Source organism: Hippopotamus amphibius, chromosome 9 (genome assembly GCF_030028045.1).
Source record: "Hippopotamus amphibius kiboko isolate mHipAmp2 chromosome 9, mHipAmp2.hap2, whole genome shotgun sequence".
In the NCBI taxonomy this organism is placed as follows: domain Eukaryota; kingdom Metazoa; phylum Chordata; class Mammalia; order Artiodactyla; family Hippopotamidae; genus Hippopotamus; species Hippopotamus amphibius.
The window spans coordinates 51023528-51600243 of NC_080194.1; the positions used below are offsets into that span (position 1 = coordinate 51023528).

Consider the following 576716-nt stretch of genomic DNA (forward strand, 5'->3'; position numbering starts at 1 on the left):
GACCAAAATCCATTGAAAATAACTATCTAGGAGACTAGAGTTCTTGCCTTGAATCCAGGAACCAGACTGAGAAGCAGCACAGAGAAAGGGAAAGTAATAGAAAAGAGAGGGAGGTAGCATTCCCCACAGCAATAAAATGTAAATGACCATCCTAGCCTGAGATCCTTTCTTCTTTTCTATTTCTGCTTACCAGAGATGGTATACGTAGGTTACTATTTATGATGAGGAATACTACTGTGTTTTCTATATTTTTTATAGTTGCACCTGATCTTGCACTTTATGTTTTATTTACTGTATATTTTGCAAGTTATATGGATTACATGGATTTACTTTTGGGGGTGGGGTAGAGGGATTCCCTCCAACGTCCTTCTCAATGTTAATAATACATGTAGTAGACCTGCAAAATTAATACAGAAAACCTTCTTTTTATGTTTCATATACTACAGCTTTAAACTTAAAATTATCATAGTTCCCTATTTTAACTTTAACTACACAATTATTATTAATCTTCTCATCAACCTCATAAGGAAAGTATTATTTGTGGTGTTTAATGTAGGAAGGACAGCTATTTTATACAGCATTTGTTTTCATTTATTTTATCAAAATTACCCAGAGTAGTACTGTATTCATTTCCCCTTTTTTGATAACTTTGATGTTTATATAATTAATAAAAATTTTAATGAATGACATATTAAACATTATCAAGCATAGGTTAACTATGATAGATCTTTAGTACTTGTATCTGCCAATCATTCCTCATCCTATATCATTCTATATAAATATAGATTTTTAATGGTAATTTAGAAAAATTCCTTAAAATCATTACATTAAGGAGAGAAAACGAGACTACAAAACTAAAATTTAAATATTTCAGAACCGTAGTACAAGCCATGTATGTAAGTGTATACAGTTCCAAGGACAGAAAAATGTAACAAATACACCTACGTGTAAACTCTGGACAACTATAGGCTAAACTGTAGAATGAAAAAACTGAGTGTCAGAGGCAGTATTTAGTGTGTAAAGTTGAAGAATAATTCAAGGTACATAAAAGGATATATTGAGTTGATAGTCATTTTGAAATATTATGTTAGAGAGAATCACAAGTATGTACAAATATATGCATGAAAAATAATTATTGATAAATTGTGAAGATTATATTTACAAAAATAAGTAGGCTATTAAATTCATTCATACATGAGTGTGAATTTCTTTCTCAGCTTAGATTAAGTACCATTTAGGATTCCGAGCAAAGTGAGACTTTGCATAATGTCAGATACTATTTGTTGAATTCCCATCTCAACTTTGTTCCTTTCTAACATCACCCCAGTTTTGGTAGCAAAGTACACAGAGCAGTGGACTCAGCTGCAGGAGATGAATCACAATTAATCTAATCAAATTTCCCTTTGAGTAATTGGTTTAGCGGTGGGCAGATGACCCAGTTCTAGCCAACAAGTCTTGATAGAACATGTATGGGGTCAGCTTCTGGATAAGGTTTTCTTCCTTGATTTAAAGAAAAAACATGCCAGGAGAAACTTTCCTTATTCCTAATTTTGGATGCAGTTATGTGAGACTCTGATGCCATCTCTGGGCGCTAGGAGACAAGAAAGAGATAAAACCCAAGTCTCTGATGCCAGCTGACTGGAAAGATGGAAAGTTTGGAAGCCTGAGGACATTACTGAGCCATGATTAACCAACCCTAGAACTACTTTCCTCTAGACTTCCTGTCACGTGAGATAATAAGTATCTGTTATATAAGGCACTTTTTATTGAGTACCTTGATACTTGGAACCAAAATATATCCTACCTGACACGGGTATAAAAAGCAGGTATTATCTGGTGGATGGTCAGTACATCTGTGGAGGGGCCTGAATAACCCAACAGCTGTATGGAGCACTGGATTTAGAACCCAGGGGAATGTGTCAAGCAGGTAACAGAAGTGACCTCTGAATACTCACTTCAAGGACCAACATTCACCTATAATCATCCCTTTGTAGATACAGAAGAATTCTAGCTCTCAAAGTTGTATAAACAATAAAAATTTCCGAATCACAGGTCTAAGTGGCCTGTCATGCCTTTCTGAATGTGTTGATATTTCTGAGGCCTCTGATCAAGCAGACATTTCTACACTATTCCATGAACCTTGTCAACTACCAATACTATAAACTGTAAAAAAATAGAAAAACACAATATGTAAAGTGAAAAGAGCACTACATCTGAAATTAAAAGCCACAGTAGTGAGTTCTGACTCTACTAATAATTAGGTCTAAGACTCCAGCCTTCAATTTTTTCATCTGCAAAATTGAGATAATAATACTTATATCATGACGTTTTCTAAGAATTACATGGGATAGTGTAGAAAATAACATACAAGAAAACTGTTTAGTGATATTCTGAAGGCAGATGTTTGTAAAACAAATGAATGATTCCTTTGTTCACTATAAAAACTGGATCAAACTTGTCAAAAGTCACTCATCTTTTCAAGTTTAATAAAGCTTCATGGCTTTCTTTGCTTGCCATATCCACTGCCACAGTGAAGAGACAACGCAAAATAGCCGGTGCCAAAATATATGTATTTGTAGAGACAATAAATTTTATTGTACTTTTAATTTAATTCTATAAAGATGAAAATATGCCATTTATTTCTTGGAATTCATGATACAAAAACCAAAGTCATTACAAGAAAACAGAGCAGATCAATATTCCTCATGAACGAAGACATAAATTCTACCAAGCTTTTAATAAATCAAATGTAATATATATAAATTACATCATGGCTAAGTAAGGTTTATCCCAGGAATACAAGGTTGGCTTAAGATTCAAAACTCAATTAATGTAATTCACCATATTAACAAACTAATAAAACAGAAAGATCATTTGACAAAAAAGCACATCTACTCCTAATAAACCTCTCAGCAAAGAGAAATACTTAGGAATAGAGGAGTACTTCCTCAATCTGATAAGGGGAAATCTATGAAAACATTTGCAGCTAACATCATACTTAATGATGAAAGGCTGAATGCTTTCCCCCATAAAATCAGAAAACCACCAAGGACATCCACCATCCATCACTCCAATTAAAAAATCAATTGTATTTCTAAATACTAGACATGTACAATATAAAACAAAAATTAAGCATAATTATAAAATGGTCTCCAAAATTCTCTCCCCATAGTGTACATGATTTGCATAATTTCTTCCCCCTGAATGTGAATGAGATGGTCAAAATGATGGATTTTACTCCCATGATTATGTTACATTTCTGGCAAAAGGAAACTTGCTGAAGTATTGTAATTAAGATACCAAGTCAGTTTATTTTGTGTTAATCCAAATGGAGATTATCTGGTGGGTTTGACTTAATCAGGCAGAAGCCCTTAAATAGCATGAATAAATATCTCCTGCCGACCTCACAGAAGATTGAAGCTACCGTAAGTTTAAAAGCTGCAAGGAACTGAACTCTGCGGTTACCTTAAATAACCTGGAAGAGCAAGCTGAGCCTCAAGTGATAACGCAATCTTGGCTGATCCGCTATACAGCCATGTGAGCCTTGAGCAGTGGATCCAACTCACCCATGCCCAAATTCCTGACCCATGGAAACTGTGAGATAATGACTGAGTGATGTTTAAACCATTAAGTTTGTGGTAATTTATTTCTCAGCATTAGAAAACATATAGATACCATTCATAATAACACCTAAAATTCGAAATAACTGGAAAAAAATCTGACAAAAAATATGAAAGATCTGTACAGTAAAAACTTCAAAACATTGCTGAGAGAAATTAGGCCTAAAGAAATGGAGCTATATACCATCTTCATGGGAAGATGGAAGATTTAACATTGATGAGACATTAGTTCCTCTCCAAAACGATCTATTTCAATTCAATCCCAGTCAATATTGCAGCAGACTTGTTTGTAGAAATTGATAAACTGATTCTAAAGTTTATATGAAAATGCAAAGGGAATAATCAACATAATTTTGAAAAAGAATAAAGTTGGAGCAGTACTGACACTTCAAGTATCCAAGATCTATCACACAGCGACAGCAATCAAGACAGTGTGTTATTGACAAAAAGACTGTCAATAGATAGAACAACAAAACAAAACCGAGAATCTGGAAACAGACCCCCACATTTACAAATAACTGACTTACAATGGTGTAAAGGCAATTAAGTGGGGAAAGAATATTCTTTTAAGCAAATGATGATGGAACAACTGAATATTCATATGCAAAAAAACAAAACAAAACTTTGATGTATACCTCACAACACACTGAAAAGTAACTTAAAAGGATTCAGAGATGTAAATGTAAAACCAAAAACTATAGAAACAGAAGAAAACACAGGAGTAAACTTTTGTGACCTTGAGTTTGGCAAAGATTTTTAATTATGACACTGACACCGAAAGCAAAATTCACAAAAATGTAAATTGATAAGCTAGACTTTTATCAATATTAAAAACATCTGCTCTTTAAAGGATACTCTTAAGAGAACTTAAAGATAAGGCACAGGTTAGGAGAAAATATTTTCAAATCACATATATAACAAGGGACTTTCATCATAATTCATGAAGAACTCTCAAAATTCAATAATAAGGAAATAACTCAACTTTTAAAAAGCAAACAAAATATTTTAAAAGACATACCAAAGAAGATACACAGATGGCAAATAAGCACATTAAAAGATGATAAACATCATTAGTCATTAGGGAAAGGCAATTACAATCACAATGAGATACCACTACATTATCTACTGGAATTGTTAAAATTAAAACTACTGACCATACCAGTTGTGGTCTGGGATATGCGAGAATTAGAACTGTAATATACTGCTGGTGGGAATGTAAAATGGTACAATTACTTTGGAAATTGTCTGGTAGCTAAATGTATACCCACTAATTTATCTAGCCATTTCATTTCTGGGTATCTATCCATGAGAAAGTAAAACATGTGTCCATACAAAGACATACACACATTTTCATAATAGCTTTACTTGTGATATTAAAAAACTGGAAAAAATCCAAATCTTTATCAACAGGTAAACTGATAAACTATGGTATATCCATACAATGGATTACTACTCAGCAATAAAAAATGAGCTAATGAGACATACTACAATATAATTATGCTGAGTGAAAAAAGATAGATGAAAAAAGCATCCACTATATTGTATAAAATTCTAAGAAATAAAAAGAAATGTAGAATACATTTATCACTCAGATATTCATTTCTAATATCATTTTCCAATACATGGTTGATTCTAGGACTGGGGCAGTAAATAGATGAGATGAGTCCACGGCATCTTGAATGCCAGAAAGTAAGAAAGTGGTCAAACACACACAAGAACACACACACACAAGTTCCCAATGCCCAAAGCTGGAACAACTTGAGCAAAAAAAAAATAAAGTAGATTATAACTCAAAGTATAAAATAAATATCCATGAGTCCACACACGTAAATAGACTGAATAAATCAGTAAATGGTAGAGAAGAGGTAAATCATCATCCCTCCTTTAGGGTGAAGTATCTACATAATTTATTTGGAATTCTCCTGCATGGCTTCACAGGTATATGTGATGGCTTCACAAATATATGTGAAAACTTAAAGTGTACATTTTAAATATAAGCAGCTTATATGACAATTATATTTTAATAAGGCTTTTTCTAGTATAAACAAACAAACAAAAGCCTTCCAAATTTGAACTATCTTCTTAAAAATAGTCTGCAGGAATATTTGGAGTTAGCCCCATCACACCTGAATTTAACCACTGAGTTGTTTTCTTCCAGTTTTATTGAGCTATAATTGACATACAGCGCTGTATTAAGTTTAAAGTGTACTGCATAAGGCTTTGACTTACATACATCACGAAATGATGATCACAATAAGTTTAGTGACCATACCATCACCTTATACAGATACAACATTAAAGAAATGGAAAAATATTTTTCTTTGTGATGAGAACTCTTATTCTTTGTGATGAGAACTCATTCTCTTAACAACGTTCATATATAACATAAGCAGTGTTAATTATATTTACCATGTTGTACATTATTTAGTACTTACTAATCTCATAACTGGGAGTTTGTACCTATTGACTGGCTTCATATAATTCCACCTCCCTCTGCCTTTGGTACCCAAAAATCTGATCTCTTTTTATATGAGTTTGTTTGTTTTTGAAGTACAATTGACCAACAACACTGAGTTCCTGTTACACAACATAGTGATTCAATATTTCTATACATTTCAAAATGCTCACCATGATAAGTCTAGTTACAATGTCACCATACAAAAAATATTACATAGTTACTATATTCCCCACACTATGCATTTCATATCCCTGACTCATTTATTTTGCAACTGGAAGTCTGTACCACTTAATCTCCCTCACATATTTCTTTCATACGCCATTCCTGTCATTCCCCCTCCCTCTGGCAACCACCTGTTTGTTCTCTGTATCTATAAGTCTGTTTCTGTCATGTTATGTTTGCTCATTTGTTTTCTTTTTTAGATTCCACATATAAGTGAAATTATACAGTATCTGTCTTTCTCTATCTGATTTATTTCACTTAACATAATGCCCTCACAGTTCATCCATGTTGTTGCAAATGGCAAGATTCCATTTTTTTCTATGGCTGAGTAGTATTCCATTATATATATCTCACATTATCTATGTGAGATATATTTATATTAAGATGTGAGATATATTAAAATATCTCACATCTTCTTTATCCATTCATCTATTAATGGGCACTTAAGTTGCTTCCATATCTTAGCTATTGTAAGTAGTGTTGCAATGAACATAGGGGTACATATATCTTTTCTAATTAGTGTTTGTGTTTTCTTTGGATAAATACTCAGGAGTGGAATTGCTGGATCATACAGTAGTTCTATTTTTAACCAGTATATTTAACTAGTGAGTTTGTTTTGCTCAAAGATTCATTTTTTAGGAATTCTTGTGCCAACAGTGCTACTCACTCAGCATCAAATTTCATGGCATAATGGTGATTAGGATATGCTGAGCATCTTTATTATTGTTTCTTACTTCAAGATTTTCAATCTTATAAAAATATCCTAGTCAGACTTGTCTGGTTTGAGGGAATTTTAATAGTCAATCAAAATTAAGACAAATATAGTGTGTCATTTAAAATGGGAATTAGTGCCAACTGTATGGATACAGCAACCTGGAATCCACATTCTGAGCCATGTGCTATTTAAAAATCACACTCCTAAGGAAGACTGGCATTTGATCCCCTGGAGTCAAATATGGCTGTGCTACTTATTAACAGTACCTACTTCATGGGAGTGCTGAAGCACTAAATAAGTTAACATACGGAGAGGTTGTAGAAGACTACCTGGCAGTGCTATCCAGATTCTACAAAATCTACAGATTCTACGGGCATTAACCATCAGGGAAGTGTAAATCAAAACCAGAGTGAGATACTGCTTCACTCACACACACTATGAGGGCTATGATAAAAAGGCAGTAACAAGCATTTCTGAGGATGTGGAAAAATTGGAATCTTCATACACTGCAGGTGGAAATGTAATATGTCCAATCACTTTGGAAAACAGCCTGCAGTTCCTCAAAACGTTAAACCTAGAGTTCCCATACAACCCAGCAATTCTAATCCTAGGTATATATATCCCAGAGAAATGAAAATATGTGTTTACACGAAAACTTGTACATGAATGTTAATAGCAGCATCATTCATAATAGTCCACAAGTAGAAACTGCCCAAATGTCCAACAACTGCTAAATGGATAATCAAAACATAGTATATCCATACAATACAATATTATTTGGCAATAAAAAGGAGTGAAGTACTGAAACATGCTACCATGTGGCTGAACCTTGAAAACATTATGCTAAGTAAAAGAAGCCAGCAAAAAAGACTACATATGATATGATTCTATTTATATAAAATGTCAAGAATAGGCAAATGCAGAGAGAAGGAAAGTAGAGTCAATGGCTATTGAAAGGTTTTAAGGGAAAATGAGGAGTGACTGTTAATGGGTGTGGGTTTTCTTTTTGGGGTGATGTAAATGTTCCAAAATGAATAGTGGTGACAGTTACACAACTGTGCACATGCGAAAAACCATTGAATTTTAACTTTAAAACTGGTGAACTGTATGCTATGTGAATTATATCCAATAAAGCATGTTAAGTGGTTTAAAACAGACTGGAAAAAGGAAAGCCCGAAAGCAACAGTAACAGTAAATAATAAATTAGTTCACCTCTCTAGCCTTATCCTCTTCCATTCCCACATTTACTCTATGCTCTATCCATAATGGCCTCCTTGCAGTCCCCATATTATGTCTTCCCATTTGATGTCCTATGAACATACTATATCTGCTTCCTGGAGTTCTTCTCACTCCTCCTGCCTAACTCCTTTATATTTAAAATTAGTCAGTCAGAGTAAGCTAATGGCTGGAAAAACAGATTCCAAAATCCAGTGGCCACCATGATAAAATTTATTTTTCACTCATGTATACCCTCCTCAGGTGATTCAGGGATCCTGGCTCCTCACCTCTAGTGGCTCTGCCCACCCCGGAGGCTTCCACTGTATTCTCTACACTGGGCTGAAAGAACCTGTGGGGTATCAGCACAGATAGAACCTCGAGGAATTAATCCAAATGATTAATTCACTTTTGAACATGGTATATTTAAGATGACGTCAGGATACCCAATGGTCTTGAGTTCAGCACAGAGATTGTTAGCTTCTAACTCTGTACCTCAAATATATTGCACTACTCCCCCTGTATCTACCATATCTTCAGGAAGTAAGAGGTGCTCTACTGAAAAAACTCAAAGATTATTTTTAAGAATAAGAATGCCAAGAGGAGAAAAATACAATTTCAACACCTCTATTGAGGAATTTAAGATGCAGCACAGGCAATAAGCTGGAGCTAAAGGAAACTTTCCTTATTTGTTAAAATTGGAATGCATTCCTTAGGACAAATCAAAGTGTGACACACAACATCCAAATTTCCTATACAGGTAGATAAGTGTTATCAACTACCTCCCACGCCCAAATTTCTCTGCCACATTGAGGACTGTTCAAGAGGAGCAGGACATGTGGTTGTAGCAACAGAGATGTGAAAGGACTCACTTTTATGTAAGTCATAAGAGAGAAAATCTCTTTCATGTTATTTAGGATCATCCTTGATAGATTTATTCTGAAAAATAATACACATAGCCAAATATCTTCCTCTATATAAAATCTTCACAAAACTGAAACCCTGAGAATTCGCTTTTCCAGTTTGGGCATAATTCTTAATTGGTAATACAAAATCTAATATGCCTAGGAAGTTCCATCCCACAGTACCTGTTATTCAGTCTAGCGGTTGGAAATACCAACTCCACAATTTCAGACCTGGTCCATAATTGGGGCAGGGAGGGGATCTGGGCGGGGCCTCCAGATACTGAGGAGGCGTTGTTAGAAAGCTGTGGGGCTAGCCTACTGGCTGTCACTACTCCAGTTAAGCCTTGCAGTATTTGAGTGAGCAAGGGTCTGGTGTGAGAGCAGCAATCTCAGTGACAACTAGTTTCACTTGGCATTTGAGTGGAACTGCAACTACAGGCGTTTCGTCCCCCCGGACTTCCGAGAAATGTAAGAGCTGCAGAGATGACTGTCGCCAGCTATAGGGAGCCGGCAGAAACAAGACAGTTCCTGAGGATGGGCTGTGCCGAGAGACCAAAGTAGCCCCAGGGTTATAGTGAGAAGGGAAGTGGAACACAGTCAGGGATTGGGAGCAACACGGAGAAAAAGTCGAGAGAGCCGCTTGTAACTGCTTTCGAAGCCGCCGCCACTCTAGTGCTGACTTGTGAGTACTCTGCGTCTCCTGTCCGCAGACTGAAGTCGGGGAACTCTCTCGGAGAACTCTCCCGGTTAGGAAACGAGATCCCTGCAACTGCCTTCGCCTGGTCTCCCCACCTCTACTTCAAGGACTGAGCAACTGCCACCCCTCCCCTGCCTACCCCACAGAGGGCAAGGGCAGTAGCTGATCGGTGCCGCCCCCTTCCGACCCAGGAGGTGGAGATTTCACCCTCCTCTCCTCCGTGCGGTCCAGCCAAATTCAACACCTATTTTCTCCTCCCGCTGCTCCTATATTCCTGACACCCCCTCGTCCTTCCCCTATCCCTCCTCCCCAAAGACAGGGGAGGAGAAAAGGGGAGTCCAGGTCGTCATGACTGAGCTGAAGGCAAAGGATCCCCGGGCTCCCCACGTGGCGGGCAGAGCGCCCTCCCCCACCCAGGTCGGATCCCCTCTGCTGGGACGCCCGGACACAGGACCCTTTCAGACGAGCGAGACCTCTGACACGTCGCCCGCAGCCTCGGTCATACCCCTCTCCCTGGACGGGCTGCTCTTCCCGCGGCCCTGCCAGGGTCAGGACCCAGACGGGAAGACTCAGGACCAGCAGTCGCTGTCAGACGTGGAGGGGGCGTATTCCAGAGTTGAAGCCACAGAGCGGGCTGGAGGTGGCAGCTCTAGACCCCCAGAAAAGGACAGCGGGCTCCTGGACAGTGTCTTGGACACGCTACTGGCGCCCTCGGGTCCCGGGCAGAGCCACGGCAGCCCGCCCGTCTGCGACGCCACCAGCCCTTGGTGCCTGTTTGGTCCCGAGCTTCCCCAAGACGCCCGGACTGCCCCTGCCACCCAGGGGGTATTGCCCCCGCTCATGAGCCGGCCAGAGGGCAAGGCTGGCGACAGCTCCGGGACGGCAGCTGCCCAGAAAGTGCTGGCCAGGGGCCTGGCACCGTCCCGGCAGCTGCTGCCCCCGACGGCCGGAAGCCATCACTGGCCCGGGGCCGCAGTGAAGCCCTCTCCGCTGCCCGCTGTGGTGGAGGTGGAGGAGGAGGATGGCTCCGAGTCCGAGGGCTCCGTCAGTCCGCCTCTGAAGGGTAAACCCCGGCCTGCGGGAGGCCCGGCGGCCGGAGGGGGAGCCGCGACCGCTGCTCCTGGGACGGCCGCAGGAGGCGTCGTCGTGGTCCCCAAGGAAGATTCCCGCTTCTCGGCGCCCAGGGTGGCCCTGGCGGAGCACGACGTGCCAGCGGCGCCCGGGCGCTCCCAGCTGGCCACTACGGTGATGGATTTTATCCACGTGCCCATCCTGCCGCTCAACTCGGCCTTCCTGGCCGCCCGCACCCGGCAGCTGCTAGAGGGGGATAACTACGACGGCGGGGCCGCGGCTGTCAGCGCCTTTGCCCCGCCGCGGGGCTCGCCCTCGGCCTCGGCCGCCCAGGTCGCGGCCGGCGACTTCCCCGACTGCGCGTACCCGCCCGACGCCGAGCCCAAGGACGACGCGTTCCCGCTCTACGGCGACTTCCAGCCGCCGGCCCTGAAGATCAAGGAGGAAGAGGAGGGCGCCGAGGCCGCCGCGCGCTCCCCGCGGCCGTACCTGGTGGCGGGGGCCAACCCCGCCGTCTTCCCGGATTTCCCGCTGGCTCCGCCGACGCTGCCTCCGCGAGCGCCGTCGTCCAGACCCGGGGATGCGGCGGCGGCCACCGCACCCGCCGGTGCCTCTGCCTCGTCCGCGTCCTCGTCGGGGTCGACCCTGGAGTGTATCCTGTACAAGGCGGAGGGCGCGCCACCCCAGCAGGGCCCGTTCGCGCCGCCGCCCTGCAAGGCGCCGGGCGCGGGAGCCTGCCTGCTGCCGCGGGACGGCCTGCCGTCCACCTCGGCCTCGGCCGCCGGCGCTGCCGGGGCGGCCCCTGCGCTCTACCCGCCGCTCGGCCTCAACGGGCTCCCGCAGCTCGGCTACCAGGCGGCGGTGCTCAAGGAGGGCCTGCCGCAGGTCTACCAGCCCTATCTCAACTACCTGAGGTGAGGGCCCGGGGCGGGGCGCGCCCGGCGCGTCGCGAGGGCTGCGGTCCGGCCGTTCGCAGCCGCTAGCTCCCGGCCCTGCGCGCCCGGCTCCGGCTCCCCCGAGTGGCCGCGAGGGGGGTGGGTGGCCGAGGCGGGGCGCAGCACAGGTTGGCTTTCTTTTCCTTATCTCCGCTCCTCATTTTTTGGGGGGACCCCAGAGGGGCGCAGAATATGCCGTTTCTGGAGCGTGCCTCCCCGAAAATGTGTTTCCAAACTTTCCAGAATCTGCGCGACCCCGAGGCGAAACCAGCCGTGATTTCTAAAGTGCAGCGTCACTGTAGGTCCGCTGTAGCCGCGCGGAGCGGAAAGGGTGCGGCGAGTCGGGGGCTTTATAAAATGCTTTTCTTCGTACAACAGTTACTGGGAATCTGTCTTGGAGAGGAGACATTAACGGACGGTTCTCCCGGGAGGGGTGGCGCTGGATGTCGGGGAGCGGGCCAGAACAAAAAGCAGAACCATCTTAGGGGTCTGGACACTTAATCGCTTCATTTTCATACGAATCTCAAGATTAAAATTAATATGCGTGTAATATGTTTACATTATGGATTTAAGCATCAATCACTGCAGTACATTGTATTCTAATATCGTTTCGAGTTCGCTACAACTTTTTTTCATTAAAAAACATTTTCATTTACATACGGGAGTAATGGAATTTTAAAGGGGAAAAAAAAGAGTGCTCTCGGTTTGGAATCTTGTGTTTTGAATAGTCAAAACAGTGTCAGTATATTGAACAATACTTTAAAATGACAAACACATATACTTGTTTAATTCAAGAGTGGTTTTAAAAACCAAAAAGCATTGCTAAGTATGATTGTACCACGTTTGTTACCCAGCGTACAACAAGGTCATAACATTTAGTTTGTCAAAGACTACATTGATTCTCTATAAGGAGTTTTGTAGAAAGATTTTTTTTCCTGAACATAAAATTATATATTATTTTATTCTTCCTTCGTGTTGCTCCTGATGAATGGCTAATAAGTTGCAAATCTGATTAATCCAGTAACAGGTAGTACATCAAGTTTACTTTGCATGTCTTTCAAGTGTGTGTGTGTGTGTATATATATACATATATATACGGTTTTATTTTTAAAAACCCTTTCACTCTGTCAATTCTGGATTAAGAAAACTTTAGTATTAGATAGTGGTGCACCTAAAAATAAATGGAGTACTTTGTTTTGCATTTCAAGGCCGGATTCAGAAGCCAGCCAGAGCCCACAGTACAGCTTCGAGTCATTACCTCAGAAGATTTGTTTAATCTGTGGGGATGAAGCATCAGGCTGTCATTATGGTGTCCTTACCTGTGGGAGCTGTAAGGTCTTCTTTAAAAGGGCAATGGAAGGTAGGCTCCTTTCCCCGTTCCTTTCTTGTTGGTTTAATTGTAAACGGAGACCATCTAATATTTTATAGATTTTAATTAGCTCTTGTTTCTTCTAAGAAATGGAGATATTTCCATATAACTTAAAATATATGATGATGCTTTAATAATATATTTTTATTTATAATACTCCATATTGGTTGGATATTATAATTGCTACTATTTGACTAACACTTTTAATATTAGACACAAGTCATGCTAATCTTGGGAACAATGCTAATATTGTTCATTAACTATTTAACTTTAAAGAAACAGCTTTGTTCTGATTGTGTTTTTACATTTCTATCATATATTTATATATAATATATACTAAATTAAAAATTTCTTTCAAAAGAAAAATGGTGAAACTCAAAATTATACATGTACATATATATGATGCATTTACAAATTTTCTACATGATTTCGTCTTTTCTCTACATATATGTTTGTGTAATAATTATATAATGGATATTCTGAAAATTTTAAAAGTTTCCTTTTTGTTTAGTATATTTTTGTAAGCGTATAAGGAAATAGGCATAAACAGTTTAAGGCAAAAGAAAAAGTCGGACATCACAGAATGTAATTTCTGAAAAAGTATTTTTCTTTAAGTATGGCTTTTATGTTTTTAAAATCATCAAATTACATATTTACCTAATGATTTTGGATCGACTTGCATAGTGTATTTCAGGCTTGAACTTTCATAGAATATATGTTAATTTCTCTTTCTATCTACACTAAACTCTAAGCAGCCAAACACTTTTATATTTGAAGATAGAAATCCATTTAAACATCATTTCACATTTGAATTCTAGCAATGTGTATTTTGTAACAAGCTGACATGAGTTTAGGATTCTCTCTGGAGTTCTGAGATCACACCTAGACAAGGAACCAAAGATCCAAATGTCTGCTTTTTTTGCTTCCTGTTTGTGAGTTTTCTAATTCCAAGAGCCCTCTACTTGTATAAGTAGTAAAGGAGAGAATGGGGAGTTTTTAGCTTAAGGGAGCATTCAGAGGAGTTGACATGCATATTTAATACACATTTACACCAAAAGAATATTAACCCAAAAGATTTTTAACCAAAAAATTCACTATCCCTATAGATAGCTAACATATAATTCTTTACAACTATTATGCCCTTTTGATGAAAATGATTCCCAGCTATTTGTTAATGATATGTGTATCCCTCCTACTGCAATTAATTCTTCATAAAAAATAATTACTTTGTGTATTTCTAGAACATATTTGTTTTCCACAAAGGATGAATGTATTTAACTGATGTTGAACATGTGTATTCAGCTTCAGGGGAGTTTAAATTAGTTGAGGTACTGTGACAAGTGGGTTTGTTAGAAAATGGGACAACTGAGAGTAGCCTTAACTTTCCCACTGATGTCATTTAGTCATAGTTACAGTTCAGAGTCCTTTGTGTGGAAGAGTTGATTCTCCAGTGCGTAATTGGAGTTACTATTCCCATTTGACTTCTTGAACATTCCCCTCTGTGTTAATATGATTTTTTAAAATGTTTACAGCCTCCTTAGTCTAATTTTTAAGCAAATAACCCCCTTGGAATCCCCTAGAAGCCAGTTTATTCTAGCCCAGCTCCCTCTTCTTATAGATAACACATCTCAAAGACTTGTTTCTAAAGAGCATACAACTAGTTGGTAGCTGATTGTCAGGCAGGATAGATTAGATTTTCTTTAATTGCAGTGCTTATAAATCAGAGATGGTATGCAAAAGTAAGTATACGATAGATGCTACTTAATTCTTGCAAAAGTGCACATAGGACCAGGAATACTGTAATTAAAATATAAATGCTTTCACATCTTTATTATCAGAATAGCATCCTAAACATGTCTTCCCAAATTTACTCTTAGAAAGCATTTGTCGGACCACTACTGTTGGCGTGGTTCTGTTTTAGTTTTGAGTAGTAGAAATGAAATACCTTTATTCAGCAATATTTACAGAGGAGCTCAAGATAAATGTTGATAAGTCATTCATTTGGCTATTAAAGGACCAGTAAGATTATTGATCTCTGGACATTGAGGAGAGCTTGAAGGTGTATATATTCAAGGAAGAATGAAGAGATTAAGATTAGACTGACTAAAACTTGAATATTCACATTAGAAAATTTTCAGAGTTAAAGGTTAGGAAGTTTGATTGCCGTTGTTTGGTTGAATCAGTGATTTAAGGCAAGAATATAGAAGGTTCTAGGAGTTTTCAAGAGTGAGAAAAATGAGTAGAAGAATCTTTGTAATTGGAGAGAAATACTAGGTTTAGTGTGTGATGGAGTTAAAGTAGGGCTGTGTGATGAGCTGCTCCAAGCTGCAACTATATGTGGATGCCAATATGTCCAGAAATTGGAAGTCAGTAGTCAACAATATGGATATTAATGTTACCAAGGATAATGATAATAATGGCCTTCAAGAGTGCCAGTGCCACTTTCTACATGCCAGTGACTATTTAAGTGTTTCATGGATCTTAATTCATTTAAGCTTAATAATGCAGACATTATTATTACTTTTAATTTACAAATGAGTAAACTGAAGTCCAGAGATGTTAAATTGCCTTAGGCAGTGGTAGAGTAGGATTTAAATCCAAAGGGTGTGATTCCAGAATCTGTGCCCTCCACCACTATACTTTCTTTTTCATAATAGGAAATTGAGTTTAAATTCCAAAAAGAAAGCGTAGAGGGTTGGAAGAAAAAATGTGAGCCAAGTTATAAAACATCTAGGAAGGTAAAAGCAAATCCTAATGGAGACTGCAAGATCAAGGGTGATTAGAAGTGTGTGACGTAAATGGATGGGTGACACTAACTCCACATTTAGGGCAGCAATGAGAAGACACTGTCAAGGGCCAAGAGCCAGTTTCCCCACGTCTCCTCCAAGTTAGAAGTGGGAGACAATAATGCCTATAAAGAAGTCATCCAGGAAAACTGGGTTTCTCTTGGTATGAGACAGAAAAGAGAAGAGGCAGAGAAAAAAAGACACCACTCAGGAAGTAGAGGTAGGGGGTGGGGAGAAATGACCTCTCCTAAGCATTTAAAAAAAAAAAAAAAAAAAAAAAAGCGCAGAAAAGTAATTGGTTGAGTAGCCCATTGCATTCCTTTACTAATACTAGGAGTGAACCAGGAAGTGGTCAGAAATTGCCATAATACCTTTCAAGGAGAAGTCCTAATGACCTGCCAGTCCTATAAATGCAGGCTACTGGCCTCGTATTATGAAGGAAAAAATCATTTCTCACTGGTTTACCTCTGCATGCACTGTGATTAGCTCAGTGCTAGGAATATACTAAACATTCAGTATATAACTGTTTGCTAAATGAACAGATGATGGCAAGCTCTTTGCATGTTTTACACTATGACAGGATTTGTAGTGAATACATTTGATGGAATATGGTTGGGAAATATTGTAATATAGTTGAAACATACTATTTAGAAGATACTAGGCTAAGTAGGTATTGATGAATTTTTAATTATATTACATTGTCTCATTTTTTCTATCTTTATTGAGGTGTAACTGACAAAATTGTAAGATATTTAAAGTGTACAATGTGATGATTTGATATATATGTGCATGGTAAAATAATCCCCGCCCATCAAGTTAATTAACATATCTAGCACCTCAGTTATTTGCCTTTCTTTTTGGCAAAAACATTTAAATTCTACTCTCTTAGCAAATTTCAATTATACAGTACTGTGCAATATTATCATAGTCTTGATGTTATACATTAGATCATCAGACCTTATTCACCTTATACCTGAAAGTTTGTATCCTTTTACCAACCTCTTCCTATTTACTCCATCCTCCAGCCCCTGGTAACCACTTCTCTGCTCTCTGTTTCTATGAATTCAACTTACTTTTTTGATTCCACATGTACATGAGACCATGTGGTATTTGTCTTTCTCTGTCTGGCTTATTTCACTTAGCATAAGGTACTTCATGTTTATCTAATTTTTTGTTCATGTATTAATTAACCAAATATTTATTGAATGTATGTCAGACACTATGCTAGGTGCTAGTTGAAAAGCAGTAAAACAGGACAGACCTAACTAGCTGCAGCGCTATTGGAATTTTTAGTGTAGTGGAGGAAAGGGACATTGTATCAATTAGCATGCATGTAACAACTTACAGATTTGCTAAGTGAATGGGTTATGCCTGGACAGCTAGAGAATTGACCCATCCTACAGAAGCTGGGGATGGGGGGAAAAGCCTTTTAGAATTAGAAAGACACCATCATAAGCAGACCACAGAGGAAACTGAACAGAAGTGAAGTATTTTTAAGAATAACATATATCTTTCTGGATTTGAGTAGAGTTGATGTCATAGTCTAAAAATGAAAACTAATTTGGTAGCATCGTTCTCCCTTGGTATGACTTCCAAAACAGAAACAATGAACATTCAAATTTTTTAAAGATTTTATTATTTTTTAGAGCAATTTTAGATTTACAGCAAACTTGAGAGGAAGGTACAGAGATTTCCCATGTACCTCCTACCATGACACGTGCATACCTTGACCTGTTATCAAAATCCTGCACCATCTGTTGCATGGTACATTTGTTGCAACTGATGAACCTACATTGACACATCATAATCACCAAAAGTCCATACTTTACGTTAGGGTTCACTCTTGGTTTTGTAACATTCAGTGGGTTTGGACAAGTGGATAATGACATGTATCTGTGGTTAGTGTATCATATGGAGTATTTTCATTACCTCCCCAAATCCTCTGTGCTCTGCCTGTTTACCCCTTCCTCCTCCCCAGCTCTTGTCAACCACTAATATTTATATTGTCTCCATAGTTTTGCCTTTTCCAGAATGTCATATAGTTGGAATCATACAGTAGACCTTTTCAGATTTGCTTTTTCCCTTAGCAGTATGCATTTACGTTTCCTCCATGTGAAAAGTTCATCTCTTTTTAGTGCTGTGTAACATTCCATTGTCTGGATATTCCACAGTTTAATTATCCATTCACCTACTGAAGGTGCTGGGTTGCTTCCAGGTTTTGGCAATTATGAATACAGCTACTATAAAGATCTGTCTGCAGGTATTTGTGTGAACATCAGTTTTCAATTCCTCAGGGCAAATACCAAGAAGTGTAATTGCTTGGTTGTGTGGTAAGAGTATGTTTAGTTTTGTAAGAAACCACCAAATTATCTTCCCAAGTGGCTGTACCATTTCCGTTCCCACTGGCAATAAACAAGTGTTCCTCTTGTTCCACATCTTGCCAGCATTTATGGTTCTCAGTGCTTCAGATTTTGACCACTCTAACAGCTGTATAGTAGTCACTTATTATTGTTTTCAATTAAATTTCCATGATGACATATGTGAAGTATGTTTTCATATGCTTATTTGACATCTGTATATCTTCTTTGCTGAGGTCTTTGGCCCATTTTTTAATTGGGTTGTTTTCTTTCTGTTGAGTTTTAAGAGGGTTTTTATTTTGTTTTGTTTTGTATATTTTGGATAACAGACTATCAGATATGTATTTTGCAAATATTTTCTCCCACTCTGTCTTTTTATTCTCTTGGCAGTGTCTTTCACAGAAAATTTTACTTTTAATGAAATCTGGTTTCTCAATTCTTTCTTTGATGGATTATGACTTTGGTATAATATCTAAAAATTTATCACCAAACTCAAGGTCTTCTGGATTTGCTCCTATGTTATCTTCCAGGAGTTTTATAGTTTTGCATTTTATATTTAGTTCTGTAGATTTTATGAAGGATGTAATGTCTGTGTCTAGATTGGCTTTTTTGCGTAAAGATGTCCAATTGTTCTAACAGTGTTGAAGAGACTGTCTTTTCTCCATTATATTGCCTGTACTTTGTTAAAGATAAGTTGACTATATTTATATGGTTCTATTTTTAGGCTGTCTCTTCTGTTCCATTGATCTATTTGTCTATTCTTTCACCACTACCACAATGTCTTGATTATTGTAGCTTTATCGTAAGTCTTAAAGTCAGGTACTCTCAGTCCTCCAGCTTCAATAGTGTGTTGCCTGTCTTGGGTCTTTTGTCTCTCCATGTAAGCTTTAGAATCTTTTGTTAATATCCATAAAACAGCCTTCTGGGACTTTGATTGGGCTTATATCTGTAGATTGTTCTGGGAAGAACTGAAATCTTAATATTGAATCTTCCTATCCATGAACATGGAATATCTCCCCATTTATTTAGTTCATTTATTTCATTTATTAGTTTTATGGTTTTCCTCATATAAACCTTGTACATATTTTGTTACATTTATACCTAAGTACTCATTTTTGGGGGTGCTAATGTAAATGGTATTCTGTTTTTAATTTAAATTTCCACTTGTTCATTTCTGGTACATAGGAAAGCAACTGCCTTTTGTATATTAGTCTAGTTCCAGGAGCTGTTCTGTCAGGTTTTTTTTTTATTTTCTGCAGAGAAGAACATATCATTTGCAAACAAAGACAGTTTTATCTCTTTCTTCCCGATGAGTATATCTCTTATTTTCTCTTTTTTGTTCTATTGCATTTGTAGGACTTCCACTACAGTGTTGAAAATGAGTGATGAGAGGAGATATCATTGTCTTGTTCCTAATCTAATGGAAAGTCTTCTAGTTTCTCACCATTAAGTATGACATTAGTTGCCGGTTTTTTGTAGATATTTTTTATTGAGTTGGGAAAGTTCCTCTCTATTCCTAGTTCACTAAGAAATTTTTTATGCATGTGTTGGATTTTGTCAAATGACTTTTCTGCATCTGTTGATATGATCAAATGATTTTTCTTTTTTAGCTTGTTAATGTGATGGAACACGTTAATATTTAAATGTTGAACCAGTGTTGCATACTTTGGTTAAATCCCATATGGTCATGATGTAGAATTACTTTTTTTTTTTTAATAAATTTATTTATTTATTTTATTTATATATTGGTTGTGTTGGGTCTTTGTTACTGCACATGGGCTTTCTCTAGTTGTGGTGAACGGGGGCTACTCTTCATTGTGGTTTGTGGACTCCTCATTGCAGTGGCTTCTCTTGTTGCGGAGTACAGCTTCAGTAGTTGCAGCACTTGGGCTCAGTAGTTACGGTTCATGGACTCCAGAGCACAATCTCAATAGTTGTGGCACACAGGCTTTATTGCTCCATGGCATGTGGGATCTTCCTGGAGCAGGAATCAGACTTGTGTCCCCTGCATTGGCAGGCAGATTCTTAACCACTGCACCACCTAGGAAGTCCCTAGAATTACTTTTATACTTTTTTGGATTTGATTTGCTAAGATTTTGTTGAGATTTTTTGCATCTGTATTCATGAAAGATATTAGTCTGTAGTTTCCTTATAATGTTTTTGTCTACTTTTGTATTAGGATAATGCTGGTCTCATAGAATGAGTTAAGAAGCATTCTTTCTGTTTTCATCTCTGAAAGAGAATGTAGAGAATTGGTATAATTTCTTCCTTAAATGTTTGGTAGAAATCACCATTGAACCCATCTGGATATGGTGCTTTCTGCTTTGGAAAGTTATTAATTATTGATTCAAATTCCTTAATAAATAAAGGCCTATTCAGATTGCCTATTTCTTCTTCTGTGAGTTTTAGCAGATTGTGACTCTCAAAGCATTGGTCCGTTTCATATAGGTTATCAAATTTGTAAGCATAGAGTTATTCATAGTATCTTTATTATTCATTTAATGTCCATAGAATCTATAGTGATGTGTCCTCTTTCATTTCTGATATTAGGAATTTGTGTCCTCTCTTTTTGTGTTGTTATCCTGTCTAGAGGCTTATTGATTTTATTGATCTTTTCAAAGAACCAGCTTTTGGTTTTGTTTATTTTCTTTATCCATTTCCTCTCTTCAATTTCATCAATTTCTGCTCTAATTTATTATTTCTTTTCTTCTACTTATTTGGCTTAATTTACTCTTTTTTTCTAGTTTCCTAAGGTTAAAATTTAGAAGATAGACTTTAGATCTTTTTTCTTTCCTAATATAATATTTAATGCTAAATATTTCCTTTTCTGATATATTTAATGCTAAAAACTTCTAAGCACTGCTTTTGATGTATACCACAGATTTTGGTATTTGTGTTTTCATTTTCATTTAGTTCAACATATTTTTAAATTTATCTTGAGATTTCTTCTTTGAATCATCTGTTATTTAAATCTCCTGTGCTTTGAAATTTTCCAGTTGTCTTTCTGTTATTAATTTCTAGTTTAGTTTCTTTGTGATGTAAGAACAAACATTGAATGATTTCTGTTCTCTAAATTTGTTAAGGTGTGTTTTATGGCCTGGTGTTAAGGTGTGTTTTATGTGGTTTATCTTGATGAATATTTCATGTGAGCTTGAGAAGAAGGCGTATTCTGCTGCTGTTGGATGAAGTAGTCTATAGATGTCAATTGTGTCTTGTTAATTGATGATGTTGTTGAATTCAACTATGTCCTTACTGATTTTCTGCTTGCTGTATCTATTTCTGATAGAGAGGTTTGAAGTGGCTGACAATAATAGTAGACTCATCTATTTCTCTTTGCAGTTACATCATTTTTACCACACAAAATTTTGATGATCTATTGTTAGATGCATACACATTAAGAATTGTTATGTCTTCTTGGAAAATTGGCCCCTTTATCATTATGTAATGACCCTCTTTATTTGTAATAATTATCCTTGCTTTGAAGTCTGCTCTGTTTGTTAAATTTTTTTTTTTGACAAACTCATGAATTATTTTTCCTGTCTTTGGAGCTCTATAGTGTTTTCTCCATCGTTTTTAGTCCACAAAATTATGCAACAATCCCTTCCACCATAATTTCTTTGTTTTATATTTGGGTTCTTGATAAGACAATTTACCAGTAATCTTATTTAATTTAATTTTCTTTCCATAGAATCAGCCCTATGGCAGTTTTCCTGTTACTCTAAAAATAAACATGTAGTAATTCACTGGACTTCACTTCTAAACTCTGTAAATAATGATAAACACTATTATTAATAGATAATAAGTTGGATAATTTATTCTCAAGCTGCAGGTCTCTCAGTTTAATAGTTAGCCTGAGTAGTAAGGTGGTTTTAAGTACAGTTTTGCATTATGACCCACTGACATAAGCCTCCACTTTACTGAAAAAGAAATGATGAGAAAGATGGTATTTGGTGTCTTCAGCTCAATATTTGGTTATGTAGGGTTCCCAAATTATCATTGCTTCCTCAGAACCTGCATCTTAATCCTACTGCAAGAACATGAAGGGGAAGTATTGGTATGAAGACATCTGTGCTAATGCTAACAAATAGTGCTCCGTTTCCAGCTTTTGAGTTGTTGTACTTTAAGTACTCAAGTAATGCAACAGTACATTCTCCTTAAAAAAAATCAAAACATTGCTAATGAGACATAATTCTCTTTATCAATATCTCTAATCTGTTCCATTCCCTACATTCTTCTATACCTCTATCTCAGTTTTTTATAATTTTGTGTGTGTGTGTGTAATATGTTGTTTTAGATGTTGATACATAAATGGTATCATATATCATAATTTATATATAACTCCTCATCTTATTTTTTTCATGAAACAATGACTTGAAGCCTTGTATGTTTATATATAGTTCTAGCTTGTTCTTTTAACTATTACATAATAGTTTATAAAATGAAAATCCTCTTATAAGGCGTTGCCATTACTTGAGTAAGCATTTTTTGCACTTGCCTGCTGGGTACATGCCTTGCTTCTCTTTCTAGAATATAATTAAGTATTTTGATGCTCTAAAATAAATCTAAATGAATTAAATGATTAGCTTGATTTATGATGCTAAAATGATTTATTTCATTAATTTATTCATTTCAGATACATGTATTGATACTTAATGCGTTTAAAGTTACTTGTGCTGGGAATACAATGATGAATGGGTATGCAGTCCATGTCTTTGACAGGTACAAAACCAAGAAGAAGAAAACAAAAACAAAACAAATGTCCTGGTGATCAATTAATGAACATGAGAATACACTGATATGAGTTATGCCAAAGCCAGGGATGCCCCAACCTAGGGTTCAATTAGAGAAATCTAGATGGATTGCAGATTTTTCCACTAATATATCCTAATGTAGTGTAAGAAGCTTATTCATTTAACACTGTACTGTACTTGACTATGACCAGGCACTGTTCTGAGTGCTTTATTGTATTAAGTCATTTAATTCCTCTAAGAGTCCCATGAGGTGGAGGTACTCTCACTATTTGTACTTCACCAGTGAGTGTACAGAAAGGTCACTACACAGTGTAGGGACCAAGATTCAAACACAGGGCATCTGACTCCAACTTCTGTGTTTTGTGTGCTTCTGTATTGTCTCTCCAGATTGTTTTGTACTTGAACAAATATTAATTACTTTATAATTTTTTAGACAAAAACATGATATTTTATGGGGAACTGGTTTTCAAGTTGTGCTCCTTAACTCGGTCCCATTCCTTCTTAGCCGAGAAGAGCTCCACTTTTGTCTGTTTATTTGGTTGACTTTTCCACTTAAGATTTTGTTTGAACGAAGAATTCTCTGCCAACGTTTTCGTTAAATACCACTGCATTGTGACAGGAAGGCCACAGTCAAGTGTTTACTCAGGTACTTGAGCCAATCCTACACAGTTTCTTGACTCAATTTGCTGAAAACTGTGTGACATCTGTGCAAAGACAGAACATTTGGTTAAGATTTCAAATCTAACTCTTCAGTATTCTAACAGAATATCAACATTGTCACCTGAAAATCACATCTAAGTTATAGAGCTCTATCTTTTGTCAGCAAAACAAACTGCAGGAAATCTTTCATCAGTAACTTCTTTAAAAGACTGATTGAAATGTTGATACCTAAGACAGAGACTTCAAAACAGAAACACAAATTTTTTAATTCTCTGGATTTTTAAACTTTATCCTCATTTAGAACATTGGAAAGTCACCTCTGTAATCTTCCATCTCTACCTAATTTGTAGAAGGGTAGATGAGCACAATCTCATTCTTGTTGCTGGATGACCCTCATGTAAGAAACTACATAATGCATACTTCACATAATTTATCAGCCTATTGTGTTTTTCTTTTTATTTTGACTTCTACAAAGCAAAGAAGTAAATTTTCATGCTGAATTTTTTGAAATGTGATTAACTTAAGGTTTCCGGTTTCATTCACAACTGCTACTACAGCCTCTGGTGTTATGTACTTTATACAACATTTTAAGAAATCGTATAATCTTTTTTTGAAGCATAGTACTCAATAATAATCATTATTTCTTAAGGGAAAATACTTCCTATGTTATTTTCTCTTCTGTGACATAGTGAGTTACTTATGAAATTGAATAAACAAGTAGTGAGTATGGACAATGAGCTCAATATTGTGGTGTAACCTTCGTAGGGAGATATAAAAATTAAAGTGTGAAAATAATGGTTATTATTTATTAAGTATTTACTAAATTTAGGCACTCTCCTAGTTTTTTACAGGTACTAACTTATTTAACCCACAGAACAATCCTGTCAGGCAGGTCCTGTTTTCCTCATGTTACAGATAAGGTTCATCGAGTTAGTGAGAAGTAGGGCAGAACTAAGTTCCTGGAGCTCATGCTCTTACTCTTTCTTGGATCCTTGTGACCTATACAGTAGAGGGGACAGTTCTTGATTTTAAGGAGCTTGTGGGCAGCCTACAGTTTAGTGCCTGATTAAATTCTTTGATGCAGACTTGAAGTGCCAAAGTGCATCAGGGAAGTAGTTACCAATATCTGTCATTACTGACTACCTGTGTAATAGAAACCATACTAAATGCTGTATATTCATCCTCTCTCTTCTTATCTCCAGATGTCTGAGCAGAGACTCACAAGTTAAGTAACTTACCAAAACTAGTAGATAATGCTGGAAGAGCTTATTTATTTCGTCCTGTAATAGTTCAAAAAGGTGATTTACTGGAAATAGTAGGATTTATTCACAACCTTTAAAAAATAAAGGTTAGGAATTAAGAAGCTTTCATTTTCAGATGGGTTATTCAATAAATGGTCTTGGAACTAAAAACTGGCTTATTATACAAAAGAAAAATTTCAGATGGGTCAACAATTTAAGTGTTAATTTTTAAGGATAAAGATTCAAAAGCATGGAAAGAAAAGGTGAAGGTATGTATAATATTGGAATGGCAAAACTGTTTAATATTGATGTGAAGTCCAGAATTCAAAATCAAATTTGGTCAAATTTGCTACATAAATAATTTTCTGTGTTTTCTATAAGGCAAAAAAAAAGAGAAAGTCTAATTGGAAAACTATTTGTAACACTTGTATAAATCAGAAGAATGTTATTGCTAAAATACAGAATGTTCTTACAAACCTTGTTCTTACAAAGAAAGAAAAGGTGAACAGCCAAAAAGAAAAATGAACAAAAGAGATGAAGACAACTCACAAAAGTCTACAGAAGTTAAAAAATGCTCAATGCAGAAGTAGTTATTACTGAGTAAAATAATAATGAGCACGCCAACAGCCAGATTGATAAAACAGTGAATAATGACCCCTTGAAAGCTGGAGGGCAATTTGATATTACCAAGTTGGTCCAACAATTCTACTTTTAGAAACTAGTCCTTAAGGAACTCTACAAATGTGTAGAAATGCTTATAGGTAGATGTTGAATACTACTTTATTTGCAATACTGAGACAATGAAAACAGTTTAAATGTTTGTTAATAGGCTAAGAAATTATGATACACCCTTGCAATAAATGTGGCATTTAGAAAGAGTAAGCTAGCTGTCTATATTTCAGATGTGAAAAGCCATCTTAAATATATGATTTTGTGAAAAAGCAAGTAACAGTATCATTTGAGGTAAAAATAATTACACCCATTTGATATTACTACGTATACAAAACTATCTGAAAAAAAATATACCAAACTGCTTACTGTTGGGATATGATATGATGATATGTTTTGTTCTTTAAACAAGAATTTCCTGAAGAGGCCACTATTGCACATCAACCCAGTGCCTGACTTCCCTCCACACTAGCTCTACCTAGTGTGAGCTGGGCTCTGCTCCCTTAGTGCTATCTAGTGGCAGTAGTGCACCACTTTTCACCTTCAGGCACCCAGGGAAGTTGAAAGAGACCAGAAAAGTGTGACACTTATGGCAGGAGAAAAGCCTGAGGTCACCTTGTGTCACAAATTAAGGGATGCAACCTGACTATATGGAGCCAAGAACTGACACAGGCCTGCAATTCTTTATCACAACCTCAGTATCCAAAAAGACCTCCAAACAAAAGTTTTGTTGTAGTCCCTTGACCGTAATGCCTGATCTGTCCTTGCCTGAATTCATTTGGCAGCAAAACCTGACCCAAACTTGTATTTTATAGACTGTGTGAATAGTCATACATTTTGCTGCATAAATATTAACGTGTTTATTATGAAGCTTTGCTCAACTATCTAAAATCTAAACACTTCTGAATTCTGAAACATATTCTCAAAAAGTTTTAGCAAAGAGATTTGGACAGGTACTAAGAAATAAATTCATAGATGTTTTGAACACAGTGCCCGCTGGAGTTTTGCAGTGTAGCAGCCCTGAAAATTACAATATTTACTAAACAATTATTGATATTTATTCTTCCTATACTTTTACTACTATGCTGGGTTCTGCAGAAGGCTACAACTGATAAATAAGGCATAACACCTAATCTCCTAGTTTTTAATTCCAGTAGGGAGATAAGACATAAACTGAATGTGGTTTGGATTTCTAGAGGAAAAAATATCATATTTAATTAGGCGGACCAAAATGTGTTTTTGTGGGGAAGATAGCATATTAGATGGACTGCTGAGAATGCATAGATTTGATAGCAAGAGTTATAATAATGGCTATTACAAACAAAAAGTATGAGCAGAAGCATAATTTGGCTAAAGCATAGAACATGGTCAGGGATCCAAGAATCTTTTGTCATTGTGATGGTTTTTTTCCTGGGGTGATTGCTCTCGTGAGATTTTCAAAGGGAGATTTTCAGAGGGATCACTGACACTCCCCAAAAAAGTTAGGTACCACCGCGATAGAGGAATGGTTAGAATAATTATTAAACAGAAGGTTAAAAAAATGTGGAATGACAAAATGTGATGTTTGGCAGTTAACTGAGTAGAGAATGAGATGCCCCTAAAATTTTTTGAGCACTGTAGTGGCATATTCCAATATGTAGCTTAGGAAATTTAATATGTCAGCAGTGTATGCGAAGGTTTGAGGTGTGGAAGTTATAAGCCCATGAGAGCAGTCTGGAGATGATGCATTATGGAACTGAGCCAGGATGGTGGCCCAGAAAAATGGGTTCAGTGGGTGGATGGGAGCCAAGATCAGTAGGATAACTCAAAGCTTCACAGAATGGGTGTCGGGGGCAGGGGAGGGGGGCGGGAGGGGAATGTAGGTAGAGAAACTCTGACCTAAAGAAAGAGGAAGTACATGATTATTTTATTAAATAAAAGAGTAATGTTGAAAATAGTGTTTAGGGAGGATTATCCTCAGAGCACCATGCAAAATGGATTTGAACAGAGGTTAGATGCCTTTGATTCAGAGAGATCACCTGTGGAGCTGACAAATAGATTATGAGATGTAGTTTAATTTCAAACTGTATATATTATATGCTACATGATATACTCGCCAGGATCTTGAAATAATATAATCTTCTGTGCACAGTATAACTTCTGAGAATTGAGACATTCTGGTCTATAAATTCACTTGTTTGTTCATTTATTCATTTATAAACAAAAACATGTATTCAGTGACTTCTTTGCACCAGGATTTGTAGTAGATATTGAAACTCAGAAATGAATGTCAAGTTTGTAATCTAGGGAGAAAGGAATAGAAATACATTATTAAATACAGTCTAGTAATATTTAGGGGAGGTATGAACTATGAATTGTGGAAGCATAGGATAGTGGGTAGCTAACTCTGGTGTCTAGTGACTGGGGGTGAAGGGGAGCAGTGTGAATCTTGCATAAGCATTAGATGAAAATATTCAATTTTTTACATGTTTATAATTTCAAAGCTGGTGGCAGTCTATAACAGTAGAGATCACGATGGTTGATCTTTCATTAAGCAGAGCACTTTAGGGAATGTTTCTTTATGCAAACGTCAGTCCAGAACAAACTTGGGGCTGGGGGAGATGACCATGTGAAGAACCGAACCTCTCTTTGTACAAATATAATATTAGAGGGTTGTCAGCTGGCAGCTGGTGCAAGAGGTAGGAAATAGAGAGAGGGCCTAATGACAGAGTAAAAGGCTAGGGTACAAAGAGAAATAAATGCCTGTGAGAAGTTCCCTATTACAGGGAATTGGATAAATCCCTAGGAGTGGTGAAGTCTGGCAGCAAATTTGGCATTATTTACTGCCTTGTGTTTTCATTACCCCCAGCTACCCTGAAACCTTAAGTGAACTTTCACTTTACGTTATCACTCTGTCTTCCTATTGCTTTGGGGAAGTGAAATAAGGTGGTAATGTCCAGTATGTGTGGCAAGGAGCCCAGAAAGAAAGGACTGCAGAATGAGCCATGAGCATTTATTAGGGTTGGAGTGAGCCATTTCTCCCCAAATATACTAGACCACCAGTTTTCTAATATGATGTACCCACCCCGGGGATGGTGCACTGAGATGTGTGAAGGAAATGTTATAACTTATATTTATTATTACTCAAAAATAAGAAATGAATCATTGATATCACTGCTATCTGTCCTAGCACACTCTTTCAAAGCATACATCAGAGGCTTTTGGAGCACAAGGCCTCCTAATGGAAATGCCCAAGTTCCGTGGTGCAAAGGTGTTGATGAATGCAAACTACCCCCCGTAATTCATGCTTAGGGTATGGCAGAGTACTTCAGCTTACCTGGATCTGCACAGAAGCCACAGATTAAAGATAATACCAATTAATTAAGCACAGTGAACAAGAACAATGGCAGGGCTGGAATTCCCCCTACCTCCAGTAATGTTCCTCAGATGTGATGCTCTAGACAATGTAGTCAGGCCCGTCATGAAATCGAAAAAATTAGAATTTATCCAGACAATTTGAAATATGGATTTATATACATTATCATAAAAATTGAACCTTGCTCTAAGAATATGTTTTGCTAGAGATCTTGGCTAATAACTATATGAATCCATTATTGTAAACCAGGCATTTAAAATTCAGTACTTAGAACCTGAAGACAAACCTGTGCAATTTTTTAGCAGTGTTTAAGGTCATGCGATACTCAATCTAGTCATTCACAAATTGCGTTTAACCTAATGAAAAATGTTTAGAAGCCTCCTTTGAAGGTTTCTAAGGAAAAACACACATACATAGGTTTTTGCTGCTTTTCCTACGATAGAATAAATAGCTGAAATAATACATCTAAAACAAAACAAAAAATACATGTAAAATAACAGGGTGGCAACTAAAATGCATTCAGCAGATACTTTTGGAAGATATATCAAAAACATTGCTGAAGATTTAAAGAAATAAATATTAGAAAAATTATAGTGTGGGAGGTTTATTAGACAAATGAAAGAACACAGAGTTTCACATGTCTTGGTTGGTATTACAATAAGTTACTGCCAAAAGGTAATCACCAAAAAATTTAATTCAGTAAAATTTGCAGTTGTGTTACTCGAGGGTAATGAAATGATTGGGGCAGGCTTACACACCCTGGTGGCTTGGATCTCAAGCAGTCCACTGTGCAGTCCAAATCCATGTAGTCTCAATTGTCATTTTTACACCATGCTTAAACCAGTGGTTTAAAACCAGTGGCTTTACACCAATGAAAAAGATTCTGGATCTCATAACAGAGAGTCCAAGAAGTCTGCTGGTTGGTTAGTACCCATTTTGTTGGTCTACCTAGAGGGATTAGCACATTTGAAGGTTGATGAGGTTGCCTGCCTTTTCTCTGCCAATCTCATTCTCCTCTTGATTTTTGAGAACAGGAGATGGCTGGAGGACAGGAGTTGTTTGAGAGTTAGAGTTTAGCTGAGTTAACATGATCTCATTATCAGTAGCTGCTTTATGATGAGGTTTAACTGGTTGCTAGGTTTTATTTCAGTGATGAAATATACAGAAAAAAGTGTTTTTGATGAGTCAGTAAACCAAAGATGTAGTCCAATAGTAATTGCCTTCTTTACTAAATGAATGTTTTATGGAAAGACTGCATAAACCACTGATAGGATTTTTGATGTGATATTTAAAAAAAGATTCAAATTAAGGTTACTGGTAGCATCATATATGAAATTCATTTACTGCTTCCTTCATAGGTAAGCTATATGTTGCAGCAAGTAAGTGGAAATTTTAAGTGAACAAAGCTCTGCAAGATGTCATTACTGTGGTCTGATTTTTAACACAAGACCCTTAAGATACAATAGAAGCATAATGATACTTTGCAACATAGTGAGGGATGAAAATGAAAATCTTTTTACCACAAGGTGGTTGCACAGTACTTTGAAGGAGTCATCAGATTTAAAGATAAGCTACATATATTCCTTTATAAAAGTATATGGGTTACAAATTGCAAACCTTTCCTGTGATGACAAGTGTGTCAATAGCATGCTACTTAGCAGAAGGGACACTTCATCTGCCCCTTCAAGTTAGAGACAGTGTTTATGATAGAAAAACAAAAGTGACTCCCTTTTGCAAGACATCTTTGTGATGTGGAGAGCATTTTGAAAAACAGGTGTCTGTAGATGATTCTGTTATTTATTTTGTTGTGAAGGCATCATGACTACATTATAGATAAACAGTTTCATAACTACCTACACTTGGAAATAGAATTTTCTAACTTCATAAATCTTTCAGAGTGTCAATGGTTATTATATTTTGTAGTAATTGTGGCATTTATGTAACACTTATTACATACCAGGAACTTTGCTACGTATAGTACATGAAGCACAAAGTGGTTAAATCACTTGCACAGGCAAATAATGAATAAATGGCAAAGCTGAGATTGAAACCCAGAGAACCTTCTCTCTTATCCATTACATTTCTTCTTATCCATTATTTACTGTCTCTTTGTCCTAATTATTTGTAATGAAAACTAATTTACGTTAGGGAGAGTAAAAAATTGCTAGTTGGATTTCAGGGGGAAAGAAACTTTGTACAATTGGTAGGTGGAATTGAAAAATGAATATAAATAATCTGTCCTGCAAACAGTCCATCCATGGTTTGTGGATGACTATCTTCTACCTTCTCCTTCTGAGCCCTCCAGCACTCTCCCATCCTCACTTTCAGCTGATGACCTTGCTTCCTAATTTTTCTGAGAAAACTTCCAGAAACTGCTACCATCCCATGTACTCCTGGTGGCATCTAACCTATAATTGACTTATCTCCCTGTTACTAGGGATCTGTACTCCTCCTCAAGGCCGGCTTTCTGCCCTTGTGCACTAGGTCCAGTCTTCTCCTATTGACTTAAGGGTAGGCTCCAGCAATTTTTCTCCTCCCCAAATCATTTTTTCCCTCTCTCATTGATCATTCTCATCAGCATGTAAACATGCTATTATTTCTCCCACCATCAAATCAAATCAAATCAAAATACTTCTGTTGATTTTTTCATCTTTCAGCTATCAATCATTTCTCTAACTCCTTTTTCAGCCAGACTCCTCCAAAAATTTTTTTTCTCCCATTCTCGCTTAAGGCTAATCCAATCAGTCTTTCATCTCTTGCACTCACTTCCCCAAAACTTCCCATGTCAAGATTACCTTATTGTGGAATCTGGTGAGCAGTTCTTAGTCCCATCCTACTTGGTGATCTGTTGGTGGCATTTGACAGTTGATCACTCCACCTTCCAGGAGATGCTTTCTTCACTTGGCTTTCAGGACATGACACTCTTGATTTTCCTCACTTGCTGCTTTTGAGTCTCCTCTTCTCCTTTAGCTTTTAGCATTGGAGGGCCCAGCATTTGGACCTGTTCCTTTCCGTTTTTATGCTTACTTCCTTAGAGAGCTAATCTAGTCTCAGGACTTTAGATAAATCATCCATATCCTGATCACGCCCAAATTTTTATCTCTAGCCCAGACTTTTCTGCTGAACTCTAGACTCATATATCCAGTTTCAACCTGATATCTTCATAGATGACTACTGAACATCTTGAACTATTGCATCCAAAAGTTAGCTCCTAATTTACTTTGGATTTTGTTTGGTAAGCCAGTGTTCCTCCCATATTGGTCTTCAAACCTTTCTGCCTGGGAATCACCTGGTTTAAAATGCAGATTTCTGAGCCTTAGCTCAGATATGCTGCATCAAAATATTTAGGAAAAGGACTCAGAAATCTGCATTTCAATGACTTGCTTAGCTTTTTCTTCTGCCTAGTAAAGTACTGCTTTACTCAGAGGGGAGCCAGAGTCTTTAATCTGGGAGGTAGCAAGATTAGCTTTGTTTTTGAGACGGTAACTGTAGAAGCAATGGTGAAGATGGGCAAAAAGTTATGCCAGGAGGGTGCAGTTCTAGGATGATTTAAAATACTATTTGATCTAGATCAGGGGCCTTTAGCTTTGCTGAGAAGCTACTTTTCATTCCCTAAGGCAGTGAAGTTAAAGTGTAGAAGGCAGATGGGCAGTTGCCCCTACCAAAAATACTCCCTTCTCCAGGAATAATTCTAAAAAATGTGAGAGGAAAGGGAGGAAGTGTTACGGAGTCCAAGTTCGCTCTGCTCGCCGCATGACAGGCCAATAAATCAGGAGATGAGGTGTTGAGGGAAGGAATAGTGACTTTATTCGGAAAGCCAGGCATCTGAGAAGACGGTGGACTAGCGTCCTAGAGTACCCTCTTATTGGGGTCAGGATGCTAGAGAGGGGGAGGAGGTGAGGAAGTAAAGTAATAAGGCCACAAGTCTCGCAAAATAGCTCCTGGTTTTGGCCAGCCTTAGGGAGGGGATGTGTTAATTTCTTATTTTCTGCAGCCATTCACAGGTGGGCAGTGTCAAGGTGTTTCCCTGTGAGCTGAACAAAGACCCTTCAGTCAGAGGGGCAGGGTTCCCTGAGGCAGGCCATTATATATGCCTATAGCTATAAACAGTACAAAAGCAGTGGAAAACAAAGGTCAGGTAAAAGAAACAGATCCGACAGGGAATCAGATTTTGTTCTTCCCTGTTATGGAAGGGTGGAGACTCTTTTTGTGTCTTTATTCTATACCAGTCACAACAGTAGAAACATGGTACTGTTTTCATTATCTCCTTTAATTCTCAGGAGTTGTTTGAGGAGTTACTGTTACCATCCCCTCTCTGCAGATGTAAGAATGGACATAGGAAGGGAAGGTAACTTGCTAAGGTCACCCGGCCAGTTAGTGGTAGAGCTGGTTCTGCCAGACCCAAAACTAACCACACCTTTCAGCACTATTTGAAGACACAATTAAGAGATTTATCATAAAACTCTTAAAAATCTGCTAGTGGTACAGTTATGTATTGGGGGGCCTAGACCTAAATAACGAGTAGGAAAATGCTAATTTATTGTCCATATGATTCTAGTTTTTTACAAAGCCAGTTTCAGGTGAGACTGGGGGTGACTCCAGAGAATTATAACAGAATCTTAAGCCACTTCATAGGCCTGAACAGAAATTTGAACAAAATAATGAAGTTGAACAACAATAAATTCAGAATTACTATACTCAAGAGAAAAAATAAACTACATAAACATGAGGAAAAGAAGCATTTACATGTGTGTAAAGTCATAATCTTGCCTCAGAGTGGTACAGTGATTTAAACAACCTGTTGATAGTTTTGTGATTTTTTTCATATTTTTTTTATCGATATATAGATGTCTTAAACCCCTCCTTTCTCAGTAGCATGCGAAATTTTTTTAAGGGCAAATAATTGTGTGGGTTTTTAAATTTTCGTATGTAATTCCTTACCTTCCCTAGATGCCTGCAGGTTATCTAAATAGTTAATTAGAAGCACTAGGTGTAACTAATTGGATGCTGCATACAATTTAGTGTTTTACAACTTAAAATACATGTGGATAATTAGGAGAGAGTTCAGAACAGATCCAGAGACATCATTTTGTTTATAAAGAGAGCAGTAGGACTTCTAGCCTCAGGAAGAATGGATGATAAGCTGATACATAGTCAGAAAGAGTTTAAATTTAAAAGTGATGAAGAGAAGAAAGAAGAGGAAACAATTTTGAATAGTAGCATCAAGGCCTTTAAAAAATTAAATATTGGAATGTCACTTGGTAAGATACCATAAACTACTTAGTTCCTTTTTCTGATTATATCCAGAATCTGATCTCTTATCACCACCTCCACTGACCACTTGGTTTCAAGCCACAATTATTCTCCTTTGGATTTATTGCAGCACCCTCTTAACTGGTCTCATTTCTACTTTGTCCTCGTAGAGTCTATATTCAACCTAGAAGCCAAAGTGATACCGTTAAAATTTAAGCCAGATCATGTCAGTCCTCTGCTCAAAACTCTGCAACGGCACTATATTTCTTTCAGAGAAAAATCAAAGTTCTTACAGTGATCTGCAAAGCTCTACAGGATCTGAGCCCCGTTACACTCTGACCTCCCTCTCAACTATTACTCTTACTGGCTAGGACAGCTCTAACCTTATGAATTTCCTCCGGCAATCCAAGCCAACTCTCAGGGTGTTGGCAAATGGCTCTTTCCACTCTAATTTCATTTCTTGACTCTCTGTACTCATCCAACTCATTCTAACTTCCAGCTTCCAGTCTCTCATTTAACAGTCACATTCCTCCACTAGAGTGTTATAAGTTGTTTGATTTATCACCTCTATCAGTAATATGTAGATTTAATTTTAGGAAAAAGCATACTTAAAATTGATTTGCTAAAAGAAACAGAAGAAAAATTTGGGTAATATTCTGCTTTGAGTTTTTAAAAGGTGACAGTGTCTGCAAAACAAGAATGAGTTTCATAGGAAAGAATTAGATGAGATGAAAATGTAGCTGGATGAGATAAGAAAATGCCACAGTAAGATGCAAAAATGTAATAGCAGAGTTAAACTCTATATTGGAATCCATAAAGAGCAGAAGATAAAATCAGTTATGTAGAGTTCATATTTAAAGAGTTATTTCACAATGAAGGAAAAACAGCAAATTGGTGAAAATTTCAACCTGTGATTTATTGTTTTTACTATGTATTAGTCTGTGTGCTATTTTATCTAATTTAGCTCATTTGATCCATATAACAACCTTTTATAGTGTTTATCTTTATTTCCGTTTTATAGGTGGGAAAACAGATAATTTTCTTTCAAGGTGTAGCTAGTGATGGAACTAGAATTTGAGTGGAACTCTGTTTAACTGTAAGGCATATGGTCTTTTCACAGTGTTGTTGAATAACAACATATATCCAACATATATCTGTGTTTCATTTTACATAGAAAAAAAATACATGTTCCATGAGTTTAAACAAGAAAAAAAAAATAACTGGTTAACTACCAGGAAATAAAAACTGGACTGACGTTAGACTTCCTATTTGAAGCACTAAATTCTGGGATATTGCCATCAAGTTGAGTTGCTGTTCTTGGGCAAAGGCAACATACATTCTCACATATGTGAAATTGTATTCCTGGGGTGCCCTCTGGTTCAGGATGAAGCTTAGCAACACTCTTAAGAGATGGGAGGTGCCATTCTCTGGACCTTGCTACATGCCAGGGTGATGTAACTCCCCAGAGCAGCCCTTGCAAGTGCCATGCTTATGCCTGGTGCCCAGTACAGGCATTTCTGTTCTCAAAAGAAATATTCTGTGCCCTCTTTGTTCCCAGCCTGAGACTCTTATGTCTATTCTATCTTTAGGTATTTCCGTGTATCTTACTAGACATTTCCCTTGGTAAAATTAAATACATATGTCATGTCTATTTTGTTTATAAGGATTACATGAAATACACCAGTTAAGTTCCTAGAATACTTACCCATAGTGTGGGTCAGTAAAATTTTGTCTCCTTCCTTCTCCCTGTCCCCCCACACCTTTTTTCTTCACTTTAATCAAAAACCCTTGAATCTTACGTTAAGATACTTTAAAATTTACTGGTTCATCATTGTCAAGCACTTCTTCTACTCTGCCAGCTATTAATTCTTTCCCCCTCTCTTCACTCTGGTTTTATATGACCCGCCCCAGTTCGGCTAATATGAAAAATCAGTTTAAACCTTTATCTCATTCTGTATGTGTCTTCGGGATACTTTGCTTCCAGAAAATTTGAAAGAGTACTGGTAAATGAATATCTGTACTCAACTATTTGAAAGTAAGTTGCAGACATAGTATTTCACCTCACAAGATTTCAAAATGTATTCCTAAGGGCAAGAACAATATAACCACAATTTAACCACAATATTATTATCACATCGCAAAGTTTAACATTGGTATAATAATTTTGTCTAATATATAGCCAGTATTCAAATTTTCCCAATTGTTGCTCAGATGTCCCACATAGATTGTTTTTTCATGCAGGATCCAGTCAAGAACTGTGCATTTCATTTGGCTAACAAGTCTCCGTAGTTTTTAATCTAAAAAGATCTTCTACCTTTTATTTTTCTGTCTTTCAGGACATTGACATTTTTAAGGAGTCCAGGCCAGCTGTTATAGCAATTCTCACAGTCTGGATTTGTCTGATTTTTTTTTTCCACGTGATTAGAATCATACATAGGCCAATGGTCTCATAATCTTTTTACATGCTTAAAAATTATGGCAAACCCAGAGTTTTTGTTATGTGAATTATATCTATCAATATGTATCATTTTAGAATTAAAACTGATAATTTTAAAAACATTTTTTATTTAACTCACTTAAAAAATAGCAAGTCCATGAGATGCTAATTTTCCAAACCAAAAAAATTTAATGACAACAGTGACATTGTTTTACATTTTTGAAAGTCATTTTAATGTCTGCCTTAATGGAATGCAGCTGTGTCTCATACCTTTGTCTACATTTAATCTGTTGCAATATGTTGTTTTGGTTGAAGCATATGAAGAAAATATGGCACCACACAAATATGTAATTAGAAAATGGAGTAATTTTTTAATGGGCTTTTTGTACTTCACAGATGGTGGTCATTTCCTTAGAGATTGTGAAAGAGTTATGTTCTACTTCTATTATCCCTTCTAATTTTATCAGCTATAAAATCTTTTCTATAGTTCTTTCTCTCTTCCAAAAGGCAATTTAGTAATCTTAAAATTTATGCTGGAAGACCTATTAGTTGCTTAATTATTTATTTTTAATTATGAATTTTCAAAGTAATGAGTTGATGCCCTAGCAACCTCCAGTAGTTTCCAGTGAGTTCATTTTGTACTCATGGCTTTTCATACAGTCAGTGTGTTTTAATCACTTAAACTAAATTCTTTTTGATATAGAAATTGTCTTATCTTTGCTCAATGTGGCTTTGACACATTTCATTAACTCTCGATAACATGAAACTCTGTCACAACGAAGTATCCCAGTCCTGCATCATCCATTTCTCCAAGGAGTCCTGGTTGCTTACAGATGAAAATGATATTAGATTTGATGATCAACCTAGATCCTAGTGTTTATTGCTGCTACAGTTGTCTTTGCTTCTGGGCATTTTTGATGGACAGACCTAGAAAATATGTCTTTTTGAAGAAGCAGGGCAATCATGAGTTAACATCCAGATTTCTCAAGCTTGGCACTATTACCATTTTGGGCCAGTTAATTCTTTTTTTTTTTTTTTAATTTATTTATGTATGTATGTATTTATTTATTGGCTGCATTGGGTCTTCGTTGCTGCACACGGGCTTTCTCTAGTTGCTGTGTGGTGGGGCTACTCTTCATTGTGGTGCACGGGCTTCTCATTGTGGTGGCTCCTCTTATTGCATAGCATGGGCTCTAGGAGCGTGGGCTTCAGTAGTTGTGGCAAATGGGCTTAATAGTTGTGGCTCATGGGCTCTAGAGCACAGGCTCAGTAGTTGTGGCACAAAGGCTTAGTTGCTCAGCGGCATGTGGGATCTTCCTGGAGCAGGGCTCAAACCTGTGTCCCCTGCACTGGCAGGCAGATTCTTAACCACTGCGCCACCTAGGAAGTCCTGGGCCAGTTAATTCTTTATTGTGGGGATTGTCCTGTGCATTGTAGGATGTTTAGCAACATCCCTGACCTCTCCTCAGTAGCACCTAACCCCTCAGTAGTGTAAAACAAAAGTGTCCCCAGGCATTGTAAAATGTCCCAGAGTGGAGGTGGGAAACGGAGGCAAAATTGCTTCTAGTTGAGAACCACCAGTTTACACTTATATTTGGAGCAACATTAAAATAATCTCCTGATTGTTTTATATACACACACACACACTTTTTTTTCAAAATATCAATATCAGCATGACCTTTATTCTCCCATCCTCTGCATGAAATCTTAGTCCAATCCTACAGTTTTTAATCAGAACACTCTAATTTCAGAATCAAAATGCACAGCCCAGCAATATAGTAAAAATTACAAACTCTCATCTAATTTAGGATTTCTCTTTTGCCCCAGCTCACCACTGCTTGGGGCCTGAAGCCTGTAGGGAAGAAAGAACAAGATCACCTCCTTCTCACCCTGTTCACACTTCTTAAGATCCATTAGCAGGTGATGTTGACATTTTCAGGGCTACAGCACGGGGAGAGGTGTTGAAGGGAGAGGCACAGTTGTATACCTCAGGTACATACATGACTGTCACTGGAGTTCTCTGTGTTTGGTGGATGATTATAGTTGACTCTCTAGCAAGGTACTTTGGTGGGATTCTTGGGGATATTTCACTGGGAAGCCCCAACTGTAATCCTGTAATGCAGGTGATGCCTCTCCTCTTTTTTGGACTCCTCAGCCTCTGGACTTCCAGTGGTCAGCCCAACACAGACTCCCTCTGTTGGATCACACAGTGCCTTCTAGGCTGTCCTCATAGATGGAACCATTTTGAAAAAGAAAGAAGGAAAATTTTTATTGACATATATATATATCTTCAGGAAAGTACTGAAATTAAAGGTGTAGCTCTTAATGAATTGTCACTAAGCAAACCATGGAAACCTTGTAATCATCAGCCAGGTCAAAAATTTTTAAAAATCATTAGCTTTCCAGAAGTCCCCTTGCACCCCTTCCAGTCACTCCCTAAAAGTAACTACCATCCCAGCTTCTAACCTCATAGATAGTTTTAACTGTTTTGGAACTTTATATTAATGGAATCATACAGTATTTTCCTGTGTCTCCTTTTTTCACATAACATTATATTTATGGAGTCCATTCACAGTTTTCCATGGGCTAGACATTCATTCTCATTGCCATACAATGCATTGAATGAATAAAATAGAGTTTGTTTGTACATTATGCTATAGATGATCATTTGGGTTGTTTTCAGTTTGGGGCTGTTTATGAACACTCTTTCTATATATATTCTTGTACAATTTTTTTTTATTTTGCATATGTGCATACCTATCCTTACAAGAGAATTTTGCATGTGCTTCTCTCAGGATACCGGGAATTTCACTGGTTCTAGACCAGTATTTTTTCCGTGGTGCAGATTTATACACCATGTGGTAGTGAAAATCACCTCCTGTTAAGGCCAAGATTTTTGTTTGTTTGTTTGTTTTGTCTTTAGTCGTGGATAACTCCTCTCCCAACTCAAAGTTTTGGACAGATTCCTGGCTTCGGTTAAATATTCTTGGTAGTGTTTTCTAGCACTATTTTCATGAATAAGACAGCTTTTTAAGAGTCTCCATTTTGTGCAAACTTCAGTTCCTGCCCCTTTCTCCTATTAAGCCTGATGTCACATATCCCAGACCCAATCAACTTCAAACCCCAGCTCTTGGCTCCTAGGTTCTACATCTGAAATGTCTTTGCATTACTGCAAAGTTCACGCAACTTTACCCCTCTGACTTTCATGTTTCTTTTTTCTGACATGAAAATTTCTTTCTTCCTTCTTCCCTCCCTCTCTCCCTCCTTCCCTCCCCTCTTCCTTGACTGTAATTTAACAACATGCTGCTACCGTAGTTTATCCACTATTTGTGTTTGTGGTGAAAAGAGTGTTCCCATTTGTACTAGCTCATATTACCTCAAGCCTAAATTTTGGTGGGATACATCATCCTTTTTCTTCTTTGCTCCTTTATCTGTTGAAGATATACTCATTTCTCCTGTCATTTTGCTACATATTTCCCCCTGGTTTTCATAAGAAGGCATGAAAAATTGTGACTTCTCTCAAATCAAAGTGAAATGTGTTCACTTGTGTTTGAAGAGGCAACACAAATATTATAATTTCTTATTTTAAAGGTAAATCTCTTTATAGTTTATAATAAAGAGATTCATTTCAGTTAAAATGGAATTTTATTTGTCCTGTATCTGAAATTTTTGTACATCACTAAACAAGTAAAATGATCATATATTAATAGTGGTAATCATTAATAATGCTTTTATTTTCACAGAATATGATTTTTTAATAATAGTAACACTTTGAGTTATATTAAAATGTTAAATTTGGAGACCAATTAGAAACAATATATAAGGATAACCATTCAATAATCCCTTTTTTACATCATTAAACGTACAGTTTTTCAGGGATAGTTAAAAACATTTCTGTTTTTACAAAGGTAGGTATTAAAAATAAGCTTGTTAAAGGCTCTACATGTAACTTATGGTTTACTGGTATAAAAAGGCAAGGAATTTACTGAAATTAAAGGCATTCTGTAATAAAAATAAATGTCAAAAGGTGGTAAATAAAAATTTGGAGGAAGTGATTTATATATGACAGTAAGTGAAATACTATTATAGATCTTATATTTTTTATTATAAATATACTTATGACTATCAGTAAACTAATGCATAGAATTAGGTACACATGTATTCAACAAATATTTACCAAACTCTTGTTAGACACAAGGATCTAAAGACCTAGCTTCTACTCTCACAGAGTATAGGGGAAACAGGCACACAGCATTTACAAGGGGAAGATATGGAAAGTGCAGATGCACACAGAAGAAATGTCCAGACCTTTCTAGGATCAGTCAGGTAAGACCAGACTTGAAAGATGAATATGAGTTTGCCAAGCAGATAAATTTGGAAAAGGGAGGAGAGTATTAGAGACATTCGAGAGTTTGGGGAAATACAATGATGTTGTACAATGTAGTACAACTGGAGCATAAAGAAAATAAAAGTAATTAAAAAGAAAAGACATAGTAGTTAGTACTCACCTTTCGCTTTTCCCACCATAAAGGAGGTAAGAGGTTTTCCAAGGAGAAAGAAAACGTGGTGCTCTATTACAGACTTCAGGTAATAGTTCCCCAGGTTTCAACAGGGGCAAATGCTGTATATCTTAAGAGGGAGTTGTAGATAGTACCTCTTTTTTGGGTAAACTCTCCTATTGTTGATCATTATGCCACTCTTCCTGTTTGTGGTGACCCATAGCTTATAAATACTCCTGAATGTCTTGTAACTCCTGGAGGTGAAGGTGTGGGTAGACAGCAAGGACATTAGAAAGTAGAATGCATAGAGCGATTTAATAGAGTGACTTTTTATAGATTTGTTGTATCGCGACAACGTTATGTTGGACCATGGCGCAGCAGCAGTGTGCAATTTGAACCATCAATCTGTGATTTATGAGAAATAAGCAAGTGGATCTGGACATGGATGTGTTTTTCAAAGCCAGGATATAGATTTGGGACTATCGTCTGAAGAAAAGTGGTAGCAGCAGACATTGTGCTGGATTTGCAGCCACCACAGTTTAATATTTTGCAGACTTCCCAAATAGTGTTGTAACAGAGCCCATGCTTTTTCAGGTGTGAACTTTCTTCATCTGCATATATAGCCAGGTACTTGGTGGATAGACACATGTAATGGAGTGGACCTTTCTGCCTCCCTTGCCTTCTTGGTGGCTCTAAGTCCTGCCCGAGTGTTGTGGTATGGAGGCAGGCCTGGGCCCCAAGCCAAATTATCTTTGTCACCTCTAGTTGGGATGGGCTGACTGCAACATTTCTAAAGCCAAAAGATCTCTTAGAGAAAATAAACTTCTAACTATACCGCCTATATTTTGCTTGCATGATGCTGTATCCGTTTTGTAGTTTTGACAGCCCAATATTAGTGTTGGTTTTCTTTTAAGATTTTTTTAATGTGGACCATTTTTAAAGTCTTTAATGAATTTGTTACAGTATTGCTTCTGTTTTATGTTTTGTTTTTTTGGCGGAAAGGCATATGGGATCTTAACTTCCTGACCAGGGGTTGAACCCACACCCCCTGCGTTGGAAGCCGAAGTTTTAACCTGGACTGCCAGGGAAGTCCCCCAATATTAATGTTAAAGATAACCATACCTTAGAGTGGACTGAGCTTCCAGATTTCTTTAAGCCATTCCATTCCTTATAGGAATCTGTGTTGATATGATGCATGCCACTTCCTCAAGGTAGTGACTTCATGCCAGTAGCCTTAATTACCAGAGATTTTCCTTCCCATCAAACATCAAATCTTGAAATACTCAGCATTCCCCCCCCCAAGAGTTATAAGGATTGCATTCTGTTTGATAAGTATAATTTCTTTATTTATACTTAAATATGTATTTCAGTTTATTTAGTACTTGTTATCAATCCTTTCACACCAGACTTCTTCCCTCATGCATTCTCTATTGTAACTCATTTGTTGTTGGCTAGGTTACATCTTTAGGAATCTTTTTAAGAAGAGTAGTATATTGGGGCCTTATTTCCTGATTTTATGCATATTTGAGAATGTCTTTCAGTTGTCTTTAAAAGTCAATAATTTGGCTAGGTGTAAAATTCTTAGATCACATCTAGAGCAGATCATCCTGTATCTGGCATTTAGGGATGTGATAATAATCATAATTGTAGTAGACAGTTATTAAGTGCTTGCTATATGTCAGACTATGCTAAGCTCTTATGTAAGCTCATTTAGGCCTTAAATGTGACCCAAGGTACTAACATTATCTTCCTTTTACTTGCCATAGGTCATCCAGCTAATAAGTAGTGAGGTTGAAATTCTAACTTAAGCAGTATTGCTCAGAATGTCTGCTTGTGTGACCTTAAGCATGTTACTTAACTTCTGTGCCTCAGTTAACTTTATAAGATGGGAGTGATAATACCTTCCAAGGTTGCTGTGATGATTAAATGAGTTAATACAATGCAAATACCTTGTAATAGTGAGTAGCACATAGTAAGTACTTAGTAATTGTCTTTTGTTGTTATTATTATTGCCTTACAGATTGTAAATTTCAGATATGAGCTCTGAACAAGCAATCTGACTTCAGTAACTGCTCTTCAGCACTACAGTATCAGCAGTTAAGATGGCATTTCAATTAAGTGGGGAAAAGTGATTATTCAAAAAATAGTGTTGGGACATACTCAATAAACATTCAATAAATATTTGAATTAATGAGAATTTTACAGACTGGAAGAAAACACAAAAATGAAAATAAGTGCGTGGTGATGAGGTTGTAGATGATTTTCTGTTTCGAATTTCCTTAATTTGTTACAAGATTTCTCTGATACAATTTATGAAATAAACAATTTGACCAAATAATCACTGCATTCTTTTTCGTATATTTTGAGTTTGAGGCACCGACAGAGAGGTAGTTGGAAGGTCAGAGCTCAGGGTGAGATTTTGGAGCCATGCAGAGATGATGAGACTGCCCACCTAGTGTGTACAGTGGACTACAACATACAAGGAATAGGCAGAGGAAGAGGGGTCAGCAGCCGGGACTTAAAAGGAACTGTTGCAAAGAAGATGAGGAGTCAGAAGAGACGTGCCTCAAATAAAGCAAGGGGCCAGGGGCAGGTGGGGAGAGAAGTCACCCATGGCAAATTGTACAGAAAGTCTGTACTTAAGAATGAAGAAATCTTTGATGACGTTACTCCACTTTATAAGAACAGTGAACGTGTAAGCCAAATTACAGTATGCTGAGGAGTAACGGAAAACGGAATAAAGACTGCAAATGTAGATGACTTTTTTGTAAAATTGGGGTATAATTGTTTGACGATGTTGTGTTCGTTTCTGCTGTACAGCGAAGTGGAGTTCCCTGTGCTATACAACAGATTCTCATTAGTTATCAATTTTATACATATTAGTGTATATATGTCAATCCCAATCTCCCAATTCATCCAATCCTCCCTTTCCCCTCCTTGGTGTCCATACATTTGTTCTCTACATCTGTGTCTGCTTCTGCCTTAGCAAACTGGTTCATCTGTTAACATCCGATATTTGTTTTTCTCTTTCTGACTTACTTCACTCTGTATGACAGTCTCTAGGTCCATCCATGTCTCTACAAATGACCCAATTCAGATGACTTTTTCAACAATTTAGATGACAAAGAAAGGGTTGAAGTCAGGGAAAATTTAGAGTGAGACAGAGTTTTTTGTTTTTGTTTTTCCCTTGATGTTGAAATTTTCAAAATGGAAAAACTTGAAGAGAAAGGAAGATGTCATTGGAGGGGGAGAAACTGAAGATTTTGGGAGAGAAAGGGGGAAATGGATGGGGAAGATTTGAAAGCAGGTAGGAAGGGTTGGTTTCAGGAACATATACTGAGCGTCCTCTAATGGGGACTCTTTCTCTGAAATGCAAAGAGGTGCTGTTGTAAATCATTTAAGAAATAGAAATGAGACAAGTCAGCAGCATTCCAGCTGCTGATGGTTCAGGATTTTTTCTGGATATTCATGACAGAGGAGTAGAAAGTAGAACAGCCTCCCTTCAAACAACAGTTACATCTCTGAACACTTTAACTTTGTTTTCTGGATAGAATGGAAAATCTTGCTTTCTTTTGTGTGTTCTCTTGTGAGAAATCAGTATAGAGTCTAGATTAATGATAGATAGATAGATAGATAGATAGATAGATAGATAGATAGATAAACTTACACACACTTTTACTCCCACAGTCACTCCTGTAGCCTGCAGATATAACTTGTGGGAAAAAAAAATTAAACCATAATTAGATCAGGAAGTAGCTGCAGTACAGTCTGCTAATCTAGTGGGCATAGATGTGATGCTTCAGAACTGCCCTTTATTAGGAGGAAAGCTCAATGCCCAGGACCCCTAAGCAAGTGAATGAGCACTAACTAGTACGTGAGAGTACACAAATATAAGTTTGTGGAGGAATACATTTTTAAGAAAAGACTGTGCTTTTCCAAAAATGCCTCAGGTCAAGAACCTTTTTTTTATTAGCTCTCCCACAGACATGGGCTTTTTGCCATTTGCCATTGGAGCATAGCCTTTTCCCTGCTCAGTTAAGCACACATGTAAGGTATCTCTTAGTTCCTTTACTGCAAACTTTGGCCAGAAGAGTCGATCTGATTTTAATGTCAACTAATATAAAATACTATTGGAAAATTCCATAACTTTTAAAGGTATTTTTTATGCTTAAATATAAGTAAGCTGATGATGTTAAAAGTCTCACAGTCTGTTTCATAGGAGTTTATTGGAAAATAAGAAGTGCCAAAGCAGTAAATTTTCTAGTTAATAAATATTTACAAATTTAAGCTGAAAATTTTTTTTCATTTTTGTTTAAATAAGTTAGATGGCCCCATGCCTTATTAAATATAACATTTTTGGTTTAAATAATCATTGTTGAATATTAAATGCTTATTCCAGACTTTTTGAAGGGTATAAGTGGTTTCCCCTACACGAAATGACCTCAGGGTCACATACTTTACCCTTATTTCTTCTGTAATTCTTCTGTCTCTCCTTCATTGGATTCTTCTCATTGTTTTAAATTGTTCTGCATTTATCATTATTTCTATTATCCTGTTTTCTAATTTGTAGCCAAAGTAAACCAGGCAACAAAGTCAGTACAATCGGTGACATTTTTTTACATTGCTATTCAAATTTATGAGATCCTTTAAGACTGAGCTAGCTCCAGAATTTTAAGAATTAAACACATAGGTTTTATAAAAAGTCTGTTACAGACTTGTTTAATTGTCTGTATCTGTTTTCTTGAAGGTTTATATATCAAAAAGAAAAGGTTTTGCTAGAACTTGACTATCTTAACACACTAATGCTTATCAGTAACGTGTAGCTAATCTTTAAATAACAGTGATCGAAGGGCATTCTGATGCTGATGCCATTAGTAAGATGCACAGAAATTTTTTACGGAAGATTTTTAAAGGAGTCCTGGAATTGGTTTCTAAGCCGTGTTCCCCTCATGTAGGCTTCTGAAAGCACAGGTAAAGTATTGAGCAAGTTTGGAGATTGACCAGCATTCAGCTATGCTAAGCAAGAGGCTGGCTGAGACAGTCATGCACTTGCTAATGTGCACCTCTCCTCTTTTTCAGTTGTCATTGCATAAACTTTGCAGCGGTCTTTAGATATTATAAATAATTTTTACTCTTTTGTTTTTTAGGGCAGCATAACTACTTATGTGCTGGAAGAAATGACTGCATTGTTGATAAAATCCGCAGAAAAAACTGCCCAGCATGTCGCCTTAGAAAGTGCTGTCAGGCTGGCATGGTCCTTGGAGGTAATGCTGATGTTTTCACCAATAATATACTGTCTGATATTTACATTCTCAAACTGTGGGTCAGAAAATCCTACTTTCCTTGTTTCTGTCTTGAGTATTGGTGTCTGAATTGAAGCAATCAACATCATCTCATTAACACTATGGATTTCCAACAATGTTGAGGTATATTATAGAGAAGTAGTAAACCTCCATTTGTCTATATTGCCTATAAGTAGATGTTACAGGAAGTTCACCAAACTCTCATTCACTGACATGGGTTGAAGTTTAGGCTCTGCTACTCACTGCTGTATGGCCTTGAGTAAGTTACCTTTCTGGGCATCAGTCTCTTTGTCTACATAATGAGAGCAATGAAGTCCCTTCCAGCTCAAAAACTGATTCTGTGAATTGGTTAAGTGCATTCATCTCCATCCCTTCCTCTCTCTCTCAGTCTCTCCCTTTCTACTTCCCACCCCCTCATTCTCTTTAAATAGCTAGGTAGTGAGCCCTTACACTTACCAGGCACTGGGACTGTAGCAGCAAACAAAATGGACTAAATCCCTGCCCTCATGGAGCTTACACACTGTGGGTGGAGGGGAGAGCAATAAATATACATGTCAAGTGATGGTAAGTGCTGTGGAATGTATTAAGCGGGCTCATTTAACGGGCAGAGGTATCACTCCTGAACCCTTTCCTCGGATTAATATGTTCATTTTATTTCGTCATTTCCTAAAGCAATAATGTCTCTGAAATCCCGAGTTTGATGTAGCAGTTATAATTTTTCTGAAACAGGTTTAAAAATTCATAACTATTTAAATATATATTCAACGTATCACCTAACACAGCTCAGGTACCATAGATGGTATGTGTTACCTTCTGAGAAGGAGTGTATGAGACCAATATGTTTTGAATGCCCACTGTATTACGCACCCTACTTAGTTCTGTCTCTGCTGCCCATGAGCATGATGCAGTCTACTCTCTAATAAAAAAATTATCAAGCAAAAGAGCAAGCACTTTAAGAGAGATGCCAAACATTGCTATGCAAGTAAAGCAAAGGAATGAATTAATTCTGTCTGAGGGAGTTAGCAAAAGCTTCAGAGGGGAAGCTTTCAAAGAGTGAATAGAAACTTTATAAGTGGAAAAGGAGAAAGGTATTTACATAAAAAGCATGATGAATTCCAGTGATGATTCTTCTGGAAAGTCATTTGTTTACTGGGAATAGCAAGAAATGAGGCTTTAAAGTTACCTTGGACCATCTGGGATCTGGAGTTTGAACTCTGTTCTGTATGCAGTGGAACCAATGATCTTTATCAGATACCATCTATGGACCATCCATGAGATAAAGCCCAAATTTCTAAATGCAGCGCATGAGCCCTTTCGTCACCTAGCAACTGCTCTCTTTTTCTAAGCTCTTCTGCCACCAATCCTTGGGTAACCCGATGCTCCAGTGACCAACTTTCCCCTGTCTTTGCACGCATTTGACTTTTGCCTGCCCCATTCTCCTTTTACTCCTTGTGAACTGTTACATTCCCTTCATATTAAGTTCAAGTGTCACAGTTTTCATGAAATCTTCCCATCTCCCCAGTCACTGCATGGGCAGGAGTTTTGTGGGAACAGAGTCTAATGCAGTGCTTTTCATATCTGGGGCGGTTGAGCCAGCCTGGACTGGACCTTGCCCTGACTGTACTTACTTCAGCATTCCTACGCTTAGAATGGAAGATCGACCTAAACAGAGTCGTGAGACTCACCCACCCTACCCCTATTCCGGCCCACAAGAGGCACTCGAAATTCACTTTCTCTCTCTCTTCCCATAGCTTTTGTAGTACTTACCTCATTGTTTTATAACTGTTTACTGGTATCCCCTTCAAGGATTTTCTCCTAATCCAAGACTGAGTTGTTTGCAAGCAGGAATTTCATTTTAGTGTTTCAGCACCAAAGTACTTGTGTAAGAAGTGCTCACTAAATATTTGTGACTATTATTTTGAAGTCATTTGAAGTACTGGTCTCTATACATTCTTGAACATAAAGTCCAACTGTAGTCATTTCCAGGACACAGGAAAGAGTGTTTGGAGGAGGCAAAGGGGATGTGGTCTAATGTAGTGTTTTTCATTTTGAGGAAGGATGTTAGCCCTTGAAGTAGCCTTCCATTCCATGATTGCATTTATTTTACTGGTCTTACTGTTATAATGGAAAAGTGATTTAAGATGGACCAAAGTGAAAATGCTGAGATACCCAGCCACTGAGAAACTTGGGTTTGTTCAGAAGAAAGATTTGGGTTGCAGTCAGCAACAAGACAGAGCATAGCAATAATTAAACTGGTATAACAGATGTAAACCAACACTGTCCCAGGCTATCTGAACTACAGGGCAAGTCCCCCATTTTTCCAATTAGAAGTTGCAAATGTGTCCTGGCCAAAATGAGTATGTAAACTTCTGGGAATGTAGCTGAAATAGTCAAGTGTTTCCTTATATAATATTTATTTTATTATTTTAGTTAAACACATATATTTAAATTACATACAAAAAAATCTATTGATGTAGAGGTATTGCTTTTCTACTCTCACATTTTATAAACAATTTTCTTCAAACTAATTCCACAAAACTTTGGCATCTGTTGTTTACTCCAATGCAGCCATTTTTAAAGTCAGCTAATTGTTTACCAGAGTTCATCATCATTTTATCTAAAATGTTTGATATGTGGCACTTTTTAAAAAATAAATTTATTTATTTGTTGGCTGTGTTGGGCCTTCGTTACTGTGTGCAGGCTTTCTCTAGTTGTGGTGAGTGGGGGCTACTCTTCTTTGCAGTGGTAGGCTTCTCATTGTGGTGGCTTCTTTTGTTGAGGAGCATGGGCTCTAGGCGAGTGGGCTTCAGTATTTGTGGCACTTGGGCTCGATAGTTGTGGCTGCAGGCCTTAGAGTGCAGGCTCGGTAATTGTGGCGCATGGGCTTAATTACTCCATGGCATGTGGTATCTTCCCGGACCAGAGATCTAACCCGTGTCCCCTGCATTGGCAGGTGGATTCTTAACCACTGTGCCACCAGGGAAGTCCTAGACTGTAGCACTTTTTGAATCCATGTATGGTAATAATAATATAATTGGAAATCTGTCCTAATCCGAAAATACCTATTCATGTAACATACCAGTTTTAATGTTGGTCTTGTAAGAGGTTTTCCGCATAAAAAAAACACTTGCTGTATTATTTAATTGTGGAATAATGAAGCCTACCAAAATATTAAATGAATTAACACCAGTGTGTCCATTACTTGATTTTTAATATCAGATAATTTTCATATTGTATTCATTTTTGTTGTATTTTATAAGGAATAAGACATTACATATATTTTGAAACTTCTGATTTGTCCTTCCCTAAACCCATTAAATTCATTTCTTATTCACAGAAAATCAATATGCTTATTCACAGATAATCAAATATATGTGAATACTCATACTCATAGTTCTTGTATTTAAATTCTTAAGTAATACAGTACTATACTGAATATTTCTAAACTCTATATATACTGTACATGTACTTCTTCAATTTGCTTTTTCACTGCATGTTGTGTTTTTGAGATTTGTTCATATTTATACATGTAGCTAGGGTTACATTTTAATTTCTCTATGATACTTCATTTTACAAACATTCCATGGTGCTTTTCACTTTCTTCTGTTAATGGATATTTCTAACTTTTCATTATTAGAAAATACGCAGCAATAAGCATTCTTGTATCTTTATGTATATATTTGAGAAGTTCTCTAGGCTGTATTTCTAGAAAGGGAATTAAGTACTGAAATTAAGATATCGTGTAACTTCAAATTTACTAAATGTTACCTAATCCCTAAATTACCCTCCAGAGTCTTTGCTTCCACCAGTGTTTGAGAGTTCTTGTTATTATATATCCTAATATATATATTATATACCTGTACTTGGTATTTTCAGACTTCTAAATTTTTCTAATTTGATGGTCATAAAATTGGTATCTAATTTTGGTTTAATTTCCATGTCCTGGATTAGTGGTAAGGGCAGATATTGCTGTCTTTATTAGCCATTTATATTAGCGTTCATATTTATTGGCTATTTTTCAACTGAATTGTCTTTTTTCTTATTAATCCATACAACTTACCTCTATTCTCTCTGCTAATCCTTTGTTAGTTACATGCAATGTATGTCAACTTTTTACCTTGCCTATGATCTTTTTTCTAATTTTTTGTATAATCACATGTCAGTATTCTTCCTTTATATCTCTTAACCCTGAAATTGTACAGATAATCTACTAAAAATCATCAAAAATCTTAAAAGTCTGTTTTTCACACTCATATACTTAACCTACCTACAATTATTTTTTTAAGTAGGAAGGTAGGAATACAAACATTTTCTGTATGGATAGCCAGTTGCCAGAGCACATGTATGGACACATGGTCTTCAGTATTTTTTTAAATTAATTAATTAATTAATTAATTTATTTATTTATTTATTTATTTTATTGGCTGTGTTGGGTCTTTTTTTTTTGCTGTGTGTGGGCTTTCTTTTTAGTTGAGGTGAGTGGGGGCTACTCTTCATTGTGGTGCACGGGCTCTTCATTGCCGTGGCTTCTCTTGTTGCGGAGCACGGGCTCTAGGTGCATGGGCTTCAGTAGTTGCGGCACATGGGCTCAATAGTTGTGGCTCACGGGCTTAGTTGCTCCGCGGCATGTGGGATCTTCCTGGAGTAGGGATCGAACCCCTGTCCCCTGCATTGGCAGGTGGATTCTCAACCACTGCACCACCTAGGAAGCCCCGGTCTTCGGTATTTTTGATAGTACACTCCCACAGAAGTAAAAATATTCTCAGCCTTCACCCCCAATTCAGGTCTACTTACAAATAAATTATACAGATGTACTGCTATCAAATTATATTATGTTAGTGATGCTTAATTTCTTTTTATTTCCTTACTAAAAATATAAAAAGTAATTGTAATATTTTTCTGACAGTACTCCAATTACAAATTCCACTGGAATTTGTAGTTCATTTCCTGTTCCATTGTATTTGTATTCCCGTATGTGTTTGTTTCTCTTCCTGGTTTCTCTTTTCTGTTCCATTGTATATACCTGCACCACTACAACACACTCTGAAATATTATAGCTGTCAAGCTACATATTGATACCTGGTAGAATAAGTCTCCTTGAGTTACACTTCTTCCAAATTGTTGGCTTTTGTTGGCCCTCTGAATTGTTCTTTTAAAGTGATGTTTAAAATGTTTATTCATAATGGTATCTAACACTTAAAACCATGAGTTCTTACCCCTGGGAACTAGCTATATATCAAAATTCTTTGCCTCTTTTTTATACATCAGATAATCTTTACAGTCCTGTGGTCAGCATCACAAACTGAGAAATAGCATACTGGTGCATTTAATTATTTCATAAATGGGTTTGCACAGAGGTTTATTATTATATATTTATTAGCAAGAAGCTGGCAGCACTCTCTGATATGTTGCAGTCCTGATGTTGTTCTCCCTGGGAGAGTCAGTGGTAAGAGTCTGGGAGTCAGTAACCCAATTCATGGAAACCAGGAAGAAGGTAGTCAGTTTATTGGATTATATTCTAATTGCTAGTCCTGTAATAAATTTCTGGAGTAGGGGGGAGTGTACTTGTGGTCTACTGAGAATTAGAACTTATTTTGGAAGATGATGTGTTGCTCAAGGTTCAATTCTTCAATAATTAGAAGAGTTTCACTGAAATAATAATTGCTCCCACACTACTGAAAATGGAGACCATGTTCTGTTCCTCCCTTGTTTCCTTCCATCTTTCCTTCTTTTTTCTTTCCTTCTTCACATTTGTCACTTTTCTTAAGTTTCTCATTTCTAATATAGAGTCCTCTTGATAACATTGACTATTGTAAATAATGCTGCAATGAACATAGGAGTACATATATCTTCGAGTAAGTGTTTTTATTTTCTTCAGACAAATATCCAGAAGTGGCATTGCTGGATTATATGGTAGTTCTATTTTTAGTTTATTTGAAAACCTCCATACTGTTTTCCACATTGGCTGTACCAATTTAAATTCCCACCAACAGTGCATGAGGGTTCCCTTTTCTTCACATCCTCACCTATACTTGTTATTTCTTGTCTTTTTAATGATAGGCATCCTGACACATGTGAGGTCATATCTCATTGTGGTTTTGATTTGCCTTTCCCTGATATTAGTGACGTTGAGCACCTTTTCATGGCCATCTGTGTCTTCTTTGGGAAAATGCCTATTCAGATCCTCTGCCTATTTTTTAATTAGATATATGATTTGCAAATATTTTCTCCCATTCAGGAAGTTGTCTTTTCATTGGAACATTATTTACAATAGCTAACACATGGAAACAACCTAAGTGTCCATTGGTGGGTGAATGGATAAAGAATATGTGGTGTATATTATGTATATACAGTGGAATATTATTCAACAATAAAAAACGGAATCTTGGACTTCCCTGGTGGCGCAGTGGTTAAGAATCCACCTGCTAATACAGGAGACACAGGTTCAATCCCTGGGCCAGGAAGATCCCACATGCCGTGGAGCAACTAAGCCCGTGCACCACAACTACTAAGCCTGTGCTCTAGAGCCTGTGAGCCACAACTACTGAGCCCATGTGCTGAAACTACTGAAGCCCCGCACCTAGAGCCCGTGCTCCACAACAAGAGAAGCCACTGCATTGAGAAGCCCACACATCACAATGAAGAGTTGCTCACTGCAACTAGAGAAAGCCTCCAGGCAGCAACCAAGACCCAACGCAGCCAAAAATAAACAAATAAATAAGTATATAAATAAATAATAAAATACATCTAAAAAAACCAAAAAATGGAATCTTACCATTTTTGGCAACATGAATGGGATGGGCCTTGAGGATATTAAGTGAAATAAGTCAGACAGAGAAAAACAAATATTATATGATCTCACTCATATGTGGACCCTGAAAAAAATGAGCTCAAAGATACAGAGACAGCGGATAGGGGGAGGGTGAAATGAATGAAGATGGCCTGAAGGTACAAACTTCCAGTTATGAAATAAATAAATCATGGATATTAATATACAGCTTGGTGACTCTAGCTAATAATACTGTATTGTATACTTGAAAGATGCTAAGAGAGTAGGTCTTAAAAGTTCTCATCTTTTAAGAGTAGATCTTAAAAGAAAAAAATAGTTACACAAATAATGAATCATCATGTGGTACATCTAAAACTAATATAATGTTATATGTCTATTTTATCTCATTAAAAAAGAAAGAGAAGACTGAAAACTTTTAAAAGAGTTAATAAAATCTTATGGTAGACTAGCAGAGATCAAAAATATTAATGTTTTTGACACATAACACAGATTTGCTGATTGTTCATATTTGCTTCAGCAGCGATGTTCTGATTATGAGAATTATGTTTGAGTTATTTGGTCTCTTAGGTGCATATGTTTCTTGTTTTTAATGACTCAGTTCCCTTACCTTCACCAGGTCACAGTGAACTTTTGAATTTTGTTCATCGCTATACAGTACTGAGTAGAAAAGACAGTTACACTCTGAAGGATGGTAATATATCTTCTAATATAGGTGTTCTGCTTCTAACTTATTTCCTTTAGAAAACAGCTCTGTATTTTGCATTTGTGGTAAAAATGCTAAACTACTATTAAAGTAATTAGCTCTTTCAAAAATAAGTAGCTTTCTACATAAAGGAATGATTAAGTGCATAGTTATATTTGCTGATTTTTTTTTTTAAAGCTGGGGACTATTTTTATAGATTTCTTTTTGTTTTGTTTTCTTTTGTTCTGGTTTGTTGATAGAGAGCCTTATCCTCAAATTTTAAAAGGTATGTTAGAAAGCAGTTTCTCTCTTACCTCCTCCTACAGCTAGGGGGGGCTGCAGAGTACCGGTTGTGTGGTAAAGTTGGGTTTCTTTTCTTTTCTTTTTTTTTTTTTTTTTCTCCTCCTACACTTGAAGCCAACAAAGCCTCAATTTCTTTTCTGAAAAATTCCAAAATTCTTGAATTTGGGGCACTTAACAGTACCTTTTCTGGAAGTATAGATGCCTACTCTCTTCCTTTAATTACTATAAAAAAATGAAATCTGCCCTCTTTAATGAAGGAATTGCTGTGGGTGACACCTGCCACCCACCTCTTTAGAACTCTCATGGTCTTCCTCTTATGAGCATCTCCTTTTCCACCCAACCTCTGGTGTTTGCATCAGCACCCTCCAGAGACAGTACCTCTCATACTGCTCCCCCACTTTGCTGCATTGAAACCTGCAGCCAAATAATGTATTTTGGTCACGGCCTGATTGTTCACCCTAAATGTCATCCCATACACACTTAATAAGGATATTCCTTAGAATTTTTATTCTCATTTCTTTGCTTAAAGTTTTATGGGAGTTTATAGGGACTGCTTTTATGGCTGCTAGCCTGAACTGTTCAATTGTATCTATCAGTATCTGCTATTCTCTAGACACAGTAAAAAGACAGGATTGAGGGGTACAAAGATTCCCTTCCATTTGCAGTCTGATTTGTTTGAAAGTTAGAGGCATTTACTCTTTTAAAAACTCAACTCTAATATACTTACTGGCAAGTACCTATTTTAATTTTATATCTCCTATTCTGTAGTATTTTTTGAAGTATTTTGATATGGGAAGTAGAATTAGATCCTGAAAAAGGAAAAGCAAGCTAAGTCAGTGGTCTAAGGAGTTGTGAGAACATAGTCCTAGTGGACTGGTCCCAGCAACACCACCCTTTTGTTAATCCAAAGTAACAATATGTATCTAGACATAACTTAATATTGGGAGAGCTGCCTGTAAATTCACCCAAACTACAGTGGTGCTTATTTTGATCCTCATAATGTCGAAGGATCTGTACCATTGCTTAATTGTCTGCTGAGCTTTACCTTCTATTTCCCCACTTGATTCTCAGAAAGCTTTCTGGCTGCCGTAAAACTTACATTTCAGTATCCAGCATAATATTCTTCCTTTACTTCTCTGCAACAGGTCCAGCATTATCTCATGAGCACTTTATGTCTCCATTCAATATAAAATATTTTTGCCAAAAATAAAACAAGTAGCAGAAAGAGCGGCCACAGCAGACAGCACTCATTCCAGAACATGATCTAGAAATATAACTCATTATTTTACTCAGTCTAATCGATTTACCTCCATGTTTAACTCTTTGCTTGGATTTTTTTTTTCCAATTCAATTCTTCATTCAGTTCCTTTGTTTTTGAAATAAACTTTGTATTTCTTCTGTGTAAATTTGTTAAGCTCATTTTTTTCCCCAAATGTCTTTATTTCAATTTTATTTTTGAGTGATAATTTTGCTGGTTATAAAATTTGGGGTTGACTTTTTTTTTTCCCCTCTACACCTTAACAGTGTTATAGTCTACTGTATTCTGGCTTGTATCATTTTTCTGAGAACTCTCCTGTATATCTAATAGTTGTTTTTTTGAGGCAATATTTTCTCTATATTTGTAGAAAGTGTCTTTTATCCTTGGTTTTCCAATTTCACTGTAACATAATTAGTTATAAATTTAGTTTTATTTGTTCTACTTGGAAATCATTGTGATTTCTAAATCTGAGGATTTATGCCTTTTATAAATTTCAGGAGCACTGAAACCATCCCAGTATTCTTCAAATATTGCTTCCCTCCTCATTGCCTCTTTGTCCCTCCAGACCACCTGTTAGACATATATTAGGCTAGTGCATTTATCTTCCATATCTCTTTATCATGTCTAACATTTCCCATATCATTATCTTTATGTACTGTATTCTGTGTAATTTCATCAGTTTTGTTTTCCAGTTCACCATTTTTCGTTTTAGTGATGGTATTTTTTTTAAACATTCTACTTGGTTCTTTTATAAATTTGTGTCTTTTTAATAGCTTTCCCATTTCTTGTGTTTTTATCCCTTATCATATATCTTTAATAATTATAAAATACCTATTGCAAATATTTGTATTCAATAATTTCAAGCTCCCACAACTCATGACCTAGTTATGTCATTCTTGCTTGGTGGTTAAAAAAAAAAATCCATGATTATTTATAGGGTTTCCCAATGATTCTGGTGTAAATACGCACCTATAGTAAATTTCAGGCTACCAAATTGTTTGAACAACTGGCTCTCAAAACTCCTAAATACTTAACAATAAGTTTTCAGAAGCCAGTATGAGCCAAATCCAGAACACTATTCATTCTTTCTGCTACTTCTCACTCATTGGGGCATTTGTGATTTTAATGTGATTATAAACTCATGTTTGGCAAGTTTAATTTCTTGTAAAAACCTGTGTGGCCTTAATTGAGGGAGTTTCTCTCCAGCAAGAATTTTCATTTTATTCTTCCAGTTACTATAGGGATTCCATCAGTGAAGGACCACTTTTTATATTTACTTTTTGCCTCTAGGTTTCCCATAACTTACAGGTAGAATCATTTCAAGCTGCACATCTGGTTGAGGAAGGCCTGTGATTAAAAATGATCAGAGAATTTTTTCACATACTGAGCCAAGGATGAAACAGACATGCTTGCCTTTCATGTCCCTTTGTCAGTGGATAAAGATATTCTTCATTTTGGACTCAATATTTTGCTGACTTTTTGAGGAGCTTAGATATGCATTTAAAAGAATATTGGTTATGTTTTATCCATCATTTTTAGGTGTTCTGGGGAATATTTATGTTATTTAATTTTCTACATTTCCAATAAGAGAAGTTTATATAAAATTTTATGTCAATTCTAATCAAATACATTAACTCCACCTTAAAATTTTTAATTTTATCAGTGGTTAGAAAAAGATTTTCAAAACACCTCTAAGAGACAGTATAGCATTGTAACAAAGGGTAAATAAGAGTATAGAGTCAGAGCAAGAGGGGTTTGATTTCAGCTTTCCCACTAATACCTACAGGACCTCAGGCACAGGCATCTCTTTATATATCTCTATTTTCTTTTCTATTATGACCACATAATGAGAGTTATTATGAGGGTAAATGATATGATACATCTAAAGCATATAGCACAGTGGCTGGGATATAAAGATTTCTTAGTAGTAGCTTAAAATATCCTTTATTCTTAACATCATTTAATGCAAACTCTGTCATTGGCAGACAAAGAGGTAACTTTAATGCAAAACATGTTGTTGTATCTTCTAAAAATGTTTCATTATTTATTTGCAGGAACCATTAAAAATCAATGCAGGTATCTTGGAATTGAAATTAATTTATACAGTCATAGCTAGTAGAGGTATTTACTTACTATAATAATTATTAAATAGTTATTGTATATACTTATGTTCTCAAACCATGTTTCCCGTGGGAACGTAATCTAAAAGAAATGGTATATATTTTCAACGGGAGAAAAGTTTTCTAAACTATTGAAAATATTCCTTAGTTGAAGATTCTTTGTTTTTGTTTTTTTCCTTTAGAGGAGAATATCCTATATATTTTGAGTTTTAGGAGTGCTTTGATAAGCTGCTTGGGCTAGAGCCTGTGACCCCAGGAGCATGCTGGGTTACAAAAGATGTTTGCTAATTTCACCATCAAAGGCAAAAAAGAGAATTTGAGTGGCTTAGGATGAAGAGAAGGAGGTAGAAGTGAGGTGAAAAAGGGAGGTGAAAGTGAGATGCTTACTATGTGTACTACTTCCCCTGGCCTCCCAAATCTTCACTAAAATCCTATTAAAGCATAGGAAAGGTATATATGGCCATTCCCCCTCAAATCTGTGTTTAATGCCATTGTCTTTTTTTACTGAAGTGTAGTTGATTTATAATATTGTGTTAGTTTCAGGTGATATAGCAAAATGATTCAGTTATATGTATTTTTTCAGATTATTTTCCATTACAGGTTATTACAAGATATTGAATATAGTTCCCTGTGCTACGCAGTAAATCTTTGTTGTTTATTTTATGTACAGTAGTTTGTGTCTGTTAATCTCATATTCCTCATTTATCCCTCTCTTCCTCCTTTTCCCCTTTGGTAACCATAAGTTTGTTTTCTGTGTCTGCAAGTCTGTTTCTGTTTTGCATTTAGATTCATTCGTATTATTTTTTAGATTCCACATTTAAGTGATATCATATAATATTTGTCTTTCTCTGACAATTCACTTAGTATAATATTCTCTAGGTCCATCCACATTGCTGCAAATGGCAATATTTCATTCTTTTTATTGCTGAGTAGTGTTTCACTGTGAGTGTGTGTGTGTGTGTGTGTATACACTACATCTTCTTTATCTATTCATCTCTTGATAGACATTTAGGTTGTTTCTGTGTCTTGGCTATTGTAAATAGTGCTGCTGTGAACATTGGGGTGCATGTATTTTTTTCAAATTAGAGTTTTCATCTTCTGACAAGGTCTTAATAGTCCAAAATATAGAAAGCGCTCATGTAACTCAATATCAAAAAAAAACCAAAAACCAAAAAATAAAAAACAATCTAATAAAAAAAATAGATCTAAATTGACATTTCTCCACAGATGTCCAACAGGCACATAAAAAGATGCTCAACATCACTAATTATTAGAGAAATGCAAATCAAAGCCACAAAGATCTCACCTCACACAGATCAGAAGACTATCATCCAAAAGTCTACAAATAATAAATGCTGGGGAGGGTGTGGAGGAAGGGGAACCCTCGTACACTGTTGATGGGAATGTAAATTGGTGCAGTCACTACGGAAAACAGTATGGAGGTTTGTTAAAACATTAAAAGTAAAGCTACGGGCTTCCTATGTGGTGCAGTGGATAAGAATCCACCTGCCAATGCAGGGAACGTGAGTTCGATCCCTGCTCCAGGAAGATCCCACATGCCGCGGAGCAACTTAGCCCGTGCGCCACAACTATTGAGCCTGAGGTTTAGAGCCCGTGAGCCACAACTATTGAGCCCATGTGCCACAACTACTGAAGCCCATGCGCCTAGAGCCCGTGCTCCGCAACAAGGGAAGCCATGGCAATGAGGAGCCAGCGCAACACAATGAAGAGTAGCCCCCACTCACCGCAACTAAAGAAAGCCCGCGCACAGCAAAAAAGACCCAATGCAGCCAATAAAATAAATAAATAAATAAATTTATTTAAAAAAAAAAAAGTAAAGCTACTGTGTGAACCAGCAGTCCCATTCCTGGGCATATATATGATGCCATTGTCTGTAGACTTCTAATTTAACTGAAAATAAATCTGACATTCTAATTTATTTTCCTTTGTTGGTGACCTGCTTCTTTTGCCTGAATATGTGTTTCTTAATCCCTGATTTTCAGTAACTTCATCAAGATTTAACTCTAGCTTAATCTATTAGTTTTCTTTAAAAAAAATAAGTTCTTTTTGATCTGAAAATTCCTCTCCTTATATGTTAGCAAAGTATTCTCTTAATATTACCTTCAAATCTTTTTTTCTGTTTAATGTTTTCTTTCTCTTTTTCACGGTCCCCCTAACGATCTGTATATTGGCTCTCTATTTATCTGTCTTCCACACCTATCTTCTTTTCTCTACTCACATTTTAATCCTTTTAAACTTCATTTGACAATTATTCTCAAAATCTCAGTCCAAACTTCATGTCCATGGTTTAAGTTTTACACTGGCAGTTCTCCTTTCTTATTCTTCTGATAAGGTTTTAAAATTTACAGTGGCTTTATTTCTTTTTCCTATAAGTATAGTCAGTGTACAATACTATGTAAGTTACAGTCATACAGTATAATTATTCACAAGTTTTAAAGGTTATACTCCACTTATAGTTATTATAAAAATTGGCTGTATTCCTTGTGTTGTGCAATATATCCTTATAGTTTATTTTATACATACTAGTTTGAACCTCTTAATCTCCTAACCCTATGTTGCTCCTCCCCTCTTTTCTCTCCCTACTGATAACCACCAGTTTGTTCTCCATATCTGTAAGTCAGCTTCTTTTTTGCTATATTCACTAGTTTGTTATATTTTTTAGATTCCACATATTAGTGATATCATCCAGAATTTGTCTTTGTCTGATTTATTTCACTTAGCATAATACCCTCCAAGTCCTTCCATATGGCAACAAAAAGCAACATTTCATTCTTTTTTATGGCTGAGTAGTACTCCATTGTATATACCACATCATCTTTATTCATTCGTTTGTTGATGGACACTTAAATTGCTTCCACAATTTGGCAATTGTAAATAATGCTTCTGTGAACATTGGTGTGCATGTATCTTTTCGAATTAGTGTTTTCAGTTTTTTTCAGCAGTGGAATTGCTGGGTCATATGGTAGTTCTATTTTTAGTTTTTTGGGAGAACTTCATACTGTTTTCCACAGTGGCCCCACCAATTTACATCCCCACTGGTAGTGTACGAGGGTTCCCTTTTCTCCACATCCTTGTCAGCGTTTGTTACTTGTGTTCTTTTTGACAGGTTTGAGATGATACCTCATAATGGTTTTGATTTGCATTTCCACAGTGATTAGAGATGTTGAGCATGTTTTCATATGCCTATTGGATATCTCATTTCCTCTTTGGAAAAAATGTCTATCTGGTTCTTCTGCCCATTTTTTTATGGGGTTGTTTGCTTGTTTTGTTTGTTTGGTTTGGTTTTTTTTTTTTTTTTTTTGTTATTGAGTTGTATGAGCTCTTTTATATGTGTTGGATATTAACTCCCTATCAGTCATATTATTTGCAAATATTTTCTCCATTTAGTTGCTTATATTTTCATTTTGTTTATGGTTTCCTTTGCTGTGCAAAAGCTTTTAAGTTTAATTAGGTCCCATTTGTTTATTTTTACTTTTATTTCCTTTGCTTTGGGAGACAGATCCAAAAATGTGGCTATGATTTATATCCAAGAGTGTTCTGCCTATGTTTTCCTCTATGAGTTTTATGGTTTCTGGTCTTACATTTAGGTCTTTAATCCATTTTGAGTTTATTTTTGTATATGGTGTTAAAGAATATTCTAATGTAATTCTTTTTGATGTAGGTGTCCAGTTTTCCCAGAACCACTTATTGAAGACAGTGTCTTGTCTCCATTGTATATTCTTGCCTCTTTTATCATAGATTAATTGACCAAAGTGCATGGGTTTATATCTGGGCTCTGTATTCTATTTCATTGATCTGTGGGTCTGTTTTTGTGCCAGTACCATGCTATTTTGATTACTGTAGATTTCTAGTATAGTCTAAGGTTAGGGAGCATGATTCTTCCAGCTCTGTTCTTCTTTCTTAAGATTGTTTTGGCTATTTATGGTTTTTTGTGTTTCCATAGAAATTTTTAAATTTTTTGTCCCAGTTCTGTGAAAAATGCCATTGGTATTTTGATAGGGATTACCTTGAATCTGTAGATTGCTTTGGGTAGTATGGTCCTTTTAACAGTATTAATGCTTCTAACCCAAGAACATGGTACCTCTTTCCATCTGTGTTGTCATCAATTTCTTTCATCAGTATTTTATAGTTTTCTGAATGCAGGTCTTTTACTTCCTTAGGTAGGTTTATTCCTAGGTATTTTATTCTTTTTGATGTAAATGGGACTGTTTCCTTAATTTCTATTTATGGTAGTTTGTTGTTAATGTGAGAAATGCAACGTATTTTTGTATATTAATTTTCTTTATTTTTAAAATTTTTTCTCTGCAGTCTCCCATTTTATCTTATTCCTTTTTGTAACTTATTTCATATTTTATTTAATGTTGTGTTTCTCTTCTTTGATTTCTTGAAATTTAGATGCCACTTTTTCTTTGAAATACAGTGAAAGGATTGCTTAAGACCATTTCCTACAACAATTCTTACTCATATTCATCTGATTTTTGATTTTACATTCCCTTTTTAGCATTTCTAAAAATATTCTTGCTTAAATTCCATACAATATGCCTGCTACTTACTACACCTTGAAGTCTATGTAATTCTATCTTGGCTTGCTATTGGACTTAATAATTGTTAGCTGGTTCCCTAGGCTTCCTTACTTTTTTGATTATCCCTTTATAATTTGAGCTAGAAGGCATGAAATCTCAGCTGTTTGGTTTGGTATGGAAACAGTGGTTGGGGACATAAATATAGCTATTGTAGAAAGGTGTTAACAGCTGGTTTGCCGGCATTTGTGAACCCAAACATTCTACTAAGAAATACACTACACCTTCTGCCCTAGATTGTGTGTTTTACTGAAAGGAGATTCCACTTAGATTTCTTCTTACTATTCAAGAAGTGGAAGTAATATGGCAGGAAGCCAAATTATTGTTCAAGCCCTTGTGGCAAACAAGTTTTTTTTGTTGCTGTGCAATTATTAATTTATTCAACAAAATGATTATTACTATATACAAGGTACCATGCTATCATCAAAGAGCTTGCGTTTTAGTTGAGGACAGAGATAATTATCAAAATAATTACATAACATAAAATATTGTAGCTTGATAGAAGATGATAAATGTTAAGGAGAAGTATAAAACAGGAAAGAAAATTTGAATGCGTTAGGATTAGTGTACATATGTCTCTGCTCAATCAAATATGATCAATAACTCCAAAGTAATTCCCAGTTTTCAATTGCTTCTCTCTCCTCTAACTCTTGTCTGGTTTACCCCTCAAATTTAGAAGACCAGGTCATGGGGTAGAAGTATATGGTGTGACCACCTGGTCCTCATTCAGTTGTCTTCTACTATTCTATTATGAAAATGGACTTACGGACTTATCTTCTCTGTTCTCCCAGTAGCCTTCACATGTGCCAACTGAAGGCACTTTCACCCACCATTTTTAACATACATTAGGGTGTACTACATGGATTTCATAAATGTTCTTGTGTTCTGCGATCTATTATATATACCCATTCCATGAAACTATTAATAATTTAATAGTTTGGGTTAACATCATGTTTGGACTATGGTGTATTATTATAGATTTTAAGACATAGCATGGCGTATTTTAAAATCACAGTTGCTCTTTTAATAGCTCTCTTGGCTACTCTCACACACATTTTTTTCTTCCATCATTTCTAATTTCAAAAACTATTGGATTCTGATTGAAACTGTAAAATTTATGTATTAATTTGAGGATTGACACTTTAATGTTTCCAGCTTTCTGGTAGCTTATTTAGAATTTTAGCTATATAATTATAGTTCAGTTTAATATTTATTTCTAATATGATGTCTTTAAGGTTAAGGTTGCTTCATAAAATCTATAGGAAAGGTTTTGAGTTTTTCCTCTACTTTAAAATGATGTAAGAAATTTTTTGTCGCTAAAGGAGATAAGACTTAGGCTGTGAAACTGGTATCAGAGCCAATTTTGGTAATTTATGTTCTACTATAAAATTATCCATTACCTGAATTATCAAATATATTTTAGGTGAGGTGCACTTAATATTTTTTTCTTATTCTTCTAATTATTTTAGTATATGTAATCATATCTCCTTTATGATACATCATATGATACATTTTTCTCCTTTTAGTTATGATTTATTTGACCTTTTATTTATTACTAACATCCTAATTGAATGTTTATTTAGCTCATTTGTTTTCTGTCTTTTTCCACAACAAAATTATATACATCTATAAACATATGTTTTACATTTGACTGCACTCCATGGGTTTTGATTTGAAGTGTTGTCTTTTTGTAAATGTCTAGATGATTAATAACTTTTACATTAATTTCCTCTTTGATCAAGGACTTAATTAGAAAAGTGTGAAATGCCAAATTAATTTTGATTTTTAATAATATATTATTATCAAAGAATATAGTGTTTTCATTTCTTTAAAGAATTTATTAATGATTCCTGTATACATTTTATTTTTTAAATTCTCTGTATCTATGCTTATTAATTATCCAAAATGACGTAAAATTTGGAAGAAATATGAGTGTTCCTACTTTGTGTTTTTATTAAGTTTTTCTTTTTTGAGGATTTTTCTGTTTGAATTATTTGGCTATTATGTTGTTTGCTATTAAAGGCATATTCTTACATCATCTTTGAGGGGGGCATACCTCTTATCCTTTCTTAATATCCCTACTTTGTCTCATTTTAATGTCTTTGGGCTTGAATTCTGTTTAATCTGTTATTGTATTGTTACTTCTGCTTGCCAATTTTGTATTTTCCTTGTTCACCTTTCTCATCTTTTAACCTTCAGCTTACTTTCCTATGTTTTTATTGTGTTTCTTGTAACAATTACAGATAGAATTTTGTAACCCAAGCTGACCTTCTTTGATGTTGACAGGGAAATTTAGTCCATTAAAATTTGTTGATATAATAAATATATAAAACTTTTATTTCTTCCAACACATTTTGTGTTCACTGTGTGTTATACTTCCTTATTATTACCTCTTTTCCCTTTTCTTACTTTGCTGGCTTGGTCACATTTCTCTTCATTGTATTTTCCCCTTGCAGTCCTCCTTGTCAAGTTGAAAGTTTTACTCTGCTTTACCATTTTGCTTGTGTGTACATTCCCATCCTGATGTCATAATTAAATCTATGTTCCCCTTTTATTATATCAGAATTAAACAGTAACTATGACTGATCATTTCACCAATTATTTTATTAACACATACTAAAGATGTTCAGAATCTTTTTTACCTCTCCTCTCCAGTTTTCTGCTAAAATAGTTCAGAATTTTTACTATCAGGCTATATTTAGGCTGTCATTTCTAATATGTTTCTTCTACCTCAAGAAACTTTCTTAACACTTGTCCTATAAATTCCCACTCATAGGAACATCATCCATTCAGATTCAGTTATACATACTTCAAGAATAATTATGCAATACTTCATCCTTTCTTTGCATGCTGTTTGAATCTCATGCCTTTTCAGTTTTTGCAGGAAACTTCTAGCCTGAATTTGGGGTGTCCATTCCCTTGTATAATTCTGTAGGTTTTCTGATTATCTATGTATCTCTTAACAATATATTCTTGTTTGTTTCAACTTTGAAGGCTATTACATACAGTGCAGCACATGTCTCCTGGTGCTCATGTGCAAGAGTTTCTGTAGGTAAGGTACCCACTTATTTATAATATATCTAGTAAAAGATATTTTAAAAGTCAAATTGTTTTCAAAGTAGTTGTACCAGTTCACACCCCATATCAGCTCTGTATGAAATTTCCTATTTATGTGTCTTTGCCATTCTGGATAGGTCCTATTTCATCATGGTCTTAATTTGCATTTCTCTGATTACTAATGAGATCAATTGTATTTTTGTATTTTCCTTGCCTATTTATATTTTTCTTCCTCTGCGAAATGTCTGTCCATGTCTTTCCTCCTGATTTATAGGAATTCTTTGTATATTCTGGATATATATGTTACAAATATCTAATTATAGGATGAAAAAGAACAGCCTATCTGATAAAGTGGTATTTGGGCATAAATCTAAATGAAATGAGGAACAAATCTTGCAGATATTTAGGGAAAGATCATTTCAGGCAAGGGAAACGGGGTAAAGGCCTGAGGCAGGAACATATTTAAGTTCCAAGAACCAGGCATCAGTATGGATGGAAATGGGGAGATTATAAGAGAGACTGCCTATGCAAGATTATGTTGGGCCTTGTAGAGTTTCATAAAGAATTTGAACTTCATTATGAGTAGGAGGAGTAGTCACTGAGAGTACTGAGCAAGGAGTAAAATAATCTGAAGTTTTTAAAGGCTCATTCAGCTGGGTAGAGAGTAGACTGTGTAGATACAAGGATGAAAGCCAGGAAACCAGCCAGCACATGTTGTGATAGTACAACTCTGATGATGGTACCTTAAATTATGGTGGAAGCAGAGGAAATGGGGAGAAATTGTTGGATTTGAGGTTTAATTTCATGGTAATCTACCAGGAATTGCTGATGAATTAGATATGAAGTGAGAGAATAAGTGAGTTATCAGGGATGACACAGGAGTTTTTGTCCAGAGTAAGTATGTAAATGGAATTGAAAAACGGAAGCTGCAGTTTCAGAGCAAGTGTATCAAAGTTTTACTTTAAACATATTAAGTTTGGAGGGTTGATTATTAGACATACAAGTGGAGATACTGAATTGGCAGTTAGATAGTTGAGTCTAGAGTTCCAAGAAAATGTTGGGGCAGGAGTTATAAATTTGTAATCATTCTACATTCTCATCACATTAAAGATGTAAGAGTAGATGCAAGCACCTGTAAAGAGAGTGTAGCTAAGAGAGGTCTGAGGACTGAGCTCTGGAACTCCAAGATTTAGAAGTCAAGAAGATATAAAGAACAAGCCAGAGAGACCAAAGGAGTGGCCACAACAGTAAGGTATGTGGAAGCGAAGAGAATAGAGTGTTACAAGAAGAAGGAAATGATCAACTGTGTGAAGTACCACTGATGGTTTGATTAAGATAAGTACTGAGTATTGACCATTGTGTTTTGACTAGTGGAAATCATTGTTGTCCTTGCCAAGAACAATTCTATTGGGGTAGGGAAAAAAACCTGACTGGAATAGGTTCAAGGGAGAATGGGAGGAGAGGAAGTAGAGAGTAATTACTCTTCATGGGATGGATTGTGCATGAAAGGGACTATTAGAGGATGCAGACAAGAGGGCAGACGATTTCAGAGACAAGCCCTTGAGCAGGTGAGAGGGAATAAGATTTAGTGCTGAAATGATAGGAGCACAGTCAGTTCATGCATTGTAACAGGAGAGAAACAGTATAGGGATACCAATGCTGTACATTGATTACAAAGTAAATGTTCTCCAGATGGATCTTATCTTTCCCTAAGCCTCAAAAAATCATTTCCTCTGCTTCTGAGTCCATCAGGTTGAGTGAAAGACAACTATTGTCATTCTCTCCATCTTCTTTCTTATACCCACATGCCCACCCCCTAGCATCTGAGCCCATCTTCCCTCTTTCCAGCAAAACAATGAAAGCTCCTGAAGATAGATGCGGGGTGGGGGGGGGAGGTAAGAGAATAGTGGGTAGGAGGTGGTTACTGGGTCCATACACCTAGTCTCTGCTTAGGTTACCAAACCACCAGATGCTGTTATTTTTTAGAAATGCATAAGTAGGACTTCCTAGGTAGCACAGTAGATAAGAATCCGCCTGCCAATGCAGGGGACATGGGTTCAAGCCCTGCTCCAGGAAGATACCACATGCCATGGAGCAACTAGGCCCGTGCGCCACAACTATTGAGCCTGCGGTTTAGAGCCCGTGAGCCACAACTATTGAGCCCATGTGCCACAGCTACTGAAGCCCACGCACCTAGAGCCGATGCTCTGCAGCAAGAGAGGCCACCACAATGAGAAGCCCACGCACCACAATGAAGAGTAGCCCCCACTCGCTGCAACTAGAGAAAGCCCGTGTGCAGCAACAAAGACCCAACATAGCCAATAAAATAAAAAATTAAATAAAAATAAATAAATAAATAAATTTATTAAAAAAAAAGAAATGCATAAGTAGTATTGCAATTAATAGAGTCATTCTACATTGCTCCTGAATTCTGAGTACTTTTTGCCATTACCTATTTTCTCAATCAACAGTTATATGAAATCTATAGATTTTTTATAGATTTGTTTGTTATATTATTTAATAGTGATTTTTATACATGAAGACTAGGAATCACTTCTTTGAAAGACTACCTTATATAAAATCCAGCAAATCAAGAAAAAAATCACATTGCTGTTCACCTTCTCTTTTCAGTATTCTTCCTGTGATATTCCTTTTTCAAACTCTATGTTAAGTCAAAATAATAACTTCAGTAGCTCCACAAATATTTACTGGTAGTCCACTGTATGGTAGATGGTTTGGAAAGCTTCAGATCTACATTGGTAAATAAAAGAGAGCTGGCCCCTATCCTCATGGGGCAATTAGCCTAGCGGAGGAGGAGGCTGTGTGCTCTAAGGGAAGCAAGTGCAGCAATAGAGAATAACTACAGAAAGACATAATAACGTATTCTTTCATTCATTTAGCAGAGATTTGTTAAGGCACCTCCAGACACTGAAGAGAATATACAAAACTGACAAAGAGGTGGTACCTTTTTTGAAAATCACTGTCAAGGACAGGGGAACTTTTTCTTTTAACCCTCTTCTCTTAACATTATCTTCCTTTGAGGACTCTGATTTGTCTCTACAACTGTGTATGTGGTTACAAAAATTATATATCTAAATTTAAATATCTATCTAATTTTTAATCCTCTTTTGGGCTCTGCACCTTAAATTAAAATTGCCAGTTGTGGTAGAAATAAAGGAAAACAATCCTTTCTATATTTTACTCTATGATGAAACGAAGGCAATTTAAAAGTAAGATCAGTGCAGATGTAGATGTGTCTTTACAGTTCATATTTTATATAATGTTGAGAGAAGTTAAGGTTAACTGTATTTTTAATAACAGCTAGTTGTTTTATTTAACTTGCTAAGAGAAAAATCAGCAACTGGATACTTGACTATAGAACTAATGAGGTCCAAATCATAGGCTTGATCTCAAATGCAAACCTCATAGAAAAAAATATTCTAAAGTAGTGTTTTCCAAACTGTTAATTCCATGAGATTATAGCAGGTTTTCATCAAGCAAAAAGGCCAGATATACTTGGGAAACACTTTATATTAATATTATTCTGTTAGAGATCCATAATCCATACCATGTATTGAAGGTTCTGAGATGCAGTACTAAGCAAGGTATGGATTTTACTTTAACTTTACTAATACAGCATTGCTTAAACATATGACCATAGAAGCCTTTGTTGTTTGTTTGTTTGCTTGGGTTTTGGAGGGAGGGGAAAATAGTTGATTAGGAACACTTTTTAACATCAGAAAATGCAAACTAAACAAAGTTATAGTTTTCCCCTCCTCAGTTCTTTGTAATCAAGTTCCAAAAGTCACAGCTAACATTAGTGAGTGTTTGCTATATGCCAAGCACTCAACCACATACTTTACACATTATCTTACATAGGCTAATTGCAGTATTGAGTGATAAATGCCCTATATAAAGGTGAGTAAACTGATACTTGTATAAATAAAATAATCCACCCCAGATATAATACTTTGAAATGATAGGATTCATACCCAGATGTGGCCAACCCAAAGTTCATTTTTCCTGTGTGCTTCATGTTCATAAAGCTGTGGATAGATGGAAGGGTCATTACATCTCTTAAGATGTATTTTGGGAAGACCAAACATATTCATTGTAGGGGGTAGAGTGTAGAGGTGGCAAGATTATAACAAGCTAGCACTTTAGGAAAACATCTCTTAACAATACTTTACATTTGTTCAGTTCTTTAAGTTAATTCTCCCAGTGTGCAAAGTTCTTTGACATACACTGCTTCATTAGCTTCAAAAGAGTCATTTATTATGTCTATAAACTTGGCCAATTACTTAGCCTCTATAAACCCATTCCTCATCTTTAAAATGGAAATGCTAGTGTTTATTTCAAATGGTTAAGCTGCAAGTTAAATTACATGAGATATGTAAACGGTCTAGGTCAATGTTGATTCATCTCTCAACTTTGATTTTATCACGTCCCCCCTTTTCTTCACTGGGACTCTTGAAAAGACTGGCTCACAAGCAGAAATGTAAACATATCTATATTAATTCAAACTGTGCTTTATATAATCAGCGTGTTAGGAAATTGTCTTGTAATTTATTTTGAGCATAAGGCTTTTTACACTGAACAAAGTGTAAAACATTTGCTTTGGTTTTCAGTAAGTTTCCATGATTTCACAGTGTAATCAAATCCTGGTAAAACCAGAACTGAAAGAGCATAAGAATAGAAAAGGGGTTATTTTAAAAAGAAAACCATTCTGGAGTTATCACTGGGGAGGGAAGAGGCTGATAAGATATATGTCTTATTTTCTGTTAACCACAGTATTTTAGCATTCGAAGGTATCAATCTTTGTGCTCATTCCCACAACTCTTTTTTTTTTTAATAAATTTGTTTATTTATTTATTGGCTGCATTGGGTCTTCGTTGCTGCACACAGGCGTTCCCTAGTTGTGGCGAGCGGGGGCTGCTCTTCATTATAGTGTGCGGGCTCCTCACTGCAGTGGCTTCTCTTGTGGAGCACGGGCTTTAGGCGTACGGGCTTCAGTAGTTGCAGCACACAGGCTCAAAAGTTGTGGTGCACACACTTAGTTGCTTCACAGTATGTGGGATTTTCCTGGAGCAGTGATCAAACCTGTGTCCCCTGCATTGGCAGGTGGATTCTTAACCACTGCGCCACCTAGGAAGTGCCTACAATCTCTTGACTAAACCTCTTTTCAGGAACCCCACCAAACAAATGATCATGAAGTCCCTGCTTGAAACTCAGGGAGACTGTGTGAGAAAGAGTTTGGACTTCAGAGCCCACATGATCCAAGCTCTGTCACTCTAACACTGGGCATGCCATCTCCTCGGCTCTTCATCTTCCCAATTTACAAATGGAACTAATGATACCTACTTGTTGTGAGGCAAAAATGATACATATATAAAACTCCTGGTATATCATAGATACTCCATAAACATTACTTCCCTCTCCTCTAGTAACTCATTTCTTCCCCAGGAAACTTGTTTGACTCTCCTTAAACATTTTTGGATCCTTTCTGTATATTGACTGTGGCATTTGTTTCTCTGTACCTACAGGTTCTAGCACAACTACTGGGAGCGGGGAAGTGCTTTACAGAACAAATGTAATCCTTTTCCTTCATGACAGTACTTGAGCTCAGAAATCACAAAGACAAATGCTCACAGAGGCGAGGCAGGGAACTTAATTGGGCAGAGTGACCTGATGTAAGAAAACTGACCAATGGCCTAATACCAGTTTGTGGTAGGAACTGGGACATACGTGCTGGAGTGTCTGTGCCCCATTCGAAAGCAGCAGCTGCAGCTCAGCTTTAACAGATTGTTGCCACCCAGCTAATTCAGAGATGTTTTCATAACTCTGGAAAGAATTGTGTGAGCCAAACAAAACATGTCTATGAGCCAGAACAGGCATTAGAGCCAGCAGATTGCAGCCTCTGCTTAGATGATTGCAAACCGTTATCAAGTCTCCCTTAGCTTTTTTTTCCTGGCTAAACAGCACAGACACTTGATACTGTTAAGCAGCCCATGCCTGGCATAGAGCAGGTGGGGGCTGGAGTCCAGCCTGCCCTGTGATCACCCCAAGGCACCTGGGAACTAGCAGTGGCCCAGTTGTACACCTTGATCTCCTTCAGCCACTCCTCATGATGCAAATTTCTACTCATCTCCCTGTTAGACTGTCTTTCTTCCTAACACCACAATTCAGCAAAGTAGAAATTCTAGAAATTGTCTAGAAATACAAATATGGCCTGATGTAGACTCTCTCCTTCCTTAATTTAGAAATTAGATTCTTAATTTTTGGTCCTTAGATCTCATAACAGTCCATGTATTGATTTCAAGGAATTTCAAATGATCATGAGCCCACTGAAGATTGTGTACAAGATTTTGTGGGATTTGTATATGTATATGCATATCTTCTAATAGATTCTTAAAAGAATGTAACTCAAAAGAAGATTCAACATCTACTAAGGACTTATGTTTTAATTAATGTAGTCTGTAGAATTAACTTTGGGAAGGTAGTCCTGTCAGAATATTGACCAACACTGAGCTTGGTTTCTACTAAAAGCCATTTGTCTTTTCTACATGTTACTGCAGAGCTCTGTAACCTTGCATGGGATACTGGAGTAATTACCCACACCCACCAGCCCAGTGAATGCTGGTGTAGCTAATTCTTTAAGTCTGAGACCTAACATTTTTACTTATTGTATCTCATTTTATGAGATGGATGCCAAAACCTATAATGCTTTAATTTTAAGACTTAAGGAAAACCATTCTTTGCTGGAATATTTAGTTTCTATGTATTTACATGAGCTTCCTTTTTTTTTCTTTTCTGTAGGTCGAAAGTTTAAAAAGTTCAATAAAGTTAGAGTTATGAGAGCACTAGATGCCGTTGCTCTCCCACAGCCGGTGGGCATTCCAAATGAAAGCCAAGCCCTAAGCCAGAGAATCACTTTTTCACCAAATCAAGACTTACAGTTGGTCCCCCCACTGATCAGCTTGCTCATGAGCATTGAACCAGATGTGGTCTATGCAGGACACGACAACACCAAACCTGATACCTCCAGTTCTTTGCTGACAAGTCTGAATCAGCTAGGCGAAAGACAACTTCTTTCAGTAGTCAAGTGGTCTAAGTCACTGCCAGGTAATAATAATTTGTATATAATAGCATATAATAAAAACTTTGCTATGGTTTTATACTAGTGGGTGGTTAAATAAAACAGTCTGCGCAATAAATTAAATATAGTATAAACAGGATGTTATAGTATGTGTTTCAGCAGTTCAAAATATTTATCTAGGACCCTGTATTACATGCCACTTGTCTAGGACTCTACCGTGTGCTTTTGTATGGAAATACAAAAGACGTAGATAACATTTTGAGTCTTGTTGATGAATCAAGAATTGCACTGATGAAACCATAAGGAATAGCATAAATCTGTGTGTTCAACCGCAGATAATATAGTAATTCAGAAAAAGACAAATTGACCATCTTCTTAGAAATGTCTAGTTCATTCCAAATCCTAATTTAACCAACGTCAAATGGTTGAAAATAAAACTAAGTGTATCTATTCATATAACAAATCCAGATAGTATTCAGAGTATAGCAGAGTATCTAATGTCAATTAAGAAATAAATTCCTAAACATAAACAAACAAATAATTTAGATATAGAGAAACCTCCAGTCACCATTTTCTCGAGTTTATACCCAGACAGTGAGAATTTGAATTATATCGTCATGAAAGGATTTCAGTCACTTTATTTATAAGCTATTTTTTACTCTCTCAGCACAGCTTTGTGGAGCCAAGAGGTTGAAAGAATTACAGGGATGCAGTTCTCACCTGGCTAAGCCTTAGACTACAATGCCAGGAGAATACATGTGTAGTAATTATTTGTGGAGGCATTAATCCCATAATTATTGATCGAATAGAACATGTTTAAAAATTACTTTCTCTTCACACCAATAATATCCTTATACTCCTTTAGACCAGTTTATTTTTCCAATGTCTGATCAAGAATTAAACATATTATGTCATTTTATTCTCCAAGTAAATTTTTAAAAGAATTCATTTCCCAATTTGCCATAATATTATTTCTCAGTTATTATTCTACCTGAAAGGTTTGAAATATAATAGATGAATTGTTATTGAAAATTCAAGGTTACATGAGACAGAAAGAAAAATACATTCCTGTTTGTTGAATCTTTTGAAAACTGCATATGGAGAAAAGTTAATAAAGTTCACTATTCTAGTGGAGATAAAGTAAAATCAAAAATCAAAATGCCTGGGTTCTTAAATTACCTTCACTCTTGCTGGAAGGCCTTGGAAAGGTAATATTTTTTTCCATTAGAAAAGTTCTGAATTTTTTTTTTAAGTTACTGCAAAGTGGTTATCAAATTTGATAGATCTTTATTAAATTAAAATATTACAATAACATTGGTGAACATTTTCTGTTTAAAAACATGAGAGTTTGTGTTTAACTTTTCTGTTTTTCTCTTATTTGGAAAGGTTATTTCTTTGATTTTTGTTGATATGGTTCGTGTTTATTTTGTTTGCATTTTGTAGATTCTCTATTATTTGAAAGGATTCTACTGTCAGTTGGCAAAGTTAGAAAATAACCAGTTATAATTCCAAAGATAATTTATTCACTTTGGTAAAAAAAGCTAAGTGGGCTTCTTGAATTGAAACACTGTTATCTGTCTAGATTTTTGACCCCCACACAACCTGAAAAAAGAATGAGAAAAAATTTTTACGTTTGGTGGCAATATCTTTAATATTGCAAAATTTAATCTGTGTGTAAGTAAACAAGAATGATGGCATCACCAGTATTATAGGTACTGTTTTCATTAACTGTATAATAAGGAAAGCATTAAGATTATAAAGGTATTTTGTGGCCCATGGTCTTTCTTTTTTTTTTTTTTTTTTAGGGTAAGACAAAGAGATTTTATTTATAATTCAATTTGTACTTTTTTCAGCAATACACACATAAAACAACAAATACAAGCTATTACTATGTGATAGTCAGACTTGTAACTTAAAGTGGGGGTACAGTTTGCAAAAAAAAAAAGATTACCGTTTGGGCCATGGTCTTTCAAACCGTATTTTCATGGTCTGAATTCTGGAAGTAACTCAAATGACCGATGAAAATAGTCAATGAACTGGAGTGACTATATTGACCTCTGCTAAAGGACTCAGAGGGGCACATGTATATTAAGTTATCTGGTTATCATTAGCTACTCAAAAACTTTCAGTTGACTTTAAACCAGAGTACAGTTTTTATTCACTTGATTCATTCAATAAATGTCTGTTGCATACTTCCTGTTTGTAAGACTTAATAATTAAACAGTGGTGTTAGAAAGAGAAGCCCGAATGCTGGGCTTATGGTGTGAATGTATTTTGGTGCAGCACATCCTAGCATCTGGTCATCAGTGTTGTACATAAGAGAAACTTATATTATCCATTCACTCACATATTATTGGATGGGAAAGATGGACTTGCTTAAATGAAGCTTACTAATAGTTTACTTATTTACAGTGAAGAAAAAAAAGTTACTACTAGGAGAACATGTAGGTAGATCAGGTAATTCTTTCACAAGAGGAAAGTATGGTTGGGAAGTCAACTTAAGATCAGATTTCAGGCCCTCTGAGGCATAGGAGGAGAGAAATCTGCCTCAAAGATCTGGGGGAGAAGAATCATGGTCCTAAACTAGACAGGACAGTACTTACTCACAATATCATATGTTGTCTGGTTAAGTTCATTTGAATAGCCAATCTGTAAGGATTTGAAGTTAAAACACCATATGTGGTAAGTATTTGCTCAAGACCTAAAACTCGTAGATTATATATGTTTATACAAATAAACCAATGCCTTTTAACTTTGCCAAGAAAAAAAAGACAATTTAAAAAGTTTCTCAGGGGAAAAAAAGATCAGATGCAGAATGATAATCATTACCAAGGTGACAGCATGCATGAGAGCCACAAGGAGTGTATATGCGGGTCCCTGAGAGGATTTTTGTTGCCTGGTCAGGGATTCTCATTTAACCTTCTCTATGCTCTTCTTTTATCTTGGACCTGTTACAATAATTGCAGTGTATCTGACTTCTTTCCCATAGTATTTCAGAGATATCTTTGTTTCTATTTAGTGGAGACTTGCAAGATACTTTAGCCTCAGGACAGTACATTTACAAGTGATCTCTTAGGATACATTGCCTCTGACATATTGTAGCTGTATATGAAGGATTTCACATTGGCATTTAGTTATAACTTCAGTGGGTAATGTTTTCTTATTTGAAACTTTAAGCAACACAACATTTGTAAAATTTAAAAAACAAACAAGAACTCTTCTCTCTGTTAAAGAACATTCAATCCAACTGAATAGAAGATACACAAACAACTATACAGTTGACCCTAGTACAACACGGGAGTTAGGCGCACTGACCCTCCGAGCAGTCAAAAATCCACAAATAGCTTTACAGATAGCCCAGTTCTGCATCCGCAGATACAACAAAACATGGATCATGTAGTACTGTAGTATGGAAAAAAATCCTGGGTGAGTGGACCCATGCATTTCCAACTCATGTTGTTCAGAGGCCAACTGTAGAGATATGTGAATGTGATGTAAGATACAGATGTAAAAATATGGGAACAGAAGAACATTTTTGGATTCAGGGACAATGGAAGGATTCAGAGACAAAGTGTCAGTCAAAGTACACCATGAAGGAGAAATGAGACTTTGATAAATCGTGGTAAGAAAAGAAAGCATTATGGATAGAAGGAATAGTGTTGGCTGATGGTGTAAAATAAGGAAGTCATGAGGTATGTTTGGTGAATAATGAATTAGACCAGAATAAGAATGGTTCTTAATCTTTTCAAGTGTGAAGGTCCCTTAGTAACATAAAAAATGTTATCATATCTTCCCCTCATGGCATAGTAATTAAAACTTTTAATAGGTGCTGATTGAAAAAATACATTTGTGTGTATGGTTTCTCAGACACTACCGGCCTTCTGTGGGTTTCATCATCCAAGTATTAAGAACCACTGACAATAAAGTTATATTGGGGAGAGTGGCAGAATGTAAATTTAGAGGCATACAAATGGGCTGAGTCAGGGTACACTTTGGAAATTAAATGATTAAGTACTCATTCCCAATCCAGTTTCATTTTTAAGTGTCCTTCATCCTGTATATTAATGAGCTATGGCAGAATCAATGTGACAGAGAGGTTCGGGAAAAAATATTTCCATTTTTATATATTTTGTCTTGATTCTTTGATTTATTTGGTGAAAAAATCTATTCAGGTCAATGCTTTGACATTTTTAAATATACCTTACTTCTTGGTCTCAGCCAGACTACTTGCTATCATCAATATCAGAAGACTGGAACAGTCCTTTGCCTGGTTGTCTGCCTTTAAAGCGTGCCAAAATATATTTTGAGTCAGCGACAGTCATTGCATGTATGACAAAGAATTTTCTTCTCTCTTCCCAAATCAAGTGAATAAATCAAATTACTTTCTCCCAAAAAAACTGATGGAAAAGAAATGAGATTAGCCTTCTAGGAGTATAGTCAGGCTTTGATAATACTTTTATGAAGACTTTAAAAAATGATTTTTTCTGAGATCCTTTCCCACTGAAATTACTGTTGCAAATGTCACCAAATTTTTTTACTTATCAAATTAAATGAATACTTTCAGCCCTTAATATGTCTCACATGCCTCTGGGGCCAATGACGAAGTAACCATGTCTTGCCCAAACTCTTCCTTTGATGTTCATCACTTCCCTTCTAGGCAGATATGTTTCTCTCAATTTACATATCTTCTGTTTCTTTTGTGGATTTGTTCTCCCACTCACACCATGAATTTAGCATTTCCTGGTTCCATTTTCTATTCTAGTAGTTTCTCACTCTGCACGGCTAGATGTACTCACTCATGGCCTTGTCTTCAGCTACCACTGTGTTTTGATGACTTCTAATTACATGGTATCAACCCAGACCCTCTATGAGACTATTGGACCATATATTGCTACTGTTTATTCCACCTGAATGAACTTACAAGCCAACATGACCTTCTGTTCCATAAGCCTAAGAACTTTTTCTGTATCTTGAAATGGCATCACAGACAGAATCTTGGGTATCACCTCTGCTCACTTTTCTCCTTCATCTCCTGTTCAATTAGTTATCAAATTCTGTCAACTCTGCTTATTATATATATGATTCATTGTACATACTGTTTACACTGCTACTGCCTTGAGCTATTTTTGTCCTCGTCATTTGTTCCTAGATTTTGGTTGTAGCCCCTGACACTATTACCGCAGTTTCACACTGCCTCCAGACAATTCTCAATTCTGCCACCAGAATCGTCTTTTTCAAGAGCAATTATAGTCAATTATATTAATCCCTTCCCTTTCCAGAACAAAGTCACACTTCTTAGCCTTAACATCCCCTTCTGTGATCTGGCTCCTGAATTTGCAACATTATCTCTCACTCTCCCACTTCAAGCACCTCTAAGTCTAGTCCCCACAAAGCTCTTGGATAGATTTCCTGCCTTTTTTCATCCATATTGTTTTCCCTACCTGGAAGCCCTTCTCTTCTCCTGCATCTTCCCCTGGCTAATCCCTAACTAGCCTTTAGAATGCTAATCACCTCCCCCTAGGAAGAATTCCTCAGGCCCTCCTAGACTGAGTCAAAGGCCCCTTTGCTCCCTGAGAACCATGCTACTTTAAATCATTACCATCAAGTCCTTATTCATTCATAATGTCATCAAACATATGTTGGTGATTACACTTATTGTGCTGAAGCTCTTTGTGTTCCTCAAAGTTTGTACTTTGTGTCAGAAGAAGCTGAGGTAGTTAATGCTCTGCCCTTGTGGTAGATTAACTGTTTCAATAAATGGCAGTTTTTGCAGGAGCACAACCTGTATATATTATCAAAACTCTGGAATTAAGCCAGGAGAACCTGGAAGGTCATATAGGCCATGTGTTACTGTATGCTTTCTTTTCAGTTTTTTTTAGGCATTCAGGATTGGACAGCTTGTGACAGAAATTATCAGGTCAAGTCACTTTAAAGGAAAGGGCATTTTTCTTCACTACTTGTTGAACACAATTACGAGCCATCCATCACTTCTCTGTGTGCAGGTTTTCAGTTTGATCCTCATCTCAAATGCACTGAGTTTACCTGATCATTATCATCAGTGGGAATTTGACCTCAGTGTTCCCGTCTTTGTTTCAGTATAAAGTAATGAATGATATTATAGTTAATGGTAAAAAAAAAAAATGCACTTCTGTACCAAGCATGTTCAAGTCAATTTAACATTGTACATTATCTCAGATAAGCCCTCTAAAAGGGGGAGTAAATAAAACTACTTTCTTAGTTGTTTTCTATTCTGTTAAATAGAAAGGATATACTTTCTGCTATAAATATTGGTAATTTCATAAGTTTTAAGTTATTTCAGCAAGATTTGCCCTTTATATTACAATATACTAAAAAAAGACCAAGTCCATATGTGCCTCCCTTGAGGGTGTCTTGCTTTGCAAAAATTGAGAAAGTTTATCTCTTATCAAATGATCCTAAACTTTATGAAAGAACTAATTATCCACTTTTTAAAGCCTGAAAAATTTTCAGTTTACAAGTGGCATTTCTTTACTAGATTTATTGTATTGAGTGACTCATAATTTAAAAAAAAAAGAGAGAGAGAGGTAATGTATAAACATGAACTTCAAGATGCATGTATGACATATGAAAATGAAGAGAGGATTATGAAAATTGCATGCCAGATTTTTCTTGGCTAGTTATTTAAGGAGTATTTCTATACCTAAATAAATCAGGATGTAAGCAATAAACACCAACTCTATTAATTTTTAAAGACAAAAACAAAAAACCTCTGGCTATCAAAAACAAAACAAAAAGGAAAAAATAATTTTCTGGAATGACATCAATGATTCACTGAATAGAAGCTAGAGGACAAGTCTGGAAAGTAGGCAGAAACCAAGGCATCTCTGGAGGGCCAATAAACACATCACAAATGCCCCCATTGGATCCCACTGTCATTAGGCACCACCACTATCATGAATAAAGGCTAACCATGTCTTTACCTTTGTTTTACTATTTTTTTTTTTTTGCTTCAAAGTTCAGGTAGTAGGTGTTTCACAGATGGAACAGATCACAAGCCCAGGGAAAGAGGCCTTAGCCAGCTTCCTTGCTGGGAAAGTGGGGTACTTGCTCTCACCAAACTACAGCCAGTGGAAACTCTACTTGCATAGAGGAATAAAAGGGAGGGAGAGAAGGAGGGAGGGGAGAAAATTAAACACTGAAGAGTAACCCCCCACAAAGGGGCAAATATCTGCTATGGTACCACTAGTTATGAGTATGTGCTAGGGTTGTTTTTGGTCCCTCTGAGACTAAGAATTTCTAGGAGAATAGCAGTCTTCCTACTATTCATATGAAGATAGGACTATCTGGAGTGTATGGAGAGAAGATAGATTGCCTCTTCTGCTACCTACCTTGAGATAATTAACCAAATCAGGAAATACATTTCTTTTGCCCTTGAGATCTAAGGAATTAAGTTTTGCTTTTGTTTTACTTTCGAAGTAGGTCATTTGTAAGTGGACTTCAGTGGAGTCTTAGAAGGAATAGATGCTATTTAAAAAGCTTTATAGAAAGTGATGTTCTACCAAAACACTTGTTTTTCTTTATACCTTTAATGAAATATTTCATTCACTTTATTGTTTCAGATACACTCAGGTACAAATAATTTAAATTTTATACCTTTCGCTCAGATAGCTCCTCATACCTCTATTTCGTATATATGTGGATATCCCATCAGTCCCTCAAACAGGTCCAAAACTTACTATTTTCTCTCTAGCCTGTTTCTCCTCTTTTATTTTGTCTCAGTAATGCTGTTATCATCACCCACCATTCAAGTAAAAAAACTGAAAGATCTATTTGATTCCCTATTCCTCCTACCTATATACAATCAGTTGCCAGATTTCTTTGATTTTACTCTTTAAACGTTTCTCTGATGCACTCCACCTTCTCTTCTCACCTTGACTGATTTCAGGCTTTTATAATCTCTCACCTGGCTTTTGGCCATAGCTCCCAATTTCTCTCCCTAACTTCAGACCGTTTCCCTTGAATCTATCCTCCACGTGGCTACCAATGAGCCGTGCATAACATAAATCAGGCTGTATCACTCCCATTGCTCCTTAATAGGCATACAAGACCATCCATGATCTGACAACCCCAGCCCACTCCTCCAAGCGCCTCTTTGCCTCTCCCTCCTTTAAGTTCATCAGTGCTGAGCTGGTCATCTTCCCCCAAGCAGGCAAAAAGAGAATTGGAAAGAGATGGAGAGAAAACTTTGACTATGTAAGTCAAGATACATTTGCCTTTTCCCTGCCATCCTTCCTCTGCCACCAACACCAGGGAAAGGCCTAAAAGAGGGAGGTTGTGAAGGTGTAAAAGACCAGAGCATTCACACCACACACACACACACACACACACACACACACATACATACCCGTATACACACAGATTCTAAACCTCTTAAGCCATATGGAAGTTTAAAATGAGACTGGATTAAGTTTCAAAGAGCAAAAGTGACCAGAAAACTATGGAATCTACCCAAAATTAAGAATTGTTAAAGAAACATTAGACATATAAAACCAATTTATGTTTAAATCCCAAAGAAGTAAGATTCCTCAACAAACTGACTCTATTCTGCTCAGGCATTATCTCTGCGGGCAGTTTTCTGATCTCCCTATTGCCTGGTGTATTCCCTCTTACCTCCTCTATCACAGTACTTACGTGCTTGTCTCTCCTGTTGAGTTGCAAGCTTCTTTTAAGGGCAAAGGATTGTGTCTTACTCATCTTCAAAACCCCAATATTTTAACACAGTGGCTGGCACACAATTAGCTTCAATAAATGAGTGTTGCATGAATGAATGATAGATGTTTGATTTAATTAGTGAACACACAAAAATGATAAATCACAGTAACTAATGTAAATAAATTCCAGTCTCTTCTTCTTAGTTTTTCGAACTCTATTATTATTATTTGTTGATTTTTTGTGTAAATATATTGAGATTGAAAACATTGTATTACCCTACTTACATCCATTTCAAATTTTTATTTATTTTTAATGTTTTTGACAATGATTTTTGTGATCATTTTGTATTTAATTTGTTTTGTAGGTTTTCGAAACTTACATATTGATGACCAGATAACTCTCATCCAGTATTCTTGGATGAGCTTAATGGTATTTGGACTAGGATGGAGATCTTATAAACATGTCAGTGGACAGATGCTATATTTTGCACCTGATCTAATACTAAATGAGTAAGTAGTAACTTGACATTTGTTGTTATTATTATCAAAAGTGTATATGTAGGATAATCTTGAAGATTACATTTCAGTAGGTGATCATACATCTAGTGTCCTAAATAATAGATTTTCCTGAAAGATTTATCATAACTACCTGAGGATATAGCTTTAAATGACAATATTCATAAAATTGTATTATTTTATGAGTGATTTGATATCTGGAGCTTTTTTTTTTTTTTACTTCAATTAATAGTAGTTGTAACAAATCAGAATTTTTTAAACTTCAAAAATATATCCCCAAAAAAATAAAAAAATAAAAAATAGGAAAAGAACCCCCCCAAAAAAAAAATCAAGAAATATACTTAAAGACAAAATTAAATGTTTAGCTTATCCAGTTAAAATTTTTACAATTATAGTAATGAAGGTAATGAAGTAAATGAGGAATATTTTTACATGTAACTATTGACATACCTTCAAAAAGCAAAAATATTATCTTTCTTCTTAGAGGAAAAATTAGACTGGTAATTTATTTAAAACATTGAAAGATAATATATTGATATTGAATTCAATTTGCTTGATTATATTGGAATTTCTGTAATTAACTTTCTACATATAACTTTAAACTGAGTAAGAATCTTTTCATGAAAATATTTATACTGTCCTAATGGTGCATGCTGACTCAGAATTATATAACATGATAATTTATACTTGGATAAGTCTTTACAGATTGCAGGTAACTTTCATATATTTTATTCCATTTTATCCTACAATCCCTTGAAATTGTTAAGGAATCAGCACCCTTTATTTCACAGTTCAGGAAACTGAGGCAGAGGAGATTGCATAATTTGCCAAAGAATTTGAGTGACAGTTGGAATTAATCTTAGCTCTTCAAGAGTCAAAATCTAGTTTTCTTTTTTTTCCACTATTCTACTTCTTTGACTAGTGCAGATATTACAAAACAGTACAGAGTTGAGAAAATACCTTAAGTAAATTTCCTCAACATTCAGAATTTGTGTTTGTCTTGTCAATTATTTAATGCTTGCTAATGTTGTCTCTTCTATATTACTATACATTTCCTCTAGAATAGTTCACAGTATAACTATTTTATACTGAATACACTAAACTGAATACACTGAACTATTCTACACTATTTAATTTCTGTGAATTGAATTCAATCTCCCATTGGATTGCACACAAAATTTTATTTATTTTTTTCCATAGAAAAAAATCAGTAAATAAAGTATTTCCTGAGTGTTCCTCAGCACCACATTTCAGCTCCCACAACTTTATTCTCCTTTCTTAGGTTAGGTTTTTAACATGTGATAACAAAAGTGAGAAATGACATTAATCTTAATTAATGTGTATGTAATAGAATTTTCTAACTTCAAATTTTTTAACCTCAAAAATCCAGTATTGTGAGTAAATTTAGGAGATGTTTAAAATTTCAAATATTGAGTTTGTTTATAAAAACTCATTTTCAACAAGTCAGGTAATTACTAAATTTCATAATCTCTGATAAATTACATAAACTGGCTATGATACTGTGTGTGGTTTTTTTTTTTTCCTGTTGCTTTTTCTTTTGTGTGTTGTGTGTGGTGCAAGACAGCGGATGAAGGAATCATCATTCTATTCATTATGCCTTACCATGTGGCAGATCCCACAGGAGTTTGTGAAGCTTCAAGTTAGCCAAGAAGAGTTCCTCTGTATGAAAGTATTGCTACTTCTTAATACAAGTGAGTGAGCATAAGTAACTTAATACAAGATATTTACTTTCTTAAATTTTAATTCATTAGGAAGGTCTCAAACAACAAAATGGTCATATGATTATACATGAGCTATGAATCTTAGATAACTGTGAAAGAGAAACATCCATAGACGATAATGACATTACTTCATTTTTCTTAGGTTTTATCTGTCACCTAACACTAGCCCATCAATGAAGCCAGTTTCTATTGTTTTTTAGGTAAAACATAATTAAATGACTTTTTCATATTTATCCAATTAGGTATTATAAACTAATTAATACTGCATAAACAAAAACTATGCTTCCCTCCATCCCATCCCACAAAGGATTTATTCTATAAAACACATAATTTCATTTGTAACTATTCTCTTTATGTCAGGATAGGCTAATGGTTATAGCACATAACTGCAAAGATCAGTAGCATAATATAATAGCAATTTATTTATTACTCGCAGTCAGTCCACTGGGTTGGCAAGAAGACTCAGGCTCTTTTCATCCAGGGGCTCTACACTTTTGTATCTCCTTGGAGTCCTCCATTGGATCTGACTAGAAGATGAGCACTGAGTAAGAAAATGTTTAGAGACAAGACATGGAACTGTCTTCCACCCACATTCTGTGGTCCACCTCAACTGCAGGAGAGGCTGGGAAATGCACCCTAGCTGTATACCCCCAAGGAAAAGGAAATGATGTATTATGAAACAGCATTGGTCACCAGATGGATGGGCAGATATCCATTCATTGTTTTTAATACACAAAGAACACAATGCACCTCTGCTTCAGTGGATCTTCCAGGGTCTGGGTGGGAAATGTTTTTAAATTGCTTCTACCTTTTACCCTTTTCTGTGCCATTTCCATGCACAGATAGACTCGGCCTTTGAACATCTGAATTGGTCCTTCCTTCACTCATAGTGATTTGAAAGGAAACCACAGAGAACTAAGACCTTAGGTAGAAAGTGAGCCAAGAGTCTTTCTCGGTGACGATTTTGCAGAGACTTCCTTCTAATGGCATAACTCTCAAATGGTGGGGCTTGGGTAATATTTCAAGAGGAAAGGCAAAAAAACTGAACTCTTAAGAAGGAAGTTTACCTCATGAAATCTGTGCCCAGATACAGATTAATACAGGACCTAAGGATCCTTAGCCCTTTCCCCCACCCTTGGAAGCCCTTTTGGAGCACAGGCCTTCAAGCCTAATTTGATGAAAAAGCATAAAGTGGATTAAAGGAATTGGTATAGGACTGGCCAAGAGAGTCAACTGGAATAAATTTAAGAATACAACAGTTAACTCCTGTCATTCTTTTCTTGACAGTAATGAATCCAATAGCAGATATATCATAGATAGTCGTAGATCTCCCAAACTAGTTGATATAATTAATATAATTCTGTATTTATGGGTAGGCTACTCTATGCTGGGGACCAAACAACCCCGAATCTCCATAGCTTATCAAAAAAAATTTTAAGTATTTATTCTTTTTACTATATTTCCAGTGTAGATCAACAAGGTGGCTCATAGTCATCACTCAGGTGTCCAGGCAAATGGAGGCTACATCTTGACACATGCTTCCATAATCATTAGAGCAGTGGTAAGGAAAGGAAATGGTAAGGGAAGAAAGGGGAGATACATAGGACTTCCACTCACATAACGTAGAAAGCAAGGTTTTTGGCCACTTGCAACTTTAATAAAAGGGAAAATCATATTTTTAGTGAATGGTACTATATATATACACACACACACACACGCACACATATATACACATATATAAATTATATATTATTACATATAATAACTTGTGAAATAAAATTTACACAAATTTTAATGGGATTTTTGAGGAGAGACTTGGCAGAGCTATTGAAAATTCATCTTTAAGCCTTAAAAAATTGGTAAGTATTACAAAAATTTGGGGACAGGGAGAGAATTAGAAATCCACAATAATAAATAGAGTATGGAAGGAGAATACATACACTGAATTGTTAGTCAAGTCAGACTAGTGTATGCTAGAACTTAATATGCTGTAGTGGAAACATCACAAATCTTTGAGTATGGAACAAATAAATATTGTTGTGAAAAAGAGCTTTATATGGGGAAAACTTAGCTTGGATATTTAGTTCAAATGGTTTCCTAAAATAAATGGCACATAAGTGTAAACACTTAAATTGTTAAAAAATAAGCTAAAAGGAATATAAATAACTTAGAAATCTCAAGTAAGGAATACCTTTTTAAAAATAAATGCAATAGGACAGTTGGCAAAGGAAAAGTTCAATGATTTGATAAGAATTTAAACCACCCATTTTCCATTAAAAATTAAAATACAGATATCCAGGAAAATATGACAGTTTGAACATACACTTTTATCACTGTTCCTAACAAAACTACATAAAATATTAGTGAAGGGATTTTTAAATAATAAAAGGGAAAGAAAATGAAAGAAGAATCAATAGCAATAAAATTCTGCAAGCCAGCAAGTAGAACTAATTTAGCATACCTGTAAAGGTAGAGGTAGGCCAGAAGTAAGAAAAGTCAAAAAGCACCTTGATTTGCATCACTGAACCTCTAACATGTTTTGCAGTTAGTGACAACAACCTTTTTTTTTTTTTGAAATGAGAGTGAAAGTAGAATTTAAAACACCAAGTTCTGTTGAAAATCTATTTCCAAATATCACCCACCCATGCAATTGTTCTTCTACAACTAAGGCGTAGGTTTATTCACTGAAGAGGATATAACAGAAGGCAGCTGGATTGGTTAACTGCAGACACTGATGAAGGTGAGGGGTTCAGCAGTGGAAACAGATAAGAATATATACCAAATATTGAGACACCATCTTCCAAACCCACCTGTCTTCTTTAACACTGTCATCTAGGTTTATATTCTCCAGATAGGAAAATGAAAGATACTTCTTTAAAGAATTTGTTTAGCTGGAAAGAAAAAAGAACTAAATATGCTAATAGCAGGTGTTTCTCTTTGAAATAGCTCAGCCAGATTGCCTTGCACTAAAGCTCACAATCAGTAAGCACTACCCATTCAAACAGAACTATCAGTCAGCTTTTTAGTTTTCCACCCTTGAATATAAATGAACAACCGAGGTACCTGAGGAAGGCCTTTGACATCAAAGACAAAGCCAAAAGAGAACAGAAACTTGGAGGAAACAGAGACAATGGAGGGAGATGAAAACGTCAAAAAAAAAATTAAAAGCCATCCTTCTTTAGAAAGATAAAAGAACATTTTCCATCCAGAAAACAATAACTGGATACATGAAAAAGGAATAACACAAAGAAAGAAAAGATCTCTTGGAAATTTTAAAAAATACACACACACACACACACACACACACACACACACAGAATTTAAAAGTGAGTATAGGCATTGGAAGACAAAGTTGGAAAACCTCTCAAAAGTAGAGCAAAAAAACAAACACAGAAAAGAAAGAAAAATCACTGTTCAGAAGGCAGTCCAGCACTCAAATCTAGAAAGAGATAATAACAAAACATTAGAAGAAGAAATAAAGAGGAAAACATTAAGGGAATAATCAATCTTTTTAACAAATGGTATATGGAAAACTTCATTCAAAAAAATTAAGTTGGACCCTTACCTTACATTATATGCAAAAATTAACTTGTCATTTTGGAGAGAGGTGGCCAAGATAATGGAGTAGGAAGAATTTGAACTCACCCCCTCCCACAAACACACCAAAATTACAGCTATTTACAGAGCAACTATCTATGAGAAAACTGAAGACTAGGAGAAAAGATTTTTCCATAATAAAAGAGATAAATAAGGAACTGCAGTGACATGGGTAGCAGGGGTGGAGACGTCCTATAATCAGGACCTACATCTCTGGGTCAGCAATACAAAAATAGAAGGAACATCACAATTGTAGAGGTCCTTTCCAAGAAGCAAGGGGTTTTCTAAGAACCTCACAATTGTAGACGTCCTTTCCTACATCAGGTTCCCCAGTCTTGGGTCCTGCACCAAGAAGATGAGCCCCCATAATATCTAGCTTTGAAAACCAGCAGGGCTTACGTTTGAGAGAGCTGGAAGGCTATAAGAAACAGAGACATTACTTTTAAAGAGCACATGCACAGTCTTGCATACTCCCAAGTAATAGCACAATGGCAGTAATTTGAAAGGAGCCTGGGTCAGACCCACTTGCTTATCTTGGAGAGCCCCCCAGAAAGGCAGGAGGCAACTGGGACTACCCCTGGGAACAAAGATGCCGACGGCAGCCATTTTGAGGAGCTCATTCTACCGTGATAACACAGGGGTTGGCAAACATCATTTTCGAGTCCTTTCTCTGGATATTAGCACCAGGGGCTTACCTGCCCTCCAGCAAACAGGTATTGGCCCCAAGCCACCCTGGGCTGCACAGCTACACAGGGACCCAGCTCTCCCCACTAGTGGGCCTATAGCCACCACTTGAGGCAGGGACTCACAGCCAACCAACCCTCCCAGTGCACCCACAGTTGTCAGTCCCACCACAACAGAAGGACACATGCAGTCCACATACTAGAGAATGTAGTTGTGATGGTGAGAGGGGAACATACTGCTGGGTCCCTAGAAAATCTCATTCATAAGGCCAGTTCTCCAAGATTGGGAAATATAACCAACCTACATAACACATAGAAATAAACACAGAGAGTTGGGCAAAATGAGAATAAAGAGGAATATGTTCCAAACAGAAAAACAAAACAAAATCTCTAAAAAAGAACTGAATGAAGTGGAGATAAGCAATCTGCCCCCCCCCCCACCACCACCATGCACACACACAAAGATTTCAAGGTAATGATCATAAAGATATTCATGAACACAGTGAGAATTCCAACAAAGAGTTAAAAAGTGTAAAGAACCAATCTCCAGGACAGGGAGGGCGGGAGGGAGTCGCGGGAGAGAGGGGATATGGGGATATATGTATAAATACAGCTGATTCACTTTGGTATACCTCAAAAGCTGGTACAAGAGTGTAAAGCAATTATTTTCCAATAAAGAGCTTAAAAAAAAAAAAATCTGAGCTGAAGAATACTATACCTGAAATAAAAAATACAGTAGAAAGAAACAATCGGTTAAATGATACAGAGGAATAGATCAGTGATCTGGAAGATGAAGTAATATAAATCCTCCAAGCTGAACAGAAAAAAGAAAAATGAATTTTAAAAAATGAGGATAGTTTATGAGACCTCTGGGACAATATCTAGCATACTAACCTTTGCATTACATGGTCCCAGAAAGAGAGAAGAGTGAGAAATGGATTGAGGGACTTCCCTGGTGGCACAGTGGTTAAGAATCTGCCTGCCAATGCAGGAGACATGGGTTCGATCCCCGGTCCAGGAAGATTCCCACATCCTGTGGAGCAACTAAGCCTGTGCACCACAACTACTGAGCCTGCACTCTAGAGCCCGCGAGCCACAACTACTGAGCCCACATGCCTAGAGTCCATGCTCCACAACAAGAGAAACCACTGCAATGAAAATCCCATGCACCACAATGAAGAGTAGCTCCTGCTCACCACATCTAGAGAAAGCCCACACGCAGCAAGGAAAACCCAACAGAGCCAATAAATAAATAAATAAATTTTTTAAAAAAAGAAGAAAAAGAAATGGGTTGAGAACTTAAATAATAGCTGGAAAAATTCGCTAACCTGAGGAAGAAAATAGACATCCAGATCCAGGAAGCTGTAAATAAGATGGACCCAAAGAGGTCCAAACCAAGACACATTATACTTAAAATGGCAAAAGTTAAAGACAAAGACAGACTTTTAAAAGCAGCAAGAAAAAAACAGCTAGTCACATACAAGAGAACTCCTATAAGACCATCCACTAACTTTTCAGCCAAAAGTTTACAAAAAGAAGAGCATATGATTCATTCATAGTTATGAAAGGAAAAAACCTACACAAAGAATACTCTACCTGGCAAGGATATCATTCAGATTTAAAGGAGAGAAAAAGAATTTCACAGATGAACACAAGCTAGAAGAGTTCAGTACCACTAAACCAGCTTTATAAGAAATGTTAAAGAGACTCCTCTAAGCAGAAGGGAAAAGCCACAACTAGAAATATGAAAGGAAAATTCTTACCAGTAAAGATAAAAATACAGTAAAGATAGTAGATCACCACTTGTAAAGCTATTAAAAGTTTAAAAGACAGAAGTAGTAAAATCATCTATATACTATAAGTAGTTAAGGGATACACACAATAAAAGGATATAAAATGCTGTCTAAATATATGAAGCAAACAATAACAACCATGAAGGGAGAAATTGACAGTAATATAATAATAGCAGGGGACTTTTAACACCCCACTTACATCAGTGTACAGATCATCCAGACAGAAAGTCAATAAGGAAACATGGGCCTTAAATGAAACATTAGACTAGATGGACTTAATAGATATGTACAGAACATTGCACTCAAAAACAGGAGAATACACATACTTTTTAAGTCCACATGGAACGTTTTTCCGGGGTAGATCACATGCTAGGCCACAAAATAAGTCTCAGTAAATTTAAGAAAAATGAAATAATATCAAGTATCTATTCTGAACACAATGGTATGAGACTAGAAATCAACTACAAGGAAAAAGCTGGAAAAAAATACATGGAGTTTAAGCAGTATGATTCTAAACAACCAATGGGTCACTGAAGAAATTAACAGAAAATAAAAATGTACCTTGAGACAAATGAAAATGGAAAACAAATGTTCCAAAATCTATGGGACATAGCCAAAGCCAAAGCAGTTCCAAGAGGGATGTTTATAGCAATACACGCCTACCTCAAGAAATGAACAAACAAACAAAAAATATCAAATGAATGATCTAATCTACACCTAAAGGAACTAGAGAAAGAAAAGCAAACAATAACCAAACTTAGTAGAAGGAAAGAAATTAACATCAATACAGAAATAAATGAAACAGACATTAAAAAAAAAAAAAACACAGTAGAAAAGATCACTGAAACTAAAAGCTGGTTCTTTGAAAAGATAAACAAAATTGATAAACCCTTAGCCAGGATCACCAAGAAAAAAAGGGAGAGGGCCAGTAAAAATAAAATCAGAAATGAAAGAGAAGTTACAACTGTCACCACAGAAATACAAAGACTGTAAGAGATTAGTACAAATAATATGTACCAATTAGTACAAATATGCCAATAAAATGGACAACCTAAAAGAAATGTTAGAAATGTGCAATCTCTAAGAGTGAATTAGGAAGAAACAGAAAATATGAAAAGAATGATTACCATTAATGAAATTGAATCAATAATCCAAAAATTCCCCACAAACAAAAATCAAGGACCAGGTGGCTTCACAGGTGAATTTTACCCCTATCCTTCTCAAGTATTAAAAAAAATTAAAGAGGCCAGCATTCTATGAAGTCAGCATCATGCTGATACCAAAACCAGACAAACATACCACAAAAAAAAAAAAAAAAAAAAAAAAATTACAGGCCACTGCTGAACACAGATGCAAAAACTCTCACCAAAGTATTAGCAAACTGAATTCAATAATACGTTAAAAGGATCATGCACCATGATCCAATGGGATTTATCCTAGGGATGTAAGGAATCTTCAGTATCTGCAAATCAATCAATATAATAAACCAAATTAACAAATTGAAGAATAAAAACCATATGATCATCTCAATAGACACAAAAAAAGCTTCTGAGAAAATTCAACGTCCATTTATGATAAAAACTCTTAACAAAGTGGGTGTAGCAGGAACAGATCTCAATATAATAAAGACCATATATGACAAACCCTCAGCCAATGTCATACTCAGTAGTAAAATCTGAAAGCATTTCCTCTGAGATTGGGAACAAGCCACCGATGCTCACTTTCATCACTTTTATTCAAGAAAATATTAGAAGTTCTACTCACAGAGTCAGACAAGAAGAAGCAACAAATACTATTCATATTGGAAAAGAAGAAGTAAAACTGCCACTGTTTGCAGATGACATGATACTATATGTAGAAAATCCTAAAGATGCTACCAAAAAACTAATTAAACTAATAAATGAATTCAGTAAAGTCATAGGAGAGAAAATTAATATACAGAACTATGTTGTATTTCTATACACTTATAATGAACTATCAGAAAGAGAAATTAATAAAACAATTCCATTTACAATTGTATCAAGAACAATAAAATACCTAGGAATAAATCTAACCAAAGATATAAAAGACCAGTAATCTAAAAACTGCAAGACATTGGTGAAAGAAATTGAAGATAACAAAAAAAAAAGTTAGCTAATGCTCATGGATTGGAAGAATTAATATTGGTAAAATGATCATACTACCCAAGGCTCTCTGCAGAGTCAATGCAGTCTCTATCAAAATACCACAGGCATTTTCCACAGAACTAGAAAAAATAACTGTAAAATTTGTATGGAAACACATAAGACCCTGACTATCCAAAGCAATCTCGAAAAAGAACAAAGCTGGAGCTATTAAGTGCCCTGATTTCAAACTATACTACAAAACTATAGTAATCAAAACACTATGGTAATGGCACAAAAACAGACACATAGATCAATGAAACACAATTGAGATCCTAAAATAAATCCATACTTATAAGATCAACTAATCTAACACAAAGGAGGCAAGAATATACAATGAGAATACAGCCTTTTCAGTAAATGGTGGTGAGAAAAATGGACAGCTACATGCAAAAGAATTAAACTGGACCAATTTCTCACACTGTATACGAAAGTAAACTCCAAATGGATTAAAGACTTAAATGTAAGACCTGACACCATAAAATTCCTACAATATGTGTTTCATTGCCTATGTTTGGCAGTATGCCCTTTGCCATTGGTCTTAGCTGTATTTTTTGGATCTATCTCCTCAGTCAAGGTCAACAAAAGCAAAAATAAACAAATGGGACTACATCAAACTAAAAAGGTTTGCATGGTGAAGGAAACTATCAACAAAATGAAAAAGTATCTTACTGAATGGGAGAAGATATTTGCAAATTCTATATTTGATAAGGAGTTAGTATCCAAAATGAACAAAGACTCATACAACTCAATATCAAAAAACAAACAACCTGATTAAAAATTGGGCAGAGGACCTGAATAGACATTTTTCCAAAGAAGAAACTCAGATGGCCAACAGACACATGAAAAGATGCTCAATGTTACTAATCAACAGGGAAATACAAATCAAAACCACAATGAAATACTACTTCACACTTGTCAGAATGGCTTATCATTAAAAAGACAGCAAGTAACAAATGTTGACAAGGATGTGGAGAACCGGGAACCCTTGTGCACCATTGGTAGGATTGTAAGTTGGTACAGCCACTATGATAAATAGTATGGAAGTTCTTCAAAAAATTAAAAATAGAAATGCCATATCCTCCAGCAATTTCACTTCTGTGTATTTACCTGAAGAAAACAAAAACACTTATTTGAAAAGATATATGCATCCAGTGTTCATTGCCTCACTATTTATAATAGCTAAGATACGGAAGCAATCTATGCGTCCATTGATAGACACATGGATAAAGAAGATGTGGTATGTGTGTATATATATGGCAATATATAATGGAATATTACTGAGCCATAAAAAAAGAAATCTTGCCATTTACAACAATATGGATGGATCTAGAGAGTATTATGCTAAGTGAAATGATTCAGAGAAAGACAGATATGTGATCTCACTTATATGTGGAATCTAAAAAACAAAACAAACAACTAAAACAAAATGAAAACAGACTCATAGATACTGAGAACAAATAGGTGGTTGCCAGAGGGGAGGGGAGTAGGGGCAAAATAGGTGAAGGGAATTAAGAGGTGCAAACCTCCAGTTATAAAATAAATAAGCCAGGGCATGTAATATGCAGCCTAAGGAATATTGTCAGTAATATTGTAATAACTTTGTATGGGAACAGATGTTTTCTAGACTTATTGTGGTACTCATTTCATAATGTATGCAATGTCAAATCATTATGTGGTACACCTGAAATTAACATAATATTGTACATCAGCTATGTTTCAACAGAAATTTTAATTAACAAATCAAAGAACTAGATCTAAGAACTAAAACTATGAAACCCTTAGAAGAAAACATAGAGGGAATGTTTTATGACATTGGATTTTGCAGTGATTTCTTGAATATAAAACCCAAAACACAGGCAACAAAAGAAAAAGATAAATAGACTTTATCAAAATTTAAAACTTCTGTGTATCAAAGGACACAACACAAAGAAAAGGCAACCCATTGAATTGGTGAAAATACTGAAAATCATATATCTGCTAAAGTAAAAGTATTAATTCAGATGTTGTAAAGAACCTCTACAATTCAGCAATAAAAAATAAACCAGTTTAAAAATGAGTAAAGGCCTTGATAGACATTTCTCAAATGAAGGTTTACAAATAGCCATTAAGCACGTGAAAAGATAGTCAGCATCACTAATCATTAGAGAAACACAAATAAAAACCACAGTTAGATACCACTTCACACCCATCAATATGGTTACTTATTCTCAGTAAAACAAAAAATTATACTAGAAAAGAAATCATAGTATATGCTATATGACTTGACCATGGTAGCATTTTACATAGCTAAAGTAATAAACACTGAATGTTAATCTAACCAATATTATGAAAATGATTAGGAAGATGAGGAATAGGAAGTTCTATGTGTGTGGTGTGTGTTTGTGGTGTGGGGGTGATAGTAGATCTGGAATATGGAAATAGAGCTACAGCTCCATTTTCCATACTGGAAAGTCAAAAATTAAAAATAAAGACTCAGGTAGCATCACTGTAAGGATGTTAGTTAAAGCTATAGAAGGAAAGATCAAAAGAAATAGTTGAAAGTGTTGAAAGTGTTTGCCTCTTGAGCATGGGAAAATTTGGATTGCCTGGGCAGTACTCTTTGCCCTAATAAAGTTACAAAACTGAATGAATATTTTACAACTAGGCTTTAAACTTCAAAATTAGAAAAATATTTAAAATGTAGCTTAGGTCCCTGTAAACAAATGAGTACAAAACAGAAAAAAGAAGAAAAACAAATCATTAATAAGCTTAAGAAAATTGTTCAGCCTCACTACTAATTGGAGAAATGAAAATGAGATATTTAGTTTTTCTCTGTTAAAGATTACCTAAAATGAAAATACTCAGTAGCAACCACACAACAGTTAAATAGTAAGAGGTAGTTTAGAAATGTATATTATCAGTGTTAAGACAGTTAATACCTTTTACTCTAATAATTCCTCTTTTAAGAATATATCCTTAAAAATCAGAAATGACATTCATCATAAGTATTGTTTAGATATTTTACTAAATATTCCAGATGTCAAATGATAAAACAAATAAATTGTGTTTCCTACACATTTTTGTGATATGAAATTTTATGTGAGAATTAAAACATTCATTTTTGAAGAATTCTGAATGATATAAGTAAATGTTCTCAGTATAATATTAGGAAATATCCCAAAATATTGGATTGTAGGATCTCAAGGTGACTTGTAATTTTCTGTGTATTTTCTGTATTTTCTAAAATTCTTCCAGTGAATACACTTTATTTTTAAATTAGCTAAACCAAAGATAAGTATTCTTTTTTTAAAGTACTCCTATCTAAAATAGTATTTGGCTAACTGCGCTTCACCCATTCTCTCCCACTTGCCACTAATATATTTACAAGAAATCCTGAAAACACACATGTGAAATCAACAAGAATCCGAAAGAAAAATTTCCAATCGTGTAATGCTGGGTGTAATAGCTAAGAAAGCAATTTATTAATGTAAAGAGCTCAAAGGAAATAGAAATGTTTTGGAGAGCTGGTTCCTCGTAGATCTGAAATCTAAGGAAGAGAGTAAGAGAGGAGAATAATTTTCAGAGATATCCCAGGAGCATAAGATGAGAGCCTAGTGATTAGATTATCATATCCTGGGAGCATGTTGTTAGTGGTTGATACTAAAAGGATGAGACAGGGTGGGACTAGGCCTGCTTTTCTTGTAAAGAGGATAATAGGTTCAAGTCTGGTCCTAAACACTTAGATGGATAGAGTGCAGGTTTTGGGTTACTAGTTTTCCAACTCTTTAAAGTGCATGAGAAAACAGTACTTCAGTAATCAGAAGAGAAAATAATTTTATAGTCATGTTTAAGAGTGAGGGAGATGTGAGGATTGCTTGGAAAGTGTACAAAGAGTTATGGATATTTAAAATAGGTGTTATAGGGACTTTGCTGGTGGTCCAGTGGTTAAGATTCTGTGCTTCCAATGGGGGGACGTGGGTTCAGTCCCTGGTTGGGGAACTAAGATCTCACATGCCACATAATGTGGCCAAAAAATTTTTTTAAAATTAAAAAAAATGTAATTTAAAAAAAAGGTTAAAATGGTAAATTAAAAAAAAATAGCTGCTATATGAACCCGAGGGAAGAGATCGTAGCTACACATAGCATACACATACAGATGTAGGTACAACAGTTTTCAATTGGAGCAAAAATATCATATTGCCAAAATTACCTAAGTCCCTTTTATAACTCAGGATCTGAGCTCTTGAAAACTCAAAACCAAAGAGTTAATTTTGGGTTTCTATTGGTTTATTATCTCTGGCCTTCCTTTTTCCAAGGGAAGAGAAAGCCAAGGTCTGATTGGAGTACAGGGAATAAAGTAGGAGTTTTTGAAAAAGGATTATTTCTCTCCCTTTCCAGGACACATACAGTTGATTTTGCTCAAATGAAGTACACTTCTCTATAGAAATATTGCTAAGTGTCAAGATCATAGATATGTAGTTGCATAAATCCAGAGATTATGTGATTTTTCTTTCAGCAATCTGGATGTACTAGCAGAAAAAGTCAGAAACTTCACTTAAGGTTGAAGATTTGTTTGTAGGACAAGTGCGACCACAGTAAAAGGAAACAAGGAAAGTGGGAGTTCTGGTAATAGAGTTGCTAAAGAAATCAACCAGTACATCTCAGACAAGTGACAACAGAAGGACCAAAAAGACTTAGGAGAAAAGCAATAGGTAAATTGACTGTGTAGTGGAAACAAGAGAACTAGCCATAAGAATAGGAAGTTGTGCCCAGGATTTGGATCTATGAATTAAAGATTTCAGAGGTAGATATGTAAATGACCAGTTAACATCATCCTAGGAATGAGAGGCATTGTCAATAAAATCAACAACAAAATAGGGGTATTTACCATTACTATTGTTATTTAATATTGTTCGTGAAGTCTTAAACAATGTATTGAACCATGAAGCGGAAATGAGAGTTACAACTGTTGGAAAGGAGAAAATGAGGCTATTATTTTAATATAGTATTGTCATATACCAAAAAAAAAAGATAAACAAAAACTGTTAGATTTAAAAATATAAAGAAATGAATAAATAAAATAGAGTATAACCAAATGGCTGAATATAAGAGAAAAGTTAAATATCAATAGCTTTCTTTCATGTCAGCCAGAAGGAGACAAAGATAAAAAAGATCCAGCATACATGTAGTTTTAAACTAAATCAAACTAAGTATTTTGGACAGGAATGTAGAATAATTTTAGGTGCTCTTTTGAGCAAATGCTAAGTCAAATGCATAATCCATTGATATAGCTCTAAAGTAGGTAAGCTGAAATGTTCTTTAACTTACCTAGTTGTTCTTATCATATTCTTCAAAAGAACTAGAAGTTTACATGTCCTAAAACCATTTAAGATGTTTGTATCTAGAGTTGCATATCAAAAGAAATCATTATACAGCTCAGAAATTTATATTATAACTGCCACTTGTAATCATCTTCTTACAGTTCCTTTGGAAGGACTAAGAAGTCAAAATCAGTTTGAAGAGATGAGATCAAGCTACATTAGAGAGCTCATCAAGGCAATTGGTTTGAGGCAAAAAGGAGTTGTCCCTAGCTCACAGCGTTTCTACCAACTCACAAAACTTCTTGATAACTTGCATGATGTAAGTATTTTGTTTTCTAGAATGTCAATGATTATTTTCTGAATTGTATCTGTAACTTCTTAAACGTGAAATATAAATTTTACTTCATGTGTTTTCTTCAAATTTATATTTTCTTTTACATTTTAAAATAGTACTTGCATCATACTGCTCAGAATATACATTGTGCTTTTTTCATTTTCAATGAAGATCACCCAAATATCCTTTTACTAGTATTTGTATAATGTGAGAGTAATTTAATGATTGATAGGAATTGTGATGCATTTTCCTGAATATGCTCTAAAATGTTTTTGTCTTAAGCTAGAAAAGATGTTATGTATATGGGAAAAACAAAGATATGGATGTGCTGAATAAGACTCTCATACCGTTTTGGATGGAATTATAAGTCAGTAAAAATGCTAATGGACAATCTGGCAGGGTGTAGCAATAGTTAAAGTTTGTATGCTTTTCAAATTCCCACTTTTTAGGGCTTATCTTAAATAAATAATTAGGCAAGTATTTAAGATATATATATGCATCATTGGATATAAAAAAGGGGGGGGGGGAACCCTTAGAAATGCCTAACACCAAAACTGGGTAAATAAAATAAGATATATGGGGTAAGTCAAGACATATTGCATATAGGCTTTTATCACTACTGTGCTCAGAAACTACACTAAAATAACAAGGCATAAGCTCTCAACTCACCAGGTCAAATTTGAGGCCTCACTGCTAAATATGAACAGACAGCCAAGGATTATTAGCCATTGAGATAAAGCCTCTAAAATGTAAGGCAGAGAGCAAAATAAACAAACAAACAAACCAAAATTAATAATGGAAAAAACACCAGTGCAGAGAGTAGAAGAAAGCTTCAAAAAAATTGAGATGTTCAGAGAAATAAGAATGATGTTGCATCCATGAAACAAGAAGAGAAAATATTTAAAAAGGAACATTTAGAAAGAAAAGTCTTTTGGATAATTAAAGAATAGCAGAAATTAAAAATTCAATACAAATTTTAAGCTCAGGAAATATGACTCTCAGGAAAACCCAGAAAAAAATAACAAAAAAGATAAAGATATGAAAAAGTAGAGAGATAGCAAATTTAGGGGATTAATCCATGGGGTTCCATTCTCCAGTTAGTAGTAATTTCCAGAAGAAAGAATAGAGAAAATCAAGGAGAGGAAATTATGTAAGAAATCATAAAAGAAAAGTTGCTAGAACTGAAGGATGTGAGTTTTCTGAGTATAAGGGCCCACTGTACAGGCACAGCACAATTGAACCTAGGCACATTATTGTAAAATTTCAGCATACCCAGAATAAAGAGGGTATCATAAAATATACCAATGGAAAAAGAAAGAAGTCACATCAAATCATCAGGATTCAGAATGATGTTGGACTTCTCAACAGAAATACTGAAACCCAGAAAACAATGGATCAATACCTTCAGAATTTTGAAGGAAAAAAATCTTCAAAAAATTTTGTACCAGCCAAACCATCAAATATGATGGCATCATAAAAGTATTTTCAGACTTTCAAGGTCTCATAGAGCTTACCTCAAATACAGCCTTTCTCCAGGGCACCAGCAGGACTTTTTACAACAAAATACTGGAATAAGCCAAAGTAGAAGATTCAACCCAGGAGAGATGCAAAGGGGTGTCGTAGCACACTAACTAATGCAGAGGCTTTCAGGACACTGATACCAAGAAAAGAAGATGGAATTGAGCTATTACCAATTGTATGAACATATTGAAGTTAGTTTTTACAATTCTGTCAGAGAATTTGACTATGGCTTTGTGATAAATGTGAGAATACAAAGGAAACAAACACGAGGTGATTAGCACTAGCAAAAGTAGAGCAAGTTATATGAGAAAGGAAATGTAATCCAGCAGGAAACAATAAAAAAAAATCTTTATAATATAAATGCTAGATATCGATTTAGCCAAACATTGAGATATAACTATATAAAGAATAGGGAGAAGAGAAAGTGTGCCTAGCTGAGGAAGGGTGTATATAGTACAAGAGAGCTAAATCCTCATTTAATACAAACTTAATAATGTAAACTTTGGAAGATAAAATTTATTAGAAATAGAGATAAATATCAAATGATACAAGCTAAAGAAGTTTCAAGTGGTTACATCTGTGTTATTGCTGCTGTTTTTGTTGCTATAGGTCTTGCAGTACTATCTGACTTTCAAAATTATGTATGTGAATTACTTTGATAAAATTAAAATTAGATTAAAATGAATTATGTTGGGTTGTTTGTATTGAAATAGAAAAGTCTATATATTGTTAAGTGAAAAAGCTGGATTAAGAAATAGACATAAAAAATGTCATTTATGGAAATATATATATATGCATGTGTGCATATTATGTATATACCTGAGTATGTACCAAAAAAAAAAAAAAAAACCTTGAAATATACCAAAATCCTGTGGGATTACAGAATATTTTCATTTCTTTAAACCTTTCTGTATATTAGGATATTTTGTCATGAGTATATAATATTTTATATATTATCCTAGAAAGTAGAGGGAGTTGTTTTCATTTTGATAAGAAAAAAAAGTCTTAAGTATTTCTATTGTTAGCAAAATAAGCTGCCATGTTTGTATAATATATGAATTTATTATTTTTTACATGTTTCTTATCCATTTATTAAACCAACAGCTTGTCAAACAACTTCATCTGTACTGCTTGAATACATTTATCCAGTCCCGGGCACTGAGTGTTGAATTTCCAGAAATGATGTCTGAAGTTATTGCTGCACAATTACCCAAGATCTTGGCAGGGATGGTGAAACCTCTTCTCTTTCATAAAAAGTGAATGCCATTTTTATCTTTAAAAAATTAAATTTTGTCTGTTTTTGTTTTGGTCAGGATTATGAGGTCTCGAGTTTTTACAATGTTCTTCTCAAAGCCTTACATTTATAACATATCATACTATGTAAATTTCAGAGAAAAGTTGTGAGGTTTAATTGGTTTCCTTTATAAAGCATAACTCAAATTTTTAGCGTTTTTGTGTACCCATATTTTCCTTAAGAGTTTACAAGATTGAAAAAGTATTAAGTTGATTGTTAAAGGTAATCTTATCCATATCATTTCATACCATTTAGGTGAGATTTTTAACTTTCACATATAACAAATCTTCTACTTTACAGAAAAAAAAACTTACACATAAAAATAAAAAGCTATTATATGTTCTTTCTATATAGCTCCTTTTGTCTCCCCGATTATATTTACAAAAATGAAACCTTAAAATGGTATGCAAAATTCTGTCTATATGAGTGTATATACATTTTTGTGAGAAGGAAATTAATAACCTCAGTCAGATTTTCCAAAGGATTTTTAATGCAAAAAATATACAGGAAAAGAATAAAAAATTCTTGAAATAGATGGATGCTCCTCAAACTAGGAAAACCAGCTTATATGTTAAGACAGTTTCCCAGATTGGAAATACAGATCTCTAAGTAGGTCATTAAGGATAGCCATAGCATTATGACAAGAGTATTACGGGTTTTGTAGTTTTTTACTAGTCTGTTTTTGGGGAATTGTCCTGTAATAAGGTATTTGGAATCAAAATGGGAAGTCAGGAGAGTGGCCTAAGTCCGCTCCCTACACGTAGGGCGTATGGAAAGTCACTTAACCTCAGAGTCTCTGTTTCCTCACCTTTAATATTGGTGTAATAATAACTTTCAAGCAGAATGTTCCTTTTGGTCAGAGCTTATTACTCACTTCTCAACTCAAAGAAAAAAGGAAGGAAGGCAGGCAGGGAGGGAAGGTGGGAAGAAAACGGAGGGAGGGAAGGAAAAAAAAGAGAAATATTACTCTCTTTCTCCATTCAGTGGGACATAATGGACAAATCACAGTTAAAAACGTTTGAGTGTCTCTGATACAATCTAAGAGATATTTCAGGAAACACTAGATACTGGCTTAAAATAATACAACCAATTGTAATAACTAGAAAACAGGCCATTCACATTGTTATATGAGCTGAAAATATCCCTTTAGGAGAGAAACAAGTTCTTTTCTGAGGTGTCACTGGAGAACCATTTAAAAAAATATGTACACACACATGTATATAAAATAGGAAGAACCACTGGTAAAAATCAAAACCAGTCACTTTTTTCCTAGATAAAATAATTTATACCAATTTTAGGCATATGTAGATAATTTGTAACAGCTCAGAGAAACAAGTACACCTAATTCTTTTTTGAAATTTCTTTAAAATTGGACATTACCTTACAAATAAAACATACTACCTTATGCAGATTAATAGTTGTTAATGAGAAAAATTAAAGAAACTTTGAAAACAATATAGAAAACATTTACTGAAGTATCTGATTTCTTAATGCATTTTTAAATTACTCATTCCTTTCAACTGGTAAATACTTGCATTTTACCAAGGGACAGTTACCTGGAATAATCTTAATAAACAGTAATATGACCAGCAAAACAAGATAAAGTGATTTCATCTGATCAAAAAAATTGGCATGGTAATGTTACCATAACTGTTTCTCACCAATAACTTCTTCCATTTTCAAAGTGAATTCGCTGTGGAGCATCTGTAAACATTGAATCTTCATAAGGCATTTGAACTAGGGATTAAAACAAGCTCCAACCAGGGCCCTTGGTTTGGATTCTTTAGGTGCTTGTGGCAAATAGGTAATACACAAACTTTATAATGCTTGGTTATAACTTTTAATAAGAGTTTAACCCAAGAATTCCAAATAGTCTTAACGCTAGTATAACAATGGTCTCTTCCCCAGTATGTCTGTCTACATGTCTTTTCCTGTGAATGCGTATGTATCACCATATACTGTTGACTGCTATTTAGTCCTTCAGGCTTAAACACACAGATTTACTCTCTCCCCATTCTCCAGGCCAACATTATTTTCCTAAAAAGATCTAATTTTGCCATTTCCTCACTTGAAATGTTCACTGCCTTCCAGTCATCTACCACAGTGTTTCTTAACTGTAATTGCACATTACAGTGTCCAACGGCCCTTTCCTGGTCTCCATCCTCAGAGATTATATTGGGTTGGCCAGAAAGCACATTCGGGTTTTTCTGTAAAATTCCGTAAAATTTTGGTCAACCCAATATTTTAATTGGTCCACTCTTCTTATTAATGCAGGCACATAGTAGTCACTCTGAAATGGTGTTCAAGCATCAATTCCTATAACCTTACTCTCTTTATCTTCCACTGTCATACATTCATCTTATGTTGCAGCCATACAAGTCTTTTTACCACCAATCTTCTGCCTAAATTTCCACCCCTCTGATACCAGTCCTATCTCAACCTTCAAGACTCAGCCAAACATCACTTCTGTCACATGTTCCCTGCATCTTCCAGTTAGTGACTTGTTTCCCCCTAAGGATCCCCAGGTATTTTGTGCACATCTGGATCACAATAGTGGGTTAGTCTATATTCTTACTCTACTAGTAGTCTGAGAGCCACTTTGAGGTAGGACAATAGCGTTCTTCGGCTGGGAGTTGAATGACATGTCCTCTGGGTTTGGTATCATCATGGATCTCTATCTTTCTTTTGTTACATTGGGACGTGTTTCTGTATGAATGACTTTATCATGTTATCTTCCCATGGTCCCTGTCTTCATCTCTTTAAATTTTCCACTTTTTCTTCCTACTTCATGATCTCTCTCCTGGTACTGACTATAACATAGGAGAATGTAAGTACATTATTTATTAACAACACACTTTATGCTCCCTGTTCTAAATTTTAAAATGGAATGGAGTATTATTTCCCTCCTTAAGAAAAATTCCACAAACACAATGCTTTCTTATATTTAAGTAGCCCTAAATTGTTTTGTATTATAAACCTTAGTATATAAAATTTTCTCATCTCTGATTTCATTCAATAAATATTTATTGAGTGCCTGCTATTAGCAAAAGAAAACATAGATGTCTAAATACTAGGATTTAATATTTCAGGCTAAGGTTTAAAAAATGAAAAAAGCTTTTGGAAAAGAACATGACATCACCAAATGGAAGATATCTAGCCTCTAAATCTTTTCCTCTACAAATTCCTGCCTACTAATGTCTCCATTCCTATGTAGTCACCATAACCTTTATCTTAATTTTATAGGTCACGTTCTTTCTGGTGACTCTAAAGTGAAATTAAATCATAAGAAGACAGGTTATATATCAGAAAATACTTGAAGGATACTGAAATAGATTATTTAGTTAAAAATATTTCTCTTAAAAAGTTTTGAGAAGCCATTTGAGTCTGAAGCAATTATACCTCCAGTGTCACTTGTTACATAACAATTGTGTTTTTATTAAAAAACATGGCACTTTTAAATTATTTTCCACATTTAATATCAAAATAATTTGTTGCTACACAGATAATATGCAAATATAGTGAGCAATATGTTTTCTGCAAAAACAATGCCCTTCAAATAGCCACACCAGGTCAACCTGAAACTTCTAAATTATCCACAGCTATAGTGATATATTTGATGATGAGTACTGTGTAGAGAGCTGATCCAGGCCTGCACTCCATTTCTCTGCCATTTAGTACCTGGGTGAGCTTGAGCAAGTCATTAACTTCTCTGATTAAACCTGCCTTTGGCAATTGTTTTGTGATTAATGGAAATGAAAGTGAAAAAGCATATAGGTGTTCAGAAATAGTAACTTTTATGTATTCACTAAGCCATAGTTCTGGTTATGATTTTATCAAATTAATCTGGTATAGTCTATGGTGAAACCAAGGAATCTAGAAAATGAAGTTGCTCTCTGTACATATGAATATTTAATATATTTGATTTGAAATTAGAGCTCAAAGTGTTCAATTAATTTGTTCCTCTGAAAAAAATGTAGTTTTTTGAGTTTGAGGCCTACTTTATCAAAAATCTAAAGAGCCTGTCACCCTTTGATTATAATATTAAGAGTAATGGTACTGATTTTGACCTTTTTAAAAAAGTATTTCTTTAAAATACAGAGAGCTTGACTAAAACACAGCGCTTCCAAAAATCTATGCTATATACTACATGCTCAGATTATTTTTACTGTGGTACTAATTCTGCAAAAAGGAACAATGGGCCTAGAAATCATGATGAAGTCATAAACTCCCAAAATAACATTCCTATCCTCAAGGCTATGATATAAAATTACCAGAAGAGATCTTCATGTCTGCCTTGATCTTGCATTCCTTTGGTGAGATAGCTATTAAATTTCTAGAGTTTTTGCTGTGAATACCTGAGCAGTTTCTCTCATGTACGCTTACCCTTTACACACCAGATTTCAGGATAGAATATGAATCCTTTTAAATATCTTTACAATTTCCAGAGCATTATGTATAAGCACTCAAAACTCAAAAAAAACCATTTTTTTTCAAATTTAATGATACTTCATTTTTATACTCAAGAACTCAATAACCATGTCTTTAGTCATAACTATCTTTTCCTCAAACTATGCCTTTTAAATACCTATTGAATATGGGGAATTTTCACATCTCAAATTTTGCAGGAAATAGTCAGAAAATCTCACAAGTTTGCCAAGTCCTAAATTGCTTATCCACACTAGACTAATTCATGTAATGATTTTAATTAAGAGAATATTGCTTGATTTCTGTGGTTTCACTGTATTTTCCTTACTCAAAGTTTAGTGGAAAAGACCATCTCTATCTCCACTTAGCATCCATTATCTATTTAATGTGCCATTATTCTCCCTGGTCCTTATCAAATCCAAATTGAATAAAAAGCAGTAAAATAATGACTACTCACTTCATATTATGGAATCTAGTCCACTCTGGATTGGTCTACATCCATAATATGAATCCAGAATGCGAACTGGGCCACGATAATTGCATTCAGATTGGATCACATCCCCATTTAAGTTCAGAAAAAGTCCCTAAAGACCATCTGTTACTTGAGGCCCGTAAAACCTGTACCTCCAGAGTTAGGCATGAAATGGTGTGGCCTTAAAAATTTGAAAAAAGGAAGCCAAGAGTAGTTTTTTTTAATCATTTGTCCTCCCTGTCATTAGAGAAGATTTGAGAATTTGGGGGTCATTGGTGATAAGTTAAATAGCAGCAGTTCATAGTAGCAGTGATTTAATATGTACCTTACCTAAACATCCTATAGCCAAAGCAAAGACAAATATGAAGGGATCTGCTTCTCTTCATGGAGTTGATCACATTCCAAGGCAGTACTCCGGGCACTTGCCTGGAGGCTGCGCCCAGGCTTGTCCACAGCCCTGTGCAGCTGTGGGGTTTGGAAGAGTATTACAGGACTGCTGGATTAGTCCCAAAATGTCAACCTCATTTTCAATTTACTGGCTCTTGTTGCTTTATGTCACGCTGACCTTACTGTTAAACACGCTTTTGTTTGCTTTCTTTCCACTCACAGAGAGATGGGGAAAGCATTACTTTTAGCTGGTTGAAAGCTTTAACTGACAAAAGACTTTCAGAGATATGTGAATTAAGCAGCTAAGAAAGCTTACCCTGTCCATTGCTTTAAAGAAAATTAAATTATTAACTGCAGTGTGACATCAGTATCACAGTCAACATTTAGATTTATATGAGCAAAATAGTTAAATGGTATTGTAAATAATTAAGGCAGACACTGTAGCTTATTTTTGTAATCTTTTATAGCAAACATAACTTATTCGAAATGAAACCTACTTAATGTTTTCCTCTTGTTAATTATATATAAAGCTTAACATCTCTTTTTCTAGAAATTTGCTTACCTGTGAGGGATTTTGTTGTTGTTATGAATTATTTATAGAAAGCAGTGGTTTAAAACTTTTTGCCATTAATCTTTTACTAACCCCCTCCCTCAGAAAAGCTTATATTTTAAAGTATCTCGCCATGAAATTGTATTCCTATTAAGAAATAGTTGCTTTGTTTTCTTCATGTTTTATTATTCAGTGACATATCAGAGTTGCTGAGTAGCATAAAAATTATGTTCACATTGATTTGATGGTTTTTGTGCAGCTCTAACTTGGTAAATTAAAAATTGGTTTTTTAAGTATATAATAGCAAAATAATCAATGGACATCTATCATAGCTTTCTCTAAGGGCTTTAAAATTCATGAGAAACACCAAAAGTTTTATGTAGAGTTAATATAATCTACCATATTCTTGTCAAAACATAGATATGCCATTTGTTCTCCATAGGGTAAAAATATTGGGTTGACCAAAAAGTTCATTCGGGTTTTTCCATAACATCTTACAGGAAAAACCCGAACGAACTGTTTGGCCAACGCAGTAGTTCCAAAATTAACTTAAAATGGTAGGTCCTATATTTGATATAACTGGGGGTAGAAAGAGATTTTCACATGACAGTCTTTAGAACTCATCACTTTAACCAATGAAGTATCTTCTTATGACCCGAGTATTATGTGCATTTTAAGTTTTTCTGGTATGTGTATATTCACAAGAAAAGTTAGAGCAAAGAGATTTTTAGAAAGCTTTTCATTGAAATTTGGGGAAAAAAAAACAGAACAAAATATAAAAGTTCTTCATATTTTGCAAGGAGTAAATATAACTTACAAGAGTGAAATGGAGAACTCTAAACAGTAGCTGAAATATTTTTCCCTTAATTATTGAGCAGTCATGCTAATGATACAGAACACGGATGATTATCTGCAATGATAGCAATGCTAAATGTTAGAGAAATAATCATGCACTATCCAGGCATATGAAATATAAATAGGATCAGAAGCTTACTTTTTGCTTTTTAAGAAAGATGTCCACTTTCTAATTTGAGGCTACATTGTTTAGAAAAAAATCACTGATCTGTAAAAGTTTCTGGTTAGCTGTCAATCAATTAGGTGTCTTAACACTTAAAAAGCAGGGAGAGAGAGGAGAGGGGAGAAAGAGACAAAAAGATAGGGAGAGAGAAAAAGAGAGAGGGAAGGGAGGGAAGAATTAAAGAAGGAAGGAAGGGGGAGGGAGGGAGACAAAAGGTTAGGACCAAATTATGCGTTTCAACTCTGAAAACTACAAACATTTTCTTAATAGTTCTTATCAACATAAAGTAGCTGACTCTCAGTTATCTATGTTAATAAAAGGGAAAAAAGCCCTGAATACAAAAACAAAAAAATTGTGGGTTTTTTTGCAAAATCGAGAAGTCTTGCTTTAGGAGTTATGTTTTAAATTTATTTATCTTTTTTTAGGAGTCATTTTATTCTTCAACAACAAGTTACAAAGCATTATTGTGCTGCATGCCAGTCATTCTACCACATTGTGAAGATAAGCAATGAATACATTAGACAGCAATCCTACCTTCTCTGTGGTTACAGTTGGCTGGGAACTAGACACAGGTAAATAGATAGTTACAATATTGTATGTCAAATGTCATGGTAGAGGAAGTACAGGGAGCCATTGTAGCACTTAAGAGGGGCACCTAGCTTGAATTTAAGAGTGGACAAAGGCATCTTGGAAAAAAAGTCTAAGCCATGATCTAAAAGTGGTTTAATAGTTAGCTGAGCATGCAGAATTAGAAAATGACAAAGGCAGGAAGAGAAGAGTATTCCAAACAGGAGGTAACAGCATATGCACAGATCTGATGGTGAGAAGAGGGTATGGGGTTGGGGCTGTGATGAGACTGAAGAAAACAAGATCCAGGTCATTAATGGTCTTGTACGCCATGTTAAATTGTAGAGTCTTGATTCTTGTTTAAGCAGGAAAGCAACATAATTCAGATTGGTGTATGGAAAACTCACCCTCACTGCGATATGGAAAAAGAGTTGGAGATGGATAATCCTGGAGGCAGAGAGAACCTTTTTTTAGGAAGTTGCAGTATTCTGGTGGAAAATAATGGTCATAAACACGAAGAAATGGAGGTGATCATTACCTCCTCCATGGTTTTCCAGAGGTTTAAAAAAACCATAACTTAGAAGTATTGACAGAATTTATGAAAATAGGTGAAATATGCCATATAAATTGTCAAACACAAGGTCAGATGCCTATTTATTCTGCTGCTGCTGTGTTGAAATTTCAAAATTTTCATCAAGAAAGACAATAAAAACTAAGAAACTTAGTTTACCAAACTCTAGAACCGTATATACCCAAACAATCTCTATCCCTCTACCAATATCCCACCTTTGCATGTCTATTAAATGTCAGTATCCTGAGTTTTGCACAAAGGTAAGACAAGAACAGCTTAAGAATCAGCAGATAGGAAAGAAAGGGAAACTGAGCTATATTAAACTAAGAAAAAATAAGTACATTCTTTATATACATCCTTCTTTGGATGTCGTTATCCAGTGTAATAACAAAATGGGACACAGAAAAATGCTTAGTTCTCTGTAAGGAGTCTTGACTTCTTGATGATGTCTTCTTCATGAAGACTTCTTCATGACTTCTTCACAGGGTGTGGGGAGTTGAGGAAGGAGGGCTGGTGAGTGACAGAATGGGGAGCAAACTTGGCACATGAAAATAATATATCTATTGCTTTTAGTTTCAAAGAGCCTTATTTTGAATTACCTCATTCAATTTCCATCAAGGGCTGTTCTCTCTTTTCACTTCCACTAACCAATGACAGCTAGGAAGAGGAAGACGCTTATTATATGCAGGCAATGGCAGTGGGAAGAGGTCTTCTTTCTCCTGGTCCTCACTGGTCTCTCCAGTACCTTGCCATCCCTGGTCATAAGAGCCCTCTGCTATCACCTCATGTGGAAGTCACTGGCTCATAAACGCATCTGTTCTGTCTTCTCCAGTACTGCAGGGTGCTGTGACTTGTCTGACTTTACATCTTCCATTCCTTGCTGGCTCAGCATATCCCTCTCAGGCCCAGCTGCTTTCCCAATCTGGCTTCTGTGTGTGGTCACCTTGCCCCCTCAGGAGAGCCAGGGCTCACCACCTAACTGCTAAGCTATCAACCCCCTGGCACCATGCTGAATCCAAGCTTCTCTGAGATACTTGTAGACTTTACATCCATGCACAAAAGCCACGATCTCCTTGGACTTCCCCTTACTTGTCTGGATGTTCTTTTGCCCATTCCACTTCCTTCAAAACTAGGATGCTGTCATCTGAACTTCTTACCCTTCTTCTTCCTTCTTCTGAATCACAGTAAACTTCTCACTTCCTCTTCCTATCTGTTGGAGGCTTCTCCTGGGTCTTAGACTGAGTTTTCTTCATCTATTCCTAGGAACTCTCCCTGTTAGTGTCCAACTTTTGAGGATATCTTTGAGATTTAGAAGACTATTTTTTTCTCTTGAGAAAGTCCCATTCTCCAGACTTGTCTTGCTCTAGATTTCAAAGACCAATTGTGGAATCAGAAGCTGAAGGTCAACTTCCTTTAAGCTTTTCTGCTGTAAAAATTCGAATTCTTCTGGGAGCAATATGGCTGCTTCTAACTGACTAGGAAAAAGGTCAGGTGTCAAAATGAAAAACACAAAGATTAATATATTTCAATAAATATATTCAATAAATATGAGGTTTTCTGTCAAGGCAGTGAGACTCTCCCTCACCTTGTGTATGCCTAACAGTTCTGGTACTGGCTGACAAATGGATAGCTATAAAAGTTATGGGATAGTGGACTTGTAACAACATCATCACATACTTATTTTGCATCTAATGCTTTGTACTTCACCTGAAATATTCAGTAGCTTTCTTTGCACATAGATTTTTACATTGTTATGTTGAAATTGATGAAATATTCAGTTATCCTCTCTATTCCTTGTTAGTAAAACTACTCTAATATTTGGCAAGAGATGCAGGGAATCACCGTTTTCCTCTCTCAAGACCCACACTCCTCCTGGTTCGCATTGCTATCATCTTATTTTCAGTAAATAGTAGGGTACTAAGTTAATACATCACTCTTACACCTTTAAAGATATCTTGCCCCCATATAGTTCTTGAATCCAGTTTCACACACCTCATGTTTAAGTGGAGAAGACAATATTTGAAAGTACATTTAAAATTTATCTGAGGTTTTTGCAGGGAGGGTGAGACTCCCCCTCTCTGTATGCCTGGCACTGGTTACCCTGGTGATGGTTGGGCGACAAATGCAAAGCTGTAAAATTTAGGTAATGGTGAGCACCTAACAATATCGTTAAATACTTATTTTCAATCTAATGTTCAAAATTCCATTTTTGCTTTTAAACTAAAGATGCACTTCAGAGAAAATATTTTGTGATTCACATGAAAAAACTGAGTCAGTCTGCTCCGCTTGACAGGTGTCTGACATTAAATTGGCTGGTAGTTTGAGGTGAATTATCTTCAAATAATACGTTTTCTTAAAAACAATTAACCATTAATTCTTATTATTCTTATTACTACTCTGTGTGATAATAAAAAATAAACGTTTCTTGTGTGTTTTTACTAATGAAATTAGAGCACCCAAAACCTGGATACAATTATATACAAGGTACATAAGAATCATCAATACATTCTTTTTTACCAGTCACTTTAAATTTATAATCAACATTTCAGTTTGTATAATAGTGTACATGGCATACAGTGAGATTATATAGATAATATCCTTGACTGTGTGTACATTTTAACGAAGCAAGGACCGATTCTCAGACAGTTAAATTGAATCCAACTAATTGTTCTTAGAATACACTCAACTGTTTTCTAATAAGATTCAATAATGCAGTGTTTTGGTTTCTCACATTGGTAAAGTAAAAGTTTTGATATTTATTGCACAAATACTATAGATTTTCATATGAAATTTAATGCACTTAACATTAAAGTGAAAAAGAATGTAAGCTAATTGTTAATGAACTATTTCAGACTATTGCTGTGCATTTGGCTTCATTACTATGAATATAATTTAATATAAAACTAGAAATATGCTAATATGCTCCTTTAGTGCCTAGAGTATATAAGGAACTGTCCTAAGCCTTTGGAGAATCAAATAAAACAGATTTTTTGCTTTTAAGTTCCAGGAGTTAAGATGCCAAATGTTGTTTGAAATGTTGACATACTTCTTTCTTATTCAGTCACCTACATTTGGAGTAGACTTGAAGAAACCAGAAAGATTTATTGAATTATTTGTCCATGAACATGTTCCTATAACATAAAAAAGATTTCATTTATTCTCTTTTAACACTGTATTTTCAGTTTTAAAATTAAACATGTCCAAGAAAAATTAAACATGTCCCCATATTCAGATTTACAAACTAAATGATGTTGAGAAACTTCATATTTCTCTATAAAACCATATGCTATATTTTTATAAATATTTTATTTTTGTAGTTGATGAAGTTTTTCTAATTTACATTTAACTATTTAATAGATAAAGAGAAAACATGGTAAATGGCCATGAGTGTAAATACATGCGGAACTCTATTCTCTGGTGACAGAGTCACTATAAGAAGCTAAAGAGTATATGTACCACACAACCTACTTTTTAAAAGCAACATTTTATTTAGGTGGTAGAATATTATATTACCTGCTCAGAGGAGGTCAAATTTCATCTTATAAATGATCTAATCCAAATAGAATACTTTAAACGCAGAGATCTTTGATCAGTTATTTGTGAGCAGCTTGGAAATCATAAGTTTAAACAACTGTGAAAAAGCAAACTGTTTTTTATTCTGAATTAAATCAGCTGCCCATAATTATGCTATGATATGAGAAGTAGTTTACCATAGTATTGAAGAACACATGTTCTGGAACCAAACCATCTCAGCCTGATTCCAGGCTGCTCCATTTGCTAACTACTTCATCTCTCTGCTTCAGTTTCCTTATTGTAAGATAGGCACAATAGTAGTACCTCTCTAATAGGATGTTATGTGGATTAAATGAGTTAGTATAAAATACTTGGAGTAGTGCCTGGCATAGTACACACTATTTGGGTATTTTGTCCAACTTAAGTGGCTTTTTCTTTAGTAGATGGATGTTTAAGGGTACAGAGGACATTTAGATTTTTATCTTATATAAACTCATCAGCAACAGTAACTTTTAATTTTTTAGGTCATGAAATTCAGTACTGTAGTATTCATCAAAGTATATTTTTTCAGCAAATGGGATTAAGGATAGACTCTTATAAGTGAAATGTGATCAGATATAAATCAATAGAATTATCAGTCTAAGAAGCCACAATTTTTCAATTCCCGTACCTGAGACAGTTTCCATATAAGGCAGATTGGACTAATCAAATCTATATTATTTTTTGTGGAACTAAACTAACAACCTCTTTTCCTCTCCCCAATAAGTAATTTTCCCCAATAAGTAGGAAAAGAATGGACTTCTAAATTTTTACATATGCTTACTAAAACAATAATATTGGAAAAGCTATTCATAAAATAGCTAAGTTTAACTTTAAAATATAAAATTTTATTCTTTGGGCATTAAAGGACTTCAATATTGCTTACATCTCAAAAATTACTATGGAACCAAAAAGTAAGGTCCTTATTTTGTATAGTCCTTGTTCTGCCACATGAAGAACATCCTGAAATTTTAAAATATTCCATTTTTTTCCAAATGAAACGAGTCAGATTTGTGAGTGAAATATGTTTAAAGGGGAATAAAATAAAATCCAACATTAACCATTTTTTACCATTGTATGTAGGAAGGTAGGTAGTATATTTCTTGACCTGCCTAGTGTATTTTATTTTTTTTCCTATGGCAGAAGCCAGCTATCATTTATTTTCATTGATTTTTCACATTTTAAGATATGTAAAACCAGGATGCATCTTATAATTTATGCTATGTTACAATGCCATCAGCCAAGTTGAAGTCATACACTGTTGTGTGAAAACTTTCCTTTGACACCTTGTAAGATCAAAAAACATCCCTAGCGTCAATGACATACAATGTGAGTATATATTCATTCTTCATTCATAGAATCCCACTGCTTCTACTTCTTTTAATCTATGTTGATATCAACTTCTGTTTTTTCAGACCAGTAATCAATATGCATTCAATAAATATTACCAGTTTTTTTAGCTTGTACTTATTTGAGTAGCTGTTAAACACCAGGTCTTATACTAGGGAGGAGCTTTACATATATTATCTCTAGCTTTTACTGTAATCTTTGCAAGCTAAATATTATGAGTTCCATTTTACAGAAGAGAAAATAGAGGTTCAGAATATTTCAGTAAATTTGAAAAACAATTTTTTGCACTATTGCTCTTCCAAAAAGAAGAGATTCTGTCACATTTTTCGAAATCAAATTAATTTTCCTGGCATACATATTAAATCTTTTGTAATAGTTTTTGTTTGAGAAATGAAGAAACTTTAAAAAATCCTTCTTAATAGATGTGCTGTCTAAGCCTCCTGAAGGTGAATTGGCTCTGGAATTCTTAATAGAAATATAAAAAGCTTCTAGGGGGAAAAGTCGATTTTTCTGGGGAAACCAAAATATAAATAGCACCAATTTCCTAATATTACAGCCTCTGCTAATGAATTCATTAAATATCATAAGAAATTCAACTCCTCCCATACTAAATTTATGACTAAAGATTTGAATCAGATTTAATTACAGAAAAAATATATGTATGTATGTATGTGTGTGTGTGTGTATATATATAGAGAGAGAGAGAGAGAGAGATTTGTGCAAGTAGTTCATTGACATGGTCTGTGCAGTTCTAAAAATGGGTCTTTTTATTGACAGAGAAATTACTTTGGATTAAACAGCTAACCAATAGCTTCTAGGTCTATAAAAATACCAGAATACAGTGCCTTTTGATATATATACAACTTAAAGAAAATACACCTTAAAATCCTGCTCAAAGTGAAACGAGGGAGTATTATATTAAGTTTTATATAAAGTATAATAGACATCCTTGAAAGTCAAAGTTTCTCTGATTTGTAGCCTTAGGGTGGCTCCAAGTGCCTTGGCAAGGAGTATTTTTAATGGTTGGAACTTTGAGGATAAATTCACATTCTCAATATTTCCATTATTATATTTATTACATCATTCTGATAAAATTGATGCCTTAGTGCCTATCCTGTTTCAAATATCTTTATATTTATGTTTTAATCCTTATGTATCAGAAAGTTAAGGTAAATAATCATCTAATCCTTATTTAAAGGTAAGATAGATATAGACACAAAGTATTTCTGTTGAAAAATACTTAAAAGTTGGACCAAATGAGAGACAAAGAGAAAAAAATGTGGTAAATATAAAATTATTCATAGAATTCATATTTAAATTTTGAAATTAAGTCTTCCTTAATTAAGACAGTTTTAGCAGAACCGCATAATGGAATTGTTTCCTTTAACTAAGATTTAAATCAGACCAACCTGGATGATATAGAATAGAGGAAATGTTTTTACTTGTCAGATTTATTTTGATCCTCACAAATCTTACACATTTCCTAATAATGACAATGATTTAAAGATGCACTGTTCTTGCTGAAACATTACAGAGTCATGAATAATTTACCAAAGGAAAGAATAATTTTAAGAATTTGGATCAATGTCAAAAAACTGTTAGATTTTTGTGAAATATTTATAATTTACAAACAGACCATTATTATAGCTATTCAAGTTCCTAAATAATATTTAAATTATCTAAATTATGCATAGGAGGAAAAACATTATCAAAATTCACACAAAATGTGAGAAAATGTAGAAAAAGGGGAAAATCTATAAATTATGCAACAAAATTTAAGCTGAGGGGAGAACTGCTATATGATATTCACATTAACTGAGCTAGAGTATTTGCATTTAGCTTGGTCAAATTTCTGAATTTTGGTGGAATTATATGTTGTTTACTTGTTAAAGGATAATTACCACTAAGAATTTCTAAAAAGTAAAAAATAATAATGAGCTGATAGATAAACGGTAAGCATGGAGGTAGAGTAAACTAGAACATGCATACCTGTGCATTCCATAAACAGAGATTACATAAGCACCAATTTCAGTTAGTTGTTAATATCACCCACCTACATGTAGGAGAACAAGCAGCAATACTGTAGTTTTAAGACAGGTTTGTCACTTCTATGAAATGTAATGCTTTGTATATTAGTAATCTGTCTTCAATTCTCTGAACCTCAGTGTCTTCACCTACCTAGCAGAGAATATTTCAATAAAGAGCCTTTTTTTTATGAAACTCATAAGAAAGATTTTATGTTCTCATTTTAAGAAAAAGAAAAAAAATGGAAAAGAATATAGCATTTGTCATAGTTCATAAAACTAATATGTAATAGTTCCTATAGATCAGAAAGGTATGTCTTGTGTCTCCCAATCCAATCTACTGCTGCATATACTATAAGGCCAATAAAGAGCTTTGCTTTTAAAGGAGATAATGCCTATAAAATTCCTTTGCACACTATAAGACGCTATACAGACATGTTTTTTCTAATAGGTAGGTACATGCTAAAAATCCTTAATAGTTTACAACATATATTCTACAATGTAGATAGTTAACATTAATAAATTAAACTTGGTGACCAAATATGATTTTTAATAATCAAAACATAGTAAACTCACTGAGATAGCTCCTTATTTGTTGAAAAGCCATAAAAAATGAAAACCCTCCACCTGCAAATTAGAATGCTGATCTGGCAAAGAAGCACATGAGAGAAGGCAGTTTGTGTGGAAGCCCATTTGGAGGCCGGGCTCCCCAAGTCCTCCTCTGTGCTCACTCTCTACAGCAAGTGAGCTTGCTGTCCACGTAGACCATGCCCTGTGATGGACAATCACTGAGGGGCCACTTCTTGAAAAAAACATAATGTCAAAAATGGTTGTTTGCACATCCCAGTGAATTTTTCCTCCTTCCAACTAGAGAATCATATTCATGACTACTATTTAAAAGACTTCATTTTAAAGCACATTTTATGAAAACAAAATGATTACATGTTTAAAATTCATGTATACTTTAAAATAATCTTCTCTACAAGTAGCTCAGTTAATAGGGTGTTTTCTGAACAACAAATATGTTTTTTGCAGTGAGGAAACCGGCCCAAGTAGAGGTGATCTGGGGACAGGAAGAGGTTATTGTTTGTTTCTTAATTATCTGATTTGGCTAGCTAAGATTTTTATCTGGTGGTTTATTTTACTTTTGCTATGGAGCAACAAAATATATTTCTTCCAAAAACTAAGAAAATACTGAACTTACATTCAGAGGCTATTCATACTTTACATCATTTTCCTATTTTTAAAAACTTTATTGCATAGAATTAAGTTATATATATCATGTGGAGCTATAGTTCTTTAACTTACTGCAATTTCAAATATCTCTACTTAAGTAGGGCTTACAGTGAAATTATTCTGGGATATGAAATATCTCTTACTAACTCTGCATGCATGCATGCATGAGTACAAGCTCATGTATACAGCAATCTAGAGAAAGATGTAGCTAAGTCCCTTTTACAAAAGAGAACAAAGGTTATCAGTGCAGGCTTAAATATAGGAGAAAGAGTTTGGAAGTTTTAATTGAAAAAACTTGGGTTCTATAAACTGTACTCTGAGACTTCTTATTGAGCCAGTACAAGTTACCTAACCTATGTGAACCACATTTTCCCTGTCTGAAAAAAGAGGGCACATGATATATAGGTATCTCAAAAATTTTGGAACTTACAGTACTATTCACTTCATTTTAGACTTTTTAACTTTGCCTTGTCTTTATATTGAAATCTGGACAACAGTAGTTCAATGTAACTTTTAACAGATTTTTATTTAATTTATTCTATAAATTCTTAGTGATGGTCTTTGTTTAACCTCATGCAATTTGAACTTGAGTGTTTCCATTTAATTTCTGAAAAATGAAAGGAATATTTACTCTTTTTATTTCCTACACATCAATCAACAATCTGAAAATTATGGTACTTACAAAATTCCCCAGAGTGATTTTTACCTCTTAGTTATAAAATTGGGTAGCTATGGTATGCAACACTAATGAATCTTAAAATGGTCATTTGTGACACTTTCAAACCTAATGTATTTTCCTGCATTAAAACTTCTTTTTCTGTACTCTATTTTCAGTAAATTTGAATTATCTTTGAAACAGCAATTTTTGTTTGATATGAAAAAACAATTTTCCTTTTGTCTTTCCATCTCCTCTCTACACATTCTCTTGAATAACACCTTGGTTCTGAAAAATAAATTATATTCTCCATTATACTTTCTTGAAGTTGAATTTAACATTATAATTTAAAATGTTAATTTGCATTTTAATTCTTCCCAGTTATATTCATATAATCCTGTTGTTATAATTACTCAAAATAATAAGCAAATAGCTTCAAACCATACCCCAAGGATAAATGGTTTAAATGGAAATATGGAAGTTGTTTTATTGTCAAAATTAATTGTGAAATAATTTCAACTGAAGATTAACAGTGTGCATGATAAATGTAAAAATTAGTTATTTAAAAATCATCTTCAAAAATATGTATTTCATATTAATAGTATCTTTTGTATTAATTTGAAAGTCATTATGTTTTAATTGTTCTCTGAATCAGTATATTTTTCTATATGGAATTTTTGAATGACGTGAAAAGAACATGTACTTCTAGAAGATGTATAAGTTAATTCATCTTGTAATAAACAGCATTTATCATTTAAAACATTACTGTTAAAATGCATTGTTAGTGCTGATATATTTTATTCACTTCTGCATATCAAATTCATTTTGACCACATTGCAAACATCACACACAGTCTAGTATCTAAATTGATCCTCTTACCCAGATATATGTTGCACTTGAATTATCTTTTTGCTTATAATATGTTTCTTCCTCTCATTATACTATTTAAGCTGATTTAGAGTAAAAATATGTTCAGAGAATCATAGGATGTTAGAGTTACGCCTACTTTAACAATCCTCTGGTCCATGGGTTCTGTATCTGTGATTGAAGGATACAGAACCGATGAGGCAGCGTAAATCCCAACAGTCTGTATAATTTTAGTGTCTGTGTGTATGTGTGTCTTCCACTGCTTTAATTCACTTACTAGAGGGCTCAACAACAACAAAAAAACTTGTTAGGAAACAAATCAATTCTACCACCTCACTTTACAAATAAAGAATCTGAGACTCAAGAGAACATGCAACTCATCCAAGGTCATAGAGGTTGTGAATTTAAGAGCTGGAGCCAGGTGCTGATTTGTAGGTTGACCTAGAATGTTATTGATCAGGTTGAACTCAACAGAAGTGGGTTTTCAACTGACATAGAGGCTAGTAAATTGTGGGTTCCCGTTAATTTTGTTCACATAGATTTGAAGTTGTAAATTTAACCTCCCATTTCAGTTGGTACCACAATATTCTTACACTACAACTGTAAGGTAATTATAATTTGTTATCCATATTTTATGCCTTAAAATATGGATTTACGGAAAAGTTGAAATGAGCTTCTGGTATTTCTGCAGATAAATGAAGTTGTTTTGGGACACAATAAACTTCTATCATTCTTTTTTCTCAGTCAAAAGCAGTGATAGAAGTAGGCATTTCTGCTCCACTGATTATGATCTTTGACCTATTCATCAGTAAATGTGTGAAATCTTTTACTTTCTTATTTTTTCAGGCTAAAAGAGAGAGAAAATAAAAACAAAGGTCAGGATGAAGTTTAATAAAGAGTTTATTAGTTCTGTAAATTTGTATCTTATCTTCATCTCTCACCACTAATTTGTACAAAACTCAGTGGAGTGATTCCAAATACAAAATGAATAAACAAATGATCTCTATAATATACCTTTTGTTTTGAAATATTTTAACTCATGGTTTAGTAGGCCTGGAAGCAAAATGAAACTGCATTATCTTCCAGAAGTGACCATGATCAAAAAATAGAAGAGGTGGGTTATCATCTAAATGTTTGATCCAGTGATCTTTAAAATAGAATCCTATTTTAATGAATGAAGACCTAAAGTGGCTTAAAAAGATTAGGGGGAATGAAATAGACAACATTTCTTCTGACCAACTAAGGACCTGAAAAATGACAGGAGGGTCTGTCCCTCACTGTTTCCAAGGCCTTAACCAACATACATCAAGGTTGTATCATTTGTCATTCAAGAAACTTAGAGGGTTATCTAAGTAGAAGGCCATGTACACCCACAATTAAATCATTGTCTTATTAGAGCTGAAGAATATTGCACACATGATAAAAATTCAAGTAAATTTAAGCCAGATTATAAGTAAATCTCAAATCATTGATTTCTAGTGTTATAGTTCAGATTAGAGAGAGAGGCTAGTGTGGCCCAAAGGAAACTAATCTGGAGCTGGGTCTATTGGGGTTGGATAGGTTGACCAAAAAGGAAATAGTAAAGCGAAGTTAGAGCCTGAAACTCCTCATAGTTGCAAACTTTCTTCAGATAAAGTCTTTGGAGAACAAGGACAATGAAAAAGCCAATAAAAACAGAAAAAGTGCTTGAGTGTCTACTTGAGAACTTCATATTATAAAAACAACAGTTTAGTGAATTTAGCAAGAAAGAAGGGGCTTAATACATGTATGTTAAGTAGGAAAACTACCATGGTTTGACAGTCATTAAAAATATGTTAAATAAATTGGAAAAATAGGAAAGATTATTGAAAGAGAAAAGAAAACTTAGAACTTGAAAAAAATTAAGCTGTAATATCACACGAAAAATGCCACAGTAAAGAAATATTGTCCCACCGTCATCTGCAAGGGACTTTCATTTAGGAATTATTTAATTGCTAATTCTTTCTCAAAAGTCTGTTTCTGCTATTATGGCTTATTTCTATGTTTCTTTTCCAAATAAAAATGTCAACATCTGAGGAACTCAAACTAAAGTAAATCAACAGAGCAGCAACTCATTTTATGAAGGCAGCCTACCCAAAGAGAGACAGAAAAAGAGAGTGAACACAGGCTCGGGGGTTGGGGGGGGTGGTGTTTGTCCCATAGCAGATTGTGGTACCTTATAAGGTCATATTGGATTCACTGCCAGGAACAGCAATTGAAAGAAAATGTAACGAATCAGCTTCTCAATTACATTAACAAAGGTTTCAGCTTCCTATGTACAGTACTTTTAAGACTCCTCTGTGTTCTAGCTCTGAAGGTCAGTGAGCATTCCCATGAATCTTTGTGTGTTTATATCAAAAGTACAATGTGAACTTTGGCAAAGGAGGTGGCTCTGGGTTAAGCTGGGCTTTTTCAGGTAGTTACTGTAATACAATTGAAAGGCGGCTAATTTTACACTGTTACTAAAGAATTAACACATTTATAAATGGTATCCCAAGACTCAGAAGTGATTCCGGAGAAAGGTGTGAAAATAGAGATTTCTCTTTTGCACCTGTAATTGCTCTTAGTTTTCTCCCATCTTACTTAGAGCATCTTCCACGTATCTGCAGGGTCCTTGTGAACTCAGTCAGCCTCAGGCTACACTAGCCTTCCCCAGCCCAGCTATTTGCTGCACACCTGTACCTGTCCACACTCACTCCCTGCAAACCCACTCTCAGAGAACTGCCTCATTAGGAAGCAGCTGATCAACCAATAATCTAAGAAGTAAATAAATAAAAGAATACACCTTCCTGTGACATCTGTTTCATAAAGGAAAACATGTCTTACCGATAGGAATTGGTGTGACTTCTGTTATCAGGCACAGACCTCTTGGGGAGAGTTTTTTTGGGCAGTGAGGTCTTAGAATTTAGGTTAATAAAAAGGTATTTTTGAAAGGATTAAATTTTTGGTAGATGAGGGTGACTATGGCTAGAAATAGTTCAAGAGATATTAAGGTCTAATGTCTCTCCAATTACAGCTGTGAGAGAAGATGCAAATATTTTCCAATGAGACTTAAGCCGTTGCACAAGTGGGCCCTGATAACACTTCTACATAAATGTGTATTTATTTCTTAGGGGTCTGTTTGAGATCTGGAGCGATAAATAATGCTGTAAATGTGTTAGAGTCCACAATTCATGTTTATTGTTGGAAATGTCCAAACATCTTACAAATAACAGGCTTTAGGGCAAAAAAGACTGGGGCCATTCCTCTTTGCCCTTTGAGTAAAGAACTTAAAACTTTTAGAATTTTCAAAAGAAACCAAAAAGTCGAACCTTGTTTTTTACCCTTGACAGATTTATGACTATTGTGAGTTGGGTTTGAAGTGACCAAGTACAGTTCAGAGTAAATCAGTACACAGCTCAGAGTTTCATGGGCCCAACCAGCACCTACCATCTGCTCTGTCTATCCCTGGAGCTTTTGGTGCACTCTGATTTTTTTTTTTTTTCTTTTTTTCATTCTTCTTAGAAGGTCAAAAGGAGGTGCCTCAATTAGAAATATGCTTTTTAAAAGCACATTAATTCAGGTAATACTTGCACTCTGCTACATAAAAGAAAGTTTTAGCATATAATAGTTGCCCATGTGACCAGGCAAATTGTACAACAAAGACATACTAAATTAGGTATAATTCTTACATTTAAAACAGGTAAAGTGAAACAAGAACAATGAAATCAATGGTAATAATCTGTGTCAGAATATTTATGTTATATACTCCTTACTGTTGACATTTACTGTGTCCTCCTCTGCTTTGCTATTTGTCTTTTAAATCTTTTTTATCCTTTAAGGATTGAGTCAAAATCTCCTTTCCTATGATGATTTCCCTAATTCTTTTAGTAAGAAACAATCTCACCTTCCTAGAAGACCTTTTTTTATTATGGCAGTCACAGAAAGTTGACACAGAAGACCAAGAAACACTAGAGAGACTTTGCTGAGAGCCAGAGGGCAAACGCTCCTTAGTTTTGCTTCTAAACATCACTGACTCTTTGCTAAAATATCACATGAAATATCTATTAAGCTCTATGGACAGGTTTTAGTAAATAAGATTCTTAGCTTGGGTAAGAATTTTATAAATTAAAAAAAAATTTAAATCCAAATATTTGAAGATGTTCCTTCCTACCTCTTACTATTTCTTCTATTTATCTATTAACATTATAGTTCCCATAGGATTACTCTTTCATCCTTAACAAGGCTCAGATACCTTTGAGGTTTAAAACATCAGACATAAAAACAAAATAGGCATTAAATCTTATAATGGAATGTGAAAAGGAATATATATGTAAAACCAAATCATTTTGTTGTGCAGCAAAAATTAACACTACATTGTAAATCAAGTATAAAACAAAAAAAAAAAAGAGAAATCTTACAATTAAATAGAAGCAGTAATTCAACTTATGCCTCTAAATAATGCCTATGGATTCTTATACCATTAGAACAGAATTTTGATTTAGCATGCCTTCTTCACTTGTTTCAAGCTGCAGCTAAAATATTAATAATTCTTCATATTTGGATTGACCTCTACCATTTGAAAATCTTCCACAATCACTGTCTCATGTGCATTATCTCATCTGGAAAAGCATCCCTGATAGAAAGCAGGCATTTATTACCACTATGTTTTTGAGGCACAGAAAATGAAGCTCAGAGAGATATTACACCTCATCCAATGGTAATTAGCTGAGCTTGAAAAGGAAATGCGGTCTCAGTCACTCTCCTGGTCCATTTCCCTCATGTCTAGCTCCATGTTTGCTTAAGGTTAGGCTAGCCTCGTCTTTGTTAGAGCGGGCCAGTTTTGAGAACAATCAGAATTCTCTATTCTTAACATTTGTAGAGATGCTGGCTGCCAGTCAGGTGGTCTACTACACAAACTTAATTTTTAAATTTAAATTGTTTTCTAGAACTTTTTAAAAACAATATGAAAATCTTTGAACAAGTATACCTAGTGGTGGTGTTTTCCTCCACCATTAAATAAAAGTTTTGACAGTCTGTTATTTAAAAACTATGTTTATTCATCTTTGCTATCCCACACAGCAGTGCTAGCAACATGAAGGGTTTTTGTGTGTGTGTTTTGTTTGTTTGTTTGTTTGTTTGTTTGTTTTTGGCCACAGGATCGTAATTCCCCGACCAGGGATCAAACCCATGCATCTGCAGTAGAAGTGCGGAATCTTAACCACTGGACCACCAGGGAAGTCCCAGAGGTTTTTATTTAGTATTTTTGATCCTGAACCTGAGAATGCATACCTATTAAATTTGCATCTTATAATGCATTTTTAAGCCAAATTACTTGATATAACCAAGAAACCCAGTACACAATAGCCCAGTTCAGGCATCATGATGAAGAGGAAGATTATCATTGATCTTGGAAACTATTCCTTAACTAGGGCTAAAAGAAGCATCAAGAATCTATAACTTTCCATGAGAGGCACTGATTATGAAGAAAAATAAAGGCTTTTAAGCTTACTGTAGTTTCTTGTTATTGCAGTTGCTTAAATTTGTTCCACTTCTGTCAAATTTAGATAATACTTTTCTTTCTAGGATTGACATAAGAAATAATAATAATAATAGCTAGTATTTGTTAAGGACCACTTCAGGTAATACTTATAATCTATGAGGTATCTTATTAGTGTTCCATTGTTACAAGTTAGAATATTAAGGTTTAGAAAATCAGGATTCAGCCAGAAAGTGCAATTTCAGAGTTTAACTACAAGTCTTTACCCCTAGAGTAAAACCATCAATACAGGTTAACACTAACAACAGGAAAAAAAATTCAAGCAGCAGAATTCTATGAAAATGTAAAGATATAGAAGTCCTTATCCAGAGAACAGAAATTTCCTTTTTTTTTTTTTTAAATTATGGAGCCTTACACCTATCCTTGTATGAAGAAAAAAACAAGCAGCTTAGAGTTTCTCCTCATGAGTCTGAAGGGTCCCAGAATCTACACACCTGAAATGAAATTATTAGAAAACGTAGACTAGCGTAGGGCCTAGGACAGAGTCAGCACCTAATAGGTCTGGTCTTTTTTTTTTTTTCTTTGCAGTGGCTACTGTCTACCCCATAACTGCTCCAGACCTACTCAGGAACAAGCTATTCCATACCATGAGGAATTTTTATTTTATAAGGATTAAAATGTTCAGGCTATAAGATTTCAGCGAACTGTGCTTCATATTCGCAAAGACCTGATGATATTGCTTCCACTGATCTTAAACCTGAGGATCTCAGACTAAAAGATGTTGGACTTCGGGTAAAAAAATTCAGGTTTTTTCTGAGGCCCCAGTAAGCCTGTTTTAGATGACCTTCTAAAATGTTCATGTTCAGGCCACTTCCTGGTCACATCCAATCATCTTTACTTCACACACAAAGCCAATATTTCCTCTGCCCACTCATTGTTCCTATGAGATAATGCAACTTTTCCGCAACACCTTTAGATTCTGCTGAGTTCTGTTTTTTTGCAACTGTCTGCATTCAACTGTGCCAAGTAGACTTTTTTTTTTTTAATGGAGCCTGTCTGTTTACTTGTAAGGCACATGAGGAAGCTGTGTTGCTTACAAGAGCCTCAGGTATTGTTAAGAGTTTCCTCATCCAAGAAGATCTACTCTCCAGCCAGAAGAAAAGAACCAGAAAAATTAAAGCGTTCTCCTACATTTACTGAACCCAAAGATCAAAAACTGGTAGCCCATCAGTTACATCCAAGATTGTGTTGTTTGGTCCAACAAATCTTTTAACCTTCTGAAATATTTGCCAACATTTTGAAAGCAAGGGATTACATACAAATACCCAGATTTTGGCATCTCTCAAAAAACCAGAAGATCTAAGCCTTCATTTGTGCATAGCAACAATCAGTTGGAGGTTAATACGTCTGTGCCTTTTAGGGAAAGCACTCTCTAAATCATCACAGCCTTACTTGGTCACTCTGCACTTTCATATTACCTCCCTGAACTGTGAGTTCGACTGTAAGACCCCTGCTAACCCATGTTGTCTTGACCACATCCCTGTTGGATGATTCTTTTTTTTTTTAGCTTAGAAAAAGTGGTTTTATTTTTTTAAGGGCTCTTACTGAGATTTAATTGACATACAATAAACTGCATATATTTAAAGTGTACAATTTGATATTTTTTTCTTATTAGTAATGTATATATGGCAATCCCAGTCTCCTGATTCACTGTTGGATGATTCTGTCTTTCATCTTTTAAATTTTGCTGGGGAATACTGTGGGAGGACAAGTATACTATTTCGTAAAAGTTTCATAACAAACTATATGATAGATGTTACCTCTACTTTTTCTGATGGGGAAACTGAATCTTACAGATGAGAACTGCACAAAATTATACAACTACGTCCATGGCTTAACGAGGATTCCTAACCAGGTTTTCTGACCCCAAGCCCAGCCTTATCTCCATTAAAGTATAATTCCTATTGATCAGCAAAGCTCTAAGAACTAACAAAACCCCACAAGAACCAACACATATCCTAAAATACAATTTATACTTAGAAATTAGCAAGCTGAAATGTTATGTAAAGCTAAGGAGGAAATATTAGGTCTTCCTTGATGAGTGAACTGAGGCTTAACATTGGGCTGGATCTGGGAGGCAGGGGTGCAGACCCCTCCATGACACTCACTCACATGGTCACTTGAAAAGGTCTCCTGTTCATTCTGTGCCTCCGTGTGTGCTCAACATTTTATAACAGTCTCCGGACATAAGTGGCAGCATCACGTGTTCAGAGCCTGTCATCTCTATCACTCTGCTACCCCTAAATGTTCTCTCCCTTCTCCCTCAGCCCCATTATCCCCCAAGTGTACCTTTTCTGACTCCGACATTTTCCCTGACCTTTTCCGGTATAAGTCCATTTTGTCCATCTCAGGTAGAGCAGCCCTCTGGAAAGTGAGTACTTAGAGATGGATAGAGAGAAAGCATTTATTGTAGAGAATGTACTATGTCTAGATGAGGGTGTGGTTACGGGCCATTTGCTGCAATGCATAACTTTTAAAGCAGATTCATCATATTCTTATGAAATCACAAACAAAACTTATCATTAACAAAACATTCATTTTTAAGGTTAAATAGTTTACAGGTCTATATTATACAATCAAATTGGTGATTTCAGCCATTGAACATATAAATGGGGAGAAGTATGACTCAGTGGAGGTCTGAAATGGGTACATTTATAAATCATAGACACATATAGTAAGTTATATCTCACAAACATAGAGCCTTCTATATCAGGGTTTCTGGTTCCTTCAAAGACACAGGTGAAATTAACAGTACTCAGCTGCCATGTATGTTAAGTACAGCATTTCTCCATGATTGATATTCTTTAGTCCTGCAAATGATTAGGCTTTTAGTAAAATGATGAGAAGGAAGGTATTTCATTTGGCTGACTGTAACTGAAACTCTACTACTGTGCTTAACCAAATACAGGTTTTTTCCTCACAAAACAGCACGATTTGGAGTTAGTTTCCACGATGATATAAATGTCCCAGGCTCTTTCTTGCTTTCACTTTTATGGCCACAAAATAGTCACTTCACCTCCAGGCTCTCATCCATTTTCCAGGCAGGAGGAATAAGAATAGAAATCATGAGGAAGAAGGGGTAGCACTTATTCCAAAAAACCCGAAACTTTCACAGAAATTTCCCATTTATAATTTCTACTTACATCTTAGAGGCAGACACTGTATCAGATAGTCTTCACATTGCAAAGGAGCTTAGGAAATACGGTTCTTCAACTGGGCATATTGTCACCTTAAACAAAGTCTAAGTTTCATTAAGGAAGGAGGAAGACTGGTTTTGGGTAGGCAACTTAACAGAGCTCCTTCCTTGGGCCCAGAGAATATGGTTTCCTGGAGCTCACAGTCCAGTGGAACACAAATAGGTAACAGGCAGAGGCAACCCAGGTATTACACCCTGTGATGAAATCATAATTCAGGTCACTATACGCACTCCTGAATGGGATAAGATCCAGAGTGCATTTCCTGAATTTAGCCCACATGGAAGCCGTATGTACTCAGCTGGAGGACGCATCTCTTCTTTACCTGTGAGAATTACACTGGCTAGTGACTAACTCCCCAAGCTAAGGAGCCAATCATACCTACTTCACATCACTCCCTTGGCAGCATTTTGACCTCATGGAAGCTACTATGGAAGCCCCTGGGTTTATGGCCCTGTGTCCCTCCTCCTGGCATCACAGCTTCTAGGATCTGTATGTCAGCAGAAACTGAATGTATCAGCATACAAATGCAGACACATGCAACAGAGGACAGAAGATTTAAACAAAATAAAAGTTTGTCTTTCATGTAATAAGCAGATGGTCTAGGAGAATGGCAGGTCTGTTCCATGAAGTCATGCAGGACCCAGACTTTTATCTTGTTGTTCCAGCCACATTTTCTGTGTAGTACAAAATCACTCGTCTTCCAACAGCAGGATGAAGGAACAAGGTGAAGAGCTTGCCTCCTATCTTTAAGAACCAACAAGGAAGTTGTAATTATTTATTCTCTTATCCCATTTGTTGGAACTTAGTCACATGACCACACATAACACCGAACAAGGCTAGGAAATGTAATCTTTATTTTGAGCTGCTATGTTACTAGCTAAAATTTGGGGTTCCTATTACTGTGAAAGGAGAACATTGAGGGCATTGGGAAACAACCGACAGTGTTTACCATACTCAGCTACAAAGCAGGGGACTCGGGGATTCCCAGTGCTATGGCCCCATAATTACTGTTTCAATTATCAGTTATTACCTAAACTGTGCCCAAATTTGGTGGCTTAAAAGGATTCATTGTTTTTCATTATTTTGTCAGGACTTGGGCAAGTGCATTTTTCTGTTCACAGGAGTTGTCTGGGGCCACACAGAACTGACCACGGGACTGGAGCACGTGATGGTGGTATTCTACATGACCTCTCCCTTTCTCTCTGTGGCTTTTAATGATTGATTATATTAGTCCCAGCTTCTTCACAGCACAGTGAGTGGCTGGCTTCCCCAAGCTGGCCCAGAGCTGGCACAACACTTCTACTACACCCTGTTCTCCAAGGCAAGTCATAGACCAGCCTAGATTCAGGAGGTAGGTGACTTACTCCAGTTCTTGACGGGTAGAGAGGCACGCACTTACAGGGAAGTGGGGACTGGGAGGTGAAGACTGTCTGCCACTTCTGGAAGATTACTTACCACACTCACCGAGCATAGTTTGGAATTTTGATCCTTCCTGCTTCCGCTTTCCCCCACCCCCCACAACTGTAGCTGGCAGAAGGTAGAGGCGAGTTGGTCCTTAAGAAATTCCCCACTGTTTTCATTAATCAAGTTTCATTATCACTAAGAAAAGCAATTCTTTTAAAGCTTGCATTATAAGAGGTTTTGGTTTATTTAAGGAATGTTTCTCATCTAAACAGATCTTACAGCTATGTATTTATTTTTAACATATATTAGGGAGAAAATGGCTGATACATCAGAATCAAATTTCATAAATATTGTTATGACAAAACTAAAAATAAATCTAGTAGTAAATCTAGCAGCAAAGGCTAGCTCTGCCACCTTTGGTGGTTTCACTCACTCTACAGTCCCTGAACTTTGTGCTTCACACCACTGAGCACTCCCTGAGTAAAGGGAAGACTGGCCGGCCTGGGGAGTCCTGGAGAGGCACACAGTTGGGGAGAGAATGACAGGGCCCTTTAGCTCTGCAATGGCCAGAAAATTCTTTCTGGCACAAGGATCTCATGAGTTCATAAAGCAGAAGAAAGGCCACCTTCTCAGCTCCTAGGTCATAACTTGGCCCCAGGCAACAGACTGACACTGGGGTCTAAATGGCTCTGCAACTCCCATTGGCTTTCCCTCCTTATGACTTTCCCCTTGACAGGTGTTACAGTCTCTTTGAGCATTTCCTCATCAAGTAGGCACAGCAGTAGTCTGGCCTGAGCTTTTAAGCTTAGTCAGCTGATCGTCATTTCTTAGGTCAAGTTCCCCAAGTCAAACTCCACTCCCACCTTCAGAGTCGACCCTTGGTTCTGACAGACAGTCTTGCCACAACTTTTAGCTACCATGTAGGCAGCAGCATTTGGTATTTTTGGTATTGGGAGATACCAAAGTCAACTGTGGGGTTGACATTTGAGAGTTTGATCATGTCTATGCACCCTCTTCCTAAGGGGAAAAATATGCATATAGAGACAAACTAGGGAGTTCACATCTCCCCCATCCCCTGAATTTCATCCTTGAAAACCAGGTTAAAGCTGCTGATTCTATGGGCAGCATTAAGCAATCAATCTCTAAGCATTGCTGCTAGTCAGTGCCTGCAGGGCTCCCCAAAAGAGGAATGGCTCAGGCCAGGTGCATCTACATCACCAAGCCTACCAACCAGTTCCAACCACTCAGTGTGCCCAGTGCTTTTGGCTGCTTCTTTCAGCCTTGATAACCTTGCTTGTTGGCGGTATTGCTGATCCTTCCCCAGGATCCTACATCTGTGCCACATTTGAAACCCCTACATTACTCATTCAAAACAATGGCCATGTCATGTCACTTCACCCTCTGGAATGAATTGTTTCCTGGGTCTGGCCCCATTTGTCTTTTTGGGGGTTGATGTAACACTGCCTCATTTTGCAGGGCCCAACACATACTCAACACCCTAACACATATTCACCCTCCATTCCGGTCTTCCTAAAGGTAAATCCGATCACATCATTTTCCCTAAACCCTCCCTACCACCTCAGATTGGCCCTCATGCAATCCACCCTGCTCATTTCTACCTCATTCTATCCTCCCACCATCTCATGCCAATATATCAGTGCAAGCACTCGACTTGACAGCTGCTTAGAACTAGCTTTAATCCACAAGAAACTCCATTCAACTTTAAGTCTCTGGGTCTTTGCTCCCTTCATTCCCTGCTGATGTTCCATCCTTTAAGGTCTACTTAGGATGTTTCCTTTTATGTGTAAAACCTTTCACAATTTGTGCCCCATAACACTTACCTCATTTGTACTGTTGTTTTTAATTCATGTCTGTATCCTTCATTGAGCTATGAACCCCTTGAGAACAAAGATCACACTTAGTTTTCTAAAATGGTGAGCAAATACAACAGTGCTTGGTGCTATGTTAGTTGAAAGGATGTAGACATGAAAAAGGAACAAGTGCAACTCATCCCAGCCCTTTCCCATCCCCCACTCTATTCCGTCCCTCAGCCCACCCACTCTATGAGTCCTTCCGCTATACAAGGTGAAACCCCACCTGACTGCAGAGCCCTGCCCCCTTCAGCTTCTCAGTTCAGCTAAACTTAGCTGGATGATGACATCACGCATCCAGGTAAAATCATCCACACTTCTTCTTTCTCTGCATCCAATCTAAGTTCTTTTTCATCATTGCCTCTGCCATCTCCTGGATTCAGAATAGCGCCCTTTCTCTGTACCCCTATAACACTCAATACTTACTCTTTTTAGCATTTCGTCATATTACATTTCACTGACTTTTATTTCTCTGTTATCCAAATAAACCATGGTCCTCCTGAAAGGAAGAATAATGCCTAATATGCTCAGAATCTCCAATGACTTACATAAATCCTTGTGCTCAGTGATTGTCTTTTGAAACTTGTCTAAATTCCCATTTATTTTTTCTGCTTCCTTTGTGAAATCCTGACAAATGGTGAGTCATCCAGATGTACTTAAACACTATGATGGAAAGCTGTTTTTTGAGGTCTATTTTTGAAGAGCTAGTAATAAAACTACTTTATTTAAAAAAACCCTTATATTAATTTTTATGACTTCCTCCAATGAGTCCCACCTTTGGCCTTTGAAATAATAAGATGTAAGTCCTGTCTCTTCTTGCCTTTAGATCTCCCCAAAAGCCTCATGCAAAGCTCTGCTAAACTAAGTACTTTTCAAACTGCAGTGTTTATACAAATGATCTTGCAATCTCATTAAAATACAGATTCTGCTTCAGAAGATCTGAGATTCTGCATTTCTAAACAGCTCTTGTATGGTCTAAAGATTACACGTGGGGGTTTCCTAGGTGGTGCAGTGGTTAAGAATCTGCCTGCCAATGCAGGGGACACAGGTTAGATCCCTGCCCCAGGAAGATCCCACATGCCGTGGAGCAGCTAAGCCTGTGCACCACAACTATTGAGCCTGCGCTTTAGAGCCTGTGAGCCACAACTATTGAGCCCATGTGCTGCAACTACTGAAGCCCACGTGCCCAGAGCCCATGCTCTGCAACAAGAGAAGCCACGGCAATGAGGAGCCTGCACACCACAATGAAGGGTAGCCCCCACTCACTGCAATTAAAAGAAAGCCTGCACACAGCAAAAAAAATAAAAATAAAAAATAAAGACCCAACACAGCCAATAAAATAAATAAATTAATTAAAAAGATTACACGTGGAATAGCAACACTCTGGTCTGAAATAGTTTTCACAGTATAGGGCTTGAATCCCCTCACCATCTTCATCTTTCTTCTGGGTAAGGTTGAGTTTGCCAAAGACCTCTTTCAAATATGGTGGTATGTGAAGTTTTACCACACTCCACTTGGTGTAGTAAAAAGGTGGTTCATTGTAAAGAGTACTGGATTTCAAAGAAGGACTACCAACTATTTGAGCTTCGGTAACTCAGAGAAAATAACTTTTCAATCTTTTTTTCTTAAAAAAAAAAAAAATCCAATGGCTACATCCAGTAGTTGGAAGGATTAGAGGATCATGTGACAGTATAAGGGAGACGATCAGACTTGTGGCTGTGTACCATGTTTTTGGAGGCATTATTTAAATTCTATTATTGCAGTTTAAGGTTTCACTGATTCTTTTGCCATTTACATCAGAAAGTTGCAAAATCAACCATCAAACACCTAGTCTTTAATAATAACCATTATTCAGTAATATCTACTAGTTACAAGGCACTAGGCTAGATATTTTATACCTACTTTTCAGGAATTTTCACACACCAAAAAGAAAAATAATTTTTTTCTTCCTTTTTTGATAGCCAACTCTGGCTGAATATTACCTTTTACCTTCCTGTTTCATGTGTACCCATCAGGGAAGACATCCTTCATCAGAGGATATCCTTTCCAGATAAACTTAGACTTTTCAAAGGTCAAAGCATATGAGAAGTTGCCCTTTCCACACATCTAAAGTTAGTGGTCAGATCACAGCAGAGAATGGGTTCCAGGACTCTGTTGAGAGCATGTTGATATGGCCCTCAGTTTTCTAATTAGTGGTATGAAATATTTAGACGAAGTCATTTCCAAATCCTGATCTCAAAAGCTCTAAGGATTCTAGGAGATGCCAAAGGCTGTGGGCCTAGATGGGGGAAGAGAAAGCATTCCCTAACACATGTAGATACACACACTAGCAGCTTGATTCATCTGTTTAACATATTGGGTTCCAAGCATGATTTATCCGAAGAAATGATTCTGCTTTAGTTGCTCCAAAAATGTTTGAGAGCCATTTGAATTGTAGTTGCTAAGGCAACCTACAACTCATTCATTCTGTGAAAAATCTGCTTGTCTGTAGATATGTGACTTAGTGACTATCAAAATCCATGATGTGTATTGGGAGATATGTGTTATTATTTGCCTTTCTCTAGCCAAGGCTGAGCCAGGGAATCTGTTTTACTAGACTGGCTCCTGGTAATTTGGAAAGGTATAATGTTTCCGGTAACTTAGCTCTATTAACAGGCAGAGTCCTGCCGAATGCCATGCTTGGCTCATTGACCCTAAACACCCAGAAACAGCATTTGTAAGTATTCAATCTGTATTTTGGGGATTTGTGCTCCAAAGGGTATCCCATATGAAGAGGTTTCAAATGTTCTCATCTACACTTTTTTTTTTTTTTAGTAGGAAGAACTGCTGTGTAAGAAACTTAGAAAAGATTTTTGCGTCTCGATTTTTGGCTATGCAAAATTTCAATTTTAAGAACTCAACTTTTCTGGCCCAAGAAATTACATTGTAAGTTTAGCATAGCTTAATTTTCAAAATTTGGGGTTCTTTTGTATTTAATGGTTTAAAAAATTGAGTTCTTCAACATCACCCCCAAATCATCCAGCTTAATTCAAGTATTTACAGGTGTAGCAGTGAGAAGATCAAATCTTGCGTACTCTCTATCCTTAAGAACATACAGTGTTCACGGGGGTAGGGTATGTTTTCTCCATCAATATATAAACAACTCCAGGGTAGAACCATGCATTCACAGGATGTTAAAGAATGAATTCCACTATTCCTAGGCAAGGAAACAGACAGAAAAACAACACAAACCTACAACTGCATTCTCTAAATTCTAGAAATGTTTATATGATTGTTCCTTTGTTAATGAATTCATTTACTTAATGAAAGGGGCTGACCCTATGTAGACCAAGCTCTGATCCAGTGGCTGGACTCAGCAATGAACAGGCAACATGTACCACACACAGACCCCAATTTAGGGGGGAAACAAGTAAAAGTATTTAAGTCTTGAATAAGAGCAACTTAAATTCCAAAAAGGAAATAAGGTGTCCCCAGTTCATGTCACTATCTTGTGGCTTTTTGTTACTGTTTCAATTTTTTACATTATTAATCAAACTTTAGATTTTACTTGGACATCACGTTTTTCCATTTATGTCTTCTTTCCATTCCTGGATGGAATCCAGGGGTCCAGTTTCCCAAGTCTCCTCTCATCTGTGCGTTTCCCAGCATTTTATTTTTCATGACCTAGACAATCTCAAGAAGTACTGGCCTGGTATCTGTCCCGTAGAGTGTCCCCATCTAGATGTGTCTGATTTTTATTTTTATTTTTTTAATGATTAGACTGGAGTTATGGGTTTTGAGAAAGAAAAGCACAGAGATGATATGCTCTTCTCATCACATCATATTACAGGTTACAAGACAACCACATGATATCACTGATAATGTTAACTTTTATCATTTGGTTAAGATCCTATATGCCAGGCTTCTCCTCTGTAAAGGTACAGAGGGCCTGAACTCTACTTTTTAGGAGCAAGTCATTAAGTCTAACCCATCCTCAAGCTGGGGAGGGTTAAACTCTAAACCCTAAAGGGGAGAGTGATAAAATTCCAATTGCTATTTGAAATTCTTCTCTAAGGAATATTTGTCTCTTTTCTCCTATTTTACATTTATTTATATAAATGAAATTTATTGGCACTTCCTTATATCAGTGTGGATCCATGGATATTTTACACTTTGGGTTATAATCTAGTCATCCGATACTTTTTTGCTCAAATCTTTCCAGCTTTGCCTATTAGGAGCTAGCTTGTTTTTATTTCTAAAATATCAGTTATAAGGGATTCTACCTAAGTTAGTTCCTTCTAACCCAATACTCTCCAATAGTAGCTGATCCACAATGATCTCTATCATCTATCCTAACAGTCCTTTCCTGCTTAATCATACTGGAATTTATTCACATTAACACCTTTTTATCGCAACAGATCTTTGTCATGAATTTATTGCTTCACCTCTTGATATAGAAGAAAGCTACAATCCATTTGAACAAACCAGGTTGTATGCCCAATGGTCCCGCTATGAACCAGTCAGGCTTAGTTTTTGCAAGGTGATTTGTTATACTCTAAGAAGCCATTTAGCAGCACAAGATAAACACACAACTCTCTTTTTTTGATGAATAAAAGCAATTTTAGCTGGAAGTCAAAGAGTGACCAAAAGGGTCAAATAACTAATAAAAATCTAAGGGGACTATTTGTATGCTGATACTTCTTCCCTAGCACACTTGTAAACTTTTGCAGACTTTTATTTTCAGATAAGCCTGCATACCTGTTTTTTTTGATAATTTGTTTGTGGTCTGTTTGCTTCTCTTTCCTGTAGACACCTGCATCATTATTAAGTACCAACATTAACATTTTCTTGATCTTTCATAATACCAATTTCTCAGGAAAAGGTCCATTTATCAGTAAAAAGTTATCAATTCTGCTATGATTTTTCCATTCAGCCACACCCAAAATAACCATTCACAGTGCCTGAAACTTTGGTTTTTCTTTATGTGAATCCAAGAGAGCTGTCCTCCAACACAGTGGATGTTCAAGTACAAAGACTAAATTAAAATGTGCTTACATAGTTTATTTTTAAAGTAATTTAAAATACAGTGTAAACATACATTAACGATATTGTGGCAATTTAGATTAAGGAATAACATGAAGTTATTTACATGTTTGTTTATGTATGTGTGTATATATATACACAAAGTGCAGATAAATACAAGACACTACAAAATAAACAAAAAATTCAATATGATAATTTACTGACAATCATTTTCATCATATTTATTACTTTATTTGCTATGTTAATGGCTGCAGACAAATTCCTAATACTGAAATATATCATCTAAATATTCAACTTTTATATAAACTATAGTACCTCAAATTTAACAGTATTATATAAATAGGATTTGAATTAAAAAACAAACAAACAAAAGAACAGTCGTCTTCCCTGCCACACTCCCGATTTATTTGTAAAGGCTTCAGCTCAGAGTTCAAAAAGACTCTTGAAATCACAGCCCTCAATATGTGATGATAGCTCAGTTTTTAAACATAAATCATGACTGAAGATACAGAGGCAGATATAAAATCTCTAACACGCTGCCATGTAAAAAACAATGCACACTTTTAATCTAAGACACAGTGGATTCAAGGCAAAGGTGGGCTCTGGAAGGGTAAAGACCATGGGAAACATTGCCAAAGGATGGTACAAAGGGGAGAAGGTGATCATCTAATTAAGGTGGGGTAGGCACCCCCTCCAATACTGAAGGTCCTCACATGGCCCTGAACTTGACCATCGTGGATATTTAAGTTTGTGATCATTGTCAATGGCCCTGTCTTTGGAGTCTCCTCAGCAAGCACACAGACTCATTTCTCCCTATGGCACCAAGAAAGGAATGTTCAACCTGTGAACCTGGCATCTCTCCCATGAGTGCCAAGGAGATAGGATGACCTGTTGGGCTCCCTAAGTTATGCGATAGCTTCTTAACTTTGGTCTAGAATATGCACATCGGTTTTCTGCCTATGGCTTGCTGTGAGTGCTGTCAACTTACTTGAGATTCCTTATTTAAAACAGTGAATGCAACGACCCTTAAAAAACTGAAAAATCCGATTTATTGATCTGATCCTCTAAAAGTCCATGTCATTCCTAAGTGTGAATTTGTCCTGGGTTATCTACTGCCACATAGATTTGAGGCAGGGAGATACTGGTGACAACGAACGGATATAGTGAATGTGTTCAGGAGATGTGAGACTCGTTGATAAACACCTGAATTAAGTCTGTGGATCAATGGGAGACAGGTAGGATACAGACTATTCAGAAGTCTATTCAATAGGCTATTCATCTAGGAAAAGTGTTTTGATTTTGGAAGGTAACCAAACAAGGTAGGAGGCAAAAGTTAATAACAATTTCTACCCAAAGTGGGGAACTTTTATTAAAGAGAAAAATAACTTCTGGACAATAATTAAGTCTCTGCTTTTTTTCTTTACCAGAAGATATGACTTTTGGGTCCAATTCAGTGATGTTAGGTCATAGTAACAGCTGCAAATTACAAATGTATTGTAAAGGCAAAGAACAAAATCGGTTCCTAAATTGGTCCACTCCTAACTTCACTCAATAAATCAAGATGGGGTTCTAAACAATTAAGGCATCCCAAATACATAACTGGGGGGACTGAAGTTGTCTGAAGAAATGCTCTGAGAGACTATTCTAAATCAGCAGCCATATGAATGATTTCCTTTGTATATCAGACACGGACAGACCTGAAGATGTGGCTGGGAGTGAGGAGCTTGGCAGGCACTATTTCCACAGAACTGCAGTGCCAGACTTAGTTTCCTTACATCACGGTGGATTTTAGGAGGCACGCCACAATATGTAAAATCAATTATCACAGAATAAGAATACACTCTAAATTATTTTTTTTTTCCTATTCGAGAACCTGGGTAGTTTGGAATTGTAGGGTGCATTAAAAAAAAAAAATCTCCACCCTTCCTGAAAGAGCCATCAGATAAGGCACTGTTGGGAAGCCTGGTTATACCCATTCACTGAGAGCCAACACAACCGGTGAAACCACTCTCATCAAACAAGGAGAAACGGCACTTTGGCACTTTCTCAAACTTCACAGACTTCAGAGGGATACAAAGATTATTTCACTGCTCAGACACTTACACATAACAGAAAAGGCCTTCAGTGAACTGACTAGTTCCTATAAGTTGGTGGTGTTATGGCACAACAAAAGTCACCTGTTAAATACATAAAGATTTTGTACTTGAGGATATTTCCACCTAACAGATGAGATGACTGGGACTCATAATCTCACTCTCATACTGATTATACTGTCGGCAGGGATTAGGGGGCCCATGTTGTATGTTTCAAAGGTGTAGATGTGGCAATTCTAACATATCTTCATTCACTATGTCTCTGAAAAGCTAAGGTTTCATTATTGAAACACTGTTATAGTTTCCAATGTGATCCTCTTCTAGTGACTGGCATTAATTACCTTGCTGTGTAATTAATATTCCATGTGATTTAGAGCACATGTCCTGATTTTCTCAATGCTTATAAATGATTCATCTGTTGGAAACATTTCTAGGGAGAAGCAGCTTCAGTCTATCTCTAGCATATATGGACACGACTTGCTTCCACACACAATCAATATGAAGAAAAAAGAACCATCCTCACAAATCTGTAACATTAAAACTTCAAACAAAAGCACGATTTGAACAAGCACTTTTGTAGCTTGTTTCAAAAAAGGGACCGTATCAAAAATACGGCTACAATATACGCCTCAGCATAAGAAAGGAGAGGGGCCTCACGCCCATGTCTTTTACAGCGAAAACTTTAATTTCTCATGGAGCATCTGTGGAATTAGCTCACAGACAACTCAGAGGCAGGAACACTCTGGCCTGTGTTAAAATAAAATGAAGGTTGAGATTTCTCTATGCAGCAGCTAGTGAAGTAGGACTCTGAATCACTTTTTGGAGTCAAGTTGGTCTTTGAAAGAAAATCAATTTGCCTTAAGAGGCTCTAATTTAGTAGGATGCCAGATGCTCGCAAAGGTGCTTTAACTGAGGGTGTTGTAGACTAAGGGATTAGTCGACTAGAGAGACAACCTCTGTTCCAGCAGAGAGTTGTCAGGGTGTCAAGCAATGCACTTACTATTACTAAGGGCCACCAAGGATCTAGAGACCGAGACGCTCTAGTGATACATAATTATAGTGTACAAAAATCAACAGTAGCAGGTAAAAAAAAAGAGACATACGTATCAGACTTTTTCATTATATTACTAATTTCTATAACATTAAATATTTTTTATTCCTTTATTTCAATGCACTGATATTTATTTCTGGTTGTGATTCTGCCTACCGTTATTCTCTTTACCTTTAAATCCCAATCCATTATTCCATTTTTAATTTTAAAAGCATAAATGCACCAAGGCATAGTAGTGTATGTGTGTGTGTATAATTTAACCTATAACTCTAGAAACATTAATTTAAAGTAGAAGAGATTGAGATTACAGATCATAATATCGCATAAAAAGAACTGTCTACAGTCAATACCTGAGTGTGTGTACAGTGAAGAACTTTGAAGTAACAAGTAAAATACTGTGGTCAAGGGGGCCAGTGCTATGGCAGTCGATGGCAGGGAGCCAGCTTTTTGGAATCTTGAGAAGAAATGCTCTTTGCCACATGCAGATGTGTATAGAAATAATATGAGGATTATAAAAATAGAAATAATGGAAATAATAGTTGATGCATGACCAGATGCTGATGGTATATATAAATGGATAGTAAATACCTATTTCTATGCTCTATAAATTCAGTGAAATTTCTGATAAAGGCTATAAATTGAAAGGCATAACGGAAAATTACGTATGACTTTATTCCTGCTAAAGATGATGAGACAATTTCAAACGCTGGTTCAAAATAATTTAAGAATCCTGTACCTTTATGTTTATATTATGTTTCAACTAAGCATAGACTTTAGAAGGCATAGTGTCCTTGCCATTGTCTTAAAACAGCATCTTTGTCATTTGTAGGAGAATTTCTCAAAAGCCAAAATTAGATATCAATAAAATACTTTGGCATTTTACAGAATTACAATTAGAATTTAAGTCTTATGCCTGTATACTGCACTTTTACATTGTTTTCCTATTACTGTAATTATACATTTGTAATAACACTATAATGCTACTAGCAGAGGATATGTGCATATGATTTATCAGTATTTATATGTTAATGGAATAAAATTTTATAAAATCTCAAACTTATAGTTTTACACATCCTTTAAACCAGGGGTCAGCAAACCATGACACATGAGTCAAATCTGGCCTGCCATCTGTTTGCGTATTGCCCATCAGCTAAAAACTCTTCTATTTTTAAATGGATTTTTAAAAGTCAAATTAATATTTAATGATTTTCAAATTTCAGTGTCCTGAAAGAAAGCTGTGTTGGTACACAGCCACAGCCATGTACATGCAGCCTATGGCTGTTTTCTGCTACAATGGCAGAGTGGAGTAGTGTGATGGAGACCACAGGGCCTGCTAAGCCCAAAATACTTACTATCAGGCCTTTATAGAAAGAGTTTGCTGATCCCTGCTCTAAGCCCATAGACGGCATCTGGAACGCTGGACAGAGTGTTCACAGTGGAATCAGTGTACGACCTAATTTGATTTCATTTACAGACATCATATACAGCTTTGCTTTTGAGTATTATCATCTACTTGGTAAACAAATAAAAATAAACTTATGTTAAAAAAAAACCTTATTTCCTTGAAATGTTTAGGACCAGCAAAACAATCATATATAAAAGCAATATATTTTTAAGAAAAAGTAATAAATGAACAACTTAAATTACATTTTTTAGTAATTATTCCAAGGTTTCTCAGAGTATGCCAGGCAGTAATCGGCAGATCTCAAAAGTCCTATAGCAGATTTCTGGTTTCCAAATTTCTGGGATATAGTACGTAATACAGTATTTGAGATTCTATAATTGTTATGAAAGAGACGTTGTGGAGAGTTACTTATCCAGAAAAAAAGTGGGGGAGGGAAGGATAAGCTATTTTAAAATAAGAAACCGGTCAAAAAATAAAAAATAAAACAAAGAATGGCACACAATTTAAACATTTTTTCCCCTTCCATTAATAGGGAGCTACATAGTCTGCTGGTCTGCTGGTATAAAACTTGATAGAAATTGACTGTTTTCATTTTAATGGGCTGATACCCATATCTGTGTCAGATAAAATCATAGCACTTATTATTTGTTACCATGGATACCATGAAGATACTGCCATCCACTAAATAGTATTAGAGGAAGACAACATAATTTTCTGGGACGAGTCCTGTTTTGCCTTCATAAGTTGCCTTCAACCATCCTGGTTCCACTGATGGGTACACTGGCAAAAATAGAAACACATAAATCAATATCACTCAATCAACCTTAGTTAGCTTCAAATAATTATATACACAAATGGGTAAAAATCCACATCAGATTGTATGGAGATAAACAAGTTGTCAAAACAATGTCACAGCACCTTTAAAGCTGGAAATGCCTTTTGCGTTCATATAATCAATCACTCTCTTTCTGACACAGAGGAGGAAACCGGGTCCAGAGGGATTTGGTGTTCACTTGTACAGGTATGAGAAGCTGGACTTGATTCTGAGTTTCCTGGCTTCTACTTTAGACTCTCATTGTTACACTACCCTTTCCTCCCCATGATGACAAACTTAAGGGCAGGCAATGGGCGTAACTTACCATTGGAAAATATCGCCCCCTGTGGGAAGGAAAGCTCGTGGCTGTGCTCTGCTTTACAGGAATACATGGCTTTGGCTTGGCTGAAAGAGCAAAAGAATTTATGAAAACCACAACATTCAAGCATATTTATTTTTAAAAAATGATATTGGTTTTTAGTTACAATTGAAGCCTAATATACATCATGTGCACATGTAAGTGTGTGTAAGTGCATTTCACAAACTGAACAAACACACTTGTGTAACCAGAGAACACTGACAGCACAACCAAAGCCTTTCTTGTGTTTCCAGGCAATGCCCCCAAGGATAACCACCTGGCTAATAACAAACAAAATAAGCTGGTTTTAAAGAATGCTATTATTGGGAATTCCCTGCTGGTCCAGTGGTTAGGACTCCACACTTCCACTGCAGGGGGCACAGGTTCAATCCCTGGTCAGGGAACTAAGATCCTGCAAGCCACGTGGCACACCCACCCCAAATGAATGCTGTTATTAAATTGTTAGTATGCTGCTAAATAAGGCTATTTTTTCAGCTCTATAGAGGTTCGTAGTTACCTTAAAGCCCTAGCTATTTATTTGCCACTTTAATTTCAGACTATCAGAGGTGAGATCCACAAATTAAAAGGTCTACAGAGTATGGTAGATAAGTGGACATGGTATAAGAAAAACAGTAGGATAAGCTGATTTTAAATGGCAACCAACAATGGCCTCATTGTCAGGGAGACATGGGGACATGTCTTTGTAATCCAGAGTCTACCCATCTCTTAAAGAGGGAAGCCAACACTCAGCTCTGACATCTGTTCCCACATGGGAGTTCAGGCTTCACGTAGCAAGATGCTCTGTTTTCTTTAAGAGAAGCCAGAATTTCAGACTTTCACATGGCAGCTATTTAAAACCATCTAAGCCAACACTAAAATGTCCTCATCTGAGGCAGCTAATCAAGCCACCAGTGAGGTCGCCTTTACTCTGCAACATCCAATGACCTGACTCCACCTACTTCTCACCAACTCTACCACATGCAGAGTGCAAGCCAAGACCGTTTCTGCCGTAGCTCACTGAACCGCTTCCTAACTTCCTAAATCCTCGGGGCTTCGTCTTCTGCCCCCTTGCAATCCATTCTGTACAGAGCAGCCAGGAGGTAATTTGAAAGCCTGTGATGATCACATGATGATCACATGATTTCCCTGAAAACAACCCTTAACTGGTTCCCAACTCTGGCCTCCATACTGTATACAATCTGGCATCTGCCAGAATCTCCTACTTCTTCTGAATCTGCCTCTGTTCACCTACTATACATCAGTCCCACCAGCCTTCTTTCTCCTCCTCAAACATGCCAAATCTATTCCCGCCTCAGGGCTGGCTAGGCTTTGCTCTGAGATGTTTTTTGATCTTCACTCAGCAACGGCCCTCTAGTTTATTTTAAATTTCCTGACTTTCACTGAGGCGAGGTCTTCTCTGACCACACATTCTAAAATAGCTGCCCAGGTGACTCTCATATTCTCCTGCAGAAATCTGCATGGTATTCTGCTGTCATTGTTGATATTTCTGTTATCTTCCCCCCCAATTAGAATGTAACCTCTGTGAACAATGTGTGATGCTTAAAAGTAACTCTTGTAAATATGTGCTGAATAAATGAGTGAAAAAAAAGGAAAGATGCTCTGGGCTCTTTTTCTACATGATGAATCCTTTTAAAGATTCAAAGCACCTTGTCTTTCCTCCCTGAGGTCCCAATACTCTATCTGTGAAGAAGCATCAGCAGTATTTGCCATCTGTAGCTCTGAAAGCAACAGTGTTACATTATGATCCCATTTCTCTGTTGGAGCTAGACCCTGGGTCTTATCTCTACACTTCCAGAATGAGGGTAGGTCACTTGAACCAGGGTTCCCAAGTGGCCACCTGAAGACTTGAAAGCTTACAGAGGAAGACCATGGCCCTGCCCCCAGAATCTTCATATGAGGTAAGTTCATGGCTGCACTTTCAGGAACTTTGCTAGGGGAGTCTGTGGTGGGCAGGTTTAAGAATGACCACTAGCCAACATACAATAACACTTCCCAATGAAACATGGTTTAAGGAAGAAATGATGAAGCAGACACACTCGGAGAAAGACAGGGTTTTACATTAAAGAAGAGCCATGTGCACTTGTGTGCACGTGAATATGTGCACATGGGTGTGTTGGTTGACATGGGTTCAGGGAGCGGGGAGAGGATGCTACCACGTTATGAAGACTTCTGAGAATCAGACTCTGGTGATCTTATATAGAAAGAATATTAGTTTTTCCTATAAATCTTCTAGTCAAGTATAATCACTTGATCTGATATAATTTGGCATAACTTGATCTGATATAATTTGATCTAATATGATACAATCTGATATCTGATATAATTGAGGGTCGCAGAGCCATTTCTTTAAAAATATGTAAAGATTTTTTAAAAAGTCAAATTTTCTAGCAGCAATGATTTCCATCAATAAATACTGTCTTACTACTTTAAATCATTTAAATAAATTGAGATGCATGAGGAAACAAACTCCAGAGTTATAGAAATGATTAAGATATAATAATTCTTGCAATGATACAATTTTTCATATTATACTTTAAAATGCAACCTAATTATCTATAATAATAATTCAGGTATGATTGTTCTCCTTAAAATATTGTATGGGATAGGATGGTGAGGGGATGCATGCAGAATAATTATATCACTAAATAAATGGATACTATTAAATGTGTCAAAATATACAGCACACAATAATATCTGTCATGACTTTTCAATGATCCATGCATGTGACTAGACAGATATAATTTTCCTTTGCTGAGACCTATAACTACAGGTGTTAGCTAAGCACACAGCTTTGATGATTTAATGTAGAATTCTGTGACAGTGACGTTTTCTCTCCAGGTGCTAATGCTTCCTCTTTTACTGCCTTGGTGTACTGAAGAAGATGTGAAAATAACACTGTCACCTATTGAGTCTCTGTTCGTAAGATTCTAATATCTTTTGAAAAGGATTTTGAGAATCCTGCTTCCTATCACACTGGAGAGCAAGGTAACGATGATGCTTGCTATCCTGGAAGCCATTTCTTCCCTTATCATTTGGAAGATGATCTGTTCATAAGCCCCACCGCTAATTCTAAACACTGTCTAATGCTGACGAGTGGACTTACAAAGGTTTGATACATCAGGGTCAGTGTGCAAAATTCACGATGCTTATCTTAATAATAAGCAAAACAAAAAATTCACCAAATCAAAGTTGACACAATGTTTTCTGAAGGGCCACTTAACAATGATACACACGCACACACACTCACTCTCTTTCACACACATTTTTTATATGCTGAAAATTTCACTTCTGTAGGGAGTATGAATGCACTTCTGAGGGGAGTAGGAAGATACAATCTAAAAGGTACCAAAGACGTAACATATAGAAAAGCAAAAAAAACCCAAACAAATCACAACAATCTAAGTGATCATCAGCAGAGAATTTAATAATAAAGTACACCAATTCCAATGAATTATTAGGTAGCTACTATAAATAATTCTATAGAAGAACACAGTGTGATATGATATGAAACAGTGTCAGCACGTAAGGCAAAAATTTTATAGAAAAATAAGTCATCGGCAAGACCTCTAAACTGCCCACGACAATTCACAATAAACACTTAGAAATAATGCAATCAACACACACATTTGCTTCTTGGTCGCTGGTTGGAGACTTCTTAAAATTAGTTACATACTCTTTTCTCAGGTTTTTTTCAACAAATACAGGCTGTTCCTGGCTTGGATGTCTGAGTATTGGATGTCTCAATGCTAAAAATCTCTTATAGGAGCTTGTAGAGTTAAAGCTGCTTATGTCAAAAAACAACAACAACAACAAAAAAAAAAACAAAAAAACCCCAAAGAATATTGCAATTCTGTTAAAAATGAACTGAAAACATGAATAACAAAGTCTTTTTAGGTTAAAATGTGTTTTTTCTCTATTTACCTAACAATTCTGTTCAGCATCTACTCTGTTGGACACTGTGGTGGGGACAATACTGTGAACACCACGTTCGTGGGTCCTTTTCTATGTTTATCACTGAGGAGTAGTTCTATCTCCGTATTTCTTTTTTTTTTTTTTTTTTTTTTTTTTTTTTTTTTGGCACACGGGCTTAGTTGCTCCGCGGCATGTGGGATCTTCCTGGAGCTGGGATCGAACCCGTGACCTCTGCATTGACAGGCGGATTCTTAACCACTGCGCCACCTAGGAAGCCCTGAGGAGTAGTTCTAAAAGCACAGTCAAGGGGAATCTGGAAGAAGGGGTAGGCAGGACCCTGAGAGGACACTGCTCAGACAGCTAATGGAATAACGTGTATGAGAATCCTTTTATTTCCTATTTTGCCAGATATTAAGGAGATCTGCAAAAATGTAAAATAATGCCAGTCTCCAGGCTCCTGGCAGTGACCATCATTAATGGATAGAAGCTGACTGCAGCATGGTAGGTGTACACAACAACAGAGGAGGGGGCTTCTGTGTGGCCTAGGTTAGAGGAAGATGAGAAACGGCTCCTGTTGTCTTAAACACATTAGAAATATAGGCTTTGGAAGAGGGAAGAGATGGGAAGGCGAGACCCTGTTATGACTTCAGGGTAAGGCAGATGCATAAACCGTCTGACTTGGTTTTACAGAAAAGGGTGACCCTCCATATACTGTGGGACTTGTGATCATCCAGGTGACTTGGGTTATATAATGAATTTGGATTTTGAAATGAAACCTGCATATTTCCTTGGTCCATCTTCTATATGTAGAAATAAAGGCCAAGAGAAATTAACATTATGGCAGAGTCAGGCTAAAACCTACATCTCCTGATTAATGATCTAGTGCATATTTGGTGATTCCACTTAAATATCATTTATAAAGCCTCAAGATGATGTCACTGAAAAATAACTTCTACTATTAATAATCGCTGACTGTTACTAAGAGTGAATGATCACACCTGCATCTTGCTATTATCACCCATTAGTTACATGAGCTCTTTTATATTAAATTCATAAATATTTAAAATTTTTCTCAGCTTATATTTCTAATACAATAAATATTAATAGATATACCCCACATAAACAAAAGCTCTTTGGAGATCCTCAATAATTTTTTAATTTGTATAAGTTGTTTTGAGACCAAAAAGTTTGAAAACCACTGAAAACAGATAAGATTAGATGGCTGTGCATCGAAGTGTGGTTATCTTTAGGTGGCAAAATGAGAGGTGACTTTTATTCACTTCTTCAGTTTATCAGTATTCTCTGTATTCTCTAAAAAAAGAAAAAATGTTATCTTTAAGAACTATGGCCTCCTTTGTCTTTCTTATGTGTGTCTTACAAGTGTCATTGTGCTCGGAACCAGCCTTTTAAAAACTCAAATTCACCAAATGAAGAGGCTCTGCTGAGCTTTTTTTGGTGCTCTGTAATTATCAATACAATATTGGTTTTAAATTATTATAATAGAAAATTCAATTGCATCTATTGAGCCAGGCACTCAATTCTTAATTAATTCTCTTAATTCTCAATTCAACCTTCAGAAGATATTGGTATAGCTTGCCTAAATCATACTCCTTTAACGTGGATTTCCTCACTGCCCAAGTATAACTTGAGACAGAGGCAAAAGTTTTAAGGGTACTCTTTTCCACAGGCCTTTGTAAATGATGAGACAGAGCCTAGTGACATTTGGCTCTTGAAAGCATTTTACATTTTACAGGGTAAGAGAAACAATTATAAAATAACCAATGTCTGCTTAGGGCCACGCTAAGTTCTGTGACATTTTTCTCTATTCCAATGGCTCTTAAACTTTTTTTTGTACCTAAGAATCACTTGGGGAAGTTGTCAAAAACGCATATTCTGGGCCTCAGTCTCAGATGCTATGGTTTACAGAGTCTGTGGCAAATTCAGGCTTCTTCATTTTAACAAGTCTGGCAGGTTAAGCTCCCTTGCAGAGTGGCCCCTCCCACGCCACTGAACCTGCCTTCTTAAAGATTTCCAGTGATGTCTTCGAGGTTAAAACCAGTACCCTCCTCTAATGATCTCCTTGACTTTTTGGTAGTTTCTACCACATTGACCTTGCTTTCTCCTCATAATCATTCCTCTACCTTCTTTGCCTGACCCTTATGAATGATGAAAGGAAATGACCCTTATGAGGAATGAAACCATTTTCACTCAGCCTCTTCACTCAGTAAGTCCCATCGCTGGGTGAGCTCGCCTTCTTCTATGCAGTGTAACTGCTGTGCAGAAGTTTCTCAAACGGCATCCATCTTCATGCTCTCTCCGGGTTCCAGCCGCACGTTTCTAACTGCCTCTCAATGCTCCCCAGGCTCCTCAAACACTGAGGCACAAACTTCCCTTGCCCCGCTGCGCACTCTCATAAACTAAGCTCAGAAGCTAAGTCACCACTTTTTCTGACAGTCATTCTTGAAGACTTGGAATCTTCTCTACCTGTCTCTCATTCTCAATATCAAAGCAGTTGCTCAATCCTAGTTCTATCCATAAAATTCTCTTAAGTTTTTCATGCTTTTGCTAATGCCCTAATTAAGGACTTTTAAATATCACCAGTTCCACCTTAAATGGTTCTCTTCCCTTCAACAACCTCCTAGAAGAGCCACTTGAATGATCTGATCAAGTACATCACTGATTAGATCACCTCTTTGCTCACTGACTCGCAGAGCCTGCAGTGAATCCAGAGGTGTGACTTTTTTGTTGCTCAAAACTATCCACTAAAATCTCCCAACTGGTCTCCTTCCCAGACGTGGCTAGTCTCCCTACCACCCACACCTGGTTCTCCCATTCAACAGTATCCTAAGTTCCCTAGAAAGGTCCAATTTAAGAGTATCCTAAGTTCCCTAGAAAGAAAGCAAAATAGGCATTGTAGGAGTAAGTTAGGAAGGGAAATGCCCTCGATGTCTACTGTTGTTCAATTGTATTTAATGGTACAAAAGGGTTTCAAGTGACTGTTAAAAGTTAATGTTTAAATACCAAATACATATTAATTAGAGGCTTGAGGATGTTAAGCAAGCAGTTTCAATAGTAATAATTTAAATAATATTAGTTATTATTGTAGAGACTATCTATGGAGAATTTACCATGTACCTCAAATATATTACTTCGTACAGTGACAACAACTCATCAGAAACAGAATCATGACCTTCATTTTCTAGATAAAGAAAATGGATTTCCCAGAGTTCAGATCAAGATGGCAGAGTAAGAGGACACGGACCTCACCTCCGCCAATGAACACATCCAAAATATATCAATACGTGGAACAATTCTCACTGAAAACTAACTGGACTCCTGTACAATCAAGGCTGTAAGAAAGACACATATGGAATTGAATAGAAAGGGAAGAGAAGCATTCAGGTCAGGATCTGTGCCTGCTGGGAGGGAACTCAGAGGAAAAGAGAGGTTAGACAGGCAGAGACCTATCCTGGGAAGTGAGCAAACTGAGCCACAGATTGGGTGCCTCAGTCCTGAAGTCCTATGTCGGGGAGAAAAGCACTCTTGGCTGCTTGGAGGACCAGTAGGACCAACAGAGGGGCTGTGGGAAGCCTGGATTCCTCTTGGGAGGAGGGCATGCACACTGGCTTCCCACGAGGCAGGGCGGAGAGAGGTCTACCCTAGCAGCGGCTGCTGGGTTTCCTGCAACTACTTCACCAGGCACCCCAGCTCAAGCCCAGCCAATGCCCCAGCCCCACTGACTCCACATCACAGCACAGCACTGGACCTGGGGCAGCTAGGACTAGGGAGAAGGCTTGACTGTGGGATGCAGAGATGACCTGGTGCCAAGGCAGAGCCTGGGTGGAGCGGTGGCAGCCACTGTTGGCACTTACTCAAGCAGTGCGTCAGAAGCTACCCAGATCTCTGTTGGTGGCCACTCCACCACAGCTCACCCTCACCACCACCACCCCCCCTCCCCATACACACAGAGAGTCCACACAGGTCCTGCCTGCCTTGAAGAGCAGTTCTACGACATGGTGGGGCAGCAGAGATTGGGGCAGTGATTGGCTGTGAGGGAGGAAAGGGGCTTGCACCGGAGGCCAAGTCTGAGCAGAGCCATAGGCATCTACCTGCACAGGCAGTGCGTCGGACCTCTGTCTGCAGCTGGTATGAGCTGAGAGCCTGCATGGGCCCCACCTGCTTTAGCACTTCCCCCTCTGGGGCAAGGCTCCTGATGCAGGGAGAGGGAAAAACACACACTTAAAGGGAACAGAGCCAGTTCAGGCCAGACCTTCAGGGCTTCTGCTCCAGCAACGTGGGATCAGACCCTGTTCCCAGTAGGGCAGTGACAGTCACTAAGCAGAGACGAAGTCCTGTCGTATACCCTGCTCAGGTTCTAGTCCTTCCAGCGCCAGCCACACCCTCTACCAAGGTGAGAACTGTCAGCACACCCAGAGAAAAGATGTGTCTTGCTTCCATGTCAAATGCAGCTCTTTCACCAAAGGCACTGGGCACACACAGTCTGTACAGGGATGTTCCCACATACAATCACCCCTTGGAGACCACAGTAGGTAACTGTTTTACCTAAATTCATAAAGGCAGGCAAAGTTAAGCAAAATAAAAGGGTAGGTGAAAGCTTATGACACTGTTCACAAGTGTCCGAGTTAAGTCTTCTCTGCCAGAAGTGTATCACTAAGTGAGCTCTACGTTTATGCTGACAACTATTAGAAGTGGATTTAGGGAACTGGGAATGTGAAAGCATGTTATAAATGCATACGTTGATTTTTGAACATCTGAGTAAACTTACTGTGTAACAGATTCATTAATTTACTGTCATATACTGATTTACCTCATTAATACCTTGTTGTCTTAAAGCTCTTGAAAGATTATCTCTTTGACTCCAGTACTTGAGCTCTTGGTAGATTGTTTAGAGCTTCTAATAAACGGGCTCCATCTAGTGGAGCAATTCAATCATTTGGCAAGACAGAAGTAGCAAGGTGAAATCCCTTACACTAAAGCCTGAAAGTGGTGAGAGTTTCAGAGAAATCACGTTTGTTCTGACATGCACAATGCTTCGTTTTCATCATCTGTTGATGAAAAGAAAGAAGGTGAAGATGCTATAGCAGAGGAAAAGGTACATGCAAGTATACTGGGATTTGCTATATAAACGCAAGGCATTGACCAACATCCTAGTAAGATACCAAAGCACCTGTCCTCTATGGAGTTAAAAACACTAACCCAGGCGCATTCTCACTAAGCTTCGGAAAAAAACACAGTCTGAAGGTTACTGTTATCCCTAGTAACTAGGACAAGCCTAATAATGTGTAGGTGCTTAATAAATGCTTGCTGAAAAAGTCCACATACTTTTACACGGCCAGTAAAAATGCTGTGGTTGAATAACTTCTAGAACTACATGGTAACACTTCAATTATCTGTGATTCCTTTCCTTCACAGCCTCGATTAGCTGGATATGAGAAGCTCAAAATTTCCTCAGTACATCCAAAAAAAAGAAGAAAAAAAAATCAACGTTTGTCCTTCAAGTGTTCTCATGTATATTCTCTTTCAACAAGCATTTACTGAATACTTCTGACCTGTACCAGCTGCTGACAGTAAAGAAAAAAACAATCACAAATATCAAAATACTAAGAAATTCCATTAGTTTAGACATATTCAAAATTATAAAAGAAACTCCACTGCAGATGAGAAGAATCAATTTGGACTGAGAGAAGAGGAAGCAGGAACCTTAGAAGCAAGCACACAAATAGCAGCAAGATAGAACAATTCATGTCCTTTTAACAATGGAGCGGAAGATAAAATCTGGAAACCCTGAATGAAGTACTGTACTCAAACACCAGCGCCAGCTGGGGCAATCAGCTCTGCAGCACTATAGTGGCTATTAAGAATAAGCACAGTCATTAATGCATGTACATGAAGCTTCTTCCAGAGAAAAAGGACCATTAATTTTTACAAGTCAAAAATACACATTTGAAAAATTTCCACAAACTGTCATCAAAGGAGTCTTTGGTATGGCTAAGGGTTATGGCAACTTGTGTCTTTCAGAAAACCTGTTTGTTTCAAACCCTTCCCTTGTGAAGCCGTTAGCAAACAAGGCACTGCCGCAGCATTCTGAGATGCTAAATGCTGTATGTGGTCGTGACTACGTCCCCGTGAAGAGATGGCAGACTCGGATTTGAACATCTGCAGAACTGAGGGGTACAGCTGTCAAAGACGATCCACCATGTCAATACAAGGCAACAATGTCACTCCTACTTTATTTTTTTTTTACTCGAAGGGTTTTGAGAACTTACCGCCCAGAAGAAACTGACTTAAGTGAACCAGCATTCTCAAACAGTTGGGCCTTTGCTGCCACACTGAAAAATAATTTTAAAATGCAAGTTTCATTAAAATCCATTAGAAAATCATGCAGCTCAAAGTGAAATGTAGGGTTAACCTGAACAAAAAAATTAGTTAACAATTGTCCCTAAAATTTGACTTGAATTTTAATTGTTTTAAGCTTTAATATAAGAGAAATTTTTAGATCTAGTCTCTAGCTCACCGAGTACCAGATGGTAATAAACCTATAGCTACTTCCTCTGGGGGTCTTACTGTCTGCATTTTTTTTTGTATCTCGGAAAAATGGGAGCAGAAAAAAAGGAATATTTTTATTGACTCCGGTGGAGCCACAAGGGAAGAGTCACATCAACAAGACAAAAGAAGAACTGTTTTGTATTCTAATAGTTACGACAAAACTAATTCTAAAATTGTTTCATGTATTCTTAAAATAGCTGAACACAGTTCCTACAAAGTGAAAAGAGAGAACTCTGAAAATAGGACTCATAAATAAATTTGTGGATTCAAATCTTGTTTCAAATCATGATGAGGGAAAGGCATCTATTTGAAAAGTAAGACTACTGGGTAGAGTGTGGAAAGAATTAAAACTAAGGTACCCTAAGTAATTAGAAAAGTTCCTATATTTACTAGAAGACAATATAAAATTCTTTGAATGATGTTTTAAACTAAATATTTAAAATCTATCTTATTTCTTTAATTGACAAACTTTTTCCCCAGAGCTGAGCCATTTGATAAGCTGAAGGATCATTTTACACCTAATACAGAACATATACTCTACATTTTAATTTCTACTTTATCAGTAAAATAAAAAAATAGAAGCTCTTCTCCTTCCCACATAAGGATAGAGTTTATAGTCTCCCATCTCCCTTGACATATTTGGCTTAAAATTTAATTTCCCTCAAAGGCTAGCACTACACACACCAGGGAGCAGACAGATTTGCAAGTATATCTGCCTATATTGTGCTAGCTGGATTTCTGACCATGAGAGATGGCATATGTGAAACATACTCTGAAACCAAAGGTTCTTGTCAAAGAAAGGGATGTACAAATAAATTTAAGACACTGTTCCCATGGAAACAGGCTTAGTATTGCCTTACTGGACTTTCAATGAATAATTCAAATGTCAGGAATACCACCATATTAAAAATGGGCATGGTATAACAGCACAGACTCTAGTTGGAGAACCCTGGGTTAGAATCCCAGCTCTGCCACTGACTAGCTGAGTGTGTGTGGACTGGCTCCCTAACTTCCCAGTATTAGTTCTCATCATCTCTAAAACAAGATTTATACTACCTACTGCAAAAGGACACTGTGGACCTTAAAAGAAATAACATATGCAAAGATGCTCAGTAAGAGCTCATACAGCATTTGGAAAAGCTCAGCAAAAGTCAGGAAAATAAAATGAAAGGGAGAAACGCTTTCCTTTTTGGATTCTCTTGTTTACCCAGCTTCTCATTTTCTCCTCTTTGCCCCCTTTCTGTTCTTGTCTATACACCCTACCCTCTCAGCCGTGACACTTCTGGGTCATTTGGTTCAATTAGAAGTACTTCCTCTTGCCTTTCACGCTCTCTGCTCCCTAGGAGTTGTTTAAATCAGGGAGTACTCAGGTGGGGGAGACATATGATGGAGAGGAGAGAAACACCAGCTAGAAAGCAGCTGTAGTTCTAACAAAGAGAGGGAGGACAGAGGACACGGGCAGTCCCCACAGCTGAGGGGGGATGTTTAGCTCTTACAGGAAGGCGTCTAGTTTCAAAACTCCAAACCACTATATTATACATCTGTTTTCCTGTCTTTTAATTAAGCCATAGCTCTGCTTCTAAGGAAAGTGCCTGAAGAGTCTCCCCATGAGATTTTATATGTATACCCCAAGCATATTAACTTATAGAAGAGGGCAGGGTCCTGCAGAAGTTGATGGTACCCACTCCACAGATGAGCATTTGGCTGCAGGAACCCTAAGGGTTCTTTTACACACACTCAACCCCTGTGTATCCCTGGGAGACACAGCAAATAGCAAACAAATGCTCTCTCACTTACACGGAGCCGGGTCGCTGGTAGCCATTGCTGGAGGCAGTGTCTAGCCTTAACCTCCTACACATTTTTGGAGGCAGGTCTGGGTTTGGCGGGGCTTTGGGCATCTCTTTGGAACCTACGGAAGTTAAGCTTTGAATGGATCCACTGTAGCTCTTGTTTCCTAAAAAAGAAAGCCCAAGAAAACGGGCAAGGTGCTATTAGACAAAATAATAGCCATAACACAGTACATGCGCATAACAAAAGGAAGCATTTTTCTCTGAGCCCAAATGAGAAGGTACAGAATGTTCTTTGAGCACAGCAGCCCATCACTCAGGGAGATCACAATCTACCGTAATTACAAAGACATCACCTCACAGAGATGGAAAGATCCAGGAAAAAATGTCACAGCACACAGGAGTTTTAAAAAATCCTAGTTCAGGAACAAAGCAGATAAGCATTGTCTGTCCCTTCACTGTTAAGTTTTCCCTCCTTAATCATGCTGAGCAATCATGCGGGTGACACAGAGACAATGACACCCTGCACAGGCTCCATGCTGGCTTACCTTCCGCTGCAGAGATGGATCTGAGAGAGGAAGTGGAGGCTCTTTTCAGTCCTGAAAGCCCATAAGGCCCTTTCTTGGCCAGGTCTATGGGTGGGGACACATCCCCCGGGCTAGTGACCGAGGTGACACTCTGGCAATCTGATTCTGCATCCGTTTTGGTTGCATCTTCTCTAGAACTTGACTCGGGACTAGTTGTCCAGAGACCAAGACTTTTCTGTCCATTGGAAGGTGACGGGGATGCAATCCAAGGAATCCCTCCAGATTTTTCCCGGGGAGGGCAGGAAGCGGACTTTGTTGTGCTGTTTTGTTCAGAGGAGTGAGAGGAAAGGGACTCGATGCTCCCCATGGGTGTGCTGTCTGGGCTGCTGCTATAGGAGTCGCCTGAGCAGGGGCAGGGGTGGGAGAGAAAAGAAGAGCGGCTCTCTGTTGAGACCGGCACCACCAACCCCTTCTATTCTCCAGCTCACCTGTGCTCCGTGGCCTCCTGACCCCACTGAAGTGATAGGCCTTTATATGGTATGGAGAACTGTTTCTCAGTTCTGGAGAAAGCCTTTAGAATATGCACTGAACTTAGCGAATGCTTTTTTCGATACTATTCAAGGGAGGTTTGACATGTGCCCTATCCCTATGAAATAATGTTATTTCTTGACATGTTAGTGGGCTGGCCTGGATTCAGACAAAATGTGCTTCCGAAACAGGACTCACCAGTAAGAGAAAGAAGATTCCTTGCTGATGTTACAAGAAATCAATGGAAGGGGGACTACTGAGACATATTTCTGCCCTGCTGTACTTTTCTGATCTTAGGTGATTCTGAGTTACAATGTATCTGAGTCCTCCTTCATTCAAAGGCACCATGAGAAGTCAGCTGCAAATTAGAAGCTGCTCACAATTTTTAAGGAAAGGATTTTTTTTTCCTTTTCCTGTTAAGAATATAGCAACATAAGAAAAGTGGCTATTTTAACTGGGTGTATTTTTTAATGTTTCTAAAAGTAAATTATAAGAAAAAAATTAGAGAAACTATAATAAAGTATTCAAATACTAAATCTAAATTAAAAATTAAACACTGATTGTGGGGAAAATTGAAGGTAGAGGGAGAGGATCTGGAGTATAAAATAAAATGAAAATGACCACAGTTTAACACATGCTTTGGGCTCAAGCTGCCACCCACCTTCTGGTGGGGCTTGTCTCAGAATAGTAAGTTAGTGATAATGTGTGGGGTAGATTCTCTTTTTATTTCTTTTCTCTCTCTTTCAGACACTTTGATACCCAAGAGATGATGCTTTAAGAACATAATGTGAAAGGAAGAAAGAAAATGACTGCCTCAGCCAGGCTTTCTCTTGCTTTCTTCTCTATCACTTTGACAACAGGACAAAACCTGCTACAAAGTAGCACCCAATGTACTTAATCACAGTTACAGAGAAAAAGGGCATTGAGCAAACTATTTTTTCCCTTTGTAGCAGGAATGAATTTGCTTGCCCAAGGTACCTTCCAACTATACTGACAGAAACTAGGTAGATGTGAAGGAGGTGGGGGGCAGGTGTTGAGGAGACAGCACCAGCAAGAATATCTTCTATTTCTACCTAATTACTAATAAGGTGCAACAAAGCTGAATTAACAAAGAAGGCATCTCCCTGAGACCGGTACACTTACTATCAGGTTCTGCCAAGCATGGAGTATACCTCCCTCTGGGCTTCCGGGAGCCCGTGGAGAGGCAGATTGCACGTGTCCTTCGGGATCCAGATCGAGACTGAGGCTGAGGAAGAGGAATGCTGGGGTCTGGGGCAGTATGAAAAATCTACACGGAAGAAAAATGGACTGAGGTCAAGAAAAGGGTGAAGTTGACATTTCATCATGAAGTAGGATTCGAGAACTATTAAATAATCTTAGAATTACATGCTACTTAATCAATTGTGTGGCAAGAGATGCTTGATATAAAAAATAAATATCCTAGAGCAGTTACAAGTTTCTCTTCCATTTACACTGAGTAATGCTTCACCCCTGGGTTTTCTTTTTTATTCTTCCCTATTCCCCAACAGTGAAATTCAGATTTTCCAATCATTTTATAAGAAATGTGTCAAATGTTAGCCAATGTCTATGTCAAGACACACTGATCTTTTTACTATGATATTCTCTCTCCCCTTCATGCTGAACACAACCTGAGGGGAAGAGGCTCATTCTGTATCACTCCCCAGCTAAGCAGCCCTTTGCTTCTCAGGAGAAGGTGCTGGCTTGCTGTTGGCCCTGAGACGTCCGTCAAGAATATGACAAGCTGCAGGCAGAGGTCTGAGCATGGCCATAGGATGCAGTCGTGCACTCTCGCGTTGTGAGAGCGCTTACGGTCTTAGCCTGGCACCGAGGATACCCTTCTACAGGCACTAGAAAGGAACTAGGGAAGGAGAGAGGCACTGCCATCCTCTCGTAAGGACTAGATCAGACATAAATGGATCACAATGTTTAGACCTTCAGTGGCTGAGTTTGCATAATAATCCAATCAATCTGGCTTCCCCAGTTTCTCACTTTTACAGTTATTCCAAGATCTCACTCTTTTAAAGAAAGTCTCCTTAGGGATTGGACATAGAGAGGGTTTCGAGACTGTTCCCTGATTTTTTTTCTTTTGTTTATCCAGAATATTAGCTCTGCTGTATAAAGAGAGTCTAATTCCAGAGAGATTAAAAAAGTTAAAATAGACAACAACAAGATGATTCTAAAGTATTTTCTGAGTAAAAACTAACTACATAAATACTAAAGCAGAAAATCTTGACAAGTAAATAATACAGAAAGAAAGGAAATCATTTACTTAAAGGATTTTGAGAAGCACTTAAAAACTGAACAAGAAAAAAAGAAAATCAAAGTCCTCATGAAGAAGCAATTTATATAAAATTAACAAGACTGACACCAAATAGGACTGATACCAAACAGGAATCTGAGACCACGATATGAGGATCATAGATGATACAAATGCAAAATTGCTTCTTAGAAGCCAGATGACAAAATTTTATACTTCCACATGAAAATCCAGCCTACCTTTTCATAGTGCTCTATCAGAATTTCAACCACAATATTCTGAAATTTAATATTCATCATGGCAGCCACAGTTTCTTCCTGTGCTCTCATTAGAGTCGGACCAAATATGACACCAAGGTTTGAGACAGTCATAAGATTTTGCTGGCTATGTAGTGACACTCTGCAAATAACAGCAACAAAATATTTTACGTTATATGTTTAATAATTATGAAATGTTCTCATCTACTAAATTTATGGTATAAAATATAAATATGCCATTACAGGCTAATTTTCCCAAATAGTCTTGTTTAGCTACTCCCAGCTGGCATTAGTGGGTATAGTCTAAAAAGATGTAAAAAGTTAACAGTAGCCCAAGTAAAACATAATTACAAAGGTTAATCTATTGAAGGAAAACTTGATTTCCTAAATTGAGCACAATCACCCTAGAGAGATTATCAGCTGTTTGGTATTTCCTACAGTACTATACTTCTTTCAGAACAGATGGTTAAGAGTAGACTGGTTGTCTGTCAGAATGGCCATCATTAAAAAGTCTACAAATAACAAATGCTGGTGAGGGTGTGGAGAAAAGGGAACACTCCTACACCATTGGTGGGAATGTAAGTTGGTGCAGCCACTGTGGAAAACAGTACGGAGGTCCCTTAGAAAACTAAAAATAGAATTACCACATGATCCAGCAATCTCATTCCTAGGCATATATCCGGACAAAACTATAATTCAAAAAGATACATGCAGCCCTATGTTCATAGCAGCACTATTCACAATAGCCAAGACATGGAAACAACCTAAATGTCCATTGACAGACGAGTGGATAAAGAAGATGTGGTATATATATACAGTGGAATACTACTCAGCCATAAAAAAGAATGCAATAATGCCATTTGCAGCAACATGGATGCAACTACAAATTATTATACTAAGTGAAGTAAGAAAGAGAAAGACAAATATTATATGATATCACTTGTATGTGGAATCTAAAATACTACACAAACGAACATATGAAAGTTATTTAGTTATGCATATATATATACACACACATACACACACATTCTTTTTATATATATATTCTCTTCCATTATGGTTTATCACAGGATATTGAATATAGTTCTCTGCGGTATACAGTAGGACCTTGTTGCTTATCCCTTTTATATATAAAAAGCGTACACCTGCCAGCCCCAACCTCCCACGTCATCCCTCCTCCAAACCCCTCCTCCTTGGCAACCACCAGTTTGTTCTCTATGTCCATGATTCTGTTTCTGTTTCATAAAGAGGTTCACTTGTATCATATTTTAGATTCTACAGTTAACTAATTTAATTTGGAAATCGGATGCATTAATAGGAAACCTCATTTATTTAACCAGTCTTCTAGGTTAGCCACTGCCTTCTGTATCTTACTCCCAGCCAGGTTGTTAGAATATCAAGTTCTAGGAAGGAGCACAACACAAGATAATGCTTATATTTGACTGAGCATGCACACTAACCTCATTCTAGAAACAAAAGCAAAATTTTATGAAGAATCTAGGATTCTGGATTATCCATCCAACTCTTGGCATAGGACAGGGAGAGCTGACTGTCCCACTGACTAAATTTTCCCCTTGTGCTCAAGAAAGCACTAGCTAAGAAGGTTCTTGGTTAGTACAAGAAGAATTTCATTCCAAGTTTCCTTTTTATACAAACAAATATTGCATATGAATTGCTTAATATGTATTAGAGGACCTACTAAGTCATCTGTAAAAGCAGTGAGCCTGTCTGGATTTAAAACTTGGGTCCTTCCAACTTGGAAGCTGGATGAAATCAGCCACGTTATTTAATATCTCTAATATCTTCAGTTCCCTCATCTATAAAGTATAAGAATAACAACCCTTAGAGCAGTATTGAGAGAATTAAATGAGTTAAACTAAATACAATATGATCTTAAAATAATATTCTTCCCTGTAATTAAACTGGCTCTAGGTATTCTTGGTGTACCCTAAAATGTAAGAGTTTCTGATAATATAAGTAACCTACAATATGACTGAATTAAGCTCAATGGGAATAAATTTAGAAGTCATAAAAAAATGGTCTATTTTGAAAAGGAGAGTTAATGACTATGTTGTTGAGAGGATGAAATATTTTGATCACCAATTCTCTTCACTGAATTTCCCTTCTGCTGGGCTAGTCAGTTGATACAGACCCTTATCATTCCACATTTCAGCCAGTTCTAGACCTCATTCCCTCAACTTGTATACAAAGCAGATTCCACAGATGGCCTTGTTTTAAAGACAAAGTATTCTCAGTAAGAAATCAATGATTTATTCCATGTCTCAGAGCTAATTAATGGAGATTTGGAAGCAGCCATTGGTCCTTTAGGCCAATAACCAATCCAGGTCACTGATCTTAAATTCTCTTTTCTTAAGTCAATAAGGTGGCCAGGGACCAACAGTGTTATTAGTTGTTAGCAGTTTACTTAAGTAAGTCATTGGTGATGTGGGCACACATTCTTTTGCTGCAGCTTAGACAGTGAAAAGTGACCTTCTATAGATTAAAGAAAGAGCCAGGAATGGTAGTGAAGGTTGGGCAGAAGACTTTTAAGTACGCCTAGTGGCTAGATACTCGCTCTCTGCTATTTCCTGTATCACATTCACAATTAAAGGTGAAACTTGTGTTCATTTAACATTCTAAATAATTAAGCAAAATTATGTCACATTTTATGTGACACTCATGGAAACTTCAAAAGTACATTTGAAAAGGCTTTGCTAAAAATTAGCTTGAATACAGCAAGAGAATGCCCACTAAATACAGTATGGATGTTTCATGAAGAGGTCACAGAACTCAAAAATATACTTCAAGACTATATAATTCTGACCAAGGATAGTGAGTCCTTGTTCATTAGCTAAAAGAGGTGTTGACATGGGCAGTAGTTAACAATGAACTTGAAGTCATTCCTACTGGATTTCCTTCTTATTTCAAAGAGGGTCAATTCATATTATCTCAAAGCCTGCAAGTTAAGATGAGACTGATTAATGTGTACAGCACTATTTCAAATGTGCATGGCTCAAATTAGCATAAATTGGGTTACTGCTTGTAGCAAACAAGGAAGGATTTATCATTTGATTGTGAATTGTGGTACTCATTGACAAAAAATGCCCCTATTTGCAAATGAGGCTATAAGGGAATTCTTAAGTAAGTTTAAAACCTGAATTTGGACTTTTGATTCCAGAAGCATGGCTAAAAAACTTGATTAAATGTGTGTGTGTGTGTGTGTGTGTGTGTGTGTGAGAGAGAGAGAGTCAGGACAGATCTGTGATGGCTAAAGTTATGTGTCAAATCTTCTAGGCTGCAGTACCCTGATATTTGGTCAAACATAATACTAGATGTTTCTGTGAAGGTATTTTTAGATGACATTAACCTTTAAATCAGTAGACTCTGAGTAAAGCAGACTACCATCCATAACGTGGGTGGGCCTCATCCAACATCAGTTGAAGGTCTTAAGAGAAAAAGACTGAGGTCCTTGAGGAAGAAGGAATTCTGCCTCCAGACTGCCTTGGATTTGAGCTACAACATCAACTCTTCTCTGGGTCTCCAGCCTGCCTTGAAATCAGCTTCCACAACCATGTAGCCCATTCCTTGCAAGCAATCAATCTCTCTCTTATATATATATGTGTAGGTATGTATATGTACATATATATAAACATACACAACATCCAATATACATGCATATGTATATGTATGTGTATATATATACACACACACATACACACACACACCATTCTATTGGTTTTGTTTCTCTGGAGAAACCTGACTAATACAACATCTATCTATCAAGATTTTTAAATACATAGATGAACTAACAGTGGAGTCAGAAGCTCTTCAGAGACAGACAGATACTAAGAATCTGGAGAAGGAAGCTAACATTCAAGTGGCAGTTTGACCTAGTAGAACCTGGTGACCTTAGTAGAATAGAGAACTGGTCTTCAAACTTCAGGCTTACAATGGAATCTAAAAGAACTAGCACAGACATATATATACTACCAACTGTAAAATAGTCAGTGGGAAGTTGTTGTATAACAAAGGGAGCCCAACTCAAGGATGGAAGATGCCTTAGAGGACTGGGGCAGGGAGGGTGGGGGGGACTCGGGGGGGGGCGTCAAGGAAGGGAGGGAATATGGGGATATGTGTATAAAAACAGTTGATTGAACCTGGTGTACCCCCAAAAATAAAAATAAAAAAAAAAATAAATAAAAAAATAAAAGAACTGGCAAAGAACTATATACTCCTTCATATATTTTTAAGTTGACGTGTAAATTTTCCATCATTAGTATAACAGTTGCAAGGATATAATTATTTGCATGTCGTGAACACAAACAGGTACACACACACACACAGATATATCTTAAAAACAAACCACCACACCATTTTTAAAGCAGATTCAATGCACTCTGATTACAACAGTAAAATTACAGCTCCATCACCCCCTTTAAAAAGACATGAACATGCTTAAGTTTAACAGTTGAACAAGTAACTAAGTGAACAATATAAGTCAGAGAATTACTTGACCAGGTGCTTTATTAAGATGTCCAGCATCTCTCTATTTTTCTCTGGCAATTTGTGCACCAATGCATGTACAGCCTCCACCCGGTAGTTTTGATCATCAGATTCTGTAACATAAAAAAGGTTGCAAATGTTTAAATTTTAATTGTATTAAAATATGTATATAAACATTAGTAATTTAAACATCATAACCACTTCCACCCCTCATGCCTTATAAGCACTGCTTTACGTGGTAAGAGTTATCACTATATCATTTCCTAAGGCTTAGAAACGTTGAGTAATTTATCCATGATTTGATATCAGTAAGTAGAGAAATAATAAACCCAGTTCTATCTAATCCAGACCTGTGCTCTTAGCTCCTGAACTGTATACTTCCATACAATCATAATTCATCTCCTCCTTGGCTCTTGCTACACAAGGATAGAATAAAACCTTTAGCAATGTTGAGTGATCACAGCAGTTGTTACAAATGGCCTAATGTGCCAGGCACTATAATATACTTTATCACATTGAAACCTCCAAGTGACTCCACCAGAACAGAGGAAGCAGGCATTCCTTTCCAAATTTTATAGATTCAAAGAAGGCAGGGAGTTATTTTTCTGAGGTGTCAGGATTACTTCACAAAGGCCTGGTAGATTTTAAGCCCATGCTGACAGTGGTAAATCTGAAAAGCAAAAAATCATCTAAAGCAAGTCTGCAAGGCAAAAGCCAAGATGCTGACCAGTCTGCTAGAGAAACTTCTAAAGTGTCAGAACAAGGAATCTATTTAATAGCCTCACTACAGTAAACAAATTCTCGTATGACTACCCACCCTGCCAAGCCCTTTCTGCAGAAAGTACCCAACGCATAGGGTTTGTATTATGGGACCTTCATCTCTTCTGGGCACAGCCATTTGTACATTAGGTGAGGAAAGAGCCTGGCTGTGGTTGGGCCAAACATGAAGTTTCTCCCAGGCGTTGGAATGGAGACACCAAAACTCTGATCTGTCTGCTGGATACATGAAAAGGCAGATCATGTAAAAACCAGGCAGATCATTACCAAATGTGCTCCAAAGCCAAGAAAAATCTGTCTGGAAGAGAAGAGAAGAATGAGGCAGATATGCAGCAAAGAACAAAAATGAGAGACTCTCCAAAAAGAGTTGGGAGGATGGGCAGAGAAACGTCTACTCCCAACTTTGCAGTTCCTGGCTGCAGGCAGGACCCATGCTTTGCCAAGCAGTTCTGAGACTTCCCTTAGTCTCTGAATAACTCCCCCTTTTTCCTGAGCTGGATTTCTCTTGCTTGAAGGCAGATAATACCTAATTTTATTATCCTTGACCCAGACAAAAGATGAATTCTTTTACATAAGACATATTCTAATTATCATGGTAATGAGTAACATGACCATTATTTGCCACAAAAGTGAAGAAAAAACAAATCTTGTGACCAAATGTTGCATCAAAACCACCAGCTCATTGAGCCATTCTAGCTAAGTGGATCAAACACCACTTGCTATAAAACACAATTTTTGTAAAAAAGTGTTCTAGGTTAAGAGTCTAAAAAGCTGGCTTGTAGTCCTGACATGGCCATGAATTTACTAGTGTCCTTGGACAAGGTCACCTGCCCCCTCTGGGTCCTGATTCCCTAGTTAATAAAATGAGGTTGGATTATATATTTTCTAAGGTCTTGTTCTTCTTACCAAGACAGATTTCTATAAAGAGGATGTAGAGTACAGTGCTTTCAGGAGAAAGCTAAGTACTACAGATGTTTGTGAGATCATGTGGTCAGTCATATATGCTGCACTGAAAACCAAGGTTATTCAGCTTTATCTGACACTTTCATCAGTAGACAACATTTCCTGCAACATTACAATGTATGGTAATAAACTAATGCAGCTGACTTCTTTCTTAGATTGTGAAAAATACTCTTGTTACAGTCATACCTCATACATCTTAACAATGAAATGCCAACTCCTGTTACAGCTTGTTGTGATGGGCTCAGATGGTGACCTGGCACTTTGAGACCAACGTTTTACAAGTACACACTTCTAACTTCTTAGGTTACGTGATTGTCACTGCTCTCCCCCTTTTCTCTGCAATTCTGAATTAAACCTATCTATTCATATCACATTATAGCAGTCATAGAGCTAAAGAAACAACAGAAATATCTGATTATCATCAATAAATATAGGAAGAGAGAAAAGGTGCTTGTTGCCTGCCAAAAAATATCTCCCTCTTTCTCCAGATTGAGGAACATAGCATGTGAGTATGTGTACAGTGCAGGCAGTGGCATAACTGACTGTACATATCTGTGGTCTTATTTAACCATGAAGTTGCTCTTGTAAGAAACTGACATTCATCAGTCAAGTAAAATGTAATTTGAATAATTCCTCACAGCTCTTTGTAAGCACACCATACTTGCCACCCAGTAAGGTCTTATTAAGTAACAAAGCAGTTTAGTTTACTCTGTGATTTCTTATAACCATATTGTAAACTATGAAGTATGAGAATGACAATTTCTTAAGCAATAAGTAGTAACATGTTAACTAGCAGGTTTGAACTTATACCTCTAATACAGCATAAAATCACATCAATTATAATGCAGCCAATGGAAATGTACTTACTAACAGCAACAATAAAATCTTTGTGTAATTTATAAGTCATCAGTGGTTCTGCAAGGCACCTACAATAGAGAATGAAGCAAATTTTAGAACGGCAGTGTCTTCCGATTTCCCCTGACCTTTCGGTCCTTCTTTAAGAATTGGATCGGGCTTCCTAGGTGGTGCAGTGGTTGAGAATCCGCTTGCCACTGCAGGGGACACGGGTTCGATCCCTGCTCCAGGAAGATCCCACATGCCGCAGAGCAACGAAGCCGTGCGCCACAACTATTGAGGCTGCGCTTTAGAGCCTGTGAGCCACAACTATTGAGCCCATGTGCTGCAACCACTGAAGCCCACGTGCCTAGAGCCCGTGCTTTGCAACAAGAGAAGCCACGGCAATGAGGAGCCCACGCACCACAACGAAGAGTAGCCCCCACTCACCGCAACTAAAAAGAAAGCCTGCACACAGCAAAAAAAGACCCAACACACCAATAAAATAAATAAATTAAAAAAAAAAAGAACTGGGTAACTAGGCATACAATAAAGTCCTAGCAGGGAGTCTACAGGAAGTTCTAAAATGCAGACCTCAAAGACACCAGTGCCCCTGAGCACTTCTTGCCACCACTGTATTAAAACAGGAGGCTGGGAGGCAAAGTTTTTTTTTTTTTTTTACTTTGTGAGACCTATTGGACCATAGGAACAAAATCCCTCTCAGATATGGGACCGATAATTTAAAAAAAAATTCTTTTTCAAATTCAACTTGTAGTGTTTAAAAAATAAAAAATGAAAACCTGTATTCAAATCTAATCTGAAACAGAAATTAGTATTTAGTATTCCTAAACTACTGCAGCCTTTTAAGTTTATTGTTTGGAACAAGCACATATAAGTTCCAGAACACTAAATGCAACTGTCACCACCCTGTGCTAGTCCACCTCAAGTGAAGGAACGGTGCTAAGGAGTGAAGCTCAGGAACAGGGGCTCACTCCCTGGGATCCGTGTGCACTGCCCAAGGCTGGTGACTGAGAGACCACAACAGAGCAGCAGGAGGTAAGCCCCCCTCACCTGAGGTAGTTTTTCAGCCCACTTGTTATTGTCTTATTATCCCACAGTTCAATATCAATGTCCATATCAGGAGGGGATTTGGGAGCTGAAAAGAATAAAAACAAGATGTTTAAACTGCAATTCAAAATACCACTCACACCATTAAGAAAATGGATACCAACATAAGTAGGTCACAGAGAGAGGCATGCATTTCTTAGAATGCCAATGGAAGTAACTTTAGGATTGTTGTTTGCATGAGCTGGTGCAAAGCTCACTCTGACACCGAACCTCAAAGATTTCTTATTTGAGAATACAGTTTCTCAAATCAGATGTTTGCGAACTGCTAACATCACAGCACACTTACCACGTGCTGGGCATGCTTCTAAGTGCTTTATATGGATGAACATATCATATTCTTACAAAGTTTTAATGAGGCAGTCACCATTATTAGCCCCCTTTTATAAATGAGGAGGTGAAGGCACAGAGAGGTTAAGAAAACTACCCAAGGTCACAAAGCTTTGAACTGGCCGAGTTAGGCAGTTAAAAGCTTTGTGACTAAGATTCCAAGTCAGGCAATCTGAATTCTGGCATCCATAAATCTTATTGTATCTCTAGCTAATTAAAGGATACTTGAGGAAAAGTCCAGCATTATAAAAAGAGCCCCTTCTCGAATTCTGGTTGTTCATCTATTAAAATGGACATTAAAAGGTGATACAAATATTAATTTTAAATATGACTTGAAACTACTCAAAGACAATCCATAATCTATATCTCAAAGAAATCAATGGTTTGAATTTTCTATAAGAATGCAAAAATTAAGTAGGTTAACTGGCTTCATCCAAAACTTACAAAATGTGGTATTCATGAGTTTCTGAACTTTGGAGTTCACTCCTCCTATTCGGTACAGACCTAAAATGGTGATGCCTAATGAGAAGGAAAAATCACAAGAAAATGGCTTAAGACACAGCTTCCCAAGTACAGAATGTTAAAAACTCAGATATATGCCTATACAAAATTTGAAAGCTATGTATCAGATTTTACAGTCTAACTTCAGCAAACCTACCCTGGAAACACCTATCAGACATATATTTCTTAGAGCAGACACTGCATAGTGATTTGAAATTCTATGAGGAGCTTCAAAATGGCAAAGTGCACTTGCCTATTCACCATTACTTGAATATAAAAGAAGCATTCAAGATGGAAAGGGATGATCAGTATTTCTCATACTCTGTTTCCTCAGTCACAGAGTCCTACATGTTGAATAGTTCGATGGAATTGATAGCTTCACTTTAAAGGTGAGGAAACAGATTCAGAGATTTTAGGGAACCTACTTGACTTCTCAAAACTTCTAAGTTGCAGCACCAAAACTGGAATCTAGGTTTAAAGAACTCCAAAGCCCAATAGAAGGTTTTGCTTTAGGCAAGTTTTCCTGGAAGTAAAAAGCAACTGGAGTGGACTTCAGGACAGAGGTCATAACTAGAATGAGGAAAGGTGCTGAAATTGTGATAACTAAAATCACTGTGAGAGATAATGTAGGGAAGGAGGAGAGCTGAATTCAAGCTCCTTAGGAATCTCACCTTCCTAAAGCTCGGAAAACCAAAACCAAAACCAAAACCAAAACCAAAACCAGAATCTATCAGTAAGTAGTAAAGTGAGGCTATATTATGAAAATTCATTGAAAACAAGTATGTTTGTAGTATGATTTTGGTAAACTGAAGTTCAAAGTATAGCTATTTATGTGTTCGTATAATTTATAATTCTTATATTACTTAAAATAAATCTCCTGTTAATAACTAAGTACATCTTCATTCTGAGCAGTTTCTACATAAGAAGGGACCACACAGCAGTAATGGTGTACCCGTCAGGCAACACTGACCTCTCGTTTCCACAGCTTGAATGCATTTTCTCACAAAGTTGAACCCTGCTTCATTTAAGTACACTGAAAGTAAAAGAAAATCATACTAAGTGTTTATTTTAGGCTGAACTTACATTCCTGCTTCAGTTGGGCTCTGTAGTTTCATGGCTTGATGGCACAGGGGTTGTTACTGAATTTATCAAATATTTTGGTTAGCATATGAATTTTTATTTGGAGGTAGAAGTGAAGGAGGGAGGTTCACATTCACCAACATTTTTATATCAACTTGCTTCATTAGAAACACAGATCTTTCGCAGAAAGTAATATGTTAAATAGATCCCATCCATTTTTCCTAAAATTAGCATTATCCTTTACTACATATTTTTTCAGATGATAGAAACTAATGTAATAAAAATAAACTTTTACTGTGTGTTAATAATTATATTACATAGCTACTCACATATTTTTTCCCATGAGATTCTCAAAACAACATTATGAGGTAGAGAGAAAGCTTTGCAATCTTAAAATGATTCACCAGGTTACAGAAAACTGCTTTTCTTTGTTCTAACATCTAGAACCACATTTTAACTCAGGTCTTCTGAATTCAAGCTCAATGTTCTATTCTATTGCATTTTGTATCATATTGAAAATAATTCAAAATATGCTTAGGAAATCCACTAAAAATCCTCCAAAGATCCTCCATTACAAAACAGCAATTTATTTTCATTCCTTTTTGACAGATGTTCTTCAAATCTGTTCAAATTTTCTTAAGGCTTGGGGGCCAGGTCAAATTAGATTACTTGTTTAAAGAGAAAGGATTTAATTTAAGAATAACAAATAATATCGAGAGGAAAAATTAAAAAAAAAATTTCATACTATAATAAAAATTTTCAACACATTTTGTGGATATACAGTATCTTTTAATATTTCCAAATCATAATTTATGAAGACAATCCAAACCAATAAAAAATTAAAACTGGCTTCCATTTAAAGATGGTGGACTAAATACATCCATGTAACTACTCAGACAAAAAATACACATCAAAAAATTATGCTAAAAAATAGGTGCCAGGGAAGACAAAAAACTTTGAAGAAATCCTAGACATAGAAAATCACTGAAACTGAATTGACTGAAAAGTTTGAGAACTCTGAGATTAGAAATGAGAAATCAAAAAACTAGAGGTACTACAATGAGGTATCACTTCATACCTGTCAGAATGGCCATCATTAAAAAACAAACACAAATAACAAATGTTGGCACGGATGTACAGAAAAGAGAATCTTTGTACACTGTTGGTGGGAATGTAAATTAGCACAGCCGTTGCGCAAAATCGTACTGAGGTTTCTCAAAAAACTAGAAATAGAACTAGCATATGACTTAGCAATTCCCCTCCTGGGTATATATCCAAACCTAACCCCCCCGCCACAGTGCAGCATTGGTGGTATAGTGGTGGGCATAGCTGCCTTCTAAAAAAAACCCCAAAATATTAATTCAAAAAGATACATGTACCCCAACGTTCATTTACAATTGCCAAGATCTGGAAACAACCTAAGTGTCCATCAGCAGATGAACAGATAAAGAAGATCTGGTACATACACACAATGGAATACTACAGTCATAAAAAAGAACAACAGCAGCAACATGGATGAACTTGGATGGTATTACACTGAAACAAGTCAGATAGAGAAAGACAAATAGTGTATGATATCACTTATATGTGGAATCTAAAAAATACAACAAACTAGTGAATATAACAAAAAAGAAGCAGACTCACAGATAAAGAGAACAAACTAGTTGTTACCAGTGGGGGAGGAGTGGGAGGTACAAACTATTGGATGTAAGATAGGCTGGAGGATGTATCATACAAAACGGGGAACATAGCCAAAATTTTGTAATAATTTTGTAAATGGAAAGTAACCTTTAAAAACTGTACAAAATTTTTTTAAAAAATTAAACAAATCTAGAGGTACTGACTTGGAAAAATATTTATATGTTGTTAGGTGCAAAAAGTAATCTATAGAACAATAGAATCCAGTTTCTTAAAACATAAAATTTGAGGGTATGAATGTTTCTATTTTCCTAGGAAAGAGCTCTAGAAAGATCCATGCAAATTGCAAGTAAGAAAGAAAATGACAAAAGATAGAAACCGTCATTTTTATTCATTGGATTTTATAACTGTTTTATGTACTTTTAAAATTAGTTTTTAGAAACAAAAAAAATAGATTTAAACATGCAAAAATGCCAAAACTAAAATATATATTGCTACCAATAGGAATTGGCTTATTTATTTGTGTGTCCCCAGCGCCCTAGACGTCAAGGGAACAGAACTCAGTGAATGTTTTGGATGAACTCAACATATAAGAATGAATGGCCATTAAACAAGAATCTTCCTAGGGCTGACTACCTACATGAGAGGGGAGCTTCTTTGGGCACCAAGAAGGGATTGCTTGCTTCCAATAATCCAAAATGCCAAGCACAGCATTATAATATTAATACATTCAGATAATTTAAAATATTTATTGAACATAGGAAAAACACAGACAGAATGGAGAGGTAAGGAATCAATTATTAATTTTGATTTTTAACAACAAGAAAGTGAGCCAAAAAATGTAACCCTGGTAAAAATGATACACTAGCAATTTGTATCAATTAAAACTGCAAGTTTCTGACATTTATAACATGTGGTTCTTGAGGTCACATTTTTCAACTTTTCAATAAAAAGTATTAAAAGAAAGAGATACCCATTTTTAAAAAATTTCGATAAAACCTGCCCTTGGCTAAAATGAATGAAGATAATTGTGATATATAAAAACAGGCTTTAAGTATCCATTTTGAGACAAATAAACAATAACCAGGCTATATCTTAAAGGTATACTGAGATATCTGGCAGCAATACCCCATTCTATCCTAGTAAACCAGTATCACAGGTAATTATGAAGAAGAAAATGTTACAAACATTCAGTCTGACTGCTAGGTCATTCCACGGGTGCCACTGTCCTGATGTGTCCCATGGACCTTGTGTTTTAGATCTCTGCACTTGAGTAAATAAAACACTATCAATCAATTCAGAGATGTGAAAAAACACACTGTGTTGGCAAAAATAACCATCAATTTTTGTTTTTTTTCCGCCTTTGAACATCCTTTGCTATTGCCTGAAAGAGTATAGGGAGGTTCCACAGTGCAGAGGTAGCATCCAGCTTTGCGCAGAGCCAGGCAAACCTGGGGGTGAATCTCAGCTCCAGTATTTACTGCTGTGTGGATGGAAGTGTGCCTATTAACTTTTATGAATTCTAGTCCTTTCATCTATAAAATGAGGGAAATAACAATACATAGATTAAGGGGTTGTAGTAAGATGAACACAAAACCACATGAAGCCCTGAAGAGCAGAAAACAATGGGACAAACCTAATTCGATGCTAGTTTCCTTCACCATGTGCTCCTATCCACACATCACTGAGAAATAGAAGAAGAAAGAGAAAGAGAAGGTATCTCTCTCGGCCTCAGATTCCTCTTCTATACAGTAAGGAAAATAGTAGTACTGTCTTCACAAGGCTATTCACAGATGAAATACATTAACATTTGCAAAGCTCCTAGAATAGTACTTGGAATATATAGTAAGTGCAACATAAGTGTTGGCTGTTCTCATCATCATTGTTATTGGCTAGAGGAGAATGTAAAATCTACATATGTCAAGCACATGAACAAGGTATTCTTTGGGCATGGCTGAAACCACTGGGGCTTGAGTGAGGTGCTATCTACCAGGAGTGTTATTTTTCAGAGAGGCATACTCACTACTTACTTTAAAAATGTTTGGGGCCAGAGTGATGATCTATTTCTTTAAACAAATGGGGATCAGGCATAAACCACTCAGGCCCTGTGAATCTAGCTGACTACTGAAGAGATAACAAGTTGGATATTCAGATATATGTCCCTATACTTTCATTAAACTTCAATAATCACAATGAACAAACATTATCCTCTCATTAGAATTGAGCAAATTGCAGTAGCCTGGGATTACTGTTCACCCATACTTGCTGCTCCTTCCTGCAGGAAGATTATGTTTCTCAGCTCCCTCTAAGACAGACTTGGTCATGTGATATGCACTAGCCAATGAAATGCGAATGGAAGTCACAAATGCCATTACCCAGCAGCGAGGAAGAGCTGGCATTGTATTGTAGAAGCTTGCCATTTTCTCCCCCCTCTGGCACAAGATCACCAATGTTACAGAGAGAAGCTACCACATGAGTTTAGGTTTTAGAATAAAAATGATACATAAGAGAATCACAGCTGACTTGAATGGATATATCACATGATCAAGAGATGAATCTTTATTATTGTAAGTCTCTGAGACCACAGTATAAGCTGGCCAGTTCTGATTTAATCATGTATAACTTAAACAGATTGCTATGGCAAAAAGGACTAAATGAAATAAAGCCAATCCCACACATTTTTTAGCTTCTCCTTGCTTAATTGGTATTTATCCAAGTTTCTGGCTTCTGATTTGTCACTTCATATAAAAAGGCAGCCAATGGCAGTAGTGGCAGCGCCCATTCACGGCCGCCTTACAAACTACTAATCAACAGTGTCTTCACACAAGCATCCAGCAGTTTCTGTTGAGGTCTGAGGAGAAGAGGCGATATGGCTTGATCAGGCTACAGCACCCTCTGTTTCCCAGGGCCTGATGGAGAAGGAAGTCACAAGGAGTGGTGCTTCTGAGGGAAGTCAGGGACAAATACATTCTCTAAAGGAAAGTTTTCAACCTTTCAAAGCCATGAAAGGGTTACTACACTTAGTATGCTATTGCTAATGAGTATTCAACAAAAATAGGTCTCTGTAGCTTAAAAAAGAAAAATTGGGAACAACTCAGTGTTCAAATGAAAACTCAATGGAAGGGGTCCTTACTAAATAAAATCACACCATTAAAAGCTGATAATTTATCCTAATTCTTTCTTTAGTGGAGGGCAAGTACTCCTGCTGCAGCGGTAGAGAGGGGAGCACACCCATCTGTCTGAAGTACAGATGACTGAATCAGGGCTCAACGCCTGGCCAGAGCAGGCAGCCAATAAATGCTTACTGATCTATGGCTGGCTAGTTCTTGGTTTGTAGCTGGCTTGCTCAAGTACTCTCTCTGGCTTCTACAAGGGCTAGAGCTTATCAGGTAACAGGAGCTGCTTTTGTCACCACCCCCACCCGACCCCCTAGCTCTTACACCAGCCCCGTATCTCTCTGTAGAGAGGACCAGAGGGGTGTGTAGAGTACAACTACCACACATTCCCAGAAACTGAAATCCTATAATATTAATGATTCTTGGCCTTTAGGGGTAAAGAAGAAGAAGACTGGCTAACTTAAAGAATTTATTCAACCAAAAGTTAAGTAGAAACATTATTATTTCCCTCCGGCAACTATTCAGGGCCAAAGTTTTTACTGAAACCCAAGTAAAGTTTCCAAAAGGCAGTTTAGCAGCACAAGAGCTATTAATCTCAACAGAATTCAAAAAGCTGTGAGGAAAAAAAAAAAAGAAAGAATAGTCTTCCACGCAGCTAACAAAGCAAAAGTCCTTGTACCTTCAATTTCCTAGTAATTAAAAACTCAGCATGTCCTTACAGATATAATCTACTTGGCCTTACAATATATGCTCAGGGTGGACAAAACAAAGCAACACTTGTCTTTAATTTCCAAATCACATTTCTAATCTGCCATTTCAGATTAAAAGGCCCCTATCACAGACAACGAATACCATACTCTACATGGCTTGAAAGAAACAGGAAAAGATGAGTGCATTTACTGGCATTCGTGGTTCCCACGGGATCTGTTCTCTTTTCCCTAAAGGAAGCAGTTAACTCACCACAGCCCTGGCCCAAACTAGTCTTTCTTTCTGTTCTGCCCATGAAGAGGGCTTGAGCTCTGACCCTCTTCCTGGGTCTCAGTGGTAGAAACAGAACTGTATTTGATCAGTGGCTTTGGGGGGAATGTAGTGAAGGAGGAGGATGCAGCCAGGGACCTCCGAGAACTTCCAGAACTGAACTATCTAAATAGCAGCAGGAAGTGACAAAACATTTGTGACTGATGGCACGTGCCAGGGATAAGAATGGGCTCACTTCTTCTGTTTGTTGCTGGGGAGAATGCATTCCCTGGGCGCACATGGGGAAAGTCACTGAAACACACAGTGGTAGAACTCTGGAGTTGTTAAGAAATTATGAAATTATCTGTGGTTCAGTCCCTTTGATTTTGTATATCAGAACCAAATGTTAGGAGATTGTACCACTACAAAGCCAGGCAGTGACTTTTAATAGCAGAAACCTCATTTGAAAGAACTTCCTTTTTCTTATTCCCAATGACTGGAATAAAGTAGTTCCACAATGGAATATCATTGAACTGAACTACCTGAGAGAATAACTAAAAACCTTTCCTTTCACAATTCCCAATTTCTCCAGACCTAGGGTAGAAGGACCAGCTGAAAAGCCATCACACCAAACATATGTGTGAGTGGGGACAAGGCTCAGGGCACCAAGAGACAATGCCAGAGAAAGCAAGCCTAGGAGAAAAGACAACTGCCTCTGTCCCTGCTAACAACTCGTTCCACGATGAAGGTCTCAGGACAGAAAGGTGTGTCAAGACAGATAATTTGTTTCTTTGAAAAATGGGCTCAAATGGCAGAATTATATTTTCAGTGGCATGGCTTGAGGAACAGGTTAGTTCTAATCTTAATTGAGTGATATCTGTTTAGTAACTACTCAAAATAAACCCATTCCCAAAGTCTTATAATTTCAAGAAAAGGATACTGTGGTATATATTACAACCAGAAAAGTATCCTGTAACCAACCAATGCTCTGGCTTTTTAACTTGATGCTTTTTTCATAAAGAGGAGTCAATTCTTCCTTCTCTACTGAATTATGCTAGTCTCATTTATGGCATCTATATTCTGAAAATGGTAAATTAAGAGTGACCATGAAGTAGGGAGACTTTTTCAGGTTAGGCTTGTAAAGAGGCTTATCACTCTACAGTCACATCATAGTTTCACTCTCCATTTAATGGCATATGTTCTCTGTATATTCACAGTATGGCTTTATCTTAGGACCCTAGATAGTTCTTAGTCTGTCTGTTGCTTTTAGGGTTTTCAGTGTAAGCACAGACATATGGCTACTCCCAATGGCTGACATTCAAAACAATTTTTTATCTGAGTGTTGTATTTTACCATCCTAAGCTTCACTGTTATGTTCCACAGTTCAAAAACACAAACATACTCCCAGAAAAACTGAGTTTCCAAAGGATAACAGGAATAATTCAAGATAAGTGGAAACCATCTGAATTACCAAGGCTATAAAGAAGCACTTCTCAAGGCGACAAATGAATCAAGGCTGGTACTGGTTTCAAATACCAACTGTGAGAAAAGTTACAGACTAAAATTGACATAATGCCACCTTGAGGGAGAGTCAAGTGTCAAAAGGATCACAGATCTCAGGAAAACAAGATGATGTGCAGAAAAATGGTGGAAGGGACAAACATAAAGAAGACATAAGCTGCTGAACTCATAACATGATGAGCTTGCACAATTTATTCAAGACCAAAGAAAGAGGTTTGAGAACTTCACAATCATTGGAATATAATTTTGAACTGAAACAAATAAAATTCTGGACCTATCAATAGGAAGAAAACATGGTGCTACTCTTAATAGGATCAAGATGCTTGAATCTGGAATATGCTTTAGAATAAAGATATAGCCTATGAGTCAATTAAATCATTGGAAAAAAAAGTGGCTGATAAGACACATGATAAAAGAGAAAGGGATAAAATTATAGCCTGAGGAAGAGATTCAAAAGTCCATTAATAAATTTTAGGCTTTGACGTAGCAGATTGTTCAAAATTATATGTGAAAAGATTAAATTCTGAGGACCTGGAAAGGCACTTCATTGCATGTTGGATTGAAAATATTTAGAAAGCCTCAATCATGCAAATTGGCAATACCAAAAGTCCTCCCCACAGCAATGGGAAGCTTAGTTGTAGAAGATGCATTCAATCCTGTGCCTCCATTAGTCAGAGCTTCTTTTACTGGCAGCATATGCCATAGTCTTGAATTTTAAAACAGATTCTATTCAGATAAGTAAATACGAATCTCCAAGAATGTGTAAAAACAACCAAAAACAAGTGTAATTTTGGATAACCTGGCTTTATACCAATGTAGCAAGACCTTCTGAAATGAATATGCAATTTCACATGTAATTTATTTACAATGTTTAGAATACATTAAAAGATATTATTTTCTGCATTTATAAGCAAATATACTAGACTACAAAAGATCTCTGTTGTTTAGGAAGATTATATTTGCTAGAAACACAAATTTGTCTCATCAGGGTATTGAGTTTGGGAGAATGAAATTTACTAGTTTTATAATTATAATGACATATCGATATGTTTGATTGATTAAATATGAGTGAGAATTTTATCAAATTTATGAAAAAAATAAAGTGAAAATGACTTACTTTTAAAATTAGTACATTTATATATGAGCTGTATGTTGATTAAAAACAGGCTTAAAGAAAAATCAGAGCTTAAGACAAAATAATAAAAATAAAACTCAAAAATAGGTTTAAGATTTATAATTTCAAGTACTACCTATCAATAAAGCAAAGGTAATTTAAATATTCCTTTCATGATCAAATCTTCCCCTGGGCAATAAAAGCCTAGTAGCACTAGGTTTGAAATGAATGAATGAAACTGAGTAGAACCCTGTGGGGCTCCTGGACATGGAAGACTTTCTGTGTTCCCTGTTCCTTGTTTGTAGGTAACAGACTCCAGCCTCCATGACCTTCCCTAAGTTCCAAAGGGCAGGTCCAAACAGTTGCTAATCAAGGAAGGAAGGGGATGCAGAGATAAGGGAGGAACAGCCAAGAAACAATTGTGCAGCCTTGGGGCAGGGTCCTGCTTCTACCTTAAGGGATACACATAACAATAGCTTTAAGCTCTTTATAGAACTAAAACCCAACAAATGGACATTCTTCATACCAGAGAAGACCACCTGAGGCCAGGTGAAAGGAACCAGAGAAGCTCATCTAGAGATTACCTGAGACCAGATTAAAGGAATGCAGGCACTGCATACATCCTAATCTTGTCAGCAACCCTGCCTTTGAACTATTGTTATAATACTCCTCACCAAATGCTCCTAGATTGGGACACACAGTTTTTGAGGGCAGGAGCCTGCTGTGTCCTCCTTTGCCTGGCAAAGCAATAAAGCTATTCTTTTCTACTTCACCCAAAACACTGTTTCCTAGATTTGATCTGGCACTGGTGTACAGAGGCAGAGTTTTCAGCACCAAGAATAAAAGCAAATATGTGCTGAGCAGACATCGCAGGGAGGGCCTGCATGGAGAATTATGGAGGAGAGATGAGATCTGTCACAGGAGCTCAGGGAACTGATGGAAAACTAATATGTCATATCAAGAGCCAGAATGTGGTAAATCATATAAACATATGGGCTCTTGGACAGCTATTTTTCTGAAACACGCATCAATTTATAATTACACATGGTGGTATAGTGATGGTTCAGGTGGCTAAGACTATAGGAAAGCTGATTTCCAAAAGAGTGAGTCTTTACTACCAGAAGAAGCATAACCTCCCTCCCTTACAGCATAAGTACATTTGATAACTTTCTCATTCAAATTACCTAGTTATGATGAAAACCCTAGTTCCAAGGTGCATTAAGTATCAAATACATTCTGACTTGACCACATCCCCATTCAAAAGCTCTATTCAATATCATATATATGTTCATTTGTTTTTCAGGAAGGATTTGTCCTTGAGTAGGTTCATTTGAATTTGAAAGGACTATCTTTATACTGGATGTAAACAATGAAACCAATGTTAGAAAATACATTGCAAACTCTACTCAAATGCAAATTACATTAACAGATTACTTTTTAGGTAATTGTTTAGAATGAACATTGAGTACTTACAAACTTCTTATCGGCTGGTTAATGTTTCTGTGATTAGGTACAAGTGGGCAATGAAAGATTTTGTACTAATCACTCCGATTAGCAATAAAGAAAGAAACACAAGAGAAAAAACTGGAAATATTTTTTTAACTCTTCAACATTAAAGGTATTTTAAATTACACATTTTCTTTTGATAATTTCTGAAATTAATCATTAGGAAGCATTTCATTCAGATAAAATGATAAGCTTTTGCATACACTCAATATTTATGATTTTCAAATGAGCGCTTTCCCAGTTTTTATTTTTACTCCATTCTAACTTATGTTTTAGTAACAATCCAAAAGTTAGGGCTATTAAGGCAGTTTTAAAAATAAATTTAGGCATCATGTGAGAAAGTCAACTGAATTAAATAAAATTTGAAAATGCTTTAAAGGATAACACACATAAGCTTAGAAACATATAAAAACTGATTTTAAATGTCAAATAGTTTGACTATGTAAATTACATATGAAAATACCCTAAACTAACCAAGCATTAAAGGTGGCATATGATTAAAAAGGATTCAGAATATGATCGAAAATACATAAAATGTGTTCACTCAGAATGGTTTGATGCTAAGGATTCAGTAATAATACAGTGACAACATGTTTTCTATATATCCCATGTGTTAAGACAATGTCCTTATACCTCACAATTTTGGGCAAATTCTCCTAAAATTAGCAGTGTTCATATCTTAAGTCTTGAAAATTGGAGCAGAGAAAATAAATAAGTCCTCTGTTGCTATTAAAAAAGTCAAACTAAATATCAATTGCTTCATATCTCTTTCTGGGATAAAACAGGGTATGTAATTTTGAGTAATAAGCACCAAATAAAAAAAAATTTTGGTTATTATAAAGCCCAGTAGTTAGTGGTTTTAACATGAGAAATTTCTTTAAATGAAAATTTCAAATTTGCTGAATACCATCAGATCAAAGGTATATTGCTATGATTTTTTCAGAGTTAACTCTTAATATCGCATAACACCTCTGTGATAAAAAATAATTATGTGATGGGGGTTGGTTCAAGATGCCAGTTTAGAAAGATCCTGAATTCACCTCCTCCCAAGGACACACCAAATGTACAACTACATATGGATCAATTTCCTTTGAAAAAGACCTGAAAGCTAAACAACACCTCCAAAACAAAGGATAAAAGGACCACATCAAGACAGGTAGGAGAGTCAGAGACACAGTCTCACCAAAAACCTCATCTCTGGCACAGCAAACCCACAAGCACAAGGGATCTCACAAATATGGAACTTCTCCCTAGGGGTCTGTGCCCCACCTCAGGTACCCCCACCCTTATAACCTGCACTGGAGAAATGAGCCCCTAATACTTTTGGCTTTGAAAACCAACAGGGCTTATGTCTAGGCAATGCAAAAGGCTGTGGGGACAGAAAAGTTTGTTCTTAAAGGGCTCATGTGCAGACTCACTCACCCCAGGACCCAGCACAAAACCAACAGTTTGAAAAGCTCCTAGACCATACATGAAGGAGATTCATTAGCTAAGATTAAAGGCTCTGCCAGGGGTGCAGAGTTCTTTGGGACTTTATCCTGGGATAGAGGTGCTAGTGAGCACTATTTTTGTGCTCTCACTCCATACTGCTAGAGCTACAGGACTCAGCTTGCCTCCATGCTCTCCCCAGGTCCCACTGAAGCCAGGGGGCTTACCTCACCCTCACATGTTCCTGTGGTCTGCTGCAGCCTGTTATCTCTCCCTGCCCCATGTGGCCAGTGGACTATCCCACCATCATGTACTCCTGCAGCACCACTGCAGCCAGGAGTCCCAACCCAGGCTCTCCTGTGGCCCCCTGAAGCCAGTAGACATGTGTATTCCACGTAGGAAACAGCCCTTGAGCACCTGGCTATGGTGTCCAGGGAGACCTGCATTTCTGGGACTTATGGGTCTAAAATAATTGAGGAGACAGTTCACGTTATGGAACCACCCTCAAGACACTGACAGCAGACTGGAACACCCTCAGACTTCCTATGAAAAAGCCCTATTTACTTGTCTCAGAGCTTAAGCCTGAAGGGAAGGCTTCAAGTTTACTGCACATCTAGAAGCTATGGAAGAGCTCTTGGGGAATACTGCATTCTTTAAAAGCTGCTACTTCAGAGTCTACATTCCAAACAGCCTGAAACTAGGTTTTGAACTAGATCCCTGTCTTTGGAAGACTGATAGGTCTTCATACAACCTCTGGGATCTATCATATTAAAATTAAACTGCTTAGATAATTACAAATGTTCAAGAGACAACAAAGACCTAGGATGGGGTTGAAAAATCAGGTTCATCTCCTACACAGGGCCACTCCTTCAAGACTGGGAAAGGTAACTGTTTTGCCTAATACATAGAAACAAACACAGAGAGACAAGCAAAATGAGAAAACAGAAGACTATGTCCCAAACAAAGAAAAAGATAACCCCCTCCAAAAAAAAAAACAACCAAAAAAACCCCAAAAAACAAAACTAATGAAATGGAGGTAACTGACCTGATAAAGAGTTTAAAGTAATGGACATAAAGATGTTCACCGACCTCTCAGAAGAACAGGTGAACATAATGAGAACTCAACAAAGAGACAGAAAACACAAGTAAGTACCAGAAATAAATCATGGATCTGAAGAATACTGTAAGTGAAAAGAAAAATACACTAGAGGGTTTCAATAGCAGACAAGATGAAGCAGAGGAGAGGATCAGCAACCTGGAAGACAGGGCAGTGGAACTCATCCTAGCAGATCAGAAGAGAAAAAAAAGAAAGATTACTTAAGAAACATATGGTACAACATCAAGAGGAATAACACTCTCATTGTAGGGGTTAGAAGAAGAATAGAGAGAAAGGGGCAGAAAATTTATTTGAAGAAGTAATGGCTAAAAACATCGCTAACTGGGCTAGAAACAGACATTGAAGTCCAGTAAGCAGAGAATTCAAAATAAGGTGAACCCAAAGAGATCCACACCAAGGCACATCATAATTAAAATATCAAAAGTTAAAGACAAAGAGAGAATTATAAAAACAGCAGGAGAAAAACAACTTGTTACATATAAGGGAAGTCCTATAAGATTATCAGCTGATCTTTCTGCAAAAAATTTACAGGCCAGAAGGGAATGATATAATATATTCAAACTGTTGAAAAGAAAAAACTTTCAACCAAAAATACTCTACAAGCAAGGTTATCATTCAGAACTGAAGGAGAGATGAAAAGTTTTCTAAGGAAGCAAAGGCTAAAGCAGATCATCAACACTAAATCTGCCTTAGAAGAAATGTTACTTCTTCAAGATGAAAAAAGGGCATTAAATAGCAACAAGAAAACATAAAAAAGTCAAAATTTCATGCATAAAGGAAAATATATAGTAAGTGGATTAACCATTCATAAAGCTAGTACAAAGGTTAGAAGACAAAAGTAGTAAAATTAACTGTACAATAATTAAGGGATACAAAAACAAGATGTAAATATAACATCAAAAACATGACATGAGGGTGGGGGAAGTAAAAATGTACAGTTTTTAGAATGTGTACAAACAAGTTGCTATCAGCTTACAATAGAGTACTACACACACACACACACACACACACACTCAGTTTTTTATATATGAACCCCATGGAAACACAAACCAAAAACCTATAGTAGACACATTAAAGATAATGAGAAAGAAATCTATACACAACATGAAAAAAAATCATCAAACTAAGGGAAAAGATCACAAGAAGAAACAAAAGAACAGAGAAGAACTATAAAAACAGCCAGGAAGCAAGTCACGAAATAGCAATAAGTACATACTTATTAATAATTACTTTAAATTTAAATGGACAAAATTCCCCAATCAAAAGTCACAGAGCGGCTGAATGGATTAAAAAGCAAGACACAATTATATGTTGCCTACAAGAAATTCAATGCAGATCTAAGGACACAAACAGACCGAAAGTGAAGGGATGAAAAAAGATATTCCATGCAAAAAAAAACAAAAGAAAAGCTGGTGTAGCTATACTTATATCAGACAAAACAGAAGTTAAAACAAAGACTGTAATAAAAGACAAAGAAGGGCATTACATGATGATAAAGCAGTCAATCCAACCAGAGGTTATAACATTTTTAAATATATATGAACCAACATAGGAGCACCTTAATATAGAAAGCAGATATTAACAGACCTAAGGGGAGAAACTGACAGCAATACAATGATAGGAAAGGACTTTAACACCCGACTTCCATCAATGGATAGATCGTCCAGATGGAAAATCAATAAGGAAACATTGGCCTTAAACAACATATTAGATCAGATATACTTAATAGATATATATAGAACATTCCATCCAAAAGCAGCAGAATACACATTCTTCTCAAGTACACATGGAACATTCTCCAGGACAGATTACATTTTAAGCTGCAAAACAAATCTCAATAAATTTAAGAAGACTGAAATCATATCAAACATCTTTTACAACCACAATGGAATGAAACTAGAAGTACAAGAAGAAAACTGGAAAAATCACAAATATATGGAGATTAAATAACATGCTACTGAACAACTTCATGGGTCAATGAAGAAATCTGAGGGGAAATCAATAAATAATTTGAATAATGAAAACAGAAATACAATATTCCAAAATCTATGGGACAAAGCAAAAGCAATTCTAAGAGGGAAGTTTATAGCAAAACAGGCCTGCCTAAAGAAAAAAGACAAATCTCAGACAATCTATACCTAAAGTAAGTAGAAGAAGATGAAAAAAGTCCAAAGGGAGTAGGAGGAAAATAATAAAGATCAGTGTGGAAATAAATAAAACAGACTAAGAAAAATTTTAAAAAGACCAATGAAACCAAGAGCTAACTGTTTGAAAAGATAAACAAAATGCATAAATCTTTAGCTAGACTAACCAAGAATAAAAGACAGGTCTCAAATAAATAAAGTCAGAAATGCAAGAGGAGAAATTACAAATGATATCAAAGAAACACAAAGGATAATGAGAGACTACTAAGAACAATTATATGCCAACAAATTGGATAACCTAGAATAAATGGATAAATCCCTAGAAACATATATACTTCCAAGACAGAATTATAAGAAATAAAATATCTGAACAGACTGATTATTAATAAAGAGATTGCCAAAAAAAAAATCCCAACAAACAAAAGTGCAGGGTCAGACAGTTCTACCTGTGAATTCTATCAAGCATTCAAAGACTGAATACCTATCCTCCTCAAACTCCAAAAACTGAAGAAAAGGGAACATTTCAAAACTCATTTATGAGGCCAGCATTATCCTGATACTGAAATCAGATAAGGACACCACAAAAAATAAAATTACAGGCCAATGTCCCTGATGAAAATAGACATAAAAATCTTAAACAAAATATTAGCAAACTGAATTCAACAATATATAAAAAGGATCAGGAGTCCTAGGTGGCGCAGTGGTTAAGAATCCGCCTGCCAATGCAGGGGACACAGGTTTGAACCCTACTCTGGGAAGATTCCACATGCTGTGGAGCAGCTAAGCCCATGAACCACAACTATTGAGCCTGTGCTCTAGAGCCCATGAGCCACAACTATTGAGACCATGTGCCACAACTATTGAAGCCCACGCACCTAGAGCCTATGCTCCACAACAAGAGAAGCCACTACAACAAGGAGCCTGTGCACCACAATGAAGAGTAGCCTCCGCTCACACCAACTAGAGAAGCCCATGTGCAGCAATGAAGACCCAACACAGCCAATAAATAAAATAAATAAATAAACAAATAGTATATAAATTAAAAAGAAAAAGGATCATACAACACGATCAAGTAAGACTTATTCCAAGGATGTGAGGCTAGTTCAACATCCACAAATCAATATATATGATACTCACATTTATAAAATGAAGGATAAAAATCACGATTGTCTCCATAGATGCAGAGAAAGCACTGACAAAATTCAACATCCAATTATGAATTATGTTGAAAACTCTCAACAAAGTGGATATAGAGGAAACATACTTCAACACAATAAAGGCCATATATGACAATTCCATAGGCAAAATCATACTCTAAGGTGAAAAGTTGAAAGTTTTTCCTTTAAGATTAGGAACTATAGAAGGATGCCCATTCTCAACACTTTCATTCAACATGATATTGGACATCCTAGCCATGGCAATTAGGGGGAAAAAAAAAAGAAATAAAAGAAATCCCAATTCAAAAGGGAAAGTAAAAATGTCACAATTTGCAGATAACATGATAGTGTATAGAGAAAACAAACTATAGAATCTACCAAAAAAACCTCTTAGAACTAATAAATGAATTCAATAAAGTTGCAGGATACAAAATCAATATACAGATATCTGTTGCATTTTTATACACTAATTACAAAATATCAGAAAAGGTAATTAAGAAAACAATCACATTTATAACTGCATCAAAAAGAATGAAATACCTAGGAATAAATTTAACCAAGGAGATGAAAGATGTACTTGAAAACTCTAAGGCATTGAGGAAAAATTTAAGATGGCAAACAAACGGAAAGGTACACCATGCTTACGAATTAGAAAAATTAATATCATTAAAATGACCATACTATGCAAGGCAATCTACAGATTCAACGCAATCCCTATTATTTATCACAGGACTAGAACTAAAAATTCTAAAATTGTATGGAACCATGAAAAACCTTGAACAGACAAAAGAATCATGAGAAAAACAAACCAAAAAAACCCCAAAAAGCTGGAGGTATCAAACGCCCTGATTTCAAACTAAACTGCAAAGTTACAGTAATCAATACAGTATGGCATTGACATAAAAACAGACACATAAATCAATGGAACAGAGTAAAGGACCCAGAAATAAGCCCACACAAATATGGACAAATAATTTATGACAAAGGACTCAACAATATACAACGGGAAAAAGTCTCTTCAATAAATCATGCTGGGAAAACTGGAAAGACAAATGCAAAGGAATGAATCTAGACCACTATCTTATACCACACACAAAAATCAACTCAAAATGGATTAAAACTTAAGACCTGAATCCATAAAACTTCTAGAAGAAAACATAGGCAATAAGCTCCTTCATATCAGTGTTGGCATGGTATATTTTAATCTGACTGCCAAAGTAAAGGCAACAAAAGCAAAAATAAACAAGTGGGACTACATGAAACTGAAAAGCTTCTGCACAGCAAAGGAAACCATCAACAAAATGTAGTGGTGACCTACTGAATGGGAGAAAATATTTGCAAATCATATATATGATAAGGGGTTAATATCCAAAATACATAAAGAACTCAATAGCAAAACACAATTTGATTAAAAAATGGACAGAGGATCTATGTAGATATTTTTTCCAAAACACATACAGATGAGATGGCCAACAGGCATACGAAAAGATGTTCAATGCCACTAATCACCAGACAAATGCCAATCAAAACCACAATGCGATATCACCTCCCACCTGCTAGAATGGCTATTATCAAAAAGACGAGAAATATCAAGTTTCATAGAGGATGTGGAGAGAAGGGAAACTCTGTACGCTATTGGTGGGAATGTGTATTGGTGCAGCCACTATGGAAAATAGCACAAAAGTAGATCGACACTTAAGAATAGAACTACCATATGATTCAGCTATTCCAATTCTGTGTATTTATCCAAAGAAAATGAAAACTAATTTAAAAAGATATATCCACCCCTATGTTCACTGCAGCGTTATTTTCAATAGCCAGATATGAACATAACCTAAATTTCCATGGACGGAGGACTGGATAATGAAGATATTGTATATACACACAATGAACTACTACTCAGCCATAAGAAAGGAAATTTTGACATTTGCAACAACATGGAGGGACTGCAAAGGCATTGTGCTAAGTGAAATAAGTCAGAGAAAGACAAATACCATATGATTTCACTTATATATGGAATATAACAAACAAAACAAACAAAGAAAGGAAATGAACCCAAACTCAGATACAGAGAACAGATTCATGGTTATCAGAGGGAAAGGGGGTTGGGAGGTGGTGAAATGGGTGAAGGGGGATGACTGTATGGTCATAGATGGTACTAGTCTTATTGCAGTTATCACCTTACAGTGTATACAAAGATTAAATTATTATGTTGTACACCTGAAACTAATATGTTATTTTACTTCAACTAAAAAAAAAAATCTATGTGATAACATTTCAAATAATTATTAAAATGGCTTACTTTCTTCTTTCTTGCTAATAATCGCAGGCAGGGTATAAATCTAAAAAACAAAGGAAGTCAGTCAGTTACCTGCAGTTAATGACCCAGCACACATTACCAGGGTGATATTGGTACAATGATACACAAAGGGAATGTCTTGATTTCAAGGTCCTACAACTACTGTATCCACAATGCCATCTCCCCAGCCGGTCTTCCAAACTTGCCTCCCATTCCTTTCCATCCTTGGCTGTCCTGCCCTGGGCAAAGTTTTACCCCATCCCTCCGACCTAAGCATCTCATTCTATTCTCCAACATGATACATAATTTCCCTTCTTCAGGAAGTATCTCATGATAGATTTTACCTGTTTGTTTCTTCCTCAAATTATCTGCTTAGTATTCTTTTTCTAAGTGTGAACAATCCTAACTTGTAGTTGGTGAGCTATCATGCTGTCTTCTAAATTTCCTCTAGGTCAGGGCTGGCCCCTCAACTATTAGCAGTAAAAAGCCAAGTTGTTTTGATTTTAATTTTAATCGGTCATTGACTGACAATTTTGTAAATTACAATAAAATCTAAATGTAATAAACAATAAAGACTAGACACAGAGTCCAAAATTTTTATTATTAAATTCAGCAGATGTAAAATGACTTCTAAATGCTATAAAATTTTCCAGATGCTTAATCATAATCTCTTCACTCATCTTATTGTAGCCTGGTAACGCTTTGTAGGATGGACTCAAAGTCTGGGGACCACAATTTGTGTAGCTCTGCTGTTACACAGGTACGTTTCACAAGGATGTTGACAAGTTCTTTGCCATTCAAAAGACAGTTTTCAAGGGACAGGCTGATGCCTCCTATTTGCTCTGTGTGCTCATTCCTCTAATCATTTAGTGCAGCATTCTTCACAAAAGTCGTCCATGATTTATCCCCTTTTTTACATGTCTCCCTGATAATTTTAAGTAAATGATGTCAATATCAAACTAATTGTTAGAAAAATGGGGATCTGGATAGAGGGAAAATGTCAAGCCACAAACAGTTTTATCAAAGGAGACTTTCAAACAATAGTCTAGGACCAGGATTAGTTCTTACCGTGAAACTTGTTCATCATGCTGATCATAAAGCCTAGGACAGGCCTTGCAAAGAGTGGGCACTCAAGAATTATTAACTAAATAAAACAATCCAATCAATGTACCCAAGTTAATAATCATAAGTAACTTTTTAAAGTAATTTTAGGGTTTTAAATTAGTCCTGGAAGTCCCCCTGAGAAACAAATTCAAAAGTTGGTATTATGTGCCAGTGACACAACGCTAGAAAAACAGTAAGAGTCTCTACTCCTCTGATGTGCTATTTTAATATTTTCACTATAGGCATATAAATTTTTTTCAGATGTACTTTGCAATTATTAGAACAATAAAATCTAAATTATAGAATTTGCCATATTCCTACCGGTTCCTTCCCATCCATGGCTTCAAGCCAGAGTTTCCGATTAGCTTCTGAAAAGGCTTGCAATGTGATGATTCCATGCCTATTAAAAACAAATATTTATATATTCAATTTACTACTTTTATGCCTTTACACATTTACTATTTTTTTAAGTCCTTAGTTAACTATAAAAGTAAAATTTGAAGAAAAAGCAGGAAAAAAGAGAAAAAAAATGAAAAGAGAAAATAGGAAAGGAGAAAAATGAAATTTAAAAAACAAAAAGAAACCAATAAGTGTTTTAAGTATAAGACTGTCTGAAGGAGGCTAATCTCAAACTATTTCTCTTGAAATGATCAAAAAGGATGAAAGAGCTACATTCACCAAAGTTCAAAACCACCTAAACATTCCACAATATGAGAATGATTAAGAATATGACCCAACATGATACAATCTAGTCACTAAAATAATTACAGTGAGTATATAGCAATATGGGAAGCCTTATGCCATAACTAGTTAATTATTAAGAAGACACTAAAACCAAAGTATTTATATATACAGTGATCACAACATTACCATTAACACTTTTAAAAACAACTCCCTCCCACACACCCATTCTGAAATAGCTACTTGAGGATGTGCTTCAAGAAAGAGAAAGCAACAGGAGAGAGGAAACTAATATAAGAGAGAAAAAGATAGAAAATCCAGAAAAAAAAAGTGAAGTTAACCTAATTAACTGTGCAGGCTGTCCATAAGATAAACAGAAAATTAGAGGGCTCTGTGAAAAGGTACATTAAGAAGGAAATTTCATTTAAATATTGTGTGATTAAAAGCCTGGAATGAGTTAAACTGTGATTAAGGCATATATCTCTATGTAAACAAGGAAAGAGATCATTAAACTGATAGGAAAAGGAAAAATGTATTATAAAGATCAAGGTAATTTTATCTTGGAGAATTTAAGCCAGTGTAAAACACCAATAGTGACAACAATCAATACTTTTTGCCTGTTTATTACGTGCCAGGCACTGTTGTCTCCTTTATTATCTCATTTATTCCTCATAACAACCCTTGGATGTGGGTAATAATTATCCTTGTTTTACAGATGAAACAAACTAAAGCACAGAGTTCAACAGGGTGCTTCAAGGTTATATATCTAGAAAGTGTTGGAAAAAAGAAAAGAGAAATCACTAACATGGTATTTATCTACATAGAAAATCCAGAAGTTCCTACCACAAAACTATTAAAACCAATGGAGTTCAACAACTGTGTTGGATATAGATTGATATATACAAAAAAATTAATAGCCTTTCTACACAGCAGTATAAAACAAACAAAAAGTTTCTACTAATGAAAAGAATTCTATTCAAAATTTCAATAAAAAGAAAACACCCAAAAGCAAATCTGAAAAAAAAAAAGATATGTAAAATCTTAGGGAGAGTGCCACTCACCACTGATTAATTAACAACTTTAACAGAACTCCAGTCAAAAATCCCAAAGGAATTTTTGGAGACAAAGGGAAACTTACTAAGCAGATCTATAAAGTATAAGAACACAGAGCCAAAATAGCTAACACTGTTTTAAAGAAGCATAAGAATGGGGCCATGCCCTACTAAATAGCTACAAGCTTCAGTATATGTAAGCTACAGTATATAACAGTGTATACAGCATGTCAGAGTACATATATAGTGTACACACACACCCACACACAAAGCTAGAGTATTCAGAAAAGCATGGTGGTAATACAGGGGGAAAAATAGATTATGGAATACAATGGAGATCAATGAACATATGCCTCCTTATTTTGTTTCTAGTCTACTTGCATTGAAACAATAAAGCAGCTGAGCTAAATAATTCCACTAGATAATAAGCTTGAATGTACAACCCTCATGTCTCTTCCAATATCCTGTGGCTAAGAGTGCCCAGAACAGTGTTGTGTACGTGGTAGGCACTCATTTCCACTGACTAAAGCAAGCTTATGGCATTTGAAGCTGTGTCTTATTATTCCTTGGGAACAAGGCCACTAGGTTTCAAAACCATACAAAAAGGCTGACCCAGGAGCCATGAAAAATTGCTGTCAGGTTCCTTCACTTTGATGGGGATCTCAGCCCACAATATGCATTTTCCCCAAGGCAGCCATTTTTATTGATTTTCTAGATTCTTCTCTGAGTGATGTTACCCTTTGGTAGCACTCTGTATCTGATTTATTTTTTTGAAAGCATCATGCGATATATATTTGTTGAATAAACAAGTGAAAGATTGAAATAAACATATACATGGTTTAAAAAAGAAACTGAAAAGCACTTTATGCTGTTTCATACTTACATCTATACATAGAAAGAAACAATTTAGATCATTAAAAATATAAAGTCAAAAGTTCAAACCTTTCAACTACTTCTATGTCAAAGCAGAATCGTTTATCAATTGAATCTGTCTTTCGTCGAATACAAGATTTTAATTTAAACATTTCTGGTGAGCTAGTAACAAGGCCATTCTGAAACAAGAAGTGGAGCACATTACTGACATGATGAAAAAGTGAACTTAAATATATTAAATATACAACTTAAAGTTTCCATGTTAAAATGACAACTTAGAGTATAGTTTATGTATAAAGATCATAATAACACCCTGTTTCTATAAATACAAAGACTTCTGCCTAATGTTAACTGCCCGATTGTAATACACCAAAACATTTATTAATAAATTAATCATATATACATGCTTTATTCAAAGAATTCTATGACATGCCTGTCTAGTACCCTTCAACATATTTATTTATAATGTTAAATTATACTATATATGTGTATATGTGTGTGTGTTTGTGTTGGAGCCATAGAGTATTAAATGATAACTGGCTCAAAACCTCAAGAGAGCTACCAAAATAATAAAGTTCTAGTAGATACTTGCTATAATGCCATTACTATCACACATACCATGTGACTCCCTTGCTGGTAACTAACGACTAGTCTGCTACTAACACTAAACTAAACCTCTTTGGACAGGATCCAACATAGACTCAATTCATAATTCTCTTCCATACCTGAACTGCCAGTCACTTTTAAGAGGAATATTTATCTAATGCCTGGTTAATTCTATTGTATCTGGTTGCAAATCTCTCTTATTAACAGAACTCTGGCTTGGTCTATTTATTATTAGCTCACTGACTGTCACATAAACTGACTTTTGGGCAATATCTTTTCTTATGAAACTTTTAGAGTAGAAACTAGGCATGATTATAGCACTTAATCACATCTCGTGATGGGAGCAATCTAAGGTTTCTTTTTCTCTGGTATGTTCTCCTTTATTTTATGTCTCTCACTTTGAATTATTAGACTCTAATGAATGCCCAAGCACAATAAGTTTCAGCTGATATATTTGAGTATGTGTCTAAGTTAGATCAACATTTACTTCTGCCATGATCTATACCAAAATTAGCTGGGTAAGTCACTTACTTTCTATTGTCTTTATTTTTTAATCAGTTAAAATGAGGCTAGCCTAAATAATCTTTAGGATAACTCCCAGCTCTAGGATTCTTAGATGATGGCTCAATTATTTAATCTGTAGGTCCAATCATTTACCATATTCATGTCCTAACTCACAAAAAGATTATACACTACATGCAATAAGGGTGTTGCATTCTGTAGCACTTCCGCATATAAGGTACACTCTGTTCTGTACTGTTCACTACCCATGCGAGACATTCAGTGACTGATTTACTTTAGGGGTAAATAAGCATTGATTGATTTCTTCTGAGAAACTCTGTTGGCCAGTATTTGAGTAAGTAGTACACAGTACAGAAAAGGAAGCAGCACGCAGGGGCAAACCCAGGGCACAAGAGACCACCTGGAAGAAGGATGTAGGTTCCTTGAGCCTGGACCAGCACTGACAGTCTCTGTAGGCTGCTGGCCAACCAACAATGCAAACAACTCTGCTGCCAAGGATGGGAAATGACACCTACGAAGGTGTCCCTACATTTAACATAACTGCTTATAAACATTCCATGGCCAAAGTAAAGAAAAATCCTGGCCACTCTTTTTAAGTCATCAAGGTCACTAAAGTGAGATAAAAATGTCTGACTTTTCAATTTTTAAAAACTGTGATCACATTTATTAGAAAAATAAGCACACGTGATTTTTGTTTGTTTTACTTCCATTACTTAAATAACAAGTTCAATGAAAAACAAAAGCAAAAACAACTCACCATTTTCCCACTGGATTTCATTTCTGAAACACTCATTGTAAATGTTTTACTTCCCTTATCATATGTACAATAATGTTTAATCCACGTAAAGCCAAGTGGTCCTAATGTAAAGAAACAAACATTACAGATTGTTAACAAATGATTTGTATCTAAGTTTGTACAGTTTTCGATGCTATGAAACACAGTTGAGTATTTCCATAGACCAAGCAAGTCAGGCACGTTCAGCAAGTTAGGCCCATTTACTGTGAGTGAGAAGGGCCAGTCTGGAGTGACAGCAGTGCAGGGTAGAGTGTCTTGCAACCAAACAACTTGGCTTTATTTGCAGTTCCGACATTCACTCTGTAAACTCCAGAGTTACTTTACAACTGAACTTCATCTGTAAAAGTGGTAAACTTGCAACCCATACGGTACGAAGGTACGAAGAATGAGAAATAACAGTCTGAGGTACTATAACAGGCCACCTTACTTCTATCTTTGTCCTCTATTTTTGAAACTGCCAGAAATACCCTGCTAAAAATCTAACCAGGGCATTTCACCCCTTTGTTCAAAACCCTCCAGTCATTTCCCATATTACCCCAGATAAAAACCAAAGGCCCCACCTGGTCAGACTCCTCATTGATCTTACTGCCTTTTGCCTCATACACTCAACTCCAGCTCCACTAGCCCCCTTGCTGATCTTTGAACACAGTGAATACATGTCTACCCCAGGGCATTTGCACACTTACTGGACTACTTTTTCTTCAGATAGCTGCATGACAATGTCACTTCCTTCAGGTCTTTTCCTAAATGTCACCTTTATAAAGTGGCCTTTTCTGTAGAGATAGCTAACATCACAACATCTTCACCTTGATATTTCTTAGCTCTCCTTCTTGCTTTACTTCCTTTATTTCTTTACTTTACCACTGATATGATGAACATCTTACTAATTCACCCAATTTATTGTCTGTCTCCATCACCAAGGCTTCATAAGAACAAGAATGAGTGATGTTCCGCTGACTAGTATATTCTCAATCCTTAGAATAGGGCCAGGCATATAGTTCTTCCTCAATAAAGATTTGATAAATGAATGAAGGAATGAATCACTCATCTCTCTCTGAGACATTATTGACCACAGAGTTATTTCCTCTTACCACTAATCTGAAAAAAGTGAATTCAAATTACTCTTTAAAATGAAAATAATTTCTACTGTTTATATTAAAAGTTGTGTACGTAAAATGCTCACTTTCTTTTTCCCCATAAACGCAATCTCGCCGTGGTGTGCAACCCTTCCCCACAGCGTGCCATTTAATCAGCCAGTAGTCTTAACAACTGTTTGATGCTGCTTCATGGGGGCTCAGGCATGAACCATGAGTTCAATTTTTTCATGACCTAAGTAGAAGCCCTTCAGCTTTTCCACAGGGAAGCCAATTATCCTGCACCCAAATGCCCTAGTGGGCTGAGTGGGTTGAAAACGGAGTTTGTTTCCTGCAGCTTCTCCATGTAGGGTCTCATCTGGCTTAACACCTGGATCTCTCTAGCAACAATTATGTACAATGTTATTGCTGGCTTGGTTTTATATCCATATACTCAAAAGCAAGAAATTGAATTGTAAAACTGCACCTCTTGAGAAAAGTGTTTCATGAGCCATTTGAATTTTTTTTCTGTAATAATAGTGCCCTTGGTGTCATGGTTAGCTTTAATACTTAAACTACTCCAGATTTTAAAATTATGGGGTGCAGCTATATACTTGGTACTCACAAAGGATTACTGCAATTAACTTCAATCCTGTTTTGGGACCGTTTCACACCATAATACTTAACAATACTTGTTGATAACTCTGTTACATGCGGTGTAAAACATTTAAAGGCTTAGAGCTGATTGGTGGGAAGTGGCTGGATAGAAATCCTTACAGTGACTTTACTACTTAGGAAGCGATTTATGAAGCAATATTAGCTATAATTTTTAAATAAAGGTACTGCAACACTCTGATGACATTTTAGACCCAAGATGTTTTTTCCTGCCTCCATCTTAAGTTCAGAACCTCATGCATTTAATCTTGAAGTGTGCTGCACACACATGCTGCTTTCTTTAAAGTTGCCTGGCACCAGGCCAGGGCAGATGTTCTTAGGCAAATGATTCTGAAGTCCCTAAAAAAAGTCTGGGAAAATAAAATTGATTATAACTCAAAAGTTGCAAAACAAAACAAGTTTCATTTTCTTACCCAGTGATCATCTGAGGTTGCTGAGATGATGTCTGTGGAATGGGAGGGAATTAACATTCACTGAATACCTACTAAGTGTCAAAATTTTATCTAGGAACTTTTAAAAGTCAGACATTATAAAGAATATTTTACATAAAAGAAAATAAAGCTTAAGAGATGCAGATGGTGCTACTTTCTTCATCAATAGGACATGTGATTGGAGTTGTTCTTTTTAGAAGAACGATATTTCTCAGGAGTTGTTTTAAGAAATGAATGAGATAAATATAAATTACACAGAACAGTAAGGGCTCTTGGAAGAATAGTGGTATTATGATGCATCACTACTGATAACAGAGACATTTTACATACATTATCTCTAATTCTTGCAACATTACTATGAGATAGATATAACTATTCTCCTTTTATAAATGAGGAGACCGAACTCAGAAAGTTGCCTACCCAGAATCAAACAGGTGGCATAAGATTCCAGCATAGTCTGTCTGAATCTGGACCCCATGCTCATCCTGGTTAAACTGGAGTCTACTAGAATGCAATTTAATGTATGCCTAGAGGTGGGTAACATACAAACCACATATCCACATAAAGTGGAGTGCTGTATCTAATCAGAAATAATCCGCTACCACCCCATTACATACATCTCCATGTATCACTCAATTTACAGCTCTGATATTTACTACTGATCACTGGTTGCTAGTTGTGCGAGTTTGTCTTGTGCCTTCCACTACAGAATAAACACCCTGAAGCCATGTTCTTTATCTCATTTCCTGTTCCCCACAGGACTTATTCAGTGATAGCAAGAGCAAAATCAACATGTCTTGGTGAACTGGTTGGATTTTCTTAATACAAACGCTTTCAAAGATTCCAAGTAGAAAGCGGCTTTGAATACGTGTCCCTCATCGAAAAATAATTCCAACAGCATATAAACCCACTCATTTTTATTTTTAATTCCCTAGGCAAGGGGAAGAGGGGAGGATGGTAAGTGGGAATTAAAGGAGGGAGGGATTGCACTGGGGCATAAGAACACTTTTGAAGGTGCTGAACACGACCAGTATGTGGATTGAGGCGATGGCTTCACAGGCGCATCATACCTACGGCAAAATTGATCAAATTGTACATTTTAAATATGTGCAATTTATTCCATGCCAAGTGTACCTTGTACTAAAGCTATAAAAACAACACAGGCAGATACAGAGAAAAATGGAGACGGAAGCTGCCCTGGAAGCAGGAAGGCAACATCATAAGAGAGCATGCTAAAAACAGAGTCGTCCAACTGTGAGAGCCTCCAATGCCACGCACGGCCAGGACCATCACAGGAGAGGCAGAGCCAAGCAAGCCCTGTAAAGGGAGCTGCTGGGAGCTCTCTGAGAATGAACTGAGATGGACAAGTCCTGGAGGCGAAAAGAGAACAGTTAGGAGGCCATTGCAAGACCGTGGAGATGGAGAGATGGTGCGGGTTCAAAGCTAATCGATGACATAAATGGACAGACTTGGTCCCAGGCTACAGAGAGACATGGGAGTCGAAGATTTACCTGAGTCTTGTAGCCCAAGAGTAGATATTATCATTTAGAGGGGCAGGAACTCTCAGAAAAAAGGTCAGTGCCACAAAGGGCTTTACATTCAGTTCAGAATGACCCACAGAAGTTAGGTATCTTAGAACAAAAGATAGGTACATAAAACACTGCATTTTGTCCACTCATCCAGCCCCCAGATATTAAAGGGCCTACGCTTTTAGTTTGATCCAAATGTCCAACAGCTGGGGAATGGACCATCCAATGGATGGACTACCAAGTAGCGATTAAACAGGACACGTTTGAAGATTATGTACACGAGAGTTTTGCTAGGTAATCCAAAGCTTTTTTGTTTAGAACAAGATATTGTATATCCACAAAGATTTTAGCAACTGTGTTACCAATGGCGGGGTGGACGGGACCTCAAGAAATAAAATATTATTGAGTTACAATGAATAAAAAATCTTTGCCCAAGAGGACAGCACCTCCTCTACCAGACGCAGGTTTGATCAGGCCTCATTCTCCACAAATTCCGCCACTCAGCAAAATGTGAGCTCCCCTCCATGTACCCTCACACTGAGGCTCTCAAATATGGAATAATTATTCAGTATTCAAAAAATTCCTTAGAGTCCTGAGTCAAATCCATATACTCTGTATATATGACCAAAGAATTGGTCTTTTTTCATGAAATTTTGGTAAAACCTATTTATATACTCAAATTGTAGAACAGATAGGTAGGTCATTAGATTTACCATTTTCACATCTGAAAACAGCAAACTTGTCAAGGTAGTTAGTTTGAGAGAGAAGATCCTAGAAGCGGATCTCTGATCCAGCCGTCCTCTACCACCTATGCAGTAATAAATGTTTGTTGAGACTACTGGATCAAACTGTTATTTGCTTGCATACAGTTAAAAAACAATTGAGCATCACCTGAGCATGTCGAATATAAAATATGTTGGCATTTTAGTGATCATTTTGCATTATGTCCAAAAAACTTTCACAGTCAACCCAACATCTTACCTCTTTCACATCTCAAACCCTTTAACTATAATATCTTCTAACCAAAACAACTACATTGATCTATTGTCTTTGGATAGGGAGACTTGGAGCAGTGCTACCCCATGAGGTCTGTGAGTCCCAATATGTGAGAAAAAGTACAGAAAGTGAGAATAAGCATTTCAAAACTTTTAGAGCAATTTGAGATTACTGCAAAATCCAAGCACATGATTTTGTGTTTTATGAAGACACTGGTCCATGATGCTCTGGAAATAAAAACAACTGTTCCTTTAGCACAAACAGTAAGAGAGTGCTTTAGGGCATTCTGGTTTGAAATAGAGAGTTAATTCAGTGAGACTGGTTCCACTTAATGACAAGAAAGGATCCTATTTATACGAGTTTGAATGGCTTTTTATTAATTTTTGTGAGAAAAACTTTCTTAGTGTGAGGCAATTATAATAGTGCTCTATTGCATTTGATGCTTATTTCCTAACATCAGGAAGTAAAGAGTGCCAGTTTGATATTACATAATTGCCAGTTCTGCTCCTGAAAAGTGTCAAGAGCACAGAATTAAATGAAATAATGCTGCTGAAGGAGAAAACTATTACCAAAGTCACCAAGATGATTCATCTGATAAAGACTTTGATTTTTAACTCTTCATGAAACCTTAAATTGAGATTATATATCACAATTAAATTCTAAAACTGAACTCATGTTACTGTATCATCATGCAAATTGTAAGCTCCAAGTTCATTAACACACCAACTTAGAGAATCTGATGGTGGAAAGTGGAAAAACTTCCACACTTCAGTGGTAGTGGCTGGCAGAGCAGACTAAATAGGATAAAGCAGTCAGGAATTTCAGTCTTTCTACTTGAAGGAAAAGAAATTAACCAACTGGCACTTCACACAAACAGAATGTTAATCATAAGAGACTTTAATTTATATCTTTGCAACTCACGTTTCTCCTGGACATAAAGGTAGCCTTCCATTGTCCATTGGCTGGGTGGTCTGTAATCTTGATTGGCAGATTTCATCCTTTGCATCAACCGCTCTACCTCTTGTCGAGTACTTTCAAAATTATTTCTTGTCTTAAGTAAATAGAAACAACAACTTCATTCACTGTTTTCTACCAGTTTTGAGGAACCTCCAGCCTAAAGTTTCAAAACTGCAAATGGTGCAAAAGATAACCTTGACTCTTTCAGGACTGTCCACTATATCCGCAACTCTCTACATTGAATCCTATGCTCTAATTTTGAATTGCTTCAGTGAAACTTTTCTAAATGACCTTCTGCATGTTTCTCTTTGAATGTGTGTGTGTGTGTGCGTGTGTGCGCTTCATCTAATTTCCCACTTAACATTACCTAGGGGACAACTTATAGCTTTACAAATACACAATATTAATTAAATAGTTTTACATTCCATAATACCTAAGGTAAAAAAGAAGATACACAGGGACTTAATTTCTCTTCAGGGTTAAAAGAAATTCACATACTTTTGATATATGTAGCACTTACCAAGAAAAAAGTTCATCACTTTTATTCCAAACACTTTTTTGAAGAAATATCACTTAGACTGTTTTCCAGAAATCAATGCATAAATTAACTCATAAAAATGAATAGGTTTCCAAGTTCTAACTTCTTCCATTGTAAGAAATAGCTTACGCACATCATAGCAAATTTACTTACGGGAAGACATAGAAAGCATAAGGCTTTTCTCTATGTTGCATTCAGGCCACACTATCCCGACAATATGCATTTGGAAACATAAAAATCTTCACCACCCAACTCTAGGATTTTATTACGGTCCCTAACAAGAGGCCTGAATCTCAAAGTAAGTTAGGAAGTTTTCTTAATTGCCACTTTTGCTGCTTTTCCCTTTTAAACATAAGGATCAGAATTTTTTCCAGTATCTTACCTGTCTCCTGTTCTCAAATCCCAGGACTCTTACTGTAACTGCATTTAATATGGAAATGAATAATAAAAATACTTTGGATTTTATAATTTTCCCTTTTCATATTTACTGAAAAAGCCCAAATGCAATCCATATTGAAAAATAATGGAATGAATTGTACATGAAATCGATTCAACTAGAAAATCTAGGTTAAATAAAAAGCTAAACTCAAAACACAAGTAGGGTAAATCCAATTACATATTTCTCATGGGACACTCCAACTCCATATTTCTATTTGCTGAACATCTTCATAATGGCAAGAATCAGGCAAAGAATGAAAGGCATGCTTTTCATAGAAAATTAAGTGAAACCTTCACAAATTATTTTATCTATAAATGACTACACAGGATTTCAGAAATAATTTTTCATTTATACAAAATCCTCAATAATTAAGATTTTGTTATTTGTCATATTTGATAATGCAGAAATGGATTGGCTAACTTTTTTTTAAGTGTAGCTGGTGTTCAGAATATATAAACCAGAATTTGTATAACTATGCAATCAGATATTAAAAGGACTGATTGGAGAATGTTACAAAATAAACCCTGATAGAAGTAGATAGAATGTTTGTAAATAATTCTTCCTGAAGCTTTAAAGCAGCTATTATGAATGCTTCAAAACCACATTTAAGTTTATTTTTACAAAATAGTAAATATCAGCTGCATAATATACAACTTCAGGGAGGATAGGGACAGAGTGTGAAAGTCAACCTGTTCATTTCACAAATACAGAAATGCTGCCCTCTCAGGAAATATGATTTGCTTAAGGTCATCCAGTAAAATAATGAAAACACTAGATAAAGTCAAAAGCTTCCAAGGTTTTTGCACCTCAGATATTTTTATTTTTATGAAATTTGCCAGTATATATTTTTCTAACGTAAGATTGACTCTTTCCTGGCATGCTTTCCATAAGCAGTTATAAAAAAAATTAATAAATTTATTAAAGTGGCTTTTCTAAATGAGTGAGCTTTTTTGTACTCAGATAAGATTTTTAAAGACTCCAAGGTTGAGCTTGAATGTAACTCAGTGGCCCTGGGATCATCTGATTCACAGGAGAAGCAGTGAGAACAGGTATAGTCTTACATTCTGCAAGTTGAACTGCAGCTGTTGTTTATATGGTGCAAATTCCTGGGCGAGTTCATATCCCTCGTGGTAAAAAGTAAACAAACCCTGAAGGAAAGACAAAAGCTGCAAAAATAGAGAGATAAAAAAGAAACCATGAAAATATGTTTTTAAAAATGATGGTCATCAAATATAATAAATTAGAGAAATCATATTTCATTCTAATTCCTCAAGGTAATAAATTTTGAATCTCCTTAGCTAAGTAGGCACTAGAATTATGTATGTGAAACAGAAGACATGGAAGCTAATTTTTACTTCCTTTTTGATAGACGTGATTTAATTTTTAAGTCTTGTCACAGACAGGTGTCATGTCATGTTAACTACTCTAATCTTCAAAGGCATTGATGAAATATCCAGGAGAGAACATTAATGGGGATAAAGACCAAAGTAACATAGGTCCTACCCTAGAAGAGATTCTAACCAAAACAGGGAGATCAAATATGTGCAGATGTGAGGAAGACTAAACCAGTAAATTAGAGATAAGACGTACCCAAACAGAAGGAATAAAGATGGCCAGATGAAATTAAGGAAAATATCACAAGGTGGCAGTACTGGCTTGGGTATTAAATAGATAACACTTAAGCAGGCAGTGGGAAGAACTCAAAACAGAGGGAAGAGTTGAGCAAAAACGGAGCTAGATACAGATCGTTCGTGTAAGAATTAGAGTAAAATCTTCTTTAGAAAAGCACAATTTCTACGATCCTAGCCTTGTAATCCCACATGCAGATGCACTTATTTATGATATTCTTATTCATAAACTAAGAGCAGCTCTCCATGGAGTTACAGGACACAGTCATTTAGCTGAAATGTTATAACTGAAAAATAATTGAAAATTTTTCATTTAATTCACTGGGATTTTATTCCACAGACGTGTCCACCAATTCAATCTCGTCCACAACGTCTTCCTACGAGGAAGTTAGAAAATATTTTTGTGAAGTGGCTAATGGTTTTCTAATTCAAATAGCATAATATGTCTGGAGACTATTATTTTAAAATAAGGAAGAAACACAATTTGAAACCATTTTCCTATGTGAGTAACATCCTGTCATTTCCTCTGTCTGGGGGAAGAAGGAGGATTCAGCTAAGCATCCGCTGGTATGTGTGTTATGATTACCAACAGTTAAATACTGATTCTACGTGACCTAATGCTTCGCTTCCTTCGTAGACTTTGTAACAAGTCAACTTCTTATAAATTATGTTCTTTTTGGAAAGCATATACTTTCCAAAGTTGTTATATTTTAAGTTGCTATATGTTAAAGAATTTCCTTCACTTGTTCGACAGTTCCTGAGGTGTCAAAATGTATTGCCTGCAACATTTAGAACTATTTTACCCTGTCAATTTTATATCAACTGATAATTACTATCAAAACTAAAATTCAATAGCTTATCCTTTCCTAAAAGGATGCTATATCTGTTAAATTATTCAATAATTTAAGATATATAGTCTGCACATATTGTGGCCCAATTAAAAAGAACTGTATCTTAAAATGGGATTTAAAATACCTTTAATTAACTGAAGCTTGGATATGTAGATTCAGAGATTTTTCAGAGACAAAATAAAAAAAAACCGAAGTATTTAGGCAACAGTAGCCTTCTAAATATCTGAATAATATTTTATGAAGTTGTTGGAAGGAGTATTGTTTCATTTTTTAATGTCTATAATTAGTCCACAATAAGACCTTCTTGTTAGGAACTGGGTGTCATAAAAGAAAGATACTATTCTAATATCATGCTAAGCACAAAGACTTTAACTTATAAAGAAGATACTTTAAGAATATCTGTAATAAATATTCCTATAAGACACCTAATTCCCTGAGATCCATCTCCTATTGGAAACTTTTGGCAAAGTTCAGATTCACGCAGTAGCAAACTAATATGTTTTAATCTCACAATGCATGCTGATCACCCACTACAGAAAGTACAACTTTTTGGGAGGTACAGAAAAATTATACGCAAAGAACCACCGATCTTCTACTTTTGTTCCACGTCTACTTTGGCAGCAGTATTTGGGAAAGTTTAATAAAGACAGCATGTATGAAGTAACTGCCTGTAGATGGTAGCAAAGTTAAATGTTTCTTAGGTTAGAATATACACTCGTTCATTTCATCCTCAACAAAGTCCATGATGCTAAATTAAGGAAACTTAGTAGGACAGCCTGACAATCTTTAGGAATTGTATTTCCCATGTGTCATTTTCTCTGTTCAACGTGCCTACGTGAGTGGAGTGGTGGGGAAAAGACTACTGTCTCTGCTTACCTTAAAGTAAACCTGACTTTTAAACTAATAATAACAATCACTACAAACTACTAGATAGACAGATTAGGTTTTAATATTAAGAAAGGCACTTTTATCATCAGGACAAACTCATATAGCACTTCACCAGTCCCAAGGGTTTTAGAATCAAATGACTTCTCCACTCCAACAACCCGACCAAATGTAAAAACTGATACTGCCTTTACAGATAATCATTTAGCAAAACCCATTACAAGCCCGCAAAGGAACAGCTATTCATAATTTCCCAGCCCATTAATCACCAGGTTTCAAGCCTTAAGGACCTATAGTTATCAGTGATACTGTGAATAGCAGAGAAAAGTGAAAAAAGGTGTTGGGGCTAGCGTGGGAGTAAGGAGCAGACCTCCAAAGCAATTTGGAGCAATTTCAGTAATTCCAGATGACTGCGGCCCAAACAGAGCAGAACTAGGATAATCAACACAGTGTGATATTGGAACAAGCACAGACATATAAATCAATGGAAGAGAATTGAGAGTCTAGAAATAAACCCATACGTCTGTGGTCAACTTATTTTCAACAAGGGTGCCAAGACCATACAACGGGTAAAGAATAGTCTTTTCAACAAAGAATTCTTGGACCACTGGATAGCCACACACAAAAGAAAGGAGTTGGACACCTATTTCACACTACAGACAAAAACTAATTAAAACTGGGTGAACTGAATGATATGTGTATTATTATACATCCCAATAAGACTGTTTTCAAAAATAAAAAATAAAAACAAACACTTACACACAGAGCACCACAATGCACTAGAAGAGGTCAAAATCTTATACAGATGTTTACATTTGGTCACTGAAATCTCTAAGAAGATTTGAAAAGTAGGACAAAGGCAAGGTATTTTCATCCTATACAAGTGTCTGGCCTGCAAGTTACTCCTATAATCCTTGCTATTCTTTACTTGGAGGAAACAGAGAGAAACATCTTAGAGGATAGCTTCAGAATGACTACAGAGTGCTTTAAGTCTAATGCATGATGCTCAGAGGAGTTTACTGAATGGAAATGAAAAAGTATCAAAATGTAACCCCATAAATAAGAAAACTGAAGGAAAAAAGAGAGTCAAGGATAGAAAGTAGTCAGTCAACTGTGCCTTAGGGAGACAAGTTTAAAAAGAGGGTGACGAAAGAAGGATGGGAGAACAAATGAATGAATGAACAGGTATATACAGAGATTCAATAAATTTAAAAAGCCAAAACTTTTTAAGTCATGGTTACGTATTGCCTCAGCAGTGAAGTCTTACTGGAGTTCCTGAAGGTAAGAATTTCTAAGATTTCAAGAGGATGGGATTCAGATGAAGCAGCAGTAACGAGAGGTAAACTTCTGTGGTAAAGGAACAAAACAAGGAAGAGCAGTCAGCTTATCTTTTCAACTAAATGGGAATGAACAAGGTAATGTAGCCATTGATGTGATTATCTTCAATAGAAGTTACATTTAGACCAGACCTTTACATGATGGATTTCTCTCTCCCTGCCTCCCTCCCTCCCTCCCTTTTCTTTTCTTTTTTGTGGTTGGTTAGTTTTTTTTTTTAATTTTTAATTAATTAATTAATTTTTAAAAATTTTTATTGCAGTATAGCTGAATTACAATATTGTGTTAGTTTCAGGTATATAGCAAAGTGAATCAGTTATACATATACATATGTCCACTCTGTTAGATTCTTTTCCCATATATGAAGTACAAGGGGATGAGTCAACCAAACACCTAGAATGCATTTTTCCTACTTTTCCAAAATTCTATTCACTCTCTAACTGCTATTACAAATTTCAGATTTTCAATAACAGTATCTAGAACTAAATCCAAAAACCAACACAGTTGTTATTTAAAAATATACGAGCTAAGGAGAGTTTTACTGTTTCATTTTTATAGAATGACTCACTCAGGTTTTCAGCAGGATAGAAATTTAGCCTTTAGTCCTACAGCGTTTTTTTAAGAAATGACATTGTCTTATATTCTCACTTTACCCTAAATTAAATTTTCTATATTAAGGCTAAGCAATCATATTGAAAAAGAACACAAAAGGTTTGACTTTCAAGATCTGAAGGTCTATACACAGATAGCCTTTTTTAACTTAGTAAGTAGCTGGTGTTTAGTCTCAAAATTATTCAAACTTTTTTAGAGAACCCAAAAAGCATTTTATAGTATACTTCACGATATAATAAGCTAAAGAGCTAAAGCATGTTAACTAAATCACCTGAAATTTTCTTCAGGAAATGATTTAAAATTACATTCAGCAGAATAAGGGAAGAGGATCAAAAGCAGTGTGCTTTAGTTTACATTTAACAGTTTATTTTCATTTTTCATACAAATTTTAAACATGATATAAAAAAGACTAAAATGAAGTCTTAAAAATACTCTTACATGAAAATGTTTCAACAGAATTTTGATGTATACTTTGAAGCATGTTAAAATTAAAAATGTTTTTTGAAAAAGCTTTATGTGGCTTTGAAGCCACACTAATAAGTGACTCATCGATACTGTTTTCATATCTAGTGATGAGTCCACATGAGAGCTCACACTAGCTGGTACCTTTCTGATGTTAATAATGAACCTGGCACTTCCTCTGAGCATTACCTGCATTGGCTGAGATGCACCACAATCCTGGGAAACTACACACAAACTGTATCCCTGATTGACAGACTAAAAACCTTAGGCACACAGAATTTGAAAAGCTTGCCAAGTTCACACAGCTATAAGACTGAAGCCAAATTCCATCTTATTGTCACTCTGCCATTATACTCCTCTGTGTCTTCATGGGAAGTGGCCAGTCACCTGTGGCCTGGGGAGACAACTTAAAACAGGATGATGAAAGAAGGACAGAAGAACAGGTGGATGAATGGACAGATATGTGCCCTGACTCAATTACCTTTACCAAAGTAAAGGTCAATTTCTTTTTTTTTCCTTCTAATTTTAAGGAATTAAAATAGCTTTACAATCCAATTTTCTAGGGCCATCCATTTTATTTGGTCAGAGCAAGTATTAAGAAAAACTAATTTTTGTAATCAAGTAGCCATTAAGGCAGTAGGTGGTACGAATAACTTCAGACTTGGGTTCTCGATTCCTGGTTCTCCCCCTCTTTAGATTTGTGACCTCAGGCAACTAATAATCTTTCTGTGACTTAACATCCTCATCTGGAAGGATAACAACTGCCATTGATAAAGCCATGGTGGAGTTCATGTGGGAGAATACGGAAAACACAGGACACACAGCCGGTGCCCACAAAATGTTAGTCCCAACTAAGTACGCTCAAAGGGTATACTCAAAACCTACACCAACTACAGCTGAATGAACCAGAGGGGAGTTAAGTCACACAAAGGTTATTTTGGTTTTCTGAGCCACAAACTTTCATGTCCCATAACAGACTTCTGGGACACGAGGATTCAACTCACTTACGTAGGTTGTTCACATTCCGCTACTTTTCAAGCTTTTTCTCCTAATTTCTCAAAATTCTCATAAGCTGTGGGCAACTCTGAGAAATAGGAGGATCTTACGATCAAGAATCAGTAGATGATGTTTTTCTCTTTCTGATCTCTTTTCTCCCATTACAGACCTGAACTCACAAATCTTGTTGGCAAATTTGAAAGGATGAAGCTAGCACTGCTGGACAGAAATATAACATGAATCACAAATGCAAACCAACGTGAAATTTTTAATTTTCTAGTAGTCACAAGAAATTTAAACCAAGTGAAATTTAGTATTTTGACACAATGTATTCAAAAGACTATTAACACGTAATCAATATAAAAGAGGTTTTAATGATATTTCACATGGTTTTTTTTTTTTTTTTTGTACTAAGCCTTTGCAATCTAGTATCTATTTCACATTTAGAGCACATCTTAATCTACGCTAGTCCCATTTCAAGGGCTTGATAGCCATAACGTAAGTAGTTGCTGTCATACTGGGTACCCGCAGGTCTAGAGATCATGAGTTAGCTACCATCACTTTCTAAATAAAATATGACAAACAGGAGGAAAAGGCCACAGAAATATATAGCTAATGGAGAACTGAGTTTAAAAAGTTGGTTTTCTGTATACTTCAAAAATAATAATTTATAAAAAAATATATAAATGCCCCCTCTTTTTCCATGTATTAGACTAGATTCTCCTTAGAATAATGACACTGTAGAAACATCTATTCCTAATATCATCTGAATAGTGTATAGAAGTTTTATCATAAGTATAAGTTGACCTTTAAACAATTTGGAAATTAAGGATGTCTACACATACACGCACACGCACGCACACGCGCACACACACACACAGACTCCTTTGCAACTCTGCGTATAGCTTTACAGTCTGGCCTTGGTATCTGATGTTCTGCATCTGTGGACTCAACCAACCAGCAGCTTGCGTAGTACTGTGGTATTTACTGAAAAACATCCACATATAAGTAGGATCCACAAAATTCAGACTCATGTTGTTCAAAGGTCAACTGTACTAGGATCTTGACATTAAATGAAACAATGTAAAACTATCTCAAATGATCACCTATAATGTAAGAATATTATTTAATGGGAATCACCAAGACTGTTTGTATTTTTTACCTGATATAATACAATCTGTATAAGTCGCATCTCTAAAGTATTTTGCTTTACTCTAATGCTTATTTGTTAAATAAATCTCAGCTAAACTAGCACAGACTGCTTCATTTCTGCAATATAAAACTTTACGCAACAGGAATTGGATTTCTGCAGGAAAAAACCTACAAAGATATTAAAGTATCCTCACATGTTTTTATGTTTAAAGCTCCTCTAGGCTTTGTTTTTGAAATTTTAAAAGCTTTTTTCCTTCAAATTAATTTGTAAATGCATAACCTAGAGAGCAACATGCCCATGTTCTATTGCTCCCGTCTCTATTCTTCTCAATACTGGGGTGGAAATTAAGTAAAACACCATGGATGAGACTCTGTCGCTGGAAATGAGAACGAGACTAAACTGACAGTACTATTTGGTTTGGCCAGACATCCTAATAGGAAAAATACAGCAGCCAGGAAAATATTTTGGAAGAAGGACAAATTTAACATCGACCTTGATTGTGGTGTCACCAGAAAGGCATGCATTACAGAAGACTTATCAGACCATCCCAGTTTGGGATACGGTAGAGGGAAGGAAGAAAACACATTTCAATTGAAGGACAGTTTCCATTTCTCTCCCTATATTATCACAGGAATTCATAAATTCTTATCATTACTCTGTGACCCCTGAGCAAACAATTTTACAACTTTTTCGTTATATACCTGATGTCATCTTAAAGAACGGTCTAGTTCACTGTTCCCAGACAGGATGGGCTATAAAAGAGGCTCAGATGGGGAAACAGGCTACCTGCATGTCTCTTCAGAAGAGAAAGAGAGGTACTACAGATGTAAAAGGATCATTCCAGGTGTGAGGAAGAATCACAAAGAAGATGAGGACAGTATCTGAAGGGAATGGGAACAGGTAAGGAAGGAGTATGAAGGAAAACCATCAGAATTAATGCGGGCATTCTAACAAAGAGCTAAAATTCAGAAATCCCAAGAGGCAGGCCATAAGGAGGAAGTCTGCCAGCAAGGAGAGAGGCTTCAAAAACCATGATAGACTTCAGAGGCAGAACTTACTCCATGAGAAGAGGAACAGGAATTTTAAGTATTAGTCATCTTCCTTGACTAGGGCTTATGAGGCTGGCCAGCTGTCCATGTACCCCAGATAAGTTTCAGAGAGCCCCCGAAAAGTTTAATCAGATCCTGAAAGCATCTGCTAAATAAGAGGTTATCAGTTCACCCTAAGGGGTTTAAGGACTTCGTTGTTTGGTAAACAGAACTTGGAGTCAAGGCTGTCATCCCAAATAAAGTGTTAAAGTTAAATGCCTGAGCCTGTGGTGTGGCCTCCAGTTCCTTAAATCCTTCTAGCTGAAGGGTTGGTCTTAGAAACTTGCCAAGTGTCCAGCAGAAAGTCAGGTGGCTCCAGCTGAAGGGAGAGGAGTAAAGCAACGTGCTGGGAGCCAGGCAGGGGCTGATGACTCTTCCCAGACTCTGCTCTGACTCAGTTTCCCCATCATCTTTAGGGAATCACTGACGGGTTTTCATCAGGAAATAAAATTTTCAAATATATTTTGAAATGTATCTTCCCTTCTCCCTATCACCTCCACTAAAATAGGAATAGGGTATTTTATTTCCCATTACAAATAGATTTTTTATAAACTGACATAGGAAGAAGTATGGCTTAAATTATATATTTGATTTCTTATATATTTTATGATCACTACTCCATCATCACATGGGAACTGAGCACTGTCTTGACTATAGAAATCACCCTTATTCATCACAGATGATACCTCATGAAGATGCCTACTCGGGCAATATTGTAACATATTAGGGTATTACTTGGGGGAAAAAATGCTACAAAAATGAAGTAAGCTTATAAAAGACCAGCCACCTGTTCTTTTCTGTAATGCAGTTTACATTAGGGAATCCATTACTTTTTACACTGACTTAGGAAAATAAATGACTTCATTGGAAAGTCAGGTAGGTCCCAGCCCTGCAATGAAACAGGGTGAAACAAAGGAAGAAATACAGCCTTACCTTTTCTCCCTTCAACTAAAGTTTTGGTAAATGGGTCACTTTAGTTGTGAGATGTATTCCCTAAGGTATATGTAATACACATGCTTTAATTTTTAATTTTAGGTTTTTTAAATCAATAGATTATTTATAGGTTTATAGAAAAATTGAGCAGAAATTACAGAGGTCACATACACCCTCCTGACCCCTACCCACACAGTTTCCCCTTATTAACATCTTGCATCACTGTGGTACATTGGTTACAAATGATAACCCAATATTAACATATTATTATTAAAGTTCATAGTTTACATTATAGTTCACTCTTGGTATTGTACATGTTATGGGTTTTAACAAATGTATAATGAATAACATGTATCCACCATTACAGTGTCCTATAGATTTGCTACATGGCCCTAAAGTGCTCTGTATTTCACCTACTCACCCTCCCCTACTCCTCTTTCTCCTTTTATATTTAAAAATCATAATTCTCAACAGAAAAATAATTAAACTTCTATTTCAGAAGATGTATTGTACCTATTATTTTATAGGGAAAATAAATCTTACCGGTTCAACAAATTCAAACTTCTTTTTTTCTTGAACCTCTTGAATTTTAAAGACATATTCTAGTGATGACTCATAGAAGTTCTGATGTTCTCGGTCAATCTGTGTATCTGCCTAAAAAGCACAAAAAGACAAATCATGACGCAGGGAGTGATTAGTGAAGGTTCTGTGTTAGAGAGGAACTCAAATACTGCTCTACTCTAAAATCTTTTTTAAAAAATTAAGTCCTACAAAAAGCTTGAATATAGCAATTATTATGTCTTGGGAATACAGAGACTAGGAAAAAACAGTCCTTACCCACAAGAGCTTAGTGTATGGAATGGGAAGAAAAATGCACATAAAACACACAAACACACATACACACACAGAGCAAGCAAACAACATTCATTACATTACAAATTATTATAAAAGGGGTATGTAAAAATATATGAAAATCTATAGGATCACAGAAAAAGAGACTAAATTTTGGGAGAAAATGGTGGTGTTCTGAGTTGAATCTTAAGATAAATAACTGGTTGTGAATAGCTGGAGATAAAAAAGGGGTCACTCCCATGAAAAAGTAAAAGAGGCATGAAAGAGTCTGACAAAGTTTGCCTTCAGAATAAGTAAATGGAGGGAAGGGAGGAGAAACAAGGCTGGAATCACACTATAAAAGATCTTGAAAACTGCATAATGTTTGGATTTAATTGTGAAAGAAACATCTGAGAATATTAAACGGCAGAGCAACATATTAAGGAAACTCTTATAAAGATAATACTGGTAACAGAGCCCCCAGATGCAAAGGTTCCAAGCAATGAATGATGCTCCACCAATGTTATGAGCCTCCCCTTCCCTCTTCTTTGCCCACCATCATCCTTGGATGCTGTCTTTACAACTGACTTTGGTTTAGTAGGGAGGCATGACTTTACTTTCCTTGCCCAGCTGCACACTCCTCACAGCCGACTGAGATTACTTAAAAGCAGATGAAAAGAATGGTCTCTCCGGAATACTAAGTATCTGCCAACAACAATTCGAGAATAGGACATTGCTTTGTAGCCATTTTACAATGATAATTTAACAAGCAAAAGCTTAAAGAAAGATAAAATTAGGTTTGCTGGCTTAGTATAGCATCTTAAAACTTCATTTGAAAGAAAGACCTTTAAAAATAATTATATATAATTACTACTTACTATGCAATTATTTATATAATTAAAAATAACCTAATATTATACGCAACTCACTAGGGATTTTTACACTTGAGAATTTCAAGTTTATAAGCTAATACATGAGAAGAACATATTAACAGCTAAGAAATTTGGACCAGAAGCTTCTCAGCACCCAAAGTCAGTTTTCCATACAAATCATATATATTTTCTTTTTACCACTGCTTAGAGGAAAACACTATTTCTAGAACTAATGGTAAGGGGGTATAGGTGGTGATATGCTAATAAATATTTAATAATTGGCTCTCTTGGGGGTGGGGGGCTGTCTGATTTGCAGTATTTGCTGGTTTCTGTGGTATAAATATTCCCAAAATAGCCAGTTCTAAACCACAAACCCAACATCACTGAACGAGTGATGAGAAAGAGATGAAAAAACTGGTTCTCTAAGAGAAAGCTCCAGTACGCCATTGGGTGTAAAGGATGCAAGAATAATTTCAGTCTCAGAGATAACAGTCTATTCCAAAAGTTAATTCTGAAGCTTTCATTTACTTTAAAAGACAGTCTTTGTGTCAACTAGCACACAGGAACAAACTAGAATGTTGAGACAGAGCATTAAAATGATTATTTCTGGTCAACAAAACTATGCAAAAAAGAGTTAGCAAAGCAGGCATGAATACTATCCATTGAAAGGCTTGCTTTCAAGCTTGGCCCTTGGCTGGCATATGGGAACGTGGATTTGGGAGGACTCCCACCAGCCTAACTGATGTGAGTAGTTCACGATGCTGAAACTGTGCAAACAATATGGTTTCTTTTGAACACCTTGCTTTCTTTCTGGGAGTCTGGAATTGGGGTACATGACGAGCAGAGGGTGCCTATATGACCAGCCCCCAATAAAAACCATAGGCACTCAGTCTCTGAGTTTCTAGTAGACCACATGTCACACGTTGTCATGACTCACTGCTGAGGGTATTAAGTCCTGTATGTCTCCATTGGGAGAGGACTCTTGGAAGTTTGTGCCTCGTTTCCCCTAGACTTCAACAACTAAATTTAATATACCGAATCTGCTTTGAAAGGTCATCTAGAATGCACAGTGCTAAAAGAATACAACGGCTTAATTCTTTTTTGCAGTACAAGATTTAGAAAGATATTCTTTTACCTCAGATGAATTCCTTTAGTACTTATTTCATAGTGTGTAGCAGACACTTGCTTATATACCCACTAGCAACTGCTGTCATATATTTTGTCCTGGAGGAGTACGATAACTATGTAATTTATTGTATAAACTTTAAAAAACTGAAAGGGAATAGTAATTATTCCAGAACAATAAGTATAAGCTGTTGTTTACATGCCAAAATCACCCTAGTAAGAAACCAAGTTAATTATATAAGAAAACCACATAGTTCTGCAGGTACCTAACTTCTTCCCCAACCACAATAAGCTGTCTCAGTTTAAAAGGGAGGAAAAAGCCTCAGGTGATATTTGTTGAATCACTCCCAGAGGAGAAAGGATTTAAACTGGACGCTGAAGAATGAAGAGGTTCAGAATAAGTGGAGATAAAAGAAGAGTTTCAGTGAGGAAATAAAGTCAGAAGTTATGTTTTGGTAGATAGATTGAAAGGGTTTGTTTGAAACAGTCAGAAATGAGAACGGAGGCAAAATAGAGAGAATAAGTGCAAATATCCTATAGACCGTGCGAAAGCTTGAGGAGGGTATGGACAAGATCAGAGCTGAACTTCAAGAAGGTTAAAGTGATGACAGTGTAGAATGTGTTGATCCAATGGTGAAGCTGGGTGCATGTGAATATAAAGAGACGTCTTATTTGATACGGGTAAAGGTGTTTGGCATAACCTAGAAAGAGAAGTTGAAGGATGTGGGTGTGAGAAGCAAGGGGGGAAAAAGTCAAAGATAATTTTGACACAAGAAATAATACCAGTATTAACAGAATTAAAGAAGTGAGAAGCAGGAGCAAATCTGAGAAAATATGTGAGGTTTCACGTGTGTCACTAAGGTGCTGTAGTCTGAAGTCCTGGTAACCAGTCAGTGGACAAGGTAAGGTGGTCAGGCATGATGGCAGGAGACACTCGCCAAGATATTACAGCCGATATGGAAAGAGCTGAGCTAGTGGGGACACAAAGTAAAGGATAAGAATAGGGCTATAAGGTAGAACCTGAGGGATTCCCGTCACTCAGGAGGTGGGGATAAAAGGACCTGCTGAAAGCATATTTAGTGATAGAAACCCAAACTCTGCGTTCCTAAAAGGAAGTCCTTTACTTTTCTCCTAACTATAAAAGTGATACATATTCATTACTATAAGTTATTCATTGTTCATTACTGTAACAGGGAAATGCAAAGGAAATAAAAATTGCAGTATCAATATTTTGATATGTAACATGCACACACACACAAACTTACTTTAAAAAACCTCAATAATGGTGTACATTCTGGCTTAAGTCCTTTTTTTTTTTTTTTCCAACATAGGCTAAAAAATATTTCCAAATGTCTTTAAATGATTTTCCAAGTAAAAATTTTCACATCCATATCGATTCCGGTTTTGGCCAAGATATATTTGTGTATTTATCTAAATCACTCTGTTATGCCATTTCAGATGTTTCTGAAATTTGCATTGTGGATCAACATACACAATTTATTTTTATGCTCATTTCTGATCATTTCTTTTGGGCAAATTCCTATCAATAGACATCATTTCAACTATCTTGTACATATAACATTGACTGAAATATGTCAAATTTACCTCAAAAGTTATTGAATGATTTCATATTCCCACCAGAAAAGCAAATGTGCGTTCAGCTTCCCCATACCTTCACTAACAATGGATTTTATCTTTTAATACATTAAAATAACATGCTGCTATTACTGAATTGCAATTTTTAATACGTGACACGGAGGCTTACAGTATTTATTTTGGTTTATATTTCTTCTTTGATGAAATGCCCTTTCCTATGCCTACTCCATTTTTTCCACTGAAGTCTTTATCTTTTTCACGCTGATCTGCAGAGACATCTCATATATGAGATGTTTATCCTGTGCCATATGTTGTATAAATTCCCTAACACTTTGCCTTTTAATTTGATTTAATGCCTTTTGAAATAGACAGATTGGTTTTACGCATTCTGGTCTTTCTACATTTCCTTTATGATCTCTTCCTCTTATTTTATGCTTGGAAAGAAACTGCCCATTCACATATCAAATATTACTTCTTTTCACCTACTGCAATGCCCATAATTTTGACAAGTCTGTTTTCAATTCCGTTTACTCCAATGGTCCATCTAACTGATGGCCCTGGAGCTTTACCAACACAAGCTGACCCCTAATTCGGTCCTGGTAATGGGCAGTCACTTATTGTCTATGAGCAAAATGAACAAAGAGTCAGCTGTGGCAGTGAGAAGGCACAGAAGGGTCTTTCTGAGAACAACTTAATAGCCTTGGTGCTGAGAGAAGGACCAGAGCTGCTCTGGAAGGGAACAGATGACTTTTAATGCCGTGTTACAGAATTAAATACGTGTGTGGTAGCATCTCCCTATAACAGGGTTGACTCCTGGAAGGATAGAGGAAAAAATAAAAAACAAGCTATATTTTTCCTTGTCTACATTATATGCTCTGAGGAGTTGCTTTGCACAATATCTGTGTTGTATTCTATTGTGAGCTGTGCCTCCTGGAAAAATTGTGTGTGTGTATGTAGTGGAGCAAGTGAAGGATGTTACTAGCCGTGTTATAGGTTTTTCTAGCATCCAACTAAATACAAAACCAGAATATTGCATTCTATCATAGCCCAAGGGATTGAGGACCACTAACAAGTATTAAACACTGAGCTAGGTTGTCAGGAAAAATTAAAGCATAACCTCTAGAGGACTTTAAAATTATGATAAAGTTAACATTTGCTTGATGGTTTAAGCAATGTCTTACCTAAAGGTGGCCTCTCATATTCACCAAGAACCTCATAACCCTTTAGAGACTCTAAAAAGTACTCTTGATTTTGAGGCAGTCGATTTTTTAAAATTAATTTTTATTGGAGTATAGTTGCTTTACAATGTTGTATTAGCTTCTACTGTACAGCAAAATGAATCAGCCACACATATACAGTCCATTCTCTGCACCTGCGTCCTTGTTCTTGTCACTGAGTTCATCAGTACCATTTTTAGATTCCGTATATGTGAGTTAGCATACAATATTTGTCTTTCTCTTTCTGACTTACTTCACTCTGTATGACAGACTGTAGTTCTATCCACCTCATTACATATAGCTCCATATCATCCCTTTTTATAGCTGAGTAATATTCCATTGTATATATATGCCACATCTTCTGTATCCATTCATTTGTTGATGGGCATTTAGGTTGCTTCCATGTCCTGGCTATTGTAAACAGTGCTGCAATAAACATTATGGTACATGTTTCTTTTGGGATTATGGTTTTCTTTGGGTAGATGCCCAGGAGTGGGATTACTGGATCATATGGTAGTTCTATTTGTAGTTTTTTAAGGAACCTCCAAATTGTTTTCCATAGTGGCTGTACCAACTTACAGTCCCACCAACAGTGCAGGAGAGTTCCCTTTTCTCCACACCCTCTCCAACATTTGTGGTTTCCAGGTTTTGTGATGATGGCCATTCTGGTCGGTGTGAGGTGATACCTCATTGTGGCTTTCACTTGCATTTCTCTGATGATTAGTGATGTTGAGCATCTTTTCATGTGTTTGTTGGCCATCTGAGGCAGTCGATTTTTAAAATGGTACTTGGCCATGGCCCTTGGTACACGATGGTGACAACTAGGGGAACCTTTTCTAAACATGACTTCATCAACCTACTGCATTCTCTCTTAGGTTTATTCTAATACAATGTTTAAAGAGATATGTGAGCATTTAAGAAGTTTGGAATATGTGAACATAATATTACATAACAACATAGTACTTCATAAAATTAAATATGTCCATGAAAATTAAAAATATAATTTTCCTTAATAACTGATTTTTCTCCATTTCACTTTAGCCCCAAAACCTTTCCATAGGCACACAACTGTATATTAAATTGTCCTATTTTAGTAGCAGGTGTTAATAGCAAGATATTTGTTATAATGAACATGTTTAAATAACAAAACTTCCCAACATTAAACATTTTTAATTGAAGAAATTCAATTCCATCTAGGGGAACATAAGAGCATAGAAAAGAGGAATCAGAAGTAACCCTGCTGTGCCTTTTGGACTACAGTTCCACTGCATTTGAACTCTAACTCGTCAAGCATGTCTTATGGCTGCATATGGAGGTTAGGGAAATAAGAATAGGAATAAGGAGCGCAGAGGACCAGACTGAACTTGAAAAACAGTTCAGGAAGGAAGGTGGCTTTGCTAGAGGATCAGGATGCGGCATTCGAAAGAGGTTCTCTACTGCAATCCCTAGAAGAACAGAGAGGAGAGGAAGAAGAGACTAAAGGAGGTTCAGCACAGTGCAAGATTCCCTATGAAGGGCTGGAGAGCTGATGAACTGCAGGGGAACTAGCTCAACAACGCCCAGCTCAGCTCTGAGACACACCACTGCACGCTGGGGGAATTGTGGATGGTGGGTCAAGATTTGATTGCCGCCAAGATGAAAGACAAGAGAGCCTTTTTTAAAAAAAGACATATCCCATCACTAGAACTGTAATTGCATTATTCCTCAGTAAAAGAACTATTTGATTTGACTAATTATAGTTAAAACTATCAATGAGAAGAACAAATTTTCAGAAAAAAGGAAGAAATGGATTCCTTATATGCATACACTGTACGTTAGTAACATATTTCTATTGATTTGTTCTTCAGAAAATTGACATAAAATAATGATTTTAAAACATGTAGTGGTATATGTATCTTTTTTCCACTTAATGCTAATGCAGCACCTTAAAAACAGACATTTTTACCTTAATATAAATGCTATAACATGAATTTGACAGGTCCTATTTAAAATATGCCCAAAAAGAACAAAGAAATAGTTTTGTTTCACTCTTTCTCATTATTGAAGTAAATATTAATCTTTCTCTTGGAACTGTTAATATTAAATGTCACAAGGCACGTAAAATGTTCAGCACAGTGCCTGTCTGTAGTAAGTGCTCGATTAACTTAAATATTCTCATTAGCATTATTTTATTAAAGAGGAGTAGATTCTGAGATAACGTCTACTTTTGCAAATTTGGACTTCACATGACAACGCTAATGCCCTTTCCACATTTCAATTGGAAAAACTTACCTCTTGCAAATGAGACTCCTTTTTCTTTGCAGACAAATTTAAATGCTTGTCAAGAATAGAATAGTATTTTTCACTCTCCTTGTCAAATTTCTTCTTTCCATCCTAGGGGATCAAAAAGACCCACAAAATATTCAAATTAGAGAATCAAGAAAACCTTGATTTCCACCATCCCCATCAAACAACCAATGAAATGATTTAATAAAGATTTAGTGAGCTTCGATTATGTGCAAAACTTGATGGAGTAGGAAGAAGGATGTGAAACAAAATCATCTGAGTATATATTCTGTTCTCAAAGAACTTCATGGAACTACAGTATGAAGGGGGCACGCTGCCTATAGTAGAATCCCTTTGAGCACTTTATAACTAATTCTCAACAAGAAATTCTGACCTGGGGTAGGACCAAGGGAAAGTGTCTCCTTTAGGCTTTTTGGTGATTCAGATGAGTTAATATACAACCAGTTTAGAGAAGCCCTTGCACACTCTTCTCAAGGAATCATAATATTTCTCAGCCAGAAAAAAAGATGCCTGATATTTCAAACAACTCATTTTTGACAAGAAGGAAAACAGACCTTCTAAAGCTGGTACTGTGAAATAATTAGAACAGTTCAGTCAGATCAAAAGGGTTAGGAACATCTGTATCATATACTCAATATCATTCGAATAGCTGACTTTTGCATATCCCTAAAATGACACTGTTCTGTAGGGGAAGCTGTAACCAGGCTGGCCTGTTGTGGAGGAGGAGGATACTTTCCCTTTCATTCTCTGGCATACTTTTATAGAAATGCAAATGGAATAAAAACTTAAAGAGAACAGGACATGCCTGGGCATATAATCTTCTTCAACTATAAATATGTTACCTACCAGCTATGTTTTTTCCATTTATGGGTCCATATGAAATAAATACTAGGTGACCACAGTCATAAATTTCATTGGCCAAAGAAGTACTATTCCTTGCTTTTATTTCGGTGTCTCTTGAAGTGCAATGTTTGGACCACTTTAATCAGAGTCAAGTATTTTAAAGCCTATTAAAATTGTAGATTCTTATTTCCCTCATATAGAGATTCAGACACTGTTATTTTTAACAAGCTCTATGATTATTATGCATAATGCTTTGCTTCATTATTTGCATATGTATTTGGAGGGGATTCATTAAAAGTGATGGATGGATGGAAGAGAAGGGGAGAGGAGAGGAAGGGACTTCGGGAGAAAGGGAAGAGAAGAAAGGAGAAGACAGGCAGGCCTCTGCCCTGTCTTTATGAGGATACTGAGGGTGTCAGATCCAGATTAATACAACCACATAATTCTATTTTGATCCACTGGCACTCTAAACTTTTTATCTCCTCGATTATATTTCCAGGAACCCATCATGATCTAGTTGCATAGATGGAACCATAGACACTTAACTGGTAAAATTGCATTGAATGGAAAGAGCAAGAAGGGTTCTGCTGCAAAAGTTCTATTCACTTTTAGACCTTTGAAGAAGTACTGGTATGTTTGTGCATTACAGTAATATACCTGTAAATGACGGGCGGCGGGGGGTGGGGTCAACGTCTTCAAAGGATTTTTATAATTTAAGGAGAAAATGTGGCTCTACTGGCAGAAACACAATTGGAAAATAAAAAGTGGCATCCCCATCCAAAAAAGGTCTGTTGAGGAACTCACACAACAAAATGTGGAGTAAAAGACCCAAAAGGAAGCAGAAAAGTCCAAGGTTCAGGATGGAGGAGCTTGCCTTGTCCATGGTTGAAAGAGATACCTGGGTAAACATTCCATCATTTGCTCAGTATATGTTATTCTTTAATCTGGCATTTTATGCCCTCAACTGACCTGCCCAAGCAATCTTTCCAAAAGTCTCCCTCATTAGCCCTTTTGAGCTCCTATTCTTTTTTCTCTACAAATCACCTCCTCTCTGATATGATTGCTGTTTCTTCCAATATCCACACATTTCAAGTTAGATCTACTCTTAGCATCCAGCTTAAATAGACCTCATTCACAAGTCCCCTCCATCAACTCTCTCTCCCTTTTGAATGCTCATATAGCCTTAAATATATGAGTTTCTTATGATGTTCATGTCCTACATTGTAGCAGGGAAATTTATGCATATCTTCACCTCCTTAAAACTGAAAATTTGAGAGTGCTCAATAAATATTTAATGAACATGTAAAATTATTCCTCTTATAGCACTGGGCACCACAGTCCCTCACAAACATTCCATTTGATCAAAAAAACCAATATCTATGATACAAGGGATAATTCTGCACAAATGGCCTTAACTCAATCCCAGTGTTACATGAACACTGGGGGGGCAACCAACTGCCTTACAGTATAGTACGCAAAACTGACTCACTTTCATCTTACAATAGGGGGCTTAAAATTTCTCACTGTGCATAGAAGAAACTAGTTGGGGGAGAAGAGAACACAGCTGTGGTGACTACACTTGCATCTTTGTTTTTCAGTCAGTGTTTGATGGCATTTTTGGAAATGTTAATTCAGTGCCAACACATCAGCATTCCTGGCAATACAAAAATCATTTCCAGAAGCACTGCCTGGACTCTTATTCAAACCCCAGCCCTTCGCACCACCAGGCCAGCAAAATAGATCTAATCAAAGGTTCCAATGATGCAGACAACAAAAAAACACTCAGTTCTAGCATAAAATTAAAGAGCTGAGTTGAAAGAGTAGGCCACATGAAGGACAAGTGTAATCTAAGGAAGTATGTTCTTGAAAACAAAGAGCACTTCTTGCAACTCACATCTCCCCCCAAAAGCTGTGATTTACTGCTCGCGTAAGTCAAGTCTTATTTGGACTCAGTGACTTAATACCACACAGCTACCTCTTATCTTTCGTGTTACTTGTTGTGGATATTGAGCTAAGAATTTTCTCTGAAACCAGTGCTGCAGAAAGAAGGGAAAACAACACATGAATATTTACTAACCGGTATACGTGATCGATGTCTTCTTGTTGTCACAGCATGACTCAAAAAAAGGGAGACTAGGTCATAATGGTACGTTTTCTATAAATCCACGATAAATGCATCTGAACTCAGTAATCATGTAAAATGAAGTCATATATATGTGCAATATATGTTTGTATATGTGTATTATAAAATCTTGAAATATACCATCAAAAATGGCAAATTAATCCCCGAACCCAATTACAGTTGGCAAAAGTGTAAGGTAAGTTCAAGGTCTGCAATCAATTTGTGTTACAAGCTACATCATATTTACTTTGAGCACATGATCACACTATCATTTAGCTTCTAAGATCAGCAACTGTGGTCATGCCACACCTTCAGTGCATACCCTGAAGTAGGGAATGGGAAGAAAACTCCAAGTGTCAGTCTTACTCTTAAAGTCACATATGACAAAAAAGTCAAATATATAAACTATATGTCTATCACATAAATAAAAAGTGTTAAATTATACACTATTGTTAAAAACAAGGCCTAATCAATGCCTTCTATTGACCACAAGAGGGTACCAAAGGTGAAGTATAGATTACCACAACATTTAGAAAATCACAAAGAGAAATTCTCAAAGCTTTACCTAATTGCATTTTTTTTCTATAAAAGACTAAAGCAAAGCTTTGTTTAAACAACTGTCTTAGCAATCTTAATGTTACCATGATCAAATTTTTTTTAAATGGAGGAAACGAAAAAGTATTTTCTATATTCCTTTATTTTAAATGGAGCACATATTTAGGATTTATGTATCCGATTTTTAAGACAACTTCAAGGTTATAATTGCCACCTAGGATACTGCAAAATTTTCCGTGCAACTATTTAAGTCATCATGTTAATATGACCATCAGCTAAATAAGCATTATACATATATTTTGAAAATCCTTCAAGCGAATTAGTAGTAGAAATAGTAACATGAAGAGTAATAATAAACACTGATAGTTAAATGTCTATTCCAGAAACGTGTAATTCTTATAAACTGGCACTGTGCTAGGCATTGAGAGGACAAGATATAGCCCTAACTACCAATCCCGGCTAGACCTCTTTCTCCTCTGATAGTGGGATTTCCCCATTGCTCAGAACAGCAGCCTAGGGTGACACCACCATTTCTAAGACTCAGAAGGGCCAGATGCTTGGCTATGCCAACCACTTGCTACATAGGAGTTTCCTGAGGCCCAAGAGATTCCTGGTATCTGGAAACCGAGGTTGTTGAGAATCTTAGGATAGCTTTCACAGCAATGTCCCACCTGTGGGTGACTGCACCCAACCATTGCCAGTCCACCAAGCCATTCCCCACTAAGTCCCTCCTCCTCAATCTGCTGAAATATAGACATTCCAAAAGGGCTCCTTCCTGGGTAGTTGCACCAGCATAATTTAGCACACCCACCCCATTCCAATTATCTCACCACTACCACCACCAAGTGATCAGATACATAAGAGCCAAAGGTTTCATATTTGCCTTTGTAATGAACTCTTCCAAATCGGAAAGACTGAAAAACAAATAGATAAAAATATAGGTGAAGTTTTGGTAATTCTCACAATATTTCAGACTTTTTCATTATTATTATATTTGTTATGGTGATCTGTGGTCTTTGATGTTATTATTGCAAAAAGATTGCAACTTGCTAAAGGCTCAATGATGATTAGCAATTTTTAGCAATAAAGTATTTTTTAATTAAAATATATATATATGTGTGTGTGAAGGATATGAAGGAAAGCCAGAATAGTAACAAGCATATAAACAGCTTTTCGTACCCATTAGTAACTAAGAGAAAAGCAAATGAAAATATTGAGATATCACATTATATCTATCAGCTATTGATTGGCAAGAGTTAGAAAGTTGAATAACACTACATGTTGACTGAATGTGGAGACACAGGAACCCTTCAATATGGTGGGGTTGTAGAGGGGTACAGCCTTTTTAAAGAGAAACACTGAACTCGACACTTCTAAGCGGCATATATGTGTGCCCTAAAAACAAGCTTCTGGGTGTAGATCCCAAAAAGATCGTCACAGAAAAGTCCATAACGGAACATGAACGAGGATCTGTGAAAACAGGATGATATTCAGGGTATTTATTAGTGGACATAAATGAATTAGAAGCACACCATGAAGTGGCAGGCATGAAGTAAATAGTATGTGGGGATGGATCTTAAAATACAATTTTGAGTGAAAACCACAACACAAAATAGCACAAAATCATTTAATAAATTAAAAAACCATGTGTAGAAAAGTAATACAATTTTGTAAGAACATAAGACAAAAATATACACATTAAACTTACAAGAATGGTTGCTGTATAAGTAAGAAAATGTGAATGAGGTATGAGTAAATGAATAAAACATGAGAGTTGTGAACTAAGAAAGAAAAGAGAAGAGAAAAGGTAAGAAAATTAGGAGATTTATCAGGAAACTCAACACTTGACTAATAGAACTACTGAAAAAAAATGTAGAGGGGGAATTACCAAAAAATAATTCATGAAAATTTCCAGAATTGATAAAAAAGTATCCATATTAAAATGATACAATAGGGACTTCCCTGGTGGTCCAGTGGTAAAGAATCCGTCCTGCAATGCAGGGGATGTAGGTTAGACTACTGGTCAGGGAACTGAGATCCCACATTGTTGCAGGGCAACTAAGCCCGTGCACCACAACTACTGAACCCAGGTGCCTCAACTGGAGAGCCCACACGCTGCAAACTACAGAGCCCACAAGCTCTGGAGCCTGCACACCACAACTAGAGAAGAGGAAAAAACAAAACAAAACAAAACAAAAACACCGCATGCTACAACTAGAGAGAAGCCCACGCGCTGCAATGAAAGATACTCACAACAAAGATCACGCAAGCCGCAACTAAGACCTGACACAGCCAAAAAACAAAAATAAAAATAATAAAATAAAATGACACAATATATACAAAGCACAATAAGTGAGAACATATTATAAAACCATGAATAAAAATCAAAACCTAAAAACAGGTCAAATAAAAATCATCAGAAATCAATAATGAATCCACAACGACATCACAGGAAGGTGTAAAACAAAGGTGCAGTGCCTTCAAAATCCTGAGGATTAATGAATTCCAACCTAGATTTCTATATCAAAACAGTTAATCTAGACTGAGGGTAGACTAAAAATATTTACAAACACACAGGGTCTCAAATATTTTACCACCTATGTACTGTTTCTCAGGGAGATACTAAGTGATGTGCTCCACTAAAATGAAGGAATAAACCAAAAAAGCAAGACATGGGATCTAGGAAAACAACAGTTCAAAGAGCCAAAGAAAATTCCCAAGATAATGGTAATATGACGTTCCATGAAAACAGATGGACTAATAAACCTATGAACTTTAAAGCAACCAGTTAACATGAGAGTTCCAGGAGGATGTCTCTTAAAAATACTGAAGAACATATCAGATATATACAACATATCAAGATGTGTTTTGTAATTACATTCATGCATTTGGGAACAGAGAATTTTATGAAAAATTTGAAAGGCAACTATTAACTCTAGGAAAACATCTCCCCCCCTTATGTATATATTTATGTTTGCCTATAAGTGAAATGAATGACAGCAACGGTACAAGGGACAGGAGGGATTAGGAGTATTTTGTTATTATAAAGTGTTTGTACTTCCTGTGAAATAGTGCAGCATTACCTAAAAGTGGATTTGGATTAGTTATAAATATACATTGCAAACTCCAGGGCAACCATTTAAAAAAGCTTTTTAAAAAGGTATAATTGATATGGTAAGAAAGCAGAGAAAACTGAATCATATAAAGTACTCAATTAAAATCACAAAAGGTAGAAAAATAGTGTAAGAGAAAAACAGAAACAAAGGACAAGGGCAAAAAATATAAAACAATAATAAATATGGTAGATATTAATCCAACTATATCAATCATCACTTTGAGAGATAATGATCAAAATACACAGATTAAAACACAGAGACTGTCAGAGTGAATAAAAAAAAACAAGACTCAACTACCTGTTGCCTATAAAAAAAAACTTTAAATATAAACACACATATATATTAAAAGTAAAGAGATAGAGATATACCTTGCTGACACTAAGCAAGAGATAACAGGAGTAGCTATCAGAGAGAGCAGACTCTGAAGCAAAGAAAATTATCAGGGATAAAGAAGAATTACATAATGCTCAAAAGGTCAGTTCTTCAAGAAGACAATAATAATTCTTAATGTGTATGCACTTAACAGCATCAAAATATGTGAGGCAAAAATTTATAGAACTGTAAGGAAAAACAGATAAATCCACTGCCACAGCTGAAGACTTAAAACCCATCTATTAGAAATGGACAGGTCCAACAAGCAGAAAACCAGTGAGACCATAGCTGAAGTCAACAGCACCATCAATTAACTGGATATAATGGACACCTACTTCATTCTACAACAGCAGATTATACACTCTTCTCAAGCTTGCATGAAACATTCGCCAATATAGACTACACTCTGGGCCACAAAACATATCTCAGCAAATCTAAAAGAATAGAAATAATATTCAAAGCACAATGGAATTAAGCTGGAAATCAATGACAGAAAGATAGTTTGAAAAGCACAAAATACTTAGAGATTAAACAATACACTTCTAAATGACACATACTTCAAAGAGGAAATTTGAAGAGAGATTAAAAAACATTTTGAACTACCTGAGGAAGAAGAAATTCCCACTGTGGGCTGCAGTATCAGTGCCTGCTCAAGAGTTTGCAACTTGCCTTATCTATGGAGTACACTGTGTATTAGCGCTTGCCTAGCCAATCATATGATCACAGAAGCCAGTTCTCTGCTGTGGCTTCTCCGAGTGCAGCTGCAAGCACCTCTGGGTCATTGTTGCCTGATCCTGCCTGTATGTAAGCTCCCTACAATAAACTTCATGATTACACTTTATGGAGTCGTCTGCTTCATTTTTCAGTCTCAAAGTTTCTCCTCAGCTTGGAGGATATTACTCTGCTTCCCAACAGATGGAATCAAGGATATGCAAGAAGGAATGAAGTGCACAATGGGAAAGGACAATCACTAAAAGAATAGAAGAAAAAAAATCCATTGTGGTAAGCAAGAAAATGAAGAGGAAAGAATAATCAAAATATTTAATTAACCAAAAATGTTTGAAGCAAAGAGAGAAAAAGGAACCAAACTTTGTTCCGGACCTGACAAACATTTCCAACTTTTCAACCATGGTGGCATTTACTCCGGAGGGACCAGCAAAAATGGCTTATGAAGCTCCCACAGCTTTGAAACCAGAAACAGCTGCTGGTGTCGCTGGCAGTTTGCTGAGTATGCTCTGGCTTTGAGCTCCTGCAGCTGACGGCTCTCCCTTTAGCAGGAGGTGTCACTGCGCATTGTACAAGAGAAAAAGATGGCGGCGAAGTAGAGAGACGTGGAGTGCATCCCTCTCCACAGATGCATTGGGAATGCACGGAAGGACGCAGTCATTCCCACAGAGAACCAGCTGAACACCAGCAGACGGCCTCGGACACCGGAAAGGGCTGCGGAGAACCTGACATAGCCGACTGAATATTCGTCTAATCCAATACTTGGACATTAGTCTGAGGCTTGGACAGTCTTCTATAAACACCTCTATCACCAGGACAAGCAACCCCAAAAGCTTGGACAACCATGAGGAAACAAAGAAACACCATGCAGGCAAAGGAGCAGGAAAAAAACCCACAAGACCAAATAAATGAGGAGGAAATAGGAAAAATGCCTGAAAAAGAATTTAGAGTAATGATAGTAAAAATGATACAAAATCTCGATAACAAATTAGAGAAAGTACAAGAAACAGTTCATAAGAACTCAGAAAAACAAACAGCAATGGATAACAAAATAACTGAAATTAAAAATACTCTAGATGCTCTAACCAGCAGAATGACTGAGGCAGAAGAACGAATAAGTGAGTTGGAAGATAGAATGGAAGAAATAAACGCCACAGAGCAGGAAAAAGATAAAAAAATAAAAAGACTAGAAGACAGCCTCAGAGACCTCAGTGATAACCTTAAACGTACCAACATTCGAATTATAGGCATCCCAGAAGAAGAAGAAAACAAGAAAGGGTCTGTGAAAATATTTGAAGAGGTTCTAGTGGAAAACTTCCCCAACATGGGAAAGGAAATAATTCACCAAGTCCAAGAAGCACAGAGAGTCCCATACAGAATAAACCCAAGGAGAAATACACCAAGACACATATTAATCAAACTAACAACAATTCAACACAAAGAAAAAATATTAAAAGCAGCAAGAGAAAAGCAACAAACAACATATAAGGGAAAACCCATCAGGATAACAGCTGACCTTTCTACAGAAACTCTGCAGGCCAGAAGGGAATGGCAGGATATACTGAAAGTCCTGAAAGAGAGAAACCTACAGCCAAGAATACTTTACCCAGCAAGAATCTCATTCAGATTTGAGGGAGAAATCAAAAGCTTTCCAGACAAGCAAAAGTTCAGAGAATTCAGCACCACCAAACCAGCCTTACAACAAGTGCTAAAGGAACTTCTCTAAGTAGGAAACACAAGAAAAGGAAAACACCTACAAATACAAACCCAAAACAATTCAGAAAATGGTAATTGGAACACACATGTCAATAATCACTTTAAATGTAAATGGATTAAATGCTCCAACCAAAAGGCACAGACTGGCTGAATGGATACAAAAACAAGACCCTTCTATATGCTGCCTACAAGAAACCCACTTCAGACCAAGGGATACATATAGACTGAAAGTGAAGGGATGGAAAAAGATATTCCATGCAAATGGAAGTCAAAAGAAAGCTGGAGTAGCAATACTCATATCAGACAAATTAGACTTGAAAGTAAAGACTATTAAAAGAGACAAGGAAGGGCACTACATAATGATCAAGGGATCCATCCAAGAAGAACATATCACAATGGTAAATATCTATGCCCCCAATATAGGAGCACCTCAATACATAAGGCAAATGCTAACAGCTATAAAAGGGGACATCGACAGTAACACAATTATAGTGGGAGACTTGAACACCCCACTTACATCAATGGACAGATCATCCAAACAGAAAATCAATAAAGACACACAAGCTTTAAATGACACATTAGACCATCTCGACTTAATTGATATTTATAGGACATTCCATCCAAAAACGACAGACTACACTTTCTTCTCAAGTACACACGGAACATTTTCCAGGATAGATCACATCTTGGGTCACAAATCAAACCTCAGCAAATTCAAGAAAATTGAAATCATATCAAGCATCTTCTCAGACCACAACGCCATGAGACTAGATATCAATTACAGGAAAAAAACTGCAAAAAATACAAACACATGGAGGCTAAACAATTCACTCTTAAACAACCAAGGAATCACTACAGAAATCAAAGAGGAAATCAAAAAGTATCTAGAAACAAATGACAACGAAAACACAACAACCCAAAACCTATGGGACGCAGCAAAAGCAGTTCTAAGAGGGAAGTTTATAGCAATACAGTCCTACCTTAAGAAACAAGAAAATGATCGAATAAACAACCTAACCTTACACCTCAAACAACTAGAGAAAGAAGAAGAAAGAAACCCCAAAATGAGCAGAAGGAAAGAAATCGTAAAGATCAGAGCAGAAATAAATGAAAAAGAAAGGAAAGAAACCATAAGAAAAATAAATAAAACTAAAAGCTGGTTCTTTGAGAAGATTAACAAAATTGATAAACCATTAGCCAGACTCATCAAGAAAAAAAGGGAGAAGATGCAAATCAACAGAATTAGAAATGAAAAAGGAGAAGTCACAACGGACACCTCAGAAATACAAAACATCATGAGAGACTACTACAAGCAACTATATGCCAATCAATTGGATAACCTGGAAGAAATGGATACATTCTTAGAAAAATACAATCTTCCAAGACTGAACCAGGAAGAAATAGAAACCATGAACAGACCAATCACAAGTACAGAAATTGAGGCAGTGATTCAAAATCTCCCAACACACAAAAGCCCAGGACCAGATGGGTTCATGGGCGAATTCTATCAAACATTTCGAGAAGAGTTAACACCTATCCTTCTCAAACTCTTCCAAAATATTGCAGAAGGCGGAGCACTCCCAAACTCATTCTACGAGGCTACCATCACCCTGATACCAAAACCAGGCAAAGATGTCACAAAAAAAGAAAACTACAGACCAATATCACTGATGAATATAGATGCAAAAATCCTCAACAAAATACTAGCTAACAGACTGCAACAGCACATTAAAAAAATCATACACCACGATCAAGTGGGGTTTATCCCTGGGATGCAAGGATTCTTCAATATACGCAAATCAATCAACGTGATACATCATATCAACAAATTGAAGGATAAAAACCATATGATCATTTCAATAGATGCAGAAAAAGCTTTTGACAAAGTTCAACATCCATTTATGATAAAAGCTCTCCAGAAAATGGGCATAGAAGGAAATTACCTCAACATCATAAAAGCCATATATGAAAAACCAAAAGCCAACATTGTTCTCAATGGAGAAAAACTGGAAGAATTCCCTCTAAGAACAGGAACAAGACAAGGGTGTCCACTCTCACCACTGTTATTCAACATAGTTTTGGAAGTGTTAGCCACAGCAATCAGAGAAGAAAAAGAAATTAAAGGAATCCAAATTGGAAAAGAAGAAGTAAAATTATCACTCTTTGCAGATGACATGATACTATATATAGAAAACCCTAAAGACTCTACCAGAAAACTGCTAGCACTCATTGATGAGTTTAGTAAAGTAGCAGGATACAAAATTAATGCACAGAAATCTCTTGCATTCCTATACACGAACAACGGAAGAGCAGAAAGAGAAATTAAGGAAACTCTCCCATTCACCATTGCAACCAAAAGAATAAAATACCTAGGAATAAACCTGCCTAAGGAGGCAAAAGATCTGTATGCAGAAAACTTTAAGACATTGATGAAAGAAATCAAAGATGACATAAACAGATGGAGGGATATACCATGTTCCTGGATTGGAAGAATCAACATCGTGAAAATGACTGTACTACCCAAAGCAATTTACAGATTTAATGCAATCCCGATCAGATTACCAATGGCATTTTTCACAGAACTAGAGCAAGAAATCTTACGATTTGTATGGAAACGCAAAAGACCCCGAATAGCCAAAGCAATCTTGAGAAGGAAAAATGGAGTTGGTGGAATCAGGCTTCCTGACTTCAAACTATACTACAAGGCCATAGTGATCAAGACAGTATGGTACTGGCACAAAAATAGAAAGGAAGATCAATGGAACAGAATAGAGAACTCAGAAGTAAGCCCAAACACATATGGGCACCTTATCTTTGACAAAGGAGGCACGAGTATACAATGGAAAAAAGACAGCCTCTTCAGTAAGTGGTGCTGGGAAAATTGGACAGCAACATGTAAAAGAATGAAATTAGAACACTTCCTAACACCATACACAAAAATAAACTCCAAATGGATTAAAGACCTACATGTAAGGCCAGACACTATCAAACTCCTAGAGGAAAACATAGGCAGAACACTCTTTGACATACATCAAAGCAACATCCTTTTTGACCCACCTCCTAGAATCATGGAAATAAAATCAAGAATAAACGAATGGGACCTCATGAAACTTAAAAGCTTTTGCACAGCAAAAGAAACCATAAACAAGACTAAAAGGCAACCCTCAGAATGGGAAAAAATAATTGCCTATGAAACAATGGACAAAGGATTAACCTCCAAAATATACAAGCAGCTCATGCAGCTTCATACCAAAAAAGCAAATAACCCAATCCACAAATGGGCAGAAGACCTAAATAGACATTTCTCCAAAGAAGACATACAGATGGCCAACAAACACATGAAAAGATGCTCAACATCACTCATCATCAGAGAAATGCAAGTCAAAGCCACAATGAGGTATCACCTCACACCAATCAGAATGGCCATCATCACAAAGTCTGGAAACAACAAATGTTGGAGAGGGTGTGGAGAAAAGGGAACTCTCCTGCACTGTTGGTGGGACTGTAAGTTGGTACAGCCACTATGGAAAACAATTTGGAGGTTCCTTAAAAAACTACAAATAGAACTACCATATGATCCAGTAATCCCACTCCTGGGCATATACCCAAAGAAAGCCATAATCCCAAAAGAAACTTGTACCATAATGTTTATTGCAGCACTCTTTACAATAGCCAGGACATGGAAGCAACCTAAATGCCCATCAACAAATGAATGGATACAGAAGATGTGGCATATATATACAATGGAATATTACTCAGCTATAAAAAGGGATGAGATGGAGCTATATGTAATGAGGTGGATAGAACTACAATCTGTCATACAGAGTGAAGTAAGTCAGAAAGAGAAAGACAAATATTGTATGCTAACTCACATATACGGAATCTAAAAATGGTACTGATGAACTCAGTGACAAGAACAGGGAAGCAGATACAGAGAATGGACTGGAGAACTCGAGGTATGGGAGGGGGTGGGGGGTGAAGGGGAAACTGAGAAGAAGCGGGAGAGTAGTACAGACATATATATACTACCAACTGTAAAATAGTCAGTGGGAAGTTGTTGTATAACAAAGGGAGTCCAACTCGAGGATGGAAGATGCCTTAGAGGACTGGGGCAGGGAGGGTGGGGGGGAATCGAGGGGGGGGCGTCAAGGAAGGGAGGGAATATGGGGATATGTGTATAAAAACAGTTGATTGAACCTGGTGTACCCCCCAAAAAAATAAAATAAAATAATAATAAAAAAAAAAATATAAAAAAAAAAAAAAAAAAAAAAAAACATTTTGAACTAAATGAAAATTAAATATTAATATTTCTGGGACGCAGCAAAATCAATGCTTATAGGGAAAATTATAGCATTGAAAAATATGAAAGGTAAAAAAGATGAAAGGCAGAAGGAGCAGGAAGCAGAGGAGGTACTTATAATGCTACTTTAGACCCTGGAAGAGATAGAGAATGCTACTGAAAGTTTTTGCTGATTTTTGATTGTCAATCAATCTTCTGGTGGACTGTGTGAAGACAGAAGATTGGGAGGGTGGATGGTGTCTGGAGTGGCCATAATTTTACGGGCTCTGGCATTACATCATGGGTAAAACTAAAGTTACACAACTCTGTATACTCTATGCAGGATGTTTGGAAAATTACCCTGAGCGAATTTAGGGATTTCTTAATTAAAAGTAACCCAAAGCTTTCCTTCATGCCTGGCATTCAAATTTCTCTTCTTCTTGGGTGATAGAGGACTTAGAGAACAAAATAAAAATCTCAGTCACAAAATTCAAAAAGTATTGATAACATGGAAGGAAGAACAAACATGGGGACAAAAGACTGACATGGTGACAGAGACTGCTCATGATAAGTACTGCATCTGACTGAAACAGAGAGAGGTATTCTTCCTTAACTCCCAAAGTGAAAGCCATAGCAAGTGGAAATTAATTTTTCATAGTATATTAATATTATACTTTTTAAAATCCCAAATTCCTAGAAAACAGAGCCTGAGACAAAGCTTGGCTGCTACAACTTGCATATAATCCTCTTGGAGCAGGAGTAGAGAAAAAGGGAAGAGACAGGAAAGGAGGAAAGAAAGCACAAGCGTTTATTACTGAACAAATTGCAAAAACATAAGGAAAAACAGCCAGTTGCTCATGCAATAAGGCACATCTTCATTCAGGTTTTACAAAACCGACACATCTCAGGACATTTCTGTTGGGTAAGCAAGGAGGAAGCAAGGATTTATCTGCCAGTTTCTCTCATAACTGGTCAGCATTTGTTCCAGGGGATAGGAACTCTCCTGAGTTCTTTCAGATTGTCATCTGGCCCCTCCAGCAGCTGTGGGAGAGGCCAGAGCCCAGGGCCCACCCTCGTACTCCATCAAGAGTCCAGATGTGATGGGGAACAGCCAGTGAGCCACTCAGCCTATGCACCACAGCTGCTGCAACTCCCGCTGCAGCAGGGTGATGAGGCCTGGCTGGAGCCCTGATCACGTGTGAGGAATAAGAAGTGACAATCCTAGGCCACAGTTATCTTCTGAGCAAACCCTAAGGGCCTGGGAAGGGCATAAACTGGGCCCAATACCAATACACACATTCCTGAGATATAGATATAAGATTTTATCTTTACTGAGTTTGCTATCTTTATGATTTTTGATAATGAAAGTATAACATTTTCAAGGAATTTGCAGACTCATTCACAACCTTGTTCTCTTGAGCTGATTTTGTACATTCAGCTATCATAAGGCTTTCAAGAAGATCACATTTATAAATAGGAAAGAAATAATGTGTTATCATGACCCCATGTTATACAGTGGAAAAATGAGGTTCATGGAAATTAACTACAGGCCACTCAACCAGCAAAAGGGTGGAGTCCAGACTAAAACACAAGACTTTTCTCAACATCAGCATACATAGCACAATTGCTTAGTTTTAACATTTAAAAAAAAATGACCCCCATCTTCCAAAGGATTCAAGTGCCTTGGTCAATTTCAAAGAATTAGTCACATGAGCCAAGGCTTGGAACAGCCCTCTCCTGTGTATAAGCTCATGGAATTCTTTATTTCCACTGCTTTTATCAAAAGCCCTTTTTGGCAGGGTGCCACACTTTTCCACAGTTATAGAACCCCTAAATTGTAGCAGGGTATGCATACAGCTGTCAAAAATAAAGAATACATTTCCCAATCTCCAAGCAAGGAGATGTGTCCATGTGAATAAGTTTTGTTCACAGAATATGAGCAGAAGCATTGGGGGCAGCTTCCACAAGCCTGCCAAAAATATGTGGTGCTCCTCCTTCAATCTTTGCTCTCACAAGGCAAGAACACGGTCTGATCTTGTATTGCAGAATGCCCTTTCTGCTCACTTCCTCTGCCCTTCCTTCCTTGACTTTCAACATTAGGTTAACCTCTCTTTGTGAGAAAAAGTTATTATTGCAGGTATTTCTGTCTAAGGTCTAATTTCTACAGACAGACTGAAGGGCTCCCCAGGATAAAGATGAGAGGAAAGAGAAGGAGAGAGAGAAAGAGACAGAGAGACAGGGAGACAGAGAGACAGACATTGATTTTGATTGATTGATTCGGCCCAACATGTTAATACTATGGAGATTGAGAAATCCAGGACTAGACTATAAGGTAACATGGTATTTCCCACATAAAAAAAGGTTCAATGTGTAACTGCTGAACAAATGAATTATAATCAGCCAATTCTGTAAACACTGTCACACAGTTATAGCTGTTTTCTGGATTTTATCACCAATCGTATTACCTTGGACACTTAACAACTCCAGGGCCTTAGTCATCTTATCTGTCACCTAATAGTTGGATTCAATGACTTCAGCCTAAACATTCTGGAAGCACGTAAATTATAAACAAGTAGTTGACTACTAAAAGCATTATTTCTCTGGCACTGCTCTACATAAGCTTTGCCTAGGCACACCCACCAAGAAATACCTCGGAGGGATGACCATTCGTGGTGTGGCCCTGCCAGTTGGCAAACAACCCCTGATACAACTAGATAAATAAGTCAGTAAGGTAGGGATTAGTAAGAAATAACTACTCTTTCACTTTCAGCTAGTTTTGCTACAATCTTATCTGTTCCTTGGTCTTATTTAGTTTTAGGTTTTAGACTTCAGTGATAAAACCCATTCCTCAAAATGTCACACTAACTGCTAAGAACAATGAAAAGTTTAAAGGAAGGAGGAAAAGCACCAAAGGTTGCCGGCATTAAAAATTGTCAACTTGGTAGTTAAATGTGGAGGCTGGGTGGTATTATTACCACTTGGCTACTTTCAAGCCACACAACTTTTGCCACAAACTTAAGAATGAATGTCGATTTGCATTCACAAAAACACATTTAATTTTTTTTTAAAACTCTACTGTGCTAATTCAGCATTCAGTGCTGTTTGAGCCTGAAGTTTAAACAGCTACATATCACTTTTGCTTTGTAAACAAAAAGTCTCTGTTTCATTATGATGAAAACACTTGGGAGATGTACGAGAGTCAGTTAAAAGTTATCTGCACTCTGGTTATATTAAAACTTCTCTTGGCCACAACTGTCCTATCAGTGCTTTCCACTCACGGCTATTGTCTCCCCAGTCACTGCTGTGCAGGTGTGAACGTGTTACATCAGTTCATTTGTAACTGCAGTGTGAGGAAAAATGGATTCCCCTCTTCTGATCTGCAAGAAAGAAGAGCAGCGTGCAGTGATTCTTTTTTTGTGGTCTGAGGGTGTACCTGGTGCAGTTATTTATCGAAGACTTTGTGTGCAGTATAGAGAAAGTATTTTGTCATGAAGAAGTGTGTATGAATGGATAGAGAAGTTCAAGGAAGGTCGCACAAGTGTTAGCCATCAAGAAGGAGCTGGACACCCATCCATATCCACGGCTGATGACAACGTTGAGCGTACATGTGAAATGATTCTGTTGAATAGATGAGTGACAGTGGATTATGTGGCAAATCATTTGCAAATCAGCCATGGCTCTGCCTATGAAATAATCCACAATAGATTTAGGTTTCGAAAGTTTGTGCTGCAGTCTAAACTTCAGATTAAATGCAGAGGACTGCTATCCAAGGGTGCTGTTATCTTGCATGACAACGTACGTCTGCATACTTCTGCCCACAATGTCAACACTCTACAAAAACTTCATTTTGAGGTGTTAAAGCATCCTCCCTATAGTGCTGATCTTGCTCCATTGGACTTTCACCTGTTTGGTCCCTTGAAAACAGCCCTATGAGGATAAAGATTCACTTCTGATGAAGAAGGGAAGACAGCAGTGCATTCGTGGCTTGCAGCTCAGCCTAAAACATTTTTTAATAAGGGAATATGAAAGCTTGTTGACAGATGGACAAAGTGTATTGAAAAGCAAGGAGAGTATGTCAAAAAATGATGCATTTGTCTTTTCCAAATGTTAATTAAAATAAATTCTACAGCTAGAGTGCGGATAATTTTTGACTTACCCTCATAGTTTGTGTAGTCTAAAGTCACTGTCTTGCCTCTTGTGCCATTACCAAAGTTACAAGTCCTACAGCTCCCTGAAGTCTAGACTGTTTATAACGATGTCAACTAAGGTAGGGCTGGTCAAACCTAATCCTGGTAAATCCCTGAAGGACTATTTGTCAGAACACATTTAGACACGTCTTTGGATTGTAAGACCAGAAGTGTGGATAACTGAAAAAATTTCTTTTATTTTCACTGGAATGCAATCATGCTAAAATTCAAAATCGTCATTCATGAACTATGCTTAATTCTTTCTTATTTGTCAAAGAAAAAAAGAGAAAAACAAAAAAGATTTTGGTTAATAAAATGTGGGCTTAATTCCTAGGCATGGAGTTATTCACTATTTTGCAAGAAATAGTTAACAAGTATTTTTAATGATGATCTTAGTTCAGCTTTGAAACTTAAACAACCAAGCTGTGAAAATGAACAATGGAGAGAAGCTAAAATAAAATTTTCCACCAAGTGTAAATAGAGCTCGACTTAAGAAATAGGATTATTCTTTATTAGGGAATTTACCAAATAGAATTAGCAAAAATAATTCTTAAAAGTTTAGTTCTGTGGCTATAAAAACTTCAGAATTAATTAACATGAATAATTTGTATTATTCTTTCTTCCAACTATTAACATGCCAAACAATATAAATATTTAGGTATTTATGATTTTTATAGATTTAAATAAATTACCAAAGACCCTGATTTCTCAAAGAAAGTTAAAATTTATACCAAAGGATATATAATTTCCTTTCAGTTAATTAAAAGAGTAGCCATCTGTGCTGTTTGTCATTTTTTTTTTCAATTATTTTTTATTCTAAGTTTTCCCTCACCTTAATTCTTAGTTATGGCCTTTGGGTCATTCACTGTGGTCATTTCAAATAAGTGAAAAGGAAAGTTTTAGCCCAACCTAATCTATTTCATATATTATTAGCAATACTCTTAATTAGAAAGTTCATTTCAATGCAACGGCTAAGAATAGGGGTTATCTATTTTGTCTTTCCTGGAGTCCAAATATTCTCTCTCCTTATCATAAGTCCACCTTGAACCACACGTTCAATACAATTAAGTCGAATAAAATTAATTTAGAATAGCATGAAAGTGAAATTTAAAACCCTAAGACTCAAAAAACCCTAATTTAATCCCATAAAGAAACACACACACACACACACACACACACACACACACACCATGCCCCACCCCACCCCCACACACACCCTAAATGTTTCTCTAAAGAGCAGTGCTGGTTGAATAAGGATTCTGTCATTTCTCATAAAACAATCCCTCAACCCTCCATGGAATCACGTTATTCGAATGCTCCTGGCATACTGATGAACGTATGATGAGAACCAGGAGGGAAATCCAAGGTGAAAGAAATAATTTACAAGTTCTTTTAGTTGCCTGTAAAATCCAAGTATTTCACATGGTGACCACCTGTTCTCTGAGTATTTCACATGGTGTTCCACCAGTTGAGGAAATAGCAGAAGGAAATGGACTAAATCTGAGATATTTAGATTAGTCATGGGGAAAAATTTTTAAACTACTTAGTATATCTGATGATGCTGGTAGACATGAGGTAATAACAACTAACACATATGACCAAGTGGGCCAGAGATCTTCTTACTGAGAGCTTGGTCACTGGGTTTACGTGGAAAGCCAGAAATAAAAAGTGCTTCTGTTTTATGGGCAGACAGAAATCAATAGCTAACTTGACAGTATATGGGAATTATGGTGACTGACTAGAAACCTGGCATTTTAAGACTTTTCTAGAAGCAGCTATAAGGCCTTCTTTGTGAATATTATTTTCTTCTTCATTTGGTTCTAGACAGATGTCATATATAATCAGCTCCATTTGTATTTATAAAAATGACTACTTTTTAGCATACTTTCTAAACATAGGACTATGACACCAGATTTTACAGTGTGAATTAGGGACAAGCCTATAGCACCACTTTTTTTTAGAGCTTGAATCCATCAGTATAACACAACTTACAAACTAGTAAACAGAATCTTCAAGAAACAGACTGCTATTGGTTATAATTTGATATAGATCAGAAGCCACTGAGTACCTGTTTTCAGAACAACAGATTACTTCTAGGACACAGCTCACTGGCCCCAACCCTGCTAGTTCAAAAATACATACAGTGAGAGGCATATCTTTCAGGTACTTTGATTGTTGCAACTTGTTTAGCATCTGCCCACATTACACAGGGCTATTTTTTGTTCAGGGTATTTTATTATACTCTTTTTTTCTTCAGTGCTTTTCTCTGGGGAGGATCTAAGAAAGGCTATCCTTCCCCTATAAACACCCCGATTTATTCATTCAATTAATACTGAACACTCTTAAGGACAAACATGAGCAAGATATATTGTCTATGCTCAAGGCCCTCATAGCCTAGTGGGGGAAAGAGACGAAGCAAAGCAAAGACAATAAAATGCATCAGTCAACAAAGGGGACCAGTGCACAACATGGGTCAGGATCAAAAATTATTAGACTATTTCTAAGTGCAAAAAGGCCATTTGGGAGGTATATTATGGTTGCCAAAGAATAAAATTTCTGCACATCCTGAAAAGCTTTAGACCCTAGACCCTATGCTTTATACCATTTGTAAAGTTTTCATAAAGTGAGATTCCTCTGGTAGCAAAATGAAGGAAGCATTTGAGAGGGGAATGATAGCTAAGAGATAATTAAGACCTGAATTAAAAACAAACAAACAAACAAAAAACACAGAAAAAATGTACAAAGGTATCAATTCAGGAAATCATTTATGACTTGGTGACTGGACATGAGGGGTGACAGCAGGTGTGAAGGATGACAAAGCTAGAAAAAACAGGACCGTGTCTATAGTTATTCTAAGAACTAAGACAGTGATACCTGCTATTCTTTCAGAATGCTCCCTTTCCCTAAATATCCACATCCATATGTCCTACCTATGATTTTTGCCTCCAAAATGTATTTCAAAACTTCCACTTCTAGATTTTAAATTCACTGCAATAATTTAGGGTCTTGAGGTCAACCAGCTAAACTACATTAATTAAAACCTACCTGGTCTTCCTGCAGATGGCACTCCTTGTTCCTACTGTCTATCCATATTTCAGTTAGAATAATTAATCTAAAACAGAATTCTTACTATCAGGTTTCCCTAGGCAAAATTTCCCAAAACTACAGAAGAAAAGCCCACTCTTAGCAAAGCAAACAAGACCTTTGGTAATGCAGCACTAACACTGATCTCATCTCCAACACTTCCAACTTCATATTTTATGTTCTAGTAACACCAGCATACCTGAAGTTCTTCCCACAAATCATTACGACCTCTTGCCCACCTTGCCTATGCTCTCCTGCCCAAAAGGCCCTTCTTCCCTGGTTAACTCTCACTCATCTCTCAAGACTCACCTCAGGCTTCACCTTTCCAGACATTAGGCTTTCACATTAGATCAAGTATCTTTTTGTGTCCCCAAAGCACTCTGTACCTACATATACTTCTAACTCAGCATTTATCATAACATATTCATTAACCGTCTCTATTTCACTATTTCAGTGGTTGCTGACTTTGAGTTATTTAATACAGCTTACTCATCTTTGTACCTTCAAGTCTAAGAAAAATATCTACCTGCCATATAGGTTAGTAAACGTTTAAATGTTATTAGATCTAAGGATTTGAAGACTATATATAAATAGGATCAACTCAGGGATAAGGAATGGGGTAAGACAAGGACAGGGAAATATGAGGAACTTGCTATAGGCTACACAGACTTTTGTTCCTGATTCTTCTGTGAATAAAAGCTCTATGAAACAATTGCTTGGAACTAAAATAAGGTCATCTTTTTGGTAATGTTTTCTTTTGGAGGGGTTGAGAGTTGTGATAATAAGAAATATATAATTGGTTTCATTCCAATTTCTGGCACAGGGCTTCTAAATAACCCTTGGAATTTCCCAAATGCTATGAATGATAAATATGTCTTGATATTCGTAACACATCCCTTTCACCCACATTTGAGTTTAAGTTAATAAGGTGACTTCTGAAAAGCCCCAAAGGATGGGGGCTGGTTGCCAATGTGATTAGAAGGTAGAAACTTTCTGTCCCACCCCCTTCTCCCCAGCCCCCACCTCTGGGCAGGGGACAGGGGCTGGAGATTAAGTTCAATCACCAATGGCCAATGATGCAATCAATAGTGCCTATGTAATGATGTCTCCATAAACCTCACAATGACAGGGTTTGCATAGGGTTGGTGAACATGTGGAGGTTCTGGGAGAGCAAGGAAACTTTGCACCCATTCCCACATGCCTTGCCCTACCCATCTCTTTCACCTGGTTGTTCCTAAATTGTATCCTTTTATAATAAACTAGTAATCTAGTAAGTACAATGTTTCTTTGAGTTCCATAAGCTGTTCTGGCCAATTAATCAAACCCAAGGAGGGGGTTGTGGGAATATCCCATCTATAACTAGTCAGTCATCAGAAGCATGGGTGACAACCTAAACTTGTCATTGGCATTTGGGGACTGGGATCAGGGTGGACAGTGCAGATTTGTAGGACTGAACCCTTAAGCTGTGGGATCTAACACTATTCTGTAGATAGTGTAAGAATTAATTGCTTCGCAGTATAGGAAAAATATACAAATCAGAAGAGTGCTATCTCTTCTCGTCTGTCTCATATGCCTCAGAAGAATCAGCTACCAGATTCATCCAGAAAATAACTTAAAAGCCAGGAAATAGTTGTGGATAAGGGAGAGACACCACTTCTTATCTAACTTGTCTGCCTTGAGATGCTAAGAGACCTCTCATTATGGATCATGACATCCTCCTTGGAGAGAACCTCAGTGATGTCATGACATGGCTATGAAACAGGTGTGGCCCTCAAAGCCTGGGAGCTCTTCTTTGAAAAGCACACTGTCTTCCACCCATCCCCAGAAAGCTTCTAGATACTAGATTATTTTATCTAGTATCCTTGATAACAGAGTATTCCATTCCTCAGGAATAAAGTTCATGAGAGAATAAAATCTACCTAAAATTAATAAAAGACTAGTCTGTCACAGTCACAGAGCACAAGGATAGTTCAGGTAACATTTAAATAAAACTTTTATTTCAAAAACATTAAAATCTGCCTCATTAATTAAAAATATTATGTAAAAATAGTATGTTATATCTATACCATATAATGCAATGGATTATGAGCACAGCCTTCAGTGACAGTCATACAGTCTGCTTCCAAATCCTGATTCAACCACTTAGTATCTATGGAAGGCTTAACAGATTATTTTACTTCTCAGTTTTCCTCATCTGTATAATAAAAATAAAAATAGTGCTACCTAATGAAGTTCTTAAAAAAACTAACTGAGGTAATCTCATAAATTACTTAGTACAGTTCACAGCACATAATTAATACTCAGTCCTCATGGACCTTATAGGATAATATACAAAGTCATCAAAAAGCAATTAAACCTTTAAACCATGAAAGGACACAAATATAAAAGAACTTTCAAAAGATCACTGGCCTGAAAGTTTGAGGAAGTAAAACACCAACAGTCAGGTGCTGGCTGCACAGAGCTGTTTTAAGCCATGAAGGGACATCAGTGGAGGCAAAAACATGGGCCTTCTCAAGAAATGGCTGCAAGGGGTGGGATGAGATGGCAGAGGAGGAAGAGCCCTAACTGACTTCCTACCACTATCTATGAGAATGACCTGAAAACTAGCAGAAAAGATGTTCCACAACTAAAGATGCACAGATGAAGTCACAATGAGATGGGCAGGAGGGACAGAGACATGGTCTAGTCAGCACCCACGTTCCCAGGTCAGTAACCCAGAAATGGCTGGGATAGCACAACAGCACAGGCCCTCTCCAAGGAGCAAGGGGTCTGAGCCCAACATTGGGTTCTGTAGCTGAGGGCTCCTGCACAAGGAAAACAGACCCAGAATTTCTCCTTTTGAAAACTAGCAGGGGTTATGTTCAGGAGGGCCAGAGGACTATAGGAAGCAGAGACCCCACTCTTAAATGGCACACACAAAATCTCATACACTCCAAATCCTAACACAGAAGCAGTAGTTGAAAGGCTCCTAGGTCAGACTCACTTGCTAACCTTGCCTCTTGGAGAGGCAGGAGGCAGGTGGAACTCCCTCTGGAGAGAGAGAAACTGGTGGCAGGATTTTGGGGATCATGTCCTACAGCCCCACCCATCAATACACCCTCAGCAACCACATGAGGCAGAGACTTGCAGCCAGCAGCGGAGAAGGGGGTAGAGCCCCTGGCAACCGGCACACCCACAGCAGTCATCCCCAATACAGCAGAAGGATGCACACAGCCTACATAGAGGATATCCCTGGAGCTCTGGTGGCCAGAGGGGAATGTTCTGCTGGGCCCCATAGAACACGTTCCCACACAAGGTGAATGCTCCAAGATTGGGAAACATAACAGACCCATCTAATACTTAGAAATAAACACGGAGAGTTAAACAAAATGAGGAGATGAAAAAATATGTTCCAAATGAAAGAAAAAGAGAAAAACCTCAGAAAATTAATTAAACAAAACACACAAGCAACCTACCCAATGAAGAGCTCAAGGTAATGATTACAAAGATGCTGACTGAACTTGGGAGAAGAATGGATAAACACAGTGAGAATTTCAACAAAGATTTAGAAACATAAAAACGAAGAAATTAGAGCTAAAGAATGCAATAATAAAAAGTATATTAAAAGGAATCAACAATGTTAGATTAGATAATATAAAGGAATGGATCAGCCAACTGGAAAACAGAGTAGTGAAAATCACCCAAGCTGAAAAGGAAAAAAAAAAAAATTAAAAAAATGAGGTTAATTTAAAAGACTTCTTGGACAACATCAACTGAGGTAATATATGAATTATAGCAGTCTCAGAAAGAGAAGAGAGAAATGGGCAGAGGACTTATTTGAAAAGATAATAGTTGAAACTTCTTTAACCTAGGAAAGGAAACAGACATCTAGGTCCATGAAGTACAGAGTCCCAAGAAAGATCAACCCAGAGAGATCCACACCAAGACACACTGTAAATAAAAAGACAAAAATTAAAGATAAAGAGAGTATATTAAAAGCACCAAGGGAAAAGCAACAAGTTATGTACAAGGGAATTATCATAAGACTACAGACTGACTTTTCAGCAGAAACTGCAGAGGCCAGAACAGACTGACAAGATATATTAAAGTGATGAAAAGAAAAAACCTACAACCAAGACTACTTTACCCAGCAAGATTATCATTCAAAATTGAAGGAGAGATAGACAAGCAAATGCTAAAAAGAGTTCATCACCACCAAACCAGCCTTTACAAAAAATGTTAAAGGGATTTCTCTAAACAAACAAACAAACAAAGGGCCACAAGCAGAAATGAGAAAATTATAAAAAGAAAAATATCACTGGTAAAGGCACACATACAGTAAATGCAGTAGATCAACCACTTATAAGGTTAAAAGAAAAAAAGTAGTAACATAACATATAAACACAATAGATAGATAAAGAATACAGGAAATAAAAAGATGTAAAATGTGATGTCAAAAACAAATGTATGTGGAGAGACTGTAAAAAGGAAGGACTGTTAGAATGCACTCCAACCTAAAACATCTAAACTTAAAAGAGATACACACACACACACACACACACACACATATAGTTATATGTGAACCTCACAATAACCACAAACCTACAATAGATACACAAAAAAGAAATCCAGGCATAATACTAAATACAGTCATCAAATCACAAGGGAGGGACTTCCCTGGTGGTACAGTGGTTAAGAATCCACCTATCAATGCAGGGGACATGGGTTCAAGCCCTGGCCCAGGAAGATCCCACATCCTGTGGAACAACTAAGCCCATGCACCACAACTACTGAGCCCTTGTGCCACAACTACTGAAGCCCACAAGCCTAAATCCAGTGCTCTGCAACAAGAGAAGCCACCACAATGAGAAAGCCATGCACCTCAGCAAAGAGTAGCCCCTGCTCATCTCAATTAGAGAAAGCCCATGCACAGCAATGAAGACCCAACACCGTCAAAAATAAATAAATAAAATAAAATAAATAAATTTATTTTAAAAAGTCATGAGGGAGAAGAGCAAAAGAATACAGGAAGAGAGAAGAACTAAAAAACAACCAGAAAACAATTAACAAAATGGCAATAGTCCATACCCATCACTTACTTTTGAGTGTACTGTTAATCTACTCAATATATCCCTGCCCCTCCTTTCCCCTTGGTAACAATAAGTTTGTTTTCTATGTCTGTGGGCCTATTTCTGTTTTGTATATAAATTCATTTGTATTTTTTTTTTTTTTTTTTAGATTCTACATATAAGCAATGTTATACGATATTTGTCTTTGTCTGGCTTACTTCACTTAGTCACATAATCTTCAAGTCCATCCATGTTGCTACAAATGGCATTGTTTCATTCTTTTTTATGGCTAAGTAATATTCCATTGTATATATATATCATCTTCTTTATCCACTCATCTGTCCATAGACATTTAGGTTGCTTCCATGTCTTGGCTATTGTAAACATTGCTGCAATGAACATTTGGTTGCATGTATCTTTTTGACTTATGGTTTTCTCTGGGTATATGCCCAGGAGTGGGATTGCTGGGTCATATGGTAGCTCTATTTTTAGTTTTTTAAGGTACCATACTGTTCTCCACAGTGGTTGTACCAATTTACATTCCCACCAACAGCCTATCACTTACTTTAGATATAAATGCACTAAATGCTACTATCAAAAGACAGACAGGCTGAAAATGTGTGTATATATATATATATATATATGTATATATGCTGCCTATAAGAGACTCACTTCAGACCTACAGATATACACAAACTGAAAGTGAAGGAATGAAGAAAGTCATTCCACACAAATGGACATGGGAAGAAACCTGGGGCACAAAACTTACATCAGAAAAAAGAGACTTCAAAACAGAGAGACAAAGAAGGCATTGCATAATGATAAGGGGGTTAATCCAAGACAATATAACACTTGTAAATACATATGCAGCCATCATAAGAGCAACTTAAGCCATAAAGCTAATATTAACAGATAAAGGAAGAAACTGACAGTAACACAACAAAAGTGCAGGACTTTAATACCCCACCTATATCAATGGACAGATTATCCAGACAGAAAATCAATAACACTGACCTTAAATGACACATTAGACCAGATCAACTTAATAGATATTTATAGAACATTCTACCCAAATACATTTCATCCAGAATCACATTCTTTTCAAGTACACATGGAACATTCTCCAGGATAGATCACATGCTAGGCCACAAAACAAGTCCAAATAAATTTAAGAAGATTGAAATCATAACATGCATCTTTTTTACCACAGTGGTATGAGACAAGAAATCAACTATGGGTGAAAAAAGTGGAAAAGACAACAACACCTGCAGTCTAAAGGATATGCTACTAAACAACGAATGGGTCACTGAAGAAATCAAGAAAAAATTTTAAAATACCTTGAAAGAAAAAAAATACCTTGAGACAAATGAAAATGAAATCGAAACACAATGTTCTAAATCTATGGGGTGCAGCAAATGCAGTTCTAAGAAGGAGGTTAATAGTGATACAGGTATACATCAGGAAATAAACAAAATCTAAAGTAAACAAACCTTACACCTAAAGAAACTTAAAAAAGAACAAATAAGACCAAAAATGACAAGCCCACAACAACCATAATACTCAACCACGAAGAGCTCAAAGCATTTCCTCTAAGATCAGAAACAAGATAAGAGTGCCCAGTCTCACCACTTTTATTCAGCATAGTATGGAATTCCTAACCACAGTAATCAGAGAAGAAAAAGAAACAACAGGAATCCAAAGAAGGAACAAGTAACAACTGTCACTTTTTGCATATAACATGATACTATGTAAGGAAAACCCTAAAGACTCCACCAAAATACTCTTGAACTAATAAATAAATTCAGTAAAGTTGTAGGATACAAAATTAACATACAACAAATCTGTTATGTTTTTATAGATAAATAATGAACTATCAGAAAGAGGAATTAAGAAAACAATCCCATTTACAATTGCATTAAAGGAATAAAATACCTAGGAATAAATCAAGGAAGCAAATGACCTGTACAATAAAAACTGTTGAACAAAACTGAAGACAATACAAATAAATGGGAATATATACTGCTTGCATGGACTGGAAAAAAAATTGTTAAAGTGTCCATATTACCCAAGGCAAGCAACAGATATAACGCAACTCTATCAAATACCAATGGCATTTTTCATAGGACCAGAGGCAAGAATAATACAATGGGAAACAGCCTCTTCAATAAGTGGTGCTGGGGAAACTGGTCAGATACATGTAAAAGAATGAAAGTGAACCAATTTCTCACAATATATAATAAGTAAATTCAAAATGGATTAAAGACTTAAACATAAGGCCTGAGATTATAAAACTTTTAGAAGAAAACATGGGCAGTACACTCTCTGACATTGGTCTTATCAATATCTTTTTTTTGAGTCTGTCTCTTCAGGCAAAGCAAAAATAAACAAATAGGACCAGATCAAACTAAGTAGCTTTTTCACAGTGAAGGAAACCATCAACAAAATGAAAAGGCATCTAACCAAATGAGAGAAGACATCCACAAATGATATATCTGATTGGGGTGAATATCCAAAATATATAAAGAACACATACAACTCAGTATTTAAAACAACAACAACAAATAATCTGACTTTAAAATGGGCAGATCTAAATAGAAGTTTTCCCAAAGAAGACAGATAGATGGCCAATAGACATGAAAAGATGCTCAACATCACTAGTCATCAGGGAAATGCAAATCAAAACCTCAGTGAAATATCATCTGTTAGGATGGCTAGCATTAAAAAGACAACAAATAAGAAATGTTGGTAAGGATGTGGAAAAAGGGAACCTAGGGCATTGTTGTTGGTAATGTAAATTGGTGTAGCCCCTATGGAAAACAGTATGGAGGTTCCTCAAAGAATTAAAAATAGAACTACCATATGATCAAACAAATTCACATCTGGGTATTTACTTGAAGAAAATTTTTGTTTTTCTTGAAATACGCTAATTTAAAAAATATATATTCACACAAATATTCACTGCAGCATTACTTACAATAGCCAAGATATGGAAGCACCCTAAGTGCCCATGAATACATGAATGGATAAAGACTGGTGTGTACTCACACACACACACACACACACACACACACACATATACACTGTGGAATATCACTCAGCCATAAAAAATGAAATCTTGCTATTTTTGCAAGAACATGGATGGATCTAGAGGGTATCATGCTAAGTGAAACAAGTCAGAGAAAGACAAATACTGTATGACCTCACTTATATGTGGAATCTATAAAACAAAACAAATGAAACAAACAAACAAAAAAGACTCAGAGATACAAAAGAACAAAATGGGAGGTGCCATATGGAAAGGGGTTAGGCAAACAGTTGAAGAAGATTAAAAGGTACAAACTTCCAGTCATGAAATAAATAAGTCACAGGGATAAAGTCACAGGGATATAATATCCAGCATAAGGAACATGGTCAATAATACTGTAATAACTTTATACAGAAACAGATGGTTAGTAGACTTATGGTGACCATTTCACAATGTATTTAAATGTCAAATCACTGTGTTATGCATCTGAAACTAATATAATATTGTACATCAACTATATTTCAATTTAAAAACATTTTAACGATGTGACAGCATGAGGAAAATCTGTCTCCAGATTCTTCAGGAATGCCATCATCCGGATGTTGGCTTTATTCCTTAGTTCTTCTAAGTCTGGACCATCTCACCATTCCTTGGATTTTGTGTCTTATTTCTGAGAATTTGTTTCTTACCATCCTATTCCTTTCCTGATTTTACTTCAGCCAGAAAACACCAAGATTTTAGCCTGTCGACTATGGTAAAGTCCTAAAAGCTGACCTTGGCTATCTGCCGCTAGATGCAGATCCAAGTAACTGGACTCTAAAGAATGGCTAGGACATGGAAAAATGGACAAATAAGGATAAGAGTTAAGTCAAGGAAATAAGAAAAGCAGCATGTGTACATAAATTAACAAGGTGTTCTGCTAGAAGTGAGAGAGACAGAAGAGAACATAGAAACTTTGTCAGGACTAGTCTGACTTTCATTTTCCAGGGGAAAAAAAAAAGTTTGCCATCTTTAAAGATCTATATGCTAATAGTAAAACAGCACTGGATTAGAAAAGAAAACCAGAGTGTAGACCAGACCACTCATCAAATGTGTTAAGATGGGAAAAGTCACTTAACCTCTTTGATCTCACTTTCCTCATTTTGTCCAACACATTCGACAACCTCAGTGATTTGTTAAATATTCACTGAACACTTACTATGTCCTCTAATTGTGCTATTTAAGACATGGCTTTATTTCAAAGATCTTATCTTTAAGTCAAGGACAGAATTCAGTACATTTACGAGGGTGAATCAAAAATTATCCACACTCCAGTTATATTAAAACTTCTATTGGCCACACTGTCCTATCAGCGATTTCCGTTTAAGGCTACTGTCTCCCCAGTCACTGCTGTGTAGGTGTGAACATGTTAGATTAGTTCATTTGTAACTGAGGTGTGAGCAAAAATGGATGTGGCACTTGTGATTCGTATGAAAGAAGAGCAGCATGCAGTGATTCATTTTTTGTGGTCTGTGGGTGTACCTGGTGCAGTTATTTATCAAAGACTTTGTGCGCACTATGGAGAAACTGCTTTGTTGCAAAGAAGTGTGTATGAATGGATAGAGAAGTTCAAGGAAGGTTGCACAAGTGTTAGCCATCAAGAAGGAGCCAGACACCCGTCCATGTCCATGGCTGATGACAACACTGAGTGTACACGTGAAATGATTCTATCAAACAGACGAGTGACAGTGGATTATGTGGCAAATCATTTGCAAATCAGCCATAGCTCAAAGGTTCAACAATCAACAGTGCTCATTACAGTGAGATGCTTATTGAAGAGCTGAAGCCTAAACTTCAGATTAAATGCAGAGGACTGCTATCCAAGGGCGTTGTGATCTTGCATGACAATGCACTTCCACACATTTCTGCCCACACTATCGACACTCTGCAAAAACTTCATTTTGAGGTGTTAAAGCATCCTCCCTATAGTCCTAATCTTGCTCCATCAGACTTTCATCTGTTTGGTCCCCTGAAAGCAGCCCTATGAGGATGAAGACTCACTTCTGATGAAGAAGGGAAGATGGTGGTGCATTTGTGGCTTGCAGATCAGCCTAAAACATTTTTTAATGAGGGAATATGAAATCTTATTGACAGATGTACAAAGTGTATTGAAAAGCAAGGAGATTATGTCAAAAAATGATGTACTTGTCTCTTCTAAAAGTTAATTAAAATAAATTCTAGAGCCAGAGTGCAGATAATTTTTGACTCACCCTCGGATTTCCACGATGTGAAGTAGAAATTACTATAGTAAATACCATAACAGAAATTCTGATAAAGTGCTTTGGAACCCTGAGGATAAAAGACTGGCTTCTGCTTGTGGTGACGCTAGAAGCCTTATTGTGAAAAAAGTGAGAAAACATATGTGAAAACACCACACCCACCAAATTTTAATACATTACAAAAATAAGATGCCCTTGGAACTACACCACCAACACCACTGTGACCATCACCTCTGTTATTTTACCAGCACCCTTCCTCATATCAGGGAGAGCACACTCTTGCTTCTTCTACAATGTCACATGTCCATCAAGAACCCCACTAAATCCTTCTTCCTCTATAAAGAATGTTAGAATGAATTATTTCTATGATTCTAAAAGGAAAATTGCATGGAATATTATTTTAATCCTCTTTAATGATAAAACAAAAAAATTGGTTCCTTTTGGTCAACAGAATCATTTTAAATGCCATGAAACTAATGTTAATTTACTTTTTTCCACAGGCACTTAAAAAATATCTTAATAACTGACCAAAAAATGTTACAGCTGGCAGGAAAAATAACATGTACATTTACACCAAAACCTGCACACCCCTCAAACACACACACTCACAACATCCCCCACTTTGCTTTAGGTCAACTATTCCACTCTTCTCCATGCAACACTTCATAAAATCCCACTTTTCTCTAAAATATAAGTCTAAATTGTCATTTTGAGTATACTTTACAAAGATTGAAATTATCATTTATGGACAAATAGTGTGTTGCAGCCCGCAGATACATGTCAAGCTAAATTATGGAAAAGCATTAAAAAAGGAAAGGCTGTTTCATGGCATTCAAAGACAGTGAAGTTCTAAATGACGTGTGTGACATTGAACCCCAGGGCGAAATGTACCTTCTTATCTAAAATGCTTCCACATCTCTGTCTTTACCCTTTTCACCCTGAGGAAGGTTCTATGAAAACAGCTTTAAAATACAGGGCTTGAGGGGGTAAAAAAGAGCATTTTTATAAACCACATTGCTGTCAGATGGGGTTCTCCAGAACCATGACTGGATAGAGAGAGATGTGGAACTGTGACGCCGGGACAAAGGCCGAGGCACACAAGGTGTGGCCCTCTGGAGCTAGAAGCATCTGTTCGAAGTGTCCTGTAGTGAGCTTTCTGTGCCTTTTTCACCCCTCCCCTATCAACCACTGGATGTGGGCTACCTGAATGTGGCCTGAGCCAGGAGAAATGAGCCAGCTGGGGAGGAGCTGACCGCTGCGGGCCGACTGCTCACTACAATGCTCCAGTAGCAGGGTCAGCAAGTCCTCCCCTGAAGGGGGATCTGGGTGGTGCATCTCTGTCCATCACTTAACTTCACACAATTATATTGCATCACAGCTCACATCTTGGTCAGACAAATGCTTCAAATGAAGAAGTTAAAATTACCATGTTAGCATGGCAGGGATTTTTGAGCTAGAAAGGCCGAGAGAAATTATCTAACCTTCTCATTTCAAAAAGTAGAGAACAAAGACAAAAGGGTTCAAGGGATTTGGATGAATGTTAGGAGAGAGATCTGATCTCTGATGGGATAAATATCTGATGGAATATCATGGAAAACAGGGTTAGACTCCATCATTCTACATAAGCCTGAAGAAGAGAAGCTATGGAGATCCAGAGCTGAACTTCATAAAAGCCTGGACTGCACAGTTGAAGGGCAAGGATGATCTTTTTACTCATCAGTGTGTGTTCAGTACTCAGCACAAGACTGAGTGCATAACAGGGATTAAATGTTCAATAAGGAAGAACTTCCACACAAAGCTGTGAACAGCTGAAATGGATGGCCTCAGAGGAGTTTCTCCCTCTCTGGCCTGAATATAAGACAGGATGACTACTAAGTGCAGGGTTCATAAAGGACTGTAGCAGATAGGTAGTTGGATTGCATGTTAAGACCCCCATCTGGGAGCTGCTATGACTCAAAATCCAAGTCTCCTAATTTCTAATTAGTGTGTTTCTTTTAAATCCACGCAATTTAACAAAGTACAGAAAGAAATCACCTTCATTTTAAATCAAGGATACTCTACATAAAGTCTAAAGCTAACTGAAGGTTCTGTAATTTACTTCTTCTCAAAAAAGTTAAACCATTACTGCAATCTTGTAAATAATTACAATTCTTATGGTTAATTTGGCTTTAGGTGGGTCAGCTAATAAAAAAGACACACCAATGAATAGTAATTTCTTATGATTAATTTTCAATATAATGTATCAGTTATTGCAATAATATGTAAACCCCAAACAGTGACATACAGGCTTCATTGTGCCATGTAAAATTACTCCAGATACAAAAGCAAATTTTATGTGAACATCATTAAAAAATTAGAAGGAATAAAGAGTTACTTCCAAAAGTCTTGTGATAATTTCTAAACCAAGGAATAGCAAAAGGGAACATCTTTCTAAAAATTTACAAAATTAAGCAACCAGAGAATCCTATATTTTGAAGAAAACTAAGAGGTCATTTAGTTGAACTGGATAAAGGAATGTATTATTCCACATTCCCTACAGGTGATTAGTCAGCCCCTGCAGGAACTTTTCCCTTACTATTTTTCAAGAAAGTCTGTTCCCTGTAGGATAGGTATTTTTCGGATTAAAATAAAATCACAAGCAAAATGCTTGTTTTGAAAAAGGACAAGCTGGAAATAGGTTCATTATAATGGAAAAGAATAATAACAATTGAATAATACTTCAGATTTCATAAAACATTTCACATTAGAAAATTCATTTGATTCTTTCAAAATACAAAGAGATGGCTATGAAATGTATTCTTTGATACTAACTTTCTCAGAGTTACTCAGCTTTAATGTCTTAGAATAGAAAACACAGACATCAAACTTTTAATGATCTGGGTATATGCAGGAGATGTCAGCCATCGAAAGAGGTAAGTAAAAGCTCAACTTGTCCTCTTGGCTTTAAACTTACTCCATTGAGAACTGTTTAAATCACAATGCTATTAGAGAGGAACAATGCACTTATTTTCCCAAAGTACTTAATTAGTTCTTTTTGTAGAAATTTGAAAAGGGTTTACATGTGGTAATTTGAACTATGTCTACACACATTTATAATTTCATTTTGGTTCCAGTCATCTTACCCAATTTAAAAATATGTTACTAATTCTTACAGTTGCATTTATTCACAGGCGACCAAATTATAAAAATCCAATCCGAAGTTGACAATTAGTTTTAGACAATGCACTTTTTGTTCTATTTATTAAAATTGACCCAAGTACTTATATATGATAAGTCAACAACAAATGGGTTAAAGAAGTTAAAAGAAATGTAGTTTTGCAAAAAACAAAACACAAAAACAAAAAACAAACCTCTTTATGAATTGGACTTTATAGAGCCAATTTTGAATTTAAATATACTCAGGCTCAAAAACAAATGTTGGTTTTTCTTTCCTTTTTCTTTTTTTCTTTTTTTTAAGTGGAAGGTAGGACAAAAGCACGTCGTCATATGCCAGTGAAAATATGGGATTGATTTAAACCGATTCAATGAGAAATGGAATCTGACTCTTGCTTTTGCACAAGTTTTAAGGCAGCAGGGCAAGTGCTATATAAATAACCTAAGGAATCTGTTGACATGAAAGATTCCATAAGATTCTACAGGGAATCAACCTGGGATAACATAACCAATACACTTCGCTCCCTAAACTTCCTGGCACCAATAGAGACAGTGAAATCATAGGGCCCAATCTCTGAGCTGTTTAACTCAATTTGCCCCGATGTGTTGTCAGGCATATGGAAAATGGCTTACTTTTCTTAAGCTTATATAACGGGGCACAGCAGAAGAACCAGAGTTTTTGAGTTGATCAGAATCTACATTCCAACTCCACTATCTAATAAATTCTGCCTCATCTTTCTGTGACCAAACCAGGCCATCCCTGGGTGCTGCCACATCTACTCTGCAACTGTTGTACATGCCACATACTCGGTGAGGAAGGAAAAGTACTTTGAGGTAAAGTAACTACTACACTGACACTCAGGCTCATGGCCAGGGAGGAGCAGCCAGGGAGAACTGGCTGCCTTGGAATCTGCGATGACACCCAAATGACACACAATCCAAAAATTTCCTATTTTTCACTGTCATATGACCACCCAGGCTCTCAGTCTACTCTGGCATTTTTAAGATTCGCTGCTTTGAGCATTCTTTCTGGGGTGGGGCCTTGCAGCAGAATTCAGTTCCCTTTGTACCATAAGAAAACTCCACATTACTCATGAATCCAGAAATTGCTTTATCTGATTATCAGTTCTCTAGAGATAAGTGCCCAGAAAGGATTTGGAAATACTCTGAAATATGAACAATAAAATTCACTAAAGTCAAGTCATAACGGAAAAACAAATTGAGAGAGGTGGGACTGGGGGACAGAACCTGAATTAAATAGCAAGCAAAGTGCTATAAATCTTGTTTTGTTTCACCGATGACATTTTCATTTTCATTTTTGTGACTTCATCAACAAGTGATTCCATTTTGGCTTCTATTTAACATTTTTGTACCAATTTGCTAGCTAGTATTAAATGATTACTTTTCAATGTCTTTTGAGTTTATTAGGCTTACAGGATTTTTTATGAAGATTAATTTCTAGCTTTGAAATGTTAGCCTCCTAAAAATAAATACAATAGAGTGAGAGAAAGAAGGCTACATCAAAGCCTTGCACTGGATTTGAGGACATTTAGAGTAAAAGGACATATGTGGCATATTTTAAACCACCACTACCACCAACAAAAACCCTACTACCTTTAAAACAAGTTTTAAGTTTTAATGACTGTGGTTGTTATAAATTTTGCAGAAACAATAACTTAAGCAATTTATACTAACTAGAGAAAACCAACTGATATCAATCTCAGGTTGGTAGGTTTTATCTTACAATCAAGGGACTAAACAACTACACATTATATCCTATAATGAGGATACAGTGATAAGACTACACATAATGGCATAACTAAATAGTACAAAGTGAATAGAAAGAAAGGGATAGTGCAGGAGTGGAAATAGCCACTAGATTCTCATTCTAATTATTTCTAAAGTAGTATTACTCATAACAAATTTTAAGGAAGAAAACCATGCACAGAATGTTGTCATAAATGTTAAATTACTAGCATCAAAATGTTCAGTATTGTACAGACATGATAAACTACCTTGGATATTATCTTCTAAAAATATACTGCAGTCAGAAAACCACCTCACCTCTAGGGCTATTCAGGCACCCCACAAAGACCCACAGGGAGTCCTACCTTCCTTCCCATAGACCCCAAGGACTAAGCCTATCCCTTGTTCTGGTCTTACTAAGTATTTTTATTAACAGTCTTCTTTATACAGTTTCCCAAATCCAACATCCAGCCATCAGTCTTCAGAATCTTGCTATTAATGAGCCAATGACATGATATATCAATACCAACATTTATACTCTGTTGCTCTGTGCCAGGCTCTGGAGCTATCAAACTGAATACATAATCTGTCTTCCAGGAGCTCAGTCGAGAGATGAAGGTGAGCATGTAGGAAGACAAATTACAGCCAGGCTCAGAGGCTGTGGGCTGAGCAGGACAAGGGTTCAGTGACTACTAAAGCCCACAGACCCCAGGCTAAGAGGCAATCTTGTAACTTGAGCCCAAAATATTTTTGTTTTAGACTGTAACCCTTTTGCCAAATGCTTTTCTCACCTGAAAGCCATAAGGAGGTCAGAGAGGAAATATTAAAAGTGAAAGGAGACCCGAAACAAGCTAGAAGAGAGGAGGAAGAGGTGATTATCAACAGTTAAGAAAAGCAGGGAGGGAAAAGCTCCTATAGCATAGCCAGGGAAGGAAGGAGGAGAGATATCAAAACCAAACGTCATCAGCTCAGAGCCTGATAGGAATGTAAGTGACAAAGCAGAGGATGTAAATTGGGGAGGGGCAGCGCTGAGGGTGGAAGATGGGAATCAGACCAAAAGGAATGGTGATACCAAAGTCTGCAATCTCCTGCCCCAGGAAGAAACCCACAGCAACACTGGTGAGCACTTACTATCTTCACACACACACACACACACACACACACACACACACACACACACCCCCACCCCTTCTCTGAAGGAGTTTACAGTTACTATGCAGCCAGAGGTGACAGTGGTACAAGCAGAGAAGCTCACATATGTGTGAAACTGACTGACAGTTAAGCACAGGAGCAGGAAGAAACAATTCTTTCATAGTTCTCTCCTGGGTCATCTCTCTGAAGCCAATTAAGTACTGCAAAACCCAGGGATAATCCCCAACACAGAGAGGACCTCATCAGAGCTGCGGATCCCCAGGAAGTGATACAGAGCAGTGCTTTTTAAACTTTGAATTGTTCATTTGAATCAACTAGATATCTTGTTAGAATGAAGCTACTAATTCAACAAGTTTGGAGTGGGACCAAAGATTCTGGATTTCTATTAAGCTCCTAGTTGATGCTGCTGGGCAGTGGTTTGAATGACAAGAATATGGAGAACCCTTTCTCTCCTGCTATAAAATAGGGCAGAGAGAATCGGCCAGATTATATAAATATAATCTAAAAGGAGAGAGTTCAAAATGAGGCCAAGGAAAAGCTGGAATTAGTCCATTGCTTGGAACGGAATGAATGGAAATTGACATTTATTAAACATCAATTTTGTACTAGGCACTTTCACACACATTAATGCTCACAAATCCTGGGAAGAATAGGTATTGCCTTTTACTATTATGAATGTTTCAGAACTATCCTAAAGTTATCAAGTTCACATACTCCTGGCAGAGCCAGGAGTCAAACCAATGTCTATCTGACTCAAAAGCCTGTGCTTTTCCCTCTAAAACAACTGACTCTGAAAAGCCAAATTCAGGATACAACTAATCCTGAGGCATGAGTTTTAAGGAGAAACCACACAAAGCTGCAGCCTTTCTTTTCTAAACATGAAGCCCTACGTGGTAACTAAAGGAAATGCAATTAACAGATTCCATCCTAAAATTCTAATGCGCAGAGTAAACTTACACCAGCATATATAGTAAAGCCAAAAAGTAAACACAAATTTGCTTCCCAAAGGAGTCTTGCTCTTTAAGGTAAACATTAAAACCAAAATTCCCCAAAGCCTAAGTAAGGTAAACAACATAGTAGACCTGAAAATACAAGGGAGAAAATTTATAAAGTGTCCACGTATTTGAGCTTTAATTTTCAAAATGGAATACTGTTCTTTCAGATTTGATTTAGTCCACACCACATCAAGAAAAACTAAACAAATACCATTTAACACTCTAATTCTAATGGATAAAAAAATACAAGAATTTAGCTTAAAGAGACAGTACATCTCACAATGAGCTCACCAGCACTGCCAGCTGGGACCAGTTAACCACATTTACCAAATAAGGCAACTTTTTTCAATGCTTAAAATCTTTCTACAGTGAGCTCACTTCACTTCTCACTGGGTTTCTACAGTAATCGTAGAGGTCACTTCTCCAACTCAGAGCCAGTAAATCACCAGGCTCTCAATGCAAACGTGGGCTGCATGGTCTCTGGAGAGCATTCGGTTTGGCTTCATTTTATTACCAACTGTTTACAGAAGAAAAAGATGCAAAATCTACTCTAAAGGCAGAACAGTAGGATAAGCAAAATCTATTCATAAAGTTAGAGCTGCTTACCATTGTGAATAAAAATGGCAGACCTTACTTTATTTTAATATATTTGTCCAGTTCCAAAACATGCTTCTTGTAATCTAGTGCTGAGTCTATACAAACATATCCACAATTTTTAATAATTTTGGTTGTCATCTTACCTGCAAAATCCTTCCCCCATTTTTTCTCCATTTTTAATTATCTGCTTTTGTATAGTGTAGGAACCGTGCACATAGACAAAAGAAAGTTAAATCTATGATGAGGTTTACCACATTCTTACTTAAAATAACTGTTGGGAGGAAGGTTGTCCACCCTATTTAGCCATTCAGGTTGTGATTTGAAACCTAAACAAAAGAATGTAATTGTAAGTGGTTTTGACTTGGCCTTGTCTTAAGTATTTAAATACATTCTCCTTCAGAGGTAAAAAGGATTCTTCATCTTATTCTTGTAAATGGCTTGTGTGCCAAACCCTAGCCACAAACTGAGAATATATGAGTATATTTTGCTTCAAAGTTAAAAGAGTCCCATAAAGATAAATATACTTCAAATAACAGTTCTGGTATTTGTGTTACAATATGACTTTTAGTCACTAATCTGCTAAAGGTCACACCCAATTTTATCTTTCTATAAATTCTGTGGTTTTACAACATAGGAAGCCAAATCATTAAACTCACTTTAGCTCTGTGATATCAGAGAAGGTCCTGTTTTTTGTTTTTTCTTTTTTTATTGAAGTATAATTGACTTACAATGTTGTTAGTTTCAGATATACAGCACAGTGATTCAGATATATATATATGTATATATTATTTTTCAGATTCTTTTCCCTTATAGGTTATTACAAAATACTGAGTATAGTTCCCTGTGCTATACAGTAGGTCCTTGTTGGTTATTACCTATTTTATATATAGTAGTGTGTATATGTTAATGCCAAACTCCTAAAGTATCCCTCCCCACTCCTTCCCCTTTGGTAATCATAAGTTTGTTTTCTATGTCTGTGGGTCTATTTCTGCTTTGTAAATAAGCTCATTTATATCATTTTTTTAGATTCCACATATGTGATATCATATGGTATTTGTCTTTATCTGATTTACTTCACTTAGTATGATAATCTCTAGCTCCATCCATGTGGCTACAAATGTCATTATTACATTCTTTTTTATGGCTGAGTAATATTCCATCCTGTGTGTGTGTTTGTGTGCGTGTGTGTGTACACATCACATCTTCTGTATCCATTCTTCTGTTAATGAACATTTAGATTGCTTCCACGTGTTGGATTTTGTAAACAGTGCTGCTATGAACAATGAGGAGCATGTAGTTTTTTGAATGATGGTTTTCTCCAGAAGGTCCTGTTTGAATGAAGACTGAAGAGACTGCAGAGGTAAAAAAATGGAAATTTATTTCAGGCCTTAGACCAAGGGTTACTTTCTGCAAGGGACCAGATAATAAATATTTGATGCTTTGTGGGCCACTTGGTCTCCTACAGGACTACCCAACTTTGCTGCTATAAGGTGAGATTGCCACAGAAAACACAAATGGGCAATGCTGTGTTCTAATAAAACTTTATTTATGGGCACTGAAATCTGAAATTCACATAATTTTCACTTATCACAAAATATTACCCTTCTCTTAATTTTTCAAAAACCATTTAGAAATGTAAAACCACTTGTAGTTGTGGGCCATACGAAAGCAGACAGTGGGCCAGATTGGACCCAGTTTGCTAATCCTTAAATATAAAGCATAAAAATTAATATTCTCAGCTCAGGAAAGGAAACAAAGGACACTTTCCATTCTTCAGGGTGGAAAGCATCATGAAGTAGAAGACAGTGGAGGCATCAGGGTCTTCATTGTGATACTTGCTCTGAGCTGGTGCTGGTGCATAAGAACTGGTAAAAACACCACACAGGAGGGTGGGCTTACCCTCTCCTGTGCCTCCCTTCCTTGGGGAACTGGGTAACAGCAGAATTCACAGTGGAAGGTCACAAGTAAATTTAAAAAGGAAAGATGTGGTAGACTGGAGAACAATGCCGACTTAAAAGAAAAGCATTATAATAGCAGAAGCTGCTGAATCAAAGCAGAAAATGAGAAAGGCAGTGCTGGAAAGAAACTGGAGGGTTAACAAAGAGGTTCCTCAGTGAACTCCATGGAAAAGACCAGGACTCCAGAGGTCTGTAATGTGCTGGAGGGTAATCAGTAGGAGCTTAGAGTCAAAGACATTTGTGATCTGACCCAGGCCGGAGGTGGTCTTCTCTTGTGCACTCCTGCTGGGGTGATTTTACCAAGCCTTGTGTGGTTGGCAGGTACACAGAAATGATTGCATCCCCTGATGGTAAAACAAAATTTATCCCGAACATTCTACCACAGATATGCATGAATTACTGACTGGTAGCTGGTCTCTCTGACTCCAGCCTTTCACAATGCTCATAAACTATCTTCTTGAAATACAGATTCAAGACTTGACTGGCGACATGAGAATAGTGTCATGATTAGGAACATGTGCCTTAGAGCTCAACTGTCTGGGTCCAATCCCTGCTTTGTTACTTACTAGCTGCCTGATCTTGGCAACTTAGATTACCCTCTGTAGCTCAGTTTACTGATTGGTAAGAAGAGGGTGAAAACAATAGACCCTAACTCATACAGCTGTTGTAAAGATTAAACAAGAAAGTATATGTGAGCTGCCCAGGAAACTGTCTGACATATACGATCAATATCTATTATATCCTGATAATCACCATGATGATCATTAACCAAAAAACTCCTTGGCCCGCCACAAAACTCCCCATTAGTCTGCCCCAGCTGAGTATTTTTCACTAATTTGCTAATTAGTGAAATTTTCACTAACTAGTATTTTTCACCAATTTCACTGCCCCATTTTTCATTAATTTTCCACATCCTCCATTTGCATACACACACTCAGCTCTGGCCCAAGATTTATTCATACTGTGGGTTATGGCATACTGGTTGATTATACAATCGGTTTCATGGGTTACAACCACCATTTGTTTTAATGAAATAGAGTTGAATACAACAGAAAGTACCAGATTACTTCACAGGTAGTAACAGAAGTATATTAGCACATATACTCATTGAACTGTGATATAAAGTGCATTTCTTAATGTGGTTCACTGTTTTTTTTTTTCCTGTTAAAAAAGGCTAAAAGAACAGCTCTAATCACACTAGATTATATCAGGCTTCTAAGCCACATCACAAATTTTTAATGTCACTATGACTTTTCTTTTGCCTGGGATGCTATTTTCCCTTACGCTGACTGGAAAGTTTCTGCCAGCCTTTAAACTGCACCTGCTGAATGCCAAAACTTTATAAAAGTCTTTGCCAGCCTCCCCAGTTAAGCAGAATAAATTATTTCTTCCACTGTGCTCATATAAGACTACATGCATATTTCAGATATACAACTAATCCCGTTCCATCTTAATTATCTGTTTCCCTGGGGCTTCCTCTGCTATTCTGTGAGCTTCATGAAGGCAAGCATCATATTTCATTTTTGGGTCCACAAGACTGAACACCATGCCTAGTATAAAGCAGACCAACACTGTGTAGTTGAATGTTTTCATATCAATGACTTAAGGCAAGATGACTGATGGCATGCTCATCAGATTTCTAATGACTCAAAGCTTGGAAAGGAGGATGAAGTAGTAGAGAACCTGTCAATATATTAGATGATAAAATCTAGATGCCAAAAGACCTCATAACTTTGGAATGAAGTGACTGAAACTTATTGTAAATCTCACCATCAAATCCAAAAAAGTCTACGAGGCAAGCATGGAATCAAAGAGCTCCAGCTTAAGAGATGCTGAGATTTTACTTTTACCTGAATAAACAATGTGACATGAACAGTGAAAAGGTAAATAATTTTATTGATCAATAGTGATACTTTTTTAAACTGTAGTAACCAGACACTCTTTGGGGCTTCATGTTCTGTTTCTACCGCCAAATTATTAACAAGAACACTGAAAAGTTGAAGCTGTTTATAGAAAACATGAGCTTGGTAAGTTAAAACAATGTCATTTGAAAAAAAGCCTAAACTTAACAGGGCTATTGAACAAATGCAGATGCTTCCTGACAAATACTGTCCCTGGTAACTCTGACATTTGGTACTCAGTAAATCTTTTTTTTTTTTGGCTGAATGAGACATGAAAACGTTCTGTATTTCCAATGTAACAAAAGGTTTTAATTAATTTTTAGGGGAAGTAGTCAGATTCTTCATAATTTTAAAATCTGTCTTTCCTAAATATTTAACACACTGATTCATAGTCTTTAGAGGGTTTCTAATTACTTCAATGTGTTTTATAAAGTTTTAATTCCAATTTGCTACATATAAAATATAGGTGATGGCAATAGGAAGAGACCAATGAAGTACCATTAAAATTCAAATGTTGTCATAACTCATTTGCAAAACCCCCAAAGAATAGATTATAAGGTGCAAAAATTAGTATTCTATAAAATGATTTGGAAAATCCTTCACCTTTCATTTTTCTTTCTTTGCTCACCCTGATAATAAACTCTGATATTTTTCTGTTTTTTTTTTCCCCCAACAAACAAGCAACTATCACATTATAAAATCAAATACAGGATAGCTTAGGTCACTGATGACAGTCATTTTATCAGAGCTCCATAGTTAACATCAAATGGTGCTTACTACAGACTGACCTATTCCTGATGCTTGAAATGTACTTCTGTTTGTATCTGAAACTTGCTTTGAAGTCTAAAATGTAAACATAAAATGTTTCCAGTTTTACTGCATTCTTGTTTGAGTTTTCCAAAGAAGTCAAAATGAAGTCTCCTAAATATTTCAGAATATTTCTAACCACTTAAATTTGAAAAAAAAAAGTAAATCACTAATAGCTTCCCACCCATCTCAAGGACCATTGGGAACGCAGTAATCCTGAACAAAGTAGGTATAGGTTAAAATAGCAACATGTACAGCAATGCTCAGAACCAACACATATACAGTGAAATGGATTTGAGGCATAAACTCTCATGGAGGAAACTCTTCTGCATCAGGGCAGCCAGTAGATGAGGTAAAGCAAAGAAATGTATCTACAAATAAAAATACCAAATCTCAGAACCAAGGAAACCACCTTTGAATCTGGAGAAGATACAAAGTTCAGAGGGGAAATTTGATCTGTGAGGTGAAACTTTGAACTTCTCACTGTTGTCCCTATTAGAAGCAAGAGATCTAGAAATTTTTCATTAGTTAGAGTTTCTTCCTCCACCAGGTTAACCCTAAGTAACTGGATTTGCTACAGAGAAGACTTCATTACAAGGAAGCAGGTTTGATTCTCATTGAAGGCTGACCAGTGAAGAATGAAAATCTTAATTTCAGATTTCACTCTCCAGATCTCTGAGCATTGATCTCAACAATGATGTTCCTTAATGAGGCCCCAGAGTATATTTTATCAATTCCTATCTATGTATGGCCTTTGTAAACTGTGTGAAAAAATTTTAAAATTATATATTTGACCTAAAAATTTAGCGTAAGGATGTTTTGTAAAAATACAATTTGTGGGGAAGCCTAAAATGTTTCTTAAGTATCGGTCTTAAGGCATCAACATTAGAATAATTACAATGGAAAACAGTGATAATTTTATCTACAATTTATTGTAATCAAATTATAACATAAGAGCATATTCTCTTACCTGAGCAAATGGTAGCCACTTAATAAAGTTATAATAATCTACATATGTATGTAAACACACATACGCATTTAATACATAATGATGTAATATATATAAATTGAACTGTTCAGCAAAATGGTTTTTGGGTTACAGCCCTATCCAGAATTCCAACTCTACATGAAGCTCAGCTTTTTCAATGACTGTCAGGTTCTGTAATGTACATAAAAATATGATACCCACAGAATTTTAAAAGTATGTGGAGACACTGAATGGTAATAACTGTCAAGTATAGAGATTAATACTGATTCAGTGTCTCCAAGGAATGTGATCTGGTTTGTTTTTCTAGAGGTGGCAATGGGGTCAATTAAGGCTGATACTCACAAGAATGCTGTAAAGGATGATGAAAACACACAATAAAGTATAAGAAAAGGTTTACATTCCCATGATGGAGGGAGATGCCAAACTACTGATTTAGATATCAGAAGGCCTGGATTTGAGTCCCAGCTAGAGCACATGTGCACCTCTGGGCTGCTGGCAATGCCTCTAGATCTTTCTGAGTCTCAGATTGTCATCAGAAGAATGATGATACTTCCAACCTTGTTATACTGTTATAAATAATAGTGCTTCATAGACTGTATAGTGTTATTAATTACAGGTAATGTATATCTAAGGCGCTCTTGCTTAGTAGCCCTGTGAACCACTCTATCTAAATATTTAGTAATCAACTTGCGTTTGTCTCTGTCCAAGAAACAAAATAAGGCAACTAATCTACATGAACAATGACCTTAGTTTTATTGTAATAATTTGATTAATACTGACAGAAAGGATATAAGAGCAGTAATTATTAATGATAAAATAAGAGCAATTAACGTATGTGGAAGAAATTAATTGCTAAGCAATTTATGTGAAATGTCAATTATGCTATCATATCAATTCTATGATGATGGTTCTATTATTGTCTCCATTTTTCTGATGGAGCAACTAAGGCTTTAAAAAGTATTTTAAATAGGTATTTCTCCAAAGAAGACATATAGATGGCCAAGAGACACATGAAAAGGTACTCAACATCACTAATTATTAGAGAAATGAAAATCAAAACTACAATGAGGTATCACCTCACACTGGTCAGAATGGCCATCATCAAAAAATCTACAAACAATAAATGCTGGAGAGGGTGTGAAGAAATGGGAATCCTCTTGCACTGTTGGTGGGAATGTAAATTGATACAGCCACTATGGAGAACAGTATGGAGGTTCCTTAAAAAACTAAAAATTGAATTACCCTATGACCCAGCAACCCCACTACTGGGCATATACCCAGAGAACACCATAATTCAAAAAGACACATGCACCCTATTCATAATAGTCAGGTAATGGAAGCAACCTAAATGTCCATCAACAGATGAAAGGATAAAGAAAATGGGGTACATATATACAATGGACTATTACTTAGCCACAAAAAGAAACAAAATTGGGACATTTGTAGAGACATGTGTGGACCTAGAGACTGTCATACAGAGTGAAGTGAGTCAGAAAGAGAAAAACAAAGATCATATATTAACGCATATATGTGGAATATAGAAAAATGGTACAGATCAACTGGCTTGCAAGGCAGAAATAGAGACACAGATGTAGAGAACAAACATATGGACACCAAGGGGGTAAAGTGGGGAGGGGGGGTGGTTGGGGTGGAATGAATTGGGAGATTGGGATTGCCATATATACATTACTAATAAGAAAAAAAAATCAATTTGTACACTTTAAATACATGTAGTTTATTGTATGTCAATTTTATCTCAATAAAAGTTCTTTAAAAAATTAAAAAATAAAAACATTTTTTAAAAAAAGAAAAAAAGTAAAAAAAAAAGTATTTAATTACTCAAGTTCACATTTCCTATAAGTATTCAGTCCCAAGTTGTGATCTCAAGTTTGTATGACTCTACAGAACTGGCTGTTAAACAATTAAAAGACACCTTGTCTCTAAATGAGCTAACCAGACAATTCTCCTTCTTTAAGAATAGAGAAAAGGAATTAGCTAATATTTCTTAAGCATCAAACGTGGTGGTGCTACTAAAGTACTCTATAGGCTTGATCTCATTTCTGTTTAAAATCTAACTCTGCTCCTTCCTAGTCATGTGACCTCAGCTCATTTGCTTAACTTCTCTGCACCTTATTTCCTTTATCTATAAAATGAGTTTTAGCAATTTTCTTATCTAATACGTTGGTTGTGAGGATTAAATGAGTTTACATGTAACATGCTTAGGGCAGTACTTGGTTAACTTATAAAAGGTTACTATTATTGTTTAAAAATATGATCAAGTAGCAAAATCAGTAACTCTGCAACTCCATATAAGAGCCTACTGACAGAAGGTACAAAAGAAAAGAATTACAAGTAGTTTCAAAATAACTAACAAATGGTTTCTAGTTTGCCCAGAGAATTCAGTCTCAAATACAGTCATTGCCAGAGAATATCTGTCTAAGAGAGAGACTCAGTTCACTGACCATCAGCAGCACATAAGAAACCAATCCTGACCATTCTCTGCAGGACCTATTGAAAATAGGGGGAAAGTAAGGTGATCTAAATCCATACTCTGGATTTCCTTCCCATTTAGGTCACCACAGAGCACTGAGGAGAGTTCCATGTGCTATATAGTAGGTTCTCATTAGTTATCTATTTTATAAAAAGAGGGGATATATGTATACGTTTAGCTGATTCAATTTGCTGTACAGTAGAAACTAACAACATTGTAAAGCAACTATACTCCAATACAAATTTTTTTAAAATCCATACTCTGATCCTATAAATCACTTTCCTTTTTTTAAATTAATTTTTATTGGAGTATAGTTGATTTATAATGTTATGTTAGTTTCTGCTGTACAGCAAAATGATTCAGTTATACATATACATATATCCACTCCTTTTTAGATTCTTTTCCTATTTAGGCCATCAGAGAGTATTGAGTAGAGTTCCCTGTGTTATACAGTAGGTTCTTATTAGTTGTCTATTTTATATACAGTAGTGTGTATATGTAAATCCCAATCTTCCAATTTACCCCTCCCCCCCTTTCCCCTTTGGTAACCATAAGTTTGTCACTGAACTGAGTTATTCATCTAATTTAATAGATAATAAATACTCTGGACTCATGATGAGAACAATCTAAAAGGGAATCCCCTGGTGGTCCACTGCCCCTCACAGTAGAAGCACAGAGTCCTAACCACTGGACCACCAGGGAATTTCCTTTTGGATTGTTCTGATCATGAGTTCGAAGTATTTATTATGCATTAAATTAGATGAATAACTCAGGTTAGTGGCAAAATCTTTTAAACTTGAAATAAGTATCTGTAATTCTTCTAGACTCCCTAAACCATTTGTATATTTGAGACAACAAATTAGAATGCAGCCATTTTTCACATGAAGGAAATCTTAAAGTTGTAACAGGAATTAATTGTGATAATTATCCACATTTTTTTAGGTACTATACGCTAAAATTATTATTTTTTTAACATGCCTTGCCATGTAATTAACAAATGTTCAGAGACAGAACCAAACTCTACTATGGACAGAACAAAGGGACAACAATTATCCACTTCTACTATAGTTTTCAATATGAAATCAACATAAAGACAAACAAGTTCTATTTTTACATGACTAATATTATATCATTTATTTTTGCTTTAAAACCATGGAAGAATGTTCACATGATTTACAGTAAGGTCTAAGTGAAAATGAAAACCAGTCTTAAAATCATTTCCCATGGAAATGAAAATGTACCTTTTAACTTTAAAGGGTAGTATTTCTCAAGTCTCTTTTATCTAATAAACCAGCCATGTTAACTGCCTACTGTGTGTTGGGGAATTTTCAAATCAAGAGAGATATATTAACTAGGCTTGATTCAAAGTGGGCAAGTTTGGGCTTATCTGCAATATTTTAAGATACTTCACATTAAAGCATTTGTTTGCTAAAGGTGGGGAAAAAAATACTTCACAAAAGAGTATTCTAAAGAGCAGCGTGGAGGAGTCGAAAGACTGCTGGTCTGAGGAACTGAGTCCTGGTCCTCACTGCCCCAACTAACTGCTCAGTCTCTTTACATGTGGAAAATGAGCCTCTGGCCACACACACATTTCTCCCTAACGTGCTTATCTTTGACTAGGGACTCAGATACGAAGCTCTATCAGTATTTTGGAGTCAGCCAGTTTATACAGGAACACGTGTGGAAAGCGCAGATATGACTTATAATTCATTCTCTCTGGGGGCAAGGAGGACACTTCCAATACAATGAAATACAGCTGTCAACGTATACAAAGAGTGTGAAAATAAGTTATAATTCATCTTGCTCTATAATAATGCTGCTCTAGGTCTATTCATATTGTGGAAATTCCAGATGGCATTAATCGTTCTGAATACCTATTTCCCACTCATATCTAGAATTTAAATCAGCAGTGTATCAGGAGACAAATTAAAGAAACCAAACACTCAATTCTATACTCTGACACATGTAAGAGGTCAGGCCTGTAATACAATTCCATTCTGCATACACCCTCAGACTAAGAACCTTTAAATAAATACAATCTTGACAAGTGTTTACAGACAATTCTTCTAATCTTTAGCTACTCACAAAGCAGGACCCATCTCCTCTGTCCTTCAGTTCAACAACCCTATCATTAATCTTTTCTAATGTCTCTCACAGATGCACAGTGTTTTTTTCCCACAACTGTAACTCACTCAGGGCCTCGCGTTCCACAGCAAAGTATCAGGTGTCCCAAAGCTCTATGAAAACACACTTTTACAAAAGAAATGTTTGTGGTCCATGGACTTTATCCACTTTGGTTAAATAGGAGCATCTGCGTGTGAGGAGAGGGCCACTCTGACGCAGTGTTTTCCACTAGGACCAAGCGGAGGAGGTCCTGACTGCAGTGGAAGGGTCTACATTTAATTGACACGCTTGCCCTCTAGCTGCCTCAACAGCCTGAGAACACTGTGGGAAACCTCCACTGTCAAGACTGTGAAAAGCGGCAGAGTGTCATTTGTAGAATTAACTTCATTTACCAAGTAAGAAAATACCTAAATAAAACAGGAAGGAAAGCAATAGAAAAAAATCAACATCTTCGAGATTTTTATTCCTACCAAGATGTTTCCACAATACCAGAAAAAAAGAAAACTGACCTATCCAAATACTGCGGAAGAGAATGCCTACTTTCTATTCACTTTACTAAACAAGGGTTATCCAGCAGCTGAGAAACAATACAGTACTAAGTGCCATCAGGCAAATAAAACACAAAGAATCACCACCAACAGCAGGCCCAGTGCAACCACACTGATGCTCAAGATTTCATCTGAATTAATTCAACTACATGTTTAACCTCCCAACATGTAAGCAAGGTCACAGAACATTGTTGTATGCTCCCGGCTGATCTGTCCTGCAATTGAGATATATAAAAAACCAAAATAAAATAGGTAATTGCTCATGCTACTGCCACTGTAGCTAACCTAAATCTGCAAATAAGAATCTACACACATGGGAAATATACTATTTTAAATGAGCCAAAAACTTGGAATATTCTTTGCTAGAGAAAGAATTCTTCACAAAGCTTTTTTTAATTTTATAAAAATATCACCAATGAAGTGTAATATTGTAAATAGAGGCTTTGAAGGAAAATGGCTTTATTTCAGACCCACAGTCTGATTTCCCAGCTCTGTGATCTGGTGCATGCAGGTGACCTCATCATTTTCCTCACTGTAAAGCAGATGTAACACCCGTACCCACCTCACAGGTTGCTTGTAAGGATTTGATCAGGTCACAGATGTAATAGCTCAGTGAAAGCCCCTACAAGCACGGACCTCAAGAAAGATCACCTATTATTATTCTTGAAAAGACTCTTTCTTGCTCTGAGACACCACATTCTTGTATTTTGTTCCTTCTTCTGTTTCTTCCTTCTGAGCCTCCTATCTGTCTTTTTTTCTTTCCAAACATCAAACGTTGAGAGTTCTTAGACTGTATAGAATTTAGGTCTTCTTTTCGCTGTATTCTTTCCTAGAGGGGAGCTAATCTATCCCCTTGATTTAATTATCACCTGGAGGACAATTTCCAAACATATTCCTAATTCAGATCTGAACACACATCTGCCAACTCACCATTTCCATTTGGATATTGTGGAGAAACTTTGAATTCATTCATTATGTCTAAACGCCAAATGCAGCGTCCTTGCCATCCAAACATAAATGTTGCCTATCTCAGTAAGTGGCTCCAAAAAACACCCAATTTTACAACACAGAACCCTGGGAGTCATCCCTGAGATGTCCTGTTGCTCACTTCCCAGTATGTAACCCATTGCCTACCCCTTCCATTTTACCTCTGAAATACATCCCATTGTCTCCATAGCCACTGTCCCCTTCTGAAATCAAAGCCACTATCCTTTTAACTCCCAAACTGGTTTCCCTCAAGCAGTCCTGCCTCCTTCAATCCATGCCTGACATGCAACAAGAGTGATATTTTAAATTGCAAATATAATCACTCCTCTACCCACCACTTTATCTTATCGGTGAATTAGAGTAACATAGAATAAGGAGTAAATACTGTGAACCATTAATAAAGGTGTGCACATGTCCTCCATCCCCATGGTCTCTATATTTCAAACACATTAAAACTTTTTCCCCTAAAATGCCAGGATCTTTCCTTCTTCAAGGCCTTTATTCATACCTACTGTTCCCTCTTCAGGAGTGTAAAGAAGGTTCCTCCCTTGCTGCCCCTGTGTCCACATTTCTAACTATTTCTTTCTCATCACTCAGTTCTCTGCTTAACCAATACTTCCTTCAGAAGGCATTGCTTGGTTTTCTGGACAAGGTCAGTTCCATTAATTATACTGTCACAGAGCACCCGGCATGTCTGTATCACAATCCTCAGTGCATTTGTAAATACACAAAAGATAATAAATGACACAAGGGCAGGGAGCTTGTCTGTCTTGTTTACAACTGTATCCCTTAATCTTATCAAACACCATACTTGCCACAAGTGGGCCAGCCAAGATATTGATAAGTGTTTGCTGAATTAATTAACACAAAAATGGTTCCAGTTTAGTTCTTGAGTTGATAATGGCTCATAATTGGTGGAGAAATGCACATAAAACTCTAATTCAAGGCAGACCGTGATACCTTTTAACAGGAAATAAGCATAAGGACTACTTGATTCTATAAGAAAAAAAATCAATTCAGGAAGGGGAACAGATGTATGAGGAAAACCCAGGTAAAGGAAGGCTTCTTTCTGGTGCTGGGAAATAAAATAAGCCATGGAGAGCCAGCAAGACGTCAACAAGTAAAAGGTAAGAAGTATTCCAAGGAGGGAAAGGTTTGGGCAAAGCCATTAGCAGAGTCAGGACACGTACAGGGACTAGTGAACAGACACTAGTGTGTTGTGCCAGATGAGGGAGGTATACTGAAATGTAGAAAGTGGCCACACTGTGGAAAGATTTCATTATCAAGATTAAACTGTCTCTTTCAAAGACAACCACTGAAGGTTTCATCAGTGAAGAACAACTCATAAACATGGCAAAAATTTATTAATGGATTAGGATGGGGGTGTAGAGACCAACTAGTAGGCGATTTCATTATTTCAGACAGAAGGGAGGAGGGTATTTTTCTGTCCTCTAGAAGGAGAAATATTTCTGCAGGGGAATCAAAGTACTGCTCAAAGAGGGGAGGGGTATGTCATTGACTAAATGGAAACCAAAACAGAGAAAGGATAGGGGAAGTATGACAGATGATGAGTTCTGTTTTGGAAACCCAAATTTTATGTCCTTACATGATATTGAGACGGTAGTTAAACATGGATCTAAGAAAGAGGATGCAAGTAAATTTCAGAAATTATTAGGCTCAGGGAAATTTTAATTGATCCATAACCAATTAAACATTAATGCAAAGGGCTGACAAAGATGTCTAAAGTTTTCCACAAACACATATTTTTATTAAGAATAAAAATTACAGATTGGGATTGCCATATATACATTACTAATAAGAAAAAAAATCAAATTGTACACTTCAAATACATGCAGTTTATGTCAATTATATCTCAATAAAAGTTCTTAGAAAAAAACAAAAACAACCAAGACACAAACAAAAAAACAAAAATAAATAAAAAATTCAAAAAATAATAAAAGTTCTTTTATAATTAGTTTTCAATATACATACCTTGTGCATAGTTTTTATTTTATATAGGTGTTAGGAACGCTTCTCATATTTTTACCATAATTTCACCCTCTTTAAAACAGTTAATTTCCTACCATTGTTGTGATGGGAGGAGCCCACTTATGCTGACTTTTTCTCTATTCAGTAGAAGAATAATATCTTTTCTATGTGTTTAAAATAAATCCAGTCTTTGTAATAGGCTCTGTGCAAAAATTTTAAATGACGTACGGAATTTTTAAAAGGTCATTCTAATTTCAAAAATGTTAACATGTGAAATTACGTCTGTCATCTTTAATTATCAGGAGACTATCCGAAGTATAATAAAATGTAACACTTACTTTTGCTGCACCTATTTGTTCTTTGCGAAATTTCTCAAGTGGCGCAATTAATACATCATTAGCGTTTTGAATCTGAAATTAAAAATGTAAATACATTAAATTCTGTATAATTCATGTAAACAATATTGAAATAAAGATGGCTCCTTTATTCCACTTATTTAAATAAACAGCGTTTCTTCTCCTTTGCTTCTATAAATAAAATAAAAATACCTCACATGTTGTATAGTCTTTTTCTACTTTATAATTAAGTTGTTTTTACAAATTATTTCACTTAATCCTAACAATAATGTGAATAATGTGAAAACAAGTACACATGGTGAGATCTTAAATATTTAAATTTCATATTCTAAAATTTAACTAAAATAGCACATCAGATATTAAATTTTAAAATATCTTTAATTATACTAGTTTAATGTAGTCAGTTCAAGCATCATTCTAAAACTGAGCCATATAAATGCTCTTTCATCTTGCCCCTAGAATGTTATAATTCTACAGTTGCAAAATAAGGCTTATTTTTTCTCTATTTAATTAGATTTCTTACACTTGGGATTTGCCTGAACGTTCTCATAATATTGCCAACCCCACTAAAATAGTATCTGGTTTCATTTCAATGAACAGCACTTTAGCACAAAACGCCAAACTGGGTTTCACTTAAACTTTAAAACAGATAAATCTTTAAATCGATCTGTAAGAATATTGTGAGGGGGTTTGAGGTGAGGTGAGGGCAGTGACTGGATACAAGGAGACAGACATTTCTAAGGATAGAATTATGCTGGAAGGAAATCTTGATTTTTAAAAAGTCCCTTTAGAAAGCATTAAAATTAAATATAGGATCTTAAATGCTCTCACAACAACAAAAAAAAATGGTAGTAAGGTGACAAGATTGAGATATGAGCTAATACCACGGGTGGTAATCATTTTGTGATATATAAATGTATCAAACCAACATGTTGTACACTGAACTTACACAATGTTATGTGTCAATTATATCTCAATAAAGCTGAGGGGGAAAAGGCAGGCCCAGTTAATAAAATTATCATTCATTCTACCACTATGATAATAACGTGACTTATTACATAATTAGCAAATGCTAAGATGAAAAGAAAAATCTAGTTTTCAAAATAGGTCACTCTATTTTAAAGTAGGTTAAAGAGTGTACAGGAGTTCCTTGTATTCTTCTTACAATTTTTCTGTAAGTTTGAAATTATATCAAAATCTAAAAATTTCAATGAAAGGGTTTTACTTTCACTTATTTTTATTAAACTGGTTATTCTCTAGTCAAGTTTTATTTTTTAAATTCCAAAATCTAAACACACAAAGATAACATACACAAAAATAAAAACTAAAGTAGTAATGACTTCAATGATTCTGTCATTCTCCAATTTGCAGAAAAATGAGATGACCTCTTGAAAAGAGGACCTAAAAGCCTCTTGTGAAAACATACAAAGTAGATCAATAGTCAAAATCCTTCCCAAGACACTGAGGGCCACCGTAGATCCTTCTGACATCCATCACCTACTTCCCATTTGTGAGCTCAGACAGGCATCCCTCCAGACACACTGTGCAGGCATCCCACATAGAGATGATTGGAAACAGTAGCAAAGGATCTCACTCTAAATTCTCACTCTCTAAATCCTCTTTGCCCTCATGAAACTCCAAATACATTTAAACACACACACACATTTCTCCAGATTTTATAGAGGTAATAAATACCTGATTCAGCCTTTAAAGTTTGCATTAGGGGAAAGACAATGTCATGGACACTTAAGTGTAATTTGGAAAAATAGCAACAATACAGGCTAATAACAGTCACTGAATGTTTATGCTGGAAACCAGCATGATCTAATGTACTTAAAGTTAATGAACTTAAACAGGGAGGTATGTCTCAAGTCGTGAAAACTCCAACAATGAGGTTGAATAAGAAAATATGCAGCACAGCGCTAAGTAGATGTATTTAAAATCAAGAATGCCTGAGTTTAAACCCAGTTCTATTGCTTATGAACTGCTATTTAACTGCTATCAGCTACATCACCTATCCAACATCTTGGTTCCAAGGAGGAAAATAATGTAAAACATTTAGCTCAGTGCCTTACATCTAGTAAGTACTCAAAATTTAAGGCTTTTAATATGTCCAAATAAACATAGATAACGTATCTCATTCTGTAATTATATACTTGACACATTTCTCTATCTGAATCTCCTGTACTACCTTTTTGGTTGAAGTGAACCTATGTGCACACAATGAGAAGGTATTTTCCCATTCAAGTCACAAAAGACAGATGGCCTAGACTTTCCTACATTCAATCACTAGGTATTTATGTATGTGCCAAGCACATTGCTGAGCTCTGTAGGGGAAGGGAAAAAATTAAGGCATGGGCTAAACCTTCCAGAAAGTTGATGTCTACTTGTGAAAAGGGGGGAAAAAGAATTATTCATTCAACAAGTATTTAATACTCATAAAGCCCTGCTAAAATTTTCAGAAAAATTGAGACAAAACTGATTACATGGAGAATAGTTATGCAGAATCCCTCATAAATGTAGAATTCCTCATAAATGCATCAGAATTTTGACAACAGGAAAGATCCATGAGCACTAAATAAGCCAAGGTAGTATTTGGATAGTGGATGTGAATTGGAAACAGATATGAATTGGATACACCAAAGAGAAAAAATATTCTAGGAATAGGGAACACCATGAAAAAGGCAAGGGGGGGTTGAACTAAGCATGGCATGTGGGGAAGGGAAGAGCAGGGCAGGAAAAGAAAGCATTTATTACATGCTCATTAAGAGTCCATGCAGATTGTGAGTGCATTGACCGAGTTACAGGCCTTCAGTTAACTTTTTTAAAATGGGAATGGCACAATGAATATAAAGTACATTGAGGGACTTCCCTGGTGGCACAGTGGTTAAGAATCCGCCTGCCAATGCAAGGTACACAGGTTTGATCCCTGGTCCAGGAAGATCCCACATGCCGTGGAGCAACTAAGCCTGTGTACCACAACTACTGAGCCCGTGTGCTGCAGTTGCTGAAGCCCAGGCGCCTACAAGCCCATGCTCCATAACAAGAGAAGCCATCGTAATGAGAAGCCTGCACACTGCAATGAAGAATAGCCCCCGCTCGCCACAACCTGAGAAAGCCTACCTGCAGCAACAAAGACCCAACACAGCCAAAATTAAAAAATAAAAAATAAAGTACATTGAACAGTTTTGGCACGTAGCAGATTCCATATGGTATTAACTAATAACATTAACTGGTGAAAAGTGTGTACGTTATTAGTAGGAAACTTAACTGGAATAAGTAAGGAAAAGATACCCATAATCTAGGCAAAGTAACCTGAACATGGAATCACTGCTGGATTCTAAAATGAGGATTAATGTAAAAACTTATTCTAGAAAGTAATATGTGAGATACTTTGAGAGTGAAGAGATAAAGACATGATATGCCAGCTGAATGGCTGGGAGAAGAACACAAGTTTAAAGTGATAACTAGATCAGGTGCCTGGGGTGTTGACAGATGGGTAGCAGGGAACTGCAGAGGCAGGTGTTTTTAATAGAAAAAAAAATTAAAAGGATCTAGAAGGAGAGGAATCAAAGGTGACACTAAGTTTTCTTCCTCAGTCACTAGAAGTTTGGCATCACATTAAGAATTAGAGTAAATAAGGTAGGAAGTATGTTTGGTAGAGAAAGAATAAAAACAACAGATTTCACCTTGGACCTACTACATTTGATGCCATGGGAAGACTCAAAGAAATACTGTAGCAGAGTATTCTACCTCGAAATGATGGAACTAATCAACATGAATGAAATGGTTTTTTTTTTTGGGGGGGGGGTACATGAAATATATTTATTTATTATTTTTTGGGGGTACACAAAGTTCAATCATCTGTTTTTATACACATATCCCCGTATTCCCTCCCTCCCTCAACTCCCCCCCACCCTCCCTCGAGTCCCCCCCACCCTCCCCGTCCCAGTCCTCTAAGGCATCTTCCATCCTTGAGTTGGAGTCCCTTTGTTATACAACAACTTCCCACTGGCTATCTATTTTACAGTTGGTACTATATATACGTCTGTGTTACTTTCTCGCTCACACAGATGCAGAGAATGGACTGGAGAACTCGAGGTTTGAAATGGTTTTTTATTGGGAAGGAAAAGATTAGAAAAGAGAGTGGATACGGATCTGTATACTAAGACATGGGCATTCATTTTCATATCAAATAGTTTAAATCTCTGCCACAACTCCTTTGTGGCTGTTATGTAAATATGACCTGGGAATAAAACAAAACTTGAGGACATAAACTCAAGCCAAATGTGATCATTAACAACTACCCAATGTGGCAAGCATTACTTCCTATCTCTATTTCTTCCGTATTTCTTTTTTTCTTTTGTTTTTGGATTAGCTCAATTTTTTTCTCTTTCTTCTCCCTACTCTCATTCTATTAATGTGAAATTGAAGGAATAAAACATAAGTTCCCGAGGTACTAAACAGAAAAAAATGAAGGGGGAGAAAAACACCAATTGGAGGGATAGAGATAACAAGAGATATGATTTGTTGAGTGTTTAATGTGTGCGAAGTACTCTGCTAAGCCCTTCACAATATCCAGATTAAAGTCGATTTTATACGAGTAATGAAGTTCAAAACCTAAAAATCACCTGGAATATATTAAGAATGTGAGTGTTAAAGTTAGACCCAGATCTATTTTGAATCTCGGTACCTAAAATGCTGACTCAATGTCTTGATCCCTATACCTCTTAAGGTCTTTGTAAAAATCAAAGGCCAAATATATTTATTTTTAAAATAACAAGCATAGATCTAACATATGGCAGGCTTTCGATAAATTTTTGTTTCTTCACAGAATTCATGTCAACTATGTGTTCAGAACCTTCCTAAGCAGTCTGAGAATGTCCCAAGATGATTTAAGATGTAGTTATTCAGAAGGTAAAAATTGAAATCCACATTAATTTTACAGAACAGAGACCCATTCAGAGTATCCTTCTACAGTGGTAGATAACCAGGAGCCTAAATTTTTCCATAAACCATAATAACATGTGTGGTTATACATCTGAAATACGATGCTTCTTTTGTATGCAGTCCATGGGCTGCTGTTCACAATATGTGAATCTGAATTCAAGAGATTAAAATGGAAATGCCAACATTCAAAGGGCACAAAGTGGATTTACATCCCGATTTGGCTGCTTCTGACCCTCATCTTTGTACACCCTCCAGGGAACACATGCCTTTCATCCCGACACACTGGTCAATCACAGGCCATGAAATTCTTCAAATCTGAAGTAACCCGAGTGGGAAGTAAAGAAGGTATCTAAATTCTTGTTACTATTACTACTGCCTAATAAAGGAAAATAACATACAAAATGCTAGAAAACCCGACTTAACTTTCACAACGTTTAAAAAAGAATCTAGAGAAATGCAATTCTGGCTCACATGGAATTCTTTCTCCCCAGATTTACGCAAGAGGCTTGATAAAACTCCTTCCAGAAGGTAATACTGGTGGGTGAGGATGGGGGGGTAGGAATCAAGTCACAGAGTTCAGGAGATTCAAGCTCCCATAATATTTGTGGAATGTGTTACTTTGCATGACCTCACTAAGAGGCTTTAGGAAAAATACAAAAGCAATTTTAATGTTCTCCCTAGATATTGATAATATAAATTCTTGAAAAGGTCATAGTTCAGTAATTAAGGCACAATTAACTATTAACTATTTTATAATTCTTAATCATTGCCTAAAACTTGGGTTTAAACAATTTATTTTTATAGATATTCGTCCATTTTTAAATCAAAACTAATCACCAGCTATTTCACTTATTTTTCGCAGCAGAGAAGTAAATCTCATATTGGGTAAGACTTTATAATACTGCATTTACTGGGCAAACTCACTTTGACTGTGGGTGTGTTACACTAAACCAGGCAATTAAACTTCCTGTTGCTTTACTTTTGCTATTTCAAGCGGTTCTAATAAACAGCCACAAGGGAGTGCTCATAAATCGCTCAAAAGTAATGGCTAGAAATGTTTTTATGTGGTTAGAAGAACGATTATCCAAACAAGTTTGGGGTATTTTTTCTCCAAGTATACATGAATTATAATTTCCTACAGACTGTGAATTTTCAAGTGCTATCCTATAGGAATTTTCAGTGCTTGCTTTTCACTGCTGAGAACCTTACCATTACTTGTTTGTCCAAGGAAGTGAGCAGTGATGGAATAAAACAAATCTGAAAAGTAATTCTTCTTACACTTTTACTTTCTCTCCCCCTTCCAGGTTTTGGTTAAACTTGAGTGTTGTTGGTACCAGTCACAGATCATCACAAATCAATGATTATAGTGTCCCATGAGGATGTAAGATTACGATTCTCTACCTCAAACTATCAGAGCTCTGAAAGACTCCAGGTTTTGAAGAGAGGATTAAATGATTTTCTGCAGTGCTATCAAAATCAACTGTTTGAGAAGGCTACAACAGAACAAGCTATTTACAGAAATAAAACGTGGATGATGTAGCTCATTGCAAAAACAATTTCCTGTTGAGATGCCTGTTATAGTCAAGCCACACAAAGTGGAAAGATCACAAAGGTATGTAATAATGAGTAGACTGAACACAATCAATGTGGAAGACACCTATAAATAGACTCTGAGGTAAGCCTGGATCATTTTCCCGTTGGTATTTGCAACTGGGAAAGTCAGATCAGGGTCCTAATTTGGGATTACAGGCAAGTACCTCTCCTCTGCCTGTTCCAATCCCCATCCAATTCCCCCCTTCTTTGGGATGAAGCTCTGGCAAGTGGTCTAGGGACAGCCAGAGGCTCACTACTAGATATTCGTCAAGTTAACCTCACAAGAGACTGTCCTCTAAGTCAGCTCTTCTAAACTAGAACTCAAAACCCAAATCCCACAGAAAGTGTGGAGGAAAGACATATGAACAAGACCTTCGTATTATAAATAATATGAAGTCAAAACTAAATGCATTTTACTTTATATGTTTTAATGTGACCAGCAAAGTACTCTGAAAAACCATGTCTTTCATCTTTAAAAAAGAATTGGATGTTTTGATACTATTTATTAAGTCGGTGTTCTGTTATGAATCCTCCTTTATTGGACCTCATCTACTTAGATCCTCACTTATATTTAATATTAGTTTCATCTTTTACCAGTAATAACATTTTTTTAACAGGAATATGCTTAGGAAAAGAAATTTAAGTTTTTGGAGAATGGTGCTATATGAAGCCCATCTTTTATTTCAGAAGCTAAGTGGAAGTACACTCTCCAGGAGAGTGCATGGGTTTGCATTTAATTCTTGAATTATCCCATGAAAACTGTGCAGTCTCGGTCTAGTTATTCAAGCTCTCCATATCTGTTTCCCTTTCTATACGATAAAGATGATAACAAGCCTTTATCTCACAGCCTATTTATGAAGATTTTTATATTTTATGTATGATGATCATAAGAGCTTATTAATACAAAGTTGTACTTGCTTCCTAATAAATTCATTCTTTTTGAGTAGGTCAATTGTAATGCAGTATCATTTCTTAAAATGACTTAGGAAGTTGCTACTGGAGTTTTATATAAAAGAGTGAAATCTCACCAGCACATATTGAATGTCCAGGCTTCTTAACTGGAACACAGTGGTTACTAGGCCAAATGGCAAGCAATCCTGTCTGCTTCTAGAACTTATGACTATCCTGAATATAACTCAAGGTAAAGTTAGCTATTTTTTAATAAAACCATCTACACTCATAAGATGAGGGAGCAGAAGAGCATTCATCCAAAAAGAAATTGAGCACGCTCAGAGAATCTAGCTGAGAAAGTGGAGGAAAGGGGTAAATTGCAAAATTTCCTACAACCCACTGTGACCTAGTACTGTCATAATTCTAGGTTGTACCAAATGAAATTCTCTGAATACTGAGTTATTTGGAGTAGAAAGGTAAGTTATTTTTCTTAGATTTTTTTTGTCGTTCTTAAACCACTTCTGCTTTATTCCTTCTTACCCAGCAATCTCTAATGGGAAGTTAAACTAAGAGTACTTTTAAGGCGTTTAAGCATCCTGGAAAACATCTGTAAACAACAGATCTAACCATAACATATTGCCTCCTCACAAACTTATGTCTGCTTATTACCATCCTGATTACTACCTTCATAACTATAATAATGGAGGCATTTTTAAAAAGCAGCAAAAAAGAAGGTCAAACTATATTTCAGCTGTAAATAACAAGATATGTGAAGGGTCAAATTAAAACTTAAAAACTACTTAAAACAATTCCTCCAAACATCCTGCACATAACTTCACTGTAACAAATACTTTTCTTTTGATTTTGACCAAAAAGTATGCATTAAGGAAAACTTTTATAGAACATATGGCTGCATTACCTCAAAGGTCATACAAGGAAAATGTTGAGGTTAAATCTACCTTTGAGAACACAGGCTCCAAATAATATAAGAAATGCTGCAACCTCAGTTGTTTCAACATGTTAAATAATTGCTCCTGCTTTTGACTAGGTAAAAACATTGTGCAAAGAAACTGGTGAAGCTACTTCGGCCAGTCCTCTACCTTTGGATGTTCTCAGGAAACCTCAGGATCTCCTGAACCTGTGCACCTCTGGTGACACTGCTATAAGATTCCAATGATGCTCTCATGGTTGTTAACCCTATAGGAGATGGCCAAAGATCTTCTTGTAACACAGCTGTCTGGTGTATATCAGTGTTCTCGTACTGATGGTAAAATACCTCCTCTCTCCCCTACTTTAAAAATCAGAAACCCTGTATATCCTGAGCTGAGCCAATTATAGCCACCATGAAGGTTTTTTTTCCAGGTTTCATCCCAGAGCTTAGAAGGGTCAAAGTGGCTTTATGTGTGAGGGCAGGGAGGGGGAGCTTCAACAAGTTGATAATTTATGTAATTCAACGTTTATCACCTCCTCCTCTTTTAATGCTATTTCTTCCTGCTAACTTTCCTCTACCCTTCTCAGTATTCACTACTAAAAATATCCTTGGAGAGAGAAATTAGAATTATGCATCTTTTTAAAAATTCTTCATTTGTGAATTTAAGGAAACTTTTAATAGTCTTTGCCAGTTTAGTTTGCCAGTTTCAGTTTCTTTGAAAATTTGCCATTTTCAAAGAAATGAAAATTCATTAAATAAATTCATAGTCACGGTTAATTTACAACAATTACATTTTAGTAGCTGGATGTTAATGTATTTTAATCATAATGGCTCAGTATTTACATAATAGCAGATTGTTAAAAACCTTAAGGAAGATTTAAGATATCCCAATGTATGTGCAATTTCTTAAATTTCTTATTGCAGCTTTGCCATAACAGGAGGGCTGGAAGGGAAAGAGGAGGAGAGGGGAGAGGAAAGAAGGGAGGAAGGAATTTTTCAGAGGATAGAGATGTATATAAACAAAGCCTAACCAAAACAAGGAGTGATTGAGAAAGATTAGGATGATGGGCTGGGGGCTAGTGCTGTGCTGGGGCAGGCGCACGAGGCAGCTCAGCGTGGCTCCCGGGATGTATTGTGGCATCTCTTCCCAGACTGCATTCAGCAACTTGGGCCAAAAATCAGCTGAGGCGAAGATTTCTACACCATGGAAATCAGCAAGAATTACAAATCAGGGTTTTATACACACACGTACACACACCCCTAACTGAGTGCTGGCAGTTAACTTTTCACCAGCACATCACTGTTTTAAGCTAAACATATATTTGGAGGGCACCAATACTGAACCATAAACAATGGTAAAGAGTGCTAACTACATAAGATTCCTTTTATCTAGTTATTAAAGCATTTCTTTAAAACGCGTGTATGTGGGCTTATAACAGTTCAAATTTAGTATGTCTTTCTCAGTATCTAAAAGATTGAACTCATGTGCACTTCTTTACACTTAAACTTACTTTTACACAAAGCAAGCCTTTTGCATTTCCTGGCTTCCACAGTGACACCTTGAACAAACTTCTACTATAGCAATGAAGACAAATGGTTTAAACTGCACAAGTTTTTCTGAGTGACGGCAGCTTTCTGTAATGCCGGCTTGAGAAGATTCTGAAGCTGAACCTGGCCACTGAAGGATGATGACAAACTGTTGGCTATAAACATCTCTTGTTAACAAGAGTGACAGTACTCATGCTGCAGGTTATTTATATATCTATCTTTCCAGGCCTGTAAAGGTAGAGATAATGTCTTATCGATTTTTTAATAGTCATTGCCCAGCAAAGTGCTTTGCTATAGTGGAAACAACATACTACTGTTAAATTGATGAACAGAGTTATTTCTGGTAACCATAATTGGCGACTGCAATGAGTTACCGTAACTAACACTGTTCCTCATAATATTACTAAGGATGACAACCAACCCATAGGAAACTAAATATTTTTGAAAATAAGAAAAGTATTTCTATAAAATGTACTCTGATATGTGGTGTATAATATAGGTAGTGATCTAGAACTGTGTGGGTAGCAATCTGAAGCTAAGCTCACCAATATTATCTTTGGAAAAAAATCAGTCACAAATGAAAACAAACAACTACTAATTTACAATGACTTCTTATAGTCACACAAGGTTCTTTCCTTATAAATTAGTTTTGCAAAGAAAAAATGCAACATTGTACTTCAAGTCAAAATGCCACACAGCGCAGATTTTATCATACAAACTGCCATAGTGGGATAAAATGGAAAGAGCAGAAACTCCTCAAAAGCAAGAGATGCAAATCACCTTCCAAATTCTTCCTACTCCTCCTTCCTTCGGGTTGATTTCACTGTTGTGATGAACTGAACACTTGAGAAAGAAAATCATATGGCTCTGTTAGATTTTAGCTGGAAATCAGGACAGGGGTTTGAGCGGGTGAGTATGTTATAGAACACAGGCTGAAAGCATAGAGGAGAAAAGCAAACAGATCACTCCCATCGGGTAAGTGGGGAAAAGGATTCTAGAGTACACATAGAACAGTAATTCATGAACACTTACTATGGGCCAAGGGAGTTCTCCTTCAGTCCTCACAACAGCTCCATAAAAAAAAGCACTATTATTATTCCCAGTTTATAGTTAAGGGAACTGAGACCCAAAGAGGATAAGTAACTCACCCAAGGTCACAAATAGGTGGCAAAGCCACACCATGAACCCAAGCAGTCTGACTCTAGAGTTGATACTTCTAACCATTGTACTATATACACCACATTACACACTCTCAGACAATAAGAATACACTGCAGGACCAAAAATAAGTCTTGCCCCCCCCCCAAATAAAGTTACATGAAATATGAGTTAAAGCTATCATTAAAGAAAGGAAAAAACAAACAAAAAAAGAGCTATAGCATTAGAGCGATGAGATGATTAATTTCCTATTTGCTAATTTCTAAACCCTGAAATGTAGATATAATATTTTCTCTACTACAAACCTTTTTTGGAAAATGATAAACACTTTTTATTGTATCCCCAAACAGTTTCACTATTGTGCTGATGTCATATTTATGTTTGTGATAAAAGGTCAAGCTAAGTTGAATAATGATTTTCTTGGCTCATGAAATGCTAAGTTGTAATAATGTAATGGTGAGGTAAGAATCAGCATAGACACAGGGAAGATTAGGAAGAGATTACTGCAATTATTAACTTAAATTAGGAGAATCCCACCCCCCCATAACTCTACCCAACTAAAGTTTGCAGAATGAGAAAAAAGGGGCATTTTTTTCAAACATAACCATAATAGTACTGCCTTTTCCTAGTTCACTTTCCCTGGTACAACACTTACTTGGGATGTTTATGTCACATACTATCTTGATATAAATAAACACAGGAAATATTGTAATTGGGACTTGAACAGTTAAGAAAAAAATAGCACCAGGAACTAACACACACATATTATATCTTTCCTATAAACTACCCCTGTAGCAACTGCCTGAATGTGAATATTTTAAAGATCTCTGGGAGCTGGGGAAAGAGAAAATAATCTTTTGAAATAAACAATTCCTTAATTGAATAAACCAATAAATTGAATCACAGTGTTGTTAAAAATAAAACCAGAAAAAAATTGATTAAAAGAGAAACCTTCAGAGCTTTAATACAGAATTACAGAAGTCCACGAGTAACCATAAGTTATCTAAGTCCTACAATTTAGCAAACAAGAGATATGATTTATTTTGCAAACATTTTCTTTTAAACTTTCCCAGGCATCTGAGCACAGGCTGTTAGTCATAGCTAAGAATTACTTACCAAATAAGTTCCATATGTTGTAACTCTCGTTCCTGGTCTTTTCCAAAGCCAGATCTGGTCATAAACTATGAGCTAGTTTACCACACTGTAGAGCTGTCAAAAACTTTTCTTACCCAATGAAGTAAAGAACCTCATTCAGCCCTTTCTGTGAGGTCTTATATCATGTGAAATACTAGGGATGTGTCAATACTAGAGAAATTCTCTTTACAATACACGACAAACATAAAAAAAAAAAAACAATACACTTTTCCTTATCTGTGAAAAGTATGTCCCAATAAAACACAATCATTTAATAAATCATTAACATCTGACCTCTTTGGGGCTTACCCTCAGGCTATGGCTTGAATTACATTCAGTTCATAGAACTGGGTAAAAGGATGTTTAAGATTCTTTTCCAGAAAATAAAGCTTGAAACTACTTTCCTTTCTGACAGCAGCAGACAGTCAGAGACCTTCAGACTCTAGAGCATTCAAGATGATGCACAGAACCTGATTACAATGCAAAGCAGCAATGCTGCTGTGAGACACCTGAAAAGGTATGGGAAAAAAACCTCTTGCTTCTTTTTTTTCTGCTTCCTCTTAAAAAATTAAGAGATACTCAGATGTACCTCAGATGCCCAGTTTACACAGACAAGAAGACTGATGCTGCTGGTAAAACCCTGCTTCTTATCTCAATGTTACCCAGATTCCCAAACAGAAACCCGACAACACAATCCCCATCACTCTGCTGACAATCACAGTCTGTTTTAACTTTCTGCTTTTAGTAACTCCTAACATATTCTAGTATATGACCAGAGTTAAGGCATATTTTAATCAACCTAAAAATGAATCTGAAAATGTTGGATGAGAAAATACATTGTCAGAGAATTCAGGAATATAATAAAGTTGGACTGTACGTTACAACTACCAAAAGAAAAACAGCTTTGCATATACCAACGTAAAGACACAAAGCTAATGAAATCAGTACCCGAAAGCTTCCACCCCATCCCTACTAAGTATATTGTCATGAGATCATCTAGGTGTATCTTTAGGTCATCTTCAATGGCCTTTTGACCTCATCAGCTTTCAAGAATTCCCTTGCAGAGTAAAAGAAACAAAGATAGACTCAGCTAACTTAACCTTTATTTTACCTTTCAAGATAAAACTCTACATCCATGGGTGACCTAGCATAGTTTCATGCCTCAAATATCATGAGAAGAGATGGCTTATACGTTTTGTCTCCAGCCCAGACATTTCTGCTAAGTCCCTATCTGAAACCAAGTGCCTGTTCCATTCCCACGGGCACCTCAGAAACACACCCTCAAGACAGGGCCCAGCCTTCCCTAACCTCTCAATTTGTCTCCTCTCAGTGAATGGCACCAAATTCAGCCAGCTTCCCCATCATCCTAGCCTGCGGCCTCTTCACCTTCCACATCAATCCATGGTCTCCCCACGGCCTCAGCATGCAGCCCATCACTTCCTCCAAAGATGGTAGCAACATCCACCTTACATATCTCTTAGCACCCAGTATCAAAATCCACTCATATTTAATTTTCCACACAGCTGCCAGAATCGTCTCTATAAATTATAAAAAAGAGTATGTCAATTCCCAGCTTTTATCATCTCTCCACAACCTTCAATATAAAAGACCTTTCTTTAGCCCACTATCCCAAGATCCTTAATGAAGGGGCCCCTCCCAACTTCCTAATAACCTCTTCTGCTGCCACTCCCCCATGGGGAGTCTTCTCCTTACCACATAGCATGACTTACAAGCCCTAGATCACACTGTGACTTTTTCCAAAGTTACCTTTCCCTAGTTCACTTGTTCCATTCACTATCTAAATGTCTCTTACGTATGCTTTAAACCTCAGCCCAAGTGTCACTTTCTTGGTAAGCTTTCCCTAATATTCCAAGTATAAGATGTTTTGTTTTGTTTACTGAAGTATAGTTGATTTACAATGTTGCGTTAGTTTCAGGTGTATAGCACAGTGATTCAATTATACACACACACACACACACACACACACACACACACAAACACATTCTTTTTCTGATTCTTTTGCCTTTAAGTTACTACAAAATACTAAGTTTAGTTCCCAGTGCTATATAATATATCCTTGTTGGTTATCTATTTTATATACAGGAGTGTGTATATGTTAACACCAAACTCCTAATTTATCCCCTACCCTTCCCCCTTTGGTAACCATAAGTTTGTGAGTCTATTTCTGTTTTGTAAATAAGTTCATTTGTATCATTTTTTTTTAGATTCCACATATAAGTGATATCATACGACATTTGTCTTTGTCTGACTTACTTCATTCAGTATGTCAATCTCTGGGTCCATCCATGTTGCCGCAAATGGCATTATTTCACTCTTTCGTATGGCTGAGTAATATCCCATTGTGTGTTTTAAGGGCCTGCTTCAAACTCCCACTGAATTGTGATCGTACCACTATCGCAGCAGATCACAGAGTCCTGCAGGCCACCCTGTGCTAGTCTGTCTTCCCAACCAAATTATGAGTATTTCTGAGGAAAAGCCTAGTCCTCCAGCTTTCATTTGTATATCCTTCCAACTCTAGAGTAGTATCTGAGGCATACTGCTACAGGTCATAAAACATTTCCTGGTATAAGGCCACTGACTGAAAGTAGGGGTGGGGCAGCAGGGAGTTAAAGGAGTTAAAAGTTAGAGAATAGAAAACGCCAAGATCAAACTGAAGTAAGATGAACAATGTTGGACTTTGCAATCATGCAAACTAAATGTCATTTTCCTATTCATATACTAGTTTTGGTCTCAAATATTAGTCCATTCAGTCATATATGAGTTGAATGTAAGTGTTCTGAAACCACTGAAGAAGGGAAAAATGGAAGTGTATGGGTATCAGTATTAAGGACCCCTCACCTTTGTCCCTTTTGGGACAAACAAGGATTTTAACAGATAATGAAGGTTGCCCACCTTCTCTCTGGGCACGCCAGGTTATAGATTTTCACTATATATGCAAATAAAGGTTTAATCACATCACTAAATTTTCATTTCTACTTTTAAAAGGTAAATGGATAAGAATAAATTCTGTAACTTATTCTGAGTTTTTATTTAATCTAGTTACCATTTTGGAAATAAAACTTGAATAAGTGCTGAGGATACAGAAGGCAGAACAGGCAAGCTGGATGCTATTTGGCAAACCAAGCTATCCCTAGATGTTTATTAGGGATGAATAAGCAATGCCTGCTGTCTTATCACTGGAAGATGCCTTGCTACACTGTGCCAAAACTTCAATTAGGCTTATAAACACCCTTGAAAGGATGAGGAATGAAAAACAGAGCTTCTTGTGGCCTTTGAACTTACCAGCCAGGGAGCACACTATCTACATCACTGAGTACTAAATTACATTACTGTGTTACAGTTAGAGCACTTAGGCCAAAAAAGCAAAAAGAAGGCCAAGCTAAGTCAAATGGTGAAGTGGATAAAATCTGTTTCCAGAAACTTCTACCCCGTCAGTTGCCACTACAGAGGCTTTCTCTGGCCTTTATTCTAGTGTGTTTATTCAGGTCCACACACCACCATCCCCTTTATCTCCCCCACTGGAGCCCCTCACCAAAGACTACACTCCCAGGGAACCTGAATTCTAAATATTTCCAACCATTACGACACTCGTTTGGCCCCTCAACAAAGTCTGGTTACTTCTATGGCTTCTTTCATTAAGACCTTTCTCCATGCTTCCTAACAACTAGTAAATCTTACTCACTGACAAGTGCTAATCTTCTTCTTGTACTCTGAAAGCTATCTGCCCTTGGGAAATGCAAGCCGGCACGACAATCCAATGGTGGGGATTTCAATGCCATGGATGGTCCATTCAGAACTGGGCTGATGAAAAAATAGTTGCCTGCTATATCTGCATGTGTGGGAAAACATGAATAGGTTCATGTTCAAAATAATGACAACTTTATTGCAGACGAGGCTCATTTCCAGGTAACCTGGTAATAATGCTTCCCTTTTGGGTTTACATATAGAGATGACAGCGAGTATAGGGTTAATAGGTACACACCCAATGAAATTTATTCTCCAACCAGAAGCAACATATAAACTATTCTTCATAACTTTTCAGGTGAGAATTTAAAATAAATCACAAATGAATTGCTTGTAAACGAAACACAGAAGTTTCTGGTGATTTAGTTTAAAATACTTCAATCATTAGGCTGTAATTCATGACTTAATACCTGAACACAAATGGTTTTCAAGCAAATAGTTACTATGGAATACAAAGGCCTTGCTCTCATGACACTATTATATTATAATTCAGAATGACAGGCAAATAAACCAAAAATAAATAAGATAAAATCAGATAATGATAGGAGCCACGAAGAAAATTTTAAAAATTGATGTGACAGAAACTTATGGCACTGGAGGTATGAATTTAAAGTGAGTGGTAAGCAAGCGAAAGGCTCAACGAGGAGGTACCTTGGGACTGAGGCATGAATTATAATAATTCCTCACCCCCTAACTTCCACTCAAAGATTCAGAAGAAGAGTTCCAGGCAGGGAGAACAGCAAGCCTGAGCATCCTAAGATAGACGTATGCTTGACATGTTGATGGAAGGACAAGAAGAGCAACATGACTACAGTGTGGGGAAGGCAACAGAGAATGGTCTGAGATTAAAGCAGAGTCCAGGGCATACAAGGCCTTGAAAGCCAAGGCACGTGGGACTTCCCCGGTGGCGCAGCGGTTAAGAATCCTCCTGCCAATGCAGGGTTCGAGCCCTGTTCTGGGAAGATCCCATATGTGTCGGAGCAACTAAGCCCATGAGCCACAACTACTGAGCCTGCGCTCCAGAGCCCGTGAACCACAACTACTCAGCACGTGTGCCACAACTACTGAAGCCTGCGCGCCTAGAGCCTGTGCTCTGCAACAAGAGGAGCCATCACACTGAGAAGCCTGGACACAGCAATGAAGAGTAGCCCCTGCTCACCACAACTAGAGAAAGCCCACACACAGCAACGAAGACCTAATGCAGCCAAAAATAAGTTAATTAATTTTTTAAAAAAGAAAACCATGGTAAGAAATTTTTATGCTATTCTATACTAGCTATCACAGCAATACAGAATGTGACTAAAACAGCAAGGGAACACAAATTATATTCTAAATAGACTTCCCATTTGTACAATTACATGCTATTACTATTAGTGAAAATGTTGTACCTCTTGAGGCTTTGAAAGCTACTATCCCTGCAAAGAAGACTGAAATCCACTGAGAGCTGAAGGGAAGTTCTGCCCCTAAATTGAACTCAACTCCTGCACAAACCAAAAAGCAACAACAACAAAAAGAACTATGGAAAAACCCTTTGGTATTAACTGCCAAGAACTTCCCATCAAATAAACCCACATACTCATAGCTTTTATCTATGACTACACAGACAAGGTTAAAGCAACTGCTTCCTAGGGGGAAAGAAAGGGGATTTTTGTATCTGAATTAACCTGAGAGGTGACCTCCATTTATCACATTCAATGGCATTTAATTATAAAGTATGTCTGTATACACAAAAGTATATAGGTCTTGATTTGTCAAGAGACTCTATCTCATGGCATATCTCCAAGTTGAATCTGTTTTTCACATGTCAAGGTTAAAACAGATTGAAAATAATCTAGAGTCAAGGGGCAGCACTGTGATAATCATACCTACTATTGTCCCTTTTAGAAGGAGATTTAAGCCCAAAGAGGTTAAAACTGCACACATATTTAATAGTATTGAATAGATCCAAGACTAACATAGTGCCTTTTACCCACTGAACTCAAATGAACTCATGTCTGTCCTCAGTGATCACTTATTAACATTTTAATACAAATCTGGGGACAATTTTAGACACTCTTCTACATTATCAAGAAGCAATTAGGTACAGACATATATATACTACCAACTGTAAAATAGATAGCCAGTGGGAAGTGGTTGTATAACAAAGGGAGTCCAACTCGAGGATGGAAGATGCCTTAGAGGACGGGGAGGGTGGGGGGGACTCGAGGGAGGGTGGGGGGGAGTCAAGGGAGGGAGGGAATACGGGGATATGCGTATAAAAACAGATGATTGAACTTGGTGTACCCCCCAAAAAATAATAAATAAATTAATTAAATTAAAAAAAAGAAGCAATTAGGTACCTCATCAGAGACAGATAGCTTTACACAAAAATATCAGAATCTTAAAAGATGAATGCTTCAGCTACCCTACTTTAAAATAATCCCCCCCTTTTTTTTTTAATTAAACTGTTCCAACTGGCAGCATATGAGTGAGAGAGAGAAAAAAAAAAAAGAAAGAGGGAGAGAAAGAGAAGCTGAGAGAGAGAGAGAGAGGGATCCAGGTCATATTTTCTCCTCTTGACATGTTCTAAAATTAACTTACTTCATCAAAGAAGTCTTAAGAAATTAGCATTAAATATTACATATTTAGTATTATTATCAGCATTATAAAGATAGGTAATTCCAATGCATATACTTTATTTACTGAGGATCAAAGCCCTTCTTTTATTTGTGTTCAAAAGTGGGAAGTCTTGAGCAGTCTTTTGAGCCACCCATGGCAGGAAATGCTCAAGAAGTAGGGGAACATTTTCAAACCCGGTCTCCTCTTTGCAAATCCCTGCACTAGAAAGACACTGTTACTGACAGCAGTGTGACAGGGGCCTCTGATGAGCTGAGACAAAGAACAAAGGGACAACTGCTTTGTGACAGCCCTTCGAAAGGGCTGCATGTCCATTTCCTAGGGAATATAAGAAACATTTAACTATTTTAAGAGATTGTGGAGGGCGTGTTTAATGCACACATTCAATACATGCTTTCAGGTGTTCTTTCCTCCTTTCTAACACTGTTACTTCATAACTTAACAATGTAAAATTTCAATATTAGTTCATATTTTTTACTTTGGACTTAACTAACAGTCTAAAAAGTGAAAACTAAGGCCTCTGGACCAGATCGCACATCTGAAAGTTGACAGGATGCTCTGGCATTGTATTGTCTTTATAGGTGAGGTCTGGGAAAACAGTCTGGCCTCTTAGTTTGCTCCTTAAGAATCACCAATTATTTGGCATAAAACTGAACACACTGCCTAATTATCAGTTAGTCTTTATGGAATGGTTCACATGGTGCCAACTCCATCCTTGGGCAATGGTACTTCTGCTCTGTACCATCTCAGGACCTTATTCCAAATACGCTCAACTTACTCCTTTCTATTTTCTTTATAGTAGATCCTGTCAAGAGTGTTTCTGGTTATCCAAGGAGTGGAAGTTATAGTATATTTATTTCGATTAACCAGGGAATGACAACTCCAAAACTGCTGTGTTCAGTCATCCATATTCACCTTTATTGACTACAGAGAACGTTCAGATTATTTTGATTTAAGAAAAAAGGATTCTTGTCTTCCATTAATGATTTATCTGAATGACCATAAAAATACCAATGAAATGGATTTAGGATTTGCAGATACTGCTACATCTCAGGAACACATGTGTTGCAAGTAATAATAATGGCTAGCCTAGGGTTGTCAGTCACTCTCCATTTAATTCCATAAGAACTGAGTTAGCACATACTACCTGCTTACCACATCTTACTAGACACTAACAGATGTGAGGCTACTATGCCATAGTTGTGTTCTGTAGATGATATGCAGGATGCATGCCAGAGCAGTTAATACATGGAAGTAGTATATTATACACATCCTAGACAAGGTTATAATTTCACTGAGACACTAGGAAAACTATGAGAGTGTTTCAAAACAATGAATGTTGACGCAAGACTAAATAATAAAAAAAGAGATGGAAATCAGGATGCGTCCCAAGGAAGTGAGCTGGACTATTAATGAAAACACTATGTTTCTGTTCCTGGCAATGACTGCTCACTCAACAGTTCATCCTCAATGAAGACTGAAGAGTTATGTGCCCTATATACAGTCTAAACATGTCTCTCTTTTTTTTTTTTCCTTATACTATCATGTTCTAAAACAGAATCATCAAACATTTTACAAAGATGTTACAACACAGCAAGAGAAAATAATTTTAAAACAGGGTTAAAAATCAAGCAAAAGGAGAACAAGGATGGGAAAAGAAAATGGTGATATGAAACAAATGAACAGAATGTGTGCCCGAGGTCCTGTAAGAGAACTCAAGAAGGCTTAAATATTATAGCAGTCCGTAAGTAGAAGAGTACCAAAGCTCCATCCTTTGATTTTATGTGGCATGAGTTAATGTTTAATGCTTACCACCTCTGTACTACCCAAAAGATAACATGAAAATCATTAAATGTTTCTTCTGTTGATCACTATTTCTTTAGTATTTCTTTTTGTAAACTGACTGAGAGGCATGAAAAATATTCCTTGTTAGAATCATTAAATATTCGACTCGGTGGGTGAAAATCTGATGAGAAACAGGATGTCTACACACACAGTCTTCCCTCACAAAGGACTTACTAATTCAAAAGAGGGAAAAGGTAACTTTCTACTTAGAAGTATGGCAGATGCCATGTTAATCAAGAGATCAAAGTTCACAACAACAGGTAGGAAACAAAAGACCTTAATTTCTACCAAAAATTCACAATTTGAATTTATTCATAAGGAAACATGACAAACCCAAATTGAGGGACATTCTACAAAGTAGCTAGCCTAAACTTTTCAAAAATGTCAGTGTCATGAAAAACAAAAAAAAGATGGAGGAACCACTCCAGATGCTCATGTTCAAGGTCAAGAAAAAATTTCTATAAAGGGCATTACTGTGACAGCAACATTTCAAAAAAAGTCTACAGCAACAGTATTCTATCACTGTTAAATTTCCTGATATGAATAATTATACTGTAGTGACATAAGTGAATGTCTCTGTCTTAGGAAATATACAATTAAGTATTTACAGCTTAAAAAAAAACAACGACATGGTAGTGGCAACTTACTCTCAAGAGAAAGAAAGAGTACTAAAGCAAATTTTGCAAAATGTTAATTACTGGTGAATATTGGTGACAGGTACACAGGAGATTTTTGTGCTATTCTTGAAAATCATCTATAAAATGTAAATTATTTCAAAAAAAGTTAAAGATTTTTAATAGTTGAGAATGAAAATATGAGAAACATCAAATTTTGAACACTTTTCTCCTCATAATATATTTCCATATTTCCACGAACCAAAAATATTTTCCTACAAGCAATCATTTAATCATGATATATCTACCTCCACAGAAGAGAAAATAGAAAGTAATCAGTAACATTCAATTTGTACAAAAGGGACAGAGTGAAAATAATTGCAAGGTGTTTTAAGTTACAGAAGATATATATTTACTGGGATTTTTTTTTTAATGTATGGCTATTTTGACGTCTTTCATTTAGTTTAACTAAAAAAGAAAAAAAAAACAAACCCACCTTACATGTCTCAAATCAGGTTTATATTTAAAGGAGAATACTAATCACTCTACAACAAACAAAAAGAGCCCATACAAAAGGTTTTATAAAGTCACCATTCATGGCAAAATTTATCTATAATTTTAAATTATTAGGAAAGGCAGAGAACGTTGAAACATAAATTCCTACTCATTTAAACTTGACATTTTCCAACTATACTTCACATTTCTTTAACTCAGAGTTCTCCTAAGGTCATAAATATTGCATGGTCAATTTCAGACTTAAACATTGACATTTAACTTAGCAAAAGGGCTGATTGTCCAGGATGGAAAGTTTGTGTTCTGCCTTTAAAGGGTCTGCATAATGTAAAATTCTAACCTTCCCTCAGGAACCGCTAACAAATCCACTGTTTTATATTACCTATAAAATTCCATTAGTATAGGAAACTACATGTTGACCTGTGAACAACTTACGAAAAAAGATCTGGACTATGAAATTAGAAGATTAAACTCTAATGAACAGCTGAATGATATTGGGCAAATCACTAGGACCTTCTGAGGTTCAGTTTCTTCATCTATTAAAGAATGAGATTTAAAACTAATTTCTCCTCAGTCATTTTCAAAGCTCTAGTGATTTGTCACTCTTCCTTAAATATGCTCTTATCTGCTATTTCTGTCTTGGTTTTGATGAATGACCCAAAACCTCACAAAAAGAATTCCTCATTTGGCAGCCTTTATAATCACACTAACTAGATAATTACAGGTGTAGGGTGAGCTTGGAACTCCATGATTAACCATACGATGAGAAACATTCAAACACACTGGTGAAATTGAAAGTCAGATCTATTCCTGGCAACTTCTGGCTTAAACCAAGGAGGAAGGAAAGAGCAATTAGCTCTTGCTACCAATTATAAACCTAACAGAATATATATAAATATAGAATATATATATACAAATATGTACCATAATAGTTATAACCAAATGAAAACTAAACATTTAATTGAGATAAAAATATAGATATAAGCATATAATCAAGACGAAGATGATCTAAATCACTCCCCTTCTGGGATATCCTCAGATATATGTAATATAACACGTACTATAGTTGTGATAGGTACTGTTACCATGAGCTTCCCATTCGACATCTTTGTTGTACCTGAGAATCTTACATTAATCAGTTCAAATCTTCCATGAAATGAGTCTGGTCAAAAGAAAGAAACTGATTTTAAGGAAAGTTACAATGCAAAGCAGTATTTAACAATAAAAAGCACCACCATCACAAATCTTATGTAAGAATATGATGAGGTACCAACTCAAGGTCACCTTGGGTTTTAGGAAGGTGTTATAATCAAGAAACTTTAGGATTAAATTAGAAGATTACAGTGTCCATGTATAACTGTGAGTGAAGGGAATGTACACACAGATTATAAAACAGTAGAAATTCGTTTAAATTCCTTTGAAACTCAACAATAAATGCAAAGCTGGCGGTCTCTTGGAGGATATTAAGCGGGAACAGCAAACCACGGAAGAAGAGGGGTTTGAAGGCTGATTTCCTCACTTTTTTATCCAAACACCTTTGGGATAGGGGCTTTCCAATTAAACAGTATAGAATACAGAGATGTAAAGATGAACCTCTATACTAGTTGACACATTTCAGACTTTTCATGAAAGTGTACAATCTACTGTTAAATATTATTTCACTCACATAAGATGTTTTGTGTATGAAACTGGGTGAAGTCATCCCAAAATTAGTTTATAAAGCATTTAGAAAGGTTAAAACCAACGTTTCTAGACTGGAAGGCCCACTCAAGAGCTGAGAATAATCACTTCAGTATACTGGATCCAGAACCCAAATAAAGTCCTCAAAAGCCCCCTGTCTGTAGTGGAGGGGTAGCTGAGCACACATTTCCTGCCTCCTTCCCCTAGTCTTCCTCCCCCACCATTTTGTTCACATCTTGGTTATAGTATTTCTCATCCTCTATTTTAGTTCATTTGCTCCAGTCTATCTGGATCTTTGCCCATTTCCTTTTTGCTACTAATGATGCCCCCAGTACTAATGAACGTCTCTTCATGACATGAGCTTGAACTTTTGATCCTCAGGATTGCCTTAGCCTTCACTATTTGAATCCTCCTATGTCTTTCCAACCTGCTGTTCATATCCCTTAGCTTGGCTTGAATACCTACTGACAACTCATGTTCTCCCAGGTTTGATATCTGAAGTTGTCTTAATCTACAAACTGAAGCCACATCTCAACCCAGACACCACAAAACTTGCCCTGGACTTGGCCTCAATAGCCCAGCATACACTGTATGGGTCAAAAGAACATAGGCAGACTAAATTTTGCTCCATATAAAAGAAATTTTCTACTGATCACAGAGGACCCCCCAAAAAGGGAATGCTCTGGGTCTAGAGAGTATAGCAAAGAGCTATGAGAGCTGACTGCGGAACAGACAGCCCTGGGTTCAAACACAATTCCTCTGCTGTCTATCTACCTTAACCTCTCTAAGCCTATTTTTTTCCACTGCAGAATGGGAAAAATAATCATCTTAATAAAACATTATGTCACATAACTGATAAGAGTTTTAAATGAGATTAAATGTAAAGTGCTAAGACAATGCTCACCATATAGAAAGCACCAACCTGGTCCGTTAGAAACTGGTCATATCACTTTATTTTTCAAAACCTAAGCTTTTATTATGAGCCCTTGAAACAACATAATATGTAAGAAACTTCCTAATGATACTTAACGTCATTCTTTAAACATCTACTTCTCTCATTTTCAAACATGCCTTCAAATTAATTAACACCCCCTCATCAAAAGGTGAAACCCACAGCTACATGCAAAAGAATGAAACTATCATGCCATACATAAAAATCAATCAAAATAAATAATAGACTTAAATGTAAGAAGTGAAACCATAAAACTCCCAGAAGAAAAGATGGAGGTAAGCTCCTTGACATCAGTCTTGGCAATGATTTTTTGTATTTGACACTAAAAGCAAAGGTAACAAAAGCAAAAACAGACATGTGGAACTGCATCAAACTAAAAAGCTTCTGCACAGCAAAGGAGATCATTAACAAAATGAAAAGGAAACCTACCAAACAGGAGAAAATACTTGCAAATCATAAATATCTGGTAAGGAGTTAATATCCAAAATACATAAAGCACTTATACAACACAACAGCCAGAAAAAAAAATCCAATTAACAAATGGGCACAAGCTCTGAATACATATTGTTCCAAAGAAAACTTACACATGGCCAACAGGTGCATGAAAAGGTGTTCAACATCACTACTCATCATGGAAATGCAAATCTAAACCACAATGAGATATTACTTTCCATCTGTTAGAATGGCTACTATCAAAAAACATGAAATAACAAGTGTTGGCAAGGATATGGAGAAAGGGAAACCCTTATGCACTGTTGCTGGGAATGTAAACTGGTACAGCCATTATGGAAAACAGTATGGCGGTTCCCCAAAATTTTAAAATAGAACTATCGTTAGATCCAGCAATCCCACTTCTGGGTATTTATCCAGAGGAAATGAAATCAGGAACTTGAAATATATGTACACCTCCATGTTCACTGCAGCATTATTTACAATAGCCAATATATGGAAAATAACTGTATGTCCATTGATGAATGGATTTTTTAAAAATGTGATACACACACACACACACAGGAATGAAAAAGAAGGAAATCCTGAGGGCATGGCCATCCCTGAGAGCATTAGTGAAATAAGTTAGACAGAGAAAGACATGCCGTGTGATCTCACTTATATGTGGAATCTTAAAAAAAAACAAAACAAAAAAGGTGGACACAGAGTACAGATTGGTGATCACCAGAGGCAGGGGGTGAGAGGCGAGCAAAATAGGTGAAGGAGGTCAAAAGGTACAAGCTTCCAGTTATAAAATAAATAAGTCCTAGGGATGTAACATACAGTGTGGTGATTGTAGTTAATAATACTGTATCATATATTTGAAAGTTGCTAAAGGAGTAGATCTTTAAGAAGTTCTCAGCACAATAAAATAATCTGTAACTATGTAAGGTGATGGCTGTTAATTAGACTTATTGTGGTGATCATTTCACAGTATATACAAATATAGAACCCTTATGTGGTACAATAATATCAATAAGTATATCAATAATATAAATAATAAATCAAGCTAATATAATGCTACCTCTCAATCATCTCAATTAAAACATAACAAAAAAACAACATCAACAACAACAACAAAAATTACATAGTGGTTGTTCAAAGGATTGAGGACAGGGTTGTCACTCTTTCCTTACACTTTCTCTGCTTGTCCTATTTCATCTTTCTTGTGAAAGCAACCACACTCCCCCATCTGTTGCCTGCAAATGACGAGATATATTTGCCCACAAACTAAATTCATTCACAAATCTGCTCTCATTCAACTCAGAGAACTGCCTTTAAAGCACTTTAAAAAGAGTTACTCCAACAAGAACCTTCGTAAGTTGCTGGCAGAAATGAAGATGGTGCAGCCACTTTGAAAAATAGGCATTTTCTTAAAAAGTAAAACATACATTTATCATATATCCCAGCAACCTCACACCTAGGTGTATACTCAAGAGAAATGAAAACATAAGTACACATAAAAACTTGGACACAAATGTTCATAGCAGCATTATTCAGAATAGCCAAAGAGTGGAAAACAACTCAAATGTCCATCAACTGGTGAATGGTTGAATAATGCACATAGTATGTCCATACAATGGAATACTATTCAGCAATAAAAAGGAATGAAGTACTGATACACGTTACAACATGGATGAACCTCAAAAACATTATGCTAAGTGAAAAAAAAAAAAAAGCCAAAAACAAATGACATATATGATTCCATTTATATGAAATATCCCAAAAAAGCAAATCTGGAAAGACAAAAAGTAGATTAAGTGATTGCATGGGACTGTGAACCACCTGTAAATGGGCATAAGGAATTCCACTATGGCGATGAAATGTTCTAAAACTGGGTTGTACTAATGCTCGCACAACTGTGTAAATTCAGTAAGAAAAAAACAAACAAAAAAAACATTGATTTACTCAGTTAAAATGAGTGCACTTTATGGTATGTAATTAGACCCCAATAAAGTTGTAAGGAAAAAAGTGTGCAGTGTCTATATTATCTAAAAACAAGGTTTATTCCATTCCTACTGCATTCAAAGTCTGGCTAAGCACTTTGATATAGTGCCTATACTGAACAAACTTTAAATATAATAGAATGTTAACATTTAAAATAAAAAAACAAACTTAAAAAAAAAAAAAAGATGAAACCCAATTCCCCCCCTCTTGAATATGGCTGCTCTAAGTGAGTCATTTCTGCTATAAATAAAGCAGTAGTAGTGCACTCTGACCTCAGGGACTAGGTCCAACAAGGCAACACAGCGTCTTCCTGGCTCTTTTCACTTGGGACATGAACTTCGGAAGTCCTGATTCCACATGTAAGAAGTCTGACTACCCATAAATGACCACGCTACAGAGACAACGTAGAGAAAGAAATGCTCAAGGAACAGTGCCAGCCTCCTGTTGAGTCTTTCCAGCACCAACCAGGAGACATGTGAATGAGCCTTCAGACGACTGCAGCCTCCAGCCTTCAAGTCACCCCAGCAGACACCAAGCGGAACAGAGAAGAGCTGTCCCCACTGAACCCTGCCCAAACTGCACATTCATGAGTAAAATAAATGGTGCACTTTCAAGGCACTAATATTTGAGTTGGTTTGTTACACAGCGTTGAAAAATCAGAACATTATCTTAGTATCTTAATCTTAAAATACTGGACAGCAGTTATAAGACACTTACAGGAAAAAAAAGTAACATTCTCTAAGAAAGTATTCAAACGCCCTAAAGCTGAGAACTTTCAGCAATAGGCTGGTCCTATCTGTTCCAATAGAAATTTACAAATCTCAACTTCCATCCTGGATAATAACTTTATTTTCTGTGTTGAATTTTACAGCAGAGATAAAGCATTAAGAGTCAAAATGACCTCTGGCAAAAGAGTAGATATTCAGACAACTTAGGATGTAGAAGTATGCAAAAACAGAGTTAGGTTTTTGTCAGCAGCCTGTGTTTATAGGATATAAAATCCACACTCTAGTCAGCCGTGATGCCAAGCGCCACACTTCCCTCCTGGGTAAACTGAAAAGGAACCCAGCTTGCTGCTCAGCATACCATTCAGAAGCCTTCCACATCATATATCACAATCGATTGTGTGGATTCAGGTTCAGGCATTTTCTAGTGAAAGGAATTTACTACTAACAGGTTTACTTCCTCCCGATCCACATCCTGTGGCTCTGCAGTGGCCAGGAGGGCACCACATCTGGTCGAACTAACTTTTTCAAGAGAGCAGGAAAGAGGTGAGGGAGGAAACTCTACAAATCAGAGAATATAATCAATAACCTGTGAGAAATCAAACTGAAGAGTTCACTGCAAAGTGGATAAAAGTTTTTCGGACATTCTAGTAAACAAAACTCTTACCTAAACTTTCCAATCATAAGAGAATTCATGACTCTAATGTATTACAAGATCCTAAAAGATTTTGTACACATGCTGCGTTAGGAGGACTTTATTCTAATTCTTGCATCAGTTACGAGGTTTTAAAGGCAAGAGATGGAACACCCAATTCAAAGTGGTTTAAATGACACAGAAAGATATCAGTCCATAAAACAGGAGACACAGGGGTAGGAGAAGCTTCAGGTTTGGCTAATCCAGAAGGTCAACGACATCATCAAAGATTCAGGTTTTTCCAGTCTCTCCATTTCACTGCCCAGAATGTCAGCTTCATCCACAGCTCCCTGTAGGAGAGCCATCAGGGGACTAAGACCTTTCTTGTTCAGGTCTAGCAGAGTGAAGAGAATGCCTCTGCCCACAAAATCAAACCCAAATCCTTCTCATCTGCCCAACTACGCCAGCTGCGGCCGTGCGGCTAATGGGGGGATGTCATATGCTGGAGGGCCGGGCCATGAGCTCACAAAGCCATCTGTGGCAAGGGGGCTAGAGTACCATGATGGGCTTAGAGCTGGAGCTGCACACAGTGAAATGGACCTAATGGAAGCAAGAGACCGACTTCCAAGTCCACTAAAATTCAAATCATCTGTTAAATGGTCTATCTGATCAATTAGAAACAGAGATTCTTCAGTTTCCAAGTGGATTTTGTTCTAAAAGTTCACCCTACGTCAGTTTTGATCTTAAAGTGTGATTAGGGCATACAGGGCATAGCATGCATTTTCCCACTGAAGCAATATATTTCCCATGTGCTCAGATTAGTTCTTGGCACATTTAAACCATTTATAGTTGAAGTATTTAAGTTGGGAATGCCTCTTTCCCTCTTTTCCCAGTGGATCAGAAAAAATAGAGACTCACCACCTATAGGTTGTTATGCCCTGGCACCAGGGGGTAGAAACAAGGAACTCTGCCCAAGCAACCATCAGCAGGAGCACAGAGCTCTCCAGAAGGAACCCATATTCCACGGTAGCAGCAGCTCAGATGGCAGGGGGGTGAGCTTCCCAAAGGCCATCTGTGCTTACAGAATACCTGTCAGCCACTGACATAAAAATGTTTTATCTTGAATTAAGAAAAAAAAAGCCTATCAACTAGTTTTTCTAGCACAATGCTATAATGTCCTAATAATGTGGATAATTCCTTTTTAAATTAAGTCAGTTCTGTGTTTTTAATATTTTTTATGTGTTCCTTTCAAGAACTCAGAAATCCATCATGTGATTAAAACCTTGTTTAATGACCTAATGATGATTTTCATGAGAACACTGACAGCAGTAAACAGAGCTACCCCTTAGAGGGTATACACCCCTATTCAATCCTCAAAACAGCCTTGCAAGGTAGGTGTTACTGATCCTTGCTCACACACATGGAAACTCAGGCTTTGGGCCCTTTGGTAATGTTCCCACATCCCCACGATTAGAGCATAGTGAGAAAAGGATTCCACCGTAGCAGACATGATTCCAAAATGCAAGCACAGAAAATTCCAACTAATAAACTTGCAAGCACTTTATTAAATCAGGTCAAAATATCTTTTAAAAAAAATTTTAAGTATGACCTGTTTCCCATATTTCCCTTGCCCCACACATTACTTATGATATTTTGAGAATGGAAAAAAAATATATATGTTCCAAGAATGCTTCCCTCCACTTTTTCCCTTTAGTTCTGAAATAGTAACTTGTGGTGCCCACTGACGTTGCTGTAAGCAGGATGCTGACCTTGCCAGAGCTGACAAATTGTCCACCTGGACACCATTTCCCAACAATGCCAGATGACAGTTTGCTGTATGATATTATTGTTATAGTTGGCACTAAGCCAAGTACATAACTGGTTTGTTTTCTGTTCACTAAAAGCTGAAATTCTACCCAAGCAACAATCTGACAAGACTGTTGGTATCAAAGATGATTTGAGGACTTCCTTGGTAGTGCAGTGCGTAAGAATCCACCTGCCATTGCAGGGGACACGGGTTCAAGCCCTGGTCTGGGAAGATCTCACATGCTGCGGAGCAACTAAGCCCATGCACCACAACTACTGAGCCTGCGTGACACAACTACTGAAGCCCATGTGCCTAAAGCTGGTGCTCCACAACCAGAGAAGCCACCACAATGAGAAGCCCGTGCACCACAATGAAGAGTAGCCCCCGCTCGCCGCAACTAGAGAAAGCCTATGTACAACAATGAAGACCCAACGCAGCCAAAAAAAATAAAATAAAATAAATAAATAAAATTTAAAAACCATGATTTGAGATGTTATTCTCTAGATCACGTCTTCTTGGACTTTAAGACGCACAAGTAACACCTGGGGATCTTGTTAAAATGCTGGTTCCCGTTCAGTAGGTCCAGGCCACGTCTGAGATTCTGCATTTCTAACACGTCATTGGTTGATTCTGTTGCATGACAGTCCACGCTTTCAGTAGCAACCATTCACAGCAGAAAGAGAAAAGCACGGGCTCTTCAAACTACAGTTATTACTTGCCAACATTAATCTTAAATGGCATGGTATCCTTTTATAAACTGCTACTATCAAATTAGTATTTTTACTTTGCACTTTCCTGAATTTGTTGCTGCTTCACGGTCAGCACTTTCCAAAGAGCATTCAGTACAATGCTGGTCTACCTTGTCCAATGTTATGTACTACACACTCTTCTTGGTGAGACACAGTGCACATACATATTTAAAACTGAGATGTACTGTAGTACAAATATAAGAGCTGTTCTAGATTTCTGAGTAGAGCCTGTATGACAGCAATTTCTCAAATGTGTCCCTGGCTCAACTTGGAGGGCTTGAAATAAAAATAGCTCTAAGTAAAACCCATGAAAGCTCTTCCACTGAACTTTGCAAAGCACTCTGGAAATAAAACTTCTTTGGGATCCTTTCAGAGGGTATAACACAAAGAGAGAAAAGTCTCACCTGCATGCTTTGCCAATGATTACAAATCAGCTTTGGTCAAGTGAGAAATTTGGATCAATAATGTCAAATACAACAATTGGTACCCTAAGCATGGCATATCGTGTTAAGAGCCAGGTGCCTTTTACCTCCCATTGTCCCTCTAGATCTGCTCAGTGGCAACAGTCCTTCACCCGCTCCCAGAATGAGACTCTGGGCAGTCCCCAGGACTTCTCTGGACATTCAGGAAATGAAAGTCTCTACATCTCCTACCCACCTGCTCCACGCTAGTGGAGGGGAGAGCCCATGTTCTGTGAAGAGTAAATCCCAGCTGGCTTCTTTTCTTTCCCACATACCTCATTTCCCATTTACTTCTTTCTGTTAATAACCATTTTCCAGGATTACTGTGGGTTCCTGGGAAGGAAAATTCTCACTTGATACTTAACAACAAAAGATTCTTGTTCTCTGGCCAGGGAAGTGGCTAAAGCCAACTCTCTCTTGTGGGTATTTTTACAGATTCTTTAGAAACGCACTCCCCTAAGCCCCTCTACCTATGGCTTCCATAATGCAGCAGTGTCTCTCCTTGGGCTCCCTTCTCAGCTTCCATACCCAGGAATATACCCCCACAGTCTCTTACTAATGGGTTCCTACCCTGTTGGCATGATCCCTTTTTTAAATGACCACAGGTAAACATTTCCACCCTGGGTTCCCCAACAGGTCGTTGGCATTTACACATTTCTGACATGCCACCAATTAGAAATATAGTCACTCCCTTAGAGGATCAGCTGTGTGTTCCATGTGTCACAGGCTACACCAACTCCCTAAAGGATGAGTTAGGCACCAGACAACTATCCCCCCCATAACTACAGGGAAATCATACCAAGATTCACTGGTTCCAATGACAGTCCCCCATCGTGCTATGGAAAGATATAAGACTCACAGCAAAACTCACCCAAAGAATTCTTCTCACAAAATCCTCTCTCCGTAGCCACCCTCTTTGACCCATGTGGAATATAAGAATTGCGTAATTAGTTTTTGCAGACTTCCTTTGCAAATCTGTAGCTTGGTCTTTATCTCACCTCTGGATAGGGCAACCATAGCAAAATTTTGTCCCCAGTGAGCAACAGAAAGAACTGCACACCTCAGAGAGGCAGTGACGACATCAGCAGCAGCCATTTCCCTGGAAATGTATGAGACAGTCCCTGAGGATTCCTGAAAATTAGCAGGTGAGAAAAGGACTTTGGGAGTCTGGAAATCGTGTGATCCAAGGACTGGGGCAGTAAGCCAGTAAAACACGAGCTATCACTATTAATACAGTTTTATTAACATTCACAACCTGATAAGAGCTATACAAATTCAGTTTACTGAAATATACGATGACAAATTAGAGACATCAATGAAGTCCATAAATTATCTAAATTTACCTCCATTTGGTCTTGAGTATTACGATTCAGTGTAATTATCAATTACTTTCTAACAATATTGTCCCTAGGGATAATATAAAGGTTAATTTGGAGATCCAGGGTATACACCTCAAAGTTGAGGTGGATAAGTAGAAGGGAGTAAACATATTCAGAAGCAACCTGAGTTAACAGGGGTGGTCAGTTTAGAATTTCAAAACCAAACTACAGAAAGGCCACAAAATGAATAGCATACATATTCAATAACCATGTGATTCATGTGTTTCCCAATAGGAAATTATAGGATGCATTCTACACCAAGCCACAAAAATATTTTCTTAAAATACTCTGCACAGAATCATTAAAACCCTGGCATAAATGTTAGGTGGATTTCCTCAATGCCATGCTCTCAAGAATACACTGAGAAAGAAGAGTTTGAAAGAAACAGCCTCTCACGAGCTAGAATAAACATAACTCATCCACTGCTTAGAATGGTTAATCCTGGATGTAAGCTTCTAATGTAGAGATCAAAGACTCTAGTGAAGTGAAACATTTGACAATAACACAATCTCAGTCACCGCATGGTTTTCCTCATCTCATTATGTGCGGAGCTCTCTAGCAATCTTGAGCAATCTGCAACAAATAAATAAATAAACACAAAGACTGTTTTCAAAAATAGCTGCCTAAATTGAAGCCACAATACACATGCACACTGAATGTGGGTACATGCCTACACAAGCTGGACTTGTAAAGACTGCAATGACAGAATGAAAAACAGGAGAAGAAATCTGGGAGTGGCACTTGCAAAGAGATGTCAGGAGCATGCTACATAACAGTTACATGGCACCCCCACTTCATCCATGCAGAAAAGGACTGCACGTGCAGGCAACACAGCACGAGAGAAGAGGAAGCACCATCCGTACGCTCTATCCCAATATCACACAGCCAGGTGCTAGGATTCAACCATTTTTTACAAACAAATTAGGAATTAAAGGAACGGTAAAAGTGTTTTTATTTGGATAGTTGATATAAACAAAACATTTTAATGCCATCACATTTAATTTTAAAGGTTTTAAAGTTAACATTTTCCAAATACTAAATGGGAAATTTTCAATTGCTCTATTAAGTTAAATTACAGTTGTGTTAACCCTTTATTTGCTTAAATGGGTATGCCCTCTTCTCATAAACGTATCAGAAGTAACATCCAACTGGCTAAGAAACAAAGTATCATATGAGAAACAAACACAGAACATAATATGAACACAAAATATCATTTAAAATCTGAGCTTACACTATTAAGCAATTATTAAACGAGAATAGTTGGTCCACATTAGTTTTTTATTTATAAAGTATTTCAATTTTCCAGGAGACTTCTCCAAAATTCTTAATTGTATGAAAACAAGGCACTTCCATTACTATTATTTTCAGGGTTACATCATGTCTTGTGGTTAATGTTAAATACCCCCAATCCTATTAACTGTTTTCCTTTGTTTCTCTATTAGTTTATTTATACAAATATTCACTCATCAAAATGATTTAGCCCAGCTGTGCCATGTGCTAAGGATTCTGAAACACATTATACAGCTTCAAGGAGCCTTATAGCATAGAATGAGAAACAAAGAAATAAGCAATGACTGCAAAACAAAGCAAAATGTACAACAGAGGTACATGTTATTCAAAACCTCATATTTCAAACTGCTTTCATAGACATTATTTACGTTTCTATATAACTCATGAAGTAGGGAGGGAAATTATTTAAAATCCCAATATTAAAGAGCATGAACTCCAAAATTAAATCTATCATCCACAATTATATAGCTCATTAATGGCAGAGTCTCCATTAAAATAATGGAAGCTGCGACTCACATCATACATTCTTTTCTCTACACCAAGCTGCATCTCACAGTTCATGAAGATGTGAAAAAAAGTCACCACTGTATCCACAACTAGTTATTGAATTCGTGTGCTTCCTAGATCTGCATTCGTACTGGAAAGTATAGCAGCGAGTGCAATATTCTCTATGTTCTGATCCTCTGAAATTTTAATGACTCTCTGTTCTTTCATTCTCATTTCTAAACTGTGTCTCTTAACCTCTCTTGTCATCCCCGTTCAGTGGAAAAGACCTCAGTTGTTAGTAGGCTCCAAATGAAAAACAATGAAGGCAACCCTCAAGTAAGCGCCATTAAACTTTAACTTGGAAAAAAAGGCCAAGGGCAGACCACACAATCTATGTAAGCATATACAGAAAAGATGTGGCCACCTACCAGTTGAATAACAACTGTGTGTTATCCTGGGAGATTTCTCACAGGCAGACATTCCTCAAGCTTTACTTCCAAAGGCTACACCGTTCCCCTCACCCTGCCTGTCTTCACATATGCCTAGTGTGTAAAAGCACAAACTGTCTTAATTACAACAAACTCACTCTATTAAACTAGTAGTTAAATTCTTGGCCAAATTACATCCTTATATTTTTCAGCAATGCTTTACTTACTGAAATCTTTCTTTTAGAATTTTGGTTTTGAAATTGCCTTCAGAATAGCACATTCTGGACTTCCCTGGTGGCTCAGTGGTTAAGAATCTGCCTGCCACTGCAGGGGACATGGGTTCAATCCCTGGTCCAGGAAGATCCCACACACCGAGAAGCAACTAAGCCCACAAGTACTGAGCCTATGTTCTAGAGCCCTCCAGACAAAACTACCGAGCCCATGGGCCACAACTACTGAAGCCCGCATGCCTAGAGCCCATGCTCTGCAACGAGGAGCCACTGCAATGAGAAGCCCATGCACCACAATAAAAAGTAGCCCCTGCTCGCAGCAACTAGAGAAAGCCTATGTGCAGCAACAAAAACCCAACACAGCCAAAAAAATTAAGAAATAAATTTATAACAAATAAAATAAAATAAAATAAATTACAGACATAAAAAATAATTTCTAAAAAAAAACAAACAAAAGAATATCACATTCTTTTCAAATACCCTCAAAAATGACATTAATAAATTTTAAATGTGGCTGTGGTTTTAGGAAAAAAATGACCGTTATTAGAGGCAATTCTTTGTTTTGACCAATGACCTCATTAGAGGACCAAATGCAGAGCTTCTCAAAGGAGGACAGTACTTAGGAAGACAAATAAATAATGGTGTATATCCTATAACCTAATAATTGCAATATTTTAAATTGACAAGCTGAAAAACTCATGAGTGAAGGGTTAATAAAAGAGGCTTTTTCCAGTCAGAAAAATATCTCAGACTTCAACTGGCTGTTGCTTAGTTCAAGGGCTTGAAGAACACTCCAAAGAAAATATTCCCTCTAGCAACAGTTGGATTAAAATGGTGATTTTGGTGTTTTGGCCAACGAAGACACTAGGGAATTGCAGGCCTCAACCGGACACAGCCTCTGTAATACAAAGCTGAACCATATGTAGTATTAGTTTCTCAATCACATTAATTTGGCAGAGGGATGCCAACTAAAGAGCACGAAGTGGTCCATTATCAACTCACAGAAGCCTGGGGGAAAGGCAGGACAAAAGAGACAATGCAAGATCTCATGTATATTTTCTAATAAAACAAACCAAGTTCAATGAAGCAAACTGTGCTCCTCGACCTAAAAGCGATCCGTTGGTTTCTAATTTTTTCTTCATCCAAAAGATTTTAGTGTGAACCTACCCACTTTCTGGGCTTCCAAGCTTAGTATCTATATTTATTTTGCCATCATATAGTTTCTGGGCAGAAAAATAGAGCCTTGAGACAGTATAGTAACAGTACAGTGGGAAGGGAATCAGACTAAAAAAGCTGGAAGAACTGATGGCTCTGGTCAGTGCTATAACCCCCACCCCATTTCATAAGTTCTCAGTTATAGACGTCAGTGATGGTCACAAATTATCCAAATTTACATCTATTTGGACTCGAGTATTCTATAACCCCCTCCAGCTGTGTGACGGTCACCCATTTGGGTGCCAAGCTCCATCTCTATCAAATGGGACTACCAGCGGGCACTCCACTTCACAAGGCATCTTGAACCCTCATTCACTTTTGGCTAACAAAGCAAATCATAGTTTTTGTATCACAGACTGTTGTGCACGGATGCATGTGTTAATTCATTCTTAGAGGGGAGTTTCTATTGCTACTAAATTATCTAAAGATTTCTCACCCTTTGGTCACAAGTAATTACACCTGTCAACTGCAAAACTTACTAATCTGTTGGGGGAAAAAAATGTGCACACTGTAAAATGAGACCACATCGTCCACATGGGCACAAAGCTAATAAGCATTTTATAATGATGGATGATTGCTCTTCTCAAAGCATCTGCAAATCTTTCAGATTAAATCACTACAGCCTACAAACAGTGTAGAAATAATTCAACCATTTCCATCATGGCTGAGGAAACGGAAGGATAAAGAGTTATCAGAAAGAAATTTGGAAGTAAGATCCAATTAACTGCTTTTTTAAAAAAGCAACGGAATTATGAAAAATGACACTGAAATAAATAATAATCAGTTTTATTGCTATTCTAAAAGTTGAAGCACCTACTCAACACTGACCTCTATAACCCACCAGGGATTCGACAGAAATTTATCGGGGCGATAATGATAGAAAAATAAATGACAGAAAACACTGAAAAATACTCAACAATCAGAAATTCTTAAGTTTTTCTAAAGATACACCATAATATGTGTAAATGACTTAAGGTTATGCTTTCAGGAGACTTCAATTTTTATTCCAGGGCCAAATTACTTAAACTATTTTTGTTCTGGACAAGTGAGTAAATTGTGTAGCCTCAATTCAGAGAGTATCAAATACCACCCTGTAGACAGAGGTTGTGACCCTACCTAAGTCCTGTGGAAGGATAATCTTCTAGGCAAATGGTGAAAAAATTTCACACAATTGAGTGTTTTACTCATACACTTCTCTGTACTTCCAAGGACACTCAGTGGGTATCCACCATCAGGAGCAGTATCTATCTAGATGAAGAAAACAGGAGAAAAATACATTTCCTGCCCTGGAAATTATTTAAATCTAGAGTCATTAGGAATAATCCCATCAGTTGCCACCAGAGCATGTGGTTTAGATTAAGGTAAAATAAGAATGAATACATAAACACATTGCTCAAGCTACTTCAGTTGTTTTAATAAAGTGTTGCTTCAAACTGTGTTGGAAGGGAAAGAAATGTAAATATATAGGAAGGAAGTATTAATAGAAAAATAAGATAGTGAAAAGGATCAATAAGCTGAGTTTTAAAAAGGCAATAAAAGGGGGAGATGTCTGCTGTTTCTTTGGTTTTCTTTTAATTTTTACTCTTTTTTTGGAGGGGGAAGAAGGGGGAGAGGAAAAAAGGAAAGTAAATTGCCCAGGCACACAAGCACAATTTTACAGTCATGTTTTACTCCTACTGATAGATCAAGGGATGATTCTTTCATTGTTTTGAACAGGCTGCCCAAAATCATGCTCTCTCTGTTATCCCCACAACAGCTCACCAACACTCAGAACTTGATGATCTGGAAACCGGGAGATGTTATCTCCAAACTCCTGCTAACTAAACGTTGTCACTCGCCATCTGCCTCTACAAGGATTAAGTCACTAGCCACTGCATCTGCTGACCATCAACACCCTGAAAGCAGTTCAGGGTGGAGATCAGGAATGAGGCACTCTGTGCTCTGCGAAAAACTGGCAGAACAGGTCTTCAGTTAGTCAGATATTTTCAGGAGAAGATTTTATGAGCCCAATGTCTTGCATCTTCTCACATCTAGAAAAGCACTAAAATCACTAATGGAGACATCTGCACCTTGTGACTAGCAGCAACCTTTCTGTGAACCTTCTGCCAAAATGCAAGCTCGACCTTCCCCCTTACCTCTCCAGAGCAGTTCCTCAGGGCTGAGAGGCTGTCCCCCGGGTTACAGTCTTCATTTTGCCCCAAATAAAACTTAACTCACAGCTCTCACGTTGTGCTTTTTTTTTTTTCAGTCGAAACTACATAACAAAGAAGCGTTGCTCTAGTCACAGTTTTTCATTTCTTTCCCTCACCTACACTCTGCTCTAGGAGGTAAATCTCTTCAGCATATACTCTTAAGTTCTTGCCTACTCAGGAACTTGGCTCCTCCCACCTGAAAAAGCCTAGAATCCACCTGCTCTTTTCAAACCAAAATCCTACCCAGTCCTGGTCACCACAAGATCTGGTTACTTCATTCCATCCCATCTCTCTCCACCTCCAAGATCCCGTTTGTACTTAGTTTAACAAGTGTTTTCTAGACGTTGCATGTTTATGTTTTTCTCTGTAGCTGAACAGTAAGCCATACTCCAAGGTTAAGTCAAAGCCTTTTCTCACATCTCCCTGAGGGCTGGAAAGGAAAGCACTTAATTTTTTCTAAAATCGTAATAAAAATTTTAAAAACCTGATAGTGGGCAATTAATCAAAAAGAGTTCACTTCCAAAACACATACAGCCCATTCACTGATTACAACCTAGTACAGGAAATCATAAACTGAAGTTTATGGCAGCCTCGAAATACCCTAAGGACATCATACTATGACTTTGGTCTTCATCTGTTTCTGGCTTACCCTATCGTAACTCTCTCCACTTCAAATTATCCAATAACCTCACAGGCAGCCCACAAGTCGCAGTGAAAGTGGTGTCTTTACAAATTAAGAGATATCTGCAAAAGTAGGGAAAAGAAGTTATAAACACATTCCTTTGGTAATTAACAGGTGTTGTCCAGGGACCATTAATGTGGATATGAAACTCAAGACTTCATTGTGGCTTTAGTACTTTATCATATCTATTGCCAACAAGAATTACAACCGTACTAGAAGATCAGGACCCTGCACCAAAAATTATCAATGAAAAGTTGAGAACTCATATAAAAATACCCAAATAGTAATATTCAAAAAGAAATGGGAAATGTCGAGGATGGAAAAGCAGTACTGCGCTGCTAAACTCAAAAGGCATATTCTTTAGTCAAAAATTCCTGAATATCAGGGGAAAAAAAGCAGCTCACTGGCTTAAAAATCAAGTCATTCATGTTCTATCCTTAATACCCTTTATTATTCTGTATTTGGATACAGATTTGAAGAACTCCCTAGTAGCTGGATTTCATTTAACAAATAATGATATAGCCTTAATGTAGCAGGCACTGTCCTAACAAACTTTACAAATATTAATTCAGTTAATCCTACACCGGTAGGGTTCTTATTCTATTACTAACAGGGAAACTGAATCATAGAAATACATGTGCCTGAGGTCACACACAGCAAATGATGCAGGGCAGATTCAGGGTCCACTCACTTCAAACTCTGTGCTTTTAACTATTATATTATGTTGCTTCTCCTAAAACATCCCAAGCTAAACTCAACACAGTCCCACCCTTGCCAATCCAGCATACCCTACACATGCAATGACATCCTCATTCTCCAAGTAACCTACCATGTCCATCTCTTCCATCTCCACTGGCCTTTACCCACCCCCCACAATCAGGAGTTGCCCTTTAAATTCCATTTCCACTCACCACTTGCTTCCATCCCTTACTCTCCATCTCCACTTGTAGAGTTATCATTTAGGACCTCATTTCTCCTTAGCATTAATGCAATAGCCTTACAACTAACTTGCCCTGCCTCTGGTGTTCTACGATCTGTTCTAAATGTCAATAATATTGACTTATTCATTATGCATTTATCAATCTAGGTCCCTCGGTAAGAATATAAAAATGAATCAAAACCCTGCTACAGAGGGAATGACAATACAGGTCTTCCAGCTCTGATCGTGCAATCTGAAAATACTCACTAAAGCTCTACTGTCTGCTGAACTATGTCCAAACTCCTTATCTGTCTTCCAGGTTTTCCAGAACATGAAATTTTTTTCTACCCTTTCACATAAACCAAGTTTTTCCTATTAAAGCCACCCATAGTTTGGACTTCCCTGGTGGTCCAGTGCTTAAAGTTCTGTGTTTCCACGGCAGGGGTGCAGGTTTGACCCCTGATCGGGGAAGTTCTGCATGCCACATGGTGAGGCAAAAAAAAAAAAAAAAAAAAAAGCCACCCATATTTTGACATCTCCCTGCATTTGCTCATGTTCTCTTTCCTATGACGATGCCATCTCTGCCACCTCCATCTAGTCTAGCTGAAATCCTACCCAAATCCCACAGCTCAGCTTTCTCGGATATTCCCAACCAGACCACAGCTTTCCACAGACGAAAGAACCTTAGCACCCTGAATCACAGAGGACGTATCCATCTGCCTTGCATTCTCCTGTTTACAAACAAGCTCCGATTTACAAAAGCACACTTAAGTTTATCCTTTGGAATGAATACATTCTCTGATACTCACCGCAAGAAAAGCCAGCTCAGTCCTTTCTCCCTATACTTCACACTACTTGGCATTCCCTTCCCTCCTCCCTCCCTCTCCATCTGCTGTTGCTATTGCATTTCACTTAAGACCTGGTGCAAATGCTGTCTCCTGCACAAAGCCTTTCCAAATCCCTCCAGCTAGAAGTAACCTCTCCCTCCTCTGAGTTCCCATAACATTTTACCTGTGCATCTCTTCCAGCAGTCACCATCTGGAACATCATTGACACTATTCACGTACATCTGCGCCAGTAACTCAGCACCCCAAAAGCGGACACTCGCCTCACTCATTTCCTACATACTTATCATTTGATGACCTCTGTGCTGTGATAATGATAATGGGTGGATAACAGGTAATGGTTGATTTCATTATACATGTTGGTCCTGATCAAGAAGCTAACATAATTAAAGAAAGTGAACCAGATAACTCCAGAGGAGGCAGGATGGCAGGACCAGGCTATAGTCTATTGCAGCCAATAGGAATGTTTATAGCTTATGAAATTATTGCTTCACAGAAGCAATAACTAGGAAGAAGTGAAAGTTCCTGGCATGTCAAGCTGGAACTCTGATGACATCCCTACACACAGATGGCTAATATTGGTTTGGTTCTACGTAGCCATTCACTGAAGACCTCATGCAAGGGCCTGACAACTGTATGGCTAGAGAAGCAATCCTGCATGTGGTTTAGAGCTGCACTTCTGGTTACAGGTTAAACTTTCTGTTCTGCTATTTATAAACATCAGCAATAGGTAAGGTAAGTCTCAATTTTTCCATGTATAAAATCAGGATAATTAGCTCATACAGTGAATATGAGGGTTAAATAAGTGTATGCAAGCAAAGTGCTTAACAGTATCTGGCATATAAGAAGGGGTTAAGCAACATTAGTTATCATACAAATATGTAAAAACTTTTATTTGACTTTAAGAAATTTATAATCAAGTTGTAGGACATATTTGCCAAAATACTTCTTCTGAATTCAATCTGGCAACCATTTCCTGAACTTCAACTTATTATACAATAGACAATGTTAGGTTCTAAAGAGAATAAAGATAAGAAGCTGAGAATTTATAAGTCCAGGAGACAGGACCAATAGCACTCCCAATTTACTATAATAAGTCAGATCATGTTAAGGAATACTTACTAGATACACTAGAAATGGCTCCCCAGTAAATACCTAGTGCACTGGTTCTCAACTGGGGACATCTGGCAAGGTCCGGAGACATCTTGGCTTGTCCAACTGGAGGCATTGGGGCAGAGTCTGCTACTGGCATTTTGTAGAGAACAGAGATGCTGCTGAACATCCTACAATGCTCAAGTCAGCCCTCAGCACAAGGAATCACTCCGCCCAATATGCCAACAGTGCCAGGTCAAGGATCCCTACTCTTCTCCAGCTGAAAATGACCCTGCTCTGGAGTTCCAGGCCCCACATCTCTACCCACTGCCTGATTCACTCCTGAGGAGACGGGCTTCCTGAGGCTTTGTCAGGCTGGCACTCTGCCAGTGTTGCGTCATGGTTGTTTCTCTGGCAGACTTATCGTCCCTTTGTTCTAGGCCTACCCTTCCACATGTCACCACATGCCTCACCAGGCCATGATCAGATCTATGAAGCTGCCTAAATCATCCCCCACTGTGGCATCTCAACCGCATTCAAGCTCCAGTTACAACAACAAAAAGGTCTGCGTGAAAATATCAAGCTATCTTAATTTTTATAGCCTGCTTTCGGGAGCTGGCAGTAAAACCTTTTAAACCTTTGCCTGAAAGGAATGAAAGGTAAGGTAAATTACTGTTACCTAACAGTTGCCAATTAAAATAATGAAGCTTCAAATGACTGAATTATCCATTGAATAAACATATTTTAGATTAGACTCTTGTTTCCACAATGATCATTGCTCTTAATGACTTAATAACTTAAAATGTAGAATAAAGAAAAAATTTTTTTAATGTTTTGACATTGTCTGCCCTATCACAAAGCAGCTCTGCATCAGTATCTTCTGAAATACTCAACATTTCCTGTGCTTTAAAACGTTCACTACCTGTTAACCTTGTAAATTCATGGATGTAAAGCATATGTCCTCACCCACCCCAACCACATCTAAAAGCAAACTTAAACCCTAAAGTTGTCACACCCAACAGGATGGCTATTATTAAAAAAAAAGAAAAAGAAAAAGAAAAAGAAAACAGCAAGTGTTGGGGTAGATGTTAGGCAGGAGGTAAAGAATTGGAACCCTTGTGGCACTGCTGTTGGGGATGTAAAATGGTGCAGCCACAATGGGAAACAATATGGTGGCTCCTCAAAAAATGAAAAAGGCTTGAAAGCAGAGTCTCAAAGAGAAATGTATAGACTATATTCATACCAGCATTATTCATAATAGTCAAAAGGTGGAAGCAACTCAAGTATCCATCAACTGATAGATGGGTAAACAAACTCTGGTGTATGCGTACAATGGAATATTATTCAGCCTTATAAGGGAAAAAGGCTGACACGTGCTACAATGCGGACAAACACTGAGGACATTATGCTAGCTGAAAAAAGCCATTATGTGTATTTTACTACAATTAAAACAACACAAAGCTGTTACTATTTAATGTGTTACTTCTAGGAATCATTAACTCAAAATTCTCTACATAGTTACAATTTTCTCAGTTATACCTCACTTCTTGATTAACTCCTTGCATAATCTCAACCTCAAAACAGAAGATTTAAATACCATCTATACACTGATGATTTCCAAATCTGGCTCTGACCTCTGCCCTGACTCCTAACTCCACCACAACTCCAGCTGACTAATAGTGAACATTTATGAAATAAAATTCTTGAGAGTACCCACAACACGTCTCCCCCATGATTACTACATCTCAGGATCCTGCCGACTAAAAAATTATTCACAACCTAAAAGCTGAGTTATGTTTTATTCAGAGGGAATCTTTAGGACTTCGAGCCCAGGCGGTTACATTTCAAGTAACCCTTAAAGAACTGCTCTGAGGAAGCGATGGAGGGAGCCAGGATATATAGGAGTTCTTCAACAAAGGGCAGGTAGTCTGACCATCAGAAGATTATTGTTAATTAAAGAAAACCAGATATCTCAAGTTAAGGAATTTAGTGCTTTTCTATGTATGGGAAGACACAAGAGTCTGGGCTCACTGAAATCACTCCTTTGAGATGCACCTCAGCTATCTGGGGCCAGCATCCTGTGTTTTCATATCCTGAGTTTCCTCTGGGCTCACTGGAGGGAGTGGCTGCAGTCTGACGGCTGCTAGATGGCAGGTATTCTTTCCTTCTTGAGTTCCCTTCAGGGCCCACCAGCTCACCACCGGGGCTGAGGACCATGACATCCTTGTTTACTGATATGGCAGGCAATATTCCATTTCTCCATGACATCCTTGTTTACTGATATGGCAGGCAATATTCCATTTCTCAATCCCATTAGGCCAAAAACCTTAGGTAAGTGGTTTTCAATAGGTTAACTTTGCCCCTCAGGGCATAAAATGTCTGAAGACATTTTTCACTATCATAACTTGGAAGGAAGGGGAGGGGGTACATCAATAGTGCAGAGGCCAGGGATCTCACTAAACATCCTACAATGCCCAGGACAAATGTCCATAACAAAAATTCATCTGGCTCAAAATGTCAATAGCGCTGAGCTGGAGAAACCCTGCCTCTGAAGCACAGTTGCCTCCTCTCTCTCAATTCATATGTGATGAAGCAGCAAATCCTGTTATATCACCTACAAAATAAGCCCGGAATCTGATTACCTCCATGGCTTTCATCCTGGTGCAAATCACAATGGTCTCCAACCTAATGAAGTAACTAAAATAAGCCTCCTGACTGGTATCTCCCCAGTTAGGAGAAAACCATCCAACTGTGTCCTCCACACTCTATATAACAGTCAGGCAATCCCTTAAAATCCTAAATCAGTTCATGTCACTTCTCTACTGAAAGACCCACAGAGCAACAGTCCAATCTCTCATGAGGCCCTACACACTCTTCATATTCCCCCCTCAACCCAATTCCACTGCCCCCCTTACCACTTTCCCATTTGTTCCTACGCTTAAACCACATCAGCCTCATGGCTGTTCCTCAAACACCCCAAACACTCTTCAGCCTTGGGTCTTTGCACTTGCTGTTGAGTTGTTTGAGCTACCTTAAAAGCACTTCCACCAGAGATCTTCAGGACTAACTGCTCTTTCTTTTGTCTGGTCTCTGCTTAAATGACACAGTCACTGAGGCTTTCTCTGACTACCCTACATTAAAACACACCTACAACCCCACTACCACCCATCCTCCTTTACACTCCTTTGTCCAGAGCACCTATTACCATCTGATAACGTCTGTTTCTGTCAACTATGAGACAGAAACTCTTTTTGCCCACAGCTATTTTCTCAGCTCCTGGAGAAGAAAATTGATATTTGTTGAATAAATGACTGCTATCTTTCCCAACTATTTCAATGTAAAAAATTACAGAAGTTTTGCTTTGTAAATAAAAAAAGAAACCATGCTATGCATACTGGTCCATCACCTGCTTTGCTTATAAGGGGACCCAAATATTACTATTGACAGCTTCAACATTTTAGTACAAGATATAAGCAGAATCTGGCTTAAACTATCACTAATGTGTTCACTATATGAAGGCTTGTTCTTTCATATGAAACTGATGAGAAATCAGACAGCTTTGGGAGTAGTTCTTTTTTTCTTTTTTTTCAATGTAAGCTCCATAAATGAGGCAGTGAACTTGGAGGCTACTCATTGGCTGTGTCTAGCAGAGTATACAGTCAGAGAAGACAATCAAAATCAAAAACACTTAAAGCATATATTTCATCTATTCCATGGATTCCCAAATTTCAGTCACTCATAAACTATTTCCATAATTTTGGCCATATCCATGTCCTACATTTTTCCTTATAAATTGACCCACTTCTTTTATTAAGCTTCTTGCAAAGTATTAATTTCCGTTAAATCCAGAGTTGTCCTTTATTCAATACACATTAAAATAAATATGCAACTACTAAAATGTAAGTTGTTCATTCATATAATGCTTAATATCTAACACATGGCTGGTGGTTTCCATTTTACACTCTGGGAAACACAGAATACGCTTCATTTATAAAAAAGAAAACATAATCCTGAGAAGCTTAGTGCTTTACTTGATGTCAACAATTAATTGCAGTCGAGACTTTTCCAACTTTGTGTTCTAGTTTCATGCTGAGTAGGGAAAATAAATTTTATTTGCATCGCTTACATAGTATTCTGTTATGTGTGACGAGTAGAAATTACACTGTGGATGAAATATAAAGTGTACAGAATTAAAAGTCTCAGATCTATGGGGATATTTTATTTTGCCATGAGAGACAAACAAAAATACAATAATTGCTATGTAGAGCATTGTTCTGCCACCAACTTAGTTAGATATGGTTATACAAATGAAGAGTACACCAGTTTTTCAAAAAACAGTGTTTCTGTCATTGAAGATACCTTAGATCCAACGGTTTGGCAGAAGTTTGGAAATATGGTTAAAGTCAAGTCTTCATAGGGTGACCGCATTTTCCAAACGAAAAAAGGAAATACACTATCTTCAGGACTAGCCTGTGGTTTACCACTACACTAGTAAAAAGTTAATCAAATTTCTCAAGTTAGATAGTTACAGTAAAGCTCTCTTGCCTAGTATAGTTGGGGGGGAAAGGAATGTTGGTTGAAATCATTCTTTTTAACTGACTCACTGTATTGTTTTTTTCTACAAAGCATTGTAGGTTCACACATAAAAGTCCCGTACATCCTTTGTTGAGTTATTCTTAAGTATTTTACTCTTTCTTAGCAATCTGGAGATGGTGTACAAAAATATACTTCATATATATCAACCTGGCTAGAGTCTTATTTTTAATTAATTCTCTGTAGATTATTTAGGATGTTCTATGCGGGAAAATCACATCAATAAATTATAGAATGAAGGAAACAAAATTAAGCCTTAGATTTTCTATGCCTCTGGTTTTATTTTACTCCACACCAGGAGCCCTCCAAAACAATACTGAATTTAAGTAGTAGTAGCATGTATCCCTGCCTGACTCCTGATTTTTAAAGTGAATGTTTCTAACATTTGCATTGTGAATACTACGTTTTGTAAGTTCTGTAAAATTTCAGACATACACACACGGACACACACACACATTTCAGACACAATTCACTATCATAGTATTCTGCTCAAATGACAACGTTAACTGGAAATGTCTTAAGGCCATTACCATGCTATAATAGACAAGATTTGGGTAATTATCTAAATCATAGTAATTTCCTCATTTCTGAAAATAGCACTCATATTTAGAGGAACACATACAACATACTCAGTCCCCTGGGCCTTGGGTGATTGGTCAAAGATCTTTAAATTATCTATTTTTTTTTTTATTTTTTTATTTTTTATTTTTTTGGGGGGTACACCAGGTTCAATCATCTGTTTTTATACACATATCCCCGTATTCCCTCCCTTCCTTGACTCCCCCCACCTCGAGTCCCCCCCACCCTCCCTGCCCCTGTCCTCTAAGGCATCTTCCATCCTCGAGTTGGACTCCCTTTGTTATACAACAACTTCCCACTGACTATTTTACAGTTGGTAGTATATATATGTCTGTGCTACTCTCTCGCTTCGTCTCAGTTTCCCCTTCACCCCCCGCCCCCTCCCATACCTCGAGTTCTCCAGTCCATTCTCTGTATCTGCTTCCTTGTTCTTGTCACTGAGTTCATCAGTACCATTTTTAGATTCCGTATATGTGAGTTAGCATACAATATTTGTCTTTCTCTTTCTGACTTACTTCACTCTGTATGACAGATTGTAGTTCTATCCACCTCATTACATATAGCTCCATCTCATCCCTTTTTATAGCTGAGTAATATTCCATTGTATATATATGCCACATTTTCTGTATCCATTCATTTGTTGATGGGCATTTCGGTTGCTTCCATGTCCTGGCTATTGTAAAGAGTGCTGCAATAAACATTATGGTACAAGTTTCTTTTGGGATTATGGTTTTCTCTGGGTAGATGCCCAGGAGTGGGATTACTGGATCAAATGGTAGTTCTATTTGTAGTTTTTTAAGGAACCTCCAAATTGTTTTCCATAGTGGCTGTACCAACTTACAGTCCCACCAACAGCGCAGGAGAGTTCCCTTTTCTCCACACCCTCTCCAACATTTGTGGTTTCCAGACTTTGTGATGATGGCCATTCTGATTGGTGTGAGGTGTGGCTTTGACTTGCATTTCTCTGATGAGTAGTGATGTTGAGCATCTTTTCATGTGTTTGTTGGCCATCTGTATGTCTTCTTTGGAGAAATGTCTATTTATGTCTTCTGCCCATTTGCGGATTGGGTTATTTGCTTTTTTGGTATTAAGCTTCATGAGCTGCTTGTATATTTTGGAGGTTAATCCTTTGTCCGTTGTTTCATAGGCAATTATTTTTTCCCATTCTGAGGGTTGCCTTTTAGTCTTGTTTATGGTTTCTTTCGCTGTGTAAAAGCTTTTAAGTTTCATGAGGTCCCATTCGTTTATTCTTGATTTTATTTCCCTGATTCTAGGAGGTGGGTCAAAAAGGATCTTGCTTTGATGGATGTCATAGAGTGTTCTGCCTATGTTTTCCTCTAGGAGTTTTATAGTGTCTGGCCTTACATGTAGGTCTTTAATCCATTTGGAGTTTATTTTTGTGCATGGTGTTAGGAAGTGTTCTAATTTCATTCTTTTACATGTTGCTGTCCAATTTTCCCAGCACCACTTATTGAAGAGGCTGTCTTTTTTCCATTGTATACTCGTGCCTCCTTTGTCAAAGATAAGGTGCCCATATGTGTTTGGGCTTACTTCTGAGTTCTCTATTCTAGTCCATTGATCGTCCTTTCTCTTTTTGTGCCAGTACCATACTGTCTTGATCACTATGGCCTTGTAGTATAGTTTGAAGTCAGGAAGCCTGATTCCACTGACTCCATTTTTCCTTCTCAAGATTGCTTTGGCTATTCGGGGTCTTTTGCCTTTCCATACAAATCATAAGATTTCTTGCTCTAGTTCTGTGAAAAATGCCATTGGTAATTTGATCGGGATTGCATTGAATCTGTAAATTGCTTTGGGTAGTACAGACATTTTCACGATGTTGATTCTTCCAATCCAGGAACATGGTATGTCCCTCCATCTGTTTGTGTCATCTTTGATTTCTTTCATCAATGTCTTAAAGTTTTCTGCATACAGATCTTTTGCCTCCTTAGGCAGGTTTATTCCTAGGTATTTTATTCTTTTGGTTGCAATGGTGAATGGGAGAGTTTCCTTCATTTCTCTTTCTGCTCTTCCGTTGTTAGTGTATAGGAATGCAAGAGGTTTCTGTGCATTAATTTTGTATCCTGATACTTTACTAAACTCATCAATTAGTGCTAGCAGTTTTCTGGTAGAGTCTTTAGGGTTTTCTATATATAATATCATGTCATCTGCAAAGAGTGACAATTTGACTTCTTCTTTTCCAATTTGGATTCCTTTGATTTCTTTTTCTTCTCTGATTGCTGTGGCTAACACTTCCAAAACTATGTTGAATAACAGTGGTGAGAGTGGACACCCTTGTCTTGTTCCTGTTCTTAGAGGGAATTCTTCCAGTTTTTCCCCATTGAGAACGATGTTGGCTTTTGGTGTCTCATATATGGCTTTTATTATGTTGAGGTAATTTCCTTCTATGCCCATTTTCTGGAGAGCTTTTATCATAAATGGATGTTGGACTTTGTCAAAAGCTTTTTCTGCATCTATTGAAATGATCATATGGTTTTTATCCTTCAATTTGTTGATATGATGTATCACGTTGATTGATTTGCGTATATTAAGGAATCCTTGCATCCCAGGGAGAAACCCCACTTGATCATGGTGTATGATTTTTTTAATGTGCTGTTGCAGTCTGTTAGCTAGTATTTTGTTGAGGATTTTTGCATCTATATTCATCAGTGATATTGGTCTGTAGTTTTCTTTTTTTGTGACATCTTTGCCTGGTTTTGGTATCAGGGTGATGGTGGCCTCGTAGAATGAGTTTGGGAGTGCTCCGCCTTCTGCAATATTTTGGAAGAGTTTGAGAAGGATAGGTGTTAACTCTTCTCGAAATGTTTGATAGAATTTGCCCGTGAACCCATCTGGTCCTGGGCTTTTGTGTGTTGGGAGATTTTAAATTATCTTGATTTGACCAATCAGAGCCTTTAAAAAAATTTTTTAAGTTCACCAACAGAAACTAGACAAGCCTCCTCCTGTCTGTGAGGTATGGAGGCAATGTTTATGACTCTCCATGTTCAAGAAGCCAACTGAGAGAATGGACTTGACAAGCAAATGACAGTCAGAGACAAAAAAACTCTCCTGAAAGAGCTGATGATTCTGGCTGTTCCTGAATCCACATGCAACACAGCCCTCCCCATAGATGAATGAGACATCCCAGTGTCTTCCCAGTCAGTGTGTCATTTGCCTTGCAAATGAGTGTCCCAGGTGACACACAAATAACAGATCTCACCCTGAAGTGACACAAAGTAACTTGATAAGAATCCACTAAGAGTCAAACTTTAGTCTTCAAATGAGGAGCCCTGATTCTAGGACAAATGGCAAGTTTATGAATTTGCTGCTATTTTTAATTAGTATTATAACAAAGTAAAATGTAATAAGCTACCACACTATTACAAAATGTTACCATTGGGAGAAACTGGTTAAAGAACACACAGGATTTCTCTGTATTATTCCTTACAATTGTACATGAATTTATAATTATCTCAAATTTTAAAAAAAGTTTAATTGAAAAAGATTTCATTCTCTTCTACCTTAATGGTAATTAAATGTGCAATTTCTTCTGTGAAGCATGAACAATATGACCTGCGGTTTAATCATAAAGACAAAAACATTTTGCTCACTGAAGAATACCCCAACCTCCTATTTCTGAATATCTGGTTGGTCTGTCAGCTGATATCTCCCAACCATCAATAGCTTTGTGACATCATTTACAATGTCCCTTCGTGCTCATCTTTAACCACTGCTTTTCTAGTTTAACTTACATCTACTTAGATTTATTTTCATTGCCCTTTAAAATCAAGTGCCCTATCCAGATCTTAAAACTCTGGGGTATGGTGACAAAACGGCTTTATATATGTACTGTTTATGGTATCAAAGTACCTTTGTGTTTCCTAACTATCAAAAAACAAATCAAAACATAGATTATAAATGTCGTAAAGACTAACACATACCCAACTATATCAAAGAAATATGATGACCGATACCATAGAATAAATGTATTTTTGAAAATATGATACGCAATTATAAGACTCCAAAGTAAAGCCTATACAACTGGGATCAACGGCAAAGGCAGGAAGATGGAAGAACTAGAGATGGGAGGAAAGAGATGGGAAGCACAGGTGTTATGTCCAGTAGCAGACTCTCACAGCCACAAGAAACAAAAACCTATCACCAAAAATTCATGCCAAAGTAGCAAAGCTGAAAAGGAAACTTTCAATACAGTTCATGTCTTGACACGAAAAAAAAAAGTGAAAGTTCTTTATTCTCGTATCCTATCTTAAATTGATTGCTTTTAAAATAGCACTATCTGGTGGAAAAGTTCCCCTAAATCCTTCCCTACAAAGTTAATCTTAAAAAAATAAAGGGGTCTTGGGAAACAGGAAAATATAAAGACTGGATGCTTACTGTCACATATCCACTTACAAATCTTTAAATCTAGCAATTTGATGTACACCCATGAAATACCAGCTGTGAGGATGGAGGCAATCAAAAGAAAAAAATTTATGCCCAAATGTTAATGAAACTGGTATACCTAAATACAAATATATTTCAAAATTAGTGCCACCTCAGTTCCCTCAGCTGATTCTATCCAGGACAGCAGAACTCACTAACACACAAACCGTAATAGAACTACAGCAGGTACAAGCTGCTTTCCTTCTTCTGCGAGCTGGTAAGGAGCATGACACTCAAGTCTCAATCTTCTCTCTTTTATCCCCTTTCCTATACTCCAGGATGGAAGCGTGAACTAGCAGGGAAATGGCTCAAAGGCAGCCTGCAGGAACTGCTTCACTGTCTGACCACCACACTGGATCTGTTCTAAGATCTTTTCAGAATTTTGACACACATTTCTAGTCATCATTAAATGTCCTAGTCTCTTTCAGTTACAGAATCAAAAGACTTAATTCACAAATATGAACACTTTGAGGTATTTTCTGAAACCCTAGCAATTATTCTATTCAAGGCCTTCACACAAAATTAACAAATTTTACTCAAAGAAAGTTTATTTCTCTTTTAGACTTAACTGTAATGAATTAAGTTAATCTGAGAAATGGTAACTAGGAAGCTGTGATAACTTTCAAAACCACCTTTTCTTTTTCTGTAAAGGAGTATGCACTATTCTAAATTTTGGACAACCAAGATGGCTTTCAGAACATCTAATATATACAAGGAAAAAAAAAAATAAAACAGATCAGTCCTCTGTCCTCAAGGTGTTTAAAATTTAAATAAAAAAGAGAATACACAGGATGTAACAGAACAGTGGGCTGAAGTCCAAAGACCTGAAATTGAGATCTACGTCTTCAACTCTTGTCACTTAATAATGGTACGTTATCACCTTGAGTAACTCATTCAGAGTCTGAGCTCAGTTTCAGATTGTTGGAGGATAAAATAAAAAAATATATAAAAGCACTTTGCACTCTAAAAAATACAAATCAATACTAGGACTATTACCAATAAAAAATAAAAGACATTATCATTGCAGTCGTTATGAATTGTGTATGACCTGCCACCTCTCAATCCTATCTTTTAATATTTCACCAAATAACTGAAAATCAGGGAAATCATGGAAAGCCTCTGGAATTCAATAAATGTGAAAAATTAGAACTTTGTACATGAAGAACATTGAGCGTTTTTTTTTTTTTTTTTTAATTTCAGGTGAAATCATTATATAAAAATGTTGGTATAGGGACTTCCCTGGAGCTCCAGTGGTTAAGACCCTGTGCTTCCACTGCAGGGGTCACAGGTTCAATCTCTAATCAGGGAACTAAGATCCCACATGCTGCGTGGCCAAAAAATAATAACAATAATAATTTTTTAAAAATGTTGGTATGTAGGTCAACATACCTAAAGTTTGCTTCTAATAAAAGTTAACCTAAGACACACCAGAAACGTAATCCGTACTCATATATGTGGAATGTCGGCACACTGTGCATTATTCATCTAAGATAATAAAAGAAACTGGATTACTTCACAGATAATTGGACTTAACTGGTATCAATGCCAGAAACTCAGAGATTAATCAATATCATTTACTGACGGCACATGTGCAACGCAAAATTTTATGGCAAATTTTCCATTACACAAAGGAAAATCTTTCATTGAGAGAAATAAGGACATGTAATTTTTTCAGCTTTTAAAATATTCTCCAGTTTCATGAATTCTTGGTTCAAAGGAGTGGGGAAAGACTTTCGGCTCTCACATGCCAAAATTTGATGAGAGAACTGTCAAAGCATTAATGAATTAAGTTTTTGCTGAAATGTATACCTGTTTAAGTATAAAGAAGAAATTGAGTTACTCTAATTTTAAAACTTGTAAAGTCTGTGTTCTTCCCTAATTTTTCTAAGATAGTGAAATAATTTACCTACTGCACTTAATAGAGCATCTCACATGCTGTACTAATAATATATGTTTGCTATTGTTATGCAGTTTTTAGTTTTAAAAGTCTTAGTTTGTAACAGTGTGGATAATGCAAAGGCTCTGGAGCCCAACAGCCTTGGGTTAAACCCTCGTGTACCACTTATTATTACTACGTGCCTTTGAGTTTGCTCCTCTTTAAAACAGATCTATTACACCTGAGAGGGTTGCTATGCAGATTAAATTCAGTAAAAATATAAAGCAATTGTAGCAGTGCCTGATACCTTGAAAATGCTCAGGGTCAGTTGTTATTTTGTATAGCAATGTTTCATAATAGAACTATAATGCAAACCGTATAATAACTAACACATCTTAGGTGCTCAGTAGCCACAGATGACTAGTGTCTAATGTAATGGACATCACAGATATGCTTTTTGAATCTCTTAAGACTCATATAAGAGACCAAAATCTTATATCAATAATCAAATAATTTATATTTGACACATTTATTCCTTTTTTTAATATAGATCTACTTTGATTGTATCCTTTATTAACCCTTATGTAGGACTGATTATGCTTTTAAAAAATGTATAACAAAAACAACAAAAAAGTATAACAAAGGATAGTAGTTTCAATACTCTTACAAAGGAAGTGATTATTAAGGTTATACATTTCCCCTCCTAGTACCTCATCTTGTTGTTGTTGTTGTTCCAAAGTAAGGCCCAGACACCTAGCCCATTTCAGGAAAGTACTTTCATTGCCCAAGGATAAAAAAAGACTAACATGGGCACTGAATAGAAAGAATACAAATCCTGAGAAACCTAAAGCGAAATTTGTAGCTTACACAGGTCAAATGTGAATGTTAAATGTTGTGGGTAATAACAGTAAAAATAAGAGGTTTCTTATATTCATCAAAATGAAAACTAAAAGAAATAAGTTCATCTATATAAACTCTTCACAAACACAACCTAAAATATTCTGAAGTTCTGGCTTCCTTAACTGGAAACAAAGATTTTAAAAATGTATATTGCTACACACACAAACCCACATCCCAAACAACCAACCAACCAACACACATACACACTAAAAAGATTTTTTTGTCAAAGTCAGGGACTCAGAGTACCCAGAACATGAGGGGCCCAGTGGCAGGGTTGGAGGAGCAGCATAGGGTAAACCAGAGAATCTGGAGCCTCCACCCTGAGAAGGCTGCAGCCACTGGTCCACATCCTGTAAGTTTCTATTAATTATCACCCTATGTCTCCCCTACAGCCAAGTGAATAAATGGGACTTCCAGCAAGCTGTCCAAACAGCTTTCTCCTGGTTCCCTTACTGATCCAAATCTCCTCTGTTGATTCTATCTCACCTGACCAAACTCTGGACTCTGCACCTCAGGGCTTGACCCTCCCATCTTTTCTCTTCTGTCTGCACACTCACAGACTGGGTGACCTCATATATTCCCACAGCTTTAAATACTCTCAGCATGTTGACAATGTCTAAATTTATATCTCTAGTTCCGTCTGCTCCCCTGAACTCCAGACTCATACACCCAGATGCTCCCTCAACAAGGCTACTTGGATATCCAGGAAGCATCCAAATAGATTCAAAATTTAACTATTTCTTCCTCATCTCCTTCTTCATCCCAATAAATGGCAACATATTCTACCAGCTCCATTATTTTGCTTTTTAGCACTTACCTCCCTCAGATATAATTTGTTTAAATATCTGTTTCTCCCCAGCAGAATGCAAGCTGCATGAGAGCAGGTATTTCCGTCAAAGAAATACCAAAGGGGACTAATTTAAACTGTGTGGAAAGTGCAGACCCCCAGGAGATATAGAAGGTGAAGTCTGAAGGACAAAATGCAACCAATCGTAAGAGGACATAGATCAGGATGTTCAAGGCAGAAGAAATGACAAATATGAAGGTCTAAACTCAACAGCTCAGGAGGATGGAGAATAGGGAACTAGAGGAAGAGTACTGAGAAGGGAGGAATGGGGGGTGAAGTATAGTTACAGGGATTCAGGGAGAGGGGATGTCAAGTCCAAAAGCCTGGAGGCAAAAGGGTCAAATTCAGTATTTCAATAGAAGTAACAAAGAAGCTACAGGATCTCTTCCAGAAGGCCTCAACTGAGCATTTCACTCTTCTCCAGAGGGTTCTCTTGATGTTAGCATTTGTTCAAATCAATTTTGAACAGCCTGGGCTAACTAGTGGCATTTGCACAACCCAATTGGCTGTGATCTGAAGTAAAATAGAGCACTTCCTGTGGAGGTATGGAAACTGAAGAGACCTTACCACAAAGTTTATGTGGTTTGGAAGCCCCTGTCTGCATTGGGGACCATCTCAGAATCTTTCCACCAAGACACCTTATGTATGACATCTCTAATCAAAAGTATGGAAGTGCTGCATTCTATGGGGAAAAATCCTAACATTTCCAATAAAGATGCATTTTTAAAAAAAAGGCTGTATCACTAATCAATACCATATCCTAACTGCAAGTAATAAGAATTTTACTAAGGCCATTACAAAGGGCTATTAAATTATTTCTTATATTTGGGTTGTTAAAAGGCTGTTCCCTCAGAGCCACTTGATGGCAAGTGTCAACTGATATCTTGGAAAATATTGAATCATGGAAGATGGGTTTTTGAGTAAGAAGTATGAGACAGGATAAACTATACCCTCACAAGTGTCTGACATGGATATTTTCAAACTTACTCTGAGTCACTTTTTTCGTTGCATTAAAACTATTCATTTTTAGTTGGCTTTAGCAGAGTTTGTTTTTTTAAAAATTCAATACTTAAAGTTAGTAAAGAGCTAGGAGGAAATTCCACTTCTAAAAATCATCTAAAAATCAATGTTTCAAAAATAAATAAGTTAATTAAATAAATAAATAAATAAATAAATAAATAAATAAATAAATAAATAAATATCATCAATGTTTCTTTAGGCTCTCTCTCTGCAAATAGACTTTAGGCTACCCAGATGATGTACTCAGTATGGTAAATCACTGGAAGCAAGAGAATTTGTTTAAACTGTTAAGTGTCCTTTTTCATCTTCTTGAGATTTTTATGCTTGTTTAGTCACTGTTCTGACATGCTTAGGTTTTGGTTAAATTCAATTAATATACAATAAGTCACAACTTATCACTAAAAAAAAGAATGATTCATTTATTTCATAATCACTTATAGAACTCTTTCACACTTTCCTAGTACACTTAAAATATTCTACTTCCTAAATGAAGCACTACTTTTTAAAATACAAATTCTTTGCACAAAATCCACTACCAGCTGTATGCTCAGTTACAGTAACACAAAATGACTAGAAGTGTTGATTAAATGCTCCAGTATTTAGATTTGTGTGTTTAAATGATTACTTTTATATAATCTTTGCGGAAATGCTCTAGGCTTTCATCTATAGAGATTTTTCTTCATTATTTTGCATTTTTTATCTCAGATCGTTCCTGAAACAACAGGTAAGGCAATCAAAACCCACAGTATGACTTCGCTCATGAATGCAGAATTCCTCCTTGCACCAATATGAGAAATATGGCTGAGGGTAGAAATGCAAGATCCTTGAAACACTATGAGCTGGTGGGCCAATCTCCATCTCCACTGCTTATAAAACACTCTACCACATTCCTCAGCCACTTCCTGGTTTTTGTCCTTTATCCTGTTATCATGTTGGATGATCTCAACATTCTGCTTATAAAACATCCAAACCTCAGAGCTCAGCTTTCCCAATTCCTAGGGTCTTTCTCCCTGCTTAGCCACACCTTGATTTTATCACTATTTAAACCAGCTCCATTGCCAGGTTCACTATGTTTCATCTCCCACTCCTGATCACAACGTCCTTGCCTTCTCTTAGAGTCTCCTGTGTTCCTAGTTAACCTTCATTATAAGTAAGCAGTCACGGTTGCCCTCTCGGCTTCCTAAGGCTCTCAGTACCCTCCTGCCTCAATCATCGCTGTACGCAATCAGGACCATTTTCATATTACATAAATCCACGTCCCTGTAATCCAACACCATGCCTTCTGTGCCAACCATCCACCTGAATCTGATCTCCCAACTGTTCTTACTGCTCACAATCCAGGGCTCTGGGTACTGTTAGAAAAATCTGTGAAAACAGGGTTATTAATCTTTCCTAGACATATTCATGATGTTTAACTTCAATGGCTCTTATCCCTGACCAGGAGGCCCTTTCCTTATAGAACCTGCTCCTGGCTGTTCTAAACTATTTCTACAAACTCATCTCACAGCAGAGGACCACTCCTTCCTAACACTATTATCCCTCTGTCCAACCAACCAATTTACTGTCCAAAGTTCTACGTTTTACCCAATCCTCTTTTGTCCCCGCACAGAAGAAGAGTTTTTCCCCTGGTGTCTCCAGGCGTCTCCTTAGTGCCAGAAGAACACTCTCTTGGCTTTTTCTCCCCCTGCAAGCTATAACACACTTTCCCACTCTTATACCTTTTCTATAATTATAGCCCATGCTAGTTGACTCACTGCTCTCCTGAACTATTTGCACAGGATTTGAAACACTAGAACCCTAACTAACACGGGAGTTAGGGGCACAGTGGAAAATCCACATGTAACTGATAGTCGACCCTCCACATTCACGGATTCAGCCAACAGTAAATCCTGCAGCACTATAGTATTTACTACTGAAAAAAATCCACATGTACCTGGACCCGTGCAGTTCCATCCCATGTTGTCCTAGGGTCAACTGAATTCTCCTGGTTCCCATGCCATTTTCAACTCTTTATTTTCACTTCTCTCTAACCACTCTTTCCCACGTCCATCATCAGCTTGTCTTCTGGGCCATAAATACACATGCTACCCACTTCTCCTCATGCAACTTGAACTTCTACTGTGTAGCTCACAGAGCTAGAGTGAGGACTATGCATAAAGCACTTAAGTGCCAAGTCACCTCTACAGAAAAGCTCTCTCTGACTACCCCAGAGAGGGTCAGTCTCCCACAGTGCTTCATCTCTACCTAGGACAGGCCACACTGCACGGCTCTCTCTCTGATGCTGGGACCAGGCCTGTGGTAGGCTCATGTTTCCTAAGAAAACATGGTCATCCCTCCCCACAACCTTTCTTCCTCACCTAATCTGTCTCCCACATGGCCACCAATTTAATCTCTCCCGAATCCCATATTGAGCCTCTCATTCTTCTACCAAAAACTACTAGCAATTTTCCCATAGCCTATAACAAACAAAACACCAAAACTTCTTATCACAGCTCTTAAACTCCACATATGCCCAAAACTAGCAACCAGTCTTCTATTAATACCTTCTTAGAACCCTCTGCCTTCTTCTACAAATATACTTTCTCCCACCTGTGGCCTCTGCTCGAGCTCACTTATGTAATTGCCATGTCCTAGTTGTGTGATTCTCCCTCAGCTCAGGCAATGTTCCCCAGGAGTCAGGGCCTCCTTAAGACCATCCTCCTCAAATTTCTCTTCCTCATCCACTGAGCAAAATGACACCAAAATGTGCTGTATTCCTAGCCCATTTAGTCCACAACCTGAGCATTTTATTTATGTGTATATATACAACTCCCCAATAGGATGGTGAAGCCAGTGATACCAAAGATGATGTTTTAAATAAGTCTGTAACCCTCACTGTAACTGACAACCAACATTTTTACCACCATCAACATTTATTACGTGCCAAGTGGTGCTATAAATGCTTTACAACAATCCTATGGGAAATATACTACTATTTTTTCCATATTCAAATTAGCAGCCTTGCTCATAGACAGGGGCCTACACAGAACTGTGAACACAATGGGTACAACATTGTATCTGTGAGTGGATAATGTATCACTAATAACCATGTTCTGATACTCGCACAAATTAATCTGTCAACCTAGAATGCTTTCCTATTCTTCCCAGTCCAGCGAAATCCTCCAAGCTTTCAAGACCCAATTCAATTGTCACCTTTTCAAGAACGTGCCCTGCTAACACCATGGCAAAGTTAGTTGCCCCTTCCAAGAACTGTCTTTAATACTTGTAATGTGTCTTCATTATAACACTAGGGATATCTAGAAGACTGCTCAATTAGAATGGGTTTCTTAATGGCAGTTTGTTCAGTACTTTTAATTCTCAGAACAATTAAATGGAAAGTAAAATGAATGTAATTTATATCTGCAGACAAATGAAATAAAAAGAAATGGTATATCTTATTAGCTATATTTGATCATTCATACTCACAAATCCTTTCCGTAACATTCAGCACATGTATCAAATCATAAAATCTGGTATGGCTAAATCTAATTCAGAAGGTCTATTCTTCCTTTCAACACGTCCAAACAAGGCATTATTCTTAAGAAATGGAGAAGAGACTTACCAGTCTTCTCCGTTCTTCTTCTACTGCGATGAGTAGTCTTGCGAATTCTTTTAGTGACTGAGCTATTCAGAAGAAAAAAAAAAATAAGAAGAAGCATTAACCTCTTTACATTGCTAATATCTAATTGCACAAGAATAAACATTACAATAAAGATACTTATAAATTTGTATACATTCTGTGGTTTTATGTTTTTATAAGCAGGAAACAGTATATACAACAGGATTTCAATGACTAACAGCTATAGATAAGAGATGTTTGTGTGCTACAAACTGAAGTTTAGCACATATCAAGTATAATGTTTTTTCTTCAAAGGCACTAGGGGAATATAGTTTATATATTTAATAAATAAAATTTACACATTAATAAACAAAAGTGTAGTACTGCAATCACTTCTAAACAGAATCTTACAAGTAATAAATTCATTAAATCTATAAGAAGCGATAAATCCAGTACTATTTAGATGTATTTAGTAGCAGCCAGTAAGGCAAAGTCTTCCACTGACTTCCTTCTAGAAGCTCAACACGTTTAGATACTTAAAAACAGAGTCTTTATTCTGTATTACTGTATCACTCTCATACCCAAGGTACTTGAGACCTTTGCTAGTCAGAGTGGTCAGAGGACCACCAGCATCAGCATTTTGGGGGATTGTGTGAAATGCAGATGCTCTGTCCCCACCCCAGAATCTGTGTTTTAACAGGATCCCCAGCTGATCCCTTTGCACATTAAAGTTGAGAAGCATTGTTTTAGAAAAACTATCTGAACCTATATTGTTGTGGCTTGGGAAGTATTCAGGAACTCTGGGAGGACAAACCAAAAAATAAATAGGGAGTTACAATAACATATTCTTTAAAAATGCATAGTGCCACACAGTAACTGTGAAACACTAACTCATCCACATCAATTGCTGTACCTCATACTTAATATGAATTATTAACTAAAGTTGGAATGTTTGGATCACAAAACTAACAAAAGAAATAAGGTGAGTGCAAATTTTATTTTGATTTAAACCTTGAACCTTCCCTTCTATGTCTTTATTCTTTAGGCTCCCATCTCTTCCTTCATCCATACTAAGACTGAAAACATCCTGTGAGACCAGAAGTCTAGTAAGTCTGGCATAGAGTCTACAATAAAGGCAGGTGAGTGAGGACAACACATCAAGAGTCTCATCAATAAAACTCATTAAGTAAGAGAAAGAATGGTTTCCACTTAAGAATTTAAAATTACAATCTTGGATTCTTCTTCTCTCTTTTTAAAACACTAGGCTTACACTAACAAAGCGGGTTTGAAATTCTATTCCTATGATTACTTCACACTGTTTTATTCAGTTACCAAAACAGAAACCAAAGGATCACCTGGGAGACTCACATTAATCTGATAAACACATTAATGGCCTTAGAGTGAGTATAACTTTTTTAAGAGGTTTAGAAAATGTGATTTTCATACATTACTAATATGGAAAAAAATATCAAATTGTACACTTTAAATATACGCAGTTTCTTGTATGTCAATTCTATCTAAATAAAAGTTCTTAAAGAAAAAGAAAACATGATTTTCATTTCTGCAAAAAAACCTATCAATGCTACAATACAACCCAGTTTTGACAACAATAAGTCGAAGAGAAAAACATTTTACAAACAGAAGATTTTAACTGGAGTGTGAAATAGCGTATTACATTTTCGTACTTTCAGTAAAGGAATACCCAGTCATCATTCCGGCAGTTGTCTACTGCCACTGAAGATCTGTTGATAAGCCTGGAAAAAAAGCCAACAAAACTTTGGATGATGGAAGGTAATGTTAACACGCCTACAGAGAAAGAAGCCAAAATGTGTGTCATTTTGGGCCACAGAAATTGAAGGCAACAGGTACTCCTGAGGTGGGAAATAAGAGGAAATGTAAATAGAAAGAGCACAGTGGTTGAAAGTCTGTATAAGAGGCACTTTAACCCCAGATTTTTAACTTAACACCTCCCAACCTTTTTAATAGATATCAGACAAAAACAAAAACAAAAACACCTTACCCTCATATGCTTCCTTTTATCAGACGTTACTGGTTAACACACTCTAAAGAAACATGGGAACAAAACATGAAAAGAGGATATGAATTCTAGACAAGCAAAGAAGCAAAAGGAGTTCTCAGGACAACACAGAGCTATTCCAGGACAACAGTTGTGCCAGAGGCCCAGCAAGGCTCTTGTCTACACTGGAGCAACAGGTTAGAAGCTCCAGGAAAGGTCTCCAGAGAAAGAAAAATAGAAGTGATCAATAATATCCTGACATGTCTAAATGTAATGAGAGGAAATTTATATTCCTTTTTTTTTTTTTTTTAAAGAAAACTCAAAAGCAATTATAGTTAGTGATCAAAAATATTCAGGGGGAAAAATTCCAGAAAGTTCCAAAAAGCAAAACTTGAATTTGTTGCATGCCAGCAAATATTTACATAGCATTTACATTGTATTAGGTATTATAAGTAATCTCGAGATGACTGAGAGTCATATGGGAGGATATGCATGTTATATGCAAACACTATGGGATTTTATATAAGGGACTTGAGCACCTGTGGACTCTGGAAGGCAGGGGGTACTGGAACCAATTCCTTGCAAATACCAAGGGACAAGTGAACTAAGTGCTGGGAAAACAAAGTTATACAACTAACATAATCAAGATAATTGAAATAACTGAGTTGTGAGTAATATGTACACAGTCACTGAAATATAAACATTAAAAATTCAATTAATTTTGCCAAAATTAAGTTTCAGCTCTACTGAAAGAAAGGGAAAGGAACATGTAAGACAGTATGAACTCAAGACATAGTGACAACAATATGAAGTGAAAGGATAATATCTAAAACTAAGAAACAACAAAACAAAACTCAAGAAGTAGCAAGGTAATCATGGTCTTGAAAGAAACAAAAATGGTTAAAATTTCAAAGTGGTCTTGAGACAGGAAAGAAAGGAGCAGGGCCCAACCTTTAAAAGACTGACATAGCCATTCTGTCCTATCTCAAGAAGAACAGGATAGGACAGAAACTGGTAGAACCCATTAGGCCCAAGCTGGCAGAAGACTGGACTTCCAATAGACCTTGAGCCTTATTACACGCTCATTGTAATACATTAGCATATGCTAAATGACACACCCACAGGCGCCATGACCGTAAAAGGCCAAAAAGTGGGCAGATGGCACAATTCCTAGAAATCTCTGACCCTCTTCCCAAAACAGAATAATCCTCCCCCTCATTAGCCTATGAAATTACCCAGCCCAAAAAACTAACCACGCCATATTTTGGGGCTGCTCTCGCCTTCTTAGACAGACCACATTCTGCCTGTGGAATGTGTATCTCTCTAAATAAACTTGCTTTCACTTTATTGTGGCCCACTCTTGAATTCTTTCTTGCACGAAGCCAAGGACCCTCACTTGACAGCCCATCCCAGGGACTCAGCAAGACCTGGGACATGACCATCCTCTCGCACCCCATTCTCCTGCAACAGTCTTTCTGAGGAATTAAGTGGCAGGGGCTGGTAGAAAAGGAGATTGCTAGTATTTGTCAAGCCTAAAAAATAATTTATAACTTTTTAAACAAATAATGAAAAACGTTTTATTTTCCTATTAACCTAGCAGGGCACAGACCACATATTATTAATTTTCTCAAAGGGTAAATAAATATCTCACACATAGAAGCCTGTCAGCAAGTATTTTTGAAATAAATGAGATTATAACTTGATTTTAGACGGACAGGGTACACTAGAACCTCTCAAGTGGTCAACCCAGAAAATGTTCACTGGCCCATGCAGCAGTGGCCTAGCAGTCCCAGGGAGTATTTACAATGATGACCTCAGAAGTCTGAAGGCTTCCCCAAGGTAACTACTACTCCAAAATGGCAGAGTTGCCTTAAGTCAGATTGTGGTTACAAGGAAGGAAACGGAAGTTCTCATTTTGCTGTTGTACCTCTTTGTCCAAAACTTAATGATACTGTTTTCTGCTTTACTTGAATAGTTTTCTGGTCTGTTTCCCTTAAAATACTATTTATAGATTTAGTATGATAATAATGGATTATAATGAAAAAGTCTGGGGAGAACCTTTAACTTGCAAAAGCAACTGCATGTCTGGTTCCTCACAACAAAAATGACTCTCTTTCCAGCAGTTTTCTGTTTTCAGATTCGTCATTTGTTCCATAAGAAAATGAACAGCCAGGAACACTAAATAATTTATTTCATGAATTAGGGACAGTGGCCTACTGACTCTTTAAACCTATATCTAATGCTTTTCCCTAAATCTTTCTATTTATAATGATGGCAAAGTATCACATTATAGTTTACTAAGCATAATATAACACAGAAACAAAACAGGAATTAACAATCCTATAAGGCAAGTATAAAATAATTCAAGGTATTATCATGTAAATTGGGTTTTAGGAGAAAGGGCTGATGGATAGCCAGTCACTGCCCTGCCTGCCTCACCCTCAAAGTCTAACAGGTAACTCTGACACAAATTAGGCAGATCCAAGCTGCCTAGTTAGTGCACCCCAGCAATACTCTAGAGATTAGAAGCCAGTATTAGAATTTCTGGTGCAAGGGACCCATAAACGGCCTAAGAGACCATGAAAACTAGAGGGAGTCTATCCTCCACCAGACCTTGGGCACAAAACATAAAACAAAATGACTCTGTCAGCACTCATCACAGGACCTTATACAAAATGGCTATTGATTTTGAGACTGCTTAAGCCATTTTTTCTAAGACTTTGCTTAAGCAAAATCTGAAAATATTTTTATTCCATGCAAAGTCCTGATACCCAAATACTTTCTCTTACAATCAATTATTTGTGTTCATATTTTATTTATTAATATTTACATAAATAAAAACCATTGCATTATCTGATCTGGGGGGTCCAGACTAACACTGAATATAACAGCTGGTCCTGCAATGATAGATCTTGACCACACCTAGGTGGTATGACAGGAGCTTGATTTAGTGAGAGCAATATTCCAAAAACAATACTTAATACACAGTGGGCTTTCAATAGATGAATTTAACAATACATTCCCACCATCTATTTGCTCTATAAGGAGAAACATACCAACTCTTATTCTAGACTTCATAAAATATTATGGAAAGGATAGGCCAGATACCTTGGAAAATTATGTTAACTATCCACATTCTTGCCACCTGCATGGAACTTTCCTGGCTGTATTCGCCAGTAATAATTTTTCCCCTTCCTGACCATCTGGACCATGAGATTACTGGAGAGCAATCAAAATATAGCTTTATATATAAATTTTAACTTTCCAAAAAATCACTGGGGTCAAGAACATTGCTATAGGTTTCCTTTTTATCTCCACAATGTGGTATTGGAAAAACACTTTGGGAACAAAAGAAATCTATTATTCAGATGCATTTACAACAGGTCCCTTGAGCATAAACATTCACAAAGACAACAGCTGAATTATACCTAGATGGTGAAGAAATATGATAATGGCTTCTGTATTTACCAATATTGTAAATTCTGAAACATTCCTGAACTGTCTAAAATATCTATTTCCTAACAATCTTTTCAGCAGGCTTAAATTCATTCTACTATTATTAACTGTGGAAAACCTGTTTAGTGTCTGGAAGTAAGAATGAGTGAGAATAAAGAAAATTACTTCCTGTTCATTGTTGATATAACTCCCCTACCTTAAGTACTAAGCATTATATATTACTAAGTGTTTCAAGAATTGAACAGCTTGGGCTTTACAGATTTCACAACTGGAAGAAGTGAAAAAGCATGTCTCTCTTGCATTTAACCAACATTTATATCATAGTCAGACAATGATGTGCTAAGTATTTCTCCTAGGAGTCTTCCCTCAAACCTAAATAGCATAAACACATACTCAAAAAAAAAAAAAAAAGTAGAGATCACAAATTCAGCGACATATACAATTATGTCCACAACACATTTTTTCACTTTAGCAGAGCGAGCAGATCACTTATGAAGTTCAGATATGCTGATGAATAGACGGGAACTGGGTTAGCAGTAGGATTTAGACTTGGTCAAATCTCAAGGAAAACATGAAAATCTGTAAACATCTATAAAAGCCAGATTGAACCAATGCAATCATATTTTATAAGCCTAGATGATGCCCCAACAGTCACTTGACTTTTCTATTTGGGTGTGAGTAGGCTCTGCCAAACTTTCTCTCTGGCACTGACTTTTCATGAAGAATAGGAGCAAGGCAGTGAACTGAGGACATGAGCCAGAGCAGGTGAATCTGTCATATCCTTCTAGGCCACATGGAGAAAAATCAGAGTAGAATCAACCTACACAGCCAAGGGACACCCAGCATTACACTACAAAAGCACACAATGATCTAACAGGGTATCACACCAGCAGTTCATGCCTGGAACTCCCACTGAGGGAGTTTTAATTCTTTGAACACTAAAAAGATCAAAGGGAGCATACTGGTTGAAGTATCCAATGGGAAGTTCTGGTTCAGGAACAATTTAACCCATAAACAAAGCATGCAGCACAGTCAGCTTGTGGTATGCCTGAACAATAAATACTACGTCTGCAAAACAGACAGAGTGATATAAAACTTGACACCAACTCTCCTACCAGATATTTCAAGTCTTTGGTAACAATTAACATCCCTACTGATGGGCTGTCCACTCTGTCTGCAATACTGGCATTAGCTGCAACCACAAACTCTAGTTATTATTTTCCGAAAGCCACAACATCAAATAAGATTTTTCCACTCCATTTGTGGCTTCAAGCTCCATGGATGCCTAGTTGCAAAGCCAATAAATTGCTTCCTAAACCAACAGAAAAAAAAAAGTCACAGGCCCACTGCGGAATGCTGGCAGGTCACTGTAATGCACCCCAGTACTCACAGGAACTGATCTTTCTTCTAGCACTTCACAGGCTTGTGGAATCCAAGGTCTTATAAAAACACAGGCAAATTTAGTTTTCTTTGAGGTAACTAAACTGGGTTCTCCACAATGTCCTCCAGATGGTCAGTCTTTTTTTTAATTGCCAAACAAATCAAAAAGAAGATCAATCTTAAAAACAAGCCCCTAAAAACTTGCACTTAAATTCTTCTTTTATATCCTACCAATGTATCCTTTTGTAGCATTGTATTTAAGTGAACTAAGTTTCAGTAAATATGAGATGTATCAAGTTGGAAGAGCATATTAGATATTATTTTAATAATAACAAGTTAATATTATAACACGGTTTTCTAATTAAGCATTAAAGAACAAGAAATGCACAGCTTGCAAATAAAAGTCATAAAATTAAACTTTTTATATAGTTGACCAGGTACTCTGCACATAGTTAGGAACTGCCTTGTCTCTGCTTCACCACTTGTTCCATACTGCCATCAGCTGTGCTATGACTGGTCTGTCCAGTAGTCAGATGCCAGTGCAGACTCTGAACAGGACACAGGGACAGAATCCTCACTTTGGAATCCACTGGCTTAATAGCAAGTGATTTCTTTCTGCTTTCTCTTGTTCCTGTTTGTCCTCTAACCATACCACCCACATTCTCTGCAAGCGTTATAACCAGTAATATAGTCTCCTTTTAAATTTCCAACTCCTGTTCCTAGTGCCTCCCCGCATACCTGGGTTCTGATATTCCTTGGGTCCCCAGGCACTAACCTGTGCTAGACTTCGATCTGACCAATCAACGTGGGTCCCCACATTGACTGCCACTGCACATTTGTGCTCAGATTCAGAACTTGTGGCCAAACTGTTAACCTTTCACTTTTTTCTGGTCTAACTAGATATTCAGTCTGGTTTCTCGTCTCCTCACTGGCGTAACAACTGGACTCAAAAGAAGATACCGTCTATAAGCCAGGGGCTTCACCTATAAAAGAAAGCTACCACTACTACTACTGTTACAGATTGTTAACTACTGAAAGTGAGGAGAATTATGTCTAAGATGAAAGTCACAATGGATGCACAGAAATAATTCTAGATTATACGTCTAATGATTTTCTTTCATATACTGTCTCTGAACAGAGATAGGACCTTTTAGTAATACCTGCTTTGAAATTGCCAAACTACCAGGTAGTTTGAGAATTCTAGTATTATCTCTCTATATAGACAGATATAGAGATATAGATATAGATATAGACTGGGCTTGTTATTTTACATAGATATAGATATAAAGTATATAATAATTCACATAAGGCCAAGTTTCGGCAAATGAATACATACAAATACAGAAAGGCAGCCTTTCAATTTCACACAATTTAAAAATTTGATTCCAGCTGATTTCTCCCAGGACTTCATCCCACTACTCATTACTTCAAATGAATTTCACCTGAATTCTAATTAAGATTTTTTTTTTTTCTTTTTACTGTATCATTTTAGTTGATGCAATAAGTATTGTTGTGCATAACAAAATCTGCAAGTCATATATTTAATTTTCTTCCCAAGCACACATATTAATTAGAAAATGAAGAACTCTGCTATTCTGATGTTGCCTCGTTATAGTTTTTGTTTTGTTTTGTGGTGTCTGACCTGTTTCCCAAAGCCAAAACAACTCCCAGTTCAGGAAACCATTTTCCCACTTTGGAGCGCCTCTACCAAGAGGTAGAGATGTTACATAAACTGTCTCATGTAATGCCCACCCAATGATACAAGGTACTGAACTAAGTGTTATCTTCATTTTGCAGATGAGAAAAAGGTCAATGAGCTGGGGTAGCCTGCCCCATGATCTCATAGCTAGTAAGTGGAGAAGCAAGTATTTAGTTTTGATTGTTTGATTCCAAAGTCTGTTCACTTCCAGCAAACCATTATTGCCAAAGGAGGTGTGTGAATAAAAGGTAGTGCACCCAGGGGCTTCCTAGGTGGCGCAGTGGTTGAGAATCCGCCTGCCAATGCAGAGGACACGGGTTCGATCCCTGCTCCAGGAAGATCCCACATGCCACGGAGCAACTAAGCCCGTGCGCCAAAAAAAAAAAAAAAAAGGTAGTGCACCCTACTACCCAGCTACATTACAGGAAAGAACAGGCTTATCATCTTTAAAGGCAAACAGAGCCAGAGCTATTTGTGCTCAGAGTATAATCAGGCACCAAGGATCCCGTCCTAAAGGGAACAATCAGTAATTTGCTGCTGACAAAAAAGTATTTACACCAAGTACACCCCCCTCCCATCTCTACTGCCATCAGGAACTGACCTCCCAACACTCCCTCACATTCCACAAAGGCTGAAGCACCCCATTTATACTCCTCCTCTGCACCCAATCCTCCTGCCACCACCCTACTGAAGCTTCAGCATCCGCTTCCTCGTCCAATATGTAGCCTCTCTCTTCCACAACCTCTTAACCTCCAATGACCTTCTCTCTTCTGTAATTCACACACCCACAAGGACATGAAGAGTTCAAGTGATCTAACCCCTTTCCTTCTGCTTCTTGGCAATCCTTTTATTCAACTCTAGTTTACTCCTAATCTTATTTCCCACAGTGGCTATCTAAAAAGAATTTTCTCCCTTCTCAAGAACCCAGCCCCAAACTTCCCTCACTCACAACAGATGGCCTGGCCTTCTGCTTCTCTGATCAACATGGTCTCTATTCATTCTCTTCAACTTGCCTGTCTCAGAGGAGGGGCCCTCTTCCTCTCAAAAGCTAACAACTCCCCAAGATGCTTCCAATCTCACCCTTTTCCATCTCCACATACATTTTTCTCTCTCTCCTGCTCTCTTATTTCCACCATCACTCTTCTCTCCTCATGAGCTAGTTCTCCTTCTCCTCACCTACAAACTTACTCCAGTGGACTCCCATCCTCATGAAGGAGGAAGAACAGGAAGACCTGGGAATGAGGAAGGAGGAGCTTTGGTACACACACCGGCACGGTGCACAGCTCTTTAACCCTCACAGCACCCTACAAGGCGCTCACAAGTAAAACACCTAAATCTAGAATCATTCTCCTATTTTTCAAATAATAAAACTGATATGTAGAGGTTAAATAATATGCAAGGTCATAGAGCTAATGACTGGCAGAGCTAACGTTTGAACTCAAATGAGCTCACCTGAAATTTATACTTTCCCTCTACTCTAGGCACAGTCCCACAACCTCACTTCACCATTCTAAATTTAATAAATCTGATTATATACCCTGGGAATTTCTACTAGGAATTTTGTCTGAATCTCAAAACTTAACATGCACCAAAACTTAACTCATAATTCTGCTCCACCCCCAGGAAGCCTGGTCACATATAAACATATAAATGGGCTCCTATCACCATTCTCCTAGTAACTCAAGTAATGGATTCTCCTCAGTCCTTCCTCCCACACATTCAATCGTCAAATGCTACTGATCTGTCTCCTCTACCCTTCTTCTGTACCCATGGAAGGGCATCACTTATCTTTGCTATACTATTACAACAGCCTAATTATTGGTTTCCCAGTTCCTATGGGTCCAACTCACCCTATGTACTAATGGTCAGAATAAAATTCCTAAAGGGCACCTTTGATTATGTCATTATCCAACTCAAAAACTGAATGAGTAAATAAAGTCCAAAGTCCATACTGCAAATGATCTGGGGCCTCTGAGATATGGCCGTGAGTACCTCACCAATTGCGTTAGCCTAAGATACTACTACTTCTAATCTCTAACTTAGTACTTTGAAACTACTAACATTCCTATAGTATCCCATTTCCATGTCTTTCCTTTAACTATTGGGTTGGCCAAAAGGTTCTTTGGTTTTTTTCCATAAGATGTCTCTAATAGCGCTTAGTTGTCTTTAATACTTCACTTGAAACAATTTTGTTAGATTGTATGTGACAGCTGTCATATCAGCATGCATTTAAAAAAGACTTAAAATTGGTGAATTTTTGTATAGTCATTTTAATACTGAAGATTTTAATATTGAAGAAAAAAGCAACATTTTTGGCATATTATGCTTTATTATTTCAAGAAAGGTTTAAAATACAAGTGAAACACAAAAAAGATTTGTGCAATGCATGGAGAAGGTGCTGTGACTGACAATGTGTCAAAAGTGGTTGTGAAGTTTCGTGCTGGGGATTTCTTGCTGGACAGTGCTCCAGGGTTGGGTAGACCAGTTGAAATTGATAACGATCAAATCAAGACATTGAGAACAATCAACATTATACCACGAGGGAGATAGCCAACACACTCAAAATATCCAAATCAAGCAATGAAAATCATTTGTACCAGCTTGGTTATGTTCATCGCTTTGATGTTTGGGTTCCACATAAGTTAAGCAAAAAAACCCTTCTTGACCGTATTTCCGCATGCAATTCTCTACTGAAGTAGAGATCCATTTTGAGCATGCGATTCTCTACTGAAGCACTCCTAGATCTGGAGTGCTCTCTCTATGAAAATATTCCATTTTTAAAACAAATAGTGACAGGCGATGAAAAGTGGATACTGTTCAATAATGTGGAACAGAAGCAATCATGGGACAAGTGAAATGAACAACCACCAACCACACCAAAGGCCAGTCTTCATCCAAAGAAGGTGATATTGTATATATGTGGGATAGGAAGGGAGTTGCCTAGTATGAGCTCCTTCCGGAAAACCAAATGATTAATTCCAACAAGTACTGCTCCCAAATAGACCAACTGAAAGCAGCACTCAACGAAAAGCATCCAGAATTAGTCATGAGGCTAACGCAAGACCACATGTGTCTTGATGACCACGCAAAAACTGTTACAGCTTAGCTGGGAAGTTCTGATTCATCCACCGTATTCACCAGACATTGCACCTTTGGATTCCCATTTGTTTAGGTCTTTACAAAATTCTCTTAATGGAAAAAATTTCAATTCCCTGGAAGACTGTAAAAGGCACCTGGAACATTTCTTTGCTCAAAAAGGTAAGTTTTGGGAAGGGACTTCCCTGGTGGCGCAGTGGTTGGGAATCCACCTGCCAAAGCAGGGGACGTGGGTTCAATCCCTGGTCCAGGAAGATCCCACATGCCTCGGAGCAGCTAAGTCCGTGCACCAGAAGTGCACTGAGCCCACGCATTGCAACTATTGAGCCTACGTGCCTAGGGTTCGAGCTCCGCAACAAGAGAAGCCACTGCAATGAGAAGCCTGCACACCACAACAATGAAGAATAGCCCTCCACTTGCCACAATTAGAGAAAGCCCATGCACAGCAACGAAGACCCATCACAGTCAAAAAATAAATTAAAAAAAAAAGTCTGGGGAAGATAGCATTATGAAGTTGCCTGAAAAATGGAAGAACAAAAGGGTGAATACGTTGCTCAATAAAGTTCTTGGTAGACATGAAAAATGTGTCTTTTATTTTTACTTAAAAACTGAAGGCACTTTTTGGCCAACCCAATACATTTCCTAAGCTGTATCTTACCTAGACATTAGGACCCAGCTCAAATAACATCCTCTTTTTTAGCGTCTTCTGATGTCACTTTCCCAGCTTTGGTGCTCTCACAGCATTTCTGTTCTCACTACTATACCTAAAGCATGCAGCACATTCTCCTGAGTAAAACAGTGATTATATCATAAAGCTATTTTTGGACTTCCTTCTATTAATAAGGATACAAGAAAAAATCTTACTCATGTTGCATGTACCAAATTACCCATAAGGTTCTTTACATTCAGAAGATATCATTAGTAGAGAATTCCAGAGAATCCATAGCCAAGATGAACTAAGTCACATCTCACACGGGAGTTTAATTTGAAAAGCTGATTTTTTTCCTTCATCCCTGAGAAACTGGCACAGCATCTACACTGGCCCATGAACACCATCTCTCATTCTAAGATAGATAGATAGATAGATAGATAGATAGATAGATAGATAGATAGATAGACAGACAGACAGACCGATCCAATTTGTTCTGCAAAAACCAAAGCCTTTTTTCAGGCTGTGAAGGAAAAATGGGGCAACAAATAACCAGGTTTCCCCACAAACACATGGCTTCTATAGCCTCAGTGGCTCCATCAGGGATGGAGCTGGTGACCAGGGATCACCAGCTGGGCATCCAGATCTGATGTCCCACAAAGCACACCTCTGGAATAGACTTTTCCCCAGTTTTAGTACCTTCCTCAGTTGTGCCTCCCTCCCTCGGAATAAAGCACAAGTATATTGTTTAGAGTAGCGGTCTTCCCCAGGCTGCAATCAGACACCAAGAATCTCCATAAAATGAGAGGCTCCTAACCCAGGGGATCCTACCTTAGTTCAGGTCTGGGGGTGAAGCCCAAGAATCAAAATTTTAAGGCTCCCCATACTTGACTCTGATGCTAGGCAGCTTGGCAACTGCTGACTTTGGGGGCTGGGGGGAGGAATGTATGCTGTGTGTGATGAATTGAGTTAAAATATATTTAAATAGAAAACAGTATATACACATATGTGTGTGTGTATAATTTTTTAAAATAAGATTTGTAAGGATATTTCCTGCCTGAAGCACATCTGTACTTTCAGTGGCAGAAGTAGTACTTGTGGTACTCGTGGTAATGCAAGAAATAGAACACTATGTCTGAGTCCTAAGACTCTAGCAGGACCCGAGGGCTCTTCTCTCTACAGCCCTCCGAATCATGACTCAGCAATCATCCTGAATTCTCTCAATGACTGAGACATTACTCTGAATTAAGCTCTTTTTTCCCAGCCACATATTCCTTGATAACTATCCAAGGCAAGCCTTTCTTTCTTTGGTAGGCCTGTTATTCAGCTATATTCTTGCTTTCCTCCACCCCCACCCTAAGTCTGTCTTCATTGCTCATATGCTGTCCTTGCCTTTTGCCTGTGAGTCTTCCATTAGTCTCTGGGTGCCCATGTCCTGCCTCCTAATTCACTTATTTCAGATACAGTCTCCAGGACTAGTGCTTTTCTCGTCCAAACCTTTTATGTCAAAATTGAAACTGTACTTTTATTATTTCATTCACATTTAGAAATGTTCCCTCTTGGTCCATTAAAAAAATGCTGATGAAGGCAATCTCTGACTCAGCTCTGAACTGGCAAAGACTTCCATGCTATAACTAATCACATATACTGAACCCAGAATAAACCTGCTAAAGGGCAACTTCAATCAAGAGCCTCAATGTCTCCTGAGGATGTGCAAATTAAACTTGAGACTATGCGGCAAAGCCCCCTATGATATTCTGTGGCTCCCAATCCTTGTATCCCAGCTAAGAAGATATTTTCACACCTTTTGCACTAAATGGTTTCAAATCCAGAAACAGGTCAATGGTTACATAGTCATGTAAATATGATCACATAGGGAATGGAGGGTAAAATGAGGTTCATTTTATAAGCAGTTTACAGTATACTGCTATCTCAAAATTAGATATCTCTATATTAAAAATACTGAAGAAAAATTTTAAGTAATCTTCCTTCTTTTTGCATATCTATAGCACTTATAGTCTAATAATATCTAATGAAGTTATGTATTTTATCACGTAACTCCTCTGACTAATGGCAAACCCATTGGGGTGGGGATTTTTTTTTTTCCTGTTTTTTTTTTCTTTTTTGCACAGTGATTTTTTTTTTCTGTTTGTTCAGCACCAAAATGGTGTCTAACAAATCACAAGTGCTTTATTGAATGAATGAACAAGTAAACTCAGAGTCAAAGTTCATGACCTAGGAGCCAGGTGATCAAGGTTCTAACACATGTGTGACTGTAGAAAATCATTTCACCTGCATCTAAATCAAAATGACAGACTTAGCTCCCATGTTCTCCAAGGTCTCTTTCTACTTTAAGATACTAAACTTGTGATTCTAAGAAACCAGGCCAACATTTCTGTCAGAAGTAGCACTTTCCGATAATTCAAAAAAAAACAAACAAACAAAAAAAACCAATAGCTGTGCAACTTTCCACCTCCCCAACCCCACATGTGCATAAAGAAGGTACGTGAATTATCCTAGAACTAAAGAAATGCAGCTCCCAAATAGAAAGATATAAACTACTGCACACCAAGAAGACAACTGTGACACGAAACTATCTTCAAAAGCTGTTTTCAAAGTGGATGCAGAATTTACATGATATTCAACATGGGTGGATAAACTCTATTAAGCAAAGCAGGAAATTAACCAACTAAAGTAGAAACTATGCACCCACCACACACATGGGCCACAGCTTACCTTTCTGATACCTAATATTTACCAATATGCAATAAAACATGTTTCTGTTATTATGTAAAAAATTATGACAAATATGTCATCAAGAGTATGCCATGTTTCAGGCTTAAAATTATAAACTAACCATATGATTCCAATTTTACCAAGGCCATTCTATTCATACCTAAAATAAAAGAGATGTACTCCAGCTGTGGTTCTGTGGGTCAATGCAAGTGCATTCAAACCAACCAACCAACCAACCAGGTATCCATAGGTTACATTACAAAGTCAAGCTACTCCTGCCCCATTTTCTCCTGGGCACAAAGCGGGAGAAATGGCCAGGTACAACATTGTAAGAAAAGCTCATCTGGGTCAGCCTTCTTCCAAAGGTAGTCAGAGTAACCTTTTTAAAATGCAGATATGATGTCATTTCTCTGATTAATGCCCTGCAATTGCTTCTCATTGTCTTTAGGTTGAAGTTCCACATCCCTAACAGGTGTATTAGGTCTTGTGCACCTGCCCATAACCTTCACACATGCCATTTTCCCCTGGGCTGTCTGCTTTCCTTCCCTAGGCCTTCACTCATCCCTTCCCTAGATCTGCAGTGCTCTCCCTATTCCCCAGCTTTCTCTCATCTTCCCAGTCACCCAACCAGGCCTGGTCTACCTTAAATATGTTCTCTTAGCATAATATACCTTGCTTTTATAGCATTCAACACAACTATGACTTAACTGTAATCGGATACTTAATGTTGGTCACCCAATGAAAACATAAATATAAATTACTTAAGCCATTTATGGTACCTTAAGACCTGGTTGGCACTTGAATACTTATAGAATAAATGAGCTTTACAAATAAGAAATACAGGCAGAAACAGATTAAAAAGAGTGGAAGAAAGCTACAAAGTCAAGTTTCTGACTCTAATCTCGGGTTCTTTTGCTGGTTAAAGTAACCAGGTTAGGCCCAAAATGGAGTCACTTGTGCAAAACTCCACATCAGCAAAACAAAACTTAAGTTTCCATGCAGGCTCTCCCAGAAAAGGAATGCCTAGGCTCAGCACAAGTTACCTAACCCAGCTCCAAAAATTCCCTTTGTTCCATATGGGGAAACTCATCAGCAAACACCCAGTGTAACTTCCTTGTTCTTGATCACTTTGCTCCAAAAACCTTTTACCTTGTACAGGCCTTCAAAGCTCCTTTCTATCTGCTAGATTGGGTGCTAAACACAGCCAATTAAGAGCTTAAAATTTATTCAATTGAATACTACTCCACTATAAAAAAGAATAAAATGTTGCCATTTGCAGCAATATGGATGGACTTGGAGGATATTATGCTAAGTGAAATAAGTCTGACAGAGAAAGACAAATACTGTATGACATCACTGATATGTGGACTCTAAAAAATACAACAAATTAGTGAATATAACAAAAAAGAAGCAGACTCAGACAAAGAGAACCAACTAGCGGTTACCAGTGGGAAGAGAGAAGGGGGCAGGTGCAAGGTAGGGGCAGGGGATTAAGAGGTATAAACTATTATGTATAAAACAAGCTTCAAAGATATATTGTACAACACACGGAATATAGCCAATATTTTATAACAACTCTAAATGGAGTGTAACCTTTAAAACTTGTGATCACTATATTGTACACCTGTAACTTATATAATATTGTACATCAACTCCACTTAAATTTTAAAAACCAAATAATTATAATATTAAAAAATTGTTTAAAAATTTTACTCAGCTGAACTTTGTTATTTAACATACTTTAGCCTGTTGCTCTTAGAGCAAAAATCTAGCCTATTAGTCTTCAACGAGTCATGGCTGCCTCATGCACCTATAAAATGTACCACATTATGCATAGTAGATTCTCGGTGAGTCGGGCAACTCCACTTTTTCACCTCTCTACAGATGACCACGAATGACCATAAAACTGCCAGGAGTATTGATTTGGGGGATACCAATAAATTGTAGAGGAAGCGACTTTGCAAATACAGAATTTGTGAATAATGAGAATCAACTGTATACTCCCACGTTCCAAGTTATACTGGGCCACAGCATTTATTTCACTGTCTAACCATTTTGTTAATTTTTTTGAGCTCTCATAAGTCACTAACCATAGATAAAAGTTCTCTTTTCACTCTCTATCTGCTCACCCTGAAATAAGCCTTTTTTAAGTCATGTTATCCTAAAGAAAGGATATTGCTACCATCTTATTCTTTAGTCTGTACACTCCATGAGGGCAAAAGCTATGACTACTCTTTTCACCACCAGGTCCCTGGGGATTGGCACAGAGATTGTCACCTAGCAAGCAGTCAATAAACACTGAATAAACTAAAGAATATTAAAATATTTAGCTCTGGTTTGAAATATTTACAAATACTGTATTTGTTCTAAATCATTCTCAATTATATGCAAAAGTTACATATACGTGTGTGTCTCTGTTTGTGTATTTGTATATAAATACAGCTGGCTCTCTGTATCCAAAGGTTCTGCCTCCTCGGATTCAACCAACCGTGAATTAAAAATACTTGGGAAAAAAATTTCAAAAAGCAAAACTTGAAATGGCGACACACTGGCAACTATATGTATATAGCACCTATATCGTATTTACAGCTATTTACATAGCATTTATATTGTATTAGGTATTATAAGTAAGCTAGAGATGATTTAAAGTATATACAAGAGGACTGTGTAGGTTATATGCAAATACCACACCACGGACTTTACATAACAGACTTGAGTATCTAAGGATTTTGGTATCCACAAAAGCTCCTGAAAGCAATCCCCTGTGGATACTAAGGCATGACTATATATGAACTATTTTCCCTCTCAGAGTTTAGTTTAGTACCATATTGAAAAGAATCATTCTAGATACACCCAAATATGTACATTTTATTTTTTAATATGACACTAAAATTTTATTTATGTACCTTAAAGTGATTTGCTTCTATAAACATTCACTAGTTTTTCCAGGGGGGACTATTCATGCAACAAATATTTACTAAGCTTCTGCTATAAATAAGGTGCTAAACAATTCTGCAGGAATAGAAAGGTGAGAAAACTTTCTGACCTCAAAGAGCATGTAATTTGCTGGAGGAGATAAGAGACTGAGTTCTCTGTGAAAAAGACAACCACTTTTTGTTTAGCAGAACAAATCACAGAAGACAGAAAGGAATCAGAAAGGGGTTTCGGGGGATTCACATATATCAATAAATTAAAAGGCAAATCTTTTTCTATGAGATCTGATTTTTAACATGATAAGTTTCTGATTTTTTTTTTAACCTCAGATTCTGAAAAACAATCTAAGCCTTTGAATTTCAAATTAAATCAAATAAAATTCTTTAAAATACAGAGATATGATGAAAACATCTCTCTCAAGTGGCATGTTTTTTTTAAAGAGAGGAACTCCACCTGAAATGTGCAACCTTCCCAGCTGTTTCAGTCCTTAATTGTGGGTGGTTTCTGTGTGGGTGCAAAAATAAGGGTGGTAAAAGAAAATGGAAAACAATAATTCAATTGTCCAACTGAGAGCCATAAAAAGTCAAATATGCTTCCTCTACAGAGTTCAAAAGAAAATGTTATTTATATAAACAATCTAGGCATTTGGAAATGTTCCACTTTAATAGAGGACTTCCTGATTTATATAACCACATTTAAGTGGGTTGTAATGAGGGTCTGTAATAACTGATGGATTTTCTTTTGACTCAGCAAATGAGAAGGTAATTTGTTTCCTAGAATTTAATAAAATCACAGGTCTTTTTTTTTTTTTTTTTGAAGAGTTCAGTTGTAGTTGGTAATGGCATTGTCTCTGGTTTGCTAACTTTTTCCTAGGAGATGCCCAAGAAGAGTTTCACGGCCTCACACTACCTTATGGAACCCGATATCATCAGACAAATGGTAGTAGTGATCTGTATGGATGAGAATTTGTAGCTCATAACTGAATTCTGAAGAAAATCTTTAAAGAAACATTTTCAACTTAATAGCTTAATAGCTGAATTTTATTGGTTTAACTTGAAGAAAATAGGTGTGTTTTTCCCTAGGTAAAATCATTTATGATCGTTTAAGTGCATTTCCTGAAATGTGTAAATATACTAGTTCTTTTTAACCTGAAATACAGGTTACTATCTCTCAAAGTGTTTCTATTCTATAAAGGAATCCCTTCAAAACACACAAGGCAAACTGTCTGCCATACCTCCCACCCCAGACCATATTCTTATTTAACACTTGGAAAACTGGATCAAATACTACCTTTCCATTAGACATAACAGATGCATCCTCAAAGTGAATGAATTTATTTGGTAGAAGATTTATGCAACTTCCCCTAGTAATTCCTCTAACAAGGAAAATGAAAAAAAATTTTCAACTACTCCCTTGAAAAACATCTTCTTACTTCACACCCTCTGAACAAGCATCAGTGATTGCTCTCAGGCTTCTGTCTGTATACTCAGGCGATTTCACGTAACCACTGTATTACACTGATGCACACCCAGCTTCAGAGAGGTAATCTAACAACAAATATTTGGGCAAAGCTGGGCAAAGCACTGCTTGCTCGGGAATATACAATTAAGTCCCTGTGACTTAAAATGTCACTATTTTAAATTTGTTTCCTATAGTCGCACCCTTCAATGTATTCTCCTAAAGACAGAATAGAAAAGAATTCAAGACATAAGGCACACTCCAGCCAATGCAGTATAGAAAACTTGGTTCAGGTTGGAGTTACCATCCGTCAATCTGTACACATACGATTTGTAAGGATTTTAAAAAAAGATATAACATACTCTTCCTTCTGCGAACTATTAAGCACTAACCATTGTTATTGCTATGTCTACCTATCTGTACTCAAAACAGAGTAAATACCTGAACACAAATACATGAGTTACGACAGACACATCTGGACAATTATCAATATTATGAAATATATTTGATCTGAATGACCTACTTGATGGCCACATTTCTCCACTCAGAGTTGGGAGCATAACCTTAGTTGACAAGTGGTTATATGTTGCCTGTCTCTACCACAGGAATTTTCTGCTTAGGTGTGTCTAAAGGAATAAGTCCCCACCTAAAATATTTACTAGCACACTGACTCTCCCTCTTGGTAAATGTTTAATCTCTTGAGGGCAAAGTTCACATTGTCCAAGACTTTCCTGAGAGCTACAATAGGTCATCACACAACATCGCTAGCCAAGCTGTTTATGAAAAACCACAACTGGACTTTCCAATGGTTTCCAAGATTACATAGAATGAATGAGCTTTGCCTCATATTAATGACTAATATTTTTATTGGCACCGTGTCAGTGTGACTAACAGTATCTAATTTTGTTTTTAATCTAGACTTCTTTTAGGAGTTGGTTAAAAGTGATTTCAAATTATAGGCACTAAATATGCATAGCAAAAACCACAGCCTCAGGCAGATTCACAGTAATATTTTTGAGCTTCTATTTGTTCGAACAAACTGCTGTAAAGAGTTTTCAAAAGTACAGTGTTTTATTTTCTGTAGAGATAGTTTTTTATTTCCTACTAGTAAGGTTTTAGGGCTGGACACATGACATTATCAATTCCCATACACATACTAGGATTAACACAGTAGGTATTTTCTTTTGTATAATTATGGTTAAATGACAGTACATTCTGTATCCAGTCTACCCATATAAATATATTATTTGAGGAGGCCTGAATCTTATACCAGTTTGTAATCACTCTTATCCCTTCCATCACCAATTTCTAAGCCCCAAGTGTCCAGCTACTCAATTCCCAACTTACTCCTAACTCAATGTCTTTACTCAGTCAAGAAAAACCAAGTAGTATAAAAAGTGGGCAATTAGAACAGCTGTGGGAAGTTAAGTTGGATGGCCTCCCACTGGGCCAGCGCCAGTGGTGGGCAGATAAAAGGAAGCAATCCAAAGCCCAGGGGCAGCTCAGTCATCCTTAGAGGAGCAGGGAGCAATGGCCTCTTGCTGCTCTAAGATGGAAACGAGGTGCTCAAAGGAGAGCACAGGATGCTGCCCTGCTTGGGTCTTCAGTTCTGGAAACAACTGACCTGCTCTCTGAGCCACAGGAATTCCCCACTAGGTCCCAGACAACTAATCCCATTTTGCTTCCTTCCAAGCCAGCAATGTCTCACTGGCACCAAAAGACAAACAAACGCACCGGCAAGCACAAGGCCAGAAGGGTGGGAGCAGACGGGGACAGCTGAAGAGTGCGGCCGATTTACAGGACAGACACAGGTCCACGTGCCGCACAAACTCCCGGAACAGCTTCCATGAGTTAAGTCATTATACTGATATAGGAAGAGCACCCTCTTTTTCCTTACTTTGCTCGAAATCTGTTTTTCACCCTATTCCACTGTAAGCACACTGAAAGCAGACATCTTACTCATCTTCCACCCACTCCCACCACCACAACTTATACACAGAAAGTTTGCAAATGTCTTGACTTCACAAGTTATTTTGCATTGACATTGCTCGCTTATAAAAGCTTTTTTTCTAAGTCATTGTTTTCAGTGGTTACATCATGGGTAAGTCTCACGGCTACTCTGGCTGAGTATTATGGCTATTACTCAATGCTAAGAGTCACAGCTGTCCCTACTTCATTCCTCTTTTATTAAATCAGAGGAATAAAGAAGAAGCTGAAACTGGGGCTTCGACAAGCTATTTTTTTTAACTTTTTATTTTATATTGGAGTATAGCCGATTAACAACAGTTGTGATACTTTCAGGTACACAGCAAAGCGACTCAGCCATACATATACATGTATCCATTCTGCCCCCAGACTCCCCTCCCATCCAGGCTGCCACACAGCAATGAGCAGAGTTCCCTGTGCTATACAGTAGGTCCTTGTTGGTTTTAAGACAGCTGAAATTTTGTATCTTCCCATGTGGAACTGAAGCTGATGACGGTATAATGGTATGATGGTAGGTAAGGATAGCTCTTGCACTCCATCCACACCAGCCTTACGCATTATTCTCAGGGGTACATTCCTAGGTCACTGTCCTTTGTACAACAGCTGTGTTAGCCTCAGAATTCCTCCATGTTTGGAATGATTAAAGTCTTCTACTATTTCTTTATTATACACACAGTTATTTTTAACTATTTACAGTGGATTTCAGGGCTCAGTAAAGGGATAAAAAGTGCTGGATGGTGAGGATATGGGAATATATCTATATTTTTACATTAGTTGTTTCAGAAATAATTTTTGTTTATAAATCTCTGTGCTCTAAGTTAGGTATTCCTAACAAAGCATTGGTGTTTAAATCAGATTCCCAATAGGGGATAAGTCCCCTGATTTATTAGTAGCAAGCAATAACATCTACCCCTATATAGTATTCACCTTCCATTACCCAACCTTAGATCTAATTCCTCAAAGCCCTGAAAGCATTAGAACTTAACATTCATTGCCTGTCATAAGCTTTCACATACTGATCACTTCACACTTTTCCAATCTAATCTGTAAGAGCCACAACGATAACATCCATCTAGTCAAACTGCAAAGGGACAATCAGAACAAAGTTGAGATATCAAGTTTACCACAACCGGGGGAAATCGCCTACCATTTATCTGCCTGCAAGGTCGAAGAGCAAAGTGATTAAAAAACCCCACCATGTGGGTTTCAAGAAGGTATTTTTAAGTAAGAAGCTTAATGGAAATTATGAAATATGCAGAAATATATTTATTGTACTGTTAAAAAGTAAAAGACCAACTAGAAGCATCTATTTCATACAATCATGTATATGAATCTATGAAATATTTTAAAATCATAAAATCACTAAAAATTATATCTACAAAAACCCAGAAATATCTGCTACAATCCTCTTTATAAAGGAGAACAAACAAATTATATACAATATATAGTTATATGTAGTATAACTATATATAATTAGAAAAAGACACACATAAGTGAAAAAAAATGTTTATAAGGAAAATTATGTCATTTATTCAACAATTTAACCAAGGCTTTACCATGAGTGAGACCCTGGGTCAGGTACTAAAGTGAAATGATTGAAAGAAAAAAAAAAGAAAAAGATCTGGCCTCTGCCTTCTTGGATTTTACAATCTCATTACTAAGTGAAAATAACTGCTGTTATGTGAGTATGTGGGTGTTCTTTCATTTCTCTAAATAATAATGCTCTATATTAATCGTTTAGTAATACAATCTAGGCTTTTGTCTCTTGAGGTATGTGTATTACAAAGTCAATACTGGGGGCTAGATGTGTATGACAAAAGTCACGAAGCAACACACAGAATGACAACCATTGTTCCAGCTGTCAGTGTCACAAGATCACTGACACCACTGTTCCCCATTCAGCCTGTAAAGAGGAGGAAGTCATGCTGCCTGAGGCCCATGTGGGAGCCTTCTCCTTCCTTCCTAGAGGCTCCCTACCAACGCCTCTACCTAGTCAGCCTCAGCCGCCTTTCCCCACAGACCTGAGGGCAAATGGAGCCCCTCATGATCCGGGACCAGCCACCTCCACACCCCCTCGTGTACCTAACACCCCTAAAGGAGCACATAAATCAAGCGACCACCCGGCACAGCTCATCTGAAAGAGGCCAGCTTCACCATGAGACGACTGTACAACATGAACCCCACACCAGAAACAGCTTGTCTGAGGACCGTGCCCGTGATTTCCCCAGAAGTAACTTTTGTGAATGTAACAAGCTAAACCTGCACAATGAACTGGAAACTCACTGGGCTCACCTTCTGAAAGCCCTTTCCTTTCATAGCTAGGTTTGGACTTGATACTTTAGGTTTTCAAAAATAATAAAAATATATTGTTTAGAAATACATATATAACTTACAAAACTATAAACAGAAAAGAAAAGGCAGAGGAAGGAGAGGAATACTATTGTGGAGAAGCATATCAGGGATTCCAAAGCTCAGCTACTCAAAGCGAGGTCCATAGACCAGCGGCACTGACATCACCTTCAAGTGTGTTAGAAACGCAGAATCGCACACTCCACCTGAGACCTTCTGAATCCCAGTCTGCATTTAATGAGATCTCCAGGTGTATCATATACACATTAAGTTTGGGAGTCACTATTCTAAATCCTAAATTCTATTTTTACCTGGAAGGTGAGTTCACTTAGTGTATTATTCTCTAAAATGCACACACATATTTTATACAGTCTTCTGATTGCATGACACTAATCCAGCCTACAAACGGACCCCGTGTACATACAAACTGGCAAGAAGAGATTGTTAAAATGTGGGGAAAAGAATGCTATATGAATCTGATCTTCAAACGGTAAAATCTCAGATGCAGATAAAACCTGAGACCACATAATCCAACCTCTTCACTTATGGGAAATGAAGTCATCCAATTCAGGGAGGGGCGTGTCTTCACCAGGGTCAGATTGCTAAATATCTATGGCAAAATCAGATTAGGGCTCAAGTCTCCTGATTCCCAGTAATGTTCTGTGTCTTACACTAATACTGGTTAATACATCATGACTGATTTTTTTCTTTATAAACAAATACTGAAGTTAAAAGAGAAATCAGTAATAAGTTAAAAAAAAAGTATGATAATTGTTAAACCAGTATCTTATATATTTAATAGCAGATGACCAATATGTATTTGTTTGAATGAATGATTCACTTTGAGGCAAAGAAAAACAGTGCTATCCATAGCTTCTCAAAGGGCTGAGCTGAATTATAGAATGATTAAGTGATTTTCCTTATGGAAAAAAACCACAGAGCTCAATTTTAAAACAATTTGTAATACTCTCCTCCATAGCAACCAAAAATCGCCCTTATGCTTTTATCAAAGTCAGAATATTTGACATACTTAGTATTTGGGTGTGTGAATCTGTTTGACTTCAATGAAGTCATTATCTGAAGTAAGACTTTTAAAATTATTACTTAGAATATTGAAAAACAGCAGTACTCACCAATACTAATTTCATCATCTGTTTCAGCATCACCAATACATTCAAACTGGAAATCTTGCAGTGACTGGGAAAATTTCTGTACTGCCATAGACAGATCTGTAATTAAAAGTTTAAAAAAAAAAGTTAAAAAATATCATAAGTTGAAAGTACAATGCCATGGAAAACTCGAGAGTTTCCACAGGTATTTATATAACTTTGCTGCTAAACCAGAAGCTTTTTTAAATATCAGCTTGACAAATTTAAGCAGAATTTAAAGAGACTACTAAAGAAATATTGTAGGGATTAGATCTGCTTTGCTTCCAAAGGAGATTTACTCCTTTAAGAAAATTTTGGTGCCAGTTGTATATTATCTGGATGCCAATTTCCCAAAGCCTTTATCAAAGAATTACCATTCACTCCCTATAAATGGAACATTTATTTAAAAAAAAAAAAAAAAGAAGGAAGAAGGAGAAGAAGAAGAAGAAGGAAAGCTACTGACGTTATTGGTGGGGGAAAAAAAGAAAAGCAGCAAACCTTCGAATAGAAAGGGTCACTAATGTTATTCTATACAGACTGTGGAGCAGATAGGGAATGTTTTTACCAATAAACACATTCTCCTTCTAAGGTGAAAGGCCACCTGAAAAGTTGTTTACAAATAACATTGTGTTTACAGGAGACCTCAAGCTAAACATAATCCTCAGTTCTGACTTCAGTCTGAACAAACTCCAGAGAGTGACTAAATCCAGAAGAAGAATTCTTCCTTATTCATGGAGAGAATAAAGAAAAGCCCAGAGCAATGAGAAGTAAATCCCTGGGCGGCAAAAGCCTAGGATGCAACTTAACAGTGGCTAAGAATGCAGACTCTGGAGCCAAGGCAGCCTGATTTGAAATCCAAGTCCTACCATGTAGTCATTATGTGACCTTAGGCAAAATTTTTTTAACTCCTCTGGGCCTCTGTTTCCTCATCTGTAAAGAGTGAATAACAGTGGCCACTTTATAGAATTGTTTTGAGGATTAAGTAAGGTAACATTTGCAAAGCGTTTAGAACAGAGCCTCATACTTAATAAGCACTATTTATGTTTGTTAGATAAAATTAAATCAATCTGACAGTGCAGCATCAGGGAAGCTTTAAAGTCCCACCTCTCAGAGCTACTGTGATCTTCCATGCTAACCCTTCACAGAAGTCTGTGCCAGCAGGAAAATGCATTTTTCTGGAAGTCTCTCTACACTTCATTTAACGTTATCTCCCATGGGTTCAATTCTGATACCCTGAATGCTTAACATTTAATTCAAGCAACTGGACCTGACAAAGACTCTCTCCTTGACCAATCTTCAGTCAGGCTCCTCTGAGCCCTCTTCTTATCTGGGCCTCTACCTTGGCTCCCTATCCTCACTGGGCCTATACAGCCCAGTTTTAGCAAAAATCCTTCCAAGTCAGTTTAGAGAGAACATCTAAACTGATTTCTGATCAAATTCCCCATCCCCTACCTTTGATGCTTAAGTCCTCGACCTGCCTTCACTAAGAATCCTCCAAACCTTTACATCTTCTCCTCTTAGTGATTTTCCACTCACTGATGGCCTCCCCCAACCCTGCCATCCAACATGCTCCTTGGCTATAAATCCCCATTTGTTCTTGTTGCATTCAGAGTGGAGCCTAAACTCCCTCCTCTAATGTGACACTCTTGACATCTACAGCATCCCTCCTGATTAAAGTCCTCCTTAGCACTGTAACTAGCATTAGAATCATTTTTTCTTTAAGAGAAAATTATGGCCCAATGCCTAGACGTGACACCAGGACTTACTGCGGTAACCCACCACTCATGAGACAGCAAGCCCACGTACCAGTCCCAGTAAGCACCACAAGTGAAATCTCCAAACATGAAGGTCACTTAACGCACCATGTGAATCAAGAACTCACCAACACCCTCACCAACGGCAATTCTGAAGACCACAGGCCTTGAGCCTCAGAGAGGCTTCTAAAACATACACACACACACACACACACACACGAAAGAGAGACTGAGATTTTTTTTAATTTGTGTTTGAAAAAATAAATCATGCTCTAGAAAGAGGGTATTACTACTCACAGACTAACACCTCTTCTCTTTAATCAGAACCAGAATTCACCAATTGGCTGTGAGGCCCTGGACAATAACTCATCCTTTACAAGATCTGTTTTTCTTATCTATGCAACAGAGAAGGAATTCTTATCTCACAGATTGTCATAAAAACTAAAAGAGGTCTGTGCCTGGTACAGACGAGGCAACTTAATAAATGGCATCAGTTGTTATCATTCAAGCCCAGCTCAAAAGGTGGGAAAGCTAACTGGCCTTCCAGACAGAAGGGACTCATGAGTGTAAAAGTATGCATTTATCTGACATTGCATAGCTCTGGCTAAGGGTAAAGAAATCATAGCACCTATATCAAATGTTATGAGAGGACCAAAAAAAAAAAAAAAAATCAGAGTCCTAGGATAACTTTTAAGCCAGGCTGTGCACTGGTACTCTCCCTGAGAACTGGGAAAAGCATTCCATTTGACCTTTATTTTTCTATGTACAATATACAGGCCTTATGCTAAACTGGATTTGAAGTCACAGGTGGAATTCCTACAGCAGAGTGCGGGTAGTAGGTAATATGGGTGGATCAGGATGCTTAGGAATCTAGTAACAGATAGCCTTCCTTCTCTCCCCTCATCACCATAAGTTCCTCTGAGTTTCCCCTCAAACTCAAGGAGCTATCTGGAAGCTTTGTCCTAGGGAACTCCTGACACAAATCCCCACAATCGAACATTTCTTTCTAGACCATTCTCTGCTTCCCATGGCCTTGCTCCGTGACTGAGAAAGGTAAGCGCCTTCGTCCCTTCACAGAGATCACAGTGAGTACACTACACAAATTCCCACCCCTGAACAAGAACACAGGAGCCCACTGTCAATATCTCCAAGGGATTGAGAGTACGAGCTCTAGTTGCAGATGACATGGGTTAGCTTCCTGCTTCTGCCAATCAATGGCATGATCACAGGCAGCCTTCATAACCTCCCTGTACCTCACCTGTTAAGTGGAACAGAACCCATCTCTCGGGGTTTTTGTGAGAAGTGAATGAGTTAATACAGATGAAGCATTTAGAACAGTGTCTGACACACAGCTAAGCACTTAAAACATGTTGGCTATTTCCATGTTGAACGTCTCAGGAAAGAAAGGAAAGGGGAAAATTTCAGGAATGAAGGTGGCAGCTGTTAGGCCTTAGATAACCTTGGAAAGTGCTCAATAAAACACTCTGTTGACTGCAGTTTCAAATTCTCTCCTGGTGCACTGCAATCATGCCGTGACAGACACTACCTGATTATTCAGTATTTCTGTGTACGAGATGGGTGTCTATTTCAACACTGGATAGAATCAAGAATGCATGAATGATCCTTTTTGAAGCATAATGAGACAGGACTAAACAAGAAAATAGAATTAGGTTCTCAACTAGTTCAGATAATCCCAAAAATAAAGGGGAATTTCGAAAAATGACTTATTTTCAACTTCAAGTGTCCAAGTCCCTGATTTTCCTTTTATTTATTCTCATTTGCCAAAAACTGAAGTAATGATGAGGTCAAAAATACAACCAAAGTAAAGAACTTATGATATTTTCTGGCAGTCATATGGATCGATCTGAAAAATGAGGAACCTAGTTCACACTTTTAATCTTGGCTCCATCTCCCACTGATACAATTCTCAACTGGAAAGAGCAACACCTTTCACTGACTTATAACTCCATGGAACACACTCTTCCCTAATTGTCTAAAATTTCTAACAATGGTCAGATGCACAAAACAGAAGTACTGGTCCTAAATCCTTGTAAATAAAATTGATTCACATTCTGATTATATAGACCTTGGATTTAAAACCTAATTAAGATCTTAACGTTTAAGGTTGAATTTTAAAGTATCAAATTATGTACTGATAGAAACTATATTTCTCTTAAATACAAAAAGACCAAATGTATAAAACATGACAAGCAGGCAATCGAGTATAGGCAAGTGTCTCTTTCTTCCTATTTCTCCCCAAGTATTAGAACTTGAAGACAAGCAAGGAAAAAATCTCAGTTGGAGCCACCTTGGCTACACTGAAGGTGTAGGGGGAGGAGTAACATTTACTAGGGGTCAAAGTTGTACACAGTAAAGATGCTACAAGTATCACTCATACCATATCCTTTCTATTTACCTAACCTGCAAGTTAAGCATAGGGTGTCTTCACATGTAGTCACATTATAACTTGGAAGAAATTACAGTAGGTTTTAATTAGTCAGCAATGTTTTTATATCAAAGAGTTAACCCGTAGCACCCATGATTAGATGATACTAATGAAACACTAAAACTTCATTTCATTAGATGCACTTCAACCTCGTTAGAGAAATACAAAACACTTATTAAATATTTAATTACAACTCTTCTTACACATAGACTTAAGAGCTGGAGTTACCTGTTACTTTAGAAGTGTCGACGGAATTACTTTTACAATGTTAGCTATATTTATCTCAGAACAAGTACAAACAGCCAGTCTATTGGTCTAAGGCAGTTTTTCTTGAAATCTAGTTGCTCTGGGATTAGATTTAAGCGAGACTCACAGAAGCAGACATATGTGATGTAGAATTATTACCTTCACACTACTGTGCAGAAGGTAGACAATATGAAGCCATGGGAGTACAAAGGTAAAAACTGGATATATATCCTTCCCTCAAAAGAGCATAGTCCAGTAGGGACATGACGTATGTAAATAAATCATATCAGAGGACAACGGATAGTCTCCGACAGAAGCTAATAACATCACTGCAGATATACATTTACAATAATGATAGCAATAGTGTTGGTAAGATGTTTTACTCTTTCAAAGTTCTTACGTATATTTCTTAATTCGCACACAAAGCTATGAGGGCTGAAGCTCTGAAGAAGCTGGGTAAAAATTTAATTTTCCCAGAGTCTAAGAGCTTGACTCCAACCTGGACAGGTCCTCTGCTTCCCAAAATGGATGTTCTTTCTACTACATAACATAGCTAATTCCCAGAGTAACAAGCATTAAAATCAGCGCGCGTGTGAACCTTTAGCCAACATCTAATTAATCCCTCATCTGCTGTATAAAATCTAAGATAGTAAGACTCTGTGTATTGAACTATATGAGAGTGAGCTAGGTATGCTCATTAGCCTGGAATAAGCTAGCAGCAAACATACATTAGATGGTCTAAAAGTCAAAGGAAATGCACCTTCTTTCCTGTACTTTCTAGTGCCACAAGATAACTGAATAATGTGCTAGGTGTCAAGCTTCTTAAAGGTAGTACCTATATACTGTTCATCTCTCTTCACCATTAGTGCCCAAAAGAAAGCAGACACAAAAGAGAACAGAGGGACCAGAAAGAGAAAAGTATACACCAACTACCAATGTGTTCATAAGAATCCAATTACAGACAAATTACTGAAAAGTTTATGATACTGGGAACGTGAATGAGTATCACTGCAAGCCTTAACCTAATAATATACCACATATTATACAGGAGAGTCAGGGACTCACCAAATAAGCTTTGCCTTTTAATACCTGCAGTTACGCTTGCAATGTTCTCTTAGAGAACTACAAGTGTCAGATTGTTAGACGGAGAAAAGTCAGAGGAAAAGAACATCGGGTGTGTGGCAAAGGGTAAGAAGAAAACGCTATGAGAGCTTCTTGTCAATAAGAATCATACCTATAGCTCTTATTTGAACAAAGTTTGAAAATGCCTCCTTTGCTATTTTCTATTTTACATAAACAGGCAGAAAATAATGGTTATCTGATATTATCAAGTAAGGAACGTCTTCCTAAAGAAGGCCCAGGACAAAGCTTGGCACTAATAATCACTTAATAAATATATGTTGAGTTGAACTGAAATTAACTGAGCAACTTATAATAATGGAATCAAGGAATTCTCTTTCCTTGAAGCCCTGAAGAAACACTGCCGTGTCCATGGGAGATGAGTGGAGACAGAATTACCAGAGGGCAATGGAGCATCGATGCTGGCCTTCATCCCCCTGCAAATGCAAAAAGCGGAGACTACACTAGGCCACTAAATTAACCTGCTGTATTCCAGGATGGAACAACGTGGTTGTCGTGGCATGGTAGAACAAGTTAGCCTAGCTTTAGACAGCCTCATTCATTTCTACAGCAGATGTGCATTTGGGGTTATGTGTGGGATGTGCTCAGATATGGGGAAAAAAAAAATCCTTCCTTAAATCAATCATTCTTTCATGTCACAGACTAAGTGTGCACAAGACTCAGCAGGCATGGACGCCAACTCAGGGCCACCACTTACTGCAAAGTGACTTAGAGCAAGCACTTAGCTTCTCTAAATCTCAGGTTCCTCATGTACAAAAGGAAGATACTAATCCCTTACAACAGCAGTCCCCAACCTTTTTGGCACCAGGAACTGGTTTCGTGTAAGACAATGTTTCCACGGAAGGGGTGGGGAGGAGGGATGGTTCAGGCAGTCATGCGAGCGATGGGGTGTGATGGGGAGCGGCAGATGAAGCTTCGCTCGCTTTCCTGCCACTCACCTCCTGCTGTGTGGCCCAGTTCCTAACAGGCCACGGACCAGTACTAGTCCACGGCCCGGGGGTTGGGGACCCCTGCCTTACAAGACTGTCATGAATATTACATGAAATGGACTTAGCACAGTGCCTGGTACAGAAGAGAAACTTGAAATTCTGGTTCAAATGTTAACTATTAAACCACTATTTATTATGATGGCAAATGCAGAATATGAAATATTTTCATTGTAAGCATAGCATATTTAATCTGTGTATTAAATTACTATCTTCAGGAGAGCTTCAGTGAAAATAAATAGTGGTGCTGGCCTCTAATGAAGACCAAACAGTTTATAATCCCATAAATGATATGTGTCTGGCAAGCAGTTCCAGAAGATTCCAGCCTAAAAACAACAAACAGGAACCAACACTTGGCCAGATTTTATCCATAGTTTCTATAAAGCTGCAAATTCCATAAAAATTGAAAACTAAAAACCACAAAGACTTCACTATTGCTACAACCCAAGTTAAAAATAGGAAGTTCAAAGGATGAAAGAAACCACCCATCTTCCCACCACGGGGTGGGGGGAGACTTGGGGGTGGGTGGGTAAGGAAACAATGGTACATTGCAGCTTCTCTGGATTCTCTTCCTGCCTCAATAAGCATTCCTTTGCTGCCTCTTTTGAGATTTCTCTTCCTCGTACTCTTTCCTTCAGGAAAGATAAACCTATCTTTAGCCACCTTGTTTTAGCTCAATACATGTTTTCTTTTAAAAAGTACTACCTCTGTATTTATATGCAAGCAACTCCTAAGTGGTAACTTAAGTTTGGATGCTGGAATTCCAAGAAAAATTTTATAAAATATCTCCCTTGCCTCTTTTGATTTAACTAAAAAATACTGTGTTATCCAGCATGGAAGACTTTGCAGTTTTCCTAAGCTTCTCAGCAACACAGGTATGGTCTGGCATGCATTTTTCCGGTCTACCTTCCTACGCATGACCACTTCCTTAGTCCAATCACTGTTTGCTGGGCATTTACAACTTATGCCCTTATCAACAGATTTAGTCATGGAAAGTGTTTAGTGTTCTAGCTTCACTTCTAGCCCTCTTTTCTCTTGACTACCTGAAGTATCTATCTACCCAAGATAATAACTCTGGAAGAGCATTTGGTGTTACCTTATCTTTCATGTCACCTATCAACCTACTTCCAACTCTTAAAACTTACTTCCCTTTCCCATCAGCTCCTTCCTGGTGTCATATGACAAACACAGTTGTGATAAAATCATGATTTGACTAGTTTAATATTCTTTTTAAAGCATCACACTAAATTGTTACCTACTAGGCAATTTAAGCATATCATCTTTCCTCTATGTTTTTTAAGCCATCTTTTTTTCTCAAGCTTGTCTTTGCACCTTCAACATTCCAGCCAAACAAAACAATCTAAACTGCTTTCTCAAGATCCACAAAGTCATTCATGTTGGAAACAGCCCTTTGTCTCTTCTGTGACCTTCAAATGCCTTCAAATAAATTAGTACTCACAGTTCCACCATGAAGCTGGATTATACCTTACAAGAGCAGCTGGCTGTACTTGAGTGTGGTACATGGATCTTCCTTTAGTTCTTTTTCTTTTTTTTATCAATTTATTTATTTTAATTTTATTTATTTTTATTTATTGGCTGTGTTGGGTCTTCGTTGCTGCACGTGGGCTTTCTCTAGCTATGGCAAGTGGGGGCTACTCTTCATTGAGGTAAATGGGCCTCTCATTGCGGTGGCTTCTCTTGTTGCAGAGCACGGGCTCTAGGCACACAGGCTTCAGTAGTTGCGGAGCGAGGGCACAGTACTTGTGGCACATGGGCTTAGTTGCTCTGTGGCACGTGGGATCGTCCCAGACCAGGGATCGAACCCATGTCCCCTGCATTGGCAGGTGGATTCTTAACCACTGTGCTACCATGGAACCCCTCCTTTAGTCCTTTTAATGCACCTTTAAGACATGCCTCATTCTAGATTAATCTGAAAGCCCCACCTTAAATAATCCAACCAGGGCAACACATCTGCTGATTTATAGATACCAAATACTGACATGCCTTATGTGTGCCAGCAGTGTTCCAAGAGTTCAGAAAGCCATGGATACTTTCAGTGTATCTTCCTGGTGCTACAGCTTTTATTAGAAAACTAAAGAGAAGGAAGTGAAGTAGTTTTATCCTGTTTTACACTTTTTAAAAATGCATATACCACCGGTATTGCAGAATTTATATGAATTAACTTGTGTTACTTCCACTGAGGCAGCCAGTTGGGGTCATGTTTCCAGGCTACTGAGAGTACATTTTCCCCTCTGCTGAAAGAAAATTCTGAGAAGTACTACACTACTGTAATCTAGCTCCTTTTTGAAAGTCTACTGACATACCCTACATTATATTTTATTATATTATATATTTATTTGTGTCTAAGTCCCATTATCCTCACCAAACATTAAGCCCCCATGGTGGGCAGAGAACCTCTCCAGTCCTTACAGCCTCCAAGATAGGGCCCTGAAAATAAGAGGTTGTCAAATAGAATGGAATGCAAGAATTCAGAGTTTTTAGAAAAGGTAAACTAGGGCCCCTCCAGGACTGGCAAAGAGCAATTAGAGATAAGAAGCCAGGTGGTTAGACTCAGACTCGCCTCTAGCTACAGGTGCTATGGGAACAGAGGAGCCCCAGCAAACAAACACACCTCAGGATCTGGACATCAAGTCAAGCAGATGAGATTGGAGGGCCAGAGGGAATGGCTAGAAGGTTCCTTCACTTAGGATCTGTCAGCAAGTTTTGCAGAAAGCAAAGCAGTGGAAGCTGACAGAAGCAGTCCAGGTATTTTAGGTGCCTAAAATCTCAGTATTGTTTTAGAAGAAAACTACCTCTAAAAATGATTCTGGAAATCTAATCAAGCTCAATTGGGAGAGCACCCAGTTGGGGAAAAAAACAAAAAGAAACAAACAAAAAAAAAACCTAAAAATTCCACAAACTTAAGTCACTACAGAAAAAGCTAGTCCAGGCTTTTATTTCCTTGCATCATCTTCTAATATAAAGAAGTCTCATTTAAAAAAATTATAAGAGCAAGGATTTTGGTGTCAAACAGACTACCAGTTTTTGCTACGTGGGCAAGTTACTTAAGCTCTTTATGTTTCAATTTACCTGTTTGTAAAATGAAGATAACATTAATATATCTACTTCAGAAGATTGTTGTAATGACCAAATGAAATCATACATGTAAAGCACATAGAAAGAGCCTGGCAAACTATCATGATTATGACTACTATTATTTTTAAGGAGGAAATCATTGGCTTGAAAGATATGTTATTCTTGGCTCTTGGTTACTACTCCCATGTTAAGCTTACTTCTCAGGACCTAAAAAGATACCTACCATTATATGATGGCAACAAATTTAATGCCGCCAAAGTGCCTGCCACCCAAGGAAACACGCAAGTGACATCAAACACCATTACAGTCAATTGTCTCTATTCCAAAAGGTAAATTTTATCACTTACTTAACTGCATTTTCCTATCAACAGTTTAGCATCATTCACCATGAACAAAAGTTATACAACACTCATATTGCCTCTGATGAAACTTCAAAGTATCATCTCAGGGGTTAACACATATCTGCATTCCAGTGTTCCCTAAGAAAACACTGCTAAACCCAATAATGAAATCTGTTTAGCAAGCAAAGAAACATTCTAACATACATGAATCTCCAAAAATGTTCTAACTTCAATTTAAATGGAGAGATGAGCTTAGAATGTGGGTACAGCATAAGTGGCTGGCTGTGTTTATTGTGACTGCATATTTGGGTTTTCACTATTGTATTTTTATTTATTTATTTTCTTTGGCCAAACTAACATGTAGTATATCATGTACTATCATGGCTATACATGAAAACAGTATGGTTAATACAAAATAATTTTTTCACACAGAAACATGACTAACATCCTCTTAAAGACTGGAAATATTTTATAATGAATAGCAATTGAAAGATGAATACATAAGCCTCTGTCTTGGACAAGATGTGGAAGTATGCTGGCATCATGCCTTGTTCTTCCAAAAAGAACAGAAAAGAATAACACTGCAAAACAGGGTCGAGCCTGGGCTACCAGGGAAGTAAGGGCACAAAGATCATTATTCTCCATTTACACAACGTTTTTCATAAGTAGTTCTCAATAAACTTGCTATCCCACATGTTTACAGCCTTCATTTTTCTGCTGTCCTACCCCATCTTGAAATGTTAAAGCAATGTTTCAGAATATTTCAGGAAAACTTGCATTTTAACAGTGTAGTTTCCATTTTGTACCTTTGAGCCAACACTCCATTCCATCTTGAAGGTATCACAACAGAGATACTTTTGTTGGGATAAGTTATTTTATTAATTTGTTGTTCTAATTTAAGATTCAAGTATTCTGCTTTTAATAAAATGACTTACTATAGCCATCTCACTATCTTAAGTACATATAACAAGATTTTTCAAATTACATTTATACCCCTATCTCACTGGAACGCTGCGGGGCAAACACACTGAATAGATGTAGATAATTACCTACATTCTACAGATGAGAAAACTAAGGTGCAGAGATAGGATCAAGATGGTGGAGTAGGAGGACGTGTGCTCACTCCCTCTTGCAGGAGCACCAGAGATCCAACTGACTGCTGAACAATCATTGACGGAGGTACACTGGAACTCACCAAAAAAGACACCCCACATCCAGAGACAAAGGAGAAGCCGCAATGAGACGGTAGGAGGGGCACAATCGCATTAAAATCAATCCCATAAATGCTGGGTGGGTGACTCACAAACTGGAGAACAGTTATACTACAGAAGTCCACCCACTAAAGTGAGGGTTCTGAGCCCCATGTCAGGCTTCCCAACCTGGGAGTCCAGCAACGGGAGGAGGAATCCCCAGAGAATCAGACTTTGAAAAAGCCAGTGGGATTTGATTGCAGGACCTCCACAGGACAGGGGGAAACAGAGACTCCACTCTTGGAGGGCACACAAAAAAGTGTGCTCACCAGGACCCAGGGGGATGGAGCAGTGATCCCGTAGGAGACTGAACCAGACCTACCTGCTGGTGTTGGGAGGGTTGCCTGCAGAGGTTGGGGGGCAGCTGTGGCTCATCGAGGAGACAGGGGCACTGGCGGCAGGGGTTCTGGGAAGTGCTCATTGGCTTGAGCCCTCCCAGAGTCTACCATTAGCCCCACCAAAGAGTCTGTGGGCTCCAGTGCTAGGTGGCCTCAGGCCAAACAACCAACAAGGTGGGAACACAGCCCCACCCATTGGCAAACAAGCAGATTAAAGTTTTACTGAGCTCTGCCCACCAAACTGGATTAAAGTCTTACTGAGCTCTGCCCACCCAGCCCTACCCACCATCAGTCCCTCCCATCAGGAAGCACCCACGGGACTCCTAGATAGCTTCCTCCACAAGAGGGCAGATGGCAGTATCAAGCAGGATCAGCAGTATTTCATCTTGTGGAACTGAAAACCACAGCCACAGAAAGATAGAGAAAATGAAAAAGCAGAGGACTTTGTACCAGATGAAGGGACAAGGTAAAACCCCAGAAAAACAACTAAATGAAGAGGAAATAGGCACCCTTCCAGAAAAAGAATTCAGAATAATGATGGTGAAGATGATCCAGGACTTTGAAAAAAGACTGGATGCAAAGATTGAAAAGTTTACCAAAGACCTAGAAGAATTAAAGAGCAAACAAACAGAGATATGCAACAAAATAACTGAAATGAAAAATACACTAGATGGAACCAATAGCAGATTAACTGAGGCAGAATGGCAAATAAGTGACCTGGAAGACAGAATGGTGATAATCACTGATGTGGAAAATAATAAACAAAAAAGAATGAAAAGAACTGAAGACAGCCTAAGAGACCTCTGGGACAATGTTAAACGCACCAACATTCGCGTTATCGGGGTCCCAGAGGGAGAAAAGAGAAAGGACCCAAGAAAATACTGGAAGAGATTATAGTTGAAAACTTCCCTAACAGGGGAAAGGAAATAGCTACCCAAGTCCAGGAAGCACAGAGAGTCCCAGGCAGGATAAACCCAAGGAGTAACACGCTAAGACATATAGTAGTCAAACTGACAAACATTCAAGACAGAGAAAAGTTATTAAAAGTGACAAGGGAAAAACAACAAATAACATACAAGGGAACTCCCATAAGGTTAACAGCTGATTTCTCAGCAGAAACTCTGCAAGCCAGAAGGGAGTGGCATGATATGTTTAAAGTGATGAAAGGGAGTAGCCGACAACCAGGATTACTCTACCTAGCAAGGATCTCATTCAGATTCAGTGGCGAAATCAAAAGCTTTACAGACAAGCAACAGCTAAGAGAATTCAGCACCACCAAACCAGCCCTACAACAAATGCTAAAGGAACTTCTCTAAATGGGAAACATAAGAGAAGAAAAGGACCTACAAAAACAAAAGCAAAACAATTCAGAAAATGGTAATAGGAACCTACATATCAATAATCACCTTGAATGTAAATGGACTCAATGCACCAACCAAAAGACACAGACTGGCTGAATGGATACAAAAACAAGACCCATATATATGCTGTCTACAAGAAACCCACTTCAGACCTAGGGACACATACAGACTGAAACTGAGGGGATGGAAAAAGATATTCCATGCTAATGGAAATCAAAAGAAAGCTGGAGTAGCGATAATCATATCAGATAAAATAGACTTTAAAATAAAAAATGTTACAAGAGACAAGAGAGGACACTACATAAAGATCAAGGGATCCATCCAAAATGAGGAGATAACAATTATATATGCCCCCAATATAGGAGCACCTCAATACATAAGGCAAATGCTAACAACTATGAAAGAGGAAATGCAAGGCAGAAATAGAGACACAGGTGTAGAGAACAAACACATGGACACCAAGTGGAGAAAGTGGGGAGGGTTGGGGGGGAATGAATTGGGAGATTGGGATACCAAATTGTACACTCTAAATATATGCTGTTTATTGTCTGTTAACTGTATCTCAATAAAAGTTCTTAAAAAAAAGAAAAGAAAAGAAAAGAAAAGAAAAGAAAAGAAAACTAGGCTGCAAGTTTAAGTGACTTTTCCAAGCAATAGAATCAGAGCTGGAATCTTAATCTCCCATGTCCAGGTCAACCCTCCTTTTTCCAAACCATCTTAAATAAATAATCCTCTTACACCTACAATTCTACCATACGGGACTTAGCTCAGTAGTAAATTAAAATAAATAAATAAATAAATAATTTTTTTTTTAACCAGATCGTCTGCAGTTTTCCTCTCCTTATCATTTTCTCACTTAAAAAAGAAAATTCCTCACTCTTATGGATCCTACTCTATCTCCATTATGTAACTAGTTTAACTGTTGGTGTATCATATATTTACATGGAATGATCATTATAAAAATGTTTTAAGTGGCTTTGAAGAAGATACTTTAAACATATGATGCATATTATTTTTATTTGAGGATGATTGATTATACTTATCAAAAAACATGAAGATAAGTCTCAACCTTTTATTCCAAAAACTAAAACTCACTCACCTAAACATCATACTGTCTGAGTTGCCAACATGCGTGCAAGACTGTAGAGTCAGCAACTGCCTGCTGTGATGCTGAACCGCTGAGAGTTTTATTTAGCAATCAGGACTGAGGAATTCCAACTGTGTCAACTTGTGCAACTATGTCTGGCTTTAGAGCTTCCCACACTCTGGGAGACACATTGTCTCTAATTATTTTATTGCTGCAAATAAAGGGACTTTTCATAGAAATGATACACACAATTTATGCCAGGCTTTTATCAGACAGCATGTAGTCAGCCCATGATTAGGCCATCATTCAATTTAAAACAAATATATATGTGGCTTTCAGCTCTTCTTACCTGGTATTTTTTATTTACTTCAAAACTTATTTATTTACCATAGTTCATACATTCTAAGATTCTGAGTTGTAAGTCCTCTGCCCAATTTTAGAGACATTAATATAAAAACTGCAACTTTGGCTCCCTGAGTCCCAGTGTATCTTTATATTTTCTATTTCGCCCAGTCATACTGAACAACGGCATCTTCTGCAGCATCTGACATTGTCAAGTAAAGAAAAACACTATCCCTAACCTCAAGGACCTAAGGGCCTGATGAAACAAAGAGCACATAGTGCATTGCCTCAATTGCCTTTTCCCATTTTCAAATGCCACAAAAACCTAACACCAGGAAAAGCCTATTTCAGAAATATTTGATCTCTGTCGTCCCTAACCATTATGAGAATGGGAAACAAGAAAACAGCTCTCTCTAGCTTAGCTTCTCATCCCTTTGACATATAAAGGGCCTGAAGCCTTGAAGCCACCCAGTCCTTTGGGCTTGTTCTGGGCTCCAAGCCTAAAATAAGAGCCAAAGGGGGCTTCCAGCAGCTGTGTGCTCATGAAAGCCACCTGAGACCACCAGAAATGCTGTAATTTCAGGATTGCGGGCAGTCTTTCAACAAGAGCTCTCCAGACAGTGCAGCTGAAGACTCTCTCTGAATTTTCAGGAAGAAAATTCATGAAAGAGATACACAACCAAGAAACGAAATTGTATATACTGTTTGTGTTTGCTCCACATGCTCCCTGACCTTAATTTTTTAAATATAAAAAAATCTCCAAAATCTAAGACACATTCAGTTCCAGTGCCGTGCAGTTTAGGGAGGCAGCTCACTGTGATTCAAGGTCAGCGACCTTGACAGCAAATGAAGAAAAGTTTGTGCATTAGTTAACACAAGGCTGGGGTACAGGGTATTGTCTTCAGCTAAGTAACTTAGTAACTTCAGCTTCATCAGAATAGTGAAGGGTATAACCTAGACTTCTAAGAATCTGAGAATCTCTCTGAGAATCCCTGAGAATCTGAGAATGATTAATACCTGCTACTATAGCAACACTGCAAAGTCACACTAAATATCAGACTAACTTAACATCTAACTTTTTAGATCATTTCAATGAAATTAAATGGTGTATTTCTTCAATCACAACCCTCAAACCAAAAGAGGAAAGAAGTATTGACTGAGTAGAAGTCCTTGAGGTTTTAGCTTTACTGAATTGTAAGCCTGATAAATAATCAGCATATCAATTGCATGTAAATGGTAGTTTCTAAAGGGCTTGAGAGATTTTCTTCCTAAGTATCTTGACAGTTAGCCTGTGGAAAAATCCTTTATGCTATGAACTTGCACCTTGGAGAAACTGTCTGCTTAAGCAAAAGTAAATTTTAACCCTGTATCAGTTGCAACTGCAATGAATCCTCAAACAGTAAAGTACAAGTTAATGAGTTTCTTATTGGAAATGTTATGATGCAATAGATGAAAAAAAATAAAGTGGTTCACTTTATCAAAATTTTTCCACACAGGTTCATTTAGTCAATCTAAAGGTATGTATTAACTTCCTTATCTATGAAACTTCTACATCACTTGTTCTACAAAGATCCCACTTCCTATCACCCAGACACTGTGGTAAGACCTGGAGTGATTTGGAATCTCAAACTGCTCCATGACTTATTAGAGATAAGTGGAGAGCACACTCTGCAGAATTATAGGCACTGAAGAAACTACTTTCTCTAACCCCAATCAAGTAGCTCCGAGGAGAGTCTGTCAACTTGTCATATCACTTAATTGAGAATCACTTCCAGATTCCAAAGGAGGTACAAGATGAGTGATAATAGTATACCAGCTAGTTAAAAGTCACTATAATAAATGAGAACTTAGTTAAATGTTTTTCCCTCAGGTTAAGAAGAAATTGGTTCATGAATTATATATATTATACCTTCTGTATCCATTCATCTATCAAGGGCACTTAGGTTGTTTCCATATCTTACCTACTGTAATTAATGCTGTGACGGACATTAGGATATATGTATTTTTTCAAATTAGTGTTTTTGTAGTCTTTGAATAAATACTCAGAAGTGGAATAGCTGGATCACATGACAGTTCTATTCTTCATAATTTCTTTGAAGAATCTCTATACTGTTTTCCATAGTGGCTGTACCAATTTATGCATTTTATATGACAGTTTCCTTTTTCCACATCTTCCCCAATACTTTTATTTCCTGCCTTTTTGACAGTAGCCTATGAGCATGAGATAATATCTCATTGTGGTTTTGATTTGCATTTTCCTAATAATTTGTGATGTTGAACATCTTTTCATGTGCTTTACCACTTCTTTGGAAACAATGTGTCTTCAGATCCTCTTCCCATTTTTGAATCAGGTTGGCTTTTTTTGTTGTTGTTGAGTTATATGAATTCTTTGAATATTTTGGATATTAACCCCTTATTGGATAAAGAATTTGCAAATATCTTCTTCCATTCAGTAGGTTTTCTTTTCATTTTTTTAACAAGTTGAAAATACGATTTTTATTTTTATTTATTTGGGGGGTTATGGGTTCTTGTGCTCAACATTTTTTTTAACTCTTTATTTTATATTCGGTATAACTATGTTAGTTTCAGGTGTACAGCAAAGTGATTCAGTTATACATATACATGTACCTATTCTTTTTCAAAATTCTTTTCCCAATTAAGGTTGTTACATAATATTGAGCAGAGTTCCCTGTGCTATACAGTAGGCCCTTGTTGGTTATCCATTTTAAATATAGCAGTGTGTACATGTCAATCCCAAACTCCTTATTTACCCCTTCCCCCTACCCTTCCGCCCGGTTACCATAAGTTTGTTCTCTAAGTCTGTGAGTCTGTTTTTGTTTTGTAAATAAGTTCATTTGTACAATTTTTTTTAGGTTCTGCATATAAGTGATATCATACAATATTTGTCTTTCTCTGTCTGACTTACTTCACTCAGTATAACAATCTCTAGGTCCATCCATGTTGCTGCAAGTGGCATTTCATTATTTTTAATGGCATTCCATCATATATATGTACCACATCTTCTTTATCCATTCCTCTGTTTCATTTTATTGATGGTTTTCTTTGCTGTGAAAAGCTTTTTAGTTTGATGGAGTCCCATTTGTTTATTGTTGCTTTTGTTTCCCTCGCCTGAGGAGACACAGCTAAAAAGATATTGCTTATACCTATGTCAAAGAGCATACTGCCAACGTTTTCTTCTAGGAGTTTTATAGTTTCAGATGTTAAAGTCTTTAAATCCATTTTGAGTTAATTTTTGTGTACGGTGTAAGAGCATTGTCTAGTTTCATTCTTTTGCATGAGTCTGTCCAGTTATGCATATACCATTTATTGAAGAAACTATCCTTTCTCCATTCTATATTCTTTGCTCCTTTGTCACACATTGTCCATATATGCGTTGCTTTATTTCTGGGCTCTTAATTCTGTTGAATTGATCTGTGTATGTGTATTTATGTCAATACCATGCTGTTTTTATTCCTATAGTTTTCTAGTATAATTTGAAATCATGGAGTATGGTACTTCCAGTTTTGAACTTTCTTCTCAGGATTGCTTTGGCTATTCAAGACCTTTAACAGTTCTGTATAAATTCTAGGAATTTTTTTGATTCTAGATCTCTGAAAACGACACTGGGATTTTGATAGGGACTGCACTGAATCTACAGATTGCTTTGGGTACTGTGGACACTTTAACAATGTTAATTCTTCCAATCTGTGAGCACAGAATATCTTTCCATTTCCTGGTGTCTTCAATTCTGTTCAATAATATCTTATAGTTTTCAGTGTACAGGTTTTTCACCTCCTTGGTTAAATTTATTCCTAGGTATTTTATTCTTTTTGTTCCAACCATAAATAGGGTTATATTCTTAATTTCTCTGATAGTTCATTGTTCATGTATAGAAATACAGCAGATTTTTTGTATGCTGATTTTGTTCCCTGCAACTTTACTGTATTCATTTATTATTTCTAATAGGATTTTGGTGGAGTCTTTAGGGTTTTCTGTGTATAAAATTATATCATCCATAAACCGTGACAATTTTACCTTCTTTCCAATTTAGATGTCTTTATTTCTTTTTCTTGCCTAATTGCTCTGGCTAGGATTTCTATGTTGAATTGAAATGGCAAGAGTGGGCATACTTGTATTGTCCCTGATATCAGAGGAATAGCTTTTGGTTTTCCACCACTGAGTATGATGTTAGCAGTGGGTTTATCATATGGCCTTTACTATCTTGAGGTACAATACTCATTTTATTGAGTTATCATAAATAGGTGTTAAATCTTATCAAATATTCGATTTGCTTATATTTTATTGAGGATTTCTGCATCTCTGTTCAGCAGAGATTTTGGCCTAGAATTTTAATTTTTGTGCTATTCTTGACTGGTTTTGGTATCAGGGTAATGTCCTCATTAAATGAGTTAGGAAATGTTCCCACCTCTTCAGTTTTTTTGAAAGAGTTTGAGAGGGATAGGTATTAAATCTTTTTTAAATGTTTGGTACAATTCACCTGTGAAGCCATTGGTCCTGGAATTTTGGAGGGAGGTTTTTGATTACTGTTCTCAATCTCCTCACTAGTGAATGGTCTATTCACATTTTCTATTCATGATTCATTCTTAGAAGATTGCATGATATTAAGAATTTGTCCATTTCATCAAGGTTGTCCAATATGTTGGTGTATAGCTATTCATAATATTCTCTTATAATCCTTCGTATTTCTGTGATATCCATTGTAATTTCTCCTCGTTTGTTTCTCCTCTTTTATTTTGTTTCCGATTTTATTTTTTTCCTGATCCTTCTCTTTTTTTCTTAGCAAGTCCAACCAAAGGTTTGTCAATTTTGTTTACCTTTTCAAAGAACTAGGTCTCAGTTTCACTGATCTTTTCTATTGTCTTATTAGTCTCATTTCATTTATTTCCACTCTGATCTTTATTAGTTCCTTCCTTCTGCTGAATTTGGGCTTTGTTCTTCTTTTTCCAGTCTTAAGGTATAAGGTTAGATTGTTTAAAATTTTTCTTATTTCTTGAAATAGGCCTGTATTGCTATAAATTTCCTTCTTAGCACCACTTTGCTACATTCACAGATTTTGGTGTGTGCCATATTTTCATTTTCGTTTGTCTTCAGAAATTTTTTGATGTCTTTATTGACCCAATAGTTGTTAGGAAGCACGTTGTTTAGTCTCCAAATACTTGTGATTTTTCCAAGCTTTCTTCTTATAGTTGATTTCTAGTTTCATACCAGTGTGAAAAGATGCTTGATGTGGTTTCAGTCTTCTTAAATTTATTGAAACTTGTTTCGTATCCAACATATGGTCTATCCTTGAGAATGTTCCACGTGCACTTCGGAAGGATGTGTATTCTACTGCTTTTGGATGAAATGTTCTGTATAAATCTATTAAGTCCATCTGGTTTAATGTTTCATTTAAGGTCGCTATTTCCTTGTTGGCTCTCTGTCTGGATAACCTATCCATTGATGTTATGTGAGGTGTTGAAGTCCCCTATTATTATTGTGTTACTGTAAATTTCTCCCTTTTGGTCTGTTAATAATTGCTTTATATATCTTGGTGTTCCTATGTTAAGCACATACATATTAATAAGTGTTATATCTTCTTGATGAATTGTCCCTTTTATCATTATACATCCATCTTTGCCTTGTTACCTTTTTTGGCTTGAAGTGTATTTTGTCTGATATGTCTAGGGCTACACCTACTCCCTTTTGGCGGCCATTTGCATGGAGTACCATCTTCCATCTCTTTACTTAGAGCTTCTTTGAGTCTCCTGGACCCAGCATACATTTGGGTCTTGTTTTTCAATCCATCTAACTACTCTGTGTCTTTTGATTGGTGAATTCAATCCATTTACATTTAGGGTGATTATTGATAGATAAGGTCTTAGTATTCCCATTTTATATTTTTTGTTTTCTGGTTGCTCTATATCTCCATCGTTTCTTTCCTTGTGTTTCTGTCTGCCATTTTAGTTTCATGGTTTTCTATGATATTTTCCTCAGTTGCCTCTCTTTTTGATGTTTAACATCTCTTCTCTAGATTTATGTTTTTTGTTTACCATGAGGTTTGTGTAAAGTGTCTCATAGATAGAGTCCTTTTTCTGCTTATAGCATCTTGTCTTCATTTGCCTATACAGGTTCCATCTTTTTCCTCTTCCCCTTTTATGTTGCCTCAAATTATCCTTTTTTATGTTGTGATTTTGTCACCAAACTGAAGTATCTATGGTTATTTTTACTGTTTTACCTTTAACCGTTGTAATTGTTTAACAACCTATTCTGATAGAGTTGCAATTTTCTGATTTTGTCTACTTACCACCTTATTCAAAGTTTTGTGTAGAGAGCCTTTCAACATTTCTTGCAAGGCAGGTCTAGTGGTGATGAACTCCCTTAGATTTTGTTTGCCTGGAGAAGACTTCTCCTTCATATCTGAATGATAACTTTGCTGGATGCAGTATTCTTGGCTGCCAGTTTTTATCTTTCATTATTTTTGAATATGTTGTTCTACTCTCTCCTGACCTGTAGTTTCTGATGAGAAATCTGCTGATAGCCTAACGGGGGTTCCTTTGTAGGTTACTGTCTCTTTTTTGCCTTGCTGCCTTTAAATTTTTTTCTCTGCTACTGACTTTTGAAAGTTTTAACATAATGTGTTTTGGAGGTCTTTTTGCATTGAGGTAATTAGGTGTTCTCTTATTAGCATCATGTACTTGTATATCCAGTTCCTTCCCCAGATTTGGGAAGTTCTCAGCTATTAAATAAACTGTCTGCTTCCTTCTCCTTCTAGGATACCCACTACCCTTAGGACACCCTTCCTAATGAAGATGAATAGTTCTCATAGAATTTCTCCATTTTTTTAGCTCTTAGTTCTCTCTCCTCTTCTTCCTGTATCATTTCTAGATTTCTATCTTTGAGTTCACTGCTTCTCTCTTCCATATGGTCTCCTCTGTTTCCAGTACTATGTTCATCTCATTCATTGAATTTTTCAGCTCCAGAATTCTGTTTCTTTTTTAAAGTTTTAATCTCTTTGGTAAAGTATTCCTTCTGTTCATTAGTTTTATTTCTGAAGTCACTGAATTTCCTTTCTGAGTTTCCTTATAGCTCATTGAGGTTTTTCATGACAGCTATCTTGAATATTCTGTTAATTCAACCACAATAGCCTGACTTTATCATTTTCTTTTCTGTGATACCAAAGTACTGTGGTTTTTCATGGTGCTTGATGAGTTGTTCCTCTGGCCCATGCATTTGAAGTAGCAAACACCTTTCTTTTTCAGGTAAAGCTTTTTTTACTTTTTCCTAACAATTCAAGAGGTTAGTAGCAATAATTAGAAACCTCTCTCTTGTTCTTCCCTAGGTGGCGCTAGGTTTCTCTTACCTGATTGCCTCTGGCTATATTTGAGAATTGGCACTTTTCACCCTACACTGCCTCTGCCAGAGGTCTGCCAAGTGCCCTCACTGCCTCACTGCTTGCACCTCTAGGCTTGCTGATGCCTTTGCTGCTGCCAGTGTTGCCACTGTCACTGGCATTTCTACCTGGGCAACAAAATGGCAGGCACCTCCACCATGTCCAGGGTTGCCTGGGTCACAGGCCCTGCTGCCATGAGCAGGGTGGCCAGTGTCGTGGGCATCTCTGCTGCACACAGGGTTTTGGGGTTCACAGGCACTGCTGCAGGCAGGGGGTTGGAGTCATAGGTACCTCCATGGCTGGAGAGAGGGGGTCACAGGCCCTGCTGCCACCTCATTCCCTGTGGCCATGGGTACAACTGCAGGCGGCAACTTGGAGTTGTCCATGTCGCCTTCCCAGCTGCTACCAGTGGAGTTCTCTACAGTTCTGGGCTCAGCCAACATGGCCAGGACCATAGGCGCCACCTCCACTCTTCCTCCAATTCCATCTCCTCTGTGTGTTCATCCTCCTTTAGATGGGTGGTGTGTTGGGCAAAGAAATCTTTATTGAGTTATAGGTGTTTTACTGGTTGTACATTGAAGGGAGGGGACAAGAAAGCATCTCACACTGCCATGAGGCTGACCTGACCAATAACATTTTATTCATTAACTTGTCTCCTCCAGTTAGAACATAATTTCTATGAAAGTACAAATTTTGCCTTTTTTGTTCACTGTTCAGCAAATACATCTGGGCTTGGTACATAAAAGGTATTTAGTTTTGCATAAACAGTTAAATGAATAAAAGCATATAATAAGATCTTCTAATAGTGCCCTTTTTAAAATAGGATACGTGTATCCTATAGTGGAGTAACATAGGATAAGTGTAACACTTTTTTGTTTTTGCTTTTTGTTTTTTGTTTCTTAATGAAAACAAATACGTACTATGGAATAAAGTTAAAGAAAAACTCAAAAGAAAGTTTGGCTTGGGATAGGCAGAATGGAGCTATTTAGGGATTACTCATGTAGGGAAAGAGTGGTAGGTGTGTAGAATGGGGTATGTGTTTCCTTTTAGGCATAACATTGTAGGAGTGTATGGAAAGTAATATTCTAGAACAAAAACTGGACCAGCAGAAACAATTACATTTTTTAATGCATCTGAAAATAAATGTTTCCCAGTTATTTATCCCGCTATTAAAGAATCTTCTTTAAAGTTACCTTGAATCAAGTATTCAAAGACTAAAATTTTCACAGTTTATTTTCTACAAGTATGGAATAGAAATTAGCAAGGGAAAAAGGAGATGGTGAGGAATTGACAAAAAGATGGACATGGCCTGAACTCAAATTTCCTGAAGGTACCAGTTGGTCTCTGAGATGAAATAGGCCATCCTCAATCGACTACACCTTTATTATATCCTAAAGTTAGCACTTGCTACCTGAAAGATCTTTTACTTAGTTTTTCTCCCATCACTAAAGATTTTAAACATGTTTGATTTCTAGGTCAGTGCTCAGTTTTAATTCCAAATTGAGAAATAATTTTTTAATGCTCCTCCAAAATCTTCTAGTTCACAATGACTGGTAAAATGACTGGTAAAAACCTGTATTTATCCAAATAAACTATCTTTAAGTGCTCCAAGAACCTTAGCAATTTGGTAAGAATAGTTTTTTTGAAACCTTCCTCCGCCCCCAAAATCAGCCAGCTTAAATTTCATTTATACTTGTTTTATCATGTGATTTTAAGTAGATCTAAAGGAAATTAACTCAAAATTACAGTTTAGAATTAAAAAGCTCAACTAACACAACAAACATTTACACCTCAAGAGACTTAAAAATACGTAGACTTTGAGTTATTAGTCACACACAACTGGACAGAGTGTCAGAAGTCAAAGCTGTAGTCCCAGTTCTACTGGCATTTACTGCATAACCCTGAGTGACAAGCTACTACGCAATTACTTCTCTGGGCCTACAGAGGGGGAACCTCAGTGTGGCATATAACAAGTGCTCAGTAATTCAACCAAGAAGGCTTTTTAATTAATAGGATCTGTTGTTTCAAATTATAAAAGCCTTTTCTTTCAAAGGAACCTCAAAGCACTTCAATATATTACCATCATCAGCCACAGGTTACATGCCTGAAACCTCAGCTATTCACAGCAAAGAAAAGTAGAGCCCTCAGAATCCCACACTTTGCTCTTGCACTGTGTTCCTGCAGGACAGTCAACTACAAATTACAGTCACTGTATGAGATGATACGGCCATTGCAGTCCCAAGGTCAGCTTGCGGCCAAACTTTCAAAAGAAATGAAGGAAGACACTGATTCTAGTTCAATGATGCTAATCAGTTAATACTACAAACACAAAGGCCTACCTATTAAATTATACAAAAAATAAGATCGTCTCTCTCATCCAGGAGTTAATAGCCTGGTAGAGAATAAACAGATTATTTTCATTAATAGGATTGGTGTGATGATAGTATTTGACTCACAGTGAGAAAGAAGCAGGAGATAGTCTGAAGCATGAGTATGAGCTCACTTAGGGAAAGAAAAGGGGAGAAGACTAGCTATAATTTGTTTAGAACAGCTGCCCTTTACTTTTTGTTTCCTGAGAAGATCACTAAGATTTCCTCTAAAGTTTATTTTTTTAATCCTTAAAAAAATAAAAAGATTAGAAGTCTCAGATTAAAGCAGACCACCTGGTGGATTTCCCTCTAGGGCCAGGCATGCCAGAACTGCACAATGCAGTCACTAGTACAAATGCAAAGTAATTCATGCTCTAAACTTGGTTAAGGAAAAAATGACATTTTCAGCTTAAAAGAAGTATTTCTCCTACTGAGTTGTTTTATCAAAACTAATCTCTACTTTCACAGTGGAACACCATGGGGGAAAAAGTCTTCCACAACAGAAACCTGCTTTCCAGGAAGCATTCCTGGGACATGGGTCCTTTATCACTTTCATTCAGGCTCAGAGCAGTTAGCTTGTGTGGCCATAGTTCAGATTCCTAGTAACTGAGACAGGACAAGGAAACTAAACCTTCAGTGTTCTTCAGTTTAGGCTAGGGCCTGCAGAAAGCAGCCAAGGGATGTGTAAAGGTCAGTGACACAGCGGATATGCCGGAACAGGAAACGGTCCACTGTGGAGTTTCCTGTATCCCACACTCCTCTACTCACACACACTTAACCCTCACGCCTGCAGCTTTTGCGGAGGCATCGCATCTCACTAACTACAAGAACAAGGCTCCTCTTTCCTCTCTTATAATGTGTACTCCATAAAGTGGCCTGTAGTCCGTCAAATAAACCTCCCTGCTTTCCACCCAAGCCCAGGGAGGTGGAATGGGACCTCATGTCCTTGCTCCAGGAATAATTACACTTCATACAGAAAGGACAGGGAAATAAAGTATCACTACAAGTATTTCCTTTACTCTACATATATATATATATATATATATATATTTTTTTTTTTTTTTTTTTTAATAATACAATAAGTAAAGTTTCCAAAACTGGGTCAGGCTCAGGGTCAGGGTTTGGGTTAGGATCAGGTCGAGGGTTAGGCTCAGGGTCAGGGTCAGGGTCAGGGTCAGGCTCAGAGTTGGAGGACTCTCCCCTGGAGCAGAAAAGTCTGACACTGGACAAGCAGGTATTACCCAACCCTCTCTCTTGCACTTTCTGACCTCAACTGCTTTCATTTTCAGGACCAATCCATATATAAGTTCTGTCTTCTAGGTTCATTTCCTGCCTACATTCCATTCACTTGCCTGTAGACCATATAGCTCCCGGACAATGTTTGCTGCTTGAAAAGTATTATCATCAAATGGCAAAGAATAGTACTTTGGCATCCAACAGTTTTCAAATCCTAGTTCCAAGACTGTCTAGCTTTTTGTTACCTTGAACAAATTACTTAAGCTTTTCTTTGCAGTCCCAATTTTCTATATATAATGTTATTGCCCATTTCACTGTGTTAGTAGGAAGTTTAGAGAAATTCAGAGCCCTGGTGTTTTTCAAACAAATACGTCTCTCCCCTCTATTCCAAAGGAAGAAATGTAGTGCATCATATATCCCACTCCAACACGGGGTGCAGGACGGAATGGACTGTGACATGGTCTTTTAAAAACTTTTATATTCATGATAAATGTCAGGCAGCAAGGGAATCTAAAGTATGTGTTAGCAATCAGATTTCACTGTCAGCAGCAAAACTCCCAGAAATAATACGAAAAGGATGTACGGGCACACACATACACACCAGCTTTTTGCGAGTCCAAAATGAGAAGGAAAAAACAAACAGATACTAGTCAACCTGTAGCTTCCAGAGTTATACTGAGTAACTTTTTTTTTTTAATTTTCTATACACATGCAATACATCACACACAAAATGTTTTCACAGATATTCACTGCTCTAGGTAAAAGCCTTCCCCACTAGTGTTGTAAAAAGCTGCAGCAGGACTACGGGTCAGATGGCACGCAGCAGTTTTGTGTGTGTTGGGGGTGGGGTGTGTCAGGAATGAATGTGGTTATCAAGGCATTTCTAAGTAGGGAACCCTTGGAACAACATTAGAGTGAGGGTCATGGGAAAAGAAGTTTTGCTCACCCTACTTCCTGGCAGCATTTTCAGTACACAAGCCACAAGCAATTCATGTTTACAAGATGAAACAAGAAAAGAGGGTTTAGATGAAGCGGGGCAGGGGGAGTCAACACATACATGCACACAGATTATAAATTATGTACGCTTTTTAAGCTTTTATTTTAAAACCCCAGAAATAGTTTAAAAGACTTACATACTATATTTCACCGTGCAAAATATCCTTAGAGCTTTAATAAACTGAATTGTTAGAATATTTTTATTAATGTCAATCACACAAATGAAACTCAATTAGGAAGAAAACAATCATGATATATCTATTTTATCCTCAGAAAAAAATGCAATTTGAATTATTTTTCAGAATTACAGAAAAAATATTTCTCAGGAGTTCAAACTTTCAAACTTAGAGTTCTTCATGTTAAAACAAGATTGTTTAAGAAGGAGGGGAATGTATCGTGCAATTGATGTAAAATTCACGAGCATTTTATTGATCATAGGTCAACAGCTCCTCACTTTTTAATCACCTTGCTAAAACTCACAGATTAAAGATAACCAGGTAACAAATCTCAATTTACACAACTAACACAAGCTACCTCTTATTTAAAAAAGAGGAGTCTAAGATAATTCATCCTAAGGGGGGAAAAAGCCATTGCCAAATTTATACATTTCTATTTTGTGTTTCCTTGTCTTAATTCTGGAATTCTGGAAAATTATAAGCACTTTTCAAAAATATCTTAAACTAGGTCTGGCATAACAAGCAACTTTCTTCTTAAATTCCGAAGTACATGCTTTCTTTATAACTATGGATTTAACAAGGAGAGTGTCCTCCTGATTGCCTCTATGCTTGACTGTTACTAAACTAAACAGTCAGACAAAATATGAATAACTGACCTTGGCATGGAATGCACAGGCACAGTTTTCCCCCCTCTGCCTCCAAAATATCCAAACTTGAAATGCAATAATACACATTTCCACATGTTCACTTTATTTGTAACATAACATTTCCACTCTGTACTTATCTTTGGTAGTTAGCAGTAGTAGCAGCAGCAATAATTTTGTGACATACTTTATGATTTTATGTAGGGGAACATACTGTTTACCAGCTTCACACATATTACTCTCATGGATAAAAATCAAAACCTCTCCTTACCCATGAGCAATGTTCTGATTGATCCAATGAGAAGGGGGGAAAAAACACATTAGAATTATTGAGTTATACTTGTTTTATATCTTTAAGCTAATGTTAGATCCTTTACACACATACTCTTTCAAACCGAAAACAAAGCCAGCACTTAGCTGCTAGATTCAGACTTAAGCATGTCCCTCACTAACCACAGTACTGTGAGGTTCTGAACAGACTGCATGTCTGAAATATCAGCATCTACCCTCGCCTTGTTATTTCAATAGCTTTCAGCTCTTTCTACATATGAATGCCAATCTACAGTAAAGAAATGCCTCTTTCCCGCTCACCCCCCCCCCCAATTATTAACATTCAAGATGAAGAGAGAAAACATAGGTAAATAATTGCCTCTGAAGCATTATAATTATAATCAAATCAATATCTGACAGCTATAAAATACAGGCTACCCTAATATCTCTACAACTAAACAGTCTCCCTAAGCACTTAAAATCATTTCTTAACAGCAAATATCCTCCTAACTCCCCACCAAGAAATCCAAGAACAATTCTGGTACAAAAATAGCATCTTCTTTTGACATCTAGCATCTGCCTACTATGTGCAAGACACTAGAAGGGAGTCTAATATGATTTATCTCCCACCTTATAAAGAGTCTGTAATCTAGAAAGAAATGGCCATGGGAGCACTTTCTGAAGAAGGAGAAGGGACCTGAATGGACAAAAAGTGAATGACTGAAACATTCATGTGAGGATCCAGACACCAGTGTCCACTACAGTGCTAGAGTAGGGGCCCCTTTTAAATCCTCACCCAGCAGGTTGGTCAACATAAGTCTGTTACCATTTAGTACCAATAATAAGTGTTTCATAAAGATTAGTTTTTCTGCTAAAAGTTTTGCAGAAAGTAGTTCGTTCATTCAACAAATAATTAAGCATCTACTCAGGGCCAGTCACTGGGCCTAGTATAGAACTTGGTGCTGAGAGTAAATAGTGAACAAAGCCAAGATGGGCCAAGATGTCTAAGCCTTGTGGAACAGGCCACCTAGGATAACTGCCAAGGTGCTGAATCACAGGACATCAATATGTTCACCAATAGGTAAGCACACAAAAGTTTTAAGAGCAAGCTCAGTTTAGAATTAAAATGATAATGAAACATACAGTAATAGTAACACTGACAGCAATAACAGCAACAAAGCCTTAAGAATCCCTGGCCAGACTGCGCTAATACTATCTCATTCTGTCTTCACACAAACCCTACAAAAGCCTCCACAATAATCATCTTCAATTCATAGACGCAGAAACTGACCCTGGGAGAGGTTAAAGGACTTGCCTCATTTGTATGCATCTGGGGACAAGGGAGGTGGGGGGGGGGGGGGCTCTTATTATAACCATAAGGCTATTCTCATTTGTAACAAAATTAATACTTTAATATCATCAAAAGCTCATCCACATTCAAATTTCTCTCATTACTTTAAGATTTGTTTCCTACTTGTTTACAAATAAGAGTCCTAACAAAATCTACTCGTTGCATTCACTTATGTCTCTTAAACTTCTTAAATCCCTTTTTATATAGAATAGTTCCCTGATGATTTTTTCCTTCTTTTCCCAAGCCACTGACTCTTGACTAAATTGATTCAGTCACTTTGTAGGATGTCCCAGTTTCTGGATTCAGCTGAGTGCTTCCTCTAAGTACTATTGAACTTGGTGCTCTATCACTGGTGTTTTGTAGAATCAGGAAGTTATGTGTAAAGCTTAAACAAAAGTAGAAGGAAAACCAGAACAACTGTGTTTCTCCTGTCCTTTTTTCCTTTCTTAAACAGAAAAAAAAAAAAAAAGTTTATGTATGCCAAGCTGATATAACATTTTTATCGAAAAGAGACACGCTGTTTAGATTATAGCAATAAAAATCAAGATCCTTTTAGAGAAATTAATATGTTCTCTCCAGATCTGAGTATTTAAAATCACTCTATTTTCTACAAAAGGTCCTACAAAAGTTCTTGCTGTTTGTTTTTTTGTTTTTGTTTTTGTTTTAATATCAACTGAGAGAGGGAGAGAAAAAAAAGATGTTAGAAAAACACACACACACTCAACGAGCCCTTCCTGGGCTGTGACTCTGTCTCTACAACCCAATCCCAGACTATCACATTTGATAAAATGGTAGTAGCAACTTCACAATTTGTCTACCAGCCATTATATGTGTGCCCAGGGCCCCATGATTTCTCAACCCAGGTTTATTCCAGGAAGGCAGCTCAGGGGATTTCCACCAAGTTTTCCCTCTCACCAGAGTCACTCTCAAGTGATAATCGGAAAGCCCTCGGCGTGGATTCCCAAGAAGGAAATTACGAGGCGACTGTGTCAAATGGACAAGCAGAAGAATGAAAAAAGCTAACAACGCTCCAGGAAACAAGAGTTCTCTACCCCTATTCCTTGCTCAAATCCACTGAGGCCTCAGGTTTCAAAAAAAAAAAAAAAAGAAAAAAAATCAAACCTTGGGTAAACTGCAATACTGCAATATGTCCTCTCCCATTGCCCTACTCTAGATGGTTCCCAGGAGAAACAGTTGGCCACAACTTTCTAGAAAAATATGTCCCAATTCTGAAAACTAACCTTCCCTTTCTACTGTTTTCCTTTACTTTTTTGATTTCTGAACACTGTATGTATGTATGGCCTTTCCACATTTCCTATGTAAACCAAGACTCAAAAGTATATGAGACAACACTTAAATGGTGTAAGATACTGTCCTATCACTGACCTTTCTTATTTCCTCTTTACCCATTTCTTTCTTATTTCTAACTCTTAAAAGCCCCTGAAAAACCGGATTCCATGCAGATTTCTCCCTGAGTAAGCAATGAAAGAGAAAATGACGTAAAGTGACTCTGCATTAGAGTCATTTTTGGCATTTCCTCTTCCAGAGTTCAGCAAGTCTCTTATGAGGCCAGAGACAAAAAGGGGGATTCCACGCACTAAGAGAAACCAAAATAGGAGAAGGGGCAGGAATTCATTTGACCTGGCATTGGCCTAGCATTAAATCCCAAAGACATAAATTGAAAGGAATCATTGGGAGAAAAAAAAAAAGTATTTACAAGAGAAAATCAGAGCAAGATGGGAAATTAGAGATTGTTTTGTCAGGCCTAACTCTTCACCTCACAGTGAGGATATGGAGCCCAAAGGCTCAGGAGGAAAGTCTCACATCCAGAGGTTTTTTTTTTAAGCTATCTCACACTGTCATTAGTGTGTATTTCTATTCCACTTCTGTCTCTTTTTCATCACTGTAAGCCAACTACCTCTTTATACTGATGAGCTCAATACATTAAATGAAAAGTTTCTATGTGGTTTCAACAGCACATTGGAACCTGCAGAAACTAGAAAATGGAAAACTTAAGTCATTCTGCTATGTTTTTCTGTAATGTGAATTAAGCCATTCATGATTACAAGATAATCATTTTCCAACATGATGATATTTTGAAGACACCAGGGACAGGCCTTTTCACATTAAAAAGTGTTTTACCTAAATAGAAGAACTTTCAGAGAAAAGCTAAAAATCCTGCAGAAGAGCTTTCCTTTGGCTCAAGAAGCAGTGGATTTGGTCGAGTCAATATTTACTACACCCCCCACAGCATTAAGCTATTTGGTGACGCTGCACATGTACATTCTGAGTGTTTATATTAAAAACAAAAATTAAGGAAGTCAACATTATGGAGGAGATATTTCTGAAGGAAGCAACAGCCCCAGAGTTTAAGGCTGCATGGAATCTACTGGTGCTGGGTACAAATGCCAGTGTAATTCTGCTGGTACTTTTATTAGAACTGTTTTTCTTGATGTTCTAGTTTAAAGTTGTTCTAGCTTTTAATTATGTGCCCTTAACTCTATTTGGTCCCAGTAAGTCCCGATATTTGCAGCGGGGTGTGTGTGCACGCACGCGTGTGCACATGCAGTATCTGAAGAGGGTAGGCTTTTTCAGAAATACATATATCTCATTATGGCAGAAATACCTGTGAGAAAAAGCAAACTTATAAGATATTCAGGTTTCACAGATCCATCAAAAAGCATGAAAAATCAAACAACCCTTTCGTACTGCACACCTGCTTGAGAACTCTTTACTGTCCTGACTGTGCTCTCTCATATCGTCTAAGTGCTTCTCAAACTTTCATGCGCATTTGGATCACCTTGTCAAACACAGATCTTGATTCCTAGGCTTACAGTACATCCCGATGAGCTCGATACATTAAGTAGAAGCTGTAGGGTTGATGGGAATGCTGCCGGGCCATGGACCACACTTTGAGCAGCAAGACTCTAGGAAACACTACTGTTCGCTGGCATTAAGTTGACACCACACTGCATGATTTAATTCCTTTAAGAATTTAGGGGCAAGCACTTTCTGAACATTTCTTCCAGCACACATTACCAGGAGAGAGAGGCAGAGGGAGAGCTAATTAAAGCAAAAGTACATTTTATCCACTGATCCACTTTTGGCAGCATATAAGAAAAGAATTTGTTGAATCAATAAAACTTATTTCAGCAGACAATTTTATGTCTACACTATTAGGAAATCGTTCATCTTCTATGAACAAGTTATGTACTATTTAATAAATACATTTTTGAAATTTAAGCTTTTTTTAGAATACAATAAAAAATTCTGTAGGATACTTCAATCATGGTCAAAATTGAATAGGATATAATATTTACTACTGTGTTGTTTTTTTTAATTTACTGGATTTACTTTTTTATTGGTTGTGTTGGGTCTTTGTTGCTGCATATGTGCTTTCTTTAGTTGTGGGTGAGCGGGGGCTACTCTTTGTTGTGGTGCGTGGGCTCCTTATCATGGTGGCTTCTCTTGTTGCGGAGCATGGGCTGGAGGTGCATGGGCTTCCGTAGTTGCGGCACACAGGCTTAGTTGCTCCGAGGCATGTGGGATCTTCCCGGCCCAGGGATCAAACCCGTGTCCCCTGCATTGGCAGGCAGATTCTTAACCACCGCACCACCAGGGAAGTCCCTACTGCTGTGTTTTTAAAATTAGAACTTACTTGAGGACAAATGCCAGGTGCTTAGGATAAATCCACAGGCTGCACTACACTCCATGAGGTTCATGCTCATGAAGTTGGCCTCAGTGATGATTTTAAATATTGAGAATTAAGGTGTCATCTTGCAATTTCTTTGTTATCAAGCATTACCTATTGAACAAAAACTTTACTGCACAGTCCAGCTAATATTTACAGAATAGTTGTTACACTTATATGACAGAACAAAAAAATCATGGAATTTGATATGTTCTCAAAGTAAATGCTTTCTTGATCAAGTGTGTGTGTGGGACCTAGGGAAGAAAGAGGGTGAGGGAAGGGACCATGGCGAGAGAGGGAGGAAAGGACAGAGGAGACGGAAATTATATCCACAGATTTTATGACCTTCAAATGTATTCAGGCCTGCTCCTTTAAAACCAGAAATTCAGCCCTATGTTTTCCCTTTTTACCCTCCTCTTAGTCTCAACAGAGGTTAAAATCATATAGCTAAATAAAACACTCCAGATTGCATTAAATTCTTTGGTTTAATGACAAAGATCATTTAAAGAAAGAACAATCCTAAAAACCTTTGCTTTTGCTGCAATAGTTTCTTTACTATTTAAGGGGTTTTCTGGAAACCATTATGTGCATCTAATTTTTGCAAATAAACTTCATTTTAAACATATAAGGAGAGCTTGATCTCCTAAGGATTTTTGTTCTTAATCTCAGTCTATGAGATCCCATTCACCAATCCATTCACAGCCAAAGTAGGTACTTAGAATTTGGATCTACAAGTCTTCTTCCTTTCTTAACTCTACAGCGCTGTAGACACAAAAGACCTTTGACAAGTGAATAAATTTAAGCTAACATTTACTGAACACTTACTATGTGCTAAGCACTTTGCCAAGGGCTTTATGGGAAATCTAACATACTCCTCATGACAACCCTATGAGTTAAGTGCTTTCACTCCATGTCACAGATAAGGAAGCTGAGGCTTAGATATATTAAATAACTTGCCATAAGTCACCCAGCTAGTAAGAGTCTGACCCTAAATCTGAATCCAGCAAACTATAGATTCAGAGTGCTTAACTGGTATTTTTACATTTGGTTTGCATAAACTGAGTGCATGCTAAATGCTAAGCTTTACACGTGTATGTGTTACATTGGATTTGTGGTGAAATTAAATACTTCATTACGAGTAAAATGAAGTGTGTGAATAAGTTAATCTGATAACATTTGGGGGTTGGTTAATTAACATAATACATGTTCTAAGTGAATCAACATCTTGATGTTAGATAATTCATATATAAAGTTTATCTCAAGATTTTAGGGCCAGCTGGGAGAACATATTTACAAGTGAATCAACAGACAAAGGATTAATCTCCAAAATATATAAACAGTTCATGCAGCTCAATATCAAAAAAACAAACAACCCAATCAAAAAATGGGCAGAAGATCTAAATAGGCATTTCTCCAAAGAAGACATAGAGATGGCCAAGAGACACATGAAAAGCTGCTCAACATCACTAATTATTAGAGAAATGAAAATCAAAACTACAATGAGGTATCACCTCACACCGGTGAGAATGGGTATCATCAGAAAATCTACCAACAATAAATGCTGGAGGGGGTGTGGAGAAAAGGGAACCCTCCTACACTGTTGGTGGGAATGTAAATTGATACAGCCACTATGCAGAACAGTATGGAGGTTCCTTGAAAAACTAAAAATAAAATTACCATCTGACCCAGCAATCCCATTACTGGGCACATACCCAGAGAAAACCATAACTCAAAAAGACACATGCACCCCAATGTTCATTGCAGCACTATTTACAATAGCCAGGTCATGGAAGCAACCTAAATGTCCATCAACAGATGAATGGATAAAGAAGATGTGGTACACATATACAATGGAATATTACTCAGCCATAAAAAGGAATGAAACTGGGTCATTTGTAGAGACATGGATGGACCTACAGAGTGAAGTAAGTCAGAAAGAGAAAAATATCGCTTATTAACACATATATGTGGAATCTAGGAAATTGGTACAGATCAACCAGTTTGCAAGGCAGAAATAGAGATACAGATGTAGAGGACATACATATGGACACCAAGTTGGGGGTGGGGGGTTGGGGAGGGATGAACTGAGAGGTTGGGAGTGCTATATATACATTAATATGTATAAAACAGATGACTAATAAGAAAAAAATCAAATTATACACTATATGCAGTTTATTGTATGTCAATTATCTCAATAAAACTTTTTTAAAAGAAAAAATAAACAAAATAAAATAAAAACAAAAAACAAAACAAAACAAAAGATTTTAGGGCCAGCATAAAAAAGATTAGAGATCATTTTTCCATTGGTAACATCGCTGCTTCAGGTAAGTGTCTGATTTGCAGAGGAGTAAAAGCTCTTTGTCTTTAAAGGAATAAAACACTTACTATGCCACGGGCCCAGCTCTCCATATCTACAGCCTCTTGGCCTGTCTGCCTGCCAGAGATTCTGGCCGCTTAAGCCGATCACAGAACCTACCAATCTTGTCCCAAGAATGTCCGACCTTCTGATTTAGAGAAAAACTCTCACCCAAGGAGTCGATTATTGTAACTGAGGGACCTATGTGAGGAATTCCCACAGCCAAACATGGCTGTTTGCACCTACTTGTGATTAAAGGCCCACAGGTTTGGCTAAATTTGGTATGAGGCAATATACCACCTGGTACGAGTTTGCAGGGGTGGAGATTATAGGCTCCACCTGCTTCTCATCAGTGAAAGCTATTCAGTCATCATTCATTCAACATTTATTGAGCATTGTCACAGCTACTGGGATTCAGCAGTAAACAAGAGATAAAACTCCCTGCCCTCATGGAACTTACCTCCTAGTGGAAAGAGAACACAAAATAAAATGCATAGTGTGTTAGCTGACGATAACTGCTATATGGGAGGTCAGGGCAAGATGAGGGGAGTGAGACAAGGAAGTTATTCAACTTTAAGATGGTAAGGGAAGGTCTCTCTGAGAAAGCGACTTCTGAATAAAGATCTGATGAAATACAATATTTACCAAATAGAACCCGGCATTCACATAACTGCTAACTGGATTGGGCAGCTGGCTACACGAACATTCTCTTCTCGCCAGCGGTTTTATTTACTCAGCAAAGACCAGCCCTATGCACTCAGTGGCCCAAACAGAGAACTCCTACCCATACCTGCTCCCAAGGCCCTCAGAGTGGCCCACAAAAGCCAGTCCCACCAAGTTCAGAAACCCATTTCTCAGAAACAGCAGCTTCCGTTGACCAGAGTTGGACATTCAGCAAAATGAAGAGATCTGCCCAGTTCTTTAGAATCACTAAAATAAAAGTCTTTACAGTCTCGACTTCAAACCTTTAAAAGCACACAAAGATGTAAATCTAGGTTATACTGTAAGGCAAAGCATCATTCCTTATTTTAAAGAGTATTTAAAAAGCCATTATATTGAAAGGTGAAAAAAATACTGAAAGACTACACAAAATGATACAGAAAAAAAAAGAGTAAAAGCAAACATTTAAGCAACCCACTTCAAGGGAAAAAATGCAATTCAAACTTTCCAATTTATTTGACATGGCCTATGTCAGCATTTGCATGAGGTTTAATCAAAGGCATATGCCATTCTGATAGTCCTTGAGAGGAAAGGAATTCAAGCTTTGACGTGCATATTCAGTGTTTCTTAAAAATCTCCCTGTGAGAAAGCGTCATTAGCTTTCCAGCTGTAATTAAATTCCAGCCTAAAGAGGCCATTCTTGGTCAAAAGATATCTCTGCACTCCCCCACACACTCAGCAGCATTAATACACAAGGTTTAACAGCCACAAGTACCTCTGAGGTCAAATGCAAGACAGCTGATCTTCACCTAAAGAGAATTCAGCTGCAGACGCTCAGCAGCGGTTATGTACCGCTGAGAGCAAACCTATGGTACAATTTTCAAGCTTCTCTCCCTGCTGTGCACTTGATGAAGGAACTCATAACACCCAGGTGGAAAGTGCAGCCACACAGTCCACAGTATAGCAAACCTTCCCGAAGTAGAAAACTACCACCCCGTGTATTCCGTCACATTAATCTTATTTGAAATTTAGGTAAACCTACTAATCAGGGATTTTATAGTCTTTATAAACCCTGAGTCTTGATATTTAACAAATGTTAATAATAATTAATAACTACAATTTTCATAAAGGTAAAAGCTACCTCCACTCATTGTATAATGACAGGAAAAGGAAAGTAAACCTCAATGAAACGCCACTTGAAAAGACTCCCGGCGTTTACGCTCTAAAATAGCTCTTTAGCGGAGTATTAGTCAATAAAAAGTGAAGACAACTTTTTTTTTTTTTCCTGCAGGGTGAGCAGGTCCAGCCCAAGGCACACCTGGCAAGAGAGATGACTCCAGACAAAACAGAAAAGTAAACAACTGAACGGAGGAACCATCGTGGGCTCGGAAGCTGGGGGCCAAGAGTCCGGGTAACTTCCCAAGACCTCTACATCAGCAAAAACCGGTGTCACGTGGTGGTGGCGAGCGCTCACACCCCGCATCAAGAGATTCTATCTATTCAGTAGACCCTGCGCTAGATAACAAGAACGCAAGGAAGTTATTTCAGAAATGTTTAACTTCCTACTTTTTGAAAGTTAGCTTCATTTATCTATAAATGTAGGTGCATAAACACTCCGTTTCCTATCAGTGATGCGTAAACTGACATGAAGCATGTCTAGACGATGACCACAATGCACGGCACCCTCTCGTCATAGACTGGAAATGTAACGTCAGTCTAAATCCTTCCCTTGAGGACATGAACATCTGATATACTCTCCAAAACCAGGCCAAATTCACAACAGGGGCACAACCTCCTCAACTGGTAGCAGACATGATTTTCTAATGCTTTAATTTTCAACTTCTTGATCCACAGGTTTCCTTTTGCCTCTTGAAATGTGGATATATATTTACTAACATCTGTTGAATGCCAAGATTCAGGGTTTACCCCTAACTCAGTAAGTTTGTCACGTCTTCTAAAGGTTACCAAATATCCTTTGGCCACTATATTAATGAAGTAAATACAGGTCTATTTTTTGTTTCGGTTAGCATACAGTTAAATGGTTTGGCTAAGAGAAACCCCCAACATTTTATTTTCTGACTCTATTACTGTAGGTAGGAAAAATATAAAGAAAGTTGCTCATATAATTTCACTTATTCAAAATTTATTTAGACCTACTATGTGACAAACACACTGCTAAAGATAATTTTCTACTTTCATGGAGCTTAGAGTGAGGAAAACAGAAAAGTAAACAATTGCAACGCATGTTGTAAGTGCTACAACTGGCAACTACTCCCACAGAGGGGAGAGGGAGAAGATGGCAACTCTGTATTCTGCAGTGTCACTGTTTCTCTCCTTAGTCATCCTTATCCCACTCAACAAAAGCACTTCTAGTCACTGAACCCGTGACAATCGGAAAGCTCTGAACTCCTATCCATGGACCTCCATGTCTCTGCCCAATTACCACCCAATATGGGTTGCTCCACCCCTACCGCAGATGGAAACCCAGGTGCAACTTTTTCTTTTCATCAGCTGATTGCAGGATTAAGGAGCTTCAATCTTAGCAGGCTTGTTGACAGAGGTATCAATACATGTGGTCTTCCCAGAAGAGAACAAAGTTTATCAACTAAGCCCATGTATATTTTAGCAATTACCAGAGTATATCAACCAGTGCAATAAATGTTAATGATTTTCCAAGTTTGCTGCACAAAACTGTTTCAAATCAAGCTATTTAAAAACAAACAAACAAGAAAACAGAAAGAAAAACTTCTCGGAATGAAACAATAATAATTTTCTCTTAGCCTTCCTTCGTTCTCACTGATCCCTGTGAAGAATAGAGGAATTATAACCAACATGCACTTAAATCATGCCCCTAAATCGACAAAACAATTCTGCAGCATTCCTCAACTTTCAGCCCCTCTAGGATCACCTCACCTCCCCATCAGAAAGATGCTTTCAAATTGAGCAAGGTCAGATGAATGCCAAATGAAGCCCAGCTGGCACAGATATAACCCTAAACAAAAGCACCACAGAAAAGTTCACCCAGCTGAGCTCAGCCACTTAAGAGAAAGCAATTCCAATCATCTCCACAACAACGGAGATGGCAGCAGCTCAATCATCCAGTGAAGGAGCTGAAATATGCAGGGCTTCCCTAGTGAGGTTCTATAATGACTTTTTGGTAGAGTTCCATGTAAATTATAGATATAGAAATACAGATAATAATGCTTCAAAAAGCTCCATTTCCCTTAAAAGCAAAAAAGTTTTGGTCCTTTTTTTCATTTGCAAGACACAGTAGTTCTCAACAAAACAGTAGCTGCCATTGCACTTATGAGCTTACATTCACCAAAATGCACAAAAATGATATATTTTACCCAAAACAGTTATGTGGCACACACCTGAGTTTGGGTCATATTACTATGGTTAAATAGTAGTGATCATTTAATGAGTACTTGCTACGTGACCAACAGTGACTTAATTACTTTGCCTCCACTATGTCATTTAATCAACCTAACCCATCAGCATCATCAATATCTCCACATTTAATAGAGAACAGAGTCAGGAACTTCAAGGATTTGTATTCCAATTACCTTGCCTTGGGAGGTACTTTCTTAAGTGGGCAGAACCAGAAAGCTTGCTCACCACTCTATGATCTCCAGAGTATATCACTTTAATCTATAATGTAAGAATCTTTTATTTCTACCCCTTGATTCAGCCTGCAGTTAACTCTTTGCTCTATTAAGTTGTAAATAATTAATCAATCATTTGGTCAACAATTTGGACAAAGTTTAGAAAACTTGGAAGTCAGTCAGTTCTCAGCACTTTGGATTCTAATTTTAGCATTTTGATACTGTGGTGAGTTTCCCTGATTTAGGGTCTCTCAAATTTATAGAAACTAGCTCTGCAGCCAAACTGATCTATCCACCTCCTTAATTCAGTTCCCACCGCTTCTATAACCTAGCAGTTAACCCTGGAGAGTAACATCCCTAAATTTTAACTTCAGTCAATCTCACACCATAACAAGCAGCTGGCACTCAAATATTTGATTTGATGCCTCCTACTCATTTGTATATTATGATTCTGCTTACACTTTATAATGGAATTCTCAATGGTACACTTTTACATTGTTCTGAAAATGAAACATGCATATAATAGTTTAAAGGGAATTATTTAAATCTGTAACATCCACTAGGATATATACTAAATAAGCAATAGATACACATTTACATATAGAATACATTCAGAAGTGAAACAATGGCAAAAAAAATTTTAAAGTAGGAAACACTTGGGCATATTGGAATTTCATCATGTGGTCCCTCTCAATAACACTCAAGGTAAGTGAATGAATGGACAAGAAGCAGTCCCACCTTTACTACATTTCCACAATTTCTATTTTTGGATAGTATATTGTTATGTGGATGAATGGCTGTATAAATATACAGACAAAATTTCATTTACAAATGAAAATAAAAGGAAACAGACAATTAAGCATTAATGCATGTCATGCTGATAAAAATATAGCACTCTCTACCCAGTTAACTATTATTTACTTAAAACCCAGTTAATTACTCTATTGTCTGCATACTCATGGTGTTTGTAATCTGCAAAATGAACTGAATGAAAAAGGTGATTTAATATTACCTTTAATATTTAATATTAATAATTAATTTTATCTTTAATATTTAATAGTAATAGAAAAAGACCACTAACCTAATATTCTGTATCCAGTGAAATTATCCTTCAATAGTGAAACAGAAATAAAGACTTTGTCAATCAAAAAAGTGAGAGATTGTGTCATCAGTTGACCTGCCTTGCAAGAAAGAAGTTCTTCAGTCCTACATAAAGAAAGAGAAATAGAAGAAATAAACATAAAATAAATTTATGCTGTTGTATTGGTTAATTACAGCATAGAGATAAGTAAAATGAATGACAGCAGTGTTATAAAGAAGAGGAGGGAGGAGTTGGGAATACCCAGATATGAGGTAATTGCACTGAGAGTGATGTGGTATAGTGTTATTTGAACGTGGACCTGCATTAGTTGTAAATGTATATTGCAGATTCCAGAGCAACCACTTTAAAAACAATTAAAGTATAATGGTATGTAAGAGATGAGAGAAAATAGAATCATATAAAATCCCCAAATATTTGAAGATTAAACAACACATGTCTAAACACATGAGTCACAGAAGTCACAAGAAGAATTTTTAAATATTTTCAACTAAATGAAAATGAAATAAGCGACTTTTTAAAACTGTGGAAAGCAATGCTTTGAGGGAAATTTATAGCACTGAATGCAAATATTTGGGAAGAAGAAGATCTGAAATCAACAATCTAAGTTTACAACTTAGGAAAACTAGAGAAAGAAGATCAATATAAGCCTAAAGCAAGCAGAAAATATGAAATAATAAATATTATACAGAAACTAATAAAATCAGAAACAGAAAATCAATAGAGGAAAAAAATCAATAAAATCAAAAGCTGATCAGAAATAAAATTAGAGTCATCACTACTAACATGGACATTAAAAGGATAATGAAGGAATAACATGAACAGCTCCATACCTACAAATTTGATAATTTAGATGAGGTTCACCAATTCCTTGAAAGATACAAACTACCAAAACTCACACAAGGAGAAACAGATTATCTGAATAGACCTACAGATACTAAAGAAAGTAAATCAATAATTTTAAATCTACCAAAAAAAAAAAAAAAGAAAAAAAAGCATCATGCCTAGGTGGTTTCACTGGTGTATTCTACCAAATATTTAAGAAAGAAATAATAACAAGTATCTACAAGTTCTTCCAGAAAATAGAACCTAAAAGAATACTTCCCATCATTACAAGAAGCCAGCATTACCCTAAAGCCAAAACTAGACAAAATAAAACAAGAAAGCAAAACTACTTCTCTCATGGATATAGATGCAAAAATCCTCAGCAAAATATTAGAAAATTGAATCCAACAATTATAAAACAACCACTTGGGATTTATCCTAGGTTTATAAGACTAGTTCAATATTTGAAAGTCAGTTAATATAATCCATTACATCAACACTCTGAAGGAAAAAAATTCACATGATCATATCAATAGATGTGGAAAAAGCATGTGACAAAGTCCAACACACATTCATAATAAGAACTCTCAGTAAAAAAAAAAAAACAAAAAAAACCTCTCAGTAAACTAGGAATACAGGGGAACTCCCACAACGTGATTAAAAAAAAAAAAATCTAAAAGACACCTAGTGTCAAAATCACACTTACTGGTGAGAAACTTAAAGGCTTCCCCCCAAGACTGGACACAAGGCAAGGATGTTCCCTCTCACTATTCTTCAATATGATGTTAGAAATTCTAGCTAATGCAATAAGACAAGGAAAGGAAACAAAAGGTATACAGATAGAAAAGAAATAAAACTGTTTTTGTTCACAGATGACATGACTATTTACGTAGAATGTCCCAAATAATCAACAAAAAGATTCTTAGAATTAATAAGAAATTATAGCAAGATTGCAGGATACAAGGTTAATATTTAAAAATTGTTTTCTCATATACCAGCAAAAAACAATAGGAATTTGAAATTTAAAATATTTACATTAGCACCAAAAAGTGAAATATTGAGCTTTAAATCTAACAAAATATGTACATGAAGAAATGAAGAAAATCACAAAACTCTGATGAAAGACATCAAAGATTTTAATAAATGGAGAGATATTCCATGTTCATGGACAGGAAGACTCAATATCATCAAGACATCAGTTCTTCCCAACTTGATCTATAGATTCAATACAGTCCTAATCAAAAATCTTAGCAAGTAATTTTGTCTAGCTGATTCTAAAGTTTATACTGAAAGGCAACAGACCCAGAATAACCAACAAAATACTGAAAGAGAAGAACAAAGCCAGAGGACTGAAATTACCCAACTTCAAGACTTAGTATAGGGCTTCCCAGGTGGTGCTGTGGTTAAGAATCCACCTGCCAATGCAGGGAATGCGGGTTCAATCCCTGCTCCAGGAAGATCCCACATGCCACAGAGCAACTAAGCCCATGCACCACAACTATTGAGCCTGTGCTTTAGAGCCTGTGAGCCACAACTATTGAGCCCACATGCTGCAATTACTGAAGCCCACGCGCCTAGAGCCTGTGCTCCGCAATAAAAGAAGCCACAGCAATGAGTAGCCCACGAACCCCAAAGAAGGGTAGCCCACGCTCACCATAACTACAGAAAGCCAGTGTGCAGCAACGAAGACCCAACATAACCAATAAATAAATTAATTAATTAAAAAAAAAAAACTTGGTATAAAGCTACAGTAATTAAGACAGTGTGGCATTAGCAAAAGACAAAGAGATCAATGAAACATAACAGAGAGCCCAGAATAGACCCCCAAAAGGTAGCAAAAGCAGTTCAATGGAAAAAGAACAGTCTTTTCAACAAGTGATGCTCAAAAAACTGGACATCCATGTGACAAAAAAAAAAAAAAAAGGAATCTAAAGAATCTGGACATAGAGTTGACATGCTTTGCAAAAATTAAAAACTCAAAATGCATCCTAGATCTAAATGTAAAACTATAAAACTCCTAAGAAGATAACACAGTAGAAAATGTGAATGACTTTGGCTTTGGCAATGAAGTTTTAGATCCACACCAAAAGCACAATCCATGAAAAAAAAACTGGTAAGGTGAACTTCATTAAAATTAAAAACTCTGCTCTGTGAAAGACACTGTTAAGAGAATAAAAAGATAAGCCACAGACTGGGAGAAAATATTTGCAAAACTTATGTGTGATAAAGGACTTGTATCTAAAATATACAAAGACTCTTGGGCCTTCCCTGGTGGTTCAGTGGTTAAGACTCCGTGCTTCCAGTGCAGGGGGTGTGGGTTCAATTCCTGGTCAGGGAACTACTCTGCCTGATACTATAATGGTGAAAAAATGACATTCTGCGTTCGTCAAAATCCTTAGACCCACGTGACATAAAGAGTGAATGCTAATGTAAACTATGGACCTTAGGTAATAATAATATCAATGCTCATTCATTCATTCTAATAAAAGTACCACACTAATGCAAGATGTTAATAACAGGGGCAACTGCCTGCGTGTGTATATGTCGGGAAAGGGTAAGTAATATGGGAACTCTATATCATGTGCTCAATTTTTTGCAAATAGCTCTTTTAAAAAAATGTGTATGGAAACTGAATGACAAGTATATGGTTGTTGATTATAACAGTCTCTAATTTTAAGTGTGTTTGAAATGTTTATGGTAAAAATTACCAAAAAATTTTAATAAAACAAAATCCTAGTTAGAAGACCATTCATATTTATATTTTAAATTGTTAAAAGCAGTATGTGATCAATGAATATTAGATATTCAAAAAATCAACACCTCAAACAACAGTCAGAAAAAATTAACATAAAAAGCCCACATTTCAAGTTTTTGGGGTTTTTTGTTTTTAGAAAGATCCTTCAAGATCAAGAATCTAGGCATGTTTTTACTTTTATAAATGTGTAATTTTCATCTTGGGATTTTTTTCCTCACAAGAACAAAACCAGTTCTATTATTATTAAAAACTATTACTATTATTACGTAAGCAATACTGAAACATTAAAGAAAAATGGAAAAAAAAGAAAAATAACTATATTCCCCCCATCAGAAGTTATTTGTATAAATTATCTTCCAATTTTTTTCCCAACATTATTAACAATTGTTACACATTAACAATTTAACTATGGAATCCCTTAAAGGCCAACCTAAACCTTCCACTCACTTCAGCTTTTAGGCAAAATAATCCATTTAATTTTGTCAGATCATCTAGTTTCTGGGCACTCAGTAACAGGCTGTTGAACTGAATTAAGGAGAGATTTTTCAGATTTCCCAGACTCACATATACCAGATCTTCTTACTATATGGACAGCAACCATGCGTGACCCCTGGGGTAGGTCCCCAGCACCTGCAGATTCCAATTTAGGAAAACCATGCTATAGGGTCCATCACAACCAGAGCATGGAGATCACTTCCCCCCAGAGAGACAGATCATTGGAACAATGATCTTGCTCCAAAGCAAGGATTCCAAGGCTAGAAACGCTGACGACAGCACCAAGCCAACTGGGGCATGATGACTCATCGGGCAGCAGACATTGCACCAGCCAATTCATCATCGGAGGCAAGGCTGGGGGCGAAACTAAGGCCTGGAAGAGTGCCTGGGATGCAGAAGTAATAAATAACTTGCTGATAGGCTTTCTCTGCTTCTTTTTCTTTTTTCAAGCACCTGTCTCTATGCGTGTAAGAGATGGCTTCATTTTTCTTCTTCGTAAAACAACAGATTTAGGATGTGTGATATCTGAATGACAGGCAGAGCTGGTGTAGCCAAGAGTGTCTCTTTGCTGCCAGTTTCACCGTCTGTTAATCTGAGCCTGCCCACACACAATGCACATGTGCTCAACACACATCCACCCACCCACCCCCACACACACATATACACCTACACAGAGAAAAAGAGGAGCAAGGAGGAGAGGAGAGAGGGAGGGAGAGAGATGGGTGAGGCTCCTGGTTAGCAAATACCAGAACCTGGAGCAAATGGCAAAGTTTGTGCAACAGACCTGACCTCTGGCCTGCTGCAGAGTGCAGGCAGGCACACAAACTAAAAAAAATGCTAATATGATGCCCAGAGAAGGCCGGCTACTGGCTCCTACTGGACTTGACGGCTTAAATTCCTCTGAATCAATCTGTCTGCCTAGACGTTTTCCTCTTTGTTGCCATGCAGACCAATGTTAAATAATTACCATGGCCAAAACTTCCAACTGAGGTCTAAGTGGCTATATCCTGCAGTCATAGCCTTAATCTGCAATAAAATTTAACTTGAAACTATCATTGAATATTCAATTGTTTTCTGATAATATTCAACATGGCTGGTATTTCAGTAAGAAGAAAAGGACCATATCCAATGGAAGCAAGAAATCTGAGTTCATTTTGCTGTGCCCTGATATTTTTTAAGTTTATCCAGCACCAAGTACTTATTCTTAGTTTTTCATTTAATTCGAGGGTTTTTCCGCTACTTTTTCAGTAATATCGGTTTTCTTTGAAAGATGTATGGTCCTTTCAATCTATTAAGGAATCACTGTATTCAGTAAGTCACATAAATAAAAAATGTGCAGTGAAGCAACATAACTTCCCCTAACTTCCTTCATCACAAAACACCATTCATTAAATAATTTAAAGCTTGAATCAAGTAACATGAGAGCTATCAAATGCAATGCATATTTAAATGTTATATTAAATAAAATACTGAACCATTACTTGCACAAGAAACTAACTTACATGATACTTTACTCAACATAGGATTCAATTTAGTTCATTTTTTTTGATAATCTGTGCACTCAATATATAAACATATCCCTAAGTGAGAAATTACCATGCACCACATAGTAGATGATTCCAGTTTTATCAGATTTTTATTCTTCAGAGACTCATTTTTATTTTCCTCTTTGAAATCCATTTGTAAATATCCTAGCTATATGTAACTTTAATTTTTTTATTCTTGATGCACTGAAACTGTCTCATCTATTTATTATCCTCAACTAACCTTATAAAATGACCTTTGCTCTGTTTCAAACTCACTCTTACTTACTTCCTCATTTTTATAACAACCAAGCTATGCTCCTCCAAAACTCTGAAATATTCTCAACAGAACAAAATAAAAAGACAGTTTCTTTCAGAAGTATTGGAGTTCACACAGAAAATATCTGCTTTCAAGAACCAGATAAATTCTCTGTCTTGACCTTTCTATCAGTTGCTTGATACAGTAGCTGTTACCACTTTCAAGAGCTATTTGCACTGGAGTTGACCAGGATCTGCTTTGAAGAGCCCTCACAGGACCAAGGCGATGTGCCACTTGCCAAAGAACTCCGCGACCTCAAAGCATCTCCGTGGCACCAGAGAATTTCTCCCCACCATGCACCTGCCCACTCACCTGCCCAAAGAAAACTTAATCAGGCTTTACCACATACACCTTAGACAGATACAACTTAATTCATGAAATAGCATACTTATTTTGTTTTACAATTCTTGAAAAAAGTTGTAATTTTTTTTTTTACATCTTTGACCCTGACTCACAGGAAGAACTACATTTTACAACCCAATATTGTCTCCTCATTCATGTGTACTTACAAAACAGAAACGAGTTTCATTAAATAATATCTTCCCTTAATACATTCAATATTGTGACATCTTATTTATTCTATTTTTTTCCTAATACTAGTGCAGCTCACCAAATCCATTTAAGAACCCTCTAGGATCACAACCCACAGTCTGAAAACCACTGGAACATTTGAATATATAATATCCTACGTGAGTGAATTTGAATGCCAGGGTAACACTCAAGGCAGCTCTGTGAAGAGTAAATACTAAATCCATATCAAGCTCAAATTATTTTTACTTCCCTGCTTGCAAGAAACAAAACCAGGACTGCTTCTCCATGGTTTCCCTTTCTGAACATGTCCTCTAAATAACCTAGAATCACCCTGAGATGATAAACGTTGAGTGATATTTGTTATTCCACAAATGTCTAAGCTGCTGAAATCCCCCACGAATACTTATTCTGAGCTTGACGTACCTCAAGAGCTCATCCTGGCATTTTCCTCCCTGGCTCTCCTTCAGTTCAGGGGCTCTGCACCGATACCCACTGTCTTTCTCTCTTTGCTTATTTAATATTTCTTGTTGCTCTCCACTCAACACATTCATTCTCAAAATAACCTTGAAATAGTTACCTTCTCCCTAATGAAACATGCTTTAACCCCAAAGAATATAAAACTATAAAAATACAGTTCTATTTCAGTTCATAGACATATAAGTCAGAAGAAAGAACTGATGTTTCAGAAATCAACAGTCAGTTCAGTAACCAGAAAACTTCTACTAGTTTATTTCTTAAGTACTCAATTTCATCATCTTCATTAATTACCTATAGCATTTCTTTGACCCAGGATCCACCAACTTTTTTCACTTATATATAATTAAATTCTGGTGTCAATTATCAAAGCTTAAAAACATCCTTTGCAATGTACCACAAACGAGTTTTAACTAAAATGAACACACTGATACATGTTGCATTGCTGGTCTGGGCCCGTGTTCAACATCTGACTCCACACCACCTAAGGACCCAGTTCAGTTCACGAGACATACAGTGTAGGCAAGGTCTCCGTGGAGCTTACATCCAGTGGACTCTCTGAGCTTAGGCTACCTTTCAAAGACATTTCACAGTACACATTTCCCAGTTCTCTTTCCATTTCTTATTTGTTAACTGCTTTAGTTAATATAAGAAATCAATCTGTCAGCCCTGCATCTCCACATCAGTGCTGTCGCCCGCGCTGTCCTACACAGCTAGACTCTCTTCCCACACTTGTCCAACCTGTACACATCACCCTCTCCAAGACATGCTGATTGCAATTCTTCTAGTGACCTCTCACCAACCAAAACCCATCCACTTTGGTTCTTTTCACACATCTGTGTTCTGTTTAGGTTGTAAGCTTTTCAGAAACAGAAATCACTGCTTGCTAATTCTTATAAGGCTCCTAATAACTGGTGTAAGTCGCACTGTCCCTGATAGATAGTAGGTGAATCCTGTTGACATTTAGCTTTCCTTGTGTTGATGTTGGTATTTTGTTATCCCTTTCAATTATGGCTTTAATTTTTTTAAAAAAGAAAAGTTTTTAATAGGGCCCGTAGTAGTGAGAAAAAGATGAGTTTAATAAATTCTAATAAATCAGAACAAACATATACCTAGAGCCATAAGGAACTGTACTGTTTGTTCTTGTTACCATCTTCAGATAAACATGTTCCCAGGCAGCAAGTAGGACAGGAAATGGAAAGGGGAGGGGGAATCCCCTCAAAAGCAGGCTATTGGTTCTACCATGTTTTAAGTCTTGTCCCAGCCTTACACATTTAAGGAAAAAAGCAGAAAGTTAGTTTTCCCTATTCTCCAACTGGAGACAAGAGTTTAACAAGACTGCACAAGGGCATGATTAACCTGGGATCCAAAGTCAAAATTAAATAAGAATTGTGTAGATCTATCTCCTGTAGTTCAACCTGACCAAGAAAAAAGAATCTGAGAAGCCTAGAAGTTATCTCCTCTCTTCTCTGACTGATGTTTGCTATCTCTTTATCAGGCCCAAGAACCATCACTAGATGTCAGAGGGCTGGCTGTCACAGCTGCTCCAGAAAATTCCTTTCACGTTGAATTCCCATTCCCACTGGTAGTGGAAAAAAGATAAAGGACCTCAGCAACTTTGGAAGTAGGGGTAATTGGGAATGGCTGCTTCAGATAGCAATAAATTACCTCAAATATCATACAAACGAAAACATACAAATAATTTGTAAGTTTTCATGTAACTGGACATAAAATTCAATTCTCTGCTCATTCTTTGAAATGTTTTTATAAACTTTAGCAGATTTCGGAAAGTGAAATGCCATTAACAAAAAACGCTGCAGCATTTAAGAACTGACTTCACAGGTAAATACGTTTTCATCCTCTTTAAGCAAATCACTTCATAGTCTCTCTAGATCATTTAAAACCTCTGCTAAAAAGATTCTGCCTTCTTCCACAAAAACAGGATTTCAAAAATCGGTGCATCATTCTGCCCACTATGGTTACTCATGATTTAAATAACAGAATGCACAGGATACTGATACCATATTACAAAACCATACCTGTTCAGAGCAGCCAGACAGAGCCCATTAGCCAAAAGTCTTGCCTTAGATTATTTTTTTCTTTTTCATTAAAAAAAAAAGACAAGATAACTGTGGCATAACTTTGTCAGAAAGGATGACTAATAAATACAATGAAATTCAAATCACATTAAAAATACCAACCCATGAATTACCAAAGTTAATAGAATGCAACAAACCTGCTCAAATTTACCCTTGGCACAGAAAGGCAATGAATACAGCAGACCACTTACGGTAATATTTCCAAAGAAACAAATTTTTGCAGATTCCCTAAAGAAATCCCAAAAGTATAGCCAATAAATAGTTGATATTTTATTATTCCAAATTCAACTAAATGCTTTAAAATTTCCAAGAAAATTTTTGTAAGAAACTAAAGAGAACCAAAGTATCATTTTATTGTTATCCTATAAATGATCACTTGGATTTACTTTAAAATACTATGTTCCTAGCACAATGCTTGATCCGCAGTAGGTGATTGTTACCTGATAAATAAATGGATTTAATCATCAAGCTTTCCCCTTTTAACCCTGACCCATCTGTCCCAATATTTGTTACTTCAGAGATAACAAGGTCACATTTTCCTCCAAAGGATTTTCACAGGAATTAGATTTGCTTCTTATAGTTTATAAAACATTACAAAAGAAATCAAACTCACCATAGGTTCTGTTGCTTAAACCTTTACCAGAAATATATTCTCAACATCTTTAAAACCTAAATCTGTTCTCCAGGAGAACACTTACTGTTATTAATACTAGTTATATTTTAACAGAACACCAGGTATAATTAATTTGTCCATGAAAACATTGTGCTTACCTCTACCAAACAAAACAGTCCAGGCCCAGATATGTGTATTTTATGATAGCCTCAATATGCTATTTTTAAAGGAATAAAAAGAGAAACTGCTCAAAGACAACTGGATAAATGAAGAGAAAGCATATTAAATAACCAGAAATTAGAGAGTGGGAAAGCAGGTAGGGAAAGGATGTGAGGAATATAAATTAAGGAAGTCACTGGCAAATTATTTACAGGGAATTGTTAATTGATTGGAAAGAAATGCAGTTAAAGAGCAAAGACTAGAAAGGCAGTATTTATCTCAGCTTCTGCCCCATCAACTCTCAGTAACTGGCTGAAGCTTGAGAGCTCGTGGCCTCCCACTTTATGTCCCCTCCACTGTCCCCACCCTCCCCACTCCCTCCACCTCCCCACGCCACTGGAAAACAGTGAGTATACCTGGGATCACAGCTGCAAAGCCCTAAGGAAGGAGGGTGCAGATTAAACTAGTAGGACTCCGTCTCCAACACCTGCCACTAGGTTCTCACTAACTTCCTTTTCCCCCACTACTGGAGGCAGGGAAGGAGGGCTGAGGATCTCTCTCATAGCACCACACTCGTATGTTCACATATAGGCATTTCTATTTTGTACTAAGTTTTAACACAAGCATATTTGTCCCTCATACAATGACAAAAGCAGTACACATTTCTGTACCTAGTTTTTCCCTTAGATTTATATCCTAAGGGTTCTGTTTAATTGACTAGTTAAGTAACTACTGTAAAAGTTTACGAAATTAGTTGTCATTGCTAATTATTTTCTATTACAAGTAAATTTTAATTACTGACATAGGAGATCAGGGTCCCCCAACTGCATGCAGTACCACAACAAACTCATGGGGGGTGCTGTTAGTCACTGAAACTTGAGAGAAACACAGCTGACATCCCTAAGTCAAATTGCTTAGAAATGGGTCATAGGCAAGGGGAAATGAGTTACCATAAGTGACAACAAATCAGGATTTATCCCTGATCTGGGGAGAAGGTTGTGCTCCACCACAAACTCAGGGGAAAAGAAGGAAGGAAGGAAGGGAGGAAGAGAGGAAAGGAGGAAGGGAGGAAGGGAGGAAGGGAGGAAGGGAGGAAGGGAGGAAGGAAGGGAGGAAGGGCGGGCACAGACTGCGGGTGGGAAATCAACATTACCCACTATAAGAAAAGTACCATAATTTGGATCACTGTTGCAGTGGGTATAAATCCTTGAAGGTTCTTGAAACATATTACTAATTTACAATGCCATCAGCAACATAATGATAGTAAGAGTCTTAGTACAGCCTAATTAGCACAGGCATTTAAAAAAATATTTTGGCTAATTTGATAGAAAATGGATTCCTTACTCACATTCATTTGCATTTCTCTGACTCCTGGTAAAGGTTAACAGCTGTGTTTATCCTTCAGCTAATCAACTGTCCCGGGTCTAATGCTCACTTATCTACAGACCCCCCTAACCGTTTTCCCCCTTTTATCTTATAGATACAAACCATTTGGTTTCAGATATCTATTCATCATCAATTTACAGCTATTGAGAAAAAGTTTTCATTGTACAATATGAATACCTACATTCAAGAGGAAGGAAGAGGTAAGGGACCTCTGAAAGCCTAAGCAGAAAAAGCTGGAAAACTGAAGAAGATTGGTAAGAGAACATGGCTCCACAGAAGCCAAGGGAGAAGAAGCTTCAGGAAGCAAGCAGTGGCTGGCAAGGTCAAATACACCATAGTCCTGTAAAATGATGACCACAGTGTCCTTTGGATTTGACAAGTGATTACTAGAGTTCTAAGCTTTAGAATACATCAGTGTTAAATTTCAACAACCTCAGCATAATCGTGTATTCATTCAACAGTTACCTGGCCATAAATATGTACCTGGCAGAGTACGAGACATAAAGAAAGAGATACAGATCACAGTTTAGCGGAACCTGGATAGGAATGTGTGCACATGTACAATTTGAGGGGGGCAGTAGGGGTAAATTTAACAAGTGGGCAGAAAGACCATCTAAAGCTAAAAGATGCCCAAAGGAACAAGTTTCTCCTCTCTAATAAGTAACTCCTTTAAAAAGTACAGTGTTTATACCATATAAAAGATGAAGTTATTTATAATTCAAATAAACTAATAATTTAGGGCCTGAAAAGAAACATACAAGAACTAAGTAGTCCACGTTAAAAAAAAGAAGTAATGTAAATGTCTGAGCCTGAAGAAGCTTTAAAAATAGTTATTTCTGATTTCTGGTTAAGTTCAGCGGATGCCACAGCTGCACTCCAATGACAGAATATGTTGGGGCTCCCCAAACTCGTGTCACAATGTATATATCACAGGCTTCGTTTCAGAACAACAGATGAATGCAGATTTTAGGCAGGAAAAATTCTTTAAAAGATGAAAGTCTTATTCAATCACATAGCTGATACATGATCCAATTTCCTTTTGGTGAACTGCAGCAAACTGCAGATGTTTCTTTACTCAAAATGGAACCCACTCTGGTTTCACTTACATTTCATATGTAGACTGCTTTAAATTACTTACACATAAGTATCACCTTCAACCTGAAGACTTTTAGCCATAAATATGCTAATAATAAAAATATGCAGAAGTAAGGAAAATATCTCACATTATAGTATTAATTTATATATAAATGGTATATATGTTATTATTGTATATTTTAAGTGTGTTCAAGTGGACATGGAAGGCTAAATGAAAAAGTTTATCATCATAGAAAAGCACTGAAAATGTTTCCCATTTTAGACATTTTTTATATTGAAATTACTTCATTCATTTGCTGATTTCTGTGTGCCAAGCACTATGCTAGGTATATCTCACAAGAGACTTTATCCTCATGAAAAAGAGTAGGGATTATTATTACTGTCCCCATTATAAAAATGAGGAAAACAGGGCTAAGGAGAGTGACTTACTAGGGCCACACAGCATACAAGCACACACACACACCCCCCACACTCTCAATATCTAATACAGTATCTAGTGCCTGAAGTGTGGTAGGTGACCCCTACGCATTTCCTGAATAGATCTGAATGGATGAAGAATGGACATCCAGATTCTTAGATGAGATCCCTATGCTGTGTTGACTGCTATAATAGAGGTACGTACAAGTCACTCTGTGAAACAGAGAAAGGGTGTCTAGAGGAAACAAAGGGTACACATGGTAACCCCTGAGTCCTCACACCAAGCAGTAACAAATCATACACCACACAATATTAGCAGCAAGCCCTCAGTAAATGTGAACCCAGAAGAGCCGGGCCTCTGTCTGTTTCGTATGTCCAGGGCCTAGAACAGTATCACACATACAGCAAGTGTTAAATAAACATGGTGACTGAACATGTGAGTAAATGTTCCACTTCCTCTTTCTTCTCCACACCTCCTCTGGCCCATCACACTATGTATGTTCTTTACATTTTCTCCTTGTTTTCTCCTCTCTACTCCTCTTGCCACTCTTTGCACATATGTAAAAATTATTATTGTCTATATTTACATTATGAGATTTTTAAACACGAATCCATCTATCATGAAAATTAAAAGAACAGGGGAATGTGTCCTCCTTAAATATCTATAAAATGATTCTGTTTTCTCCAACAAAACATGAGGGCCATATCTGAATTTGTTGGAAGTTATAATTTTGCTTTAAATACATATTTAGCTCTCAAATTGCTTTCCATCATAAGAATGTAACATAAATGCTTATAAACCTATTAAATTTCTATTTATAATGGTGAGTGCCAACAGAGAGTTACCATATGACCTAGCAATTCCACACCTAGGGATACATCCAAAAGAATAAAAACATATGTCCACACAAAAACAGGTACACAAATGTTTACAGCATTATACATAATAGCAAAAAATGAAAAAATTTTTTTAAAAAAGGAAACAACCAAAATGTCCATCAATTCATAAACAGATAAAAGGTGGTGGTACATTCACGCAACTGAATATTTGGCAATGAAAAGGAACAAAGCACCAATACATGCTAAAATATAGGTGAACCCTGGGCTTCCCTGGTGGCACAGTGGTTAAGAATCCACTTGCCAATGCAGGGAACAAAGATTCGAGCCCTGGTCGGGGAAGATCCCACATGCTGAGGAGCTACTAAGCCCACACGCTACAACTACTGAAGCCTGCATGCCCAGAGCCCCTGCTCCACAGCAAGAGAAGCCACCACAATGAGAAGCCTGCGCACCACAATGAAGAGTAGCCCCCGCTCTCCACAACTAGAGAAAGCCTGCATGCAGCAACGAAGACCCAAAACAGCCAATAAATAAATTAATTTTTTTAAAAACTCTTTAAAAATATATATATACATATAGACGAACCCTGAAAACATACTAAGTGAAAGAAGTCAGTCAAAGAAGGCCACAGTTTTATAATTCTATTTACACAAAAAGTCCAGAGCAGGCAAATCTATAGAAACAGACAGTATAGTAGTAACAGTTGCCAGGGGCTAGGGAAGAGAGAGAATAAGGAGTGACAGCTAATAGGTGTGGGATTTCTTTTAGGGCAATGAAACTATTCTAAAATTAGACAGCAGTTCCAAAATATATATTAAAAAAAAATAAAAGCTCATGCAACTCAATAGCACAAAAAAATTTTAAAAAATAAAAATCTGACTTAAAAGTGAGCAGTGAACCTGAATAGACATTTTTCCAAAGAAGACATACAAATGGCCAAAAGATACATGAAAAGGTGCTCAACATCACTAATCACTGGGGAAGTGCAAATCAAAACGACTTTACACCTGTTGGAATGGCTATCATCAAAAAGAGGAGCAACAAGTACTGACGAGAATGTGGAGAAAAGGGAACTCTCGGACACTGTTGGTGGGAATGTAAATTGGTTCAGCCAATGTGGAAAACAGTATGCAGGTGCCTCAAAAAATTAAAAATAGAACTACCATATGACCAAGCAATCCCACTTCTGGGTATACATCCAAAGGAAATGAAAACAAGATATCTAAGAGGTATCTCCACTCCCATTTCCACTGCAGCATTATTTACAGTAACCAAGATATGAAAAAAACCTAGTTGTCCATCAATGGATGAATGGACAAAGACATATACACAACTGAATATTATCCAGCCATGAGAAAGAAGGAAATCCTGCCATTTGTGACAACACAGATGAACAGAGAGGGCATTATGTTAAGTGGAGAAAGACAAATACTGCATGGCATCACTTATATGTTAAAAAAAAATTAAACTCATTTTACTCAGTAAATTAGTGGTTGACAGAGGCTAGAGAGGTTGGTGAAAGGATACAAACTTTTAGCTATAAGATGAATAAAGTATGAGAATGTAACATAAAATATAGTGACTATAGTTGGTAACATGGTATTATACAATTGAAATTAACGAAGACAATTGCACTACTGGGCATATCAAAAAGATAATACATAACACAATGTTCACTGCAGCACTATTTACAGTAGCCAGGACATGGAAGCAACCTAAATGTCCATCAACAGATGAATGGATAAAGAAGATGTGGCACATATATACAATGGAATATTACTCAGCCATAAAAAGGAACGAAACTGAGTTATTTGTAGTGAGGTGGATGGACCTAGAGTCTGTCATACAGAGTGAAGTAAGTCAGAAAGAGAAAAACAAATACCATGTGCTAACGCATATATATGGAATCTAAAAAAAAGGTAACTGATCAATCTGGTGGCAGGCCAAGAATAAAGATGCAGACATAAGGAACAGACTTGAGGACATGAAGGAGAAGGGGAAGTTGAGATGAAGTGAGAGAGTAGCACTGACATTTATACACTACCAAATGTAAAACAGATGGCTAGTGGGAAGCTGCTGTATAGCACAGGATAATCAACTAGATGTCTGGTGATGACCTAGAGGGGTAGGACAGGGAGGGTGGGATGCAGGCTCAAGAGGCAGGGGATATGGGGATATATGTATAAATACAGCTGATTCACTTTGTTGTACAGCGGAAACTGGCACAACAGTGTAAAGCAATTATATTCCAATAAAGATCTGAAGAAAAAAAAAATTTGTTAAGAGAGTTGAACTTTTATGTTCTCACAAAAAAATAAAAAATAAATATGCAAGATGATGGATAAGTTAACTAGATGGCAGGAATCCTCTAGAATTTTTTCACAATGTACATGTATATCAAATCACCAGTGTGTACACTTTGTCAATTATACCTCCGCAAAGCTGAAAAAAAGTTTAATAAGATTAGACAGTGGTGATAGTTGCACAACTCTGTAAATATTAAAAAAACCCACTGGATTGTACACTTTTAAACAGATGAATTTTATGGCAGTGAACTATACTTCAATAATGCTATTTAAAAAGTGAATGACATTTTTAGGAGGGCAGAAGAGTCGTGAGAGGGTGGAGATATGGGGATATATGTATAAATACAGCTGATTCACTTTATTGTACAGCAAAAACTGGCACAACAGTGTAAAGCAATTATATTCCAAAAAGCTTAAAAAATTAAAAATAAATAAAAATAAAGATTAAAAAATTATAATGTAGCTATCTTACATAGCAGATAATAGTTAAAAAAAAAAAAGGTGAATGACATTTTTAAAAGAAGGCCTTTCCATACAATTAAAATCAACACTTTGAAATGGCATCTTGAAGATAATACATGCAATGCTTTGTTACAAATAGGAAACAACATAAATCTTTTGTGCAATTACACTTTCTTAGCAACATCAGTTGTGTTTGAGCCACTAACATATTACTGTCACTGCTGAAGAGAAAATTCATTCTTTAATACAAATATCAATTCCTTGAATAAACCTGCTCTAATCAATGTCATTCTGGTAAATCTACATCCTACAATATGGCTCTTTCACTGAGATACTTATTTTCATACAGAAAGTTTTGGAACTGGTTTCAGTATTAAATGCAGTGACAGCCTCTGGACTTCTGCATCTCCAAACATTAGTCTGACACAGCTTCCTGTAAGTTCAGTAATGTAATGGGCATTGACAAAAAAAATGTATCATGTGTCCAGCTTCAGAGTCCCCAAAGATTTGGTACCAACTCTTGCGGAGCTGACTTTCTAGGGAGAAAAACAGGCAAGTAATCAAATCAGCAAAATAAAACATGATGATTACAAAGTCACAAAATCTCTGATGTGGAAAGGTCCTTAAAAAGAGAGCTACACCATTCCATGGAAGCAATGGCTTAATCTCTCTGCAAGCCACGTGAATGGTACCAAGTAATGATACATGGTCCATGTCCACAGCTCTCACATCAACATTAAATCCAGTGCTCTCTCAACATATATTGTACATCTGTCCTGGTAAGGTAAAGATTTTGCTTAGAAAAGCCACCTCACATTCTTATTTGAATAAAATATGGTGGCAGTTGTTGTTCATAACTTGGTCTCAACATTAGCCAGAAATGAAACAGATGAGAAAATCAATATTTAATATCAAGTATCATACATTGTGCTAGATACTTTACATGTCTATCTTATTTAATCCTGCAAATATGCGTATGAAATAAATATTACTTCCATATTACAGACAAGGAAAACCACAAAGGAAGCCAAGTGACTTGCTCACAGCCATGTAGCTACTAAGTGACAGCACTGGGACTGAAAAGCATTGCTCTGATTCTAAAAAGCCCAGGCTCTTTCTACTACAGCAGGCTGACCACTCTTAATGTTAAATCTTCAATGAACCTACTTAACATTAAAGTGTTCTTATGATCAAAGATTAAATGTTATTAGCACTGCACTTGTGTGAATGGTAATTTAGCTGACGAGCAACCCCTCTGTTCCTTTAAATCAGATTTAATGTTCAGATCATTCAGATACATTGGGATTACCTTAAATTAACATATGTTCTGACAGAAATATAAAACACAATCTCAAACAAGAAACAAATCAGCCTAAGTCATAACCTAAGGACTTCAAGTGGGAAGAGTATCTTGCAACTAACATCTTGCTTCTCCTCCCTCCTCCCCTCATCAGGGGGTGTCACAAAACATCACGCTCAGCCAGTCACAAATACTCACTGAATTCTAATTTCCATTAGCGCCATATGAGGAGCCAAGGCAATAATGGGAGGAAAAAAAAAAAATGCATCCAACAGAGTTTAAACCTGACAATTGTGAAAGTTCTCACTCACTTGCTATGACTATTCCTTGTTCAGGATTATTCGGGATCTGTATTTTCTATCTTTATCCCCTGAGACTGGCCTTTTTCCAAACTGTCCCTGAAGTCCAGATTTCCTGTTCATCATTCCCTACTTGCCCCAGCCCCAGGGTAGAGCTTCCCTTAAGCTCACAGATCCCTTAAGAAAAAAATTCTTTTAAATAATCTATTTTGTCTTTAGGGTACCATCTAAATATCCTCTCCTGGCGATTCTGATGCCAATTCAATCACACCACCTTCCCTGGATCAGCTAGCTTACAGGTTCAATTCAATTTTCTCACTGAGCCAACTGAAACTTCCTCTTCAATTACTAATTCAATGTTCTTTTTTCCCATAATCCCCTGCTCCCAGGCTCTCCAGCAACACCCTACCAATCTCATCATTTTCTTTTCTCACCAATAACCACTAGGATGATCTCACCACAAACATAATTACATTTACAAAACATCTGTGCAGCATTAAGAAGCACCTCAGAAAGCACTTTTGTAAGCCACTGTCTGCCTTCAATGCAGAAATCAATGTGGAAAAAAGATCTCTCATCTGCATTTTGGCCTGCTACATTAAGTGAAATTACCCAAGTATTTATTTCACTTCTGACAAGTGCAAGTTACGACCACACGTTTAACAACTTTTATAGACCGCTGACCTAAGCCTGCAGGATCAAAGCACCAGCAGATACGTCAATGAAGTCTCAAAATCTATGCTGCTAGTTCAGGATTATCCCTAAATGCCAACGCAATGCTTCCTTGTTCCTTGGTTCCCAGATCATAATAGATATTTATTTGTTTAAAAGTAAAAAGCTAAATCTAAACCATGCCACATCTCGTAATCACTTCCTACCAAACAGACTTAATTTGGGGGCAAACAAACCCATGCTTTAACATTCCATTAAAGCATTTCCACCTCAATCATCTTGTCTATGGAGTATGATAATGACATTGACAAAAACCTGTTAAAGTTAAGCCCTAAAAATTTCTGGTTATCTGGATTACAAAAATTCTGTCTAAAGTAAATGAAAATAAGGTTACATTTTTAAATGTTATTCTGCATTTTGTCCACTGGCCCACATGAAAACCCTACAAGGAATATACGGCAAATGCTATTCCCATTTCTGACGAAAATAGGGTCTGGGACAAATGGCTTGTACCCATGCCACTAGTTAGTGGCAGCAGCAGGACTAGAACAAAGTTCTAACTCCTGATGTTGTTATCCCCTGGGCTACCCAGCCCTAAAAGTCAGTACAACCAGGCCAGAGCAGTTACATTTGAAGCCTGATAGGTGAAATATTAAAGGGCAGACTTGCAGTCCCCATTCCCTGGCTCATTCACTCCACGGATAATCAAAATCCTCCCCTATATCATGTTCTTAGTAAAACATAAACTGGTCCATGTTCACAATTACTGAGTATCCACAATGCCGTCAGATTAGAATACAGGTATCGTTGGCACCTAGAAGTTTATATTCAAAAGACTAAGTAAAATCTAATAAACAGAGACACACAGTGAGTACTCTGTGTGAATGCAGAGGCCCAGACTGGAGTAATACAGCTACAAAGCAAAGGACGTCTTAGACTGCTGACACCCCCACAAGCTAGAAGAGGCAAAAAAGTTCCTCCCTCAGAGCCTTCAGAGAGTGCATGGCCCTGCCGACACCCTGACCTTGGATTTTAGCCTCCAGAACTGTGAAAGAGTAAATTTCTGTCATTTTAAGCTAAGAAAAAAAAATATTTCACAGCTCCATATACACACAAAGACACACACACTGGAGGAGTATTAATGCAGGCAGAGAACATCACACTTCCGATATTGTGAGCATAGAACTGCAGGACAAATCAAATGTTAGGATCTGGGTGGAATGAAAAAAAAAAAACACACCAGCTTAAAACTGGAGTTTAAAAACTGGAGTAGAAGGAAGCTGGAAGCTCTAGAAAGACTCAGCTGTTTCTGTCTAAGATGACCAGGTAGATGAGGATATAACTGAACAAATGAGAACACAGAGAACAAGCTGCAGGAGGAAGAACTTTGTCTTGACACGCTCAGTCTGAGGGGCCGCAGCACATCCAGGTGGTGACAGGTGGCAGGTTGGTGAAAATCAGACCCAGCGCTCAGGAAAAGGAGGTCAGAGCTGGAGCCCTGCGAGCAGGAAAGTAAAAGGACTCAAGGAATCCTTGCACACTACTAGCATTTAAGAGAAGGACAGAGGAAATAAGGAAGGGGGGTTCAACAACAGTGCATACTGAGAAAAAGGGGCCATGATGCAGAGGAAGCAATTACACTAAAAAAGGATCACCTGAGGAAAACCGGGATTGATATGCAGTCAGTACAAGCCAGTGAAAGTCCCTTCCTATCACCTCTGTTGACATCATTTTTTCAGGAGTCCACAGCTTTCTCAAATCTTCCCCAAATGGTGTACCCCTTAAAAATTCACATCTATTATATCCTATGTTGACAATTTTTAATTGTCCCTCAGATTTCCTGCAACCAACTTTTAAAACAATTGGAATCTCTTATTCCTCTGATTTTCCAGGGTCACCTAATACCTTTTTCATAGAAGGCACAAAAAAGTCTGAAACAAGTTCCAAAACCACAATATTTAAACTGTTTTCACAATTCATTTTAATCTGCTTCTCCTTGCTAATCCCTCCCACCACTACCACCACTCCTTTTGTATTTGTTTTGTTCTGGTTTGTTTTGGGCCATATCTTTCATTCAGACATTTTAAGGAATAAGAAAATTAACTAAATGAAAAAGAGAAAATACTCACCAAAGCAAAGTCAAATCAACTCTCATAGTTTTTATTTGAAAGGGGATAAATACACTATACAGAATACTCATTTCACATATCACAAACACATATCAGTTTTCTAAATTAAATCATCACTTTTCCTGTGTACTAAAGAGAGAACTGAAGCTGGGTCTTTCATTTGGATAAACTCCAGTATATGTGTACAGATGAGGGAATACTTTTGGCATGTCTTTCATAAACTAGCAGGCAGTATGGCTTTTTAGATTTGTGTGAAGAAATACACAAATTTCACTACTGAGAAAAGTGCCTGAGTTCCGAAAGGAAGGAGTCATTTTATGTCTACCCACTTTTTCCCTGAGTAAAGTCAAGGTTTGTAAATTTAGCAAGGTTATGTAATCTGTGCATTTCTCCCAATATTTTCATACCACCCAACACTGAGAATCATGCCAGGATGGTTCCCCATCCTTCACAAAATACAAGATGCTCGCCATTATGCCTGATAATCCCCTAAATCAGATAAATCAACAACATAAAAAAAAGTCATGTTTTGGCATTTTAAAAATACCATTAAGCATGGAGACTTTTACCATAAAACTTAAAAATTGTAAGTGAAAAATCTGTAATAATATAAAATAATCTACAAAGAGTTAACTATGAGTCTTATCCTAGCCTTTTCCCATTATGTTCCATGTAAAAATTACAATTAGGCAAATTACTCTCAAATGAAATCAAAGCAGGGCTTATTTTTCTTCTTCTATGCATACCCTCCTCTGCAACAAAAGAAAAAGGTTGCAAAAAACTGATTATCAGCTATTCAATGGTACCTTACTATTGCACAATTCACTTTTTCTTAAACAAATCACTGTCTTTACACAGAGTATTGTACATGCGTGTTTTGCTGTAACACTTTCTTCAGCATTATAACTGGATTCTTGATTATAAAATCAGAAAACTGCCGATATGAACAACAGTGTATTCTGATGAACCAAACATTCCAGTTAGCTGTAATCCTATAGAAAAGGCTCCACAGTACCAGAAACATCCAGGCCAACATTTAAATCCACCTGGCCAAAAGCAAAACCATTAAAATAACTACATTTCCATTGTCTGAACTGTTATCATCCTGCCACAAGGGCCGTGAAGATTAACAAATATTACGAAGTCACTACACTCATATGAAACCCAGCCATTAAACTGAGAATACGGCAGCTGCAAAAGATGAAGCATAGATTCCTTGCACTAGAGAGCTAGGTGCGCAGCAACTGGTTTTCATCTTCAGGATGAAAGTCAGCAAGAAGCAGGTAGCAAGTCCTCAGCTGATAAGGCCAGATCCACTGGGGATACACTCTGGAGATGATTAGATGTCAGGCAGAGGTTCAGCAGGCTGGAGGTAAAAGGAAGACTGGCAGAGCTGCAAACTGAACCCGGTGGGCAGCAGGTGAGGCAGTGGGGAGGCTAGCACCTGCCAAGAGGCTGAAATGAGCAGAAGTCAGCATCCAGACAAGACAGTGGGGATGGCTGGGGCCAGAACAGGTGGCAACCACAGCTCTGGCAGGAAACAATATGCAGGAAAGAGATTCAAGACTAAATTACCCCCTTTCCTTCACCCTTTCTCATCTGTCTATAATAAACATTTCACTGATGCACAATATTTACTGAATGCCGCTTAACAGCCTGAAAACTTTCATATTTCTCTTTATAAATCTAGAGAAAAGATTTGCCATTCTCTGTGTATACCTTACTCAAATAAAATTGCACTTGGCACCAAAGCAATACTGAATGCAAGCTTTATTATTTTTTCCTTATATAATCTGAGAGATGCTTCTTAAGCATCATCATGAACACGATTAACATTGTGCTCTAAGAAATGTTAATAATTGAAAGCATGTTTGTTAAAGCAGCTTTTCAGTGACTTCAAAGTTTCATGGTTACCTGAGTTTTCTGCACACTCAGAGTACCTCCATCATAACTGTCACAGGAAGCAGCATAAAAGTTGGTTATTGCTAAGCCATTATCCTCCACTAGACAGAAACCATGTCCTATTCTCCCAGCAACCCACTCCTTTCTAACAGGACAACCCCTCAATTACTACCTGTGGAAAAAAGAATTCCAATGGAAATAAAGATACTGTTAAAGGGCACCTATGAAGCTCACGTAGACAATCAGAAGTAGACGGAAGTACTCAGCTAGCCCAATTTAATTTCACTTTGAGGAGCGCCAAGGCTCCCGTTTAAATTAACACAAGTCTAACTGCTCTTACTTGTACACATCTCTAAAACAGAACCTTTAAGCACCACACTCTTAATCTACCAGTTCCTAAATTAATTACAGTTCATTTGAAAGACACAGTTGTTTCTGCTCATTTAACTCACATTCTAATGAATGACTATAAGAACCAAATGAATGGTGGAAGTAATCACATATTTACACCTTTGACTAGGCTGCCCAGCTAAACAAGCAAAACAATGTTAGTGCAATAAGCAAAAGTGAAGTAGCTCTTGCAGGGTAAGCAAGACTCTACAGTGAGATCCAGTAAACCAAATAAAACTTAGGTGCAAATTAAAATACCAAAAATAGCCTAAAACAATAGCAGTCCTCACTAAAAGCGGACGGATGACCAAGTAGTGCAATAACCATAGAAAAGTCCTTAAACTTGTCATTGTTCCTCTCTTTTATTTAACTCCTTCCCTGCACCACCAAAATGTGGTAGCAAAGTGGACCCCGAACACACACAAAATAGAGACTGGCTTAAACTGAAAAACGAAGTGAAACATAGCAAATGGAAGGCAGGAGTACTTCACCCTTTCCAAGATATTTCAATATGGCCTTTGCATTTAGTTTTCTTTCACTTTAAACAACTACTCTATTCCCAGATCACAAGTGCACCACAATAGTATACTTCCAACTGAGGTCTGTGGCCACCAAGAGTAAACACCTTTAAGAAACTACGTACTTCCCAAATGAACTTATCTATGAAACAGACTCACAGACACAGAGAACAGACTTGTGGTTGCCGGGAGGTGGGCAGGGGATGTGTTGGGAGTTTAGAATTAACAGATACAAACTATTATATAAAGAATAAACAACAAGGTTCTACTGCATAGCACAGAGAACGATATTCAATATCCTGTGATAAACCATAATGGAAAAGAATATGAAAAAGAATGTATATGTATGACTGAATCACTTTGCTGTACAGCAGAAAGTAACACTGTAAACCAACTATACTTGAATAAAGTAATTAAAAAAAGAAACTGTGTGCTTCCTCTTGCTAATGTCTTAATTAACTGCATATTCTACATCAATTTATGAGCAACCAACTTCTACCACTCAAATAGGTGCCCTTCTTATCTGTGTCACGGATCGAGAGTGCCAGGAACAACTGCTTTAAGAACAGAGGCAATACGACCAAGAAATAAAGTTTGTGAGAGAGACAAGGCCAGCATCAGGACAAGTAGATTTTGAAGAACTTTCAATCAGGAAAGAGATGAGAAAATGAATCACCAACACACACAAAATATTACCCGCAGTCTTTAGATGACAGAAAATGTCATTTCAGCAAAATAACATTATCCATTAGTTAAATGTAATTTTAAATTTTTGTATTGGTTTCACAGTGCTATTTATATTTTATTTGTAAACTGATTTGCTTTTTTTCTTTTTAAGAACTTTTATTGAGATAGAGTTAACAGACAATAAACAGCATATATTTAGAGTGTACAATTTGGTATCCCAGTCTCCCAATTCATTCCCCCCCAACCCTCTCGGCTTTCCCCACTTGGTGTCCATATGTTTGTTCTCTACATCTGTGTCTCTATTTCTGCCTTGCATTTCCTCTTTCATAGTTGTTAGCATTTGCCTTATGTACTGAGGTGCTTCTGTACTGGGTGCATATATATTTATAATTGTTATCTCTTCTTGGATGGATCCCTTGATCTTTATGTAATGTCCTTTCTTGTCTCTTGTAACATTTTTTATTTTAAAGTCTATTTTATCTGATATGAGGACTGCTACTCCAGCTTTCTTTTGATTTTCATTTGCATGGAATATCTTTTTCCTTCCCCTCATTTTCAGTCAGTATGTGTCCCTAGGTCTGAAGTGGGTTTCTTGTAGACAGCATATATATGGGTCTTGTTTTTGTATCCATTCAGCCAGTCTGTGTCTTTTGGTTGATGCATTTAGTTCATTTACATTCAAAGTGATTATTGATATGTAGGTTCCTATTACCATTTTCTGAATTGTTTTGCTTTTGTTTTTGTAGGCCCTTTTCTTCTTTTATGTTTCCCCGCTTAGAGAAGTTCCTTCAGCATTTGTTGTAGGGCTGGTTTGGTGGTGCTGAATTCTCTTAGCTGTTGCTTGTCTGTAAAGCTTTTGATTTCTCCATTGAATCTGAATGAGATCCTTGCTGGGTAGAGTATTCTTGGTTGTAGGTTCTTCCCTTTCATCACTTTAAATTTATCATGCCACTCCCCTCTGGCTTGCATAGTTTCTGAATTGATTTGCTTTTAAGATTGATGAGGGGACTTCCGTGGTGGTGCAGTGGATAAGAATCCGCCTGCCGATGCAGGGGACATGGGTTTGATCCCTGGTATGGGAAGACCCCACATGCCGAGGAGCAACTAAGGCCGTGCACCACAACTACTGAGCCCGAGTGCTGCAACTACTGAAGCCTGTTCGCCTAGAGCCCATGCTCCGCAACAATAGAAGCCACTGCAATGAGAAGCCCGCACATCACAAGCAAGAGTAGCCCCTGCTCGCCATAACTAGAGAAAGCTCACGTGTAGCAACGAAGACCCAACACAGCCAAAAAAATTTTTAATTTAGTTTTTAAAAAAAGCTTGCATGAATAAGCATAAGAATTATAGTTTCACACATGTATATATTTAACTATCATAATTAATAAATAAAATTATATTAGAGTCCACTAACTTTTTTTTTTCTTTGAAAGAAGCCTAGCCTTACAAGGTTAAGAAACACTCTCCTAAAGGTAGAAGAAATACCTGGCCAATTCCACCTTAAGGTGATGAGAGGAAGTAGATAGTGATAAGAAAGGAGGGATGGCCAAGATGCTGCCGGACAGGTTGGAGGAAAGAATGCTGATATGCTCTCTTCACCCAATCAACTCAATCAATTCGATCCAATGAATACAATTCCATTTCTGCCTTTTTCCCCCTCTCTTTCTCTCCTCTTTTCTTGGGACGGAGAGCCTCTCTATTCTCTCAAAGACAAAGCTCTACTTAAAGATGGTTCTTTGAATTCAAAAGCATAAAAAGAGAAAGTAAAGGGGGAATTATATGAGAAAGCCATTTTGAAATGTTTCTTTGGATATGATCTATAAAAGGAAAAAATCACTAAGTAAAACTAGCCTGTAATACCACAACCCAAATTTTAAGACTGGCACCTGTTAAAGGAACAAAGTTCACAGAGTAACATTTGATAAAAAAGAGTGGAGACTGTGAGTCATACAGCATGAACTAAAACCCAATTCACCAGTATCATATACTCTCAAATACCAGTCACCAAATGTCTATATGGCATGTAACAAAATGAACAAGTAATCCTAGTGGTAAGATTTTTATAGATGTTCCCTCCCTGTAAGGAAAGGTAGGACCCAGAGATTAAGTTACTTGCTAATTATCAACAGCATTTGACAGCACTAGAACTTAAAGTCAGGTCTATGTTAAGTCACTATGTTTACTGTCATCCATTTTCTCAGAGTGGATATGAGTGTGAAATGCAATAATTCATCTTAAAAATGTTAAATATCTTACATAAATTATTTAAAATTCAAATCATCTAGTCAAAGTCCTCATTTATAAGGATCCTTGAAAAGATTCTGCTAAAGAAATGCAAACCCTGACCCAAAGATTAAGGAGCATATGTGACTCCTACTGGGACAGTAAAGCATGTATTACCCAAGAAAGCATGCCAAGACTTTCATCAGAGAAGTTATTAACTAGGTTGGAAATAATATAAGATGCTTAAAGTGCACCAACGATTGTCAGCTCAGTAAAGTTTTACTAGCAAATCATTAATTATAAATGAAAATGACAGCAAAGTGCTACAAATAAATCTGGAATGGATAATGGATACATTTATTGAAACTAGGTATGGAGAATGGAAAGGCATTGTTTTTGGTTAGGGAAAGTGAAGGCTTCCTAGGACAGAAAGGAAAAACAGTCAAAAGGGGCAGGATGGGGGAAAGGACAGCTCCTTGGTGGATCTTTGGGACAGAATTAAACTGGGTTCAAGTCCTTCAGACACACTTCTATCCTCCTACAAGAGCAGCTTCAGAGAGCAGGCATTTAGCAGCTGCAGCCTAGCCTCAGTGCTCCTCCCCCAGGGACAGAAGATTGCTTGGTGGGAAAAAAGCAGTACCATCATGTGACTTCAAGTGTTTCTCAGATCCTTCCCATTTGGCAGCTGATGCTGGGAATTCTTTTAACAAGGAATAAAACATTTTCTTTCTACTATTGATATATACAAGAGAATAATCAAATGTTAGTTAACATAACGTACTCTTCATCACAAACCTAAGAATCCTAGAAAGACAGGTAGTATATTTAAGCATACAAGGTCAAGTTCATGAGACGGGGTCTGTATGTTCAAGGAACTTACACTCTCAAGATTTCTTCACTTATGAATGAAATAACAAACCTAGAAAGATGGGAATCACCTGATTTTCGCAAGGCTAGATTCAATCATAATAAAGTTCACATTACTAGTAAAATGATGTACATTTCAGAGGTTTTATCACAGCTATATATTTTCAACTTTTGAAGCAACGGAACTGATCTCCAACAGAGTGAGGAGAAACTGTCATTTGTAGACCATCTGGTAGCTCCAGCAAGTCAGCCTGGCATTCAACACTCTGAGATGAGGAAACTCTTTTTGAAAAGGCATCATGCTCTCTAAGATGCAGAGGCTAGTCCAGAGACCTCAAGAGGGATTTGCAAATCAGAAGGAAGGATAGTGCACATCTGTGTATACACAAGATGGACAGAACTGCAGATAAACTAGCATAGTCTTCACAAATCAGTAAATACTATTATCAAATTACGAAATTAAATGAATGTAGACATAGAACATATTTTCTTTACCCTGGTTAAGTAACACGTGACAAGTAAATGTTTTAGTATTTGGGATGGTTAAAATAAAAAGGATATGGGAGCACACTAATTTCAAGACGTTTTGCTAAGGTTCATCCTTACCACGAATACATGCTTCCAAACAGAGATCAGATGCTAATGTTGTCTTAGTTTCAGGAACACGTACATCTCCATCATGTTGTTACTGACCTTGCACCCGACATAAACAATGATGTTCCCCTACATATATCCTGGGGATTGCTATATCACCCAAAGGCCTCTTCACCTTAACAAAAACATCTCACTCACTTATGGGAGGCCAGAATTTCCAGGCTGCAGTTCAGAGCCTTTTAGAAGCCTCTATTAAAGTGCAAATAGGTCCTGGGAAAGGTAATGTATCAACCCTTATCATTTAGTCAGTCAATTCTCTGTAAGAGAAACTCTAGAGTTTCTTTCACTAAGACTCTCTTAGGTCCTAGTAATTGAAAGTGAAGATCCAGAGAACAGAACTACAGAAAATCAAAACAGGAGGTGTGTGGGAAAGGAGGTGGGAGAAGCTCCTAAAGGCAGTCTTGACTTTCTCTAGATCATCAAAAGTTCTGATTGGTCTTTAGCCACTCAACTCGCATCCCCAATGACTCGACTAACACCAGAGTTACAATGCAAACCAAAAATTAAGACGCACAAAATTCTTGTAAAGATATAAAATCCACTGGAGCCACGCTGTCTCCATCGGACTAAATCACAAAGCTACAAATCTATATATTTTTTAAAGGGCCAATTCAATGATTGTGCCCAATGAAAAGCCACTGATATACATAAGAAATTAATCATTTTCTCTGAATATCACTAAATAAACTAGCTTCATTTTTATCCTTAAGATAAACTGTTGAATCCCTCCTTCGGGACTTTTTTATAAAGTGTTTAACGTAGGCACAATAAAGTTACAATAAAGACCAAGAGTCCCCAACATTTTTCAAGGAGCGTTATACAAAAACATGACTTTGAACGACGCTCCTCAGGATATACTCCGGGGTGCAGCAGAGACTTTTCCCTTCTCTGTAGACTTGGGAGTAAATAAGTGAAGAACACCTACGAACAAACTTTGTTGGCCACCAGCAGGGGAGCTCTTCGGCTTTTGTCCCCAAACCCATTCAAACAAAAGAAGCTTCGCTTCCTCCAACCCACCCCTCAGTCCCACACCCCGCGGGGACCCTCCAAATCCCCGCGCCCTCCCCACCCGCCCGGGCCAGTTCAACTTACTCCTCAGGGCCCCGATAAGCAGAGAGCCGTCCTTAATGAGCTCTTTGATGAACTTGTTGGTTCTCTCCAGCTCAATCTCGTGACACTGCAGGCGCTCCCTGAAATCCGGGCTGTCCAAGTAGGAGTCGCTGAACTCCAGAGTCGGCAGCCCCATGGCACAGGCACTGCCAGCGGCCGCCGGGGACACGTCCGGGCCGGCGGTCAGGGCGGGGACAGCCGGCGACCGCGGCCGGCGCCGGGGACGCGCGATCGCGGGGAACGAGCCGGGATGCGAGGGGAGGACGCGCAGAGGAAGCGGGTCCCGCGCGCCGCGCCGCCTGCGCCGGGCTCCGCGGCGCGCGGACGCCTCCGGGCTCAGGCTTCTTCCCCCGAGGCGAGGCGAGCGCACACGCGGGAGGCGGGCCGAGGCGCGGGTCCGCTCAGGTCGCTGTCATCCGGGCGCATCGTCGCCGGGAGCGCGGAGGCGGCGGAGGCTCAGGGCCGCGGTCGGAGCAGGAAAGTTCTCTCGCGGCGCGCAGACACTTCCGGCGGCTCCGCTCGCCCGCTCGCTTGACAGTCGATCGCCCTGGGAGCCAGGAGCGCCCCGCCGCCCCTCCGGCCGGGCCGGGGAAACCCTCCCCCTCGCTGGACGCAGGCTCAGAGCGCTCGCAGACCCGGACAGGCTCGGAGACCCTCCTCCCGCTGCGGCGCTCCCGGCCCGCGCCGCCCCGCCCCTGCTCGCGTTTACCCTTCTGCCGCCGCCCGCCCGCACGCGCGCACTTCGCTCCCGGGCTCCGCGCTGTTGCGGCGCGACTGCGCTGCCGCCTGCACCCGGGCGCTAACTCTGCCCCTGCAGGGCGCCCCCCTCCCGCTAGCCCGCGGTGACACTTTGGGGTCCTCCACCCCACAAAAGGGTCTCCAGCTGCCAACATGCCTCCCTACCCCTCCCTCCCCACCCACTCCCGGGAGTTGTCTGAGAGAGAAGCCAACGTTCACTTTTCCCAAAATTTCAAGCCTGGTTGGAAGAGCGTTAGTTTAGATTTTTCTTCGCGAGTCTACACTGAATGCATTTATATTACAGGTTGAAAAGTTTTCCTGTCTCTTTCCCACCGTTCCCTGCATTGATCCTAGAAAGTCAGGTTTTTTATATTCAAAACTACGTAGGCCTGAGGAGGTTTGTTGTTGTTTTTCTTAGTTGCTGTGAAGGTGGGAAGATTTTAGGTCGTTTTTAATGCCCGCAAACAAGCAGCTCGGACTTAGGTGTTCCTCTTCTAGAAGAATAACTGTTTGCATCACAATACTGTCTTTTATCGTCACCTTGAAGGAATTGCCCTAAAAGCATAGAACTTTTCAAACTGTTGAAGTTTGGCTGAAGTTCCTAACTGTTGGCTGAAGTTCCAAATGAATAGTAATCCCTCCTCTGGTAGAGGATCACCTAATAAATTTTTGTTCTCTCAAAACCTTGACAGCAAAAGAAACTGCTGCTTTACATCTAGTCCTGCCATCATCTATAGGATTTCTGAGAACTCAGTTATTTTTCTTAAAGATCTGCTTTTAATTTCTATGTTTTCCTTGCTTTGTCCGTTTGAACCATCCGTAAAAAAAAAACAAACAAAAACAAAAACTCTTCTACAGATCGTAATAACATGTTGTAAACAGTATATTTGATAGCTTTCATTTTATTGTCTTCTGAGCCAGGGAATTTGGACTTTAACCTTCCATCCATATTTACATCATTAGTAGACCTCAAAATATTGGCAGAATGGCCAATTACCGCTAGAGTCATATTAACTTTTAGTGTCCAACTTGTGTCAGTTAATTACTCCTCATTTGGGAACGTGGGGTGGTGTGGAGGGCAATAATGCTGTTTGTTAGTTAATGGAGTGACAGAAGCTGCAGTGGGGCTGTTTTTCACCTGAGGTGGTTTTACATCTGTTCATCACACCACCTGAAAGACAAAAAATGTCAAGCCAAACAAATAGTTCCCTTTCAACTTTTGCCATGTTGCTGTTCCAAACAACTAAATCCAATGCCAACTGCTGAGATATGAAACACGATAGAATATGACAATCTCTTCCTGTTGTTCATTAAATGAAAGTCCTGTGGTTAATTCTATAAAAATGCATCATCTTCGATAAGTAGCATTTAATAAATTGGATTTCAATTTTCATTTTTTCTTTAAAAGTTTTATTTTGGGGCAGATTTATTCTAGATTCTAAGATATAGATTATCATTTACCCATTCATGTATGTAATTGCATATTTTATGACTACTGTATACATTATTAGGATCTGGGCAGAGGAGCAATTTATGTGGAAAGATAAAGCAAAGCACTGTGCTTGACCTCAAGCAATTGTCGGAATAGAAAACAGAGAAGGAGTATCTGTATATCACATGAGGCAGAATATGCTGTTACAGAGCCTCACACAGACATTGGACCAATAATGCCACTGATACCGTTATCAATATATTTCCACTCAGACCCATCATTGCACTTACATGGGGTTAGGATTTTTCCACCCACCCTGCATCATTTAGCCTCTAAAGTTTAGTATGTTATAATGGACTCTTTTCCTGTAGGTACTTTCAGAGTTACTCATGACTTATTCCTGTGAATCATACTTTAATTATACCTGCTAGTCAGGCTTTCTCTTATGCCACATTAACCCAGCCACTTGAGAGACACCAGAATGGTTTTGCTTTAAGGTGGATTTATGGTCAGTTTTGAACTGTTGTTTTCATGTTTTATTTCCCTACTATAATAATGGAACCAATTCTTTCCAAAAGAAAGGCTTTCTGAAAAAAAATTTTAAAAAGTGTCCATACTTGCAAGCACTGTTTCATAGGAAGTTTTAATGGATTGAAATGTAGCCTCTCCAGAAATTTCTACTTCATAATATGTGGCCCTGTGAGCTGCTTAGTGAATTTCACAAATACTATTGGCTGACACATTGGCATGGTTACTGGCACACAGAAATGTCTGTTTGCTTGCTTATTTCTGAAACAGGGTGTGTGAGGCTTTGTTTGTTTATATTAAAGAACGAAGTAGTGAGGTGAGGATAGTAAACTAATATATGTTTGTAAATCTGACTAAAACATTTTTCTTGACCTATGTTATGTCTGGCACTTAAGCCTGGTGCTTAATTTGTACTCAATAAGTGTCACTGTTGGGTTATTATTATTTTTCAATTAGTTTTGTACATGTAGGCCTCCCAGACTCAGATATTCTGAGGCTAAATTCAGGCCTGGTAAGAGATGACAAAACAAAGCAAACGTACCTAAGGAGACTAAACGTGCCCTTCAGTACCTTTTCACCGTGGGAATGCCAAGCCACTGTTCCTGTTTGCATTTCCCCTTGGGTATTATCTTTTCTCAAAGCATACTCCTTGCAAGTGAGTTTTGTATCATTTTTTGTATCATTCTGTTTCAACCTTACATCACATCTAGAAAAACAACACAACAATGTTACATTCACATTGCTGTGCAACCATCACCGCCATCCAATTCCAGAACTTTATCTTCTCCAAATGAAACTCTGTTCCCATTCAACGACAACTTCCCATACCCATCTTTCCCCAGCCCCTGGTCAACACCATTTTACTTTCTGTCTTTATGAATTTGACTTCTCTAAGTACTTCATATAAGCAAAATTACACAGTATTTGTCTTTTGTGTCTGGCTTATTTCACTTGGATAATTTCATTATTAATTAGAGAAGCAAAGAAGACATAAGAATCAGTTAGTGGGAGCAGCAAGTCAAGACCACCAACTAAGGGAGCAGGAATAACTGCAGAGAGTAGAATTTGTCCCGTGTGACAATATGACTGCTAAAGTCCCTTCTACACCAAAGATTTTATTATGATGACAAATTGCTGAAGAACAGGCTGAAGGAAAGCCTGAAGGAAAAGAACAGAATTCTAAGTATGAAAGCATCATGAACTAACTACATTTACAAGGGAGGAGAGACACAGAGAGAGACAGAGAGAGAGGGAGGGAGAAATTGATTTAATTTAGGAAAGCATTTTGGGGTTTGGGGGGGATTTGGTTGTTTTGGGGGATTTTTTAGGTCTAGATTTTGATTTCCACTCAGTATTGCCCCCTTGTGGCAAACCATGATGTTTGCTGACAAAGATTTACAAAAACCTTAAAGAGAGCAAAAGCTAAGGGGACTAAAATGTCCTGCGCACCTCCATGTGCTGGGTTCTCCACAAGCCTGTGGAATAGGTATTGTTTAAGGACTGCTAGCCTCATTTTTAACAGGTGAGGAAATTATAACTGAAAGTGGTTAAATAGCTAGAAGGTACTGGAGCTGGGACTTCAACCCAAGTCTGTCTAGTTCGAAAGGCCATGCTTAAAAGAACCAAATGCACTCAACAGTTGTGGGTATCAGTTATATGCCTGTGCTGCTATAGATGCTGAGAATACAAGAGTAAGCAAAAAACTCAACTCATTCCTACTATAAATTTTCAGTCTAGTAAATTATAGTAGAGATATTAAACAAATGGTTGCACAAAGGCCATTCATTAGCTATGTGATTTAGGGAGATTTCACCTTTCAGGCTTTCTGTCTTCCCCAGATATAAAATCAGGGGTAATAGCGATAATGGTTATTATTTATTAAGCACTTACAAATGCCAGTCACTGTCCTAACCTCTTCACAATCACTATTTCACATAGGCCCCTTTTAGCTCTATACCTGAGACATTGCTGTGCCTCAGAGTTAGCATGGGGAATCTCCTCCAAACTTTCAATAACAGTTAACTGTGGATAGTGTTTTTGACACTTTGCCCATGTGTACTTAGAAACTTATCACTGTTTGGGAGAGGAAGTTTTGAACGTCCTTACCTCTCACTGAAACCCCTTAAGAGGTCTGGATTCCACAGCAACCATGGGACGCACAGGAAGGCACACAGCAAGCTTTGAGCAGCTACAGTGCCCCGGACCGCACTAGGCCTATCAGTCCTCACTCTAACTCTGGAGGTAAGAATTTTATAATGAGGATGAGGACACTGAGGCAGAAACCAACCCTCCAGCATAAACAGAGCTGTCTCTGACTCCAGGACCACAGGACGATGAACATCTCTGTTAGGACACAGCATACACATTTGTGATATATTTTTATATAGCTCTTTCTCCACATTTACATCCTCAGTTTTTAGACTTTAAACTTTCAGACCATGTCTGATTCTTTGTATTTCTTGCATGTCACACTAGCAGCCCACAGAGGACACCTAACAAATGTTTTGAATGCATGAATGCCTTACCATCTTCTAAAATTAGTTTCTTGACTTTTCTGGTAGAGGTGCCTGAGCAGATCTGTAGGGACACAGAGGACCGGTACTCCCATTCGGCCTGGAGGTCTCTCTGAGCATGAAAGGCAGCATGGAGCCCATTATTCATGCTTCCAGGCCACCAGCGTGTCTGCGCTCCCACTGCTGCCGCCCAGCCCACTATAACAGGCCCTGGTGAAAAATATGATGATGAAATTAACAAGCCTGGAAGGCACTTAAGGAAACGAACTCGAATAAATGAGTCCGCACCCAGCAAGGAAAAGTCATAACTCAATCAGAGTGAAGCACACTAACAAATGTGATAAGAAGGATAATTGAAAAAGAACAGACCCACAGTCTTCATAGTTTGAGCATTTCAGAAGAAAAAAAGGCCAAATCTGAGAGAGAATCTGCAACCCGTGGCAACTTCCTTTATGAGAAAAAGCACATGCTATTATCCCTGAAAATGTGCATTCACTTACCATTCTGTCCATGTGAATTGTACCTGATAATGGAATTAAAAAAATTTACAAAATTATATATAATAATAGCAAAGTTATTTTTACAGAAGGAGTGAGGTCTTAACTGTACATTTGTTAGTGAATTCTTTTTTTTCCCTTCAGCTGCCAGTTTATTAAAATTTTATTGACAGACATGAATTACAGATATTAGACTTCAGTTTACTAGATAAATAAAAGTAGTATAACTGGTCTCAAGTTCACTTGATGCTACAACACATTATTAGAAATAATCCTTTCCTCTGCGATCTTTCGAAGAGTGCTTCAAAGATTTGTGAAGCTCTCTGAACTGTGTTACACTATGGTGTCAAGTAGAACATTTATCATGTAATAAATATCTTGACGGTATGAGAGACAAATATCTGATGAATTGTTGTAACTCTTCTAAACCTGCTTTTCCACCCAAACTTTGTATTATAAAAATTTTCAAAGATACAGAAAAGTTGAATAAATAACACTATGTTTATAGTTGGTTGAAATGCTCAAATCATCTATATATATGTAAAGTTAAGAAAGATAAACAAATGTGGCAAAATGTGAACATTTTTTGAATACAGGTGGAGAGCATGTAGGTATCTATTATACATATAGTTATATGTAATCTATCTATACTATCTTTATATAAAACATGTTTTATCTACTATACATAATAGATATCTGGATATAGACATAACAGTATAATATATACATCTATACTATATGTACATTTTTTTCTGAAACATTTAAAGTAAATATTAGACATCTCAACACATATGTCAGAAAAGAAAAAAGACATCCTTCAACATAATTAAAACAGAAAATTAATACATGGTAAAATATATCATCAAATATCCCGTGTTCCAAAGATGTTCTCTATAACTTAAGAAAAAAAGCAAAATAGGGTCTAACCAATGTTCCAAACTCAGCCTTAATCAACAGCCCACATAACTACAAAATACTATTTTGGAGGGCAGAAAACAAGCTCACCAATCATAGATCCACTAATTCAGAATTTGAAATAACTGAGCCTAGATTATATGAGGTTTCCTTTCACACAGTCCAGAAGAAACTGTTTGCTAATCAAGTTAGTGGAGTAGGACAGTTGAAGAGAACCATTCCCAAATCCCTAAGCCCTGAATTTGTCACTGGGGGCTTCTAAGAGAGGACTGACCCAGGGAAAGAGAATGCTACACAAAATGCACTGTCTAACATGTAGTGTGTGATCAGTAAATATTTTTTGACTAAATGAATGAAAAAAATACTGGAGACCTAAGACAAACAGCATCAACATATGGGAACTGGTTAGAAGTGCAAATTCGGGGGCTCCACCCTCCATCTATGAAATCAAAAACTCCACGTGGGACCTGGCATCTGTATTTTAACAAACTCTCCAGGTAACGTCGAGGCTGGCTAAAGTTTGAGAACTAGAATCATTCCCAGTAGGCATCAAGGTGGAAGATGTGCCTTAGAAAACAGAGTAGAGGACGTAGCCTTGGGAGAAAGGGTAAGTGAGATGACAAGCAGATGCTTATAGATGCCAATGTCGTCTGCACGCAGGGCCTCTGCTGGGAGCTGACAATAAGGAAGCCAAGCTTCAATGACATTGTTTGTAATTGTTTGTATCTAATGGTCTTGCTTTTACTCTTACTGTTGATGTGAGTCTTTGGTACACTTGAGGGTAGTTTTTATTTGCAGAAAAGATTATCAGAATGTTTTATCTTTTAATTTTAATAACTGACATGATTAAAATTACAGAGAGACCTTGTTTTACTTCATTTATTGCTTGTCACAGATACTGCTTTTTGTTTGTTTGTTTGTTTTTGTTTTTGTTTTTTTCTTCTTTGGTGGAGAATGTATACTGCTTTTAAAAAAAAAATTGAAGGTTTTAGCAACTGTGCTTTGAGCAAGTCTATCAGTGCCATTTTTCCAACAGCATTTGCTCACTCAGTGGCTCTGTGTCACATTTTGGTATTTCTCACAATATTTCAAAGCCTCCCCAACAAAAGGATTACGACTCTGAAAACTCGGATGATGGTTAACATTTTTAGCATAAAATATTTTTAATTAAAGTATGTAAATTTTTTTAGACATAATGCTATTTCACATTTGACTATGGTATAGTATAAGCATAACTTTCATACGCACTGAGAAACAAAAGAAATTGTGACATTCATTTTATTGCAATGGTCTGGAATTGAAACTATGTTGGAGGTGAGCCTCTATGATTTAATTAATTTATTTATTTTTTATAAATTTATTTATTTTTTATTTATTTATTTATTTTTTGTCTGTGTTGGGTCTTTGTTGCTGCTTGCAGGCTTTCTTTAGTTGTGGTGAGCAGGGGGCTACTCTTCGTTGTGGTGCAAGGGCTCCTCATTACCGTGGCTTCAGTAGTTGCAGCTCATGGGCTCAATAGTTGTGGCTCACGGGCTCTAGAGCGCAGGCTCAACAGTTGTGGTACATGGGCTTAGTTGTTCTGCAGCATGTGGGATCTTCCTGGAGCAGAGATCAAACCCGTGTCTCCTGCATTAGCAGGCGAATTCTTAACCAATGTGCCACCTAGGAAGCCCCTGTATGATTTATTTAAAAACTTGGTTTTATCATGGGCTTCTGGGTTCAAATCACAAATGGTATTATTCTAAGTATAGCAAATGTTAACAACCATTCTTAAAGAAACCTTGAATAATGTTTGGTTTCATTTACAAATCTAAACACCCTTCCAATTAACATCAATAACATTTAAGCATTTAAAATTCATTTTTCCCTGCTTAGACCTTCAGTCTTCTACCTAGACAAAATCCTTCTGAATCTGAACAGTGGTATAAATTTAGTACCCTAAACTTATAAAATGGCCAATCATAAGTTCCCTTAAGTATTTTAGTATTTTCATAAATTTTTTAAAATTTTAATTTAACTCTGCAAGTTAAACTTTCTAAATTGAGTTATTTTTAAAAACTAAATTTCATAAACATCAAGTATATAAAATATCAAACTACTTCTTACCTGAAAATTTAATACTATAGTTTTGATTCTTTTAAATCTTTCTCAATGTGCTAAATTTTAAATTTAAAAGATACCTTTACCACTTAGGAACCAGTATTATCTCAGTTGACTGAGGTTATTTAGATCAGATAGTTCAGCCATGATACTGACTAGATTCCTTTCAAAACTAGAATGGGGCACTTCCCTGGTGGCATAGTGGTTAAGAATTCCCCTGCCAATGCAGGGGATACAGGTCCAATCCCTGGTCTGGGAAGATCCTACATGTCTCGGAGCAACTAAGCCCATATGCACAACTACTGAGCCCTAGTGCTGCAACTACTGAAGCCCACATGCCTAGAGCCCATGCTCCGCAACAAGAGAAGCCAACACAATGAGAGACCTGGTCATTGCAATGAAGAGTAGCCCCCGCTCACCCAAGGGCAGCAACGAAGACCCAATGCAGCCAAAAATAAAAAACATCAAAAATAAATGAAATAAAATAAAAATAAATAGAGAAAAAACTAGAAAGGGACTCTGGATAATCTTTTTCATAGCTACTCTGTCATTCTTCCATAACTCAATTAGGTGGTCATGAGCCATGAACCTGAATTGAAATTATACACACTATATCAGTGGCTTTCCAAATTTTTGACTCAACTCATAAAAAGAAATGAATATATTTCATATGATATAGGTATATTTTATGTATATATATATATAATTTTTTTTAAACAATTGCTCATTCCAACCCACAAAACAGATTCCATGATACATTAGTAAGAAGCAATTCCCATTTGTGAAAAGTTTCACAATACTTCATTTTTTGTATCCATTCAAAGATATCTTCACTGCCTATCCAGAGTGATGACTTCAGTTGAATTTGTATTTTAGGACTCTGTTATGGACTGAACAGTGTCCACCCACAAATTCGCATGTTAAAGCCCTAACTTCCAGTGTGACTGTATCAGAGATAGGGTCTTTAAAAAGTTAAATAGGTCAACTCTATAGAACTGATGTCCCTAAAAAAGAGGAAGAGACACATTTCTTTTCATCCTGTGAAGATACAGGAAGAAGGCAGCCATCTGAGCCAAAAGCAGAGGTCTCACAAGAAACCAAACCTTGCAGGAACTTTGATCTTGGGCTTTCCAGCTTCCATGAACTGTGAGAAAATAAATTTTTCTTTTTTAGGCCACCTAATCTATGGTATTTTATTATGGCAGCCTGAGCAGACTAGGAGAGACTCTATTAAAAACATGTAAATGCAAGAATTAACCTAAAGGAATTCTTAATGGAATGCCTTCTCTAAAGCAGGAAGAAGTGTTACCTAACATTAAATTTTTTCTCAAAAAAGAAAAAAAATCACAGTTCTCTTCTAAGCTGTTTCAGGGCAACTTCAAAAACAAGAAAAACAATTAGTAGCTCCTAATGTAGGAGGCAAGACCCTTAACTGTGACAATATGGAAAGAATCAACATTTTGGTTGAGTATAAAACAAGAGTAGATACTTCAAAAACACCAAGAATCTATTTTAATATGTAAATTATATGGCAAAAAAGGGCAGTAATTTAAAATTCCATATCTTTTCCATAAATTATTTCCTGATGATTCTGTTTGCAGTTGCATTCACACCTCCCAGATCTACACGTCCAGGCAGACCCTTGTCACAGCTGCCCACTGGACAAGTCCACAGTGGGTATTCCAAAGTTACCAAAAGTCCAATAGGTACACTTCGTTACGCTTAACCCTTTTTCCTAAACCTGCCCTTGGAATTGCTTGTCCTGCCTTAATTGGCTGAGAAAGAAACTTGATATGCAATCAGTCACCAGGCTACCTCCCTGCTATCTGTGGTGCCCACCCCCTCCTCTCCAGCCCCAGCTTCAGTGCTAAGTCAGCCCTTGTTCCATGGGCAATTAAAGTAAGCCCTTAGCTTGTCTCCATGGCTCCAGTCAGCCGTCCTCTAATCCATGATTGCAGCCAGAGTAATCTTTCTAAAAAAGCAAATCTCATCATTCTCTCCAGGGCTTAAAATCCTTCAGTGGCTCCTCTGATTAAGTGGGTAGAGTCCAGACTCCTTAGTGTGCCACCCTAGTCCCTGTTATCTCTCCAACCTTATTGATTGCCATATATCTTGCCCCTGGAATTATGCTTCAGGCGAGCTGGATTTCTTTAAATTCCACTAATGGGCTAGTGAGAGAGACCATCAACAGGTCAAGAGGTCTCTAGGAGAAGTTTTTTATTTCACGTTTTAATTCTGATGATTATCTTCAAAAATAATATAAACATATTTTGAATCAACTAGAGCAGTGCTTTTCAGACTTTAATGTGTCCAGGAATCACCTGGAGATCTTATAAAGGGACTGACTCTGACTCAGTAAGTCCTGTGTGGCCCTAGGAGTTCTAACAACCTCCCAGGTGATGCCAGTATTGCTACACCGTGGACCACATTTTGAGTAATAAGGGTCTAGAGTGATTACTCTCTGAGTATGACCACAAAATTGTCTCATTGTCATGGATTAATTAATAAATGAGAGGTAGACAATATTTTTAATGACATATTCATTACAAATGAAGATCAAGTGATGTCACAGCTTTCTGTATGAATAAAGATCTGGCAATGGTTCTAGAAAAGAAAAAAAAGTGATGAAAGAACTGAGTCATCATTGCGCAAAGTAGTATATAGGCATGTCAGTCTCAAAAGAGTCACAGCAATCAAGACAATATTGTCCCAGTAAAAATTATGACATACCATTCAATTGATATTGTTATTTGGAATGATATTACTCTTGTATTTTTCTTTATAATTAATTTTTCCATCTGTTTTGGTTTTATAATTATATAATATCTATAAACCTTAAGGTTTATACTTAGTGCCATATCTGCACCTAAGAAAACAACTTAAGTTGACTTTAGGGTACAATAGAAATTTTATAATAGTTCTAAATATTATGCAAATTTGAGAAACAGTGGACTAAGCCAACTCATGCATCTTTGCGTTTGCTCTGCTGTCACCTCTGCCTGGAGTCCCTTCCCTAATCCCTTGCCAATCTTGTCACCCTTCCGTATCCACTTAGCAAACAGATACTTTTCCTTATGGCTCTTTTTCAGAGACCTGTGGTCAATGTCTTATTACAACTGTGCCTTATTCTTATCTCTTTCACAGCCTCTGTAACACGCTGCTGTACACTTGGCTGTAAGCATTTGCTTATTTTGTTGACTTTCTCTTCTATCCCAAGAAAAAATGTCATCTTTGTCTTCTTTGTATTTGTCCAATGATTGGCACATAACTCTTGCTCAATAAATGTTTTTTGAATGCATGAATGGATACACAACTTTTCTTGCTCCTCCCTAGAGAAAAAGATAAAGTGTATAAGAGTATATCAACATTCCATGTGTTCTCATTTGTGGGTGAAAAAATTAAAGGTATAAAATAATTGTAATATTCTTCTACATGTAATTTGCTTTCAGTATGGTAATTTAAAAGCCTTCTTTCCTAGAGTATCTGCTGAAAGGTCTGCATTTCCACTAATTTTTCAGAGATCTGCTTGTTGAGGTTAAAGCCTAGAGAGTTTTAAAGTAAAAAAAAAAGAACATTGTGATTACATTTTGGTGACGCATCATCAGAACTAAAAATAGAATGGAAAGACTGAAAAATCTTTACTTAAACTTCTAGCCAAAGTATGGTTAAACATTATGGGTGAGCTGGAAATGCAGCTAACTTTCAGCTTCCAGTTATGCAGGATAAATTCAGCCCTGTAGAGACTCGTGGCCCCAATTTCCTCATGTCCTGATTTTGCCATTCAATTTTTTTATTATTATTTATTTAGTTATTTATTTGGCTGTGTGAGGTCTTAGTTGCAGTATGTGGGATCTTTTTTTTTAATTAACTAATTAATTTATTTATTGGTTGCGTTGGGTCTTTGTTGCTGCACGTGGGCTCTCTCTAGCTGTGGTGAGCAGGGGCTACTCTTCAGTGCGGGGTGAGGGCTTCTGTTGTGGTGGCTTCTCTTGTTGCAGAGCACAGGCTCTAGGTGTGGGGGCTTCAGTAATTGCGGCATATGGGCTCAGTAGTTGTGGTTCATGGGCTTAGTTGCTCCACAGCACGTGGGATCTTCCTGGAGCAGGGATTGAATCATTGTCCACTGCACCACCTAGAAAGTCCCACCATTCAACTTTGGTTAGCACCTTCACTGGAGCTGAAAGAGGGAGCTATATATATATATATATATATATATATATAGCTATATATATTAGCAAGATGCCTACTTCCTAATAAGACCCTCTCTAAATTAACCAGGATGACGAACAGTGTGAGCTTGGAGTTGGAGTTGGGATGAAGAGCTAAAAAACTCAAAGTGGGTTCCACCCATTTCTGTCCCTAAAGTACAGATATGACTATAGTGCTGCGCAAATACTGTTTGAGAGAATGGCTCTGATGGAACAAAGTTGGGCTGGCACAGCACAGAACTAGGTTTTTGTTTTATGTGTATAGCTGTTGCGACATCATTATCAGAACAAAATTCTTTTGATCCCAGAGCCATAGATACTTGTACAGCCCAGTGGTTTTGGAGTATAATTAACTCATCTATGGCTTCAATTGGACATTTTTCTACTTGGAATTAACAATCTAAGGGGATTTCTCTTCCAATTCCTTTGGAGTTGTTATTTTACTCTCTAGTATTATCAAAGTGTACACTAAGCTCATCATGATTTTTTTACCTCTTCCTGGACCCCTCTTCCGGGAATGCCCCTTCCTATCTGTGGTGGTTAATTTAATGTCAACTTGACTTGGCTAAAGGATGCCCAGATAGCTGGTAAGACATTATTATGGGTGTGTTTATGAGGGTAATTCCAGAAGAGATGAGCATTTGAATCAGTGAACTAAGAAAAGCAGATGGCCCTTGCCAATGTGGGTGGACACCATTCAATCCACTGAGACCCCTAATAGGACAAAACATTGGTGAACGTGCTCTCTCCATTTGAGCTGAGGCATTCATCTTCTCCTACTCTTGCACTTTGGTGCTCCTGGTTCTCAAGTCTTCAGGCTCTTTTGAAACTTACACCATTGCTCCCTCTCTTTCCCTCCTCCTTCCCCTTCTCAAGTCTTTAACTTCAGACTGAATTACACCACAGGCTCTCCTGGTTTTCCAGCTTGCAGATGGCAGATTGTGGGACTTCTCAGTCTCTGAATCACATGAGCCAATTCCTATAATCAGTCTCCATGTATGTCTTATTGGTCCTCTTTCCCCAGAGAAACCTAATATAACATCCAAGGAAAAATAATTTTTTCAAAACCCTACCCAGATAGTACTTCCTTCAGAAAACTTCCCAGCTCTCCCCAGGGAGAATTACTCAATTTCTCCTCTGGGCTAGTTTTACATCTTGTATGGGCTTCATGGGGGTTATTAATATACAACATTCTGTTTGTTGACTTGATCGAAACAGCGAAGGAATAGATGAATGTAGACATGGAATATTAAACCCATGCTACAGTGGAAAGATCACTTGATTAGGAGTCAAAAAGAAGTGTATCAAATCTTCCTCCTCCACATGGCCAAGTAGAGAGATTTCTCTTTCTTATGTCTTATCCACTGGGCTTCCATAGTTGATTTTTCTCTCTGGGAGTAGAACATTAATCAGTTTGTATGCCTACTCTCTCACCCCATTCCGTCACACAGTGAGTGTATGTTCAAATATTCATTAACTTGAGCTAAATTAGACATGGCATTCTTGTTATTGCACCAACACAGGACCTTGGTGCAAAATTGCAGGCCATTTTCCATTAGGTAAAGAGGAAAACACACAGAACAAAAACAGATTTGTCCTATTTATTTTCTGATGTGTCAGAAAACTGTTCAACCCACATGTCAGAAGAGAAGGGTTATTTAACATCACTGTGTATTTTACTGCCTAGCATTGTACTTATAACAGAATTGAGTGAGTCTTCCAGACTTTATTTTCCTTGATGTCGTCGCTCTACCTGTACACTATGTTCATTTCCAAATAGATTCCTATCTTGGGGATCCCATTTTTGAGATAGATATCTAAACCACAATCTTCATTCTGAACATCTTAAATGCCTACGCACTAACCGCAACTGTTTGTTTATCCCCTATTACAACAGGGACAAATATAGTCACTAATTTTTGCCTTTTAAGGTAACAACCCAATTTAATCCTTGGGAGGAGCAAGAAAGCCATCATAGTCATAGGAGAAACAAAAATACAAAATATCACAGCAATCTGTGTTCTTTGAACATTCACATTGTAGACTAAAACAATGTTTACACAATATTTTTTAAGGCAATAAGAGCAATTCTGTGGTAGACAGTCTAAATGATTGTTTTTTGGGGCAGCTCTTGAAAATTTCATCAAGTGGTATAGTTTGTCAGAGCTCAGTTTGAATTTTCTTTATCCATATGTTATGCCAGAAATTCAGAGTGATCTCCAGGAGGGAAGTCCACCCCTTATTTTTGGTTATGGGATATCATTGCATATCACATAACAAGGATGTCCATATTTACCAAGTGACCCCACATGGTATAGTCCTGACTATATTTCTCTGACCCCAATTTCTCCTCATGATAATTTGGGGTTCTGTCATCCTTGAACAGTAGTTATACCCTACAGTTGTATACATCTTTATACTTTACATACTTTGTCTCACTTAATCCTCTATATTAGTCTCAACTCTTTCAGCTGCAAGTGATAAAAACCATTTTGAACTAGTAAAGCATTAAACGCGGATCTTTTTTGGAGGATAAGGGCTTACTTGAAAACTTCAGGGGTAGATCTGACTTTAAACATGGTAGGACTAAGCTGTCTAACTGTATAACTCTCAGGTCATCTTTTCTCTCTTCTAACTCAAAGTCACCTAACTTTGGCTTCACATGTTTCTTTGCCTTTGTTATCCTAGAGGTGAGATTCTCTTCATGCCTTCATAGAGCAAAGCTCAAAGAAGGACTCCAATTGGCCATTTGTAGGTCATGTGCCCCTCTCTTGGACCAATCACAGTGGAGAGAAGGTTGAGGTGTTCTGATTGGCCAGGTTGCTGCTACTTGGCAGGTTGTGGTCTGGAGATTGGCAGGGCTCTGGGAATTAAGGATTTATCAGAACTACGTGGGGTAGAAAGGTTCATTTCCCTGAGGGAAAAAGGTTTGCTGGGAAGTTGAGCATAGGTGTCCACTTCATTATCATGACTACTATGAGAGGTATTGTTTTTTCCTCTTTTAGAGGCTCAGAGAGATTGATTTGCTAAAATTCATGCCTTTGGTAAGCAGCTAAACTAAATCTTCTAATCTACTTTGTTCCTTTTGCTAATCTTCAGAGAAGAGAACACATTAACCACTTAAGACATTCTTCTCTATGGAAGGGACAGTAGATAGGCACATAAAATTACCATTTCAAAGTAAAACAAATCTGCCGCACTTTATGACCTAGAAAGAAATGTGGAATATTTTGCAAGTGGTTGCAAACAACAGCAAAAAGTCATTTTAACTATAGTACAGAATTGTAAAAACAAAATACAAAAATGTACAAAATTTTTGCTGTAACTCTTTTTACTTATTGGAAATAACAAGCTGTAAAAAAAAAAATTATAATTTCAAGTTTTACTGTTGGTATCATTTCAAAATATCTTTGAAAAACACCACCACCAGAAAAGGAAAAAAAAAAAAAAAGCCCCTTTGAAAAATAGTACAATATGCTTTTAAAAATACCATTGCATTGATCTCACTTTCCCATAAATATTCTTCTGGGATATCTGGGTGAGGGGACAGAAAAAGTTGGGTCAAAATGACACAGAGGAAAGGGCAGATCCAGGTAAAGAAAGCAGCTTTTTTTTTAAACGGTAGCTTCTTGCAAGTCTGGTGACAGAGGAAGCCCAGGTCCAGGAGAACAAAGGCAGTAATAGAGGTCAAGCAGTCTGGTCAAAAAGCTGTGTCTACACCTGATTTGTATTTTGCCTGCTCCTGGAGACAAAAAAGGAACCTAGTGGATTTTTCTTCCCCAAATCCTAGAATTTCCAAAGTCTATTTATGAAGAAACATTTATTTAAATTTAGTAATTGATTATTATAGATTTTCATCATTAAGTTTTCTTGCTTTATAAAGTTCCCTAACAAGTATCAGAAGCATCAAGATAGCCCCTCAAGAAATTTGGAAGGAAGTTAAAAATAAAAACTGCAAAAATCATTGATAGAAGTTTTGTGAAGAAACTAATCGACAAGAACACCAACATTGGATTGAGAAAAAAAGTCCAACTCCCTGCAGAGGACTTACAATGTTGATAGTAAAGAAAAATGAGTAGATTTTATGGAAAACCTTGTTAAATAAGAAAACCAAGATAAATTGTAAGTATATAGTTTTAGGGAAGCAAATTCCTGTATCATATATCTTGAGGTCTGACCAAGGAAAAAAATGATCATAACTTAGAAATATTCCATAAGCAATAAAAGTTTTTTAACCACATAATTAAGAGGCTTTTCAAAAATAGCCTAGTACTTAAAATAGTCTTGTGGCTTTTTACTGTGAAGATGGAACAATGTTTTTGGTGTTAAGAAAAATGGGCACTGGAGAATTAAAAAATGCTACACGTTTAAAATAAACGCCATTTTCAAAATCATTGGGGAAAAAATACACTGACCCTGTGTTGTCTGTAGAGGTTGGACAATGTCTGCAAGTTTATATTCAACAATAAATAACAGGTGTTGGTTTCAATGTTTTTAAATATTTTCAAAATCTCCATGAATATAACTTTAAATAAGGAGTGGGCATTTTATACTAATCTTGGTTATTTCATCTTTTACCAGTCTTTCCAAAATATTTCTGAAATATCTTACTTTTTAGTAGCTAATGGCAGTCTATGTGAATTCTTTTTGTGTAAATCAGATCAATTTTGGTTTTGAAGACCAGCAGGAGGGAAAAACAACAGTGCCAGAGGTTTTTTTAAAAAAGTTGATCATCTCACTCTCGTCCTTGGATTCTTATTTGCATTCTGGTACAGAGAGTTCTTTGGTGCCTAAAGCAACTCTGCTCATTCAGGCACCTGGGTAGCGGCTGCCGGATGCGCACAGCAAATGGCTCACCTGGAAAAGCCCAAGGGAAAAGCATTGGCAGAGGATCCTGGTAAATATGCTCACCCACTGCTCAGTGCTTCCTTTATTGATAAACTTTCAATTTCCTGCCTTTTAGGTAGGAGCAAAAGATTCCTGATCCCTCCTGGAACATAGTGTTGGCCATCATTTGTATAAATCATTATGGACTAACAAAACTAAATTCTCATATGCTTCTTGCTGTTTCACCTGTTTGAAAATAGAGGAGTTTCTCTATTTCCTAAGTGATGCAGGGAGAAAAGCTTACCTATAATGAGGATTGTTTGAGGAGCTGGACAGTAGTGTGGAAGCTATGCCCTCCCTATTCACTCTATAAAGCATCTTAGAGCTACACTGAGAAGAATGCATTCAATTTCACAAAACTGGAAAAACTTTCAAGCTTCAGATGGACGTAAACATGCTGACACTGGAGTATGTTTCCAGCTTAGGTGAAAACTCACAGTGACTCTGACTTTAGCAGTAGAAGCAGCTATTTTAAGAACAAGAGCCTACTAGTTTTTACAAAGAAAACATATGTTTGGGACTTCCTTGGTGGCACAAGGGTTAAGAATCCGCCTGCCAATGCAGTGGACACAGGTTTGATTGATGGTCCAGAAAGATCTCACATGTCTGGGAGCAACTAAGTTCATGAGCCACAACTACTGAGCCCATGTGCCACAACTACTGAAGCCCGCACACCAAGAGAAGCCACCACAATGAGAAGCCAGCGCACTGCAATGAAGAGCAGCCCCCACTTGCAACTAGAAAAGGTCCAAGCACAGCAATGAAGACCCAACACAGCAAAAACAAACAAACAAAAAAACAAAAACAAAAAAACAAAAAAAAACCCCATCTGCTTATTGCTATCAACAAGATCCTACAACAGTTACAAACTTGTTTCCTTATTGTCTTGTTTGGTAAGTATGTCTTGCCTCAGTTGTGATTCTGTAGCCTCTGCTCCAAATTCTTTTAAAGACTGATATCAGGGAAAATGATGCTTTGTTTCTAGCTGTCCTCTGTATCTCTGTGCTTCTATTTGACCATCCATAAAAACATTTCAACATTTCATGGTGGGTAACCAATTTCAAACATCTTTCAGGGGTCAGACTAAAGAAGCTATACACATTTAAAATTATTTTTATGGGCTTCGCCATTTGGCATTCTTTTTCACTTTAGCAATTTTCATGAGAGCTTAAACATAATAATGCATTTCATGTAATAACACTTAATTATTATTATCTACTATTTATCCAATGATCTCATGGTAGCTTATAAACACTAATTAATTGAGATTTACAAAACCCTGTGAAGTTCCAAGTACAACGGCCAGGTTTTGTTTAACCACTTATTTCTTCAAATGCTGCTCTGAAGTCTTTGAATGTTTAACTAGTGATTATAACTCAAGTTGCTCTCTGGGAAACGAAGTAGACTCATTTTTATCTTGTTCCCATGGTTTTCAAATTAAGTTTTTATTTGTGATTTCTGGAAAGAGCCAGAGAAAATTTGACTAAGTAATTTTGACTTAGGGTTGAAACTACATCATTAAGAATTTTCAGATCAGTGAGAAAGCTATGTTGACATCTTCAGCCTGCAGCAACTGTAGTAGTGACACACTTCATTATTCCTCCTATAGCCTTCTCCACAGCAGTCAGCCTTTGAGGATTGATTCAAACTCTGGCCCACAGAGTACACTGATCTCACAAAGATTTTATTGTGATCTTGTCTCCTCCTTTTAACACTTTTTCTGCTTCTCTCTTTTGACCCCTGTCCCAAACTTAAAGTATGGAATACAGCTATGAGCCGGTTATCCAAGGTCAGAGAGTCCTATAAGTATGTAACTTAAAGAATTAATTTCACCTGTTTGAAATTGTTTTCTATAAGAAATGCAGGCAAAGTAATACCTATCCTACTATTTCTCACCATTGTGACCATTACAAAGTGAGATTTTATATGTACATAAATATATATTAAATATATATTTGTTTATATATTTAATATATAATTAATATATAATTATATATTAATATACTATATATTTTAATATATATTTAATATACATTTGTTATATATATTAAATATATGTATATTTGTTCCTTTTTGGACTCCCTGAGTGCTTTATATCCACTCAACAAATATTTATTCTGTGTCTATTATGTGCCATGCTCTGTTCAAAGGGCTGAACACAAAGTAGTAAACAAACAAACTAGTAAACAGACAAACAAACAAATAGTTGCTGTTCTCATGGTACATATATTCTAGTGGGCAGTGGGAGATAAGTAAAAATATATAATGTATTATATGGTGGTAAATATAATGGAGAATTCTGATTCAGTACAATTTCTATCACTGATGAGCTATGCAGCCTTAGGAAAATTAGTTGACCTCACTATACCTCAGTTTTCTAATCTATAAAATGGAGAAAAGAATACTACTTACATTATAGGGTTGTTTTGAGAATTTGTACCCCTTATCACAAATTGTCCAGTTTGAAATTCTAGTAAGATTTAATAAATTCTGATGCATTTTACAGTCATTATGATAACAAGAAAGCAGAGACTGTATGACAAACAGCTAGTATTTCTTAGACATGAGATTTGAACCTAGGTGGTCTGACTTAAGGTTCCTGTGCTTAACTACTGGCCTATGTTATCTCCACCAATAATAATAGCTAAGAGCTTCACATGTGTAACCTCATTTAATCCACACAAGAACCCTATAAAACAATAAACATAATGTTCCCACCTTACAGGCCCCTCCTTCAAGCTGTTACCATCACAGCTGGGTAGAATTTTCTTCTAAGGGACCTGAGTGGCAGCTCTGTGGGGCCTCTCCTCCAAGATTTAGGTGCCAATTACATCAACCATTTTTCTTTGTATCCCTTGCCACTGAGGTGACAAAGCTTCCTGAAACTTCTAGCTTTATGTTACCTCAGTGTCCTCCTTTCATATTTTCAATTCTCCAATAACAATTTAATCAATTTCTTTGAATAAAATGTCTCTGTTAAATGGATCGATGAAGAAGGAATGGATAGGGACTTCCCTGGTGGCACAGTGGTTAAGAATCTGCCTGCCAATGCAGGGGACATGGGTTCAATCCCTGGGCCAGGAAGGTCCCACATGCAGCAGAGCAACTAAGCCTGTGTGCCACAACTGCTGAGCCTGTGCTCTAGAGCCTGCAAGCTGCAACTATTGAGCCTCTGTGCCACAGCTACTGAAACTTGAGCACCTAGAGCCTGTGCTCTGCAACAAGAGAAGCCACCACAATGAGAAGCCCGAGAACTGCAAGGAAGAGTAGCCCCCACTCACCACAACTAGAGAAAGCCCGTGCATAGCAATGAAGACCCAATGCAGCCAATTAATTAATTAATTAAAAATAAAACAAAATAAGATTTAAAAGAATGAATGGATAAAGAAGATGTGGTATAAATACAATGGACTATTACTCAGCCATAAAAAAGAATGAAGTAATGCCATTTGCAGCAACATTGGTGGACCTAGAGAGGATCATACTAAGTGAAGTAAGCCAGACAAAGACAAATATCATATGATTTCACCTATATGTGGAATCTTAAAAAAAAAAAGATACAAATGAACTTATTTACAAAACAGAAATAGACCCATGGACATAGAAAACAAACTTATGGTTACCAAAAGGGAAAGGGATGGGGGAGGGATAGATTAGGAATTTGGGATTAACATATACACCGTACTGTATAGCAAGGACCTACTGTACAGCACAGGGAACTATATTCAATATTTTGTAATAACCTATAAAGGAAAAGAATCTCAAGAAGAATACACATACATATATACACACACACGTGTGTGTGTGTGTGTGTGTGTGTGTGTGTGTGTGTGTATAATGGAATCACTATGTGGTACACCTGAAACTAACACAACATTGTAAATCAACTATACTTCTATATATATATATATATATATATATATAAAACATATATATATAAAACATATATATATAAAACATATATATATAAAACATATATATATAAAACATATATATATAAAACATATATATAAAACATATATATATATATATATATATAAATGTCTGTTTAAACAGCTACTGTGTTTTTTTTTTTGTTTTTTTTTTTTACTTTGACACAGACTGATTCTGTACTTGGTACCAAAAGTGGTTCCTCAAAAACCTCACAAAGATGGAATTTGGGGATTGGCTCAGTCATGTCCTTAGTTTTGAATGCAGTGCTAAATTAATTGTCAGTGAGGAAGGATATACTGTACTAGTCATCCATGGCGTGCATTGTCAAGTGCTGTCACAATTAATTGTTTTTCCCTGTAGTTGATTGTGATGAAGTGCTAACTCAAGCAAATGTCCCACACTTTCTAATGTAATAGTCGTTTACATAGATGGCACATGATTTATTTACCTCTATCCATGGGGTAGTTTTCAATTTTTTATTATGATGGTACCATAATAAGCCTATATATGTTATATCTCTATATATCACATATTTATCTTTTTGCATTAGGGTATATGATAGTATAAGCATTTCTTTAGAATAAATCATTAAAGAACAATGGCTAATAATGTTGAGAGGTTATTTCTGGCAGGGGAATTATGGATGATTTTTATTCTCTCCTTTATAATAGTCTACATTTCTGTTTTCTTTTCCAACAAGAATTTTTTACTTTTGTGATGAGAAAAATGAAGTTATCACCTGTCCCCCAGTTAATACCAGTAATTTTGCCACTATCACAGCATGAGTTTACTTTGCTGTGATTTAGTGAGATTTACAGCAACTGTCAACTGTATAATAATCAAAATAAGTCATTAAGTCAGCTGAACTAATCACTATGGTTCCTCTGTTTGATCAATTCTTTCTCCTCAAGGGTGAAAGTAATTTTCAGGTAAGCTGAAAGTAACTCAGGAAATCATAGCATCTCTAGGTTGAAAAGGCCTGTAAAATGTCCTAAAGAAGATTTCAATTTTAATATTAAAATATGTATAATGTCTATAACTTAATAGTAGTTAAATATTTAATATGTTAAATATTAGGAGATCCTCAAGACTTTCTAGTCTTCTCACTGTTGTTTTCCTTGGAAAACTCATCCAAAACAAAAGCTTCATTTATCAACTATAAAGCTGGCACCATTCAAAACTTTATCTGTAGCCTAGAAATTCGCTGATCTCCATGTGGTTTTCAGAAAAATCAAGAATAAAAATTTGCATTGGAGGAAACAGGATATAGATTATATATATAATAATATTGGATCAAGATTAGAGGTAGAAAGACATCACTGTATATACAGCCGCTGCAGAGGTAGAAAAGGATACCTAAGTTGGGGGTGGAATGGAGGAGGAGAACAGGGTGTGACCTCAGATGAGGTCCAGGCAGATAGATCTCATTTAATCCACTTATAATTGGATGAGTGGTAGGGCGTCAGATGGAGAACTCAAGATCAGGATGTTGCCTAACTCACTGATGAACAGTACAGGTGAGGCACCTGAAAGCCAAATGGAAGTATGGAAGCCAGACAAGCCTACAGTACAGTGTCTCACCTTGAGAAAGCACTGTGTATTGCCAAGAGGAATTGCATTGGTTGTTTGATTCTTCCTCCCCCTTTACAAAAGTCCAGGGTCCTCAAACACACCAAATCAGCAGTGAAAGTAGGAATAGAAAGTCTCAGCACCAGTACTTGCAGGGCGGGGGCAGAGTGGAAACCCTTTATACAATATTCCCCACTTCAGTGAATGAAATCTGGTTGGACAAGCCAAAAAATTAGAAATACTACAAAAATATTCTTAGATAACTATCACTCACATTCTTCAAATGTTAACAAGTTACTACATTTGCTCTCTTTCTTTGTACACACACACACACACACATATTTTTTCTGTACCCTTTAAGAGTAAGTTGTATACCGGATGCCAATTCACCCCTATATACCTCAGATTACTTGCTAAAGTCACAGAAGTTCTTTCACATTAAAGCAGAATATTATCAACATCAGGAAATTGCCATTGATACAATATTACCTAATCCACCAACTTTATTCAGATTTCCTCTAAGGCCTTAATAATGTCCTTTATAAAAAAAAAATCCAAAATGATGTATCAATATTATATTCAGTTGTTATTTCTCTTTAGTCTCCTTTAATCTGAACTATTTCCTGAGTCTGTCTTCATATTTCATAACACTGATTTTTGAAGACTATATATTAGTTATTGTTTTTATTGTGGTAAAATAAAAAATTTACCATTGTGATCATTTTTAAGTGGTTCAGTAGTGTTAAGTATATTCACATTTTTGTGCTACAGACCGCTAGAATTTTTTCATCTCGCAAAACTGGAACTCTGTACTCATTAAACACTAATTCCCCTCTCCCCTTCCAGCACTTATCAACCACCTTTCTACTTTCTGTTTCTATTATTTTGACTACTTTAGATACTTCATGTGAGTGGAATCAACCCATATGTTTGTCCTTTTGTGATGGGTTTATTTCACTTAGCATAATATCCTTGAGGTTCATCCATATTGTGGCATGTGACAGAATTTCCTTCTTTTTTGAGGCTACATAATATTCCAGTCATCCGTTGATAGACGTGTGGTCACGTCTACCTCTTGGCTATTGTGAATAATGCTGCAATGAACATGGGTGTGCAAATGTCTCTTAAGATCCTTCTTTGAATTATTTTGGGTATATTTCCATAAGTGGGACTGCTGGATTGTAACATTATTCTATTTTTAATTTTGTGAGAAACCTTCTTACTATTTTTTATAATGGCTGCACCATTTTGCATTCCCCAAAACAGTGCCCCAAAGTTCCAATTTCTCACATCCTTTTCAATACTACTTATTTCCTATATTTTTATAGTGGCCATTCTAGTAGCTGTGAGGTGATATCTCATTGTGTTATTGATTTGCATTTCTCTTATGACTAGTGATGTTTAGCATCTTTTGATATACTTGTTGGCCATTTGTATAACTTCTTTGGAGAAGTTATATTATTCAAATTATTTGCTTCTTTTACTATTGGATTACTTGATTTTATGTTGTTGAGTTGTAAGAGTTGCTTATATATTCTGGATAGTAACCCTTATCAGGTATATGATTTTCAAATATTTTCTCCCATTCTATAGGTTGGCATTTCATTTTATTGATTCTTTCCGTTGGTGTGCAGAAGATTTTTAAGTTTGATGTAACCTCATTTGTTGGCTTTTTTCTTGGCCGTTTGTGCTTTTGGTGTCATATCCAAGAATTCATTGCCAAATCTAATGTCTCGAAGCTTTTTCTATCTTTTCTTCTAGGATTTTACAGTTTTAGGTCTTATGTTTAGGTCTTTAATCCATTTCGAGTAATTTTTTGTATATGATACATGGTTAAGTATCTAAATTCTTTCCTTTGTTTGTGGATATCCTGTTTTCCCAACACTGTTGCATAGGAATTTCACAGAAGTGATAATGGGTTCTTCTCAGTCAATTAGTTCATTTCTGATAACTTCGATCATTTGGTCAGGGTGATGTCTGCCAGGTTTTAAGAGTCATCGTTTGACAAATTGTTTTCTTTCTTCCTCTATGTCCAATTCATGACTTCCTCATGTGGATTTTACTATCTAAATATTTATTGAATCCAGCTAGTTTTCTTCTGTGTTTTTGATCCAGTCCCACTGAACTTTACTACCACAAATATGCTTTTCTTTTTGCTGGGAACCCCTTTTCTCACCATCTTGGTCCTTTGATCTTTGTGTTTGTTTGTTTGGTCTTTGTTCCGATCTCACCTTAATCACCACTACTTCTGGGAGGCCTCCCTTGACCTTCCAGAATAGCTCAGGTCTTTTATTTTACATTCTCTTGGCACTGTATGCCTCTCCTTCATAGGAATGTAGTAAATTTAGATTTGTTTGTGTAATTCTGGATAAACATTTATCTCCTTGATAAATGGCAAATTCAATGTCAGCAGAATTTGTTGCTTGTCTTTGTGCCATCACAAAATGTTTGGCTCATAGCAGTCATAAATAATAGTCTAGTAATAGTCATAATAATGGTAGCATCAATGTTGAGTATTTACTATTTGCCAATAACTACTGTTTTCACTGTCTCTGTATTATCTCAGAAAAGCAAACGTGAATAAAGTTCATGAAAACGATTCCTTTGAATGTTATTGAATCTTGTATAAATTATCTAATTGTGTGTCTGCTTTTGGTAACATTAAATAGGTAAAACATTTTTTAATGTATATTTAATTTAATTTTACTTAGTTTTTTTTATTTTTGGCTGTGTTTGGTCTTCATTGCTGCGCACTGGCTTTCTCTAGTTGTGGCGAGCAGGGGCTACTCTTCATTGCAGTGCGTGTGCTTCTCAGTGTGGTGGCTTCTCATTGCAGAGCACAGGCTCTAGACACTCGGGCTTCAGTAGTTGCAGTACACAGGCTCAGTAGTTGTGGCTCACGAAGTAAAACATATTATTAACTGCAATAAGGGATCTACAAAAAATATGTAATTTCACAGTGAAAACTATAAATAGTAGCCAGTATCTCTTTAAAATAATTACTGTGTTGAGACATACTTTTTTCTGCATTTGTAAGCTTACAAAACTCAAACTGCATGAAAAATTCTTTTTAAACAAAGATCTGGTGCCATTAGCAGCAGCGTATACAAAGTGAGGATATTATCAGTTCATAGTGGAAAGTAAACCAGGCTCCATATTTTTGAATGAATGAAATTGCAAAAAGAAAGAAATCATTCCCCAAGTAATCACACCATGGTTTAAATGTCATTTTTGTTTTTGACTAGGATGAACAGATGAGATTTACTTTACCTGCCTTTTGATTACAAATTGTATGCATGCAATTTTGAAATCTTCAAGAGCATCTAGAGGGCCCCCAGAAGAGGAGGTAGTTGTTTTGCTGCTTTAAAATTTTTTTGCAGTAGTTGTCATTAACTTGCAATTTAGTTAATGGTGTGTGTTGCTTGGGTGGAAGGAGTAAAAAGTTAATTTTTTAGCATATGTTGTGCTAAGGATCAAGAGTGAAAGTTTGCTCATATACCTGTAATTTATAAAATAAAAAAAAAGGTAGGTCTAGAGTTCAAATATTCAAACATTGAAGCATTTGGTAAGATCAGCTGATTGAGTGAATTTTTCATTACTGGAAAAAAATAGATGTTTTATATTTTTGTAGATACAGAGAGTAGCCTGGCTACCTACATAAACTAAGAGCTGCCTGAATTTGCCTTGTTTTGGAATTTGGTTTAACCTCCTCGTCCTTTTAAAAAGACTAAAGAAACCTTGGCAATGTCAGGGCACAGGGCCAAGGTTCCCTTTAGGATGTGTGTGCAAACTATTTTGTGGAATTAGGGGACTATCTTTTATCTATGAACCTGATTGAATTATATTTTATGATTAGTCAGAACACGAAGGAGAAATTGAAGTGCAGTCAATTGATTCAAAATAGAAGTGATATTGTAGCTCAGCTCCCGAGAGTGAATAAACTAAGAAATGTTAAAAAAAAAAAGGGAAAAAAAAAAAAAAGCAGCATTGTGTGCTGTATGTCTGCATTACAGAGGAAAGAAAAAGTTGAATTTTTTCTTATCATATAAGTAGTCATAAATGTTACAGAAAACACAGAGGCAAAAATAAAAACATGTATATATCATATATCTTTAATACACACATGCACATATAGTTTTTTTTAAATTATTTATTTGTTTATTTATTTGGTTGCATCAGGTTTTAGTTGCAGCACAAAGGCTCTTTTTTGTGGCTTGCAGGCTTCTCTCCAGTTGTAGCATGCGGGCTCCAGAGCATGGGGGCTCAGCAGTTATGGCATGAGGGTTCTCTAGTTGTGGCATGCAGGCTCTAGAGCTCATGAGCCTAGTTGCCTCACGGCATTTGGGTTCTCACTTCCCCAGCTAGGGATCGAACCCACGTCTCCTGAATTGGAAGGTGGATTCTTAACCACTGGACCACCAGGGAAGTCCTACATATACCTTTTTTTTTTTTTTACAAAAAATGAGATCCAACTGTACATAGTGTGTATTAAATTGCACTTGTCACTCAACTTTATATCACTAATCTCTTTCTGCAATTTTAAATATCCATCTATAAGGCTTGTTTTAAAATTAAGTTTTAAAGCAGCATAACCCTTTTTTCTATTATGTAGTCAGGTTTTACATTACATTTTAAAAAAAGCATGTGACCTGATTTAATTAGAAAAGGGATCATAATCTACAAGATGGCAACCCCATAGCTCCAGGGCAAGTTGCTACAACACGGTCCCCAGCATCATTTCAAAAGCTGTGGAGTATCCCACTATATTGCCACATCATGATTTATCAAACATGTTCACTATCATTGAGCATCGTGTTGCTCCAAGTATTTCCTAATTAAGTACAGAGCTACAAACAATACCCTCGAGACTGATTTACACGCACATCCATTGTTTCTTTGGAGCAATTTCTTGAAAGTGGAATTCCAGGGTGAAAAGTTACATATTTTTTAAAAGGTTTTTAAACATAGATTGCCAAATTGTTCCCCAGGAAGGACTTTTTAAAACATCAATATATCATCCCAACAATAATGTTGGAGAGTTTAATTTCACCAAAACATTGTCAAAACTTCACTGGAACAATAAAAAGAAGGAAGTATTGATACATGCGGGAACACGCATGAACCTTGAAAACACTATGTTTAGTGAAAGCAGTCACAAAAGACCCATGTTGTATAATTCTATTTATGTGAAATGTCCAAAACAGGCAAATCCATAGAGACAGAGAGTAGATTCGTGACTGCCAGGAGTTGGGGGAACAAGGAATGGAAAGTGACTGCTAATGCGCGTATGGTTTCTTTTGGGAACAATGAAAATGCACTAAAATTAGACAGTGGTGATAGTTGCACAACTCTGAATATATTGAAACCACTGTATTATGAACTTTAAAATGGTAACTTTTATCTCAATAAAGCTATTTTTTAAAAGTTATTAGAAAACTTGACCAATGAAAGAAAAAATTGTAGCTATGGTAAATGGCTTTCAATTAATAGTGATATTGCACTTTTCTTTTTCCATACGCGTTAGTCCTTTATATTTCTTCAGTGATTTACTTGTTGTGTCTCATTCTTTTCTTTAAAAAAGTGTTCAGATTTTCTTAATGACTTGTGTATTTCCTTATGAAGGAGGATAATATCTGCCTTTTAACATGTAACTTTCTAAATACAAAAGAAAAAATCTTTAATATACTCTTTTTAAATTTAATATTCTGAGCACCATGATACCTGTCTCATACCAGCAAGAGGCTAAAGCAGGGTTTTAATACCTTAATTTAATTCTAGAACCCCTGTAATTTTGATAATTCTTTGGGAAGTAGAAAACAAAAGCTAGCAATTCTTTCTAAATTAGTTTCAGTATTACAGGTAGTCACAGCCTGCAGCAGCTGGCATTTGTTCAACCCCTAAATTAAATGTCAAATGTAGGTGTAGAAGGATGGCAATCTGGCAAGTGCCCTAACAACATATATCAGTTCATAACACACTTTGGAAAATTAGAAAATGCAGAAAACAATTGATGGCACTAAATGGAAGATATGTCATTGGTTATTTTATGATGAGGTGACACTCAATTCCATACTTCAGGGTAAATTAATCAAGGACTAAAAATTCATTATCTTACTGCTAAGAAAAATATTCATTGGGTAGAGTAAAAAATGAAAAAAAAGTAGCATTCTTTCATAAATGCTATTTTGAAGCACTGAAATCCAAATTTTACCCTATATTTGTAAGAAACACCACTAATGCTTGAGGGAGAAAAATCAGCACGGCCACATTAAATGTATGCATCAATCATAAAATTCATCACAATTTTAGAAGTGCTAAATTGTGAAACATATGTCTTAGTATTGTGGTGATTCCCTGTTTTTTGATGTTAAAGAAATTGTGAGCATTCAACTGCTAGGAGATTTTGTCTCCCTAAATGAACATTAAATCCTTTTCTCTCTTAGTGTAAAAAAGTTCATTTTCAACAATGGAGCCCAGAAAGTGGTGCATAACATGCAAGTGATGATTATAACTAAGGAAAGAGTAGAATTATAGAGATGAAATTATAATCTATATTGTGATGTTTATTGTGAACTTTGTTATCTGCCTAAACCAAGGCCTTCAAATGCAACCCAAGAGCTAATTAAATTACAGCTTGCAAGACACTGTACTAAGAGCTTCTGGGAGGTAAAGCTGAATAAAACCTTATTCACTGTTTCTGCCCTCAGGGAGCTTTATACAATTGTTTTTTTCTTTTTGTTTGGGAAGTTGGGAAAGGCTGGGGAAATAAAGCAAGTACAAGACACTTTAATTTGCTCCTTTGAACAGGCGAGAAGAGGAGTAGTTTCTTGATATGATTAAAGTAGGATAAAGCAGAGACAGAAGTGCTAGAGCAGTTTGGGCCTAAAGAAAGAGCACAAGGGGAAAAGGCAAGATAGAAAGTCAAAGAAAACATAAGAGTAAATCCTCTATAAAGGAGACGTTGGGGAGCGGGCCAGGTATGGACTTTTAGGTCAGGGGTAGTTCAACAGGCCCTGAGTCACATGAGAGCCGAGACAGCCTTTGCAGTGGGAAAATTGATGATGCGTCAAAGCACAAACAAACAACCTTCTTAAAGAGTGGGTCACGTGTGGAGAATGCTGAAGAACAAGAGCAGGCAGGCTCCCGGGGAAGCCCTCTGGTGATGAAGGGAGCCTGCTTCTGGGAGAGCAGTCAGAATAGCATAGGATGTTTGTAAGTAAATACATCTTTCAGACTCAGTTAAAAACATGTTTATTTAACACCTCTCATCTAAGGACCTAGGGATATTTTACTGACATTTATGTTGATAGCTCACTTGTATTCCCCGAGACAGGAATAAAATTGGAATGATTTTGGGATCTGTTTCTTGTCCTGCAGTTTGATGGAATTTATTTCCTTCAGAAGAGAGATAATATAGACTCAGGGTTATGTTAACAATAGCGAGATAACAATAGAAGGAATAGAATTTTAGATTCTTTCTAACCCCAAATTGCATAAAATGGCAGGCCACAAACAGGTTTGGTAACTTTTAGCTTCATAAGGCACCTCTCACGTGAAGAGAACAGCACTTTCATGCAGGGACTCTGTGAGGTTTCGATGAAAGGCGATGAGATCATATCTGTGCTTTGCATTTCTTGGAAGTGGCACAGGGTATTCATGTGTAAGTGCTGAAGAGTTTTAGTTGTTTACAAGACTATAATGAATATGGAATAAAGTGAGGCATGGGTTTCTGAGACAAATTTTGATCCATTTTCTTTGGAAACAATTTTATGCAAGCTTTAATGTATTTCTTCTACCAGTTTGTTTGCTTTTTCAACTCTTGTAACTTCTCAGAAGAAACTCTGCCTACGATTAACATAGAAGTTTCAACAAATTTCTCAGGAACTGGGATTTGAAAATAAAAGATAAAATTATTGTATATGAGTCTAGAAAGATATATGCAAAAATGTTTTGCTTATGTAAAATTTCTAACCTTGCTATAATAAATATGTATATTTATTCCTAATACCATAACCACTACAAAGAAGAAAAATCAAGATTGAAGGACAAAAAAATGACCATAATGGAAGACTACATTCATAATTTTTTTGTTAAAGTGTATATTTCTTATGAAGAGCCTAATCTCACATAGGAGAAACTTCCATGTAAAAACTCATTCTTGAGCTATCAGGACATATGAAAACAACAGATGGTGCCAGAACAGTGGGAGATAGCAGATGGGAGAAAGAGGAGGGAGAGGAGGAGTAAGAAAGTACAAACATGGGAAACTCAGCTGGCAGCAGGCAAGCACAGTGGTCCAAGTGCAAGCCGGTAGGAGGCAACAGGGATATGGAACTTGATGGGATTTTAGAGACCGTTGAGTTTCAACACTTACATTTTGTGAAGAAATTGCTGGCTGGAGAGTTGCGATTTGCCAGTAGTCCCAAGGCCTACTCTGTCTCAGCACTGAACTCTCAATCATTTTCCTATCCTATGTGGGTCTCTGCCTGGTCTCAATTTGTGATAGGAATCCTTTCCCCATGCAAGCATGAATTAACAATCATGGACTGTGCTCTTTTCTTTTTCTAAAATAATTGAAAAAGAAAAAGAAAAATTGAAAAGTCGCAAGGAAAAATCTAAGTCTGTAAATGACAAAATCCCAAAGATGGATAATAACTCTATAACATCATTTCCCTCCTTTATTTCTCTTGTGTTTAATGCTCCAGCCCCTTAGTGAGATCTCCCAGTTTTTAAATCTCATCTTGTTCTTTCAGTAGGAGGAAAATTTCCATTGTGATTCAGTGTGCTCTTATCTCCTGGGTTTGGATCCTAGACTCTAGAAATGTGTGTGTGTGACCTTGAGCTAGTTATGAAATGCCTTTGTGCCTCAATTTTCCCATCTGTAAAATGGGGATGATAAAATAATACTGACCTCCCATGGTAGTTGAGAGAATTCAATGGTTTCCTTAAAAGAGTGAAACCGAAATGCTTAAAACAGGGCTGACACTTGAAGTGCTCAGCAACTTTTGGCAATTATTATTATTATTATTTCAATCTCTAATCCTTCGAGTGTTCTTGCCTCTGCTACAAATACCCAATTCACCTTTCAGATCTCAGTTCCTCTAGAAGCTTTTCCATACTTTCAGAGGCTTGGATTACTTTTTTTATGCTCCTTTGAGCTTGTGCACACCTCCATTAGAGTGATTATGCTGAGTGGCATAACAGAAAAAAAATATATCAAACTTGTAATTTAAAATGATTTGCAGCCACTGAATTTGGTAGTTCTGAATGGGAAAAATAAATATCCATGCTATTCTTTTCCCTTGTAAGGAAGCTCAGAGCAGAAATTTCAAGACCCTTGACAGATTATCAGGGCTGCTAAAAGGATGGAGAACTATTACTTGGCAGGGCTTTTATTAAAAAGGGTTCCTGGGTTTGCAAAGGTAGACTTTGAGATAGGTGTTAATGGTTGTGGTGGTAGGGAGGGGTCAGAGAGTAACATTGCCTTGCTTTTGGTAGTCAAATTGAGTATGAGGGGAGAAGCCTGTCTGCAAGAGCTCAGGATAAGCAGGATATTGGAGGCTTTTGAGGTCTGTGGGGTCTGAGCAGCATTCTGATGTAAAACACAATCTAGTGATGTCAGCTATTTACACAAATGCCATGAATTAGTAATGTGTGCATGTGAATGAAGGAAAGGGTCTCAGTTCTATGACTGGGTCAGCGTGGTCAAGTTCTAGGTCCCCAAATATCACTAACATGATCTGTTGGTAAGACAAAGCTGAGTCTATTACTTGCCACAGCGAGGAAGCACCCCACCTCGACAGAGCTTTGGCACTGCCTTGGAGTGGGAAAAGCAAGGTCAGCATTTATGGAGAACTGGAAGTTCAGTACCGTGTGAAAGTGTGCACAGGACAGTGAAAAGATCTAACTCAACTCAAGTGCTCAGAGCTAAAGGTTACTAGGAAACAAATAAGCTACCCCCAGAATTCTCAAAAGACTTGAAGAGACCCAGGATTGAACCTACGGAATGGGCTTTGGGCCATTTAATCTTCAGCCTTCAGCAGTATGTCTTCCACTTCACCACTGGCCAAGGTCAGCAATGACTCTGCAATTACCAGACCAAACAAGCTCCTTTCAGGGGTCCTCTGAGTGTTACCCTTACTGCTATTGCTCTGGAGGTGGCAGGAAACCATCTCTCAGCTGAACTCCCACTGCCGTCTCCAGCTGGCCTCCTCTTTCATGAGACAGTCCATAACTTGCAGTCAAAGACTTCTGAGGTTCCTCTGCACTTTCTAGGAAAATATTGAGTATTAACTTGGAGTACAAGCTGGTTCATGATGGACCCTTGGACCTTATTTACTTCTCTAGCCTCCTCACTTGGTGAGCCGTATTCCTTGACCTTGTTTTCAGTTGCGCAGAACACTGGCAGCCTCTCTGCTTAGAAAGTACCCTCCTAGTTTTTCCCCCTTCTGGCTAACGACACATCTTTCAAAACTCTAATTCATGTTCCTTCTCTGATAGCTCTTTCTTGATACTGGTGGATTTGGTAACATTTAAAGCACTGACCTTAACAACTGGTACACATGAGTACTAACGAATCAGAGCAGACACTGAAAAGAAACAATGTGATGTTCACTATAACGCATGGCAGCCCCATCCTTGTAGGATGTGTCCCCTGAACCCAGCTCACATATTCTTGCATTTATCTGCACCCAAGGTCATCTTTTCCCCAGACTGTAAGCCTCATGAGACCATGGACCGTATTTATTCATTTCTTTATTTCTAGAACCTAGTCGTAGTAAAGGCACACAGATTCGTAATGTTTACTGATACTAAAAATAAATATTACAGAAGACCGAATGCAGGCATGGCCAAAAGAAAAAAAAAAAGATATTCAAACATTTACCAAAGTGAGTATGACAGAGGTTAAGTAATTTTCTTGTATTCCCGCAGGTACTATGTAGACTCAAAACCAAGATAGCCTATCTCACAGCTGAGTCAGTGACTTGCTTTGGGAGGAGTTAAGGGACTGTGACCGTCAGGAGACTAGGTCACCATTCCCTCCTCTCTCCAGTACACTGTGGCATCCAGCCTGATCCTTCACTTATAGGTGCAACCCATTTGTTTCTTCCTTAGTTTTTTCATTGTTTTGTTTCTTAGTTCCTCCTCCCTTCCTTAATTATTTTTGAAAAATATTTTAAATGAAGTAATGCTTAGATATATGTTTAAAAAAATAGTGAAAGCAGGAAGGAACTCAAACAGATACTTGTACACCAGCATGTTAGCCAAAAGGTAGAAACATCCCAAATGTCCATCAATGCATAAATACAACGTGTACTACAATGAAATATTATTTAACTATAAAAAAGAATGGACTTCTGATTATGCTACAACAGTTATGAACTTTTAAAAATTATGCTAAGTGAAATAAGACATAATATTTTATAATTCCATTGATAAAAGCTACCTAGAATAGGTAAGTTGAAAGAGACAGAAAGTGAAATAGAGGTTACCAGAGGGTGGGGGAAGGCGGGTATGGAGAGTTATTGTTTAATGGGTACAGAATGATGAAAAAGTTCTAGAAATGATTGCACAGCCCTGTGAATATACGAATGCCATTGAATCATGCATTTTAAAATGACAATTTTATGTTATGCATATTTTACCACAATTAAAAAATAATACTGTAAGGCATGTAATAAAAACTAGCTGCCTCTCTCCATGTACCTTTCCACCTTCCAGTTCCAATCCCTAGAGTTAACCATTTGTTACTGTTTTCTTTGGGTATTCACCATTGTATTTCTAAATATTTATATTTCCAATCCTTGATTTATCATTTTTTAACTAATGTGACTAATAAATAATATCTAATTATTTCCTATTATGGCAAATGAGGATTTGACTCTCATAATAGTGCCATCTTCTCAATAGTGTTTGCCTGTATTTCTTTTTTCTGTGTGTTTTGTCCACTCTTTTCCATGTTGGAACTTGAATACTGTTGTTAAAAAACTAGTATCCTGTGTTCTTTTTTACTTTTCTTTTGTTTTGTTTTCTTTTCTTTTGGCTTGCTGGGTCTTCGTTGCTGTGCACAGGGCTTTCTCTAGTTGTGGTGAGTCGGTGGGGGGTGGGGTGGGGGCTACTCTTTGTTGCAGCGTGCAAGCTTCTCTTGTTGAGGAGCATGGGCTCTAGGTGTCCCTTGCATTGGCAGGTGGATTCTTAACGACTGCACCACCAGGGAAGTCCCTAGTATCATGTGTTCTTTTCTTTTCTTAATTAATTAATTAATTAATTAATTTTATTGGCTGTGTTGGGTCTTTTTTGCTGTGTGTGGGCTTTCTTTTTAGTTGCATTGAGTGGGGGCTACTCTTTGTTGTGATGCGTGGGCTCCTCAATTGCCGTGGCTTCTCTTGTTGTGGAGCACGGGCTCTAGGCGCATGGGCTTCAGTAGTTGCAGCACATGGGATCAATAGTTGTGGCGCATGGGCTTAGTTGCTCCACGGCATGTGAGATCTTCCTGGAGCGGGGGTTGAACCTGTGTCCCCTGCATTGGCAGGCGGATTCTCAACCACTGCGTCACCTAGGAAGCCCTATCGTGTTCTTGACACCCGACGCTTAGCCCCAGGTGCAGTGTGTGGGGATCGAAGCCAGACTACTCCCTGCTGAGTATGCTTGTCCCTGCTTGGACTGCCATGCTGTCCTGAATATCCACTCACTTGTCCAGGGACCTGGCAGCCAAACTCACAGCAGTTCTTTTATTTTCATGGTGATACACTAATATGTGTATTCTCATCTGCTGGTTCTGGCTGGGTCCTGCTTCCGAATGACCAATCTCTTAAATTCTAATGCTGTACCCTGTATGTCTTCAATTGGTCCCACTGCCTAGAGATGTCTGCTCTGTGGTCTGCTCTCCAGAATGAATCCCCATGGATTGGAGAGTAGATAGAATCAAAGACAAGTTCACCATGCCTCTTTGTACCCTGTAATTAGGTTTATTGCATGTCCTTAGCCCTCAGCTTCCTGGTATTTTCTGCCTTCCTTTTTGGCCATGACAGTGATGTTCCAAGATGGCTCATAGCTAAGCCTTCCAATGTCATGACAGAAAGCCTTTGGAGCCAAGCCAAAACAAAGCAAAACAGAACATCTTCCTTTTCCAGATCTCTGGATTTCCAGAGATCCAGGGGATGAAACTGGGAACTTGGGCTAGGATTAGAGACAAAAAAAAAAATCACATGTTCACAGGAGAACAGTGTTCCATGAAGGTGGGTCTCCTGGAGGAAGTAGATGACTAGAATAGGACAAAAACAAGCAACAACCAGAAGAAAAAAATAGCAGTTCTGGATTGGAGTACATGAACCTCAGCTTTTTCTTCTGTAGTAATAACATCTGTCGTACTTTCCTCACAGGGTTACTATAAAGAGTGAGTTAAATGATACGTGTGGATGTGTTGTAGCAGGTGTGAATCTCAGTCCCAAATGTCAAGGGGCAAGAAATTTAACTTTATTTTTTCACTGCAAGCTCCATTCCTTCTAATAGCAGAAACTTCATTTTTGTCAGTTTGGGGTTCTTCCACCTCCTTTCCTTTGCTTGCAATTGAGTTTCTTGGGACTCAGTCTGGGTTATTTAATCAATATCTGAAGATGTACCACATGCAAGACACTTAAGAAAAAAAAGATTTGTTCTCTTTCACAAAGAGGTATGAAGTCCAGTGCTTTGCTCATTTTAAAAACTTTACCTTGAATCCTTTGTGGTTCATGACGATATCTGACTTTCTCTTGTAGAAAATGTCCCGTGGCTTATCTTGCAGAATGTGATGTGAATAGGACTGCAAACTTGTGCACTGCATCTGTGTGAAACACATTTTATTTTTTGATGTTCATTTTACCCTTTATGCATTCCAACAGAGATGCACTCTTTTGATATATATAAGAGAATTTCACAAATACGTTTGTGATTTATGAATGCTGCCATTACAAAGAAACGAACATGAATTAAAAATAAAGTTATTCAGGAGTACTATTTCTAGGCATTGGTCTAATTAGTTATTCCCATGTCTAGTTAGTTGTTTATATTCTGTGAGTGACTTCCAATATTCAATAAATGTACTCTGAATGCATGAATGAATAAAAGAATTAAGAAAAAAAGAGATGATATGAAATAACAGTTAACTTTGTTCTTTGGAGGTTTAATGGCAATCGCCTGGCCTCCCCACCCCCTACCTCCACCTCCACCACTAATGAAAAGTTGGCTCTCTTTCAGAGTATCTGCTCAAAGTTGATTGTCTGAGACACAGTAATCTCCTCTCTCTCTTCTGATCTGTTTTCCAGGCTGGACCACCTGCTTGGAACACCTTCCTGGCTTCTGCTCTCCAGACTGCTTGTCCTATTCTTCAGAGATCTCTTGGAATTGTGCGGCTCCAGATGGGTGAAAACACAGGAGGTGAACTTCCAGAAAGGGCAGGGTCCTGGAGAATGGCCAGGAGTGATTAATTTAGTGCCTGAGGTGAATAAAGAGAGGCACCCTGGAGATTTGAGGGTATTGGAGACTGTATGGGGCAGATCAGTGAAGGTCTTAAAGCAGAACGAGAGGCTCTATAATTTAACCAAAGGTGACCGGGAATTTCCTGAGTACTTCTTGAAAGCAATTAAGTCATGTGGGTTATTGTCTGCCTCAATTCTCACATATGAGAAATAGCAGCCTGGCTGGAGCTGCTCTCTCTCTTTTTCTTGTTCTTTATTATCCCATTGACCTTCTACTTTATATATATGTCACTGTCTGGATAAAAGCATTTCTCGTAGCCCTTCTTTCTCTAAAGGCTATGCATTCACGGCTCAACTGTGGTCATTCCCAACCCGTGTGTCTTTAGCTTCCTACAGGAATATGCGTGCTGCCAATTTCCAAAATCCTTTGGGCTCCAGGCAGAACCCCACCTCTCTGCCATTGTCTCATCTACTAAAGACTACTCTCTTTTCTCTTCTCCAGTTGTGAAGTTTTCCCCTCCCTTAAAAATTCCTCTCAAGCCTTACCTACTCCCCACATCTTGGTGATGTGTTTTCTAGGCTCAGAACACCTCCAAACCAAGTAATCTTTGCACCTAATGTGCTTCGTTACCCAAGTTCTGACAGCTACTGTATTGGCTTTCAAATTTTTTGAGTAAAGTTTTTTCCCCATAACAAGAGTATCATGAATTTATTTTAGAAAAGTGAGAAAATGAAGACAAATGAAGAAAATTGAGGTCAACTTTAATTTCATTGTTTTTATAAAACTGCTTTTTCTCATGTAAAAACATTTTATGGATTTGCCACAGAATAGTTGCACTATTGGTATCTCAATTGAACAAATACATAATGAACACAAAGCTACTATGATATCAGCAGTGCTTTTAAATAAATTAATAATTTCTTTTCATACCAATATTACCTATATTTTTGGAAAAATAGTTCATATATGACAGAGTATCTTGCCTAGCTGCATTTTGAGTTTGGTTTAACACCTATTTTCAGGGTCCTCTGTGTGTTCTTTTTTATTCGATTTATGTCATTGAGCTAGAGATTTGTAAACTCTAAAGAACTAGGCAAGCATTTAAACACATATATCTCTATAACATTTGCATGATCATGCATATATTTACACATTTTTAATGTTATATATAATGTATATTATGTCATACTTGTGTAATCTATGTAAAGATCACATGGCTGAACTACCAGTGAAAGTCAGTATTTTCCAGGTGGATGCATCAGAATTACATAATTATTGATGCCCTATTGATGTTTTTGAATGCCTAGCAATAGAGTAGCAGAAGACTGTTTTTTAAACAAAATTAGTATTTTTGTGCAAGGAATGCCTTGCATGCTAAAATGGTTTCCCTTTGTTTCCAGAAAACTGTGTAATCCTGTCCAAAATTTCCCTTTTTTGGGGGAACTCGGGCCTATAGCCAGCATAATCTCTCCATGGTAACCCTCTGGGGACAGGGTGGGTGAGAAGCAGCTGTACCATGTATCAAGCCAACCTGAGACACACAGCAGAGCTGACGTTAGGAGAAAATAAGCACTATGGCTCGAATGCTTCTCCTAGGAGTGAAGGGGAAACCCAGTGCAATAGCAAAGTTGAGATTCAGTAAAAGCTCGACTCTAACTTTGGCTTTGGAAACATCATGACCAGACTACTCGACCAGTACATCTGTGCTGCCCAGGGCTTTCCATGTTTGACCACTTTGTGGGGATATGTACACTAATTTGAATGGCAGCAGGAGAATAGAATAGTTCCAGTTATTAAAACAAAAGTCTGCCATAATAGCACCTAACACCTCTCCTTATAGTGCCTATGAGGTTGTAGATACCAGTAAGAATAAGTAAGTGAGAAAGTTAGAGAAGATAAATGCAAAAGAGTGATTCTGACACCAGGAAAGTAATCCATAAAGCAGATAATTGAGAGTTTAGTCTGATCCTTTATAGAGCTGCCTTCTTTCGGATTTTCTTGTTGCATAAATTGCTTAACAGGATTAAACTAGGCACTTTTAAAGTTCCATTAACGTATTCAATCTGTGAAGTTACTGTCAATGCTCTAAGGGATAACTTACTAAATTGTTGTCTTCATGGCAGAAAAAACAATAATGAAGCTACTACAAGTCTTTAAGATTGTAATAAGTAGCACATGTATATGTTTGGAGGTTCTGCTTAATCGATGTCAGTTTACCTTCTCTAATATAAATAATTCTGGTTTTTGAGAAAAAGGAGGAGACAAATGGAGACCACCAAAAACAAGTGATTCTTTACCTCTAGAAAATCCTCCTGTCTTCTCTCTCTGGATGCTATGTTGTTTTGGTTCTCCTGAATAACTCAGTGTCTCCAAAAATTTATTCCATAGAAAATTAATTCCATAAGGTGATCTTTAAAAAAGCTTGCTTAATCAAATAGATTTGGGAAATGCTGCATACTATGTCACTGTCTTAGAAATCAACAATGCACACTAGCATATTAACCATCTTAAACTTTTTGTAGGTTAAAGAACTCTAACTTTGTTTAATAGCTCATTTCCAAAACTTATATAATGGAATAATATTAAAAAATATTTACAGATGTTTATCCATACCTGTAAATATTGCTGCCTCAAGGTCTCCACCTTTTGAAGCAATGAGTCTTGGAGTTTTAGGGGAAAGGTGGGTTGAACTAGAATAATAAAGGCATTATTCAATTCTGACTGCCAAATAACACTTGCTTTGGGCACATAGGAAGGCAATAGTCTTGGGCATCATGTTTCGTTGAAAGTTGAGATTCCTATATATCACAGGTAGAGAGCTGAGATAACGTTGTCCTTGCCTTAGGGAAGAAAGCATAAGTCTTCTGAATGTGGGAGGGTGGGAAGAAGAGAGTCAAAGGGAAGAGGAACATATGTGTACAATGGTTTCATCTTTAGACTAAGATCTTGTGGCAGAAGATAGCTAGGTAAGTCTGCCATGAGGAAAAGTCAAAGTAGAGGGTCTTGTGCACCATTTCTGGGTCAGAACTCTGGGAGAACATCACTGTATCAACTGTACCAAATGAAGGGTTGGCGTTAGAGTAAAAATAGTGCTGTGGCGCATTCCTGCAGACATTGAGTCTAAGTTAACAACTTTGAACCTCTTTTAGTTCCTAAATGCCATAGAAATGTCCCAGGAGTTTTTATAAGATCTATGGAAGAAGAGGAAGACAGCCAGTTGGTCTGCTGCTGAAGGTGAGTGAGGTAGCCCGCTGTACGAGATGGACCATCTCAGAGGCCAAGGGAAGAGACTCGCCAGCAAGAAGTCTGATCAAGGACATAGTGGGGGTTTTCAGAGTTAACTTTACTAATTAGAGTAACGTGAGTTTGAATCAGCAAGGGAAGACCCTTGGGTCCTGACTAAGCCAAGAGGCCAGGTCTTATGTTAACCAGCTGTAGACATCTTCAGTGGCTACTAGGAGGCTGACCAGTGACTGAGAAGAGACATCTTTGAGGAAGATCAGAGAAACCAGAAGACAGTAAGAGAACCTCCTGTTGTTCACTGTCACTAGGTAGGTAAAAAGTGGTATGGACTTGTTACAACACGTGATAGCTCTTGTCGTATAAATACACCAGGCCTGATTTTTTTTTAAGAACTTTTATTGAGATATAGTTGACATAAACTGCATATATTTAGAGTGTACAATTTGATATTTTTTTCTTATTAGTAATGTATATATGGCAATCCCAATCTCCCAATTCATTCCCACCACCCCCCTCTCCCCCACTTTCCCCACTTGGTGTCCATATGTTTGTTCTCTACATCTGTGTCCAGGCCTGATTTTAAGTTACCGACATGATATCACCAAACACAGAATTGGGGAGAGATATGTGTAATTGCCTCAGACTTCATGTAAACCCCACTTTTATGCATAAACTATACTTGGATGCGAAGTTAAGAAGGTATGGGGAGGAAATAAGAGCCTGAAAGAACATTTATCTGAAGAGACTCAGATACATACTGTTAAGAGGCAAGTTAATGTTCTTTCTGTCCTTGCTTTTCCCAAGCTACTTAGTTGAGTGGAAGATTATAAAAAATAATAGTATTGGAAAAAAATCTACATATTTTGCACATCAAAGTGTTAAATTTTCTTAACACACTCCATTATTTGAGCATAGAATGATTTTCCACCTTTGGGTTGCCAATGATTTTACCATCTTTGGGGTGAATCGCTACTCTTAAATATTCTGTCTTCATCATTCATTGATTTCTCTTCTTCCCATAAATTTGGGCTTAGATTCAGGGCAGGGGCAGCCATTACTGATGCTTATGGAGGCAATGCAGCAGAAGCAGTCCAGGAATCTGACTACAGCTGGGGTCACAAAAGCCCATGCCCAGTCGCATGCCAAGCTCCTGTGCCAACCCCTCTTGCTCTAGCACTGCTCCCTTGTGGAGTGAGGGGGCTAGTGCTGAAAGGGGGGAGAGCACAGACTTAAAAGGAATGGAACCAGCTCAGATCTGACCCTCAGGGCTTCTGTTCCAGCAACTTGGACCTGCCTAACCCCCAATAGGGTGGTGCTGGCTACTGAGAAGAAGAGAAGCCCCAGGTCACACCTGACTCTGACCTACCCACTCCATCTCCAGCTCCACCTCCTACCAAGGTGATAGCTGCCAGAAACCTGTGGGGAAAGATGTGATGCATGCCCATGTCAGATCCGCCTCTCTCACCAAAGCCACTAGGCACATATAGAATGTACAGCGATATTCCCACACAAAGACATCTCTTTAAGACCACAATGGGTAACTGTTTCACCAAATTTTATAGAGAAAGCGGAAGTTAAGCAAAATGAGAAGACAGAGAAATTTGTTTCAAATGAAAGAACAAGAGAAAATCCCTGAAAAACAACTAGTGAAACATAAATAATTTACCAGATAAAGAGCTCAAAGCATTGATAATGAAAATGCTACATGAATTAGGGAAAAGAATATGTGAACATAGTGAGAATTTTAACAAGGAACTAGAAAATATAAAAAAGGGCCAGTTAAGACTGAAGAACACAGTGATTGAAGTGAAAAACATAATAAAAGGAATTAATGGCAGACTAGATGATACAGAAGAATGCATAAGTGATCTGGAAGATAGAATAATGGGAAACACCAAATTAGAACAGCAAAAAGAAAAGCAAACAAAAAAGATAACAATTTAAGGGACCTCTGAAACAGCATCAAGCATAGCAACATTTGCATTATAGGGTTCCCAGAAGGAGAAAAGAGAGAGAAAAGTGCCGAAAATGTGTTTGATGAAATGTCTAAAAACGTCTCAAACCTGAAAAAGGAAACAGATACCCAGGTCACGGAAGCATAGAGGGTCCCCCAAAAGATGAGCCCAAATGAACCCACAACCAGACATGTCATAATTAACATGACAAAAGTTAAAAGTAGAGACTTCTAAAAGCAGCAAGAGAAAAATAAATACTTATATACAAGGGAACCCCCATAAAGTTATCAGCTGATTTTTCAGCAGAATCTTTGTAGGCCAAAAAGGAGTAACATGATATATTCAAAGTGCTGAAAGGAAAAGCCTGTAACCTAGGATACTCTATCCAACAAGATTATTATTTAGAATTTAAGGAGAGATAAAGAACTTCTCAAAGAAGCAAAAAACCCAAAAGAGTTCATCAATACTAAACCTACCCTAAAAGAAATGTTAAAGGGTCTTCTTTAAGTGGAGAAAAAAGGGTATAACAAGAACTAATATCTATAGGAAAGAAAACATTCCACTAGTAAAAGCAAACATATAGTAAAGGCTGAGGATCAAACACTTCCATAGGCTGGTATGAAGATGAAAAGGCAATAAATTACAAAGCAACTATAACAACAATAATTAGTAAAGGGATAAATATGAAGATGCAAAATATGACATCGAAAACACAAATTGTGGGAGAAGGGAGTAAAAAATGTAAATCTTTTAGATGTTCGAATTTAAATGACTACCAGTTTAAAATAAGTAGATATTGGTCAACATGTATGAACCTCATGGTAGCCACAAATTAAAACCCTGCAATAGATACACAAAAACCAGAGAGAAAAGAACTTAAGCATAGAACTCAAGAAAATTATCAACACCCAAGGGAAGAAACTAAAAGAAGAAAAGAACAGAGAAGAATTACAAAAACAACCAGAAAATAAGTAACAAAATAGCAATAAGTACATACCTATCAATCATTACTTTAAACGTCAATGGACTAAATGCTCTATCAAAAGACACAGAGTTGTTGAATACAAACAAAATCCACCTCTATGCTACTTACAGGAGACTCACTTCAGAGCTAACCACACACACACTGAAAGTGAGGACATATTTTATGCATAATGGAAATGACAAGAGAGCGGGGGTAGCAATACTCACAGACGAAATAGACTTTAAAACAAAGTGGATAACAAAAGACAAAGAAGGTCATTATATAATTATAAAAGGATTAGTACAAGAAAGGGATAAAAGATGGCCTTTCAGGTCCCCATGATGTTATAGTTTTAAAAGTTTTAAGAAAGAAGAAGAAAGGAAACAATCCCAGCCGAGTGGTATGCCTAATGTATGCTTGAACATGTGCAGAAGCAAAGAGCTTACTATTTTTCCAAGACTCCCAATTCAATTCATGCCTATCTTTAACATTTTGGGGGCCCATATGCTATGTGTCTAAATATTTAAAATAAATTCTTCAAGCTAAATATTTGAAATAAATCCTTCAAGCTAAAAAAAGCATAGCTTCTTTTTTTTTTTTTCCTACTCTTGATACCATCACATACTATGAGGTACCTGGCCTGTTTGTGTGTGGACATCTTATCCACAAGTCTGCAGTCTTCATCCTATGCCTTCAGAGGCTCCGGACTTGGATGCACACACAGGCTTAGGTGCATATATTAGAAAGGAAACTCTTAGAAAAGGCTTGGGAGTATGCATAAGGATGGGATTATTTCCAACTGGTGTAGTAGTTTCATGAAAGAAGGGCATTTAAGCTATGAACTTCCACAGATGAAAATGGGAAAGAGGGGAGAAAGTATGTGTGAGGTGTGGGCAGAAGCAAAGGAGTGAACGAATGCTTGGTATGTGTGAGAAAACACTGTGCTGAGGAAGCTGGTTGAGATTTCATGAGACAAGGACCTGTGGCAGGTTAGGAGGACCTAAAATGATGGAAGAAGGTGGAACTTTATCCTGTAGGTAGTGCGAGTTATTGAATTTGTGAGGATGGAAATGATGTAATTGATTAGATTTGCATTTTAGGCCACCAACTTCAGTAACAAAATTGAAGGTGAATTGTAGGTAGTTATAGACCAGTAGAGAAACTGAACAGTCCTTCATATTTCCTGCCTCTGAAATTTTCCTCACAGTTCCCTCACAGTAGTAGAAGAAAAATTATTAGTTTCTAGGCAGTTTGTCATGAAGTGTGGAAAGACAAATGGTGAGTTTAATGTTGGCCCCTAGGTCTACCATCATACAGCACATATAGCAGAGGACTGGTAGCAATACCCCAGCAGACGCTTGCCTTCAGAAAGATGCCGGAACTGTTGGTGTAGATCCCATACAGTGTCTTAAAAGATTTTTGTTTTCTGGAGTTCTAGCAATAGGTTTCATGGTGTGCTTGTGTGTGACATTGAATACACAAATGTTGAAAATCTGAACCCTGTTTGCTGTTTACAGTACTTGGAGAGGGGCAGAGAGCAATGGGTCTCCTGTATGTCTCTGTATTGAAGGAGTTGGATAAAAACCAGAGAGAGAAAGATAAAGATAGTTACCTTTGGGATCTAATTTGGGAATCTGAAGAATGTTGCAAAACAAAATCAGTGTGCACATGGAGAAAGTAAAATATCTAGCAATTATATTGCATTACTCTAGGCATAATTCTGGACTTTAAGAAGTACATATTAAAGTACACATCATTTATAAGGAACGCTATAATTATAATCGTTCCATGAAATACATTATTTCCTGGACTACCTATAATAGCTCCTTTGAGGCCGTCTGTGAAAGGTCAAATTATTGTTCTAATTTTGGTCTGTTGGCCACAGCGCAGAGCTGAGGGTTGGTGGCAGTCATCACTGGCTGTCAGATATGCACGGTCATATGCTGTGAGAGACCTCAGCGTATTCTGAGGGTGACGTTCAGATATTGCATATAAATCTTCTCAATTTAAAAAAGGCATGTGACTTGGGTTTGTTGTCTTATCTATTTACTTTGTGAAATTGAATGCAGAGCTGTTGAAGATTTAGGTATTGCTCTCCCTCAACCTCTACTCTTACAGTTGATGACGTCAGCGACACAATTTCCTTTTTTCTTTGCTCTGGTTATCCAGTCTTTCACTCTGCCTCACAGCTTTTCCTGCTGACCTCTTCCTCTCTAGCTTTTGTGTTTGTCATATATCCTGCCTGCTCACAAAGGAAGATGACTTGAGTTTTTAGAATCTCGGCTCTGTCACTAACTAGCTGCATACCTTTGGGCAAATCCTATTACCTTCCTTACCCTGAATTTCCTTCATCAGTACAAAGTGAAGTAGGAAATAGATGATCTCAAAGGTACTCTTCAGTTCCGACATTTGTGACTCTAACAAACCCAGAACGTAATTATTATAACAGTGGTAAGATATATCATTAAGTAAAATCTGCTTAAACATATGAAGTGCTTTTGTGGTAGTACTACAGAGACGTCATGAATGCTGCAAAACGCTCCACGTGAATTAATTTTCTTACATTTTTATGAGGTTCTTTTTTCTCCCCACCCCAAAAACTATCAATGGAGAAATTTACTGTTTTTTTCTTTTAATCACGATGCAGTACTATATTCAAATTTAAGGTCACTCTGGCCAATAATAATATATGCTAACATTTCTTGGGGAAGAATATTCTGAGAGCTAGTTGATATTGCAGTCACTAAATCCCGTGGATAACTGATTGGTCATATAACAGACTCTGTCCTGCATCAAATAATGAACGAAAAACAGTTATCCAGGAATTAAACATTTGGCAGACCATCGATTACTACAAAGAAACTGAGATTTGGAAGCCGAGACTTGAGTTTCAGTCCTAGATTCAACAATTCTTAGTTTATACTCAAATCCAGTTAGGTCCAACTGACTCAAAATCTTAGCATTATATTTAGTCTCATTGCAGAAAATATTCTTGAAAGAAAATGTGATGTGATTTCTAGCCAGGAAATAGAGTAATAGCAGTATTCATGAAAAGCAAAATGTATTTTAGAAAAGTTATTAAGCAGAACTCAATAGGACCAATTGGATTTGTGATCAAAGGAGTTATATTTGACAAATACAACTCCTGGTTAATGAGATTCAGGTCAGAATGATTGGGAGCAGAAATAAAGTCAGAAGTCATTTGAGAGAGGGAAAAGAGGAGTAGAGAGCATAGAATTAGAATATATGACTTTGAGGTGGTAGCAAAAGTTATTTGTGGACATGTCTGATAGGAAATTGAAAATAAAGCCTGGTGGTATATGTTGAAATGCGATTTGTGCAGAAATTATAACTGAAGCCTTATAGGTAGATCTCTGAGAATATAGAGTACAGATTTTTGGACTTTAGTGAGATTCTGATTCAGTGGGCTTAGGATGTGGCAAAGAAACCCCTATATTTCACTAGCACCCCAAGGATTTGATGCAGGTAGTCTGTGCCCTATACTTTAGGGAAGTGGTTCTCAAACATTAACATGCATCAGAATTACCTGGAGGGCTTGTTAAATCACAGATTGCTGGGCCTCACCCCTAAAGATTCTGATGCAGTAGACCATGGGGCCAGGCAAATTATCATTCTAACAAGGCAAATGCTGATGCTGCTGGTCTGGGGAACACATTTTGAGAATGTCTGCCTTAAGATGCATTGATTTCACTGACATATAGATGTTAAAAGAGACTCAAGAACAGACTTCTGGGAAATAATCACATTCAGTGGCAGCAGAAAAAAGAACTGGTGCACACTTATAAACCCAGAGAGAAGCACCACAAAAGTAAGCTGGCTGTAAGATGCAAGTGAGTGAGGGACTAATAAAGGGAGCAGTGGTCTGAAACAGTCCAGAAGGATGTGACTAAGTCATAGGAAGAGTGAGCCTTCAAAATGAAGGCCATATCACTTGGCAAGATGAAGGTGGTGAAGTAGGAGGACCTTGAGCTCACCTGCCTCATGAACACATCAAAACTATAACTACACATAGAGCAACCCTTGATTAAACTGACCTGAAAACTAGCAGACCAGTCCTCTGCAACCAAGGTTGTAAAGAAAGAACCACATTCTGTTTGGTAGGAGGGGAGGAGAAGTGATCTAGTTGGGACCTGCACCCCTAGTGGGTGACCCAGAAGAGAAGGGGGATATCACAGGCTCAGGGAACCTCCCTGGGGAGTGAGGGGTCCAAGCCATACATTGGGCATTCCAACCATGGGGTCTGACAACAGGAAGACAAGCCCCTTAGCTGGTTTGAAAACCAGAGGTGCATACGAGAGGGCTGTAAGAAACCCAGCATCTGTTCTTGGAGAGTGTGCACACAGTCTTGCTTACTCCTGGGAACACTGTGGAGGCTGCAGATTGAAAACTGCCTGTTGTTCTGGCCGGCTTGCCCTCCAGCCCACAGTGAGTTCCTGCTCCAGCACCTCCTGCTCTGACACTATTCCCCACTAAGGTGGAAGCAACCATTGCCAAGGAGAGTGTGCACACCTGAAGGGAAGAGGACTGCTTTGGGCCCTGACCCTGCCTCTCACCTGGTGGAGGCAGATATTGCCAGAGCAGGAGTCTGTGTAAAGACTTGGGAAGGAGTGGAACCAGCTCCAGGGTGGAGGCTGTCACTGCAGATGTATGCACCTGTGTGCAGACTTGGGAACATGTGGAAACAGCTGAGTAGCATGACTCTAACCCCTTCAGTCCCGACCCTGTCTCTATCCAAGGCAGTATATCTGGGAAAGAGTAAACTCAGTGCAAAAGTGCAGCCCCAAGACCTCAGGACCCAGCCTCACCCTCAATCATATAAGACGGCTATCACATATGGCAGAAACCCAACTCCCTCAGGGCTTCTGCTCCAGCCCCTCGGGCCCTGACACCACCCCCAACAGGGCAGTGACTGCCATTGAACCTAGGAGAAGGCCTGGCTCACACTTGGCTCTGGCTCTAGCCCCTCTGAATCCAGCCCTACCTCCCAGCAAGGTGGTGACTGCCAGATCACCCAAGGGGAAGATGCTGCAGTGCCGAGACCAGCTCGGAGACTTGAGGTGAGTGACAGGTGCCACAAGCTTAAAGAAAACACAGACACAGATTGAAGAGAAAGATGGGAGTGGGGGACTCAAGACCTCTAGGATCAAGAGCCTTGCTGATTGATCCCACATTGCTTTTATTGAGTTCTTGGCATAGCCTAAGGGTCTAACACTCCCAGTTTAGTCCCATAAACAAGGTTATCTTTGAAATAAATAAACCAAGGCCTCACATGACTGGGGCAATGATCTTTGTTTGCCTCCTGGGTCCGATTTGAGCAGGGTGTGGATCTGAGCTGGGCGTGGATTTGAGCTGGGCATGGAGAGCAAAGCAGCCCTGGGGGCAGGAGACCTCTCTCAGAAGGATTAAGGGTCTGTGCCCCACCCCTGTTGGCCCCTCTGCGACTGTGCCTGTCTTAGGTTGTTCCTCCCCTGAGGAATCTTACCCGTCTCTGGCTAACCAGCCATCCTCCAGGGCCAAACAGGGTGATATGAGGTGTGCAAGTGAGAAAGGGGCTGCGCCCCCAGGGAGGGTCAATATTCTGTTTCCACGGTAGCCTATGCGCCCATGGTCTCCACGCCCAGCACCCTTAGTTCCTCCACTGCTCAAGCAGGACATTCTGCATCCAGTCACTCAGCCCACATACTTTAATTACTTTTAGTAACATTTTCAAGGTTTCAGAAAGACTTCTGAATGTCTTCCCACACTGCAGCCTATGCTCATTTCAGATCCAGTTCTCCCTGCAAAGCCACTGGGCACACATAGACTGCAAAGCGATACTCCCACACAAAGAAATGCCTTCGAGACTGGGATAGAGAACTCTTTCACCTAATTTCATAGAGACAGAGAAAGTGAAACAAAATGAGAAGACAGAAGAATATATTTCAAATGAAAGAACAAGAAAAAAAACCTGATAAAACCCCAGTGAAAGAGAGAGAAATAATTTACCTGATAGAGAGTTGAAAGCAATAGTAATAAGAATGCTAAATGACTTTGGGAAAACAGTAGATGAACAAATGATAATTTCAACAAAGAACTAGAAAAAAAACAGAGCTGAAGAATACAATAACTGAAATGAAAAATATAGTAGATGGAATTAACAGCAGATTAGGTGATACAGAACACAATCAATCTGGAAGATAGAATAGTGAAAATTATCCAATCAGAACAGCAGAAAGAAAAACAAATTAAAAAAAAATGAGGATTGTTTAAGGGACCTCTGGGACAACATCAAGCATAATAACATTTGCAATATAAGGGCTCCAGAAGAAGAGAGAAAGAAAGGGGCAGGAAGTATATTTGATGAAATTGTGGTTGAAAACTTCCTAAACCTGAAGAAGGAAACAGATCTCTAGGTAAAGGAAGCAAAGAGAATCCCAAACAAGATGAACTGGAAAAAACTCACAGCAAGATAAAGGTAAAGGTAAAGTTAAAGATAAAGATTAGGAAAGATTTTTAAAGGCAGCAAGAGGAAAACAGAGTCACATGCAAGGGAATGCCCATAAGGCTAATAACTGATTTTTCAACAGAAACTTTGCAAGTCAGAAGGGAGTGGCATGATATATTTGAAGTGCTGAAAGGAAAAAAATCTACAACCTAGGATACTTTACCCAACAAGATTATCATTCAGTATGGAAGGAAACATAATGAACTTCTAAAGCAGTTCATCAATACTAAACCCATCTTGAGTCTTCTCTAAGTGGAAAAGAAAAGGCTACAACAAGAAATAAGAAATTATAGGGACTTACCAGGTGGCGCAGTGGTTAAGAATCTGCCTGCCAATGCAGGAAACATGGGTTTGATCCCTGACCCAGGAAGATACCACATGCTGTGGAGCAACCAAGCCCATGTACCACAACTATTTTCCACAACTATTGAGCCTGTGTGCCGCAACTACTGAAGCCCACTGGCCTAGAACCTGTGCTCCACAACAAGAGAAGCCACCACAGTGAGAAGACTGAGCACCACAATGAAGAGTAGCCCCTGCTCACAGCAACTAGAGAAAGCCCGTGTGCAGCAACGAAGACTCAACACAGTCAATAAATAAATAAATTTATTTAAAAGAAAAGAAATTATAAGAAGGGAAAAATCCCATGGGTAAGGGCAAATATATGGTAAAGGAAGTGCTTCAACCACTTAAATAAGCTAGTACAAAGGTTAAAAGACAAAAATTATAAAATCAACAACTACAATAAACAGTTAAGATAGGCATGAAGATGTAAAATATGACTTCTTTTCAAACCCATGGATTATTTCAAAGTGTATTATTTAGATTTCAAGTGTTTGCAGGTTTTCCTGTAACCTTTCTGTTACTGATATTGATTTAATTCCATTGTGTTCAGAGAACATACTCTGCATGATTCCAATTCTTTTATATAAGTGATGTCATGTGATTTTTGTCCTACTCTGTATGCCTTACTTCTCTTAGTTTGATAATCTCTATGTACATCCATGTTGCTGCCGGTGAGATTATATCATTCTTTTTTATGGTGGAGCAGTAGTCCATTGTGTAGATCTGTCTCTCTCTCTCTCTCCCTCTTTCTCTCTCTCTCTATCTATCTCACATCTACTTTATCCATTCATCTGTTGATGGACACTTAGGTTGCTTCCATATCCTGGGCTATTGTAAATAGTGCTGCTATCAACAGTAGTCACCCACTCTCTTTTCATCCAAATATCCAACCCATCAAGGAAGAAGTCTGTGGAATTGGGTTTGAGGGTAGGGAGTGGCATTTACTAAACCAATTTTGGCTCTAGGCATCAGATGTGGGTGGAACCAGAAGGAAGGTCCAGTGCTGGGTTTATAAAAGCAGGAGGCAAGACCCTTTGTGTTCACCATCATCACAAGTGCTGCAGTTCTTGCTGGGTTGACTTTGTTCCTTTTTCCCTGGAGGTAGGGACTTTCAGGGGGCAGGGGACAAGCTGAAAGTACGGAATGTCAGGGTTTCTTGTGGAAAAAGTGGCTCAGGAGTGGGTGTGGGGTGGGGGGATGGGAGGAATGGGGGATGGCTAAGCCTCCCCATGTTCTGGGGAAGGCTCACACAGGGGAAAGAAGGATGGACCAGAGCTACTTGAAAGTGCCAGCTATGGCCCTGGGAGCCTCACCCTTACCAGGCTGTGAGCCTGGCAAGTCGGTTTTACTTTTCAGTTGACATTATGATGTCCTAGACTCTGGGCTAGTCTGTGAAGTTGGGAGACGGGTGCTTGGCAGGAGCAGGATGAAGGGGAGAAGAGGAGAGAGGTGTGCCTGCCTGGAATGCTTTAGCCTCACCCACCCTCATGCTCCAGTCTAGCAGTGACTGAAGGAAGGAACCTGCCACCATGGACAAAGAGAAGACCCATATCAATATCATTGGCCACGTGGACTCTGGCAAGTCCACCACCATTACCGGGCATCTCATCTACAAGTGTGGGGGGACTGACAAGAGGACTATCAAGAAGTTTGAGAAGGAGGCAGCAGAGGTAAGGCACTCGCAGTGTCTGTGTCTGGGAGTGGCGGGGAGCTGGAGGATAGATGTCCAGCTCCTGGGTGGGTCTTGTGGCAGAGTGTGGACAGCAGGGTGTACTGCGGGGTCAAGGCACCGCTGAAGTCTCTGGCCTAGACCCCCTTGCTCCCCATGGATGCACTCTACTCACTCCCCACCCCTCCACAGATGGGTAAGGGCTCCATCAAGTACACCTGGGTGCTGGACAAACTGAAGACAGAGAGAGAGTATGGCATCACCATCACCATCTCCCTGTGGAAGTTTGAGACCAGCAAGTACTAACTACATCACCATCATCAATGCCCTGGGCCACAGGGACTTCATCAAGCGCATGATCACGGGCACCTCCCAGGGAAAGCAGCCCATGTTCCCAGGGGCCTTCCTATGAGGGGAGGAGGGTTGGAGGGACAGAGGGGAGGTTAGGAAGGGTAGGAAACTCAGGCTTTATTTCTGGGGCTTGGGGAAGGATGGTATCATAAGCCTTAGAAGGTTTTCCTCACCCTATGACGATCAGCAATTCTGAAGGAACTGGAGGAGGACAGACTCTAACTGGTAGGCTCAGATACCATCCCCTTTTCAGGCTGGTGCAGGGACCCTGTTTTCTGACACCCAGAGAAGTATATCACTTGGGGTCCAGGAGGAAGGAACTAAAAGTTCATGCATGGGACTGGGTGGGAGTTTAACTGGGAGGTGGGACCTCTGTGCACAGCAGCAACCAAGAGACCCACAAATTTGTCCACTTCTGTGAAGCATCCCATCCCGTCTGGTCCAGTCCCGGAGCTTCACCAAGGGGCCTGGGACTGCCCGAAGCTCTACTGGCTTCACAGCCCTTCTGGCACCCCCTCCCCTAACCAACCACTTGACCCCATGGTGTCCTTGTCCTGCAGGCCAACTGCGCCGTGCTCATCCTGGCCGGCGGCGTGGGTGAGTTCGAGGCGGACATCTCCAAGCAGGGGCAGACTCTCAAGCAGGCGCTGCTGGCCTTCACCCTGGGTGTTTAGCAGCTGATCATGGCAGTCAATAAGATGGACTCCACCGAGCCCTCCTACAGCGCTGCCTGCTTCCAGGAGATCACCAAAGAAGGCAGCACCTGCATCAAGAAGATCGGCCTCTGCGGTCTTCGTGCCCATTTCGGGCTGGCACGGCGACAATATGCTGGAGCTCAGCACCAACGTGAGTGCTGGCTGGGTCAGCGAGCGGCTGGGGAGGTGGGCGGGTGGTGTGGGTGCTGGTCCTGGTCCTGGGGTGGGCGCCCAAGGAGCCATGGCCCAGACTCACCTCCTTCTGCTCTACATCCCCCATGGATGCAGATGCCTTGGTTCAAGGGCTGGAAGGTTGAGTGAAAGGAGGGCAGCACCACCGGGTTGACTCTGCTGGAAGCTCTGGACTCTGACGTTGTGCCCATTCGCCCAGTCAACAAGCCCCTTAGGCTGCCTCTGGAAGATTGGAGGTGAGGGGACAGTGCTTCTTGAGGAATGAAGGAGCTGAGTGAGCTGTGTCTGACTTGCCAGGGTTCAGATCCTGACTGGTGAGCTAGGATAAAGTGCCAAAACTCCCAGTGTGTTTACTTTATCTGATACACAGTGGAACTAGCCAGTCATTGGGTTCAGCGCTTCCTAACAGTCCTGCAGAGCTGCACACACACATTATACCAATATTAAATTCCTGGCTTTTATATTGTGCTGTAATTATGTGAGATGTTACCATCGGGAGAAGATGGGTGAAGAATACACAGAAAATCTGTGTACTGTCTTTGCAACTTCCTATGAATCTGTAGTATTCCAAAATTGAAAGTTTTTTTAAATGAATTAATGAAATCATTGTCTTCCCTAATGAAATCACATTCTCTCCTAAAATGTCAATTATAGCATCAAATTAATTAAATTTATAGCTACATACTATGCACAGCGTCATTGAAAGGTAACTATTCATGGTTTTTGACCCTCAGTATATATATATCACCTTTTGAAATACCTATGAGCTCTTATAAAATTTCAAGACTCAGTTTATAAATATTATCTTTCTTATGGTGTCTTTCTTGATCCCTCCACACCTACTCTACAAACTGAAGTTAATTTTACCTTTCCATGTGTTCGCAAGCACTTTGGATGTATCTATGATATTAGCAGTTAATAACTTCTGTTACAGTACTTGTTGATGTATTGGTCTCCTCTATTAAATAGAGCTTCTTAAGGGGAGATATTCTAATTTACCCTTTAATGTATATCCATGGCCAAAAACTATACCCACATATAACAGTCACTGAATAAAACCAAGTAATGAAAATAGTATTTCATAAGTTACAGAAAACTATGAAACTACTCTATAATCTTTAATTCTAAAAGTCCAAGCAAAAGTCTTGAAGGGAAAAAGAGACTTTGATTTTGGATAATAATAAACATTAACTATTGTCTCATTAAAGTATATTTTTAGTACTTTGATATTAAAAAAAACTAAAATTTTAAGTAAACTTTATTCCTAAAAGAGTATTCCTTAAAACTCCGCTTCCAGGATAGCTAAATACACCTCTATTATATTGAGTCTCCTGCAGAAACCAACTATGAGCTCTGTGCAAAAAGAAAACAAATGAAACAAATAAACAGACCAAAAAACTTACCCGAAGGTACTGAAGAGTGACTAAAAGGAAGAGGGAAATCAGCACTTGGACAAACGGAAAGGAAGCTATTGTGGTAAGTTTCCTGTTTTTGTGACTTTTAACCTGAGGGTGCAGGCGGTCAGTGCCTGGCGGGGTTCAGGTGGCTCAGTGGTTGAGAATCTGCCTGCCAATGCAGGGGACATGGGTTCGATCCCTGCTCCAGGAAGATCCCACATGCTGCGGAGCATCTAAGCCCGTGTGCCACAACAATTGAGCCTGCACTTTAGAGCCTGTGAGCCACAGCTATTGAGCCCATGTGCTGCAACTGCTGAAGCCCATGCACCTAGAGCCCATGCTCCGCAACAAGAGAAACCATGGCAATGAGGAGCCCACGCACCACAATGAAGAGTAGCCCCCACTCACCGCAACTGAAAAGAAAGCACATGCACAGCAAAGAAGACCCAACACAACCAATAAAATAAGTAAATAAATAAATAAATTTATTAAAAAAAAAAGAAAACCCATAGATAGTCCTTGTAGACAGAAGAACTAGAAGAAAGAATTTAATAAACTATGGCTACTGGATAGTGAATGGGGAATTCTAGAAAAGAGGGATAAACAGAAGAGACCCCCAATAGCCAAAACAACCTTGAGAAAGATGAACAAAGCTGGAAGCATCACATTTCTTGATTTCATACTATATTACAAAACTACAGCTATCAAAACAGTATGGTACTGGCATAAAAACAGACACTTAGATCAGTGGAACAGAATAGAGAGCCCAGAAATAAGCCAATACTCCATGGATGACTTTAAGGGGCTCAAGAATTCATTTAAAGAGGTATCTGCAAATGTGGTGGAAATAGGAAGAGAACTAGAATTAGAAGTGGAGCCTGATGCTGTGACTGTATTCCTGCATTCTCATGTTACAACTTTAACGAATGTGGCATTGCTTGTTATAGATGAGCTAAGAAAGTGGTTTCTTGACATGGAATCCTGGTGAGAAGCTGAAGATTGCTCAAACGACAACAAAGCATGCAGAATATTACATAAACTTAAGTTGATAAAGCTGTGGTTTGAGAGAATTGACTCCAATTTTGAAAGAAATTCTACTACAGGAAAAACTGCTTTCAAGCAGCATTGTATGCTCCAGAGACATGGTTTGTAAAAGGAAGAGTCAATCAATGCAGCAAACTTCACTGTTGCCTTATTTTTAGAAATTGCCACAGACACTCCAGGCTTCAGCAACCACCACCATGATCAGTCAGCAGCCCTCAACACCAAGGAAAGACCTTCTACCAGCAGAAAGATCACAACTGGCTAAAGGCTCAGCTGATAGCTTTTTTTAGCAATAAAGTTTGTTTTAAAATTAAGGTATGTACCCTGCTTATTTAGACATAATGTTATTTCACACTTAATAAACTACAGCATAGTGTAAATATAACTTTTATGTTCACTGGCAAAAAAATTTGTGACTCACTTTATTGCAATATTCACTTCATTGCTGTGGACTGGAAGCAGAACCCATAGTATCTCCAAGATATGCCTGTATTTTGCATGTGATATCCATAGTTTTTAGTTGTACTTAATGAAAGGAATAGCAAAAAGCACATTTGCTCGATTTTTCTGGAAGCTGAAGTCTGAGAATTTTCGAATTCACTTCTTTTCTCAATAGGTAGTACATTAACATGATACAAACTCCAACAAATTATAACAGATTATATAGTAAAAAAGTCTCTTTTTCTTGTTCATTTTCTGCCCGATTTCTACTCTGCCTCTGCTGATAGTTTCCTTTTTATCCCTTCAGTTTCTTTATACGTATATGAGTAAATGTTAAGAGATTATTTTTTATCTCTCCTTTCTTCCATAAAAGGTGGTCTAATACATGTACACTGCACTGGATCCTTTTCCGCTCCTCTCCATTTAGCTATATATTTTAGAGACCTTTTTTTATCAAGGACATACAGAGCTTTCTTGCTCTTTTTTATAGTTCCAGAGATTTCTACTGTATTAATAGAAGACAGTATTTTAATGGTATTTTCTAAATTATGCTGGTAAATTGTGAATTTCCTCAGAAGTATTAATATCTTTTTATAATACATAAGCTATTAGTGTTTATTCTTAAACTGTCAGATGCTTGGGAAAGTTGGAGCCAGCTTGTGTGTTTTTCCTTCTAGAATTGTTTACATTTAATATGTTTATTTTGGAGATAATTTGTCATATTCTTTTTTGTATACTGTGTTTTCCAGATGATCTCAGGGATTCCATGATTCTGACATCTTAGGAAAAAAAATTAAAAAAAGCCAAGTCCAATTATGGGAGTTACAGAAGTGTTTAGTGTTTTTAATTGCAGATAGAGCCGTGAAAGATTTGGATGTTTTCTTTCTACGTTCAGAAGCATGTCAGTAAATGCAGGCTTTCCCTAAGCTCTCTTCCCTGTTCCAAGGGCATGTTTCATGGAGCCTACAGTCAAGTGCAGTCCGTCTAAACCAATGCTGTGATTTGTCTGAGATTTTTGGCAAAAAAAGTTTTACAAGATTTGCCAGCTCACGTGAATTAGTCCAACCTAACCACCTGATAGTAGAAGGTTTTGATTGAAACATGGAAAACACGGGTCACTTGCCACAGATAGGGAAACTGCAAAGAAGGAAACAGAAAAAGGTATCAAGAGTTTTTCCTCAGAGAAGGGCTCTCTTTCGAGGTTTCTTGGCATTGTTCTCACAGGTTTTACTGGGATTGCTGCCTGTGAGGCTAACCTCCAAGGGGAGAAAGGAAAGAATCAAGATTGTAACTTTTCCTCCTATTTCTACAATCACCATAAGAAGCTAATGGTAGAGTTGGAGGTAGCCGAATCAGAGTATAAGGATTTGGTTCACTTTAATGCAGTCATACTGGTAGGTTAAATGGCTAGTAGAGAGTATGGTACAAAGTAGCCATTAATAAGCATTGCTAAATAAATAAGGCCAAGAAAATTAAGCACGCTGCTTTGAGAGGATCAACTTGTTGGATTTAATTGGCCCACAACACCTGTAGCTGACACACATTCTTTTTTCACTTTTTGTTTTTATTAATGAAATCAAGAGTTTTGCTGAGGGAAGGTGATCCTAGCCCCAACTCAGCAATAAATCCTAACTAGCCCAAGCCAGTCCCTTGCCAGTGTTTGTCCCAGCAATAGGCATGGGATATAATTTTGCCCAGTGAAATATAAAAGGGAGTATTTTATTTTGCTTTGTTGTTGTTGTTGTTTTTGTTGTTGTCGTTCTTTTCTTTGGCAAAAGAGTTCCTCACATAAAAAGAAATCCTTAGGAAGAAACAGATTTATCACTCCTGGAAATATGTCAGCTGCTTTGTCTGATCTTGACGGAAAACAAAGCCAATTCTCTGAGCATGGCAGAGTGGCAAATGAGAAGAATTCAAGACCTTGATAATGTTATCAAGCCTAGAATTTAGCAACTGTGGAGCCTTGTTATATACCATTTATGTGACATAATGAATTCTCTATATTTTTAAAGTTATTGTAATTTGAGTTTTCTTTTATTTACAGCCCAAAGCACCCTAACTGATAAAATATCTTAATGTGCTACATTTGAACAAAAGAGCGGTGATAATTCATTTGTGAAAGTGCATATATTCAAACACACATTGGTCATGCAGATTTGCACAAATAGCAACTGGAGACTAAGTTTCCACTTAATAAGCCCACTTCTCCTCTGAGGAAACATGGATTTTGAATTAATGCACAATTATTTGATAAATATAATGTTACGAATTTAGAAGTTACAGATTCTGAAGAGTAAAAGACATACTATTACATTATTTCACAATCCTCTGGATGTTTCTGAATTACCATGCTTCTTTCCAAACAGTATAACTTACTTTCAAGAAAATCTTAAAGAGTTGAAGGAGATCTCTGTTCATCAAGAAGAGATAGTTTTCATAAAATTTTCAGACCAAGTTTATGAATAATTGGGCTACATTGGAATTTCTGACTATGTGATAAAACCCTGAGATATGTTTGAGCCAATTTTCTCTGTGAAAGTATATTTTCTTATGAATTTACAATACTCAAAACTGAGTACTATTGGACTTCCTAGATGGCACAGTGGGTAAGAATCCGCCTGCCAACGCAGCAGACACAGGTTCGATCCCTGCCCCAGGAAGATACCACATGCTGCAGAGCAACTAAGCCCGTGTGCCACAATTATTGAGCCTGAGCTCTAGAGCCCGTGAGCCACAACTGTTAAGCTCATGTGCCACAACTACTGAAGCCACGCACCTGGAGCCCATGCTCTGCAACAAGAAAGGCCACTGCAATGAGAAGCCCGAGCACCACAAGGAAGAGTAGCCCCCGCTTGCCGCAACTAGAGAAAGCCTGTGTGCAGCAATGAAGACCCAACACAGCCAATAAAATAAATAAATAAATTTATAAAAAAAAAAGAAAAATTGAGTACTATTGATGTAAATCTGAAACCAGAATTGAGTTCTGACCCATAAACATTTCTGTAGTTCCCCAGACAAGTTCAGTTCACTTTGTTAAATATCTCTGTTATTCTTGTTTAACCATGGCTGATCAACGACTTCTAAGGGTGGCAACAATCTTTTTTCGAAGTCTTCCTTGTTGAAATTACAGCATATTACTTTTAAGTCAGCGTATCTTTTCAGCAGCCTTGGAAAATTCTAGCAGCCATTGTAATTAAACTATGATTTAATTCTATAGGGGATTATTTTGAAAAAATGAAATTGAAGAAGCATCAATCAAGGCAGCCATGATATTAGACAGGTAATTAGCATTTGCATAGAGAGCCATAGACAGGAAAAATGCCTCTTAGTCGTATTATTCACTACAAAGAGCAAAGAAATGACAACCATCTTATTAACATCGTAGAAGGGAAGTTTATAAAAGTTCCTGGTAACAATGAAATGATAAATAATTAATTTTGATGTTTCCATTGTTAGTAATTGATTATGTAAAACAGTGTCAATGATTTTTTTAGTTAATGAGTTGTCTCTGTTAATTTATTTGAATGTGTTATCATATTTGTACATCTATAAATCACTAACAAAATCAGTTGTGACTTCAGTTTCTTTAACCCTGTTTTCCATCATTTTTTGTCTTCTTCAGCCTTGAGGTTTTCAAGACTAACTTTTCTCATTTGGAAATGTGTGCTGTATATTTACTTTTTGGGGGTTACAGTTCTCATATTACTGCCAAAAGTATCCATTTTTTGAATAGCTTTAAAAAATAAAAATTTTCATGGAAAATGTATGTACACATATGTTCCATTTTTGAAAAATTGGATTTTGCATCTAATCTTTTACAAATGTGATATTGTGATATAATACATACATATTTGGTCTCTGTCCCTAGCTCCTGGCACAGAACTCCTAAGACCCTTGACATTTCCTGAAAGATAGAGATGAGAGGAGCACTTTTGTTATTTAATAATAAGCCCCTTTTAACCATACCTGAGTTTATGCTAATGAGGTTATAAAGGATGTAGCCTGGTTGCCAGAGGAACCAATCATGTGACTAGAAGATTAGAACTTTCAGCCCCATCTGCTGAGTTAATCACCAACAGCCAGTGGTTTAATCAATCATGTCTACATAGTAGAAACTCCATAAAAATCCTAAAGAAAGGAGTTTGGAGAGCTCCCCCATGCCAGGAGAGTGGTGCACCCCAGAGTCCATGGGCACAGAAGCTCCTGTACTCAGGACCCTTTTGGAAGTTACTCTACATACCTTTTCATATGATTGTTCATTTGTATCCTTTATAATAAACCAGTAATAGTAAATAAGTAGTAAATAAACTGGTAATAAGTAAAGTGTTTCCCTGAGTTTTGTGAGCCATTATAGCAAATTATAGAACCTGAGGAGGGGGATGTGGGAACCCCCAATTAGTAGCTAAGTCAGATAGAAGTGTGGTTAATCTGGGGGACCCAGTACTTGCAATTGGTGCTTGAAGTGCCCTTAACCTGTCTACACTAACTCTGGGGAGTTTCAGAATGGATTAAATTGTAGGCCATCCAGTTTGTGTCCATAGAGAACTGGAGAATTCGCTTGGTATGGAAAACCCACACATTTGGTGTCTGCAGTGTTGTGAGTAGAAAAAAAACCCCAGCTATGTATACATATATAAACGTATATATATATATATATATATATATATAAAATTAAAAATATACTTATTTTTTACCTTTACCTGAATATCCTATTGTTACCACAAATATAATATTTCTACAGCTAAAGCTCATCATTTGCATTCCTGAAAACTACTCCTCTACTTGCTATTTCTATTCAACATACTTGTCATGGTGACCCAGGTTTAAAACCTCAGAGGTATTTTGATTTCCCTTTGCCTCCAGTGTATACTCTACTTCCAAAATGTATTTTCTGCTTCAGGTGGTATTTTAAATCAATCAAACACCAAGCAATTGAGCCCCTCCATATACACATTACCATGCTAGCTATATTGGGGGACACACAAGAAACATTAAATTTCAAGAAACAAAAGCTCAGAAGATCACACCTGGATGGTCTCACCAATTTCCTTATCTGCTTGAATAAGAAGCACCAACATTAACTTGTCCAGCAAGTAGTCACCATGTGCATAGATATGACACTATTTCTATTCAGTGCTGAATTAGATGCCTAATTTGTCAGAGGAATCTGTTGCCATTTACTACCAGCCTTTACAGAGGATCACAATTCAGGGTGATGATTACTAGGATAGAGACAACCAGTGAAATTCATGGGATTACATACGACTGGTACCTTCCTTTTGAGGCTCTGGGACAGAGTGGAGTGGGGAGCTAGTTAGATGTTGCCGAGGAGATAACATCTGAATTGACTCTTACAAAACAAGTGTGAATCACTCAGTTGCAAGAGATTAGAAAGAGCAATTTAGGCAAAGAATGTAAAAGCTTGAGCATGGCACTTCCAGAGAACTGTAAATTAAGGTGTGGAGTAGGGTATAGAAAGTGGGGGAGGGGAGTATAAATGAGGCTGGACTGAACTGGGTGTCACAGACCAGAACATGAAGTTCCTGATATGTTATATTTAAGAGTTCATGAAGGCCATAGGTAATCTGTAAATGATTTAATGAAGGGATGTGACATGATTAGATCTATATCTAGCTATATCTGTGTTATATCTATATCTATATGTATATCTATACCTGCAGTAGACTTTAAAATAATGGATTGTTCGAGGCCAAGACAAGAAGTAGAGAAGTGCAAGAGTGCAATCAGGAGGCAGTTACAATAACCCGAGCAAGAAGTAATGAGTATTAAATAACTGCAGCGTCACTGAGAATGGAGAGAACGGAGGATTTAAGATGATGGTGGTTAAAGGAGCATAGGAAATGAGAGATACTCAGTTTCTATCTTAGGTGATGAGAAAATAGTGCTGTAACTTAGAGTATAAATGGTTGATGGAGGGGCCCTGCCGAATTTAGCATGACCAGATTTTCAGAGGGGCAGTTAAGGAAATTGATGAGGTAAGGTCCCTGGATTTGATGAACACTAGAGAATTTCAAGAGAGTGACCTAAGTGATGTGAGGGGGAATGTAAGCCAAAGTATAAGGGCTTCAAGGAGTGAGTAGGAGTGAGGAAGTGGAAAAAATCTGGTTTACACTAGTTTTATTTTTAGCGTGTTGGCAGAGAGAGAGGATGACGAAACATAGTGACTGATAGAAGAAATCACAGTGTAAAGGGAAATTTTATAATTAATTAAAAAATTATAAATGAGATCTAAGCATGTTTTTAGACTGAGAGGAAGTAGGGAGAGATTGGAGACCAAAGAGGAATTAGAACAATTAAAGAAAGAAGGGTCCCGAAGAGCTAGAAAAAAGAAAAATGGAGATAATAATAAAAATGGTGGATTTGGTTTTGGGAAAAATGACTGTGAATGAATCCTTTCCTCTAAGACAGGAGGGAAGGAAACGTTGATGTGAGAAAGATAAAAGGAATTTTAGATGGAAAGGAGAGTATAAGTACAGAAGAATTTAGAAGGGGAGTGACAAGAAGTCCTAGCAGCTCATGTGAACAGTGCCCATCTCCTGGGGACACACTTGATGCTCATGGAAATGGTTTGGTTTAGCAGTTGCGGGGATATGAGTGGGAGTCAGTGAGTGATGACCTATATAGTGCTGTGAACATGAGCAAGCTCATGGGATCAGTTAGCATGAATTCATAGAAAACCTCTTAGCATGATTTAAAAAACCTTTCTCAGGGTTCAGCAGTTGTTAGGGAAAGACCAAGAGAGCGATCTGACAGCAGCCTCCTTACCTCTCATGCTCATAATCTGCATCCACTGTACATAATGTCTGTTTCTCAACTCATTCATGTGTTCCAAGTTTCTCAGCAGCTTTGTCTCAACAGTAAGTCACAGTACTCACCAGTAGAATGCATTTGTGATGGAAATGGAGAAGCACAGGGTGGTAGGCAAGCCAGATAGTACTGGACAAGGAATCTTCTACATCCAGCCACATCAATGGATTTACTCTTGCCTGGAAGGAGAACATTTGCTTTTTCCTGCCTCCACACCTTTGCTCTGCCTCTCTCCCAGAATTTCCTTCTTTTTACCATCTGAACAGAGTTAAGATCTACATCAAATGCTCCCTTTGGAAGCCTTCTCTGGTCACTTCACTGTTACTAAGTTTCTGTTACTAAGCACAAATTTTATGGACTTCATCATATTTTATAGTATTTCATTGATTGTTTGCATGTCGACCATCCTCATTCAGTTTGTGTGATCTTCAGGCAGAGCGGCCATGTTTTAATTTTTTTTTTTTATATCTTAGACCAGAGACTATTATATAATAATTGCTCAGTTATATTTATTTAAAAAAAACATACAAAATAAACAAAGGAGAGCGACAAAATGATATCTTTGAGATGCAATGGCATGGTGAAAAGATCATGAGTTTAAAGTTAGGCAGCATTAAATTTAAAGACTCTTTGTAATCAGATTACTAGCTTTGTGATCTCAGACTAGCTACTTAACCTCTCTGAACTTCCATTTCCTTAACTAGGAAGTGGAGATAATAACTGTTTTTAAAGACCTGTTAGGAAAATTAGAAATGACGTAATCATCTAGCAAAAAGCTTGGTAGGTAGTAAATGCTCAATAAAGAGGTAGCTATTATTATTATTTGCTTTATTGTTTGTTCTTTTATTGTTACTTTTAAAATGTAAGTAACAGAGTTGCAAAGACCCACATATACACGCTATAGCTTAAACAACAACAAGAGGAAGCCAGAAACAAACTATTGACATGTTTTAAACTGAACTGGAAGGAACCCAGGACATTCTATTCATGCTTTGGTCTTGGATCCATTTAGCAGCTGACCACAGCTGCTGGATGGATGCACCATGAGGCTGTCAGGTGCTCCCAGACTCACTGCTCAGCGCAAGTGCTTATCCAGGGGTCCATACTAACCACTCAAAAATGCCTTCAAGCACAGATGGTCTGAGCTTCACTTCATTTAGTTTGTATAGTTGACCACAGCCAATCTGTCACAGGGAATAATCCTACCCTAACCAGATGGAGGGATCGATTCACCAAGTATTGTCTCTTTCTCATTTCTAACAACTATAAGAACATGAAGTAATCTTTCTATTCAGCAAACATCTTTTACACTAACAATAAAACTCACGTTAATCTGGAGGAATTCTTTGCTCAGGGGTTCTGGAATTAGTACACGTGCTGTTGGGTGAGCAGCAGGGAACTGAGGTCTGCCACCCAAAGTGAAAACAGGCCACAGTGCAAGAGCAACTGCTGGGGTAATTGGATGTGTATTCAGGGAACCTCAAGGTTGCCAAGGAGAAATGCACTGTAAGGGGCTGTTTAGAATAGAGCAAGTATTTTAGGAAGAGTAAAAAATATCCAATTCTATTTTGCCAGACACCATTTGTAAATATCTTTCCATCCAGGGATGAAAGATTATATGCAAACAAGTATGCCAATAACTCTTTTCAACAAACACTTGTCTAAACTTGGCTAAGAAACTTAACATTGTCAAGGAAGTTGTTGCAAATGATGTGCTTCTCTTTGCTAATATCAAGCAGTCCTGAGCCAGCTAAACCATGCTCTCCTCAGGGTCACATTCTTGGAAAGTGTGTGGGTAGAGATGTAGGTGCAGCAAGCTCTGTGACTAGATTGCAGGTGCTGTTGGTGCTTTAGGCATTTCCAAAAGGTCATCCTCTTGGCTCCCTCCTCCCCACTCTCATGCTCTGACACTGTCTTTTGCATATTCTCTGCTTCAGTTATTCTCAGCTGCTTGCAACATCTACAGTAGGCCATGCCCCTACTTTCCCGTCCAACTCCTCTCTATATGCTGTTTCCTTTGCCTGGATACACCTGCTGTACTTTTCCTCCTGGGTCATTCTCAGTTTTCCTTCAGGTCTCATAAATGCACTGTGATGGGATGTCAAATCTCTCCCTTTAGAAAGTTTTCCCTGAATACATCCTAAGATGCCTCTCCTCTGTACTTCTCTACCACCTGGTGTTTCACCAAACATAGCACATGCCACATTACATATGATGATTCCCTGCTTATTTGTCTGTCTCCCTATTAGTCTAAAACTCCTTAGAGGCAGATACTGGATCTTGTTCATAGTTAAATTCTCTGTGCCAAGCAAGTTACTTGGGACATGATGGGTGATCAGTATTTGTTTAACAAATGAATGAGTAAATAAAAAAGTATACTCCCCAACAGCCTAAGAACACCAAAAGTTGACGTGATGTGTTGGCATGATGCTAAAGAAATCAGTTATAAAAGAGGTGAAACAAAAAGATTTGGTGGAAATGTTTTACTTTTAAAAAATAGTTCATTTTAAAAGAATCTTAATTTACAGAAATGATTCAAGAACAATAAAAAGAACTTTTATGTACTGAGCCATTTGAGAGTAAACTGTTGATTGGATGCTTCATCTTCTCAAATAATGTGTTTTGCATTAAAAAAAAGGGCGTTTTCCAACATAACACAATACAGAGAATCAAAAAAATTAATGTGATAAATAAGCTACCAAGATATATTGCACAGCACAGGGAATATAGCCAGTATTTCATAATAACTTTAAATGGGGTATAATCTATAAAGATTTTGAATCATTATATTGTACACCTGAAACTAATATAATACTGAAAACCAACTAAACTTCAAAGAAAAAAAAATAGAAAGCTAAGTCAGATTCCTATATAATCCTCAGATCCCATTCAAGTGCTACTAATTACCCAAAAGTCCAGTCTAGTTCAAAATCACAGTTTACATTTAGTCATTAGGTCTCCTTCGTCTCCTTCAGTCTGGAGCAGCCCTTCAGTCATTCCTTGACTTCCATGACCTTGACATTTCCAAAGATTTACAGGTCATTTTTAAAAAATTAAATTAATTTAAAAAATAATATCTTCCATTCTGGATGTGTCAGATATTTTTCACGATTGAGTTAAGATTAGATTAGATTGGCAGGAATATCAGAGAAATGATGTTGCATTATTATCTTTGCATTTTACCAGGTGGTACATGATTTTGATTTGTCCCATTACTGGTGATGTTCATTACTCGAGCCAGGTGGTGTCTGCTGGCTTCTCTGCTGTAGAGTTACTACACCCTGGCCACCACTGCACCCCCTGCCTTGACCCCTGGGTCCTTGTAATTAATAAGAACTTCTTGGAGAGGTACTTTGAAACAATGTAACATTTTGTTTCTCAACAAACTTTCCATGTCTTTCTGTCTGTCGGTCTGTCTGTCTAGTTTTCTATCTTCTTGTATGGACTAAAATTCATTACTATCATTTGGATGCACAAAGTGGCCCATATTTGGCCAATGGGAGCATTTTAAAGCTGACTTTTGTGTACTTTTGACATGTCCACACCACTCGTGGAGCATTCCTTTACTTTCTGGCATAAGAAGATACCCAGGCTCATCTTATACTTCCCTTGCTGCAGTCCTGGAATCAGTCATTTCTCCTTGGAGCTCTGCTTCATTTTAATGGAGAATGGTGTTTATGATATGATGGTTTTTATTCCAGCGGTATTATTTATGCTAGCTGTGCTCATTGCCATTGGATCTTGCTGCTCCTATACTCTCTCAGCGGACAGATCTAAGGAATTTATAACAATTGCATTTACATCTACATTTATTTATATATCTATATTATTGGAAACTGTGAGTTCAAGATGATATCTCCAATTTCAACCTAACACCATAGCATTCTGTCTCATTCGCTTCTTTTCCATATTTGTAACTCGTTTTCACAACACCGAGAATCGGGGCTCCCATTTTCCCAAATATGTTCACTTAATTGATCCATATCCTCTGTATATAACCAGCCTCCTATCTCTGACAGCACATTCCTCCTGTACAGACACTGGCTTTATCCTTCTTGAGCTCTCACATCCCTAGGGTAACTACTGTTGCTATCTCCTCCCATGTTGTGGCAGGATTGGTCAGTATAACCAATAGATTATGTGACAAGTGATGCTATGTCACCTCCAAGGCTAGATCATTAAGAAAACAACAACCCAATTTTGTGGCTTCTGCCTCTCTCTCTTGGATCATTTACTCTGGGGAGAGGCCCACATAGTGAGGAACTGCGGCCTCCAGCAAAGGGTCATAGTAGTGAGCCATCTTCACAGTAAATCCTTCTGCTCCAGTTGAGCCTTCAGATGGCTGCAGTGCTGCTCCTCAACTTGACAATAATATCATGAGAACCCAGAGCCAGAACCACCCAGGTAAGGTGCTCTTGAATTCTTAACCCTCAGAAACTGAGTGATAAATAAAATATCCATTTTGTCTGTTTGTTGGTTTTTGTTTTTGGCTGCCTTGGGTCTTTGTTGCTGCCAGCGGGCTTTCTCTAGTTGCAGTGAGTGGGGACTACTCTTCGTTGTGGTGCACGGGCTCTTCATTGCTGTGGCTTCTCTTGTTGCGGAGCACAGGCTCTAGGGCACACAGGCTTCGGTAGCTGTGGCACGAGGGCTCAGTAGTTGTGGTTTGTGGACTCTAGATTGCAGGCTCAGTAGTTGTGGCACATGGGCTTAGTTGCTCTGTGGCATGTGGGATCTTCCCAGACCAGGGATTGAACCCTTGTCCCTGGCATTGGCAGGCGGATGCTTAACCACTGCACCACCAGGGAAGTCTCTTAGTTGTTTTAAGACACTAAATTTGGGGGTAATTTGTTATGCAGCAGTTGGTAACAAATAAAAAACATGTTAGTAGGCTTACTGAATCATCCTGACTTGCCCTTAATGTTCCTGGCTTTAGTACTGGAAGTCCCATGTCTTGGAAAATCCTTGAGTCTTAGGCAAACCAAGAAAGTTGATTATTCTACAGTTTAACCACAATGTAAAGTACATTCACACCATAATAATTTGTCATGACACAGAGTCATGAGTTACTGTGCATAGCAAAGAGCAACAGCTTAATCACCAGTGTAGCTAATATCATCTTTAAAGTGAAATAATTAAAGTAGATGTATCCTAAATTCCTTCCCAGCCCAAAATTAATCCTGTGACTTAAATTTTTGGGTGGTGGTTTTAAAAATGATTCCCAAAACTGGTAAGCTGAGGTTGCTCAGTAAACTTTAAAACGAAAGCTGCATCACTGCAGTAAGTGGAATGTCTTGCATCAATCAATGGTCCATAAAGGAGTCTCTGAAAGCGTGGGATTTTCAATCTAACTCTTGCCGGGCCGAAAAAGATTTAGGTCCTTTTTTTTTCCTTTGTAGTCTATGTGGGATTTTCCAAAAACACAAATTAACCGTTCCAACCACTTTCATTTAAGCAAAAGTTATTATTTTTATCCAAAAAACAAATTATTACCCAGCCCAGCAGAAGTTTTGTGTGAAAATGCCCTTTTAGTGTGTGGGGGTGTGTGTGTGTGTGTGTGTGTGAGAGAGAGAGAGAGAGAGAGAGAGAGAGAGACTCCTTACACATGTTAATATTGAAAAGGAATCTTATTTTCCCCTAGAAATCCCAAGAACTTCAAAAGGTTCCATGGGGGGAGCAGAGGGCACTTGTACAGTCTGAGGAATCTGAACATGGGCAGAGTGGGCCTTCCTGGAGGAGAAATATTGGATAAGGGACAAAGAGGATGAGGAAGCTTCTGAGAGGCCCACTGGGTCACAATTAACACAGAGTGTGGGGATGTAGCCATCACTTTCTCTGAAGATGGACATGTGAAGACCTGGGACAATGGATGGTGCTGTGCACGGTTCAGTGGTTCCAGTCTAACATTCAACAGGGGTTCTGCAAACCCTTGAGGAGCAGAGATCATAGTAGCCAGGGAGATGCCAGAGTTCTTCCCAGTTTGCGCTAGACCTCTCCAGGATTTCATGTTTGTATTGTGTCTATTTGGGATACTATGTGGTACAGAGGACAAGGCCAAGCACAAGAGGATAAATTGGATCTTCTGATATGGTGGTTTTAAAATACATGAATAAAGTCCCCAAGCTTATGGGCCTCTCATAAGCTTCCTCATCCTCTTTGTCCCTCATCCAATATTTCCCCTCCAGGAAGGCCCACTCCATGCAAAAGGTGGAACCCAATTCCCGTCACCTTGGATGTGGACTCTCCTTAGGATTTGCTTCTCCTGAATAGACGGTGGAAGTGAAGATGAGTGACTTTTGAGACTATATTGTAGTAGGCATTGTGCCTTCTCCTTGCTCTCTTGATTATTAGTTCTTTGAGTTATAAGGACACACAAGCAACCTTATAGAGAAGTCCATATGGCAAGGAATGGAGCCTACCTGCCAACAATCAGCAAGGAACTAGACTGAGCATCCTGCCAACAGTCACGTGACTGAGCCACCGTGAAGTAGATCCTCCAGCTCCAGTCAAGCTGTCAGATGATGGCCGCTCTGACCAGCGTCTTGACTGCCACCTCATGAGAGGCCCTGAGACAGAATCGCACAGCTAAGCAACTTTCAGTTTCCTGATCCAGAGAAACTGTGAAACAATACACGTTCATAGTCCTTAAAAGTTCCTAAATTTTAGAGGGATTTGATATGTGGCAATAGGTAACTAATATATCTGCTAATCCAGAGATGGAATCTTAGTCTTGTTTTAATAAAGTTTGGTGAAATAAAGGAATATGACTCTATTTACACTCTGTAGTATATCATGTAGACCCAGTACAACAGGGATATTAAACATAATGATAATATATACCTCAGCTTGTGGGCTCTGTAGGCCACCAGGACCTTTCTAAGCATTTCCTCTTCTGCCCTGATGCATGGTTGATGGGAGTCTGGCCTCTGGAAACTGGTATTCTGATGGTGGTAAACCCTGGAATCATCACGTCGTTTCAGGACCTATGACTATACTCAATTGTGACAAGCCGACATAAAAAAGCTAGTCTGTAGAGACAAGAAGAAAAAATGGAGCTGAGATTATTTCTCTCCTCAGAGAGGGGAGAAGTATCTCCATGAAGACCTTAGTTTTCAGGAGGACCCACTATATTTTCTGCATTTGGGTTCTATGAGATTCTGTTTTATCCTTCCATCCTTCCAGTTGATCTACTTTATAAACATTTGAGCTAGTTCGAATAGTTTCATCTTCCTTGCAACCAAATGATCTCTGTAAGACAGCATCCTAGGCCCTTGTTGCTGATCCCTTGTTTCTACTCTATAACAGCATCTGGGAAACAGAAGCAATTGCCCTTGGGGTCATATTTTCTGTAAGGCTAGTTCTTATAACACGAGATTGGACAACATACATGGAACTATTCTTATAGAAAGAAGTATTTTTTTTTTTTTTTTTTTTTAGCAAGCTAACACCTAACAAGCAAGCCATTTTTGGAGGGCTTCAGGGTATATGTCCACGGTAAAGAATAATCATTTCATAGCTGAGTTTAAAGAAAATAGAAATATGCTCTTTTCTTGAGTCAAATGTGTTCTAAGTAATCTTAAATTCTGATGAAAATTATTTCAACCAAAATGATTTAAAAACCATAGAAAATATTTCTGAATAATCAAAATGTCTCTGGATTTTCTCATCTTAATTTCAATAAATATTTAAGACATGATAATATGAATTACCTATAACAATTTCAGGAACTTATTATAACTAAAAATAAATAAAATGCAAGCGGACTTCCTAGGTAGCGCAGTGGTAAAGAATCTGCCTGCCAATGCGGGGGACACAGTTCGAGCCCTGCTCTGGGAAGATTCCACATGCCACGGAGCAACTAAGCCCATGTGCCACAACTATTGAGCCTGTGCTCTAGAGCCCGTGAGCCACAACTATTGAGCCCATGTGCCGCAACTATTGAAGCCCATGTGCCTAGGGCTGTGCTCCACAACAAGAGAAGCCACTACAATGAGGATCCTGAGCACCACAATGAAGAGTAGCCCCTGCTCACAGCAACTAGAGAAAGCCCATGTGCAGCAACGAAAACCCAACGCAGCCAATAAATAAATAAAATATAAATAAATAAATAAATAAAATGCAGGAAAACAGAAAAGAATATCAACTCCATTAGCCCCAGAATGAAAAGCCTGTGAGTAGTTTCCCTGGGAACTGAAAGCCCTCTGAGCTGTGCCACATTGATTCTTCATTGCTAGGTGAGCAAATGCCATTTTGCAAAGGCAAAGTGCATTAGACAGACATTTACTGGCAATCTTCTAGAAAAAAGTATCCCTTATGGGTGGAAATTCAACATAGCTAAGGTTACTATTCAAAAATAAAGTCATTTGCAGGGTGAAAAGACTTGCCTGTACCACCCACATTCTAAATACATGCTGTTGATTTCTGAAAACTTTTGTTTACTGGTTCAATCATGACCTGATCCAGGCCCCTGGGAATTCCCCATTGGCAGCTTCAATTGCAAAATTTAATTTTAGTTCAGAGATGTTTTAAATAAAAACTCGTTGTTCAGGTTGTCAGTACTATGAACATGTAGAAAGAGAAACACACACACACACAATTCCAACAGGAAGATATTGCTGCACTTCTGGTAAAATTTAGGTAAAAATAATTTTTCTGCTCAAAATTCCTTTTGCTAAAAACTTGAAATAATTTCACAGTACACCTACTGGACAATTAAAACAAATCTTAGGTGGAGAGTTTAGAGATCAGAGCGTGGACGGGAAACAAAAGATCATTCAACCAAATGATTTCTTTCTAAAAATATTAAGAAATCTCGTCGGAGGCTTTAAATGAAGCAGTTTGGTTTCTTACCAAGATGCCCACGCTCATTTAGAATGCTGAGTAAAAGTATTCGCTTTGCGCTTTTGGAGATCTGGGTGGGATGGAAGAACACAGTGGCATTTGGGGTTTGGCAAAACCTCTCAAATTATTTTTCAAACACTTTAGGTTTGGCAAAGGCAGATTGGATTTTGCCAAATGCCTTTTTCCTTACTTTGGAACTCAAGTGTACTTCAAGGAAAATTTAATCCATATGCTTCTGATTTACTTATTCTTAAGTCATCAAATTATTGTCTTGAAACCATGGATTAATGCTCAAGAAAATCTTTTGAACAATTTCATGAAATTGTTGTAAATCCTCCCTGCACTCCATTCTAATTCCTTTGCCCTGGATGTCAGTGCATGTGATGCCAGGATTAAATCAAGTCACAATTTGGGAAACTTTACATTTGTTTCCTAGTTAGAACCCTGTGAGTATGAGGTGTGTTAACCTAAAATTAAGAGATTACCAGCTATTTCTCCAGCCAAAAATTGGTTTCTTTGGGATCAGCAAAGAATTGCAATTTGGGGTCTGCAAACATGGCAAGGCTTGTGCAAGCTCCCATATGGCAAGGGAAGGAGAATGCCTTTATAGAGGGGAAAAGGAAGCTGGGGAGGGCTGTAGTAACCAGAGTCCATGGCTTTTCATTGGTTGAGTCCTTGTCAGAAAAGAGGAGCTTTCTTCTTTCTGTTGGGTTCTGGGAGAGCTCCCCACTCTGGTCTCCCAACTGGTTTTTAATTGAGGCTTCTGTTTGTTTATTTTTACAGGTGGTTCTAAGATTAGCCAAACATACAGCCTATTATTACTGGATGATATGATTATAAGATTACACAATTTTCGAGTTCAATCTTTTACTCAGTGCAAGATTCCTTTTTCCATCCTTCTGGGCCGACAATCACCAGCCCTCCTTAGCAACAAACAGCAGGAAATGGTCCCTTCCAGTGTTGGATAACTCTAAATGTAGAGTTTTTGTTTGTTTGTTTGTTTTTCTTAATTCATGATTAAACTTCACAGCAGGTGAAGTGGTTATTATCCAGGGAGATTACGCCATGGTGACCTGGGAAATGTCAGCTGTCCTTGACGTCACTTCTTTAGGCTAGACTCTTTGCTTGTGTGGGAGTTCTAAAGGCACTGCAAATCCCAAATGTTGGCAACTGATCTAATTTCTAAATCCAAATCTACTTTTTATTCCTATCTTTTCTAGCTCAAAGAATGATTCCAGACTCTCTTCTCTGAGCCTTCTTCAGGTAAAGCCTAGCCTCTACCTTGTGTAGTAAGGGGACCCAACCAATAAGTATTTACTGAGTGCTACTTTGGTTAGCAAATGAAAAGGGCTGAAGCCAGAAAGAGAAAGGTGCAAGTCAAATGGATATTGAATTCAAATGGCAAGTTCTGTTCTGTTCTAAATTTAAATGGCAAAGTGAGATTGGTCAGAGCTCTGAGGTAGAAGTGCTTTCTGGTATTGTCTGGCCAAGCAGAGGCAGGGGATGGCCACAGTTCAAAGCCATTTGATAAGATCAATATTGAAATTATGATGACCGCATGTCCTCAACTGACCCAGAGGCATCCAGGGAGGCTTTTTCATTAAATTTTTTTAATGGGTCTCAAATCCTGTGACAGATTTTTGGCAAGTTGTTGCCATTAAAAAGTACGGATTTTAAGAACTACTAAGTTAAAACTGCAACACACAAAACAAATGGTCCACAAAACATTCTCCTTTCCTTCTAAAAGTTTTACGATGCATTGTTATCATTAACCAGTCTTTTACAATTAAACTTAAATGGCCAATTGAGACAAAGAGTTCTGAGACTATTCTTCTACCACCGACTAAGACTGGGGTGACAGGTATTGAGGATAATATTCATTTAGCTTTCTGAGCTTTGGGGGAAGATTTGGTGACCTTGCCACCTCCAGCTGCCTTCTTGTCTACTGCTTTGATGACACTCACAGCAACCATCTGTCTCATGTCATGAACAGCATTAGATTTCTTGGGCTATATGAATATGACCTTACTCATAGGAAAGTGACTTTTGTGTAGGAGAACAAAAAATTGTAGAGGGTTGACTTGGAGGGGAAAATGGCCTAATTTAGGGACTGGCACAAGGTGGGGATGAATGGACTATCTGGGTGACGAGCACCAGGCCATGACGCTGATACATCTCCTGGCTGTGCAGGGTCTTGTAATGAGCATACAGCATGTAATTCTCAAATAAACCTGTCCTCATGCTTGTGGTCAAGAGATCCCTATCATTCTCTATAGCACTCAGATGTCTAGCCAAACACTATGCTGTGGGTTCTTGGTGCTAAGAACTATGTGTCAGGTGTGTATATCCTTATAATTTTCTTTAAGCGGCTCTAGGTGGTGGCCCCAAATCTCTGACTCCACGTACAATGGATAGGTCTGTTTATTTGTGGCCAGGGTGGTACCCAAAGAATCTGTAATACTGCAAGTTCTTCAGATGAGGATGTCACCATCTTGAAATCCTTGATATGAAAAATTTCAGCCAATCAGATTAGAAATTCACTTATGTTTTCACAAGGAATTTCAACACTACATTTGTCAAGGAAAGAAAAGGAAGAGCTATTAGATTCTGGAAATATGATGGCAATGGTTGTGAACATTTGAATGGTTATCAAAAGTAAGACAATATTTTTATCATCTACTTGTATGAACAAAGTTTCTTGTTGATGATGACATCAAAGTATGAAGAAATTCCCACCATAAAGCCTTGACAAGAAATTTTGAGTAGCCATATTTTGGATTTCAAACAAATTCAATGTTTATTGAATTTTTATTCAATAAAAATTATTTATTGAATAAAAATTATTTTTCTTTATTTTTATTTTTTCTATTATTTTTATTTTTTCTTATTACAAATTATACAATATATAATCATTTTTATTTTCTTTTTTCTCTTATTTTTATTTTTTCCTATTATTTTTCTATTATTTTTATTTTTTTTCTTATTACAAATTATACAATATAAAGAGAAGGCAATTACTTTTTTCACCAATACCATTCAGATACTTCCAAATAGTGTCCAGTTTATGCCAGAAATAGTTTCATTATCCATGTACATCATGAGGTAACAAAGGTTGGAAGGTACTGACCTGGGAACACCAACATTTAAGGGGTGAGTAAAAAAATAGTCTATGAAGGAACTTGAAAAAGACTGGCCAAAGAGTGGGTATCAGACAAGGAGAGAGTGACGTCAAGAAAGCCAAGGAAGTAAGAGAATGTGATTCACAGTGTCCTAAAGCATAGAGAGGTTGAATGAGGTGAGAAAACCCCTCTCTACTTAGCAATGAGGAGATAATTGATGCTCTCGAAGAGAAGGGTGTCAGTGTGGTTCCTTGGGCAGGATATGGTTTGTAACGTGTTAAGGAGTGAAAGGAAGTTAGGATGAGGAGGTGATGAAATAAATATATATCACTCTTTCAAGAACCTCTGCTTGGAAGGAATGGAAAGGGTGGCAGCTAGAGAGAGAACCATACAGAACCAGTAAGAATTGTGTGGTTTTCCTCACAGAACTGGAAAAGAGAATACATTCTTGAGTTGACGTAAAAGACAGTTGAAAGAGAGTGGTTATAGCTATAGAAAGTTGGGGTGGTGGGGATAAGAAATGGAATAGTCTCTGAGGAGTAGGAGAAGATCAGAGTACAGGGAAGAGGGTTAGCCTTGAACACAAGGGACACGCCTCTCTTGGAGCTTGTAGGAGTGGAGATGAATGAGAAGTTCCCACGATGTCACTACAAATAGTTGAGGGCTTAGGAAACACATAGTTTTGATTTTTCTTAGTGTATTAGGAGGTTAAATAAATGTAGGAGAAGGGATCTTGAGAAGAGTAGTTAAGTGTGAAGCAACTGTGGATGGAGACTTGTTTTTATAATGGTGCTAACCTGAACAGTTGGATGATTTTTTCCAGCCATATTCAGCAGGTGTAAGAGTAGAGAGGACAGATGGTTGGGCTGGTCCAAGATTGAAAGTTTGCAGAGTGGTCACAGTGGAGAAGCTAGGTGGCTGGAACGATGAATGTGCTGGAAGGATGGTTGAGAAGACACACCACAGGATTTGGGCAACAAAGGGAGGAAGTGAAGCAACTTGACATCTCCAGGGTAGTAGTAGGACTAGGCATAAACCAGGCTTCGTAGTATTCAAGGAATGAAGGGGGAGAGGACAGCATCTCGCGCAGTGTTTGAGAGGGCTTCGAGGATTTTATTTCCAGTGAAACGAAGATTCTGCAGACACGGGAAAAGCTTGGGGGAGGGATAAAGAGAAATGGGAAGACAAACAAGAGTGAGGAAGCAGAAGGCAGTAAGAGGAAAGAGGAGAGGAGCCCGGAGCTTTGCGTTTTAGGTGGAGTTGTGGGAGGTCTAGGATTGTAGGCATGGGAGGGATCCTTGAAGTCCTCAGTCTCGATGTCTGGGGGGAAAGAAGGCTGAGCTGCAGATGAAGGGGCCCCAGGAGGCTGCTGTGGCCTTCCCTTGGAGGCCTAAACAGAATGTGGTAAGGAAATATTTGGTCCCCCAAGAGGTGGAACTGAAGAAGGTGAAGGTGAGAATTCAGCCCGAGAGACCACCTGCTCAGGGTGTCACTCATCTTCAAACCTCAGCTCAAAGCTCAGCTCCTCCAGGGTGCTCTCTCTCCCCCTCAGGTAGTGAGCAAACATGTCAGGAATGACACCAGGCAAAGAAATAGGATGTGGCGAGGTGCTGGAGCAGGTAGTTCTGCCTTTGTGTTGTCTCAGTTTCACCTTCCAGGAAGTGTTCTGGACAGAAGGATACTGAATCACAGTCAGCAGGTCTGGCTGGAGCGCCACATGACACCGGGAAAACCACCACGTGCAAACCCAGTGAAACTCCCAGAGTCCAGCCTCTCGCCTCCAAGCCGGTCCAACTAAAACACAACTTTGGCTCAAAAGTAAAAGGCATGTTACCATCCAACTTTGCCACTTGAAATGAAACTAGAAAAACATCCTTAGAATAGAGGTAGGTCTTGATTCACCCTTTATTTTCCTGTAGGAGTTAGGGTTTTAATTACTATATTGTTTGTCTTAAATCTGATCTAATAATGGAATTATATGACTTGTGATTATAAATTGCCATAATTATGTGAGTTGATTTGATGAAGAGGAAGTGCTCATTTTGGGGGAAGTGCTATCTGGAACATCTTTTTCAGAAATAGGATAACCCATGATGGCATTATGAAATTTATTTTTTTAAAGCTGCCAGACATAAGTATAACACATGTTTTTAATTATAGGCCTTTAAAATATTTTTAATATAAAAATGGAATTTTGTATTCATCAGATGCTTTTCTTAATTTTTTTTAAACAGTTGACAGCATTGAGAAAATGGTGGGGAGAGGAAGGGGAAAGAAGTAGATTACCTACTAGTAGTTTGATATTATGTATTTAAATAATAACTGCCATACATTTCATTCCATCTCTTGACCTTGCCCAGTCTCCTCTTCATCACTATTCTTACACTCCAGAGGGCAAGGAACATAGCCAGTATTTCGTGGTAGACTTTTCCTACACACTATGAAACATATAGGCTCTCTGCCCAGAAAAATGCTTATAGGTACTCATAGGCACGCGCACACACACACACACACACACACAATTTCAGAAGATGCCTGCCTTCTGCCTCCACTCTACCCTCTCAAACCCCATTCTTAGGCTCCCAAATTAAGTCCTCCTACTCTGAAAAGCGACATTCAGTACAAAATGCCAGTCAATGCCAAGGGCTGCCTTTATTATCTCTGTATCCCTGAGGTGCCTAGTGCCTTCCCTGGCATGGAGAAGGCATTCAATCATGTTTGATGAGCTACACTGCAAGAAAGTCATGCTATTTCAGCTAAGGGTGTGTAGGGAAGAAGGCAGTAGTCTTGAGCCTTGGGTTGTTAGGTGAGCACTGGGGTGTGGTGAGGGCTGTCAGAGCAAAGACAGGATGACTATCTATTGAAGTTTAGCACTTGTTTTCTCTTAGCTCTCAGCCAGCCAATTACATAGACTGAGAAAGAAGCATTCGTTGGTTAAAGAAAGGAATCCTAAGCTTCTGAAGCTGGGCTGTGTTGATCATAGGAAAAAGTTGGATTATCTCAGAAACCAGACGAACTTCTAAAGAATGATGTGGGTAAAAGAAATATTTAAAGAAGTGTTGAGACATGGAGTAAACCACAGAGGTACCAGTATGGTGACCACTACAATCAACATTTTCTAGGTGAAGCTTGGCCTTCTTGCTTTTATGATAGAGAAAGGCAAGGTTCCTAAAGCAGTGGGCCCAGGACACAGTCACTGCCTGTACTGTTCCCTTCTAGCCTATGGTACAAAGTCACTCATTCCATGATCCTCTCCTGTATCTCCTGGAGGAACAGAAATTATGCTGCATTTGTGTGGCATTTCTACCCAGAGAGGTTCAGTTTAATCACTGTCATAGGCAGAGAAAGCTCTGGCCTTCTTTCTCTGCAGCCTGTCTCAACTGGAGCTGGTGTGCTCAACTCTTGCCAGAAACGAATTCCTGATGTAGAGGACTAAAATAAAACTGCCTGTGAAAAGCTAGTTTATGCGTTGAGACAGAGACATAGCTCTAGCTGCAATTGTATTTACAGGGAAAAAATAAACAACAGAATAGATCATCAAATAACACATTCTCTCTTTTTTCTTCCCGACCCAGCTTTCCTTCTCTTTTGTGCTCAACCCAGGATCTCTTTGTGAGTAGTTTATTTTACCAAAGAAGCTGTTTGATCAACTTGGAATATGTCAGTTGAAAACAAATCTATTTGATCTGGAGAAGAGTGTCAAGAACGCTTTGCCTTTAATTGAAAAAATGGCTGCTGAAGTGATAGTTACTATGGGGACAGAGGAATGACATCATAATTTTGATGTCTTCCATCACTTTTCACTTGGATTCCGTTTAAAACAAGGTCAGCCCCTCATCCACACACCAGCTGAAGGTCAAAAATCATTCCAGATTTTTTTCGTGCTGCTTCCCAAATACAGCCCTGATATGTCAGTTTAGGATAAAAGAAGGTGAGACCTTCCTGTAGGTTCTTTTCCTCTAGGAGATTCTGAGGAAGGAATCTGTTTTGTGACTCTCTTGGGAGGCAGGGTACACATGATAGGGATCTACTAACACAGACAATTTTACAGCTGGGAAGGAAATAGCTGTAAACTCTCCATCTCAATTTGCTGAATTATTTCATCCTCTGTCATGATACAAATATCTATGATATTAGAGAGAGAAGCTTGGTCTGAGATAATTAATCAAAATATGTGCTCATTATTACTGAATCACAGATTGATAAAATATGATCTAAATAGTTGTTCGTAATCAGAATTTGGTTTTCCTTTGGCTTAGTTTTTCCCATCTGGTTTTGGTTTTGTGGTTGCCTTTCCAGTTCTGAACAAATGTAATAAAAAAGAAGATTAAGAAAATAAAGACACAATATGATTTGTGAATCTCATCCAGTTCAACTCTAAATAAATAGATATTTTTAGGAAATTGAGACTGAATATGATATTATGCTTGAGACTCATGTATTAGATACCCAAACCAGCGTACAGACAAAATGAATGTATTTCATGCTTGAATGCCACGTTCAACAGAGAAGAATGATTACTCCACGTCACCGTGATACTCTGTAACATTGACCATAACAGAAAGAAAGAAAAAGGAAAGAAGGAAAGAAAGAAGGAAGGAGGAAAGAAAGAAAGGAAAGAAAGAAAGAAGGAAGGAAGGACAAAAGGTTGGAAGGAAGGAAGGAAGGAAGGAACTCAGCAATGAGGGGAAAAGCACAAAAATATGTTGGTTTCAGTGGCCAAGAGCTTGGAGTCTAATTCTTGTGGGTAACCCTCCATCCTCCTCTTGATCCAGAGGATCTTCCTATTCTCCCCCACAAGATCTCATCTATCATGACACAATGAAAACAAGTGCTCTCTATGTCATCTTGGTCACCCCCATCTTGGGAGTATGGAATCTGTTCTAAGTCTATTGATCATAACATGAAAATAATAATAGTAATAATGATAGTTCACAAAAATTGTATGCCAACTGTTGTAACAAGTTATAGGCGTTATCTTTGGTCCTCCCAGCAGTCCTCCACTGCATTATTGAGGGAAAATCAGAGCTTGGAGAGGCTGAAAGACTTGCCTTGGGTCATAGAGTTAGTAAGTGTGTGGAACAGGGTATGAAAGCACACTTGCATGTCAGCTCTTATCCTTTAGCCTAGATCTCTATAGTGTGAGATAGGCAACAACCAGGAAAAGAAAAGTAGCTGGAAGGGCTGGAGCTCTCCCTCCTTGTTCCGATTCCCAGTTTGTGCTGCATGTGTCCCATCAGCACACTGATTATCACAGTCCATCTCCTCATCTGTCCACTTGTCTATCTCTTCTACAAGACAAGCTCCTTGACAGTGAATCCAGGACACTGACAATGCCTGACCCACAGTAGGTACTTAAAACACGGTTGGGTGAAATATGCTAAAAATGATTACATGCTGGGGATTTATGACAATAGAGACCAGTCTTGCCTAGCTAAATCTGCATTCTTTTCCAGATGTTCAATAGTTTGTTTGTGATTGTACACCAACTTTTAAAATGTAGGCAGGTGCAGTTGAAAATACAATTGGATGCATTAATGCCTTTATTATACTTGGCATTTGCAAATTTAATTCTAATTACAGAATTAACTGTTGCATTGTATTGAAAAGAAAAGGAAGCATTTTAATTTAACATTTTAGTAGGAAGTGTATGCATATTTACTAACTTCATTATAAAACTATCATTGAGCAATTTTTGAATATCTATGCTACAAAAGACAATTAGCTTTTTTGATGGAAGATGTAGGCTTATTTTAATAAAGGGTTGTTTTACAACATCACATTGCATTTAGCTCAGTTCTCAGATGCCCTCTAGTGGTGATAAACAGTAAGTAAATAATAAAGTAGGTGAAAATAAAAAGAATTTATCTGGTAGTGGTCCTTTTACAATCAGTAACCGTATCTGTTCTGATATTATATTGATAAAATATAATAAAAAAGATAGAATATTTGCTTTGTTTTGCCAGGTTAAGGTAACAGCTTTTAAAAATATCTCATAGTATTAAAAAAATATTAGTACAAGAATACACACACACAATGAATAAATAAGCTATAGAGAATAATGAAACAAATGTGTGTTTACCTAGGACCTGGCTTAAGAAATAGAAAAGAAAAACATTCAGTACTCGTTTGATTTAAAAGGCCATTGTTTTTCTACGATGTCATACTACAGTCAGCCCCCTGTATCTGCAAGTTCTTCATCCATGAATTTTGAGCTGCGGTTGGTTGAACTTGGGGGTATGGACGGCCAACTGTCCTATGACATTTTATATAAGGGACTTGACTTCGGTATCCATGGGGGAAGGGGTGTGTGTGTGTGTGTGTGTGTGTGTGTGCGCGCGCGCACCCTGGAATCAATCCTTCTCAGATGCCAAGGTCGACTGTATTTCCCAAGAAGCAAAACAAGAAAGTTCATCCCCATGTGAATAAAATCAACACTCAGCCTCACTAACAAACATGCTCTAGCCAGCTGATCAAAGCAGTAGGTTTTAGGGGGAAAAAGAAGGCAAGCTTTCATAATGCCTTGTAAATAGGGAGTACTCAATAAATAGTTTTGTACTTAGTAAACAATATTCTACTAATAAGTCTTGATTTTTTGAATCTTTTAAAAGATATGGGGCAGGAGGTGGGATAAGAATTTTATCATGGAGAAAATTTAATACAATCTATCTGCTTTTAAATTAAATTAGTTTAAATCATCCCCAGAGAAAACTGTTTCATTTACATTCTAGAAACAGAAACAAGATAACTGTTTCAAATGTCTACTGATATAAAACTTATGCAGTATTACTATCAGGATCACATCTTACAACTCCATCAATTTAGACTACTTATGATTCAGAAATAGTTTACTATTTTTCGACATATTGGAGATGGATATGAAACTCTGTTATCTTAAATTTGTATAATACCAAACTATATTCCAATGGTCAACATCTCAAATAGAGTCTGATGACAATGTCCACTTCATTAAGAGAAAAAGCAGTTTTGAAACATTCAGAAACATACAGATGCAACTCAGCATGCTTTTCCCACAAGATGTCACTATGGTACCTATGAAATATAATCACAGGTGTATTTATCTGTCTGTTACTTTGTTTTTAAAAAGCAAACAATCAGAAAAGATCTATCCATAGGCATATGATCCTCAAATTGAGCACACACAGGAAATAAGTGAATTCACAGATATCCAATACCTACCATATATATATATGAAAGCAAGCATATTTGTTTGGATACATATTGAAATATCATATGCATCCAAAGAGCGGAATAAAACTGATAATATAAAAAAAATAAGGTTGTATTTGAGATTATTCATTCTTTGACAAATACTCCAAAAGTACCTGGCGTGTCACTCACATGGTGACTTTTCTCACCAAGTGTATGATACACTCATGGCTGTTTACAGATTGAGTTTATGTCTTTAATGTGCATTGGTTAAAGGATGTGATGGTTAAAGGATGAATACTGAGTGATTTCTGAGTGATGAACAACTGGCAAATTCACGTCTGTCCTTTGTTTCTGCTTTAAGTGAGCTAGAGGTTAAGAGCTAAGAAATCAGAGCAGAGTTCAAAATCTAGCTCAGCCAACCGTACAAGCTCTGCCCAGTTAATTAACCTCCTGAGTCTGCTTTCTTATTTATAAAATGGGTATAGTAATATCTATCTCATTGAGGTTGCTGTGAGAGTAAATTGATAATGCACGTAAAGCACCTAGCACAGAAGGGATTACTTAATAAATAATAGTAGTGATTAGTAATTTCAACAGGGAAATGTTAATTAGAATCACATTTTATGCTTTGATCACAGTCCTTAGCATAGGAAAGGCCAGAGTTTTAGTTACAGATGTGGAATGCTTATGTAATAAAATTCAAGCAGATCTATAAAAATTTAAACACTTGTAATAACTGATATTCCATAATGGCCTCTAATCAAAGTCTTGTTTGCTAAACCCAACTATTTGTTTGAAGAGTAAACAGAGGTCTAGCCTTGCTTTTTTGGAAAGACTCTCTTCTTCTGGTGACAGTAATTGAAATTTGCCTAACTTTTGGCCAATTGTTAGGCAAATTGTGGGGTTTCTTCTCATCCTCTTGTGTTAGTTTCCCTGCTTAGTATTGTATTATTCTCCTATTTTTAAGCCTTCTGTAGCTCCCCAAGGCCCTGAGGACAAAGTGCAAACATGACAGGCATCTGCAGCTTGCCCAATTGGTTGAATCAGCCTCAGATGTCCTAGCCCAGATATTCTCAACAGCAACTCATCAGCCACACTTCACAAGTGAGGAATCTGGGTGCTAGAAGGCTGAAATGGCTTGTCCAAAGGAATACTGTTCCTAAATGACTGAGCTAAGACCAGAAACCAAATGTCTCATTGGCCCCATCTCTGGCTGAGAGGACTCCTAATCCTAGGAGAGCAAGGATTATCTTCTTCAATCTAAGTGCTGTTAAAGACCTAGGCCAGGCTGGGACAGTGGAAAACAGCAGAGTACTTGCTTTTCCAAAGCTGTTAACTTTTTCCAAGCGGTGAGAAAATGTGTCAAGGGCCATAAGAAATACATCTTTTTGTTTCATATCTTTTCTGTATTTTTATCTTTATTTTTCTCTAAAATTTAAAATTTAACTAGGTAAAATAAATAATGCCATATTGCTAATTATTTCTACCAGGCTGACAGGTCTGAGGTCCAGTCTTACCCTGCCAAGTGGGGACTCTGAGCTGTGTTAGAAGTATTTACAGCAGTTAGGAGTATTGACAGCACATCTTTGCTACTTAAAAGCATGGTCTTCTGGTCAGCATCCATGTCACCTGGAAGCTTGTTGGAGATGCAGAATCACAGGCCCCACCCAGATCTTTTGGATTGGAATCTGCATTTTAACCAGGTTCCCAAATGACTGGTGTATATACTCAAGTTTGATGAGCATCGTCTTTAGTACTGTATGAAAGAGCCTCATAGAAACAGTATTCTGTTTAGAGTCCTTCCTGATGCTCTGGCTTGGTTGCCCAAGGGAAAAACTTGTGAAGTCCTTGGCATAGTTATTGACACATCTTTGAAACTCCACACGTGATACTTTCCTTCTCCTTTCTTAGAATTTTATTGACTCTAGCTTGTCTGACAAGGAGTTAGTTTTTAAAAAATGGAAAAAATGTTTGGCTTCCTCTTTTAATTATAAAAGAAACCTTTTTTTTCTTTAGAGTAAATTGGGATGACACATTTTAAAAGAAGGAAATAAACCGTCTACTCTTAACTGTCCTAGTATATTGACTTCCATATGTATAGACATACATATATGTATAGACATACATATATGTATGTTTTTAATGTTTTGAATAAGTAATGCAGTCATATGGTTAAAAAAAATGAAAAGATATATATATAGTAAAATCTTTTGCCCATTTATATATTATACTATATCTCACCCCTAACCCCAGTAGATAACTACTCTTAATTTTTTGTATATCCTTCAACAGATATTTTAAAATATAGTCACATAAATATTATGTGTATGTTATATAACAAAGGGAGTCCAACTCAAGGATGGAAGATGCCTTAGAGGACTGGGGCAGGGAGGGTGGGGGGGACTCGAGGGGGGAGGGAGTCAAGGAAGGGAGGGAATACGGGGCTATGTGTATAAAAACAGATGATTGAACTTGGTGTACCCCCCAGAAAATAATAAATAAATAAAATTATATAAAAAAATATTATGTGTATACTTTCTCCATTTTATCACAAATGATAGCTTTATTATATACAGTTCTACACCTTATGCATGTTTTTCCATTTTGTAAGTTGCATTTCACTTTATAGTTTACCATAGGTCCCTTCTTTCCCCGCCCTCCCCCCCTTATATTACAGGTAACTTTGTGATGAAATTCTCTGTGCATAGAGTTACTACCACTCAATGAGGACTGGGAGATCTTGGATACACTCATCCCGCAACTGCTGCTGTGAGCTCAGAGCAGCCTGTATTCTTTCCTTTCCTGAGTCTTGTACTTCAATTCTTTTTCAATTTTAGTGATTGCTCTGTATCCTAAGATAATCTCTCTTTTCTCTTAATATATAGAGGCATTCATAGCTTGCAACAAATAAAGCTTAACTAATACATAAAACAAAGAGAGAGAAGATGACACTTCCCCCTGGCAAAGTGTTAACCTGGTATTTGATAGTAAAGGAATGGGATTACCTAATGAGGCAAGAAGAAATGAAAAACAGACAAACAGGAACCCAAACTCACCTAACACTGAGGAAATGGCAAAGGAACATCCATGGGAAATGAACATCATAGAGGAGTCAGTTCTTGCTACAGGAGGAAAAAACATTGGAAAAAGAGAAGCAGTTTCACTGAAAAGGTTTCTTAAAGTCTCGAGAACAGAAGCAGCTGAGGAAACACAGCCTGGCAAGGAGGAGTGCGTGGTCCACCTTCCATCTGGGAAGCAACAGGCTAGGAAAGCATCAAATAGAAGAAAGTTCTTGCTAGAAACTTTTTGAGACTGATTCACTAACAAGGGCAAACTCATAGTGCCATATTTTATCTTCAGACAAATTCTAGAGCAGGAGGCAGCCAACGATTGCAAAGTAAAGAGATAGGAAAGGACTGGGAAACAAATGAGAGAGAAACACGACTATGGGACAGTTGGGGAATGCCCATTCTTATCGTGGGGTAGGTGAGGATAGCAAGAGCCAATGAATTCTGTCCTCAAGGGGGGAGGGTGGAGTTACTGTCTTCCAATCCAATCCAATCCCATCCAATCCAATCCAATCCAATCCAATCCAATCCTAGCCAATACTAAATTCAGCCTCAGAGAGTCACTCAACCAGGTGTTAGAGGAAAATCAAAGCCTTGATTATTTGTGATAGACTCCAAAGCTAAGAGAAGACCTGGGGACCTGAGCGGTATATGTATATGTATACCTACTAACTAGCGCACTGAAATAGCAGGACTTGTAGGATGCAATCTTAGGGAAGCTATACTTGTGCTCTCTCATTCTCTTACATGGTTCATAGGATATCTGCAATTACTTCCAAGAGTTTCCAGAGACTGCACTGCTATAGATCAACCCAATGAGCATCTCATGCTTTAGATTCTTCAGTCATGAGTAGGAGTTTAAAAATACCATGTTTACCAAACTCATAGCAGACATATTTAGTTCCAGAAACCATTCTCTACTGGGCTCCAGGGAAAGGAGTACCCCATCCCTCTCATGGGTAAGGAAAGTTCTCACAAAATCTGTTCTTACCTCCTACTCCAACTCTTGATAGGCTGAAGGTGCATGGTTAGTTAAGGGCTATAAACCCGACCACTTGTTTTGCAATTCATAGTTTTGTGGTCTTGCACCAACACTTTTATATATGGTGTGATTAAAACACAGTTAACCTTTAGTCATTTTTCATAATTTATAGGCACATGCATGTGTAATTATTAGCTCATGTTCAAATTCACATCAGTTTTAGAGTTGGTTTGTAATATCTAAGATACTGCGAAATATGTGTGATATGTTATTCTAGGGACAATGCAGCCTAGAAGGGTCTTGAGTTTTCTTGAATTTCATTTTTATGTCAAAGGGTTGCATAGCCTTGAAGATTTAAGCTTTCAGGTTGGAAGTGTATTTTATTTTTCCAGAGGAAAAATTCAATACTATTTTCTTGAGGAATAAGTAAATGGAATGCCACAAGTGAGGAAGCAACTTAGGTTGGGGATTGTGTATGTAGGTACAAGTTGCTGGATGTGTATGAGATAAATCTGTGTGGGAAAATGTCATTTTGGGATTATATTTTTATGTTCTGGGAAGGAGAGAGAGGAATAATTGACTCTTGCCATTTTGGTTTCCATTGGTTTCTCCTTCAAGTAGAGAAAATGCATAAATACTAAATGCACACATAAAACAACTCCTTGGCAGATGTGGACTATATTCTAAAGGGACACATTTAAAGAGCATCACCCAGATCACTTATTTATTCTGCATCCCCTAAGCATGTCTCAGTGCAGGTCTGTAATATTATCATGTACAGGTTTACACAGCTCTCTGTCATTGCTCTTTTGCTGTTTTAACCCTGGGTGAACCTCGCGTTGAGCAAACTTCTTATACAATTCAGCTTGAGCAAGTTTTTAAATTGAGGTTGGAATACTATTTTTTTTTAATACCTTTTCAATTTACAAAAGTCTCACTATAAATTTTTTCTAATATTAAATCTTCTTCAGTGTAGTTTTAAAAATTAAATTTATACAAAACTGGTCTAAGCAAAGTAGCCTGGGGTTTCCTCAGAGGACGCTAAGGGTATACACGCTATTGAGGTGCCCCCAGCATCTGATGGGCAGTGGAAGATACTAGACAGGGAGGATGAATGCAGACCTATTCCTGAACATACCTGAGGCCAGCCCTGCCTTTGAGGGCTGTGGAAATAGCCCGGGGGCTGTTAGGGATCCTGGGTGTTCAGGTAGGGGATGTGAGTCAAAATGTTTGCTTATTAATTTAATATCTTCTCACTTGTCCCCACAGACAGAGGGTGAGTGTGGAGGAGGAAATAGGGATATTTAGGATGTGTGTCTTAAGGAGTTTCTTTTCCTCTGGGTCTTGTTTCTCTACCAGGATCACTTACCTTTAAAAACAGGTCCAGATTTGGCAGCTTGGTCAAGGTCTAATGGCAGTGCATAAATGAATAGCAAGATGAGGCTGACACAGGGAGCCCCAGAAGAACAAGCCATGTCTTGTTCTAGCATGAAAAGTGGGCGAAAAAGTAAATGTGCATGTGGACTTCTTGAAGACGGGGACAATGTCCTCATGACTGGCCATTTAATAAATGTTGCTTAATAAAAGAATGGCTGAATCAAAGGTCAGGCAGCAGAAAGTTTGCTAAGATGTCTGCCCCGTCTCTGACGTAAAGCATCAATTTCTCAGAACATGAGCTCTTGGAGGGCAGAGCCCACCTGTGCGGCTTTTAGCCTCTCCCTCCCCTCCATACCTCCCTGCAAGTACTGAGGAAGGATTGTATATCCACTCTCAGCCTAATAAATAACTGTCCGGGATGGTCAGATTAGAGTTATTATAAATGTCTGAGAAATATGGCTGGTACCATCTTATTTTTGAACTTTAAGTATTACATGAGACATGTATATGCAATAGATAAGTTAAAAAGAAGAAAGTAATTCACTATGGCGCTAATTAGAGATAGCAAGATAGATAACTCTTTGTACAAAAATGGGGTCACACTGTACATATTGTTTGTGTCCTGTTTTTTCCCTTTATGACAAACTATGGACATCTTTTTTTGTGGTGTGATTTTAGAAGTGCTCTATTAATGTAATGCATGTCTCATGCTCTACTCTAACCAAGATTAATCAGCTACAGGTTTTTTTTAACTAAAATTGGTAGCTTCTTCCTTGCTTCTAATGAATCACTACCATTTATTATGTCTCTGAGATCTAGCAAACGGTGTTGGGTCTGCATGTGATATAATAAAGAAATGGGCTCACTTAAGGAGGGAATTTAAGTTTAAAAATCCAGCTAACAGTGCACAGAAGTGTGGCAAACCCTTAAGGAAAAGCTGAGCTTCAGCAGCTAGAGACTAAGGCACCACGGAGAATGTGGCACAGCCACTAACCTCCCCTCCCAAGCATTGGTTCAGGTGCAGAGAGATACCAGGAGTGGAGACGAAGCAGATCCTCAGAACAGAGACACTTATTTGGAGAGATTATTTCAGTTTCAATAAATTTGTGACAGTGGTCCTAACACTAAGCTCAAATTCAGAACCACCCTGATGTAAGAATACGATATTAGAGCTGGGTGCCCGGGACAGAGCTGTATCCTGTCTGGGGCTGTAGAGCTGGAGATGAGGATGCTCTTCAGAGACTCCAGGCCATAGACTTTGCTTTTTCCCTTCAACCACAGTGAGGATGTGACCTCATTGGTTGGGCTTTAGTTCAATAAACAGAGAATCTGATTTTCTTAAAGTGTACATTTCAGTGGATTTTAATGTGTTCACAAAGTTGTGCAACAATCTCTACAGTCTAATTTCAGAACACTTTCATCACTCCAGAAAGGAGCCCTGTACCCAATAGCAGTCACAGTCCAATTCCCTCTCCCTCAACCCTGGCAACCTAATCTCCTTTCCATCTCTATGGATTTGCCTCTTCTGGACCTTTTATATAAATGGAGTCGTATAAAATGGAGTCTGCTGTGTCTGGTTTCTTTCACTTAGCATGATGTTTTCAAGACTCATCCATGTGGTAGCATGTATCAAAACTTTATCCCTTTTTGTGGTTGAATAATGTTCCATTTTATGGATGTACAATCTTTCGTTTTTCTATTCATCAGTTGACATATATTTCGGTAATTTCCACTTTTTGACTTTAATGAATCATGCTGCCATGTGCCTTTTAATGTGAACATATATTTTCAATTCTCTTAGAGAAGCTGATGTGTTCAAATATTGCTTTAAACAAAAATGCAAAGATCGGGCTCCTGCACTGTTGGTGAGAATGTAAATTGGTACAGCCACTATGGAAAATAGTATGGCGATTCCTTAAAAAACTAAAAATAGAACTACCATATGACCCAGGAATCCTACTTCTGGACATATACCCTGAGAAAACCGTAATTCAAAAAGATACATGTACCACAATATCACTGCAACACTATTTACAATAGCCAGGACATGGAAGCAACCTAAATGTCCATTGACAGATGAATGGATAAAGAAGACATAGCACATATATACAATGGAATATTACTCAGCCATAAAAAGGAATGAAATTGAGTTATTTGTAGTGAGGTGGATGGACCTAGAGTCTGTCATACAGAGTGAAGTAAGCCAGAAAGAGAAAAACAAATACCGTATGCTAACTCATACATATGGAATCTACACAAATGGTACTGATGAACCTAGCAACAGGGTAGTAATAAAGATGCAAATGTAGAGAACTGACTTGAGGACATGGAAAGGAAGGAGAGGCTGGGATGTAGTGAGAGAGTAACATTGACATATATACATTACCAAATGCAAAATAGATAGCTAGAGGGAAGCTGCTGCATAACGGCAGGGAGATCAGCTTGGTGCTTTGTGATGAACTAGAGGGGTGGGATAGGGAGGGTGGGAGGGAGGCTCAAGAGGGAGGGGACATGGGATATATGTATAAATACAGCTGACTTACTTTGTTGTAAAACAGAAACTAACACAATATTTTAAAGAAATTGTACGCCAATAAAGATGTATAAATATAAAAGAAAGTGTAAGAGGGAACATATTAGTTGCTAAATATCATAAAGTTTTTATTTTTTGAGGATTAAGGCCAAGCTTTATATTCTGGGTTTGCTTGCAGTTTTTAATTTTTGTCATTAACAGAGCTTGAATTTTATCAAGTGATACCTAGGCATCTACTGAAATAATTTTTTTCTCCTTTGTTCTGTTAATGAGTCCTATTACACTGATTGATTTTTGAATGATAAACCAACCTTGCAGTCCTGAAATAAACCTAAATTGGACATAAAAAAATGCAAGGATCAGGGAAATGTTTGTTTTCAATTTTTCTGTGAACCTAAAACTTTTATAAATGAAGTCTACTAATTAGTTTTAAAAATTCATGGATCATTATTTTTTCATGTGAATGGCGATTTATGCCTGTGTATGAAAAGCAGTGGCACACCAAGAATTTGGCTGTTTTCTCCCTTTTGCCCCAGCTTTATGGAGGTATAGCTGACACATAAAAGTGTATTTGGTTGACCCTTGAACAACACAGGTTTGAACTGAGTGTGGGTCCACTTATAAGTGATTTTTTTGAATAAACACAGAGTCCAGCACACATAGCTCTGCATCCGCGAATATGGAGGCCCTTGAGCATATCCAGGTTTTGGTGTCACCGGCAGGTCCTGAAACAGTTCCCCTGGGAATACTGAGGGACAGTTGTATTTTTAAAGTGTGCAAAGTGATGATTTGGTGTGTATGCATTGTGAAATGATCATGTCAGTTAAGCTAATTAACACATCCATCGCCTCATATGGTTACCTCCCCACTGTTTTTTTTTTTTTTTTCTGGTGAGAATGCTTAGGATCTGACCTCCTAGCAAATTTCAAGTATACAATACAATATTATTAACTGTAGCCACCACGCGGTACATTAAATCCTCAGAACTTATTCATTTTATAACTGAAAGTTTATACCCTTTGAACAACATCTCCCCATTCCATCCACCCCCCAGGCCTTGGCAGTCACCATTCTATTCTCTGTTTTTTATGGGTTCTACTTTTTTATTTTCATTTCCAGATTCCATCTATAAGTAGTATTATGCAGTATTTGTTTTTATGCCTGGCTTATTTCACTTAGCATAATGCTCTTCAATTTTATTCATGGTGTCAAAAATGGCAGAATTTCTTTCCTTTTTAATGGCTGAAATCTTTATCCATTCATATCTTAATCCCTTCATGCATAGACAGACACTTAGGTTTTTTCATATCTTGACTATTGTGAATAATTCTGCAATAAACAGAGGAGTGCTTTTGCTTCCTTTGAATATGTACCCAGAAGTGGGATTTCTGGACCATATGGTAGTTCTATTTTTAGTTTTTTAAGAAACCTCCATACTGTTTTCCATAGTGGCTGCATCAAGTTAAATTCCCACCAACAGCGTACAGGTGTTTCCTTTTCTTTATATGCTCGCCAACATTTGTTTTCTCTTCTCTTCTTGATAATAAAAGTTTGGCTATTTCTCAACATTGAACAAAGTGACCGACAGTCCCATGGAGAAGCCAGGCCTGAGGAAAAAGCCAGGTCAGGAATTACTGCACTTGCCCTGGCTCTGTGTAGCTGCCTGTGCTGTTAAATTCATTTGCTGCCTAAATACAATGGAGCACGTATGAAGCACAGGAGAGCGTGTGTTCTGCTTCCCATATGGTAGCTTGTAATGCTGCAGGTAATACTATTTTCCTTAAAGTATTAACAATTATAAAATAACTCAATTTGGCTTGAAGAAGTTAGGAAACAGAGATGAGCATAAGGAAGAAATTAATTCATTTCCACATAAATTAGACAGCAGTGTTAATATTTCTTTTTACAAAACATGAAATCACTTTTTTGATGACTATCGTTTGTATTCTGCTTGTTCGTCTAATCAATGAACTGTGAATGTATTTCAGAGGCATCTGGTTAGAATTATCTACTAATGTGGTACTATTTTTTCTTTATGTTCTGTTGTAAACAAATTTTATCATATTAAGACTTTTTCCCAAGAAGAAAACATAGGGGGAGCAATTCTGTTTCTAGTCCAAAGCAGGCACTTCCATTTATTTTATCCTAGGATCAAATAGTGCTGACCTTGCATGAGAGAGACAGCACTGGGTCTCACCTAAAGGGACAGGCAAACTTTGAAAAATAAGAGTGGATCTCTCTGGAAATGGTAGGAGAAACTCAAGAGGAAATGGTAAACCAGGGAGAGAGAGTTTGGTTTTGTTATAGGATGAAAAGAGATAGAAAAAGGAATCTGGAGTTTCACTATGGTGGTAGAGGTTATTTGACCTTGAAAATTTGAAAACCAAGGGAAGGGCAGTCTAGAGCAGGTGTCCCCAGCTCCTGGTCCACAGACTGGTACTGGTCTGCGGCCTGTTAGGAACCAGGCCACACAGCAGGAGGGGAGCAGAGGGTGAGTGAGCGAAGCTTCATCTGTACTTACAGCCACTCCTGATTGCTCATATCACTACCTGAGCTCTGCCTCCTGTCAGATCAGCAGTGGCATTAGATTCTCATAGGAGTGTGAAGCCTACTGTAAACTGTGCATATGAAGGATCTAGGTTGCGTGCTCCTTATGAGAATCCAGCGCCTGATGATCTGAGGTGGAGCTGAGGTGGTGATGCTAGTGCTGGGGAGCGGCTGCAAATACAGATTCTCATTAGCAGAGAGGTTTGACTCCACAGAGACCTCAATAAATCAATTGCTTGCAGACATATCAAAACCCTATCAGTGAGTGGCAAGTGACAAGCTGCATCCGGTGTCAGGCACTGTAGTGGCGAGTGAGTTGATGTACTTCAATTGTACAGCTGCATCTGGTGGCAGGCTTGAAATCAGAATCCGACACTTATTTTAGTCCGTGCGTGGCCTGCCCATTATTTTCTTTACCACTTCTGTCCGCGCCTCTTTCCCACACTGCTCATTTGTCTCAGTCACAGTTTTGTTAAGCCCACAAGCCAACCCTAGCCAAAATGAGTAAAAAACAAATGTCACTGTAGAGCTTCTTTGAAAAGGGGGAAAGACCCAATGATGAAACTGCAGAAGAGTCTAAGACTGTCCACAAAAAGAAAGCTGCATTTAAAAGAAAATACCAAGAGTTCTACTTAAATTGTGGGTTCATTGCAACAGGTGATTCACATTCTCCAAGCCCACTTTGTATAATATGTGGCGACCAGCTATTCCATGAAGCCATGAAACCTTCAAAACTGCTTCACCACATGGAGAACAAGCACCTGCATTAAAAGACAAGCCTTTGGAGGTTTTCAAAAGAAAGAAAAAAGGGAACATGAAGAACAGAAGCAACTATTGAAGGCCACCACTTGTGCACTGAGAGCATCATTCTTAGTGGCTAACCACATTGCTAAAGCTAAGAAGCCCTTTACTACTGGTGAACGTTGATCCTGCCTCTTGCTAAGGACATTTGTCATGAACTTTTAGGAGAGGGTGAAGTTCAAAAGGTGGCATGTGTTTCCTTTTTTGGCTAGCACTGTAACTAGACAAATTGATGAAATAGCAGAAGATACTGAGGCACAATGGCTAGAGAAGATTAATGAGTCACCATGGTACTCAATCCAGGTTAAGTCTACTGATATTGACAACAAGGCAACAATGCTTGTTTTTGTGTGATATATTTTTCAGGAGGATGTGCATGAGGATATGTTAAGTGCACTTTTGTTGCCAACCAACACCACAGCTGCAGAACTATTCAAGTCTTTGAATGATTACATATCAGGAAAACTGAATTTGTCATTGTGTGTCGGTATGTGCATGGATGGAGCAGCTGCTGAGACTGAACAGGTTTCTGGTTTCACTACTCGGGTCAAAGAGGTCGCTTTTGAATGTGAATCTACGCACTGTGTCATCCATAGAGAAATGCTGGCTAGCTGAAAAATGTCACCTGAACTTAACAACATTTTGCAGGATGTGATTAAAATTATCAACCACATTAAAGTACATGCCCTTAACTCACATCTGCTTGTGGAGCTCTGTAAGGAGATGGACAGGGCACACAGGTCTTCTCTTATACATAGAAGTGAGATGGCTTTCTAAAGGTGGATCACTGGCCAGAGTTTTTGAGTTACAAGGCCACTCCAGAGATTTCTTTTAGAAAAACAGTCACCACTGACAGCACATTTCAGTGGGTCACAAAACTTGCTTACTTGTGTGACATATTCAACCTGCACAGTGAACTCAACGTGTCCCTTCAGGGGAGAACGACAACTGTGTTCAAGTCGGCAGGTAAAGTAGCTGCATTCAAAGCCAAACTGGAATTAAGGGGGTGATGAGTGAACATTAGGATTTTTGACATTTCAAACATTAGCAGAAACTTTGAAAGAGACTGAGCCAGGGTCTTCTTTCTCCCAGCTGGTGCATGATCACCTATCTCAGCTTTCAAAAGCGTTTGAGCATTACTTCCCAACCACAAAAGTCTTCCAAACAAAGAAGGAATGGATCTGCGGCCCATTTGCGAATAAGCCAGGTGAACCGACTTTGTCCGTACTAGAAGAGGATCAACTCCTTGAGATTGCAAATGAAGGTGGCCTTAAAAGTATGTTTGAGACAACTTCAAATCTCCATACATTCTGGATTAAAGTCAAGGTGGAATATCCTGAGATTGCCACAAAAACACTGAAAAGCCTGCTTCCATTTCCAACATCCTATCTTTGTGGAGCAGGGTTTTCTGCAGTGACAGCATCCAAAATGAGATTATGACGTAGACTGGACATAAGCAACACACTTTGGGTGTCACTGTCTCTCATCATCCCCAGATGGGACCATTTAGTTGCAGGAAAACAAGCTCAGGTCTCCCACTGATTGTGCATTATGGTGAATTTATAATTATTTCATTATATATTATAAAGTAATAATAATATAAAGTGCACAATAAATGTAATGTACTTGAATCATCCTGAAACCATGCCCCCACCTCCATCTGTGGAATAAATTGTCTTCCATGAAACTGGTCCCTGGTGCCAAAAAGCTTGGGAACCACTGGTCTAGAGGAGATCAGAGCATGGAATCCCCAGACTCCACTGCCAAGCACCCAGGTCGTGCCAGTAACCTGAGGTTAACAAATCCTTGCTGGTGATGATCTGCTCAACAGACAATTTATTTGTGATTCTTATCATAACCAGATGTGATGTGCTCTATTTCAGAGGTAATATTTCACCATTAAAATTTTAAAATCAACTGTAATACATGTTTATTTGAGGATAATTAAAAAATGTGGATAGTAAAAATGAAATAAATTTAATCATTTTGTCTCTTCACTTAAAGAAGTGTGAATGTATCTCTTTTTATGAAAATGGCATGAGTACATTCTTACTATCGGTGTCCTGGCTTTTCCCATATGAATCATCTATAAATATATTTTCAGTAGCGTAGCTTTTGGGAAAGTACATTGTGGATTTGGTGATGTCTCTCCTTACCTCCAATGCTAACCTCAGCTAATGAAATTAAGACACTTTCTGGATAGAGGAAGCAGACATGCTTCATGCCTTCATGCTTCTGGTCAGTCACTGTCATTCGATGTGCCCTCAGAATCCAGTAAAGACCATTGGTTCCACATAGTTAGAGAAAGAATAGGACCACCTAAAGGGGTACATAGAAGAAAGACAGACAGACAGACAGACAGAAAAAGAAAAAGAAAGAAGGAAAGAAAGAAAGAAAGAAAGAAAGAAAGAAAAAAAGAAAGAAAGAAGGAAAGAAAGAAAGAAAGAAAGAAAGAAAGAAAGAAAGAAAGAAAGAAAGAAAGAAAGAAAGAAAGAAAGAAAGAAAAACAGTTGTAACTGCAGGGAACTATAGAAGAATATCAGAATTGAATACTTGAAAAAGGGGTGGGGAGTGGATCTTGCTGCGTTAGGAAAGAGAAGTAAAAAGGGAGTAGGGACTTTGTTTAGTAGTAAAAGTTACTGAAGCTGTGAGAATCTTTAAAAATGAGGAAAAGCAAGATATTTTATATGAGCACCTGGCAGAGTCATGGCTTCATTCTTTGCGCAGTCTCCACAGCATCTGGTGGGGATGGTGCTGTATATTTCCTGATAGACGTGTACCCTCTAACTACTGTGAAGATAGCCATATATTTAACAAGGTTATTTAGAAATAACCAGTGTTAGTTAATGGCAGGATTGACATCAAGTTCATTTTTGAAGGTATGATTTTACCTTTTAGATTTTCAAAATGGTGGAAAGAATAGGGGTTTATTTAAGAAAATATAGAAAACACAGATGGACAAAAAAGGTAATAATTATTCACTATTTTACTTAAGGGGGATCGTATTCCTCACTTCAAAAATTTTTCCAAAGCAAGAAGCTGTAGCACACTTTAGGTGGCATCATTTTTGAGGTACATAATAACTTTTGTGGTGTTTCTTTAACCACCATGATTTAGTTCAAGGCTTTTTTTTTTCTTCTCTGTATTGGATGGACAGCCATATTTTCATCTCCTGTCCCCAGCCAATCACAATCCACTTATCCTCAGGTGAAAGCAAACCAGTGTCAGCTGAATGTGCATTAAGGCCAGAACTGTTCTGTCTTCCAGGGGCATGCTGCAGTTTCAAAATCGAGCTGGAGACTCTTGAAAATTGAGAAGAACACAAAGGGAATGAACACTGGAAAAAAGAGTCAGGTCAGGAAGCATGCTAGGTAAAGGGAATCCTGGGCTTTCACTATGGGTAGTGAAGATTACCCAGAGTCTAAAACCTCTAAAAGCTGAGGAAAGAGCAGGTTTTATGGAGGGCAAAGTCATTGGCCCCCACTCCATTTTATCTAGGATAGTATGGTGCATGTACTCTGAGGTTAATGGAACACTTAGATTGACTGGATAATGGCAGGTTTAAAGATATTATATATATGTATAAATGACTGCAATGAACTTTAGGGAGCTGTTGGACTCAGTTTCAGTGTTACTGGGGGAAATGGATTTCTGAACCATGTCCCAGGGCCAAACTAATGATCAGAGTCACATCAAGTGTGGCGGTGACACAGCAAGAATTTAACTCTTTTTATTTTTTCCCAGCTCTGTTAGGATTCTATCTGGCCAACAAATGCTGTAGCCCAACTGCATACCCTGTAGGGAACTCAGGGGTGAGGCAAAAGTCAGGCTAAGGTCAGCTGCATCTGTTCCCACTCTATGCAGTTACCTCTCTTCCATGATTTCTGAAATCTTGGCTGGTAAGTTGGGAAAATACAGCAGGGTATTTGTGTGTATGTGATCTCTTCCTGCCAATATGTAACCCACCTGCAGTTATCTTTTTACATTTCTAATGTTTCAAATACCACAAGTTTATTTAAGGAAAAGAAAAAAACAGACAAACAATCTAGGAAACACTGATCAGCAAAAAAAAAAAAAAAAAAAAAAAAAAAAAGAGAGAGTGAGAGAGAGAACAAAAAAGAAAAGAAAAAATTTAGTTATCCAAATCAAAGATATAAATATAAATACATTTTCTCAAATGGAATCGTCTTGTATATGCTGTCTACATCCTGCTTTTTCTCATAGTGCAGACTGAGAATGTCTTATTCCTGGCATCCTATTTGAATTGCATTCAAAACCGAGTGCTGTTTCTTCTTTACGCTGTTCTCTAACCAATATTACCCACTGTAAAATTTTATTTTCTTGTTGAGACAATCATAATTCCCTCTCCTGTCCCATGAAAAGCAATAACAACCCCTGTCCTCATGATCCAACAAAACACTATTACATAAAGAACGGAGTCTTCTAGAACTGAATTCCTGTGGGAACTGCATGGAAAGGGTAGCAGAATAATAGAGGGAAGTAGAGCATTAAAGGAGTCAGTTCTTTTTGCAGCAGGAGAGCAGGGCAGAGAAAAGAGACTGGGCTTTTCCTGGGGCAGTGAATTTTATTCCAATTTCAGGCAATGCTAAAACTGCAGAGTCAACACCCTGTGGAGGTGTGAGTGAAAGAAGCTTTCCTCTCTGTCTAGGAGAACATTGGGTCATCACCAGCCTCTGTTAAGAAAGACAATGGATGGTTATGATGAACAAGGTGTTCAAAGAGGTCATTTTTTCATAATCCTATGACAGAGAGAGGTTTTACTTTCAAACATCTAAAATTATAAAAGTAATACATATTAATTTAAGAATAGATAAATATAATGAAGGAAATCATTATTCTATATGCTCTCCACTTATGATAACACCTTACTTTATTTCTTTTTCAAAACTGGGATCATGTTGTAAATTCCATTTTTTTATTTTAGCCTCTTTTCTCCCATTATCATTTTTCAGTTGCAGTTTTCTATTTGACCTGAAACATGATAATTGAAAGAAGGTCCATAAACTCCAGCTGCTGTGATACCTTTGCTCCCCTGGTCCCTTAACTTACTGAGTCTTGAGTGTTCAATTCTTCCTTCAATTCTGTAAGGTACTCCAGGGCCCTTTCAGAAAAATATTCCTTCTACTTGAGCTGAGAAATCACTTTTTGGTGTTTGATTCCAAGAAAATCTTAAACAATGTACACCAGAATTATGGGAAAGATAAAGAGAAATGGAGGAAGACACTGAGAGCTAGTAAGGGTATTGCTCTCTATGGGGCAATTTAAAAATAAAAAAAAATGAAAAAAATCTTCATCTGAGACTGCATGGAAAAGAGAGAGACACGGAGAAATGGGACATTATTAAAAACAGAATCAGATCTTGCTGCAGCAAGAAAAGATATTAGAAATTGAGGAGTCTGCAATTTCATAAACTTAATAAATAATATCCAGAGCTTTAAAAAAAAACTCAAGAAATAAAAAAGGGCAAGATTTTTGGGAGGAGTATGTGCCTCCCTAAGGATGTTGGTGTGGGAAGAACCAAGCAGTAGTAATCCTAGTTTAGAGACTCTCTGATGATGCTCCAACTGGCAAATTCTCCACTGTGAGACAACAGTGACTGGATGAAATACCAAGGAAGAAGCAGGGCATTGGCCAGTATAGTGAGAAAGAAGATGAGAACAAGAATTAAAAAAAACAAATAACTCAATAAAAAAATGCGTGGAAGACCTAAATAGACATTTCTCCAAAGAAGACATACGGATGGACAAAAAACACAAGAAAAGATGCTCGACATCACTAATTATTAGAAAAATGCAAATCAAAACTACAATGAGGTATCACTTCACACAGATCAGAATGACTATCATCAAAAGATCTACAAACAATAAATGCTGGAGAGGGTGTGGAGAAAACAGAACCCTCACGCACTGTTGGTGGGAATGTAAATCGGTACAGCCACTATGGAGAACAGTATGGAGGTTCCTTATAAAACTAAAAATAGAATTACCATATGACCCAGCACTCCCACTACTGGGCATATACCCAGAGAAAACCATAATTCAAAAAGACACATACACCCCAGTGTTCACTGCAGCACTATTTACAATAGCCAGATTATGGAAGCTGCCTAAATGTCCATCAACAGATGGATGGATAAAGAGGTTGCAGTATATACATACAATGGAATATTACTCATCATAAAAAGGAACAAAATTGGGTCATTTGTAGAGACTGTCATACAGAGTGAAGTAAGTCAGAAAGAGAAAAACAAATATATATTAACGCATATAAGTGGAATCCGAAAAAATTGGTATAGACGATCTTATTTACAAAGTAGAAATAGCAACACAGACATAGGGAACAAGCGTATGGATACCAAGGGGGGAAGGGGGGTAGGATAAATTAGGAGAATAGAATTGACATATACACCCTATTGATACTATATATAAAATTGATAACAAATCAGAACCTACTGTATGGCACAGGGAATACTACCCATTCCTCTGTGGTGATTTAAATGGGGAAGAAATCCAAAAAAGAGGGGATATATGTATATTCATAGCTAATTCACTTTGCTGTACAGTGGAAACTGACACAATACTGTAAAGCAACTATACTCCAATAAAAATTTTTAAAAAAAGAGTTCTTTCCTCAAAAAATTTTAAAAACTTTTCTATATCTTGCAAATATTCTAAATTAAGCATGAACAGAGTAGGAGGCTTTGTTTCCTTTAAGATAAAGTACACCTTTTAATTAAAATTTTTAATTGGTTTACAATTACCCCTTCACAAGGAAGATCATGTAAACCAGTGGTCCCCAACCTTTTATGGCATCAGGGACCGGTTTCGTGGAAGACAATTTTTCCATGGTTGGGGGTAGTGTGGGGATGGTTTTGGGATGATTCAAGCCCATACATTTATTGTGCACTTTATTTCTATCATTATTACTTTGTAATATATAATGAAATAATTATGCAACTCACCATAATGCTGACAGGAGGCGGAGCTCAGGAGGTAATGCGAGTGATGGGGAGCGGCTGTAAATACAGATGAAGCTTCCCTCACTCTCCCTCAGCTCATCTCCTGCTGTGCAACCTGGTTCCTAACAGGCCACGGACTTCTGATGTAAACATATCATCTCTTCTTAACTAATTTGTCATATTTCTCTGTTAATTTTTTCCTCAATTTTTTTAAAGAAATGAGACCATTTTGAATTAAACTAATATTTATATGTAAAAAATTGCATACGTTAAATCTTTAGGGAAGGTCCATCTTCTCCTAAGACCAAAAAAAAAAAAAAAAACATTCCAGGAGGAAAAGAGACTGTATGTGGATTTTTAAAAAACTGAGTGTATGAGCTAGGAACACAGATTTTCCCCTCAAATTATACTGTATGACACTGCCCTCAAATTCAGGTCTTGTATGACTACCTGTGGTTGGTCTGTGTCTCATTCTACCAAGTTTCAAGCTTGCTACTGTATTTAATGCCAATCAATGTGCAGAGTTTACGAGGGCGCTAATGGATCTTGATCAGTGATCTCAGTTCTTCAAACTCCTGCCCATTATTTTGTATAATTTTAGAAATGGGTATTCATCTTTTCTAGTTGGCATAGAGAATGGCACACTCATAGACAATAAGGAGTCATTGAGAAGCTGAAATGGACTTCTGTCAGTCTGCTTTTCAGAAGCAGTTACTGTTATTGGGCTCAATTCCACTGGTGGTATAGAGAGCTGCATTAGTTTTGCAAGAGCAGTTGAATAGACAGTTACATGTCTGTGGAGTTGGCCTTCACTTCTGCTTTTCCTCTAGGATGCAGCATGGACAATAATGGGAGTAATGAATCTGATGAATTCCTTTGAACACATTAACTGTGAAATGGAGGGAAGAAAGGTAAATGGTCACTGGGACCTCTTTGAAACTCCATGCTAAGGAAAAGGAATAGGAGGTAGAAAAGGAAGTGGGGAAGGGCAAATACTACAAGGATGGAGAAAAGGTGATTTGTTTTATTTTTCCAGATTTGGTTCCCCAGATAAACATAAGAAAAAGGATGAGGGATTTTAATTCCCACAAACAATATTATTTGTAGCTTATTTAAAGTTACATCAGAAATGGACTACACTTATAAATATTCTTTGATATGGTTTTGTGAATTTTATTTTACTTTACAGTTTATGTTGCATTTGAAAATTTCCTACCCTGTCTCAGCTGAAGTAAAAGAAAAAGATCGCTTTTCATTCTTTAAATCTTTATAATTTTAAACCATGCAAGTCAAATCTGCCAGCAGATCCAAAGGCCTCATTTAGGAATCAGAGTCAAAGTTGAAAGCTCAGAGACTGGTAAGTACAAGAATAGATTTTGAGGCAAGAAGCAAGATGGAAACAATAAAAAGAGCCATTTGCCCTCAAAACAGGATGGAAATGCCCAGAACTCCTTTTTACCAGGTGCTAGCATCCAATTGACTGTGTTCCAGGTACACAGAATTGCTTTTAGAGTAGATTTGTGGATGTGTATGAGGTTGCTTCTGGGGATCATCTCTTGGAAGAGGGAGCATGGCCGCTAAATTTATGTCCACATACTTGTTTAGCTCCTTAGCGTTTATGAGGAGGCCAACTCCATCCCCAGTATGGTTCATCATTAGTATACTTTGCTCTATATCTAACTGGCATCAAGAAGTAACTCTTCCTCAAGTGCTGATCAAGCTGTATAACCTTAAACCCATAGCTTCCAGGAAGCTATACTCTGAGAAGTTCTGGAAGGGAATGCTATACATCCATTTATGTAGAAACCTAACATTTTCCCATGGTTTATCTCTCAAAAAATAGATTTCCAGACTGTATTGTTGATTTTCTGTAGAACTACTTTTACTTAATTATGCCTTCCTGAGGGGGATGGCTGGGTAGTTTGTAGGTTGACATAATTGGAGCAGATGTGTTCTTTTTGAATAAAAGCTAGTTACTGGTTAGCTTGATTGGTTCAAGTTTTGGCCTCAATCTTTTTTTGCTGTGTGGAACGGGAAACTGAACCAAGCTATTTCTGACTCAAGAATACTGAGTTGGCATTCTTTTAAACTGTGATGAGCCATTGGGTTTTCTCCAAGTACTTACACTTTTCTCTGTGTTTGGGGCCCAGACTGTTCTTTCTGGTCCATAGATATGCTATATTCCTTTCTTTAGCAATCTCTCATCCCTGGGCAAAGAAATGTATCAAAACTTGGAAATAGGCAAAGGATTACTGAATGCCATTTCAATATCATTTTGGAATATTCTCTAATAGGTTTACCAAAGGATTATCTAATTCTTTAAAGAAAAAACCTTTGATTTACTATTTACTATTGAGTAGGGCCTAAAGTCTGTATAGTTACATGAATGACAAGTTACAAATGACTTTTACCAGTAGAAAGTAATTGTACTCTTTAGTAGAAAAAAAAAATAAACCTGGTGGTTATGGTTTTATTGTGTGACAAATATCAACCAGTTTTCAAAAATCTAATTTTATCTAATTTGTTTCATCACTACTTTCCTGACTGACTGTATAAACCCCTGTTCTGCCAATGCTCTTTGAACCAGTTTTACCATCCTTCCGGTTCCTTCATTAACGAGTTAAACAAATCTTTGACACATGGTCACCATGTATTTGAATGAAGGTGTATTTTTAACATTTTGAAAATTGCACTTCAACAAAGTCTTTCCCTATCTGCTCTGTGAAGGTGCATCTTATACTATTTCAGGGTTTCTTTTGTGTCTTTTGTAAAGAGCTCTCTGTTCTTGCATCCCTGTGAGTCAGATTCTTGCTTCTGATGATTGTTATGAAAGGCAGAATAGCATCATGAGCAGACTATTAGTTTTAGAGCCAGCCAGATTTGAGCAGGAATTGTAGCTTCCTGTCAAAGGCAGTTTTGCAAGCTTTTTTTAAAAATTAATTTTTATTGGAGTATAGTTGCTTTACAATGTGTTAGTTTCTGCTGTATAGCAAAGTGAATCAGCTATACATATACATATATCCCCTCTTTTTTGGATTTCCTTCCCATTTAGGTGACCACAGGGCACTGAGCAGAATTCCCTGTGCTATACAGTAGGTTCTGATTAGTTATCTATTTTATACATAGTAGTGTATATATGTCAATTCCAATCTCCCAGTTCATCCCACCCTCCCTGCCCTCCTTGGTATCCAGATGTTTGTTCTCTACATCTGTGTCTCTATTTCTGCTTTGCAAATAAGTTCATCTGTATCATTTTTCTAGATTCCACATATTCGTGATATACAATATTTGTTTTTCTCTTTCTGACTTACTTCACTCCGTATGACAGTCTCTATGTCCATCCACATCTCTGCAAATGACACTATTTTGTTCCTTTTTATGGCTGAGCAATAGTCCATTGTATATATGTACCACGTCTTCTTTATCCATTCCTCTGTTGATGGACATTTAGGTTGACAATCTTTGCAACCTTGAACAGAGCGCATAACTTCTCTGGTCATATTTTTGACGAAGATGAATGAATCGTGTGTTGCAATCATTAAAGTTCTCAGTTTATTCATTTGTAAAGTGAGGAAGTCAAATTGGTTGATCTCCAAGTCCTCTTCAGTTCCATTCTTCTCTGACTCTAACATTTAGGAGCTTCTTATTCCCATTTAACTTTAAAGGGTCAGCAGTTTAAGTGCGCAGAGTTCATATCTCCCAATTTAATACTCAGTTATAGAACAGCCACAGTAGGTTGAGCAGGGAAAACTCAAATATCCTCCACAAAGCAGCCTCATAAATTCCCAGGATTCCAGGTCACCATGCAATCTCCAGGTCACTTTCAATTCCACTCATAAAAGTATCAGTTGTTTCATTATCGTTTAAATCTAAGTCTCTAACAATTCAGGAATCTGATGTCTAACTTTAAAATAAAGATAGCTTATAGGTGAAAAAATTATTACACATTTTTTTTTCCAGTGGACTTGTGCCAAAGTCCACTGGAAAAAAAGTAACAGATGAAGCTAGTTTATTCCTGAGGCTGTGATACTATCTTCAAGGACAGACCTTGGCAGATGGTGTTGTTTCAGGGAATTAAATAAAAATGAGACTCTAAGAAAAAATGATATTTCTCTATTCCTTTGGACTCATAAAACTAATTTTAATATTGCTTATATAAAATCCTAAAAATAGGGGATACTTCACCATGTTTGTGAGCTTAAAAGTCTGTCCCTATTTTAATTTTTTTACATTAACACAAAAATATATTTTAATAATGTTCTTTCATAGATATTGGCATGGTGTTATCTTGATGACATTTCTGACCTCAGTTAACCTGTTTTCACTTTCTAAAGTTATTGAAAAATTATTTTGCAAGGCAGAATAATTATAATAATAACCTAAATATTTCCAAAGACAATTATTTTACCATAAGAGCTGATAATTTCCTGCATGTGAAGCATATATGAATTTTCACATCTTCTAGTTTGCTTTCACTAGACTGAATTTTGGATCTTATATAACAAAGGGATGTTTATGAAACAAGTCTCAGGCCCCATTCACAGCTAAGGGGAGAGGATTACACAAGGACATGAATCCCAGAGGCAGGGATTACTGGGGACCATTTTAGAGTTGGCTCACCACAATTCACAAACAAAAAGAGTCACAAAGCTTTACCTATGATTTACTTACATAGATGTAATATTTTCCAATGAAATCATTCTGTGTCTAAAATCTAAGAGTATCTTCTCTGGTATTTGAACCTAACTGAACATGCAACACAGCTACTGTATTAACTTAGTTAATCTATTCTCTTTGCCACATTTGATTATTTGTTTAGCTATAAATCTTGGGGAAATAAATTTTACATTCCAAAATTCTAGCTGGAAACAAAAAAAGTAGCTCCTCTTTTCTAGTGGCAGTAGCTTTTAATAGCTACATTAACTCTCATTTATTAGACTTAACCCATATGTCCCTGGTTTGTGCTAATGAAATACTCCTCTCAGGTTTGTTCTGCCATACGTTTCTACCCTCCCAAAGATAAATGAAAAATTCTATTTTACTGTTTTTACTTTTAAAAGCTGTCTTGGGGATTTTATATTTCATGAAGTTCTCATGCATGTCATTGAGCTGGTTCATTTATGGTGGTATTTGAATTGACTGCTGCATAAAACATGCTTTTTTTTGTAGCTACTATTATCAAGAAAATGATTTTCATGGAGAGAAGTCTGGAATTTTCTTATAATGCGACAATCCCCAAACTTTACCCCTCTATTTAATCACATAACGTATATAAGTGTTTTAGGATGTTAGTAGGATATACTGTGGACTGGGGACTGGTAGCCACGGTAATTTGAGAGCTGGAAGTTGTGTATGCCAACAGTACAGGATCACCTATGGGGAATCATGATCTACATCATGAAAACATCACTGTAAAGACACAGTTGTGGAATCAAGAAAGCACAGAATATCATAGCTGGAAATTTTAGGTCTTCTAGCCAAAGCTTGGTTTATTATTCCAAGTTTTATGTGAAAATTTGATGTCTTATAGCTCACTGCAGGAGATCCACTGGAATGCATTTGATGTAATAGTGAGGAAGTCAAATTGGTTAATCTACAATCAAGAAAGGTGTGTATTTTTATTTTTTTTCCTGAGGAATGCTAAGATTTCAGCCACTTTGCAATCAAATCTTGCTTTGTTGCTAGATGACTTACACTGGGTCAAACCAACAGCATATAACTTTTAAATAAGAGCTTTATGAGTTTTATACTTAACCAGAAAGCATATAATCACACCTTAATTAAAATAGCTATTATAAACCATCTATTTCAGCTATTTCTTAATTTCCAAACATTTAAAAAAAAATTAAGTTAGTTTAATATGGTACCTGAATGTGAAAACTAAAAAAAGCTTGTAACATTTTTATATGTTTACATCTCCTACCCCACAGTATATAGTTCCTTCTCACTTCTTTCTAAGAGTTCCATCCAAAGTAGGGAGAGAACAGGCTATTATTCCAGATTCTATCATTTGGAAGGAACTGAAAGGAAGCAACCTAGAAGACAAAGCATTGGGTTTTAAAAATTTAGTTTTTACTGATTTTTAAAAATTACATCAGCAAGGTAGCAAGATACAAGATTAACATACAGAAAACTTGTATTTCTTTACATTAACAATGAAACTTCAGAAAGAGAAAGTTAAAAAAAAAATCCCTTTTAAAGTCTCATAAAAAAATACCTAGGAATAAGCCTGACCAAGGAGGCAAAAAACATATGTTGAGAGCTATAAAATGTTGATAAAGGAAACTGAAAATGATACAAAGATATGGAAAGATATCCTATGCTGTTGGATTAGAATAATTAATATAGTTTAAATGGCCATACTAGACAAAGCAATCTACCGATTAAATGTGAACCCTATCAAATTACCCATGACATTTTTCACAGAACTAGAACAAATAATCCTAAAATATATATAGAACCACAAAAGATGCAGAATTGCCAAAGCAATCCTGAGCAAAAAGAACAGAGCTAGAGGCATAACCCTCCCAGACTTCAGACAATGCTTAAAGCTACAGTAATCAAAACAACATGATACTGGCACAAAAGCAGACACATGGATCAATGGAACAGATAGCCCAGAAAAAAATCTACACACCTACAGTCAATTAATCTTCTGCAAAGGAGCCAAGAATATACAATGGAGAAAAGACATTTTCTTCAGTAAGCAGTGCTGGAAAAACTGGACAGCTACATGTAAAAGAATGAAATTAAAACATTATCTAACACCATATATAAAATAAACTCAAAATGGGTTAAATATTTAAATGTAAAACCAGAAAATATAAAACTCCTAAGAGGAAAACATAGGCAGAACACTCTTTGACATAAATTGCAGCAAAATTTTTTGGATCCATCTGCTAGAGTAATGGAAATAAAACCAAAACAAAAAACAAAAAACCACCAAATGGGACCTAATTAAACTTAAAAGCTTTTTTACAGCAAAGTAAACCATAAACGAAATGAAAAGACAACCTACAGAATGGGAGAAACTATTTGCAACCAACGAAAGATTAATTTTCAAAATATACAACCTCCCACCTTCTGGCTTCATCCATGTTGTTGCAAATGGCAAAATTTCATTCTTTTTTATGGCTGAGTAGTATTCTATTGTGTATGTATATATACACCACATCTTTATTGATACATCTATTGATAGAGACTTAGGTTGCTTCCATATCTTGGCTATTTGCCGAAGTCCAGCTCTGGTGGGTCCAGGAGTACTCAAGGGATGAGTGGCGTCAGCGCAAGGAAGAGATGAGGAGGCCTGTGTCAGCTATGCAGGATCTTTTTCTATTGTCAGAGCTTTGAGTGTTTATATAGTAAACATAGCTCAGAAAAAATCTTTTATGACAGAGTATATCTTCCCTCAGCATCTACCAGTTTCTTTCTTTCGTCAGGTTTGGCTTGCAAACCTTGTAACTCTGAGGTAAACATGTGTAAATAACTTATTAATCTTATATCTAAGCAAACTATAGCCCTTAGCACCCATACCTATGCTTAATGTCTATGTCTATACTTATGCCTGCTGCAATCATGAGCATTACAAAAAGAGCCACCCCTCCCTTTTCTCCAGCATTTAGTAGCCTGAGGTGCCCGCCTTTTCCACCAAGGAGTGGTGGGAGGGGACTTGGTGGGGCAGACACGAAGAAAGAATGTGTCAAGCCCTGATTCTTTCCTGAGGACATAGAAACAGGGAGGGGAAGTGGGTGGGGAAGTGGGTGGTAAGCATAGTATTACAAAGAAACAAAGAACAGGATGTAAAATGGGTGGAGATGGTCTGGGGCCTGTCCTTGTGGTTGCCTTGCGATCCTCCTGCTCTGAAATGCCCTTCCAAGGAGTTCTTGCCTTGCGGTCCTCCTTGGAGCCTGGTGACCTTGTCACAGCATTGGCTTGTCCAGACAGCTCCCAACAGCTATTGTAAACGCTGATAAAATTAGCATTTCTGGTTTCATTAGTTATGTACCAGGAATTGAATTGCTGTATCATATGGTAGTTCTAGTTTTAATTTTTTGAGGAAACTCCATAACATTTTCCATAGTGACTATACCAATTTACATTTGCACCAACAGTGGACTAGGGTTCCTTTTCCTCTATATCCTTACTAACACTTGTTATTTCTTGTTTTTTTGGTGATAGCCATTCTGACAGGTTTGAAATGGTATCTCTTTGTGATTTTGATTTGCATTTGCATTTTCCTGGTGATTAGTGATGTAGAACATATTTTCATGTGGCTGTTGGCCATTTGCATGTCCTCTTTGCCTATTCAATCTTCTGCCCATTTATTTAATTGGATTACCTTTTTTTGATATTGAGCTGTAAGAAGATCTTTATATATATTGGATATATATATCCTTACCATTTGCAAATATCCTCTCCCATTCAGTAGGTTGCCTTTTCATTTTGCTGATGATTTCTTTCACTGTGTAAAATCTTTTAAGTTTGATTAGGTCCCACTTTATTTCTGCTTTTGTTTCTGTTGTCTGAGGAGACATAGCCAAAAAAGTATTGCTGAGACTGATGGCAAAGCATATACTGCCTATGTTTTCTTTTAGGAATTTCATGGTTTCAGGTCTTTCACTTAGGTCTTTAATCTATTCTGAGTTTGTTTTTGTACGTGATGTGAGAAAATGTTCTAGTTACATTTTTTTTTCACATAGCTGACCAGTTTTCAAAACACCACTTATTGAGGAGACTGTCTTCCCATTGTATATTCTTGCCTCTTTTGTCATAGATTAATTGATCATGTGTGTAGGTTCATTTCTGGGCTGTTTCTTTTGTTCTGTTGGTCTACGTTTCTGTTTTTTTAATGCCAGTACCATGCTGTTTTGATTAGTGTAGCTTTGTAGTATAGTTTGAAATCAGCATGTGTGATACATCCAGCTTTGCTCTTTTTTCTCATGATTTCTTTGGTTATTCTGGGTCTTTATCCAAACAAATTTTAGGATTATTTGTTTGAGTTCTGTGGAAAATGTTGTGAGTATTTTGATAGGGATTGCATCAAGTCTGTAGATTGTTTTGAGTAATATGCACATTTTAACACTATTAATTCCTCCAACCCATGAACATGAGCTTTTCACCATTGAGTTGATATTTGCTGTGGGTTTGTCATAAATGGCCTTTATTATATTGAGATATACTCCTTCTATACCCACTTTGCTGAGAGTTTTTATCATGAATGGGTGTTGAATTTTGTCAAATTTTATTTTGCATTTATTGAGATGATCATGTAATTTTTATCCTTTGCTTAGCTAATGTGGTGTATCATGTTGATTGATTTGCAGATATTGAACCATTCTTGCATCCCTGGGATAAATCCCACTTGATCATGATATACAACCCTATTTACTTATTGTTGAATTATGTTTGCTAATATTTCGTTGAAGATTTTTGCATCTATGTTCTTCAGGTACATTGGCCTGTAATTTTCTTTTTTTTGTTGTTGTGTCTTTGTCTGGTTTTGGTATCAGTGTAATGTAGTAACTCTTAGAATGAGTTTTGAAGTGTTCTCTCCACTTCAAGTTTTTGGAATAGTTTAAGAAGGATTGGTAGTAACTCTTCTTTAAATGTTTGATGGAATTGCCCTGTGAAGCTGTCTGGTTTTGGATTTTTTTAGGGGGGCAGTTTTTTGAATACTGATTCAATTTCAACACTGGTAATCAATCTGTTCTTAAATATGTTTAAGAATGTTATATCCTCTTCTTGGATTATATCATTATATCACACCCTTCTTTGTCTTTTATTATAGACTTGGTTTTAAACTCTACTTTGTCCTATATGAGTATTTCTACCCCAGCTTTCCTTTTGTCTTTATCTGCATGAAAGATCTTTTTCTCTCCCTCACTTTCACTCTCTGTATGTCTTTAGCTCTAAGGTGAATCTTTTGTAGGCAGCAGGTAGATGGGTCTTTTTTTTTTTTTTTTAATCCAATCAGCCACGCTATGTCTTTTGACTGAAGTATTTAGTCTATTGGGGTTTAAAGTGATTCTTCATAGGTATGTACTTATTGCCATTTTGTTACTTGTTTTCTGGTGGTTTATGTAGCTCTTTCCTGTTCTGTTCTTTTCTTCTTTTAGTCTCTTCCATTGTGATTTGAAGATTTTAATATTATGTTTAAGTTACTTTCTCTTTAATTTTTGTGTCTCTATTGAAAGCTTTTGATTTTTGGTTATTATAAAGTTCATATATGTCAACCTATAACTATATCTACTTGTGTTAAACTGATAGTCACTTAAGTTCAAACACACTCTAAAAGCTCTACATTTTTTTTACCCCCTCTCCTTCATGTTTTGTGTTCGTGTTATAGTTTACTTCATGCCTATCTCTTAACTGTTTATTTTGGTTAGAGAGGATTTTATAATTTTGTCTTTAACGTTAGTACCAGCTTATTTAAATTGTTCATCCACTGCCTTTACTATATGTTTACCTTTAACAGTGAGAATTTTCCCTTCCTATATTTTCTTGTTTCTTGATATAGCCTTTTATTTTTCACTTAGAAGAGACCCTTTAATGTTTCCCATAATGCCAGTTTAGTGATGATGAACTCTTTTAGATTTTGCCCATATGGGAAACTCTTTATCTCTTCTTCAATTTTGAATAATAAACTTGCTGGGTAGAGTATCCTAAGTGGTAAGCTTTTTTCTTTCATCACTTTAAATGTATTGTGCCATTCCCTTCTGGGCTGAAATGTTCCTGCTTAAAAGTAGGCTGATAGCCTTGGGGGAGTTCCTTGTGTATGACTCTTTGTTCTTCTCTTGATGCATTTAAAATTCTCTTTTTATTTTTAAATTTGCCATTTTAATTATAATATGTGCTGGTGTGAGTCTCTTTGGGTTCATCTTGTTTGAGACTCTCTGTAATTCCTGGATCTGGATATGTTTCCTTCCTCAAGTTAAGTCAGTTTTGAGCCATAATTTCAATAAATACATTTTACGCCCTTTCCTCTCTCCCTCCTCCTTCTGGGACCCACATAATGCAAATGTTAGTATGATTGATGTTGTCCCAGACTTCCCTTAGACTATGCTCACTTTTTAAAATTTGTTTTTCTTTTTGCTGTCCTGACTGGGTGATTTCCACTATTCTATCTTCCAGATCACTTACCCATTCTTCTGCATCACCTAATCTGCTGTTAATTCTTTCTAGTATATTTTCCTTTTTGTTATTGTATTTTTCAGCTCTGACTGGTTCTTTTAAAAAGTATTTTCTAGACCTTTGTAGAAGTTCTCACTGTGTTCCACTATTCTTTTCCTAAGTTCAGTTAGCATTTTTATTACTGTGACTTTGAACTCTTTAAGAGGTAAATTATTTATCTCTGTTCAATAGGTTTTTTTTTAAATTTGTTCTTTGGTTTTAAACGTATTCTCCTGTCTTGTCTTGTCTTGTCTCTTCTTTTCTTTTCTTTCTTTCTTTTCTTTTTTTTTTTTTTTTTTGACTTTTTCTGTTTGTTCTATGAAATTAGCTGTGGTCTTGAAGGCATGTGCTTGTGTAAGTGCATCCTATGCAGTCTATGTGTGCCTGGTGGCTTTGTTGGGAGAGCTGGATCTGAATTGAGCATGGGCTTCATGTTCTCCTGGGGTGTGCTAGTGGCCACTGCCTTTGTGGGAGGTAGGTCTGGAGTCTGAGGGGCTAGACACATAGGCTGGTGTGAGCCAGGGCTTCTCCTGGGCTCCATGGCAGTCAAGGCCTTATTGGAGGGGGCAGGGCCTAAGGGGCTGGAACAGAAGCCCTTAGGGAGTTGGGCTTCTTCCAGACATGATGGCAGCCTTTGCCTAGGTTGGCAGTATGGTTGTAGCCCTTGGGGTTGGAGCTGCACTTCTGAGCTGCTCTGGGTCTCAGCTTTGGCTATAGGTAGTGTTGGATCCTGATTTGGCTCAGCTATATCCCTGGCACTTGAGTGCTCACGATGGCAATGTTGTCTCTGCCCTGGCTAGAGGCAGAGCCAGGCCCAAGGTGGCTCTGTTCCTTCCTAGGTGCATGCACACACACTGGCAATTGTGGTCTCCACCTTAGCGGGAAGAGAGAGCAGGAAGTGCTAGAGTAGGAGCCTGGTGCAGGCTGGAGTGTGCATTGGGGTGGTTCTGGAAGGCCAGTCAGAGCTCTAGGCAGTTTTAAATCTTCTGCCCCTGCATTCGGACTAGGAGCAAGCAGGTCTGTGCTCATGCTCTTTAAGAGTGGAGTGTTGGTTTCTTACAACCCTCTGGTAAGCCCCCCTGGTTTTCAAACCTGCTAAGGGGGCTTTCCTTCCTACTGTCAGACACCAGGGCTGGAGCACTCAAGCCCCTAGCTCCTTAAAGAAGATCCCTGAAACCTTCCTTTTCTGGGTCACCCACTAGGGGTGCAGGTCTCAATTAGATTGCTTCTCCTCCCTTCCTACCAGACCCTGTGTGATTCTTTCTTTATAGCCTTGGTTTTGGAAGAGCCATTTTCCTAGTTTTCGTGTAGTTCTCAGAGTTTCTCTAATGTAGTTGTAGTTCTGATGTATTCTTTGGAGGAAGTAAGCTCAGGGTTTTCCTATTCTGTCATCTTGATCCCTCCTGTCTTTGTGCAATAATTTAACTAATTCTTTTTCCAATTCATTGATAAAGATTCAGGATGTCTCCAGTTTTTCTCTACTATATTAATGTGAGTTCCTTTTTATTTAATGTAATCTGCTTTACAACAAGTAATCCAAGCATATTCAGTGGGTAACTTCACATTATTCTGGTTGAAAATAAAATGAATTTGTCAAAAAAAAATTTCTTCAGTAGCTGCCATGTACTAGAAAGCACATTGCGAAGTACTTGGGAATCAAAGAAGTATAATATAGAGGTTTACCCTTAAGGATCTTCTAATGTAATAGATTGCTTTAAAGAGTGATGCATCCAAGATCTTGAACCTAATTAGTCTAATCTCATGTTTTGATTTAGAATTACTATTCAGTGCTGTCTTTCTGAACAAATTATTTAAGTGGATAAAAATTAATAATCATAAATTAGTTATTTATTGTTATCTGCCATACTACCACAGATTCAGCAGCTTAAAATAACAACACATTTATCATTCACAGCCTGTGGGTCAGGAATCTGTACATTGAGGTCTCTCATGAGGCCACAATCAACTCTCAACCAGGGGTTTCATCTGAGGCTCAGGTGAGGCAGGATCTAGTACTAAGCTCATGTGTTTGTTAGCAGGACCCAGTTCCATGTGAACTGTCATACGGAGGGACTCATCTCCTTTTCGGATGTTGGTTGGAGGTTTCCCTCCAGTCCTTGCTATGTAGACCTCTCCATAAAGTGGCTAATGAAGGGGAGCAGAATTCTCCCCCAGGAAATGTCACTTTGGCATAAGGATTCTTTTGAGTTGAAGGCAATTGAGAAGAAGCATATACTCACTGCCCATATGCTCCCTATTTGCTATCCCCCTATTTGCCTAAAAGCAGGACATCAATTTGTAAAGGTGTCTCCCCTCCCTTTTCTACCAGGAAGAACAGAAGTTAATCATGGGAGACAGCACAGACCCTTTTCAGCCCAGACACTGCACCAAAGGCAGCTACATGATGAACTGCACTAACTAGCCCTTATCTTCTATTACTTCCTCTATATGTTTACTTTCCCATACTTTTCTGCCCTAGAAACTCAAATTCTTTTTTCTTTGTCTCATCACTTCTCTAAAATTCATTATTCTTTTGTTAAGATGCTATATAAGCAGCAGTTCTAACCACTCCTTTGAGTTACTCATCACTGAGCTCTCCCATGTGTATGCATGATGTATCAGATGTTAAAAAACTTCTGTTTGTTTATCTGTTGTTAATCTGTCTTTTATCAGTCTAATTTACAGAAGCCCAGCTGGAAAATAAGATGGTAGAGGGAAAACGTTTTTTTCCTCCTCTATACTTATTTCATCAAAGAGAATCAGTAAAGAATGTCTGCCAGCAAGACAGAAATTACAAAATCACGAAATGATGTTCCTTTATCTTTGTTGCATTCTGTTGGCTAGAAACAAGTCACAGGTCGTACTCTCGCTCAATAGGAAGAGATTACACAGAAGTGTGAATACCAAAAGATGGGGGTCATGAGGTGGGAAGGCATTTTAGAGTCTGCTCACCACAATTCACAAACAAAAAGTGTCACAAAGCAATAGCTGTTCACAAGCTAGAGAAGGCACTGTATCAAAACAGATGAAAAACTATTTGTGTGATTTAGTCCAAATTGCTTTACGTCTCTGGACTTATTTTCATATCTGTAAAAATAGGTAATTGGACTACAGGAGAGATAAGGTCCTAAACCTCTATGGTTGCAAAATTACTTAAGTATTGAGGCTCAGTTTTCATATCTATAACATTTTATTTATTATTATTATCTTTCAGGGTGAATGCAAAGTCAGAGAATCTGCAAACAGAAGGAGCTCATAAGCGTTGAGATATTCTTATTCACAAAAGCCATTAAAATATTCACAATATTACTAACAATAATTTTTGCTTGCTTGTTTGTGGTATGTAGGGTACTGATTTAAGGTCCTGTTTCAGAAAGTGCCTCCTGCTTTTTGTAAAACACAAGTACAGATATCTGGGCAATAGAAAGCCATTTCTGTGCAGGCTGCTGGCATGAGCCCATGAACACTAAGAGTTGTGTGCTATCTGAGAACGGAGAGAAAAAATTAGGTAATTGTTTTCTATCTGTTTCACCCACAAAGTGGAAACACTCTCTGGATACAGGTACCCAGATCCTTTCAAACTAAGGGTACACAAAATGGGCCCCAGTTAAATTTAAAGTGTTGTACATTAATAGAATAATAATCAAGAGATTCACCAGAAACCAGTATAAAGCCACAATATTTGAATTGGAAAGACAGCAAAGAAAAAAAGCATGCTTTGCATTGGCAAATCCTGAAGAGTGAGGAACATTGGATTCTATCAAAACAACAGAAGAAACTGCTCACACAACATGTGAATAAGCAAGTGGAACAAAATCTACCTAAAAAGGAAGCAATAACAAGTTGAAATTATCCTACTAGGGCATTTGAACACATTCTTTTTGGATGAATTCTTAAACTTGGAGCTGATGAGAAAGAATGTATAAAAATAATTTCGAAGAAACAAATTGCACTTCCAAATCATTATATTCTTTTATAAATTGCCTGTTTTTCTACATGTCACTCTCCGGAAAGTTCTGTTGACCCCCCCCCCCACCCCCCATCATGTCAATCAAAGTAATTCCATCTTGAATTTGAGATTTGATTGCATTCTTCCCATTATGTTTCCTTAATCATACCTATGGATAATAAATCTGCAATCTCTTTGTGTGTGAGTTTCTGAACTTCCTTTCTCTTTTTTTCCCTTGAGTTCTGCCATCCTGATTTATTGAAAGGTATTTGAAATGACATCTTGAACTTTTGCAGTTGAAGAATGATTCTGCCTGAGACTTCTCAGTGTATCAGAAGAAGCTTGTTCTCCTTGTGGGACTGCAAAAGGGGCAGGGAAAGCAGAAAGGAGCTTCCTGTGTCTGATCTCAGAGCCCTGCCTGAACTGCAGCCGGACAGGGCAGCACATCCCTTAAGTCAGCAGCTGGCACAGGCAGTGACTCTTATGCTGTCTTCATGTCTCCAAATCTAAGGCAGCTCTGTTGGATGGGAAGCTGTAAGGAAGTAATGTTCCCACGAGAAGTTGCACAAATCTAAACAGCCCGAAACAAGCATCTCTCCAAGAGCAGATGGCTTTTAACCTGCTTAGGTCCACACAGGTTCATGAGAGTCAGATTTTGGCTTTTCATGGGTATACTCGCAAAACGATAAGCTATTGGTTTTGGAATGGTCAACAAAGATGGTTAAGGTCTTGATTTAAAATGAGATAAACACCAGAATTTTAGATTTAGAACAGGGCTTTGGAGTTCAGGGATTTTTGTACGCATGTGAATCACCTGTGGATCTTGTTAATTTGCAGATTCATATACAGTGGTTCTGGGTGAGGCCTGAGGTTTGAGGTTTGGCATTTTGAGCAGGATCCAGGCTTGCTACTCCAGACCATGCTTGGAGTAGCAAGTGTCTGTCTTACCCCCTCATTTTCTAGGTGGTAAAGCAAATTTCTGAGAGTCAGGTTGATAGTGACAGAGCCAGTGAAAACAAGCAAGAATCTGTGGGGCCCTTCTGGGTACAAATCCTTTCTTTGTCCCCTGTTTCTGATTTATAAGAAATATGCTTCATTCAGTCTCTTTGACCTTCCCTGACTTCCAAAGGGCAGGTTCAAAGAGTCTCTAATCAGAGAAAGGAAGGGATGCAGAAACAAGGGAGGAGCAGTTAAGAAACAATAGTGCAGCCTTGGGGCAGGGTCCTGGTTCTTCCTCGAGGAACATGCATAAAAATATCGTTGAGCTCTTCTGCAGAACCAAGGCCCCCACCCAGGTGGAGGATGGTAACTTCAGGGTGAGCACAAGATTTCTGGAATACCACCTTGTTACCTCACCATCAACCAATCAGAAGAAAGTCACATACCCTGCAGCTCTTACCCCAAATTTTGCCTATAAAACTTTTCCTCCCAAATCATCAGGGAGTTCAGGGTTTCTGAGCATGGGTCACTCATTCTCCTTGCTTGGCCCTGCAATAAATCTCCCTCTGCTCTAAACTCCAACATTTCAGTTTATTCAGGCTCACTGTGCATAGGGCACAAAAACATTGTTTGGTAACACCAGGAATAAAAGCTAGATTTACTGATTCTCAGTTAAACACACTTTGTCAAATATTTATAACACTCTCTTCCCTCATAACATCCCCAATATTAGCATCATTAAACTTTAATATATGTAGATTTTAAAGGTATCCAATTTACTAATTAAAGCTAGAGGGTGTGAATTTTAATCTTTGGAGAATTTTATTTCAGACATATCTCTTTTTCTTTTTTTCTTTGAAGGTAGAACTGAGTTTTTGTATTTTCCTTAACCAAAATGTTCTTGATTCTTTTGGAATCCCTTAGTTAATATGAAGCATGGGAAAAAAGTTCAAGAAAATAAACTATATACCACTTTTATAAAATAGATCTTTGGTAAACCACACAGCATATAACCCCCACATTTTATATCTAGGCTTCCTTTTTCTATATAAACATTAGTACATAAGCAAGAGAAAGGACAGTTAATGAAAGCAATGAGAAAGAGAGAACTGTAAAGACACAAAGTTGTAAACTAGGACACTCCTCCATCCATCTCAGGAGCAAATGAACACACAGAGGTGAAAAGCTTTGAAAAGTGCATATTAAAATGCCGGATGTAAAGCAGAAGATCTAAAATGGCACAGCTCAGACTGGAACTCAAACCCATGGGCTGGGACTTGAACCCAGCCAAGATTCAGACTGGAACTTGAACCCCCAGGCTAGGACTTGAATTCACTGTCTTTTAACTGAAATCACACATCTGGTCTCAGGACTTAACAAAGCTCAGGTTCTTTATGTCCCAGCCCAGAAAGAATTCAAACAGAGGAAAAGTGGTAGGTCAGGAGTCAATTTATTGAGAGAGATATACACCCTGCAGACAAAGTGTGGGCCATCTCAGAAGGCGAGAGGCCCTGGGAGATACACATTCCACAGACAGAATGCAGTCTCTCTCAAAAGGCAAGAGCAGCACTGAAATATGGTGTGATTAGTTTTTATGGGCTAATTTCTTTAATAAATGGGAGGACTATTCCAATTATTTTGGAGAAGGGGCGTGGATTCCAGGATTTGGGCCACCACCCACTTTTTGACCTTTTATGATTGGTCTTGGAACTGTCATGGCACCTGTGGGTGAGTCAGCATATGCTAATGTATTATGATAAGTGTATAATGAGGCTCAGTGTCTACTGGAAGTTGAATCTTTTTTTTTTGTTTAAGCTCTTTATTGGAATATAATTGCTTTTCACTCTTGTGCCAGTTTTTGAGGTACACCAAAGTGAATCAGCTGTATTTATACATATATCCCCATATCCCCTCCCTCCGGTGACTCCCTCCCATCCTCCCTATCCTGGCCCTCTAAGTCATCACCCATTATCGAATTTATCTCCCTATGTTATGCAGCAACTGGAAGTTGAATCTTCTGCCATCTTGGGCCTAATCAGTTCTAACCAGTTTATGTTGTATCCTCAACAGCTATTTCATTATTTTAAAGGTCGTGCCCTGTCCCCTTCCCTCCTGTCACAGGAGGGAAAGATATACTAGAGCTCCATATCTTGGTGTGGAATACATATCAACTCTCAGAAACAACAAAGTTGATTTGAACTAGTTGGCTTGAGTGCCCTGGTTGTCTACAAATCCAACAATTTAAACACCTGTATATCGAGCATTGCCCTGAAGCAGGGCTGGATGTTTTTTCAGCAAGGAAAGTCTCCCCTTCTTCCAAAGGGGCCAGCATAACTCCTACAAAGGAGCACACGCTAATAAAGTGTTGAAAGTGATTTTCTGGGTCAAGCTCTGCATTACAACAAATATGGATTCAACCAGAAAAGTAAGCCTTAAATTGCTTACTCTTTTTTGCAGCTGTAGTTCCCTTTGCTGCTGTCTAGATTGTTACACAAGCAAATAAATCCTTTTAATTGGCCCACACCTGGAGCAAACAGCTCACCCCAGTGAGTAATCATGTGGAAGAGTGGAGGCTGAGGAGGTGGGGTGCCTCCTGCTGAACAATCTTTGCTTTTATTTTACCAACTGATTTTAAAAGGCAGCATTGTAACTTGACATTAAATATTTAAGAATGATATTAAGGTAAGATTGATTCATTTAACAGGCATAATGGAGTAGGGAAGCCGCATGGAGTGACTAAAGGGCTTCACAGTGGGAAATCTATGCTAGCAGGCATCAATCCGCACCTGGTAATGGCCATGAAAAGGCTTGCTGTCTTGCTATTTAAATAAATTGATGTGCAATTCATCTGCTGTTTAGAGCTATTGGAAATGCATGGCACCAACTCTATTTCTTGGCAAGAATCCCAATTAAGTCCTGGGTCATTTATCAGAGTGCCAAGTGTAGTTCAAGTTGCTACCAAGCTTTTACCATTTACCAAAGTGGCAATTTGCTCTAAAAGGGGCTACAGGGGATGGGGGAAGCTGCTGGGTGTGGTAGAAAAAGATACTGGACTCAGACCACTGCAATTGAGTCCTAACTTCTCTACTAATCAGCATGTGTCATTGAATCTCCCCAAAGTTGTCTTTTTATCTCTATAATGGGAAGAATAATATGCCTGCTTTACTTAGGCGTAAGGCACAAAACAAGATAATAAAAACGAAAGCACATTTCAGTTTAAAAAGTGCTGTTCAAATTATGAGTTATTATGAATAGCATAATTCTTGCAGGAGCACCGTAAGTGCCTGCCATTTATTTCCCCTAGTGTTCTACACTGTTGCCTCGCCTCCCTTTTCTTGTTTTGATCAGACAATCTCAGAGCTGGGAGGAGAATAAAAGTGTCAACCTTTTAAAAGGCTCACACCTTATGAGATACATAGGTTTGTATTTCTTGGTGTTAAAATGTTCAGAGTAGTCTTGTAGTTTTATTATCCACATCTTGGTGAAATATAAATCAATAGAAGAGCACTTTAAAAGCACTCAAAATAGGTATGATCGTAAAGAGAAGCTAGCTAATGAGAATATTTATTTTATAAGACTTTTAATAGATTTCTCTTGATTCCAGTTGTTTTGAAACATGCCATTCTTTCTTTCATCTTGCCCAGCTGGACGTGTTTGGCAGATTCGTTCTGGAATATAGAAATCTGATTTATACCTTTTAATTTTAGGGAAATATAACTCAGAACAAATTAAGTCCATGCTTTGCACTGAAATGGAAGTTCTGAAAAACAACATGCTTACTTTTCAATAATAGATTGTCTCCCATTAAAAAGTGTGCAACAAGCAATAAGATGGGTTATAATCATTTGTGGTCCATGTTTCTCTGCTGATACATTTAGACGAAGTGCACAGTAGCCCACTAAATGTCCACTGGTAGAGTATGTATATTAGAAATTGTTTATCATTCTGATTCTTTTGTTGTTTGCTTTTCTAATTATTTTGTATACATTATCATATACAATAATTAATAAAATGATTGACTATAGTTTGCTGAATATTATTTAATCATTAATGTCTAATATATATCAGTATTCTCTATGATTGAACCTGATAGCTGACTTAGTCAAATAAAGATATTTCCATTAAGGGCAAGCATTGCAATGATAATTCAACTTCATCCAGTGAGACCCTATGCAGTCTCTCCTTTTATGTAGCAAGGGGATAGTTTCCAACCCTTCTCACTATGCTCTGGCAATAGCCATCATATGGGTTATAACTCATCTGTCTACTCAGCCTTCTTCTATTGATTTTTATCTTTCCTGGCTGTCACCAGAATAATGGTTTCAACAAGAATATAGTTGGTATTAAGTTCTTTTGCTTAAGAACCAGCATGTGCAAAGAAGCATTGGTTATATTGATAAAATTTAGTGGAAAAACGGCTGGCCACACTCTTTGCAGATTCGCTTGGAAGAGAATTTCTAATAGTTTTCGACTGAACATTCTTCACAAGATATTAAGAAAGAAATAGTGGTAGTAGCTGATCAGGAAGATAGTGGCACGCTGCTAAAATAGACTGCTGCCTACCTGGATTTTCGATATAAATAGATGCTCAATTCTCTGATATTTTATATAACAAAAATCCAATAGAACTCACAATTTTACTTTTCCTTCCAGTTTTATTGATATATAATTGACATATAGCATTGTGTAAGTTTAGGGTGTACAGCATAATGATTTGATTCACATACATCATGAAGTGACCACCACAATAAGTTTAGTGGATATCCATCATCTCATACAGAAGAAAAATTAAGCTGGAAGTGTGTACCTTTTGACTGCTTTCATCCAATTCCCCCTGCCCCTCCTTCTCCCACCTCCTACCTCTAATAATCACAAATCTGATCTCTTTTTCTGTGCGTTTGTTTGTTTTGAGGTATAGTTGACCTACAACACTATGTTAGTTCCTGGTACACAACATAGTGATTTGATATTTCTATGCATTTCTAACTGATCACCATGATAAGTCTAGTTATAATGTGTCACATATGACAAAATTTCATTCTTTTCTATGGCTGAGTAGTATTCCATTATATATGTGTGTATGTGTGTATATATATATATATATATATATACACACACATATATATATAGCATTTTATATATATAGTGGAATGTGTATATTCCATTATATATATAATGCAATATATATACACACACACACATATTTATATAAATATATATGCCACATCTTCTTCATCCAGTCGTCTACTGATAGTCACTTAGGTTGCTTCCATACCTTGGCTATTATAAACAATGCTGCGATGACTATAAGTGTGAATATATCTTTTCTGATGAGTGTTTTTGTTTTCTTTAGATAAATGCCCTGGAGTGAAATTCCTGGTTCATATGGTAGTTCTATATTTAGTTTTTTGAGGAATCTCCATATTGTTTTCCATAGTGGCTGCACCAATTTACATTCCCAAAAACAGAGTGTGAGGGATCTCTTATCTTCACCTCACAATTCTCTTCTTTAACTCAACTTCTCCCCTTCTCCATACAGTATTGTGACTTTGTAGTCATATTTTTGTTAAACTATAGCTTCAAAATGTATAAAATCATGCCACTTATACAAATATAAAATAAACATTCCAAGATTTTATTTAACTTATTAATTAATGAACAAACCATTAAAACGCTATAACTCATTTAAAGCAGAATTTGAAATACAGACTTCTACATGCAATCAGAAAGGATGAAATAAATTTAGCCCTTTTTTGAGCTATGAGCCCATGGGGTGGTAGACAGTAAGGAGGAGTCAAACAGCTAATAAGGGATATTGTCTCTGAGCTAAACTATAGTTTCTGTAACTTGAAAACTCCAAAGGAAACATACAACATTTGGAAGTATGACAATTTGCCACTGAGGCTTTAAATACACAGATTGGAGCCTACTGTGAAGTTCTGTCCTCAGATACAGAACTTACGACTCCAGGTGATTCGTGAACCCACTGACAAATGTCTGTGCCTGTCCAGGAGCTCTGTGGATTCATAAATCACAGAAAACATTTTATCTTAAATTTATTGCTCTTAGAGCAATGAAGTCAATAAAAGTGAGGTTCATTTACCTTTAAATAATTAAAATCTTGATTTTCAGTAACTATTAGCTGTCCAGATAGTCAATCAATTGAATCTATTTTTAAAATCTCTATTTTCATGAAATTGGAGGGTGTTTTAGCCACTTGAAGGCAAAAATTCTGGGTCAGATGTTACAGACCAAGTCTACCCTACAGTTTATGACCATTTGATCCTTAAATTAGCATTGCAACATATTTCTGTACATTTTAAGTAGATACAAATAGCAAATTTGTCTAACCTATGGCAATTTTCTAGAACCAGTAATATTCTATGGGCACCTTAAGTTAAGTTCCATTCTTAGGTTTATGTGTGCTGTCTCTAAAGTTGGGTTTTGTGAGATAAAGACTTCCAAAGTGAGAAGTTTTCTAAGTAAACAGAGGTATGGGGCAACGGAGGGCTTGAATTTGAGGAGGGTGTAGGAATCAGCATTGTAATCTTCTAAAATAACTAGTACCACTACAGTGGCTTTAAGAGAGCACTGCCCTAGTCAGGGCAGAAATACTTCAAAGACTGCATTGCCTTGCTTTGCCTTCTAAATTGAAAAATAGATTAAAAAGGGCTTAAAATTTATCAAAATCTTTCTTAGTCCACTAAACAAAGTAAGCCTTAACTTTGTATTGAGTCATCTACATTAATGGAATCATCCAGTTTTTGGTGTAGGACTATTACAAAAAGTTTATAATTGGGGAAGTCTGTAACTTATTCAATATTGAGATGAAAAAAAATCACCTGTTTCACAATGTTCAAATGAATTCATATAATATATCAAGGAAATAATTTTTGGTGAAAATGGATTATTTTGAAATGTGCCTCCTAAAATTGTCATTAAGGGAATTAATTTATAGTCTGCTCATAGAAGCTTCTTGAAATAGATATTTTTAGATGAATTTCCCAATAGGATGAATATTGATTAAAAATATATAAAAAATTACAGATGATTCATGCTGTCTCCACTACTTTTTTCTTAGAAACAGATGGACTGAGCAGACCTTGATAAGTAGTCCTTTTCATTAACGATTGTATGTACAGATTACAAAGCAGTTGAAGTCAGGGATACTTTCCCTAGAATCCCAGTTACTTAAGCTCTCTGTGGGCCTTGGTTTTCTCTTTCATAATAACTGATGCTTTTCTCATTGAGCTGCTTTAAGGGTTAAATAAATCAGTACATGGAAAGTTTAGGCTCTGACACACACTAAATACCCAATAAATAATGTTTATTATTATCATTATTCATATTATTGCCTACTCCATTCAAGTTCACCTGTGCGCTGGCCTCACCTAGACTGTGCTTATGCCTCCACACCTTCCCTCTTCCTCTCTTGTCTTTGGAACAGTATCTTCCTTTCAAAGTTCTTTCCTGAGTCCTGAAACCTTCCCTGAGCCAAGGCTCCCTTCTTATGGTTGTGCAAGTGGCACTTTGCACAATTCTAGGGGGGGTCCCTTTATATTATGGTCATCACATTTGAAGCATTATCATGATAACATTCTAGCAAATATCACAAAGTACCTTGAGGAATGGTGTTTATGCCAATTTGTACAAAGTCAACATTTGGGCTAGTGGAGGAACGATGTATTATTCATCACTGAGCTTTTATTCATTTCCAAGTACAGTGCAGCAGCTGGAAAGTTAGACTTGGCATGTATGCTCCTTGAGAATAGGGAATGTAGACGGCCAGGAAATATTTGTTAAGTGATTAAGATTAACTGAGCCTTAATGTAAGAACCAAGTTGCATCAACTTTAATATGAATTTTAGGATAGAAGACCTTAAATCTTATTGGTTGTTTTGTCCAAAGCTATGCCTGAGCACTTGGTCTGCAGTCACAGGACTTAAATGGCTGTCACAAAATATTGAAACCTATGCCACCTCTGAGTGTCATCTTTCTCGTTTTAAAATTGGGCTGAGAGCCCTTGTTCTGCCTGCCTAATTCTGAAAATCAAGAAAGATCATGTTTGGGAAAGTGATGCATAAATGTAAGAATATTATATTTTGTTCCACATGTCTTGGCAGAAATATTCCCGATTTCTTTTTCTTATCATGACGGGCTTTGCCTCTGCCCTCCTTCTACTTCTTTCTTGAAGGCCTACATGGAGCACAAGTTGGGCAGGTAACAGCTCTTGCTTACTGTTCATGGTGTCAAAGCAGCTGTTAATCAAAAGCTGCATCTTGGAGAAGGGCTTGATCAGATTTTCAGTCTATTGGAAGCCCCCACTGAGAAGGAGTTTCGGATAGATGAGGCCTCCAAACAAATGGAACACAGAAGCCCAACGGGAAAGCAGGTTTTAATCTACAAAACAGAAACAGACTCACAGACATAGAGAACAGACTTGTGGTTGCCAAAGGGGAGGGGACATGGGGGAGGGATGGATTGGGAGTTTGGGGTTAGCAGATGCAAACTATTGCATATAGAATGGATAAACAACCAGGTCCTTTTGTATAGCATGGGGAACTATATTCAATATCCTGTGATAAATCATAATGGAAAGAATATAAAAAATGATGTATATATGTGTATAACTGAATCACTTTGCTGTACAGCAGAAATTAACACAACATTGTAAATCACCTATACTTCAATTAAAAAAAAAGAAAGCAGATTTGAGGAGGTCAGTGGGAAGTGGGCCCTGGAGTGATCAGAAATAGCCACCCTTATTGGGACCGTTTTTCTGGTTATCTGGCCTTTCTCATGACCACAGACTTCAGTGTGCTGGGAGTTCTTGGAGGCATAGCCCTGAGCAGGCACAATCCATGTGATTTAAGATCATGAACACTACAATTTAAACTGACACTTGAGGAATCTTAACATTTGGCTCTTGGATTAAAAGAGACAGCTTGTTCCTTTTCACAAACACATGGTTTCCTAGCCTGAAGACTGAGCAACTCTGAATTTAGTAAGTAAGGCCTAAGTGGAACATAAGCTGATGCTTTAATAGAATGAGAACCGATGCTCCCAGTTCCCATAAACATTCATTTTTTTCCAGCTCATGTGCACCTTTTCTAGGGGATGAAATCAATCTTTTTGAAATGAGGAAATGAACTGTGTCACTAGCCCTCAGAGTTATGAGTGAAAAATATGGTAGATGTGCAGCCTCTCATAGGTGCAGCGAATAATTCAGCACACTGAAGATGTCATGTCGACCCCTTACATGATTTTAGCTGTTATTTACCAAAAATCTTACTAAATTTAAATTCTTTAAAAGTTTTTGGATGATCCTGCTTGTTTTTTCTTTTTAAAAATGTGGGAATATTTAGTGATTACTATGATTCTTTTTTAAAAATAAAAACAAAATCATAGATCTTTATAGCCAGAAGGATCCTTAGACACCCTGTGGTTAAATCCTTTCAGCTTAAAGATGAGATACTGAGGCTCAGAGAGGTGAGCAGAAGGTTGTAGACCTGGAACTCAACTCAAGCTTTCCTCTTTCTCTTTCCTCTACAGTATTAAAAGAAAAAGAATAAATAAGAGAGTTTCTTCTCATCAATGACCACCTAAAGTTTGGGTTAAAAACCTTTTGGTTGGAACTCAACTACATATAACAATAGTTACGAGCATGGGTTTATATCTGATGTCTCCATTTTGGCTCTTTCATCTCTGGGACTTTGGGGAAATTAGTTACTCTTTCTAAGTTTCAGTTTCCTCCTGTGGAAAATGACAGTACATTTCTCACTTAATCCACCCAATTATATGATGAAGGAATTCATATCAAGCATACAGCAGCAAACCAGAACAGAATGAATGTTCAATAAATATTAGCTGTTATTTTTTGTTTACATCTGACAAAATTTTTTGAGGGTGCTTTTTGTGGTTGGATCCCTCTTCAGTGGAAAAATGTTACAGTCACTGTTCCTTGAACTCTAAGTGATATTGGAATCCTGATGAGCAAAAACACTCCATTTGCATATTCAATATTCTTTAGAAAGATCTGTCCTCCCAGGATTTTTGACATCAGAAAATCAATATCTGTTATTTTCCAATTGAATGGCAAGTATAAGGGCTTTACCAAAGAGAAGAAAAGAGAGTTAAGCCAACTTCCCTGCCTTAGTCTGTGGTGTTCCCTCAGTTTGGAATGCTGTTCTCTTTTCTGCCTGTCCAAATTCTACTCATCCTTCATAATATTGCCTCAAATGCAGCAGGAACTGTACACTTCCTGTTTTGCCTCTCAAAAAGCATTTATCACTGTCATTTACAAGTTTCCACATAGATGTTGCTTTTTCCAGGTAGCCTTTGGCACTCCTTCCACCCCTAGATTAGATCTCACCTTTGAACCACAGCACCCTGCACCTTTCCCATCACGGAACTTGGAGGGGAGATATGACGCTTCGGTGCCCTGGTCCTGCTGCCAGGTCACCTGGGTTCAAATTTTGGCTCTGCCATTTCCTCATATTTGATTTTGAATAGACTACACATCCTCTCTGTACCTGTTCTTTCCTTTCTAAAATGAGGCTTAAATAGTGCCTATCTCAGGAGTTCAGAATGAGGATTAAATGGACTAATTCATTTAAGCACATAATAAAGGTTAGTTAGCCATTATTATTATCTCATAGTATCCTGATTGTCTGCTTACTTGTCAATACATCCTTCCAGATTATAGACTCCATGAAGTCTGTTCTCCTGTTGGTGTCGTCATTATATTCTCTAAGGCCAAGCAAAAATATTCATTGACAATGGAAATGAAGCTGTGTGACCTTGAAGGGCAGGGATTATATTTTATTCACCTGTATACAGTGAGTGCCTAATACTGGCCTAATACATTGATAGTCAACAAATGTTTGATGAACAAATGAATGAATGAATGAATGCGTATTAGCCTCCCCCATATCTTCTCTCTGCCAAGCCTGGAATTAATTGCTAATTCCTTTGTGTCCCTGGATTCCCACTCAGCTGGTTCCTTTCCTACACCACTTGTGCATGACCTCCCTGCATTATACTGTCTGTACTTCCATTTCCCTGACCAGGTTTTGAACTCCTTCAAGATGAGGCCCTGTGTTCATACTGAATTCCTTCAGCATTTATCATAGTATAAGTGCCCAAGTCATGTTTGCTGCAAAATGAAGCTAAAAAACAATGACTTTGGTCAAAGGTGATTTGAAACATGTTGAGAATCTTATTGATTACTGAGTCCCAGTTTCCATCATGACTTCCCTCCAAAAAGTTTTTAAAGATGAATTTCCTAAAAAAACAAAAACAAAAACAAAAATAGGAACTTATTTTTAAAAAGTGCCAATTCATCATTCCCAGGAAAAATTCCAGGAGAAGTTGTTTTTTACTTACTACTAACTCCATATTCAATTATTCAGAACTATAGAACTACATATTGTATTTGGTTTTTCAAAAATTGTCTTCTTTACACTGTGTTATGCTTTGGATCTTATTTAAAAGAGAACATGTACTTCATCTTAATTTAAGCTACAAAATATCATAGTATTCTCTGGAGGCAAGAGGCCAGCTCATTATAATATGGACACTGAGATCAAGGTGAATCAGCAACATCTCAGAAATGCATGTTGTAGCTGAACACAGTATCCAGTGTTGTCTGTGTTTTTATTTCAATAGCGCTCATGTCAGGGCTAGAGCACACATTCTTTTCCTGGTTTGTTAATTCTGCCAAAATGTCATTCTTGTCAAAATGTCTACAGAGGCCCCCAATAGATGTTAAAGATGTAGCCTCATGGAAAATTGCTGTTAATATGATTTAGCTTTTGAAGTCAAGATGCTTTTCTATACAAGCATTTTGGTTATAGTTGTACCTCAGCATGAATACTTCTATGTTTGTATGACTTTCATAAAGGAACCAATTTGTTGAAATACAGTCACACAACTGGTAATTAGGCATTAAGATTATCCCCAAATTCTTCCAGGGCACTAAGGGTCGTGTAGGCTTGTAGATGTTTAGCTAATGAGTTGGACTTATTTAAAAATATCATTTGTCATGCTTATTAGAATGAACCTATATTCCTTTATTACCCAGTACAAATTCTTTCCATATCAAGCCCAGAGCATAAAATTAAAATTGCATGAAACTTTGATCTCCTTCTTCATTAATCATGCTAGGTAATTATATAGATGTGTCAGCCTCTATCTAATGGCAGTTGCTTTCTGACCCCCAATATAATGCTGAATATTTGCTGTGTACACTTTAAAGGGAACTGAGATGTGTATAATACAAATCATTCTCCTTTCATTATACCATGAGTTGAGAATTTTACCTGCATTATACTTAGGGATAACTTTAATTAGGAATATCTGACAGTTAATCCAAGGATAATGAACTTAAGGGCTTAAACGAACAAAAGGATAAAAAAATGTAAAAGTAGGTCACATTAATTTTTACAGAATTAAATACTCATTTAGATAATGTTTCGAAACCTTTCTTTGAATTTCTTTGTTTAGCTTACTTAATATGTTACCTGAAATGAGTAACCAAATACACTCCATAATTCTATAATCATGTGGGTTGCCTCCAGTAAAACACGCAGCATGCAATGCCCTTTTAAAAGTGTTAGAGTGACTATTAACGAGGTCTTATGCAATCAAGGATAGTCTGATAGAGTAAGTCTTCAATCCATTGACTTTCTTTTGTTATAACTTTAAATGTTTCTCTCTAACTTTCAATCGGCTGTCCCCCAAAAGGTAAGATTCTGCTAAGGCACAGTGTAACATATGTTATGCCTATATGTGTTTCATTTATTCTGTTTTGTTTTTCTAGGAAGACCAAAAAATAGAACCTTGTTACTAATATCAGAGATGAATCAAGAACTTCAGGTATTTAGACTAGTATGAGAGCATCGCTCTTAGAAAAAAAAAAATCAAATGTTAACCCAGTCAGTGAGTTTAGAATTGGTCAGCAAAACTTATTATTATTTTAATTTACTTGACATAGATATCCAGTGTGCTAGATATTTAGTGTTGGAACTAGCCTTATCTTATTAAAATAAATTGTATAATTACACAGTAATTCAAGGATTATTTTCTGAACATTAAATAACTGTACATCACTGTGCCAGTTCCTGGGGATACAGAGATGAAAGAATTCCTGATCTCAAAGAGCTCACAGACTAATGGGGAGGAGAGATTAGCAAACCAACAATTGTAATATTGTGGTTTGCATGGGGAGCTATAGGTACTCAGGGCAGAGGTTCCTAATCACAGGCAGGGAGGTCAAGAAATCCCTGGGCGAGTGATCCCAGAGGATAGTCTGAAAGGAAAGTTAGTTCCACATGAGAAGGCTGGAGGGAATGGGGTCCAGCGTGGACAAGGGCAGGAAGACTTGAAATAGAATTGCAAATTCTTGCCTGGTTATGGCTCTGGGTTTCAGTATGTGCTGAGGAGGAGCAAGAGATGAGGCTGGAGAAGGCAAGGACCACATCATGAAGTCTCACGTGTCATGCTCAAGAGTTTGGATTAATTCTCCAAAGCAATCCAGAGACTTTGGACTATTTCCAACAGGCTTCATGTCATGGTAAGATGTGATGTTTGTGTTACCAAACCCATGCTGGTAACAGTGAGGAAGTTAGACCAGGGAGGCCAGGCTAGGGGGTTTTAACAGTATTTCAAATGAGAAATGGTACAGTCCTGGGCCAACATAGTGATCATGGAATGAAAAGGAGGGAAGAGAGGAGAGTAAGACTCAACAGAACTTGATTATAGGTACCCATATTAACAGGAAATTTGAGCAAAATCAGATTAGGTCAATATGTGAGACATTTTTCTCCCTGTATCTCTTTCTCCTTTTCCCTTATTTCTCATCAAGCAGGTTGTGTTATGTCCTAGTTGCCTCAGGGAGGTATGAGCAATGAGAGTAGAAGTAGCCAACATATTTTTCGTCATTGTTTTTCAAAAGCCTAAGGTTTAACAGAGTGAGAGGGAGTTTGAGAGTCTATAGACAGAAGTAGAATGCATGGGAGCAATGACTTGTTATTTAAAAAATATAAAGAATTATCTTGGATTACAAAGAGACTCCCTTGTCACCAGAAGGACTGGAAGAATTTAGCTGGGTGGTCCTGGCTTCTCATGGAGGTGGTGAGACGAGAGAGAAGTGGTTACAGGATGCATTCTGGCATGTGGAACTGAGAACAGTTTTGAGACAAGATGTTTGGGCTTCAAGTGTGGCCCAGATGCAGCAGAGATCCACAGGCTCTGAGGGGATCGTGTGGACAGGAAAAGCAAATGTTCTAGCAAAAACGGTTAAACTGATGTCCCAGTGATTAGAGAGTATCCACCGCCTTGTTGTTTGACGATGCTTAAGCCCTTAGGAACCTTGAGGTGATCTTGAGGGAAACCTCCAAAATGAATAAGGTTAAGTCTACCACTTGCTCTGAGAAACAGGAATGGAAGCTCCAAATACCAATTGAATTGCTTTATAGAAAGTAAAAGGAAGTTTTACTTCTTCCCCACCTGAGTCTGTAAACTGGGCTGTATATTTACTACACCTATTTTAGGGGTTTGAAAAATTATACTTCTCACATTCTTTTTTGGATTTCTCTGGAAAAGAGAGTAGCAAGAAACATTAATAAATAGAGAAATGAGTAGGCAATATTAGTAAACTATAAGAAAAAATGAAGAAGGAAATAAGAATATTAAAAAGATTCTTTTTTTTTTTTTTGGCTTAAATAATTGAAACTTATTATCTGACAGTTCTGGAGGCTTAAAGTCCAAATTCAAGGTGTCAGCAAGATTAGTTCCTTTTGAGGGCTGTGAGGGAGAATCTATGCTGTGTCTCTCCTGGTTCTGGTATCTTTAGAATTTGGGGCTTGTAGAAGCATCCTTCTATCTCTGCCTTCATCTTCAGAGGGCATTCTTCCTGTATACATCTGTCTCTGTGTCCAAATTTCCCCATAAAAAGATTCTTTAACAAGGACTAAGAGTACTATAAGAAAGTTTTTCTCACCTGCTAAATTTTTTGGTCTTTCTCTAAAGAATCCACCAGATCTGCAAAACACTTGGTATTTTATCCTCTCCAGAGGTTTTTGAAATAACAGTACTTCTTGTTTGTGTATCAGTCTCTGTCTGGAACTTTGTAGATGAACACTTTATGATAAAAAGAAAAGCTTATTGACCATCTGTCTTCTTTCTTAAAGATGTTCTCTGTTCTGGATGGGGCCGTCTATTCACTAAGTGGTCACAGGGAAGGAGGTGGCCCTCCCATTACCAGCAGTGACTAGAGCTTCCTGGGATTGCTGAAACTGTGGGGTCACAAGCAGTGCTTTGGGGGATCCTATTATATGTTTTTTGGTGTTATCATTACCTTCTCATAGTCTGACTTTGCTGCAAATGATAACCCCAGTTTCGCACAAACCCTTTAAAACAGAGCTCTTGTTCTGCTTCTGTCATCTCTTTCTCCCTAATTTTCCTTCAAATATAAGTTCTTTATCATCAAAATCACTTATGAAGATTTTATTTTGTCTGTGATACTCCCGAAGACACTACGGATGGCACTTCCCCAGTTCTGGAACTTCTATACAAGCTTTGCTTGTATTCTCTATAGAGAAGGTCTGGGAGACAGCCAGGTTTGTTGACATCCACATATATTGAGGATCTTATCTGCAAGATCTGGGGGCATAGCGGGTGCTCCTTCAATCAACTTTAGGAAAGCTTTTCACGCTTGGATGCAGTTCTTCTGTTCGCTGTTGTTACATGGCCCTGGTTTCTCATTATATACTTGATTATCTTTGTTTAAGAACTCTCCTTGTACCGACATAGGAGCATATGATAACAATAAAACATTTTTCAGTTAGTGTGAAGTGTAAATTCACTATTGATTCAGATCTTATAGTTGATGAAAAACTCTTACAGCTTTACAGATTTTTGAAAGACATAGTTCATAACCTGTTTGTGTTTTCAGCATCTTCAGTGGTTTTACAGATTTCTCTTCAGAATTCTGGAGTTCCATCCAGAGGCCCCAAGTACCAACTTCAAAGAAGGAAGAGATGGTCATTCATTCATTCCATTGATGAATATTTATTGAGCACCTTCTGTGTGCCAGGTGCCATGGTAGGAACCAAGGATCCATGCTAAGCAGATCCTCCCCTTGAGAACTGCCCCCTTGGAACTTGTGAGGGAGTTAGATAATGCACAATGGGGTATAATGATATAATACACGTGAAGCACTTACCACAGGGTGTATAGTAAGTACTCAATAAACATTATTGTTATTTTTCAAATTATTATTATTTATCATAACTTCTATTATCATCTGATGGGTGCAGTTGGACTATCCCTTTAGGCCTTCACTGTTTGGGGTTCGGCTTCCTATAGTTGCTGCATTAAGGTCACTAAGTTCATCAACCTCAGAAACTGTCTTGGTATCTGGTATCAGAAGAGAATCTGTTTTGGAGGAAGCGCTGGCCTTCTTGCTGCCCTGAGTCTAAATCGAAGGAGATATTGCCAGTAATCACTTCCTGTTGCCCTGAAGCCATATTTCCATCTTCTAGACTACATCATTAAAACTTTTTCCTTCACTCTTTCCCTCCATCATTAGTGTGATACGTCAAAACAAGATGCAGTATATCAGTCATTTCTTGAAGCAATTCAATAGCAGTTTTTGTGAGTAATGAAAATGATTACCAGGCTGATAGGGAATTTGCTATTGACAATCTCATAAGACAGTTCTCTCCCACGGCAGCAAGTGTTAAACAAACCTGAAAAGAAGGCTGAGATACCAGTACAAGTAACAGTGGAGGGATAGACTTTACTCAGGAAACTGTAACTTCTGTTTAAACATTTCTCACCATGGTTAAGGATCTAGATGACAAATTATTGATTGAGAATTTCTAAAACACAGGCTAGAACCCATAGCCTAATCTCTTAGTCATAGATATTCATATTATGGTAGGATAACTTGCAGAGCTTATCTGGGGTCTCAACTTTCTCCTCTTTTATTTAACTTGATTAATTTAGTTGCTATTTCAATGAATAAGATCTTTAAATTAAAAAAAAAGTGTGGAGATCATTATTAGTTTGTCATTTTTTATATAGGCAAGAAGAAACATTTTAAAATATTTTTATCTGTTGTCATTTAATAAAAGAAAAGACATTTTAAATACCAAAAAAGTAGGAAGGGCATAATCTCAGAATAAAGCATAGTTCTACAAATGAATAAAATTAATTTTATTAAAAAATCTCTACACTGTCTTTAATTTTCTCATTTTCTAAAGCACCTTAGGACAAACTGTCATAGATCGATACTATTCAACTATTATTCTTTAGTGATTTCATATGCACCTATTGTGCCTTCCTAGCATGCTTTGTGAGGGTCAGTACTATAGCAAACCCTTCTCATTCTCCCTGCCAGCGCGCACCTGCACTGGACTCAGAATAAATGCCTGTTGAGATTGTAATAGATTAGCTCACTGTAAAAATATTCTACTAATGAGAGCTATGTGAAATGAAAGGGTTATTTTTGTGTCAATAAGTTGTATGTCATTTGAGGTCATCAAGCAGAGGCTGAAAGACTTGTTTGGGAAGTTTACAAACTGCATTTTTTTCTTAATCTGGATTTTCTACAAAAAGACCCTGAGGCAAGATTTAAGGTGCTAATGATTTATTTGGGAGATAGCCAGACCCAGGGCAGAGAGAGTGAATAAAAAATGCAAGTGAGGAAGGCAGGCCGTGAAGCAATGAGAAATCAGGTACTATCTCACAACAGACCACAAAGAGACACAGCAGCGAGCTTAGTAAGTGAATCTTTTTTGCATAAGGCCATTTTCACAATGGGCTTTAAGGAGAAATTTTGCCTAGATTCGTTTGTGGAAGCGAAAAATAGGGGAATTATAGGTCAACGTTTGCTTCGTGGATTAACTCCTCTGCACTTCTGAGCTTTATCATCTGACACCCTCAAAAACTGCTCTGTGTCACATCCCATGCCCTGTGTATGTGGTGTTTTGTCTAATCTGGAAGTGATGGGAAGAGCCAGAAACTCCATGTGGGGGATTTGTCAGTAGCATTGCTTTGAGGTGGCCAAAGGTGGGAAGGAGCTGGGAATCCTGGGGCAGGCAGCTTATTGGTCTCAGGGGGAGGAACCTGGTGGGCGCAAGCGTTGATGGCTGAGGTGAACAGAGCAGCTGAGGGCCCAGGGGAAGGCTGGCTCTGAGGAAACTCGAGAAGTATATAAAATTTGCGTCCAGGGTAGTGTAGAAAGTTGAACTAGACCACTGTTTCCAGTGTCTATTACAAGTACCGCTTGTGTTATACAAGATGACTTTAGGTGGACTGTGAATAAATTTTAAATATGTGTCTGTTTCAATGTGTATCAGGATAAAATAACAAGTACTTTAGCATAATATTAGTATATACTATAACGTATTATAATTCAAAATAACAATATGTTTTCTCTTGAGCATAAATGTTTTAAAACAAAAATTAGAGTTAATTTAAAGAATAGTAAGTAAATCCAAATATAGATTACATGCAAGTGTGACAGAAGTTGCTGTATAATGACTGAAATTTAGAAATACCAGACCAGATGATTCTTTCACCTCGAGTGTCCATGATTTGATGAACGCAAAACTACACAACTTTTGTCCTCATGGTAATAAAAGCTGCCAAGATGTTGAAAAGGCAGGGGCCTCCTTCTCCAGTGTGTGAATTGCTTTGGCATGGATTTGATTTTAGGACCCTATACTTTTTCTCAATAAACCTCTGCTAGCCTCCCAGTTTGGTTTTATAGAGTCCCATTTTTTCTTTCATTAAATATTTATTTATTCCGGTGCCTTCAAGTGGGAAAAAAAAGTAAACCTAATAGTCACTTGTAGGGGTACTTATTCTCTCTCTCCATGCTGAAGCATTACCACTAACCAAGATGATTCATCTTCATCCTTCATTAGAGTGTGTTATTCACTGAAGTGGTTTGTGGCCAAATAGAGTTGCTGGCCTTGCAGATTCTCTTTGGGGTGGTACTGAATCAAATGTGTTCTTCATGTCTAGATAAATCATTCCTTAGATTTTCTTGGTTGAATTTGTGTTAATTTCCAAAACTAACTGGCAAAACTGATAAAACCTTCCTAAAAATTCTAGTGTGTGGATACTCTAATTCAAATGGTTTCTCATGCAATACACTTTACCTTAAATACATACTTGAACGAATAATTAAGATATTTTATTCTTTCCAATGAAACTAAAATCTAAAATGTATGAAAAGATGAGGGCATATTTTGATGACAGAACTTTTAAAACATTTTATAGGAGAGTAAAATAAAGGCAGAGCAGCACTGCCGGGATTGACCTGTTAAAAATCAATAGTAACTGCATGTGGAAACTTTCATTCAATTTTTTCAAACTGGATGCTTCCCTATAGACTACAGCCAGTGCTTCTTGATGGAATTTAAAAAATGATTTCGGGGGTCCTGTTTCTGTAACTTCTTTACAGGTGATTCTCACTTATTCCTTATTGCAATTTTGACAAAAATTTCTTTTGATGACAATGCTGTAAAGGTATCAATAATAACAGCTGCTATATTAAAACACCCATATGATAATCCCAATACTATATACATTATATGCATTATTGCATATTGTTTTCATCATGAGCCCACAAAATGGGTACTAGTATTTCCATTTTACCATTCGTATTAGTGTTAGTATTTCCATTTTAAGTAGGAAAAGAAAGCTAATTAACTTGTCTAAGATGGCCTAATTGGGATTTGAATTTGGTTTGCCTGTTTGCAAAGTCTACGTTTTTAACCATTCATCTGTTCCTACAAAGGTGACAGCCAGAGAAAAGCAAAAGCAGAATAGATCAACTTGAGATGTATCACCCTGGTTATTGCCTAAGAGGTTGGAACAGTGAATAATGAATAAATAAAATTATCTGAAATGGATGTTGCCAGTCCATCTGGCAACTTCTCTTTGAAAAATGACCTGGACAAGAGTTCTGTGGTCTGGATAACCTTTCTCTTTCCCCTCATCTCACTCTTCTTGGATTGGAAAGCGCATTTAAGAAATCACTAATAATCCACCCATAGTTACTTTCTTTTTTAAAATAGCCAAATCTGTCATGGTGGATAAAATATTAGGAAGATACGGCCCTGAAAAAACCCTGGATCTGGAAATTAAAGGGGAACCTCATTTTTCTCCACCTCTTTGCTCAGGAGTGTGTGAATAAAATGAATCACTAAGATTTTATGTGAATGAATAGAGATCATTTCAATTTTGACAAAAGATATGAGAATCCTAAGGAGGAGAGATGGAAGAAACTCTTACTCTGATAATGAATCCTAAGAAAAGATAGTGACATTAATAGACCCAAATTAAGATCAGTAGACCCTGATGTTTCAGCACCTTGGTTGTAATGATGGGAAAGGTAAATGGAAATAATTACTGCTCAGGGTGAAACTGGAAAACCTGAGATTTTCTGGTAAAAGTGAATTAGAAAGCTGAAATGTGGGAATACATATTTATCTCTCTGTCTCTATACCTTGGATTTAGGTGGCTTACCTGAAACTCTGATCATACTAGCTTTTGAATGGATCTAGGGAAGACCAATAATAAATAATAATGTGCAAATTTTGATACTGGAATTCTTCCATTTGAGAAGGTGGCTCTGTTATTGGACCAGAAGAAACATAGTTATAGAAGGCAGAGGAAATATGAGATTAGTCTGATGCTCAAGCGGGCCACATTCTTCTGGGAAAGTGATGGGCTGAATGTCAGCCTCACAGCTAGGACTTCATTACACCCTTCTCTTGGAGTTTGATTGCAGGTATGGAGGAATCTCCATGGATTCTGGTGACAGAATTCCAGATTCTTTCCTTTTGCAATACTAGGTATTAACTCATCAATGTCTTGGGCTTACTGAATGCAGTGTTTCTCAAAGTATGGTCCTTGGCTCTTCTGTACCGGAATCTCCTTTGATGTTTATTAAAGTTATAGATTTCTTGATCTCACCTTTGGAGGTTGGCCAGAAATCTGCAGTTGTAGAAGTGTCTCAGGTCAGATTCCTCAGTAAACAGACTCTGAAGGAGAGTTTTGTATTAGAAGGTTTATTGGGAGATTGCTCTCAGGTACAACGCTTGTAAGGGAGTGTGGGAAGCAGAATTGGGTATTGTAACAGAAACCTCAGCCAATCCTAAAGGGAATTTTGGAGCTGGGGCTCTTCAGATTTGCCATGAACTGAGGCAAATGGACCAGGACTTTGTATTTTTGCCTTGAACAATTATGTATTACAGGCTTGGAGGGAGTGTAACTTTGGGCGAGGCAGTTCCCCTTAGATAAGGACAATTGTAATTATCCTTATCAGTAGGCAACACTCTGGGTTTCTGGAGCAATGGGTGCCTCAGTCTACAGCAACCACTATAGTCCATTCTTTCTACCACTTGGGTATGTTTGTAGCATTTAGTAAGTTTATCCCATTTGGTAAAACTTGCCCCAGGATTCCAGTTTTTCTGTTTTCTGGGGAAACTTATAAGAAGAAGGTTAGTGAGGTGAATTATAGTTTCAGCTACTGAAGCTGCTCTTAAGACAGCAATGAGCACTCATTTTCTACAATTGTCTCCACCCTCAACTTTCTATTCTAGATTCCTCTCACCGTGACTAGCATCTCTGTTGGTCTAGGAGGATAACTTGGTGGAGTGACTCAGACTTTCATCTCAGAAAGGTCTGAGTCTCTGATCACTGTGTTCCTCTCAAGCTGTGATTTCAAGCTGTGATTGCTGCACTTGTCCATTCACCATCAAAATTAGGAAGGAAAATGCCAAAAGATGCACAGATGGATCATCTGGGTATCAAAGAATTCTTCCCTGACACTATTGTGTAAGAGCACCCCTACCTTTTCCTGAGGATCAGGCTCAATTACACCTGCAGATATGGTGACTCATTTCTATGCCATCTGGTCTCTGGGATGAGGAAACTGAAGTAACTTGGCATCAGCTATAACTCAAAGTTCAATGAAATGTCTATTGTGTCTTCGATTGAAAAGATTTTCACTTCTGGGAAATCAGGTCCTCTAGAATTACAAATTTTAAAACTCGAAGGTCAACACTTATCCTTTGATTCCCAGACCTATGTATTCTACTTATTAGGGACACAGTACCATATAGTGGTCATTGATGTAGGATATATTCTGCCCTCTAGATGGTGGTGCTTCTCAGAGTATCATCTCTGAGTTACATCATGGCTGCATCTTCAAAAAGTCTTCCTGCTCTGTCAGGCTGACAGCTACTAAGTAGTGTGATAAGAACCAGTAGACCCATCATTATGTGCCTGCTGCTGTATTTTCTTTGCTTTCAAGTGCATCCCTTAGTTTGAATCCATATTTTGCAGTAAAATGTGTTGGTGGTTCTAACACTCCGTAAGCCTGAATATAGTGGTGTTGGCTGAGGTCTTGCTAGCAAACTCACGTCTGGAATATGTATCCTTTCTAGTCAAGGTGAATTATTGCCCTCTAAAGGGTGGAAATTGTTCAATGTAATCAACTTACTACCACGTGTCTGGTTACTCTCTGTAAGGTATGGTGCTGAATCAGGGTCTCTGTCTCTCACAGGTTGGATTTCCAGCAATGGTCATGGCTAGATCAAGCCTTGGTGAGAGGGAAATCATGCTACTTGGTTCACAGTCTCCATCCCTTTAACAATGGCAGTGGAGTAGCTGATGATAAAGTCTGGCTGATGTGAATTCATTGAGTCATTTTGCCTACTTGATATTCTTTTTCAAGGTGGTTACTCTCTAGTGCAGTGGTCCCCCAACTTTTTGGCACAAAGGACCGGTTTTGTGGAAGACTTTTTCTATGGACAGGGGGTTGGGGGGTGGGGGGTGGGGTGGGGAGCGATGATTCAAAAGTAATGCGAGCGATGGGGAGAGATGGGGAGCAGCAGATGAAGCTTTGCTCACTCGCCCCCACTCATCTCCTGCTGTGCTGCCCAGTTCCTTGCAGGCTGAATACCTGTAGTGGTCTGCGCCCCAGGGGTCGGGGACCCCTGCTCTAGTGGACATTACCATGCCATACAAGGATTATTGCATTTTTGTGCCCACTCTTCTATGTTCATCCACAAGTTCTTACTTATACCTCTTGTACCTGATCCTAAAATATTTTTTTCTCCAGAGCCCTGGCCATTCCATTCACCGCTGCCCAGGAGTTCATGTATATTCTGAACCTGGTCATTTTTATTCCAACAAAGTGGTTGACTAGGCACATCCTCAGATCCTCAAAGCTACGCATTGAGAGGATTCCCCTTCCTGCTGTCTTTCAGACCACCCCTGAGTGGAGCTGTAATGAAGCTTCCATCTTCAGCTTGTACACACATACTGACAGACCCATTTGTAGAACAAACTCAGCCTTTCCTTCTCTATCAGCTGGTCATAAAGGCACCTCTTCCACCTTCCCCCAGTGGGTATGGGTATGAGTTGATGGAGAGGTACAAATAAAATATTGGTAAATAACATGGAAGTCTGGACCACCTGCCTATGCAGCTTACTTTCACCCTCTGGCCCTACTCATGATCAGTATGCTCCCTAAATGTATTGTCCCCTCTTATAGTATGTTACTATTGCTTCCACCTATGACATGGTATATTTGACGGTATACAACTAGTGATGGGTAGCTCTTGCTACATGGTCTCTTGAACTTCCAGGGTTGGATACTACGTTTCCACTGAAGTTTAGTAACATGCAAGAGTTTTTGAAAGTTGTATAGTTCCTTGCTTGCCGAGACCAGCTTGGTGACTCGAGGTGAGTGATGGGTGCCGCAAGCTTAAAGAAAACACAGACACAGATTGAAGAGAAAGATGGGACCGGGGGACTCAAGACCTCTAGGATCAAGAGCCTTGCTGATTGATCCCACGTTGCTTTTATTGAGTTCTTGGCATAGCCTAAGGGTCTAACACTCCCAGTTTAGTCCCATAAACAAGGCTGTCTTTGAAATAAACAAACAAAGGCCTCACGTGACTGGGGCAATGATCTTTGTTTGCCTCCTGGGTCCGATTTGAGCAGGGTGTGGATCTGAGCTGGGTGTGGATTTGAGCTGGGTGTGGAGAGCAAAGCAGCCCTGGGGGCAGGAGACCTCTCTCAGAAGGATTAAGGGTCTGTGCCCCACCCCTACTGGCCCCTCTGCGACTGTGCCTGTCTTAGGTTGTTCCTCCCCTGAGGAATCTTACCCGTCTCTGGCTAACCAGCCATCTTCCAGGGCCAAACACGGTGATATGAGGTGTGCAAGTGAGAAAGGGGCTGCGCCCCCAGAGAGGGTCAATTTTCTGTTTCCACGGTAGCCTATGCCCCCATAGTCTCCATGCCCAGCACCCTTAGCTCCTCCACTGCTCAAGCAGGACATTCTGCATCCAGTCGCTCGGCCCACATACTTTAATTACTTTTAGTAACATTTTCAAGGTTTCAGAAAGACTTCTGAATGTCTTCCCACACTTGCTGAAAATGGCATGGCCTTGCACCAGATATCTAGAGGATGTATACTATTATTCTTCTATCAGAGTTTGCCATAAGCTTCACAAAGCATCTTTTCCTGCTGTAGATACCTCTAGTGCCATAGGATCTGCCGTGAACAGTGCACTACATCCTGGACCTGATACAGAGCTATGTATCTCTGTGTCACTTGGAAAGTAGGTCAGAACAGTATTCCCAAGTGTGAAATATGTTGTCTTTGGGACATGCAGAGGCCTTCCATATAGTTGTGCTTCCCACCTGGTGACAGGAGTTCTGAGGTATAATGATTTTTCCTTTATTCATGAGGCAATGTCTCAGCATTCCCCAGACCACTGGATCTCTGAAAATGTCACAGATGTGGGCCCCTAAATCTTCACAGAGTTTATTTTCCTTACTTTACTTTATGATTCTTACCAAGGCCTCCATCATATTTCCTGCTTCTTGTTCATCTGGTCTGATTACCATGATATCATTAACACAATGTACCCTTTAAATATTCTGTGGAATGTTCAAATGATCTAGATCCCTTTAAACTGTGCTATGACAGAGGGTGAGAGTTAACATAGCTTGGGCACCACCATAAACGTATGTCCTTGTTCATCTCACGAGAATATAAGGTGCTTCTGATCCTCCTTCTTGATGGGAGTGGAAGAGATGGCATTGGCCAAATCAGGGGCAATATACAATGTCATAAGAGCTATGCTGATCTTCTGAAGCAAAAATACCACATTTGGCAAAGCAGTTGCAGTTGAGACTAAAGTTCTTGAGTTTGCATTAGTTTAATGTCATTTGCTAGCATTGAAGGATGTAACCTTGAGTCAGGCAACTCCCTTTGGCTTAGCGTAATGCCTGGAGAGGGACTCAGCTGTGAGTCATCAGCAGCCAATAATTCTAGCAGCTGGAAGAGCCAGTGCGTGGGTGCAGAAGGCAGAATCTGGGCAGCATACCACAACACGCATAACAAGCTCTTTTAGTGAATCTTATACACAAAGAAGTTTGAGGACACTCTTCAGGGAAAGCACCCTATATTTCTCAGCTGTGAATTTTAACTGTTTCCTTTGGACCTTTGGAAAATGCCTGATTTTGGTTTATATTCCCCTTTCAGTTTATTTTAGCCATTAGTTTGTGTCTCTGCGTTTTTTGAAAAGCATTAGATTGTCACTTTAGAACTATTTCTTTTTTTTCAAACTTCAGTCATAAAATGCACTAAAATTATCTAGGGATTAAAAGTAAGTACATTTGAGGTAGACAAATTGGTATTTCCTATTTTCAGACGAGATCTAGTGATTTTCGCCCTTAAAACACACACACACCCCCCACACATACACACCCACACACGACTTACACACTTACCACACACACACACCCCAAAATAGGAATGCTTCATGTGCCATCTCACTATATTTACATTTCATTGCTTTTGCAAACTACGTGTAGTGCAGTGTAGATAAAAGAAAACGAGAGGATGTAAACCATGCTGCAGGACTTATTTTTAGTTGTATGCAGCTGTTATTATATGTAGTGGTGCAAACTTAAATCCTATCATTTAGATGTTGTGATGGGACAACACTGCATAGCATATGGACCCAGTATGCACATTGGACCCCAATTTCCTGGGTTACGAGTGCTAGCTACAGCTCCACTTTGTTTCTTTCCCACTCAAAATAGCATTTCAGAGGCAAGTAAGAAAAAAGATGTTATTTTGGAATTAACTTTGAGTTATCTCCAACTTAAGTATAAAATATCAACTTATAAACCTACAAAATATCAATTTATAAACTTCTTTTTATTATTAACACATTAGCTTGATATAGTACACACCTGATCCTGACATACCAGTGAGGAAACGTCACAGTTAAAAATTACTGCCTTTGTGCAAGCTTTCCAAATTTCACTGTGTATCAAAATCATCTGGAGTGCTCAAATAATTCAGATTCCATGTCCCCTTCTTTCCTTTGAAATCAAGATATAGAATAATTCTATCACGCCCAATTTCTCCGTGTCCTTTTATAGTCAACTCCTCCCTACAAGTCCGTATCCTAGCAATCACTGATTTGTTGTTTGTCCCTAGAGTTTTGCCTCTTCCAGAATGTCATATAAAAGAAATCATAAATACATTGCCTTTTGAGCTGGGTTTCTTTCACTTAACACAGTGCATTTGAGAGGTATTCATGCTGTTGCACATATCAGTAGTTCATTCCTTTTTTATTGCTAAGCAGTGTTCCATTGTATGGATATACCACAGTTTATTTACCAGTTGAAGGACATTTAGACTGTTTCCAGTTTTGGGTGATTATGAGTAACATTGCTATAAATATTTGTGTATGATATTTTGTGTGAATGTAAGTTTTTATTTACTTGGGACTTAACTCTATGAAAAACTGCTCAACCATTTTCCAAAGTGGCTGTATCATTTTGCACCCTGGCCCTAGCTCCAGCAGCATGTGAGAATCATAGCTGTTTTCTGTCCTTGCCATCATTTGGCAGATTTTTCATTTTATATTTTTCCATCCTAATAGATGTGTAGAGGTACCTCACTTTGGTTTTCATTTGCACTTTTTCTAACAGCTAATGACATTTTAAAACACATTTTGGTTTGAGAATCTGACTCAGAAACCCTTTTCTGCTACTTTCTATTGAGTCACCCTCCATATGTTATACAAACTCTTTAAGCTTCAGTTTCCTCAAATAGGCAAAAATGCTCTTATCCGATAGGACTGAAATGCAGTCAAATGTGAGAATGTATGTAAAGGACTATATACTGTGAGGTATACAATAAATGCTCAATAAATGTGAATACTCATGAGTCTTCTCAACTTGTTTTGTTGTTATCAAACCTCCATGATTTGAAAAATCCTTGACATGTTGTAAAACACACTTGGACCCAGGTAGACTCAACCAGCCATTTGATCATATCCTGACAAGTTTTCCAGGCCACTAGTTATACAAGTACATGTTGCCTAATAGACTTCAAGCCTAAGAGAAGGCACTTGTAGCCAATATGAGTGTGTTTGTTTTACCTGAAGCATTGTATGTTCTCTGTTCTTGTCTTGCTGGATAATGAAAGATGCATTAGTGGTCCCGATTACAAAGTGTGAATTTGATTTATAGCTCTTTGTTACTTTCTCTGGCAGTTACCATGCAATAGGAAAATCTACACACAGCAATCTGAAGACAATTTAGACTGAAATTGTTCTTTGCAATTTAGGCATTTAATTAGGGGTTTTAAAGCTTAATTAAAAAGTTAAATCATTTGTCTTTATTTCTGAAACAATGCTTTGTGGATGGTTCAATTATGTAAAATAAAACATAATAAGATATGTATTTCCATGTCTGAAGTTATAGCATCATTCACACATAATAGCATAGCCCCATAAAATGTATTTGAGAAGACAGAACAAAATTGAAATATAGAGTCATTAAATAGGTATTGAAAGTAACTTCTGGTCTGTGAAGTTGTTTTTCTCTCTTTTGTTTCACAGTCTTAGCAACATATGACTTTTTCTTCTAAAAATGTAAATGATGAGAAAAAAGATTTTAAGTATATTACCTACAATTCCATCCAAAATGTGCACCAAAAAAACTAGAGTGAAACTCATCAATCTTCAGTTATTTACCGCTAGGAAAGAAACTGCATGACTTGTTTCTGAGTAATCAGAAATATTCTTCAGGTGCATAAATGTACTTTCTAATTTTTAAGGAAATATACCTAGGCCTCCACTAAACTAGGCCCTAAACCTCTCCATTTTTGGAAGATTCTTGGTTCATCTCAACATTTCCACATGTTCTAGGAATTTAATCTGTTATTCTTTCTTCTAGAACAGCCTTGATTTTGTAGAGTGAATTTTTTTGCTTCAAGATAGGCTGTGAAGTATGTGAAAAATGCACATGGGATTATATACCTAGGTTGTAAAACTGTTGCTATTGTATAAAATTAGGATAAATCAGAAGATCTGTGCTATCTAAGTGTTCTTGAATTTGGTGGCTCGTATGATAAGCAGTGATTATATATTATTCCTGGATAAGCCCAAGATAGCAGATACCAGCTGACAATCTACTGGAGAAGGACTGGATGCAGCCAGGAGTGAGGGCAATGTTCTGAGATAGCTTAGGTTTTGTATGTGTGCCAGCACCCACGATGCTAGGATATTCACCCTCGACCTCATCTATACATGTTGGGGGCTAATGGAGCAAGAATAGAAAGAAAATACTATGCAAATCTTTCTTATTGAACTATGTTGATATTAGGGATTCAGGAATGATATAGAAAATATTTGTGCATTGTGGAAGTTGATTTTGATGGGAATAAATAGGGATATTGCAGCTTGATAAGATTAGCCCCACCTTATGGCTGTGGAAAAGGCTGGTTCTTACAGGGGTGTGAATATCCTCAGGTAAATAAAAGTGATCACAATTGTGTTGACTGGCCTATAATAGATGTTACCTGGGCCTTGGTGTCTGTATTATAGAGGGGGAGTGGCTGGGGGAGGGCTAATGGTAAAGCATAGTTTCTTTACCTCCCACTTCTAAGGAACCCTGAAAACACTGTGTGTTTGTAGCGGATCCTATGGTGAGCCACACAGAGTCCTTCGGGACTGAGCCACTCATCCTCCCAGCTTTTGAATAAGTGGCTGATGTCTCTCAGCTGACTCCAATCTGGGACTTGCCTTCAGCGGAGTAGACGCTCCTCACTCAAGGTCACAGCCCTCCTTGAGAGGGGGGCGGGCGGCAATCTGCATCCAAAGACGGGTCAGCGCAAGGTATACAGTCCTGTTCCCCCACCTCCATTCATGACAACCATGAAGAATCATCCCAGCTCTAGAGTCCACATAAGATTGGCTGAGGTTACACAATTTGCGGGTTGGTACATTTCTGCTAAAGAATGGAGTCTTAAATAAGAATATCACACCTACTAGCTGTAATAAGGCTTTGAGCTGGTGTCCATCTTTTGGACATAGAGAACTATTTCAGAATAATACATATCTTTTTTTGAGTACTTATGATTGCTTTTCATGTGTTAAATCATTCAATCTCATAATATCACTGTGAAATAACTACTTGTATTTAAGTATGAAGTGATTTCAGCTCCACTGTGTTTATCTTCTTATCTTTGGTGGTACCTATCATCTAAAATGTTTTAAATAAAATATTCTTAGAATGTGAAAGTAGGACTATAAGAATTATATTAGAATAAGTATTAATCTACATTGTTGGTTTGGTAATCATTCATAATTACAAAGCTAGAGAGTAACAGAATCGCAATAAAATATTATCCGGTTGTTTTAGGGAAAATTCCCATGGCCTGGTTATTGCTAGTCATAGTCTGAAATAGATGCTGCTTCTCCAAGGCTGGCCTAGCCAAACATCCCGCCCCAGTGCTATTATGCTAGACACCCTGCAGGTATTCTGTCTTTGGGGCAAATACTCTTGAAGTTCTTCTTGAGACATTCCTTCACATAGAATTCATAAATTTATTGTTGTGGATGTTTGCTGAACAACCAATTTCTCTCTTGCTTTTAATATTGTGCACCTGTCTACTCTTCCTTTCCTTCTTCCCTTCTTCATCATCCTCACTTTCTGTTCTTACCTCCTTCCCTTCTCACATGCAGTGGTACTGTCTTCATCTTGGCCTCCTTCAGCTTATCTTTTCTGATTTTTCATGTTTTTTCTACAAATGTTCTTTTTTTTTTTTACCTGCTTTGATCATTTAGTTATGCATTCATTCCATATTTTAATTTGCAGTATCACTGTGCTCCAAGTCAACCTGGAAAGAAACCTCAGAATTGTTGCTGTTCCCTTTCTTTCCTTTGTACTGAGAGGCAAGACTCTGGAATCGGTTCTGGGTTCAAATGCCAGTTCTGATCCGTCTACTGATTCTTATAGCAAGTGCTTTATTAAGAGATCAAGTTAGAAAGATAGAGCCAATATTGATGGCCTCAAATGCCCAAAGACTAAAAACTTTAGTTTGCACGTATAATTAATTTGGTCATCAAAGTACTAATTTCCTTACCCATATGAATTCTTTGAGGATATAGTCTATGTCCTGTTTCCTTTGTATAACTGTATCTCCAGTTATGCACTCTGCTTAATAAATGTTTACTGAATGAAAGTAGTAGGAATCCATTGGAAATTTTTAAACAAAGGGGTGACATGATCAGATGTACACTTGGAAAGTTAATCTGTGGGTTGTATTTATGTTGGAGAGGCGTGGGAAGAGTCTGAAGTTAAGGTTAGAGAAGCCACAAAGAGAGAGCAGAGAAAATTGGCATAAATTATTTTATTAGAGAACTTATTAACTCCTAACGGATGACAAAAATGTAATGTTGCTGTCATTGTTTATTTGTTGATGGTAGCAGAAATTTTATAAAATAGAAGAGACATATATGTTTGAAACCAGTGGGGAAATTGTTTAAACATGCATAACAGTGTGATTGAAGATATAGAAAAGTATGGGGAAAATGTATCAAGTTCTTAGAGGAGGTGGGATGCAGTGGAGTCGAGGACACAGGTTAGTTTTGAAAATGAGTAGACACATCTTCTGTGAAAGAAGAAAATTTATGTTAGGTTTGAAAAAACGTTAGCGTGTGTGTGTGTGTGTATGTGTAGAGGATGGGATGGGGAGGGTGCTGCTTTTGGAAGTTGAGATAATTGGTGTCAAATGGCCAGATCAGTGGTTCTTGCCATTGGCTGCACATTAGAATCACTTGGGGAGTTAAAAAAAAAATACTGTGTTGTAGATTTCATGCCAGTCCAATTAAATCATAGTTTCTAGGGGTGGAACCCAGACCCCAGGATTTTTAGACACTCCCTAGGTGAGTCTATTGTGCAACCACAGGTAAAAGCTGCTGGCCTGTATCCTCTTAGTAACATGGCAACAATGCTTCCTCCTGTAAGCAAGAGAACTGGAACGAGAATAAGACAAAGTTTAGATGAGAGACAATTAAAGTGACTGGGGAAACTCAATGAAAAGTCAGCAAACTGTACTAAAAATGTTCTGAGCCATTCAGGGGACCCAAATGATATTAAGTCATTTGAAGTTTAGAGGATCCAACCAGTGTGGAGTTGTGATGTTATCTAGCAATGAATGACAACCAAGGAATGGAGAAAACAAACATTAAGGTCATTCACAGTATAGAACTGGCATTGTTACTCGTTCCCAAATCATGCTGGGCATCAGAATAACCCAAAAATATTTAGAAAAAAAATTCAAACTCTATGACCTCACCTCCAGTGAGCTTCTTTCAGTAGATCAGTGCATCTGGATTAGGGCTGGCAATCAAGTGTGGCAGCCAATGCAGACTGGAATTTGGGAACAACTGAAATAAAGGGTAGAAAGAATGTCAAGGAAGAGACAGGGGGGATTCTGTGATTAAAGTGAAAGCGTGGCTAAAATATTAGACCTTAAGATTTAGCTGGGTAGGAAGGCAAATAGAATCATAAAGTCATAGAAGAATAAGAAGCTGAGGAGGAGATAAAGAGGTAAATTACATCAGGCCACTGCCATGGATTGAATGTTTTGTGTCTCCTCCAGATTTTTATGTTGAAATCTTAACTCCAATGTGATGGTATTAGGAGGTTGAGCCTTTGGGAGTCTATTAGGTCATAAGGATGGATCTCCCATGAATGGCCTTAGTGCCCTTATAAAAGTGACTCCAGAGAGCTCACTTAGGAGGACACCGTGAGGAGTCTGCAACCTGGAAGATGGTCTTTATTAGAACCCAGCCATACTAGCACCCTGATCTTAGACTTCCAGCCTCCAGAACTGTGAGAAATACATTTCTGTGTTTTGTAAGCCACTCAGTCTATAGTATTTTGTTACAGCAGCCAGAACTGACTGAGAAAGGTATAGAACAGGATTTCTGGCAGAAGGAGAGGGGAGGATTTAGAAATAATGAGTATTCTGGCAAAAATATTGTATTGAAATTGTAGTCAGAGAGTAGAAATTCTGTGTCTGATCTTGGATTTTATCTTGTATCTCCTTATTTCAAAACTTTCCCCTCCTGCCTGAGATACAAAAGGGAACCCAAGAAAATGGAGGAGGGCAGTGCTTTAGTTTTCTAGGGCTGTTGTAACAAGTACCACAGATTGGATGGCTTAAACAATGGGTGTTTATTTCCTCACAACTCTGGAGGGTGGATGTCCAAGATCAAGATGTCAGCAGGGTTGGTTTCTTGTAAGGTCTCTCTCCTCAGTTTGTAGATGGCCCTCTTCTCTGTATGTTTTCTTCTTCTTTCTGTGTGTGTCTGTGTCCTAATTTCCTCTTCTTATAAAGACACTGTCATATTGGATTGGAGCCCACCCATGTGACCTCAATGATATCTTCGAAGGCCTTATATCCAAATATAGTCACATTTTGAAGTACTGGGGGTTAGGACTTCATCATATGGATTTTGGGATATGTTAGTCTGTTAGGGATGCTATAACAAAATACCACAGATTGGATGGCTTAAACAAGAGATGTTTATTTCTCACCATTCTGGAGGCTGGGAAGTTCAAGATCAAGGTGCCCAATTTTGTTTCTGGTGATAACTCTCCTCCTGGCTTGTAGATGGCTACCTTCTCGCTGTGTGCACATGGTTGATGGGAGGGGAGAGAGAGAGTGCTCCTTGGTGTCTTTTCTTATAAGGACACTAATCCTATCAGATCAGGGTCCCATGCTTATGACCTCATTTAACCTTAATTTCTTCCTTAGAGGCCCCATCTCCAAATATAGTCATCTGGGGACTGGGACTTTAACATATAAACTTTAGAGGGACACAGATATTCAGTCCATGACATGGCGGGCGGGGGGTGGGCGTGGGAACATAATTTAGGCCATAGCAGGCACCAAAGCTAGGCATATGATGCTAAAACACTACTGAAGGAAAAGAAAAACACAAATATATTTTTCTGTTGGTTGTTCAGAAGTCAAGACACCTCTTCCAATAGTCTCACTGCTCAATCCTAAATTAGAGATGTTGCGAGTGTATGCTAAACAAGCTCGCAAGCAGTTCTGCCATCATGGTTGGTTCTTGACCTAAAGTACTACGTCCTTCCTGAGCATGGGCTGCTGTCTGTGCACACTGTCTCCTAACTGCATGAGGAATGATGGGCCGGGCTTGATAACACAAAACAATTTCCTTGTTGAACCTGTGTAGGGAAATACATTTGGGTCATTAACATTATGATGTTAAGAAGCCAAATGGGAATTTTTATTGAGAAACTCTAATGTGTTACCTGTTGATTAGATATTCATATCAAAACTGTTTAACAATAAGTGTAAGGGATTTCAGGGGCATTGAAATCATTACTGATGGCATTTTAGTAACTTGGGTTTGATGTTAGTTATTCTCCTACTTGTTTCCTGATTACTGTAGGAAAGGAACGTTCTTATTATCACCTTGCAGAGTTTATCCCAGAAGCCTCCGGGAACCACAGTGTGTGGAAATTTGATGTAGGCACAGAGGTGCTGTGGTTTTATCTTAAAAGTTTTCTTAAAACAAACAAACATAAAAACACAAAAACTCTATCAAAGTGTAATCTACTTGCCATAAGATTCACTCATTTTAAGTGTAAAATTCAGTGATTTTTAGTAATTTTACTGAGTTGTGCAGCTCTCATCACAATGCAGTTTTAGAACATATCCATCAACCCAATGAGATCCTTCCTGCCCTTTTACATGTAAGCCCTGTTCCCATCCCCAGCTCTAGGCAACCACTAACCTGCTTTGTGTCTCTACAGATTGACCTGAAGGCTTTTGTTGTCGTTCCTCTCCAGATCCTTAGTTGCAGCTCTAGTGACTGAAGGCTAAATTCTCCTAGAATTGTTTTTTAGCCTGAGACGTTTGTCTCTTAATCTCACTATGTGTCTTCTATTCCAAGCAAGGTGCTGTGGAGGATACATGTGGTACAGAAGTCCCTCTTAATTTGAATCTAAACTGTTTTCCACTGGGATTCAGATAAATCTGGTGGGTACAGGCCTGCCAACCATCTTCTATCAGAAATAAGTATTTATCCTCATAAAAAAGAGATTCTGTGACCATCACAATGTCTGCCTCTCACATTTGTTTCTTGTCTCAGTTTTCCCATGCACCCACCTGAAAATAGATTACCTCAGTTATTTGAATGACATAAGAGGAATATTAAAATATAAAATTATGAACATTCTACATATTCCATCCAACCCCCCAGTCCCCTTATTTTGCTCTATGCTATGTAATCCAAAAGTTCTGCTTCTGGGATATATTTCAGTAAAATAAAAACTATGATGGTTTTTCTTCAAATCTCATAAGCTAGGTTTCTAGGTTAATTATAATTGTAATAGTTTTTAAAGTGAATTTAGTCATCAGGTCAATTTAATAATATTGCAAGAAAGTCTAATAGTCAACTTTGTTCTGATATACTCCTCCTTTTACTAAAGATTGTCATGCATTTACTTAACCTACTAGCTCATCCATTGTTTTATAGACAATTATTACTTTATAGATCCTCAATGCAGTCAAGACCATCAGATGATGTAAAGAAAGTGTGGCAGGCCTATTTGTTAAAAGTGAATTATCACTTCTTATTTCTAAGGACCGACAACCATTTATTATTTCAAACATCTACAAGGGGACGAATGTGTTGTCTAAGAAAATTGATTTTATTACTTTAGAAGGGGAAGCCCATGATTTTCATTTCAGTAATTTCACCAAATGGCCATCACATTTAAATATTTTTTTTCTAAGTGAGACCTTTTGTCTATTCCTTTATGGTCTTCACTGAAAGAGAAAGATGTAGTTTATTGCAAGTACGATACGTGAAAAGGCAGAGATAATTCTGTGGCTCAAAAGGACAGAGTTTTTCCTTACTGTATAATTAAAACATGAAATAGTAAACATGAATCATATATTGAATTATATGCTGTCAAAATGAGACTGATAATGTTATTTAAAATGTTCCCTTACCTATGCTCAAAGACCTTTTAAAGGACTGAGGCACACAGTTTATAGTCTGTTCTTTTTCTACTTTCCTTACAGGTTAATTAAATTCATGTACCTTTTCCACATTACTTATTAGATTGTTCCTGATTATACCATCCACAACAGCATTCATAGCTCACAAAGTCAGGATAAGTACAATACCTACAGGTGGGGGAAAAAAGAAACTTCATGGGACAATGAAGGCAGAGATTAGGGTAATACATCCACAAACCAAGGAATGCTAAAGATTGCCAGCACATGAGCAGAAGCTAGGAAAGAGGCATGGAACAGATTCTCCCTTGCAGCCAGTCCTGCTGACACCCAGAACTTGAACTTTTATCCTCCAGAACTGAGACACTAAATTTCTGTTAAGCCACTTAGCTGTGGTACTTTGTTATGGCAACCCTAAAAAAATTAATACACAAGGCTTTTATTCATCTCTCTGGGTTTTCTCATATATAAAGTGATAGTGATAATAATATTTACCTTCTAGGGCTTCATGAAGATTAAGTGAGTTAATGAATATAAAGTACTTAGAATTGTGTCTGCCACATAGAGGCATAGGGTCAACATTACTGCTTGGTCGAAGCAACAACCATTCCCATTTCCTTCTCTTTGGTTAAATGGTAAGTAGCATCCTATTTGTAAGATGGGTATTCTGCTTACTTGAAGATCAATAATTCCCTAATGATACAAGGGAACAAAAAACAGGTTTTGTTTTGTTTTGTTTTTTTTTTTTTGGTTAAGCATGGTGGGAGTCACAGGTAATAAGAAAGAAGATAAAACAAATCAAAGTGGTTAGTTTCAGAAGGTTAAAGTTTTTGGTTTCTTTCCCCAGGCAGTTAAGAGTTTTAAAAGAAAGAATAATGATTCAAATGGTGTAAGAAGCCAAATGTCAATATTTTTAGAAAAAGAGAGCAGAGTTGTTAGTCCGCTAGACACATAAGTGTGAGCCAAAGGATGGAATGCTTTAGATACCTTCCTTCATCTGCTACGATCATGGTGCCTTTGATCAAGACATTGGTCTTCCTAAAGATGTTTTAAAATGAAAGTGTTACATCACTGTGCTTTAACTCTTTTGGAATTAGCACAGCAGTTTGTCTTATTGACAGAAAGTTGAGCATGACTTGGGGAATAAAATGTTCATTTTGATAAGAGGGAGATTAACAGTCAAGATTATGGGAGGAACAAGTCCCAAATGATGTTGCAGTTGGTAGGAATAGGGGAAGGATTAGGCAACCTGGGGAAAAACTGGAAGGTTAGGGATTGGAGGCAGAGTGAGGTCATGAAGGCTGGAAGAAAAGGAAAGGAGAGAAAACATTATGTAATACAGCATATGCTTCCTACGAGTTCTGTTATCTGGGATAACTTAATATCTTTGAGCCTCAGTATATTAGGTTCTTAGGGCTGCCATAGCAAATTAACACACGCTAGGTGGCTTAAAACAACAGAAATGTCTTCTCTCACAATCCTGAAGGCCAGAAGTTTGAAATTAAAGTGTTGGCAGGGCCATGCTCTCCCTAAAGACTCTAGGGAGGATCCTTTCTTACCTCCACCTAGCTTCTGGTGGTTGCTGGCAATTCTTGGCATTCCTTGGCTTGTGGACACGTTACTTCAATCTTGACCCTCATCATCACGTGTCATTCTCCCTCTCAGTGTGTCTGAATTCAAATTTCCTTCTGCTTATAAGCACATCAATCATTGGGTTATTGCTCATTTTAATCCAGTATGACATCTTAACTTGATTATATCTGCAAAGAGCTTATTTCCAAATAAGGTTACATTCATGGATTCTGAGTACAAATGAGTTTTGGGGGGACATGATTCAACTCAGTCCAGTCATCTTCTTCACTATAAAAGTAAAGGATTATAATATATACTCATGCCTCAGTTTCCTCATCTGTAAAGTGGGGAAGTTATTAGGTTCCAATCTGAAGGTTATTGTGAGATGTTTGTTGTTCTTTGACTTCCCATTTTATCCTCCTCAAAAATATCCCGATTTCCTTTGGAGAAATTATTGTTTCCTCAGTGGATTGAATTTAGTGGCCTAGTAATTATAGGCCCACACTTCCTTAGCTGATAGGCATATATATGACCCAACAAATGTCAACTGGATGGCCTCTTTGGAAGTCTAATCTTGACCACAAGAATGAAAGGAGTAAAAATGGATGGAATCTGTAGTGTGATGGTTAATGATACAGGTTCTAGAGCCAGGCCATATGTATTTGAATCCTAACTCTATCACTCACCACCATGTGACATAGGGGTATATTTAGCCTCCCTGTGGCTCAGTTTCATGTATAAAATGAGAATAATAGTACTTATTTCATTCAGTGCCAGGTACTATCCTTGGTATTAAGTGTGTATCAGTGAATGAAACAGAAATGGTTTCTGCTTATAGGAGGCTTTTAAACTTTGAAAGAGATAGATACCAAACAGAGAAAATAAATATTTATTACAATTTTGATATGTATGTATGTGATAAGTAAAATGCTTAAAATAGCACCTAGCGAGTTGTCAGTAACATGTAAGTGTGAGCATTTACTCAGTTATTTTAGTAGTGGTGTTCTAACCACACATTATCCATATAGTTTCTAATTCTTAGCTCTCTGGAGATATCTTAGATCCTGCTCATTTCTGAGCTTGGTTTTCTGCCCTTCCATTGATGCTGAGAACTCCTTTCACTTATACCTTTCACTCACTCCTTTCACTTAATTTCCTTTCACTTAATTTAGCGAGAGTTGGTTTCCATTGCTTGCAACTTGAGAACTCTGATACAGTACTTCATAGGGTAGTTGTAAGGATTAAATAAGATTGTGTACATTAAGTGTGTACAGGCTCAATCAACATTAATTCTGGGAG

The 576716-nt window shown here is 37.4% G+C and overlaps 2 protein-coding genes and 1 pseudogene across 10 annotated transcripts; 2 read left to right on the forward strand and 1 right to left on the reverse strand.

The window, feature by feature from the left end:
* The first annotated feature begins 9209 nt into the window (after positions 1-9209).
* On the forward strand, positions 9210-100695 carry PGR (progesterone receptor). 2 transcript variants are annotated; one of them, XM_057749217.1, is made up of 8 exons: positions 9210-11817; positions 13047-13198; positions 46363-46479; positions 72146-72451; positions 81481-81625; positions 83213-83343; positions 97073-97230; positions 99871-100695. In XM_057749217.1, the coding sequence occupies exons 1-8, from the start codon at positions 10181-10183 to the stop codon at positions 100024-100026; spliced, it is 2802 nt and encodes a 933-aa protein (XP_057605200.1). In that variant the 5' UTR covers positions 9210-10180; the 3' UTR covers positions 100027-100695. The 2 variants fall into 2 exon arrangements, with proteins under 2 accessions (XP_057605200.1, XP_057605201.1); XM_057749218.1 differs by lacking the exon at positions 72146-72451 and having other exon boundaries at positions 10181-11817; positions 99871-100219.
* A 36133-nt stretch (positions 100696-136828) lies between these two features.
* ARHGAP42 (Rho GTPase activating protein 42) lies at positions 136829-422246 on the reverse strand. 8 transcript variants are annotated; one of them, XR_009055389.1, is made up of 26 exons: positions 421541-422246; positions 352264-352359; positions 327374-327435; positions 267741-267812; positions 214621-214722; positions 207252-207362; positions 197827-197931; positions 195753-195882; positions 190089-190189; positions 188273-188382; positions 185919-185997; positions 184497-184536; positions 166387-166449; positions 165360-165434; positions 164532-164616; positions 163494-163552; positions 160894-160999; positions 156366-156525; positions 154992-155136; positions 153342-153722; positions 152804-152960; positions 150727-150789; positions 149783-150637; positions 149268-149505; positions 140474-140553; positions 140081-140114 (listed from the first exon to the last, which is right to left on the reverse strand). XR_009055389.1 is itself a non-coding variant. In XM_057748206.1 (24 exons), the coding sequence occupies exons 1-24, from the start codon at positions 421692-421694 to the stop codon at positions 140026-140028; spliced, it is 2565 nt and encodes an 854-aa protein (XP_057604189.1). In that variant the 5' UTR covers positions 421695-422246; the 3' UTR covers positions 136829-140025. The 8 variants fall into 8 exon arrangements, 3 of the variants coding, with proteins under 3 accessions (XP_057604189.1, XP_057604188.1, XP_057604190.1); XR_009055392.1 differs by lacking the exon at positions 149783-150637 and having other exon boundaries at positions 140073-140114; positions 149430-149505; XR_009055390.1 differs by having other exon boundaries at positions 140073-140114; positions 149430-150637.
* A 51630-nt stretch (positions 422247-473876) lies between these two features.
* Positions 473877-475408, forward strand: LOC130860882 (elongation factor 1-alpha-like; annotated as a pseudogene).
* Positions 475409-576716: the final 101308 nt, after the last annotated feature.

What these genes read in the sequence shown, in the direction of transcription:
- PGR (XM_057749217.1), top strand. Translation starts at nt 10,181, where the DNA reads ATGACTGAGCTGAAGGCAAAGGATCCCCGGGCTCCCCACGTGGCGGGC. An exon ending in GTGGTCTAAGTCACTGCCAG is followed by an intron (nt 72,452 to 81,480) that starts GTAATAATAATT and finishes TTTGTTTTGTAG; the next exon opens with GTTTTCGAAACTTACATATT. An exon ending in ATTGCTACTTCTTAATACAA is followed by an intron (nt 83,344 to 97,072) that starts GTGAGTGAGCAT and finishes ATCTTCTTACAG; the next exon opens with TTCCTTTGGAAGGACTAAGA.
- ARHGAP42 (XM_057748205.1), bottom strand. Translation starts at nt 421,694, where the DNA reads ATGGGGCTGCCGACTCTGGAGTTCAGCGACTCCTACTTGGACAGCCCG. An exon ending in AACAAATAGGTGCAGCAAAA is followed by an intron (nt 214,723 to 267,740) that starts GTAAGTGTTACA and finishes TTGATCCCCTAG; the next exon opens with GATGGAAAGAAGAAATTTGA. An exon ending in CCTTTATGTCCAGGAGAAAC is followed by an intron (nt 190,190 to 195,752) that starts GTGAGTTGCAAA and finishes TCTTTACATTAG; the next exon opens with GACCACTTGGCTTTACGTGG.